This window comes from Marmota flaviventris, chromosome 3 (assembly GCF_047511675.1).
Source record: "Marmota flaviventris isolate mMarFla1 chromosome 3, mMarFla1.hap1, whole genome shotgun sequence".
Classification (NCBI taxonomy): domain Eukaryota; kingdom Metazoa; phylum Chordata; class Mammalia; order Rodentia; family Sciuridae; genus Marmota; species Marmota flaviventris.
The window spans coordinates 47555404-48088656 of NC_092500.1; the positions used below are offsets into that span (position 1 = coordinate 47555404).

Genomic DNA, 533253 nt, shown 5'->3' on the forward strand with positions numbered 1-533253 from the left:
TCATCAACACTTGACTCTCCAAACATCACTTAAAAGCCTGTATTTATCATTAAATACGAGAAACCAGGGATTTTAGGCCAACCTGTGGATGGTATGAAGTAGAGAAGGTTAACAATATGCAGGATGTCGGAATCGCCATTCCAAATCTGCTAAAGAGCAACATAAAACATTTTATCTAACAAGACACAAGGAGTAGGAATAAATATAGTGGTATGCTGGTGAATAAGCTCTCTGAAAATAAAAGCTCTGCTAGGTAGCATTTCCCTGCAATGTCACAGACAATGCTGAGAAGGCTGCTGAACTGTGGGAGGGAAAGCACAGGACTCTCAGATGGCTGAGCTTCAGTCTTACCAGCTGTGCAGCTCTAAGGAAGTGGTCTCACTGAACCTGCCTCCACTTCTGGAAATGGGGAGGAGCCAAGCACCTCACCGGCATATGATAATGATTGAACAGGGGACAGAGGGAATTGCTTAGCAAACTCTCTTGATCCTTGAGTGGGTCTGCAGGCCAGTAGCATCAACACCACCCAGGAGTTTGTTAGCAAGACCAGTCCTCAGGCCTCACTCCAGACCCGCTGAAATAGAACCTGCATTCCACCATGATCCCTGGGTGAGTTGTATGCACGTTCAAGTTTGAGGAGCCCGGCTCTAAAACACTAAACAAATACAGCCTGTTGTGATTTGGAGCTCTTTTTCCTTTTCATAGACTGCCAAGGAAATAAAAGATGGCCAAATTTAAAGGACAGGGCCTTCTCAGAGGTTTCCATAGTCCTCCTTCCGTGGCTCCTGTGTGGGCTCACAGGTGTGGAGGACGACTCCAACCACATGCATTTCTAGGGAGTCATTCCCTTTGCTCAAGGAGGAACCACTTGAGAAAGTTATCACCTTATAAAGTCCTTCACCATTTTTGAGGTGGGCGAAACAATGAAATGTAAACCCACATATATGAAACCATCTCAGCCCTTTGGAAAGAATGTTAAATTTGCAACTGGTTATAAGTACAGCTCAAGTGGAGTTGAAGTGGACTTTAATCTTTCCTGCTCAATGTGCCTGAGAGCAACAACTAAAGGAAGCAACTCAGAATGAGAGGGCTTCTTATCATAAATCTGTCTTTGATTAAATCCCTACTTATGTACAAGAGACACATACGGTGTTTCAAGAATACCTGTTTAACTAAGTTGATCACAGTATCAACTTCCTAACTATCAGGTCTTTAATACAATTTTGAACCTGTTAGCCTACCAGGGGTTGGATAGAGAGAATGTAAGAACTTCTTGACTTTGGGCTAGCTTGACTCCATTTTATGAGCATACGCGTATGCACACACTCCCACACACGCATCGTTGTTACCATTGTTCCTTCTTTTCAGAATAGTTATCATTATATGAAATTTCCATTCTCCTGATCAAAAATTAACCATGGGAACACATATACTTCAATAACTCATCAAAGTGTCATAATAGAAAAGGGATGATTCTATTTGCAAATCACCATCTACAAAAACCTCTTTGCATTGCACAAGTATTTTAAATAGATGTCCTAAATTTGGTTTAAGAAACAGTCTGTTCCAGAATGTTCATGACTAAGACATGAATAAAATAAAATTAAAACCCATCAATGGAGTATTAGTGCACAGACTTAAATAATTGTGCATTGTTCTAAAACTTTAAAGGTCAGGGATCTGTGTGTGCTGAAGTGGGTCAAAGAAGAGAAAAATCTTCTACTTGAAGGATTGTCTCGACTGGAGAATATTCCAGTTGGGTTAGCGTGCCCCTTAGAAATAGTGATATTTTGGGTTTTATAATTATTTGAACACAAAAGAAAAAAGAAATGAGTGTATCCAAGCGACAGTGGCACCCCTTCCTTGAGAATTTAACTGCTGAGCACCAACCATTTCGGTATCAGATGTAGAGTTTCCTAGGAGGACCTTGGTCCTTGGTCCCCACCAAGTCCTCCCAAGCCCAGAAACATGAGGGCTGAGGAAAAACTGTGTGTCCTAAGATACATTTGCATTTCCCAAAAGTTCCATATGAGTTGGTTTTATTCTCCCTCAGAGAAAGGATTCTGTAAAACACTGTTTTGATACCAGTGGACAATCTGGCAGAAGGTGCCCATGTGTTTACATGTATTTATTTATATTTTGCTCTGAAATCTATATTCACTCGGAATTCAAGCCTGGCTGGCTAGAGGGTGAATCCCTATATTCTTTTACATGAAAAACCCACGGACTCAACCTAGAGGAAGCAAGGAGAAGCCCAGAAGCTTGGCTCTAGGACAAGAAGCAAATTCTGGATGGGAGACATTTCTAATACCAGGGTCCAACTTTCAGATCATGCCCTGATTCAAGTGACTTGCATTTAACGGGGCTGAATCCCAGGAAAATGATGTTACCAAGAAAGATCTGTCTCAGCACTGACACCATCAGATCCAGCCCTGTATTGGTGATGGGGACAGAGTCCTCCACGCGGCTTGACAGAGGCAACCAAGCTGCAGCCACTGAGGGTCAGTAACAGCAGCACCCTGAGCAGCTATGGTAGGTGTCAGCTATGGTAGGTAGGTGGCATCTTTGGTAGGTGTCAGTGGGTGGGCCACTAAATTTGGCCATGGTACATGACTAAAAATAACTTCCCAGGGAGCCACAAAAGAGAAAAGGGGAAGAAAAGCCACACTAAAATTATGAAAATTTTATAATTTTGTGAGCGTATTAATGAGCTTTCACTTTGCTCTTCCCACCCTGTCTGGTGGGATATGGAAAACAAAGGAAGAATAGAAATGTCTAAGTTTAGGGGAGCATGGGCTGTACATCTGGATTTGAACCACCCAGGCTTCCAGAACACCCAGGCAGGACCGTTCATACCAAGAACCACTCTTCTGCTGGCAATCTTTACTGCTCAAACCTATCAATTGGAAAGCAAATTGCCAGCCATCTTAGCCAAACCTCTGCAGCTGCCCATGAGCCACATACAGGTCCCAAGCACAGGTCCCCCATTCTCCCCGTATGCTTTCCTTTGAACTTTTCCTAAAAGAATTTTCGCTCTCACTTCTTTATTGCTAGATAGCAGAGCGGTGTTCAAGATCCATAGTTCAGAGTTTCTTTCTCAACCTTTTTCTGGATCCCCACACTGTTTTCTTTAAAACAACGTGTTAGTGCTGTTAAAACAAACCTTGGAAATCAAGACTAGATATCATTGTGATATTCCAGAAAGTGAGGCCATACAATTCCACAGTAGAAAGAACTGTGCTGAGGAAACTATTTTGAGATCTGCTGTGAAAAGTGGTGGGTTTAAGATCCTATGTGTGTTACCTCCTGGTTTGCACAGCCTCAGAGAAGCAAGCCACTTACCCTAAATCTTACATGAAATGGAAATAGTAATAATTTCTGCTTCACATAAATAAGGGGATCAAATGAGATAAAAAGGTTGTACTGAAGGTGCTTTTAATTTTCTTTCCTCCTTAGAGAATCTATCTACCGCCACCCCCATCTTGTAAGGGGCAACACTACAGACTACATGACCCTTTTACCTGGCCGCAGCTGATTAAACCCCAGGTAGACAGTGGAGCCATGTTTAACCCTCAGATTCTTTTTCATGGATTTTGAAATTTGAGAGATTGAGACATTTAGATTTGGAGAACCAAGTAAAAAGTTAACACAAGCTTTTGGTTGCTGTGACCAAAATGCCTGACACAAACAACTTAAAGGATGAAAGGTTTATCTGGACTCGTGGTTTCAGAAATTTTAGTCCATTGTTATCTGGCTGCATTGCCTTGGTCCTAATGTAAGGTAGAAAATCATGGCAAAAGAGCACAGCAATGCAGAGTTGCTCAATTCATAACAGTCAGAAAGGGCATGGGAACAGCATACAGTCCCCAAGGGCATTCTCCAGTGACCTACTTTCTTCAATCAAGCCCCACCTGCCTACAGTTTCCACCACTTCCTAATAGTCCATTCAATTATCAATAGATTAATCACTGGTGAGGTCAGAGACCTCACTATTCAATCACTTCCCAAAAACTCCACCTTTAAACACTGCTCCATTAGGGAACAAGCCTTCAATGCATGAACATTTGGGGGACACTTTATATACCAACCATAACAGAGTACAAGAGAACATTTGGGATTAGCCATGATGGGTACAAGCAAATGAGTGAGCAGATCTGAGTGAGCTAGTCTGAAGAAAGAAGAATGAAGCAGCTTTGCAGAGAGAATTAGGCAAGATGCCATGTGGTCCCCAGATGAGATAAAGATGGTGGGATTTGCCTGGGGTGATTGACTAGTTCCCATGAAGCTTGGCTATACGTCTGCTTTCAGTACAGAATTCTTCTGCATCATTATACAATAAATCTGATGTCCTTTACTTGTTTTGTGTAATTTTTTATTTCTTGAAAAAAGAGAATGGAAGACAGAAATAATTGTAAAACTGTAAAATGGAAAGTACCATACAAACACAAGATTAGTTTTGTCTTTGATTTTTTTTTTCACTTTGAATTTAGCCACCCAGTAGGAAAAAGGAGAAATGGATACACAGCATGGCCTTCCAGGCAAGAGCAGTTCCATGAGATTCCTTCCAAACCCTGCAGAGTGACAACAAAAACTCTCACAAATAAGGTATCAAGAATCAGTCAGTTGGGCATTCTGCATTGAAAATGTTCATTTAAAAGGGCTGGTATTTATCAGAATCATTTTGGCAACGTGGAGAATCCAAATTCAATCTAGCTAAAAAGCAAAATGAAGATGCATGCATCCACCTAAGTCCACGGGGGCATATCTGACTTAGAAATCTTTCTAATATCTCAGCTCTTTTCTTTATGTTGGCTTCATTCTCTGGCAGGCAGTCCACCATGATGGCAAGATTGCCCCCTGCAGCTCCAGGCTTACTCTTACCAGCTTAACCATTCCCACATAGAGGATCTCTTTGCTTAGTCTCAGGGGGCGTTCTGATGGGCCTAACTGGCGACATATGTTTACCCTAAACCAGTCACTGTTGCCAAGGGAATGCGATCTTTTCTTTGCCAAGACCTGGGTATTGGGTGGAGTATGGGGATGGCATCAGCCTCACCTGATTCATAGAAGTGAAGAGCCCAAGCATGGCAGTTCACTAGAAGAAAAATCGGGGTGCTGCTACCACAGAGGGGGGAAGGCATGCCAGGAGGGCTTTTAAGAAGTTCTCCAACCTTTCCCATCATGTTCGCTTGAGACTTACAAATGAGAAGTGACCTTTCTTTAGAAATTAAACCTTTTTTAAAAAGTCCCTACCGTAGAGGGAGAGGGCACTACCTGCTGATGAGTCAGTCACTGTCCTGAGGCCCAGCTTCCCCACCCACAGTCTCATTGCCAGCTCACTGAGTCACCCAGGGCCCCACCCAGCATGTTTTGTTTTTCCCACAGTTTCCTTGACTCTCCTGGGACAGATGGATGGCTCTGGGAGCTGAGGAAAAGAAGTGGTGTCTTTCAGAAACAAGAGCGCCTCTCCCATAAGCAAAGCCAGCAGAGGCCCTGGATAAGGTGGGCGGGGTGGGAATTACTCATTTGGCAGTTTCTGGTGCACTTAAAATCAGATTTTTTTTTTTTAATTATAAAAAGTGGCTTCATATGTAACTTCTACCTTTTGGACCCAGATAGCTCAGGTGTCTCTTTGGGCTTGCAGCCTTCTCTTTCCTCCCTTCCATCCTCTTACCAGGTTTACTCTTACCTTACTCTTACCCTTCACCTTCCTCTTTCTCCTTCACATTCTGCTCCTTCACAGCACAATGTCAATGCCATGGTTACCTGGCAGTATCAGGTGATGGCTCACTGTGTGGCTGTCTGGCTAGTCCACAATGGTGCAAAAAGGTCAGGGCCGACCCCATGCTTCTCTTGTTCCCTAGCACCTCACACAAAGTCTGGCACATAGAAAGTCCCCAGGGATATGCATGAAATGAGTGAGTGAAAATGAGCTAAGTGCTGCAGAGCTCGGTGACATTGAAGGGTCCTCTGCACCGGGGTGTTCTGGTGTGTGTGGTTGTTTTACTCTGTTTCTTGTCTTACCTCTAGGAGGTGTGACTAACAGCCTTTTCTTTTTCACATAGTCTTGAGTAGCTTCTCTACTGTAGATAATTCCAGATACTGCTACTGACAGCCTAGAGTGTCCACACTTAACAGGAAGTGTTTCTCAGCAACTGCATAGGATGATGGGCCTGAGATCTTAAAATTCACATCAGTGGAAAGACTACAGCAGCCTAATTACTGACATAATGCACTCAATGTTTGGATACAAAAGGAAACATTCACTAAATGCTTTCTGATTAATCTGCAATTAATTTAGATGCTTATGCAGTTGTGCTGTACAGAATTAAGTGCAGCAGTATAAATATAAATGATGAATAATAAGCTATCTCTGACTATCAGGGTTCTGGAATCCTCTAACAGGCAATAAGCCATTTGATTTTCTGTAGTTTCTGTTGGAAGTCGCTCAGAGGTTTTTGAAATGTGCTTGAAGAAAAGAATAATAACTTCTTATTCCAAATAATAATAACATAATCATAATCCTATTAGCCCAAGTAGTAACAATAAAAAATAATCACAGTGAAAGAGTAAGAGGAACTCAAATTTGTTTTAACTATATCTTCTTGCCTTCCTCCCTGGTAAGAGGACAATGGTTCTCTTTTTATGTACTTCTCATTTACTGCATGTTAACTGATCATCTACTATGTGCTAGGCAACATGTTTTCTAGGTGGAGAAGATGGTAATTAGACATACAGGTAACTTACCCTAAGCATAATGGACTGAAACTCAAAAGGAGAGAATTGTCAATGTCTTATTTATTCATTCAAAATAATATCTCCCAGGGGTTGGAGATGTAGCTGTTAATAGAGTGCTTGCCTCACAAGCATAAGGCCCTGGGTTCAATCCTCAGCAACACACGCACACACACAAATAATAATAATAATAATAATAATAATAATAACAACAACAACAACATCCCAGAGACCAAATTTAGTGATTCCTATTCACAGTATCTTCCTGTATTCTTACAGTATCAAACCACTTTACAAAGAGTCTTCACATAATCATCTCATTTAATGTTCACAAAAATCCTTGGTGGTAGGTAAGACTATCATGAATCCAATTTTGCAATTGGGAAAGTGAAATCCAGAGAAATTAAGAGAATTATCCAGGGTGACACCAATGACAAATAATTGCACCAGGACTAGCACCAAGTCTCCTGACCCTGTGTTTAGTTCTCTTCCCGGTTAATTTGCATTCTAAACTGTAGGTCAGACTGGTGTAACTTACAAATGGCTCGAGAAATTGACTCTGGTGAAGACAAGTCATCGAGAGTCTTTCTAAAATAGGATCTAACTTCATATTTGTGGGGGACCATAAAGAAATTGAAGAATTGAGACTGTGATCTTTGGCTCCCATCCCTTCATCGGGCTGCATGTCATAAGAACTGACAAAGACTGTCTCCTTTGTAGAATCCAGCCAAGAAAAGATGGACTTGTGTACTCAACACTGCTGGTAAATTGAAAGTCTCCAAAGCTGTGTTTCCACTAGCTTTAAACAACCACTCATCAAAAATGCACTAGGTTCTAAATCCTCAGATGTTTCTTAAGAGCTCAATTGGCTCTTTAGAATCAGACACAAAAATCAATGCTACATGCCCTTGAAGAAATGAAAGCCAAAACACTTTTAGCTTTGCCAAGGGAAGAATTCACTGCCGTGCTCCTCAGAGTGAGGCTGATATGCAGCACTCTAAAGTGAGCTGTTAAGCTCTGGCACAAATACATGTAACTTAGTGGCTGGTAGCAGGAGATTCCACCATGACTGTCCTTCTGCCCTCCCCTTATTCTATATTATGACTAAATGGCCTCTAATCAGCTTACTCCTAAAGAAATATCCGTTACCAGAGTCATTGATATGTTAGTGCCTTTTGGTGGGGGAGGGGAGGGGATGTCCATATCTCAGTTGGCGGTCTCCAACTCCAAAGAGTCACAAGAAAGGAAAAAATTCTCAAGGATGAGAGAAGTAGTGTAGTGGAAAGGGACCTCTTGTTCCTGCTGGACCTATTGGTGCCTTTGCTTTCTAATCTGTAAAATGGGGAAATAGGAATAATTGCCTTCACTTTTAACATCACAGGGTTGTCAGTATCCAATGAGAAAAGGTCTTTGAAAGTGCTTTGATAAACTGTCAACAGAATTGGGAGTTTTGTTGCTTTTCTTTTGAAGATTTGTAATTCTATGACTCAAACAATGTGTTATTGGAAATTTATCACTAAAGATGAAATTCAAAAATAGCATAGGAGAAATAAATTAGAATAAAAATTTTTAAAAAGGCATGTTAAGAATATTATGAGATTTTTGTTTAAAAATACTGGTGGGCTGTAATCCTAGTGACTCAGGAGGCTGAGGCAGGAAGATTCTGAGTTCAAAGCTGTTGTTATGGTTTGGATGTGAGATGTCTCTCAAAAGCTCATGTGAGACAATGCAAGAAGTTTCAGAGGAGAAATAATTGGATTGTGAGAGTCTTAACCTCATCAGTGAATTAATGAGGCTTGGTGTTCAGCCTCACCTCGAGCCCCAACGAATGCCAATTTCTGTTTTAGTCAGCTTTTTTTTTGCTGCTGTGACTAAAGGATCTAACTAGCATAATCAAAGGGGAGGAAAGTTTATTTGAGGGCTCACAGTTTCAGAGATCTTAGTCCAAAAAAGCTAGCTCCTTTCCTCAGGGCTCCAGGTGAGACTGATCATGGCGGGAGAGGGTGGTGGAGGAAAGCAGCTCACATCATGGTGATCAAGAAGCAGAGAAAGAGACTCCGCTCTCCACCAAATATATACACCAAAGCCATGCCCCCAATTAACCACTTCCTCCAACCACACCCCACCTGCCTCTAGTCACCACTTAATCCCATCAGGAATTAATTCACCGATTAGGGCTCACAATCCAATCATTTCTTCTCTGAAACTTCTTGCATTGTCTCACAGGTGAGTTTTCGGGGACACCTCACATTCAAACCATAACAGCCAACCTCAGCAACATGGCAAGGCACTTACCAACTCAGCAAGGCCCCGTCTCTAAATAAAATATTTTTTAAAATGGCCAATCCCTGGTACAAAACAAAAAAACAAACAAAAAAAATCACTGGTGGGTTAAACACCTGCATGCAAGTTTTTGTAAGTGAAGTTTTATATTTCAGTTGTTTAACAAAAACCTGTCAGAGATTTCAAAGTCGTATTTGAGTATCTTATTAGAACTCATAGAAATTATTAGAATTCTATTTGTTTATGATATGTGATTATTTTACAATATTCTATATTATGGGGCTATTAAGTGTTATATAGAATATGATCTTAAATAATTGGCAAAGCAGGGAATTAAGGTACTTTGAATGACCTGAAGTTAAAAAACAGTATCTATTTTTCATGGCTGAACTTACCCTATGTTATCACAAATGGCACCTGGTGGCATGTGATATTTCAGCTCAGCTCTTCCTTAAGATGTTTTAAAACATTCTCTGAATGTTTTAAAAATAAACTTTTTATTTCAGAACAGTTTTAGATTTACAGAAAAATTGTAAAAAGTACACAGAATTCCCATAAACTCCATGCCTCTTCCCCTATTATAAACACCTTACCTTAATTAGTATGGTAACTGTTCACAATTAATAAGCTAATGTTGACACATTAGCTGAAGCCTATCCTTTAGTTTATTCTCTGTTCAGATTCCCTTAGTTTTCACCACCTATTCTTTTCCATTCTAGGGTCCCACCCAGGATACCACATTATAGTTAGTCTGTGTCTCTTGACATTCCTCTCGGCTGTGTCAGTTTCTGAGCATTGCCTTGTTTTTGAAGACCTTGACAATTTAGAGAAGTGCTGATCAGATATTTTGTAGAATTTCTGTCTCTCAGTTAAAATTTGACTAATAGTCTTCTCATGATTACACTGGGGTTATGAGTTTTGGAGGGAAGACAGGCATTTAAATTACTTCAATCTGAAGTCATGCCACTGAAGTCATAATTCTCTGGTATAAAAAAATAAAAGCCTTTAGGCTTGAAGCAGCTTTGTCCACAGTGGACATCTCACAGCTGAGAAAGTGTTGTGTTTTTTTTAAATTAATTGTTTAATTTATATGTGTCAGCAGAATGCATTACAATTCATATTACACATATAGAGCACAATTTTTCATACCTCTGGTTGTATATTTACACCAATTCGTGTCTTCATACATGTACTTTGGATAATGATGTCCATCACATTCCACCATCCTTGCTAATCCCCTTACTCCTCCCTTGCCCTCCCACCCCTCTTCACTATCTAGAGTTCGTCTATTCCTCCCATGCTCCCTCTCCCTACCCCACTATGAATCAGCCTCCTTATATCAGAGAAAACATTCAGCATTTGGTTTTTTGGGATTGGCTAACTTCACTTAACATTATCTTCTCTGACTCCATCCATTTACCTGCAAATGCCATGATTTTATTCTCTTTTATAGCTGAGTAATATTCCGTTGTGTATATATGCCATTTATCCATTCATCTACTGATGGGCATCTAGGTTGGTTCCACAGTTTAGCTATTGTGAACTGAGTTGCTATAAACATCGTTTTGACTGCATCACTGTAGTAGGCTGTTTTTAAGTCCTTTGGGTATAGACCGAGGAGAGGGATAGCTGGGTCAAATGGTGGTTCCATTCCCAATTTTCCAAGGAATCTCCACACTGCTTTCCATATTGGCTGCACCAATTCTCAGTCCCACCAGCAATGTATGAATGTGCCTTTTTCCCCACATCCTTGCCAATACTTATTGTTGCTTATATTATAATAGCTGCATTCTGACTGGAATGAGATGAAATCTTAGAGTAGTTTTCTTAATACAAAGAGAATTTTCTAGTAGGTCTCTTCTCCCAGCAAGCTTAACTAATCCCAGCATGACACAGGGTGCCACAGGTGGCTCACTATCTTCTGGAAGACTTTCAACATCTAGTCTTCTAATGGAATTTACTGGGAATACTGTATGGAAACCCCCTTAGAGCAAATATGACTGAACTTCAGTAGATATCTGAAACCTCCATATTGTCCTGAGCATAAGCATATGAAAAAGAACTGGGAGAAGAGGAGTCAGATTAATGGACTCTCTCTCCCACACTAATCACCTGCTGTTCTATGTGCATACTCTCAGGGACTTGGGAGGCTGAGGCCAGAGGTTCACAAGTTCAAGGCCAGTGTTGGCAACTTAGTGAGATCCTATCTCAAAATAAAAAATAAAAAGTAGCGGGGATGTAGCTGAGTGGTAAAGCATACCTAGGTTCAATCCCCAGCACCAGGGGAACAAAAGACATGGAATGACAACTCCAGTATCTAACCCCAAGTCATGCTGGGACAGGCCAATATTATAGCTCAGGAGAAGCAAATGTGAATTTGAGTTAAGAAACTGGAGGAATCTGAAATACTCCTCCCAAGAATTAACTACCCTATTCCATTTTCTACAAAGGCTATGCTGTTAAACATGAAAGAAGAAATGGTTTTTCAAAATATAATAAAATTATAAATGTTATGTAATACAAAGGCATATGTTCTATGTGCTGTTTGGTTTTTATTTTTTACAAAAATGACTTGATTTATGTGTATTTAGTTACTCAATCCCTTCATAATCCCATTGTAATCTTCCTGATTCTGTTCTATGTGGATATAATAATTGCTCATATTTAGTAAGAAGCTTTCTATGTTTTACACACTTTATCTCAGTTAATCCTGTCTGTTGTAAATACTCACTGTCCTGGTCTATAAATGAGGAAATGGAAGTTTAAGGAATTCAAATAACTTGCCAGAGGAGACACAGATAAAGTCAGGATTTGAACTCAAGGAATGGACCACCTGGCTTTAGAGGTTAAACTCTTTGTGTTAAGAAATTTATTTCAAAATATCTTCTGTGATGGGGCTGGAGTTGTAGCTCAGTGAGTGGTAAAAGTCTTGCCTAGCACGTGTGAGACACTGGGTCCGATCCTTAGTACCACATAAAAATAAATAAATAAAATAGAGGCATTGTTCCATCTACAACTAAAAATATTTTTTTAAAAAAGTCTTGTAGTTGTAGGTAGACAGCATGCCTTTATTTTATTTGTTTATTTCTATATGGTGCTGAGGATCAAACCCAGTGCCTCACATGTGCAAGGCAGGTGCTCTGCCACTGAGCTACAGCCCTAGCCCTAAAAATAATTAAAAAAAAAAATCTTAAGAACCATGTCTTTTTTTTTTTTTTTTTTTTTGGTACCAGGGTTAAAACCCCAGTAGTACTTAACCGCTGAGCCACACCTCCAGCCTTTTTTATTTTTTTATTTAAAGACAGGATCTCGCTAAGTTGCTTAGGCCCTTGCTAAGTTGCTGAGGCTGGCTTTGAATTTGTGATCCTCCTGCCTCAGCCTCTGGAACCCTGAGGATTATAGGCATGCATCACCAAGCCTGGAAAGAACCATGTCTTTTCTTAATGTTGAGGTCTCACAATTAATTTCTATCCACATGGTACTTATCTAGTAATAACTAAAAATAAGAAAGAGGAAGGTGTATTATTACAGCTGATTACCATTGTGAAGGTAAAAAACAAAATAGCCTCATTCAAATTGACCAACAGTAAGATAAGGGAAGAATAGCCATTCAACTGCCCTATTCCCTGAAGTACAGGGAGAGGAGCTTGATTTTCCAAGTTCTAAACCAGAGCACAGGAACAGAAGCTTGGAAGTATTATAATGCCAACAAATCAGGAGACATCAAAAGATGTTTTGCTTACCTTTCCAAAAAGAGAGGCCATGTTATATCTTAGGAGGCCAGATGGGAAAACACACAGGTCCTTCAGGAGCAGAGGGAGAGGGAAGAACTGCAGGTTTGAACCTTTATTGTGGTGTCCAAGGAATGCATGAGCAAGGCAGTATATGCTCGATTAGCTAGTTTGAACAGTTTCAGCAGGCCCTGTGGTATTTGGGCTTCCATCTTCATAAGAGGGCATATCCCACCCACACAGCAAGTTTAGGCCCATGGAGCATTGTAAAGAAGAGTTGCAACTCTTTCTCTTAAATCCATTTCATTGGCAAGCTACATCTGTACTCTAGTATTGCAAGCACACACACACACGCACACACACATTTGCCTCAATGTGAGCTTAGCATCAGACACCACTCACTCCCACCCCCACCACATCACATATTCTCCAGAATCTCTGTTTAGCAGGTCCAAGTTGAAATGGCTTTTTGTTTTTTCCCATAAGCCTCAAAACACAATAAGACCAAAGTAGTACTAGACCTGCTTATTTTGACTTTACAGCATCCTTAGTACCAGAAGCAGTATTTTCAAATGCAACAGTACGGTTTTCTCGGGGATATGTTTTCTTCAGCGTCATGACACAATCAAACACCACATTCTCTCAGGTTCCAGCAAACACTTTATTCTCCTCATTAATGTCTCCAAACTGTTGGAAGCCAAAGCCTAAAAGAGTCCTTCAGCAATAAATGTAAAACGTTTCAAAGAAAAAGACGAAAAAATGTTGCAAGGGGATCTCTGTGTCTGTTGACTGAATTTCTGAGCATGTTTCTTTGGTGAAATCCCCAAACTTGAATAAATTAGGCGCAGAGTCGATAGAAATAAAAAAAGTAGTCTGTGAAGAATATCCCAGCAAAAAAAGGATCTGTTGAACAGTCAGCCAGATCCTATAAGAAAAGGAGAAAAGAAAGATGAATGTAAAAATTAACTGTGAAGTATTTTACTTATTTATTTAGGGATCAATTTCTTATTAAAAAGAGAAGAAGAAGAAGAAGAAGAAAAGCAAGCTTACTGGTGCAGCCACACGGAAATGGTATGCGCTGTCGGAGAATGGGGCGACAGGGAGGCTCCAAATGTGCTGGTATCCCTAAATAATGAATGAGAGAGATCCATTTCATAACCACACTCCACACTGCACTAGAAGGAGCACAGCCCAAGGAGGCATTTCCTTAGCGACTGCAGGAGAGGTGTCTGCAATAACAGCTTTAGATAGGTGTCACTAAAACAGTCTGTAGCTTCTAAAGGACACAAAAAGGCTGAGCCAAGCCCTGTAACCAGGTTCAGTGTTGTCCCTCCCTCAGCAGGGAACAGAGGCCACAGTTCTAACCATCCTTCACTGGAACAAACTAATGTCAAGGAGTCAGAAAACATTACCTGTGTCATCTCCTGGAAGACTTCTCCTTGGTTTTGGAATCCTTTGGTTTCCCTTTTACTATTGAAGCATATATTTCCAAGGGTAAATTTGCACTGGAAGACTATCAATGGCTCTGTTGTGCTTCAAGACACAAAGGAAAGAGAGGACAATTGAAGAAGCAGTTTCCAGCTCCTATTAGATACAAAGAGGGCCCATTGGCTATGTAACTCAGAAATCCCTCTGAAGTTCACGATAGCCATTTTATTATACAAGGCTCAGGGATACTGATAGACTAGCTTACATCTCATTATTATAGAAAGCAAGCCACCTTCAGATAACTACTGAAACACCATATGATGGTTTGTAAAATCTAATGTCAAGACTGAGATTGCCTCACTTCAGAACTTAATATTTCCAGAGATTTTTAAATAATCTTTGGACATATCCCCTCTCTTCACACTTGCAGCTAAATTTACACTTACCCGAAGTGTCTAAGATTTTAGATTCTGCCAACTCCTGGTCTAGGTAGATATTATTTGAAATAACAAAGTAACAAACATAAGTAAGGATTTGGGGGTGAATCCCATGAGAAATTACCAGGTTTTAAAGTTATCCGAGTAGAAGCCCTGCAAGAAAGGATGGTTCCTCTCTAGAGACTGACTCATGAATCATCACTAAAAGGATGAGATCCATTCTTCTTTGGAAACAATACTTTTGCTCAAATGGGAACAATTTATAATCTCAGTTGAGTTTACAGTAATCCCCTCCCTTATCCATGGGGGGACAAATTCTAAGACCCTCAGTAGATGCCTGAAATTACAGACAGTAGTACCAAACCCTATGTATGACTGTTTTTTCTTACACATATACACATATGATCAAACTTAATTTATAAATTAGGCATAGTAAGAGATTAACAATAGTAGATAGCAATAATATAGAATAATCATAATAATATATTGTTTAAGTTTTATGAATTATTTATTTATAGAATTTTCTATTGAATAGTTTTTCACTGTGGTTGTTATGGTTTGGATGTGAGTTATCCCCCAAAAGCTCACGTGTGGGACAATGCAAGAAGGCTTAGAGGAAAAACGATATGACAGCCTTAACCCAATCAGTGAATTAATCCCCTAACAGGGATTAACTGAGTGGTAACTGAAAGCAGGTGGGGTGTGGCTGGAGGAGGTGAGTCACTGGGGGTGTGCCTTTAAAGTAAATATTTTGTTTCTGGCCAGTGAACTCTCTCTCTGCTTCATGGTGGCCATGTCTGAATCCTCTTTCCTCTTCCACACTCTTCAACAATGATGTTCTGCCTCTGAATGGACTATGAACTGAGACCTCTGAAACCATGAGCCTCAAATAAACTTTTCCTCCTAAAATTGTTCTTGTCAGGTCTTTTAGTCACAGCAGTGAAAAAGCTGACTAAAACAGTGGTTGACCAAGGGTAACTGAAATTGTAGAATGAGAAACGGTGGATAAGGCAGGACTGTTATATGTGTTATTTTAAAAATGAACCATATTTTTTAAATGGTTCATAAGCCAAAAGGCCTGATTTAATGGCTCAAGGTGATCTTTTGCCATTTCAGAAGTTATAACATATAATCTTATTTCCTTCCTTGAAAGCTAGAAATGAGTAAGGAAATGCTATTCCAGGTTATTCAAGGAATGCTAGAGAATAGTACATTTAGCTTGTAAGAATGGTACATTTAGCTTGTAAGAATAGTACATTTAGCTCTCTCTCTCTCTGTGTGTGTGCCTTGAAAGATGGTGGATTCTGTCATGAAACATTGGCTGCTTGAAACAAATCTTTCCAAGGTAAGCAGCTGAACTGAGCCTCTTCACGTGGGCAAAGCAGATGAAAGATGGCATACAGTGAGACACACAGTGGGGCCCAAGTGAGACAGCAGGGCCATGGAGGATGATGGAGGGGGAAATAACTGAGGTAGGAGCAGGGCAGAGTAGGGAGGACAGAGGGACGATAAAGAGCGGGGCTGGGGGGACATGGAGGAGGAAAAAGGAGAGACTAAAATCAAGAGACATGATTTCTTCATGGCACAATTTTTGAGTGAAGTGAGCTGAAAATCAAAGTACCATAATTACTTAAAATATTAGATAAGAATAGGTTACACTAGAGTTCTGTGATTTTGAAGGGAAGGTAGATAATTAAAAGCTACCATTAACTGAGTGCTATGAGTGGTACTATGAGTCAGGAAAGGGCAATGCCCTTCCACATCTCCTCTCCCAGGGGAGGCAGGAGAGGGAGGGCTGTGTTGGAAGCCCAGGCCAGCCACATACTAGCTGTGTTTTAGAGCACATTTTTTTTTTAAATCTCCATACATCAAGAGTTCCCATCTATAAAACATAAACTGAAAAAATGCCATCCTGGGAGAACTGTTGTGAGGATTCTATGACCCAGGATTAATGCGTACAGTACCTGGCACACAGCCTGTGCTCAGCAAATGGCAGCTGCTCACTACACCAGTATTAACCCTAATTCCCCCAGCAGCTCTATGTGCCATGGCATAATGCAGGACTCGTTTTATGGAGGAAGAAATAGTAGCTAAGAGAAAATAAGTAACTTTTCTAAGACCATAGGATTAGTGACAGCGACAGAATCTGAACCCTGGTCTGCCCAGTTCCAAACTCTGGCTCCTCTTTTATTCTCTCCTGTCCTGGAGCAAAGGGGTGGCACCTGCATTAATTAGCACTGCTACCAGGATCTCATCAAAATATGCAGCCCCCCCATTCAGGGGTCAAGTTATTACCATTGTTCCCACCCCAATCTGAAGAGAAATCAGCAGAAGTTTGCAGCTCATGAACTTGGAACTAAAGCTACTCCTGCCGCACAGGGGTGAGTATAGCCCTTACATTCCTGGAGGGACATGGATGTTCCCAGTTCTCATTCTGAAAACCCTCCCTCCACTTGCCACCTCTCCACCTATCATTAGTAAATGCTGACTGATGGCTTTCTATCTCCAAACTTATTGATTAAATTGTGAACTAAATTCAGACTTACTGTTCAAATTTGTATTTTATACCATGTACTTACTTGATTTCCAGAGAGAATTTGACATTGGTAGGTGTGTACTTATTAACAGGAATATTGTAATTATAATTTCCAGGTCTAAATATGAAAAAATTAAAACCACAAATCAAAATATGCAAGAAAGATGTTAAAAGGCTTTCTGCCACTCAATATATATACGTAAACTGTGAAATATTATATAATAAATAATAAATATAGGCAATCGAGTTTAACCTGGTATAATGTTTTGATTTTCAGAGACTTGCTTGTCAAATTTCAGAATGATCTCGTTCATATCTTAATATTAAACATACTACAAAGATTATACTTTTTTAGATCATACAAGAAAAAAAATCAAATCCCGGACCAAATATTCAAAATTAAAAACAGAAGAAATAAATTCAGTCCCCATTACAGAGATACAGATTTCAGAAGACAAATGAGGCAAAGGCTTCAGACTCAGGGAAGGAGGACTGGGAATAATAAATACAATTTTAACCTTAAATCATTTCCTTTAAAACAATGAATATGTTTTTCGGCCTTATTTTTTTTTTTAACCTGATAGAGTTTAAGTCAATGGTCCTGAGTTATAAAAACGACCTATATGGAAATGTAGGAAAAGAAAATACGTACTTTTAGAATCTGAATCTATTACAATTATCATAGCCCTGATTACAATTTAGTAATGAGAAAATTTTAAGATAGAATTGTTTATCCATAAGTTTCTTCTCACTTCCCAAATTTAAGAGATACTTGGGGGAGTGGAGAGTTCCACTAATTCACATTATAATGAAAAATCCCAGGAAAAAAAATGGCATATTTGTATCTAAAACAAAGTGTTCCTTATGACTGGTCTTCCTGTGAATTATATGGAGAAATAACTTAAGATAAGAATTATAACCAACTTAATTACATGAATTATATGAAGAAACAACTTAAAATCAGGTAAGTGGGGAAAAAAGTCAGTCATTTTAGATTAAACTAAGTTGTTAAAAATGTGAAAGCAAAAATATACGGAATTAAAAGAACTGGCATTTCAAAATTATATCCATTTCAATAAATATAAATATCAAATTAAAACAACACATTGTGCACTTTGAATACAGACAATTTTTACTTTACCTCAAAAAAAAAAAAAAAAAAGAAAGATAAGAGTGCTACTTTTATACCAAGTTAAGAACAGTGTTCTTTCAGTGAATGAGTGTATTAAAAATAGAGAGAGGAAGAACTGTCTTGGGATGAAGAGTGTTTTGTTCCACTGTGGAGCTTAGATGAATGGAATTCATTTCCTATTATGTGCCTCCCAATATCTGCATGCTTCACAGCAACCAGCTCAGTTGATAATAGACTCATCTTATAGATGAGAAATGAATATGCAAAGAGAATAGACATTTTACCCAAGTCCTAGGATTTGAGCCTGTATCGTCTAATTCTTCTTCAATATGTCCTGCTACATTAATTAAGATCTCTGATACTTATTACATGAGTGATCTTAGACAAACTTTTTCAAGTTCTCTGAAAACTACATAATAGGTATAAATAAGACCAAACTCTTAGGGCTTTTGTGAGAATTCAATGTGATACAAATAGGTGCATCATAAACAAATCAGAAAGCAACAAACAGGTTATTCTTATAACTCAGGACCATCAACTTAGAGCCAAATTCTATCAGGTTGAAAAATAAATAAGGCTGAAAATCCACAGGATTTGTGATACCAGTTCAAAATATAGGCCTTGCCTTTAAACCCAATAGACGCCCAGTAAAACATTTACCAAATTAAGAAAACCTCACTCCCCATTCTTAATGCCAACAACTTGCATTTGTGCTTGCTGGAGGGGCTTGCATTCTATCCTAGATGTATCATCACCCCATACAGGTGATATGGCATATGGCACTGCAGATGGATATTGCTGATAATTTTTGCAAAATCTAGATTTTTTTCCTCCTTACTGAAAAGCTAAGATAAGTTGTATATTTTTCAGCAATTAAAATAATGAGAGCCCTAGTTACTAAAATATAAAAATGTCAGCTCACTTATAACCTGGAGCCATGAGTAGCCATGTCTATCTTTGTGGTTTATAAAATTAATGAGCATCTCTGTCCCTGTGGCATGTGCCCTCAGAGAGTCAGCCACAGAGATGCTTCCTAGACATGTTGCTTTGGACTTGTCCATTAAAGCAGGAGACTAGAATCATTGGGGCTGTGATTTATTGACATTTGCTAATACCAACCATTTTATGATTCCCTTCTCCACCATGTAACCAATGTGTTTTCACTTAAGGAGTAATGTAAGCACACATTGGTTTCAACATGTAGCTTTAGATTTCATTCCAGTCTCAAAACTGAAGCCCTGAATAAATTCTGGAAACAACGAGCGCATCATGGGGAGGCTCACCTACCCGCACAGAAGGCTTCTACTGCAATACCGATGATCTATTATTTGCTGGATTTCTATAATCTGAATAGAAGTAATGGTTGTATCAATCCCTGAATTGAGAAGAAAAAGAAAACAAAGTAAACTCTTGTACAGGGAAAGAGGACTGTGTACCAGCATAGTCCCCAAACTGCAGAATATAAAATAAGAGTTTCCCAGATAAATGGATTCTATTTACATTCAAATGGAAAAAGGAGGAGGAGAAGGGTCCAAGATTTGTTTGTTTGTTTTTTGGGATAGTAAATTTTAAGAAAGCCTATAAAAATACAGGCTCCAGTAAACAGCCTCCATAAGATCCAGAAGAATTTCTGGACCATGGAAATCCTACTAAGTCCAAATTTTGAAAATGAAGATGAAACATGAAACACAATTCGATTCTGAAAACAGAAAAAAAAAAAAAAAAAAACTAAAAATATAGTCAGAATAAAAGAAGAAAATGAGAACTTCAAATAAATTATTTAAACCCACAAAGATCAACCACAATTTGTCTGCTGGTGGGTGATCATTATTAATGCCTCATTATTGGTCAAGCTAGCATCGATTACAGAAACCTAGCTCCATGGGTATGTGCAGCGGATGGGTGTGTGGCAGGTGGGCTACAGCCTTTGTTCCTGTTTCCCACTCCAGTAATGCTTTTACAGCTCATGATTCTACCTGGCCCCACAAACCAAAAAGAGTGTCATTTAAATGTCAACTTACAGTCACTCTGCCAGTCAGAGCGGATGAGCTCATCTCTTACCGGGAACAAATTGCTTTTTTCTTCTAAAGAGGAAAAACATCTGTCAGTCTAGAGGGTTTGTTCAGGATGAGAATAAACCCTGTAAGCCCTAGTTTGTCTTTATAAGTTGAATGTTTTCCCACCCTCTCTCTGTTTTGAGTTGAAATGCCCATTCCTCCAATCGTATATTCTAACCCCATTTCCCAAAATGTGACATTATTTGAAGATGGAGCCCTTAAACAGGTGATTAAGTTTAAATGAGGCTGTTAGGGTGGCCTAATCCAATCTGACTAGTGTCCTTAAGAGCAGATTAGGACAAACAGGGAGACACCAGGGCACTCATGCCCAGAGGACATAATAAGAAGGCAACCATTTGCAGGCCAGAAGCAAGATCTCAGAAGAAACCAGACCCTCAGACAAGATCTTGGACTTCAAGCCTCTAGAACTATGAGAAAATAAATCAAGGGTAATTTATGTGACAGTAGCAAACTAAGACACCATCCCACGTTGACTCTGTAGCTCACAGCTCCCTCCTTTTTAATGCCATACCACATTTTACTGCATAATTGTCGCAGATTTTATACCAAACTTTTTGGCAAAAAAAGGTACAACCACTATGTGAAGCTTAAAAAAAATTGTGCCAGTATTACTTAAAAATCATTTATTACTAAACCGGCTTTGGTACAAGATTAGGATGCACAGAATACTCATGAATATATGTTAAAACTGAATAGTCCAAATCAATGCACATCATTTCTTTATAATTTTCTGGTCTAAAAAAGGAAAAAAAAAGTTAACACATTAGTTGTTATTGATGTGCTGTATTGTTGTCAAAATATTACATTTGAGAAAATTTACAACAGTGCTGTGAAGTGTGGACTTACAAAACTTAATCTTCCGTGTCAGAAGATTCTGCACCATTGTCTTTGGTTTGGTTTTCTGACATCATCACTTGAGTAAATTGGGTCTACCATTGGTACCAGCGCACAAGTCAGCTTCCGGAAATACACTGACAATTTTTAGACTGAAAAAGTAGGTGCAACATTTATGCAGTGGCAACAATTATGCGGTGAAATATGGTAGCATTTATTACTGAACCACCCATGTGGCCATCAATTAGTGATGTATCGGTCACTATACTCAAGTGCATTAGACTTAAGAGTATCTCAGTATTTTCACTTAACTTTTTCTTTTCTTTTCTTTTTTTTTGGTCCTTTTTTGACCACTTCGGAATGGGGAACCTCTATTAATACTCTGATCCTCTGAAGCTCCTGGCACAAGGTCTTGCTCATATTGTGTATATTATGTAAACCAATTTTCTCTGATTAATAATAAGCTAATGTTAGTTTTATTATTTAGTTTCTGATCAGTAGTGTTGATAATCAAAATCATTAAATACAGATTATCTGGGGGGGTTTTCGTGTACCTTAGTGTTACCATCTCAGGATTCTACTTTTCTGCTCAATTTTCAGGGAAGGGGCTCATTATAAACTCTGGCAATAGAACTACAGATCCACCTTGCTTCCACTGAGCTGTGTTTTCAGGTTCTTGGAGACAGAGACCCCCTATAAATAAAATTTAGAGGAGCTGGGGTTGTGGCTCAGCAGAAGAGAACTCGCCTAGCACATGCGAGGCCCTGGGTTTGATCCTCAGCACCACGTAAAAATAAATTAAAAAAATAAAGGCATTGTGTACAACTGAAAAAAATATATATTTTTTAAAAATTTAGAATCTGATAGGATAAAGTATTTTTTTAAACAGGAATAAAACAGTGAGGCTCAGAAGAGATAATATTACAGATTACAATTATGAAAATTGTTTTTCAAAAGTAGAAAATAAATTTTAAATCCTCTAAAAACATCTCCAAATTGTTACTTCTCTGGAGCAAGACTCTTCAACTCTGAAAGGCTGGTTATGGGAAAGCTATAAATCTTCCTGGAGTCATAGGAATACTCTCAATTTACAAATGTCTTCCAGCAATATTCACTTTGAGCTTACCATATATTCCCAGTGATTTTCATTATAAAATTGGAGATATAATTCACAATTGGCAGCTGAGACCTCCCCATAAACTAAATTAGAAACTTATGCAGATGAGAGATTTAAGATGGTGTTCAACCAAAGTATATTCTGCCATGGTAGAAGGTGGATATTGTACTCCTCATAAAACTCTGTTGATGGCTGAGTTCCAATATAGCATCTTGGATATCCTTCTTTTGTCCTGTTAAGTCAGATTCGTATTAAGAAGAAGTCAGGGACTGGAGATTTAGCTCAGTGGGTACAGTGTTTGCCTCACATGCACAGGGCCACGGATTTGATTCCCAGCACCACAGAAAAAAAAAAAAAAAAAAGTCCATGAACCCACCAATCAGTTGCTGAGTCCTTTAACACAGAAGGCCATTTTCTTTTGGCCATTTGCTCTTCTCAGAGTTCTGGTCTCAAAAATAAAATGTGCATGAATTCCAGATGTCTTTTGATTTTTTTTTTTAATCTCATCAACTCTTGCAATCTAGAGAATCCCATAGATTTTTTTTCCCCCACAGGATCTTTGCTTTTTAATATCCAACTCTTCTGTCTATGTAAGTCTTTATTGATTCCGTGGATTAAAATAAAATCCATTGCATTCAGTTGGTTCCTCAGAGTAGAAGCTCAATATTATAAAATACTTTCCAAATCCTGACTAGTCTTACCCAAACCTTTAACTAAGTGTGTGTGGTAGAGGTAAGACCAGGGCAAGAGGGCAAAGATAAGTTTTCTGAAGACTTCACACAGACTTCCACAATCAACTTAGAACCAAAAGAAAAATAATACCTTAAGCTCATCATGTCATAAAAATGCTGATTTCTTCTCACTTATTTTATTTGTAATCTTGCTCCTCAGGGAGAAGTTTGATAATGTGCTTTGGGGCTCAGTAAACTGTTAGATATTACTCTGCATCCCACTGAGAGCTTTTCTAAAGTTCTTTTTTATTCCTTGAATTTCTTTTTTATTTTTGTTTCTTAATTTTTAATTGGTCTTTAATGTTTCAGAAACATCTGGTTTGGAAATAATAGTTGCCTGACTTTCTCTTCTTTTGTGTTGAGGAGCCCCACAGTTATACAGTGCCATGGGAAGAGGGGAAATAAGTACCAGCAGCAGAGCAAATATCTTTTGCTCAGACCCTCAAAATACCTTGCTTCTGGGACATTTCAATGGGCATGGGCAAACTTGGAGGGGAAGAGAACACAGCAGGAGCTTTCTAGAACCATAGAGTAGGTACTTTCTGCATCTTCTAGAGTTAATCTCAGTTACGTGTACAACTTGTATCCAAATAAATGGAGGTAGGTTGGTGAATGGGAAGCAAACCAAGACATGGAAATAAGGGAACCAGATTCCAGTTCTGACCTTGCTCGTTACTGGGGAATCTTTTGTCTGTTTGTTTATTTCTGGTTGGATTTCAAAATTTTTTAAATTGACACATAATAATTGTCCATATTTATGGAGTACAGTGTGATGTCGCAATACATGTATACAATTTGTCATGATCTGATCAAGGTATGATATATCCACCACCTCAAACATGTATCATTTCTTTGTATCGGGAACAATCAAAATCTTTCTACTCTCTTTGAAATATACAACTAAACATGGTCAACTGGGGAATCTGAAGCCAGATCCTTTGCCTCCATTTTATCAGCTGTAAAATGGGTAAGTTAACATAAATCAAAAGTTCTTCTGATCTGAGGCCTTTGAAACCCTAAGGGATTCTATAAAAGGTCTATGATATTGTCTGTGGACATCTCTCCCATAAATTTGTCAAGTAGTTGGATTAATAAACATAATTCAATTCAATACTTAACTGGATATATAGTTACATGTCAGGAGCAGTGAATGAATTATGGGTCTTTGAACTGTCCAAAGACCAAGGTGGACACCTCCCTTAGGGAACTGTTTGGTGCAAAAGCACCCATCCAAAACCACCCAGTTGGGTGGTGATGCCCTATTCAAAGAGAAATTCCTTGCTAGCCAAGGAATTTTACTAGTTCATAACCTTGGGCTAAAATATCTGCAGCCTGGAGGTAGAGAATTATGGGCACAAGCTGATAAGTTCTAATTGGGCTGCTTCTACCCTCAGCTTCGATTCTGTTTATCTTGAAGAAGCTTTCTCATAATAAATCTTTCTGATGTTTAAATCTATATAATAAAGGTGCCAAGCTTGCTCATGGTCAGTTTCTCTCCACCAAGCCCTGATCTTTTCTCTACTTGTGTCTGTTGGTCTTTTTCCTAATCCTCTCGTCAACTGGTTCATGTAGTCCTGAATAAACTGTTGTGCCGGATGTGACAGTTGAATTTTTCCTATATGTTTTTCTCAATCAAATCATTGTAAAAGCATGTTAATAATGGCTCCACAAGGTCATAAAGATAGAATATCACTGGTCTATCTGCTCTCTGTCATCTGTGACTCTAAGTCCTTAAAAGTTTCCAGGTTCCCTGAAGATGAAAGTGAATCAAACATTTCAACTCTCTTTTTCTCCAGTTGAACAAAGGAAGAGAGAACAATTTTCCCAGTGTGTCAGGGAGCCTGGTAAGTTGAACTTAAATTTCATTTTTAGCTAGAGATGCTGCTAGTTCTGTCTAGATGAATATAGCCAGGCACCTTGGAGCAGATCTTCTTTCTTTAGGAATTTCTTTTTTTTTAATAATATATTTTATTTTATTTCATTTTTTAATATTTATTTTTTAGGTGTAGATGGACACAACACAATGCCTTTATTTTTATGTGGTGCTGAGGATCAAACCCAGGTCCTGCCTGTGCTGGCAAGTGCTCTACCGCTGAGCCACAATCCCAGCCCTCTTTAGGAATTTCCAAGATCAGCAGGCACTCATTGTCCCAGGAAGGAAAGCAGCAAATCTTTATCTGGTCAATAAGCTCAGTTCGCAATATTCTCTTGATGCCATTGCTACTTGGAGTGAACTTACAGGGTCAAAAACCCCTTTAAAATGAAGACTGGGCCAGTCCACATCCTCTCCTTATTCAGAATCCATTGCTATCCATACATCTTTCATAGGTGGGATGGTCCCTTCTAAGGACTGCTCTCAAAAAAAGGATATCAAGTGTCCCTGGTAAGGACACCCAAGGTGAGAAAAAGGCTTGCCAGCCACAAGTTTCCACATACTTTTCACAAGGGATGGAGGCTTTAGGAATGTTTGTGATAGTACTAGTTTTTTTATTTTTAATATATAAAAATATAAAGATGATGACGACTAAAACTAATTTCTTTCTTCAAAATGAAGCCTTATCTTCATTCTGTAATGATGTATCTGTTCAAATCAGTGTTTTCATGAGAAAAGCAGCACAAGCATTGCCTCTTATAGGTGCTGAGGGTGATGGGGAGGACTCTCTGCCTCGGCTTCCTCACTGGGAAAAAAAATGGGGACAATTACAGGGCCTGTCTTGCAGGTTTGAGGGGATTGATTGATTTTCTGATGCAAGTTGCCATGACACTAGAGTAAAACCTTCTTATGCCATAGTCATAGTGATTTGTAAGAGTTATTTATCCAAGACTAGGATATGAAATAATATCAAAAAGAAAGGAAATTACATTAGTGCCTCAAAACTTTATCCACTGACCATGTTCAGTGTGTCAGGTATTAGAACTGCCTAAAAATATTTTGGTTCATCTTCTCAGGCATGAGTTAGGTTTTCATTTCCCCATCCATTTTTAAATTAGATAGGACTAATATGACTTGCTTTGGCCAATAAAGTGTGAGTAGAAGTGATGTGTGTTGTGTCTGGGTGGAAGCTATGAATGCCAGTGTACAACATGACCTGTTTTCTTACTACTACAGAGATTGTGGGAATGTGTACTGAGATGGAATCTCCATCAGCTAGATCCTGAATGAATGATGACCCAGAGCCCTCTTTTGATCCACATTTGAAATACAGAGTGAGTCAGAAAGAAATTCTTTCCACATGGAGACACTACTATTTGAGTGTTGTTGTTTTGACAGCATCCTAATAAGTAAGCCATATTAATATGTACTGTTAGAAGCATTATTATTGATATTATTTTAGATATTTATTAATATGCATATGGGAGACTTCAAAAATAATAATTTAGTATAAATTTAGAAGAATTGCACTTGATCTTACAGAGATAATAACACCGATAATCCTTGATCAAGTTTCTATAATTTTTTTTTAACTTGAAATACAACTGTTTGTGTGTAAAAGTAAAAGGAAGAAGGTTCTCTGAATGTAGAATGCCAACCTTGTTTTTCACTATCTTAGAGCCTGCCCTAAAAACTCTAAATTAGAGTGACCAAAGTCTCTCAATATTTTGCCATAGTCTGCTTGGACAGAGAGCCCAAATACCACACCAATTTTTAAGTCCTAAATGAACCAAAATTTCAACCCACATTGCATATAATTATTTCACTTGGAGTGAACTTACAGGGTCAAAAATCCCTTGAAAATGAAGACTAGACCAGTCCATGGCTACCATCCAAGATGGCTACTATACCATCTTAGCCAGCAACAGGCAAATGAGACCCTTTCCACTTGGTGAAAATGATAAAGACTTGAATCTACCAAAATGTCATCCCTGAACAAGGAACTCAATATTATTGACGATTGCCAGTTTGGGTATTTGCATTTTGAAAGATTTTGCCACTCCAAACAGGAGAGCGAAACTATATCCGGAAGCATTAACAGACATCCAAGTAGATATTGACCAGGGAAGAAACCTGGAGTTCAAAGCCCTCCTTGCTTCTCTTTTAACATCATTTACCTGCCCCTCGCCTCTGCTGGATTTTCTTCTCCTCTTGGGATTGTCTCAGCACAGGACTCTTCATTGCCCAGATGGGGCAGCAGTAAGTTTCCTGGCAAGGCAGGATCTCACAGAAAGTAATTTCAGGTACTTGTAAGGAGGTCTGTGTGGTTGCCAGTGATGTAGGAAGCACTGCTGGGCATGTAGCAGAGGGGAGGGAAGCATCCACGTTAACCGTTAACCAAAAGGCGGGTTTCTTGTATTGACATTTCACATGCGAGACAGGCTGAGTTTGACAGTGAGGAATGCAAAGACCTTACCTGAGGGGGAGACTGTGGGTGGCAGAGTTGCCTCCTGAGAGTTTGTTATATTGCTGGAAGAGAATGCAAGGATTAATGAGACAGACCTTCAAGAATCCTTCTCCCAAAGGAATATAAGATCTGAACTCTCACCTTGGAGGGAGATCTGGGACACGCTGGTCTTGATCTTTCAAGCTAAGTATGTAAAGGGAGACTATCATCAAAGCACTGTTAAGAGAGGGGGAAAAAAAAGCATTATCTGAAAGATTTGTTTCCATATATATCTCACACATCCAGCTGGCCAAAGATGTACTCTCACAGGCCACACAGATGGGCACGAGGGGGAGGGGCAGCCATAGCTGACAAAAACACCATGGAAACCAGCATAGTTAGGCTTTTCTGCCCTGGTGAGAAAAAGCCCGTGGCTTCCTGCCACTCAGAGGCTCCTGGGGTATCCACACTGATGGATTTTTCCATAGAGCAGCTCTGACAAGCTGTCTCAGATGCGGCTGTCACTAGTGGAAGATTACAAGAGGAAGCATGTAAAGAGCAGGAGGCAGCCCTTGGCTCCTTGCAGGGAATAGCCAGGGCAAAGTTCACTTCCTGCTGGTGAAGACCATCTACCTCAAAGTACAGGGAGATGGAAGGAGGCACGGGTGTAGCCAGCTGTGGAGGCCAAACCCTTTGACCACCTTTGACTTCTTCCTGCTGCCTGTCTTTCCACATCCAAATTGGGCAGAGAAAGGAAAAGAAATGTCTTAAGCACCCATTTCCACACTGACTTCGAAATAACAAAGGTGCTTTCCCCTCCAATTAGTAGAACTTGCATATCCAAATGGAAGGCTTCCCTGAAGGGTCTAGGCTCTGGGACACTATACCAACAATGCTCACGCATCCAAAGACTTTGGGTTCTCTTTGAGGGCTATTTCCAGCATTCTCAAGAGCCACACAAGAAAGTCTACTGATGTCTTTTCAGTCTCCATTGTGTACTTTTCTTGAAGCAGGGTCTACTGAATTGACTTCTTGCCAACTTGACTTCACACCTGGTTCTCCAAACTTGGCCAGCAGTTTTCCCGGGTCATAGAATGAAATTGACATCTGCTCCTTTCTTTGGGGTAAACCCTGGTTCAGACTCTTCTCAGGTACACCACAGGCCAGAAACAAGAAGCCAAATACCTCCCACTCATGGTCTTAGTGGTCAACAATATTGGAATTCATAAGATCCAACAAATATGTTTTAAAAGCAGTCTCTTCACCTCTAATTAGGTTTCCTATCACCTTTCCACTGGGCTGACCATGGTAAGTGTGTCTGTTCCTGAGTTGGAAATCCCAGGAGAAGACAAGCACTTGGGAGAGTGAGAAACCTGTAAAGGCACTTAATGGGGATTCTGTATAGTAGCATCAAATTCTTGGGCATCTTTCGTAGTGGGCAGTACCAAGTCATGCTAAGCTGGAGGTGGAGCTCAGGGTTCAATCCCCAGTACCCGCCCCCCCCAAAAAAAAAAGAGAGAGAGAGAGAGTGAAATGCTGTGGGGAGCAAAGGGCACAAAGAGATCTGCTGGGAAGCTTCTTTAGATTAAGAAACTGGAAAAACCTTGGGGCCTTTGCTTGCTTTCCCTCTGAACGGTTATCTTCCCTAAGACAAGGCCCAGTCCTTTCCCACACTCACAAAGCATTTTTTTTTTTCTTTCACCATGTGAATAGTCAGACTAAAAACAAAAAAGGAGTATTCAAAGGCCCAGAGAACACAGGCAAGATGACCAGTAATCAAAGGCCAGGGGGCCACTGGGGCAGTAGCAGGAGGCTGGAGACAGGCTTGAGCAAGCACCCTGCATCCCAACAAGGGATTCCTCCCACCTCCGAGCAGAGGGACAGTGGTCAAAAGCCATCCAGCTTGCTTAGCAAACACTGTCATCCTTACTGCTTTCACTTGATTCAACTGCTCAGGAGATTTGGCCATACTTTGATCACGCTGGTTGCCTTTTTATACATCTTGGTAACCCTTTGGTTCACTGTGTTCACTGAAAAATCCAGAAGTTCTAATGATCATGGGTAACCAGAGAGAGTAGATTACAGCTGATTTCCTACACTCCTCTTCCCCATATGAGAAAGTTATTTGCAAAGCTAAGAAAAACACACAGACACACACTAAAGAACGTGCTGCTAAAACATAACAGTTGATAGAAAAAATACCTGTCATCCTTCAGCTCATATTTAATTGCAGAAAGCCAGTGCTTTCTTCTCAAAAATATGAATTTTAAAGGGGGCTCCCTCACTCTAAGCTATTGAAGGTCAGTGCCTAGTTTTAAGCCCTCCTTCCTTGTCTGCCAAGTAAATTAGGTCAGTACCCAGCGCACATGTGAGAAAAGAAAGATGAGAAGGAAAAGAAGACTTGACATAACATAACATCGAAGTTTTTCTTACCAAAATGCCATCACAGCAATGAGAATTATAACCAAGGTCTGGAAAACCCAGCTAGGACAAAACTGTTTTTTTCCTGAAAAATAAACCTACAAAAAAGTTCATTAGTGAACAGTGATACATCAGCACATGAACTGTAAGGAGGAAGCTGGAAGAGCTGCTCCCAGCAGGGGTCTTTGACACCACCCCATCCCCACCCCCACTCGCCTCTCTGAAAACAACTTTGATTCAAAGCCCAGCCCCAGGCCCTCCCTTCCCTTCCAAGCTGCAGAATTCTCCCTTCCCCATACCCTGCAGACAATAGTCTATGCCATTCATTAGGCACTTATTCTTGCAGTGTTTCCAGAGAAGACCACCTATATGACAAGACACTGTGAGAACCCAAACGTCCATCTTTTACTAGAATACTTTTAAAAATCAAAGTATCTTCAGGATGAAAAGAAATAAATCCCCACCAAAGAATTTCAGGCACCATGACAGAACATGAAAAAGATTCTATGGCATAAAACCCAACTAAGCTCTCCAATGAGCTCTCTCATTGGTATCTAATTCTTCTGCCTATTTATAAGGGGACAACTCTGGACCTGTGTCTTATTTATTCTTACATCTACCTATTCAACACATGTTTTTGAGCTCTGCTATGTACAACACTATAGGAGATATTAAAATCAGTAAATTACAGAGCTGGGATGGTGGCTCAGCGGTACAGCGCTCACCTAGCACATGTGAGGCCCTGGGCTGGATCCTCAGCACCACATAAAAATAAATAAATAAAATAAAGATATTGTGTCCAACTACAACTAAAAAATGAATATTAATAAAATAAAATCAGTAAATTACAGAGTGAGACAAACCTTAAAGACTGATACATGTTGACATAAAAACTTGTGTACAAGGAATGGGTCGAGAATTACAGGATTGACAGCTGAGGAACTGGTAGGAAATCCGGCTGAGAAGTTCTCTGCCCATTTAATAAGGTGCCCATTAAATATGAGTTTCCTACCCTGTATCCCCAGAAGAAAGATAATGTATAATACTCGCTTTGCACTGGGAATTATGAATAGGAAGCTCACATTTCAGTTGCAAGCATATTGGAGAGTGGAGACAATTAAGAAATAGCTTCGATTTGGTCTTAGGTTGAATTTCTTGAGCTTGTTATCTGATTAAAGAAAATATTCTTGGGGCTGGGGATGTGGCTCAAGCGGTAGCGCGCTTGCCTGGCATGCGTGAGGCCCGGGTTCGATCCTCAGCACCACATTCAAACAAAGATGTTGTGTCCGCCGAAAACTAAAAAATAAATATTAAAAAAAAAATTCTCTCTCTCTCTCTCTCTCACTCTCACTCTCTCTTAAAAAAAAAAAGAAAATATTCTTCAATGTAAAAAGGTGAGGTTAACTATACACTTTTCAACAAGTACACAAACCCTTTGGATTATTATAACTGAGTCATCCATTTGGCCCCTGGAAGTTAGTCTGAATATCAAAAAGTCAATGGTATATTCCATTCCTGTGTCTTGGTGGAACTGTTCTGGGTATGTCCTAACAGTATGCTGTATTATTGTTAAATTAAGTAGTATTATCCTACTCTTCACGGGGGCTTGGTTATTTTAAATCTCCATAATTTTCTCAAAATTCTTTAACCAAGCATAGGGAAATAACCCAAGACCTGAAGTCCAACTTGGAGTCAATCCTGAACAAGTCATCTAAATGTCATTGATCCTCATTTTCCTTATCAATAATAAGACAGGAATAATAAAATAATATATGCCAATATTTTGGAGTCATTGGGTGGGTCCAATTAACAATGTAATGTTCTCCAATTCAGATGTGTGTAAGAATTACTATTAAAAACCTAAAGGCCCTGGAAAATTCTGTTTAAACAGGCCTCATCCAAAAGGGGGAGGGGCTGGGATTCTATGAGAAGTAAGATAATTGAAATATTTATCTGTGGCTATTTCTTCCCTCTTCCCTTCTCCTCCACATACTTTGAATTCTAACTTGAATTCTTAAGTCCTTCCTACCTCACCCCACCCTAGCTCTTGGAGGTGCACCTGCCTAGCTCTTGGAGGTGCAGAAGAGAGGAATAGAAGAGCAACTGGATGGTGCTAGATCAGGTGACCTCAAGCTCTCTCCAGAATGGGTCTTGGCCAGCATGGGGAGCAATGTGGAAGTCGAGGCCCCTCCCAGCTAAGCTTCTTACCATCTGGTAAGGCCCATCAACTGCTCACAGAAAGCACTTTGCTTATTAACGTCCCCACCAACCCAAGAGTACCACTCCCCACCCCACATGTATTTCAGTGACCCAATAACTCAAGGAGGCCCCAAGGAAGAAAAGTCACCTAGTGGGTTGGTGATGGCCTAGAAGGGAGAGTCAACTTCACAGACACGGCTGAGATGTCCTACCAAGACATCACAGGAGGAGCAAAACATTCCCCATTATTTGTACTTTATTAAATTCCCTGGGTGAGTCTGCTACACACAACATATGAGAATCTAGAACAGCAGGTCTGAACACATCAACTTCAGTGAGCACGTGTCCAGCACTTTCTACGATCCACGCGCTCTTCTGAGTGCTTTGCAGACACCAATGCCCATATCCTCACAAGCACCCTTGATAACCCTGTGAGGCAGCTATATTTATCATCCTAATTTTGGAGACAGGGAAAAGGAGGCACAGGAAGGCTAAATGCCTCACCCCAAGACCACACACTAATAAGTCACAGAGCCAGGATTTGAATTTTTAAAATCCGGCTTTACAATCTGTGCTCTTAAACACAATGCTATGCTGTCTCCATTTTTCTGTCCCTAAAAACAAAAGGAAACATTTTGCCACTGTTGTTATTATCTGAAAAGTCTTCATGGCTTATTGAATGTACTAACCCTTCCAGTGATCCAGGAATTCTGAGCCTAAAATATATTTTTCAGACTTATCTTCACAATCCTCCTTAACCAACTCCCACCTAGTCCTTCAGTGAACCCAGTTCCAGCTCCCAGGGTTTGCTTCTGCCATTCCATCTGAAACCTCTCCTACAGATCCATTGCTGTTGCCCAAACATACTGTCTATGAAGCCAGGCTCTCATAATATACTCAGGGCAGTGTCCTGAGCCTCTGCAACTTTTATCACATCCAGCTAAAACCATTCTTTTTATTTTCTCCCCATCTCCCTGAGTGCCTTGTAGTTCCTTAGAAGAAGAGATCACATCTGACTTATCTACTACCAACTGGCCTCTTAGAAAAACTGCAAGAATCAAAGAGTTTGTCCACACCCCAACTCCCACCCCATCCATACATTCAAAACACTCAATCATTTTATGCTTTTAATTTAAATTGTGAACCTTCAGGGAATACCCTCAGACTGAACTTTCCATTCATGTATTCATCTGGCAAGTATTTCTCGAGCCACTAATATGTACTTGTCCCTAAGGACACAGAGTGAGGAAGGTGAACCCAGGACCTACTCTCATGGACATATATAACATTCTGAGATAACCACAAAATAAGGAGAAGCTTTGAGTGTTAAGACGGGAGCTATAGAGATTGCAAGTAACCAAACTGTACCTATAAGGACTGTACTGGATGTAGATATTATTTCCTCCATTCTTTCTGCAAATTAGTTAGTATAAAGGGGCACTTTTACCACATGTTTTTAGTGCTTTGTGTTTATAGAGCAATATGTACCTAGCACCTATTTAGCACATTTAATCCTATCAAAGATCTTTGTAAGGTGGAGACTAGAATTATGTTTCTCAATTTGATTAAGTAACTTGCTCAGAATGTGTGTATGTGTGTATAAATGTGTATATAAATACATTTACCCATGTATTTATGTTTATTGGTACACCAAGAAGCTTGTCAGCAGTATAATAATTTAATAGTTTTTAGAAGAATTGTAAAATACTTCTGAGTCCTTTTATAATACTTCAACGCAGTATAGCAAGGGGAGTAGAGAGTGAGCTGAAGCAGTGGCCTGAACATGGGGTCAGCCTTTAACAGGGCATATCCTCCCTGGCAAGCACTACCTTTGGACCAGTGGTGGATAAGGGAGGAAGCTGAATTTCACAGCTTTCTGTGAATTGCACAGAGTAGAGGAGTAATTTAGGAGGGGACTAAGCTACTGGCTCACAGGTCTCTGATGGAGAGGGCATCCTTCAAGTCAATACACAATTAACCTTCACTTTTTATTGGAAATATTATCTTACTTGATGTGAGTTGTCTTAATTAATGAAACCATCACATTTTAACCTTTGCAAGCAAGTGAATGCTATTCCCCCATTAACATATTTAGTATTAAATTTAGAAGGGAAAAGAGGGATTTGAGGATTAACTGAAGTCCCTTTGAGATCTTCATAAGGAACTAGGTGAGGTCAAGGCAAACACATAGATTTTATAGCCTATGGCCATTTTCAAGTAGGGGCTACTGAGTTTTACCTGACCAGGACAGTATAAATAAAACTGGCCAAATCATATTTCTGAAATAGACATGTTCTACATTCTTTTTTCTCAACTTCTACTCTTTTAAAAAACAGTTAATATCCATTAAAACATTAGTATGAATGACCATTAGTACAAAGACCTAAAGTATATGAGATACAAATTAGAGAATTCCACCAGCAAATAAATAAATAGGAGGAAAAATTCTTGATCAATTTCTCTAAAGACTTTTATTTCATATAGAAAATATCACCTCTGTTATTATAAATTTAAAAATATTTACCTTGTTGGATTTTTTGGGAATGGCCCTTCTTGGAGAAGATGTACTAACAGCTCTACTAAATTTGCTTTAAAAAGAGAGAGAAAGAATTGATTACTATTCAAATGCCTCTCCAGGAGTTATATGACAAAGGCCCAGGCTGTCGCTAACACATCAGCAGGACTTTCTTTTGTAATGCAGTAATAACTTGAAAAGAGAAAAGTCAAAGCAGTTGGGCTGGTCGGGGTGGGAGGGTGGCACTTGTTAAAAAAAAAAAAAGCAACCTTTGTGAGCATAAATGAATGCATTAAGAAATACATTTCTCTTTTCCTCAGAAATAGATCTCAGAAAATGTGCATTTACTTCCTTGAGTAATGAAAACAACGAATAAGAAGTTTTTCCCCTGTGGACGAACCTTGGTGTTCTAAATTTGGAAATAACCACCTCTCTTCATAAAGGAGAAGCCATCCTTCTGCTAAAATTGAGCACTTCCTATAACGAGCGCTAGTAAACAGATGGCTCATGTTTTGTTTGATTTTTAAAGCAGCAACAGAAAAAAATAAGAAAAGTATCACATAAGGCCATTGTGTTCGAAAACACTCTAAGGGAAAAATAGGGACTTCGTGATCAGAAAGCAATGATTGCTGCTTGATTGAAAGACCGATCTTTATATTGATGTAGTTATTTAAAGAGCCCACTCTCTCCTTCCCCCAAATTTTAGTGGACACACTGGACACACCTGATGGAACTCGCTTCACTGGCTGATGTCTTGAAACTACTGAGTCGCTTTAACCTGGCCAACTTCCTGTTCCATATTTCTAATTCTTCTATTCTTTCTTCAAGGTTGTTGGTTAGTTTGCAGAGCTGCTTCACAGCTCCTACATTTTCCATGAAGATCTGGTCCTAAAAAAGGGAAATGATACAAAGTACATAAAGATACAGTTTCAGGCCACGAGGTAACTGTCCATATCTATCCTAAGACAGTCAGAACACCCTGTGGAAACGGTTATTTACCCACAACTTCAAGTTCATTCTAGATAAATCTGGAGAGGTTTGAAACTGAAAGCAGTCTGCTAAACTGTTAGCTGTGTAGTAAAACTGCTTCTGTTCAATTTGCAATAAAATGGAAATATGTCCTTGTAACCTAAGAGAGAATGGAGCTGAAGGACGTTGTCAAGTTCAAGATCCGAAGATTTATTTTCAATAGCTATTATGCTATATTTAAAAGTCATAAAAAGAGTCAGAACAGTCTTCCGAATGTTGATTTGTGTGTTCACCACTAAATCCCCATAAGAAGTGACTCCAACTCTCTCCCTAGTAAAATGTTTATCCAATTGCTGAGGCAAAGCAGGGAGGAAGAAAGACCTGTGCTTTTCTCGAAGTCCTGTCTGAAGGGAAAGCTAGAAAGGAGAGACGGTAAGGGAGAAATGAAAGACAGAGACCAGGCAGAGATACATAGCAGAGTTTATTTGTCAGAGCTGACAAATATAGGCCATCTCTTTATAGTGGGAGAGGGGCAAACAGGCTTGGGTTCCAGGACTTATGGGGTAGGCTCAGGAATCAGAGCCAGGCGGGTCCTAACACAGGCCTTGAAGGGTTGGGTTGGTATGAGGGAGTGGGGAATCTTTCTCAGAAACACCCCTGGGCGGGAAAGTGAAACTTTTTCCTTAAAATGGCAGTTGTCACTTAGAATGGGCATCCAGATGCTAAGCAAGGAACTTATACTGCCACCTTTTGTAGAGGTGAGGCCCCAGGTAAAATGTAATAAGCTTCTTTCTCTGTGAGAGGCTAAGTCTTGAGTTAAATGTCTGCTTTAACCTCTCAATCACTATCATGAACAATTTGCATTTTAACCGAACTCTCAAACAAGATTAAACACACACACACACACACACACACATACACACACACACACTTATTCTAGTTCCAAGAAATACACTTACTCATCAGAAAGAGAAAGGAGAGACTGCCAAACCAGAGAACCCAGGCCATCCTCCCCAACACCTAGATTCTTCAGTTGTCATAAATATCTGTCTCTCAGCCACACACAAACAAAAACTGGGACATTCTTGTCAGCTGGCATCCTGACACCCTGATATCTCCTCTGCCAAAACATTCTTTGCATCTCTAAGAGGCTAGTCCACTGCCTAAAGAAATGAGCCCCAGGCCAATGGCTCTAGAGTGGTTGTGGTTGGGAGGTCAAACTCAGGGCTGCATGTTTTTGAGATTCTCATTGCGTAAAATCAAGCTTAAGGGGAAACACTCTGGGAAGCTATCCGTCAGAGTAGAATCAAAAGCTGAACCTTACAGATCTAAGGCTTAGTTCATGTGGCTTAAAGACAGGTAGGTCTTGTGAAAGCGTTGGAGACTCTTAAAGTCCCAGAGTCACAGAGCTCTAATAGAGCCCCATGTCTCCATGCCTGGGGTCTGAAACCGTTCCTAATTCTAGTAGTTACCTTTGTTAGAGATGTCTTTCTCAAGGCCAGTCTACATCCCACTGTTGCCAGGACTTTCCCAGAGGCCACTGGCCAGAATACACCATTCTCTTCTACAGTGTCCTCAGAACATGTTAGATTTTGTCACTTGGCCATTTGTGGTGTCCAGGTGTTATGCGCCAATTTCCCCACTCAGTAGGAGTCTGTGGAGGGCAGCCATTGTGTTGATTATGCGCATGTCTCACCAGTACTTAGCACATGCCTGTGCCCTTGGAACACAGGAAAGTAAATTGAAGGGTGTACTGAGAGCTTGCAAAAAAAAAAAAAAATAGAAAGTTTTCCTGTTTGGGAAGCACAATGGCTGAAAGCTTGATCCCTGAGGACTATGCTTAGTTTAAGAAAACTCAAAAAAATGAATAAATAAATAAAGACATCCCTCTGTTGAATTTTCAAAAGTTACCCCCAAACCTTTTATTTTTCCTGAAGTCTTATCAGATACCCTTTAACTATCCCCCCAAATCTTGCAAATTAATAAGATCATTATGGAGTGGAATTCAGCAGTATCTAACAAAATTACGTTTTTATATTTTAAGCCAGTAATCCCACTCCTAGAAATCTACTCTAGACCTCATCCCCTGGTGAAAGGTAAGAAGGATGGGCTGGGGATGTGGTTCAAGTGGTAGCGCGCTCGTCTGGCATGCGTGCGGCCCGGGTTCGATCCTCAGCACCACATACAAACAAAGATGTTGTGTCCGCCGAGAACTAAAAAAAATAAATAAATATTAAAAAAAAAAAAAAGAAAAAAGAAAGGTAAGAAGGAGGAAGAGGAAGAGGACAGACTAAAATCAACCCAATGTACACCAATAAGGGGTTTTTATAATAAACTGTGATACATTTACATAATAGCATATAATGGAACTGTTTGAAAAATAAATGAAGAATATTTCTATATACTGTTATGGGGCAAAGTATAGGATATACTATGGGTAGAAAACAACAGGTATAGAAAAGTGTGTATAGTATGCTACCTTTTGTTTAAAACAAGGGGAGGATACAAAAATATGCACAAATTTTCTTGCGTTGGAAAAAATGAAGGGTAAACCAAAAACTAATTTAAAATTCTTACACATAATGGGAAGGAAAAAATGAGGTGGGTGAAATGAATAGAATCCAGGCTCTAGGAATATACCTTGTTCTATAGATTTGCCTTTAGAATAATGTGAGTTTTGAAATAATTATGAAACATAATTAAACTACAAAACATCCTCTAAAAATAAAAAGCAAAAGCAAACAAAGGAAGCAATTTTGTATTGAGTTTCTGGATGAACCTCACAGAGAGGACTTATTTTAAGTGTCTTGAAAGCACAGTAATTTGTCTATTCTTAGTGCGATGTATCCCAAAAGAGGGGGGAAAAAGGAAGAAAGAAAAAAAAAACAGAGATCTTAAACTTTTCAATAATCATAGAGCCAGAAAAAATAGCAATGGATAATACACAAGCATACACTATACCCATTTATAACTGGATGAAACAAATACATAGCTAAGTTAATTATGTTAGAAACTGCAAGTTTTAACATTTTAAGAGAGAGATACAAATATAAAGCCAAACATTAAAGTAAAATTCTTTGCAATATTAAATTTAAGTTAGAAATATTACTATGAATTCCTGACACAGTCTATTTTTAAAAAGAAAACAAAAATCCCTAGCTATGTTCACAAAAAAAAAAAAAAAAAAGAATAGAAAAAAAAAAAACATTTCCAACTACTAACAATGAGCACTCTCATGTGGTCTGTAAATATCATTCTTGCTGAAAGGAACCAGGACTCTGGGAAACTGGTGATTCCAGATTTGGGGTAGGAGCCGCGTGCAGTTAACCTGGAATGACTTACAACTGAGAAGGTAAGGGAACTACGAGAATCGAGAATCGTGAGGTTGTGTCAAAATGACTCCAGAGGCAACTGGAGAAAGTCCCCTGGGCTAAAGATGGGACATCAAAGGACCAATCACTGTAATAGATCAAAGAACCAAATGTGTTTTAAAAAGCATCCAAAATCCTACTCAATTTTTTGAAACATGTTATTTCTACCCTTTGGAGGATAGCAGAGGTTTAACTCATTTTTATGAAAGCTTATGAATAAAAGAAAGAGTGAAGCTTATCTTTCCTTTCCTGCATATCAGCTACCTATTTAATAAGAGAAAGTTCTTCATTTTAGAATTCCAGAGAATGAATAAAAAATGATTGTTATGGTTTAGATATGAGAGGTCCTCCAAAAGCTCATGTGTGAGACGAAAAAAAAAAGTTTAGAGGTGAAATGATTGGGTTATGAGAGCCTTAACTCAATCAGTGAATTAATCCCCTGATGGAGATGGGTCATTGGGGGTGTGCCCTTGGGGTATGTTATTTGTATCTGGCAAGTGCGGAGTCTCTCTCTGCTTCCTGATCATCATGTGAGTTGCTTCCCTCTGCCACACTCTTCTGCCATGATTCTGCCTGACCTGGAGTCCTGAATAATGGAGTTGCTATCTATGGACTGAGACTGTGAGCCCCAAATAAACTTTTCCTCCTCTAAAATTGCTCTTGTTAGGTCTTTTAGCCACAGCAGCAAAAAAAAAGTTGACTAAAACAATGACAGAGTATCAATATTTTCTGACTCTTAATAAAAAACAATGGATCTAGGCAATGATTCTCAATGGATGATAAAACCATAAGTATATGCTTGTTTCTTTGTTTCATGTATACATCTATAAAAACAATTGGGGAAATTTCAACAGTGACTGGATTTGATATTAAAGAATTCCTATAAATTTTTTAGTATGATAAGTGATTCTGTTTTTAAGAGGTAGTTCTTCCCTTTTAGAAAAAAAATACTAAGGCATCTATAAGAATATGATATGATATTTGTGTTAGTCATCTTTTCATTGCTATAACAAATATACCTGAGAAAAATAAACTAATAAGGAAGAAAGGTTTATTGTGGCTCACAGTTTCAGAGGTTTCAAATCATGGTCACTTGGCCCCATTGCTTTTGGACCTGTAGCAAAGCAGAACAGTACTATGGTGGGAAAGTACCTGGTAGAGCAAAGCAGTTCAACTCACAGTAGTTGGGAGGGAAAAAAAAGAGGCAGGAAAGTGTTGAGGTCCCAATATCCCCTTCAAGGTCACACCCTTCAAGACCTAATGTCCTTCTACTAGACCCTGCTCTCTAAAGTTTCTACCGCCCCTTGCCACCTGCCCCAGCCAAGTGTCACAGACTGGCGACCAATGGCCTCTGGAGACATTTAGGATCCCAACTTTAGCAACTTGGGAGTTCACTTTAAATAATCCAGCTGTTGGAAGAAGGTAGTCGGCAGGGGATTTAAATAATACAGAATTGGATGAGAATTTGTAACTAGAATCTGAGTGAGACATACCTTGGGATTTCATTACATCTCCAATTCTATATATATTTGAAATTTTTCACTAAAAAGGTTATTAACAGAAATAAATGCCAAAACATAGAAACAAAAATCTCCTGAAAAAAGTTCTTCTAAATGTTTGAATCCTGGTTCAAATTTTTCTTGACTTCTAAATTTGTTTTAATAAAAATAAGGCATAAATCATGAAGATAAGAACAGCAGTCTGTGATTCTAAATCATAACGGACATTAAATGATTATTTACTGTGTTTATACTGTAGACAGCCTTATTCTATAATTATAACTGTATTATTTACAGTGGATCACATGGTCAGTTAATGTCAACCCAGCAGTCCCAAACAGAAGCCCAATCATCCTCTCTGACCCCTTCCTGTGACCTGCTCCTTGACAGGCAATCTATCAGCGCTATCCGCTCCATGTCCTAACACTCCCACATCTGCCTGCTCCTTCCCATCCTTTCTGGAACTAATCCTACTTTTTTCTATTTCTTAGCAACTGGCTTCTTCCTTTTTTCAAGTTTAATATTTGCTTGATACATTAATTTGTGATTTAGCCCCAACCAAAGTGGAACATAAAGAATGACGATAAAGCCCCCACTAAACCACAGTGAGTTATTCCTGCAGTGTCTTCTTCAATGGGACTTTTAATACTGTCTCATGAGATATGAGCAGTGGCTGTAACTGTCCAGTTACTTGTCAATAATGATAAAAAGCCAGCTCTAATTTCTTCAGCTCCAATCTGCCAGCATCATATGTCTTCTAGGTAGGTCCAATAGACAAGGAGATAATTCATGTGTTTTCCTATTCAAGGGGAAATAAAGGTGGAGAGGGAATTTACTACTTTTCTGATTATAATTATGACCTGTCCTGACTTTATGGATCCAATGGAATATTACTAAAAAATAAATTCCAAGAACACGTTATAGGGATTGACTCTTGCTAGATTACTTAAATGTTCTTATTTCTGACCTCTGTCACCACAGTGAGACCAGCATATTAAAAAATATAATCTATATTTTTCTGAAAATGTCCTTTTCTACAAAGGTGATACATTCTCAAATGTATGATCAGGAATGTGCATCACAAATGCCTGAGAAATTATTTTTTTTAATACAGTAGGGTTGTGATGGGTGTACACTGAGGCATTTTGAAAAGTTTCCCCACTTGATGACCATCTTTGGTTATAAACATTCTTTATAATTGAACCTAATTTGATTATTCAGCTCTGTCCAGATAGTAACAATTTTAAATGGGGCCCACTGCCTCTGCTGAAACACAGCTTTACAGTTAGGATGGAAAAAATGATCAAACCAATTTTCACCACCAAAATCTACTAATGAGACTGTGGAGGAAAAAGTGGCAAATGTTCCAAATCACACAAGAATCTTTTACTTCCTGTTTGAAATACTTGCTTTTTGGTCAGCATACATATGGACAGCATGAGCACATTTTCTAAATGAACACTTGGGGCAGTTTGGCAAGTCTATGTGCACAGGAAAACAATACAGGCATTTGTAACATCAGAGCTATTATTTAGAGTAGGATCTTTTTTTATTATTATTATAGCATTGTAGTTACGCATAATAGTTGGGTTCCTTTTTGACAAAGTCACACATGCATGAAATTTTATTTCAGGCCCCTTTCCCTCTTTTCCCTGGCCCCCCATTCTTCTTCCTCTATAGAGTACGATCTTAACTGAAACTTGTCTTTCCCCACAGTCTGTTTCAAACCTATGCTCTAGCCACATTGAACCATTTCCAATCGCTGAGCATAGTACGCTTCCTCTAATGTCTGGAAGTAGCACTGGCTGCTCCCTCAACATGAAGCCCTCCTCCTCCTCCCTTCCTTACACTAGTGTCATAATTGCCTAATAGTAAACACCTGGAGGGGGCTCACCAAGGACAGGGCCCATATCTCACCTGTGGGTGATTCTCTAGCAGACCAATAACTCAGTCCTATTTGATGATCACATGAATGAATATTGTCACAGCTGTGGTTCATGCCATGAGGCTTTGAGAGGTCATGATAATGCTCTCTAGTGAAATGAAGAGAGTTACTAACTTCTCCTTCATCTTTTATATAAGGTTTCCTCTCAGGAAAAAAAAAAAAGGAAGGAATATACACTTTCTTTTCCATGTCAGGAAATGCCCATGGAAATGTGGGTGAATTAACAAACACTAGCACTCATCTTTTTTTTTTTTTTTTTGTGGTACCAGAGATTGAACTCAGGGGCACTCAACCCTGAGCCACATCCTCAGCCTTATTTTGTATTTTATTTAGAGACAGGGTCTTACTGAGTTGCTTAGCTCCTCACATCTTGCTGAGGCTGGCTTTGAACTCGTGATCCTCCTGTCTCAGCCTCCCAAACCGCTGGGATTACAGTCATGTGCTACTGAGCCCTGCTAACACAGGTCTTTATGTCTTCCCCAAAAAGGAGCCACAGACTTGAAAAAATCTCTCCTTCTGGTAAATGATGCACCTGATGTTGCATGGACTGATGTTTTATAATACAATCATGAGAATAACCCAGCCTTAATTGAGCATTACAAAAATGCTTGCTGAAGAGAGAGAAACTGTCATTAGCCAATGGGTGTGTCTGGTCATTGTTTGGGCTTTGAATAAACTCAGCTTTGGATCCCTGTCCATGAGTTTATTCTGTAGAGATCTTACCAGGCCCAAACATGGCTTTAAAATAATAAAATCCCCAAACCAGAAAAGCAGACCTTTGAGATGGTATGAAGCTCTGGCTCCCAGGTGAATTTTTAACAGGTCCCTGAAGGACAGCCTTCCTTCCCAAACATATTTCTCTTGCAAAGAGGATGACTCTTGGGCTCATTTCCTGGGAGGTCATATATTGACCTCTGCCTCACATGGGATGAGCATGAGCTTCACAAAATTATTCCAAATTATATGTAGTGTTGTTGCCCTTCTTTTAGTTTAGAATTCTTGTTTAATATTTGTTACTTCTGTTTAAATGCAATTGAATCCTTCGACTGAAACAAATTTCCAGCTGAACAAGCACACATTCAGTTTATTGTGATTCTTTGATTTCTTGGCTTCCCAACTGAGTTCCTTTGGAGGGCAGTGGTGGTGTCTTGTGATTCCCCAGGGCCAGTAACCTGACACATGTAGTTCAATATTCAATTAATGAATAGAATTAATATTTCTTTATGATGCACCTCTCAAACACCTAAGAATTCTCCTAAACAATAATAGTAGGCAAAACAGATAAAGTAGATGCAGTCTCTGCATTCATAGAGCATATTTTCTAATGGGGAAGACTGACTAATAATAATCATAAACAACAAGTAAAATAATAGAGCTTGAAGTTGTAATTAACACTAGGAAGTAAGCCAAGGCCTTGAAATAGAAAATAATTATTATTCTCTCAAGCTATTGCTATAGATTTAGTGTATTTGTTTTATTTTCGAGAGTGCTGGGAAAGAATAAAATAACAGAGCCAAGTGAAAAGTTTTATTCTCATCCCCCGCACCCCCCCCCCAAAAAAAAAATAAAACACAAACCAATGGAACACTGGGCCAAACAATTCTCAGAAGAAGGAACCTAAGTAACTAACACAAGAAAGAGATACACAACTGTATTAGTAATCAGAAAGAGACAGATGGAAAACAATATGATGTTACTTTAAGTCCATCAGAATTGCACAACAGAATGTCAGATAATGCCAGGTATTGTTGGGGATCTGGAAAATGGCTTGCCATTATGAAATAAGACTGACAATCCCAGTATTTCAAGTAGGCAAATAAGCAGATAATTTCAGTATGGAATAAATATTCTCCAAGGCTGGTGTAGGTCCCAGAGAGAGCCAGGAAGAGACAGGATCTCATCTACCTCTTCCCCATTTCCTTTGGATCCTCAGCTCACGTGGCTTTCAATACTGTGCTTGTTCCAGGTTTTCCTCCTCTTTTGCCCAATCCTTTCAGCCTTCACAGGTTTCCTCTTCCTCCTCTGTTATCTCTAACTGAATGTGTCCTCAGGATTTTTGCTTTGGTTCCTTTGCTTCTCATTCTACATGAGCCTGAAAGGCCATAGGGCCTGTTACACAACAGGGACCAGCAACAGGAAGGTGCCGGAAGCCCCTATTGGTAGAGCCTTGCCCCAGCACCATGTCCCCAGAATTTCTGACATTTCAAGGAAGCCCAAAATCCGAAATGTATGAAGATCTCCTCATTTTTTAATATAGGCAACAAATTTGAAAGTTTTTAAATAGCATGAGGGAAAACACTATCGGCAAGCCAGACTTGGCCACAGGTTTCCCATCTGTAACCTTCATCCCTAATCTTCCCCTTCCTAATATTTTCATCCATGGCTGCAGCCTCCTTTCAATCCCTAACTGCTCCCTCAAGTTCCACACTCCCGGTCACTTCCTTGGACACTTTCATCTGAGTGTTCAGTTGACATTTCAAAGTCAAAATTGAACTCATCTTTCCCCCACTGAAAAATCACTTTTCCTTCAGACTTCCTTATGTAATTGAATTACTTCTCTCCCTTTCATTGAGATTCGAAACATTAGGCATTAACATGAACAAATTCTTGTCAAGAGTGTTAATCAGATCTTCATTGCTGTGATGAACTATCTTAGACCATTTATCCAGGCATGGTGGTGCATGCCTTTTAATCCCAGCAGTTTGGGAGGCTGAGGCAGGACGGTCACAAGTTCAAAGCCAGCCTCAGCAACTTAGTGAGGCCCTAAGCAACTCATTGAGACCCTGTCTCTAAATAAAATATTAAAAAAGGCTGAGGATGTGGTTCAGTGGTTAAGTGTCCCTGGGTTCAATCCCTACTACCCTCTCCCCCAAAGAAAGAATGAATGAAAAAAGGAAAATAAGAGGGGAAATATCTGTTTGGGTTCATGGTTTCAAAGGTCTCAGTCCATGGTCAACCGTCTCCATCCCTTTGGGCCTGAGGCAAGGCAAAACATCTGACAGAAGTGTATGGTGAAGGAAAGATGCTCACTTTATGGCAGTTAGGAAGGAGGGAGGGAGAGAGAGAGAGAGAGAGAGAAAATAAGGAGCCAAGGACAATGTATACCCTTCCAGGGAAGGCCTTCAGTGACCTCCTTCCTCTAGATAGGGCCCACCTCCTACAGGGTCCATCAGCTCCCAGTAGTCCATTCAATTTTGAACCCATCAGTGACTTAATCCACTGATGAGGTCGGCATCCTCATGATCCATTCACTTCCCAAAGGCCCCCACCTCAGAATATTTCTGTCTTGGGGATTAAGCCTTCAACATATGAGGCTTTGAAGGAATTTGTTATTCCCAACTATAACAAAGGGAATCTACAACAAATCAGATCCTGTCCTAATCAGCACTGGGTTGAGGAGGCATAGTCTCTAACCATAGAATCCCACGATCTAGTGCAAGAGAATGACAACACAATGTGATAAATCCTCTAGAAGATGTGTCCTCAGAGGCAGCGTAGAGACAGGATCAACCAAGACATTACAGAACTCATTAGTTCATTCTACCAATATTTGTTGAATTCCCACAGTCCTGGAAACTCTGGGATAAAAAACAAAATAAAGTACTGAAGAAACAATTTTGAAAAATATATGAGATTTCTTTTCTCACACAGCTATTTGGGGAGATTAGTAAAGAACAAGTAGGCAAATAAGCAGATAATTTCAGTATGGAATAAATATTCTCCAAGCTTCTGTGAACAAGTTTGCAGCTTGCTCACAGCACCAAGGCCCAGCTGAGAGGACGGATGGTGTCTGCAGCCAGAGGGGCACTGTTTTCTAATTTAGTGGACCCTGTACTTATAAAAAAAAAATTAAACTGAGAGATGCAGAGATGATTTCAGATGGGTGTTCAGAGAAGGCCTGTGCATGGAGATCCTAATGATGAGCTTGTCCAAAGGAAGAGTTATTAGGACAGATAACACTCAATGGCAGATCTGAGAAACAGAGAAAAAGGCTGATATGGGAAGGTGTCACCAACAACACACGCCTGTGGGTCCAGGTAAGGGAAGCAACAGAAGCTCCTGGAAGGGAGGGAAGGTAAGCCCTACAAGGAGATGGAAATGCTGGACTTTGGAAAGGATATGGAGGTGAGAGGTGAGTGGTGAGAGGTGGCAAAGGCTTTCAAGTTAGGGATACAACATGTGCACACACACCTTGTTCTAAAAAGTGCCCTGCCTACCTGACAAAAGGTGAGAAACCTGTTGCTCAATGTAGCTTCACATGAAGGTATGCAGGGTGAAGAGTTTGATGTTAGTGTTAGAAACTGAGTCAGAAATAAAAGACTCAAATCAGATTGTAGAGGGTTCTGTAGCGAATAAAGAGCCAAAACTGGTAAAGGAAGATTATATGATCGGACATTTGTTTTGTATTGGTTGATTTGATGTGTTGTTTGTCCTGTTTTGCTTTTGCAGTACTGGGGATTGATCCAGGGTCTTATGCATGCTAGGTAAGTGCTGTACCACTGAGCTACATCCTCAACCTGGTTGGTTTGGTTTTTAAGGAAGATAAGTCTACTGGCAACTGCCAGGTCAGTTAGGAAGTCATTATGATAGTTTGGGAGAAAAATGGATAGAATAAAGATGGGAGCTGAGATACAACAGATATTACCAAAGAAAGACAATATGACTTGGTGTCTCTTTGGATGTGGTGGATGAGAAAACAGGAAGCTCAAGAGGTCTCCTGTTCTCTCTTGGTCACACATTCAGTCCTCAGTGTCTTTCTGCTTGTCTAAGCTCTTTCCATTCCTTTCCCTCCATGAATCCCTATGTCCAGATGTTCTCTTCCTTTCTCTGAATTGAAAGAATGCTTTGCGTATCTCACAGTATTCACATTGTCACTTAGAGTTTTTTAATATGTGTACCTATCTCATCACCCCTTGTTTAACTAGAAGCTACATGAAGACAGGAACCAATTATTACTTAATCATAACATGATCCAAATAGACAATTTCCTGGTAGGTTGTGATTGAAGGAAAAAACAGAATAAATAAGTAAAAAGTAGCCACACACTAAGTCATAATAGGATGGCTTATAACATGCAATCTTATATGAAAAAGAAACATAAATCATTTGAGGACTAATTGTTCAATATACACCTCATCTTTATATAAGCTTAGTTGTAAATTATTTTAAGGCAGTTCTTACCTGTATGGAGTACATTGCTCTTATACTGATCACACTTGATAATAAAGCTTAAGAAATATAACCACTTGCTCCCAAATAATCAAAGAAACAAAGTTTTCTAGTAAAATGGTAAATGAACACGCAAACAGGAAAATTCCCCATTGCTAATCTCCTGGGTCCCCTTGCTCTCAAGATCAACCCTTGAACTCTCTTACTCCATCTCCTATCACTGAGCGATCACTGGGGCACATGGCAGCCAAGTGAAATTTATAATAAGCAACAAAGTACCCCAATAAGAAAAGTTTATCTTACAAGGTCATATCTCCTATAAAGGGGAAGAAGTAAGCTGCTCATACCAACTATGACAAACATCACTAATTTTCAACTTTGGTTAGTTATATGGATAGTCTATGAAGATCCAGCTATTCTTTTTTCTATTTTGGAATGAAGTAGCAAAGTACTCATGGAACTGATATAGCAATCATGAAGAACAACATTTCAACATTTTCATAAGCATTTCTAGTTTTCACTTTAGCTTCAATGAAAATTTCTTTATAAAAAAGAATCAGGTGGTGAAAAAGAAATGGAGAGAAGGTTGGAGAGACTATCTGAATCTGAACTGTGCCAGTTACTTCATCATATGAAGCCCAGAAAGTCCTTAAAACAAGCAGCCGTGGAGGTGTCAATCAAAGTCACCACATGGCCCACATGAATGGGTAGGAGGCCAGGAAATCAAGTGGCTCTCTATGCATCTTGCTTATTTTACAGTTAACAAAGATCATGGCAGAAGAGGAGCCAAATTCCCTGTATTCCTAATGAGAAAGAATAAAGGAGATGCTCTATGATGCACTTACAATGTTGTAGAGGATTCCAATGTTGAGGATTAACTAGCAAATGAAGTCTATCCTCAGAAGAGAGTCCTAGAGCAATCCTGGGCTTCTCCTATCTCATCAAAGTGGGGAAATGTGCACCTGCTTTTGGTATTGCAGATTCTGTCAATGAAGATGGCCTTAGCGACAACCCCATAGATTACATCACTACAAAGTTCTGCTATGGAAAGGATTGCAAATTTTCCATTTTGTAAAACTCTATTTATACACTGAATCCTGGTTTGGCATGGTTTTCTCCTCAGGTGACCTATGAACCTGGTTGCCTGGAACAGGAATGCTGTCCCTTACTTTCCCAGAGCTCTGGGTTTCCCTTCCTAGGAAGGAACTTGGGTTGTAACCTCTCCTGGGAGAAGCAGGGTGGCCCAGAGAACTTCTGTTGCTAATAATTTCCAAATGTTCCCATTCAACTCTACTGGAGAATGGGAAGATTATGGAGGACAGAGAGGAGAAATAATTATTTTGCTGAATAATGGCAGTCGTAAGGCCCTGGGAAGATGATATTACCTATACTTTCCTGCTCAGGAACACTTCTTTCCTGAGCATTCTAGAGAAGGATCACATTCAGAAGAAACATAGCTGCTATAAGATAGGTAACCCCACAAGACTCCACCTTGGCAGGCTGATGATAAACTGCACCTGTGACTGACACCTGTGCACTCACTCCAGAGGATGTATAAAAATGCAAGACAGTGAAGGTGGCTTTATCATACAAATACTTCTAAGTATTTTCTATGTTGTTTTTTTAAAGTAAATTATTGGAAAACTTTAGTATTTTATTGTTTAAAAACAAGTTCCTCAGCCACACTGCAATAAACAAAGTCAACCAATAAAAATTAGTTTCTTTTCTACAATTAACGTATGAAAAGGAAATTATAAAACAATTCCATTTATAATAGCATAAAAAATATCAATTAACTTAACCAAGTGGTGGAAGATTTATACTGAAAACAGCCAAATATTGCTGAAAGAAATTAGGGAAGATATAAATAAATGGAAATATGTACCATGTTTATGGATTGAAAGACTTAACATTGTTACAATGTCAATAATACCCAAAGTGATCTGTAAGTTAAGGCAATCCCTATGAAAATCCCATTGATGCTCTTTGCAGAAAGAGAAAACCCAATCTAAAATTCAAAAGGAATCTCAAGACATCCTGAAGAGAAATCTTGAAAAGAAGAACCAAGCTGGAGGATTCCCACTTCTCAATTTCAAAACTTATTTACAAAGGAGCAATAATTAAAATAGCGTGAAACCAGCATAGAGTCAGACATAATGAACCAATGGAATAGAATAGACAAGCTGGAAATAAATATACATATGGTAAAATAATTTTGACAAGGGTGCCAACATCATTTACTAAGGGAAAGGTGATTTTATCAAACAAATACTTCTAAGTATTTTTTCAACAAAAAGTACCAGAAAAACTGAATGCCTGTATGTATTAGGATAAAGGTGAACTCTTGTCTAATGCCGTGAACAAAAATTAACTTCAAAAGGATCAAAGACCCAAATGTAAAACCTAAAATTCTTAGAAGAAAATATAGGGCAAAACTTTCGTAGCATTAGATATGGCAATTTTGAATATGACACCAAAGACTCAAATAATAAAAGAAAAAACAAATTAGATGTCACCAAAATTAAAAACTTTTGTATATAAAAAGACACAATCAAGTAAATGAAAAATAACCCATAGAATGGGAGAGAATATTTTCAAATTACATTAAGGGACAAATGTCCAAAATAAATAGAAAACTTCTAAAACTGAACCATAACAACAACAACAAAACAGTCTAAACATGGGCAACAAATTTAACAAATATTTCTCCAAAGAAGATATAAAAATGGTCAAAAATCACATTAATAGATTCTCAGTGTCACTAATCCTTAGGGAAATGCAAATCAAAACCATAATGAGACACTACCTCACATCCATTAAGATGGCTACCGTGAAAATAAAAATAAAAACAAAACAAAACAGCAAGTGTTGGTGAGGATGTGGAAAAATTGGAATCCCTGGATACTGTAAGTAGGATAAAATGATACACTCACTGGAAAATGCGTAGCAGTTCCTCAAAAACTTAAAAAATAGAATTACCACACAATTCAGCAATTCTTCCTCTGGGTATATAGCCACAAAAATAGAAAACAAGTATTCAAAAAGATATTACATCCATGTTCATAGTAGTATCATTCACAGTAGCTAAAATGTGAAAGCAACCCAGCAGATGAATGGATAAGCAAAATGTGGTCTACACATACAATGGATGGCTTTACATACAGCCTTGAAACAAGGGAAATCTACATCCTGCAGCAGGGATGAGCCTCGAGGGTAGAATGCTGAGTGAAATACACCAATCACAGGAAGACAAATACTGTACGATTCCACTTACATGAGGTATTTAGATTTTGTCAAAATCATAGAGACAGAAGGTAGAAAGGTAGGTGGTATAAAGTAGAAGGGAAGAATGGGGAGTTATTGTTTAATGGGTCCCGAGCTTCATTTTACAAAATCAGAAGAGTACTGAAGATGGATGGTGATGATGGTCGCTCAACATTATAAATGTATTTAATACCACTGAACTGTACACTCAAAAATGGTTAGGATGATAGTTTTTATGTTGTATGTGTTTTTACTCTAACAAAAAATTGGAAGGTGGCACATGTCTGTAATCCCAGTGCCTCAGGAGGCTGAGGCATCAAGATCGCTGGTTCAAGACCAGTTTCAGCAACTGAGTGAGGCCCTAAGCAACTTAGCAAGACCCTGTGTCAAAATAGAAAATAAAACAGGGCTGGGGATGTGGCTCACAGGTTGAACACCCCTAGGTTCAATCTCTGATACAAAAAAAAAATTTGGAAAATAGGTAAATAAATATCTCATGTTATACCTGTCAAATGAAGTGAGAGCCTAGATCTAGGAGAGAGCAACTGGAAAATTTCTTTTACCCAAAAGATGTTCCCGGGAAGGCAATAAGTGAACTTCTGCCACTCAACTCTTGCAGCCCAGTGCTGAGTAAAGCTGAGCAGGCCTCTGAGACGCTCTTAATCTAAGTGCTGTCTGTGGCTTGCAGGTAGAAGACAATGGAGGGGGTCTAACATGAAAAGACACAGTGTGCCTTTTGACCATCAGGGCTGGCAGAACCGGCCTCATCTGGAGGCTGGTGAGACTGTCAGGATCTCCCTGAATAAAAAATCTTCATTTTAGTAAAATCCCATTAATGTGTGTGCACTTTGAAGTTTGGGAAGCAATGTCCCCATGAAATGACCAATTATAAATTCATCTCCACTCAAACATCTCTCCTCTACTACAAAATCCCTATGACAATCAGTCTTTCCTCTGGGCATCAAGTATAAAAAGGCAATGTAAAGCAAGCCGGCAGCCCCATGAATTTGCCAACCTTGCAAAAAATGCAGATTTCACAGGATCAACAGCATAGTATCAGGGAACCTCACAAATCACACACACTGTGGCCACAAGCAAGGGACTGGCAGACTGAGACCTGTCACCCAGTGAAGGGGAGCTAAGCCAGAGGCATGATGACATTCCTTCAAAAGAGAATGATTTGAAGGGATTAAGACAGGCCCTTGTGGAGGGAGGAGGGAATAAGTATCTTTGTAAAAGTGACCTACTTTATGACTGTACTCTGAAAGTCCAACCTAATTTCATCAAAAAACTACTTAAAAATAATTCAACACTCTATTCAATCTTTCATCATTCTGAGAAGGAGCACATTGTGTACTTATGGTTTAAGTTGTACTCCATAAGAGAGATTTTCATAAGTTTTAGTTCTGCTTTGTTTCTTTGAGACAGGGTCTTGCTATGTTGCCCAGGCAGACCTTGAACTTCTGGGCTTCTGAGTACTTGGAACTACAGGTGTGAGCCACCGTGGCTGGCTAGTCCTGTTTTCAAAATGAAGTCTAGTCAAAAACTTTCTGTTGGTGTTTATCATGATGTCTGGCCCTTGTTTTAAGAGGATTCGTGCTGAGTGGACTTTCCAGTGCTGGTTTCCCCTCAACAACACTTGCTCAAGAGGAATCCTTACTATGGCATATTCATTTTTCTTTTCCTTTATGGGACTTCTACTTTTTATTATTACGTGTTAACAAAGTATAGCTGTCCATATGTATTACGTCCAAAACGATGTTATGATATTTTTAAGATAAGGTGGAAAGACCAGTTCAAGCTGACCCACCAGGTGACCCCTCGCCTCCGACATTTGACATCTCCTGTGGCAGAAACCTCCTTATGTCCCTTCTTTTTGGTGCCTATGGCCATTGTGGGATAATTGATACCAACTCACTCCACAGCTCAGTGAAGAACTCTTTTCAATGTTCTATTTCCTGATTAAAAGGGGTTTTTAATCTGTGGGGTGACCGCCAAAGCGCACATCTAGACTGAGTGGCTGATTACCTTATCCACCATGAGGAAATTCTCCAGTTTCTCTCCATTTTCACAGGTGACATCACCAACCTCTCTTACGGCTCTGGGCAGGATCTCTTGCACCTCCTGGGCAATCATTCCTGTGTACAAAACACTCCAAAAGTTTTAATCCACAGCAGACAGACCTTCCAGGAGAAAAAGCTCCAGGTCTGTATCAGAATAGAATACTGATGGCCATGGGGCATCTTTGGAAATAGATTCTTATCCCTTCTCAGTTTTCACTTTGATCTACAATACATTTGAGGCAAAGAAAGTCTGAGCCAAGAACCACTACAGGATTTAAAGTAGGAATGTCATTTTCTCTGCTTTTTTTTTTTTAAACTCTGCCAAATATTGGAAAGGTTAACTAAACACCTTAAAATCTCTGTACATACAAGGCAGGGTGGGGCATTGGCTTGATTTCCTTTTTCTTATAGGTCTTTGCTCCTAAATGTTCCTTTCCTCTTTAAGATTCCTGGGTGGAGAGCACACATCACTTCTTACTCTTTCTCTTACCTAGACCCACTCCACCTCCTCTCTCCATCCCAAGACTGCCCCATGCTATGCCTCCCACAGATTGAGCTGCTATCTGCCCCTAAACCCTCATCTCATGAGCAAGAGGACTCCAAGAAAAAGAAACAACACATTCAAAATACTCCACCAGAACCTTGGGTTGCAAAAGTGTGGGTGTTTTGTAAAGATGACACAGGAATCCTTTAACCTTTCCTATGCTAGTGACTATGGGTTTCACAGAAGGTGAGTTACATCATCAGGGTGTTGTCAAATGCAATAGCACACAATCTCAAATAAAGAGAGAATTAAAAATTTAATAGCTGACAATCCAAAATTAAAATGGGAATTTGTGTGTGTACCTGTTTGATGGGCAGTGTTTATTCCCATTGCAGATGCAAATTCAGGTTTGTAATCGTATTCAACAATCCTCATTTGTGCTATTCTTCTCAGCTGTTCATTTGTGTCAACCTAATTTAATTAAAGAAGAACAGATTTCACCATTTAGATATTTGCTATTCAAATCAATGCCCAGAGTGACACAGAGAAATTCTGGAATATTGACAATGGCACTGTTCTTCTCTTCCAAATGAGTTTAAGAGGAATTTCTGGATTTCTCAGAGAAGCCAAATTTTTATGGTTTATATTAGTGATTTCCATTTAATGACTAATAAATGAATCCAGAGTTTTTGAGCTTAAATTTCAGGGTAAATGCCCCATTATTACTGCTCTTGCCTTACTTCTCTCCTCTGAGTAGGGAACCCTCTCTGAGAAGAGCTTCCTTACTTAGAGAAAAACAAATGGCTATTTACAATCACAAGGAATCATTTTCAAAATAGTGCACAGATTCATAGCAAAAATTGTATTTATAAATTGAAAATGCAGTTCTTAGTTCTAGTTCTGACCTTTAGGTATAGATAGCATTCTCATCTCAGGTTTATTCTTTCCACCCCACCCCTCTCTACATCTTTTCCAACTCTTAAAATTATTAAGGTATGTGACAACTATGAGTTGAGCACCCACAACATGCAAGGAGTTGTACTAGAAATTGGTCACACAGTGATGCACAGAAAACTATGGTCTCAAGTGTGTCTTCATTCATTAGAAGTGTGTCTCCAACAGGGAAACAGAGGACAGAGTGGGCATAACTAGTTGTCTGGTGATAACTGTGACTGGCAGGGTGATGAACACATCAGAGCAAAGGGACCCTTCCTAGTCTTGAAGGCCAAGAAATCTTCTGAGGAAGGGGTATGGGGGGAGATACTGGGGGGAGTAAGATGTTGGGCTTTTATGGCAGGTTCAATGGCACAAACAGAGATCCTCAAGGGAAATCAGAACATATTTGAGGAACCATAATAAGTCAAGATCTTGGTTGGACTTGACCATCTCTAGGAAGCCTCCCCTCCTATATCATTGAATTGCTTTTGAACATTTTGCTGGAGAAAAATTCTCCAAGTGGTTTGAAAACCTGGTTTAACCAACCACGAGTCCTTGTGGACCCAGAGCTCCCCATCCCTCTGAGATCTGGGGAATGATGGCATCATTCTCTGAGATACGTGTTCTTATGTCTAAAGGTATTCTCAACTCACTGTGAAGTACTCAAAAAAATATCACTTGACCTCAGAAAAAATGATAACAAATCAAGAAAATAGAATAAACTTTCCCCAAAGTTAAATGTGTTTGAATAAAAGGATTCCCCTTTGAGGTGTTTTTTTTTTTATTTTTTAATGAATTGATGAAAACAGCAGGAACATTATCTAATGCCCTTATCTGGCAAATAAAAAACTGGCAGCTCTTTGTCCCCCAAATTTACTTATAAAACCAATGGTGTTCTGGCAATCAAAATATACTGCCTGGGGTATCCATCCATGTGATAGAAGAATCAAAAATGCTTTCTGTAGTTGCTGGGTTTTTAAAAATTTTTTTTAGTTGTAGTTGGACACAATACCTTTATTTTATTATTTATTTTCATGTGGTGCTGAGGATCAAACCCAGCACCTTGCACATGCTAGGCGAGCACTCTACCGCTAAGCCACAACCCCAAGCCCCTATAGTTGCTGTTTTCAGAAACCCTGCCATGACTGTCAACTTCTCCCTTGACCACCCCACGAGGTGGCAGGACAGCTCCTCTACCATCAGTTAGGACTCCTAGACCTTCATAAGTTTGGCTGGTTGTGAAGACAGTGGCTAGAGACTAATTGGCTAAATGGACTAGTTTTACCTAGTTTTATCCAGGAGTATAATTCTAAGCAAACCACTGTTTTTATAATGACTGTTATCGAGAAGTAAATTCCATTCATTTATTATTAGTTTGATTCAACCAATATTTACCAATCACCTTGGACATATTATGACTTATTAAGTGTTGGGACTTGAAAAAAATGATTGTCTTTTAAAAGTCTGTGGCTTCGACAGGAAAATAAGCATATCACAGGATTATATTACAATGGAAGAAATGCAGGCAATGATGGAATTATGATCAGTAAATCAGAGATGCTCCAAGGTACCCAAAATATTTTTAGGAGATCAAAATGAGAGGCTTCCTAGAGATGGTCAAGTCCAACCAAGATCTTGACTTAATATGGCTCCTCAAATATGTTCTGATTTCCCTTGAGGACCTTTGTTTGTGCCATTGACCCTGCCTTAAAAGCCCAACATCTTACACCCCCATCTCCCCCATACCCCTTCCTCAGAAGATTTCTTGGCCTTCAAGACTAGGAAGGGTCCCTATGCTCTGATGTGTTCATTGCCCTGCTCGTTTTCATGGCAACAGTCACAGTTGTCACCAGACAACTAGTTATGTCCACTCTGTCCTCTGTTTCCCTGTTGGAGACACACCCCATGAGAATGAAGACACACTTGAGACCATGATTTTCTGTGCATCACTGTGTGACCAATTTCTAGTACAACTCCTTGCATGTTGTGGGTGCTCAACTCATAGTTGCCACATACCTTAATAATTTTAAGAGTTGGGAAAAGATGTAGAGGGGGTGGGGTGGAAGGAATGAACCCAAGATGAGAATGCTAGGCAGAGAGAACACAAGAAACCAAGGCCCAAGGCAGCAAATCCCCTGAAAGATGTCTACACAAGGCTGAGTGTGTCATTAAGAATGTGATCATAAAGGTGGAGGCCAGAGCAGGGAGGGCCTTCCAGGTCAGGTAAAATACGGTAATCACAATTTTACATTATGGTCTGCACATGTGTCCCTGTGAGCTCCTTTACTCATTAAACAAATATTTATTAAGTAGCTACTATGTGCTGATACTATCCTCAGTACTGGAGAGTCAATGAGTACTTCTTATTTGGAGCTTAGATTTTAATAAATGTTCTCTTCCTTGGGGTCAGGTCTGTGTCTTACTCATTTCAGGGCCTGTGCAGTACCTAACAAAGAGTCTGAAAAAATCTTCCATGGAGAAAGAAAAAAAAAGAAATAGAAAGAAGGAAGGTAGTGACGTGAAAGGATAATTATTGACAGAATTGAAGAAAGGGGCCGAGTGTGGTGGTGCATGCCTGTAATCCCAGCAGCTCCCAAGTCTGAGACAGAAGATCGAGAGTTCAAAGCCAGCCTCAGCAAAAGCAAGGTGCTAAGCAACTCAGAGAGACCCTGTCTCTAAATCAAATACAAGATAGGGCTGGGGATGTGGCTCAGGGGTTAAGTGACCCTGAATTCAATCCCTGGCACCAAAGAGAGAGAGAGAGAGAGAGAATGAATTTAAGAAAGGGGGTCAATCAGGAGCTATCTAGGACTGGCCTGGCACTGTTTACCCAAGTGTACACCCTCTGAGGCCCTGGCAGTCCTGTGCCCTCTTCTCATTATCTCCTGGATCCTGAACAGCCTGCATGAACCCCCACAGAGAATAACATGGAGGCAGGGTGGGCTCCTTTCTTGCAGATGGAAAGCCAAAGAGGCTGTGCCCTTGCTCAGCCTGTCCACACCACAGAGAGGGAAAATGGCTCTTGATTTTTAACATGGATCCTTGACTATATTTCCCCCAAAGACATTGCTAAGAATCATAGTCATGGCAATTGGGTTCTCTAGTACTTTACCATGCTGTCTTAAATGGATTTTTAGCCAAAGAAAACGTTGAGGGTTAACTCGGAGAACTGAACACCTTATAACATTGTTCTTCAAAGAATACCTCTTCGGATTGCTAATGCTGGTTTATGAACTTCCCAAAGCCAAATATTGACAGCCCGGATTGCCTGTTCCCCTTGTGTCCAGTTGAAAAACCCTTGAGGCAAGAACTGTGCCTTCTCGGCACAGGAGCCCTACACAGGTGAGCATGTAATGCACCAGTGTGTGTTGAGCAAGGAGCTTGGAATTGGGTATTTGATGTGATCTTGCCCACAGCAGCTTTGGAAAGTTTTGACCACAAAAGAATTGGCTGCCATCATCGGGCTGTGTCACATCCAAGGTCTCTTTGTCATAAACTCAAGGACTGCATCACAGAGAACTTTCAGGCCACAGGACTCCCATGTGTTCAGGGAAGGTGGTCTCGGGCTCCATGAGTTGGTCAGGGTCTCAGCCTGGCCCAGCCTGGAGCAGGAGCAGCATGGGGGACACCAGCTCACCAAGCTGAGGAGCTTCTGCACTTGGCTTGTGGCCCCGGGGGGAGATTTTGCATGCTTGACTCTCTTAAGCTTTTCACATGTCCAATTTTGTCCTCAACTAGTACACTGGCTGGTATGCATGGGAGAAAAACAAAACAACCTCTGAGGCTTTCGTCTTAACGGATTTCTTTTTTTAGATTTTATTTTTAAATATCATGCCACAATTTCTTCCACCACAGAATTTGACTGATGCAATTCAGCTCTCAACTTCCTCATGGTTTTTTGTTTTGTTTTGCATTGACATGAATATTCTTCACATCCCTTTGATTTCTGGCTTGACTTTTCAACCTGATTCCACTCAGTTTCCGCTGTCAGAGATTCATTTCCTTCTCCAATCTGCAGTCACGTCAGTAGACAATGACACTGAGCAAGTTAAACTGCTGCGCCCTCAGGCCGCCCTCATCTTCCCAGTGCTGCAGCCACCAGGGTCTCAGTCACATCTGTCTTCTTCCCTGCGTCTTGGATGTGTGCCTGGGTGAACACCAGAGATCTTCCCTTCTGCATCCCACACGCATGTCTGCTCATTCTCCACAAAGCAACTTTTGTTGCCTTGAGTGAGCACACAGTCAGGGCAAGGTAGCAACCTAGACTCATTGTCCCCAATTACAGTATTGATCTACATGCTCGGCCACCATGTTGTACAGCAGCTCATCCACAAGCCAGCTCTAGTGGGCAGGCACCCTTAGAGGAGGAGAAAATGTCTTCAGTCCTCTGCACATAATCACATCAACCAAGGTCAATGCTCTGGTTTGAATTCATGTTGAAATCGAATCGCCATTGTGGTGGAATTAAGAAGCAAGGCACTTTGGGGATATAATTAAGTCATGAGGTCTCTGCCCTTGTGAATGGATTAGTAACTTTTAACAGAGCTGATGGGAAGTAGCTCAGGCCCATTTTGCTCTTCCATCCATTCTACCACATGGGGACACAGCATTGAAGGCACCTCCCTCCCTGGCAGCAGAATCAGACTGTCACCAGACACCCATACTGCCAGTAGCTGGATCCTAGACCCTAGAATTGTGACAAATTTCTATTCTATCAACGTATGGTATTTTGCTATAGCAGCACAAATGGTCTAAGACAACTCTTCTCTCAGAGAATTTAGAATAGTCCTCTTATTAAAAGTTGGAAAAACATAGAACAAACTGAAAATTTAAAAAATATAACTAATTAGAACAAATTAATTTTTTTTAATTGGGAAAAACTGACTAAGGGAGAGGTGAAGATGAAGCTCACATCACCATGAGCACCATCATCAACATTACCATCATCTCTCTCATCTCTGTAAAACATGGCAAGTGAGACAGATGAGATTTCTGGGAATATACATTTCATAAATGTGCATAGAACTAATATATTAGTATGAAATAATTTAATAAATGAATTACATAGCATGGAGCATTTTGTACAAGCAAAATTAATAATACCGTTTGCTTAGCATTATATGGCTAAAAAAATGCTTCACATATATGACTTTAGAAAATTCCCTTAACATGGGTAAAATGAATATAAGCATTCTCTCTTCACAGATAACAGAGACATAGAATATCTCTGGGCTAAAGCCTTGGACTGGTAGGGTCAGAATAAGTCTCCAATCTTCCAACCATGGACTAGAAATCTCTTTGTTCTATCAGAGTACTGTGAGCAGGAAGGGGATGGAGGAAATTCACATTTAGAATCTGGACTGGGGTGACATTTCATTTTTTATGAAGGCTTCTTTGAAGAGATTTAAGAAGTTCCACAGAAGCTTGTTTTGTTGTTGTTTGTTTTTTCTCCTTCAAACCAAGAAGCAAAACTTGAAGACTTTGGTAAAGGATTCTGTAAGCCTAGAGGACAGTCCCTGCTTATTATATTCCACTTAAATTTCAATGAGACTCCGTAGGGAGTTGTATAGTCAGTTGCAAGGGTATATTTGACTTGCTGTTATCTGAAATGCAGTTCACGTCTCTCTAAAATTCAAAGGCTCAACCTCTAGTACTGATATCTGGAAACATGTGAGAACTTTCTAGTCCTGAGTTCCCAACCAGCCAGCGGGTCACAGCTCTTTTAACATGAACTGCAGCTTCGCAAGCAGTGTGAAAGTCTACAATTACCACCATTCTTTGGAATCCTCTCAGCAAAGGACATTCCTTGGCTGGTTTAGAAAAACCAGTGCAGATTTGCACTGGGAAAGGAATGCAGTCTGGAACAACGGCCAACGATTTACAGATTAGTTCTCCTATTAGCTAAAAAAAGAATGAGGAAAGGAGGTTTAAAAACACAGTTCTACCACAGCCTCAGAAATACTTCTGGGAGGAGTAGTGCAAATACTAAGGCGGGGTAGGGACAGAAGCAGTGAGTGGAAACTGGTGGAAAGACTGGAACCAAGAGAGGCCTGGCCAAGGGATTGGAATCCTCATCCTAATCCATTTGGTTCACACAGCACTTGTAAATTTCCAAGATAGTTATGTACTTATTATCTTAACTGGTTAAAAATTTCAAAAAAGACTCAGGAGGGTCAGGTAGGAAGGCACATTTTCATCTTACAGAAGACCCTGAGTTCAGTGAGGTTAAGTGTTTTATGCAGGATCACACAGCTGGGGAGACTCCCAAGTGGAGCTGTAGCTTCCTGATATATAGGTCTGATTCTGATTTCTACGGGGCTTACTGCCTTTCCACAGAGGGGAAAGGTACCAGATCAGTCTGATGGCCCAGGGGATCTCACCTGGATCCCCTGGGTCATGGAATTCACCCAATAGCTTCTTAACTGCTCCTCAAAGATGATGCAGGGGCCAGGGGTGGGGGGGGCAGCGGATAATGGCCAGCAGGGCCAACACCCTGGGAGGAGCAGGCTAGAGAGGTCCAGAAGAAACATGATCCGGAACTGGACTGAGGCCATGCTCAGGCAGGGAGATGGAAAGGAGAAAGCAAGTTTAAGCAGTTGACAAGCATAGAAGGAAGGGCAATGGCCCGTGGAAAACGTCTCTGAACCTTGCCATGTGTGAAGCCAATGACATGCTGTCACTGCGCACTGCTCCTGTCAGGTAAATCCAGTCTCTTGGGTAGGAACTGCTTCACAGTTTCAGCAGAGATACCCAAGAGCACCAACAGTCATCAATTTTAAGCAGCATGCTAGTCTCACAGGCAACACGTAAAGATGCCCCAAGCACGCAGGTCAGAGGCCAGGAGCATGGAGCACACCTGACTAAGGTGTCCGAGGAGGAGCCCTCGGCCTGCCCTGGAGCTCACCTCCTGGATATTCTGCTTCACCCGGCTGTCAGAGGGATGCATGATTGTCCCCATCACTTTCATGTTGCCACCGACAACCAGGGCTTCATCTGGTGCATCTGTGTTTATTCCTACTCGACCATGACAAACAACAGATTCTGGAACTTGTCCTCGCTGCCATAATGCATCACTGTCATTTTCAAACTGCCCAGGGTTAGAGGCCTGGAAAAATATATAAACATAGTACAACCAAAGTTATGGTATCAAGAATACACGATGGTTAGTCTTCGGAGCAAAGGAAAACAGAATGTTATCTTAGGCTTTCACATAAGATTCCTATGTTGGATAGAACATTCTGACATAACGGAATAACTTTAGGGCCCCAGGAGAGCCAGGGAGGCATCTCTAGCCATTTTGACCCCCATAGCAGGGGTTCTATATGCTATGGCTTGGAATATCCCGTCTCTACTGTATTTCTCTGGAATTTAGATTATACCAGGCGGATGGTGAAGAAGTAGAAGAAAACTAAAAATGACTCTTTTTCCATGAATAATAATAATAAATAATAATGCAACAATCAGAACATTAAATCAGGATGCTTTATAAGTTTATGAAAGTTCAGATAAATAAAAGTAACTTTCATTTAGCCAGCCCTTTGTAGTTTCACCAAAGTACTGATTTCATATGTAAGCAACAAGCAAATGATGATACAAATATATTTAATACACCTCAACTATTCCCTAAACATCGATAGTAATGAAGAATAATAATAGCTACACTTTTGTGTGCTGATCTGCACTGCAATTCCGTGATATAGGAACTATTATCCTCATTTTATTGATGCTGACATTCTGAAAGGGTAAAAAAATTGCCTGAAAACACACAGCTAACAAATCCTGGAGCTATACTTCCTCTGATGAATACATAATGGCGCTAACTTGTCTATTTCATGGTGTGGCCTAGAAGTAGCCTGGGAAATCTTCTAAACAACCAAGTGAAATGATTATGGTAGCCAAAGTTCTGGAGACTTTATCCTTAAAATTCTTTGCCAAAGAATTCTCCATCACACTGTTTTCCTTCTTCCCTGTTTCCCTGCAGCTACTGAGTTTATTTTCAAATAGCTTTATGTAAGGGTCTCTAACTCCCTCAAACTTCTTAAAATTAAAAGATTAATTTGCTTTTAAAATAATGACATATTCTGTGATTTTTGAGCGTTTGTGGCAGGTTATCACACATCCAAACAAACATTTGGGATCCTGATGATTTAAAAAGTCAGTACAAATAGAGTGACTTCACTCTTTGCCTTTCTGGTGGTCATGAGACCCTGCAAGCTAGGCATCTGAGTATGCATGGGTGGTCTCTGAAGCTAATAATGATGGAGACCTAAGAAATCAGGGTGGGAAGGAGATTAACTGTTCACTACATACTCTCTTGGTACTTACTGCTTTACCATAGCCATGTGTTACTCATTAAAATAACTGGAAGAAGTTGCAAAGTTTAGTTCTTAATTTGGTTTCAGTGGAAGAACTTTTCAGGTGTCTTCAACTTCTTATTTCATTCACACCTCTCTGAGCCCTGAGCTGCTTAGAAGACTCATCTACTGACACTTGATAGACAAGAACAGTGAAAGAATATAAAGTAACAACTATGAACATTATTTCTCTGTAAATTCACTTGAACAAAGGGCTTTTCTGCAAGGTCCCTGGAGCCCCCTTGGATGTGAATGGCAAATTGGCTTTGACTCAAATCCTTTTAGAGTGGGCAGCCAACTAAATCCAAAGGTATGCCACATAAAGTGCTGATGTATTTTGCTCTGTGCTGAATATAATGAGCCAATTCAAGGAAACAAAATAGGACAGTGATGGATCTTTTTGTTGATGTTAATGAGCTTTGGAATAATTATTATCATTTTGGTAACTTGATACTGGAACAGCAGATATAAGTAGATTTAATTTTTTGAAACAATTGCAACATTCTCTCTCCTTTGACTTTCATCACATGAAAACTCAAATCCCTAGAATATGTTAAAATCATATTTGAAAAAGGACCAGATTTACAATGTTCTAAATATATAGACCTAGGGAAAGGTCCTCATCAGGAGAGGAAAACTATAAGATCTAGGAACTTATTTTCCCTTCTCTGGAATCCACAATCTTCAAGTGTCAATGCCAACTGTAATGTAGCTTCTCTTTCCAGAATTACAAGCTTGTATTCACATGTGCCCTAATAGTAAATAATGAATATCAAACACCAAAATGAATTCACGAATGTTTCTAAAATATTTTTGTTATTTGTCTCACAGCCTCATTTATTTTGGAAATACCAGAACATTCTTGTCCATGTTATGACATCAACTGGTTATGTGACCTTGGGGCAGTCATTAATCTTTCTGTACCAGAGTACAGGAAAATAAAGATAATCATATACCCATCTCAGGGTTGTTGTGGAATTGATTGAAATCATGCGTGCATGAATAGTTAGCAAAAAATGAGGACAAAGAGTCACAAATGCATCCTCGTCACGCTCCACTAGACAAAGCAATCTCTGTTTAACCTGCAATCACATAATCTGCCCTTGTCAGCAGCAAACCCACAGAGCTGCCCCATTCCCTGGGCAATGTAAAGTAGGCAATGTAAAGAGTGCCCCCTGCAGGTGCTTGGAATAGGAGCCAGCAGTATAGTAACTGAAGTCCTAAAGTCTGGAAAGGATTGGAACTTCTTTGCTTGACCATTGCGTGGGATTCTAAAGCAGCAGCAAGGAGTTAATAGGAGGGCTTGACCTAAGGAAGGCAGCTCTTAGGAAATTGGTTTTGGCACTTTTTAAAGGGGTTCCAAAAATGGGTCTAGAAATGTTCTCCACCAGTGCCATTCAAAGTGTGGTGCCCAGGTCAGCACATCAGCACTTCCCAGGAGCTTGTGGGAAATGGGTCTTCTCAGGCATCCTTGACCTGTTAAACCAAAAACACTGGGAGTGGACCCAGGGGGTGGTGTTTGTAGGGGATGCTTACTCCTGATGTGGTTTGAGGACTTTACTCTGTATTTCTGGTTATCCCTTCCACGGCTGACATCTGTGCATGTCCAACCACAGGGCAAAACACACATTACTCCACAAAAACTGATGCCTTTGGTTAAATAAAAATTCATCTAATCTCTAAAAGAGGGATGGGTGGGTGGATGTGTGCGTGTGTGCTAGGAGAGGGAAGGTAGGTCTGTGGTCAGAAATAGTTAAGAGCCAGTGAAAATGAGCTGAGAGACCCAGTTGGCTCTGCTTTATCCCCATCCTTGCAACCACAACGTGCCTCTCATCTTCCCTACCCCTGGGTCTTTTTTGTTTGCCCCTTCAGTTTGGTTTGCAGAGAAGTAAAGGAGGAGGGCTTTGGGGATGTGGCCATTTCTATTATTCTGGGACAGGAACTGGAATAATCTGTTAGTTATCAAAATGAGGAAATCTAAGCATGTCTTTGAAAAGCAGACAAACATAATCTGCCCTCCTGCTGCAACACAGCACTCCAAACCAGGTGTAATTAAGTGTTTCAGAAGGAAAGTGGAGCTGAAGTAAAACCTAGTCATTAACAAAGGAAACTGAAGGAACTCCATTGGAGAAAGGTCCTAAAAACAAAGACCTGGGAAATAAATCTGTTCTCTGGAATAAACCTTAATTTCCATTAAATTGGTCAATTTACACCACAGGAACATAATGTATTTCTAAAGCTGTTTTGATTGACAATGCAGATGAACAATTACTGGGTACTGCCTGCCATTCTCTCTCCAAGGAGAATTGTGACAAACATGGTGTGTCCTTCCTGGACATCTCCTGGAACCTAAATCTCATCAAGGTGTGGCCCTCATACCGTCACCCTCTACCAAAGAGTAAAACATTTATCTCTACCATTTGGAGAAGTGGTCCTTAGTCCACAAAATGAATTTCAATTTGCTAAATGCAGTTTGAGGTTCATTTAATGTAGCCAGGTCCTGTAATGTTTTTTTAATTATTGAATTTGTCTTTATTCTGAAGGTCAAACTAACAGAACAGAGCCGTGGCTCTTAGGACCATATTTGACTCTTGTATAGAATATAGACTGATCTTTCCTCTGCCCAAATCATATGCATAGGGAAATGTTTGCTGTGGACACCTCTAAAACTCACTGAATCAAAGAGTAATATCGTTCCTTAAATTCAACTTTTCTCTTGGTTGGTTGGTTTAAATATTAATTAAATAGACTGAAATTTCTACATTCATTTTCACTTGTGTGTTTTTTGGAGTTAGAATGAAATAATATCCATGAGATATTTTCAGTTGAGTGTATGAGGGTTTCTGTATCAATATTAGAGTAACCTTGTGTTGCCCAACACAACTACAGAATATTCTCTTTAACCAAAAATTATAGCTAGAGAAACACCTTACACTCATCTGTTTTTTGTTTTGTTTTGTTTTGTTGTTGTTGTTTGTTTGTTTGTTTTTTTAAGAGATACACACGAGAGTTTATGTGTCAGAGCTGACAAATAAAGGCCATCTCTCTATAGGAGAGAGAGGCCCAATCATCTTTTTAAAATAAAACTTTAGTAAATAACAATACACCCGATCTATGCTGAGTGCAATTGAATGATTTTCATATTCATATTGAAGGTGACTTACAGAAACTTTCAACTTCTCAAAGTCATCACATATGCTAGTTGTCACTGTGCTTTGGTATGAGGAGGTGCCAGTTAGCCAAGAGGTTCTGGTTAACAGAAAGCCAGGAAGCAGAAAACCTCCTCCCTCTCCCTCTCCTTGCTCCTGTGCAATGAGGACTTGTGCAGCTGCAGTTCAGCTTTGCAGGAGCTGCCAGCAGCAAATGGAGAGACCTTGTTGCCAGGTAAATTATTCAAAATATGAAGGTAACTAGTGGCCTGTCTGACTCAGGCACAAGTCACACCGCTCAGAACAGCACCATCACAATACCTGGTCTATGCCAACTTGGAAAATAGTGACACATCATAGGGCATGTTGGTACACACCTGTGATCCAGTGACTTGGGAGGCTGAAACAGGAAAGATTTAAGTTCAGACCAGCCTCAGCAACTTAGCAAGATCATAAAACCATGTCACAAAATAAATGATGATGATGATGGTCATAATAATAATAATAATAGACTGAGGATGTAGCTCAGGGTAAAGTACCCCTAGATTCTATCCCCAGTACCAAAAAAGTGGGGGGGGGGGTAGTAAGAAAGAAAACAATGACACTGTCTTTATTTCTTCCAAACCAACATCAGAAACAATAAGCAATCTCAATTTCCAGACTTTAAATCAGATTTGCTGCAACAGCCAGGGAATCCCAGATTACATCAGATGCCTAAGACACCCTGACCTCTGTGAGGAATGGACAGGCACCTCTGTGCTGGGCTTGTGGCAGGACAGGTCTCTGTCTGCCTTTGCTCAGAGGCACCTCACTTGCCTCAGATGATGTCAAGTCCCCCAAAAAAACAGCCTGGGGCATGTATGGTGGCCTTCACAGGGCCATCCGAACCCATGAGGTGTCGACTCCATATCATTACTTCACCTCCACTAAAACTCTGAGAGGTCATTGAAGGATTTCCACTAATAGGTGGCTTATTATTTTTAATTGACTGAAAGAATTACAGAGGGCCCTTTGTTTCAGAACAGCAGGCAAGGAGAGACACCACTCCCAAGTGGGCAGATCTGTCCCCCAGGGCCTTAGATGAACAGCGTCCCTGAGCATGCCAGCAGCAAAAGACTTTCCCTGCTGGAGTTGCACATCCTCCCTGTATCACTTCAAAAGAGTGATGACAACACGGCCCCTCCCAGGGCTGCCGGGCCTGTGGTTACCTGTTAACTCATGCCCTGGCATTCTCGGCAGTGGCCAGCCTTACCTCACCGCAGCTGCTGCTGCAGCTGCCAACAGCTTGATGTTTGGGTTTGGCTGCCAAGACTCTTGTCCACAGCTGTGATCCTTCTGCAAAACGCATTGAGCCATTCCTATGAGCTAGACAGTGGCCCAGATTCCCTGGGGTCACCAGTTACTTTGGGGCAACTGACAACCCCCCTGGCACTTTGCTCACCCTGTGGGCTTTGGAGTCAGAGAAAGCTGGGTTATAATCCAGGCTCCATCATTACAGGCTGTGGGATCACGGGCCAGTTATTTACCCTCTTGAGCCTCGATTCCTCTGGGCTTCAAGAATATAATGTAGATTGTCTAACAATGTCTAATGATGTCATGTATAGATTGTTTAGTTCAGTGCCTAAAACACAGAGCAAAAATCAGTATTTTTCAATCTCAGGATCATATGCATTTGGGGAAGAATGATTCTTTGCGTAGGGGTTGTCCTGTACATTGTAAGGTGTTGAGCAGCAACACCTTACTAGATGCCAGTTGTGACAACTAAAAATGTTTCCAAACATTGCCAAATGATCCTTAAGGGTCAAAATTGGCCTTGGTTGAGAGCCACTGTGTAAAAACAAAAGTAGTAGTTTCTAATGTTATCATTATCATCATCATTATCATCAATTAAGACATAGAGTACTTCAAGCATGTCATTGGAAATTCAAATCCTTTCTACAAAGGAGAAAAGAAGCCAGGATGCAGAATAATTAGAGAATTGAGCTTACCCTTACAATGATCCTTTCAGAGATATGGGCTGACAACAGATAGAACTGATCTTGGTTAGCAGCATACAGTCCAACCACCAACATGAAGTATCTAGTTCAGAAACAGCAGACCAACATCAACACATCAGGAACAGAGACACAATTCATGCAACAGTTAATCAGTAGTGAACTTACCTAGCTGAGTTTGCTGATTTAGAGACTGTCTTTTCCCTTTTGCTTTAAACTTCGTCCCCAGGTGAAATGAGAGAGCAATTATTTGATTTACATGCTACTGTCCCCCACTTGCCCCATGTCCAGTTGGAGGTGGCTGTGAGCTGTTTTGCAGGCCCTCTGAGGGAAAAGATACTGGCGGGAACATTGGCTTAGCCCGCCTGTGCTGATTTGGCCTCCCTCACCATTCCTGGGCCCTCAGCACAGGACCCCTCACAAACACATCAGGAAGCCACCAGAGGTCCCTGTGTCCAGAGACACACAAGTCACCCTGTCCTGGGCTTGGTCTCAGCTGGACTAGCCCACCATACCCACTCTGACCTCTGGACTGTGCCTCTGGCACCTTCTCAGGTTTTAACTTTAGTCAAAGACCTGAACCTTCCTTCCATTTGCTCTCAAGGCAATTTTCATCTTCTGTATTCCAATTGCTTCTTCAAAACTGATGAGGTGATTTTAAGATTAAACTGTTGCTTGACAATCAAAACAAAGACTATCCCTACTAGAAAAGCTTTGGCTTTAAAAACTGCATGAAAAAAAAAAACTAACAAATTCTTTCATAACACTACATAGGTTCTTTGATTGGTATAGAACAAGAGTCTGCTCATGTATCTAAAATAAATCAGTAAGAATAATAAATATCACAAGTATTGTTATTAACTACTGCCATTGTGAACTCAAAATGTTTCATGCTGGGCTACGCAGTTTACCTGTTATTTCACTTGGGTCCCTAAAACAACCTTATTCGAGTAGGAATTGTTAGTGTCACCATTTATAAGACAGGAAAACGTGTTTCTGAGAGTCTAAGTTACATGCCCAAGGTAAATGGCAGCATCAAATGTTTAAACTCAATTCTGCCCAATACCAAAACCTCGGTTCTAAAACCAGTGGCTCTCAAAACTTACGCATTGTATCAGAGTCACCTGGAGTGTTTGTTAAAAAAATAATAATAATTTGCTAAGCCCACTTCCTGAGTTTTTGATTTAGTAGGTTTTTGGTGAGACCTGAGAACTTGAATTTCTAACATCCAGGTATTGCTCTCTCTGCTACTCTTGGGACCACACTTTGAGAATCCCAAGTCTAAATCATGCAGGCAATTTTATTTTCTTTTTTAATCAAAAAAGTTACAGCTGTGCTTCATGACCAGCGCACACGTTTGAGGGATGCTATCAGTCTTCCATTCAAGATGGCAATGGGACATGGTGGGATCAAGGCTGGTCAGGAGGGTGGGCATGATGAGGAGTGAGGATGGGAGAAGAAAGACACCGATGGTAAATGGGATATACTATTAAACTGAAAGAGTCAGAGAAAGGAGGAAAGCAGTTTAAGGAGACCCAGTTTGCCAGAGAGCCCTTAGGCTACTTCCTGGTCAAATAGTGTGACTGGCCACCTGGTGTGTGCAAGGGCACCAATACCTCTGGTCAGGATTTGGCTTCCCCTTCTTTCTCATGTTGTTTGCCGTGGTTTCACTGAAGTGTAAACGTCCCAGCGTTACTTTAGTGACCTGGTCAGCCAGTAGGTCAATTCTAAAATGAACAGCAGAAACACCAAGAGATCATGAGAGAACACAGAGTCCTTGATCATATCCAATCCACTCCTTAAACTCTCAAGTGGGTCCAGTGTGCTTAGAGCCCAGGGCTCATCACACCGTGAAGGACAGTTTATTCCAACCACCAATTACTAGTCAACACTCCACAGCAGGGTCAGGAGTGGCTGCCAGGGAAGGCCAGGGAATGACTTTCAAGCCACCAAGAAATGCTTACTCAGCACAAGCTCCGCCCAGAGTTTGTGCCGCATGAGGGCTGTGCTCTCCATACACTGTGCATGGGTTCTGTTATTTTCACAGCGGGGAGGAAAGATGCCTTTCATCTGTGCTGTTGCTATAGCACTCACCTCCATAGCAAGCAGCTTCTTTAGGCTCTTCCTGAAGGCCTTGGTTTCCCGTTAAGTACTTGTCCTTCCCTAGTCTAGTGACAGGAGGCAGCCTCCTCCAAAGGAAGGCTATGCCCAGCCTGCTCAGGCAACGGAGAACCAGATGTTCCAGCCATCTGAGTCTGTTTGTCCAAGTGCCTGGTTTGTTGGTGGTAGGACCATCTTCTTCCCAGCCCAATGGGGTTGACTGAGGGTTGAAACCCTGAGCTGGTCTTGACTGCATTCCCAGCCAAATGAACCAAAGAGCAAACCCCACTCTGAATCATTCTAGAGACAGAACTCTAACTTTGGACTGCCATATTGCTATGCATTCTACCAGTGGTGCATGCTTTCTATCTTGGAATCCATTCAGCCATCTATCAATGTAGTCTTAAAAAAATAAGAAAAATGAATTGTATACACAGCTTGGATCTGGAACCTTGAAATTAATCCAATCAGCACCATGCTAATTTAAATAAAAAATTGAAAGGAAGATATAGCTATAATCTACTTTACGGAACCAAATTTATTAGTAAGGTTTTTAGTAATAAAGAATTATTTTTTAAATGGATCTTTTAATAAAGAATTTCTATACTATTTCAATGTGTTTTACCAATCTTATTTTTGTTGGTAAATATGCACTTACAATATTGACATACTATTACTAATTTAGATTCTAACAGTGAATTTCATCTTAAATAAGCAAAACAAATTAGATGATAGATCTTCCCAAAACATTCACCTAGGAATTCAGAAAAGAAATTCTTACTTAACAGGATTGAAAATCTTTTTGCTCCTATCTGCTTGGGACTGTTCAATAGCAATTATTTGATTGGTGGCTTCAACCTATATGGAACAACAAAAAGTAAATTACTTAAGGAGTTAACAAATTAATTTATTTACTAATAAAAATGTTCACTAGTAGAGAATACTTCAGTACTTAAAAAGGTCTTCAAGGCACCATGCTAGACTTTGGGCAGGGATTGTAAATTACTGGAAAAACATATAAAATCATGGTTCCTGCCTTAAAGCAGTGCACCATTGATGACACAACAAGCAAAGACCTACAAGGTTAAACAATGACAACACAAGACAACAGAGTATTTCAGGTAAGCAGTGAACACAGAGTAGGCTATAGATGGCTGAAACATCGGGAGGCAAATACAGGAGCTAGGCAGCACAAAGGCATGCATTCCTTCATTTTTTTCATCTATTCTATAAACTCTTATTGAGCACCTACTAGGTTCCAGGGACTGCTCTAAACATTAGAAATAAGAAGTGAACAAAATTAACAAAAATACCTGCTCTTGGGGAAGCTTATATTCTAATATGAAGAAACAATATAAAATATAAATAAGTAGAATATAGAAAGTGACATTTGTTCAGCACCTACTACATACTTTTTTCCTATTGCATACTTATTTTCATGAATAGTGGCAAGAGCCTAATGAAACCAGGCATGTAATATGTAGCTTGTGGGTATTTGCATTTTAACAATCTTTCTGGAAAGCAATTGAGCAGCCTACATCAAGAGTTTTCATAAGGTTCACATCTTTGATGTGTAAATTCCCTCTTAGGAATTTGGCCTCATGCAAAGCTGGGTGCATATAGATGTTCAGTGCAGTTTTATTAATAACCCTAAAAATATTGGAAGTGAGTGAAACTTCCAATAGTATAGAAATTTACATTATGCATCTCTAGGATATAAAACTGAATCATCTTTGTAAACAATATTTTATGGGGTTCTTAATAATATCATGTATTTTCAAAACATAATATTAGCAATATGAGATTCATTTAATTTTTTAAAGTTATGTGTTACTTTTAATTGTCAATGAGCCTTTATTATTTATTCATTTATTTATATGTGTGGTGCTAAGGATTGAACCCAGTGCCTCATATATGCCAGGCAAGCACTCTACCACTGAGCCACAACCCCAGCCAAGATTAATTTTAATAACAAGAAAAATTAAGCTACCAAATGATGCATCCTGAATATGAGTGAGTTTTATTTCTTCTTACATTTCTATTATGTTTTAATTTTTCTAATATGAAGAAACAATATAAAATATTAATTTATTAATATTTTACTCCACAGTAAGAAAAGTATGTTTTATTATTTATTTCCTTGTTGTTTGTATTTATTTATTTTGTTGTTGTTTGTTTTAAGAGCTGTGTTGAGAGCACAAGAGTTGATGTGTGCGTTAATCATCTTTTTATCACTGTGACAAATACCCGAGGAAAACAACTTGGAGGAAGAAAGATTTATTTTGGCTCACAGTTTCAGAGGTTTCAGTCCATGTTCAGCTGCCGTCAAGGCAGAAACCTCATGGTAGCCAGGAAGCAGAGAAAGAGGAAGGGGAGGCAGGGTGGGAGAAAGGACCAGGGACAAGGAAACATCCCTAATGGCCCCAGTGACCTACTTCCTCCCACCATGCCCCACCTGCCTACAATTTCCACCACCTCCTAGTAGTCCATTTAATTACTAATCCATGCAATCGAGTATCTCATTGGGGACGTTAGAATTTTTGCAGGTCACACCCCACTCATGGACACTGTTGCACTGAGGACCAAGCCTTCAACACATGAGCTTTTGGGAGACATTCCAGATCCCAACCATACCACTGTATTCAGTAACCAAGCCTCATTTTAGGATATCCCATACCCAAGCCCAAGCTGACCATCAGAATGAAATATGTAGATAATGAATACTCGTGCCTGCTAAGGAGCTGGCTATGAAGTGATAATTTAATAAATACCTTTTGACTGCTCAGAAGTCATACTGCCTGAATTCTAAACTCAGCTCTGTCACTTACTTACTTGAATGGATTATATAACATCACCAGGCCTCAGTTTCCCCTCTATTAAACCATGGAAAAGGGACACTGTCTAAATTAGTGGTTCTTTGGTTTTTTGCAGGGATTGGGGATACTAGGGATTGAACTCAGGGGCACTCAACCACTGATCCACATCCCCAGCCCTTTTTCATATTTTATTTAGAGACAGTGTCTCACTGAGTTGCTTAGTACATCACCGAGGCTGAGGCTGGCTTTGAACTTGTGATCCTCCCGTCTTATTCTCCTGTGCCACTGGGATTATAGGCATGTACCACCGTGCCTGGCTGGTTCTTTGTCTTTTTTAAAGTCAGACTTCTCTTAGAGAATCTGGTAAAAACTACGAGTCTACTCCATATGAAAAATGCACCAGCATCAATAAGAATAAAATAATGAAGAATAAATTAAATAAAAATAAAAGTAAAAGCAGGACAAGATTTATACACTGAAAACTACAAAAACTATAGTCTGAAGTGATGCTGTGCCAGTGTCTGAGCTCAGTCTTCAGAAATTGGCAGGGTCCACTTCCTGTGTCTGGGAAAACTTATTCTTTAAACCCATTCACCATGCAGTGAGGGAGTGCAAACTATCTCTTAGAAAGATGGAGAAAAGCTAAGACCCCACAGCCACAGTCCCATTTGAGCTCCAAACTGTGGCCAGCCCAAATGTGACAGGCATGTGAGTGATCCATCTTGGAAATGGCCCAGCTGAGCTGCCCAGCAGACGACTCCTGAACAGAGTTGTCATAAAGCCAACCCTGGACCAAGTTGCCCATTTGTAGCCCAAATAAATAATTATTATTTTAAGTCAGTTTTGAGATGGTATATTACGCAGCAATAGATAAATGGAACACTTAATAAATGTTGACTGAATTACATTAAGCTAAATTTAAAAATTTACCTTAATTCCAAAAGCTTTCAAGTAAAACATTTCTATTGGCTTTAGGCCCACTTGGGTTTTAACAAATTTTGGACTTCCCCAAACTTGGATGTGAATGGTTATCTGAAAATGGTTCTTCTTTTGGCAAACAAAAGCTTCATCTGCTGGCGAGAAATTAAATCCTTTGTCTGTGACAACTTGATAGCCCACATCAGGTCTATGAAAAGAGGAATCAAAAAAACCAATTTTACAAATATTTTCTATACATTTTCTTTCACTGATGATATCAATTGTAAAAACATTTCAAGAAAATATAGTGTTGGAGGCGCCTTTTGCTATATTTAATCAATAGATGTCTTGAATTTTTACTGAGGAAATGAAAATAATCTTTCAAAACACAGTGGGCTCTCTCCCAGCTTTTTATCTTCTTCTCACAAGGAAGCAGTTCAATTATTGCCAAATAGAAGCACTGTTTCCTTAGACTCCCTATCCCTTTTGTGCTTTCTAAACCCTTAATTTGACTCCACAACACAATGCAAAGATGTAGGCGAAAAGTTGAGAAATCACCGTGTTACTAGGAATATCTGGTATAGAATTAATTTCTTTCCTCCTTTAAAAAAAAAAAAAAGTCTCTTCAGCTCTGCCATCGTTACTCAAATGAGTGAATATTAAGTCCATTGGTACAGGTATGAAAAAGCAAACTGGTCAGAATTACCAGGAATAGTTTTAAACCAAAGTCATCAAATCCAGTTACTCTGCTAACTGGAAACCTGTTTTTTAATAGAGTATAGTCATTTCCTTTTTATTCTCCAATCTGGTAATAGTGCTAGAAACCTACCATAGTGACTTTCCTTGTTGAAGAAGGAATGGGATAATGCCCAGATAGTTAATCAGACTTTTGCTTTGTTTGTTTTATCATTGCTACTTTTTAATTTTTTTTTCAATTTTTAGTTGTAGATGGACACAAATACATTTATTTATTTGTTTTTATGTGGGACTAAGGATGGAACCCAGTGCCTCATACATGCTAAGCAAGTGCTCCACCAAGGAGCCACAACCCCAGCTCCTCATGCTCTTTTTTAATAGCAATCCTTTGAGTGTAAGATGTTTAATGAAATATTCTAAAAATGTTAATTCAAAGGAAACAAATTAAGTGTGTTCATTATGAAGTAGAGAGGAGAATATAAAAGTTGGTGAGTTTTTTCCCATACAGGTTGTAGATATGGAATGATTTTTAATTCAGGGTTCCTAAATATGGATTTCTTTTCTCAGGAAAGAAACTTGAGTACTACGGAACCATGAGTACTACACTACCTTGTGGATCTTTGCCTCCTGGGATCTCAATTTGGATGGCTGCCATTATAATAACAACATAGAGTTTCTAAATTTTACTCTAGTTCCAGAAACAGAAACCATTATTGGGTTTTGCAGGAAAAGAATGTTCATGTTCTTTGTAAGTTAAGCACCTCCTCAATGGATCAAGTCACTGAGTCATTGACTACCTTCAGTAGCTAATAAGTTAAAGGCTTCACAATCATAGTGCCCACCAATAGCAAAAGGCAAATTCATTGCATGAAGAATTTGATAAACCTGTATGTGTTAGGCCATCTGCGAAATTTATATTGAGCCAGGTTTCTAGAACTAATCTGCTAATTTACACTCTAAGGCCTTGATGGATGGAATTGTATAAACTTACTATTAAGGGTAATAAAAAAAAACTGTCTTTGTTTGAAGAAAAAAGGAATTTTTTTTTTTTGTGATGTTCCATGCTTAACTGTCAAAAATTCTGAAAGAAGAAGGTAAGGTTTATACCCCAGACATGATCATTAGTCTGTAATTTAAGAAAGCCTGAATCAACCAACAAGAATTATACTGAAGATGATTCTGGGCCTTAAAGGCCAATCTCTGATTATAGAAATCTACCTGAGAATGCAATTATTATTATTTGGGGGGAGGTGTATATACCGGAGATTGAATCAGGGGCACTCAACCATTGAGCCACATCCCCAGCCCTATTTGCATTTTATTTAAAGACAGGGTCTCACTGAGTTGTTTAGCACCTCACTGTTGCTGAGGCTAGCTTTGAACTTGTGATCCTCCTGTCTCAGCCTCCCAAGCCACTGGAATTATGGGGCAATTATGTTTTTGACATCAAAAGTTAAACATCAAGTCAATTAAACTGACTTTTAAAAAACTGTTTTATAGCACAACTTTGAAACATCATTCAGAACTAAAGTTAAATACATTTTAATCCTAACTCCATTGCTTTTACATAATTTAGGGAGATAGTTTGTAATATAGTCTACATAATTATCAAAGAAAAAACAAGTGATTTTTCTCTCTCAATGGCATGACTAGTAAAATCAAGAGAGCCTGAATTATAATCTGGATAAATTTGCTTCCTTTTTGCTTAGGAAAAGTGAGTTATGGCAAAGTATTCAAAATAAAATTGCCTCTCTACCTTTGAATTGATATCATCTCTGTTTTCCCTTTTTTCCAGTTTGTTGGAGCAGAGATAAGCAGTTCAAACAAAGTTTTAAATAAATCTCTTCAAGTAAAAAGAGAGAGATAATACCTCAAAGATCGATCAACTCAGATGCATACAGATGGAAAAGTATTAAGGGTTTTAAAAATCATGTGCCTGTGTAGGACACTATCATACATTGGTACTAATGCTTCAGAGAGAATGTGGATTGTGCCCCAAGAAAATCAAATAAAGATTGAGACTCAAAACCAAAACCCATAGCTTCATACTTTCATTTTCTGATCTCACACAATAGCAAAGATATGAAGTCATGACATTTCAATTATACAACAAGTGGTGTCCTTTGCCTCCTATTAAACACACCAACTCCCAGGGCACCTAGCCACTGAACTGCATCCCTAACCCTTTTTATTGTTTTATTTTGAAACAGGGTCTCACTATGTTGCTTAGGGCCTTGCTAAATTGCTGAGGCTGGCCTCAAATGCACAGTCCTCTTGCCTTGGCCTCCCTAGTTGTTGGGATTATAGGGGTATTTAATCAATAGATGTCTTGGGATTACAAGGGTGTGCCTGTAATCACACCCTGGCTTAGGCTTTGTTTTAAGAGAAATATTTCTTCCTTCTAGTCCAACATAAACATCTTAATGATAAACTTTGCTATATTTGAATTTGGAAAATACCAGGAGGTCTTCAAGTTTATCGCTCAATGTATCTCATTTCATATTATATTTATTACTTCAAAATCCTATTTTTTTAACCATTGACTTTTTTTTAGTGTTTCAATAAGGTATTTATAACGAAGGAAAATAACAGCAGCCTTGGGTTGATAAATTATACCCTAAGGAATAAAGAGAAGCACGTTAAAAAACAATAATGCATGAGTGCACATTTATTTTTTTAACTGTAATGTTATAAAATAAGGTGAAATTTTTCTAATTTTAGGATAATTTGTATGATTTGATTTCAGTCTCTTAATATAAAGAAACCACCAACTATGGTTGCAGGCTAAACATTCAAAATATGCAATGTGTTGACAATACTGATTTTAGAGTTGGTCATTGGATAACAACTTTATGTGACCCCAAAAATGTCTTTTGTGGTATTATAAATTAACTGCTGGACTAAATGTTAGTGTATTGGGAAAACTCAATCTTCCAGCTTTTAGTTTAAACTGGGCATGAGATCCCAGAAAGATTCCCTCTCTCCCCAGCATTTAGTAGGTAAATTATAATGAGTTAGAGTTATAAGTCTGGGTTCTGAAGGCCAGAAGCCCATGTTCCAACTATCCTTCAGCCAGGATGCAAAACAGATGTATGACAGACACTTTCTCATTGACCCATCCCATTTGATGGGGTGACACCCAAGCCCAAATACTTGGGTTCAGTACTGAGATCCAGCACTGCCCTTCCCCCTCAGCCTCTAGCCCTCTTCCCCCCCCCCCAGGCATTGGGGAGGCCACTTACAGTTTTTCATAATGACTGTTTAATAAACTATGCCAAGGAACACTTTGGTATGGCTGCCACTTCAGGGAAGGAGAGCACTGGTCTACAGGCATCCCATTTTGTCCCTCGCCGTCAAGGTCCTGTACTTCATTGTTGTGACTCCTACCTGTCACTGAAAAGAAACAGGTGAGTTAGATTCTTCCTACTAGACTCTTCTTCCTAGACTCACAGACAGCTGCATGGCCATGTGTGAGGCAGAGTGACCTTGGGACAGGTGTCAAATGCTGGGAGGCAGGAGGCATGTTGCTGCCTGTGTCATCATCAGTAAGACAAGTAACTTGAGATCAGTGACCGCTATGGGGAGGTGGTGGACACTTGTAGGAAACTTCATCCTTAATATCAATCTACTACTTCTACCATGTGATTCAGAGAAGTCTATGTTCAGCCCTAGGAGGGTCTAAATGGATCAAAGTAAATATTTAGTAATTGCATCAGAGGTGGCCACGTGGGCTAATCCAACCCAAGCAGAGTGGATCTCAGCACTTTGGGAAATGTGGGTTCAAAGATGCTCGCTCTTTTCCATGAAGTTTGAACCCATGAGATAACATGTCCAGGAGCTGCTGGCGCCATTTTGGAACATGAGGGAAAAGCCCATCTGGGAATGAAGTTATGCCAGCAGAAGCAGTTAATAAAGAGGGGCACCTGGTCAGATGATTTGATTTGAGTTCTGCGATCCAATTGTACCCTCCTAAGTTACAGGAGCCAATAGAGCCACTGGTTTTAAAGGGTTTGTTTTGTTTTGTTGCTCTTTCTTTCTTTTGCTTTGTTGCGTATAAGGCAATTTGATGTTTTTGTTTTTGTTAATTGCAACCAATACCCTAATTTGTTACAGGTCTTGGTGGCACCAAGATTCTGTGACTTTAACCACCCTTTTGAATTTAGATGAGTTGTTTATTCACTTACTATCTTACTTCTCTCCATTGTAGAATTGAAATTAAAATGTGTGCTGCCCATCTTCCAAGATAGAGAATAAAATGATAAAGTGAAAACACTTTGAGAAGTTCAAACCAAGATAAAGTAACAGAGTTCTTGTTAGCATGTAATATCAACTCTATGAAATTGCCACTTTTGTTCATCAAAAATGGTCAAATAACAGCCTTTTCACATGATGACCACTATTTTTGAATAATCGCTGCAAGCTCTCTGTCTTAATTTGAATATGCCTCCCAAACTGTGCAATTCAACCTCAGATTGTGTTTATGTAAAATGCTATTGGTACATTTTCTGTTTCCCTTTTCTTCTAACACCCCCTACCATCACTCATGCCTGACGTCAGGAGTGAAAGGGAAACAGTGGGCGTTGGTATGACCAGGTGCAGGCTGTCAGCAATAACCCAGAAATAGGACATTAACTTCTACTTAATGTGCCACTTAGCCCAGAGCTTGGGAAATGCAGTAGCAAAGGGCTGGGTTTTCTTTTGCTCATCTAACTCTTCCTTTCTTTAGGCTTCTATTGAGGTCTTCTTGAAATAAGTAAATCAATAGACCTGCTTCCAGTTGCTTTTGATCCCAAATGTCACAGAAAATGAGATTTTCTTGGAGTATCATCATCAAATGTCACCTAAGCAAAACATGTATTTTTTTGGTTTTTATAAGGCCAAATCTCCCATGTTAGAGAGATTTTGGAAAATCCGGAAAAACTTCTTCCCATCTAAGGACATTGGAGGTGGGCAAAGCTGGGACCTTTTCCTACCTTCACTCCTCCAAAAGCTACCTGGCCTAAAATCTTTTTGAAAAAGTAAATAAATAAATAAAGCCCTTCCACATTTCTGCTTCCATCAAATTCAGAGAAAGGGGGAAACCAGTGCTTCCTTCCTTCTTTAATTTCTCCTACAATGGAGAGAAGGTCAACGAAGATTCAAAGGGTTTGAATCACAACTTTATACCTAATGGCTGAACGTTCCTAAGAAAATGATTTAAGCTCTCTGAGTTTCCATGTCCTCATGTGCAAAGTGAGAATAGCCATATATACCTCCCAGGGGTGGTGTAAGAATCCCATGAGGGAACAATGTGAAGTGCTTAGTCCAGCAACTGCCACCACAGCATTTAAACAACACTGCCTTTGGATATGAGTGTCCCTGTCATTATCACCTATACTTGTTGCAGTGAGGGGACTCAGATATGCTTGGGAAATGCTGCTTGGCCTCCACATAACTCTATGTAACTATTGGCGGTACTTGGCCACAAACCAGCTAACACAGCCAGCTTCCTACTCAAGCCTGGCAGCAAGGTCAATGTGCCCAGGTACATGGCCAAAGGCCAGCTCCACTCCTCCAGACACTGATAGGGAGGGTGGTCAGGGGACTGGGACTATTGGCATCATCCTCAGAAATCATAGCACTTCCTGCCCTGCCTAACACAACAGCAAAGGTTTCAAAACAGTAAAAGTGACACAGTCATAGCTTTCCTGTGAACTGTTTATCAACTGGTAAGGCCCCAGGGACCACAGGCCCACACTGAAATTCCAGACAGAAGCTGAGCCTAATGCTGGGACTTATTATTACTACTAACAATAATAGCTGCTACTCTGGGTGATTTCTGTATTCATGCAAGGTCCCAGACATTTCACCTAGTATTTCACCAGCTCCTAAAGTCATCTCCAAGGTGAGGATCCTTTTCTTTTTCAATAAACTTTTTTTTTATCTGAGTATTTTACATATAAAGAAAAGTACACAGATCATGAGTACACAATTTTATTTTCTTATGAAATGAATTCTGTGTAATGACCATTTTATCAAGCAACAGGTTGCTTCCAGCCCTCTAGGAGACCCCCCCGCCCAAAGCCCTTCTTCCAGTAAGTAATTTCTCCTGTCAAAAACTGATAATTGTCCTGAAATCTAACCGTACAGAGGAGTTTATAGAAATGGAATAATACAATATGATATGTTCTATTCCAGGTCTACTCTCGGGTTGGCAGATATGCTTGAAGAGAGGCCACCAAACATTTCTAGAGTGGTTGTGAAGCAAGGTTTCTTAATCTCATTAACCAGAGTAGAAACTGAGATTCTAAGTCCTGACAGCATTTGCCCGTTGTCACAGCTGCTAAGTGGAAGAGCTAGGGTTCGAACACTCCTCTGCCCTTCATGTAAGATCTCTTGTGAAAACCTAACACAGAGAGAAACAGAAGTGTGAAGGCAGCAAATGCCTGAGTCCCACCCCGTGGAGGAAATGGAAAGCTTGCCTCTGACGTCTTTCAAAATATTGTGTGTACTTTGCTCTAAACAAATCTCTGAGATAAGTGGAAATTATAATTATCATTCGATAATCAAGAAAGATTATCTGAGAGTTCCCAGATGCCAGAGAGATGAGACAGGCACTTTCCTGATTCTAGAGGGTGAACACAGCCAATGTACCTCTCATCATGGGCCAACGGCTCTGGCTTTGGAGCTGGAAACCCCCTTCACATTTGAGGATCAAAATATAAGAAAGCTGAAGCCTCTCAGGGAGACCTTGAACCTCTTTTATTTGGTTGAGTGAGGCCAAGCACCAGCTAACAGGAGCCTGCCTACCAGTGGTTTTCTCTCTAAGCAAGATTTTACATCTGCTCCTACCAACCCAGGAATTCTACATTCAGACCTCAATAAATGGGATCTTAGAACCCTTGGCCAACATGTACCTCTTAGGAAAAGATCCAGAAAAGCCTAAATGATTGATTTAGAAATCTCCCATTAATAATTGGCAAACTTTCTGCTGCTTATAAGACTGCAGAAGTTCCCCCCTTCCTCTCTTACTGTGTTCTTTTCCCAGGACCTTGTAAAAACTCCTATCCTCTGCAACATCAGTGGGAGATCTCCACTAAAACTTGGGCTAAAAATATAAACTGTAATGAAAACATGGCATTTGGATTAACTAAGTCTTTGCCTTTGTCTCCCTGCCTCCCTCTGGCCCTGGGAACCTGCTCATTTTCATTCTTGAACAGTTGTCTGGAACCAATTATCTTTAGTCAGCCTTTTTACTGACCTTTAAATGGGACTTCAGGGTTTCCTATGTGTTGAGACATTTCAGTTACTCTCCCAGGACTTGAAGATGGTAAAAAAAAATCAATGCCCTGTCTGGGACGGGCAGCAGAAAAACCATCACGGGATGGAGCTTAACTCTGGGAGTGGCCAGAGCAACAATCCAGCCTGTTGAGGAAACTCCTGGAAGGTTTGAGTGACTTGCCCCGTATCCCCCAGTGAGCTGGTGCATCTGGAGGAAAGTGAACAGATGGTTCCCTTGTCTGGCTAGGAATTTGTTCAGGCTTTATGTTTAAGAATCACAAAGAAGCTGCAGGCTAGATGCAGGGATCCCTGAAGAAACTAGGGTATCCTTGCTTAGGAAGGTGGACAAAGAGCTCTATGTCATCAAAAGGTGGGGCTTTACTTAGCATTTTGTTTTTCTAGGAGGGAGGGGTTAGATGTCGGTTATGGTGGATCCATGTAAAAGGTGGATCCATGTAAGAGGTTCACCTTTTACAAGGCTGGGTACCCAGCGCAGTCATGACATAGCACTCCCAGGGAATGGTGATATGTGGGATTTGGCTGAGGGGGTGACATCATTGTCCACTGAAGGACCCCCACAGCCCACGCTGAAGCTGAAGCCAGACATCCCTGAAAGGACCAGCTCCAACCAGGGGTGGCTAAAGACAAAGGAAGCAACTTCAGGTGGTGAGAAAGCCACCTTTCAGAGTGGTGTAATCCTCTAGAGCTCAGGGACAGGAGTAGGAGTAGGAGCCCCAAGAGGAAAACTTGTTGTCCTGGCCAAGATGACTCATGGGGAGAGAAGAGATTCCCAATCCCTGAATTTGGGGCACCGTTCACACTGCCTGCATATGAGCATTTACAGTAGCTAATAAATTTGGCCTGGAGTATTATACTTTTCCCTAGCAAATGCTATGGCAAATGCTAAAGAAAATTCTGAAAGTTCAAGTCCTTAGACTCCCAAAGACCAGATTGTTCCCAACTTGATCAGGTCTCTAAGCTCAAAGCATAATGCATCACATTTTAGATTTAAAAACAAAACAAAAAAAAACCAAGCTGACCACTTGGGCCTCAGATGGAAGACTTCTAAGATGATTTTACATAACTTCAAAGATCAATCAGAAACCTGCCAATGTGGTTTGAGTGCAAAGAAAGTTCAACTTTCCATTTTCCTTCCACTGGAGAAATACTCTAAAGTCTTGCTTTTTGGAAGGTCATCTGTGAACCCATAGTATTGGCTTCATCTGGGTACTCAGGTCTCAGACCCCAGCTCAGATGGATTGAGTCAGAATCTTCATTTTACCAAGACCCCTGGGTAAATCTATGCACATTAAACTTGAGGAGAACTGCACTCAAGAAAGCAGTGGGCACACCAGGAGGCCTGCAGCCTGTCTTCTTAGACACATTGTTCCTGAAATTGAAAGACTGGCATTTCACTTGCACCAGAAGGTCAACCTTTCCTGGGAGCACTTATGTGACCCCACCTGCATGAAGAACATCAAGAAGGAAGAAATTAACTCCCAGAGCCTATCATTGTCCTCCGTGAGAGAGAACATAATTTTGTAGGATTGCTCAAAGGTTTGTAAAAAGCTTTGATCCAATGGCTAAGACACTGAGGGCTTTGACTTTGTCACAGCCAGATTTTCTCACATGGTCTGGAGTGGTGGGCCCACACTCTGCAGTCCTCTGAGTCATCCAATATCTGTGTGTACTTTCTCTTCTTGGCTGGAGGCAACGAGGCTCTAAAATCAAGGAACCAAAAGGGAGGTTAGGCTTCTTTGCTCAACATGTTACATTAAATCCCATTTAATTTCCCAGGTCTCTACTCTGGACTTTCCTAAGTCTAATGCCTGTTAGTTAAGATGACTTGAACCCTACTAGTCTGAAACTTAATTTTGTTTTATCCAATGACCCTGACATTTTTTCCCTGAAAAAAATAACCTTACAACTTTCAAAAGGCAGAGGACTCAGAGACTTCAACTACAGGTGCAGGTTTTACACCTGAGCATGTTTTCAATGTGGAGTTTTACCACGATTTTTGATAACTCTTCCTCTCTCTGCCACCTTCTAGACCCAGAAGACGGAATAAAAAGGAGAAAAGCAAAAGAAAAGAATATTTCTTAATGTTTGATTGACAGTTTTCTGAGAGCTCATTTACAAATCCCCTTGAGTCGTCTGGCTGAGCCTGCGTAAGCACACGGCTCCTTCCGCTACCTGGAATCTTCCTATAGATTTCTGACATTTCAGCTTTTTGTTGAATGAGGACCTTGGGTTTAGTGGGTTTTTAATTAAAAGACTTTCTAAGCCAAGAACCCGGGCCCCGCCGTGGCCTATCTGCGTCTCAACACTGCCATCTGCTGGAAAGGCTCGGGCTGCCCGTTCTCTACGTCACAGGGCAGCGGGCTGCTCTGAGGCTTCCTGCGAGGTCTCTTGTAACTAAATATCTTGAGCTTTACCCGGAGACGTGGCACAACAGCAGCTGCTGATGGTGAGAACAACTTGTCCCCAGATGGGAAGACCCGGATTGGTCCTGAGCTGGATGACCCGTGTTTGGGTAGCAGTTGTGAAAGCTGCCCGGGGTTCGGCAGGAGTCGCTCCTTGCAGACGTGCTCGGGTGCGCAGGCAGCATCCCAGGGGCAGCTGCAGCTCCTGAGTGGAGGAAGGTAGCCCGATTCTGCACAACTGCAGGCCTCAGGGTCCAGGAGCACGCGCCTAGGGGAAGACACAATCAAGGGCCTAGTTTTCTTGCTATTCTGAGTCCAAGAATAGGAACAGCACAAGATGTGCGGCAGGTGGGTCGCACTCACCTTTGACCTGCGGAGGAGAGCAGGGGTCTGATGCAGAATAGGGTGGGGTATCTGGGAGCTGGCGTTGCCTGAGGATTAGAGACATGGGTTGCTTTTGTTTTGTTTTGTTTTACACTATTCTATGATACTTTTGTCAAGAACAGAGGCAGCCCTCAGTGAACAGAATCCACGTGATGGTTCCAGGTGAATCCGGGGGTTGAGGAGCAAAGCCCATCAGAACATGCCCAGTGTCCTGTGTCGTGGCTAGGTGACCCGGGCTTTGAGTTCCAGTTTTTGTACTCCCTAACTGTGTATCCATGAACAAGTACTTAAGTTCTCCAAGACTCCATTTCCCCACCTACAAGACAGCACCAATTATTACACCTGCTTCACAGTGTGGTTGTGAGAATTGAGATGATGTCCCTAAAGCCCACGACATAATACCGGGAACAGAACCGGTGTTCAAGAAAATTTAATGAGTGTCCTTTTGTTCTGAACATGCTTACACCATAAAGAGGGCTGTGCACACTGTTGGGGTTAATGCCATTTTTTTGCAGTGGCTTTCCATCTATATCTGAGGAATCCCAAAGTTTTTGGAAGGAGCTCATAGGTTTTACAAAAGAACATTTTGTAAATATTTCTGGTGGGAAAATAATTACTTTTTTCTGTTTTATATATCAAGGTGAAGTGCAATTTCATTTTTCACCATGAAAACCTCTGTTATGAAAGACCTACGGGTTCCTTACAGTCAAAACCTCTTATTCTACCTCTCACACAAGCATCACCACCTCTGCTAGATTCTCTTACTTGAAGAGTAAGCTATATTGTTTTTCCCAGTTGATTAAGATTCCAGTAAAATACAAAGAGAAAAGTTTGTTTTTACCATTTACTAGAAAAGTTGACTCCTCCAACTGATTCCTTATTATTTATTTACTCCCTACTAATAAGGGATGAAAAAATATACATTTACTTTCCTCTAAAACACCATCCAAATAAATGCAAATACAGAAGCATAAACACAAAAGGATATAGAGAACTTGAATAGAGACCACAGCAGACCATATTTAAAAAATAGGGTAGTGGACAAATAGGATGGGTGGCAAATGAATTAGCAGAATGGAAAAAAGCAAAAAATAAAAATGCCTGGAGATGGGGAATGACATGGGAGTCAATGATAAGTAACCCAATCAAACAGGACTCCAAAAAGCCCAGGACACTGGAGGTACCTGGAGCCTCTTAAGTAAGGGATAAGAGTGAGGCTGAAAACAGAAAGCTTAGTTGAAGTTTTGATTAAGAAACAATTGGGCTTTTAGATCAGCTTCCCCACCCATCACCCCAACATAAGTTGAAAAGGTTTATTCTTTGGAGAAATGGAACCAGGGACACAGTAGTACAAGGTGACCAGGCACAGTTAAGACCAGCTGCTGGCTGAATATGAAGGGATGCATTAAAAATCTAAATGCAGCCAAGCACAGTGGCACAGGCCTATAATCCCAGTGGGTTGGGAGGCTGAGGCAGGAGGATCACAAGTTCAAAGCCAGTCTTAGCAACTTAGTGAGGCCCTAAGCAACTTAGCAAAACCCTGTCTCAAAAGATAAAAAGGGCTGGGGGTGTTGCTCAGTGGTTAAGTGCCCCTGGGTTCACTCCCTGATACCACCACCAAAAAAAATCTAAATGTAGAATTGTGAGACCCTTCCTCAATTCTGCTTTGCATGCATCCAAGCAGATTTCCCAAAAAAGAAATTAGAATACCATTCTCAAGAAAAATTATTCAGGGAGGGAAGAAAATATTTTGAAGTTACCAAGGAATTTGCTAGCCCTTATCTGATCACTCTACACTGAAATCCATCCTTTCATAATAATGGTGAGCACACAGAACTTCTTAAACAAGAACAAACATAAGAAACCAGATATTTTCAGAAAACCTTTAACCCTAAAGACAGAGAACCAACAACTAGATAAATACGAATGCAAAAGAATCAGCAGGGATTGTGGCTCAGCAGTAGAGCACCCTGGGTTCCATCCCCAGCACCACATAAAAATAAATAAATTAAATAAAGGTGTTGTGTCCAACTACAACTGAAAAATAAATATTAAAAAAAAAAAGAATCAGCAACTGCTGATATGGCTCCTACCAGACCTGATTTTCCCAGAAAGGGGGAAAAAACTATTTAAAAAAATACTGCCAGGCGTGGTGGTACGCACCCATAATTCCACCAGCTTGAGAGGCTGAGGCAGGAGGATGGAGAGTTTAAAGCCAGCCTCAGCAACCCAGTGACACCCTGTCTCTAAACAAAATACAAAAAAGTGCTGGGGATGTGGCTCAGTGATTGAGCACCCCCCTGGATTCACTCCCCAGTACCAAATATATATATATATATATATATCCAAAGACAATGGAAAGTGGAAAAAAGAGCAACAAGACTCTGGAGGAGAATTGAAATTTTGAAGAAGGCAATGGCAGAGAGTGCGTTACCTGGTTACAGCTTTTTGCCTGAAGGCTGATCAATGTTAGAACATAGAATAGATAAAACATCAATAAAAACCCACAATTATTCTGGCCTGAAGAACAAGAAGACAGAGTTTGGGACAGTCATGGCTGGTGAAAAAAAAAATTGCAAGGGAAATATTGGAAAACAGAGGTACAGAAAGAGGGAATCTGGATTCTGTGCGTAACTGCCCAAATCTCTTGCTAAGCCGAACTATGGATATGTGTGTGGGGCAGGAACAGAAATGTAGGCTACTTCCCAAGAGACCGTTTATGGTTTGAGTCTAAGCAAAGCAGTTGCCTACTAAAACAAGAAATTCACTCTTCAGAGAAATATGAAAGAATCCCTGTGTTCCGGGTCAGCAGTGTATATCGATGGTTTTAAAATCGAGATTTAAAAATTTTATCTTTTCCTTATAATTTACTCTCCAAACTTAACCATAGCTTCTTTTTTATTTCATGGTAATTTAATCCTTTCCATTCTCAATTCAATTTAATATATTTAAAGAAATTTTGCAGTTCTTTTCAGAGAATTTGAAGGAAGGATTAATGATAGTTTCCTTCAAAACTAAGCAAACTGTTAAAATCAAGGGTGTTGATGAACCTCAAGAAAAATGCTGTTATTTGAGATTGTTCTGCCCTGCTGAGTCCTCTGGACTCAGACTCACAACCATCGTGCTGAGTCTTGCACGTGTAATCTCGCCTCCTCTTTACAACCTCCATGTAAAAGGGTACTGTTATTGTTTCTAATCCACAGGTGATGAAACCCAGGTTAAGATTATTCATCTGGCACTACTCTCCAGTAGTCTCACTAGAGACGGGGGTTCATCACCAGAGTTTACCCCCTAAATATCAGGATGTAAATGCAGACCATCCTAATTCAATTAATTATTACAGGTTATTTTGTTTTGCACAAATATATCCTTAGAGTGGAGGAATACAGGGTAATGCATTGGCCCAATCTTTCTCTTTCTATATCAGTTTGAACCCAGGAGTCAAGTCAGCCAATGAACTCAGCTGTTAACAAGTTCTTCTCACAGAACAACTTGTACCTCATGCCCTCTTGCAACATCACATTAAAGAGCTTATTGGCGCTCTCCACAGGTGGCAAAATTGAGACATGCGGCTGGTAATCAGCTCCTAACTCTTTATGTCATCCAACCCCAATAAGCCAGGTCCTAAGTAAAATCCTAATATCAGATGCTGAAGCTCATCCATTAGGACAAAATAAAATGAAACCTAGAGCAGATTCCTTCATGACTTCATGTGTCTCTACATAACTCCTTCTTAGGAAGTCACCTATTCAAACACCCTCCCCCCAGGTAACTCAGTGTACTCAATTGGTTCCCTCTTACCCTGTATGTAGGGCCTCAAGGCCAACCTAAAGCTCATTAGGATATCCACCCCCATCCAGCATACTTAAGCAAACCAAACTACTAATTATACATGTGCTACATATCCTTTCTACCTGTCATTGACAGTGATTCTGTAAGATTATACCCACTAAAGACATCGTAGCAACCTATGATGCTCAAATTTTCCTGTGCGTGATTGATGTGAGTATACCCCATGTTGTTACCACAGTGAAGACCTCTCCTAACAATGCAGTTCTTGGAATGTATCCCCAATGTTAAGTGATATGTGACTGTATTGGCTTGGAACTTGAGAGGTGGGCAAGGGAGGCGTGTTCATGTGACCTAATGCAGAGCTTCTTAGACCATAATGTGGATATGAAACCCACAGAAATCCTGTCAAAATGTTGATTCTGATTCAGCGTTTCTGTGTGGGGCCTGAAATGCCACAATTTTAGCACCAGGAGATACCAATGCCACAGCTCTCTGGCTCCTACTTTGAGTACAGGAAAGCAGCAGGTGAACTCTGGGCAATTTTTTTTTCCCCAAGGAAATGAAGCCTGTCTTGCATAGCTGCTAGCCTTTTTTTTCCAGAACTTTCCTTTCTCTACACACTCTCTCACACACAATCTTGTGTATTTTCCACTGCACCCTCTGGAGTTTTATGCTGCTCCTTACATTTCTTGCTCCTTCTTTCCAAACAGCCTTCCACATCTGGACACTTCCCAGGCTATCCCATCACTCCAGCTCACCTATGAAGAGTTATGGAAAATAATAATCCTACAAAACAACCCCCAAAGAGAAGCTGAGAGATAATGCAGCTCAGGAGGAGGGAGTGGAAACTAGCCAAGCATTGACCTTCCAGTAAATCCTTTCCTGATAACATCGGGTGAATACTGAATATTAGGCTCTGCACTTTGACCTTCCCCCATTGCAAATTAGTCCTATTTATACACAGTAAATACTGAACAATAGGCCCTGAAGGATGGAGGCAAATACTGAAACTCTGGAAGACAATAAATTCCAGAAGAAGAAATACCCACCCTTACAATCTGGACTCCTATCTCTCCAGGTAACAATGAATTTCGACCTTTTACAGCTGCCCTCCTGAGTCAAAAGTTTTAACCTTCATAACTAGCCCCTGACTGTCCAAACAGCACACCCACAAGTTCCAATGATGAAACTCCCTAATTGTTCCCTATAAAACCAAAATCCCCTCTGTAATCGATGGCCATTTTCGCATCCAGAAAATGAGTTCCCACGCTGCCCAAGTCCCTGAAGAACAATAAATGGCTTCCCTGAATCTGTTGAGGTCTGCACCCGTCATTTTGCGCTTACAACCGGTGTACCTAGTAGAATAACCTAGAAAATCAGAGAGGGCCTCAGCCTGCTCCTCTAGACAATTAGGTACCTGGACTCTATCACATGTGGAGATAAAGCATTAAGGGCAATTTGCAGGAACCTTCACATGCTGATAGGACTGGTCCCAACTCTGCCTGACAATTTGATTTTCACAGAAGGATGAGAAAGTCCTAAGTAGCAAATCCCAACCTCATATGTGAATACTTGCCTACTAAAAGGGGTCTGTAGCTAAATAAATTTGAGGAATGTGGAATATCATTTCCCTTCTCCAGTTTCTCATTAGAGCATCAAAAGCTCTGAGAAGTGCTTCTGAAAAAACAAAAAGATGCTCATTTAATTTGGTTTAAGCCAGTGAGCCACAAGTTTATTTACTGATTATGGAATTTTCTTTCTTTCCCCACAGCAGCTTCTGGAACAAATTTCCTATAGAGCATTTAGGGGGAAATTTGCTTTACAAAACCAATACTTCTTGTTTTTAATACATTTATATAGTTCTGAAAAATCTGTCTATGACATTCAATCCAGCTCTTGGTAATTTTGTAGCCTAGTGGTATCTTAGATCATTTAGATAAGAAGTTGTCACTGACGTTGTTTAAAGGCACAATACAGGGCAATTTAGAACAAAGTAAGTAATTAAGGATTTGTAGTAAACCCAGGTTGGAATCTCAGCTGGGCTCCCTCAGGCAAAAACCAAGAAAACCCTGGCTATGGGGGCAATTGGGAGAAATCCTGCCAACCTGCCTAAAGAGCCTGGTGTGAGAAATACTCAGAACACAGAGTGTTTGCGCAGGTTGTGATGACCACTGAACCACCCAGCATCCCTGCGCCCGGGACTAGACCTGTTTCTGCTTGTTCCCACAGAGACATACTGCAGCCCCACCTCCCTGCCTGCACCTGAGCACTTACCAAGTAGTGACAGGTTATCTGATCTGAGGACTTTAATGACTTTAATGACCGTGAACTCAGACAAAACTGAGGCTCAGATCCATTCTGAATCATACCCTTTTTGGGGGAGGTGGGGAGCGGTTCCAGAGATTGAATTCAGGGGCAATAGACCACAGAGCCACATACCCAGTCCTATTTTGTATTTTATTTAGACAGGGTCTCTTTGAGTTGCTTAGCACCTCGCTTTTGCTGAGGCTGCCTTTGAACTCTTGATCCTCCTGGCTCAGCCTCCCGAGCCCAATCAAACCTTTTGATAGATAATTTTAGACACTTTTAAAATATTTCCCCAAGAATGACATTGACCAAATTATATTGTTATACCATGTACATGAATGTATATGTAATAATGAATCCTGTTATATATCATTTAAATGCACTAATAAAAATGTGGAAAAAAATAAAATAAAATATATTTCCCTGAGATTCAGATTTCTTCAAAACATTTCCTAAAATATTCATTAATCTACAAGCTATATGCAGGAGAAAGGGCATGTTTTCTTGAGCCAGGCAGATTTTTATCCCAGTTTTGCTACTTATTGAGCTAGGGAGTCTCACTTAACCTCTCAGACTCCTCCTCTGTAAAATATACACAATAAATTTAATATTACAAAAATACTATCTATTTGGCTGCTTTGTTAAGAGAAGGAAATATGTAACATCAAATATGAGGTTAAATAAATTACTGTATAAAGTGCAAAGAACAAGGCCCAACACTTAGTAAATGCCCAACAATATTAACTTCCTTCTCTACATCATCTACAACCTGCCCCCTCAAAACACCCCCAAAGATAAGGAGGAAATATTTTGGGGCAAACTAAGTCTGGAACTCAGTTGCAACAGGGAAGCCTGTAAGTGGATATCTGCAGTCCTGCAGGAAGATCTGTTATCACTATGGACACAAAGAATACAACATTGATCACCTGAATTCACACCAGCTGCTTGGACAGAGTGAGCCATGTGAGGGTAAGTGCAGGGGCAACTGGTGTTCCTGGAGCCAAAGAGCTGGCTCAGAGTATATGGGCTCAGACGCTTGGCAGCACACTAGCTCTGTAGGGATGTGTGTGTGTTTAACTCACCTGCTTACAAAATGTTGAGGCTCTCTTCTTCCCAGAGTCTGTTGGCAAGGATGTTTCCATTGGCAAAGAGTAGTAAGAGCCAGGTACTAGAAATATCCACAAATAGGTTTCCCCTTGACTATTGAGATTCTGGCCTGATTTTGCTCTCTGTCTTGGCAGGGACACTTATAGTCATGCCAAAGTGGGCTCAGTGACAGAACAGAGATGACAATGTCAGAGGAGGGCCAGTGAACAGAAAGACAGATCAGTTGAAATTATCCAATATGAACAAAAGAGAGGAGAAAATTGAAAATATGAAGTGAACCTCAGAAAACTGTGTACAATATCAAAAGGTCTAACATTTGGATTGTTGGAGTCCTAGAAGGAGAAAAGAAAGACATTGGTACAGAAAAAACAAATATAAGGACATAACAGCTGAAAACTTTCCAGATGTAATGAAAAGTACAAGTTTACAGTTTCAAAGTTGAGCAAGTCTCAAACAGCACACTTTCCAAGAAAACCATGCTTGTACTCAGACACATTACAATCCAAGATAAAGAAAACTTCTACCAAGGGGGTGGGCATTTTGTACAGGGAACAATAATTCAAACCATTGTCTATTTCTCATCAGAAATCATGGAGACCTGAAGATAGTGGGTCAACCTTTTAGGAGTGCTAAAAAGAAAAAGCTCCTTTTGATCAAGATTTCTACATCTAGAAAAAAAAAAAATACTTTAAGGGACTGGGGTTGTGGCTCAGTGGTAGAGTGCTTGCCTAGCACGTGTGAGGCACTGGGTTCAATCCTCAGCACCACATAAAACTAAATAAATAAAATAAAGGTATTGTGCCCATATACAACTAAAAGATTTTTTTTTAAATCTACTTTAAGAATGACAGTAAAATAAATACATTTTCAGTGGAGGAAGACTAAAAGAACCCATTACCAACAGATCTGCTCTAAATAAAAGAAAGGCTAAGGGGCTCTTACAGTGAAAGACAACCCCAGAAACAATATTAGAGCTTCCCAAATGAAGAGGACCAACAAAAATGATAAATGCTTAGGTCACTATAATGAACGATTTTTCTTCTTCTTAAATTCTTCAACGTGTATGAAAGTAGAAAGCAAAAATTATAACAGTGTCTAAAACTTTTAAATGTATGTAGCTACAGTCCGCTCATATCAAAACACAGATATGCAGCTAAACCAAACAGAAAGAAAAATGTGTAGTGTCACCTGCTTAAATTAGCAAAGAATGGTCTCCTGTTAAGAACTAAGTTTCCACCTCAAGAAACTAAAAAAAAAAAAAAAAAGAAAAGCAAACGAAACTCAAAGCAAACAGAAGAATGAGAATAAGAATGGAAGTTAGTGAAACTGAAAACAAGCCCAACAGACCAAAATCAATGAAACCAAAAGCTGGTTATTTGAAAAGAGCGATAAAATTGATCTATGAATAGCCAAATAGATGAAAAAATCTCAACACTGCTAATCATCAAGGAAATGCAGATGAAATCACAATGATATACCATCCCACCCTAGTTAAAATAACTATTGTAAAACAAACAAACAAACAACAAAAATGGTAGCAAATAGGTAGAGAAAGGAGAACTCAAATACTATGGGTCGAAAGTAACTACAGCCATTATTGAAAGCAGTATGGAAGTTCCTCAAAAACTAGAAATAGGACTATCATATGATCCAGCAGTCCCACCATTGGTACATAACCAAAGGAAATGAAATCAGTAGTTTGAAAAGATCTGTACTTTTATATTTATGGCATCACTATCCACAATAGCCAAGATGATGGAATCACATAGTCAACTTCAGTGTCCAGTGGATGAATAGACAAATGTAGTGAGATACATATAACATTGTGTGTATATATAAAATACATTACATATACATAAAACATTGCATGTATACACATTTTATGTGTGTATTTATTTATTTAAACAAAAGCTAATTCAAAATGAATCACAGACATAAATGTAAAATGTAAACCTCTAAAACTCAGAAAAAAAATTGGGGGACTTGGATCAGGCAAACTCTATATTTCTTAGATATAAAGCACAAATCATATAAGAAAAATTCTATAAACTGAACATTAAAATTAAAATTAAATTAACTTTTGCTCTGAAAAAAAGATACTGTTAAGAGAATGAGAACATAAGCTACAGACCAGCAAAAAGTACTCACTAATAACATATCTAATAAAATTCTTATATACAGAATAAACTTTAAATTTTCTCAACAATAAGATAAAAGTAACTCTAACTTTTTTTTAATGGGCAAGAGATATGAACAGAAACTTAACCAAAGAAAATGTTTGAATGGCAAATAAGCTCATGAAATGAAATTAAAACACAACGAGATGCCACTACAAACCTGTTTGGATGGCTATGTTAAAATTTTTTCAATTGACAATATGAAGAATGAATGATGGAAAGAAGCAGCTAGAAACCTCATCATGACTAATGGTAATAAAGCAGTATGGTCACTCTGAAAAAGGTGGCAAGTTTTACAGTTTAACATATGAATGATCATATATTGGATCATTCATTATGACTTAGCAGTCCTTATTCTAAGTACTTACTCTAGAGAAATTTAAACTTTTGTTTGTTTGTTTTGGGGATCAAACCCAGGGCCTTCTGCATGTGAGGCAAGCACACAACGAACTGAGCTATATCCCCAGCCCTGAGAAATTTCAACTTTTGATGACACAAAAATCTGTACATGAATGTTTATAGAAATATTATTCATCATTGCCATAAAGTGGAAATAATCAAAATATCCTTCAATGGGTAAATGGATAAGCAAATTCTCTCCCAGCAATAAACAGGAATGAACTATTGATAAAAAGACAATCTGTTCATTGAGAAATGGAAGATCCAAAAGGTTATATACTGTGTGTTTCATTTATGTGACATCCTGGAGAAAAGCAGAACTATAGGGATAGAGAACAATTCAGAGGTTACCAGGGGTTAGGGTAGGAGGTTTGACGACAAAGGGTAAAGGAAAAGAAATTTTGCAGGTGAAGGAACTGTTCTGTGTCCTGACTGGGAGAGTAGTGATGTGACTTTATGAATTTGTCAAAACTTACAGAATTATATACAAAAAAAATTGAGTTTAACTGTGTCTAAATTAAGAATAAAAAAGAAAGACATAGGGACTGAGGCTTTAGCTCAGTGGCAGAGCACTTGCCTACCACGCCTGAGGCACTGGGTTCAATCCTTAGCTCCACATAAAAATGAAACAAATAAAATAAAAGCAAGCTGTCCATCTACAACAATAAAAAAGAAAAGAAAGATGAACTATCCATATTAACATCAGAAAATAAGGGCAGTAGCCAGGTGCAGTGACAATCCCGGTAACTTGGAAGGCTGAGGCAGGAGGATTGCAAGTTTGAGGCCAGCCTGGGCAACTTAGCAAGACCCTGTGTAAAAAAATTTAAAAGGAAGGAAAAAAAAGAAGGGAAGGGAATGAAAGCAGAAACCAGTGAAATAGAAAACAGAAAAACAATTAAGAGTATAAATTTAATCTGGTTCTGTGAAAAAGCTAGGAAAATTGATAAACCTCCTGTTAGATTGATAGAGAAAAACAAAGATACAAACTACTGATACTAAGAACAAGAGAATCATCACCACATTAAAATATAATAAGGGCTGGGCACGATGGTGCATGCCTATAATCCTGCAACTTGGGAGGCTGAGACAGGAGGATCGTGAGTTCAAAGCCAGCCTTAGCAACAGTGAGGCACTAAGCAACTCAGTGAGACTCTGTCTCTGAATAAAATACAAAATAGGGCTGGAGATGTGGCTCAGTGGTTGGGTGCCCCTAAGTTCAATCCCGGTACTAATAGATAGATAGATAGATAAAATATAATAAGGAAATATGAAGAACTTTGTACCAATGGACATATGCACCAGACAAATTCATTGAAAGACACAAACTGCCTAAGCTGACAACTACCAATTAATAACCTGAAGAGTTCCATATCCCAAAGATATCAAATCAGTTGCAAGGGCAGGGGTTGAAGGGAACAGGGGGAACTTCCCACAAAGAAAACTCTAGGCCTTGCTGGTGAAATCTGCCAAAGAAGATTGATATTATAATAGAAAGTTGGTATTATATAATAATTAGAAGAAATAATACCAATCCTACCAAACTCTTTTGGGAAAAAAATGGAAAAGGAGGCATCATTCCCAGTTTATTTAATTATTTCATAATTTCTTAAACATTACAGGGAGAGCAGTTTTCTCATTACTTACAAGGCCCCCAAATCAAAGTCATTGCCCAAGAACTCTTCCAGCAGACTCGTGTCCAGGGCTGGGTTCTCCAGAGTGCCATTGGGCCCCTGAGCTGCAAAGGCAAATTGAAAATCTTAAGAGCCATGAAGATTTCAGAATGACTGTTAAACACTTAGACAAGCTCATACCCCAAGATTTCAAAGCAACAACATAGCACAATGCATTTATTGAGAGTGTGGTCTGTCTTTCTTCCATTTAAATATTTCCTTCAGAAATCTCTTTAGATGCCACCCTCCTCCAGCAAGTCTTCAGGCTGGGTAGGTGCCCCTTTTATGTGCTTCCAAAACACTGAATGCTTTCTTTACCTTAAATGCTATTAAAATATTATTATATTGATACAATCACTTATTATAGTGATACAATCACTTCGGTGTTCATATTAGCACAATTTACAACAGCCAAATTATGGACTCAGCCCAGACACCCATCAATAGATGAATGGACTAAGAAACTGTGGTTTAGCCAGGCATGGTGATGCATGCCTGTAATCCCAGTGACTCAGGAGGATCATGAGATCAAAACCAGCCTTAGCAATGGTGAGGCAATAAGCAACTCAGCAAGACCCTGTCTCTAAATAAAATCCAAAACAGGGCTGGGGATGTGGCTCCGTGGTCCAGTGCCCCTGAGTTCAATCCTCAAAAAAAAAAAAAAAAAGAGAAAGAAAGAAATTGTGGTTTATATACATAATGAGGTTTTACTCTGCCATAAAGAAGAATGAAATTAAGGCACTTGTGGGTAAATGGATGGAAACACAGAATATCATTACTAAGCGAAATAAGTCAGACTCAGAAAGTCAAGGGTCAAATGTTTCCTCAGATTTGGAAGTTAACAAATTAAGGGGAAGAAGGTGGTGATGGAGGGAGGGATCAGAAATCATAAAGATATAGGGAAGATCAGTGGGGTAGAAGAAGGCAATAGAGAGGGAGGAGTGATGGGAAAGGGAAGGAAATCCAGAACTCAACAAAATCACAATATGTGCATATGTAAATACACCACAGGGGATTTCACCTTCATGTATATGTAGAATGCACCAATCAAAAATAAATAAATAAATGGGCGAGAGGAAGATTAGTAGAGTCTAGAAAGGAGAATTGAGAAAGGGGGAAAGGGGGGAAAGAGGAATATGGGAACTGAAATAGAGTTCATAAAATCCCATGCATGTAGATTTTGTCCAAATGAACCCAACTACTATGTATAAATATAATACTCTAATAAAAAAAATTGTGCACTTGTGCTTTTCTCTCTTACTCTCCCTGCCCCTCAATTCTATAAAAGCAAGGATTATGTTTTCCTTATTGTATCCACAAGGATCCATGGCATAGAAGAGACAAGCAGTAATGATTTATTGGATAGGTTTGGTGGATGGATGGACAGACGAACAGTTATATGGCTGGTTTGTTGGTTGATGAATAATTTTGTCATGCTCAACAAAAAGTTCAACATCTCACTTTATTTTTGTAGACCTCTTAAAATATAATACAACTGTTCTGTCCTTTTTCTTAATTTGGAAAATGAAAATAAATTTGTTGGTTTCTGCCTGATTATAATATATATTGTTAGAATTTTCAAAGAATCTAAAATGTAATGTGGCAATATATATTATAAAGAAGACAAAACCATCTTTATATGCTGATACCATAACTTTATACCTAGCAAACCAGATAAATAACTGACAATTAGAAATGATCAAAAAATTAAATAGATTGGTTGATCAAAATTAAATGTTAAAACTGATGCTATTAAAAACTAATAACCAGCCAACTATTTATATGGACATCATGGGTGGGGGTAGGGGTTCCATTCAAAATTACAAGAGTATGAAAAATTTAAATGTATACTTAGGGACAATTTTTTAACTAAAAAAAATTAATAAAAAAATCCTCCATGAAGGGCTTTAAGAAGAGATTTTTAAAAATGGAAAGACCTACACTGTTGATTGAAAAGTTCAATATTGCAAAGCCTTTCTAATTGATTTGTGTGCTGCTCAAATCAAATAATCCCCACATTTAGACGTTTTGAAACAATTCTCTGAAATATTTAACATTTGGAAGAATACATATGCAAGAATGACCAGGAGGAGTAATGAGTACCGAGATACACAAATGAATGCATCAAAGGAATGCAAATCCAAGGCAGAGAAATATTACATATATGTATGACATATGGAATTTGCGTACGTATTATGTATATACTTTGACTACCAGCAAGAAAAGGGTGATTATTCGGTAGACATTGTGGGGAAAATTGGCTAGACATTTAGGTAAGAAAACCTGGTTCATTTTCTTTCTTCAACATCAAATTTCAGATAGATCAAAGATCAATGTGAAAATGAAATCATAGAAAAAAAATTCTTATGATCTTGAGATAAAGGTTTTTTCAATCATGGCATGAAAACCAGAAATGATAAAGAAGATTGAGAAATTTCACTTTACACTTTTTTTTTTAGGAAAAAGGAACATTTAACATTTTGTTTTGAATTAATTTTAAACCTATGGAGAAGCTATAAGAAAACAAAGGAATTCATATATGCCTTTCACCAAGATTCACCACTTGCACTATTCTTCCTCCTCGCCTCATCCACATGCACATATATAAACACATACCACACACTCTCCTATCGTACTTCTCTGAATCATTGAAAATATGTTGCCTTTATCCCTGATGTTTCATAGCGTGTTTTCAAGTACAAAAACATTACTTTCACAATCATAATTCAATTATAAAAATCAGGACTGTCAACGTTATACAGTTTTTTTAAATTTGTTCTTTTCAGTTATACATGACAGTAGAATGTATTTTGACATATCACACATACATGGAGTATAACTTTCCATTTTTATGGTTGTACATCATGTGGAGTTTCACTGGTCTGATTCATTTTACTGTCTTTCCCATTTCCATCCTCCCTCCCTTTCCCCCATTCCACTCCATGGAGGAACCTCCCCTCTTTCTCCCTACCACCTATTGTGAGTCAGCATCCACATATCAGAGAGAACATTTGACCTTTGTGTTTTGGGGACTGATTTATTTCACTTAACATGATATTCTCTAGTTCCATATATTTGCCAGCAAATGCCATAATTTCATTCTTCTTTATGTCTGAGTAAAATTCCATCGTGTGATACGGTTTTATTTTATAACTTACATTCCATATTCAAATTTTGCCTATTGTCTCAATAATGTTGTCTAAAGTGTTAATAATGTTAAGAAAGAATCTAATCCAGGATAACACAATTCATTCAGTTGCCATGAGTTTTTAGATTTTTTTAAAAAGATGTTTTATAAAATTCTATTCAACTTTAGTTTGCCTCATATTTTCTCATTTGAATGGTTACATTCAAATTACATGTGTTTGGCAAGACTATTACATAAATGATATTATGTCCTTTTTAGTGACTTACACCAGGAAGATAATAATGCCTCATTATTTATGTTAATATTCATCCCTTGTTTATGGTACGTCTGCCAGCTTTCTCTACTGTACTACTTTTCCTTTTGTAATGTGTGGAAAATTGAAAGTGGGAAAATATTTTGTTTCTTATAAAAATTATTACCCAAAATATTTAGCACTCTTTGATTATCATAAGTATAATAGAAGAAAAAAATGAAAGACAAACTGTAAAATATTTTCAATACATATGAAAAGAATCAAAATTCTTCATATATAAAATGTTCTTTCAACAATACCATCAACACCTCCCCTAGGAAAATAGTAGAGAATGATAAAGGGCAGTTTACAAAGTACGAAATCTTAAATCTTACTAAGGAACAGAATTTAAAAGATCAGAAAAATATTTTTTGCCTACCAAATTCACATATATTCAGAGAACTACTAAAACCCACTGGTAATGACAATGGAAATAATAAGTCCCTCTGTTCACGGCTGGCTGAAAGGAACATAAATTAAATAACCTGAGAGTAATTTAGTACGTTTCTAAATATCTTAATGTGCATATTTACATTGACCTAGAGTTCTACTTTAAATTTACTCTAATGGAAAAGTCACATAAATGTTTTTTAAAAATGTGCAGAAGAATATCATGGCATGCTTTTTTATAATAACAGAAGATTGGGAATAATTGACTGTGAATATAGAATTGACATTCTTTCCATGAAATGTTATGCAGACATTTAATAAATTCTGCAATGGTTCAAGAGAAAGAAATCAGGTACCCAGGAATTTTTTTTTTCCAAAGATAAAGGCAAAAGAGAGACAATTTCAAAACAAAAACGTTCAGGGGATAAAATTTTCATGAGCCTTTCTTGAAAATCATTCCTTGACAATGAAATTCCACCAATCAAGAATAATTCAAAATAAAGAACTTGGTAAAACAGAACCTGAAGAGGAAATAAACTCATGAACCATGAATTCGTATAAATTGGGATTTTGACTGAACAGCTAGGAAAGAGTAGCTACAGATGGAAAGTTAAAAGTAAGAAACTCTAAGGAAGAATAATATAAGCAATAAAAATTAGGAGTTTGAAAGTAGAATATGTAATACTAATCATGTCCTCACATCTCAGAGTGCATCTTCACCACCTTTTTTAGTCACTTTTTTTTTTAACTATAATGAACTACATGAGGCAAGCTAAGTTATAAAGAACAGAGTCTTATTTAGTTTGCAGTTGGGGAGGTTCAAGAGTATGGTGCTGACATTGGCTAAGTTCCACTAATGACCTTCTGGCCGTCAGAGTTAAGGTAGTACACAGCAAGAGACAGGGAATATATATGTCTAGATATGTCCGGACTCTGTCCCTCTTCTCATAAAGCCACACAGATTTAATAACGGGGGCTCCAACCTAATGACCTTATTTAAACCATCACTTTTCAAAGGTCTCACCTCAATACCACAGTTGGATTAAGTTTCCAACTTCTTAATCCCGTTAACACATGGATTTGGAGATTGAACTGCAGGAGCTCAGGGGAATAAATCACATTCAAACATGGTACTACCTACATGTTCAAATGTAGGCAGTACATTCAGGTTTTAAAAAACTACTCCAAATTTTTAATAACTTTCTCAGTTCTTAACCTTGGAAGAATCCTTTGGAACTGATATCTCTAAGGGCAAATAAGCAACTATATTAAATTCTGTAATCCCTAGAGTTTCTTTTGATTCTGTTAAATTCAAGTAAAATTAATATGGTAAATTACTATAGTACATTAATGTACTATAAGGTTTTTATTGATTTTTAAAAAAATAAATTACAATGGAATGCACTACAATTCTTATTACACACATACAGCACAATTTTTCATAACTCTGTATATAAAGTGTGTTCACACCAATTTGTGTCTTCATACATGTACTCTGTATAATAATGTCCATCACATTCCACCATTCTTGCTAATCCTCTGCCTCCTCCTTTCCCTCCCACCCCTCTGTCCTATCTAGAGTTTGTCTATCCATCCACCTATTTATTCTTCTATCTGTAAATATTCATAGGTGATAAATAATATTCCACCACTACCAACACTGGTTAGGTTATAGAATTCAAAGTAATTTCACATTTTTCAAAAATAATCATTTTACATGTTGGAAAAATATTTTGTACAACTTTGTACAAAATGATATTCTAAGATAATTTAAAAACAAAATTACCAAAATAAATTCAAAGATTAAAAAAAAAAGTCTAAAATGACTAGTATCCATGAAATAAACGTAGAAAATGTTCCCCCACGGCCCTCACCCTACACTTGCATAAAAGAGCAAGGTCCAATGGCATATGTCATCTTTTAGAACTTCAGCAATGTTATAATTCCTCCACTAATTTCACAATTCGGTACATAGAGAAAGAAGAAAAGTCTCCAAATACCTTTAATGAAGTCAACAGAAAACCAATGCCCAAATCTGACATAGATGAAATATATAAAGGAAACTACAGACTAATATTGTCTGTGAATATTACACTCAAGTCCTAAATGGAATGTTGCCAAGTGGAATTTGAGATTAAGAGAATTTATCATCAAGGAACACAAGGATGATTCAATACTACCATTCACATTCTAAAAGTAAAAAGTATTTGACCTTCTTGATCAATGCCAACAGGCACGGAATATTCCACATGGATTCCAATGACTAGATCCTTAAGATTATATACATCCATATACACATAATATTTGTTATATATATATATGTGTGTGTGCTAGAAAACTCACATCAAATAACAACCAAAGTCATGTTTAATAATTTAAAAGCTAGAATTGTTTCCATTAGTATTGGGGGAAAAAAAGCCTTTTTGTTACCATGTTATTATTTAATACATTAGCTTCCCATGTAATCAGGAAATCAAAATGAGAGGGATAAATGTCAGAAAGGTGAAAGCAATTTGCAGAGGACAATAACTTTAAATTTATAAAGCCAAAGAATACCAACCAAAATGTATTACACATAATGGACTTCAATAAGGAGGCCAAGACAAATGTACGATTTAAAAGCATCAATAGGTTTCTATAATCAAAACAACGGCTACTAGGGAAAGTTAATGCAGAAAAATCCCGTTTAGAATAGGAATACAATTCCTAGTAATAAGCTTGATAAAATCAAAAGAAAGCTCTAAAATTCTCATATAATTAAAGGAAGTCTTGAGTAAATAAAAATCATATTTTGGTAGAACAAAAAGAGGTAATAGTATAAATATGTAAACGTTCCTAAATTAATTTATAAATTTAATACAACCACAATTTAAAATTTCTTAAAATAACAAAATGAATCTACAGTTTATATGAAAATTCCTAGGGAAAAAAATTAGATGAGTAAATAAGCAGCATCTATTTATTTGTTGGTACTGGGAATTGAACCCAGGGGAGTTTCATCACTGAGCTACATCCTCGTCCTTTTTTTTTTTTTTTTTAATTTTGATAGAGGAGTCTCACTAAGTTGCCCAGCTTGGCTTTGATGCTCCTGCCTCGGCCTCCAGAGTTGCTGTGATTACAGGTGTGTGTCACCACTACTGGCATAAGGGATTTTGGGAGGAGAGGTGGGTACCAGGGATTGAACTCGGGGGCACTCGAACACTGAGCCACATCCCCAGCCCTATTTTGCATTTTTATTTAGAGACAGGGTCTCACTGAGTTGCCTAGCACCTCGCTTTTGCTGAGGCTGACTTTGAACCCACAATCCTCCAGTCTGAGACTCCTGAGTCGTTGGGATTATAGGCGTGCACCACCACACCCAGCAGGATAAGGGATTTTTATTAATAAGAAAGATATTCGAAAGTAATATAAATTTCTTATTGTAGCAATAAACAGACCAGTCTTTTGAATAAAATAAAGTCCATAAATAAAGTCAAATAGATTTATAGGTAGTTAGGTTATGATAAATGCATCATTTCATGTTCATGAAACATGAATAGGTTACATACTATAATCTTACCCTGAATCAAAATAAATTCCTACATATATGGAAGATTTAGATAAAACATAATATTATTTGAAGAAAAAAGGGACATATGTTTGTACATTTTGGAAGGAGAGTTGTTAAACCATGATGGAGACAATGAAAAGCACCCACACAAAATTACTACATAAAAACCGAGTTTTTCAGACCACATAAAAATCAAGGTTGAAAGCAAATGTTATCTCTAAAGTTTTCAATTAATAATTCCCAAATCAAAACCTCTTAATGATTGCCAATATCTTGCTCAACAGAGACAGTTCAGAGGGCAAAAACCATAGGTGTCTCATTCATCACTGTAACTCATCACCTGGCCCTGTTCCCTGGCTCACAGTGGACTGTCAAAGTGTATTGGCTGAATGAGTGAATGAATTACTTGAAAGGACTGGACCGATGGTCCTTGACTTAAAAGGTTACAGCCGGGCAAAGGGGCACACACCCTCAATCCCAGGGACTCTGGGGGCCAAGGCAGTAAAATTATAAGGTAGATACCAGCCTCAGCCACTTGGTGAGACTCTCTCTCAAAAATTAAAAATAAAAAGGATTGTGGATGTGGTTCAGTGGTAGAGCACCCCTGGGTTCAATCCCCCGTATAAAAAAAAAAAACAAAAAAAAACAGCAGTGACCTAAATGGGGCATATGCTCCCTGTTCTGTGTGTCCTTCTTTACCCCATCCTTTCTGCCATTTCTAGTGGGTGGGCAAACATATTTGCACCCTAACAACAAAGGAGTTTGAAATCTGAGTCTCCTTCAGAGCCCTCTGACTAAGCTTTGTCTTATCATTGCCATTTGAGTGGCATGAGAACCTCCCCTGCAGCCATACAATTCCCAAATAATTGTATGGGAGCACCTCATGCCACTGTAGAAAGAGAAAAACTGAGACTGTTTATTTGTGCAAAATGCAGACAGGAGCCAGTTCCGCTGAAGTCAACTGCTCTCTAAAATGCCATGATACACAAACTCACTCAAACCCATTATTTAGAAGGATGTCGAGGACACTGTGTGATGGGCATGTTGTCTTTGACAACTCCCAGTCTCCGTTCTGTGTGGCACGCTTGCATAAAATGCTTTGCTTTTCTCTTGGATTGTAATACATCTACAAGATATGAAATAACTAGGGGTTTTTGTTTTTGTTTTTGCCAACAAAGGGAAGCTCAAAGACTTTTCTTTCTTTTATTAAAATCTTAAATAAATGATAGATAATTTAATAAGTTCTTCATGAACTTATGAAGTGTTTTCCAGGTACCTTGATATTCAATACATCAACTGACTTTCACGCCAATATCGCTCATGCTTTATTCTGGCCACAATAAAAAGAATTTGGAGGATTTTCTTCTTTACCTATGTTCTAGAATTGTGGGAAAGTGGAGAAGAGACACCACCAACTGTATTTAGGGACATGTGCTAAGAAGGAAACAGATGGAACATATCCCAAGTGCCTCTCAAATTCGCAAAAGGAGATCCCTAAAAACTGTGATGGTTGGAAATGACCTTGCCCTGGAGTTTAGTCTTGGAGTTAAACTTTGAAGAAAGGATCAGGTAGAGATGGCAGGACAAGACGCATTATCCTTTCCTTGACTCAGCCAATACTTACTAAGCACTTACCATGTGCCCAGAACTGTGCCAAGTTCCAGGGACACAGCAGTGAAAAAAATAAAAGAATATTATAAGGGACTTGCATTCTGGGGGAGGGAAAGGTAGCAACAGTGAGGGTAAGGTAGGATATACATGACATGAAAAATTAAATACGTAAACAGATACATCCAGATACTGATGAAAATAAAGCAGGTGGTATGTATGATAGACTCTTTTTGATTTGGTGGCCTTTGTCAGGCAGGAGGTGCCCCAGAGGATGCCAGGCAGAGGGAATGAGAAGGGCATCAGCCGGGTCTGGACTGTGCTCAGTATATTGAGAAAGGAATCATTCCAGTGTCTAGATCACAAAAGCAAGGGAGTAGAAGAGGAAGTGAGAGCAAAGGAAAACCTTTGCGAAGGAACAAGGTATGCTTTACATGTTTTTAAAGGTTATTGTGGTTGCTTCGTGGGAAAGTGTTATAGGGGGACGAGAACAGAAGGGAGATAAATTTGAACATTACTGCAGTTGTCCAGACAGGGACACTTAGAGTTTGGATTTCTTATTCTGGGCTAAGCAAAAGGATAAGCACTTTCCCTGCATTTTCCTATTTAATCTTCATAATAGTCTCAGGATGTGGATGTTAGTATTGATCCCAATTTAGGGATAAAGCCAAGTGATTAACAGACTAACTAACTTGCCCAGAATTGCACAGTTTATAAGTGACACACAGGAAAGCCAACCCAGTCCTGCCTTGAATCCTGAGCATGTTCTCACCACCACCCCTATTCCCCCCTGCCTCCACACTGTACCCCTCCACCTCTGCCAGCAATGCAAGCAACCAAAGAGGACTGGCTTGCTCCCACTGCTTCTCTGGGCTTTGGGCAAGCCAGTCGCTAAGAAAAACAGATGGAGGGAGGAATCTGGTTAGTTTCCCACTGAAGCCCCTGCTGGTGTCCCATCTGCTTTATACAGCACCCCCACCCCAATACACACACACATGCATGTGCATGCACACGCACGCACACACACACGTGCACACACACACAAATTCCCTAGGTAGAAATAGGTGGCTCATAGATTCTAAGACCTGACCAATGTGTCACTTGCACACACTCCCCAGGTGGAAATAGATGGGCCCCAGTTCCCAGGGCCTTCCTGGCATGAGCTGACCAAGCACCTTCATGAGCAAGGAGGATGATCCCTGCAGTAACTGGCTTTGTCTAGGACTCTAAAATCACATCTGCGCTTTCCAAACCCAGAGGAAATACTCAACAAAATAAATCTACAGTGTCAGATAAAACTATTTTCAGGAGGTTTTACACACAGAGAGCATCTCTCAACTGGCTCTTAAAATAAATCCTGTGCTTTTAAAAATAATCACTTTTGCTCTAAATATCTGAAACACTTGTTTATAACACCCAAGCCTGCGATGAGTGCATCCCTGGACATCTTGTTTCCTGTCTGGGAGGCTCAGCTGCATACCTTGATTCCACCTTTTTCTACATATGCCTTTGAGGCTGGGAAGGGCTGCCACAGTCCTGCTCACAAGAGAAGCTTCCCAGGGCCCCTGGGAGTGTGGAGCAGCTGAATTTGGTTGCTTTTGAAAAGTAAGGCCTTTCTTCACTCTAGTTCTATACCTCCTCTTCCAGGCACAGAAACAGTTGCAGTAGGCTGACCTGTCCTGCCACCTTGTAAAGTACTGGGTTGTGAGGTTATGAGGGAGTACACAGGCAAAGCCAAGTTGCACTCACAGGACCTACTAATAAACATATATATGCCTCTGGGGCCTCTCCAAGGTGTGAGCAGGGGAGGCACTGCAAAGACCTTTCATTCTCCCTGCCGCCTCCACCCACCTGCCCATCCACCACCCACCAGTCCTGTGTAAAGACCCTTCTGATTTCCTTTGGATAGGTCCCCTTCCCAAATCACTTTCTACAAGCTTAACACATACTCTTGTTCCTTTCTTCATCAGTTATTTCATCCTCTGTGACACACAACAATGCCAGAAGACAGGCAAGATGTCAACATGTGTTGTTACAACTATAGTTGTTTTGTTGTTGTTGTTGAAGAATTCTCAAAAGCAATCAGGAGGATCTCCCAAATAATTACTCTTCGGACTCAAACATAGTTGCCCTCTGACGTGCCGTGTTCATGAGACACTAGAGCAAAAATGGTAATAGACGAGGAGGAAGAAGAATAGGGAGAAGAGGAAAGAAAATACTCCCCTTCTCACATTTGCCAAGGAGAATTTTGCCTTGAAAATCCATTGGAAGTTGAACTGGATCTAAAATCTAACATTTCAGAAGCACAACCAGCTTAGAGTTAGATGAGTAAGGATAACATTTCCCAGAAACATCTCCAATCATTAACTGACTACATGTTTCATTCACTTATTTGCAAATCTACTTAGTGTCGTCTCTGTGTCCAGGAATAAAATCAGAAACAGTGAGAGGCTGAGAAAATGAGCTAGAGTGTCCGAATGAACATATGCTTGAATACTACAGAGGCCTTTCAACCAGGCTGGCTGGTTCGGAGCCAAGGACTTTCTGCAGGTGACACTTGAGAGGACTTTCAAGCAAGGTGAAAGGGAATGATCAACATTCTAGGAACAGAAAAGAAAGGGTGCAAATAAATTCAAATAATTAGCATCAGGACTCCTGTGAAAGTGTGCCAATAGTCCGGCCAAATCCAGCAGGCGGGTGAAGAACACAGCAGAGACAGCGATGCCCTTCCTGGACCTGCTACCAGCTGTACGACTTTCATTTTAACCATGTAGCAATTGTGTGTTGTGTGTCTGCCTCTCTCGCTGAACAATAAGCCCCTCTAGGGTTGAAATTCTCTTTGAGTATACAGATTTTAAGCATCTAGAATATGGTAGTTATTTCATTTACTGCATGATACGTAGAACTTTGAAGGAATAAATGTAGTTATGAATGGTGAACAGTTTATCTAGAGACTGGAAGACACCAGATTTTAAGCAGAAGAGTGATATGATCAGGTTTAAAATTCTGAAAGGTCATTCAGCCAACAGTTGGGCGACTAGACTGCAGCCATGCAAGGCTAGGGCAGAGATAGGTGAGAACACTGTCAGTGTTAGCCTTTCCTGATGATATCACTCTCCACACAGTGGACACCTCTTATGGGCCACACAGTGCCAGGAACTAGAGACACAAAGGCAAAGGAGCATCAGTATTTAAGAGTCCTGGCTCTACAGGCAGGCCTGGACTCAAATCCTAGCTGAAACACTTCTCAGCTGAGCAACTGTGGGCAAGTTATCTAACCTCTCAGTACCTCCGTTTCTTTATCTGTAAAATAAGGCTAGTAAGAGCATCTACTCAGAGTTTTTTTCTGAGAACCAAATGAGATAATGCACACAAAGGGCTTAGCAAAGATAACAACATAATAAATTGTACTCTGTCACTATCGTTATTTTCTATATTTGAGACGTTCACAGGTCAATGAGCAAAATAACATAAAAATCTTCCAAAGCAACTTGAGGTGATCGTGGAAATGTACACAAGGCAGTACAGGACACCTAAATGACTCAACAGGAGCCAGCTTGCACCTGTGAGCATCGCATCCCAACTTCCTATTTTGTGACATCATGTTAGTAGCTGGAAACTAGTCACAGAGAGAGTAATTACACCTTGTAAATTGGCCATCGATAAATAAGCCTTCAGGTTCCCCCACACACACACAGATATTTGGCTATTAAACAATGACCAGTACCACATCATACGTGAGTAGTACCTGGGAGGATAAAACACTGGATTTTGTGACTGGTTAGAAGGAGTCTAGGCAATTCCACAGGACTTATCTTGATAGTCATGCTGGTTCCTTGAGATGAGAAATGAGATTTGGGTGAGGAGTCTGGGAAGGAGGGGAGGAGTTCATCTGCTCAAGGTCATGTCATGTCAATCCTGCTATGTGCACTCTTGGAGACAGAAGTAAACAGCAGGGCAGTGCCCCCAAGAAAACTCCACCTAGTGTCCTGGAATCCTGGGAATTTCCTGCTCTCCTAATAGGGAGTCTTACATTGACCTAGGAAGAAAGAATCTAATCAGTTCATGGAGCAGAGGTAACACGACCCTCTGTTGCAAAGAGTGACCGAATTCAAAGGTTCTTTCTGGACTTTAACATGATATGAATCACCTGGAACTTATTGGCTGATAATTGAGAGATAAAATGAAAATTAATCTTTATCCAACTTGAGTAAAAAAAAAATAGTTCAAGCACATTGTGAAACAGGATCTGCCCTCACGTGGGTTTTCTATGACTGTCGAAGATGCAGAATTCTAAAAAAGACTATTATAAACTTGGCTGCTGGACTCTGAGAAAAGTAGAAGACATCAGGGAGACTGTGCTGCATCAAGAACTAGCCTGGCAGATGGACTTCCTTCCCCTTCCTGTTCAGCTGCCTGACCAGCTGATAGGAGACTCTCAATGGAAACGTGTGCCTTGATCTCAAGTAGACACCTAACAAAATCTGTCACTCATTCATTCAACCTTCAATAAATATTTAATGGTGTACTGTGCACCAGGCACTGGAAATATAATGGTGAGCAACACTCAGCCTCACCTTCAAGGTAGGGAAGGGGAGCACAGACAAACAGACAGTGACAGCAGAGTTTGAAAGTCAGACCTAAGGAGACGTTTTGGAAGAGCAGCAGGTTAGGGTAGGTCAAAGATGGATGGCCATGGTTGTCTAGTAATGATAACTCAGACCAAAAAAGGAAGAGGGAATTACATTAGTATTTCACAGAATTAAGTGAATTTGTATTTGGGAGAACAACTGTTCCCCAGAATGCTAACCTGGTAAAAAAAATCTTAATATTTAGTGTAAAAACACTATTCTCATCCTTCAGAATAATGCTATTTGTAATTTGGATAAATACAGAGAATGCAAACTGTCCAGGTATGCAGCCAGCCAGAAGGAGGCAGGCAAGGCACAGTATATGTTGCATCTAATCTTGAATGACTGGATTGTGACAAGATGAAATTCAGTAGGTTGATCATGCAGCTTTACATTGTTGTTGTTGTTTTTTTGCTAATTATGTAACTATAATATAGAGAAACCTGGTCTATGAATGAATAGATAATAAAGATATAGGTCTTTAAGTTGTGTTGTGATGAGGAAGTGTTGGAAAGACAAAGAAATTGATGTAAGGTTATAATACTAAAATCAGAGAGTACAGAAATCAGAAGGTAAGATCCCTGTTCCTCTGGGTGCAGATCAAGCCTTGGTGACATGAGACTTAAGAGGAATGCTGATGAGAGTGGAGTGCCCAGAGGAAGACCAGCAGGGTGCAAAAGAATCACAAAGCAACTCATTGAGAGCTGCCCATGGAGAGGAAGAATACTTGGTAAATTTAGGGAACATATTATGTACCAATACTGTGCTAAGAATTTTACATTCATTTTCTCAATCCTCACACCAAGCTTATTCTATCAGATAGGCACTATGATCATTATCTCCACTTTTCAGAGAAGCAAAAGGTACTTTTTTTTTTTTTAAGCAAAAAGTCTTATTGAGCTTAAGTATTACCCAGATTGCAATAACCCAGCTGTCATTGCAGGGGCTCGGGTGTTTTTACTATAAAATAACATATGTGTTCCTTACTTTCTTCAGAATCATAAAAAGTAATAGAAGAAGGCAGGGTTGGAGAAATCCACAAAAAGTTAGTAAAAACTATTTTATTATTATTCCTAATAAAAAAATAAACAACATGTTAAATTATTATTAATGTTAAACTTCAGCAAATGTAGGCATTTTCCCGTTATAAAACAGATGTTGGTTGCAAAAAAAAAAAGTTGCAATCCCTGAATTATAAATCAAAAAGAGGAGAGAATGGAGGTTATAAAAACGGGTTTAAACCAATTACAGTTCATCTGATAGAGCTGGGTCAGAGCTGTCCTTCCTGGATTCAAGGACTCTCCTCTAACTGAACAGATCAGGCTTCTGAAGGTAGGTGTGTCAGCTGATAGTGTCTGCCATATTTATAACTTTAAAATGCTGAGTCTAAGTTCTCTTAGCATTAATGTTATTAAAATTCCACAGGAATGTGTTCCTTATTGCCTTTTCACAAACTCAAGAGTCACTCAGAGTAAATAATAAATGAGTGCTGATTGGCTCGATATCTTTGGAGAGCTGCCCCTGTGGTATTTGCACAGCTTCTTAGTGAACAATCTAAAAATTTATGTGGGATTCACAGAAGAGAAGATGGCCTCTCGGGGGTTCTGGGATTATGGTTCAGTGGTAGAGCTCTTGCCTATCATGCATGAGGCACTGGGTTCCATCCCTGGCACTGCATACAAAAATAAATAAATAAAATAAAGGTATTGTGTCCATCTATAACTAACTAACTAACTAAATAAATAAATAAATGAAGATGGCCTCTTGGCTGTATCATGTGACCTCTATTTTGATGGAAGTAGTTTCATTGTCTCCACTAATAGATTATCAAGCTCATTTATCTTTCCCCTTTACATTAGTATTTGAAATATAAATTAAGCAAGATTCCCCTGGCCTTCCTGGGAGTCTGGGAATCCATTTTTGTTAGTTTTGAATACTTAAAACTATTCTTCCTCCCAGCCCGACAACATGAGGATTAGACTCTCATGCCTCATTCATTTTTCTCTTCAGTACACACATTACTGTTAATGAATACAGGAGTAAATAAAATACCAGAAGAAAAATAAAACACAACTGACTGCCTATTAACCAGTATCAATGATTCCACCACAGAACCATAGAAGATAATTTAGGAAACAGAAACTGACAAAAAAAAAATTAAGTGACAGGGGAACACATCAAGTAATCTCACTGATTTTATATCCAAGGTTTTTAAGAATTATTCTGGTTTGTTTTGTTAGAAAGTCTAATTTTGCCAAAAGCCAAAACAGAGGGAGAATAGGAAGACAAAAGAAAGGAGTAGAAAGTGGAGGAGGAGGAGGAGGAAGAAAATTTTACTATTTATTTTCTCAATCCTCACTCCAAGTTTATTCTTGGAGGAGAAGGAGGAGGAGGAGGAAACCTTCCTAAAGGAAGGACAGCTAAAGAGGCCACAGGCTTTTCACAAGTTCGACTCACTTGGAATACAGTATTGAAAATTCAATCTTGCCCCTTGTGTGGTGCAAGTTCAGGAAAATGGAACAAGGAAGCTGCACACCTGTGGCTTTCAGGAGTGCCTCAGCACTGCCTTCCGGTCCAACCAAGCCAAGCAGAGAGGGAGGAACAGCCCAACAGAACACTGCCTGAGTCTTCAGCCAGGTTTAGGATTATTAGGATCTGGTTTTCTTAGATACAAGAGATAAGGGAAGAAAATCCAGGTGATCTGGAATCCTGGGAAGAGCCTAGTCTTCGGATTTCACCTGTTGTTTCAACAAATATGTTGGAGCGGCTGCTGTGTGCCAGTCTCCAGGTACTGAAGCTACAAAGTGAATGAGACCCAGTTCTTTCCTTCTGTCCATATAAGACAGACACAGAAAAAGACTTGAGGGGATGACACCAAAGCCAGGACCTGGAGAGAACAGTTGTGAACAAGAGAGGGAAGAGTGCCTCAGAAGGAGGGACCCTGGTTGACCTGGAGGTCAGAAGAACATGAGATGTGGGAAACCGCAAATCAGGCAGACCTGGGTTAAATTCCAGCCTTATTTAACTTCATGGAGCCTATTTCACCATCAGGAGGAAGGGGGTGGGTTTCACACCTTAGAGCGCTATTTGCAGACTAAGCACAATAGCACATATAATCCCACTAAGGTGCTTGCATATGGTAAGTGTGCTTCCTCTTATTCCTTCTCTTCCCCCTACCTGTTTTCCCCATAAGACAAGACTCAACAGTGAACCAGTTACTGAACTCCAGGCAGATCAGTTTCATCAAAGCAGGGAGGGGGTTCAGTGAGGTCTAAAAGTTAGAAACTGCTGCCTCTGTTGGGAGAGGGGGTGAATTGGGGCATCCCATGACCAGTCTGTGAGAGATTATGAGGGGCCTGGGGTAAAGTGGGGAGGGGATAGAAAGCCGGAGGATTTTCCAAAGACTGGGCATATTTACTTTATGTTCTTCTGACATCTAGCCCCAGAATATGGAAGCTCGTAAGCCAGTATGTATCTATCTTCTTTTTCTTTGGGGAAGGCAGGGTGAGGGGCAGATGGGGTTGCATTTGGAGCAAAAGAACCAGGATTTCAACTCAACCCTGGTATTTATCAAGGTGATTTTAGGCAGTGTGGAGAAGGCAGTGTTTAAAGTCAAAGTGATTTTAGACACATCTGCCATTTTTTTAGGGCAATGAGTTGATAGAAATAAAAGTATATGAAATATTAAGCTCTATAAACAGTATAATACAAACAAAAGTGGGAAGGAAACTAAAGATGGGTTAGGAATGAAACAGAGAATAAGTAATGTAAGATTTGGGATTTTTGGTTTTTCCATATTTCCATAAAAAGCATCCAACAGAGAACAAATTTGGAGCATTGTTTCACACAACTGCCCTCCTCAACCTCATTTCAGGCTATTTCAGATTCTCACACAGAAACCTGCTTCTCCCAGGGAAGGGAAGCAATTTTTTTTTCCCTTTGGTCTTTGTTTTATCCTCATGGAGATAATAAGAGGAAGTGGTAGCTCAAATGCTTCTTGGTACTCAAAGGTTGAGACACATGGATAATCGATTTCAAAATCTCCCACTTCTCATCAATTGGAATCAGACTGCTCATGCTAACAAGCTAAATCTTACTCTTAGGTTCATGCATGAAAATCATTCCAAAGGACATTTACTCTCAGCAGAAGAGACTTGACTATTACCTCCTGGAATTATAATAGCTTATAAGTCTCTTCTCTGCTTCTTCCTATAGGTAGAACATTAAGTATGACTTATATCCATAGATTTGTTTCAATGCAACAAGTGTCCTAACTCAACAAGGGAAGAAAGAAGAAGACCATTGTTTCCACTCTTTGCATTCTATAGAAGCCCACTACATACATAGGAGACATATGGGGACAAGGGCAGTAAAACACCCAATAAAACATTTGAATCTGCTTTTGCACTGTTTTAATACAGATGAATAGAGAAATGGCTATGCAAATTTAAAAACTGTTTTGCATACATGCTTTTATGAGCTTTTAAAAATATAAGTTATACTAGAGTTCTTTATAGGATATCCAGCAAAGAATATTCTTTTGATTATTTTGGACTCCCAAACCTTTACCTGCTGATTATCTGTGGATAAAAACAACCGAAGTGATTGCAAGTTTTGATCCCTTTTAAGGAAGTAGATAATTTAGTTCAGTTATGAGCCTTAAAAGCCCGCTTTCCAGACCTTGCCAAAGCACTGGTGAATGACCTATTTGAAGTTGGTGATTACCAAGGTCAAAAGATAACATTCTTTCATTTGAATTTAACTCCACCTCAGCCTTTCCTGCAAGATCATTAACAACAGACAAAAAAGAATCAATGCTTTGGAAGCCAGAGCATCACAGAACATAAGTAAAAGGAAAAGAGTTCTCTTCCTCAAATGAATTTGCAGTCTGACTTCAGAACTTCTTGTAGATTTGCTGCATAATTAGCACAAAATGCGTTAGGCTATGCCAAACAGAACAATAATAACAATCTATTCCTTTCAGCTTTGATTTTTATCCCCATACAAGGAATGCCAACTAAGCCTTAGAAATATGCTATTAAGTTTCACTGTTCTGTCTTTTCTGAAAAATGTTGATTTTGAGAGCAACATGGAAAAGCTGAACCTTTTGCACTAAAAGGAAATACTCAGTACTTTGTCCTTTGTTGCTTGGCAACTAAGGGCTATAAATGGATTTTATGATTATAAGGGCTCTGGAATTAATGTGAACATGTAAAAGTTGTAATAACTCCCCGGTGACAGGAGTATTTCTTTAAGAAAGAAATGTATGGACAGCTTGTACACATTCATGTTTTAAAATAAATAAGGGAAGCAATTTGGTTTTTCACACTTGGAAGTGTCACAATAAAAATCAATAACTCTCATTTATTTCACCATTTCAACATTTTGTCATCAATCCTCTTAACCCTAAGAGATAGATGTTATTATCCCCGTTTTACAGATGGGGAAAAAAATGGGAAACTTTAAATGGTTAAGTAATAGCCCAAAGTCATACTTATGAGAAGCAAAAGAACCAAGATTCAGCCAAGTCAGTGTGAATGAAGGTTTATTCGATTAACCAGCACACTATAGGGTTTCTTAGGAAGTACATCTCCCAGCTCTCAACATTTAAAGCTACTGATAGCTTTAACCCTATGAGAGTGACATCAATTCCAAATACCAGGTCAGATGATATTCTCCTTAGATCATATTTCTTCTATTGCTATATGCAACATTTGTTTCTTATATTGCTAACACCAGGGCATCAAATATATCAGGGTGTTTTCTTGCTGGGCTTTTTTGTCCTGAGTCTGGCTACTCAAAATTACAAGATTACGAGTAAATATTTCCACTACACTTCTGAGCAAACCTGCTGCCTAAATTCCCTTGTTATACACCAAGCAGTACTACAGATCAGGGTTGGTGTTCTTTTATCTCTGTGTTCTTATTAGTGGCCTTATCATTTGAGTTTCTATCCATCTTCTCTGTAAACATAAACCATTGCCTTTTTACCACTAACACCTGATCTTTTGGTGCTAGAGCTGGGATTTGCCAAAAAATGCCAGATGGCAGTAATGTACCAACTGCTCACAGTCCAGAATGCATGCAAATTGTCAGAGAGAGACCGAGAGAAAGATACAACCGGTTATTTTAATAGAAACTGTTAAGTTCTACAGTTACCCCTATAGATATTCCATTGCAGCCTGTTTAGAAAACAACATGTGAAACAGCTAGAAGCACAGGCCTTCAAAGTCAGACAGATTTCTGTGAAAATCCAAGCTCAAATATATAATAAGTGTTACTTTGGACAAGGTGGGAAATTCCTCTGAACCTGTTTCCTCATCTGTAAGATAGTGACCATATCATATACTTGTTGATTGTGTTGTTGATAATGTCTAACATAAAGTCAAGCATCTGTTATGTGGTAGTGTTTTTTTTACTTATCACAGGCTGCTTAGTGGAGCTCCTTCATAAGAAGAAATATTCTTTCCGAATTATAGAATAGTACTACTACTAGTACTACTAATAGTACTACTACTTCATTCACTAATCAATAACTATATGTCAGGTACCGTGCAAAAGACTTTATATATTTCATCTCACTTATTTCTCACGTCTCTCTTATGATGTAATTATTACTCCCATTTGATAGATGAAGAAACAGGCCCAGTCATTTGCCAAGACATCATCTTTCTTTCCTTTATTATTTTGGTACTGAGTATTAAAGCCAGGGCCTTGCCCATGCTAAGCAAGCACTCTACCACTGAGCTACACTCCAGACCCGAGGCAGTGTCTTACTATGCAATAGAAGCAGGATTTGAACCCAGGGCAATCTAGGTCTGAGCCTAAGCTCTAACTGCTCTTTCATTCATCACCGCATATGCAAGGGAAATCAGGAGCTCAAGTTTAATGTGTGTGATTTATAGTAGTCAGTTTTCAGAGCTGAGGTGGGTGGCCTATTAAATGCAGCTTCAGATGGGAAAGATGCTGTCATCAGACATTCCTGATATCATTCCTACAACCCAGGTTTATTACCATAACAATGTTTCCTAGCACTAGAGCCTCTAATTTCACTCAGGAATGCAGCTTCTTCTCCTCTGTTTGATTATTACTATTATCCTGTGACTTCCAAGTATTGATCCTGATTCTCAGCTCAGCTCATGACCCAATTTGAGTTCCAACCTGAACTTTTCCCTGTGGACTCTGGTTTCCATCCTTCTCCATCCCCAATTTGCATCTCTACCATGTTTTATGTTGGATATCACACTACCTCCATTACTACCTGCCAATAAAGAATTCCTTTTAAAGAGAAATAGTATCACCTAACAGAGGAAAATCACCATGATGGCTAACAGATCCAGGAGGAACCTGAACAATGTGAATTGATGAGGAGCTGCAACTTCTTCCCCAGATTGGTTGATTCTAATATTAAAATATTTATGAAGAAAAGAAGCACAAACCAAGATACTATGTATATTATGATCAAGGTTCCTGCTTTTCCACAAGAAGTAGTGGTCAAGATTTTAACAAAGATCTTCTGAGTAACTCATTAACCTTACTACCTGTAAGACACCATCCCTGCAAAGACAAGTGAGAGAAAGCCAAGTCTTAACCTTCAAGTACTCACTGTCTTCTAGAGAGAGAGACATGAAACACATGAATTAACATCTCACAGGTATCAATGTGAAGGGTGCTAATCCAAAACTACAGATGAAGCACTGAATAAGCACATGAATTTTTGCTTCTAACTTTGCCAGGGAAGCTTGCTAGATGAAGAAGAAGGAAAGTGCATTGAGTGGGTGGAGTTAAAGCCTCATGTTATGAGAAAGCAAAGTGTATTCAAGATTCTATGAAAAGCTCAATGTAGCTGGTACATAGATGACAATAATGACTGTATTGCTACTGATGATGATGACAACAAACATGGCACTAATCCAGGTATTAGTTTGAGCCTTATCATTTAACCTTCACAATAACACTGTCAACGCTAGTATTGTCTCAATTTTATAGATACAGATCTATAGGTCTAAGAGAATAAAGAACTCTTTCAAAATCACACAGCTAGAAGGAAGTGGTACCAAGATTAGAACTTGGCGGGGCTGGGGATGTGCTCAGTGGCAGAATACTTTCGTGCACAAGACCCTAGGTTTATTCCCTACTGAAGAAAAAAAGAAAAAGATTAGAACTCTGGCCCTAGGCATGCTCTTACCACTACATCAAACTGCCTCTCACAGATATGAATATGGAGGTGTCCCCAGAGAAAAGACTACTTGGAATGCTACATTAGGACCATTATTCCAAGCTCAGGCAATGAGATTAAGGCCCTTACAAAAGAGGCTTCATGCAGCATTTGGCCAGCTTGCTCTTTTACCCTTCTGCTCTGTCATGTGAGGATGCAGCAAGAAGGCCTTCACTAGGTGCAGGGACCTTGATCTTGGACTGCCCAGTCTCCAGAACCATGAGAAATAAAATTCTGATCTTTATAAATTACCTATTACCTATTGGTAATAGCATTTTTTTATAACAGTACCAAATGGACTAATAAGACAGGAGATTTGTTGGAGAAGTGGCAACATGTAGCAGACAGTGAAGATGGGAATCGGGATGGGGAAGGTTAATGAGTTCCAGTTTGACTATACTAATTTGGGGAAGCTGAGGACATGTGTGTACATTAGGCAACTGTGAACATAGGTCTAGAACTTGGTGATGGGGTTTGGATTATAGATCTATGGGAACCCCTGGGTAAGCTTGTGGTGCTCAATCAAAGCATTTCAGAAACAGGATTATGGGGCAGACACAGAGGAGGAGGACCGAAAGAGAGTGAGGGGAAATGGAGAGGCTGGATGAGAACCAGGAGCAAAGATATGATGGAAGGAAATAGGAGAGAATTTCCATAAGTAAACAGTAGGTGAAAGTGGCAAAACCCAGTGAGAACTCCAGGAGGATGAGGGAGGAAGTTTTTGTTTTGTTTTTTTAATGTGATGTGGCAATTAAAAAAAAATTCAAAAGAATATATGGATTGATACCAAAACCAGATAAGGACACACCAAGAAAAAAAAAAACTATAGACCAATATCCCTAATGAACTTAAATGCAAAAATTCTTTATAAAATATTAGCAATTCCTATTCAACAACATATTAAGAAGACTGTACATCTGACCAGGTTGGTTTGATTCCAGGGATGCAAGGATGGTTTGACATACATAAATCAACAAAAGTAATTCACCACATAAATATAATCAAGGACAAAAATCATATGATCATCTCAATAGATACAGAGAAGACCTTCAACAAAATTAAGCATTCATTCATGATTAAAAAAAAAAAACACTGAAGAAACTATGGATAGAAGGAACCTACCTCAACATCATAAAGGCTATACATGCAAACCCAAAGTCAACATCATAGTGAATAGAGAAAAACTGAAAGCATTTCTTTTAAAATTTGGAACAAGACAAGGATCTCATCACTCCTATTCAATATAGTACTAGAAATTGTAGCCAAAGCAATTAGGAAAGAGAAAGGAAATAAAAGGGATGAAAATAGAAAAGGAAGGAGTCAAATTATCACTGTTTGCAGATGATATAATCCTATATTTAGAAGATCCAAAAAGCTCCATTGGACAATTGCTAGAGCTAATAAACAAATTCAGCAAAGTAGCTGATTAGAAAATCAACATACAGAAATCAAGTTTTCCTATACACCAATAATGAATCTGTTGAGAAAGAAATTAGGAAAACAATATCATTCACAATAGCCTCAAAAGGAAAAAAACCTAGGAAATAGAAATAATATCTAGGGAAAAAAATCTAACCCAGGAGGTAAAAGACCTCTATAATGAAAACTATAGAACACACAAGAAGATGGAAAGATCTTTCATATTTATGAATAGGCAGAATTAATATTGCTTACATAGTCATACTACCCAAAGCAGCATATAGCTTCAATGTAATACCCATCAAAATACCAATGACATTCTTTCCAGAACTTAAAAAAAAAGTCCTAAAATTCCTTTGGAAGAACAAAAGACCCAGAATAACCAAAGCAATTCTAAGCCAAAAAAAGCAATGTTGGAATCATTGCAATACCTGACTTCAAATTATACTACAGAGCTAGAATAACAAAAAATGCTTGGTGTAAAAACAAACATATAGATCAATGATACAGAACAGAATACACAAAGACAATCCCACACATCTACAGTCATCTGATCCTTGACAAAGGTGTCAAAAACATACGTTGGAGAAAAAGCATGCTTTTTAGCGAATGATTCTGGGAAAACTGGTTATCCATGTGTAGAAGAATTAGACCAGATCCCTCTCTCTCACTCTGAACAACAGTCAACTCAAAATGGATCAAAGGCTTAAGGATTAGGAAATTTGCAGAAGGTTAATATACAGAATGTCAAAAGAACTTAAAAACTTACCAACAACAAACAACCCAATTAATAAATGGGCAAATTAACTAAGGAGACACTTCTCAAAAGAAGAACTACGAATGGCCAAAAACTAAATGAAAAAGATGCTCAATGACTTTAGCAATTAGGGAAATGCAAGTCAAAACCACACTGAGATTCTTTTCACTTCAGGTAGAATGCCAGCCATCAAAAATACAAACAATAATGAACACTGGAGAAGATGTGAGAGAAAAGTAACACTATTACACTGTTGGTGGAATGTACAACCACTATGAAAATCAGTATGGAGGTTCCTCAAAAGACTAGGCATGGAACCACCATGCTATACCACTCCTTGGTATTTCCTCCTAAAGAATTAAAGTCATCATCCTATAGTGATATATGCATACCCATGTTTATAGTAGCACAATTCACAATAGTTAAACTATGGAACCAGCCTAGGTGTCCATCAACGTATGAATGAATTTAAAAACGTGATATTACATTGTGGTATATATAACATGGAGTTTTATTTACCATAAGAAGGACAAAATTGTTGTTCACAGGAAAATGGATGGAACATAAGAGTATCATGTTAAGCAAAATAAGCCAAATTCAGAAAGTCAAGGGTCATATAAAGTTTTCTTTCATATGTGGAAACTAGAGAGGATAAAGAAAAAGGAAGGTGGGTTGAAGGGTATCTCATGTAAATCAATGGAAAATCAGGAGATTAGAAATAAGGTAGAGAGAGGAACAGAAAAGAGAAAAATATTGGGGAATGATATTGGCCAAATTATATTATTGTGTCATGTGCATGTATGAATATATACCAACAAAGCCCATTGTTATGTATAATTATAAGGCACCAATTAAAAATAGGGGAATAAAGAACATGTGGGGGTGCTGAGGATATGGCTCAGTGGTGGAGCGCTCACCTCGTGTGTGCAAAGCACTGGGTTCGATCCTCAGCACCACATATAAATAAATAAAATAAATTTATTTTTTAAAAAAAGAACATATGGGGGCATAAGCCAGATTAAAGTGGGTTGAAAAGAGAACGTGTGTAAAGAATAAAGAGAGTATTTATGAGAGTTTGGTGATAACTGGAAGAGACAGGAGAATGTCTGGAGGAGAGTGGGGGAAAAAATATGGAGTCTCCATGTTGACCCATCAATACCTTGATTTCACTATTATCCCTCAAGGTTTCTATTACCCTCTCCTTTCCCTTCTATTAACTTTTACATCAATTTTGATAGTCTCCTTTAATGTTAATTATCCCCCAGGATCTTTTTAGAAGCAGCCTAGGCACCAGCTCAGTCCCTGGAAGCATCTCCTCAAGTGCCTCTGGCCTTGGATTTTCAGCAATAATCCTTGAAAATAGAAAAAAACCCAGATCAAAGAAACCAGTCATCTTTTCCTGGTCAGGTCAATCTCTCAGGGATAGGTCACTTGGTTTTCTTTTTCAACCAGGAAAACTGGGAGCAGACTACAGAGAATTCATTCCTTCTCTTCCCCCCCCGCCCATTTCTGGTTATGATATGGTTTGGGTATAAGTGTTTACTCATATAGTAACAACTCAGAATATAAAGAGGAAACAGTAATTTTTTTCATACTGGGGAATAAACCTAGGGATGCTTTTCCACTGAGCTATATCTCCAGCCCTTTTAATTTTCATTTTTTATTTTGAGACAGGGTCTTGTTAAATTGCCCAGGCTGGCCTCAAGCTTGTGATTCTCCTGCATCAGACTCTCAAGTCACTGGGATTACAGGCATATGTCACTGCGACCAGCTAGCATTTTCTTCATCACTGCCTTTAATCATGCTGTTACATCACCCTTTCCCATCCCTCAACAACATTTTGACTATCGCCTCTAGTTTCTAGACTCTGATTGTTGAAATGTGCCCCAGCCCAGAATCTCCCACCTGATTCTGAGAACACCCTCCTGGTCAAGGGCTTCAGGCTTTGACTCCTCCTCCTTTGACACAGGTGAGAGCAGCAGCAATAGCTGGGACAACTGCCACGATTCCTAACCTCTTCTGGGTCATGGATCTCACTGAGCATCTGATGGAGGCTATGGAGTCTTCCTTGTAGGTAGGACTGATTATTCATAAATCCATATTTCTACTCTATTTCACAGGGTTCTGTCCTCTTTCCCCTGAGAATCTTATTATCTCAGGTTAAGGACTCTAAGCATAGAGTAATTTTTTCTAAGTAAAAACTGCAAATTAATACCAGGTAGTAGCAAAAGTACAGTCTGCAGATTGATTTTTTTTTTAGAAATTTCCAGCAAATAATTTGGCAATAATTAACTAATCAAAGACCTAATTGCTTTTAATATCCTGTGTGTCATCAATTTTATTTTAGGGAGGTTCATACAAGGTAATTAAAGATTTGAGGGGAAATTCCATTACAAGGAACAAGTAAAAAGTTTAGTTCTGGCTTCAGTGTGTGACAATAAGAAATGGATAAATTATGGAGCACCTCACTTAGAGGTTTCTTTTCTCTCACACGTTCCTGGATCCTGAAAAAGGATGATGTGTTCTACTTAGTCTCTGGTACTGTTTCCAGACTAATTTTCCTCCTCTCTTCTTCATAAGCTTTAGTTCATTTGAACCATATGCCAAACAACAAGGTCACCTCCTACTAATGGCGACTATCAGCATTTTGGTCATTCTCCTTTTTCCACTGGATACTTAAGCACCTTCCTCTCTTCCCCTTTCCAACACTACTCTTGCCATCACTGCTGGTTGCTTCACCATCAAACTCTTCACCTCTATCTTTTCTCCACCTCACCTGAGACACCGCCTCGAATGACCCCTTTCCAAGTCCTTAACATCACCAATAACCCTCTGACATCAGTATTGTATCCTCTGCCTAGCTCACCCCTCTGTTCACTGACACTTATGCCCCTGCTCTAACAGGTCTTCACACACACAGATCCCCTTCCGTTGACCTTATTCCCATATTTTTGCATTTCACTCCATTTCTCACTACTTCTTCTCTTATTACCCAACTCAGATACCAGTATCCGTCCTTCCAATCCCTCCCATGCAAATTCTTGTCATTCCTCCTGTCTCTCCTTCTGTGGCATCACCTGGGAAAAGCCCAACTTTGGTTAAGCACAGCCCTTCACCTACGCTCAACCTGCACCTAGGTAGCTGAACGTGGCTGGGAAAATCATACAAGTGTTATGACTGATCTCCATTAAAGTCATTGACTTTGAGTCTGGACTTTGCACTGACTAGCAACCCTACTATTGCCCTGGCAAACTGGCTTTTCTACTGTGTTTAGTGAGCTGAAAGAGTGCTACCCCTCCAAAAGTTATGTCCTCTCAAAACCAGTAAATGTGACCTCATTGGAAAAGGATTTTTGGCAGATGTAATTAAGAATCTTGAGATCATCCTGGATTAGGATGTGCCCTAACTCCAATGACAAGTGTCCCTTAAAGAAAAGAGAAGGGAAAGAGATTCACAGAGAAAGTGAGGTGAAGGTGGAGGCAGAGATCAGTGAAGGAACACAAAGGATTGCCAGCCAGCACCAGAAGCCAGGAGACGGGCATGGAACAGATTCCCCCCAGAGCCTTCCAAGTTAACACCGCCCTGCCAACATCTCTAGTTCAGACTTCTGGCCTCCAGAATGTGACAAAATAAAGTTCTGTTGTGCTAAGACACCAAGTTTATGGTAATCTGTTATGGCAGCCCTAGGAAGTTAATATGCTCTCTAAGACGATAATTTTGTAACTTATTCTCCTTCTTCTTCAAGTTCTCAACTAGTCCTTCTTTAAGTCTTCAAATAGTCGCCTGCCACCCTCCCACCACCAGTTCCCTCTTAGGACATCTCCACTTCATAGGTAAAGCAAAATTAATCAATCTCAGGTTCTCACCTTGATATTTACCAAACTGACTTCTCTCCCAGCTATTGCTATTCTCCTCTTCCTACTAGAGTAGGTGTTCCTGCTTCTCAAGGGCACACTCTCCCTGCCAGGCATTCAGGTGCAGTCCTTGCCTACTGTTATGGTTTTGGATGTGAAGTGTCCCCCAAAAGTTCACATGTGTGACAATGCAAGAGGGTTCAGAGAGGAAGTGATTGGGTGATGAGTCTTAACCTAATCAGTGAATTGATCCCTGATGGGATTAACTGAGTGGAAACTGAAAGCAGGTCATGTATGGCTGGGGGAGATGGGTCATTGGGGACATGGCTTTGAGGTATATATTTTGTGTCTGGTGAGTGGAGTTTTTCTCTACTTTCTGATCATCATGTGAACCACTTCCCTCTGCCACAGTCTTCCACCATGATGTTCTGCCTCACTTCGAGCCCTGAGGAATTGAGCCTGCTGTCAGCGGACTGAGACCTCTGAAACTGTGAGCCCTCAAATAAACTTTCCCCCTCTACTATATTGCTGGTTGTGCTGGTTTTAGTCACAACAGCAAAGAAGCTAACTAAAACACCTACCTTCCCAGGGTTCCCCTCCCACCATTACCCACTTCCCTCTCGGCCTCATGTATTTGTCCTCTATACCGAATCATTTCCACCAGCAAACCATGCTTCACATCTCCTGTCTTAAAATCAAAACCACACCAATGATCAGACAAAACCCCTCTGACCTCTGCACTTTCCAGCTGCTGCCCCATTTTTCTGTTAATACCAGAGCAGAGTTTCTCCAAAGTATTATCAATTCTAGCCCCTCGCCTTCCAGTCTCTCTTCAAACCCAGTGACTGGGCTTTCTTCCCACCTAGGAAGGTCATCCACAAACTTCTTTTGCCCCAGTTTTTTGGTCAGTTATGTAGTACTGCAGACACATTTCCACCATTGGTGCCTATACTTTCTAAAACACTATCCTAGCTAACACTGTACTCTCCTGGGTTTCCTGTCACCTTACTTAACATGCCTTTGCTAGTTGCTCTCACTGGATCCTCAACATCATTGTAGGATCCTTCTCCCTGCCTGTACTAAGTTCTCAGTGATTCCGTCCAATCTCAGAAGCTTTAAGCATCCCTTGCATGCCGAGGACTCCCAGACTGACATAAGGAGCACCACCCCTTCCTTGGGTTTCAGATTCAATGATCAAACTACCTCCTCCCTATTTCTACTTCACTATCTAAAAGGTATCATGTAAAATGTTCCAAATGATTACTCTCTCTCTCTCTCTCTCTCTCTCTCTCACACACACACACACACACACACACACACACACAAACACCTACTTGTGCTTCCTTTCATCTTCCACATCTGAATCTTCCTATCACTATGAACCATCCAACATGGAGGCGTCGTCCTTAACAGTTTCCTCTGTCTTCCTCAGTCTCGTGTCCCATTCATCTGTCAGTCCTGCCCATTCTACTGCTTAAAACTCTCAGCTAGTTTTCCATGACACTGACAATAAAAGCCCAAACTAATGTCAAACTCTACTGCTGTCGCCCTCCCCACTGTCACTCACTACACTCCAACCACCTGCACCTCACTGTTCCTTCCGCACTCCACTCCAAACCATTCCACACTCAGTGACTGTGCGTGAGTGTTCTCCCAAACTTTTGCATAACTTGCTCCTGATCATTATTCAGTTCCCAGCTCCTCAACTGTCACCTTCTCAGAAGTCTTTCCTGATCACTATAGCTCTAGGAACCCACTCTCTCCATGCATCAGTCTGTCTCCCCTAAGTTGCTGAGACTGGTCTTGAACTTGCGATCCTCCTGCCTCAGTTTCTCATCATCTATTTTTATTATAATTAAGGAATTTTTGAAATCATCTTTATTATGTATCTCCCTAGGTTATCTTATCTCCTTCTTATTCTTTCAGCTAGAAAAGGTGCCCCTTTAGGGCCAGGGGTCTGTTTGTGGCCACTGATACTCTGTACATTAGGACAGCATCCGGCTCATGAGAGAAACTCCAGTATTTTTTGATTGGCTGAGTGAATAAAAAAAGGAAGGAATCAATGATGATCCTGCAGCCACTTACTATCTGGATGACCCTTCAGCAAGCTGCTTAACCTCCATAAGCCTCGTGTTTCTCATGGGAGGATAAAAACTGCACAGAGCTGCTTTGATGGTAAGTGGAGAAAAGTGATAATTAACAATGAGAATAATAATAGCTAACAGTTACTGACCTCTTTGTGCCATGCATAAGGCTCCTCAACCACATTTTGAGATAATACAATTATCTCCATTTTATAAATAAAGGAGCTAAGTCCTGCAGAGGACTGGTCTCTAATCCAGAGGTAGTAAATAAATGGCAGAGCCAGGATTCCCACCCAGGATGGCTGATTTAGAATCCATGTTCCTAACTATGATTCTATACCCAGCATATACTAAGTATTCAATAAATAACAGTCATTCAGTTGTAGAGGAAGGGTTGGCCAACATATCCTGTAGAGAGCCAGATGGTAAATGTTTTAGGTTTTTCAGGCCATATGGCCTCTGTTGCAACCACTCACCTCTTGACACTGCACTATCAAAGTAGCCATAGACAATATGTGAATGATTAGATGTGTCCTGATAAACTTTATTTGTAAAAACAGGCCGCAGGCCAAATTTGGGCTATGGATCATAGCTTGTGGATCTCTGTTGTAGATCAGCAAGAATAACTAATAATAAGAGACATTCACTCTATGTTCCATGAAAAAGACCATTACTAAAGAGTACAAATAATATAATCCCCATTTTTGTTTTAAAAAACACATAAGGTCAACACCAAATCAAACAGAGATTAATACTAATGACTATCATTTTCTTTTATATGTTTTCCAAAATTGCCATTATGTTGAATGTTTAGCTTCCAAGACACTGTTGAGTTGGCCAGAAGTTCCATCCTAACTCCAAAGTTGAAAATGATGACCACATTAATAACATCAAAGAAGGTGGGAGGAACCTGCTCTCAGAAGGGTTTGTCCATGTGAATTTGTCTCAGGGTTCCCTAAAGATGGCAATAAGGCTGGCAGATTTCTAGTGCAGCAGCATGTGTGAAGGTGACCAGGGTCAGCTCTGATCTCATCATGGCACATATTAAATTGTAATTAAACCACCTTCATTTTGGGGATCCCAGCATGCAAGAAGGGGTTTCTTCTTGGTGGCACCAAGCCAGTAGCCTCTTTATTCTGTTCCAAGGCAACACAGTTTCTAACCAACTACCAACATCAGGTAGAAATGTTGAAATAACCCTAAATTTCTTGCAAGATCTGTCTGGTTCTTCTTGATGTTGGTACATTCTTATTCCCAGTCTCCTTCTGTAAGTCCATGCTGTCTCCACACAGGAGAAGCTGCCTCACAGATGAACAAACTCCCACCCCTGCGGGGGAAGTTTAGATGTGCTACATGCAACAAGATGTCTAACTCCATCTTTAGAGATGAACCAAACCTACTCTTGAAGAAAGTAACCTTTCTCACTCATCAAAACTGCTGACATTTTCTGTGAAAGCATTCTGAACACAAGACTCTATGAAAGTAGAAGGTGGCATTAGATCATTTATCAATCACTTTTTTTTCTTTTTTCCTACATTTGAACTTGTTGAGTGACCCAAATCTAGTTAGAATTTAATACCTCTTGAAAGGTGTAGTTCTTTGCACTGCTTTTTTCTTTCATTGATTCTACAAGTACTACTGAATGCCTGCTATCTACTGATGCCATGCAGACATTTTCCCCAAGCTACGTCTCTCTTCTACAACAGTTCAGCCTCGCCTCCCTTGAAGTCTTTCTCGATTTGTCCCATGTTGACAGGGCACTTCATCACTGCTTTTATGCTCCAAGGTCTTCAGCATTTCCCTGAACACTGGACTCTGCCGTGGTGTTCCTGACAGCTTGTGGGTAGCAAATGTTTCCACCTTCCCTGCATCCCCATCACCTTCTTTTGATAACAGCTACCTGGAGAATGTAAATCTTAGCAGACAGACAGGAAAGAACGTGTCCAAAGCTTGTTTGATAGCAGCTTCCTGGTTAGGTCTTCTTTGTTGCTCTGAGGACCTGTGTGCAGGTTCCTGCCCTTCCTCGGCCTCTGGTCCTAAGAGCTACCCAGAGAGACTCCAGCAGGGAGCTGGAGTTTCAGTCGGCCATTGTATAACAAAAACTAAAGTCAGAATGAGCTAATTCAAGATGAGCTTTTCAATCCAGATGTTCTTGAATACAAAAATGTTCTTAAGGAAAAATGCATTATTTAGAGCTTAGTTTCTTAGAACAAAGAGTCCGCGGAAATGGAGAAAAATGCTTTCAGGTGTATAACAATTTGCCAAAAGTTTTCTTGGCTTTTGGACCTTGTTTTTTAAAAATTTCTCATGATATTGTATTTGATTAGAAACAGCAGAATATCAACGGGAGCGTGACAGGCACCAACTGTCCCTTCTCGTCACAACACCATATCTAATTTTGCTGCCTTCCTTCTAAGGAAGATTTGAAAATGGTCCAGGGAAAGGAAATCATTAAAATCCAAGGGAGAGGTTTCAAAGCACTACGGGCTACCACTTAAAGGAGGTGATCGTCAGACTTGGCATAGAGTAGGTGCTTAATGCTTGCTGAATAGTGGAGAAATTTTTTTAAGATGACAATTAGCTCTGTGATTTTCAGGGGAAGGGAGTCACTTAAGCTAATGCCTGTATTTTTTATTCATAAAGTCTGCCACCTATCCCAGCTATACACTCAAAGATAATAAGAAAAACGCTGAGCATTTTCTTTTCTTTTGTAGATAATGGACTCCTCCCCCATCAATATACTTTGTAATAATCAGGTATTACCACAAGCTACAGAGGAAATTTATAGAAACCATAGCGATCTCTGAAAATATTACAAACAAGGACAGCATAGGAATCCTACAGGATCTAATAACTCTTCCAGAAAAAAATAAGCAGAAGATAGATTAAATTGTCCTTGTTCTGGAAGGAAGTGAAGTAGACTTTTTGCATTTATAAACTACATTAATAATTTCTCTTTTTTTAAAAGAAAAAAAAAAGTGCAGATGCAACTGTAGCTTGGAGCTTGTAACCTGCTGGTCAAATGACAGTTACAGCTGATGTAAAATCAGGCAATAACAACGAAGCAACAACTCAAACATGACCCGGTGGGCAATGCTAACTTGGCCACTGTAGAGCAGAACTGTGGGATGGAGGGAATATGATAATTCTCTTATTCTTATGTTCCTTTTTGCCACTTATGGCAAAATCCAAACCACGAAAACTACCGCATTATGTTGATTCCTTCTAATGATGACTAGAATGACTATTTTTTTTTATATGACCTGTCACTCCTTATTGTTCTGTATTGTTTAGTATTTGATCAATTCCATTCAACCTCTGAACATCTGTTATTTGCCAGGCACTTTACTAAGCACAAGAATTGCCAGGTGCACGTCCCTGGTGTACTGCTGACTGTCCTCTAGCACGTCTGCCCTGGAGCACCCTCAGTTCTCCTCATTCTCGCTCCTGGGAAATACCTACAGCCACGTGTCCTTTCACGGGGAGTCTGAGCACGGCTAACCTGTATCACACTGAAGCCACCCGACATGGAGCCTCCCTCTGGCACATAGAAGAACAGCACAGAGGACGAGGCTTCACAGACATTGCCAGCATACCCAGCAAAATATCAACCCAGCAAATATCAATATCAACCCAGCAAAAGAGGAACAGGTGTCCTGCCATTTAGGATCTCACTAGGAAGAAAACCTGTGTAATAGTCCACAGCATGTCTTTCCCCTGAGAAAAAAACGATATTCGATTGAAAAAACAAATCCTATTCAATTAAATACTTTTAAAATGTTGTGAGAAAAACAGAAAGATGGGAATGAGGAAGGAGGTGTTTCTTTGCTGTTTTAGTCTGTTTTGTATTTTATACTAACTAAAAATATTTTAAGTTAAATCTTACATTTTTCTTGGGCTTTATTCAGTCACTTTAGAGAGAAGACAAATCTGACATTTTTTAAAACACAGAGGACACAAGTAATAAATAATAAATATGCTGACTCTTTGATTCTTAACAACCAAGCTGTAAGATGGAAATTCTCTGTTTTTTAAAATCAGTATCCATTCTACCGACTTTTCCTACAATGAAGCAAACAAGCTCCATTTCCAACTTCAGGAGAGTTATCTAAATATGATAGGGTTTCTTTCAAGACAAATTTTAAGTAAATGAGGGGAAGGTGCAATTGCAATTGCGAAAGTGACATTTCTCAGAAGTGGTAACTTCCCGTTGGAAACCAGACTCTTCTTACCTTCAAAAAACTGCTGCAGGGCCTCATTTTCACCTACTACATCCATGGTGCTGTGGTCCTAGTCAATATTTCCTCTTAAAGCAAGGGTTGGTTGTCAGAGCTCAGGAAGAAAGGGCTGTCCTCTGGACCCAGTCTATGAATGCTCTCGAAAAATCCTTGTTTTCTTTTTATTGGAGCAAAGCATCTCTTCCGCCATCAACTCGTGCTCAGAAAAATGGCTAAGTTCTCAAACATGATTATAAAACTAGAAGAATATACAACCATGTAGAAAAAAAAAATCCCAAAGAGGGAAGTGGCAGCAAGCCCATCTATCTTCATGCAGAGAGCAGTTTCTACTTTGCCTTTTGTCTTGCTTTAAGGACCTTTGTCCTTAGTGACACATGCAATTACATAAGTGGGCAATAAATGCATGGTCTTATCTCTTATTTGTCCTTTTACACTGATATATTTATATCTCCACCTTTATCGACCAGATCCATTTAGCGAGCACCAAGAAAAGACAGTAATTTCATTTAACCTAGAAAAGGGGGTATCTACTTTTAGATACCTAAAATAGTAGATGACTTAGAAAGGCTTGGGATAATGAAAAGTTAGGATTTGTCAAATATTTCCAAACCTACAGTGAAAACTTATATTCCTCAATACATACTTTAATCTACTTCTTCTAGTTGATTTTCTTAAAAAAAGCATAAAGCAAGTATGAAAAGTCTATCTTAAAAGTAACAAAATCTGCATTATCAATTTAATAATTCTTACAACTAAATATATGGTTTGCTACTAGTTGATTCCACTACAAAATATAAAGCTAGACCAAAATAAATGTTTTCTTCACTACTTAGCTATTATTTATTTAGTAACAGCTTAAGAATAATACAATTAGGAAATTAAACTTTCTTCTACCCTCTTACTTACCATTTTGTTTGGTTTGATTTGGTTTGGTCCTGGAGATTAAACTCAGGGGCACTCAACCACTGAGCCACACCCCCAGCCCTATTTTGTATTTTATTTAGAGACAGGGTCTCACTGAGTTACTTGGCACCTCACTTTTGCTGAGGCTGGCTTTGAACTTGTGATCCTCCTGTCTCAGTCTCCTAAGCCTCTGGGATTACAGGTGTGTGCCCACATACCTGGCATCCCCCCAGCCAAGCTTTTTATTTTGAAAAAAAATTGTGAATCTAGAGAAAACTCAAAAATAGTACCACAAAATATCCACATACTCTTTATCTAGATTTACTAATTATTATTATCTTGACACTTTTGCTTTTTCCCTCTTAATATATAAATTTCTGGGGGGTGGAAGAGACTGAGTTATTTGAGAATAAGTTGCCAATGTCTTGACATGACATCCTAAATAACACAGTGTACAATTCTTAACAATTAAGGTCGTTCTCCCACATAACAAAATCATTACTATACCAAAGAAATTTAATATTAATTTAATACCATCATCTCATGTATAATTGCCACCATTCCCAAAAATATCTTTTATGGCTTTTTGTTTTCTGATCAGGATTCAATAAATGTTCATGGACTGCCTTTTTCATTTGCTTGGTTGGTTAGTTTTTCTTGGTTCTATAGTCTAGACCCCTTGTCCTGGAGAATGTCCCTCTTTCTGAATTTGTCTATTGTTTCATTATTAGAATTAGTTTAGGTGATGTAGTATATACTTCCAAACATGTACTTTAAAATTTCACACTTATATGTTGTTCCTTGAAGGTGAACAAACATTTTATTTGGGGGTATAAAAGAGGTTTAGAAGCCTCTTTTTAAGGTCACATTGGTTCCCAGATCTATAAGGGTTTAAAATCGAGTTGTTTAAAGGAATGAATTTTCAATTTGTTTCGGTTCAACTTGCAGGGAGCTATCCGCTGGTTACAGAAAATAAAGGGTCCTTGTAAATAATGGTCCTTACCCTCCACAAGCTCAGATCTCAGGCATGAGAAAATCACATGGAACTAAAGCTCAAGGCAGACTGATAGAATCTTGGGAAAATATCCCAAGAGAACACAGGAAGGAAAGAACACTTTAATCTGGGAGGATCTGGCAAGGTGCCACACAGAACTGGGATCTGAAGAGACTTCATGAATATGCTTTTAAAAACATGAGCAATGGCCTGGAGGGGAGAGAGCACAAGTGCAGGAGCTGTGTGCCCAGATAGTGAAAGAGAAGAATGGAAATGGCTGGAGAAAAAGAGTGGTAGATTTTTAAAGTAATATGATCCCATGCATGTTCATTCTACTTTTTTAAAACATCTTATTTTACCTTCATTTACTTCTCTTTATTTTTATGTGGTGCTGAGGATCAAACCCAGTGCCTCATGCATGCTAGGTGAGCGATCTACCACTGAGCCACAACCCCAGCCCCTCATTCTATCTATTAATGCTTTCTGTCTGGGTGTGGGGCATATAATTACAGCAAACTTGGAGAGATAGCTGTGTTAGAATGTGTTGGCTGGTGTGGGTTAGACCAGTTGAGGGCTGGTAAAGAATCCAGGTTGGCAGTAGTAAAGTTTGAAGTAACATAATGTAAACCAAGAATTGGCTTCTTACTGGGGAGACAAAAAGTGAAATTTTGAAGGATTTATACTTTCAAGGTAAAATATGAATTAACATGCCTATAATGTGGAGCTTCTAGCTAAATCTAAGACTTCAAGGGAAGCTCCAAGCCACACTTTATGGAATCCACTAGAAGTAAGTCATCACACTATATAATCCATGGCCAAATGCTAATTCTGGATCCTATCCAACAGTCCACCCAGAGACTTCAAGTTCTCAGAAGCAGAGTAAGGAATGACAAGAAACATCAGAGAGAATGAAATTAGATTCCATTTAATGAGGTGAAAAGCTAAGGTTAGAAATGTAGTCTCCGGGCTGAGGTTGTGGCTCAGTGGTAGATTGCTCACCTGACATGCATGAGGCCCTGGGTTTGATCCTCAGCACCACATAAAAATAAATAAATAAAATAAAGGTATCGTGTCCAACTACAACTAAAAATAAAATTAAAAAGCTTGATTTAAAAAAGAGAGAGAGAGAAATGGAGCCTCAACTCAAACACTTCTGGGGTCAGGTAGTGAGTAAAATGGTTCAAAATAAGCAAAAGAAACCATGCAACCATATTGATCACAGGCCTTCGACCCTGAGCCTTGGTGTCAGGGAGACAATCAGAGCACAGAGCAAACCAAGAGAGGACATGTCCTGCTAATAGGTAGAGCCTCCCAAATGCAGGGGGTGGGATCACAATTTCATCTAAGTGTTGTCCAAAGGGCTAATTTTAAGAGAAACTTGAAATGCAGATTTTAAGTCTCATTTATAAAAGTTGGAAACTGATTTGTTTTAAAGCAAAAGGAACATAAAAATAAACCAAAACATCATCAAGGGTGAATAGCACCCATGTGAAAACACTACTGAGCCTGCAAGCTGTCTGGATGTGACCCCTGGTTAGGAGGCTGATGTACAAGCACCAGCAGGTTGGACGTTCAGTAGGGTCTAAGGTAAGTCAAGGGAATTTAGAAGGAAGTTGGTAGGGGAATGGAAATATACCTGCTTAGAGTCCAGAGCAACCAGCTGAGGGTACCATCCATCTGGTGACAAATGGAATTTTAAGTTGAAACTTCTTCCACTCAGTAACAAATATTACCTTCATTATTGTCTTTACATTGCTAACGTTTTCTTATTCTCTTGATATTCCCATTTGTACAAATTCAGTAGGGATTTGTTTTCTTGAATAGCAACCTAATTAGCTGTGGTTTGGGTTTGTTTTGGTATTGACTGTTTCCTAAAGAACTTCAAAAGATAAAGAAAGAAAAGCTGAGGTACCATAGTTAAGTCTACAGATGTGGTAAATGTGGGAATGGGGTAATGGGAACTTGTCTCCCTCCTGAGGCTGTCCCTGAGGCCTTCAGCTCTATAATACAGCACTCAGACCTTGTCCCTTTATTTTTTTTTTTCTTTTCTTTTAATTGGTACATTATGGTTACAGATAAAAGTGAATTCACTGATATGTTAGTCTGGTTAATTTCATTCTGCTATTCCTCCTCTTTCCCATTCCCTTTTCTCCCTCATTACAGTTTCTCTGACTTCACTACCTCCTTTCTATAGAGATCATTAGATCTCTCCCCGCTTTTTTAAAAATTTTGTTATATATGACAGCAGAATGAATTACAATGCATATTACACAAATGGAGCACAATTTTTCACAACTCTGGTTGTACACAAAGTAGTCACACCATGTGCATCTTCAAACATGTACTCAGGGTAATGACGTCCATCTCATTCCACTGTCTTTCCTCCCCCTTATTTTTAAGTCCTTACTTTTAACTTCCTCACAGAAGAGAAAACATTTGACCCGATTTTCTGAGTCAGAAAGCCACAGTCCTTGAGGTAAACTGTATGTGAACTTCCTTAAAAGACTATCTTTAGGAAGTGTTTCTAGTCTTCTTAAATTTTGGCAAGTTTGATCCTCTTCTACAGTTTTTAAAAAAGATTTATGAATTGTTTTTGAAGCTGATTTTTATTGTTATCTATTAATAACTACCACTGTAAAAACTTGATCAAGATTTTCTGTTGAGTTTGAATATTTTTTTTAAGTGTGACGGGAAGACACTGAAGGTTTTTAAGTAGAGAAATGACATTATCTGATTTTTGTTTTGAAATAATCACTTCAGTTGCTGTAGCAGATTGTAGGAGGGCAGAAATGGATGCAAGGACCCCAGATGAAAGATTACTGTAGAAGTCTGGGTGAAAGGCTGGGCTGAGTGGGTGAATGGACTTTAGATAAATTCTGGAGAGCACTGATGGGATTTGTTGAAGGATGGAATTGGGGTTAATGATGATAGACATGGAGAAACAAGAACAAGCCTCAGAATTTTGCTTAAGTGACTGGGTGAGTTTGGCCATGTTCAGGTTTGTGATTCCTATTAGAAATTCAAGTGGGAAGGCTGAGTTGGCAAGTAGATAGACACAAAGTTGTGGAGCTAAGTAAGGGATGATGTCATTAAAGATGCAGAATTATGAGCAATTGTTATGTAGATAGTTTTTAAAGCAATAGCCCTAGGTGAAATCTGAAGGACATTTAGATAAACAGGAGGGACATCCAGGCAAAACTCTGGAGATACCAGTATTTGAAGGCCAAGCTAAGAAAGAGCCAGCAAAGTGCAGAACTGTCATCTGAGCTGTCACAGAAAACTCCAAATTCCCAACCTTGGCTTATAAAGATCTACTTGGTCTGACCCCTGTCCATTTCTCCTACTTTTTCTGACCACTCTTCTAACACCGACTGCACTCCAGGACTCTTCCACATTTTTTTTTCTTTATTTATTTTTATGTGGTGCTGAGGATCAAACCCAGTGCCTCACACGTGCTAGGCGGGCGCTCTACCACTGAGCTATAGCCACAGCCCCTCTTCCACATTTTTTAAATATGTCAGGCATGTTGCCTCCATAGGAACTTTACAGCAGTTTCAGAATGTTCTCCCTGCTCTCTTCCCCCACATGACTGGGCCCAGCTTTTTGAAGCCTGGCTTAAAATGTCACCTCCTAATATTTCTTTTATTGACCACCAAACCTGAAGTCATCTTTCATTTCCCTCTCTAGCCTGGGACCCTATTTTAAGTACCTATACCACATTTACCCCATCTTTTAAAATTCGTTGTCCATTTCTCATTAGGCAGAGCTCCATGAGCCTTGGAATCTCGCCTATCTTGTTCAATGCTGTATCCCCACCTAGAGTAGCACCTCCAAGCCTCTCAACTGTGTAGAGAATGAATGAATTTAGCGAGGAGGAATTTTCTCTTTCTAGAAAGCCTGTACAAAAGTCATACCCACTACTATTTGTCTACCTATAAAAAGACAAGAAACCCAGTTGTCTGTTGAGATGGTAATCATGCTGCATTCCATGAAGAAAATGAAGAACCTTTTACTAGCACAAAAACAGATTCATAGTGCTTTGGATTCTTGTGTGTATTTTAGGGAAAAAAAAAAAGCACAGCTAGAGGAAAACACTACAAAAAAAATGCTTTTGAAAACAAATCTCTGGATAAAAGCAGATCTGTTTTAAGATGCTGGATGCACAAAACAAGAACACACGGGGTCCATTCGGTGGTTATGGTGGTCAGTGGATCTGTGATTCCAAGTTCATTTAAGAACTAAGACTCAATCTGCCACGCGACCAGCACGCGAGCTTCATAAAAGAGGTTCGAAGCATAAAAATTAACTAGTGAGTTTTAAAATTAAACAGACATAATTCTCGTTACCTTTAATGCCCAGCTCCGGAGACGGCTTCTCCTAGCTCCCGCCTCCAGCCACCTAATGCCGTGGCGAGGTTAACACAAGAGGCTAGCCAGAGAGAGAGAGAGAGAGAGAGAGAGAGAGAACACACGCCAGGGAGTGAGCTTTTATTAGGGAACAAAAATTCAAGGGAAAATCCCATCCAATGAAGGTTGAGGGGGGCAGCATTCCAAGGTCAGGGTCAGTGACTGGTCTTCGGGTCAGTGGCCAGGCACACCTCCACAGGAACAAGCCCTCACACCTGGGACAGGGTGGTGAAGGCTCTGACACAGTTGTCTAAGCGCCTCTCACCCAGCCAGAGAGGTAACTCAAATCACGTGCGAGAATGGCTTCCCACAACTCAATGTTTAGAAACATTTTTTTTTCTTTTTTTCAATGTACATACTCAGTCAAAGGCTGTGATTGTCTTAGGACTGGGAGAGATGATGAAGAACGCTTGATTCAGTCTTTACAGAGGCCAGAGAGAAGTGGTGACCTTCATGACCTCCATGTTTTAGGAAAGCCAAGTCTGGGCCAGAGTGTAAGTCTGCTGAATGATTCTCCCCACAATCTAGAGCCCTTTATATAAGGTCAGGTCCCCTCCCAGCTCTAACCAAGATAAAGACTTGTCAAAAGTCTTCCTCTTTTTTAGGATTAGTAATCTTGTCAGTTAAATCCTGTGTAGAAATAATCTGCCAAGCATAAATTGACTAACACAGTAATTCTTTTGCAGTAATGCTCCTAACAGTTCCTCATTTGTCTCTGAGGACTTTTACCACTGACATAAGTAACTTAGGGCTCAAGTTACTATGTACTTCTGTATCCCCTACAGCTCCTCTGGTCCTTTAGCTAATGACTCCCAAACTTATCTCCTGACCTGGCTTATCATTGAATTTAGACTCATATATCCAATACCTACTTAACATCCCACTCTGATGCTTAATGGGCCTGTCACTTCTGTCAAACACTGAACTCTTGTCTTTTTCACACATATCAAATTTGCCCCATCCATAGATTTCTCCATTTGAATAAACTGCAGCAAAAGCTCCAGCCAAAAACCTAGGATCTAAATGTGATTTCTTTCTTCTCTCTGAAATTCAATTCATAGAGTTCCTGCTATGTCTTGTTTTGGAATGTAGGTGCATACAAAATGAGCTAATCATAGTCCTTGGTTCGTAACAGCACCAAGTGTCTTATTCATTCATGCATTTACTTTTAATGACAAATGAACATTCTTGAACCCACAACCCAACCCAGGGACTAGAACATTAATGGTGACTTACTCAGATATTTGTTTTCTCCTACCTTTGTCTCTTCCCACACACCCAAAGATACCCTGAACTTTGTTACTACCTTGGTTTTATCATATATTTAGACATACATATATATATATATATGTATGTCTAAACAGCTGTGTAGTTGTAGTAGGTTTTGACCTTTATGAGAGAATCATCATGGTGATTTCTGGGAGTGGCCTTTTTTGTTCCATCTGTTAGGTTACTGTGCTGCTAGTACCTGGAATTCATTCATTTGTTGCCATGCAACAGTTCTTTAGTGAACACATTATATTATTCTATAGACAAATATCTGGATTTTTTTCCAGAACATTCTTACATATGTATTCTGGGGCATTTTGTACAGTTATTTCTTTTGAAAATATACCTAGAAGAGGATTTGCTGACCCATGAGTATACAAATGTTCAGCCTCTCAAATGCATGGTTTTTCACAATGGATATATCAATTCACACTCCCAAAAGCAATAAATGAGTCTATTGACTGAAATTTTAAAAATTAGATTTTGTTGGGTTTCTTAATTTTTGCCAATTGAATACACTTAAAGGTGTCATTGCAGTCTCCATGTTTCCTTAACAGAGGTGAAAAATTTTTAATGTCTATTGGCCCTTATGTATTTCTAATTTTGTGGAAGACCTGCTTGTCTTTTGCCCATTCTCCTGTTGTCTGCTTTATTCTTGTTCATTTGTAGAACTGTGTATATACTTGATTCCAATCTACTATTAGTTGTGTTACAAATACCTTCTCATAGTTGAATGTTTTCTACATCAAAAGTTCTAATGTTTAAGGGCACTCAAAACAAGAGTTGATGGGCTAGGGATGTGGGTCAGTGGTAGAGTGCTTGCCTTGTATTTGTAAGGACCTGAGTTCAATCCTCAGTACCACAAAAAAAAAAAAGAAAGAAAGAAAAAGATGAATAAAACAGGGTTTTCTTGTGCATGGTGTGAGGAAGAGATCCAATTTTCCTATCTTCATTTCTTTTTCGTTGTCTCCATTTTACAAAGTCTTTTCTACTGTTGATTCTACCATGCTTCCAGTCAGTATAAGATTTATATTTGTGAGAGTCTAACTTGGAGCTTTCTATTTGTTTTGGTCGTTTTGTCTGTTTCTGCACCAATAGCACACTCCAATACTTCAGCTTCATTAAAAGTCCTTCTAATAGAGTAAAATTCTTGCTCCTTTTTCATTAATACCTTGCTCACTCTTCATCCTTAACTTTGTCAAAAAAAATTTTTTTTTAATCAGTTTGTCAAACCTAGGAGAAATGGTGGGATTTAGTTGGAAGACATATCAAATCTCTATATAGACCAATTTGGTGGGAACTGACAGTTTATTTATATTAAAATGATATAATGATATATCATCCTAATCCTATATATATCTTCTCATAACCATAACATCATTTTAATCCTCCTACTATCTTTATAAGTTTTATAACTTTCTATAACCAAGTCTGGCATATATTTGGTTAGATTTATTACTAGGCACTTTAGAATTCTTCTTGCAATTGTTTGGCATCTTGTAAAAAACAGTTTTCTAATTTTCTTTTCTTTTTAAATTTTCTATGGCTGGTGTATAAAAGTGTAAATCACAATTATATATTGACCTTATGTTTAGCTACCTTACTAAACTCTCCAATTAATGCTTAATAATCTGATGGAACACCTTTTTTTACTTTCCTATGCAGACAATCACACCATCTGTAGAAAATGATACTTTTATTCTATTCTTTCTAATTATCACACTTTTATTTTTCTCATCTTACTGCAGTGGCTAACTTCTACTACAATATGAAATAAAAAATGAGGATAATTATTACCCTTCTCTGGTGCATTTTAAAGAGAATGCTTCTAGCACTTTCCTCCCCAGGATATTTATTATAAGATTTCTGTAGATACCCTTAACAAGTTGAAAAGTATTCTCTCACTTATATTTAACTTGGTTGTTATTAGTGGTCATTGATTTATTAAATGTTTTTCTTCAACTACTGATCAAATTTTATTCTGCAAATATGGTGAATGAGATTTTATCAGTTTTCTAATATATCAGCATTGCATTTCTGGAATAAATGCCACTTGGTCAGTGTGGTATATTCTATAGGCATTTGCATATTTATATCCATGTCTAACATGGACCCATGATTTTTCTTTCTTGCATCATCCCTATGTTTTACTATCAAGGTCATATTGTTTTTGATATAGGAGAATCTTATTCTCTGGAAGAGAATTTACATTAGAATAATCCATTCCTTAAAGATTAGTAAAATCATCTGGGCCTAGAATTTTCTTGTGGGTAAAGTTTTAAGTATTTCCTTTAATAGTAATAGCAATGCTCAAGTTTCTCATTTCCTCTTTTTTAAAAAATTTACTTTTTGTAGTTGTACATGGACAGATTGTCTTTATTTTATTTGTTTATTTTTATGCAGTGCTAAGGATCAAACCCTCATGCATGCTAGGTAAATGCTCTGCCAATGAGTTACAGCCCCAGCCCTCTGATTTCTTCTTAATCAAAACTTTTCTCCTAGGATTTTTTTTTCCACTTTGCTTTAATTTTCAAGTTTATTGCCATGTTGTTCACATATGAACACAAACATTCAATCTAATATTTATTTATTGTTTTTTTTTTTTTTTTTTGCAGCTATAAATTACAATCACTAGTACACCTGCAATTCTTTATAGTGTGTTCAACTAAAGAATAAGCAGAAACAGCATAGGTCAGTTAAAAAGAAATCACAGTACTTCTTGGTGTAATCTGCAATAAGGGGAAAAAGTCTTGGGCCCACTCCTTAGAAATAAATATCAAATAACCATAAAAATATTCAGCCATTTTTCAGATATTCCGGGAGGTTCATGCATGGTCCCACGCAGAGCATTAGAGTTCCTCTTTGAAATATCCCAGCTTTGCCAATGACATCTCTTTTCTCAACTGCATAATTTCCCAAAACATCTGATCAACTATACAAACAGAGAAGACAGTTGTGTAAATCATAACAAAACATCTAAAAATTTAAGATTAGGTAACAATGCAAATTGGGCATTTCCTAATGACACACCTAATGCCCAAACAGTCTTTCAATATTTCACACAAACTTCTCCACGTACTTATGGGCATTCCAGTTTTATCAATAAAAGTAATATTCATGTTTTGTCACAACTATTTGTTAAATATTTTAGCCCCCAAAAGGTATATACTTCAGTGTTTTGAGTAACTGTCAATTTTGTTCCCTCAGAAGTGAGTATAATTCAATGTTCAATTTTTCAAGTTATAATTAAACTTATAGATCTTCTTGCTTTAGTACGCTATATTTTAGCATTTTAGTCTTCGTTAACACTAACAGAGAGTGAACTAGAAAAAAGGAAAATGATACAAACCAGAAAACTCAGTAACATTCTTTGTAATAATAGGGAAAAGTCTGTGTTGGGCTCAAATTAAAAATAAATGTAAAGGATTATCTGTAAATTTCAACTCTATATTCTTTTATAATTTTCCACTATAAGTAGAAAAATCTATTTAGTATTTCAAATAATACAAGGTCTATGTCAGATGGGATTGATTTATCAGTGGTTCTCAACCAGGGGAGCTTTGTCCCCCAGGGCACATTTGGCAAAGTCAGTATACATTTTTCACTGTCACATCTAAGGACTGCTGCTGGAATCTAGTGAGTAAAGCCAGGGATACTGTTCAATATTCTACAATGCACTAATACATACCCTTCTTGACAAAGGATTATTCAGTTCAAAATGTCAACACAGGCTGAGTATCTCTTATCTGAAATGTTTGTGACCAGAAGTGTTTCAGATTTGGGATATTTTTGGATTTGAGAATATTTACATATAAATAAGGTTTCTTGGGGAAGATATCCAAGTCTAAACGTGAATTCACTCATGTCTTACATACCCCTTTATCCATATAGCTTGAGTATTTTTAGTTTGCCTGTGTTGTGACTACAACTTAACGCATGAAGTCAGGTGTAGGATTTTCTTCCTGTGGCATCATATCTGCCCCAATGCTTCATTTCATGGAGCATTTTAAATTTTTAGATCTGGTATGTCAAGGTGTAGTATCAAGGTCAGGAAACCCTGCCTTAGACTTAGATGCCATTAATCCTTGTTTCATACAAGGCATAGAAAACAGATTTTAAAATTAAAATACTTGTTTACTATAAACCCACAGTCTATGACAAGTACCAAATATGTGAAGTCCAAGAGGACAGAAACCAGAGAAGGCATCACCTTTACCGCCATAACTCATGTCATTTTCTTCTTATTTTCATAAAGTAAATTATCTTTCAGACTTTCCTACAAATCTTATTTTAACAAGGAAAAAAAATATGCTGACAATTTAACAACATAAATCATCTGTTCTCCATTTTAAATCATATTATCCAGCAGTTATTTAAAAAGATTTCAGTGTTCTTAAAGTCATAAAAAGTATTATACAGCTCAAAGACTAATGTTACACAGACTTTTGAAATTCAGCTTAATTAAGGGCAGGTTTCATTCCTATTCTTCTAGGCATTAAAGTTCAATTATATGGGATTCTAAATAAATACAATTTTTCCAACATACCAGAGTTTGAGAAAGACTAAAGTTTTGTTGATATGAATTTTTTTTCTTTTTTTGAGGGGGTACCAGGGATTGAACGCAGGGGCACTCAACCACTGAGCCATGTTCCTAGCCCTATTTTGTATTTTATTTAGAGACGGTTCTCAGTGAGTTGTTTAGCACTTTGCTTTTTGCTGAGGCTGGCTTCAAACTAGTGATTCTTCTGCCTCCCGAGTCACTGAGATTTCAGGTGTGCACCACCACACCCAGCGTGACTACTTTTTCTATAGAATTGAGATTCACTAGTTTATGTGACTGAAAGACATTTTCAGTACCTAAAAATATATAAATGGGAAAATCTCCCACAATTTCAAATGCAAAACTGGCATAGACTTGTCCCTAAACTACATGTGCTCAAGAAAAACTGCTTCAAAGCTGTCAGGCCATATGAGTTTTTATGCTTGATATTTAAGACATTGGACTATAAAACCATGAGCAGTCACAGAAGACTGTATTAAAAATATTAACACACTTGTATGAGGTGGCTCATCTGGAACATCATGTGCACTTTCTGCTGGTTTAGAATGTAGCAATCTATTCCATTCAGAATCATCTCATGATTGCTTTATTAATTCACACGTGAAAGTAGAAAATACAGAAAAAATTTACCGTGAGCTCCTTCGTGGCTTCCAACAATTGTTTTAAACAAATCTGACCACTTTTAGAGCTTTCTCATTTTCATCTCTTAAGAATCAAATTTAATAATCTTTGTACTCTCCTCAACATTTACCACTTGATTGATCGCATATACCTTACAAATTAAAACTGGACTGGCTTAAAATTCAAGAGTGTAAAATGAGGCAAATAAAGAGACTGAATATTTTATTTTTAAAAAGAGACATTTTTGGGGCTTGGGTTGTGGCTCAGTGGTAGAATACACGCTCTGCACGTGTGAGGCACTGGGTTCGATCCTCAGCACCACATAAAATAAACAAACATCTACATATATATATATATTTTAAAGAGAGATTTATTCCCAAATTATCTACACATTTCATTAGAACTACAAAAGGGATTCAATATAAATGTAAAAACAATAAAGTTTTTTTGAATATTACTTGTCATACATTTTGCTAAACCTTCATATACATACTTACAGCAAATTAAGAACACTCACCATCCTGCTGTTTCACGAGTCCCTGCTGAATATATCGAATGTATGTGAAAAAATTACATACAGAAGTGATCTAGGCAGAAAGGGAAAAAATGTCATGAGTCAATTGCCGTGCATCAAAGTGAATTTTATTAATAAACTGTGGTTAAGTCACTTACCCTATATCTGCAAAAAGGAGAAATGTAATAATAGTTGCTTGAGTCCCCTAGCTTAATTCTGTGTTTACAAGACTTACTCTGGCCAGTGAGAGCACATTTTCTGTAAAATAATAAATATCACTTTTTAAAATTAAAAGCATTTTGCTCCTGCCCTTAATATAAGTTATATATTCACTCAGTAAACAACAAATACTTGAGAACTTACTATGTAACAAACCCTTTTCTGAATGCTGGGCTATAGTGATGAAAAGAACAAAATCTGTGTCCTTAAGGAGTTTATATTCTAATATATGCTTAATACCATAACACTAAATGCTTCTAGAACCAGAAACCAAATATTTCTGTGTGATATGTCCTATCCTAGAACAAATTTAAAATAAGTAATCAGCCCTAGGACAGTGCTCAGCTTAGTACAAGGACTTCAACTTCTCAGCTGAGAACTTAATGATGACTGTTCAAGTCTCAAAACCTGTTCTTGCTGGGCAGGGTGTTGCACACCTGTAAACCGGGCAGCTTGGGAGGCTGAAGTAGGAGGATCACAAATTCAAAGAAGCCAGTCTCAACAATGTAGCAAAACCCTGTCTTGTACAAACAAACAAAAACCCCCCAAACCCTGTTCTCAATAGCTTGCAGGGTAACAACTTCTGGATGAGGTACTTTTTTTTTTTTTTCCTTGTTTGATTGGTTGGCTTATATGCACTTAATGCAGAAGTAGAAAGGACTAAGCCACATTACAAACATACTGAATCTTAACACACATATAAACAGCACACTGCATTTTGTACCATCTTTCCTATTTGGCACAAGGACTTCCCTGTCAGGGATGAGGCTGTAAGCCTCTTGAGGACAGAGACAGTGTCTCATTCATCTTTAAGTGCCTGGCACACAGCTGACATTCAGTGACTGATGCATCAGTAATGAGCCACTTGTCACTACTGCTCCATGAGATGAAGCTCACTTGCTTATCAGGCTAGACTTGCCACCCTAGGAAGCTAAGAATTTGGCTAAATACAACTATTACTCTTATCAATATAAAATTAACACTGCATGGGGCTAGGGTTGTAGCTCAGTGGTAGAGCACTCGCCTCGCATGCCTAAGGCCCTGTGTTCGATCCTCAGCACCACATTAAATAAATAAATAAATAAATGAAAATAAAGGTATTTTAAAAAAAATTTAACACTGTTCTAAGTAAAATAAAGTGGTAAATGGCATTTTATATGACACTGTAAGTTATATAATAATAAAGAAAATGTATTATATAAACATTAAATATCAGCTCTATAAGAAACATAATACAAATGTACCTCCATAGTAAGGAAACACCCTGAGGAATTTGTTGTTATTTGGAACAGGATAATTTTGGAGGTGGCTATGAAAATCACAAAACACTTTTGATCTTTTTAAGGATTTTGTCTCCATTGTTCCTTTATTAGCAAATTGTTTTAATGACTTATAACTATTTCAAAGTATTAATTACTAACTTGGGGAGAATAAAAGGTCAATAAATTTAAGATTCCAGTGTTAGAAGTTCTTGTAATTATAATTTACCCAAGAAGAAAAAGTAGCATCAAGCTGATAAAAATTATTTTTATATACACTATTCTTCTGGGAATAGATATAAAAACAGATCAAATCTTCCTCCCTTCAAGAGTCCCTGATCACATTTGGAATAATCTTGCCTTCCTCAAAATTCCTATAGCACTATGACATTTATTTAGTCACTATCTTCATAACCAGACCACAAGAATCTTGGTAAAGGCCACACTTTACATTTCATTTTAAAAAGACAATATGTCAGGTGTGGTGGCACACACCTGTAATCCCAGAGGCTCAGGAGGCTGAGGCAGGAGGATCAGAAGGTTCAGCAACTTACTTGGAGGATCACAAGCTTCAGCAACTTACTTGGCAAGGCCCTAGCAACTTACTGAGAACCTGTCTCAAAAAAATAAAAACAGGCTGGGAATGTGGCTCAGTGGTTAAGTGTCCCTGGGTTCAATCCCTCATACCAACAAATAAATAAATAAAAAGGGCTGGGATGTAGTACAATGGTAAATGGCTTGCCTACAAGTGTGAGACACTGGGTTCGATCCTCAGCACCACATAAAAATAAATAAAGGTATCATGTCCATCTACAACTAAAAAAATATTTTAAAAAATAATAAAAAGACCTCTTCCTTCAGTTTTTCCACATGATATATCCTACAAACTCCTTGGCTTCTGAGCTCATGCCAACAAGCACAGTATCCTTAAACTGGCAAACTGTTCTCTAAGTATGTAACTGTTTTACTAAAACACTATAAATTCATTTTCACTAATACCCCTATTTGTCATCATTCGATGGTATTTGCAAATGTATTATATGTGTGATATATCATAGACACAAAATTTAAATTATACAATAAAAACTATTATATGCTATATTTAAAATAAAGTATGACATAGAGCTTCAAAGTATAAAAAATGCTATCACAAAATTTGATTCTTCAATTGAGGGGTTGAAGGACTAAGTTAAAAATACTTGGGTGTTTGTAGAATTTAAATCCTTTCCTATGATTCAGGGGCCACTGTGCTAGAGGTGTGTCACAAGGGGAGTGTGACACAGGACAGACTCTGGGTAGATGTGTGGCTCACAGACTCCACAAACAGTCACATGAATACAATCATTCTCTAAGCTTGCTGAGAATGTATGCACATCGTGAGAAATGGAAGAACAGAACTTTTACAACAGATTTTAACAGACTTATTAGTTAATTTCAACCAGTCTTTTCATCTTCTGACTTCACAATAATCCTGAGGAAAGTCAATTATTGCTTTCTACAAGCTCTGTTGGGCTTTCCAGTCTCCCATATTGATCTGCTTTTTATATACTAACTAAGTACCTTCCTCAAAAGTTTTCCAAGTCATTTTTAAAACATAAAACAGGGTACAATTCAGTGTTGGTTTTAGGCCAAACATTTACCTTTATCTAAAACCAGCACTATCTAAAAACTGGTTTTAATCTTTCCTACTCATGGGATTGGACGAAAACAGCTTGCCTTGCTATGAAATATGGCAGTCTTACCTCTGACCCCAAACAGCAGGCTGGGGATAGAGGTAGAGTGCATGTCCACCAGGTGCAAGAAGACCCAGGGTTCAATCCCCAACACCACAAAAAAACATACTTACACACACACACATGTAAATCCCAAATACTTTTCACACATGAAAGACAGAACTGATTATTTACAAAAGTGAGAACACTTTATGTTAGCAATATGCAAGGTGAGGATTGAACCAATTTCTTTGGCACCCTGTTTTTATTGATAAGACTTGGTCTAATTCAGTATCTCCTCAAATTATTTTTATGGTAATCCTCAGAAATATTTCACACAGACACCCAGTGTACACAGCTATACACAAGTATAACAAATAAAAATCTGCCTACAATCCACTAAATGGGTCACAACATGGGGTTAAAAAAACAAAAACCATGTTTCTAATCATTAGTCTACCTGGATCCCTATCATATATGTATATTTTTGTAATTTAAAAGACTCTCTTGATGCTAAATTTGAAATGTTATCTCCCACACTGTCTGGGAATCTGTTTTGGGGCTCTGAATAGAAACCCAAGGAGATGTAACCACAATTAAAACTAAAAAACTAAACAAATGCACACACACAAAAATTCATTATTTTTACAAGCTACAAATGTGAAAACCTACTTTGGTCCTCCACATTCCACAGCAGAAGCTTTCACAAATCGAATAGGTTGTAATCCCACTGGTTCAATGCTTAGAGTATTGTTTTCCACAGCCTCCAGAACAGCTGAAGCCAACTTAAAAAAAAATAAAAGTATTAGATGCCATGCTGGCAGAAAAGCACCAAATTATATTCTATGGTTAACTAATTTTATGAATTAATCTTTCCCCAAGTTTCACTAACTTGGCCTTACCTAACAAAAAGGAAAAAAAAAATTACATAGTCTCGATTTAACTTCTTTTATAATTCAGATACTGTTATGAAAGGCAATTTAGTTGTAGTGAAGTAACTTTTTTCATTATCTAAGGTATTAATTCCAGTCTCTGTTCACTTCTTACCTACAATTAACCCCCACTGTAAATGCCATTTCAGAATGAATATCCTAATGCTTTCTTCTGCTAATTTACATACATGTCATTTATAACACAGCAACATATACTAATTTTAGACAATATATTTTCTCAATATGTATTTATATTTATAAAAGACTGCAAAAAATAATTGCATTATCAAATATTAAGTCTCCAGATGGAGAAGGTAACAACTGATTAGTAGGTAACAAAGGTAAATTTCTGGGGGCTGAGGATGGAGCTCAGTGGCAGAGCATTTTGACAACCTAAATAAAGCCTGGTTCAATCCCCACCATCACACACACACACAAAAAAAAGCAAGCTTCTTCAGCTTAGCAAGATAACTAATACTGAATGGCCTATTTGAAACCAGCTACAGAGCTATAATAAACACATATTCATATCAAAAGTGTTACAATGTTCATATTAAGTTCTCCTTAAAAGTAATGTTATAACTAAATCCTTAAAAGACTTAATACAAAACTCTTAGGATTAAATTTCTTAAACATTAATTTACAGAATATCTGAAGACAAACCTTTTATATGGAAGAACAAAGTAAAATTATGACTTTACATTTGTATATGACTTGTATTTTTAAAAAGTTTTTATATATAATCTACTTCACTTCTTTCTCTTAACCCTGTGGCAAAGGCAAAGAAGGCGTTATTTTTCCTGTTTAAAAAGATGCAGAAACTAAACATGGATTTTTATCACATACAAAACTTTTAACAAGATTGTATAGAGAACTTCCCTTACACTAAACCTGGAACTGCCGATCAAGAAATAAGCCCTCCTCCCTAAATGTATTTACACTTCACTTCAGTGCAACACACACTTCAGTGTGAATGATCCTCTGCTCAAAGAAGAAAAGATGTTCAGTAACTGAATGCCAACAACTATGACTCTAATATGGAATGGAAAAAATGGCAAAACATAACATTTTATAATAACTTACTAATGTAAGAAATATGAAAATATGTAACATGACTTAGTAAAAAGAACAGAAACAACTTTAATGCATTCCTACAAAAAAGAAAAAAAAATTACCTCACTTTTTGAGAATGTTAAACATGGAAAGATATCTTCCTGATAGATTTTGTCTAAGAAAGGACATGTTCTGTCCATTGTGGGCTCATCCTTCCAAGATCTGAATTCGTTATACAGAGATAAATCAGCCTAACAAACCAAAAGAAAGCACAAAACAACTTTATAAAAAGAACAAACACAAAACCATTTTATAAAACAAAAATCTAATTTAAACATTACTGAAAAGTAAACGCTCATTTAAAATAATGAACTGAAATATCCCTGATTCGTTTTAAAACATGTTAGCAATTTTTCTTTAAGAAAAAAAAAATGACTCTGAAATGACTGACTGACCCTTTTTAATGTATCCACTATGGTATCCAATGATTCTACCTTTTTCCTCAACTCTGGTCCCCCAAAATTAACATTGGAGCTGTTCTTAAGACAAAGGTGCACACTGTTTTAATATAAAAATGGGTAAGTCTTTTCTGAAAACAATGATAAAGTGGAGCCAAGTTAACGAAGTAAACTGCTCAAACTGAGACTAAACTGTGAAACTTAATATGGGGTAAAAAATGACACTAATTGCTCTGCTATTACCTGAAAATATTTCTAGAAGAATTGCCAAAATGTTCATTGTATTAGCAAAAAGACAAAAAGAAGCACACATTAGGCTGCTAAATTGACTATCTTAAAATATGTTTAGATATTTCTGGTACATCAACATCTAGTAATTACCATATGAATTACTAAGAATAATCCACTTCTGGTACTCATTTTCCTAACCACTTCTTTAGCTATTCCTCTTCTTTCCCTTCTCCCTATAACAAAATTTCCCCAAGTATTCTTCCCTGCAGATCCTAATATTCCCTCTACTTACCTATTCAACACCATCTGCTGGAAGACAAAGCTACACCTACACCAGCCACCCAAAGAGAAGTGTCTCCCTTGTTCTTTTACAATCCTAAGCCACTCTTCTCCAGATGCACTTAATACCCTATGTATGACACATGGGACTACAGTTGTGGCTGGCTTCTAAGTAGCTTAATCAGAGGTGCAGTTTCTTTATGTGAAAGTAACAAAAGGCTGAGGGTATCCAAGCTTTACTACAGACTTTCTTTTAAGATGTATAATGACAATCTCAATGTGAATTTTTTCATCCCAATTCATAAATTCCTTGAATCAAATTAAAGGCAAAAGGATAAACAATATTAGCAGATAAATACTTAATGTTTTCATATTCATTTTCTTTGTAAGTTTATTAAAAAAATGAACATAAACCCCAAGGCAGATATGGTATTCTAAGGAAAGAGTCTAATGTAAAGGCAGTAATTTAAACCATTTCTTAAAAGCTGACTCTTGCAACAACTATGGTAAGCATTTTATAAACATTTAATCCACAGAACTGTGTGAGACAACTATTACAATCACCATTTTATAGATAAGGAAGTTATGACTTAAATAAAGTAACTTGCCCAAGGCTATACAGTAAGAAAATAGTAAAGTCTACACTCAAAAAATCTGAGCAGTATGATCTTAAAGACTGCCTTGAGTGTGTGTCTGCATGCATAAATGAGTTTTAAAGGCTTTCAGAAGATAGGTTGCTAATAACATGACTGCATGTCCCATCAGGTTTTCTACAGAATCACAGGCATATTTTGTTTGAGATAGTCACATCTGATTCTAAGAGTTACATTAGGCCAATTTTTTGTCTTATTAAAACTTTTTGACATTTTTCATAACACATCAGAATATAAGATAATACCTAAAAAGCAAAAAGCTATTATTTTGAAGTTATATGCTGCCTATTCTTATTTTAAGGAATTTCAAAAACCAAAAAACAAACCTTTAAAATATTCCATGAGAAAACATCTAAATTTTGTCAGTATAAACACAGGGGAAAAGAACAAAATTACACATGAGTGAGAAACTATAGCAAAAATGCAAGTGGGAACAAGCCATTAAAAATGCTATTTAAGTTCAAAGAAATCAAAATTAAAGTTATGACTAAAAATGTTTGTTAAATATTTCAAAGAAAGCAATGTATATTTTATATTTTGTAACATCCAGATTTGACCAAGTATTTCTAATTAGCATTTTCATTAATAACAAAACAAAATGCAATTCAATTAAGATAATTTAATAAATTCCTGGCTTCCATGAAAAAATTTAACTGAAAAATTATAAATAGCTTCTTCGAGATTATGATGGATTTGAATTCAACAATGTAAAATATAGCTCTTGAGGAAAAAAAACAGGGATGGGACTGGGGTTGTAGCTCAGTAGTAGAGTACTTGTCTAGAGTGTGTGGGGCACTGGGTTCGATCCTCAGCATTACATAAAAATAAATTTTAAAAAAGGTATTGTGTCCAACTACAACTGAAAAAAAAAAAAAAAAAGAAAGAAAAGAAAACACAAGGAAGTGGTGCTCCATGAATTATTGATGAATCCCCTGGGAAATGCTTTGCCATCGTTTGCAATGATAAAATTAAAAATATTTTATAATAACATAATTTTTACTCTTAAGTATTCAAAACATTAGCACACTAACTCAGTTATCTTTATAACATGTCTTCTAAAATGATAAAGCTGCCATTATTTCTATTTTTTGTTGCTTAAGTATCTGAATTAACTCTAAGAATCTCTTAATAATAAAAAATTCTACTTTTCTCAGAATTAAATAAAAGCAATACACTAATTTTTAAGAAAATCACCTTAAAGCTAGGTATGAAGGTCAGTGGTAGAGCATTTGCCTAGCATGCACTAGACCCTGGGTCCAATCCCCAACATTGAAAAAAAAAAACCAAAAACACCTTGTTTTATTTTCACATATTTCTTATATTTGTAATTTACAAGAGCATTCTAGCAATACATTTTAGTAACCTAAGAACTAGGTTACTAAAGCCACCCACTCTCCTTTATATAACACAAGACAGTTTGTTCCCTAAATGAAAAATTGAGATTAAGAAACTTACCAAGTTTCCAGCAGGTACTCCAAGGGCAGTCAAGTAGAAAATGGAAGTGAAGAATCCCTGAAAGCAGCCAGCTCTAGATAAAGCCTCCCCCATCTTAATATTGCATATTTTGTACTAAAAGTTTTGCTGGCAAAAATCATAACTGACCTCAGTGATGAGAATTAACAAGTATCAATAGAGTCAGAGGGGACAGTCCTTGACCAGTTACCTCTTTGCAGTCTTTTACAATTGGCTGTATCACACTGAGGTCCTGATGACTGCCACTCATAGCACTGCTTGTACTTTTATTTCTTGTATGCCCCTTTTTAAAAGGTGTCTTTCCACCTGGCAGAGGCTCTTGTGTGGGTGACGTTGGAGAACTGGACAACACGAGTGTCTTCAACGCAGCTACTTCTGCTTGAAGTACATCAATCTTGAAGAGAAACCAACAGTAATACACACTAAATATGTTTTATGACATATGTAGCCAAATGCTAGCAATTTGCTCAAGACACTGTCAAAGATGGAAAATAAGTCTAATTTGTCTTTCCTGTGGAGTAATAAAATGAAAGTATATCCAAGTTTTTTGATGTTTCTACAAGGTCTGAATACAATTACTAGTCATCAAAATGATCAAAAACAAAATATTTAATGTATATAAACTTTTGAAATCTTCAAAATTTAATAACTCATGATCAGTTGTAGTTCACTCCTAAAATAGTAGATTTTAATAATTTTAATAGTAAAAAATAGATCTTACTAAAATAGTAACATCTAACATTTATGTGGCTTTTCAGTAAGCTAAGAAAATAAATGTTCACTTTAAGATGTGATTTACAAGGCTTTAAATCATTTGGTTCTAATATAAATGGACACCAATGTTCACTATTAATTATATCTAGGTAGCAACTATTTTCTTCTTTACATTTTTCTATAGCTTTCAAAGCTAGAATAAGTACTACTTTTACAACCAGAACAAAAATCTAATCAGTATTAATGTATCCTTAAAATGATTATTAGTAATTTCTTTAAATTTCATTCTATTAAAAGCCATAAAAACTTACTTTCCCTTGTGCTTCTTTCAGCTGTTTTTCTGCTGTTGCCTGCTTGACATTTGCTTCTCTCACCATCTTGTGAGCTTCCTGAAAAAGTTAATATCTCAAATTTTGGAAACAAAGGATTTAACATTTGTTTTAAAAAATCAATTGACAAGCGCTGGGGTTGTAGCTCGGTAGCAGAGCACTTGTCTCACACATGTGATGCACTGGGTTCGATCCTCAGCACCATATAACAATAAATAAACAAAATAAAGATACTGTGTCCACCTATTAAAAAAAATCTAAAAAAGCCAACTGCTAAGCATCTATAATTGAAGCAAATGCATACTGCCAAAATTTACCCTGAAACTAAGAATTCAATATCAACTACCAAAACAGCAGTTGACATGAGACAAATTATTAGGAACTAAAAACAGGTACACTCCATTTAGTACCTATTACCACTGAGGCAGCCAAGTTGAGTTCAATCATTCTGATAATGCTTTTATAAGGATTGTGACTTTGATGAAAAAAAAGATAATGGCTCACAGGTCAAAGCCAACTTCCTTGCAGTTAGGTGTTTATAATTTGATCATGATATGTATATATGTGTGTATGTATAAGTGTGTATACATACATGTATATATATTCATATTATTAATCATAGCAAAGATAAGGGACAAAAATATTAATGCATCAATAATATTGTAGTTTATAGGGATGACAATTGAGAAGCCTCAGAACTTCCAATAAAAACATTCACAAAATAGTACTAAGTGAAAATTTTGTACAGAGCAACCTAAAAAGGGAAAATCAGAAAATATGAAACTCTAGGTATTTAATTCCTTTCCACACATACAATATTTACTTATTGAGCATTTATTCATGACATCTCTTTGTGAGGTACCATTCTAGTGCTGATAATACAATGGGAAGAGAGACAAGGTCCCTGCTCTTAGAGAGCTTACGTTCTAATAATCAAACATCAGGGCAAGAATTCCAGATTTTATTTTTAAGTGTAAAAGGAAGGCTTTTTTTATTTTAAGAAGAGGTATGACATGGTCTCAATTAAAAATTATGCTCCCATGGGGCTGGGGCTGTGGCTCAGCTGTAGCACACTTGCCTGGCATGTGTGAGGCACTGGGTTCAATTCTCAGCACTGCATATAAATAAATAAAATAAAGGTCTATCAACAACAACAAAAAAATATTTTAAAAATTATGCTGTTGTATGGAATGATTCTCAGGATTCAGGAAGATTAGAAAAATATGGGATTATATAGTTCCCTGTAATATAAGAATTTATATTTCAGAGTTTCTACTTATACTTTCTCTAAGGGAAAGACAGAAGGTAGGGAGGTTTAAAGACATTTAGTAAATAAAGTAGTTTGAAACTGCACCTCACTAGGTCTGCCAAATGCTGGGTCAAAGAGTGGAAGTTCCCTACAATGGTGATCCCATTCATCCACTTGCTCTTACAGTACTGTAAAGAGTTGTGGTTTGTGTGTGCCTATGAACTCATAAATCACATTAGTTTAAATATAAGAATCTTCACTATCAATGATTTATATGAAATGAAATTAACCACAAAAATATTCCATGCACCATTATGCTGATTTCTTGGCAAGGTCCTTAATAACTAAATGAGCTGAACATTTTCTTTTTAAAAATAATTGTTTCAGATTTGCCAAAATTTTCCAGGATAAGTAGCTGTGAACTGAAGACTATCTGGCAGATATTTTCAAAATAATGAACAAATCTAATCTGACCTTTCAAGATAAGTGACATTAGCTATAAAAGTAACTCATATTATGGGGGAAAATGTATTTAAATATTTGGAAATAGACTCTACTTTCAATAATAGTGGACTATACAATTTGGACCATATAGAGAACAATTATCAAAGCTAACAAGGTTTTGTTGGTTATTTTTGTTTTTAATGTGTCTGAAAACATTGAGAGCTAAGAAAACTGAACAATTAGAGGTCAAGACCAGAAAAAGTAAACACAAAAAAACGAGGTGGAATTTGAGGTGACCTTTCCACTAGAGACAAGTGATAATGAAAAATACCTCTGCACATAATTGGGGTCCCAAAAGGAAAGAAGAACTAGGCTGAGGCAGAAGCAGTATCTAAAGAGATAATGCATAAAATTTTGCAAATCAACAAAAGTCATCAAAAGGCAGATTTTTCAAAGGTTTGGAACTTTTCATCACTTTGTCCTTCTGAAGCTCAAAGTGATATTAAAAAATCATCTATACCAGGAATCAGCAAACATTCTCTGTAAAGGGCCAAATAGTATTTTTGGATTTGAGGGCCATATACAGTTTCTGTTGCAAATGTTCAATTTATCTTTTGCAGTGTGAAAGCAGCCATGGGTAATATATAAACAAATGAATGTGCCTATCTCAATAAAAATTTATGAGCAATGAAAGTTACATTTCATATAATTTCATTTTAAACATGCTACCACTTGCAAAAGTTGCCTTTTAAGGGATATGGTTGCAATGGCAGCTACCTTACCAAATTTCAAAGATACAATATAGTCTGTCACCAGGCTGCACATTAGATCTTCAGAATTTATTCATCCTACATAACTGAAATTTTGTACCATTTGACCAACATCTCTCATTTCTCCAATCCTCAACCTCAAACAACTACCAATCTACTCTGCTTATGAGTTCAACTATTTTAAATTTTATCTAAGTGGAGACTGGGCAACATTTTCCTGTATCTGGCATTTCTCAATTAACCTGTGTCCTCTAGGTTCATCAATGTTATCTAAAATGGCAGAATTTCCTTTTTAAGGTCGAATAATACTCCAAGATATACAGAAACATCAGATTTTATTTTCATATCTTTACTATTGAGACATTGCTGCAATGAACATGGAAGTACAGGCATCAAGATACTAATTTTATTTCCTTTGGATATACACTTAGAAGTGAGATTGCTGGTAATTTTTAATTTTTCTGAGGAGGAACCCCCATACTGTTTTATATAATGGCTATCCCAATTTACATACCCACTGTTATGATTTGGATATGAAATGTGTAAAACAGTGCAGTAGTGTTCAGAGGTAAAATGATTACATTATGAGAGCTGTAACCTCATCCATGGATTAATCCATTTGATGAGTTAATAGTTTAAATGGATTAATGGGTGGTAACTTTAGGCAGACAGGGTACAGCTAAAGGAAGAAAGTCACTGGCAGCATGCCCTTGGAGATTATATTATCCTCTGCTCCTTGTACTTATTTTCTTTCTCTGCTTCCTGGCTGTCATGAACTGAGTAGCTTTCCTCTGCCAGGCCCTCCTGCCATTATGTTCTGCTTTACACTGGGCCCAGAGCTATGGAGTTGGCCAGCCATGGAATTAACCTTTGAACCCATGACCCAAAATAAACTTTTCCTCATCTTTTTGGGGTTTTGGTCACAATGACCCAAAACTGACTAAAACAAGAATTTGGTTCTAGGAGTGGGGCCATTTCTGTGACTAACCTGACCATGTGGTCCATAAGTATTTGGAACTGGTTTGCAGGGGGATTTTGGAAAAGTTTGGAGATGCAGGATGCAGAAGCCTTAGAATGTTGTAAGCAGAGCTTGATGGGTGAGACTGATGGGATCTCAGAAGACCAGAATGTCAATAGGAATGCTGACAGTAAAGATTTGGCTCAAGTTTCAGAGGGGAAGGAGGACTCTATTAAAATTGAGTCCTCAAGTTTAGAGAACTAGAGGTCATTGACTAGAGGTCATTCATGTAACTTTTGGCAAAAATAGCTGTCTACATTTTGCCCATATCCTGAGACTTAGCATGAGGTTAAATGCAAAGGCTGAATGGACCACTCAGGCACTGGTATGGACACTGCTGATGCCCTTTAGCCAAGTTTACAGTGATAATCAGCAGCAGAAAGATCTGAAAAACTTGCAATTTGGCCAGAAAATTGTGAGTAAAACTGGGATCAAGGAAGTGTGGTTGTTGAAGAATTTACAACTACTGAAGAAATGCTAAATACTTCACACAGCCAGACAATAGAAAAGACAGCTTGAAGGCATACTGGGAATTGGCAAGGCCACATCTATCACAGGCTCAAGGGTGTAAAAATAAAAACTCCTTTGAGACCAGACAATGAGAGCACCCTGCTTGCACAAGAGGTGGCCTAAAAAGTTGTTTCACCATGCTCAGCCACTCACAGGCCACTATAGCCACGGTGCCAGAAGGCTTGGCTACTGTTCAACATGGCAGCAAAACTTGGTGTCATCCATGTGGTGCTGGTTCTGCATGAATGCAGAATGATGGAGTCACGGGGTCATGGAGGCTTCCACCAAAATGTCAAAGGAAGACCTGGGAAACCAGGCAAAGTAAAGCAGAGTTGGAATCCCTGAGAAGGCAATGCATGAAGATGTAAGAAGAAAGTCAAAGCTGCAGAAATCAAGCAGAAACAAACCAAGAGAAATGCCATGTGGGCTATAACCAGCAATATTATGGGGGCAGAACCACACAAGCCCTTTGGAGAAAACATCATGATGCCATGTCCCCTTGATGCTGGACCTAAGCTACAGGACTTGTTAGCCCAGGTGGACTTAGTTCTTGCTTTGGTCTCATCTTCTTTCCATGTCCCTACTTCTCCCTTTTGGAATGGAAGTACTTCGTGCCATCATATGTAACCTGCTTTTGATCTTTATAGAGGCTCACAGATAAAGAGTTTGCCTTGAGTCTCAGATGAGATTTTGGACTCGGTCTTCTGAGTAATGCTGCACAGCAGTCAACAAAATAAAAAGGCAACATAGGAGACGATAGAGTGTTTTGGAAATGAATTAAATGTATTTTGCATTGTGAGATAGGCATGAGCTTTCGGAGGCCAGGGGCAGAATTTAATGGTATAAATATGAGGTGTCTTGCCAAAAGTTCATGTGTAAGAAAATGTATTAATGTTCAGAGGCAAAATTGTTTTAAGAGTATAAGAGTTGTAACCAGATTGGTGGATTAATCCATTTGATAGATTGATAATCTGAATGGATTAATGGGTGGTTATTGAAGGCAGATACAGTGTGGCTGGAGGAAGTAGACCAGTAGGGGTATGCCGGTGGAATTATATTATCCCTGATTCATTTCGCACTAGCTCTCCAGCTCTTTCCTGGCTGTAACAAACTAAGTAGCTTTCCTTTGCCACACTCTTCCACCATGATGTCTTGCCTCATATTGGGGTTTACTATTTTGTCCCTGGTGAGCAGAACTCTCTCTGCTTCATGGTTGTGATGTCCTGAGTTGCTTCTTTCTGTCACATCCTTCTGCCGTGATGTTCTACTTCACCTTAGGTCCAGAGCTATGGAGTTGGCTGACCATGGACTAAACCTCTGAATCCATGAGTCAAAATAAACTTTCCCTTCTCTGAGTTGTTCTTGTCTGGCCTTTTGGTCACAGAACACAAAACTAAAACACCGACCAACAGTGTACAAGGGTTCTTTTTCTGTATATACTTGACAACATCTTTTATATTTTGGATATCTCATTGGGTTTTGATTTGTATTTACCTGATGATAAAAGATGCTGAGCAGGGCTGGGGATGTGGCTCAAGCAGTAGCGCACTTGCCTGGCATGCGCGTGGCGCTGGGTTCGATCCTCAGCACCACATAAAAATAAAATAAAGATGTTGTGTCCACCAAAAACTGAAAAATAAATATTAAAAAATTCTCTCTCTCTTAAAAAAAAAGATGCTGAGCACCTTTTAATATATTTGTTGGCCTATGTATTGATTTTAAGGAAAAGCATCTAGGCAGGTCTTTAACCTATTTTTCAATTGTGGGGTTTTTTTGGGGGGAGGAAGGAGGTCTTTTCCTTTTGGTTATTGAGTGCCTTGTATATTAACCCCTTATCAGATACATAGTTTGCAAATATTTTCTCCCACTTAGTAGGCTGCTTTTTCATTTTGTTCAGTTTGCTGTGCAGAAGTTTGATGCAATTCTACTTGTCTAATTTGCTTTTGTTGCCTGTGCTCTTGATATAGTAGTGTTATGGTTTCAAGTTTTCCTTATCCAATTTGAGTTTATTTTGTGTTATTGTTGTTGTTTATGCCATGAGATAAAGATCCAATTTCATTTGTCTGCATGTGTATATCCAGTTTCCCCAGCACCATTTATTGAAGACACTATCCTTTCTCAACCGTGTATTTATAAGCACCCTTCACATAAATGCATAGGCTTATTTGGGGGCTACTTAGTTCCAATTGTCTTTTTATCAGTGCCACACTGGTTTGACTACTGTAGCTCTGTCATATATTTTGAAATAAGGAAGTGTGACATATCCAGCTTTTCTTTCTTGTTGAAAACTGCTTTTGTGGGATAGGGTTGTGGCTCAGTGGTACAGCACTTGCCTAGCATGTGTGAGGCACTGGGTTCAATTCTCAGCACCACATATAAATAAATGAATAATAAAATAAAGGCCCATCAACAATTTATATATTTATATTTTTTAAATGTGTGTGTGTGTGTATACACATACACACACACACAAAAAAAAGAAAACTGCTTTTGCTCTTTGGCAGATCTGAAAGAATTTTAGGATTTTTTTTTTTCTATTTCTGAAAAAAAAAATCATTGGGATTTTGAGAGGGATTGCACTGAATCTGTAATCACTTTTGGTTTTATGGACATTTTAACAATATTAATTTTTTCAAGCCATGAACATAGGATATCTTTTTATGTATCTGTCTTCTTTAACTCCCCGCATCCACATATTATAATATTCAGCATACAAATCTTTAATCTCTTTGGTTAAGTTTATTCCTAAGTATTTAATTCTTTTTAGTATTTTTGCAAACAGGATTTTCTTAATTTCCTTTTCAGATAGTTCACTGTGTATAGAAACACCACTGATTTTTGTATCCTGCATTTTTACTAAATTCATTTGTTAGTTCTAACTTTTGTTAATGAATCCTTAGGACTTTCTATATATGTTAATATCACCTTCAAATATATGATTTTTTTCTTTCTCTTGTCTAATTACTCTGGCTAGGACTTCAGTACTGTCTTAAGTAAAAGTGGCAAAGAGCAGGCAACCTTTGCCTTGTACCAGATTTTAGAGGAAAAGCTTTCAACTTTTTTCCCATTGACAGTGATGTGAGCTATAAGTTTTTCATATATGGTTCTTAATGTGTGGAATTACACTGCTTCAATACCTATTTTGTTGAGAGTTTTCATGATCAATGGATATTAAATTTTGTAAAGAGGTCTTTCTACATCTATTGAGATGATCACATGATCTCCATCTGTTAACACGACTGTATTATAATGATTGATTTACCCATGTTCAACCATCTTTTCATCACAGGGATAAATCCCATTTGGTCATGGTATATTTATTCTTGTCATATGCTGCTAAATTCAGTTTTCAATCATTTTATTGAAAATTTTTGTACCTATGTGTATCAGGAATATTGACCCATAGCTGTTTTCTCATGTCTTTGCTGACCTGGTTTTCAATGGAATGCTGGCACTTCTGTTCTTTTGCCAGTTTTATTTCTCCAGCCTTTCACTTTTAGACTATATGTGTCCTTAAATCTAAGGTGAGTCTCTTACAGACAGTATATAATTGGCATTTTGTAATTGGCATTTTGTTTTTTACCCATTCAGCCACTCTTAGCCTTCTGATTGGAAAGTTTAGTTCATTTACACTTAAAGCAATTATTGTAAGGTAAGGGTTTACTCTTGCCATTTTATTAAATTTATTTTTATTTATTTATTTGTTTGTTTGTTTATTGTCTGTGTTGTAGTTTCCTTGCTCCTCTCTTTTTTGTTGTTATTTAGTGTGGTCTGATGATATTTTGTGGCCATATATTTTGATTCTTTTCTTTTTGTCTTTTGTGTATCTAAATTTTGTTTAGTTTTTTGTTTTGTTTTGTTTTTGGTTACCACAGGGTTTACACTGAACATTTTCCAGGTGTAACACTATCTTAAACTGATAACAACTTAATTTCAATCACAAACACTCTAATTTGTACACCCTATATATAAACACTTTACATAATTAATCTCAGATTTTATTCCTTCCTATATTGTGTTTCCACTAACAAATTTCTATTCTTACTATACTTGTCTCCTAATTTACATACTGATATTAAAATTTTCATGTCACAAAATGTTACATTTTCCTCCAACCATTTACAAATATAAAACCCATTATTAGCACAGGCTAGACAAAAGGAAACATAGGGTGCTTTTATCCTGAGGCTCTTATCTGTAGACTTCTGATCTAAACAATTTGTGTATGTATTTAAAAACTGTGAAAACAGATTTTTTATTCTACCTGGTCAGTAGTGATTCAAATAAAGGAGGTGGCAGGGTTTTTATTGTTGTTGTTGTTATTGTTTTGTTCATTTGTTTGTTTTTAATAATGTTTAAACACAACATCTGATTAGTTTGCAAAAAAATCTGTTACAGCCAGGAGCAGTGGCACACACCTGTAATGCCAGCGACTCAGGAGGCTGAGGCCTTAAGAACTTAGAGATGCTCTAAAGCAACTTAATGAGATCCTGTCTCAAAAAAAGCTTGGGAGGCTGGGGGTGTGGCTCAATGGTAAAGTACCTCTGGGTTCATTTAATCTCCAGTAGAAAAAAAAGAAAAAAGAAAAGAAATCATATTATGTGTATAAATAAACACACTACAAGGATTTTTACCTTTACTAAGTGTGTGTGAAAGGCACCCATCAAGGATGGATGAGGAATGAGCAAGGGGAGGACAGTGGAATAGAATGGGAATGGGGAACATGTGGGGAGGCAGCAACAAACAGGGACTGAAATGGAGTGGGTCAGATGCCATGCATGTAAGAATTTGTTGAGATGAACCCAGCTACTATATAAAACTATAATGTGCTAATAAAAATAATAATAATACTTTGTTAGTACTGGGGAAGACAGAAATTCGCTGGAGGATTTAAAAAAAAATTCCCATAACTGGTAATAGAACTGAAAAAAAAACATATACATGATTTACAGGGGCCACTACACTGATGACAGATGGATTGATAAATCTGTGAGTTACCAGCAACATTACATTTAATTTTAAAAATGAAACTCAGACTAGACTTTCATCTGGGTCATAAATTTTTAAAATCAATTTTCAAAAACAAAGTAACATTCAATCACATTCCTCACTACATATAAAAATACAAATACATATAATGCTTTGGTGAGAATAAAATATTTTTGTACTATTATAAAAATTTAAGTAGTTTTATTATTGTTTTTGTCTTAAATGTATGTAATATATTATTATAAATGTTAGCATATGTATACAACTTATAAAAAGTCTACGTGCTTTTATAACAGAGCCCAGCACATAGAGACCCCGCAATAAATATGAGATACATGCTCAAATTTCTCTATCACTGACTGGGTACAGAATCAAAAAGTTCAACATATATTGATCTAGGTAAATAACAGTGGCTTGGAATATGCTTTGCTTTATAGTCTAGAGGTAGCACCACAAGACTTTACTAATAACCTGAATGTGGGATAAAGGAAAGAGAGGCCTCATAATGACTACAATGTTATGGCCTGAGACAAACAGAAGTGCCAGTTATTATTTTAATAGTATTTAAAGCAAGAGTCAGGGTAATAAATCTGAATACTAGCCTTGCTCAACAGACTTTCTATATCTTATTTTTCTTTACTGTTGAAAGAAAACAAAGCATAACAACAACAACAAAAAAAAAAAACTGGCTTATAAAACAAAACAAAAAAATCTTATGACTATCTATATTTTTTCCATATTGAGTGCAAAGTATTCTTTCAACTGACAATTTTGTTATCTTATCTCAAAATTGAAGACAGTACAAATATATGCGATTTTAGAGTTTTGTACATATTTGGAATTTTAAGACTCAATTTTGCTACATATAAACTATAATTAATATTCAAAATTATTCATCAAACATAATAATGAACTCCTAATTTGAAATTACATGTCAGGTTTATCAAAAGTGTACAAATGGAGTTTATTCTGAATAATTTTAATATTTTAAAAATTATACACACATAAAAATGCAAGAAAAAAATATTTTCATAAGATAATGATAAACTAAGATTAGCAAGGCACAATTAAGGCCACAGAAAAACTGTCAGCACTTTTTTCATAATTCATAAATAATTTGAATACAAATTTCATTACTAAAATCATCTTTTATCAACATACTTTCTTTCCTGGTCTCACTATAAAATATAACATCAAATACTCCTGTTCTAGATTTTTAACTTTCCATTGACCACCATTCTTAAATTTAGTTTCCTCTCATTTCTGATGACTAGGTAACTGAAGAAATAAATATATTCATTTTAAAATGTCTATTCAAGAAAATAACAAATTATGAAACATGCACATCATAGATTATCATTTCAACTAGTGAATGAAAGTGTTATTTGAAAAATATAAAATATATTAATATTATATGTAGGAAAATAAATATGCATACCTCTAAAACTGAAATAAATGTCACATGAATAAAAATAACAAAAAGCAATTTTAGAGTTCTGTACATATTTGGAATGGAATGGAATGGAGTTTTTCCAATTTTTTTTAATTATAATAAATAATTTAAGAAGAAATCTTTGGAGCTGGGGATATAGCTCAACTGGTAGAGTGCTTGCCTCACATGCACAGGGCCCTGGGTTCAATCCCCACCACCACAATAAATAAATAAATAATAAATGTTTAGGGGTAAAAAACATTGCTAAATGATGATGATGGCATTATTCATTCTGGTAACACATCAACATTTTTGTTAAGAAACTTCTAAAGGCTGGAGGTCTTACCAAAGGAGACACTTCATGGCAATGGTTCTTTACCATGTAAGTACTATCCTTTTCCCTAGAGATACTAAAAGTTGTCAAAATGACCAAGGACTATTATTAGCATTTTGGTGGCAATTCCTTATAATGGTTAATTTTATTGTCATCTTGACTGGGTCACAGTATGTCCAAATATTTGGTCAAACAGTATTCTAGGTTTTGGGTTGTTTTAGATGAAATTAACATTTAAATTATCAGATTGAGTAAAGCAAATGCTCTCTATAATATGGGTGGGCTTCATCCAATCAGCTGAAGTCCAAAATAAAACAAAAAGTTCCTGAGCATGAAAACTCGTTCTTCCTTCAGGCTCTAACTAGAATATTGGCTCTTCCAGATTCGCAAGCCTTCAAACTCGACTGGAACTACACCATCTGCTTACCTGAGTTTCTAGAGTATCAGTTCACCTTGCAACTCCTGGGATTTGCCACCTTTCATAATTCCATGCGCAAATTCTTTATAATATTGAGTATCTTTGTCTTTCTCTCCCTTTCACACACACTATTACTTCTGCTTCTAGGGGCCATTGATACTCTTACTGAGAATCAATGCTTCAGCTGGGTAGAAATTTTGGTCCTGGTGGCAGGCTAGACATAGCAAATATACTCTCTAACATTCCTCACATTACCCCATATCAGAGGTCATTTTTGTTGCGGAATCAGAAAAAGTTACTCTAAAGTAGCCTATAAATATTTAAAATTTAAGTTTATCTCCTTTCTTTAAACACATATAATTTTAAATTACCTGATACAGGTAGCTTATAGTGTTTTATTTATTTTGTTTTTCTTTAAGTTACAGATTGTACATTTATTAAAGAATTTTTTTTTTTTTGCTTAGAGGACTTATGAATATACATGAAGTTAAGCATATCCTTTGAAAGATTTCTTCAAAAAACAATTCTATCAATACATAAAAATCAAGATGCTGCTGTTGGCCAAGATGTAAACAGACCAACCTCAAACAGACTAGCTGTGAGTTCTTCCAATTCCTGTCCAAGTTGATCTCGCACTTTTGAAAGCCTTTCACATTCTTCATCTTTCAACTTCAGTTCCTATGAAAAATTAATAATTTTATTTGGGGACTCCACAGTATATAGTTTGATTCAAAAGGCTATAAATGTTTGCTAATAAAACTACAAATTATTAACACTAGCTTCTCCTACATGTTCACATTGAAAATGTTTATCTAGTACTTGCTACATGAAAGGCTAAAATTTTACATAGTCTAAAATCACAAATAATCCAACTAACATATACTAAAATTTCACATTTCTTTCATAAAATACCCAAAGATTAAATATGAATATATATTATAAGTAATAAAATGATTTCACTCTTTTTTTCCCCTTCATTTTTCTCTTGAACATATTTATTTCTATCCAGCAAGGAATGTTTTTAATTATGCTTATTAATTTCAATTAAAGTTCAGTGGTTTTTTCACATTTATTTTAAAAGTTGTTTACATATAGATACCTATGTGCCATACTATAATAAATCTAAAATTTCTATTAGATTATCCATTTAACACAGTAACCAGAGGTAAACAATGCATATTAGCATTTAAAATCAAAAACAATGTTAATGACAAAAGTTACAACCTATATTTACATGTGACTTCTCTACAGGTCACAAACAGATGTCTAAAAATTATTAAGATGCTAAAAATATGCAATTTCAAATGTCTAACTAGCTCTAAATTAACCTTTCAAACACTGAAAAAAAAAAAAGCAAGCTCCTTAAACAGCAGTCACACACACACAAAAAAAAGTCACAATTACAGAAACAAAATACAAGATAGTTGTGTTGTAATTGTAGTAGAAGCACAGTTTTTAAATCTCCTAAAGATAACTCCTAAAAACCAAATATATCAATTAGAAAATCAGAAGAACCTAATGACTATATCATCATCAAAACTAGGTAAAAGAGAATCCCCACTAATTTCAGAATATGAGAGAATGATTCATATTGCCCACAATGCAGGATCAGAAGGGAATCACAGGAAATGAAAGGATCTCAGAACCCCAAAATCACTAAATAACTCAAAAAGTGCTGTTGAGAGAACAAATCTGAGGACAAATGGAGAAAACCAGAAAGGTTTTCACAGGCCCCATCTGTAGATGAATTAAGACAAACAAAACAAAACAAACATGTATATTCCACTCTGTAGGCAGCAAATGGTGCTGAGAAGCTCTAAACTCTTTTTTTTTTTTTTTTTTTAAACCCTTCGTCAATTTTTTTAATATTTACTTATTTATTTTTCCGTGGGCACAACATCTTTGTTTGTATGTGGTACTGAGGATCGAACCCGGGCTGCACGCATGCCAGACGAGCGCGCTACCACTTGAGCCACATCCCCAGCCCAGAGAAGCTCTAAACTCTTAAGGATCTTGGAAGTCTGCAAAGAGCTCCTGGCCAAGGACAGAGTCTCATACTAAGGGAAAAATGCTTGGAATTTGAAAACAAACTGCCAGACAAAAACAATGGCGATAAGCAGAGAGAAGGAACCGACACAAGAGGAGAAAGGGGGTGGCAAGGTTACAAAAGAAACAGATCACAGAGTGTGAGGGAAAGAGAAAACTATCTTGTAATGAAATGTTACACCTGTATAGCTCTTAGAAACACTGAGCTAGAGGAGAAAACCTGCTTGAACAAGGTATACCTCTGAGAGATGGAAGTGTACACAAATATGCCAATATCAACAGAGGGGAAAGCTATCCAGGCTTATCCTACTCCTTCACAGGAACTTCCTCCTAAGGGCCAAGGAAAATCCAATTCACACTAATATGCGAAAAAAACACAAATACATAAACTTACAGTTAGAAGATAAGATGTTCTGGTGCACAAAAACATGCGACTATAAATATAAAAATAAATTCTACATTTCAAAAAGCTTTAAGAAAGGATTTTGAATGTTTTTGCAGCAAAATAAATGATAACTTTTTGTGGAGATATGTTTAACCTGACTTAAACACACTACCACCTATATGTGTGTTGAAACATTACATGGTTTCCCATTAATACTTAACAATTTATGTTTATCAGTTGAAATTTTTAAAAAGCTAAATGCAAAGCCAAGCCAAATACAAGGAGGAAAAAAATCACATCAAAGTTTTACAGCAACATCTCTAGAAAACAAAGTAACATTTTTTAGATATTGAAGAAAAAAACGTAAACTGAGTATTTTATATTCAGCCAAAGTGTTTTCCACGTATAAGGCCAGAAAGTATCATAAATCTGTAAGACCTTAGAAAATCTCTCTCTCATCAGCCTGCCTGAATGATGGAGCAGAGAATATGAATAAGGAAAAAAAATCTACAGAAGCTTTAATTAAGGACTGGAGATGAGAAGGAATCACACTGAACCATAGTACTATGACTAAAAGATGGAGATATCAAGAGAATGAGATGTCAACCCACAGATTGGGAGAAAATATCTGTAAAAGACATATCTGCTCCCAAAATATGCAAAGAACGCTTAAAACAACATTCAGACAAGAACAATCCAATTTTTAAAATGGACAAAAACACCAGAATAGACATTTCACAAAGAGGATACACAAATGACAACTAAGCACATAAGATGCTCAACATCGTTTCTCATTAGGGAAATGCAAATTAAAGCAACAAAGTGATGCTACCACATACCTATTAGAATGGCCAAACTCTGAACACTAATGACATCAAACTGTGAGTGTGTGGAGCAACAGGAACTCTCATTCATCACTGGTAGGAATGTAAACAACACAGCCACTTTGGAAGATAGTTTGGCAGTTTCTTACAAAACCAAACAACTCTTACCATACGATCCAGCACTCGTACTTCTTGGTAAGTACCCACAAGTTGGAAACATGTCCACACAAAAACCTGTACACTGACATTCATAGCTGCGTTATTCATAATTGCCAAAACTTGGAAGTAGCCAGGATGTCTTTCAGTAGGTGAATGATTAAATTACATCCAGATAATGGAACATCATTCAGTGCTAAAAGGAAATGAGCTATTAATCCATGAAAAGACATGGTGGAACCTATAATGCATATTACTAAGTGAAAAATCTGAAAAACTCAAAAACTACATACATACTTCCAACTGTCTTACATAGTAGAAAAAAGTAAAACTATGAAAATTTTTAAAAAATATCTGTGGTTACCAGGGTTTTTTTTTTTTTTTGGGGGGGGGGGGAAGAGGGATGAACAGGCAGAGCACAGAGGATTCTTAAAGCAATAAAACTATTCTCTATGATACTATAATGGTGGATACATACACATCTTACATTTGTCAAAACTCACAGAATATAAAACACCAGGAGTGAACCCAAACGTAAACAAAGAACTTTGAGGGATAATGAGTCAACAGAGTTTTATCAATTATAACAAATGTACCACTCTGGTGGGTGATGCTTATAGTGAAGGGCTCTGAATGGGCACTCTGTACTTTCCTCTTTTCTATGAACCTAAAATTGCTCTTAAAAAAAAGTGTCTATATTTTAAATGGGATAAAGCTAACAAAACAGTATATAAATGACATAAGTTTTGAGAATACAGAAATGAAAAAATAGGTGAAAGATGAAACTAAGTCTCCTAACTTTTTAAGAAATTAGCTGAAAGTAAACAGATACAACTTGAGGCTCACAAAACAATGTGTATAAACTTGAACATAGTTCAGATTACAGAGGTTAACATTATGATGGTACCTGTAACTAAAATTAAATTATAGAGAAAAAGGAAAGAAATAGTTATTAAATTATTTTAGTATTGTTTGTGGTGGGGACCAAAGACAGTCTCTACAGAAGGGCCAATTTATCTTAAATCTTTGATTTCCTAATGACACACCTAATGCCCAAACAGTCTTTCAATATTTCACACAAACCTCTCCACGTACTTATGGGCATTCCAGTTTTAAAAAATAAAAGTAATATTCATGTTTTGTCACAACTATTTGTTAGATACATCAAAGACTATCACTTTAGTAACAACTGGAATGAAAATAAAAGCCTTCCAAATGACCAAAAAGAAAAACTGAAGGAAAATACAAAGCAAACCGGGTACATAGTGAAAAGGTTCATATACACATACAATAAACATCGGAAAGTTATGTGACAAAAAAAGCCCAAACAGCATCTTTATTAATAAATTTAAGTGGATATAACTCATCTATTAAAAGAAAATGACATTCAGACCTGGCAAAGAAGCAAAATCCATCCCTATGCTCTGTACAACAGACATACCTAAAGTGAAGTGATTCAGACAGATTAAAAATAAAAGGATGGGCAGAACTATACCAAAAACAATATAAGAAAAATAAAATGGACAGGACAGGACTGAAATCACTGAAGATGACAAAGGAAATTTAAAATGCTAAAGACTACAAGGCACAATGAAAACTTTTAAATAGTCATGAAAAAACACAAAAGTAGACCTAAACAAATAGAAAGAAAAATCCATGTTCTTGGACAGAAAGACATCATTAAAATGCCAGTTCTCTTGGGACTGAGGCTGTAGCTCAGTGGCACAGTTCTTGCCTTGCACGTGTGAGACACTGGGTTCAATCCTCAGCACCACATAAAAGCAAACAAATAAAATAAAGGCATGCTGTCCATCTAACACAGATTTTTTTTTAAATGCCAGCTCTCCCTACATTAACTTACACATTAATAAATGCATAAATTTAATGTCAGGTCCTTTCAAATCCTAATTTTTACAACTTTATGTGAAATCTAACTTCACTCAACATTTTCTACTACGTAAGCAGTATGGTAATTTCCAGGATACAAAAACAAATAAAATACTATACCCTTGAGAAGCTTTCAAACCAACAGATCAATTCATATGTCATTCATGAAAGCAAAATTCTCAAGTAGTTCCCTACTATCTACCAAAGTAGAGTAAACCTCACCTTAATACGCTCTGCAACATATGCCGTTTTCCTTTTCAGAGTTACTTCCCATGATCCATGCTCTAAGGTGAGTTAAACTGGTCTTATTTGCTCTCCATTCATTGCCATGCTGATCCCATCCTCCTGAATTCTTTCCCCATGAATAACTGATAACTTTCTTTCTTGTTACCAAGATAAACCCAGGGGCACTTCACCACTGAGCCACATGCCCAGTCCTCTTTATTTTTTATTTTGAGACAGGGTATCACTAACTTGCTGAGGCTGGTCTTGAACTTTCAATCCTCCCGCCTCAGCCTCCCAAGTCGCTGGGATTACAGGCATGTACCAGCACACCCAGCTGATAACTTTCTCTTTATGCCTCCGGGTTCAATTCAATCTACTAATATGAAGTAAAATGTATACTTCATGTGAATATTTTTTAGATCTTCACTTGTACTTTTCATTATCAAAACCTTGTACTGTAATATAGTTATTCAAAATTCATACTTTCAATAAATACTGTTTCTGTTAACAACACATCAGGCATTCATCTAGGTAAAGAGATGTGAAAGAAAAAAGACCAAATTCATGACATCATTGCCTAACGAGGGTTGCAAAGGCAATTTTATAAATAGTAATGTGTACGTACTAGAAGAATCTTCCAAATGCAAAGGAAGAAATTAAGAAGTGTGCTTTATATAGCCAAATATGAAGAGGGTAGATGCCACAAAAAAAAAAAAAAAAAAAAGTTAGGTTTATGATCTGTCTTGAAAAGCCTTAAATGGCAGGCTTTTTTAACACAATTGGGACTTACCTTAAAAGCAAGAGGAAATTATCTAAAAGATTATGAAAGATTTTAATATAACAACAATCAAATTTGTAATATAGAATGATGACTTTTAGAGTTTGGCTAAGTTAAAAAAAACTGGACTGAAAGAACACAGTAATTCCTGTAATATTTTAGGCAAGAGATATAGATTTAAAATGGTTTTAGAGAAAATTCAAGAGGTATTAAGAATAGAGAATAACAGGACTCTATAATAAAGTATATTTCAACAAATTTAATATTTCATGATTCTTTTTTGTCTGTGTATGGCGGGGTGGTACAGGGATTGAACTCAGGAGCACTCAACCACTGAGCCACATCCCCAGCCCTTTTTATATTTTATTTAGAGACAGAGTCTCACTGAGTTGCTTAGCACTTCACTGTTGCTGAGGCTGGCTTTGAACTCAGCCTCAGCCTCCCGAGCTTCTGGCATTACAGGCGTGTGCCACCACACCCAGCGACTTCATGATTCTTAAGATAAACATTTTATACATCAGGAAAGAAAATACACTGCTAATAAAACTATCACACCATGCTTTTTTCCTCTTAGAATGTCCATTTTATGTGATAACGAATACTCTTCTAAACTGATAAACAGAATTTTATCATGTTACATTGCTTTTTTGTCTCTTTCTTTTTGTTTCAATGTCATATTATAGTGAAATCCTTCTGAAGATGTTTTTAACACAGTATTTAAGATAAAAAAAAATAGAGCACCCAATTCACATAATTCAATTAAATTAATAACAAGAGGGCTGGTTGAGTGCTTGTTTAGCAATCATAAAGTCTTGGGTTCAATCCCCAGTATATCAGAGGGAAAAAGTCTTAAACTGATAACATGAACAACAGTGAACAAGTTTGCACCCAAGTAGGCAATGACAACTGCCACAATCTTTGCCTAGCTGACAGCAACTAGAAGACTCACACTGATTTCAGAAAAGTTAATGGGAAAAAATGTACAGCTCAGAATCCATAAAACACTACCATGTAAACAAGTCTTTTCTCCCTAATAAACTCAGGTTCATATCTAACATTTTGCATACTACACAGCCTAATACAATCCTGTAAATACTCTGGTTACTCAAGAAACACTCGCTGATGAATGAATATGGCAAATGTTTACAAACTTTCTTGGCTACAGTTAGTAGGCCCATGCTAATTGGTACTAGGTATGTGTTTTTAAGTTAACTTCCTATGGCTGCAAGTTATCCTACTGCATTTTATTTTCACACCATTTAATTCTCTTTTAAGGAAGAGTAAAAGTTGAAGATAATCCCAGCAGGTTTCACCCTTTAGTGAATGTAAAAAAAATCAACAGAGAAGTTTGATGAAAATGCATACTGCCAAGCCTCAACAAAATAATTCTGTTTCAGCAGGTCTGGAATGGAGCACAAAAGTCTACATTTTCATAAGGACATACCAAAGCTCAAATTACACATGAGAATTCCACCAAAAGCCAGTCTTAAGCACTAACATGTGGAAGTCCAAACAACTGAAGGACAACACCATTACCTCTGGCATTCCTGCACCTAAAAGCCAGTGGTCACATGGGGGGCTCCCCTACTCACAGTGTATGGGTTTGTTGCTGGGAAGAGGTAGTTCAGCTCTAAGAGATTATAAAAACAATTTCACAAAGAAGTGCCTATCAACTACAAACACCTGTTTCAGAGTACTAAATGAATAAAAATGAACCTCTATTAGGTCAAGTCACTAAAATTTTGGAGGTACTTATAAACATCTAGAATCACCTCAACTAATAATATATTATGCATGTGTGCCTATTCATACACCACTATACCTGTATACATGTGAACTATTGATTTAACTAACAAAATATATTGAGAATTCACTATATGCTCAGCACATAATCATAAGCACAAACATAATAACTAAAGCATGTATGTGGAAGTGTAAATTTTTATGTGGGGGTGTACTTGTATAGGACGGGACAGAAAATCAAATAATACAAATAGGAAATACAACTTTCATTTCAAATCAAGATAGAGTAACAAAGGTCAAACTTACCACCACCTGACACAACTAAGAAACTGGGTAATATATATGAAACAACAATCTTCAAGATATTGAACATTTAGCAACAAAAGACAGTGATCCTCCAGAAATGGGAAACAAATCAAGCGAGCCTTAGATTGCTATTTGAAGAGATTAAACACTAGAGAAGTTTAAAACTGTCTTTCACATGCTCAAGAGTGAATAGAGGTAAGACTAATTATGCAAAACTAAAATATATTTATGTATATATAAATATATATATATATATATATATATATATATATATATTTGGATCATATACATATATAGAGATCCTATACATAGATAAGCATAATGTATATGATCCAAAGCAAACTCTTAGTGATGAAAACTACAATGTTTAAGTTTTAAAATACATTGTATGATATTAACAGATTAGAAAATGCAGAAGGAAAGCACAGTGACACTGAAGACCCAGCACAGGAAACTATCCACAATGAAACACCAAGAGGGAAAAAGATTTTTAAATGAATAAATAGAACCCCAGTAAGTTAGCTGGGCGCAGCAGTGCATACCTGTAATCCTAGCACCTCAGGAGGCTGAGGCAGGAGAATCATGAGTTCAAAGCAACTTAGTGAGACCCTGTTTCTAAATAAAATATTAAAAAGGGCTGGGGATGTGGCTCAGTGGTCAAGCATCCCTGAGTTCAATCCCTGGTACCCAAAACAAAAACAAAAACCCAGTAAGCTAATGTATGTGTAACAGGAATTGGAAAGGAGGAGAGAGATTATGAGAAATGTAAAACTTTTGAATAAATACTGGCCAAAATGTCCCAAATTTTACAAAACTTAAAACTCTCAGATTCAAGAAACTCAACAAATTCCAAACACACACATACGTACACACACAAAACCCTGAAAAAAAACTACTCCAAAGCAAATCATTATCAAAATACTTGCAGAGGAATCTCATAAACACCTAGAGGAAAACCCATCACATACAGAGGAATAAAAGTAAGGATAACAGCAGACTACTTGTAAGAAATAATGAATAATGCTTTAAGATACTAGAGCAACATTTTTACAGTTCTAAAAGAAAAACGTTATCAATGTAAAATTCATTATCCAGAGAAAATAGCTTTCAAAAACAAAAATAAAAAGAGACATTTTCATATATATAAAAGTTAAAAGATAAAAGCAAACATGGAAAACAAAAATGTTAAAGAATGTCCTTTAAGCAGAAGGAAAATGATATCAGTTAAAAATCTAGATACATATGCAGAAAAGAATAGCACTAGAAATGACAGCTACATGGGTACCTATGTATCATTATTTAAATCCCTATAAACGATAATCAACTGTTTAATGCAAACAAATAACATGTTGTGCAGAAAAGATAGCCTCTTTAAGAAATGGTACTGGGATAACAGAATATACATGTGTAGAAGAATGAAAAAAGATCCCTATTGCCAGGAACCATCCTTGAACTGTGCAAGAACCTAAAAGACAAGGAAGCCATTAAGCAGGAAAGCCTGGTATGGAGAACTCCCAGTGAGAACCCCCAGCAGCAATATTGCTGGTTTGAGAATACTTGGTTCACGTGGCTTCCTACCTAGCTGCCTCTAAGTTCAGCAGTGCAATGTAGATGGGGTGACCCCCTGAAGCCACACAGCCACTCAGCCTCTCGGAGATGAGTATGGCTTGCCAAGATGCCAATCAACCTGTTTGCTACAAGACCCCTGCAACACAGAGAAGGTTTCCACAGTTTCCACTGAAACCTTAACCTTGCCTTTGATGTGCTTCCCCTTAAATAAAGAATTGGATGGGCTGGAGTTGTGGCTCAGAGGAAGAACACTCACCTAGCATGTGTGAGGCCCTGGGTTCAATGGTGGAATGAGACGAACATCATTACCCTAAAGTACGTGTATCAAAACACGAATGGTGTGACTTTACTTTGGGTTCAACTAGAGACATGAAAAATTGTGCTATATTTGTGTAATATAAACTGAAATGCATTCTGCTTTCATATATAACAAATTAGAATAAATAGAATACAACAAAATTTTTTTAAAAAAAATGGAGCCATTTTTTAGTTGTTCAGTTCTAGCTCTTATTAGGACTGGAAGATCTAACTCTGCTTCCTTTTTATTTAATTTCTGGCTCTGCCTCTATTTCTTAGTAATTATTTCAGACTTTCTACTTCTCTCAGGTGGATCACATCTCCTGAGCAGGAATCTACCCTGGCAGGGTGCTGGTCCCCCTGCAATACCTTATCTCTCACCCTGTACAAAAGTCAACTTAAATTAGATTAAAGACCTAGGTATAAGAACAGGAACTTTCCAACTGCTGCAAGAAAACATAAGGGAAGGAGTTCAACACATAGGCACAAGCAACAACTTCTAGAATAAAACTTCTGTAGCTCAGGGAATATCAAGAATCAATACATAGAATATCATCAAATTCAAAAGCTTCTGCCCAGCAAAAGAAAACAATTAGCCGTGTGAAGACACAGCCTATAGAATGGGGGAAAATCTTTGTGAGTTACTCTTCTGACAGAGTATTTAATATCCAGAATATATAAAGAACTCAAAAAATCCAACACTAATAAAATGAATTATCCAATTTAACAAATAGGCAAATAAAATGAACAGACACTTCTCAAAAGTACAAATGGCCAAAAACTAAATGAAAAAATGTTCAACATCTTTATCCATCAAGGAAATGCAAATCAAAACTACACTGATATTCTATTTAACTCTAATCAGAATGACAATCATCAAGAATATAGATAACAAAAAATGCTGGTAAGGATTCAGGAAAAAAGATAAACTGTTGGTAGGAATGCAAATTAGGACAGCCACTATGGAAATCAGTATGGAGGTTCCTAAAAAACTGAAAGTAGAACTATCATATGACCCAGCTATACCATTTCTTGGTATTTACCCAAAAGAATTAAAGTCAGCATGTTTTAGTAATACATGTGTGCCTATGTTATCAAAGCACAATTCACAACTGCCCAGTTATGGAATCAGTCTAGGTGTCTAGACTAGGATAAAGAAAAGATGAGATATACAATAGAGTTTTATTCAGCCATAAAGAACAACAAAATTACATCTTTTGCAGAAAATGGATGGATCTGAAGAGCATCAAGTTAAGTGAAACAAACCAGACTCAGAAAGACAAGTATTAAATATTTTCTCTCATATGTGGAAGCTGGGGTGGGGGGTGGGGGTGGAGGACATTATGAAAGCAGAAAAGTAGAGAAAGGGAGTTAGGGAGGGAGAAGGTAAGGATAAGGGGAGGTATCAGGGAGCAAAATTGATCAAATTATGTTATGTGCACATACAAAAATGCCACCATGCAACCACTATACTATACAATTATTACGTACCAGCAACAACAATAACAACAAAAATAGGATGGGAAAAACAGAAATATACTTTTTTAAGATTCTTACACTGTATGTGAAGTAGGATATTATCACTGAAGATAGTGCAAGTTAAATATGTACACTATAAACCCTTAAAGCAATTACTGAATTAACACAACAAAGATACATAGCCAATATGCTAAAGAAAAGATCAATTCATAAAAAATATAGAGTACAAAAGAAATCATAAAAGGAAGAAAGGGGAAAAGAAGAATCATATGCAACTAATAGAAAACAAATAGTATGATAGAAGTTTTTTAAAAACCATATCAACATTCATGAAATGTAAATACTCAAATCATGTCAATTAAAAGGCTGGTTATGGGGGTGCACAGCTATAATCTCAGTGACTTAGGAGACTGAGACAGGAGGATTCTAAGCTTAAAGGCCAACTTTGGCAACTTAGTGAGACCGTGTCTCAAATTAAAAAAAAAAAAAATTTTTAAAGGACTTGGGGTATAGCTCAGTTCCATCCCCAGTACTACCAAAAAGAAGAAGAAGAAAAAAAAAGAGAGATTATTAGAAAGGATAAAAAATCAAGATGTAACTATATCCTGCCTATAAGAAACTCACTTTAAATAGAAACAAATAAAAGTAGAAGAAAGAAAAAAATGTCAAAAAAATCTGGCCTCTCTTAAAAAAAAAATTGGAATCAGGAATGGCTGTTGACGTAAGTTTTGAATCACAAGTTGCCATAATTCAGAAAATATATTCATATTCAAGAGTCCTTTCTAGAATTTTAACATTAAAACTATGTTGTACTCATCACAATAAAATTCACTATATATGTGCATATACATCATTATTATTTCAATTATCTCAACAACCTCTAAACACAACTAAAGATTTCCTAAATGAGCTAAGAGATTTATTGTGATCAATAAGTAAACACAACGTGCTTTGAAAGGTAGATATATATGTTTAACAGTTTACTTCTGTATCTGTGATTTCACTAAAATACTGTATATTAAATAAAGTCTGAGCCAAATGGTAGCAGCAAAACACAATCACATCTCACCACATCCCTTCTCTTTGGGAAAAGACTAAAAGGACTATTGATTTTTCTTCCTGATAACATTCTTTGTTAAAATATAGTTTGACATATCTTCATGGCTGTTTAACAATCATCTATTCATTGAGGCACTAATAAGGAGGCATATACACTAAGCATTATATTGTTTTATGCTAGGAAGTGGGGATTAAAAAAAAAGTTATGTTCTTGTTCTTGAGAGACAAGTATAGTTGGGAAAAGGTGAAATACATGTTTGTGAAATGTCACAGTACGCTGAAAGTTATATGTCTATAGAATATTTGCCCTACCTTTTTAATTTATATGTGTAAATCAGTATTTCACCACTGTTATCAAATCTTAAATATGTAAGGTCATTCATATTATTCCCTTATTGTATTTTGACATGTGGGTTTGTAGTGATATCCCGGTTTCACTCTTGCTACTGATAATCTGTGTCTTTTTTCTTTGTCAGGCTTACCAGAGGTATGTCAAATTTTATTGCTCTTTAAAAGAACAAGAATTTTGTTTCATTCATTTTTCTCTATTTTTTCTCATCAATTTCATTTAGTTCCACTCTTATCTTTATTACTTCCTTCAACTTGCTCTGATTTTATTTTACTCTCATTTTTTTAGGTTCTTAAAGTGGGAACTTAGATGTTCATTTGAGATATTTTGCTTCTTAATGTTATATATTTCCCTCTGTAATTTAAAGACTGTCTCATAAGAAAGTAATATATGGCCACAAATTTGGAAATAAATAGCAAAAAATTTAAAGAACAACAAATGGGAAACAGAATAATCTACCAAGAAAAGAAAATTCTCCAAGGTAAAATACAGAAAATATTCAAAAACAGCAGAATAACAAAGGTGATATTACTAAAACAATTCTCAAAACAATATGAATTAGACCAGATGACTTCAAATAAATGAGTATCAAGCCAATTAGACATAAGAAGGAAAAAATAGGCATCTGGAATATAATCCACTAAATTTGCCTTACAGATAATGTAATACAGAGATTAGTCAACACAGGAGACCAGAAGAGTTTTAAAATCACATTTTCCTAATAAATCCTCTTAGATGGGCTTCTTTACTACCCAGCCAATTTCATATTCCTTGATGCTGCAAGGAAAACACAGAAGCTGAGGCTGGGCACATGTGAAGGGTATGTTTAGAACTGTAAAGATACCTATTAATTAGTTGCCCTACCCCATGGAGAAGCAGTAATTTCTAACATGATATGTGGAAGAATATTTTTTTTCCTTACCCTCTGAGCTTTTGCAAGTTCTTCTTTTAATCTTTCATAGCCCTTTTCTCTAACTTCAAGAACAGATGGGCTTCGTAAACGGGACAGACTATCTGTACTCAACCCAAAAATATCATCGCTGCCAGCACAAGCCTCTGTGATAGTAGCTCCCTGTAAAAACTCTCTCTCTGCATTACAGTTGTCCTTCCTTGTAGTTAATTTAGTGAACTCAGCTGCAGCTCCAGAGGTAACAGAAGATGCTGGGTCTGTAACATGAATGCTATAAAGAAAAGAAACAGTTTTCAGAAAGTATCAGCATAAGCACCAAAGAAATGGCATAAGCCATATCTCTAAAACTGCATTATCCAATTTGGTAGCTTCTGTATTTAATTAATAGCAAGTCTTCAATCATACTAGTCACATTTGAAGGGCTCAACAGCCACATGAAGCTAATAGCTTTCCTGCAGATTAACAGAGAAATAGAACATTTTTAACATTACCAAAAGTTCTACTGGATAATGTTAAGAACAGGGGTCGGCTCTATAGCCTGCAAACTAAATCAAGCCTGCCACCTGTTTTCATAAGGCACATGAGCCAAAAATGGCTTTTGCATTTTCAAATGGTTGAAAAGAACTCAAAAGAATACAATTTCATAGCATGTGAAAATTATATGAAACTCAAAATTCTGTGTCCATATAGTTTTATTGGAACACAGCCCACTCGTTCATTTACATACTGTCTATGGTGGCTTTTACACTCTATAAAGGCAGAAATGAATAGGTGGAACAGTAACTATATGTCTTACAAAGGCTAAAATATTTACTATCTGTCACTTTACATTAAGTTTTTCAACCCCTGTTCTGAAGCATTATACATCACTCTACACAGTGAAGCTGATGTTATTCAAATTTTCAAAAATAGTTACACTTAAAAGTAACTAAGCAAATTGCCCATCTTTTAAAAACTATAATCCTAAATAATCCTACCTGATACCAGATACTTCTGCACAATTTAAACGTCTGGGGGATGAATATACAGGTTGTGTAGGAAGATCAGAAACATCCAATGCATTAGCCTGGATAGAAGAGCATAAAGCTGAAGGATGTGGCCGGTAGATGACACTTGGTGAGGTAGTCTGCTCCTGAGTTCCTGATTCATACACACTAAGAAGGTCTGGTGAAGTAGGTGAAGCAAGGTTTACTTCATGGAAGCCTTCCAAGGGGTCATTAGCCATAGCAAAAGCCTCATCATAAGATAACCTATTAAAACAAAAAGCAGATTGTTATTTTTGATGCTGATATTTAAAACTAAATTAAGATGCATAAATTATGTGTTTATAGTCCATAATAAAGTAAAAACTTAAGAGAGACTAAAGAAGAAAGACCTACAATCACTTAATACTTAATGACCTTAGAGTATACATACTACCAAAGGTAAACCACCTGATTTGGAAGAAACTTGAAAATGGTAACTAATATTGCTAAAGTAAATACACTTGATAAGTAAGTATGAAGAATACATAAAAATCTGCTTGATATTTTTTCTAACCAAGGTCACAGAAAGTTAAAAAGGCAGTAAAGATACACACAATCAATCAATCTCTCTCTCTCTAAATTTACCTACATATTACAGAGCTCCTATACGCTCATTCACTCATATTATCAAACTGTTGACATTTTTGGACCATTTGAGAATGTTTCAGATGGATACCCATAAACCCTTAAATATCTCAGTATATATAAAACTGTATCCCAAGTACAAGGCCAATCTCCTACATAATCACATAATCATCATCAAAATCTGAATATTAACTCTGATCAAATTAACATCTTATGGGCAGACCTCAATCAAATTTTACTGATTGACTCAACAATGTCCTAAATAGAACCAGGATCCAATCCTGGATAATGTGTTCCATTTCCCTAAACCTAAAATTTCTTCTCTGATGGAATGAGAATGAGGACAAAAAAATTTCCTCCAATGTTCTGCTTGTTGTGAGGATTAAAGGAAACAATCCATTAAAGTGCTTAGTAGAATACTACATGTCTGGCACACAGCACGACCTAAATAAATATTGTTATAATAGCCACTAACAATAACAAGTATATGTAGGTTCTCTGTTAACAAAAATATTTTATAAAACTACCCAATTACATTACAAAGTTTACACGAAAACTAAGACATATCCACTCAACTTTTTCATTTCAAGATTCTGTAAACCCTTTAGTTTCCACTGTCTACAGAATAAAGTCTAAACTTATTAGCGTGAAAAGTAAATTCCTCTACAATCTAAACCCAACTTCTACTACAGTTGTACTTTGATAATCATGAATTATACTTCCCAGAACTTTAAAGTTCCCAAATACAAGCATCAGTAGAGTATATAATTTCTTCCATGTTAAAATACAAAAACATGTTAAACTAAATGAAAAATTTAACTCTCATATCTCCAATAAAATGTTTAAAATCTCAAGTAGAGAATAAAAAGGTTTCAGTGAAGTTGAGAAAGAGGTGACTCAATATTTATATATTTTCTCAAAAGTACAGATTACTACATGACAGATCTCTAGGACATACATGAATGACCAAAATTGTTGGTTTGGCATCTACAAATGCCATTTTCAAATACAATAAACTATTAATTACAAATGGTAATTTCAGTCCTCAAAATGTTAACTAACCCTTGTTTCCTCATGCAAAATATCCACTATGTCAAATCATAACTCAGATTAGCAAGGAATTTAAAGTGTTTAATACTCCATTATAATTTATTTTCACCCAAAATAAATAAATTTCACCTTTATTCATAATTACACATACCCCAAGGAAAATCTATATTTCTTTTCACTTGAATATTAAATCATTAATCAGTTCATTTTAAGGTAGAACCCCTTTGCAATGTTTTCATTCAATTGACATTTTTATCAGTAACTATTTGTGACACTTCCTTTCCTTTATCCCAAATACTTTGGTGGGGCGTGGCAGGGGGACTAGAGATTGAACCCAGGATCTTTACCACTGAGCCACATCCTCAGTCCTTTTTCTTGAGACAGGTTCTTACTAAGTTGCTGAGAGTCTTAGTAAATTGCCAAGGCTGGCCTTAAATTTTCAATCCTCCTGTCTCAGCCTCCCAAGTCTCTAGAGAGGCTGCATGTGCCACTGTGCCCAGCTATCCCATATACTTCTAATTCACCTATCTATACCTTGAAGATTTAACTGAATCATAGGGTATAAACGCATTTCCATTTCTGGAAATGAAAAATGATATAAATCCTGAGAAAATGTGATAATAACTAGAAAAATGGTATATTCAGTTAGTGCATGGCCCATCATGCCACTCTTAAAGCTTTATCCTCCAAAAAAAAAAATACATACTCATAAGGCTAACAGCATTATTTGCAAGAGCAAAAGACTATTTTATTGAACCAGGGTACATTCTCATAATGAAGCACTATATAGCTATAGAAAAATAAATAGTATCTACACACTGCTATGAAGAGACCCTGAAGATATTCTGATAAATTTTTTTAAAGGATAAGTACCTAGGTATTATAATCTACTTTTTATCTAGGAAAGGAGAATAAAAGTACAATTTGTTTATATATTTATAAATTTACACAAAATGTATATGATATATATTTGTATGTATATATGTTTACATTGTAGAAATGGAAGGGCAAACCAAACACTAATAAAAAATAGTTATCTATAGGAGGAAGAAAACAGGTAGGAGTGAACAGGCATGAAATCTAGATCTTTCTGACTGTACCTTGCTTGACAGATTTGAACTGAACTTAAAATCATAAAAATAATAAAACAAGATTAAATTTTAAGAGTCCCTAAAAATAGAAGAAACCTAACTATATATTGAGGTGATACCTTAACCATATACAAAAGAATTATTTCATATTATTTTAAAACACAGTAATATAAGTGTAAAACTCTAATGGAATGTTTATGGACAAAAGGAAGTGGAAAAAACTCAAACTATTTTCAGTGATGAGTGGTAACATTGGTACTGTTATTCTGAAACTATTACACATATAAGATGAAGCAAATGTTTTGTTAATGTCACTTGGAGCTAAGATTTTTTAGCATCTGAGAAAAAAGGACACAAGTATAAAATCAAAGAAGTTAAAAATCTCATAGCTCTAAATTTGAATCAAAAATAGCAGAAAAACTTTCTACTAAAAAATAGTCCCATCTTTATATCTGATGAAAAAGTATAGCAACACTGACAAACTCAGTAGCACTGGGTACCCACATGCTCAGAGAAATACCATTTTCTATTAAACAAACAAACAAACAAAAAACATAAACAAGAGCTCCTTGGAAAAACAGCTGATTACAAGCCTGGGGCAGTAACCTACAAAAGGACCCTAGAACATCTTCTTACACTAGAAAGCAAAAAAGTTATCAAAAATTACTGGAATAATATAAGGACTCCCACTAACCAAAGATGGGACATCTGAACATCAAAAAGGAGAACATCTTCAAAGAACTGAAATTCAAAATATTTTTAAGTCCATGAGTTCATAATGATACTAAAAATAAAACAAACAAAGAAACCCTCACTGGTCTCCTTTGATCACTGCTATGGAACCAATTCACTATTTTCAAAATTGGTAAATAAAAGGAAAGAATGATGTATTTATCCCTACCTTCCTGTATATCAAGGAGCTAAACAGTTTGTGAGAAAAAAAAATTAAAAAAAAAAGAAAAAAATCTATTTCCAAACATACCTTCACAATTCTAATGAAATAATTAGTAATAGCTATTAAAACCATAACAGAAAAGGCTGTTTGAAGAATTTTATAGTTAATGAATCAGAATGACAGTACTGAGCACATCTTATCACAAAAAGGGAGAGAACCAGATGCTGTGTATTATGTGGTAAATAAGAAATGAATACCACTACCATTCACAAAACATTACCCCAAGGAAAAAAAGACCCCCAAAACAATCAAGCCTCTACATCTTCATCAGTTTGTAATGAATACAGAAGAAAAAGGAACATATTAAATAATATTGTCGGGCCCAAAGCAGAAAAATCCAGACTTTGGTAAATTCTCAGGGACAAACTATCTGTTTTTTGGTTTTTGTTTTGTTTTGGTGTGTGTGTGTGTGTGTGTATGTGTGTGTCTTAATATTTTTTAATTGTTGATGTACCTTTTTAAAAATTTATTTCTATATGGTGCTGAGGATCCAACCCAGTGTCTCATACATGCTAGGCAAGCACTCTACCACAAGCCACAACCCTAGCCCCAAACTACCTGGTTTTGTCAGGGGGAAAAAAAAAAAAAACTATTAAAAGAGGGTGTGGAGTAGATAAGGAGAGAAAATTGGTTAATTTTAAAAAGAGATACAAGAGACGTAACTATAATGTATAGACTCTGGATTCTTATTTGAGTAAACTAGCAGTACAAACAAATGATATTATTAGGAATTATGGTTTTGTTTTTAAAAATCCTTGTTTTTTTAAAAGATATACACTAAAGTATTTATATATGAAGTAAGATTACTTGGTTTATTTGTTCAAAATAATCGAGGGGAAGCAGGGACTAGAGGTGCACCTCAGTGGTAGGTGCATGCTTTCACGCAGAGGCTCTGGGTTCTATTTCCAGCACAGCAAAAGGAGACTGAGAGCAGAAAACTACAAAAGGGCCCAGGAGGAGATGGAGGAATTGGGGAGCTGAGCCATCCAACTACCAGTCCCAGTCACACAGAAAGACAAAGTGGCTTCTCTCATGATAATAACAGCTGATTTTACTGAGAATTTATTAAATATTAGTATCGTTTCAGTGCACTTCTGGGATATTTCAGTGGATTCTGTCTGGATCTCCAAAGTCCAAATCCTTAACCACTAGAACTATTTCCCATTCCACTACTAAACTATTCTAGTAGAAATGTTTCTTTTTATGTGGAATTATAATCCATCATCCCTGAAACACCAATCCTATTTTTCCTATACATAAATACAATATTTCAGCCATTCCTTTTAACGAGTATTTACTGAAGACCTACTACATACCAGGCTCTGGAGGGGAAAATTTTTTCTTTAATCAATCCTCCTCAAATAGCTTCAATACAGCAAGAAAGACTGACAAGTAGAAGCAATAATAATGTGATAAGTACCTCAGAAGATGCAAAAGGTACGAAGAAATCACACAGGAGAGACAAATAAATCATAGGCAAAGAACTCCCAGAAAAAAAGAAAATTAAAGAAAAGTCCTCAACAAAAAGTAGGAAATATTGAAAAAGACAAAGCCCTTGGAAGCATTTTCCAAGTATGCCTAAGTATAAAAACAACACATTTATGGAAATAATGAATATTCCATAAGATGAAGCACAGACTATGAATACAAGAGATAAGACTCCAAGAGAGGTAGGTTTGAATCCTGCTTCTGTCAAATTACTGGGGCAACCTGTGTCTAAGTTCTCATCAGGAAATCTGCATCTTGGTTTTCTAGCTCAAAGGATAAATGAAGAGAGAATGCTTTTAGCATTTGGACAGCACCTCTTAGCTGAGCTTCTACCTACAATGCCTCTATTCTAGGGGATACATTTCAACATTGTTTATATTCCAGTCACTTGTGGAAAGATTCTTTTCAAATTAAAGTTAGCCTCTCATTCAAGTCTGTGAAATTCCTAGAAAATGTAATTTAGCTGGCAATGAGCTGCCAATCTCACTGATCTGAAAGTCTTTAGCTCTCTGAAATCTATGGACATGTTAAGATCGATTTCACTTTGTCTTTATGAGTAAAATAAGCTACTATTTTTAAGTAATAGTACTCTTTGCAGTAAGCAAAGTAAGTGATTCAAAAAGAATTAATTTCAATTGGAGATTATCCCAATTCATAAATTAAACTTGGCAAGGATAAGTCTATTGGACAACCAATAGGTGAAAAAGATGACCACATTAAATTCTTACAGATTAATCACCAACACAACTTGTCTTGCCTTATTACTGTAACAAAGCTGATTTCCACTCATAAGGAAAAAACTGATCAAAACAATGCCACTGTTTTCTAATATGTATTTCATTTTATTTTTTTCTCCCAGAAATCAGTATTCTCATGGCAAAAATAACAATCTTTGCTGAAGGTTCACTATGTGTCAAGAAGTAGTGATATGAATTTTACATATATTTTAACATATATTAAGTAAATGCGTAGAAAAGTCTTAATATATCTATCTCAGCATATTATCTAACACTAATCTAGTTAAAACTTTTAAATTATCTACTCCTAATATTATTATATAAGTTGTCTAAATGGATAAATTAAATTTATTTTCCCACAAAAAGCACATTCCTCTTATTTAATTTACCTTTGATAAGTGGGAAACACAGAATTTATGTCTAGGGGAAAAAAATCAAAGCTGTGATTTTTATTTTTTCCCAAGCCAATTTAATATATCTGAAAATTAAACAATCTGAATTCTGTACTTACTAAAATTATTCAAAGTACTACACTATCGAAAGTAAATCATTTCCAATACAAGAGGTTATATAGAATCACAAATGAATTAGAAACACCAGTAACTAAAGAAGAAAGCTAAGGTTCTGGTTTTCACCATGCTCTAAATTATTCCTAGGAACTTGGGCAGTCATTTACCTTCTCTAAACATATATATAGATATAGATATAGATATAGATATAGATATAGATATATATGGTGATGGAATTGGACCCAATGATTCTGTTGGGATGAAGTGGTGAGTGTACCCCTCTATTAAAAGGAAGGCCAGGGTTTGACTTCCCAATGGTATTTGCTACCTCACCAAAAAAGCTTATACTCTGGAATCCGGCTCAAATCCTAGCTTGACCAGTTACAAATAACATAACCCCAGAATCTAATTTTCAACTTCTCATCTCAAAGCTGGATAGAATAACTATACCTACTCATAAAGTTGAAATGAGAATTAAGTTTGACAATACACATAAAGGGCTTAGCATTATATCTGACACCTATCAATTAAAATAGTTTTTATAATAAAAAATAGAATTTTTATAAAGATCTGTAAAGCATTATTTAATGGCTATTTGCCAAATATTTTTATCACAATGTATCGGTACAAACATCATCAATAAGGAGAAAAAAAGGAATGGTTGTTTGGTTGTTTAAATACAATATTAAAAATTAAAAGTTTATTATTCTGAAATATTCCTCCTTAACAAAGCAAACATCTATATATTATACTACATATGTAGAATGCTTTACTTTTACTGTCACAAAAATAAAAAATATTCAAAGGTAGATTAAAAGAAAAGTTTAAAGATTACATAAGTATTATTTTCATCTTTCAATTTATTCACAGACTGTTGGGGGATGTAGGAGGTAGGGGACTAGGAGGAAAGTCCAGATACATTTTAATTACCAAATAACATCCTAAATTTAATATGAATTATGGAAGAAACACCTCCTGGCATTAAAAATTAGATTGCTACTTCAAAAGTGTCTAATGAATTAAAGCATTAAAAATTTCATTAATTAGTTCACTTGTTTAAAAACACTATCTATATTTATCAAATACATTTATTTTATGGCATATATATTATCAAATATTCTTGTTAGAATGGAAGGATGATCGACAGGTTCAACTCCTGAGAGCAACTCCAACACTAAGATTAAAATTCAGTCCTACATTGGCAGGTAAATGGATGGAGTTGGAGAATATTATTCTAAGCAAAGTAAGACAATCCCAAAAAACTAATGTTTTCTCTGACTAATGAATGCTGATGGAGGGGTGGGGGTATTGGAAGAATGAAGGAACTTTAGACTGACAAAGGGGTGGAGATGGCTGTGGGGGTAGGAAAGATGGTGGAACGAGATGGACATCATTACTCTAAGTATATGCATGATTGCACAAATGGTGCGTCTTTACATTGTGTACAACCAGAGAATTGAAATGTTGTACATTTGTGTTTGACAAAATGCATTCTGCTGTCATGTACAACTAAGTAGAATAAAAATAATAAAAAATAAATAAAATCCAGCCCTAAATTCTAATAATGAACTAAAGAGATGGCACATAACCTATTGTGAACCACTGAATGATTACCCTGAGGGTATGGGGAAAGAAGGAAGGAAAGGAATGTTTTAAGGAGAAGTAAAATGTACCTGAGACTCCCAGGAAAAAGTCAGGCTGGAGAGGCAGCTAAGTGACAGACCATTAAAACCCTGATTTAATATAGAAAATGTTGCCTGGAATTTATCATGAAGAGATGATCACATCCTTATGTTAGAAAGTATAGGTATATTGTAATATAATCAGAAAAAATGACTCCCAAGGCAAAAAGGGCTTTAGCTACAGAGTAAAAACTAGAGAGAATTGTTAATGCAACAGGTTACACAAGAAATTAAGAAGGTTTGATCTAATGCCACAGTAAGTAATACCCTGGGAATGGTGGGGGAGGAATATAAATCTATAGAAAGGTTCAGAACAAAAGTTTCATTTCTATCTGTACACACACACACACACACACACACACACACCCCTAGTTAATTCTCACAGCATTCCTTTGAAATGGTTCTTATCCCTGTTTTATGGAGGCTCATAGAGATTAATTTAGTCAAGATCAAACAGCCAATAAATAAAAGGCAGGATTCAAGCCTGGTGTGACTGACTTCAACATCTGACTGCACTACATCTAACATAAACTAGGACAAACTTGCGGGGTGGGAGCAGTGACAGATAAAGGTTAGATGAAGACAAAGAATCTTTAAGTAGGTCTCATTCGTATCAACCATAAAAAGTAAAAATCCAAAGGGAAGTACTATTTAATCTCTGAACATTTTTCTTTGAGGAAAAAAAAAAACCTGAAATCTCTAATGTACTGTTCTTGAACTAGATATCTGCTATTTCACTGTGTCCTTTCTGTTCTTTTCCTCTAAGTTATTGTTTTTGCTATCATTATGTCCTCTCTATTTTGACTCTATGTTGAGATTTGAAATATTTATTCAGGTCCTTATTGGACTTAGAAAAACACATAAATCAAAATACATAGAAGCTCAATTTTACCAAATAATCTTATCTCTATGTATTTTTTAAAAAAAAAGTGTGAATGGAATATTATTCAGCCATAAAAGAGAATAAAATCCTGTTACTTATGGTAACATGGCTGGAACTGGAGGTCATCATAAATCACATGGCAAGAACTGAAGGTCATCATAAGAAAGTCAGGTACAGAAAGATGTGATATGTTCACACTTAGATGTGGAAGATTAAAAAGTTGATCTCAGAAAAGTAGAAGTAGACAAATGATTACCAGAGTCCAGAAAGGGTCGGGGTAAGGTTAACAAGGATGAGAAAGGACAATTTATGGGTATAGGGATACAACTTTAAAAAAGGAATAAAGTCAGGCACAGTGGTGCAACCTGCCTGTAATACCAGCAATTCGGTAAGCTGACGCAGGAAGATCTCGAGTTCAAGATCAGCCTCAGTAACTTACTGAGACCCTGTCTCTAAATAAAAAATAAAAAGGGCTGGGAATGTGGCTCAGTGGTTAAGTGCCAATAGGTTCAATCCCTGGTACCGAAAAAAAAAAAAGAATAACTTTTAATGTTCTATAGCACAGTAAGGTAACTACAATCAACAAGCAATCAACAACAATTAAGTATATTTCTAAATAACTCGTAGAATCTGGACATTCCCAACACAAATGATAAATGTTTGAGGAAATGGATGTGCCATTTCTGATCATTACACACTGTATTTATGTATTGAAATACCACACTGTACCCAATAAATATGTATTATGTATCAATATTTTTAATGAAAAAAAGGCATTTTTCTATTTTAATGAAAAAGGCATCTTTCTATTTTTATTAAAACAGACCACTTGAATGTATTCTTGACATGTTTAGTGATATTAGTTATTGCAGAGGCTTATATTCAGGGTTTTCAGAAAATGCTCTGAACTTTCTGGCTACTAACAGCATATTGTTTATACTATTTAATTACAAATCTTTGGAAAATAAATATAAAAAATTATTCCCTTAAAAAAAAAAAAAAACTTTTTCAGTACTGAGATTGAACCCAGGGTTTCACGCATGGCAGGCATGCACTCTACATCAAGCTACAACCCAAGTCCTCTAAATTTCTTCCTAATAATGGAAGCCTTATTCTGTACATAAAAGAATATTTGTCAATACACATTCAATATGCACTGATTTGATAAATATACAAGAGTCTTTTAGAGAGGGAAGCAGTAAAGAGTGGAGACAGCTATTCCAGGCTACCTTTGTTGAAAAAGGTAAGAGATAAAATGATAAGAACCTAAGATAGCATCAAGACTGGAGAAACTGCATTTTTAAAGTTTGAAGAAACTAAGCATTATCTCAGACTAGCTTCATTAAACTTTCCCTCTAATTCAGATTCAATCATAAACCAGATGTATGAACTTGGGCAAGTCACTTAATGTCTCTAACCCTTAGTTTTAACACCTACAGTGGTGGTGATAATGTCTCTCCTGTATATATTTAAGAAAATCAAAAGGCTTAGTTATAAATATAAAAATGTCTTACAGACTGTAAAATAGAATATAAATGAAATATTTATAAAAATCTAAGAATTAAGTGATGGGAAAATAGCAAAAATATACTGATAGTATATTATCTTATAAATCATTAAGTATATTATCTTACAGATTATTATTTGTGATAAAACCGAAGGGGGAAAACTAGTCTTTCTGAGGTAAACATAGGAAATATGATACTCCCCCCAACAGTGAATCAATACACATTTACTCATTGTTTTTCAAACCTATTCTGGTTGTCCTTTTACACTTTATCCCCATATGTCAACAAGGTGCCCCCAAAATGATACTATTACTTTTATCTGGACAGATCAAAAAATAATTCATTTACTTAACTGGTTCTAAGCTATCATTTGCATGCTCCTTCATGTATCTAGGGCACTTTGATCTTCCTGAATAGAATGTTTACTAGATTGTCAGTTTCTATGTGTATATGTTCACATCCACTAGCAGAATTTCATCAACTTCCACTATGATTAGATTTACAATCCTGTGTTAACTACAAGTAACAAATCTCTCATAAACTTGAATTATTTCAACAATTCTTTTTTTTTCCTCTTGTAAGTAATCTTGGTTTATGTCTATAGCTATTTAGTTTTGTATTGCCAATATTCTAAAATAAAGACTACTTTTTCACTTTTTTTAACTAAGACTATATACAATTTAAGCTTATGAAACTATCTTGCTCAGTTTTATAATTAAAAGAAAAATCAGAAGGAAAAATAGAGATAATAAGATAATGCAACCTGTTTTAAGTATTTCCCTCTTCCTTTCTTTAGTCCCCTCAATTCTCACTCTGAATGATCTAGATATATTTCAGTGATCATCAGAAACACAGCACAGATCTTTGGGTATCAAGCCCAATGCTAAAGTTACAAAATAGATGGAGATAACTTAAACCCTGCCCTCCAAGCACTGGCAGACTATAGAGATCACCTGTCAAACACCATTCTAGTGTGCTAGAAGCAGTTACAAATACAGCACAAATACCAAAACTAATAAATACCAAAATATAAGCATGTACTCAAAATTATGGAAGCATAAAGGGAAAAATTAAAAAGTACTACCTGTATAGCTAAAGATGGTACCAAAAAAAAAAAAAAAGGGAGAAACTAGCTAGAAAGAATTTTTCAAAAACTCAAGACATTTCATTTTTAGGATATCAAGTGTACAGTAAATGAATTATTGTCCTTTGTTGAACTGCATTTTAACCAGAATTATACTGGACAAAAGTTTAGTTTGAAAATTAATACACCTTCAGAACATCCTTAAAACTTTCCCTCATTACCTCACCACACAAATGTCTCTACCTACTATTTATCCTGCCTTCTTTCCCAACTAGTCTTGCTTTCTTATTTGGCACTCATTAAAACAAACCTATAGCTCTCTATAACTATCTATCCATATGTATATATGACATAAATATATATGCATCCAAATTTTGAAAAGCCTATAAAAGATATGGGAATGATTATATTCCACCTACTTTCCAGACTCTCTATGAATATTTTCCTTCAACCCCCACTGACTTGCGGAATAGATGCTCAATGAATATTTGATTAAAAAACCTCTGGTGACATGAGAATTACATATTACACTAATAAGCATCTCATAAAAGCTATATTAAAAACAGTTCTTCAGTATTACAACACATGAAATGGGAGAATGATTAAAAGCAAACAATTTTTCAGTCTTACAACTAAACCCAAGTAAGTGATGGAGTATAGTGAATAACAGTAATGGTACTGGAGACAACCAGCTGAATTCTAATCTATGTCTATGATATAATTATCCACGTAATCTTAGGCACAGTTTATATACCCTCTCAGTGTCTGTTTCTCAATTATAAAAGTGACATAAAATATTACCTATCTCCTAACTCACTGTGAGAGTAAACAGGTTAGTATAGTGAGTATACCAGGACTTAGCACATGAGAAACACTAGACTTGAGTCAACAGTGTAGCAGCAGTGGTGCCACTATCATCAGAATCCTTGGGTATTTTAAAAATAGAAATAAAAATAACAACACCTTTCATTCATTGCCTCCTTATAGATACAAAGCTCTTTTTCCACAGGTGCAGACCAGTAACATAAGGAACTAAAAGTTCCACTTTGAGCACATAATTTTTCATCTTGGTTTTGCCATCAGCCAGTGATATGATCAATGACAACTAAATAACTATAGGCAAGTTATTTCAACACTCTACACTTTAATTTCCTAATTCCCAAAATTTAATAAACCACCTATATCCCAGGAATGTCCTGAGAAATAAATATCAAACACATGCTCAGCATTCTGCCAAGCTAATGTCTGTTCCTTCTTTCCCACATTTCACAAGGAATATCCCAATAAATCCTCACACCACCATTATGAAGTTCATATTAGACAGTAAACATTAAAACTGCCAAACACTGGCAATTTCATATGTTTCAACCTGGCACTATTACAAATGGAGAAAATAACCTCATAGAGATTGAATGATTTACTAAACATTATATGCTTAGTGATGGTTAAATAATTTTTCATTAGGCCAACCTCACTAATTTTTTCAAAGAGAGACACTGACAAAGGGAGAAAATGTATACTAACCACTATAATACATGCAAAGCTAACATAACCCACAAATTTTTGTTCTACCATATTAAAAATGAGAAATGAACTATTTCTAAAATCTTTTCAATTACAAAATTATTTGTAGAGCATCTATGTGTGTGTTGGAGGTAACAGATTTAGAGAAAATCAGCAGTAAGGTATATTAAAGGAAGTATGTGTGTAACTACACTAATTCAAAGGGTGCAATTGGATCTAATTAGAAACCTCACTAATTAGAAACTCCATGAAGCAAGTGAACATCAAATAAGCATCTTGATGGAAGGTTAGATGTATTCAATACATCACAGAGCAGGTGGTTAATGAAACACAAAAGGAAGAGTTACATCAAACACTTTGGTTCACAAGAGTATGTATTCACTAATACATAACATTATTGTACTAGAAAAAATGTAAAAACTTCCTCTAATAGTAAGAAATACACTATTGTAGTAAAATTATGTAACTGTTGACTTTATTTCTATAAATTCTACAAAGGTTTTAGAATTAGATCACATAAACCAGATTCGGAATACAATTTCTGTCCAAACATGAAAAGTCCTATAAAAATGCACAGTATTAGTAAATAAATAACAAATGTTAATAGAACAAGGCCCCATAAAACTGGTGAAATATTTAACAGTATCAAATATTTACTCTGATTATCTACAAACCTATTCTGCATCTTTTCTCCTTGATTCGTCATTCACCATTTTAAAAAGAAACTGCATGAATAAAACAAGGATAACTAGCAGAAACTAGGTCTTTCAACAGATTTACAATGGTACAGTTTTGTTTAAATCCTCTTATCGGTCTCTCCTCCAATTATGCAATCATTTCACAGCAAAAGATTGCATGGCTCTTTCCACACACTGAAAGGAAGGAGGTTGGGGAAAACAGTGGAGTGTTTAACAGGTAGCCCGGGAACAGGCAACATTTCCGTGATATTAAATTGTCTTTCGGGAATCGATATTAACTCAGCGCCTCTTGGTTTTCAAGACCTTATCCTTTTGCCATTACAGATACTGTTTTAATCCCCGTAACAACTGGAAACTCTTCACTTGCTGCAAAGTCCATCTAGCAACATCACCTCTCCTCCCACTAAACTGGCTTTTCCGCGGGCAGTGGGGGCGAGCTGTCAAAACTAGGAGGGCAGTGTCCTTACAACTACATCTGAGCAGCTCGTCTCAATTCCCCAGAAAAGTGAGGCTGAGCTGAGCTCCCTGCTAAGGCGGGACTCCACCGGGTTTCGTCGAAACCTCCCGAGGGTGACCTCTACGCCTCGACACCGTGCCTCGCAAGTCTTTTACTAAGACGGGGGCATGGTAGAACCCTCGCTGCACAACCACTGGTTCATTCCACACCAGCTGCCGCGCGGCGTCCCGTGATGCGACCCGCTTCCGACTAGTTCGGGAACTGTCTTTTCACCGGCTCCGCGACAGCAAGAAGGGCTGCTCCTGCCCGCCGACAGGTAACTAGGTTCCGGGCTCTCAGCCTCTGGCGCTCGGGACCGCGCAGTTAATGAGTAATGCGCCCGAGTCTAGGAGCAGGGGAGAGCCGCACCCCGACGTCCAGCCGCTGCTCAGGGGGAGGCCGGCCGACCAAGCCCCCAATCCCGCTGCTGGGGTGGGAAGGTCCTACGGCCCTCGTGCCCAGGCGAGGAGGCGCTCGCCCGGCCAGGGCAGCAGGGCCGTGTACCCGCGCCCTCCGCCGCGCTGGCACCAGCACCTGCAGCGGTCGCCCCTCCCGGCCGGCTCGCGGGAGGAGGTGCGCGGGCGCCGAGGGGGGCGGTGCTCCACGCCCCGGGCCTCTCCCTCCCGCGGCCGCACTCACCTGACGAACCCACGGCGGCCGCTGCCCGTGCTCAGGGGCGTTCGCAGAGCTGCAGGGAGCGCGCCGGGAGGCAACAAGAAGCCGAGAGGGAAGGCGGGCCAACGCCGCTACACCCCGCGGCGGCGGGCGCTCTGCGTTGGGTGCCGCCGAGGGAGCGCGGGACTGCGCCTGCGCCGGGAGCGGGACCGGGAGCCGGGAGCGGCCGGTCCCCCGGGAAGGAAGGCGGGGCTGGGGCGGGGAGGGGCGGGGCGTGGGGCCTCGGGGGCGACGCGCTTCCGCGCCCCCTGGCGCCAGGCGGGCTCGTCGCAGGTTCCCCCGCACTGGCCCAGGTGCCTCCGCAGGCAGTTTCCCTGGGAACGATCGCCAGATACCCTGCGGGATGTTTCCCGAAGGAAGAGGCGACCCCTGGGTAACTTCCAGCGTGTTGGGCTCGTTAGGAGTCGGAAGAAGCACCTTCACTGTGAGTTGAGTACTGCTGGAATCAACCTGAGACTTGGCTCCCATACACACCTTATAACGGGCGTGGGGGGAGGGAATCCTGACAGAACCCAGAACCCACATCCCCTCGTTCCAGCCGCTTCCAGAGTATTCGAGAACGTCGTTTCTGTGCCAGCCTTCTCTCTCTTGTGTGAACTGTTTTATTAAACTTCCACCCTACTATAAGAACTCCAAGTGGGAAAAGTGAAAATACAGACAAGAACCAAGCTTTTAAAAGTGTGACAAAAGAGAGACCGTCACCATCTGGTCTCTATGTATAAAGAAATACATACAATCCATTGATCCATATTGAACAGGACCATCATTCCGTGTATTGGTCACATTTTGAAGTAAGAAAAGGAGGTTATGTATATGGCTGTTAGAATCAGAAGTTCTCGCTTTGAATCTACTACCATCACTATCCCCCTGTGATGTTGGGCAAATTAATCTCTTAATAGCCTCAATTTTCTCACTAATAAATGAGTATAATAAAAATACCTACATCCCTGGATTGCTGAGTTTAAATGATATGAAATAGATTCATGTAAAACATTCAGTTTACTACACAAAGTGCTGCATATTAGCTATTATTATTAATGACGTTACTATTATCATCTACCTACAATCCAATAAAGACCTAGGAAGTCATTTTATACTCCAGTCAAGTATATTTTTACTCCATCTGCAGTATATTACTGAAAAACTGAATTTGGGGGCCCTCATCTGAAACTGGGAATGGCTTTCTCATGCTGAAAGTGAGGCTGGAGAGGCTAATAATCCCCACCCTGAAAGGCATCAAAGATGATGGGAGTACAAATTGTCCTTGGTGCCAACACAGGCTAACTAAACCTACATCTATACATTTCCTGCCTTTTACACTTCCCTGCCTCTTCTCCTTTAAAGTCTCTGCTAATTTTCAGGGATTTCCAAGACAGAACTTTTGAAACAATTAGGTTTTGTCTATCTTCCTTCAAAGCTGGCTTTGAATAAAATGTATTTTCTTACCAAATTAACTCCAAAATTTTCTGGAGTAGCAAGCAACATGGCCTAGCTTATTTCTTTCCAAGGCAGTATTCGAGTTGCCTAGTAATATTACCAAGTCCTATGCATTCTAATGTCCAAATAATTCTTAAATCTCTCGTTTCATTCACTGCCTGCTAGTATGACCTTCCTCATTCATGGACTGTTAACTCTTCTTCCTTATATTATATGGTTGGCCATTCATTCAGCACATATTTATTGCACTCCATTTTTGTGCCTTCTGCTTGGTGTGGGGGCAAAAAATCATTACAAATAGCACCCCCTCCCATCCAAAGACTCAGAAGACAAGTATGTTAATAACAAGTGGAATGAATAAACTCAACATACAACAAACTTCTTGGGTTCCCCAGTCTTGCAATATCCTCATTATGTCACTGTCTTTGCACTTTTTCTTTTCATAAAATTATGTTCTGGTCACTGGCCTTCTCTTTACTTAGATAATTCCTGCTTATCCTTCCAGACATCAATTCCATTGTGAACCTTTTACCGTTGCTTGCCACTCAGCCCTGTCCCACCAATCCCAATATGGGCTCATTGCTCCTACCTGTGAGTCTATAACACCTGATCTCTTTTTTTTAACTTGATTAAACAATTTATTCAAGTTAATGGTAAGCAGCAAAAGTACAAGTCCATGAAAAGTTCCATATGTTACATATTGAAACCGCTTTTCACTGTCTTTACCTGTAAGGTGTTCAAGGTGGGACTCATTCCTGAATCTTCTTTCTGGTGGTGGAATAAGGTACATACTGTTCTGGAGTGCCACTCATGTTGAACTTCTGGTTTCCAAATGAATTTATGAACAGTAGGTGGTTTTGTTGTTGGAGGATCATCAGTCATACAGTGAAGCCAATGATGCCAAAAAAATTGCTTGTTGTCCTTGTAGTATTTGTTTCCATACTTGTCTTCCCCCACTAATGTACCAATTCTCACATCATTTGCTCTGAAGAAAATTCATAAATAGCCACAGAGACCATCATGGCCACTAACCTGCTGCAGCCCACACTTCAGGACCTGCAGCAACTCCATCTCACCCTGCACTTTCCATATAGAATTTTAATAGTAGTTTTATTTCTCGGTTTTCCTAACAAGACTGTGAGCTTCTTGAAGACAGGCCCAAGGCCTGACTGAAGTAGTGATGGCCAATAAGTGCAGAGTGAATGAATGACATATATGCAGAGTTCACTATCTTGGTTCTACATAAGACCTAAGACATCATGCATGTTATGGTTTAGATATTAGATGTCCCCCAAAAGCTCATGTGAGAGACAATGCAAGAAAGTTTAGATGTGCAATGATTGGGTTATAAAAGCCTTAACCTAATCAGTACATAAATCTTCTGATCCAGCTAGGGATTAACTGGGTGATAACTGAAGGCAGGTAGGGTAGGTAGGGTGTGGCTGGAGGATGTGGATAATTGGGGATATATTTTGTCCTTGGTAAAGTGATGTCTTTCTTTCCCCTCTCCCTTCTCTCTTCTCCCCTCTCCCTCTCCCTCCTGGTGCCATGTCTTGAGCTGTTTTTCTACCACACACTTCCACCATAATGTTCTGCCTCACCTGGGCCCCCAATTGGCTTCTGTGGACTAAGACCTCTGAATCCATGAGCCCCAAAATAAACTTTTCCTCCTCAAATTGTTCTTGCCAGGTCTGTTGGTCACAGCAATCTAAAACAATGCATCTACAAGAAACAGTAAGCAATAGCCATATGCCTGAGCCATACATTGGTCTATTTGCAAACCACCTACCATCTATAAGCCTTTTGAAATGTCCTTAGAGGTGTTTCCCTTTAGATATTTAAATTGCTAGTGCAGTTTGAGAATGAGAAGAGTAATATGGGTAGTTGCTGTTAATAACAATGCCTCACCATTGTAACACAGAGACCAAAATACATTACATAATGTTAGACACTCAGAATCTTAACCTGTAAAGTATATTAAGTATTGTGAGTATCCTAAGTTAGGTGGCTTACCCATATTAAGGGACAAATGTAACTTAAAAAAAATAGATTTTGTAATATGCTCATTTGACTTCTTTCCCTTTCATTAAAAAATATACAATTGTAGTAAAATACAATATATAAAATAATATTGATTAATTTTTTATCTTAAGATTTTCCCATTCATACATAGGCCAGAAAATAATGAAGTACAGAGAAATTTTAAATTAAACAAATTATCCTAACATTGTTACCCTAGTTGTTTGTTTCAAAATTAAAAATTTTTGTATATTTTGCATGGTACTTTGTAGTTTCAAATTGACTTTGCATAGAATCCTTTACCAAAATAACAATTGGACACAGGTGAGAAGTAGTCATTTACAGGTGGGGAACTTAGAGTTAAGGTCCTGGTCTTTAGAATACAGGTTTATATCTTACAAACTCAGTTCAAACTCTTAAAAAAGCAGATTGAACTTCCATGAACAGCAGTATGGCACAATAGAGACTCTGGCAGAATCCCCCACCAATAGCAATTCAAAGTACTGAATAAAATGTATAAAACACCTTATCAAACATATCAGTGAGTTGGTAAGAACATAAATGACCCTAAAGGCAAAAACTATGTAAAAGTAGAAATCCAGACAATAAATAATAACAATGTAAAAATGAAAAAAAACTGGTTATGGAGGAAAGTGTGTGAACAACAATCATTTCCTTGTCTAGCCCAATAGTTACATGTAGTCTAGTGCTTGTATTCCCATTTTTTTAAAAAAATTGCTTTTGCAACTCCTGTACAAAAGCAGAACTAGGGGCTGGGAATACAGCCCAGTGGTAAAGCACATATGTAGCATGGTCAAGGCCCTAGCTCTAATCACTAGTACAAAAAGAAAAAGAAAAAAGCATTGTCTCTGCATTGTCCTTCATTAGATCAATTAGAGACAGCTGGACATTTTAGACCCCTTTTCTGATGTTAAAATAAACAGAGTGGGGAAAATTTAGAGGCTGACAGAAAGGGTTGAGAGGTTAGACTATAAAGAGTTTCTCTTTTAAAAAATCACTTTAACAAACTCCAAATATATAAGAAAATGTTTTGGGAATTGACTTCAGATCTGGTTTATCACACACACTCAAATTGCCATCCATTAAGCAAATGTTTATTTATTGTTTCTCTGTGCCAGATATATAAATAATCTGCAGTAGGAGGAAGAGAAGAGATGAAACACAATGAGAGCACATCCCAGCTTCTCCAAAGTGTTTCAGTCCCAGGCCTCAACCTATTCCTAATCTTCCTTCATTCCTTCCCACATGTTCAGTGAGAAATCATTATGTCCTTAAAATAACCCCCCTCCCCCTTTTTTTGCTTAATACAGATTTGACTGGATCCTTTACTGAACCAGCAGTGAAAGAAGGGGGAAATTTTTCAATACTAATTAAAAAAAAAAAAAAAAAAACAGTGGACTGATCTTGCTTCTTTCATTGGGTGTGTTTGTGATTTAAGCTTTGTAAGAAAGCTTTTCCTGATGTAAGAATAGAAATTATCATGGTTGTCAACATTCTTCATGCCTTGCTCTTAACCATCAGCCATCTGGACATAGACAAAGCAGTGTATGCAGTTTGGGTTTATTTTAATGCAGTCAGAAGGTAGATTATGGAAACTTGTTAATGAGATGTTTTAAGGTCAAAGACTTGGGGAAATAAAGGGCTCTCAGAGGCCCAAGGTACTAATAAGCAGGGGCCCAAGAGATTGGGCTTTCTTCTTATTCTGACAAAACCTTTGAAAATACTGAACTACCTACTGAAACCACAGGGAAAAGGAAGGGCTTTTGTTTCAACAGACAAACTTAAATCTCAGATTTAAGCCAGGCATATGAATTAAAATTACATAGACTTTTGAGGAGTTGCTGTGCTATTTTGGTAGAAATGAAGTCCAAATTTCAGAAGACATGATGAACATGAATCATATGTTAAGTTCCTACAGCTGCTTTTGGTGAGTAAACCTCAAGATGTGTTTAAATTACCAAGTATCTCTCCTGTCTGTGCAACTTGGTTGCAAAAGGAATTAAATTTCACACACCTGAAAGGGAAATAGACTATCAAAAAGACAAACTTAATTAGAATTTGAGAAATGGCATATGAATCACAAAATTGTCCTAAATTTCAGACTGCATGGCTTTCTGTCATGAAACTGTTGCAATCCAGGCTGATAGTAACCATATCATCAGTAACAAAAATTTGGAGTAGAAATTCAAGTATATAGTGTCTGACATCCCAAAAATTATTTAGTCAAATACCTAACTATAATCAAAATTAATCAACAAGTTTCTGTTTTAAGTAAATATTTTTCCAGATCAAAAATACTCTGCCATCATCCCTGTGTGAAATAATTCTTGCCAGACAAGCAGACCCTTTTGGCTGCAAAAAATAAGCATCTGCCCCAATTCAGTGCAAGCAATTCCAGCACAGGTGCCCAGATGATTCAGATAATTCTAGAATCTGACCTTGAGGAAAGAACTAGATCCTATATAAGAAATATCTGAATATTGGTCCTCAGAAATATATGGTATTTTATAAGGAGTAAATGAATAATATAAACTTTATTGTTTATATTGTTCTGTTTCTTGGGGTTCTAAAATTTCCAGCATGTTATAATTATGAGGCTTCAAATAAGACCCAGCCAAAAGATATGAGTCATCCCTAGTTTAGGTAGGTTATATTATTGCATTTATATAAACAGAGTTGACTAAACAATTTTGAAGGACTCCTTATATTATTCTAAAAATCCATAATTTTGAATGTCATTAGGAGAGAATTCATGCCACATGTTATAGATTTCTAACTACCCCTAGAATGTAGATATCACTATTCTAAAGAAGGACTTCTGATTTGAACATAACTGGGTATATTAATATTTTCTCTTTCTATCCTTACAATTCAAGAACTAAGGATTCTGGGTACAGTGGTGCAAGCGTGTAATCCTAGCAGCTCAGAAGGCTGAAGTAGGAGGATCACGAGTTCAAAGCCAGCCTCAGCAACTTAGTGAGGCCCTAAGAAACTCAGTGAGACCCTGTCTCTAAGTAAAATAAAACATTTTTTTAAAAGGTCTGGGGTTGTGGCTCAGCAGTAGAGTGCTCGCCTAGCACATGCAAGGTGCTGGGTTCGATCCTCAGCACCACATAAAAATGAATAAATAAAATAAACGTATTATGTCCAACTACAACATATATATATTTTTTTTCTTTTTTTTTTAAAGGCTGGGGGTGTGGCTCAGTGGTTAAGCACTTCTAGATTCAATCCCAGGTACCAAAAAAAAAAGGAACTTAAAAAGTAAAAAAAAAAACCCTGTGTCCCAAAATCCACAAACCCATTTTTTGTTGTTGTTCTTTTGCTAACTAGTACACAAATATACTGCCTAGATTCCCAAACATATGTAAAAGTTGACAAAAACAAACTGAGCAGGAATTGTGTGGAAAGAAGTGGGAGGAAAAACAGATCTCAGCAGAGCTAGATAGTACCTAAAGAAATATTGCGCATTGGGGCTGGGGTTGTGGCTCAGTGGCAGAGCACTTGTCTAGCATGTGTGAGGCACTGGGTTCGTTCCTCAACACCACATGTAAATAAATAAAAAAGGTACATCAACAACTAAAAAATATTTTTTTAAATTTTTTAAAGAAATATTGCCCATGAAGGTAATGAGCAGATTTTGAGTTACTGAAACATTATCATTTTTTTAAACTAGAGATTGAACCCAGGTGCACTTCATCACCTAAGCCATATCCTCAGCCCTTTTTATTCCTTATTTTTAGACAGGGTCTCTCTAAGTTGCTTAGGGTGTCACCAGGTTGCTGAGTCTGGCCTTGAACTTGCAGTTTTCCTGCCTCAGCCTCTTAGTTGCTGGGATTACAGGTATGTTCCACCATACCAGCACATTCTTCTTCTTCTTTTTTTTTAAAAAAAAAGAAAAAAGGAGATAGGAAACTGGTAAGTCATGTTGGCAAGAAAATTTACCTGTACCAAGTTGATTCATAAAAACAGTACAAGTGAGGTTGTACAAAGAATCACATAGTAAGACATGTTTACATGAAGCAATCTATTTTTGTGGCAGTAGAGGAGTGAGTCTATACTTAACTACAAATTATTCTTTCTTATCCATACTCTCACCCATAGTGGAAACTCTTGCTATTTGCTTGTCCAAGAAGATGGTGAGAAAGGAACAAGAAAGGAAGTAGCATATAACCAGTATATAAACTATAACAAAATTTTTGGAAAAAGAAACAAAACAACAGAAAGAATACCAGTAAAATTTTTTAAAAATATATTTCCCTGAATTAGGAAAAAAATGAGGCAATCACCTCTCTGAAAAAATAAAACCATAAATCAGAAATGTAGGAATGAAAAGAAGATATAGTAAGATAACAGGAGGTGATTAAATGTAAGATGAAAGAATTCAGAAAAGCAGTTGTAGAAAAAAAATCACTGAAAACAAAACTAGAAGGGAATTGCAAAAGAAAAGAATACATAAGAAATATAGAAAACAAATGAGGAAAACAAGCAAAATAAAATGAAAAATGGAGTCAGGAAGGATTAGAAACAAAATAATATATATAGAAAATAGGCCAAAGAGTTTTTTAAATTTATAAGCAGTATCCCCAAGGAAAAGATCCAAAATAATGGAACAAATAAATATTTAAAGATATAATTAAATGAAACTTTCCTCAAAAAAAAGTACATATCTTAATTGAAAGGAGATATCACATGTGAGGAACATTTTCCTTAGTATAGCTACTGACTACAAACAGAAAATAATAATCCTTTAGAGAGATTGAAAATAATCAAATCAGTTATAAAGTAGAAATATCAAGCTGGTCTCAGATTTCTGCACAGCAATATTCATTCCTAAAAGAGACTGGAGCATATAATGGCTTAAATATTGAAATTGGAGTTTGAGGTGAAACTTGATTCTCTGCTTCTGCTGGGGAGTGGGTCTGTGTAAGCTGCAGGCCTCTGGTGCCAAGAAAACCTGTTTTAATGTTAGCAGCTAATCAAGGCAGGGGATGTCTGTCAGCATCAGCTCTGAGGGGTACAGCCCGCAAAGCCAAACTATTCACTACTATCAAGTGGTGTGTTGCAGCTCTTAATAGTGGGCTGTGCCTTTTATTGTCACAACAGACCCCAGCAACTCACTGCCAGTTTATTTTTGAGTTATTGTCTCACAAATTTGAAGAATAAAATCCGTGGACAGTAACGGAAGGCAAGAATAAAAGGAGTAGGATTTAATCAAGTGAGAAGAGGGAGAACCCAATAGGAGTTGCCATTGAGTGCACTAGTCTACGGATTTATATAGCTCTTGGTCCAACACTGTTGGTCCAAAATTATGCTCATCAGGTCCTGGAAAATTACCAGTGCTATTTATTAGCCCCTGAATCTGAACTTTTCTGTAACCTCCATTTGGATCTGCCTCACTCTTCCATTTTCCTACCACTGGGGCCTTTCTTATTCAAAATGAAGTATCCTCCAAGAGCTCATGTGTGAAACAATGCAAGAATTTTTCAGAGATAAATTATTATATTATCAGGGCTTTAGCCTAATCTAATTGGTGGATTAATCCACTGATATGGATTAACTGGGCAGTAACTGTAGGCAGGTAGGGTGTGGTTGAAGGAGGTAGGTCACTGGTAATATATGCCTTTAGGGTTTGTATTTTCTCTCTGGTAAGCACAGCTCTCTTCTCTGCTTCCTGGTTGCCGTGTTCTGAACTCCTTTCCTCTTCTTTGCCCTTCCACCATGACGTTCTGCCTCACCTTGGGCCCAGAGCTATGGAGTCAACTGACCATGGACTGATCCTTGGAAACCCTGAGAAAATAAACTTTTCCTCCTTTCAGTTGTTCTTGTTGAGTCTTTTGAATGAAAAAGCTAACTAAAACAGAGCAACATACACAAGAGATACTCAAGTAGAAGAAGTAAGACACAAAGCTTTTATATCTAGATAAACTGTCTTCCAAGTATAAAGACTACAGAGTTTTAAATATGCAAAAAACCCAGGTGGCGTTGTTCCCATTAGCCCTTAGGAAAACTTTAGATGAACTTTAGGCAGCAAAAAGTAAGTGGAGAAACTATGGCAAAAGGATTCCTAGTGAACATTCTGTCATTAACTAATGAAATCCTTCCTTTGTACCCCTTCCCCTATAATCCATATATCATCAGCCAAATACCCTATATCCTCTTCTCTGAACCTTTCATTCACCTCTTCACTCCAGTGGAGTGGCTCTGCCCTGAGGATACTGTCTCACCTCTAGACAGTATAAATGATGACAATTTTTCTCCCACAGTTCTTGTATACTTGGGACCATATACCCAGTGCTTACTTACCTTCAGATTTTCTCCTCTTCCTAAACTTCTCTAGCTTTGAATCTGATGTTATCAGTTTAAGTCATTAAAAAATGTTCTATCTATTGATGCCTGGGTCAGGCCTTCTCATTTCTAAGCGATAATTAGTTCTAGTCTGATAATCTCTCTCTGTAACTTAATTTTTATTGATTTCAATAAATATTGTAGGTGTCCTTCCAACAACATAGTCTCAGTTTTTTTTAACTTTGCTCAAATGACCATGTTCTCAACGATTCCTCACTCATCCCTATGTTCATACTCCATATTTTGTTATTATTAATAACTTTACAAGTTTAGTTTCATTGTTCTATTTCATGAAAATTCATATCCTGTCTTCCCAACTTATTTCATTTGATCATTTGATCTCCCAATGACCCTAACCAAGGGTCGGGGGTTGATATGTACAAAGTTATTCATTGCAGCATTGTTCTTGATAGAAGAATATTGGAAACAACCAAATATAAACTTTAAAGTCCTAGTTTAAAAAAAAAAAGTAGTTAACGAAAGGAACAGTTACTTGAACCAGAGAATAAAAAACTGTACGGAGAGGGCTGCCTGAAAGGAGTTGTCACCTTCAGGCAGGATGCAGCCAGCCTGTGGTGATTCAGCAAATGGAGGAACCACAGAAATAAATATCCAGCCTCTCCTCTATCACTCTCTCCTGTTTTTTGCTAGCGATTTAGAAATTGAATACTAATTATCAAATTGTCATTTTTAGGCCAGTTTGTTAAGATGTAGGTATCAAACAGCTCCTATGATTAAACAGGGTATAATCTCACAATACGAGTATCATCTGAGAATTCCTGCCTATGGAACCAGTTCCTAATCTATGACTCTCTGGGTTTTTCAGGGATCTCAAAAGTAGAGATGGGGCTCAATGAATACTTTTCAACATTTTAGAAAACATATCTGTTATTTTAGATATAGTATCCCTCAAAAGCCCATGTGTGAGACAATGTAAGGCTTGGAGGAGAAATGATTGGTTTATAGCCTTAACCTAATCAATTAATTAATCTGTGATAGAATTAACCGAGTGGTAACTGGAGACGGGTGGGGTGTGACTGGCGAAGTGGTTCATTGAGGGCATGGCTTGGGATATATATTTTGTATGTGGCTAGTGGAGTCTCTCTGCATTCTGATCGTGAGAGCTGCTTCCCTATGTTGCACTCTTCCACCATCATGTCTTGCCTTACCTTCAGCCCTGAGGAATGGAGCATGTTATCTGTGGACGGAGATCTCTGAAACCATGAGCCCCTAAAAAAACTTTTCCTCCTCTACAATTGTTCTGGTTGAGTCTTTAGTCTTTTAGCAGCAAAAAAAAAAAAAGCTGACTAAAACAATATCCCATAGAAATTGTACATCTATCCTTTATCAGACTGTATAAGCAAACTGAACTCATACTGATCAGAATTGGAATAGATGGTTTTATACAACTGATTAATAAATAAAGGAACAGCATTTTGAAGATACAAACAGCCCAAAGTGCATATTCTAAAAAAATGAAAGTTCTGGGTCTTTCTCCATTTTAGACAGTTACTGAATTCAGGAAGTACAGTTTATAATTTGTGCGATTGTTTTACCACTAAAATTCACAAAACATAGCCCAGTACTAAACTATCATACCTTAAGATAATTGCTGAAATTTGCAGTTTGCTCACCTAAATTAAGTTTCAGTTATCAGGTTAGATTTTTTTTTTTTAAGATTCTAAAAGTACTCCTTGATTTACTCAACATAAGTTGTCATGAGTCTTTAAGAGCTAGGTTACATTTCTAATTTTGTTTTTTTCTATTTATTTGATCAATTTTTAAATGGTTTAATGGAGAATTTACTTTGTGTTTTGTAGAAGGTCTATGTTATTAAGCTTCTCTGAGACAGAAACCAAAAGGACACTAAAACAATTTTTTTATTTGTAATAAAATTACTGGATGAGGTTAGTAGGTTTTCAGAATAAAGTAAGAGGGTTTCTTAAAGTCAGAAAAACTGTCAGATTTCAAAAATGTCATAGTCCACCATTTTAGAGTAAATGGAGAAAAGGTACCAAAGTGATCTTCCAAAGCTTAGCATAGCTTTGGAGACTGAGAGTTACCTAGAAAAGAGGAAAAGCAGATAAAATTCCTGTTGTTCCCTAGGGTCATTAAGTACAAAACTATCAAATCATCCAGGCATTAACAAGATAAAAACACAAGATTAAAGTATTTTCCTCCAAAAATGTGCCTGAAACCGATGGTGTTTTTTGATGTAGAAGACATGCAAAATTCCCTTTGATAGATTTTTCTTACCAATGAACATTTGTCAAGGAAAGCATGGTGTCACGTGTCTCCCCAGTGTCTTACCCTTAGCCATTGCCTGACTAATAGGACTCGAAAAACCCATACTGAGAAAAGTAAGAATTCATGGAAGTTCATTTCTTTCTTTATTCAAGATGAAGTTATTCACTGGCAAAATAACTCAAATGGAAAGGCTTTGGGCATATGCAAAAATGAAAAATTATTTCCTTTCAGAGTTGGGAGCCTCTTAGGAGAGTAGCAAACCTCATCAAGGTCACAAACATCCATTTGAAAAGTCATCAGATCCCAGTCAGGAACAAACTAAACTCAAACTGCCAGACCCCAGGCAAAATGCAATGGGACATGATTAATTCAATCACAGGATCAGATCAGTAAATCTCCAGCAGGTGTGGTGACTGATTTTAAATAATATCTTTCTTTTAGAATTACTCTTATTAATTTAAATTTGTCCTTCCAAAAGTTTTGTACTATACTGTGAATTTGGGGAACAACCTGAAAGTGCATCAATATGGAAATGACAAATTTTGACATATTTAGTCTTTGGATTCTTGGGCATTTGTCAGAAAGAATGAGTTTGATCTCAAAATATTGACACATGGGGCTGGGGTTATGGCTCAGCAGTACAGCGTTCGCCTCGCATGTGTGAGGCCCTGGGTTTGATCCTCAGCACCACATAAAAATAAATAAATAAAATAAAGATATTGTGTCCATCTACAACTAAAAAAAATTAAAAAAAAACACACAGAAAAACAGCTATGATTTTTTTAACAAAAGTAAATAGAACAATGTGTACAACTTTTCATTTTTATCAGGTGCAGTGGCACATGCCTATAATCTCAGCTACTCAGGAGGCTGAGAGGCAGGAGGATCCCAATTTCAAGACCAGCTTGGGCAATTTAGTGAGACCCTGTTTCAAAAGGAAAAAATTTGAAAGGACTGGAGATATAACTCAATGGTAGGGCACACCTGGGTTCAGTCCCAGTATTGCAAAAACAAAGGTGTGTGTGTGTGTGTGTGTGTGTGTGTGTGTGCGTGTGTATGCGCACACATGCCATTTTTACAAAGCAGAAATTTTTCAAAACAAATGTATTGGATGCAATCTGTGTGCACTTTCTCAAGTTTCCTCTATTGTCTCTTTTGTTCTGATGGTAACCCCAACACTCCTATTGTACCCCTACCACAACTGGTGCCTTTGCTGAGCTCCCTGAGCTGGCTGGAATTGAATTGGATCCCTGGGCCTGCATGCTGAGAGCAGCATCAAGGTGTTACTCTCATTTCTAATCTTTCCCCACCCACCATCCTGGGGATTGAACCCAGGCCCTTGCACATGTTAGGAGCAAGCGCTCCACTACTGATCTACCAACCCCACTCTCATTTCTAGATTTGGATGCAATGCTACAACCTGGAGCCGAGAATTTGGCTTCCTAAGTGGCTGCAAAGGGCTGTAGATATGAGAAGTTACCTCCCTATGGGGTGAAACTTGGCCAATGGGAAATGAGAGGCAGAAGGGATCTGAGAAAAATCCTCTCCCCTCTCACCTTGGGGTTGACTGCTATGTAGTGGGGTTCCTTTTTGCAGCTTTTCCACAGAAATCCTGTATACTAGTGGACACATGTGCCAAGCATCTGCTACGTCTTTGCAAGACCTGTTGTAAAAGAAAGTAGTTACATATCAAGTGCATAGCTTTGCATACTTCTTGCCTCACTTCCATTTTCCAACTTCCCCTCACCAGTCTTTATTTATTTCCCAAATAAAGCAGCACACATTAATCCTTCTCTCTAGTTCTCCTATCTAGAGGACCCAGGCTGAGACCACAGCAAATTAAATACTGAGGTTATATATAAAATGTTGATGAATGTACATATGCACAGACATGTAAGACTTTGTTTGTAAATGCTTAGAAATGGGAGGATACCCAATGCACCTTAATATGGTTTGCCTCTGCTGCTTTTATTTTTAAACAAATATGCTTTAGTTTTGTATATTTAACTAAACAATAACTTAATATTGTAAAAATCATACCAAGTTTTCCTACTTTACACCTTTGCAGGCTCTGGTTTATCACTAAATCATTGCATTTCCAGGGCAAAATCAGTCTTATCCCCAGTATTTGCACATGTATACACACATACTAACACACACACACACACACACACACACACTCACACTTTTTACTAGCAGATGTCATAATATCACCAAATAATCACCGTAATATCTCCAAATTAGTCTGTTAGGCAACCACAGGGACTCTTACCTCCAAAATTTTTGGCTTATGAGATAATAAATATGCTTACACTGTAAATTAGGCACTTCATTAATTGCCTCCAAAAGCAGCCTGGTGAAACTGGAGTTTTGAGATAAAACTCGATTCACTGCTTCTAGTGGCAGGTAGAGTCTGCACAAGCTATAGGCCTCTGCCGCTGAGAAGTGTTGCAGCTCTTAATGGTGGGCCATGCCCTCCAGTGTTGCAATAGACCCCAGCAGCTCACTGTCACTTTCTTCTTCTTTCAGGGTTCTTATCTCATTAATTCAAAGAATGAAATCCACAGACAAGGATAATGAATGTTATGAGTAGGATTTATTAAAAAGGAGAAACAGGACCAGAACTCTTGCAATGCAAAAGGGGACACAATAGCAGGTTTTCTCCATCCAGTGTGGAGTCTGTGGGTTTAAATAGTGCTTGGGTCACTACGATTGGTCCAAATTTATGCTAATTAGGATCCGGAAGAAGTACCAAAGCTGTTGGTTCAAGCTTATGCTAAATTAGGGTTTAGAAAAGCAATAATACTTTTGATTATCCCTGAATCCCATTCAGGTTTGCCTTACTTCCATTTTCTCCTTGTATGTCAGGAAGTGAGGTTGTTGGTTGGAGCTTCCACTCTGCTGCTCTACTGCTGCTTCTTGACAGGGACCAGTAGGCTTGGCAGCCAAGGTGCCATGCCTCTGGCAACACAGTATACTAGTATATACATGCATGCATGCATGCATACAGATTTCTGATGTCATGTAGGTCACCAGAGACTAAGAGATAATATTTATTTCATAAATATTAGCACATAGTAGGAGCTCAGCAAACATTTCTTGAACTGATTAGGTTCATTCATCTCAATTTGAAATTCATATATTACATATCTGGTAAGAGGTTAAGTAATAGGGGTGGAAAAAAACACAAAATACAGTCTGAATTATCTCTCACCCAAAAGCTTAAGGCTGTCAGTAAATCATTATCATATTGCAGTGTCCAAGGAATAGAAACAAATTGGAGTGAGAATTGAAAGATTCTCCTATTACCATATTATTTCTAGATATAACCAATTAAACATGACTTAAAAAATAATTCTGTTCTTGGTAGGGAAATCCTACTGCTTGAAAAGAAGAGTACCAACAAGATAATTAAAGCTTGTCACCAGAATTTAACAAGTCCACCAACAAAGAATTGTCAAGTGGTGGTGGTAGAAGTTGCATTTGCTACAAGTGAAAGCCACTATTTTGTGACCTAGAACAAAGCCTTGTATTCTAAACTTGTCTAACTCTCCCCTTAAGTAGTTCAGAATCAGAATAACAAAACTTAGCCAACTTTTATTGCAAGTGTGAAGGAGGAAAAGAGTTGACATAGGCAAATGGTATGTATTTGTGCAATATTTATTATCCTGGTATTATGTACCAAAAATGTTCTAAGTGCTGGAAATTCAGTAGTGAAATAAAGAGACAAAAATCTTCTCCCACATGGAGTTTATTTTCTAGAATTGGGGAGGAGTGGGTTGGGAGAAATAGTAACCAAAAATATCAGAAAATCATTTTATCCCTTAATTTTCCAGCAGGGCCATCTCTGAAAAAACTTGTCAAAGCAATAGAGTTCTGTCATTTTCTTCCCCCATCATTCTTTCTAGCTCCCTCTGGTTCCTTTTGCATTGTATTTAGCACCTTCCCTTTACATCCCTCCCCAAATGACTTACTCTGTACCATGTGTGTGGTCAACTGAATCTCCATTTTTGTCTCAAAAGCTCTCCAGATGAGTCTGATGATCAACAAACCTGCTTCAGTCCAGTTCTCCTCATAACCATCAGTTGGTGTCATTTTCTCAAGACTTGCTCACTGTATTCAATTTTAATTTATTTTCAGAACATTTAATTCTAATAACAGTTGTGATGGAAATCCTGGGCTCCAGAGAAGGCTGGTAGAAAAGATCTCCTGGAATTTTCTCCTCCCCACCCCCTGAAGATGTGATAATTTGTGATGTACTTATTTTTTTTAAAAAAAGTATATACACATATCTTTTGAAGGTTGAAAGGAAAATAGTACCTTATATTCTTTATCATATCACTTCTTGTAAGTGTTTAATAGATTCCTGTTTATTTTTCTATGTTCTATTTTGTAGCCTTAAAAAGTGTTTCAAACATATCTGAATGTACAAAATAAGAGTAAATGCCCTACATGGGGTGATGCTGCATTATATATAAAACTACATGCATATATTTTTTTAAAAAGGAAAAGAAAAGATCTCCTGGGCAGATGTGCCTTGGGTATCTTAAATTAACTGGATAGCTCTCTTTTTCCCCTTCAGGAAGAGCCAATGCTTCTAGAATCATTATCAAGTAATAGATATGTGACTGATTAGATCAAGTAAAACAGCCCACAGACCTGTGTTTATGGGCAGCCAGGGTACTTTCTGTCCCTTTCAGTGCAGCTGCTAGCTCCTTCTGTCTGCCTGTTGGCTGCCCCCACCCTGCCCCACTCCTAGTCAAACCTCCGCTCAAGAGTGAGCTTCCAGATCCTACCACTGGCTCCTGATATTGGTAGGGTGACCATATAATTTATTGACTGAACCAGATCAAATCTGAAAGAAAAAAGGGTGGCACTTTTAATAACTATACCAGGATAACAGGTGTAAACCAAAACAGTCCCAAATAAACCAGAACCCTTCTTATGACCACCAAAATAAAAGATGAAAATTGAAAAAAATGAAAAAGCTGAATTGTACTTTGTTATCTTTCTTGGTGCACTCTAGATCAAGTTGTCAGCATGTACAAATGTATCCTACTTCACACAAAAGAAATCCCAAAAAGTTGCTTGTTATGTAAATAACATTTCAGATACAGAGTTAGCTAAGGAAACTGCATAAGGAAAGCTAAGGACATGTAAAAGGAGAGAGAGAAGAAAGAAAAGAAAGAAATCTTGTCACAAAACACCTTCCCCTCTCTTATGTGAGATTGTAAAATATAAATTTTCTGTAATGCTTTCTTTTAAATGGCAATATAACATTGGCCACTGTTACATAGAGTAGAACATCTAATTATTGTAGAAACCCCGTGAAGGGTTAAAATATGGAGCACACCCAGATGGCATCTGCCCCATTAAGGTATCATACTAGAATAGATAGAAATGCCCACACTAGCAGCATTGAATATTAGTCTTTATTCATATCAAGGTTGTTTTGTTTTTTATCATTTGTAAAACAACATATGCTCATTGTGAAGAAAAAGCCTGAAAAATATAGAAAAGTAAAAAACAAGGGAAAAAACCATAATCACCTCACCAATAACCATCATTAGGATTCTGGTTTATTTGTTTTTCCAAATAGTTGTATTGGTATAACTATGTTTTTTTGTTAATGAGTTTAATTTAAAATTTGGTATAACTATTTTATACTTGATTATAATCATACTACTTATAAATTTAAATTATATTACATGTATTTCCCCATACCATTATAAATTATTTATAAGCGTCGTTTTAAATAACTGCATGTAATATACTGTGTGGGAAACATCTTGTCTATTTAACAACTATTCCCTAGTTTATAGGGCAGTTAGGTTGTTTTCACATTCTTATTATTACAAACAGTGTCACAATGAACACTTTGTTCTAAAAGCATTTTCTGTAGCTCATATTGTTTCTTTTTTTTTAAAGAGAGAGAGAGAAAACTTTTTAATATTTATTTTTTAGTTTTTGGTGGACACAACATCTTTATTTTTATTTTTATGTGGTGCTGAGGATCGAACCCAGCGCCCCGCACATGCCAGGCGAGCACGCTACCGCTTGAGCCACATCCCCAGCCCAGCTCATATTGTTTCTTGAAGCTAGGTGGCAAAAACTGAAATTTCTCTTAAAATATATGAACATATTTAACGTACCTGTTACATATTAAAATTGCCTTCCAACAAGTTTTTTTTTTATTTCTTTGTTTTTTTTATTATTGGTTGTTCAAAACATTACAAAGCTCTTGACATATAATATTTCATACATTTGATTCAAGCAGATTATGAACTCCCCCAACAAGTTTTTTAATACAGTTTACATATCTATCAACAAGGAAAATGACCCCTGTTAGAACTGAATATTTGCATAGAAACATGATATATGTTTTTTTTTTTTGGTTTTGTTTTGCATTTCTTGATTTATCTAGAGAAGCTTAGCTGTTCCCATATAATGGCTAGCTATCAATATTTTCTATTGCACAAATCTTCATATCAATTGTACATAGGATTTGTTACTAAATGTACAAATTACAAATATCTATAACATACCTGAAACAATTCCTTATATTCCAACTTGACAAAAACAAATACGCCCACTAAGAATTATTACATGGAATGAAAACAATATACATTTTTTAAAAATATGTATCTTTTAGTTGTAGTTGGACCCAGTACCTTTATTTATTTTATTTATTTATTTTGTGTGTGTGGTGCTGAGGATCAAACCCAGGGTCTTACATGTGCTAGGCGAACAAGCGCTCTACTGCTGAGCCATAACCCCAGCCCCCAATATACATTTTTTCACAGAGAGAACTTCAAACATAAGTATATAAGCAACAAAGTATTGACATTTGTGAGATCTGATATTAATTTCCACACTCATAGAGCAAAGGTAAAACCCTAAGTATTGAGGCAACTAAGGCAGAGTTCTCAGTCCTGGTCGGCATGTGTCATATTCTGTATTCATAGTGTGAGTTTCCTGAATCCCCTCCTCTGTGTTTTAATGTTATCTCATGCCTCCTGTTATAGAACCTGAAGCAGATGTTACTACCATCTTTACAGATGAGAAAACAGGTTCACAGAGACATTTGACTTGCTCAAGAATAGTAAGAAGTTGAACCCTTCCTTATTTGAAAACCTCATGTTCCTTCCACTACTGTTTTTTCCTGAACTCATACAGATAAGGTATTCAGGCAAAGGAGGAAACAAGGGAGCTGAAAAATGGTTGCCATTAAGTTTTAGATATGCCTTAGCAGACTGCACTGAGCTCCAGTAACATAAAAGCATTTATTTCATTGCTGTGGATTTCACTTTATAATTTTTTATAAATGTTCTACTTATCCAAGCCTGGTTCTTTTAGGTAATATTTTACCTGAAAGGCAATATAGCACAGTGGATGAGAGTGCAGCCTTGGAAATCCATCTGCCTGAATTTTAATCCCAGCTTTGACATTTGCTCCTTTTTAACCTAACAGTGTGACTCAAATGCTCTGTTCCCTTAGGTTCCTCATCTATGATAAAAAGGGGATGATAATCACAGTACTTACACATAGAGTTGGAGGAAAGAGCAAATGAACCAATACTGTAAATCACATGAAGGGCTGCCTACTCAAGTAATGTTAGTTGTTGCTGCTATTTATGTGTATTAATTCATTTAACCTCATGACACTTTTGATTCTATGACAACCCTACTGTAATCCTCCTTTTACTAATCTGATGATAAAACAGAAATTATACTAATTATAAAAGCATAAGACCTATTCAAAACAAAAGAAAAAGGATCTCTGGCTACAGATGTGAACCAGAGCCAAAAAAACACAATGTATAATGAAATATAAAAAGTTAAGGGATATAAGTTACAGTTTGCATAAAAAACAAAATTAAGTAACATTAGACGCTAACAAAGATTTTTGGCAACAATGAATTAGCAGATATAAAGATTTTAAATGGCTTTATTTGAATCCCAAAGAAACCTTAGAAAAAGACTATCTCTAACATAGAGGAATGACAGAAATGCTGACAGATTTTATAGTCATTCTCTTTGTATTACTTAAATGCCACTTAGCCTATTGATAGGCTTGAATGGTTGGTTTCAAATGCCTGTGATTCATATTCATAAGTAATTAATACACATATTAAAAATATTTTATGCACCAATATACACTTTCATTTTGAATGAAAAATGCACATACTCCAAACATTTTTCTTTTAAAAATCAATCCTTCTTGAGAACCTTGCATCAAAATCCTAGGAAAAGTCAATTTAACTAAAATATTTCTGAGTATTGTTTATAAGAAATAAACCATTAGGGGAAACAAGTTATATGCATCTTCTTCCTTCTCTTTCCCAGATATAGGGAAGACAATCTCCTGCTGGGTCTTTGGAACCCAAGGGCCTTGATCCAAAAACATGTAGGCAGAGGTCAAATTTTAGTGCAAATGTTGAGACCTAGGAAAATTTATCAGTGAACTGGCAGTCTAAATATTATTATTTTAGAGAAAGAGGAGATGAAGGACAGCAAGGAAAAAAATACAGAAATAGGGGTAATGAAAGGAATGGATTCAGGTAGTAGACCAAAATGACATGAAAATCACAACAGATAGGTTAAACTCACCTATCTCAAAAGGAAATCAAACTATTAAAGAGATCTCCTGCTGTGGTATAAAGGAAATGTCTTATTTTTAAGGACATTGAACTGTTAGTGTGAGTTGAAAAGTATAAAATATGGTACAAAAAATGAAATTAAAAAACAGATATAAAATCTTCTTAGATAGTCTTTTGCTTTGTGATTATAATAATTACACACAATGATCATCAAGCAATATTTACATATATAAACCTGAACTGTGAGTCGTCTGCTTGTCATATATATTTGCAAATCTGCAGAAATAAATGTTATCATCAAACATCCTGGCTACATGACTGGATGTGTTCTGAGTATTTTTGGTACCCTTTTGCTTCCTAGATTACTATTAGCCATTTTAAAGATAAACACATTTCAAGTTAATATTGAGTCTGCCTAAGAGGTGAAATAAACATTGCATAATAGGGAAAGAAAATTCAGATGGGTAGGGACAGAGAATGGACCATGTGAAGGGAGAAGATTTGCTAATATTGCTCAGAGAAGATGGCTTTTTTTTTTTTTTTTTGAGAGGATGTCTCTTTATTCCTAACCCTTCAAATCACGCTGTTTGACATCTTTGGGTTAATGCTGCTCATTAGAGGAGACTGTTATCTCACCCTTTTTGACAATGATTTGTTTATATGTCTGTCTTCTCATCTAAACAGTGAATTCCTTGAAGACAGGGATCAAATATCATTCATCTGTGTATCCCTATATCCTAGCATGGGACCTGGTACATAGCTATTTCTCAATATCTTTTTATTTAATGAGCCAAATGGGTGTTTTGGGGGGGGGGGGGTTCTGGGGGGTGTGATGTTGTTTTGTTTTGTTTTGTCTAATGAAACTTGTTACCTAATAAAAACTTTTGACTTATGAAACTTTCTTAAAGGCTCTAAAGTAAGAATCCATTATTTTGTGCTCACAATCCCTTCAGCCCCTGAGTAGTCAATGGAAATTTATGTAATCTGATTATTAGTCAACAAACCTCCAGATCTTGACATAGACTGGAGGATGGACCAACAACTGAAAAAGGCAGAGAGACATAGGGGTGCTTTGCACAAATGATAAATTAATGTAAATGTCTTTAAAATTTTGGAACTTACCCTAAAGTAGAGAATTTTAATATAGAATCCATGGGTCCCTAGAGGCTGAGGGTATAAATTCAATGGTAGAGTGTTGCCTGGCTTGGGTTTGAGCCTTAGCACCACAAATAAAATAAGATAAAGTTGCATGGATCTTTAGCAGGTTCAAGGATGAACTTGGGGCAAGGCGGGGGGCATATCTATGAACCACAAACATGGGGTATATGAATATGTGCATTTTGAAAGGGAGATGATTTATACCTCTCATTAGATTTAGGGGTTTAAAATCTAACAGTAATGAGATATATAACTCCAAAAAGGTGATGGTTGCAGAAGCATGAAAAGAAATATGCATACGGATGTTAATCAAAGCATTGTTCAAGAGAGTAAAAAATGGGAAATAACACAAAAAGATTTCAATAGGGAGTATTGATGATTGTCATTCTGACTGGAGTGAGATAGAATCTCAGTGTAGTTTTAATTTGCATTTCTCTAATTACTAAAGATGGCAAACATTTTTTCATATATTTGTTGATCCATTGTATTTCATCTGTGAAGTATCTGTTCAGTTCCTTTGCCCATTTATTGATTGGGTTATTTGATTTTTTAGTGTTAAGTTTTTTTGAGTTCTTTATATTATCCTGGAGATTAACGCTCTATCTGAGTTGCATGTGATAAAGATTTTTTTCCCATTCTGTAGGCTTTGTCTTCACATTATTGATTGTTTCCTTTGCTGTGAAGAACCTTTTTTAGTTTGATTCCATCTCATTTATTGGGTCTTGATTTTTATTTCTTGCACTTTAGGAGTCTTGCTGAGGAAATCAGTCTCTAAGCTAACATGGTGGAGATTTGGGCCTACTTTTTCTTCTATTAGGTGCAAGGTCTCTTTTCTAGTGCCTAAGTCTTTGATCCACTTTAAGTTAATTTTTTGCAGGGTGAGAGATAGAGGTTTAATTTCATTTTGCTACATATGGATTTCCAGTTTTCTCAGCACCATTTGTTGAAGAGGCTCTTTTTCCAGTGTTATGTTTTGGGCACCTTTGTCTAGTATAACTTATGTATGTGGGTTTGTCTCTGTGTCTTCTATTCTGTACCATTGGTCTACATGTCTATTTTGGTGCCAATACCATGCCTTTTTTTTTTTTTTCACTATTGCTCTGTAGTATAGTTTAAGGCCTGGTATTGTAAGGCCTCCTGCTTCACTCTTCTTGCTAAGGATTGCTTTGGCTATTCGAGGTCTTTTATTTTTTCAAATGAGTTTCAAAATTGTTTTTTCTATTTCTATGAAGAATGTCATTGGGAGTATTGAGCACGTATATAAAACACATATAATATATAACATGTATAACATATTTTTGAGTAAAAAGCAGGCTGTCATACTGTATGTGTATTGTTTATGGAAATAATATGCATGTATTTCTAGGCATAGAAAGACAGACCAAATGTTAACAAATATTGTCAAGGACTGGAGATATAGCTCAGTGGCAGAATGCTTACCTAGCATGTGCAAAGAAAAAGACCTGGGTTTAATCCCCAGTACCACACACAAAAAAACTTATTGTCATGTGAGGAATTTGGGATGTTTGTCTTTCCTTTTTAGAATTTTTAATTTGTTTGAATTTTTACAGTGGGCATGTTGTCATTTTTTAAAATAATATTTTCTTTTTAAATTTTTTATTAGAACATTATAGTTATACATAGTGGTTGGGTTCATCTTGACAAATTTGTACATGCATGGAATTCTGTTCTTGTTCACGTTCCCCCTCTTTTCCCTCCCTTCTCCTTCCCCTTCCCTGTTCTCCTTCTTCCACTATTCTAGGCTTCCTTTTTGTTCATTTATTTATTCATTTCTGATTGGTTCTTTCTACTTACATATAAAGGCAAAATTTCCTGTGATATATTTATATATGTACATAGCATGATTTTTAAAAATTTATTCTGCATTTCCTTTCCTATCCTATCCCTCCTCTCTCTCTCTTGATCTCCTTCTATTCTACCAATTTCCCTATCTATTTATGATATCCAGTCCTTCCTCCTCATTTGCTTTATTTTGCTCTAGTTTTCATATATGAGAGAAAATATTTGACCCTTGATTTTCTATGACTAGCTTATTTCACTTAGCGTGGTGTTCTCCATTTTCATCCATTTACCCACAAATGCCATAATTTCATTTTTCTTGATGGCTGAGTAACACTGCATTGTATATATAAACCACAGTTTCTTAATCCATCCATCTATCTATTTATCCATTCATAATTTGTCTGTTGTGAATTGTGCTACTATAAACATTGAGATGGCTGTATAAATGAAGCCAGAATTAGACAGGCAGATAGGTAAGGGTCAGATCCAGAGAATGGAGGAATTGAAACACTAATTCCTTCAGAGCCCTTCCTCCACCCTTATCAAAATAACCTGCCCCTACTCCAACCTGTTGCTAAGGTAATCTGTCCCAGGAATTGTCCTTCCCTACAGGGAGTTGTAAAAGTTGTTAATTAATGCACCGGGTTCCCCTTCCTGCCTGGATCACTCCACGTTGGCCCCTCTGGCCCATCAGCTTCTCACCTTTTGCCCATCCCACCAGCAGGAAGGAGAGAGAGAGGGTAAACAGAGCAGGAGAACAAAGGATGCCTAGGACATATAAAAAGACAGAACGTGCTCACTTTATGGGACACCAGGATACCAGCTATGGCCCCCTTCTCCCTCCCAGGAGAAGTCTATGTTACCCCTTTTTAAATAAACCCTGCTTTATATGCTTGCCTCAGTGTGCTTCTCTAATGTTACGCTTCAACATGTGGGGAAGCAGGACTTGTTACTGGTAACTGACGGTATCATGGCTATAGTATGCTGATTTTAGGTCAGCATACTATAAATATGGATAAATACCAAGGAGTTAGAAAACTGGGTCAGAATGGTGGTTCCATTCTTAGTTTTTTGAGGAATCTCTTTACTGCTTTCCCAAGTAGTTGTACAAGTCTTCAGTCCCACCAGCAATGTAGAAGTGTTCTCTTTTCCCCACATCCTTGCCAGCATTTATTGTTTGTGTTCTTGGTAATTATCATTCTAACTGGAATGAGATGAATCTTAGTATAGTTTTGATTTGTATTTCCCTGATTACTAGAGATGATGAACATTTTTTCATATTTTTGTTGGCCATTTGTGTTTCTTCTTTTGAGAAACATCTGTTTAATTCTTTTGTCCATTTATTGATTGGGTTATTTAGTTTTTTGGTGTTAAGGTTTTTCAGGTGTTTTTTTTTTGTTGTTGTTGTTTATTCTGGATAGTAATCCCCTGTTAGAGAAGCAGCTGGCAAAGATTTTCTTCCATTCTGTAGACTCTTTCTTCATACCCTTAATTATTTCCTTTGCTGTGCAGAAGCTTTTTAATTTGATGGTATCACACTTATTGATTTTTGGTTTTATTTCTTGAGCTTTAGGGGTCTTATTGAGGAAGTTGGTGCCAGCACTAATATGATAGAATATTGACTTTATGTTTTCATGTAGCAGTTTCAAAGTTTCTTGCCTAATTCCTATGTCTTTGATCCATGTTGAGTTGAGTTTCACACAGGGTGAGAGATGGAGATCTAGTTTCAATGAGATAGTGTTTTCAATAATCTAAATAATAGTATTTAGAGAACTTTATGGAAGGCAGAACCATAACTGGCAATGAATAGTAACTTGAAAGTTATTAACCTTGAGGTTGGCATCATGAAGGCGCTGCAGCTCTCCAACTAGACAACAGAGTGGGAGGAATCCTAAATAAGGCTGACCCAGAGTAGCAATTCCTGTATCCTAGTTTAAACATGTTCAAAGGAAAGTGATAACTGGTCTTGGAAGCTTCTGGCTCCATCTAGCTCATTGTGAATTAGTTTGTCTGTGAAGATGCAGAGGTCTGTACAAGAATAAAACCACATGTCTAAGAGGTAGATAGAGATAATTGCATATTATCACTCATGGTTGTGCCAGTCAGCCTGGTATGCAGCACAACCAGTTCCTGGAAAAGCTTAAGGCTCATCATCTAAATCAGATTAAAATCTTCTTTCTCCTTAAGTGGACAAAACCCCACTTTCCACCTTATGTTTAAAATGTGAAATGTTCATTCAAGGAATCCATACCCTTCTGAGAAAGATTATGTACACATACATTTGCCAGGAGAAGTGCTACTCTTTCTATATCTCTTAATGGAAGCTCTCCGGTGTGCTATCAAAGGAATCTGCCTCAAAAACTGCATTTTGGGGCTGGGGTTGTACTCAGTGGTAGAGTACTTGCCTTGAACACGTGAGGCCCTGGGTTCGATCCTAAGCACCACATAAAATAAGAAAATAAAAATAAAGACATTGTGTCCATCTACAACTTAAAAAAAAAAAAAAAACCTTCTGCATTTTCAAAAGGCTCCTTTGTTTGGTGCCCCAAAAGTTTGATGCCCTGAGTTAGGTAAGTTGAATGCAAGGCGTACCTTTCTTTTGTCAAGTAAGAGAAGGACAATTATGAATGGCAAAAGCAGATTAATTCTAGGAGAGAGCATGTAAAAGGAAGTTATGGGTCTGGAAACTTATTCTCTTAAAATTATCCATACTCATATACCTTCTATGCTTACCCAGAGATATGTGTACACAAATTTGAAGAGCATTGTTTTAGTCACCCCCATTCCTCACAGATATGGAAACTGAAGCCTAGTGTAGTGACCCAGGCAAGACTAGAGCCTAGGTCTTCCAACTTGCAAACCAATGAGTTTTCAACTCTACCATACTTCTATTGTGACCTTGTGTTAAATAATTTTACTTCTTAGAGCCTTATTTTTCTCATTTACAAAATAAGAGGGGTGGAGTAGGTGATCTCCATGCTGAATACTTTTCCTTCACTCCTCCAGATCTACTAAAATTCCCCACCCTACACTAGACCCATACAAGTGAATATGTTTAAACTACAATAACAGGCTCCCTTGATCTCTGGCTTCTGATTAGGTATACTCAATCATGGAGTCCCCGGCAAGAGCTTAGAAGGCAGAAGGGGAATAAAATTGAACTATTTATTAACTAGCTCCCTTGCTTGGATACTGTGGATTAGTAATGTCCTGTCACTGAAGTCACAGAGCCTGTCTGGCATTCTTTTCACTCAACTGCCCTTTCTGGGTTTCGGTAATTTCTCACTCCCCTCTCCCATTCAGACATGGGGTGGTAACATTTTTTCAGATAATTCCACCCCAGTGAATCCATACTGGATCCTCCCATGCACTTCCAGTCCTGCCATTTCCCTGTTTATCTTTTCTCTACAAATGGGGAAGGACCACAGGCAGCTCCACATTCTCAAAGTCCTTCCTTAAGCCCTTAAAATTTTTTGAAAGAAACAGTTAGTAATGTCACTGTAAATATATTTTCAGAATCTTGGCCCAGTCAAGTATCAATGCAAATAAAATAAACAAAAAATTTTAGTGGAACCCCTTGTTACACTTTTACTTTTATTTTGAAAAATTTTAGACAAAAATGTTGGAAAAATAGTAGAGTTTCCATATACCCTCGCCTAGCTTCTTCACCTAACCTTAGTACCACCATCAAAGCCAGGAAGTTAGCATTGACACACTACCACTTTTTTGTTTGTTTGGCAAACCTAGGGCCTCACCCATGCTAGGCAAGTGATCTACCACAGAGCTATAACCCCAACACTGATACAGTATTACTAATTATCCAAATTTTACCAGTTGTCCTATGAATTTCCTAACTGATCCAACATACAGTTGTCATGTCCCTTTAGTCTCCTCCAATCTGTGACAGTCCTCTCCCTTTGCCTTTCATTGCCTTGACCCTTTTAAAAAGTATTGATTCGTCGTTTTGTAGCCTCTCAGTTCATGTTTGTCTGGTGTTTGCTCGTGACTTGATTGAGACTATGCATTTTGGGCAACAATATCACAGTAGTGATGTGCCTGCTTAGTGTGTCAGGTTAAGGGTCCATAACATCAATATGACTTACAACTGGAAAAGTTAGCTTCGGTTGCTTGATTATGTGGGACTGGCCAAGTTTCATCTCTGTAATGTTTCTATTTTTCTCTTTGTAACTACATGTATCTTGTGGGGAGATAACTTTGAGACTATGTGACTGTCCCATTTCTCAGCAGAACTTTCTCTCACTACTTTTTAATATTTATTATGATTCCAAATGGTGATTTTTTTTTTAAATATCCATAAGTCTTTCTGTATTTATTAAATAAAAGCTGGTCCTTCTCTCCGTTTATTTGTTCACATCAGCATAGACTCAAAAATATTTACTTTATTATCTGACTATAAGCCATTACTATCATTACTTATTATTGAGCTCAACTTGCCCCAAATTTCCTTGGGAGCTCCTTTTGTTTGACTTCTGTGTCAGTCGGACATACCCCATCATTTTTTAGTATTTTCTTACAATTATGGTTTGAATGTGTCCCCCCAAATTCACAAGTTGGAAACTTAATCCCCTCTGTAAGAGCATCAGGAGGTAGGGCCTAGTAAGAGTAGGTGGGTGGCAGAGCCTTGTGAATGGAGCTGTCCTAGTGGGAGTAGATTAGTTATCATGAATGCGAGTTGCTGCAAAAGCAAGCCTGGCTCCTCATGCTGGCTCTCTCGGGCCGCTCACTTGGTGTTGACACAGTACGAAGACCCTTGTCAGATGCCAGTGCCATCCTCTTGAATTTCCCACCCTCCAGGATTATGAGCCAAGTAAATCTGTCTTTATAAATTACTCAATCTGTGATCTCTATAATAACAACAGAAAAATGACTAAGACACCTACTTTCTGGCACGACAAAATGTTCAGGCTCTTCTTATTTTTTCTAGAATCATCAATTCTCTGAAAAACCCTTATTTGCTCAATACTATTATGCATATAAAGTAGTTTCAGAATTGCTAACCCATACCTCTGGGGAAAGCAAATTCACTAACTAGAGTATACTATTTGGGTCCAGTTCTTTATGTCTTTAGCTTTGTGTTTATATAGTCAAAATACTGCTTTCCAAAGTTAGTTGGTTCTTCTCCAACTCCTTAAGTATGGTTATGATATTCATTTGTAATAGAGTTAAATCAATTTGTTACTGTTTGTGTTCTAATTAGGCTCCTTCTGCATCCTGATTGTTTTTAACTATTTTAGGGGACTGAGTATGTAAAGTATTTCTGTCATTCTAAGAGTCAGAGCTGTACAAAAAGTATATTAAGTCAATGTCACACCCTACCCCATTCCCACTTCCTCGTTCTTTCCACCTGTTTCCCAAATAACCAAATTTCTTTTGCACAAGTAATCAGATATAAGTATATTTTGTGTCCCTTTTCTTTCCTGAAAAGTAGCACACTATAGGCCCTCACTCTTTTTTAAATTAACGTTCAATTTACATTAACTTAACCATTTAAAAGTGTACAATCCAGCACTTTAAATGTCTCCAAAATAGCATTTATCATATTCACAATGTGGCACAACATCAGTCTAGTTCCACAACATTTTCATCATCCCAAGAGGAACTTTAAAGCCCATCAAGCAGTTACTCCTCATTTCCCCCTACCCAGAGCCTCCAGTAGTGACTAATCTGTTTCCTGTCTCTATGGATGTACCTATTCTAGATATTTAATATCAGTGGAATCATGATATATGTGACTTTTTATATCTGGTTTCTTTCACTTATCATAATGTTTTTAAGGTTCATCTACACTATAGCATGTATAAATACCTCATTTCTTTTCTGTAGTTGAATAACTTTTATCATATGGACATATCACAATTTGTTTCCATCCATCAGTTAATGGACATCTGGATTGTTTCCAGCTTTTGGCTATTGTGAGTAGTACTGCTATGAACACTCATGTACAAGTGTTGGTTTGAATATTTTTTAGTATGTTTGGATATATACTTAGGAGTAGATTTGATGGATTATATGGCAATTTTATACTTCATTTTTTGAATAAACACTAAACCATTTTCCACGGTGGCTGCACCATTTTAAATTCTTACTAGCAGTGTGAAAGGGTTTCAGTTCTTCATATCCTTACCAACAATTGTAATTTTCTGTTTTGCTTGTTTTTATAGCTATTCTGAGTGTGATGTCACATATTATTGTCACTCTGATTTGTATTAACTTAGTAACTAATATTGTTGAGCATATTTTCATGTGTTTATTTACTATGAGTAGTTTTTTGCACTTTTTTCACCATTAATATATCCTAGAAGTCACTCCCTATCAATTCATAAGGGTTTTTCTTGTTTCTTTTTGTAGCTGCATAGTACTCCATTTTGTGGATGTACCATAGTTGATTTAGCCACTCTCCTAAGTATAGACATTTGTGTTGTTTCCAACATTTTGAGATGACAAGCATGGTTGCAATTAATGTATTGGCACATATGTGGGTTGGTTTTCTGTTGTTGTTTTTGGAGGTGTACATGAGTTGTATTCCTAGAAATGAAACTACTGGGTTAAAAGATCAGTTTATATGTAATTTTGCTGCATATTAATGAAGTTAGCAAGGAAGAATTCTGATTCTCTTAAATAATGTAATGATAAATAAAAATATGGAAAAAATTCTTAAAAGGGTTTTCAAAGAGAAGCCTAAGAGAAAGAAACAACCACCTGGATTTTTACTATGAGGAAAAGAAACTTGTGTAAAACTTACTTTTTTTTTTACCTTTTTAAGACAAGGGAATGTTTTAAATGATAAAGTAGCCTTGTCATTACTCAATAGCATCTTATGTTTCTAAAAGCAGGATTTTATGTTTTTATAGGATGGTGTAAGGTGTACTTCAAGCTGAATCCTCTGAGTGTGCTTCATGCAACTCATTTCTGTTGTTGTTGTTGTTGTTGTTTTAAGTTAATCTAATCATCTATGAGGAAAACAGGATGAAGGAGAACACAAGTCATCCCCAAACTATCAGAGTACATAGAGGGTAGTAAAAAGTAACAAAAGGAAGTATACATAATTCTTCATTTACTTCCATTTTTCTCTCACAGATATATTAAAATATATCAGAATGTGTTCTGAGATACCATCAAGCAGTAAATATGAACATCTGCACATCTATACTATTACTTTGCTGCTGGAAGTTGGTCATTAAAATTCCACTAAAGGACCTTTATAATTTAATCTTTACCAACTCTCTTATCCCCTCTGCTAGAAAAGCATTCAAGGTCAAGAACTCTGAGGTACCTTATGAGCCATAAGAAAGTCACCACTACCTGTAAACCATCATCATTTACTGTGTCATTCTTCCGTTGACATTATTTAATGTTATCTTAAAAGGGGTGTTGGGTGCTTTTGTGAAGCATCATATGGAGTGCTCAGTCTTACATCTGTAATATAGTGATGCAATGGAGTAGTGAAGAGGAAGTGGAAGGAATCAATTTATTTCTGTTTCTATCCATTTTCAGATATTATATTGCTGTTTCTAATGCAGTAATCTCCTAGTCTTAGTCTCCTAAGGACAGTAAAAGAAGAAGATGGAGAAAAGGAAAGGAAAAAAAAGAAAAGAAGGTGAGAGGCAGCATTTCAGGTGGATTGGCAGGAGAGGGCACTCATACCCCTACCCTGTATTCCCTATTTGAATTAGCAAAGGATGCAGAAACTCAGAAGAAATGTATCACAGAATGAAGATAAAGCATTCCACAGTATGGAAAGAATGTGAAGTCAGTACTCAAGGGTCTGTCTGTCTTTTAGTTTTTCCAGAGTGCTAAAAAACCCATACCTCATAGGGAAAACATTGCCTTTTAAAAACTATTATATGAAAACAATTTATATGAAAAAGATAGGTTTAATGTCTGAATAAAAATATATGTTCACTTACTGATTCCCCAGATATTTCGAGTGTCTCTAGATGCTAAGCACTTTGCTGGACACTGGATATAAACCATAATAACCATGGCATGTGTCCTCATGAAATTCACATTTATGAGAAACAGTGGGAGCCTCTCTGGACTCTTTTAAAATTTATTCACTCAATGAGGCACTATTTGAAGTACTTTATTTTCATCAGCAAACAAAACTGACAGCTCTCTACCCTCATGGAACTTCTATCCTAGTAGAATAGAATAGGCAGACAGTAAACACGATAAATGTGCTAATCACGGGGTATATTCAAACCCCATCAGTGGTGTAGAGAAAATGCAAAAGCCAAGCAGGGTAAGGGGATCTGGAGTGCTGTTGGGAGGGTGGCGGGCAGGGGCAGTATGCAGTTTTAAGTAGGGTGATCAGCTATTGAGAAGACAGGTGAACAAGCTTGGAAGAAGTAAAGGAGACCCTCGGATATCTAGAGGAAGAACATTTCAAGCAGGAACACCCACCATCACCAAGCCTTTAAGCTGCGACTATGTCTGATGTGTTTGTGAAAAAAAAGAAAAGGACACAAGTGTAGAAGAGATTAATCCGCAGGTAAGAAAAATAGAAAATGAGACCAGGGAGGAAATGGGAGCAAGTCACATGAGACTTGCAGGCCATTGAAGGACTTGGACTAGTACTCTGAGAAAAACAGGAAGCCATTGAGGGGTTTCTATCAGAGGAATGACATGGCTTTCCTGGCTTACCTTTTGATAAGATCCCTCTGCTTTCATGTTAGAACAAATTGAAAAGCGCAGGTGGAGGAGAAGGAAGACCTGTCAGGAAGCTACTAGAGTAACCCAGGAGAACAATAATGGTGGCTCTGAAGAGGGAAGGGTAAGGGAGCTAGGGAGAAGGGTTGGTGAGGAGACAGTGCGTTTTGAAAGTGGAGCCAACAGAGTTGCTGAAAGATTGGGTTGTGGTATGAAAGGAAGAGAGGAAGTGAGGATGACCATGAGGTTTTCAGCCTTTTGGAAGGAAAAAGTTTTCATCAACTCAGATGGGAATAGTTGCAGGCATGTTTGAGGAAAAGGATCAGTTCAATTTGGGACCTGCTGGGTTTGAGGTATTCATGGAGTTAAGTGAAAGATCCAGGCTGGAGGTATAAATTTGGAAGTTATGTCAAATCAAAATTTTTATTGCTGGTGCAGCCAATATGGAAATTAGTATGGAGATTCCTTAGAAAACTGGGAATAGAACCACCATTGACCCAGCTATCCCTCTCCTCAGTCTATACCCAAAGGACTTAAAAACAGCATACTACAGGGAGAGAGCCAAATCAATCTTTATAGCAGCACAATTCACAATAGTTAAACTATGGAACCAATCTAGATGCCCTTCAGTAGATGAATGGATTTTAAAAAGTGGCATATATACACAATGGAATATTACTCAGCAATAAAAGAGAATAAAATCATGGCATTTGCAGGTAAATGGATGGAGTTGGAGAAGATAATGCTAAGTGAAGTTAGCCAATCCCAAAAAGCCAAATGCCAAATGTTTTCTCTGATATAAGGAGACTGATTCATAGTGGGATAGGGAGAGGGAGCCTGGGAAGAATAGACAAACTGTAGATAGGCCAGAGAAGTGGAAAGGGAAGGGAGGGAGCAGGGGGTTAGCTATGATGTGTAATGTGATGGACATCATTATCCAAAGTTCATGTATGAAAACATAAATTGGTGTGAATATACTTTGTATACAACCAGAGATATGAAAACTTGGGCTCTATATGTGTAATATGAATTGTAATGCATTCCACTGTCATTTATTTTTAAAAAATCAATAAAATAAAAAAATTATTTCATATTATTAAATATGCAAATATATTATTTTAATAATATAAAATTATGTGAAGCAAAAACTGAAGTTTCTCTTTCATTCCCTTACTCCAAACCCACTGCTCTGTCCATCAGTATCACTCTTAAGGAGCTATTATGTGTTATGAACCTAAAAAGTTGTCTGAAGAATGTTCAATCTATCATATTAGAGAACTAGAGTCAATAAGTGTTTTCTTCATTTTCACATGCATTTCACTGCATAAGAAAACATGTAAAGACATCCATGTTTACGCATAAAAATTTTATGTACCTATGTCTTCCCTTTACCCACACAATGATATAATTTCTATCACCATCTACCGTTGGTGGCAAAGTAGAATTTCACAGCTATTTTACACAATGTATTTAGTTTACAAGCTTCTTCTGTGAACTTGAATTTATATGTAATCTGTTCTATGTTGTAATATTTTTTCTTCAGCAATTTGGAATGTATTTGAGCCAAGCAGTACCATCCATTTAAGAAATGTCATTGATTATAGAGTGCAGGATACACTTTCAGCTAGTAATAACTCTCTAGGCTCTAAGCTTTTATCACTAAAATAGAACAAAGTTTCCATAGCTTCCATTAGAAAAACATAACCTTCAGAATTTGAACTAATGCATTGCTGTTTTGTTGAGTTGGCAGTTACTCTATGCAAGAAAAGCAATGATGACTCCTCAAATATGCAGTCTCTTATGGGTTTAGAGCTGAAGCTATAAAACTCAATAATTCCTCTAGTCCTAGGGTTTTGCTATTTCTCCCCTGAAATCAAAGAGAGAATATTAATTGCAGAGGTGTTCTACCCTGTTTGGTTTGATATGGGGCAGAATTCCATATCCAACAACATGTATCAGAAACCTCCATACACCTGGGGTCCCACATGACTTATCCCAACTAGCTGCTTGTGATGTGGTTGTTAAAAAAAATACGCATCATGGCAGTCAGTAAACAGAAAAACCCAAGAGATCACATAACCTGATGCTTGCTGTCAAGAGAAAATCTTGGTATCGTTATTCCACAGAGCTTTGAGATTGCCTCAGGGTTTATCATGTCATTTGCTGTTAACTATAGAGATAAAATATTTTCCACAAAAATCTAGAAGGATGAACCTTAGGCAAAATGATAACACCCCTCTATAGTGGCATGAGAGAGTATCATTCTGTTTTTCTTATATGTTTCTTTACTTTTTACTTTTTATAATGAGGTTACATTTAGAATCTTGAAGAAAAGTTCATTTTAAATAAAAAAGTTTAAAGTTTTCTTCAAAAGTTACATAAAATAAACTACAATTTGATGTGTTGTTAGATATTTTGAAAAGATCTATAGTGGCTTGCCTCCTCTAAGGAGTTAATTTTTAAATGGCATAATTCCATATCTGTTAGAAATAGCCACAAGAGTAAAAGCTAAACAATGGGAGTTTGTCCATTCCGTTTAATTATTATTGACTAATTTGCATTCAGAATGCTCTTTTCAACCATTAATTAGTCATTCCAGAAAAACAACCTGATAGTAGAAATGAACCTAATTATGTTCGTTTAAAAATGAGATTGACTACAGTGGCTTATGGCGCCCCACAGAGGAGGCATTTCGGGGCTACCACACATCCAATAGGGGATGCAGGAGAAGGAAATATCTTACAGAATACTTCCAACATTGGAATTGGAATTTTACAAAATACTTCCAGCTATTTTGTAATCACTGAAGCTTACATTTGCTCAAAGTCCCCAATATTGATCAGTCTTAAAAGCCTTTGTAAATGTAACATCAGATCCATCCAGATCCATACTTTTCATGGCAACCCAAATAGAGGATGTGCAGCACTGTGTATATACTTTCAAAAATTCTCCCAAATGTACTAACAGAAGGAATATAGTGAGGATGTGATGATAAATAGCAAATACATATTGAATATCCATTATTTATAGGCCTCATACTGAAACCATAAACAGAGATGGGGCAAGAAATCAGACCCCTACTACTCTGTCATTGATCTAATGTACTTCAGTTTAACAAAGAAACCAGCCAAATGCATATAAAACTTAGTAATAGAAAAATAATTATATGTATTCTTGACTTTAAAACCAACATTTTATTCCAAATCTTTCTCCATGACAATAGATGTTATTTTAAAGTCATTTTCTTTTCACTTATGTACAATGATTGGTACACACTACTTTAGAAAGTTGAAAAGGTCTCAGGAATTGGCCCTAAAATTAATTAATCTATTATTTAAAGAATGCTGCTGAACTGTCTCTTTTAAGAAGGAAAATAGAGGCTGGGCCTGTAATCCCAGTAGCTTGGGAGGCTGAGGCAGGAAGATTGAGAGTTCAAAGCCAGCCTCAGCAACTTAGCGAGGCAATAAGCAACTCAGTGAGTCTCTGACTCTAAATAAAATACAAAAAGGGGCTGGGGATATGGCTCAGTGATTAAACATCCCTGAGTTCAATCTCTGGTACCAAAAAAAGAAAAGAAAAGAAGGAAGATAGGCATGTATAATCAATCTAGTAGAAAACATTTTGAATAATTTAAAATTTTCCTGGCTAACCATGGAAAGATAATAAGCATAATGAATCAGTGTTACTCGTTTCCATTACACTAAGCCATCACATATCATAATTCTCTATGGTCTTTCAAGACACAGACACATTCTCTTATTCTCTCTCTCTCTCTCTCTCTCTCTCTCTCTCTCTCATATACTTATTGCTTTTTATGGAGGAACATTCTCAATACCTCTCAAATTAATGAAAATCCTGTTTATATTCTTGTTTTCCCCAGTTAATGGCTACATAAGAATGTATTCTTCATTTCAAGTACAAAAAGACCGTTCTAATTCCCCTTTTGGTTGGTAGAATCTCTTCAGAACACTTTGGGGGAAAATGAACCTTTCTTCCTTGATCCCAGGATGGAGTTGAAGTGAATCTAACAGACTTAAAAAACCCAACATCCTTCACATCACCCCAGACTTCTCATTCAAAGGAGTATTTTGGGCGGCAGGTGGAGTTATAATTATAGATAGAAAAAAAGCACCATCAGCAGCTGTCACTTCTGTTTGTTCCAGCTATCACTGTCATCAGTGGACAAACTGGCATAAACAGGCCTCCACAAGTGGAAAGACATTTAACCCTTCTGCTTGTTACACTCTGGATCCTCTCAGTAGCCAGAAAACAGAAAGAAAATCTTACTGTCCATGAGCGAAGGGTAAAACCAAGAGTGCAGCACCAACCTGAAGGCATCTCTTCAGGCGGAGCCTGAAATTTGAAGATTTTCTTTCCTGTTGGAGACTCCAAATAAATAGGTTAGTGCACAGATCAACCTATGCATTTTAACTCTGGTCTCTACTCTGTGTGATCTTAGAGCCTAAATAGAAAGCTGAACTATTAAATGAAAGAAACATTTAAAACTACCATAGCTATGAGAACAAATTATGAAATGAGCTTAATGTTTTTTATGCTCCTTTCTCAATGTTGGCTGTGTTCACTTTATACAAATAGACAAGGCAGAGATGGAAAAATGAAACCAGTTTTGTGGCATGAGTCCTATCCTTTCATAATGCCACATATTTAGACCCTGGTTTCTTTATTAAAATCAGTAATGTTGGAAATATTTGTAATTTTTTTAAAGTGCTGTGTCATTTATAGAGAAAATGGGTGAATTAGAGTTGTTTTCCCTCGTCAAGATAAAGACAAAATTTCCTTGTTTATGTTGAAATATACAATGCAAGTTGCTTTATATGATAAACTATTACAGAATTTGTGTGTGTGTGTATGTGTGTGTGTGCGTCTACTATACTTCTACCTGATTGCTCTATGATGTCAGTGTAAGAAGCTCTGTAACACTCTCTTCATAGATTCTCCTAAGAAAGCCAAGATTTTAGAGAAATTTCATTTTATCTGCAGGGTATCCATTTAGCCAGTAGTTGAGCAGGATTTTCAAAGATTAGCTTTTGACCATCTATCTCAAACCCTAAATATTTAACAGCTCAGTGATAAGTGATTGAATGCCAAAGAACTCGCTGAAAACTAGGCTTTGGAGCCCCATTTTCATCCAGTCCACATCCATGCAACAGATCCAGGTAGAAAGAATTCCATAATAGCCTCATTTTTTTCAGCTCCAAACAGAAATTCAACCATCCCTAAGCATTTTGTGAGAATTTTCATGGGGAAAATGCATTCTCTTTTTTTTTAAATTTGTTTTTTAATTGTAGGTGGACACAATAACCTTTACTTTATCGTTATGTGGTACTGAGGATCGAGTGCCTCACGTGTGCAAAGTGAGCGCTCTACCGCTGAGCCACAACCTCAGCCCAAAAATGCATTCTTTGGGCTACCTTTGAAGTAAGCAGAGTGCTATGCACTGAAAACACCACCAGAGAGATACTGACTTGCAAATAAAGCCACCAAAAGTGACCCATCAATTAAGTTCCCATGAGGGCCTTGCTTCTTTTCAAAAATATATCCTGATTTCTAAGAGAGCCATAACAACCCTGTACAAAGTTTAAGGTGAAATAAGTAGCTCTTTACATACTTTACCAGATAAAGCCCAAACAATAAGTTTTGCCACTAGTTTTGAAGATGTCAGTTAATTTAGCATATCAATACCCTAAATCCTCCTATGGATTAGGAAACTATGTTGGTAATTTTACAACATATCTCATATGCCATATTTATTGAGCAATAGCTATATAGTCTGAAAATAATATTTAGAAAGGCAATTTAAAAATTTTTTAACACTATTCTTCCCAGAGACTCCTTTCCTCCCCTTCTCCTCTAAAAGACCTATCTCTGAGCTGTTGTTTATCCCCAAGTTTCAAATTGTACAAACTGAGAAAGGTGGAGGGGGAAAAAAAAAGGATATAACTGGCTGGCTACTGGCTTGAGTTTCCTTTGATACACAGATTTATGCCTAATCTTAAACTTAACTTTTCACTTGTCTTTTGTCTTCTTGCTCTTCTAGAAAAAAACTATCCAAGATGACTGTCACTTACTCCAGTAGAGTAGCAAATGCGACCTTTTTTGGATTTCATAGGTTACTTCTCAAGTGGAGAGGCAGCATCTACAAACTCCTATACAGGGAATTTATTGTTTTTGCTGTTCTTTACACAGCAATAAGTTTGGTGTACAGGTACTTTGCCTTGCATGTCTCCTTATGGCCATCAAATATTATGTAAGAATACAGTCTCAAAAATCCAAACCCTTTAATTGCTGCTGACTTTTGCATTATGTAACCTCTTCCTTTGCATGAACGTCTTTGTTGTCTTCTCTGCAGGAAAGGGTATTTTAATCCAATACCTAACCATTTTTTAGGATGTTAAACAAACTGTACCTGTCAGGGTCAAGGGGCTCCCATTCCAGCCCGACATTAATTGGTCATGATGTGATGTGGTATTAGTTGCACTTCAAGAATATTATTATAGACATAAACTGGAAGATTTATACTTAGATCCTTACTATGTGATGATTTTGAATAGGCAAAGTCCACAGAGGTATAATTATGTATACTTCTCTCAATGATGTCATTCATAGTTTGACGGTGTGATTTGACAGCTTGCTGCAGTTCCATATGTAATTAACATGTCTGTGATTGTGCATATCAGGCAACTTTCCTTCCTTTTGCCTGGAAAGATGAAATCTTAACCAGGATCGTGCCCTTCAATCTTACCACTGCCCCAACTAAAGAATTAAGGCCTAAACACTAATTTATCTTCTTTTAAAAAAAATTGTAGTTGTAGATGGACATCATGCCTTTATTTTATTTATTTTTTTATGTGGTGATAAGGATTGAACTCAGTGCCTCACACTATGCTAGGCAAGTGCTCTGCCAGTGAGCTACAGCCCCTCCCCTAATTTATCTTCTTTATACCTTCTGATTTCAGGGCATGTTATGTTCACAAAAGGAGGTATTTATTCTTTGTAACATCACAACCTATGTCTGTCATATTGACAGAAAATTTAAACAATGTCATGTCTAAGAAATGCTTTTATGACTAAAAATTATAGCATTAATAAAATTTTATCAGAATGATAAGGGGAAGCTTTATGAGTCTTTTTTAATTAAAAATTGAATGTATACCTTTCTTCTCTGGAGGAAGCTAAAACTTGAAATGAGAAAGCTAAAGATTTTTGAGGCTGTATTTCCACCTTTTCCATATACATCAGTCTATTTTTCCTCTGCATACAGATAGACAAATTTGTGTATCATTGCTCTTATCTACATTCTTCCTTACAGCAATAAGACTCCGTTTGGAGAAGAGGACATTAATTTATCTGGTTGACTATTATAAAAAGTAAAATGTGAAGAGCTATTTTGCTGTGTATCAAAACTACCATTCCAAGCAGGTGTACATATTTATGTACATGTTGGCAGAATATCTTTAGAGGGAAAGTCTTACTAAAAACCCCTAATAATTTTTTCAGATATGTTTTACATGATACTATTTTGACAACTTATTTATGACATTTAAGCCTTCAGAATATGAAATGGTGGAAGACACAATGATGTTCCAAGATAATTATCTCATTAGTTTATTTTTACTAATGTGAGTTTATTGCTGCTGCTGCTGCTTAGAATAGAAAAGTCCTTAGAACAGTTGCAATGTCACCAGAAATGTTCCTTGGGCCCTCAGCCTCTCCCCCATAGCATACCTATTCCCCTCAAAATTGTATGCATATATTTTTCCAAAGGCCAAAGAGCATTTACATTTATTAACCATTAGTTCAATGATTACCCTTCATTTTTAAAGTTCAACTGTAAAAGTTTGTTAAAGTAGATTGTTTTATCTTAATCAAAAGTTTACCAAGAACTATAGGATGAGTTTGTCAAGAAAATCAAACATATCTGTAGAAAAATGTAAACATAGTTTCATTCTCATGTCTACTAATGACTTCAGTTTTTTATGAATGCTGTTATAAGCAAATAGTTACACTTGACAAAAATTATAAGGAAGAACCAGGATTCATTGATTTGATTTTACCACTTCCTATTGTCTGAGGAAATTGGCAAAATAATCTCTATAGTATTTTCTAGCTATTTAAATTTTCTATATGACTATTATAATAAATATTTTTCTTTGGCCAGTTAGCTATAATACAAATTATTTTAAGTATGAGGCCATATGTTAAAAAGTTATTTATTTATATAATATTTTTTAATTCTTATGACATCCCTGATATGTAGTATTATTATCCCCATTTACAAATGAGAAAACTGAGGCTTGCAAAAACTTTAAAACATGTTCAAAGTCCAAATCTATAAATGGCAGACCTGGGATTAAAACTGGGTTTTGTCTGACTCTAAGATCCATACTTTCCATATTTAAATACTCTTTGACCACTTCTACTTACATATTGGAAAATCATCTGATTGTGACTTGTCATCAGTAAGACTCTGATAGGCCTGTCCAATCAGTAAATGCCTCTCTTGTCAGCTTCACCTTACTTTAGTAATTCTGTCACCTCCTCTAAAGCCAGGACAGGAACTCCAAGCCCATCTCAAACATTTCTTCATCAATAACAGCTTCTATCAGTGTTCCACCTGCAATCTGATTGGTTTCTCACTGTTACTTCAAAACCCCTCTGCTTTCTGTTCTACTCACCCAAAGGGGACTTTGACAGTTGTTATAATAGATTTTTCCTGGGGGTCCTTTGTCCTTTGAAACAGCTGCATTCACTGATTTATGCAAATTCACCATGTGTGTGGCTTCTCTTTCTGTATTTTGATTATTAACCTACCTTTGGACATTTCTTCTGACTCTGAATCCCCTCCCTGCAGCATAAATATTAATAATGGTTTTATTAGATGCAATTATGTTAACAATACCAGAAAATGAGTTTGGCCAGGTTGGGTCAGATCCTTAATAGCAAGGTTAAGACATTGACTAAATGTAATAATAAAAGTTTTCACCTCTGATTGCTAAATCTGTTTTGTTTATATTTCAAATAATTGTAGGCTTTAAAATAAACAAATTTCAGATCCCTTGAATTACAATATATATAATCCAAAATGTGCTAAGTAGCATATTCAGGAGAAAGTAAGGTCAAGATATCAAATGTTATTACTTAATAATGATTTAATAACTAATCCATTTAATCAATATTCTCTTTTTTAAGTATTCCTGATGAATAATTGAAAGATGGGCTATTTTATAATGTACCTTGCTCCAAATCAAGTCAGCCAATTATATAAAACTTTAAAAATATAAAATTTTAAAAATAAAATGGTTAATAAATACCACAATTTAATGGCCAAAAATGTTTATGTACTAAAAACTTTAGTACTTGAAACATTAAGCAATTAAAAAGCTTTTGAGCATATCAGCTTAAGGAAAAGGAAAAAGTTACTGCTCCTTAAAAAACTGAGAATATTTGTGCTTAATTGTTTGCACTTAATGTCACTTGCAAAGCAGGTGCAGAAGTATAATATCATAAAGGGCTGTGCATTTTATTTTTGCTCCAGATTGTTACTTACAGGAGCCCAAAAACGTTACTTTGAAAAATTATCAATTTACTGTGACAGATATGCTGAACAAATTCCAGTAACCTTTGTGCTTGGTAAGTATAGGTCACACGCAGAATGCAGCCACACAACTGTCTCCATTAGGATGACACGGATGACTCTGCATGAGAGTGTTTCCAAGCTGAGAGGCATGCCTGAAAAGCCAATGCTTGCACTAGAACCAGAATCATCCATAAAGTTTGCCTTCAGGGCTGCTTTCGCTAAATTAACACCAAGCAAGTTTGAGGTAATAATTTGCTATTGTAAGCCTTCTCTTCACTAACTCTCCATTTTTGTGATCAGTATTATAGTTCTAATACCCACTTACTGGGTGCCTGACATTACCAGGCACAAGTGACATCTTTTTCTGGAGGTCAAAATCTTAAGGTATAGATAACTACATATTTTTGTATTCCCAACCCCTAAAAAGGCTAAAATTCTGTAAAAGCATCAGTGTCACCAATATGTCTGCTGCTAAGAAATTGCTTTATTATTTCCTCTTGTTCTACAGGGTTTTATGTTACTCTAGTAGTGAACCGATGGTGGAACCAGTTTGTGAATCTGCCCTGGCCTGACAGGCTGATGTTCCTCATCTCCAGCAGTGTCCACGGAAGTGACCAGCATGGACGCCTTCTCAGAAGGACACTGATGCGTTATGTAAATCTCACATCCCTGCTCATCTTCCGCTCTGTGAGCACAGCTGTATACAAAAGGTTTCCAACAATGGACCACGTAGTTGAAGCAGGTATTGTGAATGGCTTAACCTTCCTCAGCACTTCTCAACTGAGATAGGGTCCTCCAAAACTCTGGGAGAATCTCTTTTTCTTTCACTCAGGAAACGTTCATTGTTTATCTATTATATACCAGAAGCAATTTTTTAAAATTCATTTATTTTTATTTCTTACATACATGACAATAGTGGAATTCATTGCAATCATAATTATCCATTCATAGCAATCTTAAGAAGCAAAGATGAATGAGACATGGGCCCTGCCCTCGAGAACTTTACTTGGGAGGGGGAGGGGAGGAGGCTGCTTTAAAATAAATTTAAAATAAATGTAACAATCATCAATTTATTTTTAAAAAAACCTGTAATGCTACCATACAATTTTCCAGTACTTTATAGCTTATTTCCTTTTATAGCTATTCATTTGGACCTCTAGAAAACAGATTTGGAGAGATTATCAACTGTCCTGAATTGCACAGCTGATTAGTGGAAGAGCCAGAATTAAAATTCAGGCCGGAATTCTAGTTAATACTTTTCCCAAAGCATAAGTAGATCCTGGCAAGAATCAGCAATGTGGGTTTTCATCTAAGCAGATCCTAAGAAATGGCAGTGAAAGGCTGTTTCAGTGTAGATCTGTTTTCTCCTATGCTTCAAAGTAGATACACTTATTCTATCTGGGATACTGGATACAGTATGCTGAGAACAAATTATGTTTGAGGGATGATTCTCTTTGGCGTGTAAATATTTAGCAAAGGCTCTGTTAAATCAGCCTTCAATAGGGTGAGGATTAAATTAGATAATTCTTGGCATATACAGACAATATAAGAACCATGAGAGGATTGATACATTGAGTATGGTCTCAAATTAGATTGCAATCTCCAGTTTTCTTTTCTGAAATGTCCTTGAAAATAGATTTTTTGGATGAAGAATAATATTTGCATTGGCTTGTATTGTTTTGTCTTCTTTTTTAAAAAACAATTAAAATGAGCAAAATACTTTATTTTTTAATATGTATTTTTTTGTTGTAGGTGGACACAATACCTTTATTTTATTTTTTGTGTGGTGCTGAGTGCCCTCAACGTTTGCCAGGCAAGCGCTCTACCATTGAGGCCACAGCCCCAGCTCATTTTGTCTTTTTTGATGGGCAACATAAGTAGTGACCAAGATCATAGTGTCAGTGTTGGAATCTTGCTAGCTATATGACCTTATGTGAGTTCTATAACTTACCTGTGCCTCAGTTTCCTCATCTATAAAATGGGCTTATAGTAACTTATAATAGCACCTACCTTAAGTACCGTATAGGCTAATTATGAAAATTAAATAACTTAATATTTGCAGAGTGTTCAGAACAAAGTCTGTCATTTTATAAGTGCTGCATTTCTTGTTACTTTACTGAAATCATCTAAAACAATAGCACCTTGGTCATTTGTGGATATGACATCCTGAGTCTTCTTGATCCACTTTGACCAGAAGGTTGTGAAAGTCAAGATGGAAGTAAAGAAGGAGGGGTGTAAATGATGTTTTTTGGAATATAGAGTGAGATGCAAGAAAGTCACAAGGTGCAAGGAGTTAATGAAGGATTTAAGTGTGGGGATGAATGGCCTGGCAAATGCATAGGTATATCATAATGTATGACTAGAGGAACTTTTAAAAAGTTAGTTCCCCCTGTCCTCCACATTTAAAGTAGAAATCTGCTTCAGAATGATCAAGTTAAAAATGCTATTTGACAACTTAATTTTTTATCTTAATATCTAAAGAATCAAATATGTTAAGAATTACATATGGGGTTGGGGTCAGTGGTTGAGTGCTTGCCTCACATGCATGAGGCACTGAGTTTGATCCTCAGCACCACATAAAAAATAAAATAAAATATATGTGTCCATCTATAACTAAAAAAATATTTTAAAAAAATTACATATGGGCTTGGTCAGGTGATGCACACCTGTAATCCCTGCAATTTGGGAGGCTGAGATAAGAGGATCACAAGTTTGAGGCCAGCCTTGGCAACTTAGTGAAACTATGTTCAAATTAAAAAAAAAAAAAATAAAGAACTGTAGTATCTTAGTAGTAGAGCACTTACCCAGCCTGTGCAAGGTCTCGGGTTCAACTCCCCCAATACTGGATTAAAAAAAAACAAACAAACAACAACATCACCTTTAAAGAAAGACCTAAAGACAAATAAGAAAAGTCTAACCCATCCAAATTGATAAGTGTACTTGGATGAATAAAGGTGATATTTCTCTAGTTTGGACTCATCTTTGGAACGAAGAGAGTATATTCTGCTAGGAATCAGATACTGGGCCCATTTCTCAAAGAAAATCTTATCCTTTTAGTGTCACCTTCATATACAAAGCACCTCAAGAAACCAAGATGGCTGGCAATGGAAAAGCTCTGGGGTCTAGTCAGACATGAACTCAGAAAGCTGAGCTGTGCCCTGGTCTGAGGGGCAAGTAGATAAAGGGCAGCAATTAGATAATGACATAATTTCACTTCCTTTTGGTGTATTTTTTTTTTATAATAACAAGGTCTACTCCTTTTCAAACGTGGATAGATGTCTGCACAGACTTGTATCCAGGCTTTTTCTCTTTTGAGGGTGCCTGGAATATTGGAATACTTCTTTTTCCCCAACTACAGAAACCCAGACTATTCCAAGGAATCTGGAAGTGAGTCATTCACTCCTTGATATACATTTTTTCCTTGATGTATATTTAAATTCATGTGTCTCAAGATTTAATCCTCTGACCCACAGACCCCTGCATCTTGACTAACCAGAGTTATTTATTTAAAATACATTTTCCTGGACCCCACTTCAGATCTGCTGGATCAGAACTATTGGATGTAGAACCTAAATACCTACATTTAAATGTACTTCCACTTAGGTTAGAGAAGTACTGAATCTTTTCTGGGATGCTTATTTTTAAAATATTTAAAAATTATAAATAAAAATTATAAATTTTAATTATTTATAATTTTATTTTATTTGTTTATATTTTATGTGGTGCTGAGGATCAAACCCAGTGCCTCACACATGTTAGGCAAGCACTCTACTACTGAGCCACAACCCCAGCCCCTGGGATGCTTATGTTTAAAACTCTTTCTCACTCCTTGTGCAAGACTTCAGCTTTTCATAGGAAAAAAAACTCATTTCTAATGGCAAAGTAGCGACAATTAAGAAAGATTTAAGATTTTAACCTGGCTAGTGTCTCCAGAGTTATAAAAAGGGGATTTGGGGGCAGCAACCTGGTCAGAGGATTTGAATTAGAGATAGACTGACTGAAGGAAGAAGAGAATTGAGGGAGATGATATGATGCCAAAGCTTTTCCAGGTGCCCTTTGAGATCATCACTAATGACCCCTATAAAAAGCTTCTACTGCTATAACTCCTAAGTGTTTTCTCAAAAGCCTGAAAAGGGGTACAGGGCATAGCTTGTGCCCACAGGAATACAAGGCTTTTGTGTTAGGGAGTAGGGCAAATGTTCCAAGCCACTACTCTCTAAGCTAGGAGAGACACTTCAGAAGCCAGGTTCCTCCAAGCTGCTCCAGGGCCTGCACCCTCTGCCCATGACAACGCTGACTCACCAAACTTGCTGCTCCTTCCCCTGCAGAGAGGCTGGCTCAGAGGCTGCACATGGAGTCTATTCCAAGTTCTCCCAACTGGACACATGCCTCTGCCACTCCCTGACTGCCCTTTGCCTGTGCCAAGGTTTCTGGGAAGAATAGGAAGTTCAGGGATGGCGGAAAATGTTTGGCAGATGGCCTGACTCCAGAGCCAGGGCACCTGCTCCTGCCTGAGGGCAGAGAGGATTGGCAAATACATCACCAGGGGCCCAGTAGGGTGTGGCAAAAGAGGAGTCAATGCTGGGAGCACAAAAATCCTCATCAGTTGACTCCCTTATATAAACTCACATATCAGGAAAAATATGTGTTCTCAAACTTTGGTGTGCATTACATATTGTTAAAATCAATATTGTTAAAATCAATATTTTTAAACATGTACATCCTAAGGTGCCACCCCCAAAGATTCTCAAGTGGAATCCAGGAATTGGTATTTCTAACAAACTCCTTGGGGCTGAGATAGGTGGTCCCTTGATCACACTCTGAGAAACAATGGACCCTAAAGCAATCCAAGTTTCCCTTCAACCTCTTCTCCTTCTTACTTCAGGAAAGGTTCTTGCCTATATAGACTCACTGCTAGCCAGGAGGAAGTAAATAAGAGGGCCAGGAGAATGAGTATTAGCAGCTTCTTTTGGATCATCTGGCAGTTCCTTGATTGGAGCTAGAGAACCCAGCCACTTACCTGTTAGTCCCCAAACTTTCCTTGCTTTTAAGTTGGACAGTCAAATTATATTTATTCTGGCAAGTAAAAAGGCCACAACACATGCTGCCAGGAAAATACGATTTACCTATAGGTGAAATTTTACAGGTTAAATTTCTCAGATGAAAAAATGAAACTTTAAAATTTTTGCTTATACAAAAGAAATGTAACAACTGAATTCAAAATAATGTCTATTATGCTGAAAAGTCCCTGAACTAATATGTTACCAATTATTTATCAGAGGGACTACAAGATAGTCTCTGTTATTTTGTCTATTGTTTACAAACCTGTTCTGGAAAATTCTAACTATTTCGATCACCTGCCTTGGAAAATGTCACTCATTCCAAGTCAAGTGCACAATTCCAGACTTCTGCTAATTCAAGTGATGACCTTAGTTGAGTGCATGTATCAGACCAAAACATTTTATCTAGTATTGCACAGGCATAAGGAAAAGAAAATAATTATCTTCAGAATTACTCACCACAAGCACAAAGATGGGTAATAGGAAATCGTATACATTCCCCTAAAAGAAACATTAGCAAAACTGATGTTAAATCTATCATGCATTTGCTCATTCAACAAAACTTTACTGAATGTATACTATATGTCAGGCACCATACTGAGCACTGGGAATACAGGCATAAACAGGTGTGGTCCCTGTCTACAAGTTCAATAAAAACACCATAAATCTTGTCTAATAATATTAATCATTTTACAAATATATTTACAGGTACACTGTATTTCTCCTCTTTTATATATTTATTTATGGCAATTAAACCCAGAGGCACTTTACCACTGATTTATATCCCAGCCCTTTTTATTTTATAATTTTTTTTAGACAAGATTTCCTAAGTTTCTGGGACTGGTCTCAAATTTACCATCCTCCTGCTTCAGCCTCCTGAGTTGCTGGGATTACAGGCCTGTGCCACCACACCTGACTCTACTCTTTACATCTCTACATTGCTTTATTGCCTCTAAAATGGATGATTTCCACCTATGCTTGGTAGCTTATAAGAGTGTTTAGAAGACAGTAAACTTTGAGAAAAAAAAAAGATATCTTTCCTTTTCTTAAAGTCCTAAAATCTTAACATGAAGTTCTTTGAGCTATTTTATAACTCGAGGGAATATGATGAGACTCCACTGGAATTTTTAATGACTCTCATGATTAACAGACATACAACTAAGCAAGCCACCCAGTTGTCAAGTGGTTGTTGAATTAAAGTCCTGACTTTAGCTGCATTGGCTGTAAGCCTAGCCCCATTTGATTTTTTGGCATAGATGCATCATTTAATCTGTGATTTTCTCTAAGTAAAATCAATTGAATTTTGCAGAACATTTCTGCTCTGTGGTTTGTCATTGTCTCCATTCTGCCGCCCCCTTCCACTCCATAGCCCCAGGACTTCTGGGTCTCTAAAATGTTCAACTGCTCTGTGCCATGAAAGAGATGATCAAGGGGACAGTGGAATTCACAGCTGTGCCAGTTTTTCCTGTTGGCTGAACTTTTAGAGGCTGAGTCAGTTACCTCTATAGTCTCACATGATGAGCCGGAACAGACAGAATGTCATCCTGTGAGTGAAACTTGACTCACCTCTGTGCACTTGCTCCCCACAGGAGAGAAAGCTCAAGGCAGAACCAGCCCTCCTGGAATTCATGCCATGAATAGACAGTCTCACTTAGTCAGTGTATAGAGTTTTCCCCACCCAGTTCTGTTTTAGGAGTGACAGTCTATTCACCTAGTGTTTCTGAAAGTATGATCACAGACCATAATCATTACATTATTAAGAGTGCTTATTTAAATTGCATGTTCCTAGACAGCCTAAGGAATCTGGATCTCTGGGGTTTAGGAATCTAGGAATGCACATTTTAAACAAGTTCCAGCAGCACTGCAGGATGTTGAAATGCTCAGCACTAGAACAATTGTTCCCATACTCTGCTGCACATTGGAATCACAGATATCTGGCTCCCACCCTAGCACATTGGGATTCAATACCATTCTAATATGTAGCAAAGTTTAGGAACTACTGCACTAGGGCATACCAATTAATTCTTCCAGTTTCATCTGCAATTGCCTCAGGGCAAATGAAATTCTGGGCCAAATGCACAGGTGAGGAGTTAAAAACACTGATTTTGTGCATGCTATTTCTTGTGTGTATTGTGTAGAAGGCAGTAAACTACAAAATGGGATACTAATTTAAGTACAGGGATGACTAGAGATATTTTGCACATATCAGAAAAAATAAAGGAGTCTCTTGGTGTCCATTCAGCACTGCTACCCCAGAAACTGATTTTCTTCCTCTATATTCTCCGTGCTATATTTCTCTGTGCTGTGAGCTGTAATTCATTGTTGGGTTAATTGTTAGTGAATGTCATGGTTAACAGACATATACAACCAAGCAAGCCCCCCAGTTGTTAAGTGGTTGTTGAGTTAAAGTCCTGACTTCAGTCAGATTCATTGGCTGGAAGCCTAGCCCCATTTGAGTTTCTGGTATAACTGTGTCATTTAATCTGTGATCTTCTCTTCTCTCCCTAAGTAAAATCAATTGACTTTTGCATAATGTTTCTGCCCTGTGGCCACCTTAATGGTTTGTAACCAACATTTTTATTGGGATTGAATGGGAACACTAAAATGAATGGAATGGAATGGATTGGAATGGAAGAACACATAATTGTGGGTTATGGTGGAAAACTTTTGATACACTGCCCTGCAGGATGCTGTCGTAATGTGATTCCATCCATCTCAATCTTATTTTGCCTCTCTTTGATTTTCCCAGTCAACAGGCATTTCAAAAGTTCTCCCATTATATTTAAAGGAGATCTATAATTGAAGTGGTGGCTTTGTTGCATACATTCGGAAAACAGAGATGAAAACAAGCCAGGCACGTTGAAATCTTCCTGAACAAGTCATCCCTCTGAGAAGGGCTCAGATGCTGAATGCACAGCTTTCTTTTTCAAAAAGAACCCATTCTGCCTTCAAGTCTTGAGGTGCAGAGCTTTTAGTTCTTCTGCTAACAGAGCCTCTGCTGTAAAAGCAAAAGATATCTGTCTCAGCTTCAACCAAGGAAAAATAGGCCAAGTGTACAGCAGACAAAATCTATGATGACTGGAATGTTGTTTGTCAATGTATTTAATTAGTCTTCTGCCTTGAGGGCAATAAAATTTGCCTTAAAGTAGCAAGCAGATCCTGCTCCATAAAACTACAAGTTGCAAGTCAATGCAAACATACACCTACATTGACAGATATAAATATTTTACTCTGGTTAGAAATATTTTGGGGGGATAGGCAACATGAAAATCACTGAGCAGAGCTGAGCTAGTCAGAAAGAAAAGAGCTACCAAGAGAAATCTAGGCATGTGCAGTAGCAGGATAAAATAGCGATGCCAGCCAGGGCTGTGGATAGGGCCTGAGGAAGCATGGCATGGAGACAGACATGTGAAGGAGACAGGGTGGTGGGAGACCAGCCAACTGATCATGCTGCCAAACTGTAGCACATCGATAACTGCAATTAAACAGCCTTGGATAATGGCCCTGTTCTGGGGGGAAAAAAAGCATTGGTCTCTGGTTTAATTGACTTCAAGTGCTGATGAAAATATCATTACATTTCATAACAAATGTTCTTTGAATTGATTTGACAATCTAGAGACTTTTTTCAATTGACCAACAATTTGATTTCCAAAGATGGAATTACTTTAGATAAGATGTTTGACCCTTCAGGGAATGACCAAATTCTTCCTGCATACTCTTGAGCGATACATTAACATCTGATTCACAATCTATTTTTCTTAGTAATCAAGAATTTAGGCCAAATACAAAACCATTAGCTTTCTTCTCTCTACATGACCCCTTCCAATCAACCGATGTCCTACATTGAGAGAAGGGCCTAACTCTTGCCTTATTGTTTGCACTAAATAAACCCTCACTCTGCATATTTGCCTAATGCTTAGAAGCCAAGAAAGGGCTTGCTTGCACAATTTGATCCATACTCCTGAATAAAAAATAGCCAGAGACAAAGTAATTCTTTGGTCAAATTACAGAGATTGCAACCAACATACAAGCAGGGTCATTTTTGAAAATTAAACTATAAATCCTAAGAATATATCTGTTAGAAAATTGATATAGAATATCTGAGAATAGGCTTCCAGTTAAAGGAAGAATTGCTGCAGCAAGTCTTTCAACATAAAGCCAGGCCAGGTGTGGTATGCATGCCTATTAACCCCAGCTACTCAGGAGGCTGAGGCAGGGGGATCACAAGTTCAAGACCTGCCTGAACAACTTAGCAAGATCCTGCCTCTCAAAATGAAATTTTTTTAAAAAATTGGGGTGTAGCTTATTGGTAGAGTGACTTCCTAGTATTTATGAGGCCCTGGGTTCAAAACCCAGCACCACAAAAAAAAAAAAAAAAAGAAAGAAAGCATTAAGCCAAGACAGTCAAATTTAGCTGTTAACCTCTTGTAATAACATTTAATCATGCTCTGCAAGTCTTAAAAAAAAAAGTAGATTATCTGGATCATGTAACAACTTTGAGCTGCACTAAGAAAGAAAAGAATTTCCAAGCTTATTTTCATTTTTTACCTCCAGAGAGAGTACTAATTTCCAGGCATTGGCAGAATGTTCCTAAGGTAATCTGAATAACTTGAGTGTAATATTAAACTTGTCTTCTGTTGGTAAATATTGTCTTTGTAATTATAACTCTGTTTATTCCAAATACTGAATAAACAGAAACTTCATTTATTAGGACAGTGATTTTCAAACATTGCTGAATATCAGAATATGTTGATGCATAAGTGCTAAGTTTGTATAATCTCACTATTGTTATTTTGCATAAAGGTTTTATGACAGCAGATGAAAGGAAAATATTTGACCACCTCAAATCTCCTCATCTGAAATACTGGGTTCCATTCATCTGGTTTGGTAATCTTGCAACTAAAGCCCGAGATGAAGGTAGAATCAGAGACAGTGTTGATCTTCAATCATTGATGACTGTAAGTACATCATAAACCCATAAGTTAAAAAAATGCCATTTAGATCCCCTAAAGAACCTAGATATAACAAGTCATACCAGAAAGAATCTGCTTTGTTTAATCCTGGTTCCATGAAATTAGAAACACTGGGGTAGTATCAGAAGCTACAGTGTACAGGACAGAGATAGTATACATGTTGAATTCAGATTCTTTTAGTGGCTGTTTGGAAGCTGTGTTTCAACAGAATCCTTTGTAATAGGTTCTGTAAAAAGTGCTCCCCCACCCACCCCCAAGTGTTGGGAATCAAACCCAGGGTCTCATACATGTAGGCAAATGCTTTATCACTGAACCACACTCCCATCCCAAAAGTGTTCCTTGATTCGTTAACCAAGGGCTGCCAAGAGACCTGAAAGATTTGGTGCCCACACAGCATATTTGCCACCCCTAGGATAAAATCTGGAGGAAAAGTAAACCTCCTAAGCCATTTCCCCAAAACTGGACTATCCCAAGCTTAAGTTAGCTTTTCAGGTGTTCCAATTATTCACATGAAAAAGCAGTATTTTCACTACACAAAAGAGCCCTGAGTTCATCTGAGAACAAATTTACATAAGAACTGGATACATTTGTGCCACAACTGTCTCCTGCTTGGATTAGGCTGAAAGGAGTCCATAGCTTAAAAACAGCTCTCAAATTAAGGTGAACTCTTCATCCCAGTCTTAGATAATAATGTATGTTCAATAGAGGAAAGGAATCAATGAAACACAGTCCTTTCTATGCCAATTCCTATGCCACACAAAGATGGATTTTTATATGAGCATTCAAAAGTCTCCATTTGTAGCAAGGGGAAGATTTAGGATATATTTGCATCTCTTTTCTAAGATCTATATTAAGCATGTTTTTAAATAAGAAGGGGAAAAAATACCCTCGAAATTTGCTAACTAGAAATTACAATTTAAATATCAACCATGGCTTTCTTATCACCACTTTCACCTAATATATGGGTTGGAAATTATGGATCCTATAGAATAAGGGATATTTCTATAAAGTCCTGTCTTATTTTAATATTTTAAAGAATATGTATGTCCAGATGTTCTCACCCTTTTTGCACATTGTTCAGTGATTCTCGTTGCTTGTCATTTTCAGAACTTTCTTTTTGTAGTAGTCTTGGTAGCCAACTTATGAGCCACAAAGGCAATCCCATCACTTTACAAACCCATTTGGAAAAGACGTGCCCATGTTATGAATCCCAGTTGATGTTTATTACCATACTCATCATCATATTAAATCATGTTTTGTTTCTGGCTTAGGAAATGAATCGATACCGCTCTTGGTGCAGCCTCTTATTCGGTTATGACTGGGTTGGGATTCCACTGGTTTACACCCAGGTATCAAACACTTTGCATGTGATATTTTCTATTTGCCCACCTTGGCACTCTAGCTCCCTGTGGGCAGCTAGCACTGTCCTCTCACTCCAGTTTCTCTCTATTCCAGGTTGTCACTCTTGCTGTCTACACCTTCTTCTTTGCATGCCTGATTGGACGCCAGTTTTTGGATCCCACCAAAGGCTACGCGGGGCATGACTTAGATCTTTACATTCCAATCTTTACTCTCCTACAATTCTTCTTCTATGCAGGATGGCTCAAGGTAGCCATCAGTTTTGGTGCCCTAAGATCCACTCTTAATCTATCACGTTCCAAACTCCACACTGCTCCTATAATGAGTCTTTAGAAAATTATTAATCAGTGAATCAAAGGCAGATTTAACATGTAACAGCTCAAATATGAGATCACTTTTCCATCAAGGATTAAAATGACAGAGATGTAGTTCAACTGTGTTGCAGCAGTCTGAAACAGTTTGTTATGTAAAGAGATTAGAAGAACACTTTTTTCATAGCTATTGATTTTTTAAGTGTCTATTTGTTCCCATTAGGATTACAATAATGTAATTAAAGTAATAACTGTGCCTGCATTTTTATACCACAATAAGCAACTAGGAAGAGTAAGCAAGGGCAAAGAAGCAGCTTTGGATATCAATCAGATTTAAGCATTAATTGTGTAGTAGTATTTTAGTTCGGCTCAACTCTGTAAATTATTGCTTGAAATCCTACTAGTTGTTCCACACCATTAAGTGCATCCAATTTTCAAAACCAGAACTTAGACTCAGAACTCATCAGAATCAAAATCAGAAACACCAGGATTAATGATGACATTGAGTTTGCAGGAGTTTAAAAACAGGTTAGAGCAGTAAAAACAGCTTGTCTGATTATCAGTGAAGAATTTTATTGGTTTCACCACCTCCACCACTATCCCTGCTCCTCTCAACCCTCCCCAGGTACATGTGTGTAAGGACCAGAGGCCTGATTCTTCCATCACTTTGGTGAATGTCCAAATGGGAAGTATGTGATAGGAAGAAAGTCAAAGATAATGGCATCATTAAGTCAACTGAAATCTAACAACAGTTTAAAGATGTCTCATGAAATAGAATTTTCAAATGTCTGGCCTTCCAAATAGCCACATTGTCATGCCTTCAGATTGTAGCAGATTTTTCCCTGCAGAAGTCTTTTCTTTCATCAGTTTGACTTTTACCCAGGAAAAATAAATATGTTGGCATTTCAAATTATACTCCAAGGACTAAAGGCTGTCCTTTACAAATGGCAAAAATATTTTTAACCAAATGACAGTGATTGTTAATTATTTTTACTCACGAGTAAGAAAGAGAAGGAGAGTTAATGGCTCTCATTTCCCATTAAAGAAAAAAGTAGACTTTGTCTTTATCAACATAAAATTCACACAGGTGGCCCAAAGGTAAATCATTCTTGTGTTTTTTGTTTGTTGTTGTTGTTGTTCTTTCCCTGAGTTTTGCTGAGCTTCTTTTTTTTTTTTATTTTTTTTATTAGTTGTTCAAAACATTACATAGCTCTTTTTTTTTTAATTTTTTATTGTTGGTTGTTCAAAACATTACATAGTTCTTGATATATCATATTTCACACCATTACATAGCTCTTGACATATCATATTTCATACATTTGATTCAAGTGGGTTATGAACTCCCATTTTTACCCCGTGTACAGATTGCAGAATCACATCGGTTATACATCCACGTTTTTACATACTGCCATACTAGTGTATGTTGTATTCTGCTGCCTTTCCTATCCTCTACTATCCCCACTCCCCTTCCCTCCCCTCCCATCTTCTCTCTCTACCCCATCTACTGTAATTCATTTCTCTCCCTTTTTTTCCCCTTTTCCCTCATTTCCTCTTATATGTAATTTTGTCTAACGATGAGGGTCTCCTTCTATTTCCATGCAATTTCCCTTCTCTCTCCCTTTCCCTCCCACCTCTCGTCCCTGTTTAATGGTAATCTTCTTCTCATGCTCTTCCTCCCTACTTTGTTCTTAGTTGCTCTCCTTATATCAAAGAAGACATTTGCTTTATGTCCATGTAAGGTGTTCAGCTGGCCCATAACGCAATTAATGGTTCCTTTCTTCTGATGCACTTTCTAAAATATTAACATCCTTTGCCTAAAAATATTTTTTAAAAATATGAAAAGGTATATTCATAGCTCTGCTAAGAGACAGGCAAACTTAACAGAGTGAGTTTTCCCAATCCAGTGAGTTACATTTCAGTTTCTAAAGAGCTGTTCTAGCCTGACAATTCAGATATTTATAAATCTTTCCAAAATGTAGAAAACCATCTGGACCTTCTAGACAGTATATTACTCAGTTACTTGCTGAAAATGGAGCCTCTAATATTTTTGTGAGATTGTAAATTCACAAACATAGGTATCATTTTAATAACTGTAGATTATAATAATATACACAGGACTAACACCATAAAACTGAAATTTTATATATAACAAAAATATTTTCAAGAATAAGCAGTGACTCATTTAATTTGAGAAAAAACCCAGGCAACCCTCACAACTCACAATGAAGGACTCTGACCACAGCTGTCATTAAGAGACTTACTGACACAGGACACTGCCCTGCCCAGGACTGTCCCTTAGAACAAGGGAGATACACTTCTTTATATAAGTGGATCTCAACCTGCCTATGCTTTAAAATCTCCTAGGAGCTTTACATAGTACCAATTCCTGGGCCCAGCATCAAACTGGTTAAGTCAGAATATTGAGAGGAGGGACTCAGGCATTATTGTTTATTTTTTAAGAGCTCCCCAGGTGATTTTAGTGCATAGCTAAGGTTGAAAATAACTGCTGTAAATGATTTGACTTAAATACTAAAAACTTAAGTAAGTAAAGCTCCTACCAATGGTCTCAGAATTTAAAAATCTAGATACTAATCAAATGATATATTTTATATGTTTATAAGTACATAATAAGTATAAGTATGTAATATTTTAAGTATATAATAAGGAATAGGTAAATAAAATTTTATATACTTCTAAGTATATGGTGATATTACAAGTATATAACTAGTCAAACAATATATTTTATATACTTGTAAGTTTTTCCTATGTAGAGGATTCAATGTAAAAACACACACACTCTCTCTCTCTCCCCACCTCTCTCTCTCTCTCTCTCTCTCTCTCTCTCTCTCTCTTTCTCTCTCTCTCTCACACACACACATACACACACACACACACACACAAATCAAAGTAAATTATTCAAAAAAGTGAATGACAAGCAAGTCATTTTAGACATTTAAAACCTCTCATCAAGAGGCTATAGAAGCTAGGCAAGGTAACACACATCTGTAGTCCCAGCACTCAGGAAGCTGAGATGGGAGGATCCCTTGAGCACAGGAGTTTTCAGACTAGCCTAGGCAACATAGCAAGACCCCATCTTAAAAAAAAAAAAAAAAAAAGCTATTCAGTTCAGGAATATGATAAGAATATTTAATATCTGTCAAATATTTTTAAATGTGATAAGAAACCACCTAAAGTTTTTTCAACAGGAAATCTAGCTTACTAGATAGACAAGAGCCAATCTAGGGTAAAGCTAAGTAAGCCTCAAATTCCAACTTGATGACTGACTAGCCTGCTCTTTCACTTAGCGGTTATGTCTAATAACTGTGAAACCACCTTGCACTTTCTTTAACTATGACTTAAGTCTTCCTCTGCTGTTTAACTTTGTCTTATCATCCTAGCCCTTATAAATTCCTTGAAAGCACAAGCTATATGCCACTCACATGTTGATGACTCTTCAATATGCACTGGTTTGAGTGAGCGCCCAAACAGCACAAAGCTTCTCTGTGATAGGGCCTACACTGTCACCAGTTGAATAGACAGATCCACTTGGAGATCATGCCCACAAAGGAGCATCATTTATGACTAGAGAATCAAGTCTCATATTCTAATAAGTATCTGTCTGGAAAACAATCCACTCCCCTCTAGGCTTCATATTATGAAAGTGACAAAAGAAGGAGAGAATAAAATAGGAATCAACTTCAATCTCTGTTCTTAGTCTTCACAAGTATCATGATAGATTTGTTCTGTGTTTCCAACTGCAGGTGGCTGAGCAGCTTATCAACCCTTTTGGAGAAGATGATGATGATTTTGAAACTAACTGGTGCATTGATAGAAATTTGCAGGTTAGAAGAATTTTTCTTTCCTTTATAAACCTTAACAATAAATCACCTGTGATGTTTCTCATTTAAACAGATTCTGGATGCAGGCCCCTGGACTTCAGAGCATTAGTCACAAATTAAAAAGTTTGACTATGCAGTATATTATCCTTTTGGAGCCTCACAGGTCCTGGATCTCAGTTCCAGTGAAATTTAGGTAGAATTTCAAATCAATTTTCTCTATAAGTTTCTCTATCAGTTTTAACCAGCCTCTTCCATCTAGAACAAAGCAGTATTTTAATTCATTTTTTTATCTGTTTTAATTGGCACCCAAAGATATTAACAGTGACATAAAATAGCATCCAGATACAATCTGATGTGACTTTCCAAACTCACAGCTCACAGACCTCAACAGTCAGTTGTCCAGCAGCTGGACACTGGGAGCCTGGGCCACACAGGCCTGTGTCTCAAATCTGCCTGACATGCATAAAATGGACCCTCTTCTCAGTGAGTTTTCCATGAAGAACCAGCATGAGGAGAATGTTAGGCAAAACTCTCCTCAGACTAAAACTCTCCTTCACTTTGTCCATTTGTTTCAAGCCTAACTTGGCTTTTAAACAGGTTCAAACGTTTCACAGAGATTACATTGTCAGTCTATTAGGGTAAGAAGTGCAATGCCTGAATTACTCTGTCAAAAATTGGTTCTGAGAGAGTAATTTATTTATGTATCACTCAGTCAAAGCCAAGGGGAAAGATGATTATAGCTTCAAACAGCATAGGCTTGCTGGTGTGCTTTTCTAAATAAACAAGAAACCAGGGATTGTAAGAAGTGATGTCAAGTAAAAAGGTGTTTATGGGGTTAGCAGAATGAATACTGAGGCTCTCCACCTTGCTGCACTACCTGGAGTTAGGTGGTTGCTGACAGGGCAGGCACTAAGATAATACCAGAACTGTGAACAAAAAAGGAAAAGGTGCTTTGCCTCCCTCCAGATGAGATGCAGCTCCATCCTGGGGCATAAGGACAGAGGGTGGGCAGCTTGACAGTCTCACTTATACCACTGACCAGTGTTCTCCAGTAGTGAACAACAGGTGCAACTCTGCAGCAGCCCAGGTTGCAGCAAATATATGCTGTAGGCATCTGTGCATCCATTCATTTGGACTATGTCCTGTTGCTCTCAAACTCCAGTCCCCCTACTGAAAATTCTTCTCTTTTTTTATATAATTCACATCTGATTTAGCCTAACAATATGACGATGATTTTAGGTCTCTCTTTTAGCTGTGGATGAAATGCATATGAGCTTACCCAAGATGAAGAAGGACATTTACTGGGACGATTCTGCTGCTCGACCACCATACACACTGGCAGCAGCTGATTACTGCATACCCTCATTTCTAGGGTCAACAATCCAAATGGGGTAAGTGTGTGTGTGTGTGTGTGTGTGTGTGTTTAAATCTTCAGTATTTAAAAAATAATGTGATCACTGATCTTTTGACATTGGTGGCGGGGCGAGGGGGGGATTCTTTTCTAACCATGCTCAATAGACAAGTCAGTCTCTATCCTTATGTACCATGAGCCTTAAATAAACAGGTTGAGGCCTGAAGTAATTCATGCACAGCTCTAGAATAAGTTTATTAAATCTGATTTTGGAAAAATGTGTGAATGGGGGAGGGGAGTTTATATATATTTGCTAACAGCAGATGCCAGTTTCTAAGTAGCTTAAAGTAGGCATAGAAAATTTAGAAAGTAATAACCCCCTGCCCCTTCACTCAAAAAAAAAACTGTAAAAAGGGAAAATGTTAATGGCAAAACTTTGGCTGTTCCCTGAAGTCAATCTAAGCAGATTGTGGAGCAGATTCATGTCTAGTTGCCAAAGTAACCACCTTTCCTCGCTCAGGGTTCTGCTTCTTGTTTCCCTACTTACAGGATATCTAGCTTCTGTCCTACCCCTATAAAGTGTCATTCTTAGCCAAATGTCTAATCTTCAAAAATAATGATGCTGTTCCAAAGGGGTCTGCTTGAGAGTCCAAAGCAAAGGGTGACAGAGTGGAATTTCAGGAGTGATAGCAAATGAGGAAAATGATTTAAGAACCAGGTGTCTTCCAAGTACACCTCAGAGAAGGTTGCCCATGCCAGGCTAGACTTGCTTCTGCTTTTAGATGGCCTTTTAAGACTGAACCTTTTCATCCAGGGTCCTTCCAGGCCAGGTTGCTTATCCTTAGCCCAGCTTATTGCTCAGTCTGTGAGTAGCAATTTCCTGTTGCTGACACTTGGCAACCTGTGTAATTCCTTCTGCAGTGGCAGAGCTTCATGGACATCTGGCAACCTTCTCAATTTTGAAAATTAATAAGAGATGTTTTTTCTCTGAGTTTGTTTTTAAATAATTAAGTATGCTTTATCCTTCCCCCTACTCCCACAACTGCTGAATGCAAAAATATTTAAAGATCTAACTTGTAAAAGAAGTGAGACCAACACCATTGATAAAATCAGGGAGTCATTGTGATGATTCTATTTAGACACCCTATGTTCCATTTCTAATGTCCATTAAGTTGATTTTATATAATGTTTAAAATGACTTTGAGGGATCTCAAGATTTTTATTTTGGTCTACGTATTTATACTAATCATTATAATTTCCAATGCCTAACTAAATATCCATGTTCTTTAGAAAATATTAAAATAGGGGGCATTGGGGACATGCCTGTAATCCCAGCAACTCAGGAGGCTGAGACAGGAGAATCACAAGTTCAAGGCCAACCTCAGCGACCTGGTGAGGCCCTAAGCAATTAAGTGAGATCCTGTCTCAAAACTGAAAAAAAAAAAAAAAGCCGGGATGTAGCTCAGTGACAAAGTGCCCTTGGATTCAATCCCAAATAACCACTTCCCCAAATAATAGCAAATAAAATATTTAAATATATGTTTCTCCTGTTTGTAAACACAGAAACACAACATTACAGATTTACAATTTCTTAATAATTACAGGGATGATTAAACGATATTATAAACATAAAACAATCTAATATAACCATAGAGCATTATTATTATCAGCTATTCAGGTCTTTTATTTGTTGATTTCAAACTGAGGCATAGAAAGATTGAATAAACCTAAGCTTTTTCATGTTAAAGTAACCTGGAAATCTGGGACAGAAAATAAAACAGTTGAGACAGAACCAGAAGATACATTAAGACTGCAGCAAAAATACATTAGCTATGAGATAGGCCTATTTACCAGGATGACAGGGAAGAGCCCAGGTGAAGGCCAGGGTCTGTGAAGAGGTTTTGTATGAGATGCCTAGCAGGACTCTGCTAGAACCAACTGACCAAAGAAGCAGTTAGGCAAAAGCTCAGTTGGTCTTGATTTTTCTATGAATGAGGAACATAAAATGGGAGGGAGGCTCACACTCCAGAGAAAGCCCTGCAGGAGCACAAGTAGGAAAAGCCAAGCCTTCCCAGAAAGGCCTTTTGAATTCATGATTCAGGTACTCAAGAAAACTTTCTCATCACCTGTGACAGTAAAACCAACCTTAAACTAACTTAAAAGCAAAAAGGGGTTTTTTGGGGTCATACTCAGAGGACAGGCTCACTTTGGGCTTTGCTAAAAAAATACAGTAAAAAAAAAAAAAAAAAAGCTGGATCCAGAGGCTCCCTAATGTAACCCAGCTGACCACTCCTGTCTTTCAGTTGTGCATTTCTCTCCTCTGGCTCAGTTCTCAGGCAGGTTCTTCCCTTCAGGGGGCAAAACAGCAAAATGGTAGCCAGCAGCTCCAAGCTTGTGGTTCAGCAGACCCTGTGCAAAGGGCACAACTCCTTCCAACTCTTAAAGCTGCAGTACTGAATTTGCTGTGATTACTGAGTTTGGCTGACATATCTATTCCCAAACTAACCACTACTGATAGGGAGGCACAACTGATTAGCCAAGGCTGGTTATATGTTCATACTTGATAAGCATATAAAACACCCCTGCTTCTTTTTTATTTTTGGATGAGTAAATTTTTATTTTATTATTCTGTTTAGAGTATATTTTCCCAACATACTTAATTCAGAAATCAAAGTCCCTTTATCTTTTTATATCAACACTTCAGATTTGTAGTCACAATTCCCATGACCCAAAAATTCTAAAATCAAGGCAATGCCCTTCAAAAATCTAGCAAAAGTACTATCCAAGGGCAACCTGAGAAGTTATTCTGCCTCATATTCAGCACACTCGGAAGTGACTTTCACATTCAGCACACTATCCATTTCTACTTAAAAAGGAAATTCTTTTGTTCTCAATATTAAGAACATGTTCAAAGCATGGCACTATTTTCTATATATTTAATAGATATATGTAACTGAAATAAAGTTATGCCCCCCTTTTTCTAATCTTAATTACAAATTTAAAATATGTTTTTGCTCATACCTTCAATTGTTTTTCAGAGTTCTACTCTGTGGTAAGTTTTATGCCAGATGCTACAGATAGGCTTAAAAAAAATGAAAGAACAGAAAAAAGCACCTCTTGCTAGGCATGGTGGTACAGGCCTATAATCCCAGCAACTGCGGAGGCTGAGGCAGAAGGATCACAAGTCCCAGGCCAGCCTCAGCCATCATTGCTAAAAAAATACAGTCAGGATCTAATCCAGATCATCATAAGTCACTTCAAAATTCATACAGTTTTTTATTTACTAGCAATTACTCATTAATACAACACTGAGAAATAGAGTACGTGGAAATTAAAGACCTGAATTCTCATAACTCCCTTTAATCCTGTCTTGAAATTCAAAACAGCCAACAGTAAAGGAGCAATAATCCCTAAAAAGCATTAGAAGAACACCAACAAACTCTCCATCCATAACAGAGGATTCCAAATCCTAGAAAAGACAGCGGGAGGTGCTTATGAAATGGATCACTTAAGTGTGTCTTGAGGTGCTTGCTGTAACTAACTGCCTGTTAATCTAAAAGCATGCTCAAGCCTGTAAACTGTCTGTTTACTACAATCCCATTTAAAGAACATTGCTTTATTGAACTTTTCAATCACTACTCAAATATATATCAAAACCTCCTCACATTTACAGTAATCTTATGGAAGGGCTCCTTGAGGTCAATTAAGGATCCACTTAGTTAGTAAAAAGAAGAAATATTCAAAATTTTAAGAGTTCCTTCTAGTTAGGAGTTGAAGAATTTATTTAAAGCTTACTTGTTATTGTAAAACTATAACTATTGGAAATAATGTCATTTACTTATCTGCTTATTCCAAAACTTCTAAGCATATGTAGCAGTAGTATAATTACTTTCTTGTAATTATACATAGATGTACCTAGGGTACACAGAGTTTTTAGAATTGTACCGTAGGTGATATTGGTTTAAATATATGAATATATATGTTGCAGCAAGCAAAGATCATATTAAAATTTGGTTTAATATACTTTTAGGTTGATTTTTTCCTTCAGTAATCCTTTCTTAGCCAACTATATTAAAACATTTTAGCTTTATAAGAAAATACAGTCTGATATATATTAGTGAAAGATTGTGTTATAAACTACTAAAAATATCTCAAACTCTGAATCACCAGCTTCAACAAAAATGTATTCTTAGAAAATTGATTTGGTTTTTTTTCCCCTTAACACACCAAAAAGGAAGGAGACACCTTCCAAAGAGAGGAATGTGCACTCGGCTCACAATTGTAGAACTCCTCGGAGTCTTTCCCAGGCTGATCTGGGGTCACCACTGGTGCTCAGTTTTTACTTTTTAAATGGAATCAGAGGTGAACATAGCTTTATTTCATTTTCTAATGAAACTACCATAGAATATAATAGTATTAGGGTGAGGGTAAGTAAACCTCCACTTTTCTTTGTTTGTCAGCCAGCAAGGGCCAGAACAGTATAACCAAGGTGGTAGCATGAAGCTAGATATGCCTTTTCAAAAGCACAATTGGGGGCTGGGGTTATAGCTTAGTGGTAAAGCTCTTGCCTTGCATGCGTGAGGCACTGGGTTGATCCTCAGCACCTCACCTTGACCATTTGATAAATACTAGACAACAGCTTTGATGGTGATTCTGCACTACAGAAGGTCAAAAATAACAGTGTTCACCTCTAATGTGTTTGAAGAGTACATTTTGCTTTGCCCGTGTTTAAATGCTCCTCTGCCTGTGTCTCTGCCCAGATAGATTCTCAGGCAAAAATTATCAGCTCTCTCTCTAATGTAGTTGCACAATATTAAGTACACTAGCAATTTTAAAATAATAAACCTGATATGAGAACTCACCATATTAAATATCTTTTTCCTAAATTCCTCATTTCACTTTTTTTAAAATGACCTCAATATTATTGTTTGAATTTAAATTGTCAAAACAAACCTTCAAAAGTAGAGTAGAAAAAGAAAGGCAAGCATCATAAGGTTTCATCAAACCTTCAATCTTTTTGAAGCTCTATATTTACCTAATCACACTAGAGAAAAGGAAGTTGTTTTGCAAAAGGCTCACTTTGAGGGCTGGGGTTGTGATTTAGCAGTAGAGAGCTTGCCTAGCATGTGTGAGGCACTGGGTTTGATTCCCGGAACCGCATAAAAATAAACAAGTAAAATAAAGGTATTATGACCATCTACAACTAAAAAAAAAAATCTCTAAACAAATGCATTAACTCTCTAAGTCATCAGTACTATTTTGGTCTTTCTGTATCTGACACACACCAAGAAGTGTGGAAATGTGCTGAATATCCTCAGGAGCCAATCTCTGCGGTGGGAAATTTCCTGCACCCTGACCAGCCCAAACTTCTTAAAGAGCCCTTCACTAAACCACTGCTGCTTATGCCTTCAGCTGTTTGTCACTGGCAAGGGGGTCTGTGGGGATGATGGTTTTATTGGGAGCTCAGTGTGTATTTTGAAATGCTGGGTTTGAGTTTTTCCTTAAACATCAGGGGGAAAAAAAATACAATCTAGACATCTATCTGTCCTGTAGAAATAATGCACACTGTCCCTCCTAAACCCAACCCAAAGCAACAAGTCTGACTGGCTTAACATTACCTTTTCTTTCTCTCCTTCTCTGACTCTTCTCCTCCTTTTCAAAAACAGCCCAATATATTACACAGCCTTTCTTATTCTCATGTGTCCTGTATGTCTGAAGTGATGATTTACAGTGTACAATAAATGTACATAACAGGGTTGGCAATGTCTGGCAAGTGGTGAAGGTCCACTATTTAGTCAACCCTATCTTCCTTTCCTCAAATATCTCAGCTTCTGCCAGTCCTTATATTCCTCTCCATTTACCCAGGGCCCCCAACTTACTATGAAATTGCTGTTAAGTCATCCCTTGTAAGATTTTAAATGTACAGTGATTTTTTTTTTTTTTTTTTTGGCACTGAGGATTGAACACAGGGGTGCTGTGTCACTGAGCTACATCTCCAGCCCTTTCTTATTTTTTACTTTGAGACAGAGCCTCATTAATTGCTCAGGCTGGTCTCAAACTTGTGATTCTCTGGCCTAAGCCTGCTGAGTCATGGAGTTACAGACACGCACCACACATCTGGCTAAAGGACACTTTAACCGGAGAAAATGGAGTGACCTTCAGGCAGACACTGTCATTTCCTTCAACCCTGCAAGAAGTCAATAATGATTTAAAAACCACTTCTGAAAGTTTGCCAGTCATTGACAAGAGTCCTCTTTATATCTTCTACTGTCCAAAGCTTTTTGGCAGAGGTTACCCTCTTTAAACTCCCAAACAACCTGAAAGGCAAATAAAGTACGATGATCACCAGTTTATAAACTATAATACTAAGTCACAGAGAGGTTACGTGAGTCTCCAAAGGTTACACAGTAAGTGTCAGCCAGGGTAACAGCGATCCTGGCTCCCTAAGCTCTCAAAATGAATCTTTCTGTCTCACCAGAGACAATTTTCCTATTCCATCTCTAAAACACAATGGCTATGAGGCATTTTCCATTTGTCTTTCTATCTCTAATTACCTACCTATCTCAATCCAAATGAGTTCCAAAACATAAAACCTTGCCTTTTTAGCTGACCATCTATAGTATATAGTAATATAATGAGGGTGCTTACATTCCATCATATAATGTTTCTGCTATAGTTGTTTAAATGGAATTATATTTGGATCTCAGAATTGAACTAACCTTTATATAAACTAAGGGTACATTTTTAAATCAAATAAGAATAAGCAGAAAGTATAAAAAAAAACACCTAAAAGACACACCCAAGCCCCTCAAATGGGAAATGAAGACTGTCCCTGACCCCCAGCCAAGTACTGAGGATTTAACCCAGGGGCACTTTGCCACTGAGCTACATCCCAAACCCTTTTTATTTTTTAGACAGGGTCTCACTGAGTTTTCTCATACTTGCTATCCTCCAACCTCAGGCTCCCAAATAGATGGGATTACAGGCATGTGCCACCATACCTAATGAAATAAAGATTCTTATTTTATTTTATTTTTTTTATATTGGTTGTTCAAAACATTACAAAGCTCATGATATATCATCTTTCATACATTTGACTCAATTGGGTTATGAACTCCCATTTTTACCCCAAATACAAATTGCAGAATCACATCGGTTACACACTCACATTTTTACATAATGGCATACTAGTGACTGTTGTATTCTGCTACTTTTCCTATCCCCTACTATCCCCCCTCCCCTCCCCTCCCATCTTCGCTCTCTACCTCATCTGCTGTTGTTCAATTCTCTCCCTTGTTTCCCCCCCTTTCCCCTCACAACCTCTTATATGTAATTTTGTGTAACATTGAGGGTCTCCTACCATTTCCATATGCTTTCCCTTCTCTCTCCCTTTCTCTCCCCCCACTCGTCTTTGTTTAATGTTAATCTTTTCCTCATGCTCTTCCTCCCTGTTCTGTTCTTAGTTGCTCTCTAAATAAAGATTCTTTTAAAGTATTCTATTATGTGCTCTAAGCTTTAAACCATTTTGTTATCAACCACAGTTATAGTGAAAATCATAACTTTTAGAAAAATTAAGAGGTGGGCATGATGTGTTAGAGATCTTACACGGAAGTATTAAAAAGAAAGGTCCTTTGGTCATCATGCTGGAGAGTTTGACTATTGCTCCCACATGGCATAAATACCTGAAGGACACCACTTGTCACTTCTTGAGATACATTGGACACCAAGTGTTCTTCCAAAGATCCAGACTAAAAGTATAGAAAGTTTTCAAGTCGTATTTCTTATCCTAAGCATTAATCAGGCTACATGCTTTTCATGTAGCCTTTCCAGTTTGGACACTAATACCATGCAACTCTGTGCCCTCCATTCTCCAAGACAATCCGTGGCCACCCACTGCCTCTGGAAGAAAGTCCAAATCCATTGGCCTGGCAGATGACTCTTCACAACACACTCCAGGACAATCTTTCCAGCCTATGCTTGATACTGTCCCCTGTGTCTCAAAAAACTTCTTTTTTTTTTCTTCTTCTTCCTTACTAATACGCTAATTCCTGCCTTATTTGCTCATCATCACTTCCACCTGGTCCCCTGTCCTTCCTTCTCCATTTATCCTATTCTGATTTAATGGCAAAGTCCAGCTCAAAAACTTACTTTGCCCCAAATGTAATTCATATGCATGCCTTCTGCCTCCTTTTAAATTATAATTTTCTAGTATCTAGCACACTAGGCATCTAGTGCAACAAATTGTTGATGGTAGATGATCAGTAAATTAGGGGGGATGTGAAATAAGCAGATAAATATCATGCATCCACAGCACACTCTCCTGAGGCAGGAAGGTGCAAGAGGGTTTCCCTAGAAGGTCTACCCCATGTCAATCAGTAGATCATTAGCGAGAACACTAGCCTCTTTGCCATTTGTCCATTGCACTTAATTTTTCTTCAGTCTATGAATTAGGAAAGTATTTCTCTCACTGTAGTTGAATGTACATATCCACTATACCAATTTGAAAGTTTTTTTTCCTTTTGAGTCACAAAGTTTTGAAGTAGTAATAATATAAATTATTTTTCCTAGAAGATTGTGTCTAAGTAGTTAAGGAAGGACTGAAGTTGTGGCTCAGAGGTAGATCTCTTGCCTAACATGCATGAAGCACTGGGTTCAATCCTCAGCACCACATAAAATAAAATATTGTGTCCACCTATAATTAAAAAATAAATATGGAAGGGCTATGTTCAAAGCACAAAGTGAACCACTGCTCCAGTAAGAGTGGGCAACCTTGTCTTGTTCCTGATCTTATAGGAAAAAATATTCCCCTTTACCTCGGTATGATGTTAGCTGTGGAATTGCCATATGTGTTGAGGCTGACCTCAAACTCCTGAGCTCAAGTGATTCTCCTGCCTCAGCCTCCTGAGTAACTGGATCTATGATGGGTGCACTTGATCTAAACCCAGTCTGGATCATGTGCCTACACCCTGGCAAGGGAGATAGCCCAAAGTATACACAGATTGGAGGAACTCATGAATGTTATCTCAAAAGCAACAGAACTCCCATCACCTGCAGACATTAGAATCTTCTAGTCTAGGCCCAGTATAAACATTGTTCTCACTGCTCTGCTTGCCACGCATTTTAGATCTTCAACAGACTCTGGATTCTTGGCAAGTGTGACTAGAGAGACTGGTGCCAATATATATCATAGGGCATAGAAAATGTTTAAGGATCACAGTCAAGAATAAAAGTAGTACTGCTCTGTTTCCCCACCAATTTAACATAGAACACTGCCATGCTTGAGAGACCACTTTGCTGGGGTTTTGGCTCAGATGGACTGGTGTAATTAGTATATTTATCTGTCTTATATTCCAATTACTTAATCTCCAACTCATCACATTATGTATAAACATTATGCTTGGGCTTGGGTTTTGGCTCAGCTGTACAGCGCTCGCCTAGCGTGCACAAGGCCCTGGGTTCAATCCTCAACACCACATAAAATAAATAAACAAAGGCATTGTGTCTAACCAAAAAATAAATATTTGAAAAAAAAATAAAAATTAAAAAAAATAAATATGATTGTCCTAAATTTAAAAACAAGAAGTAGTTAAGGAAAATAAATCCCAAATAAGTAGTCAAGATCCCAAATGGAGGACAGATGTGTGTCCTATAAAGAGAGATTGCCAGCTTGACCTCAAATCCCAGAGCACATCCAATGTGGCAATCTTCATAACCAACTGTGCTGTCCCTCCTCTGATGCCCTCTAAAGCTAAATGGATTCCTGTGAAGTGTGACTGGAGATGTGACCTAATGAAATCCAACGAATAGGGTCACCGGGGCCACTGAAGCATGAGTCTGCGTTTCCCAAGTCGCTGTAACAGAATCTGCATCTGCACAGCAGAGGGTGGGTCAGGAGGCTATCTGGTAGCCAAGAGCGCTGCTGGGGCTTTAGAGTAACAGCACGAGGCTGTAATCGAACACCATCCCAGGACACTTACCCTGCTAATCATCTCAATCATCCATCTTTTATTCATAAACACAGGGAATACATTTTCTTTGGTTGCTCCTTTTGCCCTTTCAGGTTATACCTACATTATACCATGGTATATTTTTCTGTTACGTCACATAAAATGTAGCTGGCATAAAGCATCTTGTCTATACCAACACTGGACTGGGACAGCATGATTACTGTTGATCTCAGAGACAGCATGAGTGTTTGTCTTTTAAGGGCAAGGATTTAAGTAGTTCCTTGAGCCCCACTAAGACTAAAAATGCACAGAGATGTGAGACAACCATGTAATCCAAGACAGGAGTAGACCTTAGTACCAAACAGGCTTATCATTATCTCAATTACTCATTTTATTTCAGCCTTGAACATGACTAAGAATGGTAGGATTGTTTGTTTTATTTTTTAAAATGTTAAAAATTCAACAAGAAATTCTTGACCATAGAAAAACCATCAAACTCACTCCAAAGAAGGACCTAATCACAATCACCTTGATAAAGAGCTTCTTTCCACACTTTTCCTTGTTGAACAGACAGAAATGCAAAGCCTTCACCAGAAATGTTTATGGATTACTTTTGGGAAAGGACTGCCCTGGGCTCTGGCTCATGCCTTGACATCTGTGTGGCAGGCTTTTCATCAAATAGGAACAAATGCTTTGGAGTCAGACTTCTTGTTTGGCTCTTACTGGCTGTTACCATTAATGAATCTCTCTGGGCCTCAGTTTCCTCCTCTGTAAAATGTGAATAACAATAACAACTCACATGATTATTGTGATAATTAAATGAATGTCAGCTCTTAATTTTACTCTCTTGAATTTGGCTATGATTCATTATTTTGGTATGTTTTATGAGTCCTGGGGAAACATGACCTTATTTAAAATATATCTATGCAATATATATTCAAGTCTCTAAATCAGTGATTCTCAAAGTATATTCTGGGGACACCTAGGGATCACCAAGACATATATATATATATTTCTTTTTCTACTCTACTTTTGAAGGTTTGTAAATATATATATATATTTTTTTTCTTTTAAGATGGACACAATACCTTTATTTTATTTATTTATTTTTATGTGGTACTGAGGATTGAACCCAGCACTTCACACATGCTAGGCGAGCGCTCTACCACTGAGCCACAACCCCAGCCTCACCAAGACCTTTTTAAGGTGTCCTTAAGATCAAAACTATTTTCATAATAACACTAAAATGTTATTTGCCAGCCAGGCACGGTGGCACACACCTGTAATCCCAGCAGCTTGGGAGGCTGAAGCAGGAGGTTCGAAAGTTCAAAGCCAGCCTTAGCAAAAAGCGAGGCACTAAGCAACTCAGTGAAACTCTGTCTCTAAATAAAATACAAAGTAAGGCTGGGGATGTGGCTCGGTGGTTGAATGCCACTGAGTTAATCCCTGGTAACCGTTCTCCCCCCACTCAAAAAAAAAAAAAAAGTTATTTGCCTTTTCTCATTCTCAGTCTTTCATAAGTGTATAGAAATCCCTACTTATCCACCATTTCACTTTCTGAGGTTTCAATTTCCCACAGTCAACTGTAGTCCAAAAATATTAAATGGAAAATTCCAGAAATAGACAATTTATAGAATTTAAATTGCATGCCATTCTGAGCACCACACACCAATTTTCCTGGGACATGAATCATCCCTTTGTCCAGCCTGTCCATCCAAGCAGTATGTGGTCCCTGCCTTTAGTCACAGATTAGCCAACTCAGTTATCAGATAGTACAGTATCTACTACAGTAATTGTGTTCAAGTAACTCTTATTTTACTTAATAATGATCACAGAACACAAGAATAGAGATGTTGGCAATTTGGATATGCCAAAGAGAAACTGCCAAGTACATCCTTTAAGTGAAAGGTGAAAGTTTTTGATTTACGATAAGGTTTCTAAGATCTACAATAAGAATGAATCTTGAACTTATGAAATTGTGAAGAAGGAAAAAGAAATTTCATGCTAGATTTGCTCTTACACTTCACATTGCAAAAGTTACTGACGTAGTGTGCAAGTGCTTAGGTAAGATGGAAAAAGCATTACAATGTATGTGTATGGGTCAGTATCTGCAGTTTCAGCATCCACTGGTGGTCTTGGAATATGTCTCCACAGATAAGGGAGTGGGGCTACTATAAAGTGGAATTTTTCCAGAAACTATAAGATAGGTGATGATGTCATCACTTAACCACTAAATAGAACATGTGTTCTACTTCCTTGTGTTTTTAACATTCCTCAGTTATAATTTCAGATACAGTAAAGAACAATAGACATAACCTAAATAAACAGGTCTCTTTGGGGTACTCAATAATATTTGAAAGTTTAAAGGGTCCTCAGAGCCTGGTGCAGTGGCACAGGCCTGTAATCCCAGCAGCTTGGGAGGCTAAGGCAAGAGGATCTTGAGTTCAAAGGTAGCCTCAGCAAAAGTGAGGTGCTAGACAACTCAGTGAGACCCTCCCCCTAAATAAAATACAAAATAGGGCTGGGGATGTGGCTCAGTGGTCGAGTGTCCCTGAGTCCAATCCCCAGTACCCAACAACAAATAAATAATAAATAAATAGATAGATAGATAAAATAATGAAAGGGCCTCAGACTAAACAGTTGGAGAACCTTGGCTAGACTATCTCAAGTTAAAGTCTCCCTTCCCTATCTCCAAAATCTGTAATGCAAAAATGTCAAACCCATCTCCTAACGTCAGATTCTGCCCCCAATGCCTTCTGTCATTGTTTCAGGCACTCTGAGTCTGACTTCCCTGGCGAGGAGTGGCTGTGGGACTATGAGAAGCACGGCCAACGGCATTCGGTGATCAGGAGAGTCAAGCGGTTCCTGAGTACCCACGAGCACCCCGCCAGCCCCAAGAGGAGGAGCTTTGGGAGGCAGGCCAGCGACAGCTCCATGTTATTCCCGCTCAGCCCAGCTCGCGACCTGCTGGACGTGCCCTCAAGAAACCCCCATAGGGCTTCGCCGACTCGGAAACAGTCCCACTCCCTCGAGAGCAGTCCCAAGGTGCACTCCAGCATGGGAGAGCTGTCCACAATCAGGGAGACCAGCCGGACCAGCACTCTGCAGAGCCTGACCCCGCAGTCCAGTGTGCGGGCCTCCCCCACCAAAATGCCACAGGTCCCCGAGGTACTGGTCACCGATGCTGAAGCTCCAGAGCCCTCTTACGAGGGCCACCACCATGACTCCGCTACCTCCATCTTGAGCTTAGAGTTCACCGGGGTTCAACCCAGCAGGACTGGGCAGCAGGAGGACCCAGCGGGACTCCTGGCCCCCTCCGAAAAGGGGACACCTCCTCTGGGGCCTAGTCCTCAGACTGGTCCAGACAGCGACGAGAGACACCTTTTTCTGTTCGAGGAAGACCCAATTGAGGATAGGTTCCCCAAAAGGTGGAGTCTCCCAGAGTTCCGCGAGCCTAACCACACCTCCCTGGCAAACCTAGGTCCAGATCCCCTGAGCCCCGTGCCCGCCCTGTTGATCGACACGGAAACGTCCTCGGAGACCAGTGGAACCAACTATGGGGTCGGCTCTGGAGTCTCTCCTGATATGCTGTACTTAATGGAAAACCTGGACACCCAGGAAACCGATATCCTAGAATTTAACAACGAGCAAACGGAGGGAATGCCACAAAGTTCTAGGACCTAGTTCTAGCCTAGATTCGTACTTTACCAAAAGCTCAGCATTAGTCCCAGAATACCCAAGGGGCTGGTCTTTTTTTTTTTTTTTTTTAATCACACAATAAGCTACTTAGAACATTGAAGGGCATTAGGATCCTTTTTGAAAACCATGAAAATCAAACAAATTCACATCATCCCCAAATTGCTATCATGGAAGTTATGCACACCATATTGAATTATCCTAACCAATAAGGAGTCTTGTATAAATATATATGACTTAGAAATTCACAGATTATTATCTTTGGAAGGGCCTTATAGATCATAGTCCAATCCCCTAGATACAAAATCCAAAACAGGATTCTCTCTTTCTTTTCTCTTTCTTTTTCCTTTCTTCCTTTTTTCCCTTCTTTTCTTTAACTATAAAGATGGGAGATGTATCAGAATGCCAAAGGTTCTTTTGTATTTACAATATTTTGGGGCTTTCCATTGACCTCACTCCCACTTTTCTATAACTGTTATTATTAACGTTTTCCAATTCTTAAGCTCCATCCATGTTAGAAAGCTTCATTTCTCGTCAATCTTCCTTTTTTTCTTTCCCTTTTATTCTGTTATTCTGTTTTTTCCTTTCCCTTTTCCTTGTCTTGCTCCTTCTCCAGTGACTCACCTGTTTTACAGGTGAGAGTATTTTATAGTATTTTCTCTTTCCAGCTCTGTTGCTTGCTTGCTTCTTGCCATGGTATTCAAAATATGAGGAACTGGCAAAACATCCTACCAATTAATCAATGATGTTAACAGATCTCCCACTCTTACAGTCTCATTGTAGAAGGGGTGTTGGAGTTGATGGTGACCATTCTCTCAAAGCCGTTGCTGTTTCTTTCTTTTTCTACTCTTTGATCTTGGACACTGGAGAAACTAAAGCCAAGAGGATATGAAACTTGCATAATCAATTGCTGTGGAACCAAAGTATAACATGGCTCAAATCTGTTTAACTTGAACTCTGAAACAAAAATCCCAATTGTGTCACAATGTGGGACCAGTTACTGTGTCTAATAGGTCATTTGAAATGAAAGAGGATATTGGAGCTGGGTAGATAATGGGGTCCAGGACTGCATGATGGGGATTGGATATTGACTGAGTCCCTCTTTTAGGTGGCCATTTGTTGAACCTCCCATATCTGCAAGGGCTTCCTGAGGCTTACCACTCTCAGTATTTGTTGTCTGATAAAGCCTGGCTACCTATGGTTTAAGAAATAAAATCATCCTAAGCTAAAACTTACTGGGTGCTCACAGTGTTCCAGGCAGTGGCATGTAAAGTTCACAGATAATGTCTCTAATCCCCATAGGAATCCTGTGGGATCAATATACTATTATATTCATTTTGAAGATGAAGAAGAGGTGTTGAAGAAGTGAAGTAATGTGTCTAAATCTCACAGCCAGGAGGATCTGGCTCAAAAGCACACACTCTTAACCATTGTGCTTCCTCTCTACCCTGTGCTGTCTGTAAAGCCCTGAATCTGCCTGCAGTTTGCCTGGCGTTCTACTCCAAGGGAGCTATTATGGTTTAGATATGAGGTATCCCCCAAGAGCTCATGTGTGAGACAATGTAAGAAAGTTTAGAGGTGAAATGATTGGGCTATGAGACTCTTAACCTTATCAACACATTAACCCTTAATTGGGAGGTAATTGTAAGTAGGTAGGGTGTAGCTGGAGGAAGTAGTCACTAGAGGCATGGCTTTGGGGTTTATAATTTGTCTGGTGAGTGGAGAACTCTCTGCTTCCTGATTGCTTTCCTCTTGATTTGCTTTCCTCCACCACACCCTTCACCATGATGTTCTGCCTCATCCTGTACACAGAGAAATGGAGTCAGTCCTCTATGGACTGAGATCTCTGGAATCATGAGCGCCAAATAAACTTTTCCACCTCTAAAATTGTTCTGTCAGGTCTTTTGTTCCCAGCAATGAAAAGCTGACTAAAACAGGAACTTTGCCCAAATTCAGTTCATGCTGAATCTCTCCAGCCTTGGAGGACTCTGTGGGTCCTGCCTGCCTAAGTCTACCTGCATCTTTCATGCATTCTAAGAGGAGAGCAACACTCCAATTTTGAACCTTAGCCACAGGCCTCTTCATTTTTCATGACAGAAGAAAGTTGGCAGGATCCTTCTTTCCCTTGCCCCACTCCTCCTAATGTGCAGTGTTATAATTAGCATGTTTTCATAAGACATCCAATCTCAGTGGGCCTTTTAAGCTACATGAGAGCAATGATTTTACTTTAACTAGCTTTTCTCAAAGCACTTAATGGAAATAATATTAGAAGAAATGCTACACATTGATGGTTCTCTATATCAGTTGATAGAGCATTGAGAGAGCACTGACATTCCCAAAACATTACTTACAAACTATGGGATCAAGCCCCACTGTGAGACTTCTAAAAGGCCAGAACCCTATGCTCCTTCCAGTCATTAGCCTCTTCATGCAATTTTCTTGAGTGTTTTAACTTATGTCCTTTCCTTTTCTTTGGCTCCATGTATTCAAATTCAAATAAATTTCCACTTAGCTGCTTTTGAAATATAATCAATTTCATTCCTAAATCCAAGGTGATAAATTATACACAAATCAAATAATATCTGTTGTGGAGGAATAGGAGAGCATTCATTTACCTCTACTTCCATCCTTGCCTTATACATGTTCATCCAGAAAAATTATTTAATTTCCTCAATATTTCTTCACAATTTGAGATGACCTCCCATTTTCTCCTTGCACAGAAAGCTGAATTATGACTTGTTCAATGAGCCCATCTGGAAGAAATCAACTATAAATTCAAGCCAGCAATTTCCCTGAGCAGATGAAGAGATTCTCTATTCATTCTAAAATAAGTTTTACCCAGCACAGACCAAGGTTGCAAAAACAAGAATTTCTTCTCATATGCCTGATTTCATTGCCTATCTAGCTCATTTTCTCCTGAGCACTGAAATGCACCTGGATGCATGGTCCCATGGCCTGGAGCCTTAGTCTTTTGGACTTGACCATTCCAAGAACAGGCTCAGCTTAACTGTAGTCTACAAGCCAGAAAATGCAGTGGGGTCCAGCCCTATTTGTTTCCTTCTCTCCCTGCTCTCCAGAGACAATGCTGCCCTGAACTGGGGTCCAAGTTCATGAAGGTAAAGGCCCACTAATGTTTTCTGTTTTCCAAGAATTTAGAGAAGACTAGTCCCTGGCAAAACAAAGACACAGCCGTTCCCTTTCCTTCTTTTATTATCTGTCAGCTTCCCGACTCATCACCTCCACTACCCTGCACATCCATTTCTAGCCCTGTTCAGCTAAGCTATAGAAAACATTTTAAACAGAATGGAGAATGGAAAATGGAAAATTTACCATAAATGTAAAGAAAAGGCTCACTTAAACATGTACCTCTTCTTTTTCAATGTTTACCCCTCTAATTTCTTTCTTCTCCAGAGAAATTGGTTCAGTCTGGAGACTTTATAGCCATACAATTTTGCTCACTGAGAATCTGTGCTGCCTGGGCAGCCGTGTGGTATAACGGAGTAAGTACTACACAACCTGCATGGGAATTCCGACTTGAACAAGCACCCATCCTCCTGGATTTCGTATTTTTGTCTGTAAAATGTGCTGTTGTCTGGATTGTATCCCCAGGCCATTGTGAGGCATTGTGAGAACGGGTGGGAGAAGATAAGGACCCCAGGCTGGGCTGTGTGGATGATAGGCAAGATCGGCATTGATCCCCTGGGATTCACCCTGAATTCATTTGGCAATTTATTCTCTGAGATTCTAATCTCTTTCTTCATGAAGCTTTTCTTTTAACGTTCACAGCATTAAGCTTCCAATTTATCAATCGTATCATTCCCTTTGGGCTTCTTTTTTCTTCCAGATGCTTCCCAACTTCCATATCTTCCTTCTCTCTGGCATATTTTATCATTCCTTCACTCGCCACAGTATCCCAGGCCTCATCACAGGGCGATGAGTTCCTCCCTAACCAATTATGCACATCCCTCAATGAAAACGTGGAAGCAGAAAAAATTAATTGCACTTGTTCTTTTCACTATAAATCTAGAGGATTTAGAACCCCTGGTTCAAGATTAGAAGACCCTCTTAGGGATTCTATTCTCCCTAAACCTGGTCTTCAGTCAGCTAATTAGGAAAAATATCTACAACTGTTTAAAAAAAAAAAAAAACTCCTAAGCAAATTATAACCTAATTCCACCTGCCCTCCCCCATCACAACCATCTACGTGATCAACAACAAACATTTCCTGATGTTCTGTGCTACAGATAGAGAAAGCCAAGGACTTACTCATTTCTTCTAAACTGTCTCAGATAGGTTCTCAATTCTGTTACACACTTTTTGTTTTTCTTAGTTCTATGAACCCTAATTTTTAGAAGTCTTTTCCACTGATATGGCCACTGAGTTGAAAGAACTAATTCAAGAACACCAGGACTGTTCTCTGATTACAAATCTTACAAAACCCAGAAGGATTCCAACCCATTGACAAAGCTTGAGCAGCTTGACCCCAAAGTTCACATCTCTCAATTCCCATCAGCACCTCCACATGTGCAGTCAGCTAGTCTCTGGCCATGGAAAGTTGAACATGAAGAACTTTTCCCTGTAAAATACAGTCTTGAATACCACATTTGCCCAAATATTCAATTAGACAGGAAGTTTTGTTTGTTTTATTTCTGAATTAGTTCAGAAATTGTCCTAAATCTTCCTTTTGCCACACTTGGATTTAGCCAGATAGTTCCCTGGAACCATCTTCTCTGAGCTTCCAGTTTTAGATTTGCCTAACAGAAGAAGAAAAGAGAATTCTGCATCTTGTATCCTGAAAACAAGAACATTTCTAAAATAGATGTTATGCAGAAATGTTGGTGTGTCCCTGGTTCTGTGTGGGTGAGTGGCTCTCAACTAGATGTGGCTTTGCACTCAGGAGACCCTTGGCAAAGTCTGGAGAGGTTTTGGTTGTCATACTGGGGGTGTTCCTGGCATCTGGTAGGTAGAGGCCAAGAGGGCTGCTCAATATCCTGCTGTGAGCAGGATAGACACCACAGCTGTCTGGCCCCAAACAGCAAGCTTAGGAAATCTGATTTAGGCTAAGGGAAAGTAGAAATGAGACAACTATCCAGGAGATTAATGATGGGAGATGAACTACGGAAAGAAATAGAACTTAAGAGAACAGATGAACCCAGCAGCTGCTAAATCCCTATTCCACACACAAGCTGTGTAGTAATCACCATTTCTCTTTTGATGCTGGAGGATCTGATATCTCAAATCCAGAGAAACTGGATTTGAAACCTGAGGTTCACTCTTAGAGAATTCCTTGGATGCTGTTACCAGTAAGAATAAGTGCCATTGCTGGCATAATAGGAATTTTTGGAGATTGTAGTTTGTTTAAAGGGTGACAATAATATATTCTGCCAAACATTATTTAAGAACCTGTACCAATGAACTTCTAGGCTATAGATAGATATACAACTGATCCATCTTCAGCTTTTTAGAATGTCTTGCTTAGGACCAAACAAATAAACTGTATCTTCTTGACAGACAATTTGGCACTTTATTTATTTATTTTTTTTATAAGAGGGATTTTTAGTAGAAAATAGTTACAATGGATAGGATGAGTTTACTTCCTTCTCATGGGCCAAACTCATAGATTCCCCGGCACATCCAAGAGAGTAGCATCAAGGAATCCATGAAGTCCTGGATGATGTCACCAGTTAGATCTTTATTCATAGTCTTTCATTAAGCCAATACTTAGTGTCAGGCATTCAGCTAAAGGTGGTTCCCCAGGAAGTTCCACTGCACCCAGTCTCCCTCACTGATTTGCAGGTCTAGTAATAAAATGCCTTCCAGAGTTCAATAATGTTTGCTGCTCTCTGTTTCTTTCATCCCCAATCCTATTCCCCCTCCTTCCTATTTTAGTTTGCTTAATGTGAAATCCTCTGTATAAACTCTGACAAAGGGTATGTGTGTCATGGTTTTGTGTGTAAGTATTGTTTTTTTTTTTTTTTTAACTATTGCTTTTATTTTATTTATTTGTTTCGTTTTTGCAGTGCTGGAGATTGAACCCAGATGTACTCTACCATTAATGTACACCCCCAACCCTTTTTATTTTTCATTTTGTAACAAGGCCTCCCTAAGTTGCTGAGCCCAGCCTTGAACTTGACATCCTCCTGCCTCAGCCTCCTGAGTCATTAGGATTACAGGTGTGTGCCACCACACCTGGTAAAGTGTTTTTAACTTACTAAATGTTTTCATATTACAGGTCTCATCTGTCTCTGTTTTTCATTCAGTACTAGGGTCTTAAGATCCCCCAATTGTGTACGTCTAATCCATTGCTTCTGACTGCTGCATACTCCAGGAAGTCTTATATCTTACCCACTTCCCCAATTGCCTCACGCCCTTCTACAGGAGTCTCTCTCTTTTTTTTCATCAATAACATTGTTTATTAATTCTGTTTTTATTTATTCTAATTAATTATATGTGACAGAATTCCTTTTGACACATTATTCATAAATGGAACATAATTTCTCATTATTCTGGTTGTACATGATGTAGAATTACACCAGTCATGTGATCATATATGCACATAGAGTAATAATGTCCAGGTGAATAGATAAAGAAAACGTGGTGTATATACATATGGAATATTACCATTAAAAAAGAATGAAATTATGGGATTTGCTGGTAAATGGATGGAGCTAGAGAATATCATGCTAAGCAAAATAAGCCAATCCCAAAGAACCAAAGGCCGCAAGTTCTCTTCTTTGCAGATGCTAATTCACAATAAAGGATGGGGAGGCCTAGGGAAGAATAGAGGTACTTTGGATTAGACAGGTGGGGGTAAAGGGAGGCGAGGGGATGTGGAGATAGGAAGGATAGTAGAATGAATCAGACATTATTACATGAGTCTCTTCTTAAATTCACAGAAGCATTTCTTCAGAGTGTGTAGACCTGAAAGTAGATTGGCTTCCCACAGAAGCACAAAAGCATCCTGCATCTTTACTCCCCACCTCAAGCTGACATCACCTCCATTTCTGATTTTTCCAGTCTAACAAGTGTAAAGTGACACCCACCTGTTGTCTAATAGGCATTTACTTATGTGGTCACAAATGCATGTGAGGATTTCTTCCTATGCTAGTTCATTCTTTCAAGATCCTCTTCTGAAAATACCTTTTCAAATTCTTTGCTCTTAAAAGGAATTCTATATTTTTTCTTGTTGATTTTTAAGAATTCCTTTGATTTTATAGAATGATAGCAGACCTTTGTTGGGTTGATACATTGCAATGGTCTTGTCCAATCCTTTGCAGGTCTGTTATAAGCATCCATGGTATCATTTGTTGAATAGAATCCTTCAATTGATTTAATTTTGTCAAGTTATTGTTTCATGCTTTTGAAGTTTTAAATAAGAAATCCTTCCCATCCCTATTGCCATGGTATTTGCCTACAGTCTTGTTCAGTTACCTTTACAACATTAGGTAGGGGGCAGTTTTATTTTTTCCACAGAATTAGCCAGTTTCTCTGCAGTCCCTCCTACTAAATTACCAGTTTATAAGTTCCATGCATTTCATGCCAATCAGAAACCCTGGTATGAAACAATTAGCCTCTGAGAGAGATGACAGGGTGGTACAAACAGAAAAAAAGATGAGCCCTAAACTCTGCAAGCTCTGGCTCCTGCCTACCAAGTACAAACCTTCTGTCTGTTGACTGGCAACTTTTCCCCCTTCAGTGCCCAGGGTGTTTAAAGTCTTTTAACACTTATCTGCACAATAGCCCACTAAAAATAGGCCATCTCTTTTATCAGAGAGACACTAAGCTACAACAGGAAAGCTTGATGCATAAGGAGCTGTTGCTGAACAAGAAACAGAGATAGTGTTACACAGAGAGTTCAGAATCCTTCCCCACTCAGAAGAAAGCAGGATCAGATCCAGAGACATGGAGTCCACAATTCAACTGCATTTAGACCCCAGATCAGCAAAAATTGAGGCACTACTCCAGGCCAGCACCACTGGGTCTGTTGGCTCCCATCTGCCCATAGAGCAGGGCTTTCCCACAGCCCCAGTACTTACTCTTGAAACAGGCTGTGCTCAGAGATGAGTGAATATTAGGTGTTTATTGCCTGTTCTTACAAATCAGCTGCCATGTGGAATGGTCACAGATGGTTTCAGAAGCAAACTAATCTCATCTTGCCCTCATTCTCAGTATTCTTCATTGCCAAAGAACAAGAGTTTCTGGAAGAGGCTCTCTCCTGGCTACCACTGATAGGTTCATTATTCCTTTTAGGGTCATCGGACCCTAAAAATTCCAAAGGGAAAGCACTCTCAAAGACTAGAAAACATTTTCAAACAAAAAAATCAGTCATTTTTTTCCCAATTGGGTGCATTCCTGTAATCCCAGTTGCTTGGGTGGCTGAGACAGGAGGTTCACAAGTTTAAAACCAGCCTCAGCAAAGGCGAGGAAATAGTCATCTCAGTGAGACCCTGTCTCTAAATAAAATACAAAATAGGGCTGGGGGTGTGGCTCAGTGGTGGATTGCCCCTGAGTTCAATCCCTGGTACAAAAAAAAAAAAAAATGGGTTTCAATTACTTTTGAAACTTAACAAAGTGGCAGATTTCTCAGTGGTGCACTCATTCACCTATTCAATGTAGTTTTGCTCCTCCTGGTCTCAATTCAGAGACTATGTGCCTCCTGGTACTCTGCAGGGAAGGAAGTTTAGCTGGCGAGAGGCCAGGTGGGATAATGCCATTATCGAGGGTAGAGTGGAATGCTCTCCTATCTCAGGAGGCAGCCATATCCCTTCCACTGGAATGTGAGCTCCATTCTCTAGCTCTTCCAACCAAAAAAAAAATTATATGAATGAATGCTTGAAGGAAAGAAAGGATAAATAAATAAAACCTAGGCTGGGATTGTAGTCAGTGGTAGAGTGCTCGTGGCACATGTGGAGGGCACTGGATTTGATCCTCAGCACCAAATAAAATAAAGATATTGTGTCCATCTACGATTAAAATAACTAAATAAATAAATAAAACCAAGTTAGCCCCAGATCCAAAGTCAAGAGACCTGAAGATCTCAATCTAATGTGACCACAGACTTCACTGTGTGGTCTCAATCAAAACTGGACTCTGGACTCCATATTTCTAAAATGAATGGTTAACTTTTGCTTTGACAGCACACCTACTACTAAAATTAGAACCATACAGATAAAGAAACTGGCGTTTAGTAAAGTGAAATAGTGTACCTATGTCACAGAACTGATAATTAGCAGAGCTGAAATTCAAAAATTCAGGTCTTCACATAAACTATCAGGCATATATATCATTTCCTTGAAGGATAGCCCAACCCTAGAGTATAGATCTCTTTTTTCAAATATTTTTTTTAGTTTTCAATGAACCTTTACTTTATTTATTTATATGCTGTGCTGAGAATCCAACCCAATACCTCACACATGATAGGCAAGTACTCTACCACTGAGCCACAACACCAGCCCCAAGTATATCTCTCCTTATAGAAGTATTCCACACAGTTACACCTGTTCTCCTTGTGACCCCTTCCTTCATTGGCAACAACCTAAACTTCTGTGTATAACATACAACTGTACCTTGTCACTAATCAGAGCTTCTTTGGCTGCTTGAAGCAAGCCTTTGGATCCAGTGCAAGATCACTGTTCCTTCTTCTGTGCACATGTGAGGTTTTTAGTTCTGTGGACTACTCTCAGAATACAGAAACCACATTAAATGTGTGGTACCTATGTGAATTTGACTGTGTGAGCTTGACAAAGGAAAGAGAAACCCTTGTTCACATGCCTAAAGAAAAGACCATCTCATATCCACCCTTCTCCCTAGGGAACATGTGCCTCAGAGTGAGTAGGAGACCACAGGTATAAATCTGACTCAGTCAGCCCCGATTCCAGCGTGCTAAGAATGATTCTGATTTTAAAGGCACACTAGAATGTTCCAAACAACTCAACTCCTAAACCCAAGCCAATCATTTCATCTGCCGCTCAGCTGAAAAACATCTACCATTCTTTATCATCCAAGCATGTGGACATCAGAAAAAGGCACTTTATTAGCCATCAGCAGGGTACCTTCCTAAGAAAGTTTTAATGGTCATTTGCAATCTATGAGGGTTCTCATATGAGCTAACTTTAGGGATTGATGCCTGCATAAGGTCAACATCCATCAGCCAAGGGTTTATACTGGGGGATCCCAAAGGATGAGTTTCCATGAAGAGAAGTGTGACAGTGGAAGTACTTAATGCAATTGTACTGAATGTGGTTTTCTTTCTTTCTTTCTTTTTCTTTCTTTCTTTCTTTCTTTTCTTGCTTTCAACAAAATAATGTTTACTAATAAGTTTGGGGTTTTTTTTACTTAGAAATCTGAGATAGATGTTCAACTTTGTGGAAAACTGGTATCTGGTGTAAATCTGATTTTCAGATAGCTCTTTTGGACCAGGACTCTCCAATTTACCACCATCTCTCCCACTCCCTATTGCCTCATACTAGGCCTGCTGCATTCACTTGTTGCCTGGGTAGCCCTAGTAGGTTTAGTGTTTTTGTTTTGTTTTGTTTTTGGTACCATGGATTGAGCTCAGGGGCACTTAACCACTGAGCTATATCCCCAGTCCTTTTTAATATTTTACTTAGAAACAGGGTCTCACTGAGTTGGTGAGGCTGGCTTTGAACTCACAATCCTCCTGCCCCAGCCTCCTGAGCTCCTGGGAATACAGGCATGCACCACTGCCCTGGCCCTACTAGGTATCTTGAGTTTGCAATTCTTTTACTGAAGCATCACTGGCTCCACAGTGAGATCCATAAATGTGGGAAAAGGAAATGTAAATGTAGAGAATTAAAGTCTCAGATCACCTTTTTACTTATTAAACTATTACTATAAACTCTCAGCAGCCCCTTCCTATCTCTCAGACATTGAATCTGTATGCTTTTTTCTTTCTGACCTGCCTCTGGTGGAATGTACAGTCTTAGTATTCTCTCTGGCTCCATAACAGTGAGAATCATCCAAGACCCAGGGACTCCCAGCACTCACCAGCCTTGCTTGACCAGCCCTTGGCACATCCCACATGACCCAGGAATTGCATGTCATTACTGTGTTATTTTCACTGGAGAAACCTGAGCCTCTTTGCTCAGGTTAGCATGCCCACAGCTGCTGTTCATGGTACCCAGCAGGCTGGTTGACACTTGCCATGGGGAGGGGCAGCCGGAAGCCATCCTGCTATTTCCATCCATCAGCCTCAGGACCCATCAGTCACTCTGAGGTCAACCCTTAGGTAACTGGCACAGAGCGCTGAACGATAGGGGCAACTGCACAGTCGGGAGATGAAAGGTCGTGGAATTTCTAAAACCAGCTTTACTCTCCTGAGGAAAAGGGCAAGCCCATAGGTGAAGGAAATAGAAGCAGCAAACCAGAGTTAGTGAACTCTGTTGGTGTGAAGAAGAGATGGCTGAAAAGAGATCAAACCCACTCACTGCTGGGAAACAAAGCTTCTAAAAGTTGTGAGGGGTCAGAAGTTGATAAGACTGTCGAGAACCCCCGAGTATAAGAGGCAGGACTGTTCCTGAGCTCTCTCCCTGACAGGAAGTGGCCAACACAAAGGCCAGAGTCACTTTCCTCAGAATATACTCCTGGGGATACTCAGGGGCCTCTGGGATGCACCCTGAGGTGTTTGAGAGCAAGAGCAGAAAGCCCAGCAATCTGGAAATGACCCTCTCCTTCAACTCTCTCAGCAACATCCAAGTGGCCTGGCCCCAGCCTTCTGGGCAATTCTCTGCAGCTGCCAGCCTCCACTACCCAAGGCTCAGGGTTGATGCCACCCCTGAACACAGCATCTGCATATCCCATTCAGTGTGACCCCAATTAAACACATAGTAAAATTCAAATACAAACATGGCTCCTAGGATTCAGAGCTCTCTAGAGTTGGGGACACCTAGAACTTAAAACTGCTCGTGCACATGATTCCATCCCTCAGGGCCTCCTACAAACCACAGAGCTCACAAGGGGTTGCATGGGCATCTCTGCCACCCTGACATGCTGTGGCTGGTACCCAAAGGTTGAAGATGATCAACAACCATAACAGTTTCCTGCCATTCCGAATATACCAGGAGCAGAGAAAGCAGAAAGCTCTTGATTTCATTTTACTTTCCATGCTTAAAACCAGACTTCAAAGGCAGCCTAGTCCATCTTTGTCAGGAGGAAAAGGCTTTGAACACACATGATAAGAAATGTGAGCTTTGGGGAGCTGGGATCATTGCCCAGTGGTAGAGCGCTTGCCTAGAATGTGTGAGGCACTGGGTTTGATTCTCAGCACAACATATAAATAAATAATAACATCCATTGACAACTAAAAACAATGTGAGCTTTGGACTCAGATTGAATGGGTCACATCCTGGAGCACCCTTTCCTTAGTACAAGTAATTTAACCTCTCTATGACTTGGTTTCCTTACAGATAAAATGGGAATGGAGTCATATCTGTTATTGTGGGTATTAAATGAGTTCATATAGAGAACCAGGTATGGTGGCACACACCTGTAATCCCAGCAACTCAGGAGGTTGAGTTAGGAGGATTTCTAGTTCAAGGCCAACCTGAGCAACTTGAGCAACTTAGCAAGCTCCTGTCTAAAAATAAATTTAAAAAAGGACTGGGAATGTAGCTCAGTGATAAAGCATCCCTGTGTTCAAAAAGAAAAGAAATTAGTTAATACACACAAAACTCAAAGCACATTGCCTATCATATAGCAAACACTTATTAATATTTGCTACTAACTTTATATCATCATATTATAAAGTAGTATAGTGATTAAGAGCCAAGGCTCTGTGTTCTATTCACACTCAGTGTGAAACAGTGACAAGTAACCTGATGTCCCTTAGCCACAATTTCATCAACTACAATTTGGCATTAAATTGGCCAGGACCTACCTCCCTGGGTTTTTAAGATATTAAATAAAATTATGCATATAAAAGAAATAACACAGAGTCTCATGCAAAGTTATGGCTTACTAATTGTTAACTATTTGTTGTATTGGTTAACAAAATGGGCCTGACTTTAGAGCAAAAATAAGATTTGAGAATTAATAGTTCTTCCCTAAAGGCATGAAAATTACTATTTTGCTGAATCAAATTATATGCATAATTTCGTAAATTTCTTACCTTGGACCAATTTGGCAAAACATCGCGTAGCAAACTCCGCAAGGCAGAGGTTTCTCAGGAGGCCAGACCCAGCCTGCCTGCAGGGGGCAGCACTTTAGCATGCTAAGTTTTTTAATCCCCAGAGCAACCTTCCAGTTAAATCCATCTGAAAACAAGGGTAGAATCATGAAATCAAGTTCATCCCTGAGGGTGACCAAAGTTTCCAGATGCATTTGACGTTGCCTCTGGGGAAAATTTGGGACGTAGGACTGGGAGTAGTCAGAGCCACCCCTAGGCTTTTGGGGAAAGGGCCTCTCTCTGTAAACAATTTGAGTCAGCCCAAATCAGCATGTCCACTCAGAAAAACCACACAGTCTCGCTCTCCAGGCAGGAACTTCTTGGAACCAGAACCTGGCCATGGCATGCAGAACAATGCCAGAAGTCTCAGGGCACCTTGACCGGACTGTGCTGCACCCCTACCCCAGTCCCAGACACAGGGAGGGACTTGAACATTAGAAACTTAGAGGGAAAGAGCTCCAAAATCACAGAGGGGCCTGGGGTGGGAACCAATTATTTAGGGGCAGGGATCTTGTATCCTGGGTATAAGGTGATAGAGGGGAAAGTAGAGGCAGGAAGCACCTGGTGGAGTGGGAAAAAAGGGATAGGCAAAATGGGGAGGTGGGTCCCACATGACCTCCCCTAGGCCCACTCAGCAACCCCAATGCTCTCCTTAAATTCTGAACAGCAAGCCAAACCACCCCCACTAATCCAAGGGCAGGTGTTACCAGATCAGGATTAAGAACAATCCCAGCACACACACATTATTTCTTAAAACAACTGCTAATGTTTAAAAGCCCTTCCAAATGGATGGCTCACCAAAGTCAGAATCCAAGAAATGGGCAGCTGAGGGTCTCATGAGGAAGGGAAAATGACGTGACAAAGATGAGCAAGTCATCTGAGATCAGGGTGTTGACACAACAGTTCTCTCCCAGGTGCATCTGGGGACATGGTCAGGTCGACAAATGCTAAGTCAAAATTTTGAGACCAAGAAATCTCTGAAATAAAGAGTTGATTGAGCTGTTACAGATGCTGGCTGAAAGATGTTGGATGGCGGGCTGGGATTGTGGCTCAGTGGTAGAGCACTTGCCTAGCACGTTCGAGGCCCTGGGTTTGATCCTCAGCACCACATAAAAATAAATAAAATAAAGATATTGTGTCCAACTACAACTAAAAAATATTTTTTTTAAATATTTATTTTTTAGTTGCAGTTGGACACAATACCTTTATTTGTTTGTATGTGGTGCTGAGGATCGAACCCAGGGCCTCGTGCCCGCTAGGCAAGCGCGCTACCACTGAGCCACAACGCCAGCCCAAGTAAAAAATAAATATTAAAAAAAAAAAAGAAAGAAAGATGATGGATGGACGCAGTCCTGGGACAAATTCTCTAAGCCACCAGCATGGCCAGATAGAAACTGGAGAAGTGTCCACTGAACCTAAAGGGTCAGGATTTTAGTAATGGAATTTGGGGGAAAAGAAACAAATTGTTTACACTGAAGAAACGGTTTACATTAGCTATGCATAAGAGAAATGGGACAGTGGGAAGCGGGAACAGGCCTGGGATAGGAAACTTGTCCATAAAGAGAGGATTTTGCTACTTCTTGGCTGTTGGTTCCAAAAACAGAATGCAGTGTGGTACTGAAGTGTGATCGTCAGCATGCAAGAAGGGCAATGTTCAGAGTTTTTTGTTTTGATGTTGGGGTTTTTGTTTTGTTTTGTTTGCATTTTCTTTGTTGAATGAAAATGAACTTCTCTTATCTCTTTCCTCTCCACAGTCTCTGACCTGTAACTTAACTCAGAACATCTCAGACTTTTCTGAGATGGACCAGGAAGGGAACAGAGAAAGTGAGGCTGCCAATAAAAGTATAACACAGCAGCAGCCTATGCAGAGACAGGGAGCTTAATACTTCATGCTCATCTTGGGCCCATCAGCTCCAGCTGGTCCTCTCATTTCAAATCAATGGGAAATGATGGGATGGAGAGCTCTTCATTTGCAGGACATCAAGGAACAGACCTCAGAGTTGCTGAGGCTCCAGGCTGTTAGAGTGAATGCTTTTGTTACCAGCAGAGTTGGGATCAGGTTCATATTCCACAGAGTCAAAGAATGAACGCCATGAACTCCACCAAGGTAAGCAAGAACAGGAATTTTATTTAAGGTGAGAAAAAGACAGAACTCCCAGCACAATAGGCCTGGAAGGGGCAAGTGTGCCATCTAAGTCTTACAACTTTAAAAGGGACATAAGGGAAAGTTGATAGTTCCTCTTGATTGGTTTCAATTGTCCCCTGGTGGGCACGGGCCAGATTATGCCATTGCTCACTGTGAGATGGAGATTTGTGCACTTTGAGAAACAAAAACTGTTTTAGGACATGCCAGACATGTTAAAATGGCTGTCCCAGCCAGGCACAGTGGTGGACGTCTGTAATACCAGTGGTACAGGAGGCTGAAACAGGAGGATCATGAGTTCAAAGCCAGCCTCAGCAACCGTGAGATGCTAAGCAACTAATTGAAACCCTGTCTCAATTATAATAAATAAAATACAAAATAGGGCTGGGGATGTGGCTCAATGGTTGAGTGCCACCAAGTTCAAACTCTAGTACCCCCCTAAAAAAAGAATGGCTGTCCCCATACCTGCCCTCTTATTGGTGTTTGCTGTCCCTTTCTACCCTCCATTGCCTATCATTTTCTGTCTCATTCCCCCCTGATAAGGGGAATTGGGCAATGACTGCCCTAGCTGCTTCAAGCTGAGAGGAGGTATGGAGGAGTAAAATATCCAGGTTTCCCTTTCAGGGATGATCAGGTTGATCGGGTTCATTGTAGAAGCCATCTTGGAACAACCATTCAGTAACTGCTTCCTGCTTTAAGGAGCATTGAGAAGCAGCAACAAGGGTTTTCTGTGGCCAGGGGTCCCTGATAGATGTGAGGTTCCTTTGGTCTAAGAGGAAGAGATTTTGTTGTTGATAAGAGACAGGTGTTTGTTTAGTGAGTGCAGTTTTGATTAATCTCTGAATGCAGCACCCTACCATGGTTAATACCCCATGCGCTATGATTAAAAAGTCACCATGGTGGGGCTGAGGCTGTAGCTCAGTGGCAGAGCTCTTGCCTAGCATGTGGGAGGCACTGGGTTCAATCCTAAGCACCACAGAAAAATAAACAAACAAAGGCATTCTGTCCATCTACAACTACAAAAAAAAAAAAAAAAGTCACCATGGCATATCCAGCTTTGGGTTCTTCCATAAAAGAACTTCCATCCAAGTACATAATGAGATCTGGATTGGATATGGGAAAACTTGAGAGGCCTCCCCCAGCTGAGTAATCTATGGCTAAGGTTTGTTGACAATCATGTTCAAGGTTTCCTTCTGGTGATTCTGGAAGAAAGGTGGCTGGGTTTTAATTTGAGCAAGTTTTTACTTGAGCCACTGGCCCTCCTAGGAGCAAGGCCCGGTATTTGAGAAGGCAACTCTCTGAGAGCTATGATCCCCCTTTAGCATTCAGAATTCCTGAAAAGTGAGAAGTGCACACAATAAGATGCCTTCCTAGGGTTATCTTAATTGCCTCAGCGACCAGCAAGACTGCTGCAGTCACCACTTCGGGCAGCAGCGCCATCCTTGAGATACCATATCAAGCTCTTTGCCAAAATATGCTCCTGGCTGTTGAGCTCGCCCACTCCTTTGTGTTATCACCCCTAAGTCCATTCCTCCCCTTTTAGTCACAAACAGATTAAATTTTTGTTCTGTAACAAGCTGAGAGCAGGAGCTTGAAGTAAGGCCTCTTTTAGGGCTTTGAAATCTTTAACATACTCTGGGCAGCTGTCCATCAACACTGGGTTTCTTTGAGGAGTCGATAAAGGGGCCTGGATATCTCTCCATACCCAGGGATCCAATGCCTGCACTATCCAGTTATCCCCAGGAATCCTCCAAGTTGCCCTATGTTCTGGGTAGAGGGTATCGTCCTATAGGTACAATCCTTTCTTCTCCTATTCTGCAGATTCCCTGAGACAATTGTAATCCTAGACATTGAACCTGTGGTTGGCATACTTGGGCTTTCTTTTTTGAGGCCTTATATCCTCTGTCAGCTAAGTAATTCAGGAGCTTTGTAGTAACCATTTGACATTCCTTCTGGGTGATAGCGCATAGGAGGATGTCATCTACATATTGCAAGAAGGTTACAGATGACCTGTCCTTGAGTTCTGCTAGATGCCTGGTGAAGACCTGCTCATATAAATGGGGACTATGTCTACCCTTGGTGTAACACTGTCCATGTCAGTTGAGATCCACTGCCTGGCTCCTCAAAAGCAAACAGGGGCTGGGATTGTGGCTCAGCGGTAGATTGCTTGCCTCCCATGTGTGAGACCCTGGGTTCAATCCTCAGCACCACATAAAAATAAATAGGTGAAATAAAGGTATTCGTCCAACTACAACTAAAATATAAATATTTTTTAAAAAAACAGATATTGTGACTGATTGTCCAGGGGTACACAGAAAAAGGCATCCTTTAAATCTAATACAATAAAGCAAGCAGTGGCAGCTGGGATCTCAGATAACAAAGTATAAGGATTGGGCATCACAAGATGAAGAGGGATGACTGTTTCATTAATTATCCTGAGATCTTGACTAGGCACCATCCCCCACTTGGTTTCTGGACTCCAAAAATGGGCGCATTGCAGGGGCTATTCCAAACTACCAAGAGTCCCCATTGTTTGAGGTTTTGAATGATCTCCAGTAACCTCTCTGCCTTTGGGTGCAGGGGTTCTGTCCCTGGTGTGGGAAGACATTGGGGTCCTTCAAAGTTACTTTAACTGGAACTGCCTCTATGCTCACCCGATTTTTCCCTCAGTGGCCCACACTTCAGGGTTTATATCACATTCTAATAAAAGTAGGCATAGTGGACCCTTGGGTCCCAAATTCATGGTGATGGAGGCCTGAAGTTTTGAGAGTATATCTGTTCCCAAAAAAGGAGTAGTGCACTCTGGGACTATCAGGAATGCATGAGAAAACATCACCCCATACCATTCACAACAGGGGAGCAAAATGTCTAGCGGTAGGCCATCCAGACCCTCGCACAGCCATAGTATCAGAGGAAAGGAGTCCAGGGTAAGAGAGAAACATGGAGAAGGTGGCTCCAGTGTCCAGAAGGAAACTGACCTTTTGGTTCCCTACTGAGAAGCATACCCAGGGTTCATGCATAATAATGGTAGTGATGGGAGGCATTAAGGTTGACCCTGGACCCCTTCAGGACTTGGGGGAATCTGGCCCTATGAGCCTTCACCCTCAAGGACATTCATTCCCCCATTGCCTTGACAGATAGGACAGGGCCTTGATGGGGGTCACTCAACCTGTTGACATTCTATCGCAGTGGACAAAAAATGCGACATCCGCAGTCAAGGTAGAGATAAAGAATGTCCATGCGCTTCTTCCCTTTTCAATGTTTTATTTACTCAAATCACTTAAGACAATTTCACACTATAGGTTCTTAATCAAGGGATGACAATCCTTAATGCTGGGCATTGCAATAATCAGAATCAATTCAAAGCAAACAATTCTAAGTTAGTTCTAAGCACTGCAAACACACTTAACATGTCAGACCTATTACAGACATTCCCTCTGCATGCTAAGCTTAAGTGCTAGATTTTAAAGTCTTAAGTCTTAGATCTTAAGTCCAGCAGATGCTCATTCACTCAGACCACAGTGACCAAGTCTGGAACCAATAGAGGCTTCTCCCAGGGTGGAGTTGACGGCTGGCTGAGGAGACGGTCATAAGGAGAAATCCTTTTCTCACCAGAGTCAAGAGGCTGCTGTAGAGTTTGAGAGAAGTGAGGACGACACAGAGAATCAGGCAAATGAGAAGAGTTGGGATGTCAGTCCAGGTCCTCACCAGGCTCTCAGGCTTGTGTGCATCAGTGTCGGCTGGTTGAATGTCTATTCATTTGCTCCAATATTTACATTAAATTTTTGGAGTTTCTGCCCACCCTTTGGGTCCCTATCAGCTATTACCAGGTTTCTTAGTGACATCTTTCATTCTTAGAATCAGGAAATGTGGTTTGATGATTTCCTCCCTGATATCACACTTCTAACTCTTATCAGACATGGGACTTCATCCTGACTCTTACCCAGGTTGTGGAAAGTGACTTGCTTTTATCAGACTACGCCTGATTGACATATTGAAGGGCTCTGTGGCTTGCCTGGTGAGACTGCAGGTTTATTTTAAAATGGAGTTACTTAGGCTAAGGTCCTTCTTAGGTTAAGGCCATTCTTACATATTCCCTTTGGTAATGTCCCTCCTTTCCACAGCAGAAACAGTTTCCTTTTATGATTCAAGGTCCATCCCAATTACCTCCTTAACACCCTGAAAGCTTGCTCCCTTTAGGGCCATGACTAGTACTTCAGCCTTCCTTCTCGATCTACATTCCCTTTCCTTCCTCCCCTCCTGATCCTTTAAAGACAGATGTTGCAAGCCCAAGGATATCACCTAAGGACTGATCAGGGTCATATGCCAATTTTTGTAACTTCTTCCAAATGTCTGGGGTCAACTTAATAAAATTTATCCTTTAAAACAATGTGACCCTCTGTGGATTCAGGATTCATTGTGGTGTGCTTTATCAATGCCTCCTTGAGTTTCTCCAGAAAGGTTGCAGGATTCTCCTGATGTATTTCAGATATCTTAGAGTAATTGATAGGCTTCTACCTTGACCTTTAGATATCTTAGAGTAATTGATAGGCTTCTACCTTGACCTTCTGAGACCTACAAGGACCAGAGCCTGATTTCCACTCATCCTGTTCAACCCTGGGATCATTCCTAGGAACCGCCAGTGCTTTACACAGATAATTAGATTTACTCCTAGTCTGTGCTGCAGGGGCATGGCTGAGATGCACATCATCTCCAAAATGCTCAGCTGCCTTTAAGACACTCTTTTTCATTAGAGGTCAAAGTTTGGTTAAGCAGTAACATAGTATGTTTTCAGGTAAGACTGAACACCTGACATAAGTTTTGAAACACCTCAATGTATTTATCTAGATACTCTGAGAACTTCCCTAAGTCCACCTTTATTTGCTTCAGGTCTTGAAGGGAAAAAAGTAACATGAACCTTGGTTGGCCCAAATTCCCCTCCTGATATTTCCTGAAGGGGTAGTATGTTTTGTCCTCCTCTTGGGGTGGATGATGGGGGTCCTGGGTAGGGAGGACATGAGGGAGGTTATAAGTAGGGGTTGGGAATTCTTGGGATTTCTCTGGGTTTTCTACCCTGGAAGGTGTCTCTTTAGATTTCTTTTCCGTCATGGCAGCAATCATAGCTGGGTCTGGCTTATGCTGCTGTCATAATTTGGGGTTCTCTCCAAGAGCAAAAAAGGCCTGAACATAGGGGACCTCAGACCATTTTCCTCCTTCTTATAAACAAACTAAGCTGCAAGAGAGTATTAAAGTTTATACTTCCCTCTGGCGGCCATGATTCTCCGTTGGACAGTTTGTATTGCAGCCATGCCTGACAGCAGGAGAAAATCAGGTACTTTTCCCAAGTGTCTGTGGATCAAACTTGTCTCAGTTTTTCAGCAGGAAGCCTAGTGGTGAGTGTGGCACTTCCTTTGAGGCTGAAGCTCCCACCTGGATGAGAGAAACAACTCAGGTGCCTATGCCAGAAGAACTGCCCCCTGTCATAGGGCTGACTCCCTGAATGAGCTTCTCCATGGTTAGCAACTCTAACTCTACATGATTTGCTGGATTTATTGCCTCCTTACCAACTAAGTTGCACAGGTCTTTGGTTTCACATGACAAAGACCCTAGGGGACCAGACTTAGTGGAACTTACTGGTCTCCCCTGGCTACTATTGATTGACTTTCCAGATATAATGGCTGATAATTAAATGTCTGCTCACAGTGGGATGTATTCCTATATCCTACATCAACAAAATTGGTGAGCCTAGTGAGTATAAACTCGCCTTCTTTCAAGCTAGGTCTGAGGAGACTGTATAAGGTCAGGGTCATCAAGGACAAAGGATCATTCTAAAGGGGTTTTTCATCTATAATCTGAATCCAAAGAGTCCCAGTAGAACAAAAAGGACAGGTTGTCTCAAAGGATTTGCTGCCTTCCTCATGGAGAAATTTGAGGAAGAAGTTAACAGGCTATGAGCCCAGTGGGCTTGGAGATACCCAGCGGGACAAAGTGCAGCTTCCTCCAAGGGGTTGGGGGTGAGAATGTGTCTCCCTAGTTCCCTTAGGAGCCTCCCCTTCCCTTCAGGTAAAGAAATTGGGGAGTCCTCTGGGGGCACAGAAACAACAACAGGGTGTCCTTGGCAAGTCTGCGGCCTTTCAATATGTGGAGGAGGCAGCCCAAATCCATTCCTAAAAACCACTCTGCATAGTATACGCCTCTTCTGTGAGGAGGAAAGCACTCAGGAGGATCTAGTTTGAGGGAGGAGGGATGGGTGGCTCATATGCAGGTGCCAGCCTAGCAGAACATTGGCTCAGCACCATGATCAACCAACTACCATGAGATACCCCAAGGAGCTATCGGGAAATGGGGCCAGAAGAGGAGCCTTTGAGAGTCACCAAAGAGCAGCCTCGGTCAGGATCTCACAGTTACCTCCCAACTTCACCCAAATCCTTGCATCCAAAGGCAGGCCAGGAGTGGGGACCACTGTCTACTTGCTCCAGGCACACCCTGAGTCAAGAAAGAAAAGTAAGAAACAGCTCCATAGAGTCCAGCGTGCCTGACCCACAGGGCAGGTGATTGGGAACTACAGAAACTGAGGAACCTGTCACCTGAGACTTGAGACAGGCAGCCACACTAATCGCTTTGAAGTGGCTGGTGGGTGCCCAGTTTTCCTCAAAAAGATAGTGAAGGCAAAGAGTGTTAGGGGCAAATAACTTACCTCTATGGGGGTTGGGGATCCCAGACGAGCCCCTAATGTTACCATCAGGAATCAGAATCCTTCTCCCAACCATTTCCCAGCCTCACTTTGTTCTTTCCTTTTGTGGGCAACTATTTCCAGCCACATATTTCAGTTCTACCAATGGTAGAAAAGTAAAGCATAAATATTAGTTACTATGTGATGGTCAATTTTATGTGTCAAATAGGCTGGACCATGATGTCCAAATAGCCAAGTCAAATATTGATCTAATATTTATTTTCATACAACTCTTATATTATAGGAAAGGTAAGGAGTTAAAAAGGAAAATAGGAGGACTAAAGATGGAAACAAATTATTTTCCACTAAGATAGCAATCTTCAGCACTGGCTCCAGATGGTAGAATTTATTCTACACCAAGAGCTAGGACATTTGGTAAATAAACAAAAAGATAATGTTAGTTGAAAAAGAACCAGGCAAATCAATATCATCTTGCACACTGAATTCATAATAAAATGTTAGCATTGACTAAGGAACTCAAAGTATGTTTCATCTACTTCCTCCGCATTTCAGATGATGACTCAAAGGCTCAAGGCTGAAAAGTGGCTGGCACAAGGACACATTGAGTCCTGGGAGAGCTGAGAGAGAACAAAGTTCTTCAGAATATACACCCCTGCCTCCTACAGTCTAGTCCTACAATTAACCCTACAATTTGAGTAGGTCACAACACCTGTGATGCTGCACTATTGCCCTAGTTCAGGCTGCTATAACAAAATACCAATGACTGGGAGTTGGGGAGCTTGTAAACAACAAAAATGATTTTCTTCCGGTGCTGGAGGCTAGAAAGTCCAAAACTAAGGGGCTGGCAGATTTGGTGTCTGACAAGGGACCATTTTCTGACTTGTAGACCACATCACCTAATAGTATCACCTGGTGGACAATTTCACTGTCTTCCTTCTTTTAGAAGGGCACTAATTTCATGACAGGGGCCCCACCCTCATGACCTCATATAACCCTAATCATCTCCCAAGGCCCGATCTCCAAATACCAAAACACTGGGAATTAGTGTTTCAACATATGAATTTAAGAAGAAAATAAAGATTCAGTCCATAGCAATTACAAATTGCAAAATCAGTAACCCTCTTTCTAAAAATATGCCACTTTCCCTCTAAAAACTGGAACAAGAAAGGGATGCCCTCTTTCACCACTTTTAGTCAATATAGTCCTAGAAACTCTAGCCAGAGCAATTAGACAGAAGAAAGAAATTTAAGGTATATGAATAGGAAAAGAAGAACTCAAACTATCCTTATTGGCAACGACATGATTCTATATTTAGAAGACCCAAAAAACTTCATCTGAAACTTCTAGAACTCATAAATGAATTCAGGAGAGTAGCAGGATATAAGAATAAAAACCATAAATCAATTGTGTTCCTCTACATCAGTGACGAACCAACTGAAAAAGAAATTAAGAAATCTATCCCATTCACAATAGCCTCAAAAAAATTTTTTTTAATCACTCTAACAAAAGAGGTTAATGACCTCCACGATGAAAACTATAGAATGCTAAAGAAAGAAACTGACGGTATTATTAAAAGACCTTACAAGATGGAAAGATCTCCCATGTTCTTGGATAGGCAGAATTAATATTGTCAAAATGGCCATACTACCAAAAGCACTATACAGATTTAGTGCAATTCCATTAAAATTCCAAGGAGGTTCTTCATAGAAATAGAAAAAGCAGTCATGAAATTCATTTGGAAAAATAAGAGGCCCAGAATAGCCAAAGCAATCCTCAGCAAGTAAAGTGAAGCAGGAGACATCACGATACCAGACCTTAAACTATACTACAGAACCCATAGTAACAAAAATGGCATGGTAATGACACCAGAATAGACACATAGACCATGTCTGTTTTGGTTCAGAAAAGAAGACACAGAGACAAACCACATAAATACAGTTATCTCATACCAGACAAACATACCAAAAACATTCACTGGAAAAAGACAGCCATCTTATCTTAATTCATTTCATCACCCTTTTTGGCCTCATTTTCTTTGTTTTTTTCTTTTAATATTTATTTTTTAGTTGTACTTGGACACAATACCTTTATTTTATTTATTTATCTTTATGTGTTGCTGAGGATCAAACCCAGGGGCTCCCATGTGCTAGGTGAGCGCTCTACCCCTGAGCCACAACCCCAGTCTACTTGACCTCATTTTCATTGAGGTATATAATACCTCACTTTTTGCAAGGAATCAGATTTCTAGCCTCCCTGTCATGCCCAGAATGTGCTGGCAATATGGGGGCAAGAAAACTCTACCTCCTTTCCTAAATTCGGTGCTTTTCATGGATTATGCCAATCTAGATAGAGGAACCCTTGGCACTGGCTGGACCAGTGGCAGGGAATCTTCCTGATGTTCTGAACAGAACCCATGCTCTGTTAGGGCAAAGCAGCAGGGCACAGAATAACAGGCCACAACTGGGCAAGCATACTGACAGCAGTGACCCACCCCAAACTCCCATCTACCCCACAGCACTCCTTCTCCATAGGATCTTGTCCTGTGGCCTTAATGCTTCTTCCAGAGGGCAACGGCTTTCTGGAAAGACTCAGAAAAGCAGAAATTTCCTGTCAATTCAGATTGTTTGAGATATGTTGTTTTGGGCTAAAGGACTCCTGCGAGAGACTCTTCCTTAGTCTCATCAGGGTTTTTAGAAAATAGGTGGGTGGGTGCCAGGACCTTGGGTCAGGGCACAGAGATCTTGGGACTTGAGACCCACAGGCACCAAGGAGTTGAAGAGGTTACAATGTGGAATGCCAGGATTCCAAGACACCCTACCTCCCATCAAACAACTCAGCGTGAGCCGTGAGAACTAGAGGTGTGTCCTGGTTCAGCCGGTGTATACACCTGGGACTGAGTACCAGAGATGGTCCATCGGTCCTGTAGGCCATCAGCTGTGGCCAGTAACCCTGTGCTTATCTGGATTCACATCTCCTTATCCACTGGCCCCAAATGTCTTACCATGTAAGAAAAAAAGGATGTAACCACCATCTCCGCTCCCACAATGTCACCCAGCAGCAGCTGGCAGAACCAGTTGTAGTCTTCTTTTGTGTGCAGTGCTCAGGATACAGCAGGACCTTTAGCTAAGCTTGATAATAATCACTCTACCTTTATTGGGTCCTTATTATGTTTTATGCATTAGAAGAGATGTGCATGCTTTGTTTTAATCAACATAGCAATCCTGAACTCAACTATCAAGTATCCCAAACATTAGTACTGCTAAATATTCATTGGTTTTACATGGTGACAGATGAATTTGGAAAATGCAGATAGTCTAAACTAATATAAATTGTAATTTTCCAAGAAAGGCATTCACATGGTAGAATTTTCCAAACTTACTTAATCATGGAGCAACTTGGAGTAACTGGGTATTTTAATTAACACAAATTTGAAGCTTGAGCAGATGGTATACAAGTGAACCAACATAAAACATGGTGTCCTATGAGGAGTGGTCTAAGAAGCATTTAGAAGTAGGTAGAGTTTAAGCCACCATGGTGGAACTCATGCCATTGTCTTAGAAAATAAACACTCATGACATACATGGATGGCCGGTGATTCCTGAAGGTAGCTCTGGTTTATTCTTAGAAGTGTGGCATCTACTTTAAAACTCTCCAAAGAAGTCTGTGATGATATCACAGGAACAAGGAGCTTCATCTGCTTTTAACTCCCAGTCACAGGTGCAAGATAGAAAGATGCTGAGCCTCTGAGATGTTCCCAGGCTCCCCCTCTGCTGTGTACACCTTCTCCCAGAATGTGGAAGGCTCTTCCCTGAGTGCAGCAGCCCATGAAGCCCAGGACCAAAGCCACTAGTATATTGACACCCCAGGACCCGTACAAACTGCAATCTAACCCTCCTTCTGTTTGTTTTTTTTTTTTAATTTGTGTCCTAAACACACCCTTCTTTCCTTTTCTCCTTGATATCATCAAAATATTTCAGTATGTTTTCACAGCATTTATACATCTTCTATACAACCTCACAGTCATTCCACCAAATGCCCTTTGAAGAATTCCCATTTGTGATTAAAATATTTCACATCTTTTTAAATCTCTAGTGATTCCGATCAGATTAAAATTGACCATATGTTTAGAACTTGTGACAGACGGGTCAGGTAGGAAATTTCTTTTCATATCATATAATGTAAAGGTAGCTTTAGTTAAACTTAACATTTCCTAAAAACAAGGCTTACTTTGAATATATTGTAATAACATTATTATAAATCATCATTTATTTGTTAAATTATATACATGAATACATGCAGAATGGTGGCAAGCCTGGGTCTGAGCAATATCCAACTTATACCTTAAGTTGAGTCTTTAGTCCTGTCAGAGGGACCTATTACTGCCCATGTTTCATTTTTGTGAAGAAGAGACTCAAGGAGGTTAAAGCAAGAATTATAGCTCCCATAGCCTAGCTTCCAGAGTCTTCAGTGTTAACAAGGAATTCTTTTACCATTTTTAGAGCTTAATTGCCATTTGTAGGACCATGGGCTTGAGAAGCATATTGCATTTTCAACTGAAATAGCACGAGGCCCATGATAGGGCTGCCTGCTTAGGAACTCTTCAGGAGATCCTTGGAAACATTTTGCTACGGACAAAAATTTATTAGTGGAGCCATATTATTATGAGACTAAAGCTTTAAAACTGTACAACTTGGAGTTATATAGAATTCTTCCATCCCAAATCATTCTCAAATGCCACAAAAACTAAAATTCTCACAGCTACATTTTACACATTGAGAGGAATTTTTTTTAAATAAAATTAATTGGAGAAAAACGTATCAATTTCTGACCACTAAAGGGAAGGGCAGGAAGAAGGTGCCAGAGTAGCTCTGGGAGTCCCAGAGCTGCAGAGATGCCAGGGCTGGAAGGTACAGGAAGCCTTCTGTCCTAACCTGAGCATTTCTTACTTTTTGTGTGCACCTGACCTTACAAAATTCAGTGTCAACAGAAACCCAAAGATAAGAGCAATTCCACGTGGGTGCACTATGCTTTTATGTAAATAGCATCCCCGAGATTTCACATGTCCATTCCCCAAATCCCATGTGTTCACTCTCCATGACCTTCAGCTGCAACCAGGAGGAGCTGGTCATGGCTCGTCCCTGCAGGCAGGCCTGTCCCTGCCACTGACCTAGCTCTTGCTTCCCTGCATGTGGGATTATGGAGATGAAGCCACAAAACACCTTGGAATCTCCAGTGTCTTGCCAGAGGCATCTTCTCTCCAACAGCTGCAAACACCATCCCCACACATTCAGGGAGGGCCCTGAAGACCAGGAAAAGGATTCCTTCTGGCCAAAGTGACCAGCTCAAAGTGAATCAAGTCTACACTGGGGAGCATCTTCTTCTACACTATGCCAAGGGAACCAAGTCCCCGCTACATTGGCTTAAGGCAAGTGAGTCCCCATCTATCCTGGCTCAAAGTGAGTGTGTATACACAGTGAGCAGTAGAAGGAGGCACAGTGTCCAGGCCTTGGAGAGGATGGCTGCTGGGCTCTGGTCCTCGCCCTGAGGCCTCTCTCTCTCTCAAACAAAACAAAACAAAAACCTGCCTTTTCATCTTTGAAACATCAATTTTATTATACAATTTGTGGGGGGAGAAAAGAAATTAAGAATAAATTTCTCCCAAAACATGGGAGAAAGGACAAAAAGCAGGACAGGGGGAAGTGTCCCAGGGAAAAGTCTCTATGATGTGTCATCGCAGTGGGGGGGGGGGGGGGGGCAGGGCAGAGGAGACTCCTGGTGGATGCAGATGAGTTGCTGCCTGGAATCCTTGCAGAGAAGCCTGAGCCCTCTGCACACCTCATCCCACACCATGTCGTCAGCCTCCAGAGAGCTCAGGGTCTTGTGGCTGTCCCTCAGTTCTGTCTGGGCATTTCCATTGGAGCCACTCTGTTTCTGGACGCTGTCCCATGGAGGCAGGGTAAGCAGCACAGTTGTTGGGAGCGTTTGTCGTTTGTCGATCCTCCTCTTCACTCTCTTCCAACCCCTGCTGGGCACAGGGTCTCCCGCTGGGAGGCTGGGCTGGGAGGGGGTATGTCTATGTGGAGGAAGCAGAGAGGGATGGCAGGCTCTGGCACTTCCAGCACCCTTCTGCTGGGACTGCTCGGCCTCCTCAGGCTGCTGCTGCTCACAGGGCAAGGGAAGGGCGGGCTCACTGGGACACTTCTTGGAGCAGACCCTGGGAAGATCCATAGGGCCTGCCTGCTGGGTTCTCTATGAGGATGAGGTAGGTGGCCATCCCATCATCAGATCTTCATCTGGCCACAGACACCCAGGTATATAGGGGTGGTGACCCACGTCAATCATGAGTTTCATAATTGTGGGATCCGGGAGTTTGGGGAGTGCCTCACTAGAAGGACTGGGCGAAGCAGCTTCCCCACCCTGGCTCAGCCATGGGTGCCCCATGACCTGCTCTATGGTGGGCCTCTGTGTGGGGCCACTGTTGGGGTCCCATTGATGAGGCTTTCTGCTCCCTCAGACACATGCGGGGGATGTCATAGGTTCCCTGTGTCATCAGCTTCTTCAGCTGCTTTCTGCTGGCTGCCATGAATGGGCATCTCCCAGTGAGCATAGAGAATGACCCCAGGCTCCAAATGTCTGGGGGTGGAGGCGGGCTTTGTATTCCTTCCCCTGGGCGAGTTCAGGGGCAAAGCATAGGAGAGTGCCCCAGATCCTCTTCAGCTTCTCCCCAGCTCAGGCCAAAGTCGCTGGGTTTCACATTGCTGCTGGCATCCACCATGATGTTCTCAGCCTTCAAGATGCAGGATACCCTGCTAGTGTCCGTATGCACGGCACTCAAGATCAGCCTGAATGGTCTGCAGGCCTCCTGCTCCTGCATGCCATCGGGTTCCAGGATGAGGTCCCATAGCTGTTCCCCACCTGTATGCTCCATGATAAGGCAGATATAGTCAACGGTCTCAATGACCTAAAAGAGCTGGATCATATTTTGACGGTCCAAGGCCTCCATCATCTCCGGTTCAGTCAGGAATGGGAAGTTCAAGGCTACTTTTGCCAGGACCTTCACCACAACCTCTGTCCCATGAGCTGATGGCAGGCAAGTTTCACCTGGGCGAAGCCCCCTTCCCCAATGTCCTGCAGGACCATATGATGGCCTGTGAAGAGCAAGCTCACAGCAGGAGCTCTGCCACTGCACCGCCAAACTGCTCTGACTACTCTCATAGCTCATCCTGAACTGGAACAAGGATGCTAGCTAAAATAATAATAATAATAATAATAATAAACCAAAAAAATGGGAAAAAACCCAAATCGAAAATCCAATATCCAAAGACCACAACCACCAGCTACCAACCACCGACCACCACTATCTGGGAGTCTTGACAAGTCACCACCAAGAGCTTCCTGTACTTAGGGACAAAAATCCAGCTGCAGCCACTTGCTTATATGCCTGCTGTTTGAAATTCTCTCAAAATTGCCATTTGTGGGGTCAGAGCAAGAAATGACCTAGTTATACCTGGGTAAAACCCCCCAGTGTTCATCTCACTCTTGGGCTTCCACGACCTTTTCCACTTTCATAATAAGAATAAGAAAGGACTCTGGAAGGTCTTTTGCTTTAGAGGGTCATGGAGACCGATATGTACTTGTTTGGAAATTAAAATTTGTAGGATACTTCAGTGGTCTTTTCATTTTGGTGGGGGTGGAGGGTAGAGGTTCACTGGATTAGACAAAGGGGAGGAGGTAGGGAGTGGGGGATGGGGCTGGGGAACATGAAGGATACACAGCAGAGTCATTCAGTGGCTCGGATATGAGCAGGCAGGGGAAAGGAGGAATCAGGGATGACTCCTTCCCTCAAATGACTGGGGTGGTTGGGGATGCTGTTTTCTGAGATGGAAAAGATAAAAAGAACTATAGGTTGGGGTTTGCTCAGGAAGAACAGAGTTCTTGTTTCAGGCCTATTAAACCCCATGCAAGTAGAGAAGTCAAAAGAGACAATGAGATATACAGACAATCTGGACCTTGGAGTTAGATGCCAGAGCTGGATAGGATTGTGGAGTCATTAACTAGAAGAATGCAGCCATGACGCTTGAAAGCAAATGAAAGAGAATCCAAAGGGAAAAGAAAGGGAGAGAGACCTCGATGGATGAGCAATGCTTTATTAAGCAACAGAGGGGCACATGTTCAAGAGGAAAAATGGTAACAGGCTACAATAAGGTTCTGAGTTTTATAGGGTTTAGCAAGGCCAGGTCATGGGAGGAGTTGGTCAGTTACTTTTGGCAGGCTTACTTTGGCTGAGTAGGGGGATTTTGGCAGATAAGGGAGACTGTGACAGGTCAGATTCCTGAGCTCCCTTTTCCTGTTTCTCTTTTTCTTTTTGGGGTTATGTGCGTGGGGGGGTGGGGTACCTAGGATTGAACTTGGGAGCACTCGACCACTGAGCCACATCCCCAGCCCTATTTTGTATTTTATTTAGAGACAGGGTCTCACTGAGTTGCTTAGTGCCTCAGCAACAGCTTTGAATTCACGATCCTCGTGTCTCAGCCTCCTGAGCTGGCTTGAGTCCCTTTTTCCCTGAGAGTTTTTTAAGTCTCCATTTCTTTGGGCACTGGATGAACTTGCCCACACACTCAACTGACCCAGGACTCCACCCTCTTTTCACACGGCCTCCAGAGCCAATGACTAGTCGTAAGAGAATGTACACCTCTGCCCCACACAGCAGTGTCCTCAGGCTCCCACACGGGTCCCTTCCCTATGCTCACCATCCCACTCCAGGGAGGTACTGGTCCTACCCTGTATCTCTGCCCTTCTCACCCAGGGGGATATTTTATTTCTGTGACATGTGCATTCCCAGGAGTGACAAGGTCAGCTTCTGCTACTGCTATGGAAAGGCAGCCACTGTGACTCTAAAGTTGGAGTCTTTCTCAACACATGGCTGGCAAGATAAGCAAGAAAGCAAGTGGCATTTCTGACTTCTCACATCTGTCTACCTATGAATTATGGTGTCCCATGAACTCCCACGGCCAGGTGTGCCCTCTGGTGGTCATAGTCACAGTGATTTTGATGATGACCACTAATGCTGACCATTTACTATGAGCCACACTTGTAATGAAAAATTTTACCCAGACTGTCCCACTGATTGCTCACACTAATTCTGTGAAGCTCTACGGTCCTTCTACTGTTCTCCCCATCCCAGGAAGGAGAAAATTTACAGAGGAGATCGTGCTCCTAGACATCCAATCCCCTCTAACGCCTCACGGTGCACATAAGCCACTCTAGAAGGAAAGGGGGAATTTCAAAATGCTTATTTTTCACTACAAAAGCAGGCATGTTTTATGTCTTAAATGAAAATATAAATGACCAATTATCAAAATCACATTTTAACATGCTTCCTTCCAAACTTTATTTTCTCCTTTCCATATTTTTTTATTGTCATAGTCAATATAAATATCAAATCTTCACTGTAGAAGAGTCTAAAAGATTTTTTTCCTTCCACAGTACTTTCTATTCTTAAGTGTGTTGTCCACAGATTTGAGTTTCAAGGCAGCAGTATTTACTTGGGCATCCAGGGCAGTCTGACCTAGAGCCCGTGCCAGTACTTCCGTCATATGTCACATGTCTATCCCACACACAGCCCAGAGATCCAGGGTTGCTATGGAGACTGAGGGCAAACTTGAAACCTCAAGACAGGTCACAGGGTCTGTCCGAGTGCACTGCGCTCAGGCCAGGTGTCCCAGAGGGCACATCTGGGAATCTGTGGCTGTCTGTCTTCCAGCAGAGGTTATTATAGAGCCTGACCTCAGGCTGAGCTTGGTGAGCCCTAGGGAAGCCATACACAGGGCCTGGGATTCTGGGGAAATGTTACTCTAGACACCAGAGGGATGAGGCTATGTGGCAGCCTTCTCCATGAATCCTTTTCATTTTCTTGCACTGTTTCCTAAAGAATGTCTCTCCTTTGCCAGAAGCCTCAGCCTCTTCTCAATCCCACACACTCCCTGCAGGATGCAGCCCCTCCTGGCTGTGGCCTCCAGGGTCAGACAGATTTCCAGCTCTGTCACTTACTAATTTTGTGACCTGGGCCCCACCTAGGTTCTCTGACCTGTTTCTTTATCTAAAAAATATGGATGATGGTTGGGGTTGTAGCTCGGTGGTAGAGTGCTCGTCTCACACATATGAAGCACTGGGTTCAATCCTCAGCACCACATAAAAATAAAATAAAGGAATTATGTCCATCTACAACTAAAAAAATATTTAAAAATAAATAAGGTTGATAAACGTTCTTGCAGAGTTGCTAGGAGGATCAAAAGGACGCTTTGCTGAGCACCCAACATGTTAGCAAGGGCTTAATAATGGCGGCTGTGCTCGAAATTTTCTCCATCTAGTGGGCTGGTGAGGGGAGGCACGGTGCAGCTGTTTGTGTGGCAGGTAGCTGCACCAGTCCTCTGGAGTGTCCAGATTCCTACATCTCCTTAGTACTGGGAAGCATCAGGGACACAAGGAAGCTGCCTGAGTGCCCACCTGCTCCACCCGTCTCTCTCTTTGCACCATATTCCAAGAACACAGGAAGGGCTACACCAGGAACAGTATCAATTATGTAAATGCTTGGACTAAATCCATAGGATGCCAAGCATGGTGCGGAATGGGGTCCTGGAGCCTCCTGCATCAGGAGGCTTCCTTCCCCAAATGAAAATGGAGAACAATTCTGGTCTCTACCTTGCAGCCCAGTCGTGATATTTAGATGAGATAATATACAAAGCCCTCAGCAAGATAAATGACATGAGGTTCATTCTTATTATTAAAAATAACTTTGTGGGGCTGGGGCAGTAGCTCAGTGGCAGAGCGCTTGCCTAGCATGTGTGAGGCACTGGGTTCAATCCTTAGTACCACATAAAAATAAACAAAATAAAGTCATGCTGTCTATAAACGACTACAGAAAGAAAATTTTTAAAAATTAACTTTGTGGCTAGGCATGGTGGTGCATGCTTGTAATACCAGCCACTCGGGAGGGATGACTATGCAGAGTACAGAGGATTTTCAGGGCAGTAACAATACTCTGTAGGATACTACAGTGGTGGGTACATGTCATTATATATTTATCAAAAATCATCAGCAGGATTGGACCCTAATGTAAACTGGGGACTTTGGGTGATAATGATATCAGTCTCCATTGATTGTAACAAATGTGCCACTCTGATTGGATTTGTTAATTGTGGGTGAGTTTGGAGTGGAAGGGATAAAGGCCATGTAGGAAATCTTAGTACTTTCTGCTCAACTTTGCCATGAACCTAAAACTGCTCTTAATAATAATAATAATAATAATAATAATAATAATAATAAAGTGTATTAATTTAAAACAAAATAGGCTTCAAACCCAAGAAGTCTGGCTCCAGAATACACTCCATTAACCCCTGTGCTACACCAACCTAGGCTATAATGGAAGGGAAAATCCAACTTTTGATACAATCTAGAAAAAAAAATACATATATATGAGTGAAGTGAGGAGGTTGCTGGGTTTTAGAATATAGCTGCAGTTCATCTTGCCCACCCTTCCTAATCCATCTGGTAGGCAAGGCTTGGAGGCTGACCCAGCTGTTCCCGCCTCACATGAAGCATTTGATAACAAGCGCCTGACGTGTGGCGTGAGGCTGGCATCCCCAGGGCCCTTTGATCTGGAAAACAGCTGTGAGTTATCTGGGCACTGGGAGCAGAAAGCTTTATCAGCTGGCCTGTCCCAAAGCTGATGGGGAGGCTCTCCATCTGCTGGTGCAGCCGCAGCGCTAATGTCCTGTTTTTAGACAGAGTCATTCCTTCCAGGACTGTTTTTCTGATGAAGGAACAAGGGACTCTGTCCTAAGACATAGGCAATGAAGATCAAGCCACTCCTTTCTGCAGATTTGTGGACCACCCTCCAAAGCATTCAACTAAAGGATTTTGGTTGCTCATTCCCCAGTTGGAGGAACCCAGCATAATAGAGCTTTATGCCCCAGTAAAGGGAACTAAAGACATTGCAAGATGTTGCTCAAAAAAGAGCATCTTGCTGACATTTCTAAGAATACCATGAAAGAAGAAAATATCAGCATAAGAAACTGTTAACTTCCTATGACTGTGATAAAATAGCTGTGATAAATAAACTTAAAAGAAGAAAGTTAGAAAAAAAGAGGAAAGACTTGTTTTGGCTCATGTTTCAGGGGTTTCAGTCCATGGCTGCTTGGTCCCATTGCTTTTGGACCTGTGGTGAGGCAGAAAATTATGGCAGAAGTACATGGAGGCTGGGAAACAAAGAGCAAAAGAGGAAGAGCCCAGGGCCCAGTATTCCCTTCAAGGCCACACCCCCAGTGATCTAACTTCCTCCCACTAGAGCCCACCTCCTAAAGGTTCCACCACTTTCCAATTGTACCATAGGCTGGTGACCAAACCTTTAACACACAAGACTTCAGGGTACAATTCAGATTCAAACTATAGCGGAGACCAAAGGAAAATGTATATTTTTATATATCATGGAGGAGGATGCAGGAAGTGGGTAGTAAACCAGAAGGGTATAGAGCCAACCCAAGCAGGTTTAGGTCTTCCTGACACCAAGCCAGGAATCTGGATAAGGCTTAGGAACAGGGAGAGACACCCCTAGAGCTAGCTGGTCCAGTCTCAGTGTCCACCAGAACTTCACAAGCATAATGAGACAAACCATTTTCCAAGTGCTGTCAGGGTGAGGGAGAGACTCAGGCCCATGAACCAAGGTTCAAGGATCTGGCAATTGAAAGAAGATGTGAAATCAGTGATGAAACCTATCCCGAAGCTGATTACCTGAAGAAAGAAGATGTGAGGCACAGTGGGAATATGGGTCATCCTTTATTCAGAGGTAGCCACAGCCATTAAGCCAGCTCCTTTTTGCCCCTATTTAGCCCCTGAGTCTTTTCCCTAGGCCTTTTTCATAATCAGGCCAAATAAAGAAGGCATGCTGCCAACAGGTTACATAAGAGGGTGCATGCTCACAAGCTAAGTGTTTCTGACCTTGAGAATACACGCTGAATCAGTGTTTCTGGCCTTGACTAACCATAACATAGCTGGTTCCCAGCCCTAGCTACACACTAAAACATAACATAAAACAGGCCACCAGAAGTCTTGATGAGGGAGCCTAACTATAGCCATTTTGGACCTGCCCAACAAGCACCTTCTGTGTGCAAGATACTTTGAACACATTATCTTACTGACCTCAGGACAACCTCATGTCACTAGTCCATTTTGGCAAGTAAGTGAACCGAAGCTCAGAGAAATTAACTCACCCTAATCAATGGCAGAGCTGATATTCAAACTCAAATTTTTGTGGCTCTAAAGCTCATGCTGTCTTGGTCTACTTATGCTGGTTCCTCTAAACATCTTGGGGGTTACAAAAGGAAGGCTGGATCAAAGTCTTTGCTAATCTTAACTTTGTGGTCCAGTATTTAAATCAAAATTAAAACAATATTTTCCTCAAGCACAACCCCTGCCCCACCTACCCCACCCTTAACCTACATTTGCAGCTAAGAGATACAACATTTGGTGACACCAAAGTCACCCTGTGGAAAGTCCACGTTGCCAAGTTCTTAGGGACAACACTCTTGTTTCCAGATAAGAGAAAGGAGATCACGAGAAGCTAAACAACTTGCTCGATATCACATGGCAATTTAAAGAATGCAAACACAGAGCTTCAGAGTCCCAATCCAGGACCTCCCCCATGCCACCCCGACCCATCAACCTCACTCCAGCTAGGCAGGATTCAGCAGGGATTCAAACAACCCTACTGTCCTACAGACCCCAGAAGTGCCATGCCATTGAATTGTTGCCATTCTTCCCTCCAAATGTAAATGAAAAATGAACAAGAGAAAGACATAGCTCACCCCAGGGCCTCCGAAAAGTCCAGGTTGGCATTTCAGAGCCAGATGTAGTCAGATCCCCAAAGGACTCACAAAATCTACTCATGTAATCACATAACTGCTCTTTCATCATCCTGGCATATAAATACCCCCGCCCCACCTCTGAGAGAAGCACTGTGGATGTCTCCAAGTAAAAACTTCCAGCTGGTAACATTTGTGAACTCCTCCAGGGTCCAAAGATGATGCTCACTGGACAAAAACTGGATTAAATCCTGAAAATGCAGAAGGAGGGCTGGAGATATACTCAACGGCACAGCACTTGCCTAATATGTGGAAGGGCTTGGGTTCAATCCCCATGTTTTAGTCATATTTTTTTGCTGCCGTGACGAAAAGACCCAACCAGAACAATAGTAGAGGAGGAAACATTTATTTGCAGGCTCAAGTTTTCAGAGATCTTAGTCCATTGACAGCCAACTCCATTCCTTATGGGCTCAAGATGAGGCAGGACATCATGGCGGAAGAGTGTGGCAGAGGGAACCAGCTCATATGATCAGAAAGCAGACAGGGAGGTCTCCCGCTTGCCAGATACAAATATATACCCCAAATCCATGCCCCCAATGTCCCACCTCCTCCAGCCACACCCCACCTGCCTCAGTTACCACTCAATTAATCCATCAGGTTATTAAGACCCAATCATTTTTCCTCCAAACCTTCCTGCATTGTCTCACCATGAGCTTTTGGGGGACACCTCACATCCAAGCAATAACACCCCAGTACCACAAAAGAAAAAAAATGAATGACAGAGAGGAAGCATGAGTTCACGGTATAGATCCCATTCCCCAATATCACTTTATCTCATTCTAATGTCAGTTCAGTAATATGTGAGGGATGAGAGGTGACAATTAAGAGGAGACAGTGTCAAAAATCAAGGCTGTGCCAAGGTTATCTTATCTTCTCCTGGCTTTAACAATCTGAAAGCACACCAGCCCAAGGTCACTTTCACTGTCCTTATTCCATGTTGTCCCTATACCCACCAGACTTTTTGATGGTTCATGGTTACCAAAGTTGTGAGATTGATTCTTCAATCCCAAAAGGTTCTCAAGTGGCAGCTATTTTATTGATGCAAATGGACCTGATCACAGACTTGGGCAAATACCTACATTCCTTAAAGGAGGACTGACAAGAAAGAAAGTCTGGAGGGGAAAAGAATTGATGTCTATTAAGTTTATCCTATATTTTGAGTTTTTATGGTCACTTAATACCATTATTAGTATCCCCACTTAAAAGTGTGGGAAGACTTTCAAAGAGATTAAGCAACTTTTCTAAAGCTGTATAGTCAAGAAGGAGGAGGAGGAGGAGAAAGAAAAGAAAAAAAAAGGTAGAAGCTGGGGCTGGGGAGTAACTCAATGGTGGAATATGTGCTTAGCACATGCAAGGCTCCAAGTTTGATCTTCAACATCCAAAAAAAAAAAAAAGATAAAATTCCAAACTAGTTTCACCTAACTATGGACCCACATGTACCAGGCATTTGGGGGAAGGACTGTGGGTTTCCTGCCTAACCTCCTTTTCATGCTATTAGGACCCTGGTTGTACTAAGGCAGCAATGTGCTCAGCTCCAGGTGATCTGAGTTTAGTTAGAATCTACCATCCTCTGAAATCACCTCTAGTTAGGCTCTGATGCCTGAGCTTCCACTCAGAATTCTTTTCCACATAGAATCCATCTTACACACAGCAGTTGGTAATAACTGGAATCACTGGGCATCACCATATCACTGTTGCTCTAGGAATTAAGCCAACTTTGGTGGCTTGTCCAGGGTTCCACCATTCATAGCATTGTTTCCACTGGAAAATGCATTGCAAGATTCACCAGCCTAGCCCCAGCCCCCAACCAGCCAAATATAAACAAGTCTTCATTCATGAGTCCTTTATAAGTCTCAGTCAATTCAAGTTTCACAGGTGCAAACCTAAAACTGCTTTCATAGTATCAATCCTTCACTTATCACAAAGTGCTAGGAATATCAAGACTTCCAAAGGAAATTCTGAAGAGTAGAGTTGTGTTTGGGGTTATTTCCATACTATCCCTGCCCCCATTATTAAATTGAAAGAAAATCTTCCTTTACTGGGAAAAAAATCAATTCCATTCAAGAACATAAAATGCTAGTTGTTTTATCTATTTTATGATCAGGGCAATGCAGTTAGTCCCTGTAAGAGGACTAACTGGCATCAGTACCAGGATTTCTCTGTCTTGGCTCTAGAGACTTTTTGAGCTAGGTAATTCTTGGTCACGGGGGTCTTTCCTAATGCTTAACAGCATCCCTGGCCCTACTGACCAGAATCACTCTCTGGGTTATGACAACCAAAACACCTTCACACATTGTAATCATCCCCTGAAGGGGTAAAATTGCCACTAGTTAAGAACCAATGGCAGAGGCTGATAAGTTGGGAGGACCTCTTCCAAGAGGACATTGACAGAGCCAAGAGAACACTCCAATGAAGTACTGATCTGGGTTCTGAAAGAAAATCTCAGCTTTGTACAGTAGGGAGCAGAGGGTCTTTGGGCAAGGGCTATCCTCCAGGCCATTAAGAATGCTGGTTCTAGGGGCTGGGGTTGTGGCTCAGTGGTACAGTACTTGCCTAGCACATGTGAGGCACTGGGTTCAAACCTCAGCACCACATAGAAATGAAATAAAGATATTGTGTCCCCTTACAACTGAAAAAAAAAAAGAATGCTAGTTCTAGGAAGCTAGTTCCTCCTGACTGAAGCAGAATCCCAGCAAAGCCCATTTTCCTGATCTTGGTTCCTTTTGCTCACGTTCAAGCTAAAAAAGGCTGCCTCTCCCACTTGGGCACGTTCTTTCCCTAACTGCACCCCAAGAGTTGAGTCAATGGAATTCCTTCAGGGTTTGTTTTCATTTCACTGTTCATTGTTGAAGCTCCTTTTCTCAGAATAATTGTCTTCACACAGCAGTTGTTATTGAACAGATTCCAGAAGTTCAACACTAAAAGAGAATCTAATTAACTTCACAGGATATTTTGGGAGACTTCTCTGATATCCAGCTTTGGATACATCCACAGAGCAGACTCAGCACACACTCATAGCGGTAGGCTCAAATCTCAGGGGGAACCCCCAGCTTTCCCCCCAGTGTGCGATCTGGAAAGAATAAAATTGGAGCTTATCCCACCAGCTGCCAAGCAAACTAAATTCTATCCTGGGTTCTTCCAACATTGTATATATCTTGTTAGTGCTTCTGAATAAATTTTTAATTCTTCTAAGAACCACTCTCCTTTACCTCAGAATAATAAATAGTTTTATTTTAAAAGTATTTAATTCCCAGTGGCTTGGGAGGCTGAGGCAGGAGGATCATGAGTTCAAAGCCAGCTTCAGCAACTTAGCGAGGCACTTAGCAACTCAGTGAGAACCTATCTCTAAATAAAATATTTTAAAAGGGCTGGGGATGTCAGTGGTTAAATGCCCCAGATTCAGTCCCTGGTACCCGCCCCCCACCAAAGTACTTATTCATAAATATACACTGTTAAGGCACTGGCTCCCAGCAATTTGAATTTAGATTAGCAAACCGAGAATAGTCGATCATTTGTTCATTCATTCATTCACTCACTCAAATGCTTTAAAAGGACAGGAATTTTTGTCCACTGTTCAGCCTTATTTGTTGAATAGATGAAAGCCCACACTCTGAGGAACTGTCCTTAGTATTGAGAATACAACAGTGAACAGGATTGGCTCAATCCCTGGCCCCAGGGAGTTTACAGACCATCAAGGAAGCAAGAGAACTAAGAAATAAAGCAATCACAAACTGAGCTAAGAGATAAAATGAGAGAAACTGAGAAAAGAGGCAGCATGTCTAACCCATTAAGTCATAAGTTTTCAATTCTGTGAATATTTCAGTGAAATTGACAGGGATGAATTAAAATAAGTTGGAAATCATAATCTAGAGTTTATACATCTTTTATATATATTTTCACAATATGTATGGAAACATTTTTAAATGTTCTAATCATTCATCTATTACTCTTCTCAAAAGAATAGAACTCTAAAAACATAATTTTTATTTCAAAAGTTACCGTATGTGGTAATTTTGCTCAATTTAAGTTCTTATAGGTTGCCCTACATCTGGGATGATGGAACTTAACAGGTTAAATAAGGTTGCCAGACCCTCTTCAAAAAGATGCCCATTAAAGAGTTGGCCTGGAAAGTGTTTCACACACACATAAACCCACATTCTACACACACACACACACACACATACATATGTGCACACACCACAGGCACAAATACTTTGCTTCAAGGGAACATTTCAGGGCAGAGGGAAAAAAGGACTTCAGTATTTAAAAAATAGTTTTCTGGGTACAAATCAATGGCTACTTCACTAGCCGATTAGTATCAGATTATTTGTTCACACTTGCTGAGGACCTGCATGCACCACGCCCTGAGCTAGAGACTGGACAATTCCCACATTAAGCCAACACCCCCCCCCCCAGAGCTCCACCCTCCTGGAGATTACAGTCTAGTAGGGAAGATGCAAAATCAAAAATTTGCAGAGAACTATGCTGCATCTAATAAATCACAAACAGTCTAAAGGTCAGTCGGGTGGTGCCACTTTGGCTAGTGAAGAAGGGAGGAAGGTACGGGAGCATTCCCTGCACAGGGCCTGCTGGAGCGAAGCCGGGTGGGGAGGACTGCAGCACGTTCAATGCACTGAGAGTGGGTCCAAGGGGCTAGGACCACTTCTGTCACTCCTCAGAGCCTTTGAGTTCTTGGCTCCACCTCCAATTCTTGGCTGATCAGGCCCTGTGCCACTAAGGATCAGATCTCTCTAGGGTCTGGGCATGGAAAATTGGGTATAGGTAGTCATCCAGGTGATATCCCAGGGAGTACCAAGAGTGATGTGTTCACAGATGTCTGTGGGCAGAGAGGTCTCTGCTCTTCCAATGACTATGAAGATGGTCACATGCATCCATGAAATACCATGGAATGTGAGGATAGGACCTTTATGACTGATAAAATCCACTAGAAGCATTGAACTGTTTTGATTTGCACAGGCTACTCCTTGGGAAGGGGAAGTGGAGGCAACCCATATGCTCAGTAAAATGCTGCTCACAGGGACAGAGGGATGGATCCTTTTTGTACCAGAAAGTAGCTTCCTAGGTAATCATGGAGATGTAACCCAGGGAAGGGAGGAGGCTCTGGAGGAGGAAACCATCACCTGAGACATGCAACTGGATGTTTGAGATTTGTCTGGACTCCTCAGTCTTGGTTGCCAGCTGGGGAGTGCTTACAATAAGATTCCAGTAATAGACCTTAGGTCTCCACTATGCAAACTGAGATAATGCAGTCTGGAGAAAGGCCTGGATGGGCTACCTGAGTCTAATTCAAAAGAGCAGAGAGAGTTGTCTGGAGGAGAAGAGTGGCTAGAAGAGAAGGCCAGGCCAGAGAGAGGCCAGACAGCATGCAAGTGGGTCAGATTAGGCTCCTGGTGCCTCTGGCTCCTGAAGCTCATTCCATCCCCTGCACAGTACTCTGGGAGAGGACTTTGGGGCACCCATTCTGGTTGGATGGGAAACAGAGGCAGATAACAGCAAGTAAGAAAGTCAGGAAGAGTTGCTGGAACATCAAAAGAGTAACTTACATATCATTTTCCAACTAACAGTGATAAGGATTTAAACCGAATTTGATTTTTGGGGGTGTCATATGACTTTTTTAATGCACTACCAAAACAAGGTCCCAAGTTATTTCAGCTTAATAAGCATACATGTGCCTCTCATTGAAAATGTAATATACCCTTTCCAATAATTCGCCATTTGCCAAGCACCAATTTATGTACTGGCTGTGTTTATGCCCCACCTCAATGAAATTTTATAAAACTCCAGCTCTATTCCAGTTCACAGAGAGTGGTTTGATCCTGGCACTTGCACAATTCTCATTGTTTTCTAATGGCTAGCAGATTCCCAGCTCACTGGCTCTTAAATGAACCCAACATAAGTAAATAGCCCTTAAGCATAACGAGAGCTCATAGTTAGCAATTCTGTCTGACACTGTTCTAATTAAATATAGTATCTCATTTAATCCTCAAATTCAGTGAGATGGATGATTGAGATGATCCTCATTTTAAAGATGAGGAGCCCAAGGTAAAGGAACTTTATCCAAAACCCTGAAACAAATATGTGGCAGAATCCCATTTCAAATTGTAGAATGTTATTTTACTGCTCTTAACACTAAATTATACTGCCACCTCATTAAGAAGACATGATGGTAAGAGTCTGAATTCATAAAAACCTAAATTATAGAATATAGTAAAAATAAATTATTTTCTTTTTTACCTTTAAAAATCATGGAACCAGGTTAACCAAATGCTACCTCATAAAATTCTGTTTTGATGAACTGTTTTCATTTCACTTCAGGGTTTATTACTAATGGTTAATTTGACATACCTTTTCCTAAATAGTACTGTCAACTGCTGATACAGCTGTCACATTGAATGTAACTGAATTCTTTTGAAAAGAGTCTTAAGATTATAAAAATTCCATTCAAGATCTTTTAATACTTTATAATTGTTTAGAAAACCAGTCATGTCCCAGCTCTGGGAGTCATCATACATCCCATATTAATTCTGTTTTAATAAACTGTTCACAATAGTCCCATAGATCCAGGAAGAAAAATTACCTGTGCAAGGTCAGACAGCCATAAGAGGGAGTGGGAACAGGACCGTAGGTTAGTGGTGGAGGACACTCGTGATTCTTTTTGGCTGACAGTAAACAACTCATCTTCCATCTCTGGAGAATTTCTCACTATATAAATCTTGGTGGTAGACAAATCCACTTTTTTTTTTTTTAGTTATCAATTCTAAAAACGCAACCAATGGGCCCCAGTGGGTTCCTGATTCAACTGTTGGTGATGCAAAAGCAGGAAGGACATAGGCAAAATCCATTCTGAAGAGGAGCTGGCCGTGGCAGCAGCGGCACCTAGGTTCAGGGGCGGTAGCCAGCATCAGTGAGAGGTGCAGTGAGAGGCAGAAGCAGCAGGAGTTGGGCCCAGGGCACTGACAATGACACTCTCATAGGACAAGCTCTGATTCTGCAGCTTAGGGCATTGACCCTAGCTATGGCACCTAAGCTCAGCTGGTTTCCCAGATTTGGATGAAAGTTTCTACTACACTGAAATTAAGAACCACAACACTAGAACTGCACCTCGAAAAATGTGAAGATCCATCACTTAGTTCTGAACCTTGGTAGCAGAGTCTGGGTTAAAAACCAGAAGGTGCAAATGGTCAAATGGTCTGGGTGAGACAGGGTTGCTTCTGGACTGTTCTCCCGGAAGGCCCAGGAAGTACAACACCACAACACAACCTGTGGGCATTCTTCTCTACATCTAGCATCATGGTCACCATGAACTTAAAGGAAAAGCAAACCACACCTCAAAGCTAACTCACTAGAAAATAAAAATTTATGTAAACACCATATTGTTTTCCTTGTTACTTTTTTGTGTCAGGGGAGTGAGGAGATAGATACTGGAAATTGAGCCCTTCTGCATCAGGGTTTCACTAAGTTGTACAGGGTGGCCTTGAACTTGTGATCGTCCTGCCTCAGTCTCTGAATAGCTGGGATTCAAGGAATGCACACCAGACTCTATAGATTTTTTTTTCAAAATATTATGTGCATTTTTAACCTTTATTTTATTTATTTATTTTAATGTGGTGCTGAGGATTGAATCCCATGCTAGGCAAGCACTCTGCCACTGAGCTATGACCCCAGCCCTCTATTGCACTTTTTATTGTAATTTTTTTTATACTTTCATTTCTTCTTTCCTTCCTTTCTTTTATAGCATCTTAGTCTTTTCATGAATGTTATGTTATTCAAGATTATTTGGAATATAAATTGTAGAGCAAGATACCTGGATTCAAACCATGGCCCTCCTTCCAACTAGCTTGTTCAAACTCAGAATCTCATTATTCCCCAATTTCCTCATGTATCAAATGGAAACAATAATGAACAATACATTTTAAGGTTATAGTAAGCATTACATTAGCTATAAAATCTTATCATGCCTAGCAAATAAGTACTATAGTTAACTTTCTGAATATCATAGTATATTTAATTGCAATTTTCCTCTGCTCTTTACATTGTTTTTGCCTCTTGATTTTTTTTCTGCTTATTTTTATCTCCATTTTTCACGTAAGAAAACTTCTTGGTATTTAGTTATTGTCTTATCATGTTTTTTGTTGCTGTAACAAAATACCTGTGACAGGATACTTTATTAAGAAGTTTATTTTAACTCCCAGTTCTAGAGGTTAAAGAGCATGGTGAGCTCTGGTGAGGACCTCTTGAAGGATGGTATCAAGGTGGCAGCACATCAGGTGGGACAGAAAGAGAAATAACATGGAAGCCCAGGTAACAAGAGACCATTGAGTTTTATAAAAACTACTGTTTAACTAATCTACTCCTAGCAGACCTGATTCGCTTCTAAGAGACACCACTAATCCATTCATGAGGGTGGAGCCCCAGTGATCCCTATGCCCCACTTAAAGATTCTCCACCTCAACACTACCACCCTAGGGACCACTTTCAGCACATGAACCTGCAGAGGACAAACCACATCCAAACCCTAACTACCTGCTATCTAGGGACTGGCACTAAGGTGCTGAATTAATGTTCTACGTATGGAGGCAAAGTTTGTCAACTGGTGTGACCTAACAAGAAAGAGTTCCACTTCCCTCACCGTGGTAGAATTGGATGTTCTGTGAAAGCAGGGTTCTATTGTTAGTTATTTGATGTAAACTAAACCTCTCTGAGCCACTATTTTCTCATCTGAAAAATTGGGTAAAACATTATCTGTGATAAGAATCCACATAACACACCTAAATTTACATAACATACCTACAGCACATGGCCATAGTGCTTAACATTGAGCAGATGCTCAATCAGCTGTTAGCAATATTATCAACTCTAGAGAAAATAGGGCAGCTGCTTCATGATTGTTTGTAGTTGCCACTGGACCATGCTATAAATAGAGGCAAAGCATGGTACTTGTTGTGAGGCTACTTATTATGATACAAGTTAGCAAAGCAAGGAGAGGGCTCAATAGTCCTTGACATTCAACTTGTACAAAGCCCAAGAACATGGGTTTCGGTCTTCGTCTTGTGAGCAGAAAGTGGGTAGTGACACTGCTTCACCAAGTAGCTCTGTGGAACCACACCATTCATGTGGCTGCTCCTTGTCTATGTCTGCTAAATTTGTTATAGTAAAGACATTGGCAGAGCTTCAACAGTGCGTCCGTCTTCCCTTAAGGTCCAGACATTCTTTCCAGACAGTAGCAGGCTGCTGGATTGTTTCCTGGACATGTACTTGTTTATGAGCAGTACTGGGAATTGAACCAGGCACACTCTACCACTGAGCTACACCCCTAGCCCTCATATTTTTTGTTTTGAGACATGATTTAAGTTGCCAAGGCTGGCCTTGAACTTGTGATCCTTCTACCTCAGTCTCCTGAGTCACTGGGACTACAGGCAAGTGCCACTGCACCTAGCTACATTTAAAATAATATGTGCCATTATATATATTTAAATCAAACAGTACAAAAGGGTGCAAGTGAGCCGGGTGCACACCTGTATAACCAGCAGCTTGGGAGGCTGAGGCAGGAAGATTGCGAGTTCAAAGCCAGCCTCAGTGAAAGTGAGATGCTAAGCAACTGTCTCTAAATAAAATACAAAATAGGGCTGGGGATGTGACTCAGTGGTCGAGTGCCCCTGAGTTCAATACACACACACACACACACACACACACACACAAAGGATGTAAGTGGAAAAGTCAGCATTCCTGTCACCACCAAATCTCCAGGCAGATTTCCCAGAGATAATCACTGTATTTCTTGCAGATATTTTTATGCACACACAAGGACTTATGCATATTTTTCACAGATGGCAATCATAAAAAACTGTTCTGAATCTTGCTTTTCTTTTCTCCCCAGTTTATCCTAAATAGCTTTCCAAATCAGGATATGTAGATTTACCTCCTTATTTTTAACTACTATATTCTTAAGGTACAGTAACAAACAAGCCCCCAGATCTCAATGACTTAAGTTTCCTTCTCATTTACCTAAATCCAATTAGTGACTGAGTGAAGCGGGGCGGGGGAAGGGAGGTGTTCTGCACCTTGCTCTTATTCAGGAATCCAGGATGACCTGAGGCCCTGCCAAATTCAACACATGCTTGGTGGCTTCTGAAGTCACCCCAGGTATCAATATCCAGCCAAAAAGTGGGGAAAGAGTGTGGAGGAGGACAAGACTTTTTTTCACAATGAGCCGTGTCTAGAGGTGACATCAAACATTTCTGCCCACATTTCTACTGGTCAGAATTTGAAAATCCCATTCTAGACTAGCACTAAGAAATGTTCTGACTGATCACTGCTTCCCTACAACAGGGCACTACATGAAATAGGAATTTAAACATATGTGACACAGTTGCACTATACGAATGAATCCTCAATTTATTTAAGCTCTAGAAAGCAAGTGTTCTCCACCCAAACCCCTGCCTTCTGCTTTTCTACTTGTCTTTTCTCAAAAGAAAACTGGGTTTTGTTTTGTTTTACAGTGTTGGGGATTGAATCCAGGGCCTTGCTCACACTAGGGAAACACTCTCCACAAAGTGACATCCTCAGCCCAAAGGCAAGTTTTAAGTGTGTGAAGATATTACCTGGTGAATGAAGAAATAAGAAAATGAGAAAAGAAATAAGAAAAGAACACCAGTAGCCACTGCTTTTTTTTTTAGTTGTAGATGGACACAATACCTTTATTTATCAAACTCAGTGCCTCACACATGCTAGGTATGCAAATGCTCTACCACAATCCCAACCCCTCTCTGCTTCTTGGGTATGTACCCTGATTCAGGTTTGGTGGGGATAAGAAGAATATCAATTAAAAAAACCTTTAAAGCATACATCCTGGGGCTGAGGATGTGGCTCAAGCAGTGGCGCACTCGCCTGGCATGCGTGCGGCCCAGATTAGATCCTCAGCACCACGTACAAACAGGGGTGTTGTGGCTGCCGAAAAATATTAAAAAATTCTCTCTCTGTATCTGTCTCTCTCTTAAAAAAAAAAAAAAAAGCATACATCCTTTGACCCAATATCATCTTTTTAAAAATATTTTTTAGTTGAGTTGGATACCTTTATTTTGTTTATTTTTATGTGGTGCTGAAGATCGAACCCAGGGCCTCACATATGCTAGGCGAGCACTCTATCGCTGAGCCAGATGTTTATATTTATACCTGCAGAGTAGTAATGTGGGTGTCTCCCCCACCCATCTACCCCCCTTTTTTTTTGCCCCTTAATGTAATCTCTCAGTATTTTAGCATTACAAAAAAACAGCAGTTCTTTTCAGCTTTAAACGGGTTGCAGTTTAAGTGATTAAAGGCAAGTGTGTCAGACACGGCCTCCCAGACAGTCTGTTAGGTCTATCACCCAACACTCAGGTTGCTATCAGGAGCACTTTTCTCTGTCAAAGTGACTGGCTTTTGTCATGCAATCCTCACTAATAAAGGGAAGGCAGGACGGCCCCAGAGCAGTCAGTAGAACAAACTGCCTTGTCAGGTGAGTCTGTGGGTAGAAGTTAGCCATGCGTCTGGCTCTACATGGGGAACACCATCAAGGCCCTTGTGGCCTTCATCCCTGGTGACTGTTGCCAAAACTATGTGGTTGGAGACCTCCAGGAGATGCCGCTGGACAAGATGGTGGATCTGAGTGGGAGCCAGCTACGCCGCTTCCCTGTGCATGTGTGCTCCTTCACGGACCTGGTCAAGCTCTACCTCAGTGACAACCACCTCAATAGCCTGCCTCCAGAGCTGGAGCAGCTGCAGAACCTGCAGATCTTAGCCTTGGATTTCAACAACTTCAAGGCTTTGCCTCAAGTGGTATGTACCTTAAAACAGCTCTGCATCCTCTACCTGGGCAACAACAAACTCTGCAACCTCCCTAATGAGCTGAGGCTGCTCCAGAACCTCCGGACCCTTTGGATTGAAGCTAACTGCCTCACCCAGCTGCCAGACGTGGTCTGTGAGCTGAGTCTCCTTAAGACTTTGCATGCAGGCTCCAATGCCCTGCGTCTCCTACCCGGCCAGCTCCAGCGCCTCAGCGAGCTAAGGACCATCTGGCTCTCAGGAAACCTGTTGACCGAATTCCCCACTGTGCTGCTTCATATGCCTTTACTGGAGGTAATTGATGTGGACCGGAACAGCATCCGTTACTTTCCCAGTCTGGCCCACTTGTCAGGTCTGAAGCTGGTTATCTATGACCATAATCCTTGCAGAAATGCGCCCAAGGTGGGGAAGGGTGTGCGCCGTGTTGGAAGATGGGCAGAGGAGACACCAGAGCCTGACCCCAGAAAAGCCAGGCGCTATGCATTGGCCAAGGAAGAAAGCCAGGAGCCACTGGCCCCTGCCCTATGTCCTTCTCTTTCTCCCAATTCCTAAGGAGCTGCAGTCCATCAATGTCAAGGACCCAACTGCATGTTCTCAAGATTTCTTCATTACAGTGGGATTATTCTGTGTCATTTGAGGGGTTGATGTAAAGCAATAAAGGAACACTAAGAAGTTTCTGACCAACAGCATCTCTTCCAAAGAAAAACTGTGTGCTATCAGTTTCCTTGGAAACCCAGAGTGCTCATAACTTCTTTGCAAGAAAAAAAGCTTCTCCAAGCAGTTATTTTGAGTAAGAAAGGCTCACATTTGCCTCTTTCACACTCCAAAAGTGACTGATGAGGCTCATGAAATCCTCAAATAAGGTATTTGTTAAAGAACCCACTAACTGTTCAGATGATCTAACCCTGGCAGGACATATTTCTTTACTATGAATAACAATGAACTGTAACAAGGTATTGTTTCTAATTCAGGCCACCAAAAAAGACATTTTTATCTAGCAGATTCACACACAAAAAAGTTGTTTATTGTTACAGAGGCTCAAAATAAAACATTTCCCCCACCATTTTAGCACCTGCTGAAGATCTCAGATGGAGAATTTCTCTTGGGGTTCGGGTTCGTTCAGATGTTACTTTAAACTTAATAGTGTTTCATGCCGATTTCTTATTTTCCCCAAAGGTTTAACTCAAGGTCTACTACCATCTGTTTAGGGAGCTTAGACATCACCTACAAAATAGAACCTCTTTCCTTTGCCATGCAGTCTCACTTAAGTCACACCTTGGGTTGTTGTTGGTTTTTTTTTTTTTTTTCTTTTTGGTACCGAGGATTGAACTTGGGGGTGCTGGACAACTGAGCCACATCCCCAGCCCTATTTTGTATTTTATTTTGAGACAGGGTCAGTGAGTTGCTTAGTGCCTTCGGTTGCTGAGGCTGGTTTTGAACTTGTGATCCTAGTGCCTCAGCCTCCTGAGCCCTTGGTATTATACACATGCACCACAGTGCCCGGCACACCTTTTTGCCCACTACTTCCCTCCCCACCACCAGCAAAGCCCTTCTGCTTATTTACACTAAGAAACTGAGCTGAATGGAATCCCCCATCACTGGAGAAAAAGCACATCTTCAGAATCATTAAAGGCAATAGGTGAGAAACCTGGCATTTGAACTAAGTACTTTGAAATTTGAATTGCAGACTGTAGAATATGTTGGAAGTTTGCCTCTTTTTAAAAAGTTTTAGATGTTGGTGGACCTTTATTTTATTCATTTATTTATATGCAGTGCTGAAAATTGAACACAGTGCCTCTCACATGCTAGGCAAGTGCTCTACCGCTGAGCCACAACTCCAGCCCTGAAGTCTGCCTCTTTATCCTCAGTGTATCTGCTTTAGTTCCAGTTTAATTTTTGTAGATAGTTTTTCAACATTGTACAAACCTAGGTATTTTGGCCATTATTTTGTTAAATATCTCAACTGTGACCTTCTCATGAATATACAAACTTAAAGAAATTGCTGCCAGTGGGTGATTTAATAAACTTTTCAGCAATCTAAGATGTCAATTATCTAAACTGAAGCACAATGTATTGAGTGTTTAAGGAAAAAAAAAAAGTACTTTTTCCCATAAAAGCACCTTAACCCAGTAAAGGTTAGTTCTAAAATGAAATAAGATTCACATTTGCCAGAAATATTTCTTGTTACTACAGAGTTAAGTACCGTGTCACCACCTCCCATCTGTAGACCATTTGCAACCCACTGATCAGTCATCCAAGGAACCCTTTCAATCATTAAATTTGTACTATATACAAGTTTTTAGTAATGAGTCCAGATTTCTATTAAAACAGAATTTCTCTATTTTCTTATTCCTAATAATTAAAACCAAATGATGTTAAAAACGTTTGCCCAACAGAATTTACCTTCTAAACTTTGTACCAGTTTATGGATTAGTTTTGTTTTTGTTTTTGTTTTTTGAGAGGGAGGGGGGATAACAGGGATTGAACCCAGGGGCACTTAATCACTGAGCCACATCCCCAGTTCTATTTTATTTTGAGACAGGGTCTTGCTAAGTTGCTGAGGCTGGCATCAAACTTGAGAACCTCCTGCCTCAGTCTCCTGAGCAGATGGGATACAGGCATTCCCCAACACACCTAGTGCTGACTTTGTTTTGAATTGTCTTTCTCCTCCCCAGTTTAATGGGCCCACATTTTCCAGTGTAAGCTGCAGGCTACACACTATAAAACTGAGTGAAGTTATTATCCATATAAAGTTCTCACTGAATGAACTTACTATTCTGAGTCAAAATGTTAAAATTATAAACATTTTGGCCTATGGTCAAGCTGTTTTGTTGTTCTAAAACAATATACAACGAATAAATATTTATCAAACTAATAATTGTGATTTTGCTGTCCAAAAATGTTTTTAGTGTAGATTTTTCAATTTTATAAAGCATGTAACTGTGTGTATAAATATAAATATATATAAATACACATACATACTTTTTTTTTGTTTGGGGGCAGGGCTACTAGATGTTAAACCAGTAAAGATTAGTTCTAAAATAAGAAAGGCTCACATTTGCCAGAAATATTTCTTGTACCACTGAGCTACACTGCCAGTCCTTTTTGAGACAGGGTCTCACTAAATTGCCCAGGGTGGCTTCCAACTTGTGATCCTCCTGCCTCAACCTCCAGATTACAAGCGTGCACCACGATGCCCATCTGCCTACTTGTGTTTCTACAACCCTGCTATTTTTGAGATGTTGACATCATTAGATAGTAAAGTAATGGAAAAATACTACAGCAACAAATACAACTTTTTTTACTCCTTAGTATTCATGTTATTATTAAAATGAAAATTTCACCGGGCACAGTGGCACATGCCTGTAATCCCAAGGGTTTGGGAGGCTGAGGCAGGAGGATCTTGAATTCAAAACCAGCCTCACCAACGGTGAGGTACTAAGAAACTCAGTGAGACACTGTGTCTAAATAAAGTACAAAATATGGCTGGGGATGTGACTCAGTGGTTGAGTGCCAGAGTTCAATCTCTGGTACCCACCCACCGCCAGGAAAGAAAAGACTTTTTTTTAGAACTATATTCTCCCCAGTGCTGGGGACTGAACCGGAGTCTCACACATGCCATGCAAATGTTCTGCCACTGAGCTACACCTTAGCTTTCTTTTAAAACTTGATAATTGGATTTTAGCTTCTGTAAGAGAGATATCAACTAACCTTTAACATAAATCCCACAGAAATGAATCAGCAACCAAACTTCCTTTTTTATTTTATACTGTAATGCAAGCAACATCACTATTTGTAATTTTATGCTTAAAAAGTCAACTGAACTCAACCTTAACAAAAAGCACACGAGTGATCCAGAAACAGTATAGCATCATAGCTGTGAGCATGGTCCTTCATACCATCTGGGATCAAATCCAGGCTCTGCCCTTACTGGTCAGTTACCACCTTTGTCCCATTTCCTTATCAGAAAAACAGTTTCTATCAAATAGGGCATTGTAAGGATTAAACCAATTACTGTGTATAAAATGAACAGAACAGTGCTTGGCATGTGACAGTAAATGTTTACATAACATATTCTTTTTCTAAGCACACCACTTAAATTTACCCTAAAATCAATATAAATCCTTGCTTAAAGGAAAAAGTATAAACTGCTATAGACCACTCCCTCACCATCAAAACATTTTTCAACTATAATATCTATTGTACTTAATGTAAAAAATATAACCACAACATTGTGTCAAATTCTCCTGATTTACCTGTATAGAACACACCTAGTTCTTAAGGAGTTCATTTTTAAATTTGAAGTGAATATTCTCTGCCCTTTCCATTATTCTAGAAATCAAAAATCATCAAAGCATTTAAAAATTGCTATTAAGTTTCAAAGCCAGGCACAATGGCAAACACCTACAGTCCCAGCTATTTGAGAGGCAGAGGCAGTTCAAAGACAATCTCAGCGACTCATCATGAAACTCATCAACCTGGCAAGACCTCATCTGAAAATAAAAAAGAACTAGGAACTGGGGATGCAGCTTAGTGGTAAAACACTCCTGGATTCAATCTCGGGTTTTGTCTTTTTAGTTTTTGTGGTACTGAGGAATCAAACCCAAGGCCTCATACACACTAGGTTAATCATTAAGTGGATCAACTCTATACTGAAAATGCAATCATTCACTTCCATTAAGCATATTTCAAATAGGGTACACAAAGAGCATAAGACATAAGAACTAAGTAATTGTTCAAAATTTTAATGCACGCTATGAGAAATGAACTTTTAAATCAACTGAATTGTATGGAAATGAAACAGCAAATAAATTAGACCCACGTTAAAACAGAAGGTCAGCTAATGTCCAAACTTAAGGATATAATGGGCACAGCCAGCCATCGATTCCACAGGTTTCTTCTAAAGGTTGAAATCTTTCGAATAGAACTTTGTTATGAACTGGTCCAGAGATCAACAGCATTTGGGAATGCTTAACAGGGATGATGATCAGGGACACGTTTCCTATAAGGAAAAACCATACAATTAAGAAAAATGTCAAAGGTGAAAAGCATGATGTTAACCAAAGTTTTATACTACATACAGACAACCAGAATTCTAATTTTATTAAAATCATTAGAACTCAAATTTCCTACAAAGGATGTTTCTACCTCTGACTAACACTCTTCAAGTAGCATGTTATTAGAGGCCATTAGAAAATCTGTGGAACGCAAAGGCCTGTGGGATATTTGCTATTCTCAACTTCTCATCCAAACACCCTACCTAAGATATACACTCCACACTCTGTCATGTATACCTAAAAAAACAAAACAAAAACAAAAAAAGAACATTCGAGAAAAAAGGGTTAATCCACGTTTTTTACTAATACATGTTAGGAAATTTTACTGTATTAGATACAATTACTTTTTTTGTGTTTTTAATAAGGTTGATGGACCTTTATTTTATTTATTTGTATGTGGTGCTGAGAATCGAATCCAGTGCCTCACACATGCTAGGCAAGTGTTCTACCACTAAGCTACAGCCCTAGCCCTAGACACAATTACTTTAACCAGAAGTCCAAAAAATGGCAGGACACTGAAGATTCTATTCTAGATGAATCTAGAATCATAACAAAAATATCCCTCACAACTTTTATTCTCTAATGACCACACAGTGAGGACATATAAGGATCGTTTGAGGAGAAAAGATGGTAAGGATACAGGGAAATTTTTAACTTCGTGATTCAGAAACACTCTTTCTAAAGGCACAAAAAACAGTAAAGAAAAGTAAAAGAACAGACTCAAAGAACATAGTATTAAATTGGGTCATACAGAAATAAACACCTTCCAACTCAGTAGTTTATGGGCAAACTAGGTTCCTAACCATGTCAAAAAAATTTATTAACCAGTTTTATCACTGGGCACTAATCTGAAAAGCACATTCTCTGTTGGTTAAGAAAAGAATATGGCCAGGCGCAGTGGCATGCACCAGTAATCCCGTTGGCTTGGGTGGCTGAGGCAAGAGGATCTTGAGTTCAAAGCCAGCCTCAGCAAAATTGAGGTGCTAGGCAACTCAGTGAGACCCTGTCTCTAAATAAAATACAAAATAAGGCTGGGGATGTAGCTCAGTGGTGGAGCGCCCTGGTACCAAAAAAAAGAAAAAGAAATATGAAAAATGAGTTTGGCAAGGCTAAAAGTAAAAGTATTCATGTTTCTTTACTGCAAAAATATACGTTTCAAATGTGGTTGAGGACACTGAGTTACTGTGAAGATTTCTATGTGTAGGTTTGGCTATGTGATCTTGCCCCTGAACCTTTCCCACTTCTTCACTTAGTTAAGGAGATACAAATTACCTTGGTTGTCCTACTACCTAAGTGACATCCCTCCCAACCCACTTTTAAATTTTGTTATTGTAAAAAAGTTTCAAATGTAAATAAAAGTAGATTGTATAACAAATCCTCATACACCTTACCCAGGATTAATAATTTTCTACATCTGTTTATTCCTTCTTTATGTCCTCTGTTGGATGCTCTGCATCTTTCCAAACTTATTATAGGAGTTCTGCAGCACTCAGTTCTTAAAAACTCTTCCCCTATTTACAACATTCACTTGTAGAGACTCAAGCAGTCTCCTGTCTTGAAACCCGTATCTGCGTTCCCTCTTTCTCTCAGTCTTTGCATTTCAGACAAAACTCATTTCTTCAGGCAAAATCCTTGAAATATTTTTTAATTCTCTCTCCTCTCACACCCTGCATCCAACTCATAACTAAAACTCTACTGGTTCTACTTTCAAAACAGATCCACAATCAATCCCTTCTCATCACCCTTACCACAATATCCTGGTCTAAACTATTATACTCTCCCATCTCCTTGAACCAATACTAATAGTAAATATGAATGACTAATAACTACTAAGAGCAAGTGAAAATCATTAACTGAATCTTCATCTTTCCCTTTAACCCTTTTTTTTGGGGGGGGAGGGGACGGGGGAGCACTGAGTAGGGGGATGAAACTCAGGGCACCCTAAATCACCAAGCTACCTCCCCAGCCCTTTTTATCTTTGAGACACAGTCCTCACTAAGTTGCTGATGCTGGCCTCAAATCTGCAATCCTCCTGCCTTAGCCTCCTGAGTTGCTACAATTAAAGGCATAAACCACTGGGCCCAGCTTGTCCTTAACCATTTCTATGTGAATGAGATTTTAAAAGAACTTAAGTTGCTAAAATAAAACCTATAAAGAAACCTTATACAATGTGTGCTTAAAAATGTCTAAATAGAAGTATACCCAGGACAGAAAACAATGGAAGCTTATTCATCCTGGTTAAAAAAAAAAAAAAAACAACATAGGTTATAGGTTATTACAACACTGCTACCCTTAGCCCCCAAGCTCCCTGATATTTAAACTTTCTAAATCTGGCTCTTTATGTGCCCTTTCAATCCTGAGAAGCTAGCATAGTTGTTCATGCTCCCTTTCCCAAAAGCTTTCCTGACTTAAAATTCTTAAGAATTGAGACTACTTTAAATAACTTAGAGACTCTTTTAACTAGGCAAAAATGTTTCTGTGTCCCATTAACTATAGTATCAAGTAAAAGTGCTCCACTTGTCTCAGTGTTAGTAATTTTTTCTAGAACCTAAAAGTACTCTGATACCTTGGTGCTGCTTTGATGATGTTGTCCACACGTAGAATCACCTCTGCTGCTTCAGCTGCACTCAAAAGAACTTGCCGCTTCACTTGGAAACTTTCTGTGATGCCCAATATTGCCATATCTCCTATGGTACCTTCTTTCATATCTGAAAAGAAAAACTTGTAGTTTAACAACTGAAGTATTAAAACATCTTTAATGATTTATAATAAATAAAATGAAACCTGTTTTAAAAAAACAGTCTAAGATTACAACACCCAACTACTTGATATAGTTAGCAAATTAGTTCATAAAAGAATTCAGGAAAGCCTTTTAAAAAATTAAAAGATCAAGGGACTGCGGTTGTGGCTCAGTGGTAGTGGGCTTGCCTAGCATGCATGAGGCACTGGGTTCAATTCTCAGCACCACATACAAATAAATAAAGGTCCTCAAAAAAAAAAAAAAAAATTAAAAGATCTAACCAGGCATACCCATGTTTATAGCAGCACAGTTCACAACAGTTGAATTCTGAAATCGGCCTAGGTATCCATTAACAGATGACTAGATAAAAATAATGCAGTATGTTTAACAATGGAATTTTATTCAACCATAAATAAGAATTCGCAGGTAAATGAATGGAATTTGAGAACATTATGTGAAGTGAAATAAGTCACACTCAGCAAGCCTAGGGCTGAATGTTTTTTTTTTAGATAAATGGAAGAAAGAGGAAGGGGGTAAAAAGGCATTTGTGTGTGTATGGTGGATCGTATGAAAACAGAAGGGAGACCAGACAATTAGTGAAGTAGTGTAGAGGAAGGGGACTGAGGGAGGCAGGGAACGCGGAAGGGGGAGGTACAAGGGAACGATAAATCATTATCTGTATGCACACGAATATGTAACAGAAAATCCCACTATTAAGAATAAAGTACCAATTAAAAAATATAGAGAGGGGGCTGAGGATATAGCCCAGTGACAGAGTGTTTTGCCTAGCATGGATGAGGCCTTAGGTTCAATTTCCAGTACCACAAAAAAAAAAGGGGGGGGGGAGAGTTTCCAATGTCAATTACTGCTAGGTGCAGTGGCATACACCTGTAATCTCAGTGATTCAGGAGGCCAATGCACAAGGGTGGCATGTTTTTGGCCAGCTTCCACAACACAGCAAGACCCTGTCTCAATATGAAGGAAAAAAAAAAAAAGAACTGGGATGTAGCTCAGTGGTAATGCAACTCTGACTTCAATCCCCAGTACCAAAAAAGAGGCACTTCTATTCTATTCAATTACTATTCACCTGTATTAACAGAGGGCAACAATGTCAAAGAACAATTAATTGTACAAAACACTAGGTCACTTACATTAATATTCTCTCTTTATCTATACCTATATATAAAATTAATGCAGAAAATTTGCTTATTGCTAACTACTATAAAGTCATACACCTGGAAGAAATTTATAAGTCACCTATCCAACCTTTCATTGTTTCTCAGACAGATGATTAATTGGCTCTTATTCAATGACAGGATTATCTACTTTCTAAGATTGTTCCTATAATACGTTGCAGAGCTTATTAGAAATTTTTAATCTGAATTAAATCTGCCTGTTGGCCACACTTATCTATGGATTAAAGATCTGCCTTCAAGAATGTCTCAATAAGTTTATTATAAAATTAGGAATTAGCTAGAATGACAGTGCATGCCTGTAATCCCAGTGACTCGGGAGGCTGAGACAGAGGATCACAAGTTCAAGACCAGTCTCAGCACTATTTTAAAATTAAAAAAAAAAAAAAAGACTAGGGATGTGGCTGAGTGATTAAATCCAAGGTATGCCCCCACACACCCATCAAAAAAAAGAAAAGGGAGTTTTAAGAAATCATAGTAGATGGGCTAGGGATATAGATCAGTGGTAGTGGTAGAGTACTTGCTTAACAAGGTCCTGGGTTCAATCTCCAGTATCAAAAAGAGAATAGTAGTAGCAGAATTTACACTTATTTCAGAATATGAGCATTATTTATGCATCATTATATACCAAACTAGTTACCAATCTTCTAACTAGTTTTATACTTCCTAGGGTAATGTTGAGAATATGAAGTTAAATATTTCCCCAAATAAGTTACAAAAGGAACAAAGGAATCTTATACAGTTATCATCAAACTTCTTTTTCTTCTTCCAAAAAAAAAAAAAAAAACTGGAGATAGACACTTTTGTCAACTACTACAAAAGTTGCACATTATTTCTTACCCAGTCCAGCAGTTATATTGCCTTCACTGTGAGCAGCTCGGAGCTGTGCCACCAAATCTGCGCTGTCATAGCCTGCATTGTCAGCTATGATGGTTGGTAACTATGAAATGAAGGAGATAAATTAACTTTACTATACAAAACATTAACTTACTGCTATCTAGAAAGATGGCTTTTAAAAACTACATTTAGAAACAATATAAAATCTGCTTTTAGTTATTGCTCATTAAGGGTATAAAATTCAGAATCAAATTTGAAAATGGTAATTCATGTTCTTAAAGCCAAGGCAGGCACTGGGGTTGTGGCTCAGCGGTAGAGCACTTGTCTAGCACATGTGAAGCACTGAGTCTGATCCTTTAGCACCATATAAAAATAAATAAAGGTACTCTGTCTACAACTTTAAAAAAAAAAAAAAAAGCCAAGGCAGTGACTATTTGCTGTCTAGGATGTAAAATGTACTCATTTTAAAATCATCAATAGCCACAAAATTTAAGTTGAAATTTCTCATTTTTACTAGCTTACCATTCTCAGTGCTTTAGCATAAGACTCCATTGCAACAGCTTCTTTGCCTGGTGTTCTACTGGCAAGCTGTGTCACAGCATGCGCCATCAGCATCTCAGAACAGCCTATGAATAAAAATTCCATTAAAATATTGCTAATGTTATCTTCATGGTACTGAATTATTGACTTCCCTTCAGATATTGCCAAGTGCTTTAAAATTAAGTGCAAAGACCAGGCACAACGGTGCCTGCCTGTAAACCCATCTAATTCTGTAGGCTAAAACCAAAGAATCACAAGTTGGAGGCCAGCCCAGCACACAGGGAGGTCCTGTCTCCAAAAAAAACAGGGATGGGGATGTAGCTCAGTAGTACAGTACCTCTGGGTTTAACTGCCAGTACTGCAAGTGGGGAGAAAAATTTTAAAAAACCCTAAATGCAAAGATAATACATTTAGTTTCTAAGAACCAATAAAACCATCTATGAGAACCATATCATACTTTTATTTCTTAAAGTGTTTAATGTTTTCCAAATTCTTACCTCCTCCATATACTGTTCTAGAATCCTTCACAGTTTGGGCAAGAACACAAAGAGCATCATGCAAAGATCTTTCTGCTTCATCTAAAATTTGTTGAGTGGCACCACGCAAAACAATGGTACAAGCCTCACCTAAAATTAAAACATAATATTCTTATATTATAGTGACAAATTACTCATAAACATGAAAATTATGCACTCTATGATTTATGTAGGTGTGGTTTACATTCTTGGATTTTGAAAGCTGATATATTCTGTGACGCATTTTCTTTCCTAACTTATATTCATAGTGATTCTAAATAATAGAGAAAACTAAAAGCTGAATATGTACTCTTCATAAAAGGCAAAATAAATATGAAGTTTACTTCAAAATATGCTTTTTCAAAACTTTAGGCTTGGGGCTGAGGATATAGCTCAGTTGGTAGAGTGCTTGCCTTACATGCATAAGGCCCTGGGTTCAATCCTCAGCACTACAAAAAAAAAAAAAAAGATTTTAGACTAATGACATTTTCTAGTACTATAGTAACTTTTTTTTTCCACTTCAATGGAGCCTAGAAAAGATTTAGGAACCATGAGACACATAATAACAACACACCAAGGGCATAATAACTCACCAAGGGCAACCCCAGAAAAGTGAATGAGTTTATCTTCTCCAATCATGACTTCCTCAATAAGTTTGCAACTTCCAAGCTTCACCAGTTCTGGGTGATCAAAGGTAGAAGCAATTTCTCCACCTATGAACATAAACATTAGATGTGTGTAATAGACTTATAAATAATGTATTAACTACATTTTAAAAACTGATTGCTGGGCTGGGGTTGTGGCTCAGTAGTAGAGCTCTTGCCTAGCATGTATAAGGCACTGGGTTTGATCCTCAGCACCACATAAAAGTAAATAAATTGTGTCCATCTACAACTGAAAAAATAAAAATAAAAACTGATTGCTTACTATACATCAGTTACACTATACACTAATTCTTCACATCAACTGTATGCAACAGGTTAATTATCTGATTTGCACATTGCAAAAAAAGAGGCAGAAAGCTAGGAATGTGGTTCATGGTAGACAGATTGCCTGGCATGTGTGAGGCCCTGGTTTGATCCCCAGCACCACAAACAAAAACAAAACAAAGAAGGCATATAGGTTTAATGATTTATGTAAAGTTACATGGCTAGTATAAACTGAAGCTGAGATTCATATCCAAGTAGTCTCGCTTCAGACCTGTATGCACGCTGTGGGATACGACTCCCCAAAGGTTAAATCAAAAGTTAAAAAAAAACATTTACCTTTAAAAGTCTGAACTTAAATTCTAATTCTCTTCTGAATCCAATCCAGAATACTAAATTTCATAAAACAATTTCCCATGACACAATAAAAATATCCGACCAGGTATTTTATTTATGTTAACTATTTTTGGGGACAGAGGGATACCAGGGATTGAACTCTGGAGCACTCAACCACTGAGTCATATCCCCAGCCCTATTTTATATTTTATTTAGAGACGGGGCCTGAGTTGCTTAGTGCCGAGCTCTTTGCTGGCCCTGGGTTTGAACTCTCAACCCTCCTGTTTCAACAGTCCAAGCTGGTAACACACTGCACCTGACTAACTTTGACAAGTATTTTTGAACTGCTTACAATATGGGCATTTGATAGCTCTAATTCTCACAATAATTGAAACGTCAAAAAGCCCCAGTAAGGCCTAGAAAAGGGAGAAATGCACACTGAGAATTTCCCACAGCAAAACTTACCGAGGTATAAAAAAGAGTGAATTCATTTTAGTTCTTATGTCTTATTTCAAGTTAATTTCCATCTTCCATGCTCTATAAATTTAACTTCAGCTACTTCATTTCCTGTTCCTGATCAAAGCAAGCTAGTTTTCCATTTCAAAATCCTTTTTTAAAAATTATGTTCTTTCCCTTTTAATAATGTGGATTTCATGTATTATCAATCAAACCTTCTTTTCCTATTTTTTTTTGGATCAATTTCCTGATTAAATAGTGTCTTTTTTTTTTTTCTTTCTTTTAGGCCAGGGGGCTGGGGTACCAGGAATTGAACCAGGTGCATTTTACTATATCCCTAGACCTTTTTACTTATTTTTTATTTTGAAACAGGATCTTGCTAAGTTGAGGCTGACCTCTTGCCTCAACCTCCTGAATCACTGGGAAAACAGACAAGTGCCACCATGACTAGCAATGCTGTTATCTTATTATCTTACCAAGAAGTGACAAAGAATCTGTTCTAAATTCTACAAATTTATACTCATAATCTGTATAATCTTTTTACTTTTGGTTGACAATTCTTGAGACTGCTTGTATTATAGATGTGAGACAATAAGTATCTGGGACATCACATCCAAAAATAATCTAACTTTACTTTTGGTAACATTCATTTCATCTTTCTATATCTGCTTATGAGACATTTCTTGACATTTGCAATAATCATTTTCACATACATTGATACTTAGCTCTGATTATGAGGTCAATTTCACAGCCAGAGTTGTGCTTGTTGTAGTAAATTTTCTTCTGAATATATGTGACAATTTCATGTACTAAGTCCTTATGATATCAATTTGCTCTATGAATTATGTTATCATCCATATTTCTTATGTCTTTATTTTTTTTAAACAACAGAAATTTATTGGTTGCTCAAAACATTACATTGATCTTGACATATCATACATGTATTTCAAAATGTCTTTATTTTCTTGCATTAGAAGATCAATTACATCAACATGAACATTATGGTTTTATGTGTTAACTTACACATCAAGTTTACCATGGATTATAAAGAATTTTAAAAACAGGTAAACCCACTTCCAAGTAATTAACAAAAGGATAATGTCTCTAGGTCAAAGGAAGATTATGCCTCTCAAATTACTAAAAATGGCTTCACATATCATTCTGAGCCAGGCATGGTGGTGCATGCCTATAATCCCAGCTATCAGAAAGGCTTGAGGCAAAAGAACTGCTAGTTGGAGGCCAGCCCAGCAACTTAGTAATCCAGTCTCAAAATAAAAAATAAAAAACTAGGGATGCAGCTTAGTGTTAGAGTATATGCCTAGCATATATGAGGCCCTCGGTTCAATCTCCAGTGCAGGAAGGAAGGAAGAGAGGGAGGGAGGGGGAAGGAAAAACAAGAAATCATTCTGGGATGAGGTGACAAATACTTTCCAAGTTAGTACACCTAATTTCTTCTAATATTTCCAACATTCAGGTCTTCTCAATTCTCATTCCCAGATTCCAAACCAACTTTCCAACCTACTTATTGGACCCAAATGAAATTTAGATGATAAAAATAAAAAGTTTTTCTAGGGCTACTTAGTGACTACGTGTAGAAATCATTATTGCAACAAGAAACAAACAAGTAAGACACAGATTACTATCTGATTTGTAAACACAATTTCTATTTGACACAATTGGGATTATATCACTCAAATCTCCACTCAAGAGTGTTAAGCATACACTTTCATCATATGATGCTGAACTGTTTATTTCAACATTTATTACTTCCAGAAAAATTTAAAAATTAAGAAAACTAAGTATACATACTTTAGCACAAAGTGTTCATTAAAGGTTACTACTGTAACTGTATTACACAGAGTATGAAGCATTCAACTACTCCTTAAGCAATAGTTTGTTTAGACTATATTTAAAATTAAACTTATAAACTGTTAAGAAAAAATTTATCTTTAGGGCTAGGGTTGTGGCTCAGTGTAGAGCACTTGCCTAGCAAGTTTGAGGCATTGGGTTTGATTCTCAGCACCACATATAAATAAATGACTAAAACAAAGGTTAATTAACATCTAAAAAAAGATTTATCTTTAAAATAGTAACACCAACAAAAAGAAATCTACAGCCATGGTGAACCTTGTATATAACTTGGCATAGCATTATGGCAGTATGCATTATTTTGGCTAAGCATTCCTAAATTAGCTGTAAATTCAAAATATAAACTTTTGAACATGAACACAACAGCAAAACTTTAATGTGATGGATCACAGATGCACCAAAATATTGCATAAAATTTCCTTCAGACTGAGTACAAGATGTACATAAAACAAATGACTTTCATGTTTACAACTGGGTCCCATCCTCAAGTTATCTCATTATATATATGCAAATATTCCTAAATCAAAAAATAAAATCCAACATCTAAAGGGCTTCAAAGTCAAAGACAAAGAATATTCAACCTGTATTAAAAATACTGTAACTAGTCAAGTGTGGTGGTGCACGCCTATAATCCCAGCAACTTGGGGAAGCTTCTGGCTCAAAATTAAAAATAAAAAGGGCCTGAGATGCAACTCAGCAGTTAAAAGTAACTAAATTACAAACTTCCAAAAGTATAAATGAGATTTCAGAATAACTCTTCAATAAGATTTCAGAATAACTCTAAAACTCTAAACTCCTTACAGGGATTTCTTCATATTTTCAACAATGAACCGCATATAGTAATGTTTAATAAATCTGAGTGACTATTATGTTTATTAGAAATTAATGCCTTTTGGGCTGGGGATATAGTTCAATTGGTAGAGTGCTTGCCTTGCAAACACAATGCCCTGGGTTCGATCCCTACCACCATAAAAAAAAAAAAAAAAACCCAAAAGAAATTAATGCCTCTTACACATACCTGTAACAAGGGCCAGGCGCTCTACACCTGCAAAATCTGCATGCTCAATAGCCATGACACCAGCAGCACCAAAAAGCTGTTCAGGATAATTATAAATTAATTGCCTGCAAATAAAACATATAAATCATTATGCTCAAAACTGCTGTTTCTCAAAACAAGCTAAAAAGAATGCAGATATTTTTTACCAGACACACAAATTAGAACAAGTTACCATTTCTCACTTATCCCAGCAAGATGGGAGGCTAAAATAGGATTGTCAAGTTCAAAGCTAAATTTAGCAACTTATTGAGACTGTCTGTCTCAAAAATAAAAAGGGCTGGGACCATGGCTTAGTGGTTGGGTGCCCCTTGGTTCAATCCCCAGTACAAAACAAAACGAAAACAAAAAAAAAAAAAAAGAAAGAAAATGTATTAATTTAGCAGAAAAGCATCAAAAACCTTATTGATGTCCATATACGTTAACTCCTGGTAATCTACAACAATAAAATTTAAATGTTAAAGAATTTTTTACGTGGTTTCATTTTTCCACACTTCAGTTATTCATGGTCAATTGAGGCCCAAAAATAAAACCAATAGTTTGGTTCTAAATAGCCTACTAAAATCTTGCATTGTCCTGCTTTGTCTTGCCCAGAATGTGAATCACACCTTTGTCCCAAGTCTCCACAATGTTTTCTACCTGTCTTTAGTCACTTAGTAGCCATCTAGGTTATTAAATCAACAATCAAGAAATCTCTATATAAGTAACCTTACATCGCAGTCAAACATTAAGGCACAATGCCTAAGTTATTCACCTCACTTCATCTCAAACATAAGCACTGTTATCATAAATCTCACATCATCACAAGAAAGATAAGTACAGTACAATGAGGTACTGAGAGAGGACAATCAAGAACACCTTCACATGTGAAAGTACAGTTTAACTGTCTTACTTTATTATTGTTGTATTAAGTGTTGTTAATCTCATACTGTGCCTAATTCGCAAGTTAAATTTCATCCCAAACATGTAACGAAAAAACCAAAAACCAAGAAACAGTATCTAAAGGGTTTAGTACTATCCATAGTTTCAAGCATCCTCTAGGGGTCTATGAATATATCCAACGCCGTGCAGGGGCAACTACTGTACAATGTTCTTCATCTGTGCCACACCAAGTCAGCCAAGAAAGTAAAGATTAAATGTGAGTGATTTCTATGCCTGCTAAGAGTATGTGTAAATCACATCTAATTATGAAAATCTATAATATTAAAAATATGTACTGTAACTAGGCACAGTACTCCTATAATCAGAGACCAAGGAGGCTGAAGCAGAAGGATCCCAAGTCCAATATCAGCCTAGACAATTTTGTGAGACTCTCAGCAACTTAGGAAGAACTTGTCTCAAAATTTAAGAAAGGACCGGGGTTCAATTCCCAGCACCAAAAGAGATTAAAAAGTAAACATAATATGTACTACAGTTTCTAAATAACATTACTAATACAAGTAATTCAATATGAAGTACTTCCATAATTTTTGTAAGAAAAAAATCATTTTTTACATTAAAAATACCATTAATGAGCTGGGGATATAGCTCAGTTGGTAGAGTGCTTGCCTTGCATGCACTAGGCCCTGGGTTCAATCCCTAGCACCAAAAAAAAAGTATCATTAACACATACAAACACAGACCTGTTAATAAAGCAGTTTATTCCATGCTTAAGAATACGTTCAACTTTCTCCTTCATTTTTTCCTTTTCCGCATGTTCAATTTCTGCAACCTTTGCTGTAGAATCAACTCTTACCCGGGAACCAAATATCTAAAACAAAGAAATACACATCAGTACATGTACACAGAATCAGTTTTATTAATCTTTTTAAGTCCCACTGCATATTTCAACATTTTTATGAACTACCAAAAACTATGTATAAACCAGGCGTGGTGGTATGTATAATCCCAATGGCTCAAGAGGCTGAGGCAGGAGGATCCCAAGTTCAAAGCCAGCCTCAGCAAAAGCAAGGCACTAAGCAGCTCAGAGACACCATGTCTCTAAATACAAAAAAGTACATGTGTGTATATATTCATACACACATTTTAAGCTTTTTAATGCATCTCATTCCCAGCCTGAGTTTATAGCAACCAGCAATTACAACTTCAAGAAAAATAGTTACATACCTTTATTTTGTCTGTATCCATTCCAGTGTTTGCAATAAGAATTTTTGCATTTTCAATTCGCTTTGGTTGATTTACTCCAATTTTTTTATCCAATAGGAATCCTACAATAAACATAATAGTATTAAAAGGCTTCATTTATGAAATGACTAATTCAAGGAATTTATTCAAGTTCAATTTACCAAGCTCCTAGAACCTACAAACCATCCCATAGAAAAATTATCAAAAAAATCAATTTAGTGGGTTATTTAAATTACAGAAAACATCAGAGCACAGCACATACAGTAAAAGGTAAACCTAAAACTTTGAAGCTGGTAGTAAAATTTAAAAATAATGGATAAAAGATGAGTTGGACAAACTTGTCCAATCATGTCCCTGATGCATACTGATTTACGGTTAAGCATCAAGCATAAATACACATCTGTCAAATAGAAATAGAATCAGACAAAGAAATACTAGCTACTAACCTAGCTGTGGAGATTTGGTACCATCATATATATGAACTCAGTACTGCTTATCTTTCCAGGCTTCTTTGAAATTAATGCATAAGAAACTTTTCCCTTATTGAGTTTTCTGTTCTTTTCAGTCAAACTATTCACTCAATGGGTCATCATCACAAGGACTAAAGAACTACAATTCCTATTGCACTGCCTGGCAGACAACAAAGAACAGCAGGTACTTGTGCTACTGTCCTTTTTCTTCCCCCTCCTTCTAACCTTGTTTTAAATAAAATTCCACTACTTATCAGGTCCTGTTAAGAAATACTAGACAATTACAGAACAAAAGTAACAAAAACAGCATGGTACTGGCACCAAAAAAGGCATTTAGACCAGTGGTACAGAACAGAAGACACAGAGACAAAATAAGTAAATACATAAATACAGTTATCTCTTACTAGACAAAGGCGCCAAAAACATACATTGAAGAAAAGATAGTCTCTTCAACAAATAGTGCTGGGAAAACTGGAAATTCATATGCAGCAAAATGAAATTAAGCCCCCATCTCTCACCATGCACAAAACTCAACTCAAAGTGGATCAAGGACCTAGGAACTAGACAAGAGACCCTGTACCTAACAGAATCAAAAATAGACCCAAATCTTCATCATGTCTGATTAGGCCCCGACTTCCTTTAACAAGTGTCCTAAAGCACAAGAAATAAAAGCAAGAATCAATAAATGGTTGCATGCACAAGGTCCTGGGATGGATTCAAACTAAAAAATTGCTTCTCCACAAAAGAAACCATCAGTGAAGTGAAGAGAGAGCCTACAGAATGGGAGCAAATTTTTTCCACACACACATCAGGTAGAGCACTAATCTCCAGGATATATAAAGAACTCAAAAAACTTAACACCAAAAAAACAAATAGCCCAAACAATAAATGAGCTTAGGAACTGAACAGACACTCTCAGAAGATATACAACTGATCAATAAATACATTAAAAAAACCCTCACTCCAGTCAGAATGGCAATTATCAAGAATATAAGCAACAATAACTGTTGGCGAGTACGTGGGGGAAAAGGCACACTCATACATTGCTGGTGGGACTGCAAATTGGTACAGTTAATTTGTAAAGCAGTAGGAGATTCCTTAGAAAACTTGTAATGGAACCACTATTTGACCCAGCTATCCACTCCTGGCTCTATACCCAAAGGACTTAAAAATAGCATACTACAGTGATGCAGCCACATCAATGGCAGCCACATTAATAGCAGCTCAATTCACAATAGCTAAATTGTGGAAGCAACCTAGATGTCCTTCAATAGATGAATAGATAAAGAAACTGTGGTATACATACACAATGGAATATTGCTCAGTATTAAAAGAGAATAAGGGGCTGGGGATGTGGCTCATGCGGTAGTGCGCTCGCCTGGCATGCGTGCGGCCCGGGTTCAATCCTCAGCACCACATACAAACAAAGATGTGGTGTCCGCCAAAAACTAAAAAATAAATATTAAAAATTCTCTCTCTCTCTCTCCCTCTCAAAAAAAAAAAAAATTAAAAGAGAATAAAATCATGGCATTTGCAGATAAATGGATGGAGTTAGAGAACATCATGCTAAGTGAAGTCAACCCCCAAATACCAAAGGCTGAATGTTTTCTCTGATAAGTAGATATTAATCCATCATGGGGGTGGGGGGTACGCCCATGGGAGGAATGAAGGAACTTTGAATAGGGCAAAGGGGAGGGGGGAAAGAGGAAGCATGGGGGTAGGAAAGATGGTGGAATGAGACAGACATCATTACCCTAGGTACATGTATGATGACACAAATGGTGTGATTCTACTTTGTGTACAACCAGATGCATGAAAAATTATACTCCATTTGTGTATTATAAATCAAAATACATTCTGCCGTCATGTATAACTAATTAAAATTACAAAAAAAAATACTAGTCCCTACATATAAAATCCAATTAAAAATATTTTTTAAAGTAATAATTTTCTTCTTCCCTGTAGGAGAATGCCTACATCTTCTTTATAACATTTTGAGAAGCAAATACAACGTGAAGTTGCTTTTTAACACCATGCTAAACTGTACCCTCTAGTAAGGGCAATGGCACATGCCTACAATCCTCGTCATACAGGAGGATCCCAATATAAAGGTCAGCCTCGGCAATTAGCTTAACCCTGTCTCAAAAAATAAGGACGACTGAGGATGTACCTCAGCGGTCAAGTACCCCTGGGTTGAATCCCCAGTATCAAAAATAAATAAATAAATAGATCTATAAATCCTATCTATCAGGACATAAACCACATAGATTTGTCAGTTGAAGGATCTTCTTAAAACAAGAAAGAACACTTCCTCAGTAACCTGCTAACTACTAAATGGTCTGACTTACCCAGATCCCTCCTGGATGATACACGTAATACTAGAAAAAGTGCTATTTGAGAGTAGCTAATTTTCAGCAAAAGAAAATCATAATTACTCAGGGACTGGGGTTGTGGCTCAGTGGTAGAGCGCTTGCCTAGCATGTGTGAAGCACTGGGTTCGATTCTCAGCACCACATACAAATAAATAAAATAAAGGTCCATCAAGAAAATTAAAAAAGAAAAGAAAATTACAACTACTTTTCACTAGACTGCAAATAATTTCATGGTACAAAGTGAAATCTAGAAGTTATCAGAAAAATACAGGAATGGTATAAGAAGATGACGCACACTGTCAGTATTTAACAAATAGATTAAAATGAAAAATGGTTGAAATGTATATGTCCTCAAAGTTAAGTTTTCTGGCTCTGTAAATTGTCACAAATTCCCATTAACTAAAATCAAGACTCATTCAGTATTCAGCCTCTCAGAAGCTTATCCAAACTTCTTTCCCATATTTGGACACCCATACATACCTTCATCTAAATAAGAATCTGCCAGACTCCCTCCTAGCTTCTTGATGACATGAATCGCCTCCAGATTACCAGAACCTTTCAGTCTGAGAACAGCTTCTACAGCTAATTTGGTAAAGTGATCTTTGTGATGAGTAAGAAGTTTTGAGGATAATGTTGTTCCTGCAATATTCATTAAATCTTGACGGAACTTAACTTCATCAGAACTAAATAAAAAGCAATAAAAGAAACAAAAAGAAAACCAACCCTGTTATTAAAATGTTTGCTCACAGTAAACAACACTATTTTACTTTTCAAAGTTTATCTAGATAACCATTAATCCATAGTTATTTCTACCCTAGCCAGGTCTCCAAAATTCACAGGAAAAGACTAAACCTCTCTCCAATAATCCAGAGAAGTGAATTAAAGGGTACGTTTTCTCCACCAAACTGCCCAAGGGGGCAGGAATGGAGGGACAATCAAAAGAATATTAAATGTACTGGGTGCGGTGGCACACGCCCATAATCCCAGTGGCTCAGGAGGCTGAGATGGGGGATATTGAGTTCAAAGCCAGCCTCAGCAAAATCGAGGGGCTAAGCAACTCAGGGACACAGTCTCTAAATAAAATACAAGAGGGTTGGGGATGTGCCCCTTAGTTAGATCCCCAGGTCTCACACATACATACATACATACACACACACACACACACACACAAAAATCAAATGTTGCCAAGAGCATGGGGAAACAAGCATTATCACACAATTAGTGTACTGGGAGTATAAATAAAATTTTTTGAACATTTATTTGGTAATGTACATAAAATGCCTTACTCACCTTTGGACCCAGCAATTGTATAAACAAGTTCCTAGATAACAAGTTCCTAGATAACAAGTTGGTCACATTATTTTAGAACTAAAATTATCAAGAACACAAATCTCCAACCATAAATAGATTAAGGAAATTCCATTAGTTCTATATGCAAACGTTTAACTCTATTAAAAGTAATATTGCAGAGATTACCAACACTTAAGAAATGTAATTGTTATCCAACTAGTTTAAAAAGATGCTAACATACCCTTTACACGATGTATTTGGGGTTTAGGGGCATTTTTATTTTTTATTACATGTAAAAAGACTAGAAACACAAATTTTTCACTTTGGTGGCTGTCTCTGGAGGCTGATGTGGGTTTGACTGGTGGGTGGAGTGAAGCAGAATCACACTTGTGTATGCTTTTCAGCATTCTTTAGGCTAGAATTTTAGAACAGTAGTATTTTGGTATACCAACCCGTGATCAACAGCAGAACTCAACAGAGCTTCTCTTGCAGCCTTTGTGGCTTCTCTCCAACCCGCAATAATGGTCTGTGGATGAATCTTTTTTGCAATTAAAGATTCTGCTTCCTATTAATAAACAGTTATACAAATAATAGTTACAAAGGACTTAATCACTTGTGTTATTCAAAACCATAGTAACAAAAAACAAGGTCAGAGTTCTCAGTTGCTCTTACCCTTAGTAATTCTGCTGCTAAAACAGTAACAGAGGTAGTGCCATCACCAACTTCATCATCTTGAACCCTTGACATATCTAGAAAGAAAAGTGTTAAAATTATTTCTCTGTAGCTTACTAAGTTATACAAAAATACCCACTACCAATCTACTCTCACTAACATAGATTCCTCACCTGACAAATTTGGGGAAGCTTTTAGGTCTGAAATAAAAAAATTTTTACCACTGTTGTGGTATGAATATGCCCCCCCCCCCCCCCGAGTTCATGTGTTGGAAACATAATCCCCAATCTCTCTCTTGTGATGCTTACCAGCATGTTATATCAGAGCAGAAGGCCCAGACATGGTTCCCAGACCTTGGATTTTCTAGCCTCTAGACCCATGAGCCAAATGAACTTCTACTGTTTATAAATTACCCAATCTGTGGTTTCTGTTATAACAGCACAAAATGGACTAAGATAATCATCAACAATTACATGGCACTTCTGAAACTGTATTTTAATAGTAACAATTAATTAAAAAGTGATGAGTATCAGTCAACACAACCTATTAGAAAACATCATTTCAAAATGTTAACCAAATAGTATTATCTTCAGACTCACCAACTAAAACTTTAGCTGCTGGGTTGTCAACACCAATATTTTTTAGAATAGTGGCACCATCATTGGTTACCATGAGAGAGGCATCTCGTCCACTACTTAAAAGAATTTTGTCCTAAAGAGAACATATTTATTTCAAGTTAAGATATAAATACACCTTCAAGAATGCATGAATCAATCAGCATACTCAGCAGTATACTGCTGACATTTAAATACCTCGGATAGCTACTGGCCATCAAATGTTTCCAATGCATACACCCCACTATCATATCTTCATTATCTATCCCCAGAGGCATTAGAAACACAAGGAGAATCAGACCTCCCTAGATTTGTTTCAGCACTGTGACAGAAAACAATGGAAACAACAGAAGCGTCTATCAAGTAAAGTTATAATCAAGCTACAGAATTCTATTTGATGGTTAAAGAGGAGATGGTGTATCTACTTACTTACTCTGAAAGGAATTTAAGAGAGTAATTACAGAAAAAGTACACACAAACAGCATGTATGTATGTTATGTCAGAACATAACAGGAAAATACTGAAAAAATGGACATACAAATAACACTGGTTGCCACCAGGGAAAGGCATGGAACTGGAGATAATGATCCAGGACTATTTTGTTCTTAGCAAAAAAGAACGTATTTCAAAATTTAAGTCTTAAAAGATTAAAAAAAAAAAGTTACTAACTATATCTCCAATAAGAGCTTTAAAAAATATTAAAACTTATATTTGTGGCCAGCCTGGGCAAAATTTCAAGACCCTATCTCAAAACAAAAAAATTTGCTATTTTTGCTTACCATGCCCTTGGGTCCCAATGTGCTCTTCACCAAGTCTCCAATGGCGATGGCACCAATAAATGATGACTGAAATGAAAATCTGAGACTGTCAGAATTTTGATCATAGAAAAAAATATAATTGTATTTTTATAAGAACAAGGCAGAAAGGGCTTACCAGACGAGCTGTCTCCGCTCTCTCTTCATCAGCTCCAGCCTTGAAGATGTTAACAGGTGCAAGGGAAAGGGATGCCTAAAAAGGAAAATCAAGAATACGGATGCTCTTTATTTTTTGGTACCAGGGATTGAACCCAGGGGCACTTAACTACTGGGTCATATCCCCAACCCTTTTTATTCTGACCAGGGTCTCATCAAGTTTCTTAGGGTCTCTAAACTGCTTAAGATATCTTTGAACCTGTGATCCTCCTGCCTCAGCCTCCAGAGCTACTGGAATTGCAAGCTTGCTCACTGCGATGAATACCCATACTCTCTAACAATATATATTTTAGTGCCTTCCAATACATATAGAAGTAGGCATCTTAAGAGAATATTCATTTACAGTAATTTTAAAACAAATTAAGCATCCATCATCAAGGACTTACATGAGGACGCCAAGTATAAATAGTAAAGTCAGAGAGATCGAGTGTCTGGGCAAACTAGCGACAATATTAACTTAAGGACGAGTAGTGAGAGGGTGTAAGGCTACTCATTCGACAACGGCCAGGAGGGCGCCCTCCATCTTCCACCCTAGGGCGGCTCCTTCACGGCCCTCCAGACTCCGCCTCCAGGAGGAGGGCGGTGCTGTGCGGGCACTAGAAACTTCTTCGCTAGGGATAAGACCCGAGTCTCGTAGTCCCCAGACTGTTGAAAGGCCGAACAGAAAAAGGACGCCTCATTAGGCCCACTCCTCCTTCCCGCCCGCATGGAGGAATCTACCGGCTAAACCCGCGCAGGCCTCACGCCGCGACTCGCGCCATGTGCGGTGGGCCCAGAAGACAAGACAAGGGCAGCCCGCGACTCTGAGAACACGGAGGGAGCAGCGGTGTTGCCGGGCATGGCGGGGCTGGGACAGGGGTAGGAGGTAGAGAGCAGGAGGCCAGGCTCACCATGGTTCCGAGGAGTTCGGCACACAAGCAAATCCCTCACGCGCCCGGCAGCCAGCAGGGAAAAGGAAGCCGGAAGTGACGAGGACACTTTATCGCAGGGGGCGGGGCCCAGCTGCGCACTGCTACGGCCTGCAGCCGCTGCCGCCGCCGGAGCATCTCCAAGAGTTGCCTCACGGGCCGGAAACGTAGCTCTTCAGTGGGAAGGCGGGACATCGGCTCGCGCTCAGCCACTGCTGCGCCTACAGCTCCGGATGAGGAAGGGGCGGGGCGGCTTGAGGTTGAATTTCCGAAGAACAAAGAGACGCCGCGCTACAGGGGTTGCCACAGCAACGGAGTTCCACCTCACACATCTTTAATTTTTCTATTTTAAAATTTAATCTTTAAGACGGACATTTTGGCTCGTGCCTACAATCCAGCGACTCCGGAGGTTGAGGCTGGAGGCTCGCGAGTTCTAGGCCAGCCTTGACAACTTAGCCAGGCCCTGTCTTTAAAATTTAAAAAGGACGGGGGCAGTATCTCGACGGAAAAACGCCTCTGAGGGTTCAATCTTCAGTAATGCAAAAAATATTTAATCTTTAAAATTTTGTATTAAAGTCATATGTACAGTTTCAAATATTTTATACTAATAATGAAAAACAATTGAACTTATTGTTTCTTCTTCCCAGAAGCAGCTACTTTAAATTTTTTTTTTTGGGGGGGGGGAGGCGATATTTACGGACATATTACTAAATGATATATTTATTGTTATTTTAATTTTAAGCATTATTTACTGAGTAATACTTATTTACTGAATATTACAAGGGAGGATTTCTTTCCTTTTGTTGAGTTTTAAAATGTTGTTTCTAATTGGACCTGGATTGCCTAGTAGGACAAGGTCTTAGAACTCAGGCAAAACATTTAATTGTCTTTGCCCTTTTTTCCGCATTTCAGGAGGTTGTGCGTTCATTTCTTTTCCCCTCCAACAATAGAGGTAATTCATGTTCCTACATGATGTCTTGATAGAGATCAAGATTCCAAATATTTCAGTTTACTAAAAATAGTTTTTTGCTTTCTGTGAGTTGACCCCCCCTAAGATGACCAGAGAAAACTGTGCTTTAAAAATTTAGTTTTCTAGCATCTATGGATACCCACTTTTCTTCTTTTAATCACTTAGCAAGTGCCTGGATTTTGACAGTGAGAGGTTTCAATTTTTAGTTGTTTTTACCCTCAGATATATACTGGGGGTTGGCAAGCTATACAGAGGCGAATCCAACCTGTTGTTTTTGTATGACCCAAGAGCAAGGAATTTTTTTTTTAAATATATATATTTTTTTAGTTGTAGTTGGACACATATCTTTATTTTTTTGTGGTGCTGAGGATTGAACCCAGGGCCTTGCACATGCTAGGTGAGTGCTCTACTGCTGAGCCACAACTCCAGCCCCTGGTTTTTATGCTTTTAAATGGTTGCAAAAAAAAAAATTTTTTTTTCATGACACATTGAAAATTGTATGAAATTCATATTTGGGTGTTCAGAAAGCTTTGTTGGAACACAGGCATAATCATTTATTTTTAAACTGTGGCAGTAAAATGGCAGAATTACATAATGATGAGTTGAGTAGGTATGACAGATTGTATGGGTTCATAAGACCTAAAATATTTACCATCTCATCCTGTATAGAAAAAGCTTCTCGCCCTAGTTACATTATTCCTAAGGTCCACTGTGAAAAGCAGTGTTTGGGGTGGACAGATTATTATTTTAAATCTATCAAGAGTTCTCTATTATTTGCTAGAATACTTGCTCTTCCCTCAGGCCCCTGTCCTCTTGTGTTGGGGATTGAACCCATGGTAGGCAATCACTCAATCAGTGAGCTACATGCCCAACCCTTATTTTATTTTGAGGCAGTGTCTCACCACGTTACCTAAGCTGGCCTCAACATTTGATCCTCCTGCTTTGGCCTCCTAAGTAGCTAGGATTACAGTAACGAGCCATTCTGCCCACCTGGAAATGAATTTTAAGGATCAGATTCCAGATGACATTTCTGGGAATGACAAGAGTCACAATGAAAAACTAAGATGCCTTGCATAGTATTAAAAAGGACTGTGGGCAAATTACATACCTGTAATTTGCAGGTAAACCTAAGATTGTGAGTGATGGGGAAATCAATGTCCCCTCCTGTTAATACTTTGGAGGAGTGGGATGAATATGGCATGAAGCACTTGGATGGCACTGGAAGGCAGGCCCTGTCATCTCACAGAACTGGGACTAAAAGCAGTCTATGATCAGACCCTTCAGAATATGTCTTTTCTCTATTTCATCGTTCAGTTCTTCCTCTTTTCCTACTCCCCTTTCTTGATATTTATACTATTCCCAGAAGTTAAAATACTCAACTTTAGAATCAGGTCACAACTCTTTTTATATACTAGTTTTGTAATGGATTTCAGAGAGTGATCTATTAGCTGAATTTACCAAGTTTACAAAAAAAAAAAGTGTCTCTTTGCTTTTTATAAATTGTACAGCAATTTGTATTAGCTAGATTAAGGGAGCTGGGGATGTGGCTCAAGCAGTAGCGCATTCGCCTGGCATGCGTGCGGCCCGGGTTCGATCCTCAGCACCACGTACAAAGATGTTGTGTCTGCCGAAAACTAAAAAAATAAATATTTAAAAATTCTCTCTCCCTCTAAAAAAAAATAAAATAGATTAAGAGGCTAAGGAGGTAGCGAGATATTGGAATACCATGTTTCCATGATAGACTCTTTCCTCACTTATTTCCCCTCCTCTCTGCCCCTTTGTCTCTACTTCTCTTCAACTCTCCCTTTCCCTGCCTCACAACTCTTTTCTGTCACCTTCATTCTCCTCTTCTTTCTCCTTCACGGGATACGGGCCTTCACTGAGTTGACATTGGCCAGCTTCCAGTTACATCGCCTGTATTTCCTGTTGTGCAAAAGGGAGATAATAATAGTACCTATGTCATATAAACATCACTAAGACATAATTGTTTGGAACAGTGCTTGGCCTACAATAAGCTCTCAGTTTAAGTTAGTTATTGTTCCAATAAGCTTTGCTAAACATTGTGGCCTACTAAGTTTGGATGTGCTTGGCATGATAAGGAAAGCACTATAGCATAATGTTATTTGATGGCTAGAGATGATTGGGGACCAGGAGTCATTATCTGAAGTGAAATAACTAACTGAAGTGGCACAATGATGACTAGAACAGTTATGGGACCTGTAAACATTTCTCAAAAACACTCAGACTATCAGGGGAGAAAAACCATATAAAGGATCTGAAGTCCACAGTCATGCTGAGTCAGAGTCCATCAGACTCTTAGGTAGTAAAGAAAAGGTTGGAAAACTTGATAAAATCCAGATATCACACAATTCTGACACTTGGTAAAGTTTGCCACTGGGAACAGGACACTTGAGTCTGAGCAAATAAGGCCAAGGTAAACTAATGAGATGTTTGTAAAAGTGGTAATGTCAAACACCAATATAATTCAAAATTCCAATTTCTATGAAAAGAATTTACCAGTATTCAAGCAATACATTGCTCTAGATTATGTAGTTGTTGTTTTTTCATTCTGTTTATGTTAGTCTAGCTTCCAGTTCCAGTCGTTCTCAGTGGGAATGGTATTGACCAGGTGGTGGTGAATGGGGAAGACATTTTCAGAAATACGTGGAACCTTTTAGGCTATCAAAATGATGGAGAATCACTACTATAATTTGTGGGGGAGGGGACCAGGGACCCTAGATATCCTACAGTGCACAAAGAAATCCTTATAACAAAGATTTATTTCACATCCTATGCGAATTTTTCAGGTCCCACACAGGTTTTTATTCACACAGCTGAACAACCTGTTCATAATGAGCCTAGAACCTAAATCTCTTAATACGCTCACACAACATAGACATTTAAAAAAGGTTTTATTAGAAAAGGTAATATTAAAAAATGTAAAAGAGAGCCGGGCACAGTCACACATACCTGTAATCTCAGTGGCTTGGGAGGTTGAAGCAGGGAAGATGGCTAGTTCAAAACCAGCCTCAGCAAAAGTGAGGTGCTAAGCAACACAGTGAGACCTTGTCTCTAAATAAAATACAAAATAGGGCTAGGAATGTGGCTCAGTGGTTGAGTGCCCCTGAATTCAATCCCCAGTACCCCCCACCCCAATTTATAAGATACAGGTTGAAGATAAACTATTTTATTGTTGAATAACTGCCTTTGTAGTCTGCATTTGACTGTTGCATTCATGTTGATTCCAAGTTTAAATTTAAATGTGAACACCCAACCAACCAATTGTTTTCCAATTAAGTCTAACTAAATTGCCCAGGTTGACCTCAAAACTTCCAATCCTCCTTCATCTTGCCATATTTGGCTGGGATTACAGGCATATACCACCATGCCCAACTATTTATTTATTCTTTATATTACAAGGCATTGTATTATTTTTTGAGATTACATATAATAGGTTATATCATCATTAGTTTTCACTTGAAGAGAATAATGTTGATTTACAAAATACTATTAAAAACTGGGGGGGGGGGTCTAGTAGGACTGAAAAGCATTGAGATTAAACTTTAATGCTCCTCCATTCAGGGTAAGGAGAGAGTGAAAAAATTACATTATGCCTCTCTCCCAAAGGGTCCTAATAATAACCATTTATTTATTTGCACAGTCCTGTATTTTCATTTTTTTGGGGGGGGCGGGGTATCAGGGATTGACCTTGGGGGCATTTGACCATTGAGCCACATCCCCAGCCCTATTTTGTATTTTATTTAGAGACAGGGTCTCCACGAGTTGCTTAGGGCCTCGCTAAGTTGCTGAGACTGGCTTTGAACTTGCCATCCTCCTGCCTCAGCCCCGTGAGCCACAGGGATTACAGGCATACTCCATTTTCACAGCTTTTTGATCATAAATATTTCCTGATTCCATCCTTGGGATACAGTGCCTTCTACAAACCTGTAAATAACCTAGATGGTTCCTCAGTTCCAGATTTAGATGTCATGCAAGCCCTGGTTCTCCAGGATTTCCAAGTAAGCCCTTGACAAACATCTATGGTGAATGATTTTTTTTTTAATCCTAATTTACCTCAGACCAATAATTTTGAAATATAGTCTTCTATTTCTGTACATTGGGCCTGGCTAGTTGGAGTAAAACCTTTATTAAGTTGTGGGAACTGTCATAATAAAATGGGAAACTCTTTAAGAATTGTCATAACACCTTCAAAAATTGTCTTTGAAAGGATCACTCATCTTTGTTACTGGGGAAATTGCTGTGGATAGAAAATCAGAAATCAGGGGCTGGGGATATAGCTCAGTTGGTAGAGTGCTTGCATCATATGCACAAGGCCCTGGGTTCAAACCCCAGCACAAAAAAAAAAAAAAAAATCAGAAATCAACTAGATCTGGTGGTGCACACCTGTAATCACATCTACTTGGGAGACCACGACAGGAGTATCACAAGTTCCAGGTCAGCCTGGGCAACTTAGGAAGACCCTGTCTCAAAATTTAAAAAAATTTAAAAATTTAAAAGGTGGGGATGTAGCTCATGCTGGAACACTTGCCTAGCATATGTGGGGTCCCGAGTTCAATTCCAGTGCTGCAAAAAATTTATAACCAGAAACTATCCAACTACTAGACATCTATCTCCATGTGGGTAACCCACCACTTTCTCTCCAAACCTATACCCCCAAGTGTGTGTGTGTATGTATATGAGTGTACTGAGGATTGAACTCAGGGGCACTCGACCACTGAGCCACGTCCCCAGCCCTATTTTGTATTTTATTTAGAGCCAGGGTCTCACTGAGTTGCTTAGTGCCTTGCTGTTACGTGTGCCACTGCACCTGACCCAGAGTATATTTTTAATCTCAGTGAACTGGAGCCATAAACAAACCAGTAACCCAAGCTAAAAGGCTGGGGTGGGGATTGGGGTCATCCTTGATGGCTCCATTCCTGTTTTTCTCATCAATCAAGTATTAATTCTCTGTTTTGTTCCAATTTTAGTGTACGTGCTGCTGAAACCTGCAGGTATTGATTCTCTTTCCTTAAGGCACTGTTACATTGGTAGCTCTGAATAAACTATTTTTGTATATTCACACCTTTACATAATCCTGTCTGAGAATTCGGGTAGGACTCATAATTTCATAGAATGCAGGAGAACCGACATTGTGCCAATTCTGAGTTTAGCCTTCAAGAAAGCCTAACATACTCTACCAGAAAAATTCTAGAATAAGTGAATTCAGCAAAGTAGGATATAAAATCAATATCCATAAATCAAATGCATTTCTATACATCAGTGATGAATCCTCTGAAAGAGAAATTAGGAAAACAACCCATTCACATTAACCAAAAAAAAAAAAAAAAAAAAAAAATCCTTGAGAATCAAACTAACAAAAGAGGTGAAAGACCTCTATAACAAAAACTACATGGGGCTGGGGCCATGGCTCAGTGGTAGAGGGCTCACATGGCATTTGTGGGGAACCGGATTCGATCCTCAGCAAATACATGAAAATAAATAAAGGTATTATGTCCATCTATAACTAAAAATATCTTTAAAAAAAAGAAAACTACAGAACACTAAACAAAGAAACTGAAGATGACCTTAGAAGATGGAAAAATCTCTTATGCTCTTGAATAGGCAAAATTAATATTGTCAAAATGGGGCTGGGGCTGTAGCTGGCCATAGTACCCAAAGCGCTATACAGATTCAATGCGATTTCAATTAAAACCCCAACATCATGGGCTGGGGTTGTAGCTCAATGGTAGAGCACTTATCTAGCATGTGTAAGGCACTCAATCCCCAGCACCATGTAAAAATAAATAAAGGTATTGTGTCCATCTATAACTAAAAATATTTTTTAAAAAACCAACATCATTCCTTATAGAAATAGAAAAAGCAATCATGAAATACATTTAGAAAAATAAAGAGATCCAGAATAGCCAAAGCAATCCTTAGCAAGAATATTTTTCACAAGCAGGAGGCATGACAATACCAAACCTTAAACTATACTATAAAGCTATAGTAACAAAAACAGCATGGTATTGGCACCAAAATAGGCATGTACACCAATGGTACAGAATAGAAGACACAGAGACAAACCCACATAAATATAGTTATCCTTTCATACTAGACAAAGGCACCAAAAACATATACTGGAGAAAAGATAGCCTCTTCAACAAATGGTGCTGGGAAAACTGGAAAGCCATATGCAGCAAAATGAAATTAAACCCCTATCTCTCACCATGCACAAAACTCAACTCAAAGTGGATCAAGAACCTAGGAATTAGAACAAAGATCCTGAGCCTAATAGAGGAAAAAGTAGGCCCAAATCTTCATCCCGTTGGATTAGGCCCCAACTTCCTTAACAAGACTCCTACTAAAGCACAATAAATAAAATCAAGAATCAATAAATGGGACAGATTCAAACTAAAAAAAGTTTCTTAGCAAAAGAAACAATCAATGAAATTTATATGTAGTGTCTGCCAAAAGCTCACAGGTGAGACAATGCAAGGTTTGGAGAAGAAATGATTGGGTCATAACCTTAAACTAATTAGTGAACTAATCCCTAATGGGATTGAGTGAGTGGTGACTGGGGTATGGCTGGAGGAAGTGGTTCATTGGGGGTTTGGCTATGGGGGTATATATTTTGTATCTGGAGAGTGACATCTCTCTCTCTGGCTTTCTGATTACCATGTGAGCTGCTTCCCTCTACCACTGTTCTGCTGTGATGTTCTGCCTCACCTTGAGCCCTGAATGAGGCAGACCTTCGATAGACTAAGACCTCTGAAGCTGTGAGCCCCTAAGTAAACTTTTCCTCCTCTATAGTTGTTCTGGTTGGGTCCTTTAGTCACAGCAGTGACACAGCTGACTAAAACAAGGATGACTAACTGTAAATTCTTTTAAGGACAAAGGCTGTTATCTAACTAGCATAGGATCTGGCTCACATTCATTAAGTAAGGGCATGTGAATAGCAACTCTCCTCAAAAGAGTTTCAAAGGTAAAATACATAAATAATTCAAACAATTTTTTTTGGGGGGAGGATGCTGGAAATTGAACTCAGGGGTAATTAGAGCCACAACTCCAGCCTTTTTTAAAAAAATTTTTTTAGTTGTAGATGGATATAGTACTTTTATTTTATTTGTTTTTATGTGGTGCTGAGGATTGAACCCAGTGCCTTACACTTGCTAGGCAAGCGCTCTACCACTGAGCCATAACCCCAGCCCCTCCAGACCTTTTTAACATTTTATTAGAGACAGGGTCTCACTGAGTTGCTTAGAGCCTCACTGAGGCTGGCTCTGAACTCTCAATCCTCCTGCCTCAGCCTCCAGAGCTGCTGGAATTATAAGCGTGCGCCACTGCACCTGGCCAAACAAATTTTTAAATTCTAAGAATGTGTTGGTTTTCTAAGATGCAATCCTTACTACGACACTGTAAACAATTCAAGCATTCTCTAGTGTGTGGCACAAAGTATAAGCACCCAATCATTTGTTAGGTTGTCTACCCCCTACATCATATAAAATGACCTCCATCTCAGAGCTGTACTCAACTAGGCTTTGCAATCTCACTCAATGGCTAAAAATCAGGTTTAGAATCCCAGAGTACAGAACCACAAGTTTGACCATAAAAATGGAGACAAAACTGTGAGAAAGCACATCAAATAATCACCTAATCTTTAACATGATATATATTTACTTTGAAAATGAAGGCAGTGATATAAGACCAAGAAATAAAACCTTTATCATAAAGTTTCAAGGAATGCATGAAATAGAAATACAATAAAACTTTAAATAGGTATCCAACCAAACTTTTATTGGGTTTTATTGCAATCTACTTTTGGCAAGAAGGGGAAAGTGACCATAAGAACTCAGATCAGATTTTATTCAACAAAGCAGTTTTCATGAATGCTTAAGGTCAGTGTATAGTCAGCTCAGCTTCCAGTATCAACTTGAGTACCTCATTGTGGATATTTATGCCAGAATGACAACAGTAAGGCATTGCAAGATGCTACATCATCTAAGATTAAACCACATTTTACATATTATAATTTTTAGAACAGTAAAGTCTTCTAGTACTCTACAATAAATAAGGATTTTAAAAATGTGTTGCTTAGCCCTTGTTGAACAAAATTCAATTATTAGCTTATTCTTTAAGTACTCCAGTTAATAAAGGTTTGATTGTACTTCAAGAATCTGACTTTTCCAAAGATAAAAAAATTAGTTATTTGTTATGACAAAAATTAATCTTAAAAGCACATTCACACTTGTCCTTAAAAGCATGTTTACATCATATATAACTTCTCATGTCTGATAACATGGCTTATATAGCAAAAAGTTATATGCAAAGAACAACTAGAGGGCAATCCTCCCAACCCCACTTCCTCCAAAAAGCCACACTCGGCCTCAGTGTAAAAGTTGTATTTTATTGCCATGCTACAAAATGTATGAAGTTGGCACTGATAGGGAGAAATAGAGAACAAAGGGTGGGAAGGGACAGAGGGCAAATGATGTTACATATACAACAAAGTTTTATTTAAATTAACAGTGGTTAAGTTTTGCCAAGATTAAAAATGCAAACCAAAATTTTAAATGCTGATATGAAACAGCATTAAAATACAATTTGTGCATAGTACAGTATCACTTATGTCTTTTATTAGAGAAATATGGAATGTTTTTAAAAGAAATTAATTATGGGGGTAAAATTCATATTTCATATACAATTTGGCAATGGTAGTCCCACTGTTAGACAATTTTTATAAAAGAAAAAATTAAAAATCTAATAAGCTACCTTTATACAAAGTTGCTATATTTATGCCTTTATGTAGGAAAAAAACATTTATTATGCAAATTAGGACATACAATAATCTTACAATATTATACAATGCAAATAAAAACATAACACAAAGTTTGTCCTTTATAAAACGTATATTTTGCATTTACTAATGCAAATGTGGCACACTGGTGACTACTGTACTATTGATACCAGTCTGTTTCCATGCTATATCGCCCAATTGTCATAAATTGCAACTATAATGATGCTACAAAAGAAATGTTATACCCCCAAAAAATGAGGAAGTAAGGATGGGGAACAGAGATGTAAAGAACAGGGAAAAGATAGATAGGGTGCTGGTTTGGGCAGAGTATATTGTGGTATGTCATAAAATATTTGTTAATTTTTCAAGCCAAAAACATTTTCTATACATTCTGTAATTTCGTACCAATGCCTTTATTCAAATTTGGCAAACATCAAGGAAAAGGTAATTAGTACCACATACCTCACACATCAGAAATATGAATGAGATGCCAATACATCAGTTACTTCTGAATGATGCCTTTGATGGTATGTCTATTTCCCAAATATATGTATTTATACACACACTACACATTGCACAAAACACTTAGGCATTATGGGTTAGGAACAGCACAGGGGGAAACTGGGAAGCACTTGTCAGTTTGTTAAAAATCTTTAACTTGAGGCAAACACCTGATGGCACATTGTTGTAAATTATGAAAACATAAGGCCCCTGTCCCATTTTTAACAGAACATTACTGAGGTACATTTTTATATACTGTGCCACAAAGTTTGGGAAGTGGGTAGGAAGATAAACATCAGTTTGACTTATTCTAATAACATTGAACTGGGGGCAGGGAGGGTCAACATTAATATCTATAAAAACAAAAACTGCTTGGCAAATTTTTTTAAGTCCCACATGCGATCTATTCTGGATATACTGAGAAGTGAAAAGCTTTTTACTGAGTCTTCAAGAGTAAAGTGCGTATCTCATCACTCCACAGCAGCAGTCAATAAAAGGAACTTTTTGCCAATCTTCCTGGAGAGAGGGAAGGCACCGTATTTTCATTTTTAAAAGGAAAATCAAACTGTGAAATAAAACACTAAGAAAAACATAGGTAATACCCATATCAGCTTCCAACCCTGGTCTGGGATAAATGTTGTTATGATCAATATGGATAAAAGAGGGTTCTACTGGGAAACCCAAATGAACAATGATTATATTTCCAAAGCCAAAAAGTAGAATCACATGTTCAATGAACAAAACCATATATCTAAAATTAGATTAGTCTCAGAAAATCAGAGACATATGGCCACAATTATATGCCAGTAAAATATTGCAATCTAAAATGCACCTGGTAATAGGTACATTCTTCCAGGACAGGGCTTACTACCCATTACTAGACTACTGTGAAGGACAAGTAGTATTCTAACTTACTTTTCATTAAATAGGATTACAGGTGACTTCCAGAAGACATCCAGAATTAACACCAGTTGTATATCTCTTCCTAATATTCTTATAGTACCTTAAAATCAACTTCTTAGCAGACAAATTGGTCCCATTTTCATTTTTAAAGCACACAGCATTTAAAGCATAAATTGTACTGATTATCTTAGTTACCTAAAAAAATATAAAAACTAAATTAGAATCTGGAGGAAAAAGTAAAAAAGATGAGGGAAAAAATAAAGTAACCAACCTCCAAAATGAATAAACAGATCAGCCCTTTCATTTGGAGATTTATATTCTGCCTTGACTGCTTGTTTCAGAGAAAACCATGTGCATTGGTTCCATAATAATTCTTCTTCCATATTACAAAAAACCAGTACATAAATTTGGCACAATTAGCAATCTACTCAGAAGAAAGGATAAAAATGGAACAACATATTAAAAATGGAATCAGGAAAACTGAACATCTACACCACTGCTCTTTTTAAGAGAACAATGAACCTTTTAATAAGCACCAAGTTCACGGTGGGGGGGGGATGACAAAATTCTTGCTATGCTAATAAAATAATGGCACTGAAAATGACGAAAAAGATACCTGTAGTATTTTTTTTAAATAATGGTCCCACTCTATTGTTCTGCTAATCCATTCATTCTTCTATCACTAGGTTATTTATTGGATAAATTGGATGTTATATAACTGAAATGTTTTCTTACTAAATTAACCTTAGTTACATCTGGTAGATCCAGACCACAATCTCAAACTTCCTCATATTTAGAGAAAAACAATAAAATATTTTGCAAGGTTACCCAACCTTCTTTCTACTCAATCTTCTCTTGTATTTTCTAGTGTTTTGGAATATGGAACATTGATTTTCCAATAGTTTGACTTCTGAACTCTCCTCAGTATATATAAACTTCCGTTCATTTTAAACTCTAAATTATGACACAATCTCATTACTACAAGACTTCCACTGTACCTGCTATGCTGGCAACAATATTAACATTCCACTGAAATCGAGGGATAATCAGAAATCTGACTACAAGTGAAAGGACAGCAGAGCCAAGGAACAGCAGAGTGAGCAAGAGTACAACTGCAGCAATGTAGCTGAGGGAATCCCTGCTAAAGTGCTGAGGAGAGTGTCTACAGAGAAAACACAGTACCTTTAGGGAACTTTGCATGTTGAAAGGATTTTTCTTTTTTTCTCAGCTGCTAAAGATATCGCATATAGACAGAAGAGAAATTTAAAATTGAGAAAATGGTTTTTTCAACTTAAAAAGTAAATAGCATATAAATAAATACTGGACAAGGACAACTCTGTTATAGAATAACAGTAAGTTCCAAATGAACCTTCAAAACCATAAGTTGACAAAAATGCAAACTAAGAAACAATGAACACAGAATCCAATTTCAAAACTATATACAAACTCAAACATTTTAAATTGATAAAGACATTAAACAACAAAATATGACATCCCAAACACTAAGAAATTGAAGTTAAATGGGAACCAAATGACACAAAAGCCTCCAGAAAACAATGTGTCACCAATAAGCTATAGGAGAGAAAATTCAACAGATCTTGGTTCAGATTTTCAAAAAATGTTTTTGGGTAAAGTGACCTGAGACTGATTCTTAAGCCTACTTGTTTCTGAGTAAGATACCCAAACATGCCCTTCAAATCACATCATGAGATGAGTAAACAGAAAATCTTATCTCCTGCCTGTCTTTCAGCACACACCAACAGCAAACTATATTCATGACACAGACTCTTTCTAGTAACACTGAAGGCAAAGGAGCTGACTGCTATCAAAGGAGGTGTGGTATTTCTGTTTCCTTTTCATATGTTTTGGCTCAAGTCAAAAAGCCTTTAACTAGTGAAATAAAGGATTCCTCAGGTTAACATGCTGGAGGCCACATACTGTGAAGTGAATCTGCAAATATTACTTTCAAAGCCCTAGAGTTATGTGTTAGCAATGCACATTATCAAGAGGCTTTATAAAAAGTTTTAAATGCCAACCACGACTTAGACATGAAAGATACACATAAGTCCAGAATGTTGAATAAAAATCAACCAGCATGTCATTCATTTCAACTCTCATTTTAAATAGGCACTGTGAAAATGGGAATGCTGCTATACAATAATGAGTAGTATATAATGAAATTAGTCTTCTTTAAGGAGTACCTGCTCTACATTAATTCCCTTTAGTTAAAGATGCGCATGAAATATTCAGAAAAATTTTTTATCAGTCTATAAAAGGAGTTAGTGTAGAAATGAAAATGAAGCACTTGCATCTTCATTTTAAAAAACTTCACAAAGGTGCAAACAACATAATGCTTTCCAGGCTCACATGGGCAGATCAGTACTATTATGTCTAGTTTTCCTAGATGTACCATCATCTCGTGGCAGTGCTTTCTGCAAATTTGACATAGCAGCAGTTCTCTCGATGTCTATCACAGCATACAACTCTGTGCGCCTGGTAGGGGTTTGTGGAAGGGGAGTAGTAGGTGTTTTTGGAGTCTGAGGGTTGTCAGAGTCACTGCCACCTTCCAAGTCAACCTGTATGTAATTGAGCTGCCTGTGTTCTAAACTTGGGCGTCTGATATCAAAGTTAAAGACTGTTGGTGTACAGTCCCGACGCCTTGAATATTCTATTTTGTGAGCACTTGCCGGCACTGTTACATTCTCTGTATTTACATAGTTATGCATTGGATCTAGATTATTATGGTAGCCATTTAGAGATGGGGTCTTTGGTCCTAAGTTGTCATCTTCATCCCTACTTAGCTTGCGGGCTTCCCAAACTGGAGGCAAAGATGGTAAATTTTCATAGTTTAATAATGCAGTTCTTCTCTGAGCTGAGTTGTTGATATTCTGGGTATCCGAGGTACTGGTAGATGTCAGACGACCTCTCCTGACCCCTGAGGCACTAGGGATAGATAGCCCATTTATATTTTCATATACCAGTTTGTTAACAGAGGGTGCATCTCTTCGTTCATCACTGTCATAGCCAGTGTCCCATTCTGTGTTATTCGCACCACTTACACTAACTTGATCTCTTCCAAGTTGCTCCAGTTTCTCCTTTTCCATTAATTGCTTCTGAACAGGGGTTGGTCCTAAAACAAATTTGACTCCTTCAGGTTCCAGAAGAATCTGAGGGTCCCTGTCTTCAATACTACTTGGTTCTTCTTTTGGTGTGTTGCATTCAGCATTAGAAACTCTTGCCTCCAATGGGACATGCACACTTGTGCGATTTTTCCGTTCTTCTTGCACACCTGTAGTGTTGACGTAGGTATGTATCTAAAATGAAACAAAGTAAATCAGTAACTTATTTAAAAATAAATAACTAAAAACTTAAAAGTCTGACCCCATCACTTTACCAAAAGTTTTTTGGTACCGGGCATTGAACTCAGGGGCACTCTACCACTGAGCCACAGCCTTATTTTGTATTTTATTTATAGACAGGGTCTCACTGAGTTGCTTAGCGGCCTCACTTTTGCTGAGGCTAGCCTCGAACATGCCATCCTTCTGCCTCAGGCTCCCATGTTGCTGGGATTACCAGGCACACACCACTATGCCCAGCTCTCAAATCTACTCTTAAGACTTTTGCACCTTTTTTTTTTTTTTTTTTAACTAATAAAAAGGCAGAGAGCCAGGCATGGTGGCTATAAGCCCAGTGACTTGGGAGGCTGAGACCTAAGCAACTTATCAAAACCCTGTCTCAAAATAAAAAATAAAAAGAAGTGGGGATGTGGCTTCTTGGCTAAATGCCTTGGGATTCAATCCCTGGTACTATCCCCCCAAAAACAAACAAACCAGGTAGGGAGAGGGGAGAATTATAAAAATATCTAAAATATTTTCCTACTTTGGTAAATGAATAACTACTTTAACATGCAGTGTTACACTTGATGGTGAAACATGAAAAACATTCTATTAAAAAAATCAGAAATAAAATAGGGATTATCACTTTGCTGTTGTTCTACGAATTCTTATCAGTGCATTAAACATGATTCAAGAATAAGAAATAACAAGTATTGAAAAGGAAAAGATAAAATTATTACTATTTATTGATTATCTGACTATTGTATATAGAGAAAAACCCTAAAATGAAGATATAAAATAAATAACACACAGTAAGAAATCATCACTATTTAAAAAAAAAAAAAAAGGAAAGAAAGGAAGAAAGAAAGAATCACTTCTTTAAAAAGCTCAATGGCATTTTGGAGAGATGATATAAAAATATTTGGAAGTCTAAAAAATTTTTTAAGATTTAAGAATGAAAGGCAACACTGGGGAAAAATATAATCAAAATAAACAATGTAAGAACTTGTTTACTATGTAAAGAACACAAAGAAATTTACTTTAAAAACACTAAAAATCTCTGATGCTGAAAAATCTTATGGTTTTACAAAAGGTGAGTTAATAAATAGATGATGGTCAACCAGATGTTTCATTCCACAAATGAAAATCAGAATAGTCAGAAACCTAGCTCCATAACAACATCAACAATATCTACCTTTCTACTAGTAGTTCAGTGATTATAAGATTAAGATATGAAAAGCAGCATAATTATTTTTTTCCCTTTAGTACTGGGGATTGAATCCAGGGGTGCTTTACCACTGAGCCACATCCCCAATCATTTTTATATATTTTTTTGAGACAGGGTCTTGCTAAGTTGCTTAGGGACTCACTAAATTGCTGAGACTGGCTTTGAACTTGCAATCCTGCTGCCTCAGCCCCTGAGCAACTGGATTACAGACATGTTCCACCATATCAGGCCACATAAATTCTTGATCCATTGGAGATTATTACAATGGAAACTGACTGTTAAGTACAAGTTTCTCAATCTACAGATACACCTTTTCTATGAACCCACAAACTACTACAATGCTATTTCCCTGATAACCTGTACATGTTTGAGATATGACAGCAAATACGTTAATTTCCTCAACTGTTGACTGTAAAAGTAGAAAAATATTCAAGAATTAGCATAACACTTTACATACAATCATCATCACTGTTATACAGGAGCACATGCTTACTTGTTCCTCAGCCACAAGCAAAGGATGTGTAGATTCTTCACCAACTGAAGGTAAGCGAGCACTTCCTACAGAAGGATGTCTGCTTGAAGGATGAGATGAAGCATCTCCAAATGAAGGATATCGGGGATATCCATTAGGTAAGTTCTGAGCAGCAAACCCTGGAGCTAAGTTTTGTTTATTGGTTTAAGAAGGCAGGGATATGGGGGTAGGGGCAGAGAGAATAAAAATGAATAAGAATCTAATCTGACTAAGGATTAAGAAAGAGGTTTCTTGTGAGACATATAGAAATTAGAGCAAAAACAACATTCCCCCACCCATATTTTAGATAAACATTTTTTAAACATATTTAAAATGCTTATAATTATAGCTAACAGTTTTTAAAAATTGATAAACATGCTTCTATAAATAAATGGTGATTTCTAGTGCTATAAAAATATTCATAATATACAGCTTATATCTGATATTTCCCATAGTCTAATATTCAAATTATGAGAGGGAAAAATGCTACTTACTTGTAGGTGTTCGAGGTGTTCTGGGTACTTCCAATTCTGTCTGATGATTATTCCTTTCTACAACTGGCTCTTCTACCACATTTATACTATTGTTTTGCATAATCTCTTGCAACATGTTAAATAATTCTTCTGCACGGGCACACTTAAAGGCAAAGATTCCTACAAATATAAGCCCAAAGGGAAAAATGGCAACCACACCTTTAAAAAAGTTATAAGAGCATCTGTCAAAAACAAAATTGTCAAGAAAACATTTCTTTTGCCAACAGCAAAAAAGGCCTTCTAAATAAATTTGATAAATTAATGATATTCCCTTTTTCAAAACATAAACCCAATAATAGAGTTCTCAGAAAAGTTTTCACTTATTTAAAAGACATGACCTAAAACAAAGCAGACAAGATGTTTACACTTACTCCACTCTGCTTTTAACAGCAGGGGGAGCTCAACTCACCATTAACAAGGTAATCCTTTACCATTTAACAAGCCCTTGTTAAGAGTTATTTCGTTATCTTGTTTATCTGTAACATAAGTATTACCATTCCCCTTTTATAAAGTTCAGGAGAGGACAAATAACTTGCCAAGACCATTTAAGTAGTAAGTAACAAAACAAAACAAACAAATAAACAAAAAAACCTGTTCCGTTCAACTCAAAGTTTAGGTTCTTTCCCCAAATAAAAACAATATAGATACTGAGTCAATTTAACAGGAAAAAAATCACTTACTGGCCTACCCCTTAAAGTTAACACAAGTCAAAATTTCTGACATAGAAAATGTGCTTAATACGTGCTTGATAAATACAAAGTTTGTTATATTTTTTCTTAACAACCCACCTATTTGGGGAATTTTCTTTTAAGAGAAAAGTAAATATTAATTTCAAAACTGTATATAAAATAACTAAAAAACAATATTTCAAATATGATAATACCTTGTCCAGTTTGACACCTTCGGCCACTTTCAAAAGAAAAGAGATTGGAGTCATAGCCATAGCGTCTCAGGCAGAGGTAGTGCCATTTTACTGAATCACGTTTGCGGGTATATAGAATCAATTCTGTGTCTGTAAGTTCCATTATGCCAGAACCTAACTCATTCCCATCATCATCCACATTAATGACCTAAAAGAAGATGACAGTCATACAAACATTTCACCAATTCATCAGGAAAATGCACTGTTGCTGATTGATTCAGTTACTTGCTTGTTGTTCATTCATCAACTAATGTGTGTGTATAGGGCAGAAATGTGTAATAGCATAATGCCTAGTTCACATCTGTTAGGAATTTACTCTCCTACTGGAGAAACAAGATACACAAACACAAAGTTGACACTACAAAACTCTGTATTATTAATTGACAAATGAATGCAACAGAGACTGTAGAAGGTAGCAACTGTCATCTGCAGTTATTGGAGAAACCTTTATATAAGAAAAGGAGGGCCTTTAGTTGGACATGGGGTAAAATTAAATTTAGACAGGAAATCAAATAAGAGGGAAAATCTGGTTGCTTAGGAGATGTAGGACACAAAATGAATATGTAATGCTAAAATAGAACAAAGAAGATACCTTTCAAAGAGACCAAAATAAGACTGGCACAGAGTTCAGGTAAAGAAATGTATTGTACTGTTGAGCATGTCCAAGACTAAGAATAACAGGTAACATTTATAGAGAAGTTATTGCCCTGGGACAAGGTAAAGTGCTTTATGTATATTTTTCTCATTTAATCCTTGTAACAACCCTAAACTAAAATGCAATTAAGACTTAGTGATAAAGTACCCTGCCCAAGATCGAAACTATAAAGTAGGAGAGGTGTGACCTAAACTAGGTTAGTGTAATCCAGAGGCTATGACTTAGAGCAGAGATTATGAGACACTTAATAGCTATGGGTGCTTTCAGCCTATATGTAACAAAATACCACAGGAATTGCAGCAAACAGGTTAATGAATGATGAAAGAAGATCAATAGGATGGCAACTATAGGATGGGTCACAGGGTGATTGGAATAAAGTACAATTAAGAAATCATCTAGGTATGCATGAAAATTATAATGGAAAGGTGGTGCTACAGTTTGGATCTTTTTCTTTATATATTTTTTTCTAATACAATTTCATATTGTCAGAATATGAATATATATATATATTTTAAGTTGGATATCTTTATTTATTTATTTTTATGTGGTGCTGAGGATTGAACCCAGGGCCTCGCACATGCTAGGCGAGTACTCTACTGCTGAGCCACAACCCCAGCCCTACAATTTAGATCTTAAGTATCCCCTAAAGACCTATGTTCTAAAGGCTTAGACCCAAGCCTGGGGCACAAGTGGAAAGCAGTGGAACCTTTTAAGAAGTAGAGCCTAGTGGGAGATCTTCTGGTTATTAAGGGTGTGCCCTTGAAGTAAATTACTGAGATCCTCCTCCTCCTCCTTCTTTTTGTTCTTTGCCATGAGGTGGGTAGTTCTGCTCCACCATGTACTCTGCCATGATGGACTGCTATCTTGTCACAATCTCAAAGCAAGGGGGCAAATAGATCATGGATTGAAACCTCCAAAATTGTGAGCCAAAATAAACCTATTCTCTATAAGTTGATTTATCTCAAGTATTTGTTATAATAACAGGTGGTGATGAAATTGAAAGGCACTTATAAAATGACATTTTAAAGAAAGTATTACCAGAACTGTATGGTTAATTGAATACAGAAGACCAAATGAAAAATAAAAAAGGATTCCTACTATGGTTAGGATGTTGCTAGTCCCCAAGGGTTCATGCATCAGAGGCTTCGTCTACCGTGTGGCGATGTTGAGGTGCTCCTTAACACTGGGGCATGCCCTCAGACGGCATTAAGGTAGTTCTTGAGGGACCTCAGTTAGTGCTCAGTGACTCTTTAGATTTCAGTCTTGGAAAGTAAATTTCTTGCATGCATTCCCAGCATTGTGATTATATCTGCCATGAGGTGGTATAGTCAAGTGGGCCAGAGCCAAGCCTCAAAAACGGTATCCCCCAAAAGCTCGTGTTTGAGACAACACAAGAAAGATCAGAGGTGAAATGATTTGGTCATGACTCTTAACCTAATCAGTACATTGTAGACAGGGTGTGGCTGCAGGAGGTGGGTTACTGGGGATGTGCCTTTAAGATATGTATTTTGTCCCTGCTCTGCAGTGTCTCTCTTTCTGCTTCCTGGAGGCCTTGTCTCGAACTGTTTCCTCCTCCACTCTTTAGCCATGATGTTATTATGCCTCATCTCAGGTCCACAACAACAAAATTGACTATCTATGAACTCAGACCTCTGAAACTCCGGGGGACAAACTTTTCCTCCTTTAAAATTTTTCTAGTCAGGTCACAGCAGTACAAAAGTTGACTAAAACAACCTAGTTTCTTTGTAATTATTTAGCCTCAGATATTTCGTCATATTAATGAAAATTGGACTAATACAATTTCATATTGTCAGTAAGAAAATGTCATCATTTATTCACATAAAAAAAGGCAGGATAGGGGGAGGGAAGCAAATGAGAGTCTAGTGATAAAAGTGAAAAGGTAAGATATATTAAGTAAAAGAAGTACATCCAAGTAGGTGGTGAGATATATAGCTCAACCGGTTTTACTGACCTTAAACTTATTCCGATGGTTATCTGGGACAGTGTCTTTATCTGGACAGCTACAACAGCTACCCATGGCTTCTTCAGAAGACCATGTGAGCACTACATGGAAAATAATTTGGAGAAAATTATTTGGTGAAGGATATAAAAACCACAAAACAGAAAAGGGCTTTAGAAATCATCTAACATAGCCAGACACAGTAGCACACGCCTATTCAGGAGGTTGAGGCAGAAGGATTGTAGGTTAATATCAGCCTGGATAACTTGGCAAAACCCTACCTCAAAATAAAAATTTTAAAAAGGACTGATGATGTAGCTCATCAGTAGAGCACCTGCTTAGTATGTATGAGGCCCTGGGTTCAATCCCCAGTGCTGGGGAAAAGAAAAAAAATCATCTAACACAAGCATGATATTTTTAATTATAATTATGAATGTATAAATTAATGAGTTTCATTGTCTCATTTCCATACAAAGTATAATATTTTCATACAGAAGAAAATTAAGCTCCAACAAGGTTTATGGCTGAAGCTAAATTTCAAATAACTAATTGGTCAATTGTGGGGTGGAGTTACCAGGGATTGAACTCAGGGCACCTGACCACTGAGCCACATCCCCAGCCTTATTTTTTATTATATTTAGAGATAGGGTTTTACTGAGTTGCTTAGCATCTTGCTTTTTGCTGAGGCTGGCTCTGAACTTGCAATCCTCCTGTCTCAGCCTCCTAAGCCACTAGGATTATAGGTGTGTGCCACTGCGCTCGGCAAGTTGGTCAACTTTGCTTAGTGACAATAAAAACAAATTTTTGTAAAGCAGATGTGACAGAAACCTCAAATTTCCAGTTTAATTTACAAAAGTCTGTCACATATTTTAAAATTACTTAAAAAACAAAGCAATTTATAATCTGATATATAATACTATTTAAACAATTAATGTACTGTTATTTAAGAGTTAATCACATAATTAATCCTTTATTATCACAACAGGGATTTCATGTCCTTTAAAAAAAAAAAAAAAAAAACAATTGCCAAACCTTGCTAGACTTCTAGCTTGGCAGGATTGGGGTGGGGGTGGCAGTAATCGGAGATTAAACCTAGGAAAGCTTTACCACTGAACTACATCCCCAGTCCTTTTTAAATTGTGAGACAGGGTCTCACCAAATTGCTCAGGCTGATCTTGGAACTTGTGATTCACCTGCCTTAGCCTCCCGAGTTCTTGGTATTCAGCATGTCCCACAATGCCCAGCTGCCTTTGGTTCTTATTAGTCACTGTAGGCTCTCTTATACACCCTCAAGACAAAAGTTTATTAATAAGATACAATATCAATTTGGAATAGTACATTAGTAAGAGAGAAGACCATCTCAAAATTTAAGCAGTAATGTTACACAGAGAATATTGGCAGAATGGATAGGTATGTCTACATAATTGTTCTTTTCCACAGAAGATTAGCAATAAAAAGTTATATAGGCAATGCTAAGTGTTCAAGAGCATTCCAAATGAACAAACAGGAAAAATTCAAAATTAACACTTCTAATTTTGGGAAAGAACCAGAATGAATATGATAACAGTTGAAAAGGGAGAGGGAGGGGAACACGGGAGCTACAAAATATAAACATAAATCTGATTGAAACTTGTTTAAAATTCTTCAGTGCTTCTCCACCACTTTCAGGATAAAATTTTAAATCTTCAGTATAGCATAAGGTCCTTCAAAATCTGGTTAAAAGGTTCAGTTTTAACTCTTCCTGCCCTCTGTTCAAGCCCTACCCTTAGTTTAATCAGACTGAACAAGCTACAGTTTACCCAGAGAATCTTTATTCTCTCACATCATTCTATAACCACTCTCCTTCTGCTGCTTCTCTTTCTCAAGTTTCAGAAGCCAGTGCCTCTAGGAACTCTTTATGGCTCCAACCAACCTGGGCTTCCCATACCAAAGCACCTATCACACAATTCTTAGTAGAACTGTGACAGGCTGTTTATCTGTTGTTCTCTTGCCACAGTTTGCAGAGGCAGACCTCATTTGTTCTTGCATTGCTAGTGCCAACACAATGCCTAGCACACAGCAGGTGCTTCAATCCCTTTGTGAGCTGAACAGGGCTTTACTGAACAAAAGTGAAGAATGCCTGGCAGATTTAAGCACTAAGAAGATTAAAGGTATACTATCCAGTAAAGTTAGTTAAGATCCATGATGGTTGATATTTTACTCTTAACTAATATGACAACTAAGTATCATGATGCAGCCAGGCACAGTGGTGCACGCCTATAATCCCAGCATCTTGGGAGGCTGAGGGAGGAGGATCGCAAGTTTGAAGCCAGCCTCAACAACAGCAAGGCAGTAAGCAACTCAGTGAGACCCTGTTTCTAAATAAAATACAAAATAGGGCTGGGGATGTGGCTCAGTGGTTGAGCGCCCCTGAATTCAATCCCTGGTACCAAAAAAAAAAAAAAAAAAGTATCATGGTGCAATGATGATTAAGTCACTGTTTGTACTTCTGAAGAGCAGTAAGTCTAAACAGAGAGAAAGAGACGTAAATAGATTATGCCCCATAATCAACCTTCTATTAGAATATGAGCAGAGTTCTGAGGGCCCACGGAAGAAATAAGGATGGGTAGAGCATAAAGACAACCTGAAGCAGATAACATTTATCATCCTAAATTTCTATTATAAAACAGAACTAAAGGCTTACAGAATGAGGGACTTATGGAGACTGGTAAGATCAGTCATCAAAGTACTACTCCCCCCAAAAGGTAGCTAGACTAAGTAGGCTGTGATGAGAGCTCAGTGAAGGATAGAGATCAAGATTATGCAGTTTGCTAGCTATGCTCTGCAGTCCAGGGTCAGAGATAAGAGAACAAAGAAATTAAAAGATGTTGGCAATACATGAGTTTGAAGTGATAGATCATCTGACTGTTAGGACAAAAAGTTGAAAGATGAGGGCTAACTAAAGAAAATGGAAAAAGAAAAAGAACACAGGCTCAGAAACTTAGCAAGACCCCGTCTCAAAATAAGAAGAACTGAGGATATAGTTTAGTGGTAAAGGACCCTACGTTTTCAAATCCCAGTACAAAAAAACAAAATCTAACAGGCTTGGTATGAGTGAGGGACTGAAACTGCTAGAATATAGGCAGTTGTCCATCTTCCAACTTCTAGAAAGAGGAACCCTCACACCCTTTTTCAAAAACTTACTTGCTAACTTACTTTATCCACTCATTTATTTTGCTCTTGGGGACTGAATCCAGGGGTGCTTTACTACTGAGTCACATCCTCAGCTCTCAAAAGAGATTTTTTAATGTCAAATTTATTCACTTCCCCCGACTCCTCTATTTTTTTTTAGGGGGGGGGGGGTAGATGGACACAATGCCTTTATTTTATTTATTTATTTTTATGTGGTGCTGAGGATCAGACCAGTGCCTCACACGTACTAAACAAATGCTCTGCCACTAAGCTACAACCACAGTGCCCCCCCTGCCAGATTCTTCTTGAACCATAAAATCCTAGGCAATGGGAAAGGCTAAATACTAACTATTCTGCATTTATGACCACCAGATTAATATTTGGAGACCACATCTGAGTTATTTGAGACTTAATAATATGCACTAATAGTATAAACATTTAATGAGAAACTATGTGGTCTCATCAGCATCACTCTTCCAAGCCAATAACTCAGCAAAAATGCAAATGCTTTTGTTATGCACCCTCAAAAAAGGAACTAGGGTATATTCAAGAACAAAGATAGCCCCTGTTTGGGAAGATCGATATTTCAATGAGTGTACCGAATATTTTAAGTTCATATATATTTTCTTGGTTTAATTAAAACCATTTTTCCTTATTCTTTGGAGATGGAAGAGTCAGCAAATAGGAGGCAAAGTGCTTGCTTTCAAGAAAACATTGGGGAGGGGGAATGGATATAGAAAACAGTAGAATGAATCGGACATCACTTTCCTATGTTCAAAAATCAATACACAACCAGTGTTAACTCCACATCGTGTACAACCACAAAAATGGGAAGTTACACTCCATGTATGTATAATATGTCAAAATATACTCTATTGTCACGTATATCTAAAAACAACAACAACAACAAATACATTAAATTCTCCAATTTAAAAAGAAAAATTATTAAGTTGTGGGCTTGGGCCCTTTTTTCCTAAGGTAATTTTAACTCACCTAGATCTGGCCATTAATATTCTTAGCCTCTGCTGCTGCATCAGGAGTTTAATCATACTTCAAAATACCATGTTTTATTTGTTTGCTGACTTAACCTAGAAATAGTAGAAAAAAGTTGAGAATTTCTTATTTCTTTTAAAATATTAATTTTCCTTATGAGATTTGTGTGTGGGGGGGGATTTACTGGAGATTGAACACAGAGGAACTTCACTACTAAGCCACATCCCCAACCCTTTTTATTTTTTATTTTGAGACAGAGTCTCACTAAGTTTGCTTAAGCCCTCACTTATTTGTTAAGGCTGGACTTAACTTTCCCCAGCTTCCCAAATCAACTGGGATTATAGGCATGCACCACTATGCCCAGCTCCTTATGAGATTTCTGATAGCAATATTAGCTCAGTTAACCTATTTAAACAAACTCAAAAGTCCAAAAACTGATCGAAAATTCTTTAATAAGATAATTTTTTAAAATTAATGATTTGTACATATTAGCATTCTTTGAAAAAAAAATGTAAAAATGCAACAGTCCAAATTCTGTGATGTGTCTGGCTTCTCCACTATAGCTAATGACACTGGATAACTCACTTCTGCATACTTACATCCTAAGCCATAAATAAGGGTTAGATTAAACCACCTTCAAGATCCCACTCCAGCTCTAAATCCCTATATTTTAGCCAAGGGGCAGACTAATTCTCCAACTCTGTTCACACTTTTTCTAAACCTCATGTGCCATCATTTTTCCTGCAAAGGAATGACTCTTTTTAGAATCCATGCTCTGTATCTTCCTATTCCACATGACCCCCTAAAACCAGAGAAGTCATTCAGAAAACAATAATAAAAAGCATATCAGAGCTGGGGATGTGGCTCAAGCGGTAGCGCGCTCGCCTGGCATGCGTGCGGCCCAGGTTCGATCCTCAGTACCACATACAAACAAAGATGTTGTGTCCACCGAAAACTAAAAAATAAATATTAAAAATTCTCTCTCTCTTTAAAAAAAAAAAGCATATCAGAGAGGCACAGCATAGTGACATTACATCAATAGATTAGTTTAAAGTTATAAGACAAGGACCTGGGTTGTGGCTCAGAGGTAGAGCACTTGCCTAGCATGCGTGAGGCACTGGGTTTGATCCCCAGCACCACATAAAAATAAATAAAATAAAGGTATGTGTCCATCTACACTAAAAAATATATATCTCCCTTTGTTTTCCCTAATAGGCAGAATCACAGCCTCTGGGACAGGAGTCCCTTGCTCTTCTCTTTTGCTAACAAAGCAATAAACCTTCTTTAAAAAAATAAATAAATAAAAATAAAGTTATAAGACAATTCAACATAGCTTTGGGAAATTTTCAGCCAACTTATTCACTCTCTACAACAAAGAAAAACTAACCAAACTCATTCAAACACAGGCACTGAATTAGGAGTTACAGGAAGAGTCTTGTTTCAACCTACTTACTAAATAGAGTTAACAAATATGATCAATATCCGAAATGAATATTTTCAAAATCATGCACCAATATAATCAACTTTCAGCTCTGGACTTCAAATACCCTATATATAAAATCAGCATGCCAGGTGCTTGCTTACACCCTCTGTGAACTGCTATTACACCTCACTTTCAGGTGGACAGCAACCTAGTACCTCTTCTATAGTATCCCCTTCTATTCTCCAAAAGCTTAAATATATATCATGCTTATAAGCCTACAATATAATTTCTCTTATGTAAATATACACCTTTTGTCCAGTTCCCTCTTGCAAAGCTGTTAGTCAACTATAACTCAAACTCAAGGAAAAGTAGAAGGTTTTGAAATGAAATTAAACATATTAAAAAATCAGTGTACTAACCTATAAAGTTCTTAAAAATATTAAAATGTCCCCATTGAATCCATAAAATTTTTATTCTGACCTCTTTTTGAGGATCAACATTTATTTAGTTCATTGTTTAATTATTTTCACTATTAGCACTGCCAAAGTATTGTGGAGTGTTTGCTTGGTTAAACTGTTTTTCAGGGTAAATATCTAGCATGTCAGTTGAATCAGGATTTAAAGGACTTCCTGTGCCTTAAGGATTCTTTCTTCAAGAACACACATTTTTCTGAGTTCCAAACTGATATAGCCAAGCACTCCTGGTATAAACAATGGAGCAAAGGGTGTCCTGACTTGGGCTTTGATTATAGATGCCTCAGATACTCTTGCTCATCTTTGGTTCCCAAAAGGTGAAAGGGGAGAGATAGTTATAGGCATTATAGGCACTGTTTGGAGCTAAAATCTTTTTGTTTGTTTGATTTTATATTGGGGACTAAAACCAGAGGCACTTAACCACTGAGCCACATCCCCAGCCCTTTTTGAGACAGGTCTTGATACATTGCTTAGGGCCTTCCTAAATTGCTGAGGCTGGCTTTAAAACTGTAATCCTCCTGCCTTGGCCTCCTGAGTTGCTGAGATAATAGTCAAGAGCCACCGAGCCCAGCTAGAGCTTAAATCTTTTTTTGTTTGTTTATTATTAGAGCTTTATAATTACACATATGTTGGGTTCATCCTGACAAACTCATTCATGCATGGAAATCGATTTCAGTTCATGATTCCCTTCTTTTTCCTTTCCCCTTTTCCTTCCCATTCTCCCTACCCTCTCCCATTTGTTTTTCTCTACTCTTACTAGACTGCCTTTCACTTATTTATTAATTTGTATTCAACTGGTTCTTTATGTTTTCTTACCTTCCCTCCCCATTTTCTTTAGTTTAGCTTCTGCTTATGAGAGAAAACATTCAACTTTTGAGCTTCTGAATTTGGTTAATTCCCTTAGCATGATATTCTCCATTTCTATCCATTTACTGGCAAATGCATTCATAGCATTCGTTTTTATGGTTGAGTAGGTATAAATATTGCATTATATACCACAATTTCTTAATCCATTCATCTTTTGACAGGCATCTGGGTTGAGTCCATAATTTAGCTATTGTGAATTGTGCTGCTATAAATAAACATTGATGTGCTGCTGTGGTATGCTGGTTTTAGATCTTTGGGGAAAATACCAAGCAGTGGGATAGCTGGATGGCTTCATCCTAGTTTTTTGAAGAATTGGAGCTAAAAAATCTTATTGTTGTAACAAGGATGTTTTTCTGTAAAAATAGGTATAAATAACAACATCAACTATAATGTGTACTCAAAAAGAATACATGATTTTGCCAAGAAAATTATAAAGAAGTCAAGAACTACTGTCTACAACCACTATTATTTTTCTATAGCAACTGATTTTAAAGCTCTTTAATGTATGCTGGGCATATGGTCATTCATATAGCTCATTTAATCCAAAGAACCACCTCATGAAATAGACACTATAATATTATTAGTGTGCTCTAAATGAGGAAATTAAGGCTTTAAAAAGTTAAGTAGTTTTCCCAAGGTCAGTAACTGATAAGAGGAAGAGCCAAGCTTAATTCCTGATCACATTCCAAAACCCTAGCATTATATATGTAAAATTAACTTTATATGTAAAAAGCTTAAAAAAGTGCCTAGCATATTTTAAGTATTCAGTACATATTAGCTATTGAAATAACAATAATATCTAAAACAATGCTGTAAGCCCTTGGCAGTCAGTTAACTTTTCTGTGCCTAAATTCCTTCATTTTTAAGGTTAGAACACCTAGTTCATAGCATTACTATGAAAGCCAAATAAATTTTGGATATAAAGATATTTAGGGGAAAAAAGATATTTAGAAAGACAGCATTATTGTATCACCACTCAAGGTAAAATTCTGTCTCTTGACTCACAAAGCAACCTTTAGTACTGTAAGCACCAAAAGCCTAGGAATTAAGCACCTTCCTTACAACAAGTGTTACATTAATAAATTTAGTAAAGCTGTCCTAAATTACTCTAAAAGATTTCTGCAGAATGACAAGCCAAGAACACTGAACTCTATTCACAAGTGTGATTATATATTTGGTGCTTAGAAAGGCATATTTGCTCTTTCAGTTTCACTAGCACTGAGGGTAAATTTGGCTTATACTATAGTAGTTCTGTTCAAATACAGCCAGGACAGAATATCTATAGTTAGAAGGACAGAAATGTAACTCTAGATTTTGGAAGAGCTAACTGCCATGGATTTAAAATTCATAAGAATAGCACTCAAAAACTCTTTGTTTTTTTTATCTGGCTGTTTTTTTTTTAAACCATTGGGTAGGTCGTTTTCATTTGTATACATTAGTTTGATCTCCCCACCCCCCAATTTTGGGGGAGGCACCGGGGATTGAACTCAGGGGCACTTGCCCATTGAGCCACATCCCCAGCCCTGTTTTGTATTTTATTTAGAGACAGGGTCTTACTGAGTTGCTTAGTGCCTCACTTTTGCAGAGGCTGGCTCTGAACTCAAAATCCTCCCTGTCTTAGCTTCCCAAGCTGCTGCAATTATAGGCATGCACCATCGCACCCGGCTAGTTTTCTATTTATTCTTAACATCGATAAGGATTTATTGATATTATTCTGAAGAAGAGTTAAACAAAAAAAGCCAAGGAGAAGAGATCCTTATGTGAAAACCCAGTACACATACAAAAGTTTCCGTGTTAGCTGAATTTCTATAGTATATGCATACACACAAATTAAAGGGTAATTTTAAGCATCTGTTACTATAATTAGTTGTGTCTGCATATTCCTAAATAGATCTCCCTTCATTTACATTTTGTATTTTAAAGGCAATGTTGGTGAGCCACTTTGCAATTCATAATAACCCTCCATATACCTACCTAACTTTTTTTAACTTGTGGAAAAATTAATTACATTACTTATAAATCATTTCAATATTTGGTCGTTTATTTTTTGGACACTCTTTAGGTCTAATCTAAATTTCTTGTACTGAAGTTAAACCAGATTCCTCTCATTTGTTTTCTCTGTAAGGGACAAATAAAACCAGGATGATCAAGAAAGATCAAACACAAGTTTACAAATAAACTACCATCAATTCGTTTTGGGGTGGATAAATCTAAAACATTAAAGTAGTATTTCTTTAGTTCAGATAAAGTTGCTTAAATGAAGATAACAAAAAGTTACTTTGTAGATAAGTGATTTGTAAACAATTATCAATGCTAAGGAAGGAATAAAAAAATTAATTCATTCACTTCTGCATCCACACTGCAACATTCAACAAGTATTCCCCCACACCACCCCACCTTCCTTTTTTAGCAGGATCTTACTGTGTTGCTCAGGCTGGTATTAACTCCTCTCACCTCAGCTTCCCAATAAGCTGGAACTATGGGCATGTGCCACCTTGTCTGGCTTCTAACAGTATTTTCTGAATACTTACTTTCTGTCAGGAACAGATAAAAGACACATTCCCTAATTCCAGGGGTCTTACTATCTAGTGAGACAGAGAGAGACAAGAAAATGAATATCTGGCAGAATTGGTGACTTGTGTACTGGTTCTATTTCCTTAAAGCTGGAATGTATGGGAAAGTACTACAAAATAGGTAGAAAGGTAGGCATGTGAACATCTCATGAAGAGTCAGGTCTGCACTACTGCGGGCAGTTCACATTTTTCCCTTACAATCTTAAAAGATATCACTAATGTCCTACCAAATATTTTTCGAGATTATATATATTGACAATTTAACTTATAATTATTTAAGAATAAAATTAATTGTGTTGCTTTTCTATCTGTGGTGCTCAAAGTCTAATCTTCAAGACAGAGCATCCATCTATAAACATACCACCACCCACACACACATACCCCCCCGCCACCGCCCCCGGCCCTGTAAGCACCTAGACTTGCAATATCATCACAGATAATAACCAGGAGCTTGGAGCCTCAGATTTCCCCTCCCCTCCAAATTTAGAAAAGTAATCCATCTTAATCCTTTTTTACAATAAATCTTTCACTTTCAATCATTCATTTTGGTTTTTAGGCTAGAAATACAAGAAAACAGAGATTCCTCTGTAAGTATATATGTACGTATGCATGTGTGTGAGGGGGATACACGTTTGTGCATATATATATATATATATATATATATATATATATATATATATATACACACACACACACACACACAAGACAATTTCGTGTGTATATTTTAACAAATATTGAGAAAATACTATCACAATGGCTTGCCAAAAATAAAGTAAGAAAAAAGCTAAGATGGAACATGATACAAAATATAATTTCTCTCTTTTATAATGTGGTCACAATTCAATCCTGGAGTCGTCTATAACTTTGAGGGAAACACTACTTTGCCCAGAAACACTATGATAAAATTTACAATTAAATCTGAGTACTCATAATCTCTGCCCTAAGATATATGCAAACCCAGTAAATAACTCACTCTGCCTTAGCTAATTCAATAATGTATTTGATACCAGAAGCAACAATCCCCATACTTTCAATTCCAAGAAAAAAATATCATCAACCTTTGAAACATTCAACAAAACTCTTAGTTAAGTGGTTGCAATATAAAAGTTAGTATAGCACAATCAAACTGTCCTCCAGCATCAAAGTGTAAGACAGATAATGTAGCTCTCACAAATTGCAACACAAAAAACAGATGTGATTATAAAGTAGTAGTAAGAAAATAGAGGGGGATGGGGATATAGCTCAGTTGGTAGCATGCTTGCCTCACATGCACAAAGCCCTGGGTTCAATCCCCAGCAAAACACACACACACACACACAGAGAGAGAGAAAGAAAAAAAATAGAGGCATTCTCCAGAAAGTATTTATTACTAACTCTGAAAATATGAATGAATATATTTGATGTTATAGAGACAATGCTTTAAATTTTCTGTAACTATTGTATTCGAACACCTCATGTTTATATTCTTTGACTCTGTAATGATTTCTATATATTAATTCTTACAAAGGTGTCAAATTAACAAGTGACTAATCTTCATAATGAGCATCTAGTTTATAAACTTACTAATAGTCACTAACTTCCTAGCAAGACTAAACAATAGCATAATAAAAATTTAACTTAGGAAAAGTCAGACATTACACAAAATCTTTAATCCAATCAACATTTACTAAAAAAAATATTGTGAAATACAAACAAAACTGCTGTTTCCCAAATAAATGTCATATTCTTCTTACTATACTCATGGAAGAAATAAAATCAATTTAGCTTATTACATTAACATACTCACATTTTTAGCTAATGAAGTTTTATTGAACTAAATGATAATAAGAGATAAAAACTCCATGTATGAATTTTACAATATTTTCCTTAGCATGGTACTCTTAATATTTCTTAAAAATACAAACAAAAAACATTTTACCTACGGCTTTATTCTTTAAAATAGTAAAACTATAAATGTTACTCTAATTTCAAACTTTATATTAAATGTACAAATCATTCAATATAAATATATATATTTGGTAAGGGGGGTGCCAGGGGATTGAACCCAGGGGCACTTAAACACTGAGCTATATCCCCATCCCTTTTTATTTTGAGACAAGTTCTTGCTAAGTTGCTTAGGGCCTCACTAAATTGCTGAGACTGGCTTTGAACGTATGATCCTCCTGCCTCAGTCTCCCAAACCTCTGGGATTCCAGGTATATGCTACTGCGCCCAATACCCATCGACAGAATACTAAAAGATATAAGAAAATAACTAGGTATCTTCACTTTTTATATAACATACTTACCCTAGAACTAAATAAACATTAATGAAAGATAACATTAAAGTAAATAAAAAAATATTTTCCAAAAGTACATAAAGTAAAATTTACTATAAATCTGTTTTTCCAAACTTGGAGGATCATATTCATTGTTCAAAGACTACTTAATGACAAGAAAAATGTTCATTATATGGAAACAAGCAGGAAAAAAAAAAGACTTGTTATTAAAACAAAACACTAAATGCAATATGATATCCTAAGTTGGATCCTGAGACTAGAAAGGGACATTAGTTGGAAAACTGGTAAAATTCAAATACTATTGTCTGTAGTTTAGTTAACAGTACTGTATTAGTATTAATTATTAGTTTTAATAAATGTTCCATGGTTATGTAATAAGAGGTTAACATTAAAAGAAGCTGAGTGAAGAATATATAGGATACATGTATGGTATTTGCAACCTTTCTATGATTCTAAATTTGTTCCAAAAAATGTTTACTTTAAGGGCTGTGGCTATGGCTATGGCTCAGCAATAGCACACCTGCCTGGCATGTGTAAGGTGCTGGGTTAGATTCTCAGCACTACATACAAATAAACAAATAAAATAAAGGCCTATCAACAACTAAAAAAAATTAAAAATGTTTACTTTAAAAATTACTCTTCATATTCAGTAGCAAACTTTGGGGACTTTGCATTAAAGAAATCACACATTTATTTTTCTCTCCCCAGCACCACCCCCATACCTAAATGGAGGAAAATGTTAAATTGGTTCACTTGGTAGTAGAATAAAAAGCATTTTTTTCTGTTTATATTTTCTATAGGGTGAATTACTTTCATGATCAAATTATTAACTAAATAATATACATATAAAGGTTTCTTTAGAAAGAAAATCTACAAATGTCTAAGCAGAGGCTAAAGGCAGACTGCACAAAACAGGTTAAGACAAAGTATGAAGAACATAGCAGCCAAGAGAAATTGCCAGAAGAATTTAGGCACAATGTAATTAGTAAAATGCTGGAAACTTGCCAATATGCAGAAATGCAACATCTACTCTCAGGCTCAGGGTGCTCAGAGCCAGCAAAATTATGCTGAGTCTTCCAGGAATATCCGGAAAAAGCCCACCAATATAAAGTTACACACACTGTTTTTTGTTGTTGTTTCAAACAAAAATAATCCAGCTGAAAGCCTGATGCACAATTGCCTACTGAGAACTTTAGAAACACTCTTTAGAATCATAATGTGTTCCCTAAGTTTTTCTCTCCCTATCTCTTTTCCTAATACATTTCATCCTCTTTTTTTTTTTTAATATTTATTTCTTAGGTGTAGATGGGCATACAATGCTTTTATTTTTATGTAGTGCTGAGGATCGAACCTGGGTCCTGCCCGTGCGAGCGGCAGAGCCACAATCCCAGCCCCACATTTCTACCTCTTATGCCCATTCATCAACCCTCTGGTCTAAAAATGGCAACCTGGTGTCCTTTAGCAACATGGGAAAAATTACCATAGTATTACAGATCACTGGAATTACAAAATCAAATTCTATTACAGATTGTGACACATATTTATCAGCAAACTTTTTTTCCTGACACTTTCAGGGCAAAATGTCTTAGCAATTCATTACAAGGGATCAGACAGATTACACTGTGACAAAGAATCTCTTCCAAGCCATAATGGTGGAGATAGGGTGACTGATAAGGATTAATCTGTTTGCTCCTCCTGAAATAGTTCTAAAGAGTCAGTTCTGGGTTTTATGTTGTTTTTTAAAAATATTTTTAAAATACTTTTTAATTCTTTGCTTATGAGTCACCCTCATTCTCAGCTCACAGTATAGGAAGGTGTTAGAACTGCTACCAATAACCATGTATGTGCCTTCTTTTTTATTTTGAATCCTATGGACTCTAATCAGACACCCCAGCTTATTATACATAATAAGGTGCAAAAATGAAGGCCTACACTCAGAGCCAAAAGGGGTCTTACATGTTAAAGTGCTTGGTTTTTACTTCATGAGTTTTATAATAGTCATTTTAAGCATCAGAAGCCTTTGTGTTTACTTTCCATTTTAGTCATATTTAAGAAAATAGAGATTACTTAAAAAGTGATTCTTGGGTATGAAGACTACTACATTACTCCTTTAAGTCCTCTTTTATAAAATCTTTGAGCTTAATTCAAGAGTTAGCTGCAAAGTACTGAAGTCTCATACAATTATTCATATAAAATACTCATGCCAAAGCCTTAAGATTTTTACATTTTCCACATGCAAATTACAATTCTGAAGTCCCCCAAACTATTCAACTTTCTAAATAGAAGGTACAATACCACTCAGGCAAGATTTTCATTTTAACATAACTGACCAATGGTATATATAACATGTCTATTACCTAAATGTACTTTACATACTACACTGGAATCTAAATAAAATGATTTGTTTAAATATTCAAATTTCTCCAGTAGGAGGCATTATCAATCTAATAACACCAACCTGGCAGGCAGCACAATACAGTAAAAATATAGGCTTTGGGACTAGAGATCTAAGTTTTTACTTACCCTCTCTGACTCTACATTTCCTTACAGGCAAGTTAAAAACACTTCAGAGTTAATGCTTGGGTGCTAGCATCAATAACATCTGATGATTGATTAAACAGGGAAGAAAAGTAGATGTCAAGGAAAAAACAGTTTAGATAAGCATATATTCACTGAGCAAAGGAACACAAGAAAAAGACAAGGTTTAGAGAAGCACATACATGGGCTGGGAATATAGCTCAGTTGGTAGAGTGCTTACCTCACATGCACAAGGCCCTGGATTCAATCCCCAGCAACACACACACACACACACACACACACAAAAGTACATACATTCTGTTTTAAATGCACTGTGATACCTGTGAGATATATAAATGGAGGTGCTTAATGGACAAACTGAATACTAGATTGAAGGTGAGAGAAATATCTGGGAGCCATTCGGCTTACAGATTCAAGATATAAGAAAAGATGTGAGAGTGAGAAGGAAAGTAAGACTTACTGAAACTCAGAAACACTTAAGGTGGACACTCATTGTTCAAGAAGCAGGAGGGGGAGGAGATGTAGCTAGTTCAATGGCAGAGCTCTTGTCTAATATGTCCTTTCCGGGTTCTGATGACAATAAGAACAACCCAGAAGCAGCACCACCAACACCCTCCCCCCCAATAAGAAGGTGGAGAAGTGAAGAGGAGAAGAAAAAAAGCAAGAAAGAAGCAGCAAGAGGAAAACCTCCCAAGAGTGTGGTGTCTGAAGACTAGGAAAGAAAGAGCAAAGGAAGAATACGGCAAAATCAGTAAGGTAAGATTGCAGAAACCAGGCTTAGTTTGGAGAAAATAATATTTAGTATGAGTTTGGAAGAGTAGAAGAGAGAGAGAGCTGTCTTCAAATTTGTCTTATGGAATCATGGTCCTGACTTGCTCCTGAAACAGACTATTAAGAAGTACATAGAAGGGCTGGGGATGTGGCTCAAGCGGTAATGCGCTCGCCTGGCATGCGCGGGGCGCTGGGTTCCATCCTCAACACCACATACAAATAAAATAAAGATGTTGTGTCCACCGAAAACTGAAAAATAAATATTACAAAATTCTCTCTCCTCTCTCTCTCCCTCCCTCCCATCTTTTAAAAAAAATTTTTTTAAAAAAGAAGTAAAACAAATTTCCAACTAACAAGGATTTTATTCTCTTTTTAAAAATTGAATTCCCAATCACTAACAGAGTCTCAATAGTAGATTCCACTACTAGGTAAGAAGATGAATGAGATGACTTGAGCTCCCTTCCAAATGAAGTGATTTCAAGGACTAAACTAAATCTGAAATACTTAGCATTAAAAGAAATAAAGAGAAAGATACAATAAAATGCTTCTTAAAATTTATAAATATTAACTAACAGCTCTATGAAGTTTTAAAAATTAGTCAATTAACTCTAAATAAAGCACATAAGAAAGATAAGGCATTTTTAACCTCATTAGTCCAAAGTAAAATATTTAATATGATATAAAACTTTTTAAGTTTCCACCAAATTTTAATGGCATTAAAACCTACTCAGTGGGGCTGGGGATGTGGCTCAAGCGGTAGCGTGCTTGCCTGGCATGTGTGTGGCCCGGGTTCGATCCTCAGCACCACATACAAACAAAAATGTTGTGTCCGCCGAAAACGAAGAAATAAATATTTAAAAAAAAAAAAAAACCTACTCAACTTAGTTTTCCTAATTTTTCTACTTAAGTTTCTACATTATTCCCCCCCCACCTTTTTTTTTAAAGTTCAGGCACATAAATATGTTTGTTTTAAAGTGCAGTTTAAAAGTGATTTACAATGTGGATATTTTCTGTTTTCCCTCCAAATCCATTCTCTAACATTTTCCCTACCCTGCCCTAGGAGACCTGAGTGGGATTAGGGTAGCTCAGGTTGGGGATAGAGCATATGCTTGCCTATGTGACACACAAGAAAGAGAAAATAGTGTTAATGGACACTTTTTTCTTCTTCATTTTTCTTCCCCCTAGTACTTGGGATTGAATCCAGAGGAGTTAAAATATACCTCCAGCTCTTTTTATGTTTTGTTTTGTGACAGGGTCTCATATATTGTCCAGGCTGACCTTGAACTTGTGATCCTCCAGCCTCAACCTTCCATGTCGCTGGGATTATAGACATGCACACTGTGCTCCATTTGGACACATTTTAAATGGTAAAAATCATGATTCTCATAAAGATAGTAAAATGAACATATGCCAAAGATATTTAATTAATTTTAATGATAGAACTGGTTCAGAGGAAAATTCCAAAAAACACACATTACATGAAGAATAGGGAATTCTGGCTGGGTATGGTGGTGTACATCTGTAAATTCCAGCAGCTTGGGAGGCTCAGGTGGGAGAATCTCATGTTCAAAACCAGCCTCAGCAATTTAGCTAGGCCCTAAACAACTTGTCTCAAAATACAAAATGGGAGAAATAATTTGTCAGTGTTCACCAGCTTGTAAAAACTTAGTGCGAGAGCTTAAACATCTAAATAAATAATGAAATGCAAAAAAAAAAAAAAAAAGGGCTGGGGAGGGGCTGAGGTTGTGGATCAGATGTAGAGCGTTCAATTGGCAAGCATGGGACACTGGGTTCGATCCTCAGCACCACATAAAAATAAAATATTGTGTCCACCTATAACTAAAAAAATAAATATTTAAAAGGGGGGTGGGGGCTGGGAATGCAGCTTATTGTGTTAAGAACCCTTCAGTTCAATGCCCAGTACTAAAGAAAAAAAAATAGGGAATTCTGAAATGAATTTATAAACTGATGCAAAATATGTATAATCACAGGGTCAGAATTCAACTGCATTCCACTGGATACAATTTACATTTTGATTATTTCCTTTTTGTTATGGTAGTATTAAAATATATCTAACATAAAAATTACCATCTTAACCATTGTTATTAAATAAATTCATAATGTTCTATAGCCATCACCACTATCTGCTTCTAGAACTGTTTTCCCAAATTGTACAACTGAAACTCAATACTTATTAAATAATGGTCTAATTATAAATAATAATTCTCCATTCTTTCCTACCCACAGCCCCTGGCAACCACACCATCCTACTTTCTGACACTGCATCTTTTTCATATAAGTGGAATCATCTTACAGTATTTGTCTTTTTGTGGCTTTTTTTTTTTTTTTTTGGTGGTGGTCCTGGGGCAATACCAGGCAAGCACTCTACTACTGACCTACACCTTCAGCTCTTTTTAAATTTTTATTTTGAGACAGGGTCTTACTAAGTTACCCAGGCTGGCATCAAACTTGTGTTCTTCCTCCCTCGGCCTCATGAGTAGCAGGGATTACAGGTGTATGCCACCATGCCTAGATTGTGGTTGGTTTATTTCACTTAGCATAATATCCTCAAGATTCATCCACTTGTTAACATGTTACATAATTTCCTTCCTTTTAAAGGCTACATATTCCATTGGTCTTTGCACTCTTGTCAAAAGTCTTTTTTTTTTTTTTTTTTTCTTTTTACCATATGTGACAGTTTATTTCTGGGCTTTCTACTCTATTCCATTGGTCTATGTCTGTTATTATGCTAGTATCTCACACTGTTTTGATTACTGTTACTTTGTAGTAACAGTAATGAGGAAGTATGTTCTTTTTCTAACTTTGGCTATCTGAATTCCCCTGAGATTTCATATGAATTTCAGGATGGACTTTCTATTTCTGTGAAAAGATGTAATCAGAAATTTAAAATTCTATTTATTTATTTTGGTACTGGGGATTGAACTCAGTGACACTTAAGCACTGAGCCACATACCCAGCCCTTTCTATTTTTTTCTTTTTGAGACAAGGTCTCACTAAATCGCTGAGGCTGGCTTTGAACTTGCCATCCTGCTGCCTCAGCCTGCAGAGTCACTGGGATTACAGGCATATGCCACCGTGCCTAGCTGTCATCAGGACTTTTATATGAATTTTACTGAGTCTGGAGATTGCTTTGGGCAGGACTATCATATTAACAGTATCAATTTTTTCAATCCATAAATGTGAGGTATGTTTCCATTTATTTATGTCATTAATTTCTTTCAGTAATATTCTATAGTTTTCATTGTATGTCTTTTACCACTTTGGTTGTTATTTCCTAAATATTTTATTCTTTTTTGATGCTATCGTAAATCATTCCCTTTTCAGAATGGGCATTGTTAGTATACATTGACTTTGTACCCTGCTCCTTATCTAACTGTACTACTTCCAAGTTGTTGTTTTTTTTTTAAATCTTTAGAATTCACTACATATAAGGTATATATCATATGCAAACAGGACGATTTTACATCTCCCTTTACCATTTGAAAGGCTTTTATTTCTTTTTCTTGTCTTTCTGCTCTGGTTTAAACTTCTAATACTAAGATAAGTGATGAAAGCAGGAAGACTTACCTTATTCTTGAACAGATTTTCCTTGTGTTTTTGTTTGTTTGGTACTACTAGAGATTAAACCCAGGGACACTACCACTGAACTATATCCCAAGTCCTTTTTTTTTTTTTTTTTAAAGGCAAGTTCTTGCTAAATTGCCAAGGTTGATCTTCAGTTTGCAATCCTCCTGTCTCAGTCTACTGAGTTGCTGGGATTACAGATGTGCAACACAAGGCCCATCATATTTTCCCTGTTCTTAATGACCCTGCTAACTATTCTGAGATATACCAAGTTTTTGTTGTTGTTTGTACTGGAGAGTGAATTCATGAGCACTTAACCACTGAGCCACACCCCCAGCCCTTTTTTGTATTTTACTTAGATGCAGGGTCTCACTGAGTTTCTTAGGGCCTTGCTAACTTACCGAGGCTGGCTTTGAACTTGCTATTCTCTTGCCTCAGTCTTCCCAGCTGCTGGGATTACAGGCATGAACATCACACCCAGCCCAAGCCAAGTTTTTGTAGAATATTCCTCTATTGAAATGTTTTTCTCCCAAATAGAATAGGATTACAGGTTTGGGATAAATTTCCATTTCCATCATATTATACATCTTGAAATATGCTATAAACATGACTTCTCATGGCTGATAACTCTGATCATCTAAGGTAGTATTTGTTACTTTTCTATGAAATTACTCTTGCCCACTCTCCTTTTCCACACTGTACTCTGTGGAAGGAAGGATGTATTTGTCTTAAATGAAGATATTAAATCCATACTTTAAGGAATGAGAGGTATGTTTCACCTTAATGAAGACAGAGTACTGACAAATTATTTGGAGTTCTTCTGCATAGGAAATTGGTCTCTTCTTCATTTATTTACTTAATCATTTACTTATGCTAGTATGAACCCATGAATACTTTTTTAATATTCTGGGTAATATTCAATAATATTTTACATTTTACTTATTTTCTTGCTCAAATTATTTCAATTGTGGGCACTGGGAGCTCTTTCATTTAGCTCCTATGTTTCTTCAACATTTTCCCATTAATGTTGGGAGGGTTTTTGTTTTTGTTTGGCACAATAATATGCTCTGAATGGATCTTATAAATTTCTTTTCCCAGTTCTAGAATCAGCCATTTTCCCAAGGAATCCTGGTTCCTTTTAATGAAGAAAAGCTTTAGAAACCAAGATCTAGGGTGTAGGTATGCTTTTGTTACAGGGATATAATTGCTTCTAACAAGGATATCATTGCTTCTAGGAAAAGCCTCTGCTTTTTAGCTGAATTTATTTAACTTTTCTAGGAAAATGAATAATAAAATATAGAAATAAATTCATAAAAACCAGATTAATTACATGGAATTTTTAAATGAATACAATTGTAGATAGGGTATTCATTATCACTTTTTAATACATGTATTCTGAAAACATACCAAAAAAATATAAAAGGGACCAAGTTTTAATATACAATTAAAACATACCCTTTTTTGGAAAAAGAAAACAATAACAAATGTATAATGTCAGGAATAAAAAAGAAACATGGTTTCTGTAAGTTAAAAAGTAGGTCACCAGCTTTTTCATCTTTGTACTCTTTTTACACATTTACAAAATACTTAAAATGGAGCATAATGGAACTCATCATCTCTTAATCCCAGCAACTTGGGAGGATAAGGCAGGAGGATGACAAACTCCAGGGCAGCCTTGGCAACTTACTGAGACTCTTGTCTCAAAATTATTAAAAAAAAAAAAAAAAAAACAGCCAGGCATGGCGATGCACATCTATCATCGCAGCAATTTGAGAAGTTGAGGTGGGAGAATCGCCAAGTTCAGGGCCAGCTGGGACAATTTAGCAAGGCCCTGTTTCAAAATAAAAAGGGCCAGGATGTAGCTCAGAGGTAAAGCACCCCTGGTTATAAATAAATAAATAAAAATTTAAGGAGTATGTAGATATAGTTTGGTGGTAAATGCCCCTGGGTTCTGTCCCAAGTATGCCCAAAATTAAAAAAAAAAAGAAAAGAAAAGAAAGTCTAGTCCAGGTGGTTTTATAGATGAATTCTGTCAAATATGTGAAAGAAAAAAGTTTACATAAAAGTATTCAGGAGGAGAATCCTTCCTTCCTTGGAAGAATTAGTATAACTTTCAATAAAGTTACACACTGATCTCCTTTGTGGTAATTCATGAAAAAAATTTTAAACTATTAGAGAACAGAATGTGAGCATACTAGAAATCAAAGGTTGGCTTAATATTAGCAAAACCAAAGTTAATTGTTCACATTAGCAGACTAAAAGGGAGAAAAATTCCATTGTTATTAATAGATTCAAAGAAAAGAAACATTTTCAGGGGTTTCTCTCAAGAGAAAAGCAGAACTATAAGCTATGTTCAAATACTCAAGTAGGACACAGCTCCCCAGATCCAAGCTGCTATGCTTACAGAGGGAAGACCTCTCTTAAATGACAAAGGTGCTTCCTAAAACACTGCTTCCAAAGGCGGGGGGGGGGGGGGGGGGGGGGGTGTCAAGGATCCTAACCAAGCTTTCCTTATATTTCATATTAAATGTAGTCATACTTGGTGTGCTATCACCCATTTGTTATGACAGCTTACCAATAGTCTTTTAACAATCTCTGTATAAGACAAAGATGACCTATGATACTGCTCCCTAACCTACCACCACTTATAACTAATCATCTGCATTTAAGGAGAGATGAATGGCACATGTGTTATTTTTAATCTTATTCAGAATATCTGTGTATAATTAACTTCCCCCCTACCTTGTTACCACCCATGAAAGGGCTCCCTACTATAGGAAGCACTACTATTTCCACAAGGACAGATATTAAGAAAGTTCAGTGGACTCCATCTTACTCCAATTTAAAATAGACCAGAAGTCAGTTGGTTAAAGCAGGAAATTAACACACACACAGGCTCAGGGATGGAAGAACATGTGCTTAACATGTATGAGACACAGGGATCAATTCCAAGCATGTATGCATGCATAAGTAAATAAATAATAACACACTTCATGTGATTTAGGATAAACACATAAAAAGTAATGAATTAATCAAGCTTAAATAAATTAAACTCAATCTACTGAGTTATAGAAAGAGAAATAGAAAAAATAAGAGACATTATTCAAGATTTTTCTACGGTTATTCAGACATTATCATCATCCTCAACTGCAGGAATTTTAAAGAAACCCAAGTAAGATTACAAAATAATAATACTAACAAGAACAATGATGAAATGAGGAAAAAAACAACATTTTACAATGACAATAATGAATTGAGGAAAAAAAAGAACACCTTAATACAATATAAAACTGCAGAACATGAAAGGGTAAAAAAAGCTTTGAAATAAATAAAAGAGAGATTACTTACAAAGGAAGGGCAATTAAAACTTCAATAGCAATATAGGCAAAGGACCAGAAAAGACTGGGTGCACACACCTACAGTCTCAGCTCCTGAGGAGGCTCAGACAGAAGGATCACAAGTTCAATGCCAGCCTGGACAACGTAGCAGACCCTATCTCAAAATAAAAACGAGCCAGGTGCACTGGTGGTGGCACCATATATAGTGATACACACCTATAATCCCAGCAACTTGGGAGGCTAAAACTGGAAGATCACAAGTATGAAGCCAGCCTCAGCCACTTAGTGGGACCCTCATCTCTCTCTCTCTCTCTCTCTCTCTCTCTCTCCCCCCCCCAGATATATCTTAATATTTATTTTTTAATTGTAGGTGGACATAATATCTTTATTTCATTTTTATGTGGTGCTGAAGATCGAACCCAGTGCCTCACATGTGCTCTAGGCAAGCACTCTATCACTGAGCCACAACCCGAGCCACCCTACCCTCCACCTTCAGCTATTTAGCAAGTTCACTGTCTCAAAATAAAAAGACTAAGGATTTGGCTCCATGGTAAAAGCGCCCCTGGATTCAATCCCTAGTACAAAAAAAAAGAAAGAAAGAAAGAGAAGAAAGCAAGCAATATAATCCAGCAAGTCAGGAGGCTGAGGCAGGAGGATTGCAAATTGAAAACCAGCCTCATCAACCCAATGATTCCCTAAGCAGCTTAGTAAGATCCTGACTCAAAATAAAAAGGGCTAGATTTGTAGCAAAGTACCTTTGGGTTCAATTCCTAGTACCACTCCCCCCCACCAAAAAAAAAAAACAGAGTAAAGAAAAAATAAGTAGGTCCTCAAAGAAAAAACAAAACAGTCTCTTTTTCGCCAAAAGTTCTTCACTGAAAGAAATTTTATGCATGTAGTTTACATAGAAAACCAAATTATCAGGGAAGGAAAGTCAAATCAAAAAGATACAGTGAGCCAAGAAAACAGTAAAGTGATTAAATAAATTTTAAAATAAAAAATTTGGTAGTGTTGGGTATTGAACCTAAGTGTCTCAAGAATGCCTAACAAGGGGCTGGGGATGTGGCTCAAGCGGTGGCGTGTTCACCTGGCATGCATGCGGCCCGGGTTCAATCCTCAGCACCACATACAAACAAAGATGTTGTGTCTGCCGAAAACTAAAAAATATTTTTTAAAAAATTCTCTCTCTCTCTCTCTCTCTCTAATAATAATTAAAAAAAGAATGCCTAACAAGTACTTGATCACAGAGCTACATCTCCAGGTAAAGTAGGCAAACAAATTTAAGCAAAGATTGATTATTTAAAACAACCATTTGTCTAGAACTTTCAATGTATGCAGAACAGTAGTGTTACTAGTTGAAACTAGGACAATCAAGAGTATTCTAAGTTACTTTATTATTCAGGGATAGGTTAAAGTCACTGAATAATTTCTTTAAACTTTCCTAAGAAAAGTATGCATGTTAAAAGTAACTAGAATAACCACTAAAAGAATTAAAAATATATTAACTTTAAAAACAAGTTAATTTGCACACAGGGAAGATACTGAAAAATGGAATGAGGAAAAAAAAATTGCACACATAAAAGCAGCACATTCTGAATTCAATAAAGAATAAGAAGAGGGCTGGGACATAGTTCAGTGGGAGAGCACTTATCTACTAGCAACTGTTAAGTCCTGGGTTTGATTCCCAGCACTGGGGGGAATCGAAAACAATAGGAGGGAGGAAGAGTAAAACAAATAGGCAACAGAAAAGGATACAAATAAATCTAAATCAATCAGTAACCACCATTGACTGAAATTCTCCAGTTACAAAATAAAGACCAGCATTCAGGAAAAAAAAAACAAGGCTGAGTGTGGTGGTGCACACCTGTAATCCCAGTGGCTCAGGAGGCTGAGGCAGGAAGATCACAAGTTCAAAGCCAGCCTCAGCAATTCAGTGAGGTCCTAAAAGCAACTCATCAAGACCTTGTCTCTAAATAAAATAAAAAAAGGGCTGGGGATATGGCTCAGTGGTTAAGCACCCCTGGGTTCAATCTCTGGGGCCTCCCCCTCCCCCCAAAAAATGCAGAACAAAACCAAAATTCAACATCAATGAGTCACAAGCCAAAGCATATAGGTACATGAAAAGCTACAGAATGAAAAAAACATTCCAAAAGAAAGCCAGAGTGACTAATTAATCCAAGAACACAATAACAATAACAACAACAAAAAAGAGCCAAGATCAGTAGCACACACCTGTAATCCCAGCAGCTCAGGAGGCTGAGGCAGGTGGATTGAGAGTTCAAAGTCAGCCTTAGCAATGGTGAGGTGCTAAGCAATTCAGTAAGATCCTGTCTCTAAATAAAATACAAAATAGGGCTGGGATGTGGCTCAGTAGTAGAGTACCCCTGAGTTCAATTTCCAGCAGCCTCCCCCTACCAAAAAAAATACCCAAAAGAAAAACAACATAAAAAAACATAAAGCTTAAAGTATTTTTAAAGAGATTCAGGCTGTAGCTCAGTGGTAGAGCACTTGCCTAGCACCACATAAAAATAAAAATTAAAATAAAGGTATTGTGTCCATCTACAACTAAAAAATATACATTAAAAATATTTTGACATAGAGTACCTTTTCATAGCAATAAAAGTTCCAAATTGTTGTTATTTTGTTATAGTTTGTTATTAATGTCTTAATAACATAGACTGAAAAATATGTCAAGTAAAAATTAACAAATCTATAAGGAAAAACTAACTGCCAAGACTACCATCTTGGTAAGAAACACCGATGTATCTTTCTCAGGAGAGAAACCAATACAGCTGTCAATTCCCAAAATAAAACCAAAATCAAACAAAGGACAAACACAAGATTTTACTAGAACAACCAACAAGAGCATGGATATATGTGCAACATTATACTTAAAAATGGAGAGTTTCTATTCTTTCCAAATACACAAAGAACATTTAAGAAAACAAGCCATGAGCTAAGTCTTCAGGTTAGTCTCTACAAATTATGACACTATGGTCTCTGATAATAAAAAAATAATTGAAATAGTATTACAAAATACTTTATATTTAAAGAGTGGATTTGTTTACTTCTGTGGTGCTGAGAATATAACCCAGGGCCTTGAGCATGCTAAGCAAGCACTCTACCACTGAGTTACATCCATAGCCCCCCAAAGTTACTTATTTTGAAATTAATGTACACTCCTACATCTAAATAACTCATGGGATAAAAAAGGACTATTGTAAAATTAACAAACCCAAGACTATTATATATCCAAACCTCTGGTGAGGCAACTAAAATAACACTGCAAAGCAATTTTAAATCTGATTATAGTTTTGTTATTAATTAAAGTTATTATTAAAGTTTTTAACATAGGGGGAAAAATCTAAAATATCTGATGTAGGAGAAATAATAAATAACAACAGAAATTTTGAAAATAGAAAATCAATAGAGATGATTGACAAAGTAAAAAAGTCACTCTTTGAGGGATGCAATGGAGAATGCATGTAATCCCAGTGCCTCAAGAGTCTGAGGCAGGAGGATTACAAATTCAAAGCCAGCCTCAGCAACTTAGCAAAACCCTGTCTCCAAATTAAAAAAAAAAAAAAGCAGAAGGGGTTGGGTATGGGCTCTTTGTTTAAGTGCCCCTGGTAACAAAACAAAACAAAACAAATTTTTATACTCTTTGAAAGAGTAATTAAAACAATAAACCAGGCTGGGGGTAGGGCTCAATGGTAGAGTGCTTGCCCAGAATGTGTGAGACTCTGGATTTGATCCCCAGCATCACAAAAACAAAACAAAATCTAAAAAATTAAAAAGACCTCCAGAAAAACTGTTAAAAATTAACAGCAGGGCTGGGTTTGTGGCTCAGGGGTAGAGTGCTCGCCTCGCACATGCAAGATCCTGGGTTCGATTCTCAGCACCGCATGAAAATAAATAAGTGAAATAGAGGTATTGTGTCCAACTACACCAATAATAAGAATGAAAATGGAATATAATTACAAATGTTGCAGAGACTCAACTGATAAAAGAAACAGGACAATACTTCTACAAAGCTACCATCACCAAGCATCAAGTCATCAAGTATAATACTGGCAAAATGAGAGATGTTCAGAGAGGCCACAATAAACCCATACATTTATATTTAATTTTCAATAACAAGGGTGCCAAATAACTCAATGTGAAAAAAGCAGTCTCTTCAACAACGGATTCTAGGACAAATGGATTTCCACATGCAAGACAACAAAGCAGGGTCCCTATATCACCCTATACACTAAAATTAACTCAAAATGAATTAAGGTTAAGTACTAAAATTATAAAGCTCCTTGAAAAAGCATAGGAGGAAAACATTTTGAAAGTGAATTTGGCAATATCTTGTATCTAACGCCAAAACCACAGGCAACAAAATTAAAAATACAAGAATTTAATTAATTTAATTACATAGAAATTCAAAACTTCTGCACATCAAAAGAAACTATTAACTGAACAAATTCTATGCAATGGAAGAAAATATTTGCAAATCACATATCTGATGCAGATGAAAAGTTTTTAAAATTCCAAAGAAATTCAAAACCACAATGATATATACATATATCTCCCCAGCCCTTTTTATTTCTTATTTTAAGGATGGGGTCTTGCTAAGTTGCCACAGCTATCCTTGAACCTGTGATCCTCCTCCTCAGCCTCCTGAACAGCTGGGATTTACAGGCATATGCCACTGAATTGGCCACAATAACATTATTAATGGTGAAATATGAAAGAATTTCCTTTGAGATCAACAACAAGACATGAAACAAAACTGAATAGCTACATTTTAATATAGTAATAATGGTATGAGGTAGACAAACAGACCAATGGTAAACTCAAAAGACTATAGAAACAAAACTATCCATATATAAATCTTGATTTATGATACAAGGAGCAGATTATAGAGGAAATGAAGGCCCATTTCAATAAAAAGCTATTGGGATAACCAATTATTTCATATGAAAAAAATGAAGTTGTATTACTTGCCTCTCACTTCAAAAAACAAACATCAATTACTAGGAGATTTAAGTATTAAATACAAAAGGTAAAACAAAGCTTTCTAATGGCCAATGTAAGGGGAAATATCTATAACCTGTGGTTACAAAAAGATGTTTTAAGATTAAACTATAAGTACACTCATACACTGCTGGCAGGACGCAAGTTGATGCAGCCAATATGGAAAGCAGTATGGAGATTTCAAATGGAACTACCATTTGACCCAGCTATCTTTTTCCTCAGCCTATACCCAAAGGACTTAAAAACAGCATACTACAGGGACACAGCCACATCAATGTTTATAGCAGCACAATTCACAATAGCTAAACTGTGGAATCAACCTAGATGCCCTTCAATAGATGAATGAATTTTTAAAAATGTGGCATATATACATAATGGAATATTACTCAGCAATAAAAGAGAATAAAATAATGGCATTTGCAGGTAAATGGATGGAGTTAGAGAAGATAATGCTAAGTGAAGTTACCAATCCCAAAAAACCAAATGCCGAAATGTTTCTCTGACATAAGGAGGCTGATTCATAGTGGGATAAGGAGCAGGAGCATGGGAGGAATAGATGAATTCTAGATAGGGCAGAGGGGTTGGAGGAAAAGGAAGCAGGCATGGGGTTATAAATTATGGTGGAATGTGATGATCATTATTATCCAAAGTACATAAATGAAGACACAAATTGGTGTGAATATACTTTGTATATAATCAGAGATAAGAAAAATTACGTTCTTTATGTGTAATGAGAGTTGTAATGCATTCCACTGTCATATATAAATTTTAAAAATATATATTAAACTATAGCCAGCACGGTGGCACACGCCTATAATCCTGGGGAGGGGGTAGGGCCTGAGACAGGAGAATTTCAAGGTTAAAGCCAGCCTCAGCAACAGCGAGACAATAAGCAACTCAATGAGACCCTGTCTCTGAATAAAATACAAAATAGGGCTGGAGAAGTGGCTCAGTGGTCAAGTGCCTGAATTCAATCCCTAGTACCCCCGCCAAAAAAAAAAAATTAAACTATAAAGAAAAAAACTCATGGGCTGGGATTGTGGCTCAGTAGCAGAGCACTTGCCTCGCACATGTGAGGCACTGAGTTTGATCCTAAGTGCCACATAAAAATAAATAAAAATATTGTGTTCATGTATAACTAAAAAAAAATTTGGAAAAAAACTCGTATATTTAACTATATTAAAATTAAGGACTCCATGGGCTGGGGATGTGGCTCAAGCGGTGGCGCGCTCGCCTGGCATGCGTGCAGCCCGGGTTTGATCCTCAGCACCACATACAAAGATGTTGTGTCCGCCGAAAACTAAAAAAAATAAATAAATATTTTTAAAAAATTCTCTCTCTCTCTCTCTCTCTGAAAAAAAAAAAAAATTAAGGACTCCAAAAGGTAAATATATAAACTTATTATATATTTTGCTGTGTTCAGGGAAGCGGACAAGTTATAGAGAATACCACCAAAGGTTATCATGAAGTCTAAATGAGAAATGTCAAAATAACTAACTGAATTTAAGGATCAAATTATTAACTCTTTTAATATTCCTCCATATTTTATAATAATAAAATTAATCAAGTATGAGTCTTGTTGAAGCAAGTAGATTATCTGAGAAAAAATAACTTGATGCTAATACAGGGTTGTCACTGTTTCAACTACTTCATATCTTAAATACTACACATTTGTGCCTGCAATAAATAAGATCAAAACATCACTGTAGAAATTATGAAACAAAGAAAAAAAAAAAACAACATGGTTCAATAAGTGTCTATATTAATGCCTCTATCTACATCTTACTTGAAGTATTAATAATGATGTCCATAGTCAAATCCCTATAGTGTCTCAGGTAAGTGAGATGTGGTTTTCCCTTCCCACTATCATTGGATCGTTATGTTTTAACCAAATGGGCTACTTATTTGTCAGATGTGATACTAGAATCTATCTTTGGATCCTTCAGGAAATAAACAATGTATTAAGATAAGATCACCCTAAATGGATGTGGCGGCTTTTGACTACTTAGTACCAGCTAGGAAGGCTAAGGCAAGCGGATCACTTGGGCTCAGGTATTCAAGGCCAACCTAAGTAACATAGTGAGATCCTGTTTCTTATAAATAAGTAAAAATTTAAGAAAATAATAAGAGGTAAGAGCTCCCTTGGAAAAAGCAGTAATTTCTTTAAACAAACAAAAGAAAAGAAAAAAGAAATGGAGCAAATAGATAACATTTTTAGGACTGAAATTACACTGCCAAAGAAATACAAAAAACACCATTGACTTGGGGAAGTATTGACACTGTATTTATTACTGAAAAGGATGAGTTAAAAAAATCAATACTTATTCCAAGAAAAACACATTTTTAAAAAATAATCACTGTACATGTCATGAAGTCACATAAATTTATTCCCATTTCAACCAGCACCAAGGTGCCCTCCCCTTCACTTCAAACACACATATACATTTAAGTAGGACATTTTCTTCTAAACTGTAAGTGTCTGGCTTATGTGAAAACAGAATGATTTGAAACACAAACTCTAGCATTCAGACTTGCAGTTTCGACATGCTGCCCACACAGTACTTTGTAACATGTGATTAGGAGTAATGATGCACAATCACACCACATTCTTTCCCTCAGCTCACACATCAAGAACTTGCCCTCTCAGCTGCATTCTTCTCCAAACAGCCATGGTCACCTTAGCAACACTATGCTCCTAATATGGACAGCTGGTCCATTTAAAGTCAGTCCTTCTTGGCAGGGAAAATGCTTGTTCTTCAAATTGGGGGAGAGAGGAGAACGTTTCCTTTCAATACACTTTACAGGGGTTCATTTAACTTGACCAGCACTTTTGTTCTGGGGTAGCAATTTGTGTGGAGTTTCAACCTATTCTGAGGGTGTTTTTTTGTTGTTGTTTTTCTTTTTTTGGTGGTGGTGGTGGTGATTTATGTTTTTGTTTTGTTTTAATCTAATAGTAAGTAGCTAAAAAAAAAAATCAAACCAGCTCATATGGAACATGAAACAAAACGGTGTCTGAAATAATTATATACTTTTATAAACTATGAACTCCACATTTTGTGAATAACATTCGACTTCAGTTAAACTGAATGGTAATAGCTGACATCTTAATATATATTGAAAAACTGGAGTCAGAAGACCTGTATCAATTTCATAGCCTTTTTTTTTTAAACTATCAAAAACATTGCTAGGAGGTGAATGTAGGGATGGGAAGAGGTATGGGAGTAGGAACAAATCAGACATTATTACCCTATGTGCATGTATGATTATATAACCTGTGTAACCTATATCATGTACAACCAGAAAAATGAGAAGTTATACTCCATTTATGAATGATATATCAAAATGCATTCTACTGTCTTGTGTAATTAGAACAAATTTAAAAATTTAAAATAAAAAAAGGAAACTTAGATTAAAAAAAAAAAAACACTGTTAGGGGCTAGGGATGTAGCTCAGTAGTACTTGCCTAGCATACATAAGGCCCTGGGTTACATCCCCACCACAGCAAAAATAAATAAATTGAGTTAAAAGTTAAACATCAAAGTCCCATACTCCAGGGCATTAAGCAGTCTAAGCAGTCTGTCATTCTTTTATTCTACCATGTGCATGTGAAATTCTTCACAATCTTTCCATAGGCTCACATGAAACAAAGCGGTTAGAATATCTGAAGATCCAGAATGACCTAGGACAACACAAAATTACTAATAACCAATCTTAACCTCTGCTTGTATCTGGGACTGAACCAAATTAAGCTTTTTAGGATAAGAGATACCAGTTTATAACCCGGTGCACCTGATTTTCACAATATAAACAAATAATTTGGGGGGAAAGAATTGCTATATGCCAACATATATGAGACAAAATTGCTTATTTCATTACAATGAAAGGATTTGAATCTCAAATGCATCAAACTAAACACCTACCTGGGCACAGTGGTGCACACATGCCTATAATCCCAGCAGCTTGAGAGGCTGAGGCAGGAGGATTTTGAATTCAAAGCCAGCCTCACCAACTCAGAGAGGCCCTGAGCAACTCAGGGAGACAGCTTTCTCAAAATAAAAAATAAAAAGGGCTGGGGATGCGGCTCAGTGGTTGAGCACTCCTGGGTTCAACCCCCAGTATCAAAAACAAAAGGAAAAAAAAAAAAAAAAACTAAACCCCTAATCTTTAAGGAAAGTAAAGTAAACTAAAACTACCTAAATTTATGATAGTCACTCTAAATTGAAAATATTCATGAAATACTTCTCTATATAACAGAGTTAAACCAAATCCATATTAAATTAATAAATGCTGATTTAGTGAATCTTAAGATAAGGACTACCACCTCCATTATTCGTTGCTTTCATTTTTGTTTTTAGGTGTTTTTTAAACTTCTCAGGCCATGAGATTCTTCATGGTTAGAAACACTTCTCTCAATGTATCGACAGCTAGCCAGGCTGGTGACCTGAACTGGGTTCACAGGAGCTGTCTACATCAAAAACTAAGAAAACAGTGAAAGAAGTATACAACACAAAGAAATACCTTCTGCTTGCAGGAATCAGGGATGGCTCTCGACCTTAAGGGTCCACTGGAAAGAAAGTGAGCATGCCTCAAACTGGTTTTTATTGAAGAGAGCTGTTTGATAGAACATCCCAACCAAAAAAGGTAAAAGGGTAGTATTATAAAAGAATGTGGAGGCAGCCCACTCCCATTAGGTAAGGCCCACTCCCAGAGCTTCACTCCCCTGTCCAGCCAAGGCGAGATCCACTTGCTTTTGTACAGCAGAAGTCATAGCTCAAGGATAAGGGTGCTCAGCCCCTATGTGGCAGCTCCCAACATCAATGTAATTACTAAACTAGCAATTATATTTGCTATATATAACAAAGTATCAATTGATAGAGTGGCAATATAGGTTAGTAAAAAGAACTTAAAGCCAACTCTACAGTTGTTTTCCTTATTTGTAAAACGTAAATATTATCTATTTTGCTTATGCTATGTGCTAATATATCAAAGTGAAAGTCATAAAATTATTTTGCCATACAAGACTCAAAAATTAAAGACATTGGAGAAAGGGACTTGATATCTAACTCTCTAAATTTTTACATTTTTAAAGGGTAGAAGTAATCAAGGAAGCATGAACTATGCATATCAATATCAACTTCAACAAGAGTTTCTGGTCTTCCCACCAAACATTTTATAAAATGTGAAGACATATAAATAACTACATTCAAAAATCCTCAACCTTGACTTTATGTGAATTCCCTTCCTGCTGTTGTTTCAATGTGTTCCCTTCAGCATTCAGGTGTCCAAACAATGATCAATGAGATGGTACTATGAGGTAGTCTTTAAGAGGTGATTAGGGACAGACATGGTGGCAAGTACCTATAATCCCAATTATTTGGGAGGTTAAAGCAGGAGGACTGTGAGTTCTAGGCCAGCCTAAGCAGCATAACAAAAACCCTGTCTCAAAACAACAGTGACAAGAGAGCATGAGGGCTTCTCCCTTGTAGATGGGATTAAGGCCCTTACCAAAGGGGCTTCATAAAGCCCTTTCACCTTCTACCAAATATATAGCACTCCTCTTCTGGAGAATGCAGCCCTTACCAGACAATGGAACCTGCTACCAACACGATCTTAGAATCCCCAGCCTCCAGAACTATGAGAAATTTCTATTCTCTATGAATTACCCACTGTAGTATTTTTGTCACAGCATCACAAATAGACTAAGACACTTCCCCTTCTCCATTCCACTATGAATCATTTCCACATTTCTTCCTAGACCCCAGAACTAAGTGCCCCATGACCCTCCTTCCACACCAAGAAATTGTCCTAACAAGGTGCCTTCAATTTCTTCCACAAATAGCAGCCACTCTCAGATCTGATCACTACTGTCATTATCTTCTGCTTAATGTCAAGAAGGATACCATCCTCTCACAAGAGCCCCTCCCTTTCTTTGTCTTCTTTTAACTATTATGGTAAATACTATTACCATGAACTTGGAGCTTCTACAGTACCCAATTTAGTTAGGGTCTTGTTAAATGGCAGTACCCATTCTGCCAATTTCTAGCTAAAAGATCAGGGAGAATTAAATTGCTGGGGCTCACCTAGAACTTGTGATCCTCCTGCCTCATCCTCCCAAATTGCTGAGATTACAGGCATGCTCCACTTTGCCAGCGTCCATCATCCTTCACTTTGACTCATCTTCAATAGGCAGATCTTCTAAACAGATGTCTGTATTTCTTCCTCTATACATTGACTACATTTAACTCACATTCTTTTAACTTTAATATGATGAGATAAGCACAAGTTGGCCTTTTCCTAAATGCCCATTTTAGATGCCTTATAATTTTAAGGAAGTTTTACATTTAACATGTTCATAAATATAACCTGGAATATAATGTAGCAGTTTTACAAAACAAATTTGATGAACACTCAGTAACAAGGCCAGTTTTGCAGGGAAGAGTGGAGCGGGATCCAAAAATAAGAGGTAATATATAATATTTCCCTTTCACATGTCAAAATATGGTTCGTAAAGTAGTGCAGTGATAGAACTCTAGCCAAGCGTGCACAAGGCCCTGTGTTCAATCCCTAGTACCAGAAGAAAGGAGAGATGAAGGGAAGGAAAGAAATTTATGAGGTTAAACCATTTCATTCTAAGGTTTGTTAAGGTCAGAAAGAGTAATTTATGCTCTATGGGTTCCTTAAGTTATATTAGGCATGGTTTAGGGTGACAGTCTATCTTCTATATAAATTACGATATAGGCACAAGGGCTGGGCTTAGTGGACATGCCTGTAATCTCAGTGACTTGGGAGGCTGAAGCACGAGGATCACAAATTTAAGACCATTCTCAGCCATTTAGTGAGACCCTGTCTCAAAAATAAAATAAAAAGGGTTAGAGATATAGCTCCAGGGTAAGGCACCTAGGTTTGATCCCCAGTATCACAAAATGATAATGATAACGACAATGATGCCAATAATATATACACACACATAAAAGAACACACAAAATACACATTAAAATATTTAAAGGTCTTATATATATGGGAAATAGACTTAAAATAAAAGAACAGTCCTTTAATGAATCAATGATGACGGGTATAACACAAATTGAGCAACATTATTAGAATTACTGTAACTTGGGGCTGGGGATGTGGCTCAAGCGGTAGCGCGCTCGCCTGGCATGCGTGCGGCCCAGGTTCGATCCTCAGCACCACATTGTACAAAGATGTTGTGTCCACTAAAAAATAAATATTAAAAATGTATCTCTCTCTCTCTCTCTCTCACTCTTTAAAAAAAAAAAAAAAGAATTACTGTAACTTGATGTTAAAAACGTTACATCAGAGTCCTCCTCCTTCATAAGTTACCCCCAAATTTAAACAAAATTGTGTAAAATATGCTATGTGATGCAAAATTTACCATTTCAACCATTTTTTAAAGTGTATGCATAATTAACATTTTTTTAAACATTGTCACTGACCCTTTAACACCTCGCTTTCTAAGCAGGATAATACTATACAAATGTGAAGAATGACTGGTTATGCTGGGCACATATAATCCCAGGGGCTCAGGAGGCTGAGGCAGGAGGATTGTGAGTTCAAAGCCAGCCTCAGCAAAAGCAAGGTGCTAAGCAACTCAGTGATACCCTGTCTCTAAATAAAATACAAAACAGGGCTGGGGATGTATGTGGCTCAGTGGGCGAGTGCCCCTGAGTTCAATCCTTGGTGTCTTTAAAAAGAGAGGTGGGGGGGGGACAATTTTCCCTTGAAAATTTCTACCCTAAAAATAAAATTATAGCCGAGCACATGGCTGATATACCAAACACTTGTGAGTTTGAAGCCAGACTCTGCTGGCTGTAAGCAACCTGTGAGACCCTGTCTCAAAAAATAAAAAGAACTAGGGATGTGGCTCAGTGGTTAAATGCTCTTAAGACTCAATCCCTGGCACCAAAAAACAAAATAAAATAAACTATAAAAGCATCTGAATGCTTACAAAAATAAATATTTAACAAACACTTTCCAAGAGAACCCAAGAGTACCAGACATTATGATTCATCACCGTGGTGTATCATGCATTGTACTAATGTGAAAGATTTAAATTTCATTTACCAAAAGGACAATGATAGAGATCTAACAGTAAGTTTACTGAGATTAAAGTTTTTTAAACTTGTTTTTGCTTTATGCACGGTGATACAAGTAAAGAGATCTATATTTCTCCTGAAGTACTGCCTCTCCACCTTTGAACAACAAAGATCAAACAGTGCTACACAAGGGTTCCAGGACCTCTTCCTTTCATCTCTTAGAAGTAAGGGAAAAAATAGGGGGAAGGAGTATCACAAAAAACTGGAAAAAATCTTAGTGATTTGCTCTCCCTTCAGCTAATGGGTCCCTTTATTTTAACTCTTTGTTTACAAACCAGTATAGAAATTGACCCAATTAACTAAAGCAGTTTAAAAATGGAGAAAAAGATATATTTGGAAGTTTCATATACCACTCAGAACTTGTGGTGAGGAAAAAAGTGAATACTAAGAAATAGTTATCAATCTCAAAAATTCACTATAAAAGCATTTCTAATAACAGATTGAATTAATCTATCTAAAGAAGTTCCTGAGAAAATTAAACAAAATTCTTAAACCTGCCAAATACTTGATTTCAAGTTCTTGGGCACATAAGACTTTACTAACTAATCACTTAACATTTTATTCTTCATAAATCTACTAGGAAGAATTCATATTTTAAAATAAACACATTAGTTATACAATTTCCATAAATGAGAATGCAGTAGTTTTAAAGGTGACCATGTTTATCATACCCTTCTAATTCTAACATCAAACAAGAGGACAGTATTTTCCTAACAAATGCTGAGGGAAAAAAAAAAAGAATAATAAATTTATGCAAATAGTAATCAAAAAAAGATATGAAATAATTATGGGAAATAGCCTACAAAAATCAAGAGCTATTAAGCCTACATACAACTACATTTAGTCATACTATATTAACAATTTCTTACCTTGTGGAATTCTCTTCTGAGGAAAACAGATACAATTTTGTTCCTAAAACAATTTTAGGTAAAAAAAAAAAGTTGAGATGTTAGTTTCAAAATAGCCTCTTGAAAATGAAGTTACAAAATGTTAATATACTACATTCAGAGTATTATGTATCAATACTATAAAAGCTTGAAAAGTAGATCTCTAATACTGAAAGTTCATTTAATAAAAATACTTATCAGGGCTGGGGTTGTAACTCAGTGGTAGAGCGCTTGCCTAGCATGTATGACACACTGGGTTCGATTCTCAGCACCACATATAAATAAGTAAATAAAGGTCTATCAACAACTAAAAAACATTTTTTTTAAAATTGTGTCATTTTTTATCTCACTTTTAAAAAACTTTTTATTTCTAATTATTACAAAAACACAATTCCATTGACTGAATATCAAATTGTTTGCTAGGTACAAAATGATTTGTGGTACATTTTTGTATTCTAAAACATCAGCAATTGAATAAGTATTACTCTTTTCAGGACTTGATAGTCTAAAAGCTTTTTAAGGCATAATTCACATACATAAAATTCATCCATTTCAATAGAAATTTTTAATTTAGTCAAAGCTTCGTAACCACTATCACCACCTAATTCCCCAATTTTTTTCATAACCCCAATAAGAAACCCCATAATGAAGGATGCATTTATAATTCCAGGTAGAAACATCTGAAACAAAATTTGATTTGAAGAAATATTCAAGAACCATACTCTTTACAATACTATGATCATAATTACATTTCAAAAATATGTAAAACACAAATATCTGTAATTGCAGTGACTTGGGAGGGTAAGGCAGAGAGATTACAAGTTTGAGGTCAGCCTCAGCAATTTAGCAAAGCCTAAGCAACTTAGCAAGACCTTGTCTCAAAACAAAAAATAAAGGGCTGAGTTCAGTGATCAAGCACGCTTGGGTTCAATCCCCAGTTAAAAATAAATAAATAAAAATTAGCAAAAAAAACACTATAGAACAAAAGACTGGAAGGAAAATAAACATCCAAAAATTATGAGTAGCTGTATTTGGATAGTAGTATTATAATGACTCTTTTCCATATATTTTCTCTAAAACTATGATTCAGGGCTGGGGTTGTGGCTCAGTGGTAGAGTGCTTGCCTAGCATATATAAGGCACTGCGTTTAATCCTCAGCACCACATAAAAATATATAAATAAATAAACAAACAAAGGTATTGTGTCCATCTACAACTAAAAAAGATATTTTAAAGAAAAACTGTGATTCAGTGATATTACCTTTATGATTCTTAAAATGGTACAGCACAGACTTTCTAGAACTATGATTGAAATTATACTAGAAAATATATTAAAAACAAGAAATACAAGGTGATACTTTTAATGTCTACCATGTTTTTATTCAACATTTTTCATTGTAGATAAAATGCCCATAAAGTTAAAATAAATTGGTTATACTTACTAATATGGTTGAAAGGCCACAGATGCATCTTACTTTATGACAAATGGACTGTTTCATCACCTTTGTATCTGGGCATCTACTTCTTAATGGCCATTTCTGAAATAAAGGTACAGTTATTAAGAATGTGATTACTGAATATACTATAAAAATATTTAAAATCTTTAAGGACAATTATCTAAATTTTAGTGACCATAGAGAAATATCAAAATACTTCTTGAGGCCGGGCACGGTGATGTATGCCTGAGTTCCCAGCGGCTTGAGAGGCTGAGGCAGGAGGATTGCGATTTCAAAGTCAGCCTCAGCAAAAGTTAGGCACTAAGCAACTCAGTGAGACCCTGTCTCTAAATAAAATACAAAATAGGGCTGGGTATGTGGCTTAGTGGTCGAGTGTCCCTGGTTCAATCCCTGGTACCCACCCACCCCACCCCCCAAAACAAAATTCTTGAGCAACCTCCTAACAAAGTATGAAGAAGACTGAGAATGAGGTGGGAGGAATATAAAATGAACTGTTGTCCCACAGGACCAGAATACTTCAGTCCTCACTGCCTTTCACCCAGCTGGGTGTTAAAATTCCTGAGTGGACTCAGGAATTAAGACACTGGAACAAGTAAAAAGGAAAATAAGGTAGACATTGATAAGGGAGTCCTTAAAATGCAGTTTTTAACACAATAAATCAACAGATTATATACATAAGCTACTTTTTTCCTATTTGTCTATTTACCCATTATACCTAGAATAAAAACCCCAGAAGGGGATTTTGTCAGTTTTATTTACTGGTATCTAAACAATGACAATCATGCCATTAAGTGCTCAGTAAATATTTACTGAAAAAATGAGTAAACTGATGAACTACTTAAGTTTAATTGATAAAATATTTAACCTAACAGTATTTTAAAATAGTAAAATCTCAGGGGCTAGGGTTGTGGCTCAGTGGTAGAGAGCTTGCCTAGCACACGAGAAGCACTGGGTTTGATACCCAGCACCACATTAAAAACAAAAAATAAACAACAACCAAAAAAACCCTAAGTAAGCAAAATAAAACAGTAAAAAAGAACAGTAAAATCTCAAAATGCTCTTTGTTTCTCTGTAAACCAATAATGTTAATGCCAACAATATCAATGTCAACAATGTTTTCAAAAAAAATTTATATATATATAAATTTATATATATATATATATATATATACACATACTTAAAAGATAATGATGATGTGGTCCTAAGCACTAAGTTACTGTGCCATGTTGTTAGGTGCACTTTTGGTAAGGACTTCTAGAAGGGGAATTACTGAATATTCAATTTTTCCAAATATTGGCAAATGTGTTGGGTGGTGGTCTTGTCCTTTTTAAACGTGTGTATTCTTTGAGGAGCTTGTTGTGGAGACAACTAAGAGGAAATTTTATATAAAGAGTGAAAAAAGCTGCTCTGACAGATCTTAATAATAGTTTCCTACTTTCTATTCTATAGCTGAATGGTATTTTATAAAATGCTACTCTTTTTGTAAAAAACTTAAGGGAATTCAAATTTAAATACACATTTGCTTTTCTTCCTTCGCTTTAAAAAAGGCCACAATGGAATGATAAACTAAAACCAAGTAGCTGCTTATGCAGAAAATAGAGAGTAGGGTAGAAGAGATAGGATAGAAGCAAAAATTTCTCAGATTATACCTTGTTTTTATTTAGAGACATATTTTAAGATAATCGAAAATACTACATATATATGTGAATGAATGAAATATATATATGAATGAATGAAACAAGTGAACAAGATATAAAGTCGATGGCATAACCACACCTAATTATTTCAAGCCACTTTTAAAACACAACATTTAAAAAAATGTGGCATTTATACACAATGGAGTATTACTCTGCATTAAAAAATGACAAAATCATAGAATTTGCAGGGAAATGGATGGCATTAGAGCAGATTATGCTAAGTGAAGCTAGCCAATCCCTAAAAAACAAATGCCAAATGTCTTCTTTGATATAAGGAGAGTAACTAAGAACAGAGTAGGGACGAAGAGCATGAGAAGAAGATTAACATTAAACAGGGATGAGAGGTGGGAGGGAAAGGGAGAGAGAAGGGAAATTGCATGGAAATGGAAGGAGACCCTCAGGGTTATACAAAAGTACATACAAGAGGAAGTGAGGGGAAAGGGAAAAATAATACAAGGGGGATAAATGAATGACATTAGAGGGGGTAGAGAGAGAAGAGGGGAGGAGAGGGGAGGGGAGGGGGGATAGGAAAGGCAGCAGAATACAACAGACACTAGTATGGCAATATGTAAATCAATGGATGTGTAACTGATGTGATTCTGCAATCTGTATACGGGGTAAAAATGGGAGTTCATAACCCACTTGAATCAAAGTGTGAAATATGATATATCAAGAACTATGTAATGTTTTGAACAACCAACAATAAAAATTTTTTTTTAAAAATAAATAAAATAATGGAAAATAGACTTCTGATACAAAAAAATAAATAAATAAAACACAACATTTAACCACATATCCTTAGCCAAATGTAAGAGAAAGGAAAAACAAAACCCTCAAAAACTATATCCAGTAGTCAGTCTTGTTACTACAAATGTTGGCAAATAGGTAATATCTATCATTAGGAATCAAGAATTGCAGCGTCAAAAGAAAACTAGATTCAAATATAAAAATCATGGTAAAATTCTATAATCTGAAATTTGAACTGGAGTATCAATAAACTTATGATTCATTTACCTCATAAACACCCACTACTTAGCTGAGTGCACAGGCACAAGCCTGTACTCCCAGAGACTCAGAGGCTGAGGAATGAGGGTTGCTAGTCAGAGCCCAACCTCAGCAAGTTAACAAGGTCCTAAATAACTTAGTGAGACCCTGTCTCAAAATAAAAAGGGCTGGAGGGCTGGGGTTATAGTTCAGTGGTGGAGCAATTATCTAACATGTGTGAGGCACTGGGTTCAATTCTCAGCACCACATATAATAAAATAAAGGTCCACTGACAACTAAAAAATATTTTTAAATAAATAATAAAAAGGGCTAGAGATGTAGTTCAGAGGTAAAGCATCCCTATGTGCAGTCCCCAGTACCAAAATAAATAAATACCCATTCCGTGCTCTTTCCCTTGAAAAAGCCTTAAAACAGATATTACTCAGTCACAAACCACTCCTATTGTAAACTATGGTCTCTCCATATCATTTCCCACTTAAAGTGACCAAGACTATGGGGTATTTGTTGTACTAGGAAGCTAGCTACCAAAGACTACTAGGATTGTAGGAAAAAATGACATAAAGCCAATTTGAAGGACAAAAGGTACCCACTAGCCAAAGGTGAGTCAACTTGAACATCAAAAAGATAATGACTACCACTGACTGAAACATTAAATACATTAAAAATATATTCACTTTTGGAAATTGCTAAGGCACACACATTAGTTGAACAGTACTCCAGAGTAATCAAGCAGTCAATAAATGACAGGTCTTCTTTTTGGGATCTCGAAATATCAACTGTGGAAGAAATGTTGGGATTAAAACATCACCATTTTGTAGTCCTGAGGAAATAACCAACCTAGAAAATGAGCTGTGGTTGCCAAAACCATTGGGTTAAAAAGAAACATAATGCATGGATTAAGCTAAGAAAATTTGAACACAGGATTAATCTTACCATTAAAAATGATAGCCTGAGCTGGGGTTGTGGCTCAATGGTAGAGCACTTGCCTAGCAAGTGTAAGGCACTGGATTCAATCCTCAGCACCATCAATAAATAAATAAATGTATGTTCTCAACTACATCTTTAAAAAAATTATTTAAACAAAATGATAAGCCAGGTGCTGTGTCACACACCTGTAATTCTAGCGGCTTTGGAGGCTGAGGCAGGAGGATTGTGAGTTCAAAGCCAGCCACAGCAACTTGCTCTAAGCAACTCAGTGAGAACCTTTCTCTAAATAGAATACAAAAAAAGGCTGGGGATGTGGCTCAGTGGTTGAGTGCAGCTAAGTTCAATCCCTGGAAAAAAGATAAGACAAGTAGACATTGTGTGCATAAGTACTCATTCCAATTCATGAAGTGTTCCTCCTGGGAACTCCAATTCAAAAGATATCCATAATATTGCCACTCTTACCAGTTCTTCCATGGTCCATGCCACCTTATTCCATATCTAAACTATTATAATCATTCCCTGTCAAATATCCCAGATTCTCTCAGTCACCTTAACAAGTCAGTTAGACTTCAAGACTTTGACTTTCAAAGAATGTCAGATCATGTCACTCCCCTGCTTAAACCATCCAACTGAGTCCAGCTCATTGGCACAAAAGCCAAAGCGCTTACAAAGGCCTCTAAGAACTATAATTTGACACCCACTCACCCTCCCCATTTCTCTGATTTCATCTCCTACAATTCTCCTGTCTTTTGTTCATTCCATTCAAGTCACACTGGCCACAGGACTTGTTTTTCTCTCTGTCTGAAACACCAGTTCTCTCTGGCTTACTTCTCCTCTTCTCTCTTTAGGACTTGTTTTTTACAAACCATATCATCAAAGAGATCTGCCCTGGTACCCTGGGAAAGTCCACAGTATCTGCTTAGTTTTTCTTTATTTGACAGAGAATATTATGTGGAAATTTAAGTTATAAATTTTAAGCTTTGTGAGGAAAAATAAGTTATAAATTTTGGAGAGAGTAATCTCCAAACACAACGTCATCATCATCAATTTTCAGATCTTTGTGTCTAAACTAAACGTCCATAGGGCTATTATTCCTTTTAAAATATTTGTATGTTCCAAATTTAAATGAATTAATGAAGAACATATCTATCACAAATTATTTTTTGGGTTGTTTTGTCTTTAAATCAACTATACTACAACTCTAGAAAGGAGTAGTAGAAGACTTTAATCAAATAAGTTTCATTTAAAAACAATTACCAACAAAAATACTTTCCCTTTCCTCCTACTTCTTTTAGGGATTTCTGTTTGTGATTACATTATAAAGTTTAAAGTAACCTCAGGAAAAGTTTACTTGAAATTTATGTTACCTTTAGGTCTATGACCACTAAAGAAAATCAAAAGAACTCACTAACTCTTAACTCACTAAACCACCTATAACATGGTAGTAATGTTTGAGCTCAAATTATTGTTATTCTAAATAAACTGACTCCCCTAGGCTGAAGTCTACTGTGTCTTTTAAGTATTCTGTGGCTGGCAATCTTCAGAGTCTTAAGAAAGATAACCAGGGGATAGAGAAAAGAGCAGGTATGACTCAGTGATCATATGAAACAATCTTTGAAGACCAAAACAAAGATACCACTTCTGGCAAGAGATCTCTAGAACTGTCCCAAAACTAACTTATCCACATACCTTTCATCTGAACAATATATTTTCCCTTTAAGTTCACAAAGTACTTCTTATGTGCCTATCACATAAACCAAGAGTAAAATGAAATCAATCAGCATGAGTGTCAAGAATTAGATGATGAAATTAAATGTTCAAATTTGTCTGGGGCAGGCAATGGTTTTCTCAATAGGATCCCTAAAGCTCAGGAAATAATGCCAAGAGTTAATAAATGAGATGGCATCCAATTAAAAAGCTGCATGGCAAAGGAAATAAAGGGGAAAAGGGGGGTGGGGGGACTAGGTTTGTGGCTCAGTGGTAGAACGCTTGCCTAGCATGCGTGAGGCACTGGGTTCAATCCCCAGGACCACATAAAAATAAACAAATAAAATAAAGGTATTGTGCCCATCTACAACTTAAAAAATATTAGGAAAAAAAAAAAGAACTCAAAACACTTAACACTCCCCCGCCAAAAAAAAAAAAACCACTTATAAATGGGCAAATAAATTAAACACTTCACAAAAGAAGAACTACAACTGGGCATACCTGTAATCCCAGCAGTTTGGGAGGCTAAGGCAAGAAGATCTGGGGTTTAAAGACAACCTTAGCAACTTAGTGAGGCACTAACCACCATAGCAAGACCCTGTCTCGAAATGAAAAATAAAAAGGATTGGAGATGTGGCTCAGCAGTTAAGTGCCCCGGGTTCAATCTCTGGTACCAAAAAAGAAAATATTGTATAGGAACATTAAACTTAGCATTATTATTTGATATGACTACAACCTATAACACAGTAAAACAATATATCTATTCTGAAATAAAATCAAAATGATTCCTTAACTACCAGAATACATTATCCAGGAAATGTCATCAATTATCCAGAGAAAGTGAAAATTCCTTGAAACAAATTACCATAACTGAAAAAACTATGCCATTTAACATAAGACAACTTTCTAATTTACACAAAGGAGAAACTCAACAGACTGATGAAAGTTTCCCAAAAGACTAAAAACAAATGCTAGTTCTATAAACACTTTTGTCCTGGAATTTTCAGCAAAATTAACACTTTAAAAAAAATTCCCTCATAATCTTAATTCATTGCACTGATGGTTAAGAATGAAGAGGGACAGAAGGGAATGAGGGAGAAAGGAAGAGGACACATTCTCTCAAGATAACAATTATAAATAACAAAACATTATTTGTAAAAAAAATAATAATAATTTAGGATTTAGTGTTTCTCAGCAACAAATAACTGTGCAGATTGGTAATTAGGATCAAATAAAGATAATGGGGGCTGGGTTTGTGGCTCAGTGGTAGAGTGCTCGCCTAATAAGTATGAGGCACTGGGTTTGATCCTCAGCACCACATAAAAATAAATAAATAAAATAAAGGTTAAAAAAAGAATGCTTTTAAAAAAAGATAATGGAATGGTCTGTATGGTTTTGAAATCAATACTAGGACTATCACCTGAAGCATTTGCTTTTTTGTTTTGTAGTTGAAAGACATCAAAGTTCACAGCATACAGAATAAACACTGTCTCTTAAAACTTCATTATACAGTCTCTCTACAGTCAATATCTCTTATCTCTCCCCTCCTTTTGAGCAAACTCATACACAATATGAATGACTGTCATATTTTAAAACTTCTGTATACAGATTAGCTATTCATACTCTAAGAAGGCATAAAATGTATTTTTAGTAAGAAACAGTTTTACGTCTTAACATACAATTATTTGTAGATGTACACATACCTTTATTTTGTTTACTTATTTTAATGTGATACTGAGGATCAAACCCAGTCCACCTCACACTTATGAGGCAAGTGCTCTACCACTGAGCCACAACCCCAGCCCAAACATACAACTCTTAAAACACCATTACTCTTACCTCCAGAAGAAGTTTTCCTCCATATTTTCAACAATATGCACAAAGGATGTATAAAAATATAAATAAACACCATCAGAGTCTAGCTGTATTATTTTTCACAAATTTTAATACAATACACAAAATGTTTGTTATGAAAACATAGCTTGGCATTAAAGCAGATGTGGTAGCGCAGGCCTGTAATCCCAGAGACTTGTGGGGCTAAGAAAGGAGGATCACAAATTTGAGACCAGCCTCTGGAATTTAGCAAGGCCCTAAGCAACTTAGCAAGGCCTGTTTCAAAATAAAAAATAAAAGGGCTGGGCTCAGTGGTCAAGTACTCCTGGGTTCAATACCTAATCCCCCCGGCCAAAAAAAAAAGGTGAGTTTGCTTCTAATATTATCTCTTCTACTGGACTACCAAAATGCCTTTGCATTTGATAGCCACTTCCTGAAGAGGCCATCTTCATAGGTACATGCCCCGCCCAGAAACTGTCAGCCTAGTCCATTAACTTCCTCAGAAGTGAAAGCATGGCTAGGGTTGTGGCTCAGTGGTAGAGCGCTTGCCTAGCATCTGTGAGGCACTGGGCTCAATCCTCAGCATCACATAAAGATAAATAAATAAAAGTTGGGGGGAAAAAAAAAGAAAGAAAGAAGTGAAACAATTTTTATAAAGCACACTTCAGCCCCTTTATTTTCCAGAGGATAATCCATAACTTCAGAAACAAGTCAAAAAACATTATGAGGGGCTGGGGTTGTAGCTCAGTGGTAGAATGCCTGCTTCACACACATGAGGCACTGGGTTCGATCCTCAGCACCACATAAAAAGAAATAAATAAAGATTGTATCATCTACAACTTAAAAAAAAAAATTATGACTTCCCCCCCCCCCCCCCCGAATTCCTCCTGCTTGGAGTAAAATGGTGTCTTCATTTTTCTGGTAGACTGTAAGGATTTTTCAGCAAAGTACAGGATATAGAGACAATGTTTCCCACCACCAAACTCTAAAATAATTTCTCATGGTGGGCACTGTACAAGGGGCAATCAAAGAAGGAATGCCCAATGTCTTTAACCAGTTTCCAGCAAATTCATGTCTCAAATCAAATCCCAAAACAAGATGTCTTAGTGCACTTTATTTAAAAAATAAAATAAAAGAGGTTTTGTCTCACAGTTTTAGAGGCTGAAATTCCAAGGCTTTAAGAGGTGGCTCTAGTTCTGGTGATAGGCTTGTGGCAGATGATACTGTAATGAAAGGACTGTTTGTGGAAGAGATCACACAGCAAAACAGGAAGCCTGAAATCAGGAAGGGTCCAGTTTGTTCTTTTAGAACAATCTACTTGTAAAAACAAACCAGGGTTCCCCCAAATCGACATTACTTCCTTTAGAGGGCAGTGCCTTCGGTGCCCTAATTATCTTTGATCAGCACTAGCTCTTCAAGGTTCCACCACATTCCAGTATCACCACATTGAGGACCGAGCTTCTAACATATAAATTCTTGGGATACAACTCAAACCACAACATAAGCTATATGTTTCCTCTGAACTACTGCTTTGAAATATTATTTCTCTTGAAATTCACAAAGCTTATAGTCATAAGACAATCCAAATGAATTCATTGGCTATTCTAACATGGGCCTACTTCACTATTTATCAAGAATTTGCTTAAAATTCTACACTTAACTGCCACGTAAGGGGAAAAAATGCTAGGAAGAAGAGCAAAAAAAGGACAAACCCTATAAATTGGCCATATTAGAAATACTAGAATAATTTTGAAAGCAGGGGGAAAACAATGTTTACAGGTGAAGAAACTGAAGCAGCTTATGAGCAAGGAAAGAACTGAAGTTCACATTATAAATGGTGATATCCGCTGGGCACAGTGGTACACACCTGTAATACCAGAGTCCTGGGAGGTGGAGGCAGGAGGATTGAGAATTCAAAGCCAGCCAGCCAGCCAGCCTTAGCAACAAGGCACTAAGCAACTCAGTGAGAATCTGTCTTTAAATAAAATACAAAATTGGGTTGGGGATATGGCTCATGGTCGAGTGCCCCCGAGTTCAATCTCCAGTATAAATAAAAAAATAGATAAATAGTGATTTCCCTTCCCCCAGAATTATCCATTCCAATAAATCTATGATATTTTAGTTTAATATACATATGATATTTAAATCCAAACATATTGCAATGCTGAAGAGTTGAACTGAACACAGGAATTCTGACTACAGTATATAAGTTAAAGAAATTAAAATTGCCCATGTGTCCCTTAGAAATTATAGAAATCCAAATAAGTAACCTATATTTTAGGTGTAGCTCTTTAGGACATTAATACCCCTGGACATTAGCATATGCCTATAATCACAGAGGCTCAGGAGGCTGAGCCAGGAGGATCCCAAATTCAAAGCCATTCTCAGCAAATAAAATTTACATCTTAATAGGAAAAATCAGACAGAGATTAGGACAAAAAACACAGTATACTCCTTACTGAAATTTTAATACTTTAAGAGAACAACGATCACTTTTAATTTCAAGGATATTTACATCAGCATTTTTCTAGCAACCAGTCCACATTCTGACAGTCTATATGAATGTGTGTATAGATGGGCACTCAGTCTTCAAGTTTTATAAAAAGTGTAGCTTCCATTTTATCCCAAAAGTAAAAATTAAAAAAAAAAATAGCTATTTGGTAACACAGAAAAATATACAGGGCAGATTTGTACTTTTAAAGGAATAATTAACAAGAGATATACTTTATGAAGAAATACTCTAGATTGGGTGACATAATAGAAAGTATGCGGGTTTGTTTTTATGATTTCCCCCCCTTGGACCAAGCTGTATACTCAGCAAGTTAAATATTAGCTTCTGTTTATTACTCCTAGATACCACTAAACTTTTTAGGTTTGAACTAAAAATACATAAGTCAATTTAAAATGCAAACTGATAGAGAAGCTTATTCTAGGAAAAGCACTGATTCAAATTTTAAAACTGGGAGGAAGAAAGAGGCCCATCATTTTTCAACTGACCATTATAACTAACAAAATGTGTGTGTGTGTGTGTGTGTGTTATAATGTTGTTTGTAGTATATAGGGTATCATATGTGCATCCCCTTCCTTCCGTATGTATTTTTCTCTATCTTCCCTTTAAACCTCTGTGTGTGTATGACGCTTCTCTCAGTCTTGTTCTCTCCGTCTCCCCTATCCTTCATGTCCATGATCTTTCTCTTAGTACCTAGGTTCTAAGCACTGATTTTCAGAAAGAAAGCATTTTATTAAGTTGTAGCTTGTAGCAAAATGAACTATAAAAAGTCACAAAATGAGATAAAGAGTCAAATCAGGTTGAGAGTATAGCTCAGTGTTAGAGTACTTGCCTAGTTTGTGTGAAGCCCTAGATTTGACCTCCAGTACCAAATAAACAAACAAACAAATAAATAAATAAAAATTACTCGATCATTGGTTTGAAAGATAAATTAAAGCCACAAATTTTTGACTTTCTTTAAAATACCAAAACACATACATACAACATGCTCAATATCTTAAGCTTAGTGAACTCAATCTAACAGATTAATTTATAGAAGTCTGAGCTAAATATACCAAAAGGGAACAATTACTGTCAGTTTAATACAGTGGTTAAGAGCACAAGCTTTGGAGTCACAGTTTTGGGCTTGTATTCCAATTATACTGTGATCTTAAGCAGGCTACTTTGATGTATTTTTTAATCTGTAAAATGGAGGTAAGGAAGCTCTGAGGATACTGCTTGTAAAACACTGACATGGTGCCTAGTACATAGTAAAGGCTCAACAAGTATATTCAGAACAACAAGTGCAGTGAAAATCTTATCATTCTTTTTGTCTGCTTGAACTTTCCCCATCTTACAATTTCAGAAGGTCAAACACTTCATCCATCTTATGTTTTCATAAGGTTCAACACTTTCCCGTATTTCCTTTATATCTAAGACATGTGTTTTGCCAAATATAGATCTAGCTCAGGCTAAGAATGGGCAACAAGTGAGCAAGAAAAGCAGAGAGCAGAAGGAATTTGTTTTCATACTAATTGAAAAATGGCAGTAAGGTCAAGTCCAGGGCACTGGTGGCAGCATTTAGAGTCATCTGGAGCAGTTTGTGGCGTCTGTCTGTCTCTAGATGGTACTGGCATCCTCGCAGGAATCATTGTGCAATGTGATTTTAGGCATTGTTTCTGGCTGCTTAGCCCTTACAACAATTTGTTGAGCCACTGAGTTCAACCCAATATCCTTTTAAAATACATGATATGCTTGAATTGTTTGTTTCTTCTGGTTTTTTGTTTGGTACTAGGGATTGAAACAAGGATGCTTTGCCACTGAGCTACATCCCAGTCTTTTTTTTTTTTTTTTTTTTTTTTTTTTGAGATAGGATCTAAGTTGCTAAGGGTCTCACTAAATTGCCAAGGCTGACCTAGAACTTGCTGTCCTCCTGATTCTGCTTCTGGAGTCACTGGGATTATAGACATGTATCACATGGCACCACACCTACTACACCTGACCTAAATTTTTTTTTTTTTTTTTTTTTTTTTGGTATTACTAAGGATTGAACCCAGGGGTACTCTATCTTGAAGCTCTACCCCAAGCCTTTTAATTGTTTTTGCTGTTTTGATTTCTGAGGCAGGGTCTCACTAAATAACTCAGACTGGCCTCAAACTTGGAATCTTCCAGCCTCAGCCTCCTGAGTTGCTGAGATTACATGTGTGCACCACCATACCTAGCTTGAATTGGTTTATACTACATCAAGGAATTCTGACAGACACAGACAGAGGTGACATCCATTCTCACTTCCCCACCCCACCAGGAAAGAGAAAAAAAAAAATCTATTTTCAGTTTCTCTGGAAACACACAAGAAGTTACTGTCCACTTTCAACTTATGGATTTATCCTAGGAATTCTTGGAAACCTTGTTGTCTAGGCAACTACTTGTTGTTCAAGGCAAGCCACAACAATTTGGTAAGGCCCTAAACAAATTGGTGAGATCCTGTCTCAAAATACAAAATTTAAAAGGCTGGGGATATAGTTCAGAGATAGAGCACCCTGGGGTTCAATCCCTAGTACTGCCAACCACAAAAACAACACACACACACACACGTATAAATATTTTTATGCATATACAATAATACACAAACACAAATTGAACCCCTCCCCCACCCTCACCCCGGCCCTTTATATTCCTTATTTTGAGATGAGGTCTCACTAAATTGCTTACGGCCTCACAAAAATTGCTAAGGTGGGTCTTGAACTTGTCATCTTCTTGCCTCAGCCTCCCAAGTTGCTGGGATTATAGGCATGCACCACCAGGCCTGGCTCCTCTCTGGTTTTAACAAATAACTCAAAGAGCCTCACAGCAAAACAATTCACTTCTCTAGTAAAATAGTACCAGTAAGTCAGTGCCTGATTGTCGCAGGCTGGTACACATTCCTCTTTCTCTGCCACATTTCTCTGAAGTTCTCTTTTATAGTTTGGTAATACTTTTTCCAGTGTCTAAATGTTAAATTTCAAATCTGTTAATTTTGTTACTTGTCAGTATATGACACAAGTTTTGTGGGGAAGAGTGAAACTGGGAGATTAAATCCTGTTTTTTGGAACTCTCAGGAGTCAGTTTCCATACAGAATTGTTACCATGTAGAATTGAAACTACAGTAGTCCCCTTTTATGCATGATTTCACTGTCTATGGTTTCAGCTATCTGTGAACCATGGTCAGAAAATTGCAGTAATAATTTTTAAGTTTTTTTGTTTTGGGTAATAGAATCAAACCCAGGGCCTTCCATACGCTCAGAATGCATACTACCACTGAGCTACACTCCCAGCCCAACAACTTAAAAGTTTGAAATTATGTACCATTCTAAGTAGTCTGATAATATCTGTCCCACTCAGGACATGAATCATCTCTTTATCCAGCTATCTATGCTGTATATACTATCTATTAGTAGTGGTCTCATTTACTAGACTATCACAATATTACAGTATTTATTTTCAAATAACCCATACTTTACTTAATAAGAACCCCAAAGCACATAGTGATGCTGGCAATTTTATTACAGTATATTGTTGTAATTGATGGATTTTGTTATTAATTAATGTTGCTAATGTATTACTGTGCCCAACTTATAAATTAAACTTTACATAGGTACATGTGCATAGACAAAATATAGTATATAAAGGGTTGGGTACTATCCACGATTTCGAGCCTGCACTATATTACTGGAACATATCATCTGAGGAAAAGGAAAGACAGCTACTTCATGTTTTAGCAAATAAAAGAATAATTGGAACAAAATTTTTTAAAATCGCCTTCTCAGATTAAAATTTAGAAAATAGAAACAAACAAGTGTGTATGTCTACTATATACCTAATGTACTTAAAGTCAGAAGAAAAAAAGACAAACACTGACTTTTGGCAGAGATTTGGGAGCAGGGACTGTCATAGAATTATAGGGTTCATGGCAATCATATATTAGAGCTTTGTTACAAGACTATAGAAAAAATGATAAAGAAATACAAAAACAATTTACACTGTCCATAAGTTCATTTTTTATTTAAGTCCCAGGAAGTGTTGTGAAGTAAAAAATCATTTTAGCCTAAGTGTTAGGGACTCATTCTTAAATTACCAATTTTATATTGGCTGTTATTCATACCCTCAGAACTTAACTTCTATATTAAATATTGAATTTAAATTAATGCCAATTAACAAATACAATCTGGTCACAATTCACCCACCTGTAAAAGAATGCCATTAAGCCCCATATAGAAAGTTGGTTAGCTTACACTAAACACAGCAGGATATTTTTACAAGGGAATTCACGGAAAAGGTTCACACAAAATCTACATCTTCTTTAAAAATGAGACATATCTAAGTCAGCCTTAAAAGCTAGCTATATTTGTGTTTTAAGAGCAGTCTAGAAGAAGGACTAAAAAGGACCTAAGGCTAGTCCCTGAATTACTACTCTATTATGAAGAGTAATTATGCTATGAAGAAACAGGAACATCTAAAACACTAAAAATAAAAATGGAGATATCAAACTCCTATCAAAATAAGGTGCAAGAACAAAAAGTACATGAAACCCGAAGAGAACAGGGAAAGAATGTGTATTTAAAGAGACAAAGAAGGTTTACAGCACCAATGGCAAACCTAAGACACATGTAACTGCCACTTCCCCTCCTTCAAAACTGACAGACACAGGAAACAGGTAATAGCTCTTTGGAGTCTGGCAAAGGCTTTTAAACACTGAAAAAATGTTGTGCTTTACCTTTCCAGAGTTTGTTGGGTTTCTTTTTTTTTTTTTTTGTTTTTTGTTTTTTTCATTTTAAAAGCCTAAAAAACCTCAAGATGGCTATTACAAAGCACAGGGAATTGTCACACCAAATAACACACCATCCCTGGTTTAGTTTGACTGGATTAAGGCTGTGCAGAAAATCCAGTTAGGAATGAATAAGTACAAGGAAAACAGTAACAATAAGAGAAGCCAGTATAAGGAGCTGTTTTTTAAATTTATTTTTGTTACATACATTGCTTCACTAAACAAATGTTGTTTTCAGAACAAACTTCATAGCTATTGATAATGTACCCATTTGGTAGATGAAAAAATTTTTTGAAAACCTGATATTTACAGAATTTTTAACAACATGACAGAATTAATAAGTATGTAACACTATATATATTACTTTCCAGTTTGTTATTATCTAAATGCCATAATCTATTATTGTCCCTGGAAATAATTTCATAATGTGCATATACACAGATTTCTAGCTTGATTTGTCATTTTAGCTTGATTTTCACTCACAGGTTTTAATGCTATTATAGTGGTTAATAATCCCATAAAGATGAAAAACAGATTCACTAAAAGACAATGTGGCCAGGCGAGGCACCCACACCTCTAATCCCAACGACTCCAGAGACTGAGGCAGAAAACTCACAAGAACAAGGCCTGCCTTGGCAACTTAGAGAGGTCCTGAGCAACTTAGCAAGATCCTGTCTCAAAATAAAAAATAAAAAGGACTGGGTATGTGACTCAGTGGTTAAGTATCAACCCCCAGAATTCTATAAAAAAAAGTACATGTAGGAAAGCATTGAGCTAACACTTCAGATGTATTCATTTAATCTCACAATATTACATGGTAATATTATTACCTCTATTTTATAGGTAAAGAAACTAAAGCACAGAGAGATTAAGAGATTTATTTGTGTGAACCCAGGCACACCCCTGAATCACTATACAGTGTTAACTCCTAATAACAAATAAAAGCATTTAATACAGTTTTTGGCACAGCTTTCAATGGAGAGTAGTGATTACAGGCAGAACAACAATACACTTGCCAGAAAAGATGTTAAATCAATCCAGATGAAATATTTATTCGTTTAGTAAATAATTATTATCTGTCATGGACCATGAACTGCTTTAGAATGCAGGCGCATTCTCCAAAACTTCAGAAGACAGTGTAAGAAAAAAAGATGAAGAGATCATGTAATTTAGGTATCTAGTTTAGATAGGCAAATCTAACATACAAAGAAGAAAATAGTTATTCACAGGTGTCAAGGGCCAGAAGGGGTAATTAACCCTGCCTAGGGCACTCAGAGAAGTTTTACAGAAAAGAAAATACCTCAACTCCATCTTGAATAACAGACTTCTACAAAAATCTCCGGCTTACAGCCTCTCCCAAAATCCCTCCCACAGAAGGGCCAAGTGCTCACTGCTATGAAAACTACTACAGTACAGTACAAAATGTAGTTCAGCACAATAGCACCATCTTAACGTGTGCAAGGAAGGGAATGGTGCTCAAGGTTATGAAGGGACTGGGCAATCAAACCCTTGCCACCACAACAGCAACTAGTGATAAAGAAGGAGTCCAGCCAGGTGCGGTGGCACACACCTGTAATCCCAGCAGCTTGGGAGGCTGAGACAGGAGAATCGTTCAAAGCCAGCCTCAGCAAATGCAAAGCACTGAGCAACTCTCTGAGACCCTGTCTCTAAATAAAATACAAAATAGGGCTAGGGATGTGACTCAGTGATTGAGTACCCCTGAGTTCAATCCCACTAACAACAACAACAACAACAAAAAAAAGAGTCCATTTATCAAGCTTAACTTTACAGTTAATGTGGCTACAAAACTCCTTTTATTTGGCATACATGTTAAGTTCCAGGGGTTTTGTTGTTGTTATATAAAACAGTCTCACTATGTTGCCCAGGTGATGGACCTAGACTTCCTGGGCTCAAGCAATCCTCCTGCCTCAGTCTCCTAAGTAGCTGGGACTGCAGACATGTGCCATCACACCCAGCTGCTAATAAATTCTTAATAAAAGAAATCTAAATTAAAAAAAAAAAAACAGGAAAATAGGGGGGAAGCCTTCAGTTAAGCATAAGTGAATGACCTTGACTTCTTAAAACTTACTTAAAAAATTAAGAGTTTTTAGATGCATAAAAGCCATAAAGATGAAAAAAAATAGAAAAAGATGTAGCAGCAAATGAGAAAAATCAATAACATTTTGGAAATAAGAAAGGAAAAAACTAACCTATCAAGACCAAGAAAACTGAATCATAAATCTGAAAGGGAGAAGCTACCCAAAGCAAACTGATAGAGAATGAAAATAGAATAATGGTTACTAATGGCTAAGTGAGAAGAAAATAAGGAGTTGTTATGTAATGGGTAGTTCCAGTTTGGGATGATGAAAAAGTTCTGGAGAAAGTCCCAGTGATGTTAGCTGCACAACATTAATATATTTAATACCACTGAACTGTACACATTAAATTGGTTACAATTATGTTATGATATTGAACTATAATAAAAAGGAAAAAAGCTGACTCATGCTAAAGAAATTCAGGTGCTAGACAGATTTGGGTATCAGAAGCCCAATGAGGATAAAATGAAGGCTGGGATTGGAAACCAGATGACTGGTTTAAAGTTCAGGATGGGACTGTAGTTCAATGATAGAGCATTTGTCTAGCATATACAAAGCCCTGGGTTTAATCTCTAGCACCACACACACGCACACACACACAAAGTCTTATTACTTAGCTGGGGTGGAGTAGAGCACACCTAAAGTCGCAGGGACTGCGGAGGCTGAGGCAAGAGGATCACAAGATTCAGGCCAGCCACAGAAACTTAGCAAGACCCTCAGCAATTTAGTAAGACCCTATTTCAAAATAAAAAAGGATTGGGGATCTAACTCAATAGCAGAGTGCTCATGGGTTCAATCCCCAGTACAAAAAAAAAAAAAAATAATACATAAAAAAATAAGATTGATATAAGTGATCTCACAGCAAAAAACAAACTTCTCTCTATCTCTGATTAAAGTCTGGAGTTGCCCTTCCAGAGAAAAGATACCCCAAATTTAAGAACATAAGCCACAGCTGAATAAGACAAAATGCCTACCAGAAAAACAAGAGAACTGTATCTGACAGATGACCCAAATAGGTTCAATCATATCAAAAGGTGATTTAGATCCATCAAAGAACTGCAGATGTATTAATAATAGGCACAAAATACAAGAAATTTTAAACTGGGATAATTACCCTGAAAAAGAATAAGTTGAACAAGAAAAAATATAATCACAGTGAATTTTATAACTCAACTGTAAAAAATATTTGCATAGTCTTAATAATTTGCCCCCCAAAATCTGATATCATATAAACAGAAAATGAGAAAGGGGGAAATATATATAAATATTTGCAAGTAATAGAGATTATGATTACTGACTCTTATCTTTTATAGAAGGCAAGTTAGTAGGGGGCTGGGGTTGTGGCTCAATGGTAGAGCACTTGCTTAGCACATGTGAAGCCCTGGGTTCAATCCTCAGCACCACATTAGAAAAATAATAATAATTAAATAAGTAAAATAAAGTTATAAAAAATATTTTTAAGAAAGAAAGTTAGTACCTACTGTCTAAAACGAAAAACCAAGCCAGGCATGGTGGCACACACCTTTAATCCCAGTGACTCGGACAGCTGAGGCAGGAAGATCATAAATTCAAAGCCAGCATCAGCAATTTATCAAAGTCCTATACAACTTGATGAGGCCCTGCCTCAAAACAAAAATAAAAAGGGCTGGGGATGTGGCTCAGTGGTTAAGCACCTGCTAGGTTCAATCCTGGGTACCAATAAACAAATAAACAAAATCAAAAAACAATAAAATGCCGAATACTGTGGGGCCCATGTCTCATGCCTATAATCCCAGTCACTCAGGAGGCCAAAGCAGTAGGAACTCCAAATCCAAGGCCAAACTGGGCAATTGGGTGAGACCCCACCTCAAAACAAAATTTCATTTATTCTTTGGTTTTTATTTTATATTTATTTATTTATACATACATACTGGGGATTGAACCCAGGGGCACTTGACTTTTGAGATAGGGTCTTGCTAAATTGTTGAAGGTCTCACTAAGTTGTTAACGCTGGTCTTGAACCTGTGATCCTGCTTGGTCTCACACCTCCCAAATCTCTGGGATTGCAGGTGTGTACTACTGTGCTGGGCTAAAAACAAAATTTCTAATTCTTTTTTTTGAGGGGGTAGGTAGCACCAGAGATCAAATCCAGGGCCTTGCATCTGCTAAGCAAGCCTTCTACCACTAAACCACATTCCTAGGACCCCCCTGCCCCACCACAATTTCTAAAAAGGGGCTGGGTAGCTCAGTGGTAGAATGCTTGCCTAGTATGCCCTAGGCTTTGGTGTTCAAACCCTAGTACCACTGCCGGCCCCCTTAAAGCAGAATAACTGACTTCAAAAACTGAAGACAAATACCAGAACAAATAGCTAAAAGAATATAAACTGACTGCCTCTGAAGACTGGGATTTGGAGATAAGGAGAGAAGAGATAGTGAAACTCCTGTTTTTCTAAACCCTGTAATAAAATTTGACTTTTTAAATTATATGTATACAAATACCACCTTACTTTTAAAATGAATTTTTAAAATCTGGAAAGGTAAAAGCATAATATTTTGTCACAGTGTTTGTTAAGAATTAGCATGTTAGAATTAAAATGTTCAGTGATTTGGGGACCAATCACACTAAATGCCTCTCTTGAAGTAACAATTCATTAATTGATACAACATGCAATTTACAAGAGAAATAGTTTGGGTTAGGTACCAGTTCTAAAGTCTAATAACTTAAAACCATTCCTCAAATATAGTATTTTATTTATTTCTCCTAATAATATAAACTTGGGTATATTTTATAAAAGCTCATTTGCCACTCATGGACTAAATCCAAATTTTGACATTTTGAATGACTAGCATTTATAAGCACCAGTGATGGTAGATTTGAACTTTATTTAAGTTTGAATGTCAAATGATACAACTAGACAAACTGAAAAGCAACCTCATGGAATAATATACAAAATACTAAATTAAAAAAAAAACTAGCAATTTGCCACTTTTTAAAGTCACATTTCTGTAGGCATGAATTCACCAACTAAATATAATCTAATTAACATTACTTCTACACAGTCTAAACCAAGAATCTTATTCCAGAAAAAGAAAATGCTTCAAAGCAAAAAATAAAACCATGAACTACATCAGCATCCATTGATTTTTTAAATTAAATAAGCTCTTATAAAAGTTATAAGCCTTGATTTGCTTTTAAAGCAGTATTAATGGACTATGCTGATCTAAATATATAGCTGCTCAATTTCATCTATGGACTATAACAAACTTGCAAATAACTAAACAACTATTTTAAAGGCTTAAAGGCATTAAAATCCTATTTGTTTTACACATTGTATACACAGATAATCGGACAAGAAATAGAGACAGAGATCTAGCAACTAAAGAAAAACCTGAGTATCTATCACTAAATGCCTGTTATGTGAAGGAACATGAGAGAGAAATGCCTGAGACAAGAGCTCTGCATTCAAGAAGTTAAAAATTTAGCAGCCCATAAAGAGGAAGCAAGAAGTGGGTATACAGGGCTGCCACATTTAAGTCACGAAAACAATTCAATTCATGAACAATATAAAACAGTGAAATGACTAAGAACTAACCTATAAAATTATAAATTCAGAGAAGGGGAAGATAATAGAGGACTTGAAAGAAAGAAGTAAGCACTGAACTCAGTCTTAAAGTAGAAAAGCATATGAAGAGAAGGGAGAAAGATCAATGCCAGTCTCTCCCTCTAGATTTTGCTACCTACTTAAACATTTTCAAAATGAAAAGCTGAAGGGAAATGTATGCAAAATTAAAAAGGAAAAGTAATCTGAAAGAAAACTACCTAAAAAGGAAAAACAAGTGATGTGGTAAACGAAAAATTACCCAGTTTAAAATATATACATATATATCCACCTTCAACATTTAACCAACCTTATATATCTTGTATGTCAATAAATATTCATTTTCATTAGCATCACTCCTTCATTTTAGAGAGAATAAGTTATTAAAATTCGATTTCCACAATGATAAATTGACAAAAATTCCATTTCCAGAATAATAAATTGACCAAAAAGAACTCAATCAAAACCTCACGAAGGATAGCAGCTTTCTCCTGATTCCCCATTCTGTAATATATCTACTGTAATACATGATGCTTTATAATGCTACCATATTAGACATACTAGACTTGCTCTCTTAATGAGCCTTAATTTTTTTTCTTTTTTTGGTGGTACTGGAGTTGAACCCAGGACCTTGTGCATTCAAGGTAAGCACTCTACCGAGTGAACTATATCCCCTGGCCCAGACTTAATTTCTTATATCAACCAAAAATATTAGGATGTTATAGATATTATATTTCTAAAAGGTATTTATTTTTAAGTAAGTATGCTATTTAGTATTTTTTAAGTAAGAATGCTAACAGCCAATAGGCCTCACTTAAGATCATAAACTTTTATGACTAAAAATAGCCTTTTCAGTAAATTAAAGCATGTTATTGCCCTAGTATGTCCTCTAGTCAACAGGACATTCTAATGTTTAGAAGAGAAAAGCTTGGTGCCAGGTAGAGTTAAAGTCACAGTTCTAAGGAATTCATACGCAGAACTTTTTCAGAGTTTTATCTACATTATTTTGGCTATAAGTTTCATGAATAGGGATCGAAAACAAAGTAAAATGTTTCTTGTATCCAAATGAAGTGATATACAGAAGTTATACCATACTATGTTAATCACAAATTTATTAGCATTCTCAGAAATTATGCTACTTTTTTACAGCTGAAATAACATTTTCCCTCTTCTAAACTACTAAGATCTTATTAGCTTTCTACAAGTATTTACTTATTTATTTTAAATACACGACAATAGTGGAATGCATTACACTCCTTATTACACATATACAGCACAATTTTTCATAACTCTGTATATAAAGTATGCTCACGGCAAATTATGCCATTATATAGGTACTCATTTTTTGCATTACAATTCTTAATACACATATATACCATAATTTTTCATATCTGTTTATATATAAGGTATCTTAATACCAAATTCAAATCTTCATACATGTATTTTGTATAATGATGACCATCACATTCCACCACCCTTGCTAATCCCCTTCCCACTTCCTTTCCCTCCCACCCCTCTTCCCTATCTAGAAGTAATCTTCCTCCCATGCTCTCCCTCCCTATCCCACTTTGAATCACCCCCCGCCCCTTATATCAGAGAAAACATTTGGCATTTGTTTTTTTGGGATCGGCTAACTTCACTTAGCATTATCTTCTGTATTAATGGTATCCATGTATAGTGGTATACCCCAGACTAGATTAGAACTCACTACTAACTGGAAAACACTCTTTAGTCCAATGTCCAGAAGCCATACATAGTACCTTACATTCTTCCTTCTGCTTCCTCACAACTAAGGGCAGACAATTCTTATGTTCTTCCATTACATTTCCACCACAAACACCCCTGAATAATAGCCAGGGGCTCCCTCCTACTTCCACATGAATCCACTAGTGAATTGACTTAATACTTACTATAAGGTATAATTCAGTTTCTCATCAATTCATATTTACATGTTTAATGTACAAGAGTGGAGCAGGGAAATAAATTTTGAAAGTAAACACAAAAGTGCCAAGACTTCCCACCCGCTAAAACACTTGTGGCCTAATACAAAAAGCAATGTATTTGAAGTAGAATACCAGATTCTTAATCCCAGTCCTGCATTAATTGAATAGTACCAGTCTTTACCAATCATTTCAAAATTACTACATTCAGCCCTCAAAGGCACATGCAGGAAAAGTACCTTAACTTAGAGTACTTGATGATAAGAAGAAAAAGTAGTAGTAGTAGTAGTAGTAGTAGTAGTAGTAGTAGCAGCAGCAGCAGCAGTAGTAAATGTAGAAGTAGAGGTGGTGGATGTGGTGGTAGGTGATAGTGGTAGTAATGATTATAAAATTAATAAACTTTTGTTGAAAGAAGGCTGAAACATGGAGAGCTTCCTGTGATTTTGGTAATGACTAAGGGGAAGGGGACATGAATTGTTCTACAAACTTATTTTAAATCATAATTATTTAACCAACTTTCTATAATACTTCCTTTGCAGACCAGCAACTGCTCTAAGCACTTTAAAATTAATCTTCCTCATCACATGAGTATCATGCCTCAAGGATGAATCTACTAAAGTTACACAGCTAGGTTAAGTGGAGGGGATAGGATTCAAACCCGGGTAGTCTGACACCAAAATCCAGGCTCTTCATCACTTACACTAAGCAGTCATGTAGTTTTGGATGGATAATTATTTCTATTTACTTTTGGATATGTTATATGATTTTTTTAATATACACATCATCCTGATTGTGTCTGTCTTAAATTAACATTCAAAATTATATCATCTGAACTTATCAACCTAAGGATTCCAAGAGTAAACCAAAGTTTCTAATTAGAAACTCTGATCAGAGCTTAATAACCATACTCAGAAAATCAGTAACAAATAGTAACATTCACTGAAGTATTTCACTGACCATTCAGGACTTTTTTAATTCTCTGAAAATATATCAGTATAAACACACACACACACACACACAAATACACAGCAAGACTATACTGTATTAAATTATTAATCTGTTTCAACAATGAAAATATCTAAGCAATTAGATGCCATTGAATTTTAGCAACATTTCAGTGATTAACTGTTTTGAAAAAAAAAAAAAAAAACTACACAAACTTCCACAGCTTACCAAACCATATTTTTATATATTAAAAGTAAAATTTTTATTACTGGTCTCTCTCTATAAGAGATGACCTATATTTGTCAGCTCTGACAAATAAAGTCTCGAATGTATCTCTGCCTGGTCTCCGTCTTTCATTTCTTGCTTACCTGTCTCTCGTTCCTTGCTTTCCCTTCATTTTGGTGCCAAAACTCAGGATCAGGTTCCCTGGTATGCCCATTCCCCTCTTCTTGGGTCACTGGGCATCCCCAGGCCCTGATCTGAATTCCATCCTGGGACCAGGCCCTCTATTCTGCCCACCACCCTCTCTACACCCAACACCGGACATTTCAGGTAAGACCCTGTCTCTAGTCAACCTAAATCACCTACGGGCCCCGGGAAATGACCGTTGAACATACAGAATTCCCAGGATTACTATGTGGTCAGGGGCACCTCCAGCCACAGCTTTCACGCTACTGCTGATCCCTACTGTCAACAGAGTCTATAGATGGTCTTTTATTTGGGTCCTAGGTTTTGCGTGCTGTGTACCTAAACCCCCCAAAATTATCCACTTGTGCAATCAGAGCTGATCTCAATATCCTTTGGATAACAACTCTAAATGACCGATTAATGGCACGGCACTCAAGATCCCAATATTATCAGGTATCTTTTCAACTTGATTGTCAGCGTTCAGGAAAATGGAAACAGATATCACATGTTCAGGCCTTCTCCTCTCTCTAAGCCCTCTCTCTACAACTCTTGCTCTCCCACTCAAGTCCTCTTAGCTCTCACCTCCCCTACCCAGGGGATGAGCCCCCGCCATACCACAATTCTTTCTAATGAAGCCTCCACAGCAACTGTCCCCTCAGCATCTCCGCCCTTCTCTCCTTCCCACAGGCTGTTGCTGCCCAACCAACATCTCTGTGTCCTCTATGCGAGGTGGCTGGGGTAGATGGTGTAATCCAGGTTCACATCTTTCTTTGTCAGATCTTACACAGATAGAAAAGCAGCTTGGGTCCTATACTTCAAGTCCTACCACATATATCAAAGAGTTTCAATATCTGACTCAATCATATGATTTGACCTTCCACAATATCCATATGATCTTGTCTCACACCCTCCTGCCTGAGGAACGCAGGTGAGTTTGGGAGCAAGCTAGAAATTATGCTGATGAGGTACATCAGACCTCCCCTGCCCATCTGATTGGCACTGAAGGGATTATAACTTGCCTGGAGGAGTAACTAGTAGAAACCAATTCATTATTTGCCTTATGGAAGGACTTAGAAAGGCAGCCCATAAGACTATCAATTATGAAAAGCTCCAGGAAATCATCCAAGATAAGAATGAAAACCCTTCAGCATTTTTAGATCTCCTGATCAAGACTTTATTATAATATACCAATCTGGACCCTGAGGCTCCAAATGGGAGACAACTACTAATAACCTACTTTTCTCCCAGAGTTTCCCCGATATTAAGGCCAAACTAAGGAGCCTTGAAAGGGGACCCCTAATTCCCCAAGATGAGGTTCTGGGAGTGGCCTTTAAGATATATAATGGGACAGAGAAGGCCCAGAAGCAGAAATATCAGGTGTTCGCTCAAGCCATCTATCTAGCCTCAGCATCTGTCCCTGGTTCCACTGGCCCACGGAAGGGTCCCTTGGGACCACACGGACCCTGTTTTAAATGTGGTCAGATGGGTCACTGGGCTTGTACATGTCCCAAGCCTCATAAGCCTCCGGGCCCTTGTCCTAAATTCCATCAGGAGGGATATAGGGCCATTGAAAGTCCCCGAGCTCATAGCGGCCCCAACCATCCAACCATCCGGCCCTTCTGGTTCCCCTTTCCAACTCTTAGGATTGGCTGCAGAGGACTGACGAGAGGCCCAGGACCCCATAACCAACCACTACCATCACTCTCCTATACCCAGGGTAACTGCATATTTCAGGTAGGCCTGTCTCCTTCCTCCTAGATCCTGGGGCTACATATTGTCCTCAAGGAGTTCTGGGGGTCTATTACTCTAACCTCTATTGTCAGGGTAGAGCAGAAACCTTACCAACCCTTATAGACACCTAGCCTTGTTTGTGCTTTTGACTCTCTAATTTTTACCCACTCCTTTTTAGTCATTCCACAGTGCCCTGTTCCCATAATCGGAAGGGACATCCTTACAAAGTTGGGGGCTACACTTTCCTTCTCCCCTCATATATGCTTCCATCCAGACTCACCTACTGCTCCCCTTACCTTAGGACCATCCCCTATTCCATCTGCCAGTGCCTTCCCATTACCCCTTCTGAGGTGAACCCTAAAGTCTGAGATGTTTCAAGTCCTTCTATCACCTCTCACCACTATCACATTCATATCTGTCTTAAACCCCCTCCATTTTCTGGCCCAATCACAATACTACTCTCCCTCCTTACTGCTGCTGTCCCTCTCTTTTTGCTGAGCAGCCTTGTTCACCAGCTTTACTCTCCCCTCCAGGGATTTGAAGCCGGATTTGAGTTGATTTGGGATCCTGGCCTGAGGGCCCAAGACAACCTTCTTCCATTCACCTAGCGCTATTCTCCATCCACTCACCCACACACCAGCCTCATTTGGGTATGTGACTTCTCCCTTCCCCTCCCCTCCTCCTCAAATTTCTACTCCCTAGAAATGACAAGTCTCCTCTCTAGAGACAAAAGTTAACTTAGATCTTGGCCCAGCACCAAGATTCTCAACCTTCCTGTCCCTTCCCCTTGGGAGTTCACTCTTGGGTCTTGGCAGCTCCTCAGCAGTGCTCACGAAAGCCCTGGCCAAGTAACCAAGACTCTCTATGGGCAAAGTCTGGGACTAGGGAAGCAGAGGATGATGACTCCTTTCTCTCAGTCTCAGAAAGGTTTCAGCCCCAGGGCCAGTGAATTATGTGGTGATGACCTTTTCACTCCTGACCCCTCTCTCACCATGATTTGGTCTACAGCCAGGGAGACCTGCCTCTAGCCATTCCAGCACTCCAACTCGCCGTGGGGAACTCCCAGTCCAGAATCCCATCTGACTCACCTCTCGGCTGCCTCCTCGCCCACTTAGCCCCACTTCGTTTAGCTCCTAATTCAACTTTCCATTCGGTCATGACCCCTCTATGACTTGGACAATGGCCACCTAATGACACCTTTAATCCCAATATTTTATGGAATCTTCATAACTTTTGCAAGCGCTCAGGAAAATGGAAGGAAATCCCTTATGTGCAGGCTTTCTCCTTTTCTCCACTCTAAGGCTTCCCTTTGCTCCTCTTGCTCTCCCATCCAGCTTCCACTTGCCACTAAAGCTCTGGATTCCTCCAGAGACCCTACTTCTAGACAAACAAGGGACCCAGAACCCTCCTCCCTTCTATTGGCATAGTACATTGTAAAGCCCTAGGCAGCAATCTCCCTAGCCAAGGCCATGCTGAAGCTAACATTGAAATACAATGAACAGATTCAGCAGGCTTGATAAGAGGCCTAAGACTAAAAAAAGAAAAGTGTCATTTTAACTTTTCCCTTGGCTACAACACATAAGAATGACTTTAAAACTTTTTTTCTCTCCATCTCCCTGATCTCACAAGCCCATTTCACCTTTACGTGGCTAAAAAGCAAGGATTTGCTTTAGAGGTCCTCGGACACATGCTGAGGTCAACCTTTGCCCCTATGGCTTACCTATCAAAGGGTCTTGACCCTACTTTTTGGAGGATTGGCCCCTTGCCTACAAACGGTGGCCACAGCCTCTCTACCATTAATGAGCCAAAGAAACTCACCTATGGGGCCCCCCCACTCACCATCCTGGCTCCCCATTACTTAAAGGAACTCCTCACCTACAAGGGCTTACATTCCTTACCCCCCTGTCACCTTTTAACTCAACAGGTTTCACTGATGGAAGATCCAAGTCTTACTTTCCACATGTGCTCACACCTTTAAACCCTGCTACTCTCCTCCCCGCTCCTCTTACCCGTTCATACATTGAAACTCTGGAGGAGCTTCTTCCACATCCCTCCCACATACAGGAAGGCCCCTTGCTCCCTGCAACATACACATGGTTCACAGATGGCTTCTCCTTCCTTCAGGAGGAAATCTGTTGGGAAGGGTATGCTACAGTCTCTCTAACCTTGGTTATGGAAGCGGCTCCCCTTCCCAATATCAGCAGGCTGAACTTGTTGCCCTCATCAGAGCCTTCACTTTGGCAAAGAGATCCTCCCTCAATGTCTACTATCCCTTGAATTACATTTAGATTGGACTAAACTCCTTCCCTTGGCTCTTCTTAGGTTACAGGCCCTCCCAAAGAAGCCACTCAACATCTGCCCTTTTGAGCTTCTATATGGACAGCCTATCTCCCTGCTCAACTCACCAGCCTCTGATTCTCCACTACCCCTTGCTCCTCATCTTTTCTGGCCCCTTCTTGCATACATTAGGAACCTTCTTTGGCAATATAGAGATGCTGTTCAGGCAAAGCCTAGTTCTGCCTCTTCACCTTCTCCCACTCTGTCTCCTGGCAACCTGGTACTTTTTAACCCCATCAACAGACCCCCTTTCTCCTCTCAATTCTCCACAAAATGGACTGGATCCGGGCTGGGGTTGTGGCTCAGTGGTAGAGCACTTGCCTACCACGTGCGAGGCCCTTGGTTCGATCATCAGCACCACATTAAAAAAAATAAATAAAATAAGATATAATAAGATATTGTGCCCAACTACAACTAATATATATATATATATATATATATATATATATATATATATATATATATTTTTTTTTTTTTTTTTTTTTTTTTTTTAAATGGGCTGGACCTTATGGGGTCATTCTTACCACTCCCTTTGCAGCCCACCTTGAGGGCATCCTATATTGGGTTCATAACTCCCATTTAAAACAGTCCTCTCCACCCTTTTATACAGTGACACCCACAGGCCCTCTCAAGCCGTTTCTCTAAGGCCAGAAACCCCCATCTTCCTTCGGTCTCTGAGGACCACCACAAGGACTCTGCAGAACCATGAGTACCATTCTTCCCTTTTTCATTTTTGCCCTCCTCTCTAATTCTGCACTCACCTCCCAGGGGTACTACTACTAGAGATTATCATTCCAAATCAAAGAGACTTACAGCAACTTGCTCAAACCACACTAATTATACAACCCCAGCTTGATTCTTTAGCTGCTGTGGTTCTGCAGAATCCAAAGGGCCTTGATCTTCTTAAGGCCAAAAAAGGTGGACTTCTTCTGTACCTACAGGAGGAATGCTATTTTTATGTCAATCTGGTATAGTAAAGGACAAGATAAAACAACTCCAACAGGACCTTGAACATCAGAAACGAAACAACAGCTCTCCTCTGCTGAAGGAATACCAATCCCTCTCCAAAACTGGGCCTACGCACAGCATTCCACCACCACTCAACTCTCAACCTCTGTCATCTTTCCAATGATTCAAATGCTGTCCCTTCCCAGCAGGCAGCAGTTATAGATGATTGACCTACATCCCAAAGGGGCCCAATTAAAAACAAAAAAAAGGGGGGGGGGGGGATATAAGGTCCCTGGTTATCATCTGAATGGCCATTTTAAGAAAAAAGTTTCACTTCCTGCCCAAGGGCCTTTCTGAGAAAGGCTCACCTCATACCAACCCAATCCTTAACAGCCCAGCTTTTATTCCAGAGCCTCCTCCATGAAAGTCCCAGAACTCAAGCCTGTTTTGCCTCTCTCTCCTATAGAGAGATAGCCTTTATTTGTCAGCTTTGACAAATAAACTCTCCTATGTTAAAAAAAAAAAAATTATTACTGTCACAATAAAGTTTTATCTAATAGGTAGATATAGTATTAAGTTATTAAACAGCCTTCGACTTAACATAATATTTAATAGATATTAATAGCATCAATTTTATTAATATTTCTAAAGTACATATATCAGTACTTTCCAAACTTGTCAGCATAACTGTATTTGGAGTAGTATTCTAAAGTATTGAACAAACTGGAAAAACTACTACAAACTGATTATAATTTTATAAAGTATCTGGGATCAAACCAATTCAAATGTCATAGAACCAAATTAAATCAATAAAATCAAATATTATTCTTTGGGGATATAGGACAGAAGAACAAAAAAAAGAAAAAGAACACTACCAGACTTTTGAAATTCTAATTAGCATTAAGACAATAACTTAAATTTGAAAGTTCCCAGAAGTATTAATACTAGATGTGACTCTTCTCCATGAAAAGAAATTTGTGCAAAATAATCAAGTTTTACTTGCTAATTCAAACAGTGTTAAGGTGAAAATAAAAGCATATGAAGACAACTGTACTGTCTCAATTTTTTAAAGCACTAAAAGATTGGGCAACTTATTGAGAACTTGTCTCAAAATAAAAAACAAGAAGGTCTAGAGATGTAGCTCAATGGTACTCCACCACAGATTCAATCCCCAGTACCAAAATAAACAAAAAAAAAAAAAAAAACATCATGATCATCATAAAACACAAAGTCCCATCTATTGTGTTTAAAACATACTGAGTTTATATCACATTTTTCCATGCAAATTCAATAGAGTTTTCCCCATTATAAATATACAAAATACTTTTGTTGGTATAATTTACATGCTTATTCTCTGCCCTAAAAAATGTTTGTACTCAATCTCACATTGGAAATAGGATTCTATCTCAAAATGTCCAGTTACTAGCACAAGCATGGCTCCATGCATAATATAACTTTTATGCTCTATTACAAGTATTTTCAGTGGTATTCTTGTTTAGATGTAATTAAGAACACCTGTATGTTTAACAATATAAGTCAAAACTTATGAGACACATTGTTAACTGATAAAATGAATCAATTTTTCTTTAGTATGAGAAGTCTTGGTACTTATCATTAAACAGATGATTACTACCATTAAACAGATTCATTCATATTATGCATACCCTCTATTTTATGAAATTAATATACCAAGGTTAGCTACAGAATAAATACGATTTTCCCACAACTATAAAAGCAGAGAAATGTTTCACAGAACTACACTCCCAAAATATAAAGCCAAAAACTGTCTACTATAAAAAAAAAAAAAGGTTTATACTCTTTTTGCTTCCATGTTCTCATTTGGTAATATTAGGTATCACATGATATCCAATACTTTTAAGGAATAGAAAGCCAAAACATATTAAGAATTACAAGATTTCTACCACCACATGCACAATTGCAAGCAACTTTAAAAGTGAGGTATTGAAGCTAGTTATCTACTTATTTTCATTAGACTCGGTGAGTCTACTTTGAGGAAGGATTAAAGTTATAATAACGCATACACTAAACAAAAAAGCCATTACATTTAAGACACTATGATGTTTTATTTTTTTAAATGTAGCAGTCCCAGGCTGGGGTTGTAGCTCAGTGGTTGAGCACTTGCCTCGCATGCATGAGGTACTGGGTTTAATCCTCAGCACCACATAATAAATTAATAAAATATATTGTGTCCATCTACAACTAAAAAAAAAAGTAGCAATCCCCCTTTATTTCAGTAAACCATACTGAACTATCGTCCAAAAATATTAAATGGTAAATTCCAGAAATAAATAATTTCAGTTTTAAATTGAATACCATTCTGAGTAGCCTGATAAAATATTGTACCATCCTGCTTTGTCCCACCCAGGACACGAACTGTCCCTTTGTCCAGCGTATCCATGTTATGTTGTGTAAGTTTTACAATCTTTAAGTCACTTAAGTAGCCTAAGATATCAGGTCAACTGTCATAATATCACAATGTTTGTGTTAAGTAACTCTTTCTCTCTCTCTCTCTCTCTTTTTTTTTTTTTTTGGTGTGTGTGTGTGTGTGTGTTAAGTATTCTTACATAGCAGCCTAATGCTACAAAATGCCTATGGGATTCACCTCACTTCATCTCATCAGGTAGGCACCATACCATCTCACGTCATCACAAAGGTGAGTACAGTTCAATAAGATATTTTGAGGGAGAGTAATTATGCCCTGTAACAATATACTGTATGTTAATGTGAGCTCACAAATTTTATAACAGTATATTGTTAAAACCGTTCAATTTTATTATTGTTGTCACTCACCTACTAATTAACCTAATTTATTAACTATTCTTTATCATAGGTATGTATGCAGAAATAAAAGCACATATAGGATTCAGTACTATATAGGTCTTGGAACATATCCCCCATGGGTAAATAGGGATTACAGTAAAAGTGTTTTATAATGGAATGTATATGCTGAGTAAATGTAGGTTATTTTACTCTATAATTTGTACTATGTTTCATTTAGTCTTATTAAATACTTATTTCCATCCTCTACTTCTATGCTTTAAATTTTCTTACACACTTTGCATGTTAGCCAGGCACAGTGGTACATATCTGTAATCCCAGCAGTTTAGGAGGCTGAGGCAGGAGAATCACAAGTTCAAAGCCAGCCACAGCAATTCAGCAAGGCCCTAAGCAATTTAACAAGACCCTGTCTCAAAATAAAATAATTAAAAAGGCTGGGAATGTACCTCAGCAGTGAAACACCCCTGGGTTCATCCCCTACTACCCCTCCTCACCCCCCACCAAAAACCTAAAAAACTTAACAGTAATTTTCATTTGGGGGAGAGGGGGCATTGGCCTTCTCATATCTATCTCTCAGCCTCAGGAGGAATGTGGGGCATGAGAATCTACCTATCTACTCTGCTTTTTTCTCTGAGCAATCATTCCCCATCTCACTACTAGCACTTAACAGGTACATGGAGAGTAACTGCTCCACTACTTTAGCTCCCATCCACTACTTCAGCACTATTACTGCAGCCACTTCCTATCAACTATTTCTGCCCTAACTTCTTTGAGCAGCCCAAAGGGAAATTTATTACTGTCACAGCAGAAGCTCACAGTCTGTAGGCATCCGTGTATGTTTGAAGGAGGACTTCTAGTGCTTCTTTTCATACACAAACTGCAACATTTACTAGCAGCCATACAATGGGAACTGTCTGTAACACACAGAACACTACCAATAAAGATCTCTGCTCCCTAATGTATTCACCTCCCCAAATCCCTAAGACTATGAATATAATAGTATTTCACTCCTATGATTAGGTAAATTTTAAGAAAGTTTACTTGAAGAAAGAAGGATTACTAGGCTTAGTGATATAGCTCAGTGGTAGAACACTTGTATAATGTGTACAATCTGTAGCACCACCAAAATGGAGAAAAAAAGAGAAAAGAAAGAAAAATAAAGGGGTATTAACAGGTGGGTAATCCTGAACCAAACATATAAACTCTTCAAATCTGTGTCTAGACATAAGAGACAGAGAAGTCAGAAATTGGTGGGTTGAGAGATTTAGAATGAGAGATACAAAGATGTTAAGGGGCCATACAGCAAAAAATACAAGCAGCACCTGCTGCAGTCTGGCTGGGCACAAAATAACCAAGCCGCCACGAAGCACTTGTAGGTTCAAACAGCAACTCTTTATTCCCGAACTCTACCAGCACCCCACACACGCTCCCCGGGAACACTCTCCCACGTCACCGGGCTACGCATGCACCCTCTCTGAACCCCACGGGAACTCCAAAGTAGCGGGCGCCTGAGGCAGCAAGAGCCACCCTAATGCCAGCCAGCAAAGGTCTACATACAACTGAATACACAGCTTAACTTAACCATCATCATCTCAATGGCTCGCTGGCTTCACCTCTCAACCACTCCCTTCTGGCAAAATGCCAGGCATCATCCCAACTCGGCTGTGGCCCTCAACATCTCCTCCCTTCTGTTTAATTAAACAAGAAGCATGTGGCTTAGGGACCGTGCCTGTCTTAGGTTGTCCAATACCACATATGGTCCTTACCCGTCATTGGATGATCTGACCTCAAGGCGTCAGCCTCCAGTCTTAGGTTGGTAGCATTACAACTGGATCTTACCTGTCATTGACTACCGGTCCAGCATACAGCCATACTTGTGGATAGGCCTTTGCACCAGTGAGGGGGGTGAGGTTCTTTGCCTCACCTCTGTTGGCCCCCAAATACCAGTAGGGGGGGTGAGGTTCTTTGCCTCACCTCTGTTGGCCCCCAAATACCAGTGGGGGTGTGAGGTTCTTTGCCTCACCTCTGTTGGCCCCCAAATTTGGCCTTTGCTAGCAGAAGGCAGGAGGATGCACAATGCCATGACACCAAGCCAAATGACAGCTCTTTTTGGAAAAATTGTACCACCGATGATACTATCAGCAAAGATACCCCAGCACTACCACAATTGGCTGCACCAACAGATAGTTCACAATGCATACAAGTGATACATAGTCCAGGCAAGTTCTGCAAGCAGTTCAAAGCAGAGGAATCCATTAATATGTCCATTTCCTCCCAAAGTAAATCGACTCCTTGATTGAGCATCACTTGTTGAGTTATTATTCATTGATGCATCAGTTTATACAGTTTGTTGTGATAGCTATCGTAGAAGCTGTATTTTGGTTTTATCTTTGCCTTCACCGGCACTGGAATGAAGATAGGAATTCTGGCAATGATGGCTAAAAAAAAAAATTATGTAACATTCTAGCAGGCACTAAAAGAAAGCAATTTTCTAAACAATTTAGTATCCTGAATAGAATTAGATATAATGAAAAGGAAAGATGAAAGTAAACAAACAGATCTGTTAGCCTCCTTTAAAAACAATCCTCAACAGCTGATTACCTAATTTAAATTAAACCATTTAAATCACATGAATAAAATAAAAATATTTGGATCCATTTTTTCATGAGCGATCCTCATATATGATATACGGACATACGCACATACATACACACAAAACAGAAGTGTGCACACATAACACAATACATAACATAATAGTAAAGGCCTTGTAGCTTTTCACAGGTGAAATCTCCATTGCAATGTTTAAAAACTCCAGTCAAAAAATAGAACTGATCAGAAAAACATTAACCTAGGTCTGTGTGAGCTCAAAAAATAAAATAGAACTTCATGATGTGGGAAAAGGCAATAATAAAATAGATATTGAAAAAGGCATCCTGGTTACCACCTGGCTTTGACTCTTCTTTGGATATCCCATCCTTTTTCCTGTAACTTGCATAATGGGTCTGAAAGTATTCCCACAAGCAAGCCCCAAGATTTTTTACATTTGAAATAGGCTTTAATGGTGTTCATTATTCATTAGCCTCCAGGTGTGGAAGAACCACTGTTGTAGATGTAAGGATATCAGCTGTTATGGATTTGAGCCATGTCATCTTTTTGGTCTGTAGAAAACAATTTAGTTAGTCTCTCTGGAATCCAAATCAGCTGCTGTTCTCCCTGTGGAAACACACAAACACCCCTGACTCCAGACAATCACTGGGTCAGGACCTTTCCATTGTCCTGTTAGAATATCCTTCCAAAGTACCTTGGGCTTATGTACATTTTTTGGACACACGTGCCTTTCCGCAGCACTAAGCCTGATGAATCCAAATTTTAAAAGTTTAGAGTAAAAAGGGTTATTTTAAGTTTATCTTTGGGGGATATATACCCCTTCCCAATTCCCTCTTTTTGGTTTAATAAGTACATTTTAATAGTTTGATGAGCTCTTTCAACTATGCCTTGTCCCTGTGGACTGTATGGGATTCCTGTTATATGAGTAATGCCAAATGATGAGCAAAATTGTTCAAAAGAGGTAGAAGTATAACCAGGGCCATTATCTGTTTTTAACTGTTTTGGAACGCCCACAGCGGCAAAATTTTGTAAGCAATGAGCTATAACATCTTTAGTTTTTTCTCCGGCATAAAGGGAGCCCATCAAAAATCCGGAAGAAGTATCAACTGTAACATGCAAATATTTTAATTTTCCAAATTCTGGCAAGTGTGTGACACCCATTTGCCAAATATGGTTAGGTATCAGTCCTCTAGGATTGACTCCAAGATTAACTTGTGGTAAAAAGGTCACACAATTTTGACATTGTTTTATTATTTGTCTAGCTTGTTCCTTAGTTATTTTAAAATGCTTTTGTAAAGTATTAGCATTGACATGGAACCTTTTATGAAAATGTGTAGCTTCTTCTAGTGTAGAGAAAATATGTATGTCATGGGTAGTTTTATCTGCTAAATCATTGCCCAAACTAAGGGCTCCAGGCAATCCTGTATGTGCCCTGATATGTCCTATAAAGAATGGATCTTTTCTGTCCCCGATTAGACTTTGTATAGTGGAAAACAAAGAGAAAACAGTAGAGGAAGGAGAAATCCTACCAGCATCTTCAAGGGATACTATAGCATTAACTATATACTGACTATCAGAAAATAAATTAAATACAGAATCTTTAAACATCACAAAAGCTTGTAAAACTGCATTAAGCTCTACCTTTTGAGCTGATTGTTTGGGTACTAAAAATGTAAAAGTTTGATCAGAGGTAACTACTGCTGCTGTACCATTATTTGACCCATCAGTGAATATATTTGGAGCATTCATGAGAGCTGTTTTTCTTGTCATTTTTGGAAAAACTACAGGATGAGAAGACCAAAAAGACAACAAAGGGTTAGATGGTAAGTGGTTTTCAAATGAAACATTAGATATACACATGATTATTGCCCAAGTATTTAACTCAATAGCTAACTCATCAATTTGATCCATAGTATATGGAGTAATAATTTTATTGGGAGAAATTCCAAACACTCCCTTTGCTGCTTTTATTCCTTTGAGTATCAATTGTCCTACAGCCTCAGGATACCTAGTAAGAATAGTGTTAGGAGAATAAGATAAATGTATCCACAATAATGGACCTTCTTGCCAAAATACTCCTGAAGGAATATTTTTTGTTGGTAGTACAATAAATAATAAAAGCAAACTTATATCAATTCTAGCCAAATGCGTATTTTCCATATATGTTTCAATGATTTTTAATGTCTTTCTTGCTTCAGGCGTTAACATGCAGGGTGAATTTGGATCTGATGTACCTTTTTAGGATATCAAATAAAGGTCCCAACTCTCCTGTTGGTATGCCTAGATAAGGCCTTATCCAATTTATATCTCCTAATAACTTTTGAAAGTCGTTAAGTGATTTGAGTTGATCTACTCGTATCTGAATTTTGGGTGGACGGACCATGGTTGAGGAACTCCTAAATGATTAATTGGAAAATTTAATTGTACTTTATCCATTGCTATCTCTAGATTATAATTTTTTAATAAGTTTGTAAGTGTGGCATAACATTCTAACAATGTGTTTTTAGCTTTGTGTGCTAATAATACATCATCCATATAGTGAAATATTTGTAGTTCAGGATTTTGATTTCTAAGTGGCTGGATTGCTTTGTTAACATAAATTTGACACACAGTTGGGCTGTTAGCCATCCCTTGAGGGAGTACTTTCCATTCATATCTCTGATCGGGACCTTCATGATTCAGTGCAGGGATAGTAAATGCAAAATGTGGACTATCCTCAGGATGGATTGGAATTAAAAAAAATAATCTTTAATATCTATAGCTAAAACATACCAGGTTTTTGGCAAAGCAGACAATTGGGGAATCCCCAATTGAGCAGGTCCCATAATAACCATCTCATTATTAATGGCTCTTAAATCTTGCAATAATCTCCATTTACCAGATTTCTTTTTGATGACAAAAATGGGAGTATTATGGGGAGATACGGAAGGTTGTATATGTCCCTCCGCTAATTGTTGTTTGACCAGGTCATGGGCTGCTTGTATCTTTTCTTTAGTCAGGGGCCACTGAGGAACCCATACTGGTCTTTCTGATTTCCAAGTAATTTTTATTGTCTCAGTGACCCCTCCTGAAAACCCAATCCATGTCTATCTGTTTCTTGATCTATTTGTATTGGTGCTGCTATACCTTGTTCTTGTTCTCCTAATCTTTTTCCTTTCCTAAAACCTTGTCTAGCCATAATATTGGGCACATTTGAATTGATGTTATTTGTTAATGTCAAATCTAATTGATCTAGAACATCTCATCCCCATAAATTTATAGGAAGATGATCCAATACATAGGGCTGTATAGTTCCTTCACATCCTTCAGGATCCTTCCAATCTAATACCATTGCACTTCTATGAGGATTAGTCGCCACTCCTAGGCCTCGAAGCGTTTGAGTGGCTTGTTGTAATGGCCAATGTTTTGGCCATTCTTGCCGAGAGATGATGCTAAGGTCTGCACCTTTGTCTAGTAGCCCATTAAATTCATGTCGTTGAATATTTAGTTTTAGCATTGGGCAAGAATCTAAATTTAAAGACAGCATAGCCCAATCTACACCTATGGAGCCTAATCCCCTGGAACCTCTTTCTATAGTACGGCTGGAAACTTTATCATGTAGGCTGGGTATTATTAATAACTGTGCTATTCTATCTCCTGGTGAAATTACTGATATACCTCTTGGAGAGCTAGCTATAATTTTTATTTCACCTTCATAATCGGGATCAATTACCCCAGGACTTATCATAAGTCCTTTTAGAGTAGAAGAACTGCGTCCCAATAATAAGCCTACTGTTCCTTGGGGAAGAGGTCCTTTTACCCCTGTGGGAATGATTTTAACTCCCATCTCTGGAGTTAGTACTGCTCTGGCGGAGGCGCAGATGTCCAACCCTGCGCTCCCTCTGGTTTGTCTGATGAGAGATCTAATGGATAATGTGTCCTGGGCACTACCCTGATGGTGTTGCTAGGTTCCTCCAGTGCCCCGTATATTTGTGGTCGTGGGCCCCGGAGCACTGGGGCCCCCTGTCCGTTTTTTGGCAATGGAGCCCGTTGCCTTTCTCCACGATATCATGGGTAAACACTTGGTCCTTGTCCATTTTTTGATAACGGAGTACCCTCTATGGTGGTTTGAGAACGGCATTCATTAGCCCAATGTCTCCCTCTACGGCATCGTGGGCAAATACCCAGTATTCTACCCCTTTGATACCTAGTTTTGTTAAACCCTCCTCCTATGGGGCAATTCCTTTTAAAATGTCCTGTTTGTTCACAATTGTAGCTTGTTTTTGGTCTGGCATCTAAAGCCTGTTGTATTGCAGCTGCCAAGACTTGCCCTTGTTCATTAATGTCTCTACATAATTTAATATATGTGTTTAAATCTTCATGTTTCCATGGTCCAATGACCTCCCTGCTCCATTTGTTTGCTTGCTCATAGGCTAGCTGTTTCACTAATGGCATTGCTTGCTCTGTATCCCCAAAAACTCTGGTAGCTGTTTGAATAAACCTATCTACAAATTCAGCGTAAGGTTCATTAGCTCCTTGTATTACCTTAGATAACTGACCTTGTAAATCTCCATGTCCTTGTAAAGTCTTCCATGCCCTAACTGCATCTGCAGCAATTTGTGAATATATAGCAGGATCATACCTAATTTGTTGCTGCTGATCCTCATAAGATCCCTTTCCTAACAACATATCTAGATTTCTCTGAGGATAACCGGCTGCTGCATTTCGCCTAGCTGTCTCCGTGCAAAATTCCTCATTGGCAACCTTCCATAACAGGTATTGTCCTCCATTTAGCACAGCTTTACAAATGCTAGCCCAATCTGCTGGCGTCATGTTCAAGTTGGTAATGGATTCGACCATGCTTACAGTGAAGGGTGCTTGGGGACCATAAGTTGTTACAGCCTCCTTTAACTGCTTCACTGTTTTGAAATCTAAAGCACAATGAATTCGCTGCCCTTCTGCCTGCTCAAATACAGGGCATGCTAATCTTTGAGGTCCTGTCTCAGGATCCCATCTATGAACTACGGGGGTTGGGAGCCCACCCAGCATATGTTGTCTCAATAGGTGGAGCTATTGGTTGGACACTTACGCCCTCTGGTGATAGAAAGGTATTAGTAGCAGCCTCCTGTTGTAACTTTTCCCGATAGCCCTTCTTCCTTTAAATTTTCTTCCTCTGACTACCTCGAGAGACCTTCTCTTTTACTTGATCTTCTACTATAGTCTGAACCTCTAACAATTTACTTAACACTCTTTCGGTTTGTTTTTTACTAATTTCTAATCTACTATAACTATAATGCAACCCAACAAGATAACACAAAAGAAATCCGAAACAGAATAAAACAAAAACGGAACAAAAAAAAATCGTTGTATTAATTTTCCTATTGTCTTCAAATGTATATTCATGGTCTACCTTTATCTCTTCCTTAGGACCAAACAACTTCAAACCTTGAGCCAACCATTTTTCCCAGTTTGCCTGAGAAAGTTCTAGGGACAGGCAGCTTGAAACAAAAACAAATCAAAACAAAAACACATTGTTTTTTGAAATGGTCACCCATTCTCTCGCTCTCCTTCAGGGGCGAGCAATTTTACTTACCCGCAAGCTTCAGGTGTCCCCCGCACGGGCCACCAAATGCCGCAGTCTGGCTGGGCACAAAATAACCAAGCCGCCATGAAGCACTTGTAGGTTCAAACAGCAACTCTTTATTCCCAAACTCCACCAACACCCCACACAGGCTCCCCGGGAACACTCTCCCACTTCACTGGGCTCAGCGCAAGAACTCAAGGGGAACTCCAAAGTAGCAGGAGCCTGAGGCAGCAAGAGCCACCCTAATGCCCAACAGCAAAGGTCTATATACAAGTGAATACACAGCTTAACTTAACCATCATCATCTCAATGGCTTGCTGGTGTCACCTCTCAACCACTCCCTTCTGGCAAAATGCCATGCATCATCCCAACTTGGCTATGGCCCTCAACAAGCACCCATAAAATGGGGGTGGCTCCCAGCTGATAGCCTGCAAGGAAATAGGGACCTAAATCATACAGCTGCAAGGTACTAAATTTTGCCAATAATCTGAATGTTGATTTTCCCCCTGAAAGACTACATACTACAGCTCCCCACTCAAAAAAAAAAAAAAAAAAAATCCTGTTGAAATCTTGATTTCAGCCAAATGATTCTCTGAACAAGAACCTAGCCACGGGCTGGGGATGTGGCTCAAGCGGCAGCACGCTTGCCTGGCATGCGTGTAGCCTGGGTTCGATCCTCAGCACCACATACAAACAAAGATGTTGTGTCCGCCGAAAACTAAAAAAAAAAATATTAAAATTCTCTCTCTCTTTAAAAAAAAAAAGAAAGAACCTAGCCACAATATACTCAGACATTTTTGTTCTAATTAGTTATACATGACAGTAGAATGCATTTTGAAACATCATACATAAATGGAGTATAACTTCTCATTTGTCTGGTTATACATGATGTAAAGTTACAAAGTTCATGTAATCATATATTTACCTAGGATAATAATGTCCAATTCATTCTACTATTATTCCTACCCCATGCCCCCTACCTTCCCTTCACTCCCCTCAGTCTAGTCCAAATTACCTCTATTCTCTACTCCCCTCCCCCACCTTACTGTGAATTAGCATCCACATATCAGAGAAAATATTTGGACTTTGGTTCTTTGGGATTGGCTTATTTCACTTAGTGTAATATTCTCCAGTTCCATTCATTTACTGGCAAATGACATAATTTCACTCTTTTTTAAAGCTGTATATTCAAGACTTTTGATATAAAGAAATGCCAACTAATAAATGGCCCTTGTTTTAAGCCACTAAATTTATCGGAATTTGTTATGCAATAAAACTATTAAGGAATTCCTTGGAAGGAAAGACTATAGGCTGCTGTTGCTGTTTTAGACTTCATCTTAGCAACAGTAACTCTAAAATAGAAGACTTGAGGCAGAACATTTACCTTATAACTAAAAAAGGGTCACCACAATGGGGTATATGCTTGAAAAGTACTCTGTTTTCATTTTCTACGTATGAATCATTACCAAGCTATGTGATTTAATTTGTTTGCTGCTTGTCTCAGTCACTGGAATGAAAGCTCCATCAGTATAAGGATATGCTTCTTATTCTCTATAAATATTCAGCACCTTAAAAAATGTGGGATACACAGACATTCAATAAATATTTGCTGAATGAATGAATAGTCAATAACCAAGACACATAGTAAATTATGTTTTATATGAGGTTTCTCAGGATGGCTACCTTATCAGCTGAACAAGTTATATCCAACAAAGTCCATCTTAACAAATAATTTCCCTTTAATACAAACCAGATGGGTGTTTTTCTATACCTAGTCGTTTTCATGAATGCTTTTATGAATGTCTATAATAATGCTGTTCATTAAAGAATGCTTGTAGCCTGATGACTATATCAACAACAACAGAATGGCATTTTAATAAACAATAGTAAAATCCTAACATCAAACTGATTAAGACAGAGAATTTATTTTAGTTGATGCAGCCAATTCAACCCATAACCACTCATACTCCCCAAAGTTCAAGAATTCTGATATACTTGAAGAAATTTAGAACCATAAAATCTCCAGATTGGCAAGAATATACTGCTACAGAGTAAACCACATTTACATCTAGTTTCTTTGTTGTATTAAATTGAATGTTGCTCAAAATAAGCTTAAAATCCCTAATATAATGCAAAAGAAATATATTAAAAATTACACCTCCTACTAGGTAAATCAGGCACTTTCAAGAGAAGAAAATGGCAAGGGATATCAAATTATCTTTTAGTATATTTTTTCTGCCAGAACCAATTGCTGCTACATCGATTCCCAATTTAAATATAGTGTACTCCAAAATGACTGGTTGGTCAGGAAATCATGAATGCTTTTTTGCCTCACAGAATCACTGTTATAAATGGCAGTTCGGTAAAAGTACAGCACCTTCAAGTACATCAAAGGTTTTGTGGCCTGGCAACTACACTATGTATTTTATCTATATCTTATCTCATTATTGTAAAAGAAGGGTTTAGGCTGTAATAATATGTAGCAACTTAATGATTTCTTTTTTAAGAACTCCAATTCCTAAAGGGTTTTTTTTTTTTTAATTGAAAAAAGTTCATTTTAAATTGGGGCAACCTAAATTGAGCTTGAAAAATAAAGCATGGAAAGCACATATTTTCTACTTAGACATTCTTTAAAATGAATTTTATAATTTAGAGTACTCTTATGGGTAATTCACAGAAAAGGAGAAGGATTTTATCATCGTAAAACCTAAGAGCTTCCAAAATATACTCAGAGATAAATTTTTATTTTAAGAGTAAGAAAAGTACAAGTACACTATTAATATACTCATTCCCTACACACATCCACCAAAAGAAAAAGAACTTCACTCTGTGACCAGTGTTGGTTCATACCTTTGCATATAGTCCAGAGACAAACATTCTGCACAGTAATTACTCCTCAAAGTTATACTCTATGCTCAAAGATACGTGATTGAATTTCCTCAAAGTAGGATCTAAAAAATAGAAAGACCAAGCCTTTGTAATTAGAAGATTTGAGGATTTGAATAAAGCTATTAACTTTCTTATGACATGATTGTTTATTATATAGATGCCACCTAAAATGTATATACATGCCTTGCTTGGGGAAACACTGAGGTATTGCTTAGAGTAATTCTTTTGCTTAGAGAAAGAGCCCATACGTAAGATGGCAGCCTAATTCATGCTTATGCCTTTATCCACAAATTTCACTTATTGAATTATTGCATGAACTAAACCTATAAATCTCAATCATAAGAATGTTGGTCACATTGTCTTTTGGTTAAAGAGGCTAGCTCAGTGGTATAGCACATTCTCATAGTGCTGCACCACTTCTTCTCATTGACATGAATCTTCTCTACATCTTCATTCACTTCATTCGCTCTTTTATGTTGTAGACTAAACTTGCTAACACACCCAGAAACTTATCAATTTCTATATGTCAATCCAAATATATGAGAATCACAGAATCTATAATCTTCACATGTATTTGTATATGTATGTGTGTATATGTATATATATTAATATATATTTTTTTTAATATTTAATTTTTAGGTGTAGATGAACACAACACAATGCCTTTATTTTTATGTGGTACTGAGGATCGAACCCGGGTCCCGCCCGTGCTAGGCGGGCGCTCTACCCCTAAGTCACAATCCCAGCCCCCACATGTATATTAATAGACAAGATCACATCTTCTTTTTCTTTCTTTCTTTTTAGACAGTGTCTCACTATGTTGCCCAGGCTGGTCTTAAACTTGGGAGCTCAAGTGATTATCCCACCTCAGCCTCCAAATTAGCTGGGACTACAGATGTGTACCACGTGTCCAGCCAGAATCACGTCTTTTTAGATTTCTTTTTAATTTTGAGACAGGGTCTAGCTAAGTTGCTTAGGGCCTCACTAAATAGCTGAGGATGGCCTAGAACTTGCCATCATTCTGCCTCAACTTCCCAAATTGCTGGGATTAGAGATATATACCAATACCACACCCAGAAGGCAGAATCACATCTTGATGTTCAAATTATCACAATCCCTTCCTTGAATTTTCAGTAGCTTCATAGACACCTTCTTGAAACTCCCATCTCTCTAAGACTTGCACAACATTATCACTCTTTCTGGTTCTCATTTGTGTGATCACTCATTACCTCTGCAATACTTCAATGTTTCCCCAAGCATGTGATTTTTAGGTGACATCTATATAATAAACAATCATGTCATAAGAAAAGTGATAGCTTTATTCAAATCCTCAAACCTAATTACAAAGGCTTGGTCTCTCTATTTTGGTTTTTAAAATGAGCAGACATAAAGGGCCTATCAACAGTAGATAAATTTAATATAATTATATTATTGTCATCATTTTAATTTTTCCATTGCCAACTATTTAAAACAAGTGATTATTAGTTTTCCATTTATGATACCAATAAATTATTTTTCTTTTTAAAACTGAACTGTCAGGGGGCTGGGGATGTGGCTCAAGCGGTAGCGCGCTCGCCTGGCATGCGTGCGGCCTGGGTTGGATTCTCAGCACCACATACAAAGATGTTGTGTCCACTGAAAACTAAAAAATAAATATTAAAAAAAATCTCTCTTTCTCTTGCTCGCTCTCTCTCTCTCAAAAAAAAAAAAAAAAAAAACTGAACTGTCAGAAACTCTGACCAAAATTATGACTCTTGCTTTCTTTTTTGTACTGGGGACTGAATGAGGAGCACTTTACCACTGAATTATGTCCCCAGTCCCCAGTCCTTGTCTTACTAAGTTGCTTAGAGCCTCGCTAAGTTGCTGAGGCTGGCCTCGAACCAGCCATCTGCCTGCCTCAGTCTCCTGAGTTGCTGGGATTACAGGTATGTGCCTCTGTGCCCTATTTCTAAACTGAATTCTTTCTCCACATTTTCTGACTTGATGACCCCAAATTCTCAACTAACTCCATATTTCAACTTAGAAAATCAGCAATATTAATAATACTCCAAAAAAAACTTTTCTTCTCTTCTGAATCACCCCATCCCTACTCCACTGCTAACCTCTCAATCAAAAGTCAAGCAAGGGCTGGGGTTGTAGTAAAGTGGTAAAGCGTTTGCCTAGCATGAGTGAGGCACCACATAAAAGTAAATAAAATAAAGGTCCATCAAGAACTAAAAAAAAATTTAAAAGTCAGGCAAATTCTGTGTTATAACCATTCACATAATCTCAAAGTCCAGGAGTTATCTTTGACTCATCCCTCTCTATTCACTGAATTCCAACATTACCAATTCAATTATTCCACAAACACCTGTTAAATTCCTACTATGTGAATAAAATCATGGTTGCCCCACCCCCACCATTCTATATTAAACCCAGGGGCACTCTACCACTGAGTCCATTCCAGTCTTTTTATTTTTTATTTTGAGAAAGGGTCTAAGTCACTGAGACTGACCTCAAACTTATAATCCTTCTGCTTCAGCCTCCCAAATCACTGGGATTATAGGTGTGTATCACCACAGCAATTACAGTTTATTAGAAAGAGTGTCTTTAAAAACTTCACACTCTGTGAAAGGAAATATGTGGCCTGGTGGATTCTTTCTCCAAAACTAGAAGGGCAGAGTACAGTACATAAGTTAGGACAGACTTGAAAAGGAATGCCCCAGAATATTAACAATGGTCATTTTTTACACAGCTAGAAATAAGGATAAGTATCATTCTTTCATTATTTTTCTGTATTTTATACATTATCTATATTTTTATAATCAGGAAAAAATTCCAAAAAATGTTCTCATCTAGACTTAATTCTCCATTCCTATTCAAGCATGCTAGTTCAGACCATTTGTCTTCCTACCTGACCCCTAAATTGACTTTTGTGAAGGTTAGTACCCAATAATACACATACAGTTGCCAGAATAATATTCCTGAAAAGTTCCTTTACTAGGTTACTCCTTTCATCAACAACCTTTAATGGTACTCCATGGTCTATAATCTTAGGAGTTACCTCTTTTGCCAACTTTTTGGGAACTCCTATAACCTAGGCTCAATTTTACCAACATAATAGCATTTCTATAGTATGTAGGATCAAACTATTCAAATAATGGCTCCTTCATTTACCAGTTGTGAGACCCTACCAAAGTGACCTCTGGATACCGAAGCTATATGCATTTATAATAATGGGGCTGGGATATAGCTCAGTGGTAGAGAACTTGCTTAATGTAGGCAAGGCCCTGAGTTTTATCTCCTGTACTACAAAAAATAACAACAGTAAATCAAAGAGGGCAAATAACACCTCATATCATTGTTATGATTATGAACTTTAGGTGTTTAATAAAGGGTCTGGTAGGAGCCCAATAAATAATGGTGCTATTATTACTTTATAATCCTATGCACAACCTCTGCTCAAGGGTAGTTTACCCACTATCACAAGCACTCCTGCCTGGCTTGACGAGTCACTTCTGCCCCCAGAATAACCTCTGCTAGTCCTCTGCTTCTTCAAACTACACAAGCTCTCAGCCCTATATAGGCCAGACTTCACATCTTCTTCCTCATGGGTTTGGTGGCAGTTGAATTAACATTCAATTCATCTCAAAACTTGGAGAGTTCTGTGTTTCTCTGTCTTAGCCTCTATTAGACTATAAGCAATCTCAGGATGAAAACTGCCTAATTATTTTTATCCGGAAATATTCAGTTCTTTGAAAAGAATATACAATAATTGATATAAAATAATTGTTTTGCACATTTTAGTTTTTCCTTTTCAATTAAGTTACAATCTTCTTGCCAAAGATATGTTATTTTTCCTTGTAATCCTCAAAATACCTAGTATAATGCTACTGGCATACTATACATTCAGAAAAAAACATCACATTAACTGATAAATTTCACATAAAAACATAAGAAAGAAGATATCAAATTTCTGCTGTAGAAGTTAATGTGCATATCAAAAAAAATTTAAATAGCATGCCATGGTGGCACAAGCCTATAATCTCAGTGACCCGGGAGGCAGAGGCAGGAGGATTGCAAGTTCAAGACTAGCCTGAGCAACTTAGCAAGACCATGTCTCAAAACTTGCTGCTGCAGATGTAGCTTAGTGGTAGAGATCATCCCTGGGTACAATATCCAGTACTAAAGGGGAAAATAAATAAATAAATAAATAAACAGGTTTGATGATAAATATTGGTGGAATTATCTTTTTACCCTATTAGAATGTTAACAGTTATTAATGTCATGACCACTTACTTACTACTAAGTATATATAAATTCTGAATATAGCAGGCTTATCATATCAAGTGACTTCTGTGCTCAAAATCCTCCAATGTTTCTCTCTCTACCAAGTAAAGAGAAAGTTACTACAATAACCTAAAATATGATCTCCCTATTCCCAAGATATTTGTAGCCCTTTTTTCCTCCTTTTGGTTCCCTTAATACAATAAGAAACAAATTAGTTCAGCTAGCGATTTTGCATTTGCTTTTCTCTCTACAGATGGTTCCAATTTTGCAAATTTACAATGGTGCAAAAGCCACATACATTCCATAGAAACCACACTTCAAATTTTGAAATTTGATCTTTTCCTGAGTTATATGGTACAGGTGAGCTATAGCTTCTTGTCAGTCACACCACCACAAGGATAAACAACTTATACTATATTGTATACTGTACTGCTAAGCTATGATGTTTGGTAGGTTAGGTATACAAATGCATTCTTGACTTATTGGTATTTTTCAATTTAGGGTGAGCTTACCCGTCATTAGCTGGGGAGCATCTATACTTGAAATGCTTCTCTCTCAAATATCCACACAGCTCATTCCAATACCCACACCCCACCCAATCTTTCAGGCAATCTCAAAAGAAGGCCTTCTCTTACTATCTGCTATGTTCTGAATGCTGGCATTCCCCTTAAATTTATATGCTGAGGGGCTGGGGTTGTGGCTCAGTGGTAGAGTGCTTGACTCACATGCATGAGGACTTTGGTTCAATCCTCAGCACCACATAAAAAAATAAAAAATAAAGATATTATGTTCATCTACAACTAAAAAAATTAAAAATAAAAATATATGCTGAGCCTAAAACCGAATTTGACGGATTAAGAGGATGGCAGCCAAGGAAAGAAATGGAAAAAAATAAAAGAGGGGACGTGATTAATTCATAAGAGTTCTACCCTCATGAATAGGATTAGTGCCCTTATAACAAGGTTGAAGGAAGCTACCTTGCCCCTTCTGCTATGTGGGCATGCATCTATACATACATAGGTACACCTCCTATGAAGCACAGAGTGAGACTTTACCAGACACTAAATCTGCTCACACCTTGATCTTGGACTTCCCAGTCTCCAAAATTGTGAACAATAAATTTCTATTATTTATAAATTATCCAACCTAAGATATTTTGTTACAGTACCCCAAACAGACAAGGATAATATACTATATAGAATGGCATTAAGCTCACCCCACACCTAGCCTTTCACAGATCTTTCTTCACCGCACCTATTATCACCTGCAAATTACATATATGTTTATTTGTTATTGTCTCTTTTTAACCACCATAGTTAGTTTAAATAAAAAAACTAGCTATGAAAGCAGGAACCTGTGTTTGTTCATTGCTATGTCAGTACAGGGAACAGTACCCAAAAGTCTGAATGAAGGTTTATTGTAGAAATAAACGAATCTAGGTTAAATTAACTGACTCTAGAACTTTTTATCTTCAATTTTAAGACTGTGCCTATATTTACAATCTTCATTATATCATTGCTTTCTCATCTCCATATTCTTAAGTTTGAGATAATAATACCTATATCTCATTTGAGTTGTTGTAAAGACTAAGAGTGTATGTAAATAACTTAGAACAGTATCTAGCACACAGATTTACCTATTACTAATGATTTTATCCACTTAGATTCAATTACATTCGTATATAAATGCATTGTTCTTTTTTTAATATTTATTTTTTAGGTGTAGATGGACACAACAAAATGCCTTTATTTTTATGTGGTGCTGAGGATCGAACCCGAGTCCCACCCATGCTAGGCAAGCACTCTACCGCTGAGCCACAATTCCAACCCAAGTGCATTGTTCTTATTTGTCATTTTTTAAACAATTATTTTGTAAGCCAAAAAAAAGGCAACTAATCTTCTCTAACCAAAAGTTATGCTATGTAAAAAGCCAGACTTTAGTGTTTCCTGATAATACTTTTCACTAAAATACTGCACATAAAACTGCAAGTCACAGTACAGTTATACATTGTAATTATTATATGTGAATGGTTTGGTTTGTATATCTGCTCTGAAGCCTGTAAACGCTCTACCAAACCAAAACTATGTTGCTATTTTTACTTAAGCAAGACACGTCAGGATCCCAAGAATGAGTACCTTGTTGCCTACCCCAGTTCTAATCCTGGATAGAACCAAGAATACTGTTAAGCATCCTATAATATATAGGGCAGACCCCCACCTACAATAAAGAAGTGTCTGGTTTGAAATGCCAATAGTATACAAGTTGAGAATGTCTGATTTGAAAGGAAAGAACACTGAGTTCAAACTCCAGCTCTATAACTTATTAGCTAAGTGAGCTTCAGCAATTATATCATCTCTATGGAACAGTTTCCTCATAGATAAAAAGGATTTTATGCTTATATTGAAGGAATGTTAGGAGTAAAAACTGAGATAGAAGCCCTAAAAACATATTAGATATTTTTAAAATATTAGTTACTATTCTTTTTTTTTTTTTTTTTTTGCTGGGGTCATTGAAGATTAAGTCCAGGCCTTACACGTGCTAGGCAAGTGCTCTACCACTGAGCCACATCCCCAACTCTTTTTATTTTATTTTGAGAAGGGTCTTACTGAGTTGTCCAGGCTGGTCTGGAACTTTCGATCCTTCCACCTCACCCTCCTGAGTAGTTAAGATTACAGGTGTGCACCACCACTTACTATTCTTCAGAGCAAAATCTTCTCCATCAGAGACAGAGCTTTGGCCCTTTCAAAAATAATTTCAAAACATAAATGACAGATAGTAATACAACTAATTTATTTTTGGTACCTTCTATCAAAGCCCATAGACCTTGAAGACAGAGTTCTTATTTTATTGGACTTTTTTCTCAGCCTCTAGCACAAATGGGCAAATAAGCTCTTAAATTTCTACCTGCTACAGTAGAGCATCACTGTATTGTAGAAAATTACCAAGGAACATAATTTATTTCTTACCCTGAAGAAATTTTAAAATATTAAGAGATACCCAAGAACAAATCAAAATATACAGATAAAACATAGTAGACACTCAAAAACAAGCTCATGGATTGAGGGGTAAAATTCACATCAACAGCTGAGGTCAAATTAAACAGTAATGGATGTAGATCAAACACAATGAAATAGACTTAATGAGGAAAAAAAATATATCTTGAATTAACATAACCCTTTGTATGTGCAGCTAATATCTCCTAAAGGGAATGAAACAGTACACTTAAAGTACAAATGTTAAGGGCTAGAGCTGCAGCTCAATGCCAGAGCGCTTGCCTAGTATGTGTGAGGCACTGGGTTTGATCTTCAGCATAACATAAAAATAAATAAAATAAAGGCATTCTGTCCATCTACAACTACCAAAAAAAAAAAGTCAAAATGACAAGTTCTATCATTTGTCATTTTAGTAATATTTGGCTACAATTTCTTAATTCAGATGATGGAAGCATATATTAACAGGTACAAATACCATTTAAAGCAATTTTTTAAAGCACATTAGATTTTAATGGAAGTTTATCAAATTCCTGACTTTCACAATCCATCTTAATTATCTTAAATAATCTGAGACAGAATAAGACCAAAGGGGCTGATGCTCAAATGTCTGAATACTTTGCAGAAAAGGCTGAGCTCAAGTATACTCAAAGTGTGTTAGAAGCAACTTTTAAAATGCACAAATGTAACAATTATTTTTAAACCAATAATTTTAGAAAAAGAGTAGTTCCTATCTAAAGCTTATATAAATATAAGACACTAAGTTTGCAAACGTCAGCAGAGTTTTAAGAGCCCTTTTTAAAGTAATAGTATCCCTCTGTTTTGCTTGGTATCTTAATTTGCCTTTAGTTTTAAAACTAAGTTTGCCAACGCTATTCCTTTCAAAACCTCAGGAATTCCATTACTAGTTTTAAGCTAAATTAAAGGAAAATAGACACATTCAACCCATGGCAAAAGCATGCACAAAGTGTTTGTTGATGCTCATAAATAGACTGAGAAATTTAGACGGGTCTGAAGGACAACGGCTGTACAGTCAACTCTGTTTTGCTCCACCACGGATCCAAATAGAAAGAATTATTGCCAACCCTTCAAGTGAGAACAGCACCAGATACCTTTAAACTAACTGGGATACAACAGACAGAACATTTTCTAAGTCAGAGTTTTTGTATATGTTTTCACTTCAGGGAAGAATGGTTAGACTACCCTTTAAAAATATCCGTATGGTGCCAAGATGTTGCTGTCCTTTTCCTCAAAACAATCCTTAACATGCCTTCAATCCACTTGACTCCAAAATGTACACACGTTTTTCAAAAAGAATAAATTATAAATGCTTAACATACAGATGGTTCTCTTATGCCTAGAAATATTTTCCATTCCATTCACCTTTCTCAGATTCTATAAATTTTGCTGACAATTGGAGCCATTTCCACTTTTCAATCCCTGTCACCTCCTTAAAGACCTAATTCACCTCAACTCACCAAAATCCCATGTATTGTGATTCCCTGGGTCAAAGCAGTAACATCTTTTCCCATTTCCTGATCCCTCCCTTGGCCTGCCAGTCCTAGCACAACAACCAATGGAAAAAGGGGGGGGGGGGGGAGATAACACATTTATTCTATTACCATTTCATACTCTTTTATCTATAGCTCATTCATTTTCCTTTCCAAGTATTCCAATCCTCAGGCTTCCCCCTAACTAACTACTACTCGCTGGTCCCAGGTAATGGAATTCAAAATCAAGGTCCTAGACTTTGGGTATATCCAGTTTCCTATAACAGGACTTCAGCAGAATGAATGCATTTTACCAGTGTTATAAAATGTGGTTAGGATATAATGGGTTAAATTTTTATGGCCTGACTTGGCAAGCTAAACACCATTTTTATATGACTTACTGGGAAAATTCCAAGTTCCTTTTCTTGTTTTAAACACCCCTCTCCTCACCCTCCCCCCCAGACCCTGGCCAAATCCCCCTTTTGTGTGTGTGTGTGTGTGTGTGTGTGTGTTTGTGTGTGGTGCTGGGGATTGAACCCAGGGCCTTATGCATGCGAGGCAAGCGCTCTACCAACTGAGCCATATCCCCAGCTCCCAAATTCCTTTTACACATAATTTATTCACATGACAAGAGATTACCTATGTAAAAGAGTGGAATGACAGTGACTGCTAACCTTTCTGACAAAGTAAACTGGTGAATGGCAGTTGTTTGTACAACATGAATGATCAGCACTTGCAAATACATAATTAATAAACAGAAAATAAGTCTAGTTATAAATAGCATATAACTACATAGTGATCATATTATTTTCAAGGAGCACCTTATTAAACTAACATTCTAACTTCAAAAATGAATATGCCAAGAACAACACGGCAATATCAATCCAAATTTTAATGTATATCCACAGGCACAAAGTTCTACTTCAGAAATTTTAAGTACGGACATATTTGTGCAGGTGTAAAATATGTATACAGTACTCACTACAGCATTATCTTAAAAATCGAAGACAAGTTTAATGTCTACCAAAGAAGGGAATTTACAACATTCTACACAATGGCTACTATGCAGCCATTTAAAACAATGAATATGATTGTAAATACAGGATGAAAACTTGATATGCACTTGCCTCAGGTGGGGACCCAAGGCAAGGCAATAGAAAAACTAAAAAGAAAGTAGAAGGAAAAAGAGAATTACAATAAATCTTTTTGTGTCCTTAAATTTTATATCATGTTCATGTTTTATCCTTTTGTTAAAAACGAGAAATTTTTTAAATTGCTAATGAAATTTAGGCCACTCTCTTGGATCTGAGCATAATATTTCTGCTCCCTTATGTGTAGACAATGTTAATTAGAACTGAAAACTATGATAGTTCAGCAGAATGAATGCATTTTACCAGTGTTATAAAATGTGGTTAGGATATAATGGTTAACAACTATGGCAACTTTGTATACATCTAGACAAAATATAAGAGATATTACCCAAAGCAACTTTTTTTGTGGGGGGTGTGGCAGGGGGTCCTGGGGATTGAACTCAGGGGCACTCAACCATTGAGCCACATCCCAGCCCTATTTTGTATTTATTTTGAAACAGGGTCTCACTGAGTTGCTTAGCACCTCACTGTTGCTGAAGCTGGCTTTGAACTTGTGATCCTCCTGTCTCAGCTTCCCAAGCCACTGGGATTACAGGCGTGCTCCACTGCGCCTGGCATCTGTCCTGTTTTTTGTACAAAATAAACTACACTGCCCAAATATTTGTTGCCAAACCAATCAGTTTTACAGATCTAGAATATAACCTCAGTAAATTAAAGATATTAACTGGCATATAAAATAATTCAGTACATTCCTTTGCCAGATTCAACTTGGACCAATATAAAAAATGAAAAGTTTATGAGCTTATGAGAGAAAAATACACTTAAGAAAGTAGGAGGGGGAACCTGGTATGGTGGCATATACCTGTAATTTCAGCAGCCCAGGAGGCTGAGGCAGGAGGATCACAAGTTCAAAGCCAGCCACAGCAACTTAGTGAGACTCTAAGCATCCTATCAAGACCATCTCAAAATAAAAAATAAAAAGGGCTGAGGATGTGGCTCAGTGGTTAAGCACCTCTGGGTTCAATCCCAAATATCAAAATAAAAAGTAGGAAGGAGCAGCTGTAGGGGATAGCTCCCTGTAATCTCAGTTAGGAGGCTAAGGCACAAGTTATCAAATTTGAGGCCAGCCTGGGTCAACCTAATGAAATCCTGTCTCAAAACAAAATAATAACAACAACAACAACAGCAACAAAGGTCAAGTTCTAGGGTATAGCTCTGTGGTAGAATGCCCTGGGTTCAATTCCTAGTACCTTGAGGAAAAAGAAAAGGGAAAATAAAGAAAAAAGCAAGCAGGGGGTGTAGAGCACTTGCCTAGCATTCTAGACAGGGAGCAGAAGGTAAAAGGTGACACAGAATTAATGTGTGGAGTTTATATATCTGATTTACAAAGAAAAAAACATAGACAAGAGGGTGGGCATGTGGCTCAAGCGGTAGCGCGCTCGCCTGGCATGCATGCGGCCCGGGTTGGATACTCAGCACCACATACAAACAAAGATGTTGTGTCCACCGAAAACTAAAAAATAAATAAAATATTTAAAAAAAAAAAAAAAAAACCATAGACAAATTTCTTTTTTTGGATTAGAATTAAAACCTAATGTAGAGTCAGGCATGATGGCACTTGCCTGTAATCCAAGCTACCCAGGAGCCTGAAGCAGGAGGATCAAAAAAATTCAAGGCCAGCCTAGGCAATTTAGCAAGAACTTGTCTCAAAATAAAAAATAAAAAGGAGCCAGGTGCGGTGGTGCACACCTGTAATCCCAGCAGCTGGGGAGGCTGAGGCAGTAGGATCATGAGTTCAAAGCCAGCCTCAGCAACTTAGTGAGGCCCTAAAGAACTCAGCAAGACTCTCTGTCTGTAAGTAAAATATAAAAATGGATGAGCATGTTGCTCAGTGGTTAAGTGTTCCTGGGTTCAATTCCCAATGCCAAAAAAATAAAAATAAAAAGGGCTGGGGATGTAACTCAGAGATAAAGCACTCCTAGATTACCAAAAAATAAAGTGGGGGTGGGTGGTGGAGGGGAAGCCTAGGGATGTGACCCAGTGGTACAGCACTTTCCTAGCATGGGTGAAAAGCCCTGGTTCAATTCCCAGTACCATGGGAAAAAAAAACAAAAAATCAAAGTGATGTGTAACACCAATTATATCAAAATGATCAGAAGTTTTGCTTGTAGTTATAGCCCTCAGTAGTTAAAAAAAAAAAAAAAATGAAAAGAAAACCTACTTTTTGAAAAACTTTTTTGTATTCCAACATCTGAAAACTAATGGAAACAAACTAATTTACAGTTTCTATAAATGTTTTAGAAAAATGAAATGCAAAATTAGAGCTAGTGATATAGTTCAGTGGTGTATCACTTGCCAAGATGCAGAAGACTCTGGGTTCAATCCCCAGCACTGGAGGTTTAAAAAAAAAAAAAATACATATTAAGCTCTAACTAATAACAAAACAGTTCATCTGGGGGAAAAAAAGGCATGTCTATTTATATATATTCCTTTTCTTTAAATCCTGGTTTAAAAAAAATGAATACAGAGGACATGGATTAAGATGATTGATCAGATCCCAATTGAACAAAAGAAATTTAAGGAAATTTAACAGGAGGAAGAGCAATAGTTATATCTATGTTCTCCACTCCATTTTTCCCCTTTATATTCTTATTTCACAAACCCCATCTATATGTAACACTGCAAGGTCTTAGCAAGAGCTCCCACATACCTATTGCCTATATAAATTTTAAAAATGATTATAAGCTAATTTACACCCTGAAAAGCACCTTCACTTTTTACTTAGCACAGAAACAGCAAAAGGAAACTAGGACCCAAGATATGGGCCAGGTATAAGAAAGCTACCCCAAATGTGACCTGAGGACCACTTGAAAGCACTTAATGACTAGGTAGATCAAATGATCTGAAAGGCATTCAAAACCTGCATAGCTAGGTAAGAAGACATGCTACGTTTGAACCCATACAGATCTAGGTACAAATCCTGATGCACAATCACTTATTTTAACTACTTGAACTTATGGTTACTTAACTCTTTGATGCTTGTTTTCTCAACTATAAAATGGAAATAAATTCTTCAAAAGACCTTTGTTATCAATTTATAGAAGTTCTCAAATCTCTCCATAAATTACTCACTGATGCCCACCAGAAGCTGACCACTTGCACCTTGTAGGGACTATTAAGTAGACTATTTTATTACTATGTCCTGACACTTCTGCTCTCACCAAATGAGCTGAAAGCTTAATAAGAGCCAGCTGTTTGTTCCCAAACCAGTTTATGCCAACTGTATGTATTATTGTAATTATGTAATTTAAGATTATGTAAACTGATGAATTATGAGTGGAAAGAGGTTGTTTCTGTGAAAAGTTCAAAAAGATTCAAAGACTAATTACTTTTTAAAAATTATTATGAAATTAAGTGTATGAAAAAAACAGTTTTATAAGAACAAGGGGAAGCCAGACGCAGTGGCACATGCCTGTAATCCCAGCAGCTTGGGAGGCTGAGGCAAGAGGATCAAGAGTTCAAAGCCAGCCTTAGCAACATTGAGGCGCTAAACAATTCAGTGCGACCCTGCCTCTAAATAAAATACAAAATAGGGCTGGCAATGTGGCTCAGTGGCCAAGTGCCCCCCCCCCCAAGTTCAATCCCTAGTACCAAAAACAAAACAAACAAACAAACAAAAAAGAACAAGGGGAAAGCATAAAACTTCAGAAGAGGAAGGCACAGTGCTGTGCACCTATAGTCCCAGTCCCAGGGGGATAAAAGTTGAGACAGGAGGATCACTTGAGCCCAGGAGTTCAAGGCCAGCCTGGGCATTGTAGCAAGATCCTATCTCAAAATATAAACAAATGAACAAAAAAAAAAAAAAAAACAAATATAAAAGAGATAGAAGGATTTTATATATTACAGTGAAAGAGCTTTCATGTTCTCGGTCTTCTGTAAGAAAAAAAAGACACTATTAGGATACTTCATAGTAATGCCAAACTGTAAACTATGCTAAAAAATTATCTAGAAATCTCATCAAACAGACTGTCCACAAAGAAAAACCTTGACCCTTGGAGGGGGTGGGGGGGATACATATTCAAGTTAAATTTAAAAGCATGTATCGTTGACTCCCTGCTTATCAATTTTTTCAATTACCTACTCAATATATCACATGAGATCGTATATGCAGCACCTTGGAAACTTATAGGATTACGGTGAAGGCTAAGTAAAATAATGCACTTTTGCATAGCACATAGTAAATATTTAATCTAAAACTTGTTTTAAGGCTAGGGTACACCTCAGGGTAGAATACTTGCATATGCAAGGCCTTGGGTTCACTCACTTTCACTGAAGAAAACAAACTCAAAAGCTTACACCTGTAATCCCAGCAGTTTGGAGGCTGAAGCAGGAGGATCTTGAGTTCAAAGCCAGCCTCAGCAACTTAGTGAGCCCCAAACAACTCGGCAAGACCCTGTCTCCAAATAAAATACAAAAAAGGGCTAGGGATGTGGCTCAGTGGTTAAGTGCCCCTAAGTCCAATTCCCATTACTAAAACAAAATCAAAAACAAACTTAAAATAATATTATGAAACTTATTTCCAAAAATTTAAAAAAAAAAAAGTTTTGTTATCTTATTAACTCAATGGTCTACTACTTGGAGAACACAGTACTTTGTGTCTCCAGAAACACAAAGTTCTTATTATTTTGTATTTTTAAATTCATGTACATTACACAAACATACTTCATCTATTATTAGCCATATAACTTCTGTGGTGGCCATCAAAAAAGTGAACTCTGAAACTATTGAGAGCTCCAGGAGACTAAAGGGTTACACTTAACAATAAGATTACAGTAATGCATTAACATGGCAGTGTGACCAGGCACTTAAAGCTGACAAAACCATAGGAAAAAATGAATGAGGTGCTGGCATGGTACCAATGGAGAGAACAGCAAGTCTCTGAACACAAAACAGGGGAAAAGTTCAAGGAGATTCAGATTGTAAAGAGTAAAAAGGAGATAACAGCAGACAGCAAAGAGAAACAAGATAGAAACTGGAAATCAGTTTGCAGGTAACAAACTTTATAAACTTAAAGAGAATAATCTGGTAATTCAACCTCCCACTCAGAACTGTTCAACACTGGTACAGATATCAAAATGCTTCTCCAAATTACTTAAAAGTAAAGTCACATTTTTAAAAGTTCATATCATTAGGAACATTTTTCTTCTTCATGGAAAAACTACTAATATATGCTAAAATTAGAACAAAGAAGTACCTTTTTTCACCTATTAAGTTGGAAGAGTAATACTCATATCTAATATAAAAAGGATTTAAGGAAATAGTACTAATAGTACCATTCTTTTGAGAAGCAATTTAACCAAATGTTTCAAAAATTTAAAAAAAAAAAAAAACTCATATATCTTTTGACTCAAAAACCATACACCTGGGAATCCCCCTTAAAAAATAATTAAAAACATGAAGAAATCTATATGCTCAAAGGTATCACCTACAAAAACTTTTTTTCTTGGTAATGGGGACCAGCTCAAACATTTCTAATAATGATAAAAACTAAACATGATGAATAGTTACACAGAAAATACTTAAATACTGATCTGGGGGTACGGTACAGCAAGGCCCTGAGTTTAATTCCTAGCACTAGGAAAAAAAAGAAAAAGAAAAAGGCTTAACAGAATGCTAAGCTTTTACAAAGCAGCACACAACACTGAACATATACTACAATGATATAAAATATGCCTATGAAAAAGGCTATAAAAACAACTCTAGGCTGGGAATAAGAATGTGACTCAAATGGTAGCGCATGCGTGAGGCACTGGGTTCTATTCTCAGCACCACATAAAAACAAAATAAAGACATTGTGTCCATCTAAAACTAATATATATATATATATATATATATATATATATATATATATATATATATATATATATATAAATAAAACTCTAGGCTGGGGAATGTAGCTCAATGATAGTGTTTTCATAGCATGAGAGGCCCTAGTTTCAATCCCTACCAAAGAGGGGAAAGGAGAGATAAACCTCTGAAATAATGACTATTTATTAGAGTGGGAGAATCAAGAATTATTTTTCTCTTTTTTAATCTTTCAGAAATTTATTTTACTTTTTAAATTAAAGCAAACATTTTAAAAACACACATCTCTAGTTAGACACTGCTGGTCACAGTGGTGCATGCCTATAATCCCAGCAACTCAGAAGGCTAAATCAGAGATCAGGTTCAAGGTCAGCCTCAGCAATTTAGCAAGACCCTGAAAAAAAAAAGGTAAGATTATACACTGCCTGATTTCATCCATCTATACCATTCTCAAAATAATACAGCCCAGAACTACATATACAAGCACACACAAAGAAACGCAGCCTTTAAAGCTGGGCACTGGATGGCACTCCGGTATGGCACACCGGTAATCCCAGGGGCCCTGTAATCCCAGCAACTCAAGAAACTGAAACAGGAGATAGCCAGTTCAAAGCCAGTCTCAGCAGCCTGAAGTGCTAAGTAACTCAGTGACTCTGTCTCTAAAAAAAAAAACACAAAATAGGGCTGGGGATATGGCTCAGGAGTGCCCCTGAGTTCAATCTCTCATGGCAAAAAAAAAAAGGCAGCTTTAAAAAATGGTGAATTCTGTATACTGTCTGTAGTCTAGTTGATAGTAAAATAAATTGTTTTCATAATTGACAGATATATAGATGTCACCCCTGGGAAAACTGAATAAAGGATACATAGAGGTCTACTATTTCTGCAACTGTCTGTGAGTCTTCAAAATAAGAAATTAAAAAAACAGCCACATGTGATGGTACATGCTTGTAATTCAGGCCACTCAGGAGGCTGTGACAAGAGGATCACAAATTCAAGGCCAGCCTCACAACACAGTGAGACCCTAAGCAATTTAGCAAGACCCTGTCTCAAAAAATAAAAAGGGCTGGGGATACAGCTCAGTACCAAAAAAACTAAATAAAAAAATTTTTTTAAATAAAATATATAAATACATACACTAGCATGTATAAGATATATACTTTTTTATTTTTATTTTTTTGGCACTGAGGATTGAACTCAGGGGCACTCAACCACTGAGCCACATTCCCACCCCTATTTTGTATTTTTATTTAGAGACAGGTCTCACTGAGTTGCTTAGCACCTCACTTTTGCTGAGGCTGGCTTTGAACTTGAGATCCTCCCGCCTCAGCCTCCAGAGTCGCTGCGATTGCAGGAGTGCACCACCTCGCCCAGCAATATATAAATTTTTTGTGAGAGGGTGGGAGAAATGAGAATGTAAAATGAGCTATGTAACAAGTACTTCCAAGGTATTACTATCAACTATTCACAAGACCCCAAAGGTTGCAAATGGCAGTCTTAAGGATAAACATAATTTACTTAATTCAGGCTTTAATAAAAGCTTCCATTTAAATGAATATTAGTAAATTTTCAGAACATGCTCAAATGAATGGTTTTAAACTCAAAGTCTATACTTACATAATCCACTAAGAACCTCAGAAGTTTCTTCCTTGACAAAAAAGTTTCAACAGATATGAGATTTTTTTATATTTATTCAATTTAAATATGCAAATGACTACTTCAGACAATATAATAGCTTACTACCTCTGGATGGTGGTGTTCCATTGATTGACAGTAGCAATCAATCACCTACACACACCTACTCCCCACTTTTCTCTCTGATTTTTACTGAAATTGTGGATTGAACCTAGGTGTGCTCTAACACTGAACTACTTTTCAGCCTTCTTTTTAATTATTATTTTTTATGTTTTATTTGAGATGGGGCCTTACTAAATTGCCATTCTGACCTCAAACTTGCAACCCCTCCTGCCTCACCCTCCTGAAACTGGGATGTGCCACCACACCTGGCCACATGTGTGTTTTAATTCACTATTTACCCTCAATACCTAGCCTGTGTTTTTGTTTTTTAATTTAGAGACAGGATCTTACTAAATTGCTTAGGGCCTCACTAAGTCTGCTGAGGCTGGCTTTGAAATTGAGACACCTAGGTAGGCTCCCAATAACTAAATATTACACCAATCGGCCAATGGATGAATTTATTTTGTTTTTGTTTTTTGTGATATTGAAAATTCGATCCACAGCTTCATACATGCCAGTCAAGTGCTCACCACAGAGCTGTAGCCCCAGACAGCATCTTACCAAATTGCCCAGCCTGGCCTGGAACTTGAGAGCTTCCTGCCTCAGTCTCCCAACTAGCTCAGATAACAGGTGTGCCTACACACCCAACAGAACTCATATTCTAACAAAGATGCAATGCTCAAGTCCCTCCAGCTTCAACTGAAATTTATAGGTAGGAGGAAAAGGAATGGATAGGATCTAATTTCTACCAATTCACCAGGTCAAAGGATTGATTACATTAGCCAACACTATAACCTGGTATCAGTGCAAAAGTTAACATTAGGAAAACCTTAAGTCATCTCCTCTGATTAGCCAAATCTTAAAAGCTTGTTTAATAACTAGAGAAAGAATTGAACTAGCATTTGAAACTCTGTCTCACTAATCTTTTCCTACCTGATACTTTCAGATTTTATTTGCCACGTGCAAACCAATCAACTTTTTAATATGAAAAATCTGTTATATAAAATACCAGCACTCCTTCTACGTGACTCTTAAGTTCTCAATAATTATATAGAATTACATAAACATATTATGTGTATATTTGTATATGAAAATTATATAAAAAGACAATTGCACTAGAATTCTACCTTATAAATAAGGCATTTCAGAGAGTAACTCATGTTTATACGTTATTTATTCATTCAGGAGTACAATAATGTAACAGCAAAAAAGACAAAGACCATACCCTGAGTGTACAATCTAGCAATTTTTTTTAAAGATTTCTTTTTCAGTTGTAGATGAACACAATACCTTAATTTTGCTTATTTTTTTTTTTTTTTTTAATGTGGTGCTGAGCATCAAACCCAGTGCCTCACACATGCTGGGCAAACATTCTACCACTGAGCCACAACCACAACCCCACTATCTAGTAATTTAAAAGACAACTGCAGCTAATGAAAAGCATCTTAAGACAGCAGAATTTGAATTCCAATATTACATCATATTAGCTACATCTCTAAGTCATAGTTTCCAGAACTATAAAATACTATTGTCATGAAGATTAAATTAAAATCACAAAATAAAAAAAATACTTGGCAAACTAAAAAGCACTATACAAATTAGGTATGTTATTAGTGCACTTAGTGTTTCATTAAGATAAAAAACAAAATACTAGGATATCTCCATACACTTAGTTTTTCATTAAGATAAAAAACAAAACACTAGGATATCTCCATACACATTGTACATTAGTTGCCAAAGGGAAAACAGTAACTAGAGGCAAACCAGACAATACTTCAACCAAAATTAAAATCGTAAGCCAGGAATGGTGGCGCATGCCTGAAATCCCAGCAGCTTGGGAGGCTAACACAGGAGGATTGAGAGTTCAAAACCAGCCTCAGCAATATGAGGCATTAAGCAACTCAGTGAGACTCTTTCTCTAAATAAAATACAACATAGGGCCAGGGATGTGGCTCAGTGATCAAGTGTCCCTGATCTCAATCCCTGGTACCTAAAATCACTAGAGACAAAGGGACATTTTATATCTTCAGATGTGATATCCTGACAGGGAAACATCACTTCTACAGTTATTCAGACTTATGATAAGTAACTTGAATCAAATCACTAGGCAAATCAGATCAAACCAGATAAACCCAAATTTTTAAACTTCGTACAAAATACATACATTCTTCAATTACAAGAAAAACAAAGAAAAGGAACTTTCAAATTAAAGAAAACTAAAATGCATGATCAAATTTGACAAAATTGAAATACAAAGTGTAGATTAAAGTAGCACGTTAAATTTCTGGAATTTGATAATGATACTATGATTACCTAAGAGAATAAATAACTTTATGCTTAGAAAATACAGGTAAAAAGGCACAAAATTTTTAAAAGCATGTAATTTTTAATTATTTAACAAAAAATAATGTGTATATCCTAAGCCAAATTGGCGAATATGGACAAATGGTATACAAGGTCTACTGTATTATTCTTGCAAGTAAGTTTGGTAAGTTTGAAATTATTTCAAAATAAAAACTTTAGAAGAACAGGGAACTACCCCCAGAGATTTATGTATAAGCTCTAAACTATAGAATTCTGAAGTACTACTAAAATTCACTACACAAAATATAAAGTTCCAAGGCATTTCACAGTTAAAAATTACAAGACAAGGGGTTGGAGGTGTAGTTCAGTGGTAGAACACCTGCCTACCATGTTTGATGTTCTGTGTTAGACCCAACACGAAGAAAAAAAAAAAGAAAGAAAGAAACAAAGCATGACACCATGGGCAACACCAGCAAAAAAAGAAAAATCCAGCAAAATGATACATTTAGTGGCACACACCTGAAATCCCACCAGCTTAGGATCCAAGCTGAGGCAGAAGATTGCAAGATCAAGGACAGCCTCAACAATTTAGCAAGGCCCTAAGCAACTTAGCAAGACCCTGTCTCAAAAAAAAAAAAAAGGCTGGGGATGTGGCCCAGTAGTTAAGTGCCCCTGGGTTCAATCTCTGGTACCAAAAACAAAAGAAAACAAAGAAACCACCTACAAAGGCTTCAGATGCTGGAATTACCAGCTCAGGAAGCTGAGGCAAGAGGATTTCAGGTTCAAAGCCAGCCTCAGGAATTTAGCAAGGCTGTAAGCAACCAAGTGAGACCCTTTCTCAAAATAAAATAAGTTAAAAAGGGCTGGGAATGTGGTTTAGTGGTTAAGCACCTCTGGGTTCAATCCCTGACACAATAAAATGAAGAAAATTTCAAAATATAATCGAAACAGGAATAAATATATTCCTATTTAAAACAGAGGTATGAGGGGATGGTACCTCAGTGGTAGAGCACTTGCTTAGCATGTATAAGGCCCAGGGTTCCATCTCCAAACAAAAAAAAAAGCAGCTTATAAGGGACTGAATAAAACTTATAGAAATAAAAAACATAAAGTACATGAAATTTTTTTAAAAACTAATGAACATGCTACAACATAAATGGACTGAGAAGACACTGTTAAATGAAATAAGCCAGACACAAAAGGACAACTATTATATGAGTCCACTTACATGAATCTGAATAGTCAAATTCAGAGACAAAAAGTAAAACAGTGGTTGTGAAGGGCTAGGGGAGGGAATGGAGAATTATTATACAATTGGTACAGATTTCAGTTGGTGATGAAAAAGTTCTAGAAATGACCTAGTAGTGATTACACAATGGTGAATGTATTTTACGACAATGAACTGCACACTTCAAAACAGTTAAAAAGGCAAATCCTATTATATGTATGTATGCACACCCACACATTTTACCACAATAAAAAAGTAGATACTGGGGCTGGGGATGTGGCTCAAGCGGTAGCGCGCTCGCCTGGCATGTGTGCGACCTGGGTTCGATCCTCAGCACCACATACAAACAAAGATGTTGTGTCTGCCAATAACTAAACAATAAATATTAAAAAAAAAAAAAAAAAGTAGATACTATAGTAAAATCAAGGGAAAAAAATTAATTCAACAACACTGGTTGAACACAGGTGAAGAGAGGACTAGCTAACTTCAAGAAAAGACACTAATTATCCTGAACAACTTAGAAGAGTAAATAAATGGAAAATAAAAGGTTAAGAGGCATGTAGGATAGAATAAGAAGAACATACAAGAAATATAAGTTACAGAGATAAAGATTCTATAACTAGCCATAAAGAAACAACAGTTACCTATTAAGGAATGACAATTACAAGAGGTTATGGATTTTCTGACAGCAATAAAAGCCAGAAGAGAATGGAATAAGATCTATAATGAGCAAAGAAAAAAGTAACTGCTAATCTAGAATACACATTCAGACAAACCATCTTCAGAAAGAGATGTAGATACTTTCCAACCAATAACAAGTTCTCCAGCAGACCTTCACTAGGGGAAAAAAAAAAAAATGAAAGAAATCTTCCAAGCAAAAAGGAAACAACAGCTGGGCACGGTGGCACACGCCTGTAATCTCAGCAGCTCAGGAGGCTGACACAGGAGGATCTCAAGTTCAAAGCCAGCCTCAGCAAGGTGAGGCACTAAGCAACTCAGTGAGACCCTGTCTCTAAAAAAATACAAAAATAGGGCTGAGGATGTGGCTAGGTCAAGTGCTCCTGAGTTCAATCCCTAGTCCTGCCCCACAAAAAAAGAAAACAACCCCAGATCCCAGAAAGAGGGAATAATGATCAAAGATATTTGCAAATATATACGTAAACCAAAGAAACAATTTATTGGGGGTTGGGGAGAACTAAAATAAAGGAAACTACATAGAGTTTAGCATTCAAATTTGAGGGAAGAAATTTGGATTTAAAAAAAAAAATACATCCATGTAAAATTAAAAATAAAGGCAAGTTGAGTTCAGTGCCACTCATCCCTAACCCCAACTACTCAAGATGCTGAGACAGGAGGATCAAATGTTTAAGGCCAACCTCAGCAACTTAGCAAGATCTTGTCTGAAAAAACAAAAAGGACTGGGGATATATAGGTTAGTGGTAAAGCACCCCTGGGTTCAATTTCTGGTTAGGAAGGACAGAAGGAAGAAAGGCAGCCTTTTAAGTGCCTAACCTGCCTAAACCTGACCTGAGAGGAGACATGAAGATTTTTAACCTCTTCTCCCTTTTATCTAACCCTAAAGAACAGCACTGATACAGCAACCTCTAGCCACATGGCTACTCAAATTTTAATTAGTTAAAATGAAAAAAATTAAAAATTAAGCTCTGCTGTAACACTAGACACATCGTAGGTGCTAAGTAGTAGTTACACCTGGATCACTCTATTAAACAGCACTGATAGAGAACATTTTTATCATTGCAGAAAGCTCTATTAGACACACTGTTGTATTTTGTTGTAACATTACAAATAAACAAATAACCTTAAATGTAAAAGAACACTTTTTAAAAATGATCAGATACTCCCCCCAACACACATTTTTTTTAACTATACTGCCATTCGAACTCAGAACCTCACACATGTTGGCAAGTACTCTACCACTGAGCTACACACCAAGCCCTTTTTATTTTATTTTGAGATAAGGTCTCTCTAAATTGCCAGGCTGGTTTCAAATATGTGATCCTCCTGCCTCAGTCTTCTGAGTCACTCGGTTTATAGGCAACAACCAGCAATATCCCCTTTAAAGTCATTTCATTGCTAGGCATGGTGGTACATGTCTATAATCCCAACGACTCGGGAGGAACACAAATTCAAGGTCAGCCTCAGCAATTTAGTCATTCATTGTAGAAATTACAAAATTACAGTTCCTCATTAGTATTTAAAATAAATTGTTCAGGGCTAGGGATGTGGCTCAAGCGGTAGCGCGCTCGCCTGGCATGCGTGCGGCCCTGGTTCCATCCTCAGCACCACGTACAAACAAAGATGTTGTGTCTGCTAAAAAATAAATATTAAAAAAATTTTTTTAAAAATAAATAAATAAAATAAAATAAATTGTTCAGTCTTCTACGTTCTACCAGTCACCAGATACAGGAGGATTTAAAAAAGAAAAAAAGGAGGCCAAAAATAGGTTAGCACTATCCATAAGATGAACATACCAGTTCTTAGGGCTTCAGTTTTAGTTGACAGTGAAACACTGTTTACATACATAAAATATAGCAAAATGCAAAATTCCTCCAAGTGTTAAAAATAAAACCCTACAGGCATCAAAATCTTTTCAACTGATGGGGCTGGGGTTGTGGCTCAGTGGTACAGCGCTTGCCTACCATATGTGAGGCACTGGATTTGATTCTCAGCACCACATCTAAATAAATTAAATAATAAAGGTCCACTGACAACTAAAAAAATATTTTTTAAAAAAATCCTTTCAACTGATAGAAGGCACACTCTGGACTACATCCCTAGACTTTTAAGGGTACTCATCCAACTCACTTCTGCTACTGGGAATATCTGGTAGAAAAATTTAAACATTGTTAAAATAAATGAGTTATACATGAATTTTTTATTTACTAGAAATAATTATATACAATAATACTCTATAAACCAATATCACCTTTAATATCTAAAGCAGCAAACCTTCAGTTTTCTTTAAAATATAACAGAGGTATTTCAACTTAACCTAAACATTTTGCTTTAGGCATTCTTTTTTTTTTAGTTGTAGTTGGACATAATACCTTTATTTTATTTATTTTTATGTGGCACTTAGGATTGAACCCAGGGCCTCCAATCTACTGCTGAGTGATCTACTGCTGAGTGATCTACTGCTGAGCCACAACCCCAACCCTTGCTTTAGGCATTCTAATGCATAAATTATTAAGTATTTCTATAGGACTCCCTACTTTTTAAATTACCTAACCAAAGAATGCTCAAAGGAAACAAATGTTAAATCTTTGACAGTTGCCTTGACTAGGTTTGTAACTTAAATTCCTATATCCCTCCCCTACTCCAAGTAAACCAGGGAGTCAATAAGTTTCTCATCCAGACAAGTGATGCAATTTCAATAAGTGCTTATGTTAATAACTGGTTGTGTCAGAAGTACTTCTGTGGCTCTACTTACATAACCTATTATACAGTGCTCCCCTATTCTCTATCTCTAGAAAGCATTTTGAATACTGGTATTTGTACATTTACTTGCTATTTTGAATAAAAAGACTTCTCACTCACTCCAGCTTCATTAGTCTTTCTTATAGAAGGGGTTAAAAAAAAAAGGAAGCCAATTTCTGCTACTTTACTATGTCACAGACAAGTTATTTATCTTGCTGGCTAATAAACAAGAGTACTAACTTAAAGCAGCACCTCCAGTCAGCCCCCAGGATTCACCAGTTTTCTCCTGGGTCTCTGGTTGAGAAATACCCTTAAACAAATAATTTGAAGCAACTTTGTATGAACTCAACTGAAAAGAGTCTGAATTGCTCCTTGAAGTATGCTGTATTAAGTGTGAAACTTGACAAAACTGAATTCAATGGTGGTGAGAATCACCATACAGTTCCTATAGGGTAAAAGAGGGGCAGAATGTACCCCAAACCTAACTTGAACATGCATAAACACTGGATGAACACTCTCTTCAATCCCTCACTTGGATACAGTTTAAATTAAGATTTTTGAGATTTCACAGAACCATAATCTCAAAAGGATGACCAGCATAGGGTTGCCAACTTTTATTCTGCTGATGACATTTTAAAAACCTATCAATTACCATCACCGCTGTTTCATAAAAGAACTAATATGCTACCACCAAAAAGGATAAAAGATAATTTTAGAAAAAATATTTAGTTTTATGAAAGCTAACTACATTCACATTTCACTCAAACGGGTGAAAACTTTTTCATAAACTAACAGTACTCTACATTCCAGCATTTAGGAACCACAGGTCTAGGTAGCCATTTCCAACTTACAAAAGGAAAACAATGACATGGGACATGGCCAAACCAATCTTTTTTTTTTTTTTTTTTTTGGGGGGGGGGGGGGCACAAAGGATTAAACCTAGGGGCTCTTAAACACTAAGCCACATCCCCAGCCCTTTTATTGTTTATTTTGAGAAAGGATTTCACTAATTTGCTTTGATGAGGCTGGCTTTAAATTTGTGATCCTCCTGCTTCAGCCTCCCAGCCACTGGGATTACGGTGTGCTCCACTGTGCATGGCCCAAACCAAATATTAACCTCTCCAATAATGAGGAAACAGAGGCTTGGACAGGTTTAGGGACTCTCCCAAGGCCACAAATTAACAGAGATCTGTCATAACTGCAGTCAGAGTTCTTAACCATTTGGCTAAGTTTCCTCTAATATTCTTCCAATAGTAAAAGATCTACCCACATGCAGTCACCTTTGCAACAATGGCAACCAAGGAATTTGCAAGACAGCTGGTGGGAGTGAGAGGTGTACTTACTCCCTGGCCATCATTCAGACAGAAGCTAAATGGAACTCTTGACCTTCGCTTCGTTAATACCAGGCTCACTGAAACTAAGCCAACCATCAAGGCAAAGCACACACAAAACCCCCTGCCTCCAACAACACTGACGCAGAACACTTTGGACAGTCTCAAGTGCTGGCGTACAGTGAAAAACATATTCCTGAAAAACAAAAGGAATTTGTATTAATTCTCAAGAAACAAGCAATTCCATGGTAACTTAGTCTAAAAATAATAAACTGTATTTAAAAAGTTATCTCTCTAAGCCTCATTTTGCAAACTATTACAGTCTTTTACATTTTAATACACAAATTCCCCTTATTTAAATATCTAAACAGAAAACATAAAATTCTATAAATTGATAGTTCTTAAACATAAAACATAATTTTCACATATGTATCATTACATGATAGATAAAAGTATCTTAAGCTGGGTGGAGATGTAGCTCAGTGATAAAATGCTTGCCTAGCATGCATGAGGCCCTGGGTTTGATCCCACACCCAGAAAGTACCTTATTCTATCCCACTAGAGTAATCAGAACATTAGAGATAAAACTACTTACTTTAATCAAAAATACTTACAAAAGAGAGTTGGAAGAAAAATATGTAATTAAATACCATTTTCTATAAAAGGCAATATTAACAACTGGCTATAATAAAAGGCACAAATATTATCTGTGAATATTCAGAGATTCTTGATATCCAAACCAAAATCAAAATCATGCAAACAAATAAATGGAATACAATATCAGAGATTTACTTTTAAATCCTCACATATCACTTGCCAAGCAAATGTTCAAAAGAAATAACCAAACATAGCTTTTAAGTAACCAAAAACTGACTTGTCCTCCTTGAAGTAGGATAATGATAGGATAGTATTCTTACTAGCAAGGGCAAAAAAATTTATTTCCCAACTGGATTTTTAATGATCAGATTCCTTCTACTCCATCTGAATCTGCAATGTGAAGAAGTTGTATACATACTATCAAATTTTTTATCCATTGCATAAAATAGATTACTTAGTGTCTTTTCCTTGTTTTAAACAGATGCTATCTAAAATACAGGGTTTGTTTTAGTTTGTGTTTTTTTCTTTCCCCTCAGCACTTTCCCTTGGCATGTTCATCTCCTTAAGTGGACTCTACAAGTATTTTTATTTGCATTATTCTCTACACCATGTTTAATATATGCCTAACCCTGACCTCTCTCCTGAACTGCAAACTCACATTTCCAAAAGCCTCTGGGCATTTCCAGTGTTTGTCAAGTACATAAAAAAACAAACAGGGCTGGGGTTGTAGCTCAGTGGTAAAGTACTTGCCTTGCATGTGGAAGGTACTGGGTTCGATCCTGTGTACCACATAAAAATATAATAAAGGTATTTTGTCCATCTACAACCAAAAACATATTTAAAAAAAAAAATCCAAAACTGATCTCATTACACAACTCCTTGCCCATATTTCTAGTAACAGTATCACCATCAACATATCCCACATTTAAAAAATGTAACTTTCCCAGCTTCTATCTTCTCCAAACCTTTCCTACCAATCCCTCCCTCTACCCAACTACTAAATCAATTGCCAGGTCCAGTCAAGCCTTCATTTTCATCCATTACTATTACCTTTACCCAGTATTTACAGTACTATATTGAAACTCAGGAGGCTGAGGCAGGAAGATCACAAGTTTGAGGCTGGCCTCAGCAAGTTAGGGAAGCCCAGAGCAATTTCATGAGACCTGTCTCAAAACAAAGAAACAAAAAGGCTGGGGATGTAGCTCAGTGGTAAAGTGCCTCCAGGTTCAATCCCCACTATTTAAAAAAAAAAAAAAAAAAAACCTGAGAGAGAGAGAGAGAGAGAAAGCTAGCTTGCCACAGCAAATCATTCTACACACTATTAAATCTTAGTCACTCTTCATTACCTTCCAAATGTCAAACTTCTAAATACAGCATTTTAAACATGCTCAACAATTCAACCCAATTTAAATTTGACAACCTTAACACCAGTTCCCAAATGTGAATGCTATATTCTAGGTAACCTGGTCAACTAACTTCTCTGAGTACACAATTAACTTTACTACCTCCAACCTTCCACTAATATTATTCTCTTAATTTGAAAGGCCTTCATCCACCTTATCCAAAACCCTGAATCTTTGTTTTAGAAAACTTTTACCCTGTGAAATATTGAATTGAGGTACCAGTTTACTGGGAGATAACAGTTTATTGGGAATAGTGGAAACACACAGGCTTTGACATCAGACATATCTGAATGCAAACTTGCTAGCCACAGAGCCAGGGCAAATTATCTAACATATTAGAGTCCCCATTAAGAAAGATGATTGTGGGCTGGGGATGTGGCTCAAGTGGTAGCACGCTCGCCTGGAATGCTTGCGGCCCGGGTTCGATCCTCAACACCACATACAAACAAAGATGTTGTGTCCGCCGAAAACTAAAAAATAAATATTAAAATTCTCAAAAAAAAATAAAAAAAAGAAATATGATTGTATGTTGTTGAAAAGCTTAGAAAATGTACATGAAGCAACTAGCATACAGCCTGGTATTCAAGTAAATTTTCAATAAAAAACACCACTGAACTATCTTTGTAAGTATTACTATACCTCCACTACTTTCCATGATTACTTAAGCCAAAAAATGAACACTTTTAAACAACTCTAAATTTTAGGTCAATCCAACCATGTGGTTAAATTTTTACATGTATTTCTTTATGCCGTAAATTTTTGTGCAAATATCTTACATTCCTCACTACATTCGATTCCTAAAGGCCAAAGACAACCTTTGTATCCTATAATACCTAACAAAGTGATTTCGTGAAGCACTTAACATCTACCCTCTATGTTAAATCCCATTCAAAAAAAAAAAAAAATTTAGTATGCCTAAATAATAAAATGTATTCATGATTTTGAACAACCTTAGAAATTTATTGCCAAAATATGAATTTTGGTTATTGTGGCTTTATCTTTATTTGCTCCTACATGGCTTCCTAACATGCTTGATCCATAGTAAATGATCTATATCACTGAATTGACTTGAATAATGCAATTTACAGTACCTGCAAGTATACAATTTTCCCCCATTTCCTTTTTCTGCTCTTATCATTCCTGTAACAGTTTCCTTCAAAACACATTATCATATCTATAATACAAATCCATAACTAAATCTAATTTGACTGCTTTTCCAGATTTTCTCAATTCCAATATTCCAAACTTATGCTCTCAACACTTTGAATGTCTAAAAATCTAGCTTCTACTTACATCTAAAAGTCGTGCAACTAATCTTGCGTCCAGAATTTTTTCTTTAAAAATCATCTACCCTTTAAAAATCACCTACCCTTTACCTGTTCAAGATCAACAACCCTGAAATAAATGTTCCTTTACATAGGAGAGCTCACTAAATTTGTTACTTAAGTCTATTTTTCCTAATTCATGATATTACCTCCCCTTCCAGTGGTGGGAAGGGAGAATGACATACTCAAAAAACTACAGAGTAATTCCTAATATAAGCGTAAAATGAGAAGTGCAGATATGTCGCTGGTTTCATGAAGATGATCTGTGTATACTTTACATTGCAAAAACAAAGATTACCTGTTAAAAAATAAAGTAAATGTATTTCTTATGATCAAAAATTTTTTTAAAAAATCACCATTCAATGTGAAAAAAAATCCCCTTTTCCTACAAATCTTCCTCAGTAGTTTATTGCCTAAAAGCGGTTCACTAAAATAACTACATATATCACTTTCTCCTCTAGCAAATTATCAATTCAACGGAAGTGAATACTTCATGTTATAAGTTTAAAATTTTACAAAACACCTCTGCCCGCCTGCGAGAACCTCTCTGCACTGTAGCGGCAACTCTAAGGAACCTTTCAAGAGTAACCGAGAACCACTTTTCTTTAAAAGTTAAGGAAAATGACAGTCCCAAATATGAAAGTAAACAAACTTTGGGAGAAAGGGGATATAGTAATTCTCCCACCCTCTACAATCAATTCGTGCAATAACCTGTGACTGCACTCATCATACAACTGGGACTTCGGAAAGCCACAGAAGTTAGGAGTGCAGATCTGGGAATAGCATTTTTTTTTTTACGTCAGCAAGAAAATAGGGGAATTTATGTGCACTACCGATTTTCCATAAGCTTTTTTTTTTTTTTTTTAACTTGACTCCAGCAACAGCTTCAGCAAGCTTCCAAGTGAGTGAAGAGCATCGGAGGCACGCCGATGCCTCAGTGACCTACGTCTCTAGACCCAGTTCCGAGCGCTACCCAAACCGACCCAACGCTACCCTGAAGCGGGCTCGGAGGACAAGCCTCGCAAAAGATCCCGGGCATCTACACAGGCAGCGCCCCACCCTGGAGCTGAAGAGACGACACCCCCGGGATACTTGCTAATTGAGCCCGGGGGTGGGCAGACCCAGAGGAGACGAAAAGTCGGGCACTGGAGCCCGGATTTGAATCGGGTGTCCAAGAGTCCTAAAGCCAGGTCCAACACAGAAAAATCAAAGCGGGGAGGCGGCGAGAAGACTTGGGGGAGCAGAAACGAGGGGGGCGCGCGGACCGAGGCCCAGCCCGTCCCCACCTCCGAGTCCCAACAGCAACAACAGCTCCGGGAACCCCCTCCCCGGCCCCGCCCCGCCCACCCCACAGCCCCGCAGCCCGTTTCTTCTCGCCCCGCCGGCTAGGCGAAGACCGCGGCGGTCAACAACCCCCTTCCCCAGACTCCGACAGCTGAGTCCGCTGCCTGCTGCCCGGAGCCCGGAGCGGACGGCCGGGGCCCGAGAGCCCCAGCCCCAACCCAGGCCTGAGGCCGGCCCAGTCCGTTTCCCCGTCCACTCACCGTCCGCCAGGGCGCTGGGAGGTCACGGGGCGCGGGTGGGTGGCCGTGGACCTCTAAACTCTGACCCGGGTTGGAGCCCCTGCTCCGAGTCCACGGAGCCGAAGGAGCCTCTGCGGCTGTGCCTACCAGGCCTCTCTCCGGCCCGAACCTTAGAAAAGCACTTCCGGAGGAGCGGGAGAGGGAAGGGTTTTGGCACCGGAACTGCTCGCGGGCTGGAGCTGCCCGAGCCTCCCGGGCGGGGCCTCTCCCGCCCGGCTCCCGCAAATCCTACCCCCGGGCTCCTTGCTAACCCTTTCGGCCCCACCAGTCGGTCGGTTCCCCAGGCTACAGCTTTGCACTCGGCAACTGTTGTTAGGGCTGTTCCCGCTCCAGCCACTTGGTTTTACAGACAAGGAAACCGAGGCTCGAAGAATTTAGTTGCCAGAGCTCAGTGCACTCATCCAGCTTCCCGACTGTCTCCAGAGTAATCTCCATTCCAATCGTCTCCCTTAAAAATTAACATTAACTGAACGCTTACTACGTGGTAGGCACTGTATTAAGCGCTTCGGGTACGTGAACTCTTTTAATCACGTGCAAACCCCTTGAGATTGGTGCTAATTCTCTACATCTTGAGCAGAGGAAACCCGTCAAAGATACCAAATTCTATACTTGGCTCTTGATTTTACTTTAACCAGTGCTGTGTGTATAATCTCATATACACCTAACAAGATCTTTAAATTCTTTAAGGAGAGGAACTAAATAATATTCCTATATTACATCATCACTTGCAACTTCAACAAAAGCAGTGTGGGCCAGACTGTCTAGAATCTTATTGCCTGGATCCTATTATTTCACTTTTCTATCCTGGAGGATGAATCCTTCAGCCTCAGTTTGGTGTGTAAGTGGGATCGTCTCTGGATTGTTGTAGAAATTCAAAATGATATTTCGAAGTATCTAGCACCAAATACAAGCTAACGATTCTTATACCTCACCAGCAATAAGAAAGGCCTATATATGGATACTTAGGAGGACTCACAGAGTCAGATGTCAGACAAGGGAAAGAGAGGGGCGGGCGGGCGGGCGCGGGGGGGGGGGGGGGGGGGAGCATTCCTCAGCCACAAAATCCAAAAGACACTAAATATCAGGGTCAGAAGCTGTATCCTAGGCCAGATTCAGGAGGAAGTTAATAAAAAAACTTCTTCACATGCATATCTCAAAACATACTAAGAAAAAGATTCTTAAAACTTCCAACTAAGAAAGGCAAGGGAAATAGAAATATTTGAGAACCCCTTATTATAAACATAAAAGGCTGGATTTGTGGCTAGGCGACAGAGCTCTTGTCTAGTATGCATTGAGGCCCTGGGTTAAATCCCCAGTACCATAAAAAAAGAAAAAAGTTAAGATGCAAACAATGCCACCACTACTGATTTATTTATTTAAAGTGCTGTGTTGTTGTTGTTTGGTTGGTTGGTTGGTTGGTTGGTTGGTTTTTATTTATTTATTTTTTTTTTTTTTTTTGGTGTGTGTGTGTGTGATTGCAGAAGTATTTTTAAATACTTCCATATTACCTAAATTAAGCAGCCTTTCATGCCTCTTGAGTATGAAGTGAAAAACAGCCTGCCCTTGGCAAAACTTACTAAGACCTTCTCTTTCTACCAAGGCCTAAAGGGCTAGGAAGAGAAATTCTGACACAGACATTGCTAGGTTCTGTGGAAGATGCAGAGGAGCTAGCCTTTGGTCATTTAAACTGGTCACCTAATTGATAAATCCTACAGTCAGGATTTGAAAGGGAGTCTAGTTTTTGTTTTGTTTTGTTTTTAATTAATTTATTTGTTTAGGAGTCTGTTTTCTCAGACACTTTACAGCACTATGCCAGCAGTTCTCAAACTTGAGAGTAATACAGAATCACCCTGAAGGACTTGTTAAACAAATTGCTGGACCCCATCCCCAACATTTCCCAGAAGCATCTAAGGCTTCTCAAGGTGTAGTCCCTGGGCTAGCAGCTCAGCATCACCTGGGAGCTTATTACAGATGCAAATTACTGGGCCCCACCCCAGACCTTGTGAGCCAGAAACTCTGGGGTGGAACCCAGCAATCTGTTTTAACAGGTCCCCCAGGTTTGAGAACCACTGCACTCAAATAGCTCATCTTCCATGTATTCCTTTTTGTTTTTCTACTTACAGGAATAACTCTACTGAAGCAAAATGCTTCCCAATAATTAAATGACATATTGGTGTGGTGTTTTTTTTTTTTTTTTAATGCTTTGCTCTCTGTGGAAGATAAGGCTAGAAAAACAATCAGATTTAATGGAAGATTATTTTTTATTACTTTAAATTTGTATTGAAATTTAACCAGATAATACTAAGTTGGAAATGTAACAAATCTTTAAAACTGCTCTATGCCAAAGCTTTACATGCATTTACTAAATTAATCTTCACTATACTGCTATGAGGTTTTATGGTCTTATTTTACAGATAAGAATAACCAAGACTTAGGTGAAGTAATGGACTAAAGACCACATTCTTTCAAGAAGCAGAAACAGGATCGTTCAAAGATCCCTTTAATTGCAAAACTCACATTTTTTCCACTTTGGCTGGAGCTTGGAGAACCAAATTCCAGTGTGGGCTCTACCACCCCAGCTATGCAACCTTGAGTAAGTGATTTAATCTCTATTTTCAATTTCTCCTTCTATAAATAATGTTATCATAAATCTGCCCCTCCCACACTGGAATGTCAGGGGAGAAAATAAAAGTATAAGCACTTTCAGCTTTTTGAAGAAAAAAAGCAAGTTATTGTGATGTTGTATGTTTAGGCAAGTGTTGCTCTATGAGCCTGAGCATAGAAGTCTTTGCTGGTACCTCCTGAATCACACAAAAGTCTGACCCCCCAAAATGTTATATGTCTTTTAACTGCCAGTGTCTCCTAGAGGTTAAATCTTTAAAAATAAAGATTTTATGCATCTCATTTAAAAATTCTGAGGGGATGGGATGTAGCTCAGTGGTAGGAGGTATGCTTAGCATATGCAATGTCCTGAGTTCCATCCCCGTCAACTAATAAATACATACCTGGATAAATAAAGTAATAATATTACCAGAAATTTCTCACCCAGTTCATAGGCTCCAGGTTGTTGTTAAATTGTTGGCCCATCCTAATTCTAAAGACACCTTTTCTCCAAACCCTTTTTTTTTTTTTTCCTCCATTACAGGACCTTTCACCCTGGCCTTCATCCTCTAGGGAAGACTTAAAATTCCTGTTATTTTATTATGTAGAAGGATTTAGTTCTCAATCCTCACCTAAGGACAGACTCCAGGCCACCTTTATTGACACAATCACCAATCACCAGGTTGCACAATTCCAGGGGGTACCATTCATAAAGAATTCAATATGAATGTTGCTCTAGGGGGTGCCAGTTGCACAGACCCCAAGCCTCCAAGGATCTAGCCTGGCTGTGGCCCTGTCTATGCATAGCTCCTTCTCCCAAAACCCATTAAGGCATTTTGTTAAACAAAAGAGGCATCTACTTGGGTGTCCACCATTTCCCAAGAATTGAAATAATGGGGCTTTTTGTTTATTCTTTGTTTGTTCTAACATAGACCTGATCCTTTACCAGGAGCTTAAGTCTTAGTTTCCACACTTTATTATGGAATTTTTCACTCAGTTTTGTGACATTGTTGCATATTTCCCCAGACCTGACAGTTTTTTTAAGACTATCATATTTTTTCTTCCTCAACTTTTATCCCTTCTTTGACACAGTGCTTGAAAAACGAAAAACGTTTGCTTTGAATAACAGCACAGTGTACCAGAATAGAATATGTTTTAGTTGTAAGTATATATGGCAAAGATCTGAAAAATAGCCCTCAAATGTGTTGTTTAACTCAGAGTTTTAAACCAAAAAATATGTTTTGTTGTTGTCCTTGGTAGTAGGGATTTAACCCAGGGGTGCTCTACCACTGAGTTACGTCCCTAGTTATTTTTGTTTGCCACAATGCCCAGCCAGAAATTGGGATTTTCTTAAACATGACATTTCTCAATTTAAAAAATTTGAGCCACTCGCTATAGCACACACCTGTAATCCCAGCAACTCGCAAGGCTGGGGATCACAAGCCTGAGGCCAATCTCAGTAATTTAGCAAGATTCTGTCTCAAAAAAATAAAAAGGGCTGGGGATTTAGCTCAATGGTAAACCACCCCTGGGGTTTAATCCCCAACGCTAAAAAAAATAAAAATAAATTAATTTGCCTTATAGATTTTTCATGTGTTTACAACTATTTATTCCAATGTATTCTGAGATGATTTTAAATTGTTTTTCTTAGCAGCATGTGAAGTATGATGTACCATTTCAAAACAAGCAAGGCAGGTGCAGGCATCATATCATAAATGTCTTTATCACTGACAATTTTAATAGAGTTGAAGCTAATATTTTTCAACTACCTTAGAAATAGAAAATATAATAGTACATACTTAGATAAATTATACAAAAACCAACCCTATGAGGTATGATCCCCCTCCTTTTTTCTCCTTTGCTTTGGTTGGAGGTACACAAGCTCAGCTAGTTAAAGGTAGTTAGCAAGTGATAGAACCAGGATTAGAGCCCAGACAATCTGTCTCCAGAGACACACTCTTAACCACTAAACTAATATTTATTGAGCCTTTCCCATGTGCCACAGCCATGACTGCCTCCCACCTGAAAGACCCTCAATTTATAGAGGAATGCATACATCTTCTCCAGACCTTTTATAGGGAGCTGTAATAAACCCACAAAGATCCTTCTCGTCTCCCTCCCCATTCCACCTCAAGTCACAGTGACATGTTTATCACATTCATTTTTGAAGTGTACAAACTGTCATACATCTAACACTCTATCATTCCCATATAATCTTTGCATGAAGTTTGAATTTATTGAAGGTTATCATGAAGGCTGGGTACGGTGGTGCACGCCTGTAGCCTGTAATCTCAGCTATTCGGGAGACTGAGGCAGAAGGATCACAAATTTGAGGCCAGCCTTGGCAATTCAACAAGACTGTGTCTCAAAAAAGACTTGTTATATAGATCAGTAGAGCATTCCTGGGTTCAATCCCCAGTAACAAAAAAAGAAAAGAAGCAGTTATCATGAAGAGTGCTAAGCATGTGGTGAGCAGAGGCATTTTTCACAGACAATGAAAGCAAACTGAAGCAATATAATATTGACACTGGAAACCAAAATCTATGGTCAAATTGTGCTGGCATGGAGAAATAGGAGATAGCAAGGTTGAATTTGAACAAAAATATCCCATGGACACAAATGCAGTGAAAGCTCAAAAGTAGAAGACCTGAAAGGGAATGGTCATCAATTTTTTACCATCTTTTCCATTGAATTTGTAATTAAATTTCAAAAAAAAGTATTAGAACTAATGCCTATCCTCTAAAAGTCATAAACTAATTAAACTTGTGTTGTCCAGATTGAGCTATTTGATGAGTGTCAGGAATTTAAGGGGTTGCATTTCACCTTCACTCTTTTTATGTATCAAAATGGCAGCCCATCTTACCGTGCCTCAGCTTCTCTTTCTGCAAAATGCCCATGATAAATGCATCTTTATACCATAGAGAAGTTGTGAGACATAGCTAATAAATGATTATAAAGCACAGTTCTTTGAAGTATAAAGCACTGCATAATTACTAAATACTATAATAATCATCCTTGTAATAATAGTAATTTTCAACCAACACATCAACCAGACCCAGATGCGTTTAGTCACCTCCCAATTAGACAAAAGTGTATATGCCAATGATGAAATACAGTAAAAATCCTAAACCACAGACCAGTTCCACTGCCTTCCTTCTTTCTATGCAGAATCTGCAGTTAGACAGCTGGAGATAGATTTCAGTTCCACCACGGGTTAGCTGTGTGACTTTGCTGGCCTCTATTTCTCTAACTATGAAATGGTCAACCATGCAGATAAAACCACTGTAAATGATCAGATGATCTGCTTATCAGGCCTTTATCTGTGCATTTACATTCACATATACAAAGCCTAATGTGTAGATAAGATAACTGCTTAAGGCACTGACAAACCAGGACATCCCTGACCCAAATTTTTTTTTCCAGAACTTATGATTAAACCCAGTGCTTCATACATACTAGGCAAGTGCTCTACCAATCCAGGACTTTTTTTTTTTTTTGACAGTACTGGGAATTGTACCCGGGGCTTTTTACCACTGAGCTACATATGTACTAAACATGTACATCCATATTCATATTGTTTTACAAATGCCTTTATTTTGAGTGTTTTTATCTTTTTAAAGTTTTAATTTAACATAGTGTATATCTTTGTGTGGTATAGTGTGATATTTCAATACATGTATACAATGTGTAATGATTGGATTAGGGTCATTGGTATATCTGTTACCTCAAACATTTATCACTTTTTTGTGTTAAGAATATTCAAATTTTTCTCTACTAGCTATTTTGAAATATAAAATTAACTGTTGGGCCAGGGGTGTAACTGTGTAATAGAGTACTTGCCTACCATGCTTAAGACCCTGATTTAATCCCCAGTACCACATAATTATTAAAAAAAATTAAAAATAATTTTTGTCAACCATAGTTACCCTACTGTGCTATAGAACATTAGAATTCCTCTGACCCAGTTGCACCCCCACCCCCGTACCTTTTAAAGTGTGAGTGATTTTAAACATTGTGATATTTACTTAGTGACAATCTAAATAAGGAACTTACACCATATCTGACATTTTTACTTCACTAGAAACTATCCCTGTGTAAGGGTCCTAGTAGAATAATTTGAGTTTCAAAAGCTTCCTTTCTTGGTAAAGCAAATTTCATTTTCCATCACATTTTCAAGCCCAATGTAATACAATCCTTTTCTAATCTCCACAGAGTATATGATGGAGAAAAAATCTGCAGACCAGGAGCTTTTTAAATGGTGACTATGGAGAGATGCCAAGGAAATAGAACGGTGCCAAGTGCAGAATCCTCAAGTTGCTCCCTAAACCAACAGAAATGCATTTGGAAAAATGGATTTCACTGAAGCAGGAGGTATTTCACCTACAAAGGTAGAGCACAAGAGGAGGTCCTATTTGGGACCAGGGAATAAAAAAAAAAAAAAAGCTACATTGTTCAGGAGACAATAAGAAAAGAACATTCTCTGAAAAAAATACCAATAACCTTTGGTGAAGGAAGAAATAATGTTTAAGCAATAGTTGGTAATTACATATATTTAAAATGTTTTTTTTACAATCAATTAATTGCTGAATTTTTATTATTTCTACAACAAGCACTTAGAAGATAACAAACATATGTAGAGATCCAGAGTTATTTCACATTTTAAAAAGCATGTTTATTTGAAGTATTCCTGGATTTAAACCACTACAAGTGTTTATTGCATGCTTATTGTGAACAAGGAACAGGACGTCACGGGGAATACCAAGAACTCAAAGTCCCAGAACAGATCCTTTGAGAATAAAAATGCCAGTTGGGAAGATAAGTTACTGGTTCATAGAAAAAAAAAAAAAAAAAAAGAACCATAATAATGCAAAGTATCCTGTGCTAAATGCTGAATGAATAACAATCATTAGTTTTTGGAGACCCTTTCCATCATTCATGTTCTTAAGAACAAATATCAGATGGAACTTAATGTTTTAGGGAATTTGTACAAATTATAGGAAAAGTGGGATATAAAAGGATCCCAGCCTTCAAAAAAGTCTAGATGTATAGAGTATATTTAGGAGACCTTGAGCAGATCAGATCAGATTCATTTAACTGAAACAAAGAGTTTGTGTCAAGTAGGAGAAAACTTTGAGTAAGTAGGTTGGTTATGTAATCAGAAGGGTCTTGACTACTAAATTAAGATATTTAAAAATTATACTTTTAAGCAATTAAAAAAAAAATCAAAACTGGTTTCCTGATTGTAAAGCAACACAATTAAAGAATGTTTTTTAAAGAATGGGGCCCTGGGTTTGATCCCAGCACCACAAACAAAAAAATAAAATATACTTTTAAAAATGCTTTTTTTTAAATGCAAAACACAGATCAAAACAAACATAATAATCACTTGGAAACCCTCATCCAGAAATATTTAAACTTTTGATGGATAAACATATAGCATTTTTTTCCAGTTTGTTTTGTGTGTGTGTGTGTGTGTGTGTGTATGTTGTTATGTGGATAAATTGGGATTATCTTATTCAGTCAACATTATTCCTCAACATGATTTTTAATAACTATATCATATGTCATCATAGAAATAAAATATAGTATACTTATCCAAGTTTATTCAATTTTTTGCTCTTCATCCAGGCACAAATGACTAAGATTAATCCAAGGTTAACCTGAACAATATATGGAATGAATTATGAATTGACATAAGGATAAACTGAGGGGAGGAGCACCAATTAAGAAACTATTAAAGTTGGGTAATCCCAGCAATTTGGGAGGCTGAAGCAGGAAGAATGCAAGTTTGAGGTCAGCCTGAGTAATATAGCATCACTGAAGGATGTGGCTCAGTGATAGAGTACCTGCCTGCATTTGCGAATGTGCTGAAGGCCATGAGTTCAGTTCCTAGTATCACCAAAAAAAAGAAAGAAAAGAAAAAACAGAAGTTATTAATAGAGAACTGCTTGAATAAATTAAGGACTGTTTATACACCAGAAAAGTTTATAAATATTATATTATAACTATTATTTCAAAGAATGATGCTGCTCCTTATTTGCTGTTACGAAGTGATTTCCAAGAAATGTTTTTCTGGTTTTCTCCTCTTTTCCTTAATCTCTTAAATTTGGAGTACTCTAGAACTCTGTTCTTGCTCTTCTCCATCTACATTTCCTCCTTTGGGGATCTCATCCAGTCTGGCAGATTTAAATATTGTCTTTACAGTAACCTGTGGTTACAGGTTTTCTAAAAAAGAATTCAACATTTTAAGTTGAAAATGTCTGTTCCATTCCAATGCTGTCCGGCAGGATAAATCACAAGTACAAAATGTTGGGGCATTACCCTGGAAGGGGTGCTTGCAAGGGAGGGACCTGAAAGCTGGGTGTGTGGTACAGCTTAAGCAAAAGCCTGGGGACAGGAGCAGAATGAAGGAATCAAAAACTTCAAGTGAGGGGCTGGGATTGGGGCTCAATGGTAGAGCGCTCACCTAGCAAGTGCGAGGCCCTGGGTTCGATCCTCAGCACCACATAAAATAAGTAAATAAAATAAAGATATTGTGTCCAACTACAACTAAAAAATAAATATTAAAAAAATAAAAAACTTCAAGTGAGAGGATGGGGTAGGTGGACAAAAATCACTTTGAGAAATTTTCTCTTTGACCTCTACTCATGCCAATGTTTGCAGAATAATAACTGAAACCATCCTTTGATTGGGGATTCTAATAAATGACACATAAGTCAATTGTGACAGGGGAGAGAGGAGAAAAGTCTGTAGATAATGAACAAACTAATGTTCCTGAGGTAGAAAGCAAATGTACATGATTCTTCATTTCAGATACATTTTTTTTTTTTTAAAGAGAAAGGGAGAGGGAGAGAGAGGGACAGAATTTTTTAACACTTTTTTTTTTTTTTTTTTTTTAGTTTTTGGCAGACATAACATCTTTGTTTGTATGAGGTGCTGAGGATGGAACCGGGCCACACGCATGCCAGGCAAGCTACCGTGCTACCGCTTGAGCCACATCCCCAGCCCCATTTCAGATACATTCTTGGGGTTAAAGTTTTTCTCATTGTTTCTATCACAAACTCTGCTTTTCACCAAGTAACCCCCTCAGGGGAAAAAAAAATCTGCAAAGAATGACTTCTTTCCATATTGAAAAGGCCTGGTTATTTTTGCATGATTGCAATTTGCCCTCCTTTCTATGTAAGTACAAACCCATAAAAATATTTATACATCTCCACAATCTATAGAAAATCATTTTGGGGTCTTGAAAACAGACTCTTTACAGATGGAGAGAATGTGAGAGAAATGCCCTCAGTGTGCTGGCTAAAAACTGCAATGTCTGCCCAGCACTGTGCCTCCTCTCATAAGAGAGGATGCTCTGCTGAATGAACCCTTGTATGTCAAGATTCAAAAAGTTCTTGTTTGCTTCAGTTGAACAAAGCTCTCACAGACAGTGGGATCTGCAGGGTAGCCACCAAGTGTGTTAAACCAATGTTCCCTCCGCCACATTGCCCAATAGTTTATCGTAATGGCAGTTCTCACCTTCATGTATAGAAGCCGGTGTTCGTGTTGCTGTGTTGCTGTCCTGCACAGAGCTCCCACTGACTTCAAAGGAAATGACATAGAACAGAACCCCATGGTGTAAGGAGAAACAAGCAGCATCTGATCAGCATCGAGCCATATTTTTTTTTTCATTCTCTCTGTAGAAACGGCTAAATTTATATACCAAATATCTCAAGGCCACCTTTCACTTCAGCAGTTAATGAATTGTCAGCTATTCAGAAGCTCAACTCTGAACTGCTTTCTGTGTAGAAGGAAAAGGGTGGGGGTTGTGTTATAGAGAAACCCACCCCACCCCCACATTTTTCTTGGTCTGTAAGACCCCTCGAAGAGGCCAAAGTGATTTGGGGCTAGCCTAGTAGTCCTAGTGGTTCTGTGTTCTGTGTTACTTAAGGCTGGCCTTTAAGCAAACCCTTAGGAAGAGGAAAAGGAAAAAGAGAGGGGGGTGGGGAGCGAGGAGGAAGGAGAGGAAAATTAAAAAGAAAGTGTAAGTGTATGCTTATTAAATGTCCAGCTAGAGGAGGATTTTTTTGTTTTGTTTTGTTGTTTTTAAAATACTAGGCATTCAACCCAGAGGTGGTGTACGATTGAGATACATCCTCAGATTTTTTATTTCAAGACAGGGTCTCACTAAGTTACCCAGGCTGGCCTGGAACTTGTGATCCTCCTGCCTCAGCCTCCTGAGCATCTGGGATTACAGGCGTGTGCCACAATGCTTGGTTTGTGGCCTTTTCAAATATAAGCAATAGCCTGGTGTGGTTGTGCACCTCTGTAATCCCAGTGATTCAGGCAGGAGGATCACAAATTCCAAGTCAGCCTCAGCAATTCAGTGAGTCCCTGAGCAACTCAGTGAGACCCTGTCTCAAAATAAAAAGTAAAAAGAATTGGAGATGTATATCAGTGGTAAAGCACCCCTGGGTTCAATCCCTAGTACAAAAAGAAAAAAAAAGTAATAAATTGAAAATAAATGCATTTTCAGAATAGCAACAAAATAGAACTGGGGGTGTAGGAGTGTAGCTCAGTAGTAGATTAAGTGCTTAGCATGTGTGAGAGCCTGGGTTCAATCCCCAGCACACAGAAACTGCAACAAAACAAAGTACCAAAGGATATACTTAATAAATAATTCATGTGCAGACCCTAAATAAATAAAATGAGCTTTCCTTCCCTCCTGGCTACAAGGCAGCTTCATGGGGTCCAGGGCCTATATAAGGAGGGTATTTTAGCAAAGTGACAATTTAACCAGTGTCAGGAGATAAGCTAGACATGGAGATCAGCAAATTCGTAGACCATTGAAGATATTAACAGTCAAATTTCTCACTGTTGGAGAAGAAATGTATAAATATGGATAGGAAGAGCTAGAATGGATTAGAATTGAACCTATCAGGGTGAATTTATGATTTTCTTTAGTTCGTTTGTTTGTTTTTTGTGGCACTGGGGATTGAACCCAGGACTTTGTGTAGGCAAGCACTCTATCAATTGAGCTATATCTCCAGCCTGAGTTTATGGTTTTCAATATTCAAAGATAGAGGCTGAGGATATAGCTCAGTGGTAGAGCACATGTTTAGCATGCCCTAGACTCTGGGTTCCATATCCAGTATCCCCACTATACACACACACACACACACACACACAAGTGTGTGTGTGTATTTATTTATTTATATAGAGACAAAATACAGAAGTAAATGCAAATATGTATATATATACACAAATGTGTGGAAATACATATTCTTGTACAAAAATATGAATATCTATATATCCTAGCTAATGGGTTAGCAACATTCCTAATAACAAATAAGCACCTTTATAGTTTAGATCTTGGTTTTAAATAACTACTCTTTCTTCCATAGAATAATGACATCTACACTTATATGAGAAAACTACACCTTTCATCAAATTCATGGTAATTAATCACCAGATTAATATATACAAATTCTTATTTGACACCTCTGCTTTGTTGTCTCACAAGCATCTCAAACTCAGCTGAAATAGAATGTTTGACTTCCCTGTACCTCCTCAAGCTATTCCTCTCCATCATCTCTCTCTCCATAAATGTTAACATTATTCACTACTCAAGCAAAAGCCTATAAGTCTTCCCAGACCTTTCTCTCTCCCTTACTCTTCATAGCCAATTCATCAGTCAGTCCAAATTGTTCAAAATATAATTTGAATTCATTCTCCATCTTCACTTGAAACAATGCCATTTAAGTCATCGTTCTCCTCTCCTCAATTCCTGCAATATGCAATAGCATTCTAGCTGGTCCCTTCAATTTTGTTGTAAGCTTGCATTCCATTATCAACATAAGCAGAGTGAACTTCTTTTTCTTTTTTTGGTACTGAGGATTGAACTCAGGGACACTATAACACTGAACTACATCCCTAGCCCTTTATTTTTTTATTTATTTTTTACTTTTATAGTTGTAGATGTACATAATATTTTATTTATTTATTTTTATGTTTTGCTGAGAATCAAACCCTCACACATACTAGGCAAGTGCTCTACTACTAAGCCACATCTCCAGCCCCTTCACAGTCCTTTTTATTTTGAGACATGGTATTGCTAAATTCCTTAGGGCCTCACTAAGTTACTCAGGCTGGCCTCAAACTTGAAATCCTCCTGCCTCATCCTCCCAAGTAGCTGGAATTACAGGCATGTGCCACCACCCCCGGCCAGGGTGAACACTTAAAATGTAATTGGAGCATGCTATTCTCCTCTTTAAAACCCTTCTAGTATTTCCAGCTACTTAGAACAGAACAAGGGCCTGGCTATGGTCAAAAAGACCCTGGATGATCTGAACACCAGCTTAAGGTCTCCAACTTCATACCATGTACTTAGCCTGTTAGTTGCAACTCTATAGTCAAAGTGTCCTCTGCACTCAGTGTTCCTAGAACACACCAAACTCTTTCCTTTGCACTTGTTCTGCTTTCTACTTGGAATACTCTTCTTTCAACTTTTTATATGATTGACATCCTTTTATTCTTCAGTTCCTAGCTTCAATTGTCAATTCCTCAAAGGCAGAGTAACTTGGCCATCTTATTAAGCAGGACCTTCTATTATTCCCTATCAAAGGCAATGCAAAACCAATCCTAACACAAGCTAAAATTGTTTTATTTATTTGTTGATTTATTGTCTGTCTCTTGCACTAGAGTATAAAGTGTGTGAAGGAAATGATCTTGCCTTTCTTCTGTATCCCCATCACCTAGCACAGTGTCTGACCTATGGTGTATAGTTAATATGTTTTTCTTGGATCTAAAAAATATGCACACAATATGTATGACTATGTCAATTAAAAACAAAAACATGCAGTGGTGCATGCCTGTAATCCCAGTGGTTTAGGAGGCTGAGGCAGGAGGATCACAAGTTCAAAGCCAGCCTCAGCAATTTAGTGAGGCCCTAAGCAACTCAGTGAGACCCTGTCTCTAAATAAAATACAAAAAAAGGCTGGGGATGTGGCTCACTGTTTGCCCTGGGTTCACTTCCCTACCAAAAAAAAAAAAGAAAAAGAAGAAGAAAAAACCATGGCTGAGCATGATAGGACATGCCTATGATCCCAATGATTTGGAAGGCTGAGGCAGGAAGATCACAAGTTTGAGGTTAGCAGGAGCAACTTAGTGAGACCTTGTCTCAAAATAAAATAAAAAAGTCTAGGGATGTAGCTCAGTGACAAAACACTTGCTTAGCTAGTATGGATGCAGCCCTGGTTTCAATCTTTTCAATCTTCCGTACCCCCCTTCCCCCCCCCCACACACAAATAAACCTAGGTGCCCTTCAATAGACAAATGGATAAAGAAACTGTGAGACACACACACACACACACACACACACACACACACATTGGAATATTATTCAGACTTAAAGAAGAATGAAAATTATGTCATTTGCTGGTAAATGGATGGAACTGGAGAATATATGCTAAGTGAAATAAGCCAATCCCAAAGAACAAAAGGCCAAATATTTTCTCTGATACACGGATGCTAACTTACAATAAGGAAGTGGGAGGAAAGCAGAGGTATTTTGGACTAGACAGAAGGGAGTGAAGGGAGGGGAGGAAGCATGGGGGTAGGAATGATAGTAGAATGAATTAGACATTATTATCCTATATGCATATATGATTACATGACCTGTGTAACTCTACATCAAGTACAATGGAGGAATGAGAAGTTAAAATCGATTTATGTGTGATGTGTCAAAATATATTCTACTTTCATGTATAACTAATTAGAACAAACAAAAAATATATATTAAAAACCAACCAAACAAATAAATAAAATGTATGAAATATATTTACAGAAATTTACTATGTATTATGTGCGAGTGAGAAGTAGAACACAGAGGGCCTGGGATGTAGCTCTCTCTCGCCTAGCATATGCAAGCAAGGTCCTGGGTTCAATCCCCAGTTCTGAGGGGAGGAAGAAGTTGAATGTAAAATTTCATCTTAGATTGTTTCTGATCTAGAAGAGAAGTAAATAGGAAAGTAAGTAAGAAATTGCAACACTACATAATTAAGGTGATGATGAGGTATGTGTAAGACAGTATAATATCACAGAAAGTCCTATCCTGGGCTCAAAGAAGATCACAAAATTTTTTTAGAGGATGTGATATCTTTATGAAACTGGCAGAATGGTTGAGTCAGTCATCCAAGATGTAGCAGGGTGGAGTAGAGGCAAAGAACAGCATGTGTCTGGAAATGAGACAGAGCAAGGCATGTTCGGCATGCTAAAAGCCTCAGGACAAGCTGGGGGCTGAGCCGCGTGGTGGAGCTTGCACGTGGTGGAGCTTGCGCTAGATGCTCAATCCCAGCATGAGGGAAAAAAATGCTTAGAGCTGGAAGAGTGTAGGGTGATGGGGATGCATAGCAAGAGGTGTAGTTAGATAAAGAAGCTGATAGATGGGAAACCTAGTTAAATGGCTCATCCTGAGGGGACTGGTATGATATTGAATGTTGACTGCAGGAAGTAACAGGATTGGTTTTGTGTTATATAAAGGTCATTTTGTCTGCACTGTGTGTAAGGGATTGAAGACCAAGAAAGAGTTAGGAGGCTATAGCAGCAACCCAGATATAAGTTGACAGTATGACAATATAAACTAGAATAGTAAAAATGGGAATATAAAGAATAAGATTTCAAGGCTACTTTAAAAGTGGCCGTGGCAAAAATTAGCAATTCAATAAACAATTTCATAAATGATATGAGAACAAGGTGTTAAATATTTGGAGGAAAAGAGAACCTTATTTCAGTATTATATCAACATTAACTCTAGGCCAAGTACAGTGGTGCATGCCTTCAATCCCAGCAGCTCAGGAGGCTAAGGCAAGATAATTTCAAGTTTAAGGCCAGCCTCAGCAACTTAGCAAGACTCTAAGCAGTTTTGTAAGACTCTGTTTCAAAATAAAAAATTAAAAGGACTAGGGATGTGGGGCTCAGTAGTAAAGTGCCCCTGGGTTCAATCCCAGTATTAAAAATAAAAAGAAATGATATTGTAAAACCACCAGATTTCTGGTTAACATGACACTTTTCCAAATCCACTCATGATACAAGGCTTTAAAAAAAAAAAAAAAAACAGCTGTTGTCATTTCTTTTCCTGAAACCATGACATTATATGTAGCTGTGGACTTGAGAAAGTAGAAAGACAAAAACACATCAAATAATAACTGAACAAGTTGACCACTGTCTCAGTGATTGGTGCTGAAACATCTCTGATAAGAACCCAGAATATTAAGTTTGAAATGCCATGCTAAGACCTGGTTTTGGATTGAGGGACCAAAGTTTGGGTGGAAGCAGCCATAAAACAACCAGATGATGGGGGAAGAGCCCAGGAACAGGGGGAAGAAAGTAAGCCAAACCAAAAATGAAAAACATCAAATAAAAGAGTCACTTAAAATGAGTCAGAAAACCTGAATTCTAAAATATAACAATAAAACTAAGGTTAAGCAAAAAATACTTATAAACTAATAATTGGTACATGAATTCACTCCAACTGAAATTAATTTTATAAAACAGCCTGACAATTCTTTTAAAATAGACTTTTTTTTTTTTTTTTTTAAGAGTAGAAATTAGAAGTTTATTAAAGGACAGCAGAAAAGACTTAAAGACTTCTCCAGGAGGAAGAAGGGGACCCAAGAGGTGGAATCCGTGGAAGTGCGGTTGTCTCTCCATTTTATAGTTTTCGGTGATGGAATGTAGGTGGGAAGGCCCAAAGGGTTGGGACACAGGTGGGCCAAAGAAGTAATCTGGGCACTTACGAGTCAGCATCTTCAAGTTTGCTTTGGAATGGGCTGTCTTTAAATCTGCTGGGGCTGTTCATTAACATTTCTTTGGGATGGACTTTGGCCTTGGGTTTTTCCCTGGACTTCATTAACATTCCAGGAGAGTTGCTCAACTTTTCCATGAATTCATTCTCAACATGGCCTCCATTTAGATTTCACTCGATATTAGACCCGATTTACCTAACTACACTGACTACCTAATTTTAAATCTGGCTTCATTCCACCCCCCCCCCCTCTAATTTTGGGAACTCCTTACTGCTGTAAGGAAAGGGGGCGAAGATCGTTCTGGCTTCTTCAGGCTGAAAGGAGACAGATGTTGGGCAAGCAGTTTGGAGTCTCCTTTAAAAATCGGGTCTATTGAAGGGCATCTGGGTTGGTTCCACAGTCTTGCTATTGTGAATTGTGCTGCTATGAACATCGATGTGGCAGTATCCCTGTAGTACGCTCTTTTAAGGTCTTCAGGGAATAGTCCGAGAAGGGCAATAGCTGGGTCAAATGGTGGTTCCATTCCCAGCTTTCCCAGGAATCTCCATACTGCTTTCCAAATTGGCCGCACCAATTTGCAGTCCCACCAGCAATGTACAAGAGTACCCTTTTCCCCATATCCTCACCAGCACTTGTTGTTGTTTGACTTCATAATGGCTGCCAATCTTACTGGAGTGAGATGGTATCTTAGGGTGGTTTTGATTTGTATTTCTCTGACTGCTAGAGATGGTGAGCATTTTTTCATGTACTTGTTGATTGATTGTATGTGGCATTTATACACAATGGAGTATTATGCAGCACTAAAAAATGACAAAATCATGGAATTTGCAGGGAAATGGATGGCATTAGAGCAGATTATGCTAAGTGAAGCTAGCCAATCCCTAAAAAACAAATGCCAAATGTCTTCTTTGATATAATGAGAGCAACTAAGAACAGAGCAGGGAGGAAGAGCAGGAGGAAAAGATTAACATTAAACAGAGACATGAGGTGGGAGGGAAAGGGAGAGAAAAGGGAAATTGCATGGAAATGGAAGGAGACCCTCATTGTTATACAAAATTACATATAAGAGGTTGTGAGGGGAATGGGAAAAATAAAACAAGGAGAGAAATGAATTACAGTAGATGGGGTAGAGAGAGAAGATGGGAGGGGAGGGGAGGGGGGATAGTAGAGGATAGGAAAGGTAGCAGAATACAACAGTTACTAATATGGCATTATGTAAAAATGTGGCTGTGTAACCTATGTGATTCTGCAATCTGTATTTGGGGTAAAAATGGGAGTTCATAACCCACTTGAATCTAATGTATGAAATATGATATGTCAAGAGCTTTGTAATGTTTTGAACAACCAATAAAAAAAAAAATCGGGTCTATCGACTGGTCCATGATAGAAGTCCGATTGAGAAGTAATAGGCTGGAGGGCCATTTGAGTGGATGGGTGATCTATAAGAGAAACAAGAATTCATTAGTACTAGAACCAGATTGATGCAGCAATAAATGCCACAGCACAGGAATATGCCAATGAGTATGATGCCAAAGACAGAGACTAACAATGTTTTCCACCAGGAAGTTACAGAGAACCAGGAGCTAAGATATTGTTCCCATGACAAAGTTGGTGAGGACATGGCTTCTATCTGAGCATGTAAATCTTTAAGGATATTTGTCACATTGCCAGAATTGTCAGGGATGTAAACACAACATTTAACTTTAGGGTTACAGATGTCCTTCCCCTTCAGATACAGTTTAATAATTTAATGTCATCTGAAATTGCAAAATCCTTTTTCTAGTAGACTTCTCCCAGAGGAAGAAGGGGACCCAAGAGATGGAATCCCTAAAATAGACATTTTTTAGGATGACTGAAGATATAAATAAGGGAACAAATTCCATTAAAATGAAAAAGAAAAAAAAATTTAAATAAATAAAATAAAAGCTATCTGGATATAAAAAGAAGCAACTAAAGTGGGCATGGTGTCAAACCTGCTTGTTAACCCAGCTACTCAGGAGGATGAGGTGAGAGGATCACTTGAGAACAAGAGTTCAAGACCAGCCTGGGCAACAGAGTGAGACCCCATCCCAAACAAAATAATATAACGAAAGAAACAAAAGAAGCAACTGAAAACAAATAGAACTAAAAAATTTATAAAGCCATTAAAAACTTAATAGACTCCTCAGGCATCATGGTGCACATCTATAGTTCCAGTGACTCAGGAGGCTGAGGCAGAAGGATCACAAATTCGAAGCCAGCCTGGGCAACTTAGTGAGAACTTGTCCCAAAATTTAAAAATCAAGGGGGCTGGGGCTGGGGTTCAGTGGTAGTGCACTTGCCTGGCATGTGTGAGGCACTGAGTTCAATTCTCAGCACCACATATAAATAAATTTTTTTAAAAAGGGTCTATCAACAACTAAAAAAAAAAATTAAAATTAAAAATCAATGTTAGGCACGATGGCCTGCAATCCCAGCAGCTCAGGAGGCTGAGGCAGAAGGATCGCAAGTTCAAAGCCAGCCTTAGCAAAAGCGAGGCACTAAGCAACTCAGTGAGACTCTGTCTCTAAATAAAATACAAAATAGGGCTGGGCATGTGGCTCAGTGGTCGAGTGCTCCTGAGTTCAATTCCTGGTACTCAAAAAAAAAGAAAAAGAAAAAGAAAAATTTTAAAGGGCTGGGGATGTGGCTCAGTGGTAGAATGCCCCAAGGGTTCAATCCATAGTACCAAAATAAACAAACAAACAAAACCTCAACAGATGAGAGAAGCTCTAGACTAAGTACAGTTGAGAGTGACTTACTAAATCAGGAGACCATACAGAGAGATTCATCTAGGCTACAGCACAGTAAGCCAAAGAAAGTCTACATATTTATATATCTCTACCTATAGATATTTGATGTTGGGAATTATGAAATACAAAAGATAGAGAGGCTCCAACCTACATTTAAGTTCCAGAAGATAAGAATGACAGGAAGAGTGGAGAAATATATTTAAAGAAAAAAAATAATCAAGTAATTATCAAATTGAAACACACACTGAGTACCAATCAGAATAAATCAGTATAAATCTACACCTATATATGTTAATATAAAATGAAAAAAGGCAAACTGATTACTTTAAAAAAATGTAATTTAGAATAACAGTTGACTTCTCATTAGAAGCAATAGTGCCACAAGACAATAGAGTAATAATATCTTCAGGATACTGTAGCAATGGAACTTGGGATCCTCCTGTCTCAGCCTCCCAAGTAGCTGGGATTACAGGTGTGTACCACCATGCCCAGCTATACATGTGAAAATTAATGACAGTGATAACACTGGAAGAGATGGTAAACTTCAATAACATGTGCTAGGAAAAAAGGTAACTTATGTAAAAATGATAAAATTTGTTTCCTATCTCATACCATATATTAAACTAAGCTTAAGAGGTATTAAAATTTATAGCCGGGTGTGGTGGCATATGTCTGTACTCCTAGTGGCACAAGAGGCTGAGGCAGGAGGATCACAAGTTCAAAGCTAGCCTCAGTAACTTAGCAAGGCACTTAGCAACTCAGTAAGACCCTGTCTCTAAACAAAATATAAAAAAGGGCTGGGGATGTGTCTCAGTAGTTGAGCACCCCTGGGTTCAATCCTCAATACCAAAAAAAAAAAAAAAAAAATAGTATTAAAACTTAAATATGAAAACCAAACCTGTAACACTTTTTAAACATAAGGGAATATATTTATGAATTTGAAGTAAGGAAGGATTTCTTAAGAAAAAAGATGAGCCATTCATTGTGGTGGCATGCCTATAAGCCTAGAGACTTGGGAGGCACAGGCAGGAAGAACGCCAAGTTCAAGGCCAGCCTGGACAATTTCATGAGACCCTGTCTCAAAATAAAAATCAAAAGAGGATAGGGATGTGGCTCAGGGGTAGAGTACCTCTGGGTTCAGTCTCCAGTACTGCAAAAATAAATAAACAAATAAGAATACATTTTTTTTACATTTAAGCAATTAAAACTTTATTTGACTATTGATACCATAAATAAGTGATAACATAATCCACAGACTTGTTTTTGCATTGAAGAAGATATTTTCAAAACCCATTTCACAACAGTAGAGGTATCTTCCTTGTAGTGGTGATTATAAATCTTTCTTCCTCTTTCTTTCCTAAAATCCTCTATTTTGATTAACATGTCATCTGACTTCTGCTCCTTACTATACTCATCCTTTTATCCTGAGAAAGTCATCTTTCCTAATTTATCTTGTGGTCCATTATTATTCCAATATCATAATTATTGGTAACTTAATATTGATTTACTTATCTAGACCTTCCAGTGACCTCATTTCTAAGTTCTTTGACCTCCTTTTCCTCCATAATGTGGTCTTTCATCACAATAACTCACTAACATGGTCATACATCTAGACCTGCATTATCCAATATGGGGGGTGGGGGAGGGGAAGGGTGGGGGAGGGGAAGGGTGAGGCGGGGAGGAGGGGAGGAGGGGAGGAGGGGGAGGAGAGGGAGGAGGGGAGGAGGGGGAGGAGAGGGAGGAGAGGGAGGAGAGGGAGGAGGAGAAGTAGTAGTAGTTATGGAACATGACATATATTAGGAAAAATAAAATGGTTGAAGAATCCATAGATTATAGGGTCCCAGTAAAATTATTGGAGTCAAGAAATAAGCTGTAAAAGTAGAAGGCTCTGGCCAGGCCAGATAGTGCACGCCTGTAACCCTAGCAGCTTGGGAGGCTGAAGCAGGAGGATTGCAAATTCAAAGCCAGCCTCAGCAACTTATCAAGGCCCTAATCAACTCAGTGAGATGTTGTCTCTAAATAAAATACAAAAAAGGGCTGGGGATGTGTCTCAGTGGTTAAGTACCCCTGGGTTCAATCCCCAGTACCAATAAAAGCAACAACAAAAAGTAAAAGGTTCTGGGGCTGGGGTTGTGGCTCAGTGGCAGAGTGCTTGCGTAGCATGTGTGAGGCACTGGGTTCAATTCTCAGCACCACCTATTTTTTTTCTTTGGTATTAGGGATTGAACCCAGGGGTGCTTAACCACATCTCCAGCTCTTTTATTTATTTATTTATTTAAGGCAGGGTCTTGCTAAGTTGCATAGGGCCTCACTAAATTGTTGAGGCTAATTTTGAACTTGGAATCCTCCTGTCTCAGCCTCCCAAAGTTGCTAGCATTACTAGTGCGCACCACCATGCCCAGCTCCATCTCTTAATATTGTTACAATGGCAATTAAATTTAAATATGATTTTGGGAGGGGACAAACATTCAAATCATAGCACCCCCCAATATATCCCTGATTTTCTTGCCCAGATCATCAAAGATTTCCACATTGCTAAATCTAATGGGCAATATAAGCCTCATCTTGATTGACCCATTAGCATCCTGTGACATAGTTGACCCTCTCTCCTTTTTTATTTTATTTATTTTATACGGCGCTGAGGATCAAACCCAGTACTTTCCTGTGCTAGGCAAGCACTCTATCACTGAGCCACCACCCCAGCCCTCCTCTGTCCTTCTTGAGACACTTTCTTGACTACCAATGTTTTCTCCCTATCTTACAACCTGCTCCTTCTCAGTCTCCTTTGTTGGTTTTTCCTATCTCCATGACCTCTGAACAGTGGAATATCTCAGTCTTTGGATTCCTTCTCTTTAGTGTTTACACTCACTGTGGTAGATTAAATTATGGTTTACAGCTATTTGCTCCTTTCCTTCTATGAAGATTGTATATCTACATTCTTTGGATTTGCTTAAAATCCCTCATCTAAGCAGAATGTATGTCCTTGCTCCATTGCAAGACTGGGTTGTGTGGTTGGTTTTGGCTAATGGAAGAGATTGGAGTGGAAATATGTGTTGTGTGCTACATGCATGCAGAAGTAGAAGATTTAAATTTAATTGCATTGTTAATCTTTTGGCTTCTCTTGCTTCTGCTCATTGCTGTGAGCATAGCAGGTACCATACTGTGTTTTGTTACTTCGATCTAAGTCCAAAGTTAGGAGGCACTTGAATCAGCCTTAGAGGTGACATATAGCCTAGGGCTGAGCTATAATCCACCTGTAGTTCATTTGTAACAAAAGCAAGACATAAATGTTTATTGGTGTAATCCACTGAAATTTTGGGGTTATTTGTTGTTGTTAGTTTGTTTTCGTTGTTATTTTGTATTGAGAATTGAACCCAGGAGTGCTTAACCACTGAATCGCATCTCTAGCCCTCTTCTTCTTCTTCTTTTAATATATTTATTTATTTATTTTTAGGTGGTGCTGAGGATCGAACCCAGGGCCTCACATGTGCTAGGCAAGCGCTCTACCACTGAGTCACAACCCCAGCCCCTATAGCCCTTCTTTTTTCATTTTTTACTTTGAGACAGAGTCTCACTAAGTTGCTTAGGGACTCATTAATTTGCTGAGGCTGGCTTTGAACTTGCTATCCTCCCGCCTCAGCATCCCGGATTGCTCAGAATCCAGGGCATGTGCCACCATGCCCTGCTTTTGGGTTGTTTGATGCCTCAACAATACTGACTAATAAAACTCCCTTTAAACTCTCATGAACTCATGTATCAATACAGTTGCCAACTTGGCATCTACACTCCAATGTCTAAAAAGGCTTCTCAAACTCAACAGGTCCTAATATAAACTCCTGATTTTTCCCACCAAGTGTGGTCTTTGAGTCTTTCCATTATCATCCAGTGGAAACTTCATCCAGATTTGTCACTTTTGCTTATATTTATCAATGTATCTCATTGGTTTTATTTTCAAGATAAATCCAGATTCTGGAAATTTCTCATCATCTTCACTGGTACCACCTTGGCCCAAGCCATCTCAAGGTATGATATCCAGAATATATAAAGCATAACTACTACATGTCAAAAGGAAACAAAACAATTTATCTGCTAAGAATATGAATTCACTGGGGCTGGGGATATGGCTCAAGCGGTAGCACGCTCATCTGGCATGCGTGCGGCCCGGGTTCAATCCTCAGCACCACATACAAACAAAGATGTTGTGTCCGCTGAAAACTAAATAAATATTAAAAAATTCTCTAAAAAAAAAAAAAAAGAATATGAATTCACAGAAGAAATACATATTCAATAACCACCAATGGGGCGGCCAGTTTTGCTTTTTGCATCACAGTCTCAGCTCCTAAGTGCTATTTGAGAATGTTCCTCTAGAGTAGGAAACCAGAAGTTAATCAACAAGCACTTGATAAATGCTACCCCACCTCAGCTGGATCATAGATAACAGTTTATCTTTTAACTATCTTTAGTCACTTTTTACCTCCATCACAAATACCTTGGTCCAACCCACCATTATCTTCACCTTGGTTACTCTGAAAGACTGAGTCCTGTTTGTCCTCCTCGGTGGGCTTTTTAAAACAGTAGGTCAGATTGTACCTCTCCTTTGCTCAAACTTCCCACCTCACCAAGACAAAAAAATCATCATTATAATGGTCAACAACTTTCTTTACATTCTGCACACACACATATACTTCCCTCCTTACTGCTCCAATTTCATCTCTTATGACTCATTTTTTTCCCATTTGGCTTTGGCCACAGTGGTATCCTTGCTGTTCCTTAAACACAACATTTATGCTACCACTTTGGGGCCTTTGTATTTGTTTTCTTATTATTATTATTGTTATTTCCCCCTCCACCCCCACACTGGGGGTTGAACCAGAGGTGCTTTACCACTGAGCTACAACCCCAGCCCTTTTTACTTTTTATTTTGAGACAGGGTCTTGCCAATTTGCTGAGGCTGGCCCCGAATTTGCCATCCTCCTGCCTTAACCTCCCAAATCACTAGTATCATAGGCATGCCCCACCACAAGGTGACTTTTAAGTAAAATCCTGAAGGAGGACAAAAGGATCACAAATATGATTCCAGGCTCAGCAATTTACGGAGACCCTCTTAGCAAGACCCTATCTCAAAATAAAAAACAAAGAAGGCTGGGATTTGACTTAGTGGCAAAATGCCCCTGGGTTCAATCCCCAATGCCAAAAAAAAAAAAAAAAAAAAAAAAAAAGGCATCTGTCAGTGGGGTTTCCTTGACCTCTGCATTTTAAACTGCCTTAGAACTTCCTACCTTCTTCTCTGCTTTATTTCTTTACTTCTCTGTAGTACTTACCACAGAGTATGTGAAATTTAATATATGATAATTTTCTAGATTTTGCTTATTGTTTCTCTTTCTACACTAGAATGTACAATCCATGAGCTAAGAGGTTTTTGTTTTTGGTCTGTTTTATTCATTGTTGTATCCCTGTGAACATAGTAAGTGATCAAGAAATGTTTGTTGAGCAAATCAATATAACTAACAAGGTACAATATCCAGAATATATAAAGCATTACTACACTAAAGGAAACAAAAAAATATTATTAGTTAAGAATATGAATTCACAAAAGAAATACATAATCAGTAACCTCAAGAAAAGGGATTCCATCTCCCAAGCAATGAGTGAATTAAACAAAGTGAAATTTCTTTTCATAATAACACGATTGGAAAAAAAATTTGAATTTGAAGCACTGGCAATAGAAGAACAGTAACTCACATATTCTGCTGGCATAACTTTGGAGATTTGCAATATCTATTAAAAACTAGAAATGCACATACCCTGTAACCCAGCAATTCCAGTCCTTGATATAAATCTGAGAATTCAGTACCAACATGTCTTTTTTACAAGAGACATGGACAAGAATGTTCATGTCAGCATTATTAATAGCCCCTAACTGGAAACTCAAATGTTCACTAATAAACACATAAATATGGTACATACATACATACAAAGGGATATTTTACAGCAATGAAAATGAATGAACTATAGCCCAACACAACAATATTAAAGCTTTCTGAAACTACTTGAAAATTAAAGGGTAAGAGCACCTGGAAGGTGTAGTTCCCTATGAGACAGTCTCAATCAGGGAAAGGGTGAGACATTCTTCCAAGGGCAAACAGGTAAATAACAGGTACAGATGAGAAATTGGGTTTGGGTGCAGCTCCTCGGGCTGGCAAGATAAAAGTGACCCTTGTCCAACTGGTTTGTCTCCAGAAAATTCAAAATGAGCACTGGAATCATTTTGGGATTTTTCTGTTTATCTAGTATTAGAAATCAAACCCAGGGTGCTCTACCACTGAGCTATATACCTTCAGCCCTTTTTATTTTTAATTTTTAAAAATTTTGAGATAATATCCTGCTAAGTTGCTGAGACTAGCCTTAGATTTATGATCCTCCTGCCTCAGCTTGCCGAGTAGCTGGCATTACAGACAGATACCAAAGAGCTGGACTCCTGTTTTATCATTCTGCAATAGAATTCCCTGTGTACTCTTTACTCTCTTTATTCCCCCACTTCATTGATCACTGCTTCATTGATAAGGTAATGTATTAGATGCTATAGAGGAAAGAAAGAAGTGTAAGATGTGGACCTTATCCTCTGGGAATTTGGGATCTAGTTTCAAAGACAATACTTATCTGTGATGAAGTCCCATGTTCCTTTGCTCATTAACAAACAATAACAAAAAATATCAAATGTGCATGGTGGTGCACACCTGTAATCCCACTACTTGGGAGACTGTGGCAGGAGGATCACAAGTTCAAGGCCACCCTGAGCAATTTAGAAAGACCCTGTCTCAAAATAGAAAATAATAAGGCCTGGGGCTGTGACTTAGTGGTAGAGCATTTGCCTAAATTCAGTCCCCAGTACACAGAGCAAAAAACAAAATCTCCTACAAGGACATCTGCCCAGTAACTCTGTTTAATATTGGATGATGCCACTCTTGTTATTAACCATTGTGGCCAAGGAATATTGTTTCAAAACATCTGATATGGTCCTCCTCATTTTTGCCTTTAAAAACTTCTCTTTACCCCAATCTCTTTGCCCATAGTTTATTATGGTATGCATATTCCCATTGCAATGCTATTCCCAAATAAATATCAAAGGCATTATTATTAGCTTTGTTAGTAGTAACACTGTTTTTTGTTTTGTTTTGTTTTTGGTACAAGGGATTGAAATCAGGGACACTTGGTCACTGAGCTACATCCCCAGCCCTATTTTGTATTTTATTTAGAGATAGGGTCTCACTGAGTTGCTTAGTGCCTCGATAAATTGCTGAGGCTGGCTTTGAATTTTCCAAACCCCTGCCTCAGACTCCAGAGCCACTGGGATTACAGGTGTGCACCACTGCACCTGGCTGTAATACTGTGTTTAAGAGATGCATTCTAAAATACTTATTGGGAAAAAGTCATGATGTCTATAATTTAATTTAAAATACTTCAAGAAAAGAAAGCAAGCATGGTCAATTATTGTATCTTGGTGCTAGTATATTGCTATCTATTATGGTGTTCTGCTTTTCTATATATTTGAAAATTATAATAAAAATAAATATGGTGTTGAAAAGAAAGTGATAAAGGTGTAGTTTGAGGGATAAATGAGTCAAGATTGTTTTTAACTGTGGGCTGTTTATAAGATTAAGGGAAAGAGGCAAGAGAGAGAGAGATGGAGGAATGAATGGAGCAAAATCAAAGAAGTGGAATATGATTAAGGACAGGTGAAGAGCTGGGGATGTGGCTCAGTAGTTGAGTGCCCCTGAGTTCAATCCTTAGTAACCCCCCCCCAAATAAAAGGACAGGTGAGAAGTTCAAATCCTCTCTCTCTCTCTCTCTCTCTCTCTCTCTTTCTCTTTCTCTTTCTCTCCTTTTGGTACTAAAAATTGAACCCAGGGGTGCTTAACCACTGAGCCACATTCCCAGCCCATTTTATACTTTATTTTGAGACAGGGTCTTGCTGAGTTGCTTAGTGCCTCACTAAATTGCTGACACTGGCTTTGAATTTGTGGTCCTCCTGTCTTAGCCTCCTGAGTGGCTGGGATTACAGGCATGCACCACAGCACCCAGCTCACTGCCTATTTCTCTGAAACAACAAGAACAAAAATAATGAGTGAAGAGATAATAACATTCTAATGTGGAGACAGCCAAACTGGGGAATGGCCTTGGACTGGAGGAAAGCCAAGGGTGGACCAAGGATAATGCGGTGGTTTGGGGGATTTGAGAATGAGAAAGTTCTAGAAATGTTGCTGGGTAAATTCTGTATGGATGCATTTCTGAAGAAAGGTGGTACCTAGAGAATATTAGCATATGTTTATAGTGAACCTAATCAGCATGACTATGATTTCCTTTAGGCATACTCATCAACCTGGAAGTGGAAGAAAAGTCAGAGAATGAATGCTAGATTGTCCTGAAAGTGGAGGAAGGGAAATTGACAACCCCACAAATCAAATAGATGAGTGTGGGTATACCCAAGGCCATATGTAACTGGCAACCATAGGAAACCCTCCGTGTGGACCCTTGAGAAAGACTGGTAGGGCACTAACAGACCACATACAAGAAAGGCTGAGCTAGGCTGGGGCTGAGCTCAGTGGTAGAGCTCTTGCCTAGCATGTGTGAGGCACTGGGTTTGATTCTTAGTGCCACACATAAATAAATAAAATACAGGTCCATTGACAACTAACAAGATATTAAAAAAGAAAGAAAGAAAGGCCAAGCCTGCTGTGGTGGCACACACCTATCATCTCAGTGGCTCGGGAGACTGAGACAGGACGATTGCAAGTTTGAGGCCAGCCTCAGCAACTTAGTGAAGCCCTATACAACTTTGTGAGACCCTGTTTCAAAATTAAAAATAAAAAGGGTTGGGGATATGGCTTAGTGGTTGAGCTCCCCTGGGTTCAATCTCCAATACCAAAAAAAAAAAAAAAAAGAAGAAGAAGAAAGGAAGACTGAAAGGGGTAAAGGGTAAGTTGAGTCAGGTTTTCTGTGAAGTTCAATAGGAGCAATAAGGTAATGCCAGCAGAGTTGTGACCATTACAGCAAGCATACAAGGCCAAAGTTTGAAGAACCTAAAATTCCAAGTGATGTTGAGGTCCCAGGAAAGGCCATGCAGGTGTGTATGATGAAACCAGCCTAATTCCATCTTAAGATTGGGAGCCATCTCATCACAAAGTCATGAAAAGTTCATTTCTGTTTTACTGTAAAATACTAAGATTTCTTTTTGGCCAGACTGTAGTTCTGTGTTTTAAAAAACTTGCTTGGGATTCTTGCCTGTGTTTTGAACTTACCCCTGCCCGGCTCTCCTTGACCAGATAACAACCCTCCCTGAAATCCCAGCTGCTCCTCATTAACTTTGATGTTGGAATCTGAGTTTGCTCCCTACCTTGAGATGTTAAACAATGTAGATCATAAACCTGCTATCTGCCCTTGGGTTATGCTTGCCAGAACCCTGTGAGCTGTAAGTTCCCAAGACACCTCCCTTTGTAACTTTTTGTGCTATAAAAATCTTTTTTTCCAAGAGAGCTTCTGCTGTCCTCTGGCCCTGTTTTTCTGGGTGAGGCAGCTGTTAGCTAGCTCTCTCTTATGTACACAATGTAAGCTTCCTTTAATTTGGTTTAAATTGGAGTCGGTGGTCTTTTTGCGCCATGGTTCAACATGTAACTGAAGCAGAAACTAGTCAGTCAAGTTTTGGATGTTCCAAATGAACATAGATGTGGTAAGCAGCCTCTTGGCCCCCTAAGATACCCATTCCCGCTAGTCCTATCCTATATAATCCTCCCTTCTTGAGGGTAGGCTTAGGGACTTCTAAAAAATAAAAAACAGCAAAAATAATGGGCTGTCACTTCCAAGATTAGGTTACAAAAAACTGGTTTCCATCTGTTTGTTTTCTCTTGCTTTGTCTCTTGTTCATTCTAATGGAGCCAGCTGCCACACTGTGAGCTGTCCAGTGGTAAGAGATCTACCACCAGGCAAGGATTGAGGGAAGCTTCCAGCCGTAGCCACTGTGCAATCGAGGCCCTCCAACACTCATGAGCTTGGAAGTAGATCTTCCCCAGTTGAGCCTGAAGTGATCACAGCTTTGTGAGAAACCCTGAGTCAGAGGATAAGTCTTGCTCAGATTCCTGACTCATAGAAACTGTGAGATAATAAATGTATGTTGTTTTAAGCTTCTAAATTGGAGTGATTTTTTTTTTTTTTTTTTTTTGTGGTGCTGGGGTTGAACCAACTCTACCAACTGAGCTATATCCCCAGCTCCTTGGGGTGATTTTATACACAGTCATAGATAACTAATTCAATGGATACTGATGTCTTAAGACTAACAGGAGACAAGGGAGAGAGGAAACCATGAGCTAGGAGCAACGGTCACTGTTAAAGACTTAAAGCGGGCTTCTCCAACTTTAATATGTATTCAGATCACTTGGGCATCATATTAGAATGCAGATTTGGATTCAGTAGTCCTGGAGACTGAGGATCAAGATTTCTAACAAATTCTAGGTAAGGCCAATGCTGTAGGTCCTTTGAGAAGTAGGGAGTAAAGCACCCAAGGATAGAGCAAAGAAGATGGGTAAAAGGATACTTTGGAGAATCCAAATCAACATGTTTGAGAAGAGGCTCAGATTGTTCACTGAAACAAGAAGGCAGTTTAAGGCACGCATGCCCCAGGGCCTAAGGTGAGGCCAGGGAATAATAGAAATGGTGCAGAAAACGGGTAAATCTGGGGTTGGGGGAACTTAAAGCATTGGGTATTGCCTACGTAAATTGGGTTTTATGGGTTCCTCAAGGTATAATGCTTGGTTAAGACAGGATTTGTCCTCTTTATCTTTCTCTCTTATTTATATTTTATATCTATCTACATCCACTTAATAAAATCTGATTTTAACAAGGACATTAGAGAAGATGGAAAAACAACTTCATTCAGCAAAACTATTTGCACATTACCAATTGTGCACTAGGCACTGGGGAAACAAAAATGGGTAGGAGCATTCCTGCTGCAGTTACTAGAACAGTGAGGGAGGCATGAACAGTGAGGGAGGCATGAACACCTACTGGAATGCAAAGTGACAGGTGTGATCATAGAGGTATAAAAGTTATGGTAGCCTGGCAGAGAAAGTGATTAGTTTTTCCCTAGTGGTTAAGTTACAAAAAACTGGTAGGTGAGGTGTGAGCCAGGCCTTCAGAGGAGCAAACATTAAAAAAGGAATCAGGGAATTCTTCTATTTTTTCAACCTAGGAATTGAACCCAGGGGCACTCGACCACTGAGCTTCAGGCCCAGCCCTTTTTATTTTTTATTTTGAGGCAAGGTCTTGCTAAGTGACTGAGGCTGGCTTTAAACTTGGGATCCTCCTGCCTCAGCTTTCCAGTGCACCACTGGACATGGCAGAATCAGGGAATTCTGGGTAGATCAATTTCTAATAAGTACCCAGGTCTCTTCCCTATACCAGTAACTTATGCTCACAGTGACAACCTTTTAATTTGTGTTTGGTTTCTTCCTATTGGCAGCTACCTTTCTCATTCCAAATTATTAGGTTGATTTTCTGATTACTCATATGAGTTTGGATGCATGAGCCAGTTTTTCTTTATTTTATTGTTTGGCACTAGGGATTGAACCCAGGGGTGCTTAACCACTGAGCCACATCTCCAGTCTTCTTTATTTATTTATTTATTTTTGAGACAGGGTCTTGCTAAGTTAATTAGGGCCTCTCCAAGTTGCTGAGGCTGGCTTTGAACTTACAATCCACCTGCCTCAGTCCTGAGCTCCTAGGATTACAGGCGTGTGTCACCGCGTCCGGCATAAGCCAGTGTTTCTTAAGGCCTGATCAACTCAGGATAAACCGAGTTTGCAGTTGCAGGCTTACAAAGGCAGAAAACCCACAGAATCTAGAAGGGCAACATTTTATTGGCCCTCACCCACTCCTCATCTGTGCACAGTGCAACAGTAAGTCTACAGAAGATTCAGTTCATGATAACAGTGTTCCCTGAAAAGGAACAAGAGGCAAATTCTCTTAGTGTGTGTGTGTGTGTGTGTGTGTTGTTTGGGGAAGAACCTTGAAAGAGACTTAATGAAGATATGTTTATAGATACTAAAGTTCAGGTACTTCAGCCATTGGTGTGCATTCGTTGTGAGCCTTGGTGCCATGCTTTTGAGTATTCAACTGCAAATATGACAAGAGCACTGGAACCTCTTTGAAATCATACAGAGGTAGGTTTGACAGCATGTACTAATGTTCCACTTGATCAAGTCTGACCAGTTTTCCTCTCTGTTTTCCTGCTGTGTGACTTCTTACTGGTCTTGAACTGCTGTGGCAGCAGTCACTGATGGAGCCATGGGCCAAGTGCTCATGTGAGCAGATGAGCAGTCAAATCAAGCCATGATGAGCTGTGGTACCCAGCCCCATCCTGTTTTGACTCACATTGGCCTAAACACTGACATCCTGACATACATCTGTCACCCCGTCTTTAGCCCACCCTGCTGTACTGAAACTTGGTGGTTTTCAGTCCACATCTAGTTTTCCCAGAACAAAATATCATGAGTACCCCTTGATGAAAATTTCAAAAGCATTGTTTTTCTCATTTAAATTCAGAGTCAATGTCAAACAGAGGAATGTATTCACATGCAATATCAAATACTTTGCCATTTTTAGATACTCTTTGTTACTATATACATTAACATTTTGACAGAAGTGAAATTAGTTGTTCATTAGCCCACTAAGTTGATTCCACAGTCAAAACTACTATCCGACACACATTTAGACACATACTCATGCCTCAGTGAAGACTAGACTCTTATTATTTAGAATATTCCAGTGCATGGATTGAGCAGGGTTTGCTTAACTCTAATTTTTATTGTTGGGATTTGGTTTGTTTCCAGATTTTTTTTTTTTTATATGTGTGTGCTGGGGATTGAACCCAGGGCCTTGTGCATGCAAGGCAAGCACTCTACCAACTGAGCTATATCCCCAGACCCCAGAATTTTTTTTTTTTTCCGGAGGTACATACAAGAGTTTATTTGTCAGAGCTGACAAATAAAGGCCATCTCTCCATAGACCAAGAGAGGCCCAGATTTTTAATATTGTGATTAAAACCTCTGTGTTGGGCTGGGGTTGTGGTTCAGTGGTAGAACACTAGCCTAGTGTGTGAGGCACTGGGTTTGATCCTTAGCACCACATAAAATATAAAGTTAAAAAAAATTTTTTTTAAAGAAGTTAAAAAGAAAAACTGCTATGTACATCCTTGTTGCCTCCCTTTCTTTTTAGGTTGTTAAGTTCCTAAGGAAAAACTAATGAGTCAAAGGGTGCACATGAGGAATCACTGAGGTTTATAAACAGGGAAAGGACATCATCAGATTTTTATCGTTAAAATGTCTGTCCAGTGAGGGTAACACCTGTTCTGTTACCAACTTATTGTGAATACCAAATGAGGTCAAGACGGTGATAGCACAATAAAGAACGATGCTGATATAAATTATTATACTCAGAATATTATCATGAGTGTGTCTACAGAAGAATCACAACTAATTGAAGATCATTAGTTAATTGGATCAATCATACACACAAGTTCTTTGGGGTTCTTATATTGTCTTTACATACTAAGGATAGTACCGGTGCCATAAGAAAAAGTGAACTCTAACAAATAACCATTTTAAAAGGACCTATTCTTGGTCCTGTGAATATATACCTGCTTGAGGACCTTGGGCTTGCCTCAGAAGCATGAAAGCCGTCTCCTCTTGAAGCAGGACAATGTGACCTGACAGGGAGAAAGGAGACATTATCTAGTCTAGACACTGGCTTAAGGGGCAGCATCTCACATTTCTCTTCTCTCTTTTCATTTGATCCTTCGTAATCCTCTTATTATATTTAAGTCCTGTTTTTTTCTTCTCTCTGCTCTCTTAAGTACTCAAAATGCCCTGACTTCACCGTTCTGGACTCTATTTTGTCTAGAAAATGAGGCAGTGATCTTGATGGTATCTGTGCGCCCTTCAGCTCTGACCTTAGGGGTTCTATGGTTCTGTCTACTCTCACTGGATGTCAAGGCCCAGTCTTGCTCCAAAACAGTATCTTGTTACTTCAGTTTTCCTACACCATGAATCCTTAGTCTCTAGGGAAGTCTTTGTCAAAGTGTAACATCTGGCTGGGCATGATGAGCACATCTGTAATCCCTGCTACTTGGGAGGTTGAGGCAGGAGGATGGCAAGTTCAAGGCCAGTTTCAACAACATAGTGAAACTCTGACTCAAAATTAAAAACACAAAGGGCTGAGTTGTGGCCTCAGAGGTAGAGTGTCCCTGGATTCAACCAACCACCACAATCGCAGGGATAAAAAAGAAAGTGTGACATTTGAATCACATGAGAGCATGCTAAAATGCAGCCCAGAACCTGAATCTCAGTGGCAAAGCCTGGGGCAGCTGTTTTCATGAAATAAAAGACAAATGTGTATTCAACAATATGTGATTCTTTCTGGGCTAAATCGGCTAAAAGACTGACGTGGAGGAACACCTCACCCTGCAAATCTCTTTTATCTTTACCTTTTCAGTTTTACTTCCTATTCTCTAAGTTTATGCTTTCTAAAACAGGTCCAAAGGTCACATCAAAGATGAAGATTCAAAAGACAGGAAAGACATCAGAGTGATACCCAAGGAAAATCTTTTCAATCCCATGGACCCTTAAATCCTACCTGGTCTGAAGTTGCCCAACCTACTCCTCTTTATGCTGAAACCAGTTGTGGCAGTAGGAGATGGTTATGGGTTGAATCCATGTCTTCCCCCAAATTCACACATTGAAGCCCTGAACCTCAGTGCCTCTGAAGGTGACATAATTTCAAAACAGTGTTGTTGCATGGATGTGATTAGTTAAGATGAAGTTATATTGGTGTGGAGTGTTCCCTTAATTCAATATGACTGGTGTCTTTTTAAAAAGGAAAAATTTAGAGCTCAGTGTGGTGGTGCATGCCTGTAATCCCAGCTACTCAGGAGGCTGAGGCAGTAGGATGGCAAATTCAAGAGCAACTTGAGCAAAATTTTAGCAAGACCCTGTCTCAAAATAAACATTAAAAGCAAGGGCTGGGGATGTAGTTCAGTGGTAGAGTGCCACTGGGTACAATCCCCAGTAACACGCACACACACAAACATACATGCACACAGAGAAATTTGGACACAAATAGTCATGCAAACAGGGAGAATGCCATATGAACATCAAGGCAGAGATGAGGATGATACATCTACAACTTGAGAAACACCTAAGATTGCCAGCAAACCACCAGACCCCAGAGAGAGGCATAAAACAGTTTGTGCCTCGCAGCTCTCAGAAGGAACCAATCCATAAACACTTAGGTCCCAGAACTGTAAGACAAAACATTTCTGTTGTGTGACCCATTTTATTATGTTAGCCCTAGCTAACAAACATAGACTTTGGTCACAATCCTGGCACGTTCATGAGGACTGAAAGCTATCACTCTGAGCTGCTTTGGTGCCAACTGAAGGACAGAAAATATGTTGCATTCATTAGAAGATGAGTATCAAGTAAGATCTCTGCAAACATCCCGGTGTAGTGGTCACTATTAGTGGGATCATCACTTGGTGAATAATGATCATTATTCCTCATGAAGGAATTCCCTGGAAACCAAAAATTATTCTTTCTTATGTTTAAAAGGAGGTTCCAGGTTTCAGTTATCCAAAATACACTGTTAGTATAGATGAATTTCCTGCTGTCCTCTCCAAAGCCAATCCCTCCACCTGTGTACCAGAACATGTCTCCTCTCCCCTACTCAAGGATGACAATCCAGCAACCTGCCCTTTCCCTTCTAAATCTTCAGTTTTCTCTTTCCATCAGCATATAAAAATCTTATTATTTCCCCAGCTTCAAAATCCTTCTTTAACTTGACTTCTGTGAATGATCCTTCATTTCTTTCTTCCTTTCTAGAGCAAAACTTCATGAAACAATTGCTATAAACTCTGTCTCCAGTTTCTCTCTGGCCATTTTTAAATAAATTTAATTTAGATATTTAGAAGTGTATGCAAAATCCTAAGCACTCAGTTAATTTTCACAAAGGGAACATTTCTAGTAACCAGCTCCCAGGTCAAGAAGTAGAACCTTATTAGCATTTCAGAAGATCACCCTCTGATGCTCACCCTCTGTCATTATCTTCAAGGGACCAAAGTTTTAACTTCTAGCACTATAAACTAGTTTTTATTTTTGAACTTTATAAAAATAGATTCATACAGTGTAAACTCTGTTGTATCTGGCTTCATTCTGTCAACACTATATTTGGGAAATTGATCCATTTTGTTATAAAATAGCAATGGTTCACTCATTCTGATTGCACTAGTCCAGGGATTAACGAACTTCGTCTATAAAGATCAGATAGTTAATACTTTAGGCTTTGTGGGCCATAAAGTCTATCACAGCCCCTCAACTCTGTTGCTATAGTCCACAAAACACCCATAGATAATACTTAAGCAAATGGCCAAGGCTGTGTCCCCAGTAAAACTATAAAAACAGGCCCTGTGCCTGATTTGATCCTCTGACTATAATTTGCTGACCTCTGATTCATCTATAGAATTCTATCAAGTGTATATGCCATAATTGTTTTTTAATCTATTCTAATGTTCATGGATATTTGTGTTATTTCCAGGTTTGAGTTATCCTATTTCAACCTCACTCTTTTTTGAGCTTGAAAATAAACATTATGGAGGTATAACTTACATGTAATAAATTATAAGGTTTACATTTGTATCTAAATATGTTTTAATCTGGATTTTCCTCTATCACTCCAATGACCTTTTGTTAGCAAAATTGCGAATTATATCCATATTGCTAAATTCAATGGTCAATTTTATTTATTTATTTATTTATTCATTCATTCATTCATTCATTCACAGTAGTGGGGATTGAACCCAGTGGTTCTCTTCCACTGAGCTATTTCCCCAGGTCTTTTTTATTTTGAGAAAAGATCTTCCTAAAGTGCCTCAAATTTTCAACCTTCCTGCTTTAGCCTCCCACGTAGCTAGGATTAGCTAGGTATGCACCTGGCCAAGGGTCAATTTTCAATCCTCATCTTATTTAACTTCTCAATAACATCTGACACAGTTGATATGTACCTTCACCTTGAGACATTTTCACTTGGTTTCTAGAATTTAACATTTAGGTTTTCCTCTTACCTCACTGATCACTGTATCCTGGTCTTCTTCTTCTTTTTGCAGTATTGGGGATTGAACCCAGGGGCACTATACTCCTGAGGTAAGTCCCCGCTCCTTTTAAACTATTTTTTACTTTGAGACAGCTTCTTGTTAAATTGCAGAGATTGGCCTTAGACTTGTAATCCTCATGCCTCAGCAAGTCACTAAGATCACAGGCATGGGCCACTACACCCAACTTACAGTTGGAGTGCTTGAAGGCTCAGTTCTTGGTCCTCATCTCTATCCATACTCACTTCATTGGTGATGTTGCCCAGCCTTTGACTTTAATACTATCTGTATGCCATCAACTCCCACATTTGTTTCTTCAACCCAGATCTGGCCCCCTGGCCTCTGGATTCATATATCTAACAGCTTTCCCCAACTGCAGCAATTAATTTCTGTCTGGTTTTCCTACTTCTACTCTTGTTCTCATAAAATCAGATTGGAATACAGCAGTCATTCCTTTCCTCAAAACTCTCTAATAGTGTCTCATCGCATTCAGAGTAAGTCCTGTAATATAAAATCTGAAGTCCCTATAATGGCCTACAGCCCACATGATTGGGTCCATCTTACTCCTGCTATCTCTATTCTAGTGAGCTTCTTCAAACATACCAGGCATACTCCTGCCTTGCTGTTTTCTTTGTCTGATATATCTTTCTCCAGATGCTTACTTGGCTAATCCTCTCCCACATCTTTAAGTCTTTGCTCAAATATCAGCTTCTCAATGAGTCTTAAGCGGACAATTCTGTTTAAAACTGCAACTAGTTCCCTGCCCCCTATAATCCTCCTAATTCTGCTCTACTTTTTTCTTTGTCCACAACATTGATCACTTCTTAGCATACACTATGTTAGTCTATTGCCAGTCATCTATCTCCCTGCAGTTGAGTGTAACATTCACTAGGGCATAAATCTTTGCATTGTTTTGTGATAAATTCTAATCCCCAAGAACAGGCACTCAATAATATTTGTTGAATTAATAAAAGGTCAAGAAAATAGGAATTTGTACTGCTCTTTTAAAAGCATTTGTTTTGCTGGGCATGGTAGTGCACATCTGTAATCCCAGCTACTCAGGAGGCTGAGGCAGGAAGATCACAAGTTCAAGGCCAGACTGGGCAACTTAGAGAGACCCTGTCTCAAAAAATAAAAATGGCCGGGGATGTAGTTCAATGATACGGCACTTGCCTAGCATGTGAAAGGCCCTGGGTTCCATCCCCTGTACCAAGGGAAAAAAAAAAAGGGCATTAGTCTCTTTTTTGGTGTATATTCTCACCCTGGATTGAAAGTTAAAGGACTCATCTGTCAAGTTCCCAGCTAGTGGTTTGGCAGTTCTATCAACTACAAGCAGGCCCTCTTAGGTCGATGGACACCTGAGGCTATTTATTTTATTGGTGAAAGCTTGTTGTGAGAGCATTTTGGTCCAGTTCACGAAAACAGCAGTGTTCTAACCGGCAGCCCCAATAAATCTTACACATTCTTGAGCCCATAAGTCCTGGCCTCTTGCCTCTCTACACATCTATTCATCCAACAAGAAGAACCTCTTGTTGGAGCACACAGGGGCACTTGATTAGTAAGAGCAATGGGAAGGAACACAATCCTCTTTGCTTTCTGCCCTGGGGACAGAACTTCAGGGTGACCAGACCTTTGCTTAGGAGAGGCAGAATGTGACAAGAAAGACTTTGCATTTCTTTCCACATAGGCCAAATAAACTTGCCCACTGTCCAGAGACAGAGTTAGACACACGGTGCCATGCACTAATATAGACATATTCCAAAGCAAGTTATGTTTACTCCTGGGACCATCAGTTACTCTACAGCCCTCAAAGTCTGTAGAGTCTAAGGCTGGGAATGGTGGTGCAAGCCTGTAGTGCCAGCTGCTCCAGAGGCTGAGGAAGGAAGATCATGAGTTCATGGTCAGCCTGGGCAACACAGTGAGACCCAGTCTCAAAAATAGACAAAAATAAATAAAATAAAATAGCAATAGAGACTAATAGCCTAAGTATATTTCTCATAATACTTTTCTGATTCCATATGTCTTTTTTCTTTGAGGGGGGTGTACTGGGGATTGAACCCAGGGCACTTAATCACTGAGCCACATCCCCATCCCTTTTTTATTTTTTATTTTGAAATATGGTCTCAGGGGCTCAGGATGTGGCTCAAGTGGTATAGTGCGCTCACCCGGCATGGTGAGGCACTGGGTTCGATCCTCAGCACCACATAAAAATAAAAATGAAGATATTGTGTCCATCTAAAACTAAAAAATAAATATTAAAAAAAGAAATATAATCTCATTAAATTGCTTAGGGCCTCGCTAAGTTGCTCAGGCTGGCTTTGAACTTATGATTCTCCTGGCTCAGCCTCCTAGGCTACAGGGATTACAGGCATGTGCCACTATACCCAACTCTATATATCTTATAAAAAATCTCTACATAGTACTTTTCACATTATCCACCACAGTTGCTTGTTTTCATTTTGATCTTCCCACCTACACCCCTTGCTTGTCCCTAATGCCAACCACGATACTGGCAGTTTCTAATAGCTGGTATTTTGATTTAATAATTGGGCAGCAGAGTATAATAGTTAAAGTCAAGGACTCTGAAGCCATATTGTGTGGGTCACAATCATTAGCACTTACTAACTGTGATATCTTGAGCAACCGTGTGATATCTTACCTAACCGTTCCGTGACTCAATTTTCTGGCCTATTAAATGAGAATTTAATAGCCTGCTTCATAAGGCTGTTGTAAGGATGAAGTGATCATATGAAGCAAAATAAGCCAGACACAGAAAGACCAGTATCTCATGTTTTCTCTCAGATGTAATAAGCAACTAATAATAATAATAATAAAGATGACCTGAATGTAGAAGGGACTATTAGAGACAAGGACAAAATGCAGAGGGAGGGGATGAAAAGGGGAGAATGAGAAAGGGTAGAAATGAGGGTGAACATGTCCAATGCATGATGTATGTATGTATGGAGATGTCAAAATGAAATCCATTAATTTTTTTTCTTTTTTATTATTAATTTTTAAAATTTATATATGACAGCAGAATGCATTCCAATTCATATTACACATATAGAGCACAATTTTCATATCTCTGGTTGTATACAAAGTATATTCACACCAATTCATATCTTCACACATGTACTTAGGATAATGACCACCATCACGTCCCAACATCATATCTAACCCCCTGCCCCCTCCCTTCCCTCTCACCCCTCTGCCTTATCTAGAGTTTGCCTATTCCTCCCATGCTCCCCCTCCCTATCCCACTATGAATCAGCCTCCTTGTATCAGAGAAAACATTCAGCATTTGGTTTTGGGGGATTAGCTAACTTCACTTAACATTATCTCCGCCAACTCCATCCATTTACCTGCAAATGCCATCATTTTACTCTCTTTTATTGCTCTGTAATATTTCATTGTGTATATGTGCCACATTTTTTTTTATCCATTTATCTACTGAAGGGCAATTAGGTTGGTTCCACAATTTAGCTATTGTGAATTGTGCTGCTATAAACATTGATGTGGCTGTGTCGCTGTTGTATGCTGTTTTTAAGTCCTTTGGGTATAGACCGAGGAAAGGGATACCTGGGTCAAATGGTGGTTCCATTCCCAATTTTCCAAGGAATCTCCATACTGCTTTCCATATTGACTGCACCAGTTTGCAGTCCCACAAGCAGTGTATGAGTGTACCTTTTCCCCCACATCCTCACCAACACTTATTGTTGTTTGTATTCATAATAGCTGCCATTCTGACTGGAGTGAGATGAAATCTTGTAGTTTTGATTTGCATTTCTCTAAATTGCTAGCGATGATGAACATTTTTTCATATATTTGTTGATTGATTGTACATCATCTTCTGAGAAGTTTCTGTTCAGTCCTTGGACCATTTGATTGAGTTACTTATTTTTTCTTTTTGGTGTTTGAGTTCTTTATATACCATAGAGATTAGTGTTCTATCTGATGTGTGAGGAGTAAAACTTTGTTCCCAAGATGTAGGCTCTCTATTTACCTCACAGATTGTTTCTTTTGCTGATAAGAAACTTTTTAGTTTGAATCCATCCAATTTATTGATTCTTGATTTTAATTCTTGTGCTATAAGGAGTATTATTAAGGAAGTTTGGGCCTAATCCCACATGATGGAGATTGGGGCCTACTTTTTATTCTATTAGACACAGTGTCTCTAGTTTTATTCCTAGATCCTTGATCCATTTTGAGTTGAGTTTTGTGATGGTGAGAGATTAATTTCATCTTGTTGCATATGGATTTCCAGTTCTCCCAGCACCATTTGTTGAAGAGGCTATCTTTTATCCAATGCATGATGGGAAAGAAACCTACCAAGAAATAAATCCATTAATTTTATCATTAATATGTGTTAATAAAAAAGGATGAAGTGGGTTCATGTACATAGAAATACCTAGCACGTAGGAAGTATGAATATATACTCCTTGTTAATATGATTAGAAACATGTTGTGTCTTTGTGAGTTGACAGAAATTCTCTTAGATTATCTTTCTGTGTGACCCTTGCATCATGAATGAGCCAGTTATTTGTCTGATGAAAAGAATCTAACAAGAAATTAAGGGGAAAAATAAATTTGGCTTTGCACACACACACCCAGAATATATTGTGTCTTCGAGCAAAGCTGGGCCTCTCATAAGCTAAGCTCCCCAGAAGACATTCAGGAAAGGAGACTTCAGAGGACTGGGAATTTCACGTGGTACCACCAGGCTGTAAAGGAGGAGAAAGTGGTAACAAAGTTTGCTTCCTCTACCCCCTGAAAATACATATTACATCTCTGTGGTTATTACCTTCATACCTGAGTACTTTTGACCTAGCCAATGTTAGTTAGATCCTTAAAGTTTGCTAAGGACCGATGACAGTGGGATTTGTTGTCAGGATTAATGAGACAGTGTGGGGTGTCCTTGCCTCCTTAGTTACACTGATGCTCTTGGTCTCAGAGCTTCCCAGAGATGTCTGTAGCCTCATAGAGAACGGAAATCAAAACTTGGCATGGATAAGGATACTGTTTATTTTTTGTTTCTTTAGAATTTGTATTTCCAGGTTGAGTGGATTTGCTACTGTCCACTACAGTGTCCGTACTAGGCAGTTTGACACCAATCTCTTTTTGGCGTCCTTCTACCAGCTCACTTCCAGTGGACTTTGGCTCCAACCAGATATGTCTGGAGGGCCAGGCACATGCCTATAATCCCAACAAATGGGGAGGCTCGAAAATTCAAAGCCAACCTCAGCAACTTAGTGATACCCTGTCTCAAAATAAAAAAGTAAAAGGGACTGAAAATGTGGCCTAGTGGTAAAGCATCCCTGGGTTGAATCCCCAGTATCAATCAATCAATCAATAAAAATATTGCTGGAGGAGTGGGATTGGTGAAAGGCAGGACGAAAGGAAGGAAGAAACAAAAGACAGTAGACAACAAACCACAGGGGCTTGTTTCTCAGAAGTGGGCTGTGGGCCTAGCAGGCACTTGAAGAGCTTCCAAGGTTTCTCCTCAGTGTAGAGTCCTAGCTGAGAACTTCCCATGACAACAAAACTTGAAAAGAGCAATTTTGAAGTAAATTCCCCTATTATAATGCTTGTATTAGTTTCAGAAGGCTGCTGTAACAAAGTACCACAAACTGTGTGGCTTACAACAAATTTATTCTCTCTCAGTTCTGGAAGCTAAATGACTGAAAGAATATCAGTCTCTTGATTTCCTTCCCTGCTCTGTGGCCAGGCATGTGTTTTCAGGCAGAAAACCAAAGCCATCTTAGAGCCCCCTTCTCTCAGGCATCACACTACCTGTGGCCCATAGTCTGAAAGCAGTTGTTTCATATTTTCATATGTTTTGTCCATTTTCCTATTCATTCAGGGTTAATTTCAGATCAGTTATTCCATCATGGCCAGAAGTTGGAGTGTCTGAACTGGTATTTTTTTTTTTAAGAGAGAGAGAGAGAGAGGGAGAGAGATAATTTTTTAATATTTATTTTTTAATTTTCTGCGGACCCAGCATCTTTGTTTGTATGTGGCGCTGAGGATGGAAGCTGGGCCGCACACATGCCAGGTGAGCGCGCTACCACTTGAGCCACATCCCCAGCCCTGAACTGGTATTTTGAAGAACATCAATAACCTCTCTGGGTAAATCCAAAGGCTTTTTTTTCTTCTTGTTCTTAGGGTAACATTTGGGTCACTGGCTGCTGCCTTCTTAAAATTCTCCTCCCCTGAACCAACATACCTACCTAACTCTTCCTTCCTACATGTTGTTGTCTTTTTTTCTCCAGAGGACCTGGTGAGAGAGCATGCTCAATTATAATGTAGGTCAGAGTTGATGCAGGTCTGAGTTGATCCTAGCAATTTCCAGTTTGAACAGGGAGTATGGTTGCAGGAATGTAGGCCATGGTCTTTAGGCAAAAGACTCCTTTTTTTTTTTCCCCAAAATTCTCCTTTTTAATCCCCATCATTAGCATTTAACGAGTTTGATTTTTGGCCCACTGTGCTCTCACCAAATAGCAGGATGGGTGAGAGTTGGTTATGTTTAATATGTACATAATACAGTTTGAATGTTTTTATTTCCTAATCTTAGTTGAGTGTGTTTTGAAGGTTTTTCTATTTTCAAAGTATGGTTGAAATCTGGGAGCAACTCAGGAGGCTGAGGCAGGAGGATTACAAGTCTGAGGCCAGCCTGGGCAACGAATCAAGGCCCTAAGCAACTTAGTGTCAGAATAAGATAAAAGAAAAGAAAAGAAAATATGATTGAATAATTTAAAATTCAAATGATCAATGCTGTCATCTTTGTCAGGTTGATTGTACTCCAGTTTTTTCTTAATGGGTCCCTCTCAACATGTACAGTTCTCCTATTGGTCTTTCCCCAGAGCAGAGTCAAATTTTTTTTTTTTCTATTTCAGCTTGCTTTTATATTTCTGTTCCAAGTAGTTTGGCAATATGCTAAACATTTTAGACTCTGTTTCTTATGTCAGATAAGAGTATGTAGGTTAATATCTTTATTGTAAATGATGTTTTTTAATTATCTTGTTTAACAATTCCAGACCCCTACAGGCAGAAGCATCCACAAATTCAAGATGATTATGCTGCTGCTGCAATTCAAGCCTCATTTTTTTCTCCTGAGGATTTTTCAATTAATCATATATAACTCCTACATGTATTCAATAGAAAACAAATTCAACTGCATCAAAAAGATGCCTGTGATAAACAGAATAATGTTTAAAAGTAATATAGTATTACACATCTATCAAAAGAAAATAACTCAGACACTCATAATTTGCTGTAAATTTTATTGATATGAGATGGCATTAAGATAACCAAACATCAAGCAAAGGATAATTATGTGTTTTTTTCAATTCTTCTAACTCTTTCAAGAAACTTGTCAACACAGGCTTGATGCATTAAGAAATAATGCCACTTTAAAAGAATCATTATCGAGCTCAAACTGACAACTCAATGTTGAAAATCAAAGACAATTAAATGTTTGCTTATCCTAGGAGTAAACTGACTGCCCTTGAGACTCACCTCCTTTAAGAGTGCTTTCAAACCAACAGACTGTTTCCTTTGTTTGTTGGATTTTTTTTTTTTTTTTTTTTTTTTTTTTTTTTTTTTGAGACAGGGTCCCTGTTGCCCAGGCTGCTCTCCAACTCCAGGGCTCAGAAGATCTTTCTTCAGCCTTCTGAGTGTCTGGGACCATAGGCAAGCACTACAGTACTTGGCTCAGACTGATTTTTAAGAAATACTCCTTATGAATAATGATTTACTTAAACAAATAAAAATTTTAAAATCCCATGCCATTTTGGCATCCCTGGATGCCTGAGTTTGAAAGAGAATTTAAACTGAAGTAGCACCCACACATTTAGGGGAAAAAAAAAATGAGTCTGAATAATCACTAAAAGGCTTTGTCCTAGTCTGTGAAACAAAGGTTGAGGCAAGGGTCTGTTCAGACGTTTAATTATGAGGGAGGGGTTACAATTCCAGGGCATGAGTAAAAAGGAAGTCAGTCAGGGATGGAGAAAAAGCAGATCCTACTTGGTGCAACAGGAAGTAGGCTACAGCTTCATGGGAACACATGGGGGGGTCGCATGATCAGGCCATAGGGGTCAGGGAGCAAGAGGGCTGCAGTCACGTGCTGGCTTCCATGCACCTCCTGCTTCTCTTTGGTCAAAGCAGACCCCACAGGGCGATAACTCCCTGGCACTCCTGGGCTGCTGCAGCAATCCAAGGCCCCTCCAGGCAGCCACTGGGGAAGCCACAGCCTGAGGCGCAGCGCTGCCAGTGAGTCTAGAAAGTGGGAAGAGCCTCAGATTCCACCAGTCAGGTCGGACTGGCTTGAGAACTGGTTCTGCAGCAGCTCTCTGTGTGGGTGCTGCAGAGGCCCTGCCTGAGCTGGTCCGCACACCAGGGGACCAGCACCACTGCTCTCCACTGAGCAAGCCGACTGGGAGCTGGCAAGGCAAATCTGGGGAAGAGCATTAAAAAAGTCCAATATCTGGGGGTTGCATGTGTAGCTCAATGGTAGAGTCTTGTCTAGCATGCGTAAGGGCACCCCCCCACCCCCGATTCCATCTCTAGCCCTTGAAACAACAGCAAAAAAGTCCAATGTTCTCTTTTTTATTATTCGGGCCTCTCCACTTAAATCACATTTTTGAGAACCTATTATTTGCCAGCCTTTCTGCCACAGGCAGTAAGATAAAGAAAACAAGGTTCCTGGCTTCATAATTAACTATAATTTAATATAATAAATACCAACAGCCTCAGACTTTAAGTGAGAGATGTGAATTCTCTCTGGGAGATAACAAGGAATGCCACAAAGAGAACCTGAATGAATAAGGTAGCTTCGTCTAATTCATGTAAGACATGTGACAAAGGGAAGAAAGACTGGTGGAGATGTAGAGCAAGAACCAAGAGTAGGCATCCTGTCCCCTGAGCATGGAAAGAGGACTATATGAGTGACCCCTGCTAGCAGCTTTGGCTTACTTGCTCCTGAACTTTCTACTGAGATGGCCACAAATGATGCATTGTGGCAATTAATAAAATATATACAACTAATCATAATTTAAACCATAAAAGCATTGATTATTGACTTAGTACCTTCAAGGCAGGACATCCCAGAGAGGTTGTGGAAATCAAAAGTGTCACCAAGAACCCAGGGTTTTTCTTCTGTTCTGCCATCTTTAATTTGATAGCTTTCATCTTTAGGTTTATTGCCTCATAATTCCAAAGTGATTGCTGCATCTTCAAGCATTACATCTTCACATAGCAATATCCAGAAAAAAAGGGAAGGAAGCGGGTAATAGAAGCTTTCTTTTCAGCATTTCTGTCTTGTCAAAGAATTACCCACTTGTAGACATCACTGTACTGATTGACCTGAACTGGGTTGCACCCTCAGACCCTCGATCAATTAGTGGATAAAGAGATTAAGATTGCTGTGACTCACGCAGATCAATCAAGATACATCTGCTATTTCTGAGAACATAATTGAACATTAAAATTGGCCTCCTTGGGCTGAAGATATAGCTCAGTTGGTAGAGTGCTTGCCTCACATGCACAAGGCCCTGAGTTCAATCTCTAGCACCAAAAATAAATAAATAAATAAAAATTGGCCTCCTTCTTGACGTTCTTTCTTCTGGCAAGTAGCCTTTCTCACAAACAGATGTTGTCAGTGTCATGCTTGAAATTCTTCTATGGTTCTTCCTTGTCTAAAGGGCAAGTCCAAGTTTCATGACCATTCATGCTTCTTCATGTCAACTCTTCAATTTCCTCTTCTCCCGCTGTGCCAAGAGCACTCTGTTTCAGACATAAAGAATTACTGAAATTCCCAGAATGTATCATGCTTCTTGTTGCCTGTGGTGTTTTGTACACATTGTCTCCTCTGGCCTTCCCCATTATCTTCATAGCAACTTCGACTCATCTTTCAAACATAAGCTTAGGCCAGGCATGGCAGCACACGCCTGTAATCCCAGCAGCTCAGGAGGCTGAGGCAGGAGGATCAAAGCCAGCCTCCGCAACTTAGCAAGGCCCAATGCAACTCAGTGAGACCTGTCTCTAAGTAAAATATAAAAAAGGGCTGGGGATGTGGCTCAGTGGTTGAGTGACCCTGAGTTCAATTCCCAGTACCAAAAACCAAAAAATATAAGCTTAAATGTCTCCTCTTCAGAAAGCCTTCCAGAATGTTTCTCTTCTGTTTTTCTCAACAGTGCCCTATTAATAACCCTTTATGACATCTACAGCCCTGTGGCGATTACTTATTTCTTCATCTATCTTTTTCACTTGACTGGAAATCCCTAGGGCTTATCCTAGTGCTCAGAATGCAAAAGTCACTTAAAAAGTGCTGATTAAATGGAAAATCCCTGTGAATGTGTGCTTTGAACTTCAACCAGGCCTTTATTTGATTTGTCACTAATTGCATCCCAATCCGGGGATGGTTCCAAATCCTCCCCACCTTCCTTGAGCTTATGGTCTACTCTGTCTTCCTCATTTTTGGCAGGTGATCTCAACTTCTACTTTTTGGGGAGGTGCTAGGGGTCAAATCCATGGCCTGATGCATGCTAAATGGAAGGCGGAGGTTGTGGGGCAGCACTTACATGTCTAAATCTGTGCAGGGTGTTGGGTCCTCCTGGAATCCACTGGAATGATTCCTGGCTCCCCTTCTGCCAATGGCACTGCTCCTTCACATACTGTTTGGGAAGAACACCCATGTGGAAGCTCCTTCCTTCAGAAGTGCCCTGGCAGCTGTGTCCATGTGTATCTGGTGATAATTTAATGGGGTATACATGGGGTGCAGCTGATGAAATAAAGAGGCTGCAGGTGACCTTGGTCTTTTCCATACAACTAACGGTTCCTTCCTTTTTGTCATCTTGGAATTCAGGACCTGAGTGAGCTCAACTTCTCACAAGGCCCTGAGTTCAATCTTTTTTTTTTTTTTTTTTGGTTCAGGGGATTGAACCCTCCTGTCTTAGGTTGGTACCACTGCAATTGGATCATACCCGTCACTGACTACCGGTCCAGCATACAGCTATAGTTGTGGATAGGCCTTTGCACCAGTGGGGGGGTGAGGTTCTTTGCCTCACCTCTGTTGGCCCCCAAATTTTAGACCATCACTAGTAGAGGAGGATGCAAAATGCCATGACATTAAGCCAATTGAGGGCTCCTTTGAAAAATTGTACTACCGGTGACATCATCAGCAAACATACCCCAACACTACCACAAGTCGCTGCACCAACAGATAGTTCAAAATGCATACAGGTGAGCTCACAATGTGTCCAGGCAAGTTCTGCAAGCAGTTCAGTGATGGCTATTGTAGAAGGTGTAGATTGGTTTTATCTTTGACTTCACCAGCACTGGGATGAAGATAGGAATTCTGGCAATAATGGCTAAAGAAAGAATTATGTAACATTACAGAAGGCACTAAAAGAAAACAATTTTCTTAACAATTTACATTATCTTTAAGAGAATTATTAAATATAATGAAAAGGAAAGGTGAAAGTAAACAAACAGATCTGTTAACCTTCTTTTTTGTTTACATATTAAAACAATCCTCAACAGTTGTTTACCCAATTTAAATTAAACCATATAAATCACGTGAAACAAAAAAAAAATATTTGGATCCATTTTATCATGAGCGCTCATCATATATGATATATGGACATTCAAACATATAGCACAAACCACAAGTGTGCACACATAACATAATACATACATCACATAACATTATAGTAAAGGCCTTATAACTTTTTACAGGTGAAATCTCCATTGCAATGTTTAAAAACTCTATAGTCAAAAAATAGAACTGATCAGCAAAACATTAACCTAGGTCTGTATGAGCTCAAAAAACAAAATAGAACTTCATGATATGGCAAAGGGCAATAATAAAATAGATATTGAAAAAAGCATCCTGGTTCTGTTGCAGATGTAAGAATAGCCAAACTGGAGTTTTGGATATCAGTTGTTATGGATTTGAGCCAAATCATCTTCTTTTTGGTCTGTAGAAATCGCTTTAGTTAATCTTTCTGGAATCCAAATCGGCTGCTGTTCTCCCTGTGGAAACACATAAACAGACCCCCGACTCCAGACAATCACTGGGTCAGGACCTTGGTTAATCTCTCTGGAATCCAAATCAGCTGCTGTTCTCCCTGTGGAAACACACAAACAGACCCCCGACTCCAGACAATTACTGGGTCAGGACCTTTCCATTGTCCTGTTAGAATATCCTTCCAAAGTACCTTGGGCTTATGTACATTTTTTGGACACATATGCCTTTCCGCAGCACTAAGTCCTGATGAATCCAAATTTAAAAAGTTTAGAGTAAAAAGGGTTATTTTAAGTTTATCTTTGGGGAATATATACCCCTTCCCAATTCCTTCTTTTTGCTTTAATAAGTACATTTTAATAGTTTGATGAGCTCTTTCAACTATGCCTTGTCCCTGTGGATTGTATGGGATTCCTGTTATATGAGTAATGCCAAATGTTGAGCAAAATTGTTTAAAAGAGGTAGAAGTATAACCAGGGGCATTATCTGTTTTTAACTGTTTTGGAACACCCACAGTGGCAAAATTTTGTAAGCAATGAGCTATAACATCTTTAGTTTTTTCTCCGGCATGAAGGGAGCCCATCAAAAATCCAGAAGAAGTATCAACTGTAACATGCAAATATTTTAATTTTCCAAATTCTGGCAAGTGTGTGACGTCCATCTGCCAAATATGGTTAGGTATCAATCCTCTAGGATTGACTCCAGGATTAACTTGTGGTAAAAAGGTCACACAATTTTGACATTGTTTTATTATTTGTCTAGCTTGTTCCTTAGTTATTTTAAAACCCTTTTGTAAAGTATTAGCATTGACATGGAACTTTTTATGAAAATTTATAGCTTCTTCTAGTGTAGGGAAAATGTATGTCATGTGTAGTTTTATCTGCTAAATCATTGCCCAAACTAAGGGCTCCAGGCAATCCTGTATGTGCCCTGATATGTCCTATAAAGAATGGATCTTTTCTGTCCCAGATTAGACTTTGTATAGTGGAAAGCAAAGAGAAAACAGTAGAAGAAGGGGAAATCCTACCAGCATCTTCAAGAGATACTATAGCATTAACTACATACTGACTATCAGAAAATAAATTAAATACAGAATCTTTAAACATCACAAAAGCTTGTAAAACTGCATTAAGCTCTACCTTTTGAGCTGATTGTTTGGGTACTAAAAATGTAAAGGTTTGATCAGGGGTAACTACTGCTGCTGTACCATTATTTGACCCATCAGTGAATATATTTGGAGCATTCATGATAGGTGTTTTTCTTGTCATTTTTGGAAAAATTACAGGATGCAATGACCAAAAAGACAATAAAGGATTAGATGGTAAGTGGTTATCAAATGAAACATTAGATTTGCACATGATTATTGCCCAAGTATTTAACTCATTAGCTAACTCATCAATTTGATTCATAGTATATGGAGTAATAATTTTATTGGGAGAAATTCCAAACACTCCCTTGGCTGCTTTTATTCCTTTGAGTATTAATTGTCCTACAGCCTCAGGATACCTAGTAAGAATAGTGTTAGGAGAATAAGATAAATGTATCCATAATAATGGACCTTCTTGCCAAAATACTCCTGTAGGAATATTTTTTGTTGGTAGTACAATAAATAATAAAGGCAAACTTATATCAATTCTATCCAAATGCATATTTTCCATATATGTTTCAATGATTTTTAATGCCTTTCTTGCTTCAGGCGTTAACATTCGGGGTGAATTTGGATCTGATGGACCTTTTAGGATATCAAATAAAGGTCCCAACTCTCCTGTTGGTATACCTAAATAAGGCCTTATCCAATTTATGTCTCCTAATAACTTTTGAAAGTCATTAAGTGATTTGAGTTGATCTACTCGTATTTGAATTTTTGGTGGACGGACCATGGTTGAGGATAATAGAACTCCTAAATAATTAATTGGAAAATTTAATTGTACTTTATCTATTGCTATCTCTAGATTATAATTTTTTAATAAGTTTGTAAGTGTGGCATAACATTCTAGCAATGTGTTTTTATCTTTGTGTGCTAATAATACATCATCCATATAGTGAAATATTTGTAGTTCAGGATTTTGATTTCTAAGTGGCTGGATTGCTTTGTTAACATAAATTTGACACATAGTTGGGCTGTTAGCCATCCCTTGAGGGAGTACTTTCCATTCATATCTCTGATCAGGACCTTCATGATTCAGTGCAGGGATAGTAAATGCAAAACGTGGACTATCCTCAGGATGAATTGGAATTGAAAAAAAACAATCTTTAATATCTATAACTAAAACATACCAGGTTTTTGGCAAAGCAGACAACTGAGGAATCCCTGATTGAGCAGGTCCCATAATAACCATCTCATTATTAATGGCTCTTAAATCTTGCAATAATCTCCATTTACCAGATTTCTTTTTGATGACAAAAATGGGAGTATTATGGGGAGATACAGAAGGTTGTATATGTCCTTCTGCTAATTGTTGTTTGACCAGGTCATGGGCTGCTTGTATCTTTTCTTTAGTCAGGGGCCACTGAGGAACCCATACTGGTCTTTCTGATTTCCAAGTAATTTTTATTGTCTCAGTGGCCCTTTCTGAAAATCCAACCCATGTCTGTCTGTTCCTTGATCTATTTGTATTGGTGCTGCTATACCTTGTTCTTGTTTTTCTAATCTTTTTCCTTTCCTAAAACCTTGTCTAGTCATAATAGTGGGTGCATTTTGGTTGATGTTATTTGTTAATGTCAAACCTAATTGATCTAGGACATCTCGTCCCCATAAATTTACGGGAAGATGATCCAATACATATGGCTGTATAGTTCCTTCACATCCTTCAGGATCCTTCCAATCTAATACCATTGCACTTCTATGGGGATTAGTCGCCACTCCTAGGCCTCGAAGCGTTTGAGTGGCTTGTTGTAATGGCCAATGTTTTGGCCATTCTTGACGAGAGATGATGCTAAGGTCTGCACCTATATCCAGTAGCCCATTAAATTCATGTCCTTGAATATTTAGTTTTAGCATGGGGCGAGAATCTAAATTTAAAGAAAGCATAGCCCAATCTACACCTGTGGAACCTAATCCCTTGGAACCTCTTTCTACAGTACGACTGGAAAATTTATCATGTAGGCTGGGTATTATTAGTAACTGTGCTATTCTATCTCCTGGTGAAATTACTGATATACCCTTTGGAGAACTGGCTATAATTTTTATTTCACCTTCATAATCGGGATCAATTACCCCAGGACTTATCATAAGTCCTTTTAGAGTAGAAGAGCTGCGTCCCAATAATAAGCCTACTGTTCCTTTGGGAAGAGGTCCTTTCACCCCTGTGGGAATGATTTGAACTCCCATCTCTGGAGTTAGTACTGCTCTGGCGGAGGCGCAGATGTCCAACCCTGCGCTCCCTCTGGTTTGTCTGATGAGGGATCTGATGGACAATGTGTCCTGGGCACTACCCTGATGGGGTTGCTGGGTTCCTCCAGTGCTCCGTATATTTGTGGTTTTGGGCCCCGGAGCATTGGGCCCCCTTGTCCATTTTTTGGCAATGGAGCCTGATGCCTTTCTCCACGATATCGTGGATAAACACCTGGTCCTTGTTCGTTTTTTGATAATGGAGTACCCTCTATGGTGGTTTGAGAACGGCATTCATTAGCCCAATGTCTCCCTCTACGGCATCGTGGGCAAATACCTGGTATTCTACTCCTTGGATACCTAGTTTTGTTAAACCCTCCTCCAATGGGGCAATTCCTTTTAAAATATCCTGTTTGTTCACAATTGTAGCATGTTCTTGGCCTGGCATCTAAAGCCTGTTTTACTGCAGCTGCCACAATTTGCCCTTGTTCATTAATGTCTCTGGCATCTAAAGCCTGTTTTACTGCAGCTGCCACGACTTGCTCTTGTTCATTAATGTCTCTACATAATTTAATATATGTGTTTAAATCTTCATGTTTCCATGGTCTAATGATATCTCTGCACCAACGATTCGCTTGCTCATAAGCCAGGTGTTTTAGTAATGGCATTGCTTGTTCTGTATTCCCAAAAACTCTGGTAGCTGTTTGAATAAGCCTATCTACAAATTCAGCATAAGGTTCATTAGCTCCTTGTATTACCTTAGATAATTGACCTTGTAAACCTCCATGTCCTTGTAAAGTCTTCCATGCCTTAATTGCATCTGCAGCAATTTGTGCGTATACGCCAGGATCATATGCCATTTGTTGCTGCTGATCCTCATAAGGTCCCTTTCCTAACAACATATCTAGATTTCTCTGAGGATAACCAGCTGCTGCATTTCGCCTAGCCGTCTCCTTGCAAAATTCCTCATTGGCAACCTTCCATAACAGGTATTGTCCTCCATTTAGCACAGCTTTACACATATTAGCCCAATCTGCTGGCGTCATGTTCAAGTTGTTAATGGATTCGACCAAGCTTACAGTGAAGGGTGCTTGAGGACCATAGGTTGTTACAGCCTCTTTTAGCTGCTTCACTGTTTTGAAATTTAAAACTTGGTAAAATCGCTGCCCTCCTGCCTCAAATACAGGGCATGTTAATATTTGAGATCTTGTCTCAGGATCCCAACTATCAACTGCGGGGGTTGGGGACCTCCCAGCATATGGAGGTGGCCTTGTTAGTTGGACACTTACGTCCTCTGGTGATAGAAAGGTGTTAGTAGCAGTCTCCTGTAGAGGTGGTGCTGTTGGTTGGACACTTACACCCTCTGGTGATAGAAAGGTGTTAGTAGCAATCTCCTGTTGTAACTTTCCCCCTGATGGCTTTTTCTGTTTTACACTTTCTTTGTCTGACTAACTTGAGAGGCCTTCTCTTTTACTTGAATCTTTTCCTCTGTCTGACTAACTTGAGAGACCTTCTTTTTTACTTGAATCTTTTCCTCTGTCTGACTAACTTGAGAGACCTTCTCTTTTACTTGAATCATTATGTCTTCTCCTTCCTCTACCATTGTCTGAACTGAAGGCTTTGGACTAAGCAAACAAGATACGAACGTCCACAATGGCAATGTGCCAACTGGCAGAGTCCCTGGGCTTTTCTTTTCTATTCTTTTTAAATCTTCACCATGATGGTTCCATTGTGATATATTTAACAACTCCTCCTTAAAAAGCCATGGGCTACATTTTTGTATTGTATCAACGTATGCCCTGACTGCTATTGGTTTTACTGGGATGCCTCCTTCCTCTAACAATTTACTTAACACTCTTTCAGTTTGTTTTTTACTAATTTCTGATCCCGTATTTCTACTATAATACAACCCAACAAGATGACGCCAAACAAAACCGAGACAGAATGAGATAAAAAGGGAACAAAAAGTCATTATAGCCTTTCTATCCTCCTGACATGTGCATCCGTCCTTTCTCCCTATCTGTTCCTCAGACGTAAATAGTTTTTCCTCAGATGTGAGCGGTTTTTCTTCCGTCTCACTCATCTCCAGGGACAGGCAACTTAAAACAAAAGTGAAACAAAATAACAAAAGAAGAATCTTAAAATGGCTACCCATCCTCTCGCCCTGCCCTCAGGGGCGAGCAGTTTCACTTACCCTCAGTCGCTCCCCGTGCGAGCCACCAAATGCCGCAGTCTGGCTGGGCACAATCAGGAGCCACTTGTCAAAAGAAACTAACTTTATTTTTAGAACCAAACACGCCAAACAAACAGCCTCTCAGGAAAAAAACCCCTCAGAGCCTCAACTGCCACCATCGGCTTTCCACAAGCCTCTCTCTCCCCCCACAAGCTTCTCTCCACCTCCCCCAATCCTCCTGCTCTTGAGGCCGATTGGCTGGGTCACGTGGGCAGAGCCAAAAAGTCCCCCAATGAGCAGCTCCGTGGTCTGAAAGGGCAGGGAAACAGTCCAATGAGCATCACCGCAGAGGAGCCAATCAGCTAGATGTTGCTGGGGCCGAGGAGCCAATCAGCTAGATGTTGCTGGGGCCGCTGTGAGCCAATCATCAGCCGGCAGCTGGATTGCTGGCAGCTGGAAGTTTGCTGGGGCCCCTTCGGCTCTGGCTCTCAACAGCACTTAACCATTGAGCATCACATCCCCAGCCCTTTTTGTATTTTATTTTGAGAAAGATTCTAAGTTTCCTAGGGCCTTGTTAAATTGCTGAGGTTAATTTGGCCTCAAACTTGCAATCCTCCTGCCTCAGCCTCCTGAGTTGCTGGGAGTGCACCACCACACCCAGTTCAACTCTTTCTTAACACCTACTGTTTCTCTGTTGCTCACTCTCTTCATCCCTCACAGTTAAAATGGAAAGGAGCCTCCCCTTCCTAAGGATTGCCTGCCTTTCACCCTGCCCTTGGCCTGCTCACTCCAGGATCTTAGTCTTCCCTTTGACACCTCCTAGCATTCCAGTCTCCTCCCAACCCTAAAATACCCATCAGACTAGCTACTCTTGCACTCTTATGTCTCAAAAGAGTCCTGCCCTATCAGTAACCAAATCCCGAGAACACAATTACTAGAATCAATGGCTCAAACATCAGACATAGGGGGCTGGGGTTGTGGCTCAGTGGTAGAGCTCTTGCCTAGCATGTGTGAGGCACTGGGTTCCATCTCAGCACCACAGACAAATAAATAAAAAATAAAGGTCCATCAACAACTAAAAAATATTTTTAAAAAATCAGACATAACACGTAGGGTGTTTCACTTGACCCTAATAGTGTTTTTAAAATTGAAAATTTCACTTAGAAATAAAGTTTTAGGTCTGGGGATATAGCTCAATTGGTAGAGTGCTTGCCTCCCATGTATAAGGCCTGGGTTTAATCCCCAGAACCATAAAAAAAAAGAAAGAAAGAAAGAAAGAAAGATTTCAGTCTTTTCCATAAAGACCAGACATCTGGCTGCCCTGGGCCACCCTCTCTGTGGGCAGTAATAGTGTGGGCACAGCTGCTAACTTTGGGTGGGGCATGTGGTCACCAGGCTATCAAAGTATCTGCTGGCCCTTTTTCTCGCTCCTGTGGCCTTTCAGGTCCTTGTAAGCATTTGAATTTGCAATCTCCTAGACTTGTGGTCTCATTCCTTTCAATTTGAAGTGTCCTCTTGAAAGTCACTGTTGATTTCATAGTTATGAGATGCACGGGTGTTTGCTGTGTTCTCATTGTCCTTGAATTTTCTGTACCTCTCAATCACCTTTCTAGAAACTATACCTTGTTTGGCTTCCTTAGCACCTCATGGTCCTGGTTCTGTTAGATTCTCAAAGCCAGATTTTGCTTTCTTTTGGTACAAATGTGAATATTAGTTTGCATTGAAAGTAAGCATAGTTTCATATAACATTTCGATAGCTGGAGCATATAAAAATATTATAAGATTAAAAAATTAAATGTTCTTATTAAGTAACTGCCTGATACAACTGTGTAGCATTTTCTCCCTACAAATTTTTTTTTTAATATTTATTTTTTAATTTTCGGCAGACACAACATCTTTGTTTGTATGTGGTGCTGAGGATCAAAACCGGGTCACACGCATGCCAGGTGAGCATGCTACCGCTTGAGCCACATCCCCAGCCCCTCTCCCTACAAATTTTGACTTCAGAATCCTTGATAACTTCATCTGATGATTCATAATTTTTTTTTTTTGGTACAAGAATGTTTATTGCAGCACTAATCATAATACCAAATGTGGAAACAGTCCAAATGTCTATCAACTGACAAATGGATAAACAAACTGTGATATATCCGTAGAACAGAATGTTATTTGTTAATTAAAAAATAACTTAAGATCTGGGATTATTGCTTAGTGGTAAAACACTTGCCTAGCCTGGGTAAGGTCCTGGGTTCAAGCCTCAGCACTACATAGAAACAAATAAATAAGATAAAGTTTAAATTCTTTAAAAAAAAATAACTTAAGTACTAAAAACAAAAAGTACTGGGGCTGGGGCTTGGACTCAGAGGTAGCGTACTTGCCTGGCATGTGTAAGGCACTGGGTTCGATTGTCACTCAGCACCACATATAAATAACGACAATAAAGGTCGATTGACAATTAAAAAAAAATTTAAAAAAAGAAGTACTGACACACAACACAACGTAGACAAACCCCTAAACACTATACCAAGTGAAAGATACAAAGTCCCCAAATCATATCATGAATTCATCCATACAAAGCATCCAGATAGGTAAATTCAGAGATGAAAAATAGACTACCATCCATTCAGGGCTAGGGGTTTGAGGTGAGGGTGAGAGGGGAGGGAGGGAAAGGTAGCGAAGGGCATCTTTTTTCCCCCTAATTTAAAATAAATTATTGTGTTGAAGTTCACATAAAACAAAACTACTATCTTGACCTTTTTTTTCTATTTTAAATATTGGTAGGCACTGGACCCAAGGCCTTGTGAGTGCTGGGCATGTGCTCTAGCACTGAGTTACACCCTCGGCCCTATCTTGACTGGTTTTAAGTGTATAGTTCAATGTTATTCTAATACCAGTTTTGCTGGCTGTTTCTTTTCTGCTTCCTAAATGAAGCCTTTTTCCTAGGTTTTGGTCCTAGAATTTTCTGTCTAGGAATCTCATTCACCTGCATGGGATGAGTGGAGTTGTGTGGCTTTTGTCACCCATCCCTTTACGCGAATAGCTGCCAAAATCTCTCTGTCCTAAATATCTCTCCCTGCTGTTCTCTTTACCCATCTCCAACCATCTGCTAGAAATAGCCCTCTGGGTATGTTTCCAGCACCACAGATTTAATATATCTGAAACACAACCCATCATCTCGCCTCCCACCCTTCTCCCTGACCAAACCAGGTCCCTGCAACTAGTAACTGTTTTTGGAGTTCTCACAGTGATCCAGGCTACAGATCACTTTGCCTACCCCTTGCCTTTGACTCTACAGCATTTCTTCGGTTTATGATAACTCCTAATTTCCCAGTTGGCCTCCCTGCCTCCAGTCCTGCATCCTAATCTTGTTCTTCACACCCTGGTAAAATCACCTTTCTGAAACACTGCTGAGATGTCTTTCTACTGCTCTACATTCGGGAATGAGACGAGGTAGTTGGTCAAGACTCCTGTTGGCATTCCTTCTTAGCAGTCCAGTTATATTTATTTACTATTTATTTTAAACTTTATCTTATTTATTTATTTTTTATGTGGTGCTGAGTGTCATACTCAGTGCCTCATACATGCTAGGCAAGCGCTCTACCACTGAACCACAACCCCAGACCCAGTCCAGTTATATTTAAATATTTTTTTTTTTTTTTGGGTACTGGGGATTGAATTCAGGGGCACTCAACCACTGAGCCACATCCCCAGCCCTATTTTGTATTTTTTATTTAGAGACAGGGTCTCACTGAGTTGCTTAGTGCCTCGCTGTTGCTGAGGCTGGCTTTGAACTTGTGATCCTCCGTCTCAGCCTCCTGAGCCGCTGGGATTATAGGTGTGTGCAACCATATCCAACTTACATTTAAATCTTGAGGCAATGACAGCTCATTTCCCCACACCATTTTTTTTTGGTTCATAAGAGACTTTCAGTAGCTATCACTTGAAGAAAACCTGAAACTTAGGACCTTCAACCATCAGGGCCCAAATTTCCCGACACCTACCTCTCGATATCAGAACAACTTAAAGTTCACCAAATAACTTTCTTTTCTTTCTGATACAGTTCCAATTTTTGAAAGGTCTTCCCAGCATCTCAAATGTACTGATAATGCCATCTGTCACCTATATTACTGCATTATTTTCATGGTCAAATCTCTGGCCCACTGTATTGGGTACTTCTTGAGGGTAGGAACTGAGTCCTTCTCTATCCTTTATCCCATCAGAGAGCCCATAATATTCTTTCCTTCAACAAACATTTACATAAGCTTTCTGAAAAGGCAGGTACTGAGCCAGGTCCTCTCAGACCATGAGGGAAAAGGCACAGCCCCTCTGATCCTGGTCTCATTCAAACTGGTGAGAGTGACACATACATATGTGACAATAAAGCACGGTGGACACAGTGGAGGTGGACACAAAATATAGGGAAGATGGTGACTGAGAGTGGGGAAGCAAGGTCTGGGTGGCTGTGACACTTGAATTGGTCCCTAAAGAATGACTAGTAAGGCAGGCAAGAAATGACTGAAGTGACACTTAACTTACAACTTATCAGACAACAATGGTAACTATCAGAGAGTTATAGGGTCAGCTTACATGTATTTAGATGATGTAGGTTTTAGTTTGAATTAAAACAGGTAAGTGAGCGTTGACTCTGTCACACAGGGAAGAATTCTAGCAAGGGAAATAGGTTGAAGGGAAACCCTGCGTCATTCTAATTGTTAATTGTTGGCTCCCTCCAATATATACATCCTTTTATCCACAGGTGAAGTTTTAGATGAGCATTTATTATAGACATTTTAAAAAGTTGGCAATCAAGATTTGGTGCAGATCAACCAGGCATAGTGGCACACATCTATAATCCCAGCAGCTCAGGAGGCTGAGGCAGGAGGATCTCAAGTTCAAAGCCAGCCTCAGCAACTTAGCAAGGCCCTAAGCAACTCAGCTATTGCTGAGGAGCTAAGCAACTCAGTGAGACCCTGTCTCTAAAATACAAAATCAGGCTGGGGGTGTGGCTCAATGGTTGAGTGCCCCTGAGTTCAATCCTCAGTATCAAAAAAAAAAAAAAAAAGATTTGGTGCCATCAGAAAACTAGTAAATGACACCTTATACATATCTCAAGCACAGTATCTTCAGTCCAAACATGACTGATTTTGGAACTCTTATCCCCTGAACATGAGCAACATTAATACCTGCCAAGGCTGCAGTTACTGCTAGCAATGCTTCCCTGATACAAGGTAATCCCCTGACTCTCTCTCTCCCTCAGACGAATGACCTTTGATTTCATCTCTAAAATACACAGCTTTATTTAACTAAGATAAACAAGAAGGCCAGAAACTTTAAATGCAACTTACTTCATTTGATCATCCTAAGTGAAAAATCTCTTTCTATGTGAGACAAGATTTCCCCAGCAGCTTTTTAAAAGGACATCTGGCTTCAAACGTTTTTATTGCTTATTTTTTTCTATTGTAAAAATATTAAGTTAAGCATTTCTGGGGAGGCATTGCAACAAAAATGCCAACATCAAACTAAATCCTGCTGATTTCCAGAGGACTGTTTTCCACAATAACAAACGGTTGCTTTGTTTTTACAGAAACACCAATAAGCAGTCCAACAAACACAGCACATGGATAAAGCTCAGTAAAATTAAGTATTTCTTCACTTTCACACTAGTTCCAAAACATCACAGAATTGCGAGTGGAAAAACACAGGTAATCAGACTTGAAAGGCAAAAGGTTTATCATCGTAGGATTTTTGCCTGCCTCCTAGGTAACTTTTATAGAATAGTTGATCATGCTTTTTCATCTGCTCAGATGCTTCAAAAGGATTCACACCTGAGATCTCAATGATTTAGTCCTGACCCGGGCGGGTGCTGACTATCCATCTCTCACCAAATGCATTCTCATCATCAAAATTAAGCTTTGGAAGTTGGTCGTTACACACTGACCTACAAGGAAACTGAACTGTGTTAGGGGCCTTGAAATGTCAAATCCAAATGCTGGAGAAGTCTGGTCATGGTGATGGCTTCAGTGAGATGAGCAGGGAATGTGACTAGTGTGCATCTTCAGCTGCCCTTTGAACCAAATCAAGGGCAATCTCTCCTTGCTTAGGATAAGTGCCTCCATACTCAGATAAGCACTGTTTGGAAACCTTCACCATTCTGATAATCATCACTAGGCCCCAGCCAGTGTTACTGGGTGTTTCTCTGGAGCCAACTACTTTGCAGTATGTCTCTTGGGGAGACACCATTTCCTTAGCTAGAGGACTGCAAATAGTATTAAAAATCAGGAGAATTTATTTTTCTTTTTCTTGTTTGCTAGATAAAAAATTTAACACGTCAGAGGATGAACAGCCTCTGAGCTGTTTGTTGTTGATGCTGTGTTGTTCACTGGGGGAGGGAGGATAATTGTTTAACCAGGTTGAATTTTTTGTACCTGTTTGCTCTTTGAAGCAGTCTGCAGGTGGCTGCCGCAGAAACTGAGAGTTGAGTCTGGGGTGCATTGGCATTTGCCATTCTTCTCCTGTCAAGGTGGAACCAAGGCTTGGGAAGTGCCAGGCTTGGAGGATCCTGCTGCCTCTGGCTTCCAAGGCTGGTGTAATGGCTCTGTTCTCACATAAGTGCTGACAGAAGATGACAAATAGAAAACAGATGTGGACTGACCTTCCAAAAATGTATTTCAAGGCTTCTTTTTCTTCACAGGAATTCTTCAGAGTGAGAGATGCCACCTTCAGGCAGCGAAGCTCATGGCATCTTAAAGGACGGAGCCTGGGCCAGTCCTTCTGCCATGCTCTCTTCCCTAGGCTCTCCTTTCACACATGGTCACTTTCCCCTTACCTGACACCTCTGCCACTGCCCATAGTCTTAGCTTTGGCAGCTGTAGCCACTTTCGACTAATCATCAAGGCCACTCCTCTCCCATTTTTGCCACTGGATTCTTACTTGCTTTGAAATTGTCACTGACTCCATTGCTAGCTCCAGATAGAATTGTGCATTGCTTAAGGACAGGGATATGTTCTGAGAAACGCATGGTTAGGTGATTTCCTCCTGCAAACATCAGGGTGTACTTACACCAGCCTAGATGGCGTAGGTCAGTCACCTGACATGCCTCTTGATGCAGTCAAGAGATGTGGTCAACAGAAGTATGAGGTTGCCGCTGGCAAAATGAAAAATATTGTTTTTCGGATCCTAGCACAGTAGAGTTGTTTATACCAGCACCACCACAAACACAAGGGTAATGCATTATGCTAGAACATTACATGGCTATGATGTCACTAGGTGATAGGAATTTTTCGGCTCCATTATAATCCTAGGGACCTCAGTAATATATGCAATTTGTTGTTAACCGAAAACTTTTGTTATATGGCACTGTACTTTTTTGGCACTTCAATGTTTGTTTTGAACCACTGATTACACTGGATTTGTGCCCACTCAAGTTAGAAATATTGAGTAGAGGTCTAAAACCCATCTGAGGAAACAAATCCCCCGATTCCTCTCTTACTGGCCTTCCTGGTTCCTGGCTCCGAGGCCAAAGTGCTGCTCCTTCTGTATGTGAGTGTGTGCTTGCCCCATGCATGTGTCCAGGGCTTTGGAATCGCTTAGTTCATGTTCTCTGTGAATACTGTAGGTATCCTACAAGAATTTGGTTGTGCCTGGCATGGTGGTGCACCCCTGTCATCTCAGTGACTCAGGAGGCTGAGGTAGGAAGATATCAAACCCAAGGTGAGCTCAGAGCCTCAGCAATTGAGCGACACCTGTCTCTAAATAAATTATATATAAAAGAGGGCTGGGGATATGGCTCAGTGGCTCACTGCCCCTGGGTTCCATTCCTAATACAAAAAAAAAAAAAATTTGAGTGGGATTTCTGAATTCTGCCCTCACAATGACTACCACAGTTTGCTGTAGACATTCTTCCTTGCTAAGCTGTGGATACTCTAGAAAACTGGTGGCAACATTTCCACTAAAAAAAAAAAAAGCCATATAAGCACAAAACAGTGCAAATTCATTCCCAATGCCACCGAGGAGCAAACAGCTCCGTTGCCCTGATTAATGCCAAATCAAGCCAAGCCAGCTCTCACCCTGGAAATCCTGAGGATTCTCTGTTTAGGTGCACTGTCCTAATTCTAGATATCATAAGCTAAGAAGTTCCCATCTTATTTTGAAGTAGGTTAAATAGAAAACTCTGACAAAAATGAACAGTTTGCAAAAACTCAAACCGTTGAATCTTTTTCTATTCCTGTACACTTAAGACTAAATAATCTGTCCAGTTTGTGGGATGATAAAAAAAAAATACACTCTAGTCAGAATGTGCAATCGTTGTTTAGATATTTGAGTGTTGCAAATGAATAAATAGTATCTGATATGCAACTTGTATGCATTGTTTCAGTTGAGAGTGGTGATGATCTTCTGAGATGAGCAATATCATGTTCATTTAAAGAAGTAAATAAATGAAGTTTATAGATGTGAAATAACACATTATTTCAAAGCTCATCAAACAGGAGAGCAGGATTCAATTAGACTTCTTTTTTAACTTTTAAATTTATTTTATTTTTATTTTTTGCAGTGCTGGGAATTGAACCCTCATGCATGCTAGGAAAGTGCTCTACCACTGAGCCACATCCCAGCCCCTCAGTTAAACTCCTCTGTAACAGTGTCTTCAAGGTTTTTGTATTGGAAGGATTAAGGATAGCTGCTTCATGGACATGTGGGCAGCGGTCCCGTCTTGAAGCTGAGTTTGCGTAACTAGGTCATTGCTTTACTTAGAACATTTATTTGGGTCAGACTGAGGGGGAGATGGAGAGTAGAGGAATTTTAGCCCCGCAAGTTGCTTCTTGGACTGCCATTCCTTCTCTGTCTTGAAGATCCACTTTCTTTCAGTACAATGTGAGATCCCAAGGAAGAAAATTTAAAGATGCATCTATAATTAGTCGATTTTTGAACTACTAGTAGATTTATTAAGCCAAAGTTCTATCCTCTGCCTGTTTTTTCAGTTCATTCCACGTCACCACCTCTCACATATTGGAAATCCAACAATATTATGGGTGGGTTGTTTGTTTTGAGACAGGGGCGGGGGTGGGTCTTATATGTTGCTCAGACTGTCCTCAAACTCCTGGGCTCAAGCCATCCTCCAGCTCAGCTTCCCAAGTAGCTAGAGGAACCCACACCACAGCCAGCTCCAGCACTGTTTTTTTTTTCATTCCTTGTCCTGCTTTCTCACTTCTAGGTCTTTCTTTGCACGTGCTCTTCCCTTTACCTAGAGGACTTCCTCTCCCATCCCTGCTTCCTCCTCTCCCTACAGCTGCTCTCCTGTGGCTAACTCCTGTTAAGCCTCAGCTTCAGTGTCACCTCCTTCAGGTAGTCCTCCCTGCTCTCTCCCGTGTCATCCTATTATAACCCTCAGCATACCCACACCTTTAGGGAGGCGTTCTGTGGCCTGATTCTGTGCACCTGGGTTCTGACTTTGGCTGTGTAACTTCACCTGCTGGTTTTCTCCACATTTGACTTTCCTTGCCTTTGTTTTTTATTTATTTTTTTTTGTGGGAGACCAACCGGGCAATTTTTGTAGTGCTAGGGATTGAAATCGGGTCTTGTGCATGCTAGGCAAGCATTCCACCGCTGAGCTACATCCCAAGACATTTATAATGGTGCAAACCTGTATCCCAGCTACTCTAGAGGTTAAGGCAGGAGGATTACAAGTTCAAGGCCCACCTGGGCAATTTAGTGAGACCAAATCTCATAATAAAAAATAAAAAGGGATAAGGGTGTGGCTGGAGTCATGGCTCAGTGGTACAGCGCTTGCC

At 38.1% G+C, this 533253-nt stretch overlaps 6 protein-coding genes, 1 long non-coding RNA gene, 1 other non-coding gene and 1 pseudogene across 15 annotated transcripts; 4 read left to right on the forward strand and 5 right to left on the reverse strand.

The window, feature by feature from the left end:
- Nucleotides 1–13521: 13521 nt before the first annotated feature.
- Myrfl (myelin regulatory factor like) lies at nt 13522–129971 on the reverse strand. Its single transcript, XM_027927319.2, has 25 exons — nt 129926–129971; nt 95717–95807; nt 84270–84337; nt 83919–84174; nt 83113–83204; nt 77466–77616; nt 73540–73735; nt 70575–70651; nt 69310–69420; nt 67688–67778; nt 61101–61301; nt 53623–53731; nt 52742–52851; nt 35221–35384; nt 34506–34569; nt 29795–29880; nt 27524–27598; nt 27392–27444; nt 27093–27263; nt 20304–20366; nt 19570–19657; nt 17194–17268; nt 14162–14282; nt 13800–13874; nt 13522–13674 (listed from the first exon to the last, which is right to left on the reverse strand). The coding sequence occupies exons 1-25, from the start codon at nt 129969–129971 to the stop codon at nt 13588–13590; spliced, it is 2721 nt and encodes a 906-aa protein (XP_027783120.1). The 3' UTR covers nt 13522–13587.
- Nucleotides 129972–139613: 9642 nt separating this feature from the next.
- On the reverse strand, nt 139614–302079 carry Rab3ip (RAB3A interacting protein). Of its 7 annotated transcripts, XM_071609685.1 has the most exons (13): nt 301997–302065; nt 279241–279385; nt 178666–178938; nt 177701–177959; nt 164258–164353; nt 152494–152571; nt 151659–151862; nt 151451–151507; nt 148497–148625; nt 147062–147174; nt 143358–143457; nt 143203–143272; nt 139614–140435 (listed from the first exon to the last, which is right to left on the reverse strand). In XM_071609685.1, exons 1-13 carry the CDS (start codon nt 302025–302027, stop codon nt 140353–140355), a joined length of 1638 nt encoding a protein of 545 aa, XP_071465786.1. In that variant the 5' UTR covers nt 302028–302065; the 3' UTR covers nt 139614–140352. The 7 variants fall into 7 exon arrangements, with proteins under 7 accessions (XP_071465786.1, XP_071465792.1, XP_071465790.1 ...); XM_071609691.1 differs by lacking the exon at nt 279241–279385 and having other exon boundaries at nt 301997–302079; XM_071609689.1 differs by lacking the exons at nt 279241–279385; nt 301997–302065 and adding an exon at nt 193643–193787.
- LOC114085917 (NADH dehydrogenase [ubiquinone] 1 alpha subcomplex subunit 12 pseudogene) lies at nt 195994–196186 on the reverse strand (annotated as a pseudogene).
- Nucleotides 232055–266102, forward strand: Best3 (bestrophin 3). The gene is made up of 9 exons (XM_027927326.2): nt 232055–232206; nt 235537–235631; nt 236087–236320; nt 245442–245596; nt 246883–246960; nt 247067–247219; nt 251043–251123; nt 252360–252511; nt 265190–266102. Exons 1-9 carry the CDS (start codon nt 232055–232057, stop codon nt 266100–266102), a joined length of 2013 nt encoding a protein of 670 aa, XP_027783127.1.
- LOC139705282 (small nucleolar RNA SNORD50) lies at nt 300890–300938 on the forward strand. Its single transcript, XR_011707201.1, has one exon. It is a non-coding gene; the product is annotated as a small nucleolar RNA SNORD50 (small nucleolar RNA).
- An 11530-nt stretch (nt 302080–313609) lies between the features above and the next one.
- Lrrc10 (leucine rich repeat containing 10) lies at nt 313610–314446 on the forward strand. The gene has a single exon (XM_027930044.3). The coding sequence runs from the start codon at nt 313610–313612 to the stop codon at nt 314444–314446; it is 837 nt and encodes a 278-aa protein (XP_027785845.1).
- Nucleotides 314447–318623: 4177 nt separating this feature from the next.
- Nucleotides 318624–338928, reverse strand: Cct2 (chaperonin containing TCP1 subunit 2). Its single transcript, XM_027923639.2, has 16 exons — nt 338821–338928; nt 337893–337967; nt 337739–337804; nt 336945–337056; nt 336346–336422; nt 336126–336238; nt 334864–335066; nt 331524–331624; nt 331040–331167; nt 329382–329485; nt 325370–325489; nt 324759–324887; nt 324244–324347; nt 323725–323824; nt 321518–321659; nt 318624–318896 (listed from the first exon to the last, which is right to left on the reverse strand). Exons 1-16 carry the CDS (start codon nt 338821–338823, stop codon nt 318866–318868), a joined length of 1608 nt encoding a protein of 535 aa, XP_027779440.1. The 5' UTR covers nt 338824–338928; the 3' UTR covers nt 318624–318865.
- An 8653-nt stretch (nt 338929–347581) lies between these two features.
- Frs2 (fibroblast growth factor receptor substrate 2) lies at nt 347582–469688 on the reverse strand. 2 transcript variants are annotated; one of them, XM_027923695.2, is made up of 8 exons: nt 469551–469688; nt 396625–396720; nt 395166–395208; nt 359163–359254; nt 356497–356683; nt 355575–355733; nt 355063–355226; nt 347582–353320 (listed from the first exon to the last, which is right to left on the reverse strand). In XM_027923695.2, exons 2-8 carry the CDS (start codon nt 396679–396681, stop codon nt 352370–352372), a joined length of 1653 nt encoding a protein of 550 aa, XP_027779496.1. In that variant the 5' UTR covers nt 396682–396720; nt 469551–469688; the 3' UTR covers nt 347582–352369. The 2 variants fall into 2 exon arrangements, with proteins under 2 accessions (XP_027779496.1, XP_071465794.1); XM_071609693.1 differs by lacking the exon at nt 469551–469688 and adding an exon at nt 363315–363409 and having other exon boundaries at nt 396625–396670.
- Nucleotides 469689–472010: 2322 nt separating this feature from the next.
- On the forward strand, nt 472011–485842 carry LOC139704992 (uncharacterized). The gene is made up of 3 exons (XR_011706918.1): nt 472011–472182; nt 476403–476578; nt 485772–485842. It is a non-coding gene; the product is annotated as an uncharacterized lncRNA (long non-coding RNA).
- The last annotated feature ends 47411 nt before the right edge of the window (nt 485843–533253 follow it).

Coding starts and splice junctions, on each gene's coding strand:
- Myrfl (XM_027927319.2), bottom strand. CDS start 129,971: ATGGATGTAGTAGGTGAAAATGAGGCCCTGCAGCAGTTTTTTGAAG. Junction 84,175..84,269: donor CTCTCCTCCGCAGGTCAAAG/GTGAGTGCGACC, acceptor GTCTTCCCCTAG/GCGCGTGCTCCTGGACCCTG. Junction 61,302..67,687: donor CTGAAAGGATCATTGTAAGG/GTAAGCTCAATT, acceptor ATATTTTTCCAG/GCCTCTAACCCTGGGCAGTT.
- Best3 (XM_027927326.2), top strand. CDS start 232,055: ATGACTGTCACTTACTCCAGTAGAGTAGCAAATGCGACCTTTTTTGGA. Junction 232,207..235,536: donor GCAATAAGTTTGGTGTACAG/GTACTTTGCCTT, acceptor TTTTTGCTCCAG/ATTGTTACTTACAGGAGCCC. Junction 252,512..265,189: donor GGGTCAACAATCCAAATGGG/GTAAGTGTGTGT, acceptor TCATTGTTTCAG/GCACTCTGAGTCTGACTTCC.
- Rab3ip (XM_071609685.1), bottom strand. CDS start 302,027: ATGCCAACCTGGACTTTTCGGAGGCCCTGGG. Junction 177,960..178,665: donor GCAGAAGTATCTGGTATCAG/GTAGGATTATTT, acceptor TTTTCTTTATAG/CATTCATGTTACAGACCCAG. Junction 151,508..151,658: donor TTGTAAAAGACTGCAAAGAG/GTAACTGGTCAA, acceptor GGCTGCTTTCAG/GGATTCTTCACTTCCATTTT.
- Lrrc10 (XM_027930044.3), top strand. CDS start 313,610: ATGGGGAACACCATCAAGGCCCTTGTGGCCTTCATCCCTGGTGACTGT.
- Cct2 (XM_027923639.2), bottom strand. Junction 336,239..336,345: donor TAGCAGCAGAATTACTAAGG/GTAAGAGCAACT, acceptor GTTTATTAATAG/GAAGCAGAATCTTTAATTGC. Junction 335,067..336,125: donor AGTTCTGCTGTTGATCACGG/GTTGGTATACCA, acceptor CTTTTTATTTAG/TTCTGATGAAGTTAAGTTCC.
- Frs2 (XM_027923695.2), bottom strand. CDS start 396,681: ATGAAACAGTCCATTTGTCATAAAGTAAGATGCATCTGTGGCCTTTCA. Junction 395,209..396,624: donor GTGGCCTTTCAACCATATTA/GTAAGTATAACC, acceptor AAATTGTTTTAG/GAACAAAATTGTATCTGTTT. Junction 353,321..355,062: donor TGCTTGTGGCTGAGGAACAA/GTAAGCATGTGC, acceptor GTTTCATTTTAG/ATACATACCTACGTCAACAC.